General features: G+C 40.2%; 3 protein-coding genes across 3 annotated transcripts in view; all 3 read left to right on the top strand.

Annotated features, from left to right (window-relative positions):
* PRMT3 (protein arginine methyltransferase 3) overlaps nt 1-65,200 on the top strand; it is a gene marked incomplete at both ends in the record, with an annotated part of 67,641 nt that extends 2,441 nt beyond the window's left edge. The window contains 13 exons of the mRNA XM_082000561.1: nt 64-113; nt 1,404-1,506; nt 3,220-3,373; nt 6,838-6,979; nt 9,995-10,060; nt 16,032-16,153; nt 19,374-19,473; nt 28,938-29,016; nt 34,629-34,816; nt 38,748-38,834; nt 52,534-52,584; nt 52,788-52,875; nt 65,091-65,200. Coding sequence (XP_081856687.1) covers nt 64-113; nt 1,404-1,506; nt 3,220-3,373; nt 6,838-6,979; nt 9,995-10,060; nt 16,032-16,153; nt 19,374-19,473; nt 28,938-29,016; nt 34,629-34,816; nt 38,748-38,834; nt 52,534-52,584; nt 52,788-52,875; nt 65,091-65,200 — 1,340 coding nt within the window. The remainder of the gene's footprint in view (nt 1-63; nt 114-1,403; nt 1,507-3,219; nt 3,374-6,837; nt 6,980-9,994; nt 10,061-16,031; nt 16,154-19,373; nt 19,474-28,937; nt 29,017-34,628; nt 34,817-38,747; nt 38,835-52,533; nt 52,585-52,787; nt 52,876-65,090) is intronic.
* Nucleotides 65,201-89,545: 24,345 nt separating this feature from the next.
* SLC6A5 (solute carrier family 6 member 5) lies at nt 89,546-121,283 on the top strand. The gene is made up of 15 exons (XM_082000128.1): nt 89,546-90,336; nt 91,237-91,375; nt 92,551-92,682; nt 92,985-93,158; nt 93,972-94,113; nt 94,528-94,660; nt 96,744-96,878; nt 99,096-99,199; nt 101,863-101,987; nt 107,217-107,329; nt 107,890-108,021; nt 109,077-109,176; nt 114,407-114,507; nt 118,379-118,546; nt 120,780-121,283. The coding sequence occupies exons 1-15, from the start codon at nt 89,830-89,832 to the stop codon at nt 120,933-120,935; spliced, it is 2,361 nt and encodes a 786-aa protein (XP_081856254.1). The 5' UTR covers nt 89,546-89,829; the 3' UTR covers nt 120,936-121,283.
* Nucleotides 121,284-130,489: 9,206 nt separating this feature from the next.
* NELL1 (neural EGFL like 1) lies at nt 130,490-431,429 on the top strand (the record flags this gene model as incomplete). Its single annotated transcript, XM_082000059.1, has 20 exons — nt 130,490-130,538; nt 134,731-134,859; nt 156,970-157,120; nt 171,914-172,084; nt 192,482-192,578; nt 198,287-198,359; nt 198,592-198,674; nt 204,077-204,211; nt 205,036-205,138; nt 208,739-208,812; nt 215,488-215,587; nt 225,348-225,476; nt 280,796-280,921; nt 317,169-317,291; nt 363,273-363,368; nt 413,154-413,294; nt 422,359-422,552; nt 428,016-428,192; nt 429,892-430,116; nt 431,379-431,429. 20 exons carry the CDS (start codon nt 130,490-130,492, stop codon nt 431,427-431,429), a joined length of 2,427 nt encoding a protein of 808 aa, XP_081856185.1.
* Nucleotides 431,430-568,671: the final 137,242 nt, after the last annotated feature.

The raw sequence follows: 568,671 nt of genomic DNA, 5'->3' as shown, positions 1-568,671 counted from the left end.
ATGTGGGTTTTCTGGAATGCGAACTCTCTTTTGATTTTCTTTTTTTTTCTTCTTTCTTTTCAGGACTTGATTTTTATGGATACGTTAAACTAATCAACTTTATTAGATTAAAGGTAGGTGTGCCACATACTACTTCTGTAATCTGTCTGGAGAATGGGAAATCAAGATGCTGTGCTTTCAATTTGCCCTTTTTTAATAACTGTGTGAAATTTTGTCTTCTATTTCTAGAAATAAGATATTAGTAGGAATTAGAATAGCTATGGATTGGTTTATTTAGATGTGAAGTTATTTTCATTTTAAATATATTTAATTAATGTGATTTTTATGGTTTCCGGAGGAGGATGTTTAGACTTGCAAAAAGCCCATGCTATGTAGCATCATGTTGTTCTGTTAATTCATCTTGGCCTTTGACTCTGCTGTCTCACTCGAGTAACAGGTTCAATTCAGTTCAAACTGAAGTTTCTTAGTCCTCACGTGCATGTTGGTACAAAAGAGTCTTTCCTGGGCATGTGAGCTGGCCAAACCCCAACTGCATGTTTAGTAAGGACAACACCTGATCCCTTAGGTCACAGAACCTAAAATTAATCTCTGCTAAAACGATATCAGAAACAGGAAAGCTGATGGGACCATACAGTTTTAGGTTAGGCCTGTGTGTATTTTGTGTATTCGGTGACTTTGAAGTATGTTCTTTGGTTGTTCCTTAAAAGTGTAGGTTTATATTTAATACCATTTTATGTCATTAAACATGTTTTACTTAAATCTTCAAATCTTTACTTAAATCCCAAATAGTCATTTAAGATATAACTAGCTATGCAGAGTAAACACAGAAATGGAAAAACTGAAGTCCAGAATCTGCCTTCTCCTTTCTTGACCAAGTATTAACTGACTGGGTGCAAACAGGAGAGAATAGAGCATTTCTGAAATGTGTCCCTACAGCGCTGTTTGTGTGAAACCACTTTGCAGGATTAGTATCCTGGCTTTATTGATAGCCCTGTTGCAAGCTATAGGTCTGACAGTCAAAGAGCTGAGCAAACTTGCCTCCTGATAGAAGTGTAATCCTAAAAGTATCCTTCACTGTCTATCAGTCTGCTGTGCTTTACTGCTCGTACTGAATTCCTTGATCCTGCTGCTTCCCGGGCTTTGGGAGCCAGCCTAGGTCATAGGCTCAGTTTTATGCTGTTCTTTGGTCACCATGATTGTAGTGTCAGTGTGCTAAGGTGAGTACTTGTCAGAGCCACTGTTCTTGCTAGTTGTGCTTTAATAGTATCTTTCCCAGCCTTCGCTACAAAGCTCCTTTAATAGTAGCCCTTTTATTTTAATGGGTGGAAGAACAGATCTTCGTCTTATTTTCTTGAATGAAATTGAAGGGCTGGTGTTGGCTTACATGCTTTTCTTCTCTCTAGAAACCAACAGCAGTATATTTGAGTTCTTTAAGCAGCCCACTGCCGTGGGAAGGAGAGGAGTATTTGAAACCAGAGCTAGAAGATGATCTCCTACTTCAGTTTGGTAAATAAATGAATATGTTTCAGTAAGACTGTACTGCATTGTGGGGTGAATGTGGTATTGGCAGAGTTCACATCACATGAAGGATCATCACTATTATTCAATTGATTTACGTGCATGAGAAAGTCCACATACTAGCTGAAGTCATGACCTTGAGTGGTGCTGTGAAATTTTTACCACATGTTGTATGTTGGTTTTTAGTGGCTGAGATTTCCATAGCCCTGTTCTATTACCTGCATTTGCGTATTGTAAACATGATGTTCATAGTGGAGATGCTGTATGTAGTAATCAAGCAGGTCAAAGAGGCATTCCACCCAAAGTTCATTGGAAGATTTATGAAGCTTTTAAAGCTTAAATGTAGGTATTTAAAATCAGATGCATTCATTCAAAAATGTATGCTGTAAGTAAGGAGCGAGTAATTTGCCTTATTGGAAATGTTTTCATCTTTTATACAGGTTCTTTTTCGGGCTAACCCAGTGTAAGATACTACAGTTGCATAGAAGAGTGCTGCTGCTTTAGCAGTTCTAGTGATCAGTGCAAGCAGTCTTAATTTCTCTCGTGACAGTTCATCGGGTGGTCTTGAGAGAATTCAGTTTGACTTTTGAACTTATTTTTGCTGCCCATGATCCTCCCACTGTCTTCCTATTTCACACTCGATGGTACATTTTTCTTTCACCTAAACTATAAGGTACTTAGGGCTTGTGCATTTTCTTCTTCTCTGTACAGTCTGGAATGCAGTTTTGCCCTCTTCTAAGAGAGCCCGGCTGCATGATAGCAGAGATCATGTGTGGTAGAGGACATTGGTTACTTCAGGGATTTCACTGTATCAGTTCCTGCCTAATGTGTGCTCTTTGTCCAAGCTGTAGACCTTTGAGATGCTTTGAGGTGCCGTTGCGGTTGCTGAAGGGTTATGGGGGTGATCTAAACCCTGAAATCTTAGTTTAAGAATCTATGCTTTGTTTCAGTCCCATAGGCCAAGTAGTCAGTCTTCTGTGATTAAAAGGAACATGTGTTTTTTTATGAAGTCTTTTGCCTGTAACTTCTTACTATATTCAAAATCAAAGTAGCACCATTTTTTTTTAATCCACTAATATCTGTGGAAATCACCAGCTGAATTTAGAAAGAGGTGAATGGGACCTAGTGCCGAGTCTGAGTTTTGGTGGTTAAACAGCAATGTTTCATGTAGATTCATTCTGCTTATGCTCTTTTGAGTTTTGTTTGTTCATAAGCTTTATAAAAGCCCAAGGAATTGGTTTGAAAATTAAGAGTTATTCTCTAATTATTGAGAAAATCTAAATTTATGTACCTTCTTACCTTTGCCATTAACAGCCCTTTCGGCCTCAGAATAATGTAACTGGAAAACCAGAGGATAGGACTGTAATTAACTTGCAGTCTAAATCTAATGTCTCTTTTATTAATAATAAAACACTGGTATTTTAAGAAGCCTGAATTCTGGATTTATTTGCTTTGTAAACTTAGACTATTACTTGTTGTTAACGTAACCATTGCTTCTAGCATACCTGCTTTTACTGAGTAGTGTTTTGTTCTGCAGTTAGTCCTATCAAATTCAATCATGCTTCTTGTAAATCAGACTACTTTTACAAATTATCCAAAGACAGAAATAGCAACACTGAAAATATCATATGTTTATGAGCTGCTGTGAAGCAATGCGTGACTGGTAGGTGTGTTTTGTTTTTCTTCTCCCCATTTCATCAGATATAGAAGATCTTTGCGAACCTGCAAATGTTTTGCCTTCTAATGGTTTAAATGATACCGTGATGCTCCTTGAACAATTAAAACATGCAGAGCACAGAGCAAGACTTGCAGAAGCAGCGTTGGCTAGAGCACAAGATGATCTTCAAAAAATGAAGTAAGTGTTTTGCAGGTTTTTTTACTTGATGTGTTTTAGATGAGATGAGATGGTTTTGTTCAGTGGAAATTCAGAAAAGTGGTAGAATGTAACTATGACTTGTGCTGGGATTGCAGGTTTCGCTTTTGTCTTGTAGATGACTAGTAAAAATTTTGTAGATGATTAGTAAAAACTGCACAAAACCTAAACAAATTGAAAGAGTGAAGTATGCTTAGGAAATCTAAATAAGCACATGGCCCAGAAACATGTGTTTTGCTTCAGACCACTCTTGTTTTTCAGCCACTTCCTTGTTAGTCCTTTAAATACGAGTTCAAACATTGGAGATGTGCACAATGGAGAAGAGGGAAGTATTGACAAATTAAATACAGCACTCTAAATATTCTGAGAGATGGCTCCAAACATTGATTGTTAGTAGTAGAATCCAGTTACAGTTTGGAGAAACCCTCAGTGAAATGAATAAACCAACTTTTCAGCTACTTCTATTTTCAGTCTCGGGTATGGGTTCTGTTAGTGAGAATACTCAGTGCATCGCAGTCATGAATCGGGACATCCCCATAGCTGCATGTGGTACGTCTAAATCTTGAGGTCTTCAAAATACAGATTGCTGGTGCTCATGGATAAAACGGGGATAAAAACTTCTTTTTGGGTCACATAGGTTTGTCTTGGACAAACACGTCATTTCAAGATCACACTGAGCGCTGAAGAACTGAAATTTTATGTAAGAGACTTGGAAAAATAATTCATGTCCTTTTGTGGAAAAGTGGCAAAAAGCTTCTTTTGTAAAATACATTTGAGGGTTCGTTATATGTTTTGAGAGTACAGACTTGATGTTATTAGTAACTAAGTGTACCAAAATAAATTCATATATTTGTTCAAATCCTACCAGCTATGAACAATTATACATGTCAAATATTATCAGTTTTGTCTTCAGCTGGGTTTAACTTCTGCGAGTTGTACTTCATAGCATACAGTACTCTTCTGTGGTATTTGTGTACGTTATGCTTTAGAATTCATCATAAAGAATAAGAATGAAAGAAATTTCTCACCATACTTGGAAAACTTGGGGTTTTTTCTGTATGTTGTCTTGTCTTCCTCTTGTTCCCTTCTTCTTCATTTAAAAGAAACAAAAACCATTTCAGGTCATCAGCTGCAATTTCTTTTCAGCTCTGTAAACTCCAGCCAGGCTTGTATAGACTTCTTTTCAAGTTAGTATATCAAATTATCTGCTGCTGTAAAAGAGAGCCTTTAATTGTTCTTTGTCAATGTAAGGCCCTTCAGTTCAGCAGGGATCGGCTGGCAGCAGGATTAGCCAGATGTAGATCTGACGAAGCGGCACAGTTTTAAATTATGGACAGGTTAACGAGTTGCATTGTAGTAGCCTGCGTGCTGTAATTCATAGGGCTACTGATTCACGCTGGAGGTTACTCCATCGGTAGAGAGCATGTACGGATGTTTCCTTTCGGGGAAACCTCTGTGAAATAAAGATAGCTCAGAAGTCTGATGTGGAGCAAGAACAGTATACAGGACCTTAATCTACAGTAACCTGTTTTTCCACTGTTTTCTGTCATGGAAATAGGTTTATGCCAATATTTAATAGGCTGGTTGCCTGACGTCAACATCTGCAGTTAAAAAAAAAAGTAGATCCGGGAGCTTTCTCATGCTTTACCTGTCTACAGAGACTTCTTTGGAGACTAAACAACTATAACTTCTTTCAGTCGCAACATGATTGCATTATGCAGGTCTTGTTCTCTAAGGTGTGGAAAAAACATTGTAGGTTTTTTAATGACTGCCTTGTTCAGGATCAGTCATGCAGCTCCCTAGAGATTGTTGCCTTCAGGCCCTGGAATAATAGTGTGAGGACACCTAATTCTGAAATAATTTCTGCAGAAATGTTTTTCAAATTTGCTAGACCATGTAGACTTCCTGAATTATGATAACTGAAAGGGCTACAATGTAAAGACAGGTAGCTGGACATCTAGTGACTCCCCCCCCGCAAATGGTTAACAGTTCTGTAAATCAGGTCGCCTTTAGCATTAGATATAACTTAGAGTTTTAAGAGCATGGCTTGTATATCCTGAGTTTTTTTTCATCTGTTTTTTCATCCTGTTTAGAGATGATGGCTTTTATTTTTACTTACCTTCTTTTTTTTTCTTGATGAAAAAGGCAAGAGGACAGTTCTGTCTCCAGAGTTTATTTGGTACTTGTGTTGCATGCATAGGCTGGAGGAACTATTGCCTGAATCCATTTGAAACTTAAAATCGGGTTTAAATCTTACAAAATGCTAACTGTAGTTAATTGTGTGTCATAGAATCTGTTTTTTGTAAGTTTCAAATTTTTATTGTTTTGATATTTATCTAAAAGCAAGGAAAAGGCAAACTGCCATGGTAAAGAGCAATACTAAAAATAAGATCCAGACCTTACCTGAATGTCAGCAAGTATAGGAAGTTTCTGATACTGAAAAAGGTTTAATACGAGTTCCTTTACCACCTTCACTTCCCCATCCAGAGTAGTTAAGCAGAGAAGAATTTCACATGTCAGGACTGACATAGTATTTTTAGTGGTGGTGTTCTAGAAGGGTGGTACTGGTAATGGGGTGTTACCTACAGCTCCTGTACGTTAAGTTCCTGTTTAAGAAAGTATGATCACCGTTAAACGTGAGCTTTAGCTGCTTTAGAGTGGTCTAGGATGCAATTTGTGTTGATGTTGGACTATGGACCTTGGAGGAATAATGTCTGCCTGAAGCGTGTTTGCTTTTTCACTTCATTGCATGTACAGTATGGGCCGTTTGCTTGTCAACATTCAATTGTGTATTTTGTGTATTTTGTCATCAAAACTGCTTTGAGAAATGAGATGAGAACGTGCATATTAAGAATGCAAGGCCACAAGGAGGAAAAATGCGTAGCAGCATGTGAATAAAACTGAAATCAAAATAAATTTACTTTTAAGCTCGCTCTTGTTCCTGCCCAAATGCTTCAATTTTAAAGTCATTTCTTCAAGCTGCCGCTAGTCATGCCGTTTAGAATTAGGTGTTCGTTGTGGTTTTGAGTCTGCATCTGTGTTACGTGGCCTAAAACGCACGTTGTCCCCGTGCTGACTTCAGCCGCCAGCTTTTGGACGAGCGAGTGCGAAATGGGTAATTCCTCCTCAGAGACAGAAGCGACGTCCGAACCGGATCGGCGGTGGCTGACACACGGACGCAGCCGATGTTTCACCGCTGATATTTGCTGCTTAAAAGCAGCAAGTCGTCGTGGCCGGCGGGCGACGGACGGAGAACGGGGGTGCAGGAGCCTGGCGGGGCCGGCAGAGGGAGGTTGTGCACACTCGAAGCCGGTCCCATTGTTGCCAGAGCCCGGTGCAGGCGGGATTCCTGACCTCTCGCGGGCCCCTTTTCCCCCCTCTCCCCCCGCCTCGTTTTCCTGATCCCAGAAACATGTCCCAAGGGGTATATTTCAAATTGATTACAGGCAATTCGCACAGGATTTTGTGAGGAACGCAGATGTGGGAAGCCGCTCGTGGTCAGGCGCCGTTGCAGACCTTCAGGAGGATGAGGATGGCGTTTACTTCAGCTCTTATGGGCATTATGGGATACACGAAGAGATGCTAAAGGTTAGAAAGTCACCTCAACTGCTGAGTAGGACTAAAGAGGAAAGATGGAGCGGAGTGGGCTCCGTGCCCATAAATATACTGCAGAGCAGCTGCATTTTTAACCCTTTGTATACATGACAGGTTTTTCCTAGGAGTTGGGGTGAGGGGTTTTTTCCCAGTTTTATTTCCTTTGTGTAAATTCTCTATGGGAAGCATTAGGAACATAAAATCATTTACTCTACAGATACGCTTGAAGATACATTACAATATCTGTACCACAACCTTACCTTGGCAAAAGCAGCTTTTTCCTGCGTGCTTAAAAGACAAAGGATAAAACATAGTACGGATGGTGAATATTTTTCTGTAGTTTATATTTTCCTAACGATTGACATTTTTCAGGCAAAACCACTTTTCAAATACTGTGGTTTTCTATTGCATTAGGTAAACAAAATTGGTATTTGTGTACAGTTCAGTGTATTGATAACATAACACTGAAGAGCTGGAAAAATTGTATGATCTTTTTATACAATACAGATTTTTAAAAAACACGTAAAACTCTTCAAAGGCAAACCTGTGTATGCCCTCTTAACTTAATTATGAAAGTTATTGTGATTTTTTTTTTTTTGACATGTAAATCAAAATCTCTTAATGTTTCCTTTCAGAGAAAGTATCCTAGTTGTGAAAGTCATAAACAGTTTCATCATTTTAAGGCAAAAAATAAATAAAATTGCTGACCAATGTAAAGATGGAATATGGAGTTGTGAAGTGACTTTGTCCATACAGGTAGCATGTAACTTTCTCTGCCTTGTAAATCATTTAGTGGCCTCAGTGTAAAAATACACATGAGTCTGTGTTAAGAATAGTATAAGCATGAGGTTAATTTTAAAGAGAGGGATTTTACAGAAGTAGAGAGATATCTGCAGAGGTAGAAGAATGTTTTCCAAAATATGTAGGCTAGAGAAATGTATTTAAAGTCTTGAAGATAAATAAAAATATTAGAAGCTTGGTTTTGCAGTTGTATAAAGATGTCATTTGTGATGTTATAGGCTATAGGATGAGGAACCCTTTCTATTTGCTAATAAAGTTTTTATTGCACAAGCAGATTGGTACAAAATCATATTTTATTGATTTCAGGAAATGTTTGTCAGAATGCTTTTAAGACTTGATTTTCCTAAACATAGGGAAAAAAAATTATTTTTATCATGTGTGCATTGAAATTTTTCCTATATGGTAGGCATTCTTTTTTTTTTTAATGTTTACCTTATTAATACAGTGGCTTGATACTTTGACATTTTTAAGGGGAGACTTGCTGTCTGAATTTTCTGTCTGTTTCTGATACTGTTCAGTTTTGAAACCTTTTTTTTCCTTATGCTTGGTAGTGGTAGGATGAAGTTTCAATTTGTTTCTTTTGCTGCAAATACTTCAGGGATGGAGGAAGAGTATTGTTACTTTACGCTGGCCAAATGGCTAGTGTTTCCCGTGTTCTTTTTTTTTTTTCCTTGAGAATTTCTTGACCATCATTTTAATAAATTTCCTTACCGTTTTATTTAAAAACAAAACAAAAAAAACCCCTTACATTGAAATGGCGAGCGAGAGAATGGAATTGATGAATAGAGAGACCTGAAGTGAATGACCGTGGCTTGCTCGAGCAGCAGTGCCTATACTGGAGACAGCAGCTAGAATTGTATTGATTAAGTTGGGGCAGTGCTGAGGCAACCTGCGTGGGCAGGATGTAAGGCTGAAAGCTTTCCAGCTGACTGCTTTCTCGACTCATGCTGAACCTTCTGCTGCTTTTTTTTTTTTTAACTTTTTTTGGTCATTTCAGCAAATCCTGTATATTTTGCAATCGAGGTGAAGTCCTACAAATAAATTTTAAAGTTTCCTGGGTTTTTTTATTCACATTGATCATGTATAATTTTTAAGTACAATTTTCTAAAATCATCCCTGTTTGTTTGGGCTCTGTGTGATAATCCTCCTAAACTTAAAAACTGGGTTTTAGGACTTTCAAGACTCGAATAATGTGGGTTTTATCCAGAATTTTTACGAACATATCCTTTGATCTTGTTTTTCTACTGAAATAGACTTTGTAGCGAAAATTTCTTTAGTTTCTGTTCTGTTTCTAAAAATTCTTACCTGCCATAGTAGAAAAATGGTAACTTAAATATAAGGAGTTGGATTTTATACGTTGGTACTATTTATAGACTTGTCTTTACTAGATAAAAATTGCTTAAAATTTTTCTTTTATTTCGCTCTAACACTTGAACTGCAACAGCAATTCCAAAACTATACTTGCCTGTCAATTTGTGTACCTGCTGATGCATATTAAGATAATCAGTGTTTTAATATATTACCCTGCTGATAGGTTGAGCTATGCCGCTAGCTTTCATATACTAAAATACTACAAATGTTTAGTTACGTGCTTGAAAACATTCCAGCTTCTCAAGTCATGTTGTATTACAGTTAAGTTTGTTTATTTATTTATTATATTAGTCTTTCATAGAATGGGCTGTACTGCTTCAATTATTAGCTTGCCTTCAGGTTTGTAAATTTGCAGTTTGTTCAGAAACAGACGAAGTTCATCTGATCCATAACTTTTTTTTTTAAGGAATCTATGTGTCTGGAGTGTCAGAGAATAAAATACAGAACACTTCATGAGCTTATGACTCAGATTTTTGCTATTGTATAGAAAGCCGTTACATAAAGATAATGCAGTATTGCCACTCTATTACTGCTGTTCCTGGAAAGTGGTGAAGAGGTATTAAGAACTTTGAAACATCCAAACTCAAATGCAGCAGGTCAGGAAAATGTAAGCCAATTCCTTATTTTTCCTTCAGAGGCACAGCTGGCTTCATTTGCAAAGAATAAATTCTGAAAGAAAATAGTATGGGAAGTGTAGTTATTGCAGAGCCCTTATAAGTATAGTCGCCGCAAAACACCCTTAGGCCAAGTTAAAAAGCAACTGTTTCAGCGTTTTTGAATGTTATGCTGTACATAAGTAGAAAAAGTGAACGTTGGTTTTTATTCTTTAAATTGTAGGATAAAGTGCGTACAGAAAGCTATCGTGACTTCATTTACCAAAACCCACATATCTTCAAGGACAAGGTAGGTAAAACAGCGCAGAAAATACAATAATTTCTGCACTTTGTGTTTTCTCAAGTGGTAGAAATCCTTCAGGCTGGCTATTTTGTAGCTTTAGGAATGGAATATCGCACTGACAAGGTTTGATTTAATGTACTGTGCCTTGATTAGGTGGTAGAGTGCTATTCAGCTGCTGGAGGGTGCAAAGTGCTGATAACAGAAGTGCTGATCGCTATTGTCATTGTTCTGTGTGCCATGTCGGGGTGTTCATTAATTATGTTGGCGGGGTTAAGTTGAGCCTTTCTTGTCCAGTATATTAAGTGGAATCTATCTTAGAGGGCCTCTTTACCAGAATGTAAGTGAATTTCAATTTGTGCCTGATACAGTAAAAGCCTCCTAGAAGCACACTGTAATTAGAACTGCGGGAGAATTCATATGTAACTGATTGATTGAATTAGTGCTGTTTAGCGTCTCCAGACAAGGTTATTGTTTAGAGACGTAGAACCAGAACTAGTGTTTCACTTGCAGTGGGGAGAGGTTGCACTGACGTGTGTTTATGATCTTACTGTGGTTATGACTCCCGCACAGTTATGATCCTCTTCTTGTCTTCTGTATTTCTGCTGGCTATTTCTGGTGAGTTTGTCATGTTTGAGTTATGCTGTGCAGCCTTCTGGTCTGGATTAGCTTTCCTCTACTTGGTGCTTACCATTCCTAGGCTGTGTATGGACATTTCTTAATGTGAAACCAGGATGCCTAGGTTTATGGAAGATGATCGCCGTTGATCTTCATTTTGGTTTGGATTGAGTCTTTGTTAGTAAGTGATAATACAAGGCTTCAGGATAGTTGTGGAAGTAATAACAGTGCACCCATCTGATAATTCCCCAGCTGGGAATTGTGCTAGATATGGTTTTGTCCTAGGTAGGGGGTATTTCAAGGTAGATAGTGCATACTCTTTGTATGTCTTATCTCAGTTTTCTTTCCACAACTTCAGCAGAAAAACATTAGGAAAAGAGTTTTCTTCCTCTTCTGCTTCAGTGCATGTCACAAGTCTGTTTGTACTAAACATTTCTAAGCTCTTCAGTTATAATGAGAGAACAAGCAAAAGTGTTCCAGAAACATTATGCTGCCAGCTACTTAAAAGATGTGGTAACTGCATAGGTGGGCAGCTCATCCAACAAAGCAGAAAGATCAATAAAGGAAAGAAAACTTCTGTGGAAAAAATTGGTAACTGCAGGTTTTCACAGGTTAAGACTGGTCTTCAATTACTTGGAATGTGTGTCCTAGTGGAACAGTAATTTTTCAGAATTGGTTGTATTTCTCCTCTGCTGTATGGACATATTGGTAATGTTCAAAACAAAACATGGATGAACTGTTACAGACAACTTTGCTTTCATGTGAAGTAAAAACAAAGTAAGCACACACAATTTCTAGCGGTTTCCTGAGCAAGTGCATCTACAGCTGGGACTGAAGCATTCAACTTCTAAAGAAAAGCTGGTTTCTGAACTCAGCAATTTTTGGATCAAGATTACCTCAAATTCATGGGTATCCAAGTCCATCATAGTGTGCTGAGGTTGAATGGAAAGAAAGATTCACAATTGCTTTGAGTTCCCAACAGCTTCTCTCCAGGTGACCAGTGCCTCACTTAACTTCTGTGTCTGACTAAATGTTGATGTAGATTTCGCTTGGTACACTGGTATGGAGAATATATGGGATTTTTTTCAGAGCTTAAGCTTTGCAGTGGCATCTGTTACAGACTTCTGCTGAAGGAACTGTTAAGATGTTTTCCTTAGTTTATGTATCTTATGATGCTCTGAGAACCATATTAATGAGTAAAACTTCCAGCTTGCGGAAATAGGCTGTTTTCCCTTAAAGTTTGATTACAACTTTTAAAAAAAAAGTGAGTACAGGTCTGATATGTATTTCCTAGAACTCCTGTATGGTATTTCTCCCTTAAAAATACACAGTGATGCTTTTTGTTGTTTCTGAAAGGACACCTGTGAGGTGGGTTGGAAGATCTTGTTCAAAGAGCTTAATTGGTCATACTAGCTTTTGATGCAAGTCTGCAGTACCCCAGCGAGGTGTGATTGTCAGGTAACATGATAATAGAGTATCTAGGTTTGTTTATTCCTTGTACTTTATTTAGAACCAGCCGATACGTTCTCTCCCAGCTTTCAAAAGAAATTACTAGAACTTGAATGAATCCTGCTTGCTGCTTTTATTTACAGTGTGTCTGATGTACTTGAGATGAGAATAGGACAATTTGGATTACCTAGCAGGAGTAGTTAAGGTGGCCTTAGTAAAAGGAAATGTGATCCATTTTACAGTGAGAGTATATTTTGGTGGAAAAATAATTGGTTAGAAAAGCAGTCTTGCCAAGCTTAGTTTTTGTTGTAGAATAGAAGTCTGATTGAGGGGGAAAAATGAGTTTTTAAACATTGTTCCTACTAAAAGTTTATTGATGGAATTAAAGTAATTGGCCAAATTACCTGACCTGTTTTTCTGAGTTTGAAGTGATTTTTTTCTTGTTGCTAAAAGTAGAATATCGGTTCTGATTAGACTGCAGAGAAGGATGTGATGCTGCAGTATATTATGGCATAGTCGAATCGCCAGTCCAGCTGCTCCAGATCTCTGGTGAGAGGCCATATTTGATCACCACAAGAATGCGTTAGGTGTAGACCCTTGTCCTTAGGCTAATTGGTGATCACTCTGCTCACCATTCCTCAGATGTGTTCCAGCTTGTATATTTTCTCTCCTGTGCCTTTTTAATCCACCCCCTTCCCCTGCCTAAGGCTAGATGAGTTCCATCTGGTTTTTTAAGTGACCAAGGCAGCTGTCCAAAGTGGTGTCTGTCTTGATTTTTTTCCAATTTGTGGTGATTGCTCTCTTTCATGCAACTGTACATCAAGATCGTTCTTTCACAGAGGTTTATTTTTGGCTCTGTCTTCCAGCTTTCATGGCTCAGCAATTGTGTTAACCACCATGGGTAAAGTGTTAGAATAGATGATGTCAAGGGGCGTGAGATTTCAGCAGCTGCGAGAACATAGATTTTTACTTTCTGTTCCTGTCTCCAGAAGACTTCAGTCTAAGGATTTCTGTAGCCGTTACATATCCATATGTAAGTTGTGAATGAGTTGTAAGAGTTGACTGCTATTGGAACACAGCTGCAAAGAGCTGCAAGTGGAACAAGTAACTACCGTCAACTTCCATGGCCAGCCTCTGCACAAGGTTCTGTAAAAAATTCATCACGCTCATGTTTTTTAGTCTGATTCCAGATTGTAAGTTGCTCTGCCAAGACAGGTGGCAGTCAACTCTTCAGTCATTGCTTCCCAGCACACCACAGAAGCTCGCTTACACTGGGCTGCTAAGGATAAACAGCTATTTTTATTCATGCTGGCTTCAGAATCATTGTTCTGTATCCATCATCAGAACGTATAGAATTGTAGGCAGGGCAAGCAGACCTGATGTGTAGAGCATTCAAGTATTTACTTTAATACAGTTTGTCAGGTGAAATTTAAAAGTGCACATGCTAGTTTTTGTTGTGCCAGAGCAAGAATGCTCGGTAGCTCATAAGCTAGATAGTTTGTCAGTAGGGTACATTATTGCCTTGAAATATTTTGTAAAATGGGGTTGTAATTGTCAAGTGTGGGATTGATTGCTGAGTAATTTGATGCCTTCTTTGGAAAAAAGTTTGATGTCACAAAAGCCCTGAGGACACCTTTTACAACACTGGATGCTGTGCTAAGGAGAGACTATGAAATAAGTTAGTTTTCCTTTCTAATAAACTATTTTTATGACTAGTAATTCTGACTCAATGTTCCTGTTATCTTAGAAGTGTTTTAGTAAGTTGTGCTTACTGTCTTGTTTAGGTGTCTTGTATGGGAAAGGAAGTCTGTCTTTACAGTCCTGATTCTGTTAATGCTTAAATACCATGCGTGATATGAGTGACTGTATGTCATGTTTAGGAAACTTTTTGATTTTTTCATGTTTCAGAACATTTCTGGGTTTAGTGCTTAGAATTTTTAAACACAGTTAGTAAAGTTTAACTATACTAAGCAGAAGTCTAACAAGACCGCTGATGATCTGGCCAATGCAACAGAATGCACCCTCAGCAAATTTGCAGATGATGCAAAACTGGGAGGAGTGCTTGATATAACACATGGTTGTGCTGCCATTCAGAAGGACCTCCGCAGGCTGGAGATATGGGCCAGTGGGGTCCTGTGCAGGGGGCGCGGGGCAATGCAAGACCATGCAGCTGGGGATGGAAGAAGAACCCCCCCACACCGGCAGCGGCTGGGGGTCTACTGGCTGGGAAGCAGCTCTGCAGAAAAGAATTTGGGGGCCCTGGTCAACACCAAGTTGGCCATGAGGCAGCAACACGCGCCCTTGTGACAAAGGCAGCCAGGCAGCCTCCTGGGCTGCGTTAGGAAGATGACTGTCACCAGCAGGTCAAGAGAGGTGAACCTTCTCTTGGGCACAGCCCCAGGGAGATGACTTCTGGAGTGCTGTGCCCAGTGCTGGGTTCGCCAGCGCAAGGGTGAGATGAACGTACTGGAGTAAGACCAGTGAAAGACCACAAAGATGGTGAAGGGACTGGAGCATGCGTGGTAGAGGGGGAGGCTGAAAGCGCTGGGGTGGCTTTGTCTGGAGAAGGGGAGGCTCGGGCGATCTTCTCAGTGTGTATAAATGCCTGGTGGTGGGGGGAGTGTGGCAGGTGGAGCCAGACTGTTCTCAGCAGTGCTCAGGGCCAGGGCAAAAGCAATGGGCACAAGCTGAACTCCAGGCAGTTGCCTTGAAAGCATCAGGAACCCCTTTTTACTGTGAGGGCAGTAGAAGAGTGGCACAGGTTGCCCAGAGGTTGTGGAGTCTCTGTCCTTGGAGATACTCAAAAGCTGTTTGGATACGGTCCTGAGCCATCTTCTCTAGTTGACCCTGCTTTGAGCAGGGGGGTGGACTAAGTGATCTCCAGAGGTCCCTTTCAGCCTCAAATATTCTGTGTTTCTGTGAAAACATCAAATGTGAAACTCATAGCTTAAAAATCTACTGTAACACATGCAAAATTAAGTGTTAGTCTTTAAGCTATTGAAAAGATTTAAGCAGTTAGAAGGCATATTATATTGTTACTAATTTTGTTGTTGTTATAATATTGAGGCCTGAACAAGGCCACTTGGTAAAATCTCTGGTTTATTATGTTCAACACTGCTGTCAGCTCAGTTCTAATATATTTGGTACTATTTTCTTAGTCGCTTCGCATTTTTGAACTTTTCAGTCTTCCTGCAGTAGCTAATCTGTGAGATATCAAGAACAAGCATTTGCATGAGTCTTATTGCTATGTTGAGCGTAGTTTTTTCAAGTGTAGTGATGAAGTTCATTTTTCTTTCATGAAAACTTAAGCATCCCATCTTCCTTGATTTTATTTTTTTCTTTCTTTGGACCAGTTTTGAATATAAATAGTATTAGACAGAGAACATTTCCAGGTGTTAAAACTGTGCCAGTTACCATTTTGAAATCTAGTCATCTTGAGCTGTAGCTGTTCTGAGGCACTGTGGCCACTTCTAGCAGAGGATTCCTAAATCAGGTTTCTGAATAGACTCTTAATGAGAAACTGCAGTTTGAATATGTTTTTTCAGTGGCAGTGTTAAATTCAATAGTTAGTGATTTGCCGATTAAAATTGTTCAGGCTCTAATTTCTTGTTTCTCCTGTTCATGTAACTTTTTAGTTGTTGCCCAAATAATTGCTTGTGATTGTTTCCCATGGGACTGAGTTCATCTGCAGCTGGAACTAGCCTGCTTCATCATCTGTCTGTAAAAGGTAGTAGAGAGTGTGGAGGTAGAACTGCAGTTTGACTTGGGTATCTCTGAATGTGATAGTAAGACTTGATGCTACAGTTTGTTCCTTCTGTTAGAAGATGGTATATCACTGATGTAGAAAGACATATAGAAAAATCATAGCAAGGGTGACAAATGGGGGTAAAAATAAATATATTATTCATTTCAGGTGGTTTTGGATGTTGGCTGTGGAACTGGAATACTCTCCATGTTTGCTGCCAAAGCAGGTGCGAAGAAAGTGATTGGAGTCGACCAATCTGAAATCATCTATCAGGCCATGGACATCATTCGGTAGGAAAAGTTCCAAGAAAAGTATGCTAAATATTGCTGTAAAAAGTTAGTCAAATGCTGTTACTAGTTAATGGTCACCTATCGCTCAGAATGTGTTCTATTGAAGTCCTTCTTTATCCTAAGAATTAACACAGGTTTTGATGTGCAGCAAGGTTGTTTGCCCCTCTGATAGGGGTAATGAAAACAGGGCTGTAGGTAAGGCGGGATGTTCTGTCAGGGCAGGGTGGGAACAGCAGGCAGAGCTGATTTCTGACCAGCAGGAACCCATCTGTATGGTCTCATGGGGTTATTCCAGCCAACATGCAGGTCTTCACCTTTGCCTTTGCTGGATCTGTGAGGTTCCCATCAGACCGTATCTACAGTCTGAGGTCTCTCTAAATAGCAGCCCTACCCTCTAACAGATCACTTGCTCCCCCCTAACTCAGCATTATCCACAGACTTGCTGGGGGTGCCTTCTGTCGCATTAGATCACTAATAAAGGTGTTAATTAGTATCAGAACTAGCGTTGTACCCCAAGGGACACCTCTGGTACCTAGCTACCAGTTAGACTTTGTACTCCTCCTCTCACCCCTTCAATCTCATAGTCTATACAGTTTTCCACCATCTGATGGTTCACTTATCCACTCCACTTTTTGATAATTGACCTGTAGAGGATATTATGGGAGACTGAGTATATGTAAAAATGAAGCAATGGCATCTGAAGAATTAAAAGTTTATTTCCTAGCCTGAGGTAGGAGAAATGAAGATGAAAATGTGTACTGTTGGTAGCTGAGGTGTGTAGTTTCTTCCGTTTTGGTTGTTTTTGTAAGAGCAACTGTGGAAAAGAAAGTCAAGGTAGATACTGAGGAATTTCGGATTGTCAGTTTTTAGGCAACCTTAAATTGTACAGAAATAAGGGTGTCTAGACAGAATTTTTAGGTTAGATACTTCACACGTTGGAGAAGGAACACAGCACATGTGGATGCTGTAAAATTATTCTATTAAATAAATGCCTGTTTAAGAAAAGTACCATGTTAAGCATCAGGTGCAACTTCAACTAAAATGTTTTTATGGCACAAGAACCTGTTCTCTAAAGAGAACTTTTCCCAGGAGTCCTTTACAACTTCAGAACGGTTACAAATGTGAAATGGTGTTTTATTTCTAGTGCACTTGATGATAAATTTAGGATTGTTCATATCTCTCAACAAGTGCACAAAAAGTCCTTTATGTGTTATTTATACTTAGAGGGGGACAGAAGTATCAGCCAATACGTATTGCCTTTGGTGAGAAGAATGGCAGGCCTTTAAGAAAAACAACAAATCAAAACTCTTAGTGATGAATTTCTACGTGGGGTACACAGCGAACCATTGCTAAGGCTACACATTTATAGATACCTTCTGCTGTAAAAGGTTCAATTCACATTTAAGTCCTCAGTTCACATCAAAACGATTGATGTTTGTCTTGTTAAACCTACTTTTCCTAAAGGAATAAAGGTGACAAGGTTGTAATGGGGTAACAAATATTTATTGGAATACTACACAAGTCTGCTTAAAAATGACTACTGTGGTGTGCTTCCACCGGTGATTAAAAGTATGTGCTCAAGAGCTTTTGTCCCTCTCAGAATTCAGGTTCCTTTCTAGCATGCTAATTACTAGAAAGAGTGCAACCCATGTGTGTAAGTAAACTGGAATAAGTGGCCTGAGTGGTATGATTTTTTTCCCGAGGTTACACAGTAAACTTATGTTTCACTGAACGCTTGCCTTCTCTTTTTCTTACTGTGAATAGATGCCCATAAAATTTCTAGTGCAGTGAGTGACTTGATTTTTATTGTTCATCGCTGTTATGCTAGAATAGAAAGTTTAAGTATGCTTCCTAAATAGCATCTTGGCAGTTTTTCCTACAAGGTGTAAACTACATTGGGTTTGTGTGGTTTTCTTTTTTCTATACCTTACAATTGAAAGCAAGTATGTAATGAATTGGTCTTTTTCCTGTCTTTTGTTTTAAATCATGTCCTTGTATGCGATCATTTAGGAAGGTATCTCTAGATCTCTTTTTGTCCTTCTAAAAATATTGTTGTGGGTGATAGCTCTTTAGTGTTTTATTTCCCACTTTGAACTTCTGGTCTTACTTCTGTTCATACCATTAAGTGTGATATTAGTGATGAACTGCTACTCTTCTAACGGAAGACTGTTGTGTGTAGAATATTTAATTGATCTTTTCAACAGCCCACATGTTCAAGTAGCCCTTTGACCCTTTCCTTTCCCTCCCTTCATTCTGATCTTTCTCCCATTGTCTTTTAGATTGAATTTTTAATGTGATTACTGGTCTGTATTGAAAGCCAGACAGAATGTAAGATATCAGGATAGGGAGGGAAGGGGCAGAGATAAGAACTGTGGTGGAAAGATAAATTTCTTTGCTGGGAATACATTTCTGCCCTGTGTAAGAATAGTAATAATGGTATGTGCAAGAAAGGCTGATATGGTTTTCCAAGAAGAAAAATACTACATTTCAAGCATTTATGTATTTAGTAATTTCATTGTCATGCAGCTTTTTGTTTCAAAAACTAATCACATCACAGTACCTTCCTTCTTATAGAGGATGCTTGTACCATTACTTGCATATGAGGTACCACCTGATTACTGCAGTTACTAAACATTGCAGATGATTTTGGCCAAAATCACAGCAGGGAGGATGTCTTTATTGTGGAATAAGAGTAATACTGATCCAGAGAGAATGTTTGTTCTCAGTGACTTTGCAGCTAGTTTTGTTAGATAAAAAAATTAAAAAAAAGCAAGTTGTGCAAAACGGCTTCGTAAGGAAGTTACTTTCCATAGCTATGCTAGTGTGATGAGTAGGCTCTAATCACCGTAGTCTTAAGGGTCAAAGAAGGAGAACTGAGAACAAGCAACTCCATGTAAAGAGGAGCGTCTTTTTAAATATTCTTCTTTATTTTCCCAGTTTCTGAAGCTTACACATTTGCGTGCACAGCACGCTGGAGGTATACGGGCCTACTGTCTGCCATCTTCGCCTGGCACTTCATCTGCTGCAGTTTTTGGGTGCTCGGAAACACTCCCTCTGAAATATAAGTGAGAAGAGGAATATTACAGTTCAGTGCTTTCTTGATTAGTTAGCCCCACAGTTGTTTTTGGGAGGAGAAATGCAAAATATAGACATCAGTATATCCCTTTTGATGGCATAAATTGTAAATATAAACTAATTTGTTCATGTTTGTGACTTGCAGATTAAATAAGCTTGAAAATATCATTACATTAGTCAAAGGAAGAATCGAAGAAGTAGATCTGCCTTTGGAAAAAGTGGATGTAATTATATCTGAATGGATGGTAAGTTATATGAATACTCTTTTCAAGACATAGTTATTTTTAGGAAAAAAACATGTTGTTTTATTTTATTTGCAAAATTATTCTTTAAGCGATGCTATTTTTTAACCAGAAATTTATCATGCTTGCAACAGTTGTTTTGACAACGTGGGAGGTGGGATGATCTTTCTGATTACGTGGTACTCGGGTACAACTCTGATCCCTCTGGTTCACGGTCTTTCAGGTCCAGGCTCTCTTAAGTACAATTGAGGTGTTTCGGGTACAACAGTAAGTTTCTGCCGAGTAGTTAGTGCGCAAATCTACAGAAGTACTCTGTATTCCTGAATAATACCATTGTAGCTGCTCAGGTGAAAATAGTGAAGAAATATTGTAGTAGTCACCTCGCTAGATCGTTCTGGTGAGTAGTAGATAGACACTACCCTCTGTAGTCCGCAAAGACACCTAAAGACCATCCTGACTGTGCACCGAAGGTGATGAGGAGGTGAGGAGTGTACGCTCTGGGAAATCTGCGAGTACATATGGAGCTTGAAAACAGCGTTGTTGTTCATTGCAGTTTTTTAGTATAAGAGTAAAATAACTGATTTTAAAAGTACATAATGAAGATAATGGCCAATGGGAAGTGCAGCATACAGTGTCTAAATGAGCCGTTGAATCCTGGAATCCATTGGATTTCAGCCTTGGCCTGTTAGGTTTCTTTCATGTGCTGGCTGATGACTGTTACACAGTTGTGCTTGCTGCCTGCCATTCATCCTGATAAAGACGTCTGTGTGACAAGACCCAGTGCCAGGCTGAACTTCATAGCGACTGAATAAGTCTGTTCCCTATCAAAAATGTAGTAGGAAACACCCCTTGCGACTTTTTTTTGTGGACATATGTTGTTCGGTCTCCTCGTATTGGAAGGTCTTCAAAATACAGGTTTTCTTCACACTAGTTCCCACTGTTTGGATTTAAAGAAAAATGCTTTCGTCCTTCAAATTTAAGATCGATAATGAAAACTTAAAATGTAAGTTTTTAGTTTTGTTTTGTGTTTTTACAAACTGTGGCTGTTTTACTATACACAAGGGCGAGAGATCGCGCGTTCACTATGGATCCGTGCGTATCTAACTAGTTTCCAGGTAAAGGTGGAAATAAATTGTTTGTTTTAGTTTTTCTGTGGGTTTCTTTTTATATTACATATTTCAGTGTGCTGGAAATCTGCAAAAGGTATTCCTCCGCTGCTGTCATGAACGTTATTTGAAGCATTAACTTGGTGTTGAGGTCACTAGTTTCAAGGAAGGTTTAAGCCATTGGCTTAAATTAGTGGTTTAAAAATAGTGCGTTATGGTTGGTGATTCCTGACAGCATAGTGACTTCACTAGAAATGTAATTATAGTTCTTTCAGGGAAACTGCTGATCAGTTCCCTAAGATGTGCACCAAGAATAATGTTCCCAAAATGCTGTTTCTCGTTCTGGAGCCCAAGACTGCGTTTTAAAAGGAACCCGGGCACTTAAGAGCTTGGGTCATCCTGTAAATCAGTGCCTCTAAGGTGACGTAAAGGATTTAAAAAAGCAGCTCTCGTAAGAAATGAAGTATTGAATGTTCCATGTTTCCCATTTGTGTGCTAATTTACCTTTTAATGTCATAATTATATAGCCATGTGCATTTCACTTAACTAGGTATTCTAAATATGTAGGAATTCTGGCATTTTTATAGGTTGCTGCAATACAGAGATAAAGAGGACAATGCTGTGGAAGTAAGATTGATAGCTGGACAGTGTCTGCACTGTTCCAGCACTGTCCAGAAAAGAACATTATGTTGCCTAGATGCAAATGAAGATTCCTCTTTGTCTAGCTTTCTAACGTGAATTTGCTTTTTCTTTTCCTGCCCTGCATGATAGTGACCAGTGTGAAATCTTTTGTTAGTATGTGAATGTAAGTGCTTGAAAATGTTGGAACTGCTAAGTGTGAGAGCAAAAAGGAATTCAATATATGTCAGTTTTTAGCTCTTTATTTAGAGAATCTGTATGGACTAGCAGGAAAATTCTGATGGGAGTAGTGTTTTTTCTTTGTAACAAAAATAGGAGAAGTTGCTGTTCTGTTTAGAAAACCAACTAGTAAACATCAAAGTATTTTGTGGAGCCATAGCTTTGTTGTGCTTGGTACAGAACAGTGCTTAAGACCAGTACGCTATAAGCTTTTTTAGAGCTACGTATGGAGCATCAGAAAATTAAAAGGATGGAGGCTAGGTAGAGGAAAAATACTTCATCCTCTAGGAACGTTTCTAGAACAGGCTGAGAAAGATGGTACATGGAAAAATCTATCGTAAAAGGTACAGTGGTTGCATTATGAGCTTCTCCAACGTAATGGCTTCTGATGATCATTGTGTGACCGACCTATGGCTTCCGCAGGCTGCTTGCTATTCCTGCTTCTCTTTCATTTTCAAATTTGTTCCCTTAAAATGTGGGAAAAAATACACAGTCGGGGTCTGTGTGTATATATAGCCAAATTATGTTTCAAATCTGTATTTGCCATCTTCCGAAATAGTATTTTTCACTTTTACATTCATCTAGATACGGTTTTGCCATGTTCCAGGTTTAGAGGCCAAATGATGAGCAACTGCCTCTTCAGTGGTTTTATTTAAGCCTATGAAAGAGATTAGCAGTGATCTTCCTTTCAATGTAAAAACTAAATGTGTTTTGTGACATCTGAAGTATGCATGTTTGACATTGTTAAAATCAGACCGTAAGCAGGGCATCCATGTGATTGTGTTTGACTAAAACCAGTATGCAAACCGTTGGGAAGGACAGTGGAAGGTGTGATGAGCTGTCAGCTGTTCTGTTGTGTCCAAAAGGCAGATTGCTGAAGATTGGAGGCCTGTTGGACTACTGAATAGCCAGATAAATCCATTTATTTAGACTTTTTCACTCTGAAGGCAGCTATGAATTTCTCTTAGCAAAACACCGGTGAAGTATGACACCTGACGCAGGACTTCCTGTGTGCTGTGGGTCAGGAGCACAAAGCAGAGCAGGTCCAGAGGAGGCCACAAAACCGACCTGAGGGCTGGGACACCTCTCCTGTGAGGACAGGCTGAGAGAGTTGGGGAGGTTCAGCCTGGAGCAGAGAAGGCTCCGGGGAGACCTTATTGCAGCCTGACAGTGCTTAAAGGGGCCTATAGAAAAGATGGGGACGGAGTTTTTAGCGGGGCCTGTTGCAATAGGACAAGGGGTAATGGTTTTAACCTAAAAGAGGGTAGATTCAGACTAGATACAAGGAAGACATTTTTTATAACAAGGGTAGTGAACCACTGGCCCAGGTTGCCCAGAGATGTGGCAAATGCCCCATCCCTGGAGACATCCCAGGTCAGGTTGGATGGGGCTCTGAGCAACCTGATGTAGTTGCAGATGTCCCTGCTCATGGCAGCGGGGTTGGGCTAGATGGCCTTTAAGGGTCCCTTCTGACCCAAACTATTCTGTAATTCTGTGGAGCAAAGAGCCACCTCACCCAATAAACCATGTTGCCTGAAGAAAAGACAAAAATGGACAAATAATAGTCCATTCTGCTAACCAAACCGATTCTGTAAGGAGAAGGTCTTCCAGTTCTTGCAGACAGGTTATGTGAATGTAAGAATGGGTGAATTTTATATAACATCTCACTGCTGACTTTGGTTTTCTAGAGGTTTCCCTGTCCAGGATGGTCTGATACTCTATAGCAGGGCTGTAAGCTGCTGATGCATCATCCTGCTTGGTTGCCTGGAGCTCTGATGTATGAAACTTTTGAAAGCCTTAATTTGTGAAACTAGAAATAATTGTTAGTGGTTACAGGTACCAGCCCCTAACATTTTTTATTTGTCTGCTTGTGCCATGGGCCACCTACAAGCAAATCTCTTATTCAAACTGGAGACTTACATGAATTTGGTTTCTAGGCAAAAGTACAAATAATTGAGTATTTGTGTACACTGCCTAGTGGCAATCTGATGCAGATGCATTTCTGTACACATCAGTGATGCGTTTGTACCTTGGTGTAAGGAATGAAAACCCTTCTCTGTTAGTGGCTTGCTCTGAAAATGGTTTGCAAATGCTTAAATTTCATCAGAAGTTCAGAGTTTTGACATGAGCATGCTACTGTGTGTACAGGTGGTGGGAAAGTACTTACGAGTTGTATACACTGTAGACTTGCTCCGAGTCAGCATCACATTTATGTCTTCTCCCCAGAGATACTGAATTTTAAGAAACAATGATGTTTTACTGTCATTAGAGTAATTTTTCCATGCAGTGTATAAGTTTGAAAGGGGAGCTGCTATGCTAAGTGCTAAAGCTAGCTTTTGGTTAAATTGAAGTCTGAGCAGGAAAAGATTTGGTATCCACATTCAAAGGTGGCTGTGTTATGGCACACGTGGACTTTGGCAGTGTAATTGTAAACTTCATAGCCTGCTTATTGAAAGGATGGGTGCAGAAAGAGATAAAATGTATATAATGTTTTTCTGGAATGTTCTTATCCAGCTGTGTCTGTGTACAGAATTTTTTTTTTTCCCTCTCAGTATGCTTTTACTTCCTTTCTCTAGCGAAGAATATAAAGCTAGAGGTTGAGTGTGTGTTTTCACTTGGAAAATATCTGCATTTCTTGCTTGTAAGGGGTTTTACTGTGAGACAATTGTCTGAGATGGTTGTCTTGTACAGCGTTAGGGTAAAGTGCGTTCTCCTCAGTTGCTGTTTTATGCAGTGCTTTGTGATACTGAATATGCAACAGAGTTTTACCCAAGATAAAACTGGGAAAGAGATGAGCTCTCAAATTAAAATAAACCAAGGATAGAATCCAGTACTCTTGTCTCTTAATCGTATCGTTGCTCAGATAGCTAATATCTTTGTTTTCTTCCTTTTGTTTTGCTTTTTGTGTCAGATAATTTTGACACGGTATCAGGATGGGCTGTGGATGGGAGGTATTGAGGATTCAGGGATAAAGACTAGCAAGTTGAGTGTGTCTGAAACACTGGAAACAATCTTTTCTCTCCTTCCTCCTTTCCCCAGTTTCTGTGATGGATATACAATGATGGTGCTTTTTTAACACTTAATAGTTTTCCTGCAGTCTTAATATTCTCTATTGTTTCTGTTAGTATTTGGAGGTGCATTTATACAAGTGTTCTAATTCTATAACACAGTAATTTATAATTTTATGTAAGCATTGAGCTTTCGGTTTTTGTGTGTGTTAGTATGCTCTTTACACAGCATTATTAAGTAGTTGAATGCTTTAATTTCTTTACAGCAAAATGTTTTTTAGAAAGGAATTTTATTTCCTTGCATTAATTTTTTTTTTTTTTTTTTTGCCAACACCTATAACGGGTATCACTTTCCTGCTCTTTAGGTCTTCCCTTTGGATATTCCTGCTCATCTCACGTTTGTTTAAGGACACAGCAAGGAGTGCATGATAGCAAAGTCAAGCTGTGGTTTTGAAAGGTGTGGGCTTGCTCTGTCAGTAATGAATTATTTCCTTTTTTTAAGATTAAATCATACATGAGAGATGAGCTTGAAGGCTGACTTAGCGTGAGGGACCTGGTGCTGCAGCAGAGCATGCAGAAGCGTTTACATGTAGCTGCTGCTTCTCCTTTAAATGTGCCACAGGTTTTGGGGGGATTTTGTCAAGTAGAAAATAATTTTTCTCAAAATTGAGCAGGCCACATGAATTTTTGTGCATCTGTTAATGCAAGATTACATTTTATGCTAGAAATCAGAATCCGTTGTCCGATCTGTTTTACATACCCTCTGTAACTTGTCTTACTCTGTAGTCCAACGGAAACCTCCTTGCTAGAAACTTCAGTGTAAGAAAATAACGCACTTCTTTATACTGATATGTTTTTTAAAAAAGTCCACTCTCTGAGCCAGTGGTTTGATAGCTGCCTTTTATCTCATTAGCTTTTCAGTATTGGGCCTTATTGAATCTGGAGTACTGGGCCAGGTTCGGTTACGTTACAGAAAATAATAAAATGGAGCTTTGATAGAAGGTGGGGAGGAAACCAATGCTTACTCACGTAGTTAAATATTTCTTCTCAAATCTATCCTTAGATGGTTTTTCTGCTGTCCTAAAAATTCGGCTCATTCTTGCTATTGTAAACATGCTAATACCCTTTTTTTTTAAGAGTTCTCAATATCGATGGCTTTCACCAAGAAGTAGAAAATAAGTAAAGGGAAAACTAGGTTCCAGTAAGGTATGTGATAGGAACGGATAAGGGAAATGTACACGAAGAAGCGTTTTTAATCTGAAGTAATTGGTGTTTTAAGCAAAGCATTTTACTTCAGTAATCTCCACGCAATCAGGTATATATTAAAATTCACTGTTGTTCTTGTGTCTGGATGCTTTTGAAGAGCTTAATCTTTTTTTTTCTCATTGAAGAATATCATGATGAATACTGAAGTGCTAATGTTAAAAGAACTTCCTATACTTGCGTTTTCATGTATTGGTAAAATATTTTTATGTATCTTTGAATGAAAATGAACATAAATTTTAGAGTGCTGTAGTGTATTTGAATAATAGAGGAAAATTTAACAGTGCAGGACATTAGGCCATCAAAGTTTTGTGAGCCTTTCATAATTCTGTTACCAACAAAATATAGATATAAGGAATATGCAAGAAATGTAGCAATATTCACATTCCTCTGGATTCAGATTCGTCAGCGGGTTCATGCATTTTTGATAGCTGACTTCTTGGGTGGACTTGATGTAGGAGAGACAAGTGCCTCTTGTATTTGTGTTCCCGTCCAAATCTGTTCATACGTGGGTTTGTTGTTAGCTGGAGAGCAACCGTTTTGTTTCGGTTTTGAATATAGAGAAATGAGGAACTTCATGCTCATTTTGAGAAAGAAATGGGCAGCTTTTTAGTAGAAAATGCGTAATAAGACAGCATAAGGTTTAAGGTGTGCTGTGTATTGTTTGTCTTTAACAGAGAACCTGTCACCTTTTATGTGTCTTAGTTTAGCCCCTGGCAAGACTGCATTATTAATATTCAGCTCACAGATTTGTATCGTAGAGATCTCTTTGCGGTAATTAATTTTTGAGGATGCTAATACACACTTAAGAAAAAAAAAAAAAAAACAAACCCCTGGACGTTATTGGGTTGGAAGCAAGAGTGCCCCACAGCATCACGGGGAAAAGACAGGTATAATTCTCTTTCCAGATGGCACCCCTACAGGTGAGGCAGCAGCCTGTGAAATTACATTCTAAATTACACTACAGATGAGCACAGCACACTGAGCAAAACACTTTGGTATAAGTAATAAATGACTTGATTCAGTACCGTTGACGGTTTATGTAACTTACAGGAATGCCATAATGAATTGGGGGGAATATAGAAGTGGGAGAGGGGGGAGAACCAACAGTGCCAGAGTGGAAAGGTTGAGGAAAGGACGGTGAAAAATTCACCGTATTTCTCAGGAGAAAGTGTGTCTTCCAGCTCTGCTTCTTGCACTTGTTTGGCAGACATTGTAGGTGATGGGCATTTTAGGCATGAAGTAAGTGAAGGGCTGATCTGTAAAAATGTAACTTACTATCTCCTGCTGGTAACTAGTTTTAAGATGTGTCTTAGACGTCACATTTAAAATACTGTGAAAACAGCTCATCTGAAAATGATTTTTCTGAATCAAACGTATTCTATTTTTGAAACCGCAAGAGTACAAATGGAAAGAAGAATGGAACCAGAGTTGTCTGTGCTTTTGGCTTGCTGTAGGCATAAAATCATCTCTGCCTGAGGCAATGGGAGCTCCTGGCCTTTGCAACCGTTTTTCAAAGCTTACTGAAAACATCTTGCTGACAAAGCAGTAGTGTTCGTTCTGGGACTTATCCCAGGGACTTCATAAAAGTTAAGTGGTAAAATGGAAGAACGGGCAACGTTTGGAAGGAAAGTATCCAGTAGATGGCTGTCCTGTTAGCAAAAAAAACAGGTTGGGAAAAGGGCATTTTCATTATTTTTAAACTATGTTCTTGTTGTGTACAAATACGACTTGCATCAAGTTTCTGGTTTTCTACCTTTGTTTTTAGTTCTGAAGGCTGCAGTGTGGATGATGATGTTGATAAGCAATTCTGAACTTGCAGCATTTTTTGTTCTAAGAGCCTTAGGCAAAATAAACATCCAAGATGGCATAAACTTGAAGTAAACTTAGCAGTGCAGTTCCCAGGCAATGCGATCTATCTTCAGCAATGTGGCATGACGACTTCAAAAACTAAAAAAAAAAAAAAAAAAAAAAAAAAAAAAAAAAATTTCCTAAGATTGTACAAATGCAGAAGTGTAGGAAAGATGAAGGAAAAAAAATCTTCTTTGCTTTGTTGGGTTACTGCTGACTGGGCTTGTAGGACTGTGAGTCCGAAGTCTGGACTTCCAGTTGTCTTTTTTCTTTCCTACTGGTGATCATTGTATAAATCAAGCCATATAACTAAGCTGTGTTTTAAGCAAAATGAGAATTAGGATGCGAAATGAAAATCCAAGATGTATGCCGGTATGATTTGTCTTAATTGATTGCATGTCATAAGAATGTGTGTGTGGATGAAATGTGTTACAGGATTCAGTAAGAATAAGGTTAATAATCAAACTTGGAAGATAGAAAGGGTGTAAAATCAGTAAATCAATTACAACACAAGGGCTATATATCTCAGAAATCTGCAGTTTACTTCAAAGTAGTTGAGAAACCGGGTGTTCTACATACAATCAGCATTTTTATATAATGCTGCTTTTTTTTTATATTTCACAATTGTTTAACTGAGGAAATTTTTTTGTTTCAGACAACGGCTGACTAATAAGTCTGCATTAAGTTATTCCAAACAACTATAGCAGTATGATCAACCTGCTATTAAATTAACACCAACACCAAAAAGCCATGCAAATCTAGTTCTAGCCATGTTTATCCTGAGAATGTTTTAAGTTCAGGTGCTGCTAAATGATGTGGAACATCCAAAGAACCCATGTCTCTGGTGTGTTTTATGTCCACCTGTCTTTGTGAGCATTGCCTAAGCCGGTACAAGGCACCACAAAGTTGCGAATGTGAAGTAGCATTCTACTTTGTGTTTCTCTGATAATAATTTTAATGATACTTTCAGTTCTAAGTGGGAAAGGATTTTCTTGGTGTTTTTTATATAGTGCCTCAGTTATTACTATAAAATCAATATATACAGCTTTTCACTTTTTTTTAACAGATTTTTTTTTTTTGATGTTGTAGGACTCTGTCAGGTAACTGTTGCTGTAGATTAGCTATTTATTGCCTATACTTTATTGATTTAGTAGGTGCTAGATACTTGCGGTTTGGGAAATTAAAGATAATACTTTATGTAACTAAAGTTTTGAAGTGAGAATGCTGTTGTTGCAAAATTCACTGGGTGCTGGCTCCTGCTGAGGTGTATGGACATAAAAAGTTCTTAATCTCTGGGGATAAAGTCTTAACTGTAGATTGATTAAGTAGGCTACATAAGTAGCATAATGATCTCTAAATTCTTCTCCTTTTCTATAAACAGGGTTATTTCCTTCTCTTTGAGTCAATGCTGGATTCTGTCATCTATGCAAAGGACAAGTACCTGGCAGAGGGAGGCTCAGGTTGGTATGCATAATTCTTTTAATAAATTTAGCTCTGGGGGGAAACTAAATGAGCTCGGAGACTTAGAATAAGCTATGCATGGATGAGAAAGTTGCTAGTCTAAATGAAAAATGTTTCCATTAGTATGAGCTTCAAGGCATTAATTTACTGTTTGGGTAATAGAAGAACATTAGATGGGGTATCAAGGTCTCAAGTTAATGGTGTTTTTAAGAACAGAGGGGGTTATTTATTCTTAAGTACGGTCTAAATTTTTCTTCCGTGCTTCTTATACATGTGGGCATTTGTTTTCCCCTCTCAAAATTGCAGTTTCTGCAAAACTACGAACAGAGGAAAGTAAGTTCTATTCTCTAAGATGTGATACTGTTTGAGTAAGCTACTATGAATTAGAGGAAGAGTGTGTGGTATGTTTTCTTGGAGGAAGGAAGTTGCATGGGAAGGACACGAGAAGCCACACGAAATAGCTAATGGAATTACATTGCTTCAGTTCAGCATGTGTATTCTATCCTGGCAGGAATATACTCTTTTTCTTCGTGGTTGGACGGTAGGGAAGTAACAGAAGGAAAAGGTTTTGTTTTGCAGTAGAGTTATTCTATCCTTTTAAGTAGCTTAGTGTCATCTTGAGCAGTGTTAAAACGCCTGGAAATATTTATTCCTCATGTGATGCAGTTTTCTGCACAAGTTCTGCATATGGTTTACTCCTTGCACTTAATTCCTCTGTCAGTATTGTATTTCATATTGACCTTTTCAATCGTAGTCATCAGTCTGGGTTTTTTTCCCCCTTTGTGCTAACCATGCACATAGTTAGTTTCACTACGCTGACTTAATGATTGGATTAATGACTGTGTAACAGCGCTTGCTGCAGTGCTTCCCTTTGCAGTGAGCTTTTGTATGCTACAGAGTGCAGCAGAAAAAAGGGGGTTTATGCAGTCGTTCAACATTAGCTGAATATATTCAGCGAATTATATTCAACATCGTTGAGTTATAGTCCACAAAGCTGAATATACAAGCAAGAGATTACTGTTCCTGTGTTAAAATATTTAGTAGCCACTTGAAAAACATGTCAGAATAAGAGCTTTTTTGAGTAATGTGGAATAGTCCAGGCAGATCTGGAAGACAGTTGTGGTGTTCTCGGTATAGATATATGCTGATAATTTTACATTGCAATATAATTAAATCTGGGGACAAGCCCTAAAATTGTAAGGAATCGTATTATGTTTTGCTACTACTTCCAAAGCCTTCTGAAAAAGGCCAGAAATTTTTGACCTCTGTTGAAACTGCGATAGTATCTTCTTCTCGCTTTGTATTGTTGGTAAATTTGCTAGCGGCTTGTGCCTCCCAAAGATTCCTTTGAGAGACAGGGTGTGCTGGTTCTGCAGTTATCCTTTGTGGTCTGAAAATGGTCTTGGGTCCTTATTTGACTCGTCACAAAGCATACGGTATTGTATAGTTGCCGATTGGTATGGCCAGATTTTAAATGCAATGCTGCTTCCTTAAGATGCTTACAATTACTGCTCTTCTGCCAGCTTGTACAGCAGGTAAATGGCCGTGCCCGAGACACGTGCCAAAGTTGCTCAGCAGTCAGCTTAGCAAGACAGACACTTCCGCGGTGTAGATGAACTGTGGCCACATTCAAATTCAGATGAGCCAAAACTAAAAGCTCATTCTGAGATGGTCTTACCAGAGAAACTCCTGAATCTGCTATAAAGCTTAAATTTTGTCTCAAGCCACTTTGTACTATTGAGCCCAAGATCGTTATTACAGGGGCTGTTTGAAAGCTGAGAAGAGCAATAGAAGCAGCTGTGATTTGGCTGAATCTTTCAGTGATTGAGCGGGGAATAGAATCCAAATTTCTAGATTTGTGTCCAGTCAGTCATATCGTCACTACTTCAATTTAGCCTGTTGGCACTCTGAAGTGGGTTATGCCAAACTGTCTAGGGTAATGTGTACAGTATATAATAGCTTTATTTGGGAACGTAAAATTCCTGCTGCCCGGGACCCATCTGTTTGTTCCTTAGAGCTGTTACTTGCTTGAGTATAGATTTTTGCATATACTTGAGTGCAGTGCCCGGTGGTGAGGGTGACATGGGTAAGAGGGGCATCATTCAAAACGTAATACTGTCTGCCTGTTCACATCAAAATGGTGATGGTATTCCCTTGGAATTATTTCCCTGTATCTGGAGGGTTGCTGCCTTACCCTTCAGCGTCCTGAAGTTTGTGAGGCATTGCGAAGGGATAAAGGATTTCCCATCGTATTCCGTTCACCACGTGAGCTGTTACTAGTGACAGATGACTTCTGGGCACCGAGTCGAGAAGGACACAGATGGCCGGAACGATGAATCTGTGAGAGCATTGAGGATTATGTGCTTTTGTCCAATCAGCATTTTGTTCATGTCACCTGTGAGAAGGAAAAATTATTAAATTATAGGCTTAATCAGAAAAAATGACAAGGCTGTCAGGGTTGCACGGGAAAGTGTTAGAAGGCTGCAGAAAGAGCAGAGGATTTCCAGGGGGATCGAGGACAATGGGTGAAATGGTAAATGCAGTTTTAAGCAGATGCCTTTAAACATTTACAAAAATCTACAGTGTTTAGATGATGTAGGCTGATATTTAGATAACATGCTTCCATTTCCAGTCCAGCTTCAATATAGGGTATACTCCTGGACTTGGGTGGGTTTGTCAGCTGGGAAGGTAATGTATCGCTGTAGTCTTTTGCCCTGTTGGTGGAACACAGACTTCTTTCTGTGAAGTCTGAACAGGCATTGTCTGCTTTTTTGTTGCTGTTGCTAGGCTAAACTAAAAATGCAGATTAGATTAGAGCATTAGTGTTTACTTTTTTGCTTGTTTGCAAGTACTTTGTGTAATTGATCGTGAGTTCCACTGCTGATATAAGGATTTGCTGTATGGATGAAGAGATTTAATAAAAACTTATTATGGTCCCACTCAAACATTTCATGCTGGATAGACATGGCGAACTTCCTCCTGTTAACAGAATGTCCTAGAAATGTGGGCTAGTCTGAGGAATGAAGGTTATAAAATAGTTGATCACTCCTTGCTGTGGTTTGTGTTTGCAGTGTTGCTAGCACGCTCCTGTAAGTGTGTTATGTAACTAGGGACTTTCAGTCTCTTTTCACCCTTCTTCTCGCCATAACTGTTGCATCCCGTGAAGAGCATTTCCCTGAAAAATATTCCCTCAAAGGCTTGCTAGTTGCTTGCTCCCGTTGCCTGTTTCACACCGGCTTTTGATTTTTGGAGCATCGGTGGTGGCTCTTTAAGGTTTGAAGCGCTAAGGTAAAGCCGAAAATAATGCGGTTGTCACACTGGTGAACAGCAACATGAAAGCTTCAAGAAATGGAAATCCCTTATTGAGGGCTCCAGAAACTGATTGCAAATACTTCTGCCGCCAGATGTTGATATTTTCTGCATGTGTGACAGCTGTCAGGTGTGCTGGGACCAAATAGTTTGTTCCAGGCAAGATAGTTTGAATACCTTCCTGTTTTGATTCTCATCAAACTGCCTTTTTACTGCTGAGTTAATGTAGGCTATTCCTGGAGAAACCTTCTGCTTTGAGTTCCTCATCCGCAAAGTAGGGACGATGATAGTTTAGCAATGGGATTCCAATTTAAGCTTGCTGATATTTATTTATTTGTTGTGTTTTAAACAGTCAGAAAGTGAGAAAAATGACAGTGTGTTCATATTTTGTGTAAACTAGTCATTCCAAATGTAGAGGTGGTTGCTGACTTGAATGTCTTCATATGGAAAAAAAAAAAGCTTCTTTAGGGAAGACACTTCTTTATCATTAATATGTATAAGATTGTTTCCTTCAGGCTAAATCTACTCTCACTATATAAAAGGTCTAATTTCAATTTGCTGTTTCTGTCTTCAGTACTTTACAAGGCTTTTCTGACTTACCATGCTATACCAATGATTTCTCCATACTCATTTTGATAAGCTGTAATTTCAAGCAGAGCTGAAGACAAAATTAATTTTACAGTTCACCAGATCTTGGGGAGGAAAAGAGAAACTTAAATTTAGTTTTATTAACACTGCAACACTGATACATCAATAAAAAAAATAAATACGGTGTTTATTAGGGGGTATTTTGCTCCGAAGCCAGGTCAGAAATTCAACATATGTGGCTTTCAAACTCTAAACAAAACATGGGGAATTTTTTTGTGTAAAGAAACCTAGCTAAATATAAATTGAGATTTTCTTACCATTTAATAGTGCTATAGACAGCCATGTTCACAGCAGCAGTTCTTTGTGTCTTTTCCAATCAGTAGCAGATAGAGATTGCCCAGAGATTGACTGGCTTTGCTCTAGGAAGCTGTTAAAAAGGCAAATGTCAGTCTTCCACTACTATTTGGAAAAGCTGGAAATAGGTACTTGTTCTGAATATGTTCTTGCAAGAAGGGAAAACACAGATGTGAAAAAATGTGTGACAATGATAGCTGTCATCTTGAAACGGTGGGGGGAATCGATGAGGAAGTGTGGCCAGCAGGAGCAGGGCGGCGATTGTGCCCCTGTACTCGGCGCTGGTGGGGCCGCACCTTGAATCCTGTGTTCAGTTTTGGGCCCCTCACTACAAGAAGGACGCTGAGTTGCTGGAGCGTGTCCAGAGAAGGACAGCGAAGCTGGTGAGGGGTCTGGAGCACGAGTCTTACAAGGAACGGCTGAGGGAGCTGGGGTTGTTCAGTCTGGAGAAGAGGAGGCTGAGGGGAGACCTTATCACTCTCTACAGCTACCTGAAAGGGGATTGTGGTGAGGTGGGTGTTGGTCTCTTCTCCCAAGTAACCAGCAATAGGACAAGGGGAAATGGCCTCAAGTTGCGCCAGGAGGGGTTTAGATTTGATATTAGGAAAAACTTCTTCACTGAGAGGGTGGTCAAGCATTGGAACAGGCTGCCCAGGGAGGTGGCGGAGTCACCATCTCTGGAAGTGTTCAAAAAACGTGTGGATGTGGCGCTTCAGGACATGGTTTAGGGGACACGGTGGCGCTGGATTAATGGTTGGACTTGATGATCTTGAAGGTCCTTTCCAACCTTAGTGATTCTGTGATTCTCTGGTGGGTCACTTCCATACTCTTCAGATGCAGATAGAAGAGTGGTTATTCTTTTTCCAGTACCCAGAAATAATTTTTTAGGCTGTAAAGCAAGTATCAGCCTGAGCTGATGAGAAACAGGAATAGAACTCCTAAGTAAGCCCTCACCTGAATTTTCCTTTGGATGTCTGTCTACAGTTACTAAATACATTTTAGGTCTATCTCTGTATAGAAGCCAGAGTAGGATGTTCCAAATTATTTTCTTCAAACTTCAAGTTTCCAGTCATTTCCTGGCACGTGGGAGTCAACTGCAAAGATACTTTGTCGTGAATGGGAAATACTGTTACCAGAGTAGTGTGGGAAAATGAAGTGCCAATGTTTAGTCTCTTCTGTGGACAAATGGGACTCCAGAAAACAGAGTAGCAAAAAAAGTGTCTTGCCCAAGAGCTGGAAAAAGTTTTTATTTGTTCTTAAGATGCTAATCACTTAAAGAGAAAAAACAAACAAAAAAAACCCCAGTCGTCTTTATGCCTGTCTAAAATAAAATTTCACTAATCTGTTTCTCTTGTTACAGTTTATCCTGACATTTGCACCATTAGTCTAGTAGCTGTTGGGGATATGAATAAACATGTGGACAAGCTACTTTTCTGGGAAGATGTATATGGCTTTGACATGTCTTGCATGAAGAAGGCTGTAATTCCAGAAGCTGTTGTGGAGGTGCTGGATCCAAACACACTGATATCTACAGCCAGTGTCATTAAGGTAGCATACTACTTCTTAGATTTTTAGTAGTCAAATTAGAATTTTCCTCTTTCTTTGTGGAGGAAGGGAAAAAAAATACACACACATGCACACACAAACTTCGGCATCTTCAAAATGATACAAATGCAATAAGGTTCTTGGCGTTACAACTGTAAGACTTGTATTAATTGCTTTTTCTTTTACCAGGTTTGAGCTCTTAATAAAGAAATCTTCCCATATTTAGGTTGTTTTGTTCTACATTTTGTTTTATCCAAACCCAAATTTACTTGCATTTTAGTAAGTTACAAGTTGCATTACTGAAATCTAAATTATACCAAAAACTCGTGGAATATAGAGTCTTGTCTTCTACTTGGCTTCCCGCTTCACCTCAGTCTGTACCAAGTTGCAGGGGGGCTTCTTACTTATTTCTGTGTCAAGCTAGCTGGCTGTAAAGGTCTTTCACTGGTGGATCACTCATGATCACCCATAGCTTTATCCAACAGAATAACCATGTCTGAAAAGGCAACAGTAGTTTCTGCAGTACTGATTGAATTAATTTTATGCTTACTTTTCTGTGTTGTCTTTTTTTAATGGCAGCTTTGTCATGGGGCGTAGCAGTAAAGTTGGTAGTGATTCATATGAGAGAATGCCTACATGATGAGATATAATTCCAGAACACTGACTAGTTAGAAATTTGTGATTACTAATCATTTGAACAGTTCAGATCAAATTGAGAGAAAGACTATTATAAACCAAGACTTTTTTGTCACAACGGTATTCTAATTATTGTTTGTATAGTTACTTTTCTATTGTAAAACACTTAAGGCAGTAATATCGCTGCCCTTCAGTGGGAATTGCCTGTTTACTAAAGAGGTAATTTCTATTTAAATGCTTTCCTATCTTACTTTTATATAGAAGAATATGGGTTTACATAGTTCATCCTTGAACTTGATACCATTATTGAGGGTAGTTTCAGTCTCTTCCAGCACAGAGACTACTTGCTGTGGTCAGTTGTCATCCTGCCCACAAAAGCAGTAACAGGTGAAGTACAGTGCTGTTGTAAGTATATCCTCACGCAAGTTACTGTTTAAGCCTTTCTTGTCTAAAATTTCATTACAGAGAAGATATAAAAGTAGAAAGTTTTCTAAACTGGGTATTAAAATATAAAAAGTGCTGAGACTGATATTTCTTTAATTTGAGTAGTTGTTGTGCATCTTGTGCATCTCCACTTTCTTTTTTTCTTTTCCTTCAGGATTTTTTATTTGTAAGTTATGAAGTCACCATAGATGTTTCTTACAGTTTATTCTCAGCTTGTTGACTAGGTTCCCTCTAGAGTCAGTGAAATAAAATTCCTAAGGACACCTGTAATAAGTTGTGTGACTTGAGGCTTTCAGGTGTCTGTTTTCCTTGAGTGTAAGGAGAGGGTAGAGTCATGAACTCGATTGTTGAAATCTACTTTGTAGACCTGTCGTTGTAGGGAAGATAAATTCCACCCTTAGTGAATGAAAGTGCACAAACCAGAGGTACTGAGATCACAAATCTGATGCCATCGTTGTTAGCCATCTGGCAGGTTTGATTCTGCAGTGAGGCAGACATAAGCACTTTTATCACCTGCCATTTTTTTATAACATTTTGCATGTTCTGATTCAAGTGGAAGCATGGTTGAATACTTCTTGCAAACAGGTCAAGTTTAGTATACAAAAAATGAAGAACATAGCTGCATGAATAAGTTGATCTCTGTCAGTTTGTTAGGCAAACAAATTAAAGCATCGTCTTAACCTGGAAAGTGTTGATCACAAAAACTATAGTTAAATGTGCCCAATGCAGTCTGTGAGCTGCTGTCATTTTAGAAGCAAAACGTTTTACTGGTAATAGTACACATCCCTTTCTAATATATACTGCCATGAGCAGTCACTGTCCAGGTCAGGTGCATGTGCTTATCAGATCTTGTCATCATAAAGCATTTTGCATAACTGTTATGCTTAATGATTTTATACTCATTATATAGAATATATTATAGCAATCATGGTTTTTAAAATAACCTAAAGTCAATGCATAAGCTCATTTGCTGGAGGTACACTACAAAGTAGTAAAATTAATGAGTTGAACAACAGTGGCGTTATAGGTAGGTTGTTTTAATCGATAGCCATGCCACAGAACAAATGGATTATATTTTTGAGGAAAAGTTTAAAAATGTTCCCATTCATCATATAATTATTACAGAAAATATCGTAGTGTGTGTGCTCAAATTAGCTGCTGTTTGTTTTGTATATTTTTATAATGTAACTTTTAAGGAAGCAAAACCATTCCCTAAAGAAAGATGAGGCAGCACCAAGAAATATTGATTAATAATGTATATGACATTTAACTTCAGCAGTATATGATGTTCTTCGATGAAGCATTTTAAATGAGTATGTAAACTAAAGGACTTAATATAGTGAAAAAATCTGGCGGAATTCTTACGAACAACTGAAACCGAAGCTTAATGCTCTTTAAAAAGTCTGATTTTATATATATATAAACAAAAAAAAAAAAACAAGAAATGCAAGTTGCAATTTGATTTGATGTTATCGTTGTGATCCTGGGCGCCCTTGTTTTGTGTTAATTTCAAAATAGGGAACCAGTTCTCTGCCTCCTGTGCTTTCTCTCCTGTGTTGTCACTCATATTTCACATACACCACATGGCTGTGCTGCCATTCAGAAGGACCTCCGCAGGCTGGAGAAATGGGCCAGTGGGGTCCTGTGCAGAGGGCTTGGGGCAATGCAAGACCACGCAGCTGGGAATGGAGGAAGAACCCCCCCACACTGGCAGAGGCTGGGGTTCTACTGGCTGGGAAGCAGCTCTGCAGAAAAGAATTTGGGGGCCCAGGTCAACACCAAGTTGGCCATGAGGCAGCAACACGCGCCCTTGTGACAAAGGCAGCCAGGCAGCCTCCTGGGCTGCCTTAGGAGGATGACTGTCACCAGCAGGTCAAGAGAGGTGAACCTTCTCTTGGGCACAGCCCCAGGGAGATGACTTCCGGAGTGCTGTGCCCAGTGCTGGGTTCGCCAGCGCAAGGGTGAGATGAACGTACTGGAGTAAGACCAGTGAAAGACCACAAAGATGGTGAAGGGACTGGAGCATGCGTGGTAGAGGGGGAGGCTGAAAGCTCTGGGGTGGCTTTGTCTGGAGAAGGGGAGGCTCGGGCGATCTTCTCAGTGTGCATAAATGCCTGCTGGTGGGGGGAGTGTGGCAGGTGGAGCCAGACTGTTCTCAGCAGTGCTCAGGGCCAGGGCAAAAGCAATGGGCACAAGCTGAACTCCAGGCAGTTGCCTTGAAAGCATCAGGAACCCCTTTTTACTGTGAGGGCAGTAGAAGAGTGGCACAGGTTGCCCAGAGAGGTTGTGGAGTCTCTGTCTGTGGAGATACTCAAAAGCTGTTTGGATACGGTCCTGAGCCACCTTCTCTAGTTGACCCTGCTTTGAGCAGGGGGGTGGACTAAGTGATCTCCAGAGGTCCCTTTCAGCCTCAAATATTCTATGGTCAGTACAAAATTAACCTGGCAAAAGAAAAAAGCTCAATTTTAATCCATATCAGTTTCATACTGTAGTTTACCATGTGGCTAACATGAAAGAGTACAATAGGTGAAGGCACCAGTGACAGCCACTTAATCTCAACAATGGGCAGCTGTCATCAAGGGCAACTTTCTTGAACAGAGTGAGCTACTATATTTCGTTCCAGTAGTCAAAGTGTCTATTTATTTTGGCATTTGGAAAGGAGGGGTTTTAGGCATTTTGTCAGTATGCAGATAGGATTACGTGGTTTTTAATTCTCTTCCCGTTTTTGGAGAGCTGAATTACTATTGCCTTAGAAAAGTTTTCTTATTATGGGAAGAACTGAACAACCTTCATCCAAAGGAAGACCTTAAGTTCAGCACTGTTACTGACAGAATTGTATTATTCCTTTTGACAGCATATCAACTGTAATACTGCGTCCACTCCAGACTTAGAATTCTCTTCAGATTTCACCCTGACCATTACAACGAGCACAAAGTGTACGGTGAGACAATTTTTGTTTCTTCATATATGGCCAGTATGGCATTGGACTAATAGACAGTGCATTAATTAAGCTTAATTTATCATCAGTCCTGGCATTGAACCATTCATTTCTGCAGTACAGAGGTGTCACATGAGCCCTTTTTGTAAAGAGAGATGTAAATCTCTAGTAATAGTGTTAAGGTATAGTACAGGTAGATGGGGAAAGGGAAAGATAAGGAGCCTTAGCATCGGGGTGGTTCTGTTTTGTTCTCTAGCCCATTTTCTGAAATAAGAGTTTTCTGTTCAGACATGTTGTTACCACTGTGCTCAAGAAGGACACAGCTCTCAGAAGAGCTTTTTGGAGTTGAGTAAAAAGAGTCAAAAGCAAAACAGGTATGGGAAAGGTAGACTATAGCTCATGTAATAAACATATAGCGGCTCATATGGCACACACCGTTTCTCAAATGGGGAAGTTCATGAACTTCAGGTGTGAAGACTGAGGGCAAACAAATACAGCATTAAAATAGGAATCCGATAACCAGGATTTTTCCTGCATCTGTTTTTTTTATTGTATGCAAGTTAGTATTTTTACTTTATGTAAGTTGATGTGACTTATATTCAAAAGAACACTATATTCTAGAAAGGCTGTGGAATTTGATTGGAGGGAAGTTATAAGTACAGCAAACACAAGCTTATTCATCTTAGTGTTACAGACTATGCTGCATTGACCTGAGTGAAGAACATCAGCAAATCTGAGTGTGATCTCACTCACTTGAGTGTTATTTGTCTACCAAACAGTAGTCAATATGAAAAGAAAAAAGTTCGCCATCTGCGCTGAGAATTAAACAAAAACTCAGTACTAGGGCATTTTTCAAACACTTCTTAGAAGTTGTGCCTACATTGTTCAGTATGAATTTACATAAATATACATTCGTTTTGAGGCTTTTTTTCTTGGTCGTTTAGGATCTGGTAGTTATGAGAAAACAGAAACACTGTTTTTTTGATGACTTAATGTCACGTATTTTTCTGCAAGGGCCCATGCGATTTTTGTTTTGTGTTCTATTTTTGAAGTACAAGTCAAGGATGATACATAAGTATTTTTATTTAATGTACTTCATGTAAGGGTGTGAGTGGCATCTGTAATAAAGATGTTATGAATGTGTTTAAAGCTAAAAAAAATTAGGTATTCTGACATGAATATTTTGAAGTGTTTAAATCGGTATCTGCTTGAGGATACCTTTTTGATTGGACTTGGTTAGGATGCACACCTTGCTTTCTTCGTTGGAATAGTTAAGAAAAGAATCAAATAGAAGGATTTTAGTAGTGTTACCATTAGGCTGGGCAGTCAGGATAACGATGAGGTACAGATGAGAGAGTCTGGTGGTAGCTTAGATTAAAGTAACGTATTGAGTTTTTAAGCACTGAATGATAAGCAAAGGCAGGATGACCGGATTTGTACAGATTTTATCATTGCAGTAATATGCTTTTATATTCAACATCAATTATAAGTGCTTTCTACCAATTTAATAAAATATCGTCATCAGATTTGACAAAAGCTTGTATTAAGCTCTGAGATGGGTAGTAAGAACTAAAACTTTTCTAGTCCAGTGTGCTGGGATACTTCTGCTGGGAGTTTCATGCTTAGCTTTAACTTGCAGCATATCACAGAATCAAGTCCAAATGGGTAATTGGTAGCTAATTATTAGTATATTGTAGTAAGTCTGCTACAACTGATTTCTTTGGTTTTCACATGTGTCTATGAGGAAGAGATGCAGGCTTCCTCTGGTATGGACCAAAAGAATATGTTGCTGTATAATGTGAACGCTTAAGCTAATAACAAAATCTTGGATACCTACGTCAAGCACCGTAACACCTGGTTCATTCTGCTGCATTTGCCACTGCTTGTGCTGTATAACAATGCCTAAGAATTTGGTGTTAGAAAGTGAAGTTTTTCCCATGTGTATAATTTGAAGCATTGTTATTAGTGTGAGTTAGTATCTGTGTACAAATACTTCATAATTATTTGTCGATTATCAACAAATTAAGTAAAGACACAGTAACCCCTTACTTTTTTTATTAAACGCAAACCTATGTATTTTATTGTGCATTCACAAAAAAACAATCTCCTGTTTTTAGTTGTCATAGAATTATAGAGTAATTGTAGTTGCTTCAGGGCAGGGGCAGCTTTGATTTCAGATCAAGCTCCAGTGCAGCCCTGGGTTAATTTTCTTAATGTGGTGACTTTTGAATAACTGATTAGTTAAACAGAAATCTTTACAAAGGCTTTTTTTTTTTAAACATTGTTTTCCCTAGCACTAGTCTTTTACAAAAACTTCACTTCTGGCCTCTGATTCTATGGTATCATTGACTTACAAATCAAGATGTACACCTGCATTTTATGACTTCCAGGGAGAAGGGGAGGGAAGTGGGGGAAGAACAGCGTTTCTGAAATTTTGCAGTGAATGTGGGTTCTAAAAAATGATCAGAACTCTGTAAAAGTGATTTGCCCTTCATCATTTAGGTTTATTGACACTTTGAGTGAAATTTCCACTCTTTCTATGATGGATTGTTCAAGTTTAGTTGGGGGTTGACAGTTCATCCGTCATATCAGGCTGCCTAACCTTGCAGTAAATGAACAATAAAAGTGCATTATTTATATTGAGAATTTTTGAGGAGATGCTTTAAGATTACAATTTGTTCTTTGAAAATAACATTTGATGATTTCCTTGTTTGCATCCGTGTTTTGTTATTCTACTGTCTTTTCATTTTTTTTGCCCCGAAAGAGAAAGCTGCTGATATTTTCCAAAATTCTAGCTTTTTGTACTTCTCTGTTCGGATTCTTGCATTTTTTAAATATAACCATTTAAAAATATTTTTGCTTTATTTACAAAAAATATTTCACAAAAATAACAATTTGGAAATCCATCCTTTATGCTTGTATACATCAAGCTTTTTTAGCTCACAACCTAAGGTTCACTTCAAAGCAGCTTTTTCTCAGCCCTTCCTGTGCCATAAAAGTGTGAAGACAGATTAGGTTGTCTTATTCCTAGTGTTGCCATCAAGAGCAAAGCTTACCTCAGAGCAGTAACCATCAGAACTAGGACTCCCTCTGTTAAATGGTCTGTCTTGAACCAAACAAGTGGAAAGCATAGGTGCACGATGATACCTTAGTTGTTTTGTGGATCCTATTGCAGGTCAGCTACGAGTTTGCACTGTGGCATCGAGTTGTGGGGTGTGGGTTTCCATGTTGCTTCTTTCCAAGACACTGTGTGGGTTCAGAGGAGTATACGGTAGACACTCTTACATGGAAATATGTCAGCAGCGTGGAATGCATGGTTGCTGTTGCTGAACTTGATTTTACAAGAGCTTAGCACGGATGGGAAGTAATTTAGCAAGTACTCTGAGAAGAGAGTTATGGCCTAGTCTAGTTGGAGTATGCAACATATGTAATGTTAATCGCTGAAGAGCTAAACTTTCAGCTGACAACTCTGGAGGCTTGAGCCATGTTGGGGTCTGTTGCTTCCTCCCATCAACCTGTTTGCGTGTCTGTGGTAACAGGGCGTAATGCAGTCTTTTTAACAACTCATTACCACATTACCTTTGACTATGACCTGGAACACACCCAGGAACCCCTCAGGCACCAGAGGCTGCATTTCTCATTTCTGTGATAAGATGTTAAATACCTCTAAAATCTGACCTTAGTTTTCCCTTAGTCTCTTTTTTTTTTTTTCCCTTTAGTACATACTGTTTGAAATGTTGTGTTTATTTTCAGTCTCAACAGGGAAGTTGACCTCTTCTTGATTTCCCCACACTATTTCAACTATGTAAGTTGTTCTGGTGAGCACTTCTGGGAGGATTTCGTAAAGGCTGCGGGAAGGTTTCACCTAGGAGAGAGTTAGGAACAGAGCTTTTTTCTGTTCTTTGGCTGGAGGGAGCACAGGAAGATTAGCCTCTCAAGCCTAACTCTAACCTTTGGGACTGGCCACTCACCTCTTTCTCATCCTTTGGTTTTATTTATTTCCTGCATTTTGCTTTGCCACTTCTTAGTACAAAGCTTTTACTTCGCAAGAACTGATAATGCAAGTGCTGAAATAGATATTTCTCTTCTTTCTAGATATTATCACTGTTCTTGCTCTTGGCACGCCTTCTTGCTGACCTCTTGGCTAATTATCTGGTTGTGTGATAGTGCCACTTAATTGTACTACAGGTTGTTTGAAAACCATGCGATTCAATAGGTAGTAGACTAATGGTTTTCTGGTTTTAGATAAATGGACTAAGGACATAAATGCCCAGACTTACTGATGAACTTGTGCAAAACAATGAAAAACTATGCAGTTCCCAAAACCTAAGAGGATAGTGTTAATTATACATACCTCCTTTGTCTGTCCTTCCACCTGTAAATTATTTTAAATTATTCTCATACCTTTGTATGACCAAAAAAAACCCCAGAGTATTAAGTCATGCTCGTAACAGGTCAACCTTACGTCTCTCTGTAGGTGCATCTTAAGTGTATTGCAGATGATCCTGTAATGCTTTTGTGGAGTCACATCCTTTAAAAAATCCTTAATGCTCTAAATAGGTTTTTCTTCCAGGTGTCCAAGCAATTAAATAAGGTTTAGAGAAAAAAAAAAAAATCCCAATAAACCTGAGAAACATGGAAAAATTGAGCAAAAATAAACATTTTAACTTTGACCTTACTCTTTCAGAAGTTCATTGTGGGGAGCGAAGGCTTTTCTGGAGCATGTATTGTTTCTCTTGATTTTTATTTTATTCTTTCTGTGGTTTGCCACAAAGTAGTCTTTTTTTAGCATTAAGTTTATTTGTCATTATTTTAGCTTTCAAAGATTGAAGATTTTCAAACATGAAGCGGTTGCATGGAATCATTATATGAAGTTGTTTCAAAGCACTTTTAGTGCAAGTTGACTTGATTTCAGTCTTACAAAGATAATGGCCAAAAATAAATTTAATTAGCCTGCAAAAGTGCATTTTCCTAGTAAAGAGCTAGAGTTTGTCACTGCTGATTTTAATGAGACATCTGGCTAATATCAGTTAGTAGATGCTGCTAGGAAAATATTCCATTAATTGTGTTCTAAGTTGATCACTGTGTGAGCTTTTGAGATAAAATATAATGGTGATTACCCTCAGTGTAGAAATCAATTGACAAACTTTCTCTTTTGTTTGCGAGCATTTCCCCAGCGAGTCCATCAAGGTTGATCTTTCCTAGCTGAATAACAATATCCCCTGGGAGGAAAATGGCAGCATCTCTTCATTGCTCCCAGGAGATCTTGTCAAAGAGCAGGGGATGTGTATGAAAAGTGGGAGGGAGGAAGGGGGTGAAAGAAGGATAATGAACCAGAGGACGTGACTGATGTATTAAAACATTTAAGAGGAAAAAGGAAGTTGAGTGGACTGGAGAAAATTATTTTGACTAAGGAAAAATTTTTGCTTGTTAGAATCTTTGTAAATGTTAGACAGTTTCATTTCTTAGTGTCAAATCTTCCACTTGGGAGCCAACACTAAGTATTAGCATATAAGTCTTTAATTTGAACCTTAAGTGAGAAAGTAAATTTTTAAGCTAAAAGTTGGAAACCTGCCTTTGGGTACCTCAGTTAAACACACCTTGATTGCCCCGTTACTTATTTAAAGGGAAGAATACTCTACCATGCCACGAAGCAGGATTTGTCCTGCTGATTTGTTTATTGGTAGCCTCCTCTGCAGTGATCTCCAGATTCTTATTCTTTTTAAAAAACAAAATTGTTTGGTTTTAATAGCCAGGGGTTTCTTTTCCCTGTGATAAAAGTGCAGCAGCTCTGCTGCATGGATGACAAACATTCCATCTCCATGCTTGGATAAACTCCATCAAAAGCACATTATCTCCCACTTCTGTGGCCAGCTGTCTAATTGTATTTGTTGTAGCCACTCACTGTTGGAACATGATACTAGTGAAGAGCAAGAATGATAAATTACTCACTGTAGGTGATAGCGATGATGATAATTTTTAATTTCCTTGTTCCTAAGTGAATTGGTAAGGTTGCCTTTGTGAGTTCTCATGAGGAGTCAGGCAGTCTCATTTGTTTTATCCTGCTAAAATGCTGCACGTACAGCCAGCCATTTTCTTTAGAATGAAGTCTTAGTATTCAGATATGTTTGAACTGAAATTTAGACTCCTCTTCCCATTTCAGTGAAGGGCTCTAAGAGGAAGAGTATAAATAATATGTACTAATATTCATCTATTACATATGTTGAAGCTTTTTGTGATCTTAACATATTTGGTACATGTTACATGAATAAATAGGGGAAAAAACAGGCTCAAAAGAATTGATCTGGGAGGGGAGAAAAATATGTCAAAAACAAATAAATCTTACTGGGAGGATGTGCTTCATTTACAGGTGTTTTCCTATGTTTACATGAACACCTTAGAAACCCTCAGTGATGGATGAAGACCCTTAAGCTACTTTACATGAACTCTTCATCAAAACCTGGGTTTGACAAGATCAGGTAGAAGTTAGTGACTGCTATTGTAATTTCAGGAATATATTATTCTTAGTTGAGTGAACTCTTTGTTGACCTTTATAGGACGATGCTTTGCAGTCTCAGTAATGTACATCTATTCCTAAATATTTTCTTAGTTCTTTATTTAACCTTCTTAGTTTGTTGGGTAAATATGGAGACTTTGTTCTGGGATTGGTGTTTTTATCCTCGTAGCTCTGCTTTTCTCCTGGCAATTTATTTGAGAACAGGAAGAATAATACTTCTGCAGCGTTCCCTAATACTTAACATCCTTTGAGGCGAAAGCATGTGTCAGGCTAGAGTTTTAGTTATTTATCACCAGTTTAGAAGTCATTAGTTTTGTTTTCCTCTTTCATGGTATTCAAGAGCCTAGTACTTGCAGGGTTCTTCCAGAGAAGGCTTAAGTTCTTGCTGATTAGTCGTTGGTGAAGTTGTAAATGAGCTGTCAAAGGTGGAGCAAAAACAAGGAGGAAAGCTGCAATGGAAGAAATAACTGTTATTGTCATGCTAAAAAAAAACAAACAAAAAAAATCCCCAAAAAACCCCAAGGCAGTAGTTGTAAAAAATCATCTAGAATTTATGGTGGTGTTACTTGCTTACTCCTTTTCTTTGGTTTGACTTCTTGTAAAAAGGATGCCGCCTTTAATAAAAATCTGGAAAGTCCTATATTCCATTTTAATATGCTTATGTCTGTGATTGCTTCTAGTATGCTACCTGTAAGTGATTTTTTTTTTCCTTATATTTCGCTGCTTAGCTGCATGTGTTAAATTTTACAAGAAGGGGGGACTTAATCTTCCTTCAAGCTGTAAACAATGGAAATGTCTCTCTCTGTGGTATTGCATATTCAATAGAAGCTCGTGATTGACTGTTACAGCTACTGCAATTTTGTGGTAGTGTTCAAAAGTGAAATGAAAGGAAAATGTTTTGAACTTCACTTTTACAGGATTATTTTGCTGAAATGTTCTAAATATAAAAGATACATATTGTGTATTTCAGCATAAAACCACTAACAAGTAATGAATTAAAAAAAAGTTCAGATCTAAGGGAAGATACACATTCCTAACAAGATAGTAACCAAAACCACAATTTTACAGATAGTTTTGTATTATCAGGTATTTCAACTTTGATTTGTATAGATTTTTAGATTTGTGAGATTTTGTGTTTAATTATACGGAACTAGTGATTGTAGGTAAAATTGTAGGAAGCATCATCTGCGTGTACTTTACTTCTGACTTACCCACCCAATCCCAAGACATTGATGTGAGGTACCAGATCATTTCTGTAGTGGTGCAAGGCTTATATTAACACAACTTAAGGGTGGGTGTGATGATTGTTTTGGTTTTGGGGTTTCTTAGCACTTGCATTTGGGAGTATTGAAATAGGCTTCTGTGATGCAGTCAGAGATGTTAGTTTTTCATAGCTTATTCAAGGAAGACTTCCTACTGCTTTATGTAGAAGCAAAAATTCTGATGTTTTATGTAAAGCTTTTCACAAAACATTGAGAAGAGAAATAACTAAAATTGTGTTGCAGCTTTGAATCCTTCAATAGTTTGCCGGTGACATAGAGTCATAGAATAGTTTAGGTTGGAAAAGACCTTTTAAGATCCTGGAGTTCAACTGTAAACCTAACAAGTCCACCACTAGACCATGTCCCTGAGTGCTGCATCTACATGTCTTTTCTCAATACCTCCAGGGATGGCAACTCAACCACTCGCCTGGGCAGCCTGTTCCAATGCTTGACAACCCTTTCGGTGAAGAAATTTTTCCTAATATCCAATCCAAACATCCCCTGGAGCAACTTGAGGCTGTTTCCTCTTGTCCTATCACTTGCTACCTGGGAAAAGAGGCCAACACCCACCTCACTACAGCCTCTTTTCTGATAGTTGTACAGAGTGATGAGGCCTCCCCTCAGCCTCCTCTTCTCCAGACTGAACAACCCCAGTTCCCTCAGCCGCTCCCCATCAGACTTGTGCTCCAGACCCCTCACCAGCTTCGTTGCCCTTCTCTGGACACGCTCCAGCACCTCAATACTCTTCCTGTAGTGAGGGGCCCAAAACTGAACACAGTATTTGAGGTGCAGCCTCACCAGTGCCGAGTACATGGCGACGATCGCTTCCTTATTCTTGCTGGCCACACTGTTTCTGATACAGGCCAGGATAAATACTGATAAAACTATTGAACTTCTTGGCCACCTGGGCACACTGCTAGCTCATATTCATCTGGCTGTTGACTAACACCCCCCGGTCCTTTTCCGCCGGGCAGCTCTCCAGCCACTCCTCCCCAAGCCTGCAGCATTGCATGGGGTTGTTGTGACCCAAGTCCAGGACCCGGCACTTAGCCTTATTAAACCTCATGCAGTTGGCCTCTGCCCATTGATCCAGCCTGTCCAAATCCCTCTGCAGAGCCCTCCTACCCTCCAGCAGGTCAACACTCCCACCCAGCTTGGTGTCATCTGCAAACTTACTGAGGGAATACTCAATCCCTGTGTCCAGATCATTGATAAAGATACTAAACAGAACTGGGCCCAATACTGAGCCCTGGGGAACGCCACTTGTGACTGGCTGCCGACTGGGTTTAACTCCATTCACCACAACTCTTTGGGCCTGGACATCCAACCAGGTTTTACCCAGCAACGAGTACACCTGTCCAAGCCACGAGCAGCCGGTTTCTCCATGAGAATGCTGTGGGAAGCGGTGCCAAAGAAAACTTACTTTCTGTATTAAAGATGCAGTGTCTTTGACCAATTTTTAGAAAATTAAATCATTTGCTGCTCCTAGAATAGCTGACTACTTTGAACATGAAAAGATTTATAAAATTGAGCTGTGATGGAAAAAAAAAGCTACACTCTGGATTTAAAATGCCATGGTAGGAATTAATTGTTAACATTTGTACTTATTCCGTGCTAGATGACTAAAACCAGACCATCCTAGTAAGGCTATAATGATCTATTCTTTGAATTCCTACATTGCTTAAAGCAAAGTTTGGGTGGTTGTAAGAAGCTGTCAGCTTCTCTTCTGGTATGAAGAAATCATTAAATTGGGTGTAAAGAACAAGGTTCTTCTTTGACATAGGCCCGCCCACCCTTTAGGCTAAGGTTAACTGAAAATTTGAGGTTTCCCTTTTTCTTGGGTTCCTGCTTGCTTGCTTTTTACAAAAAGGTCTTAGACCTATGCAGAGATCCCGCGTGCCGCCACCTCCCTGTATTTTAGCATAGAAGCAGCCCAGCTTATTTCTTTTGATAAGACTTAATTGAACGTCCAGTTTCATACACAGATGTATTGGAATGGGTGGTATGAATTGTTAAAGGAAACGGAGAAAACAGTACCGGTAGCTAACTACTTAGCAGTTCAAGCTTTAATATAGTCCTGGGACTATCTCAACCTTGAGACTCGTGACTGTCCTTACTGATTGCTTTTCTTCTACAGAATAGTCTGATGGGTTTTAGGAAGGCCAGGTGTGCTCATTTTAATGAATCTATAGGTATCTATATGGCTGGCATGAGATCCTTAGGCCTGGGGCAGATCAAATATGACAAAACAGCTCAGAAGGAGAAAGATCTCAAAAAGGCAAGAGTATATTTAAAACTTTAAGCATAGCATAGTGTTTGGATGAGCATATAAATGTACGTATGCTATAGAGGACCATACGGAACAACCTTTCCTTGAGAAGAGCTGGTGAATTTACCAATTCCTATAACACATCTCTTCAGAAATAAAACTGAATTTACTTCATGAAAATAATGTGTACTCTGGATAAACTGAATGCCTTTTGAAGTGCTGTGTGATTGGCAGGGGAATACGTGCCATCTAGCACATGAAATCTTCTATGTGAAATCAAGAAGGGGAAAGGAAGAAGGTGATTTATTTAGGCTGCAGTTACTGGCAGACTTCAGGATAGACTTGACCTTACATTTATTACTTAGGTATATGCAAAGGGCTGTGCTTCTGTTGAATGGCAGGTTGAAACTTCTGTTTTGGTTTCTTGTTTTACAGGGTAAGCCATGGGCTGTGTGCATCAAAGTGGTATATATTTGGTTTGTGTGTTTTCACTTTCTGTATTTCTTCAACTTTAATTGGCTTGTAGAATAGCTGCCATGGTGGATATTAAGCAAATTTTGCAGCTGGTCAGTAACTACTGGGTTTGATACTAGACTTTTTGTTTTGCCCAAGATTTCAAATACAAGGGGAGAGATTTCTATCTGGAGATTAAATGCAGTGTTGGTAAATGATGGCAGCCTGCCTAAAAATGTTTATTTAAAAAAAAAAAAAAGGACATAGTTGTAACCAATGTCACCAACAAAAATCATCAAACCAAGTGTGTACGCGTAGTTTGGTTTTTTTAGTTGGCCCACAAACTGCTTGAAAATCTATTAATAAAAGATAGTCATTAGATTTCTAAATTGCAATATGTGCTCTTACAGTTGTCAAAACATCATTCAAACTCTCTCCTGTATGTATTTAACTTAAGCATGTTACTTCTATTTATTTGTGCAGGACTGGGGTTGCCTGTCGACGTAGCTCACTAGAGAGTGTGTGTTTTGGTTTTGGGGTGCCCCCACTTGGGGTCAGTTTTAACTGACCAAATTTTGAGGAATTCTGGGGAATGCTTGAACCTGTTCACAGGAGCTTATCCTTAGGGACTAGAGGAATTTATTTTGTTAAAATAATTTTCTGTATTTTTTTCTTTTGGCTCAACAGTTATTTCAGTATCGATATTGAAGGACATATACTCACTTCAGAATGCAACAAAAAGAATTTAATGGATCAATGTAGAACTCTTGTTCTCTGTAACCCCTTGAACTCTGTAATCCTTGGAGCTCTGCATAAGGTGGTCTTTGTGATGTGTAATAATTACTGTTCCTACCTCTTGATTTAAATAGTCAAAGTCAGCGTTTCAGGTTGTTTCAGTTAGGGAAACTATTGATCCTCTAAGGAGTCATTTACAGAAGGTGTACAAACCCTGTTTCCCTGAGCAGAGGAGGCAGCAAATGGCAGGGTATAGTTTCTTTGCTTGTAACTGCAGGTTTGTTTCAGCCTGAACTTGATCCCAAAAAAATGCTGATTTGGGGATGTTTTCTCAGGGTAGTGTATAGGGTGTTTCTGTTATTTCTTGCTACCAAGTGTATAGATAATTGCATCCCCCCTAGCTATGGTATGTCTGCTTGGAGCTTTCAGCTTTCTGGTCCAACACGTAGCTTGACTGTCTCATTTTCTCTGGAAGCCAGTTTTTCTTCCCTCAATTCTCAGTGCATTTTTGTTGTCACAACCTTGTTTTCCTTTCTCCAGTAACCATTTCCTAGGTCTTATTTGTAAGCATATCAACAGTATTGACCTGATAATAGAAAAATATTTTTATGATTTGATAGATCTCTGACATCCAGAAAAGATGGTGCATCAGTAAAAAGTAGTCTGATGGGTCAATAAAACCTTGTCAAAATCTTCTCAATCTTTACTCAAAAAGGCGTATTTAGAGACAAGGCTGTAATTCACTTGGGAGTGAGATTCTGAGCATTGAGTGATAGGACTTAAGGGATGGAAGAGTCACCGCTTCCGACGTCTGGTACTCATTTGTCATGCAGGTCCCTCAGTGTCTCCTTGGTTCATTTGTTTAAGAATATTTGCCCGCATGGGAATTTGGAACTTGCCAGGCTTCTCTGGCGTGCCCGTAGTTGAAAAGCTAACACAGGTGCTTTAACGTAGGCTTACTGCTTTAACACGTTGTGTTCTCCACCATGTTGGTTAAATCTGTTCTGATTTTAGGCTGGAGAGGAAAGATACCAGAATGGTTTAGCTATCATTCAGATCACATAATTCATAATGATGAAGCCCTATGCCATTCAGTTTGTTACCTTAATTTTGTAAGCATGTTTGGTTTTTTTATTTTTTTTTCTTCACAGTCTCTCTCTGAATCAATATGAAGGGCATGCCACAGAACTGGTCCTTTGCAACTATTCAGAACAACCAGCTTCCTAGAGTTAGAGCAGGAGAAAAATATTAGTGCCATGAGATGAAGGTTATAATCAGTTATTTGCAGTGAGTTTTCATGTGACAGGCTTGCCATCGTTGAGTTGCTGTGTATCTTGTTTGCGTGTACTATAGCTGGTGTGAAGGGGAGAATCCTTTCCTGCTCTCAGAGGGGTAGAGAGTCCCCAGCTGCTGTAGCTGAAGTTACTCAAAAGCTCTATTCTGGGTCATTTCTTCAGGCTGACATATGACAGAAAAGCATATCTGCCTTGGGCCCACGGTCTGATTTGCTTTAGCCTCTTTGCAGGAGACAGTAGAAAGCAAATGAACGAGCATGGACAGGATTTCGGAGGTGACACTGTGGAGTTGATTGTCTTCTGTTAGCATCTTCCAGTTCTTTATTTGAATTCTTTGAATTTCTGGGACTCTCAAGGCCTTTTTGTCAAAAAAGCAGGACAATATTGGACGATTGTATAACCAATAGTGTCGATATACTGTTTAGTGTGCGGACATTTTCTATTTCTTTTCCTCTTGAAGCTGGAAGAAAAGTCCCACCAGTGAATTCCGTGCTGGAGAGAGGGGCTCTCCTTGAGGTTAGGAGTGGGATGGCAGGAGGGACAGAAGTGTTCCGAGGAGTCCTATGGACAGTCACTACTAGAAACTACTAACGGCTGAACCGGCCAACACAAGGCACTTGTGAATCTTTTTCCTTATCTGTGTGTGTAGTAGTAGGGAAGGAAAACAGTCCCTGCCTGGTTATGCTCTGCCTCTGTTCACAGGGAGTTTTTGGGGAAAACAGTATTAAGCTACGCGATGAGTGAACACGTTTTGCGGGATCCCTCGTACTGTGTGTGTATTTAGTGAGGGTCATGGGAGCCACAGAGGACAGGCACTGAATTTTATGTTTGTGGGCTTGCACATCTGGAAGACTCTTTCCTCATACGTAATTCTACTTGCAGTTAGGGTCTGTGGGTTATTTTGGAAACTCAGACTAAAAATTAATGTGTAATAAAATGCAGTTATGATGGACTGAATTTTCTTGAGTAGAACAAAGGTGTGATGACAGCTTGCTTTTTTGTCTTAGGATTTCTAGCGTGCTGGAAGGTATAAATCTAAGTTTGTTCCTGTTAGTGAAGGCTTGAAAAGGAGTAGAAATCTCAGTAAATGTATATATTCGTGATAGGCTTTTTCTTGTCACTATTATTCCTTTATCATATTTGCATTTTCCTCTTTTTTTTTTTTTTATAGGCAGTTGCTGGTTATTTTGATATATTTTTTGACAAGAACTGTCACAACAAGGTGAGTATTTGGCGCTATGCATTTTAAAAATGTTTTTGAGAGATGAGGGTGTTCTTGTATTTTATTCTGCCTCAGGGTGTTTGGCGATGATCCTGTTTTGCTGTAGCAAACACTTCATGTGCACGTGTGTTTAGTAATTGATTGATGTGGTGTGATATCAAAAATGTTGTTCTTAATCAAACTCTTGAACTCTTCCATTGCAGGTCTTGTTTTCAACTGGTCCCCAGTGTACCAAAACACACTGGAAACAGACAGTTTTTCTCTTGGAGAAACCAATTCCTGTGGAAGCAGGTATACTTAAATTCAGTTGTGGTGCAACAACGGTTGTGTTAGACTGGTGCTACCATTAAATTTACATCTAAAATACTTTAAAAATTACCTAAGTGTTAAAAAGAACTAGTAAATAACTCTTTAAGCTGCTGTTAAAGAATTTTGTCTTGGCAGAGCACCAGGAAATACCTAGCCATACAAAATTCATATTAAAAAGACATAAAATGTCTGCATAGGTATATTGTAAGTGGGCATGTGTTTTATACTTGCGTAGCTCCATACTGTAACTTTGATGAGAGCGCCTCTCTATCAAAGCATTTCTGAGGCAGAAAAGTGTAAGACCAGAACACTGCTGTTTCCATTCTCTTAATTTTAACATTAAGAATGTTCTTGAGTATCACGTTTGTCAAGTGATTGCATGGGATTTTTTGTTGCATTCCTGAACCATGCTGTATTTGTTAAATGACTCAGGAATATCTGCATGGGTGTTGTACCTGGTACTGTGGGATTACTCTGAAAATTGAAGACAGTTTCAAAGAATTCACAGCCATGAGCTTCATCCATAGAAATATGGAAGATGTTATTTTTATACACTGTAAATTTTTTTTCTTTATAAAATGGATAAGTACCATAATGTGTTTCACCTTGAATTTGAAGGCTCTTCTTGTCATCAGGGATAACCCAAAATTCAGATGATCAATTGTTCAAGTAAGGTTTTGAAGGCTAAAGGGATGCTTGTTAGTGGTTTTAATTAGTTCTATTTGGTAAGTCTTAAAAATACATTTCTATGCAAGTAGTCAAATATTCCTTGCTTGATAGACACAGAAATGTGTCCGTGGCCATCACAGGATAGTCATGCAAGAGGATGGACATCCAAGAATTTTAAGTCTTGCCCTCTTATTCCTGTAGAACTGCACCTTTTTTTCAGACTCTCGTAGTCTTTTTATAATCGAAGGAAATGAAGTAGTTATATTTTTATGCTCTTTTATTATTTTTTATTTTTGTCCACTTAACCACTAGATATTTACTCAGCACTGTTGAACTCCTACCCAATGGTGAATTAGTCATCTTTGAGGGCCTTTTCTCTTTACAGACTAAAAGGACCAAGGGAGGAACCTTGGAATGGGGCTTGCTTCTGCTGGTTGGTTAATAAACTCATGGTAATACACGGCCCTGACATGAACAGTTTATGAATAGACCAGACAGATGGGGAGAAAACATACAAAATCTTATGTTGATGCTGCGAAAGAAACTGAGGTCAAGAGGCTTAGAGATGCTGTAGAGAAGTATTGAGGTGGACGGAATACTATCTCTCTTAAGAAACCTAATTACGAGTGTACAGTGCTGAAAGCAGCATCTGCACTCAAACTGCTTTTGAGGTTGCCTCTTCCAGCTATCAGCCATGACAATTTTTACCAGGAGCTTCTTTCCTAAAGGCACGATGGTCTGTGTTATCTGACAAATCATTTCTCTCTTTCCTGCTGTGACTTGATATTCTTAAATAATTTTTTCTTTGCATGTTCTTAGGTTCTGTCACTTCTTGGGGCGCACATATGGTTGGTGCGTTTGTACTCAGCTTGTGTTCTGTTCGGTTTCTTTCTAGACAAGGCTGGCTAAGGTCTTCTTGCTGCAACTCCTTGAATTTCAATGTCATAGAGTGTGAAGTGAAATTTTGTAAGTGCAATGACATTTGTTAGAATATGCACATGATTTAATATTACATAGATCATTTGACATTTACCAAATGTGTGAAATTACTGGGAGGTGTGCCTAGCTCTAGAATTCTAGTCCAGGTGCGGTGACTTTCAGAGGACAACTGCAAAAACAGTGTGCTTTGAAGCAGTGAACACAACCTAGTTGACTTTCAAGATCACTTTTGCTGTAACTCCTTCCTTTCTCTTTATTAGTTCATATATCTTAAAATTATTCCCATAACAAATCTTGTTACAGCTATGCTTCTCTTCTTTCTACCCATCTCCTTCTCTTTGTAATTGTTTAAGTACTCCTTTCCCATCCTTTTACCCATTCTGTCTTCTTTTATATGTTGTATAAAGTCACCACTTTAATCTTGGATTTTTTACCTTTTATTTCTAGTGTTAGAGAAGGTTCTGAGAGAAACTCCTGGCTTAATTCCCTTTTCCTTTGTAATCCCAGTGTTCATTTCTGTGAGATATTTGTTTGTGGATGACAGAAGTCCATCAGGACAGAAGGTGTTCCCTGATATTTACATAGAAATGTTGCTTAATTTAGGTGATTTTTTTTAATGATTCTCTCTGATTATTCTTCTTTGTTGTTACAAAAATCTTTTCTCCTCAAGACATGTTACTTTAAGTACAGATTTCCCTATCTTCAATTTTTTTCATATTGTCTTTTTTAACTTTGTAAAAATAGTGACTTGAATACTTCTCTTGGTAATTTGTGGTTAACCGTATTCTTTGATTTCTTCAGTCTTTCACTTTCCATTTTACCAGCTACTCAAACTGCTCATACTTCTTTTGCTGTATATGTAAAGTTGCACTTCCAGCTGCTTCTCATCTGTCACTTATTAATGAATTAGCACTGCTTGTTACTGTTATACCGTGGTTTCTTTCTGCCTGGCATGTTGAAGTGAACTCCACTCCCAAGTGTATTTAGCTTTTGGGGAGATTTTTTTGTCTTCAGATGGACTTTTCTCAGTGCAAGTTAACTGAAGATGAAGGTAACTGTTTTAGATTAAACATTTTTGCATCACTTGAAGGCTTCAGCCTTTATGTCCAGCCCTGTGTTCACTAATGTTCATCAGTCCTCCGTATAAATTCTTAGAATAAGAAATGTGTGTATGGCACTGGGAGACACGGTGAAGATGACCCACTTGTGCCTAAATGTATTGTCTGAGTCAGGACAAGCTCTTTCCTCAGTAAATGCTGGAAAATGAATAGGATTAATATGATTTGAGTCTTGCAACAATCTGACCAGTGTACCCATGGTGTCAGTATTTTAATAGGTTGTAAAGGAGGAATTTGGTGGTATAAAATGCTTTTTAAATGTTTTCTTGTTTTGAAACCATCTTTCAGGCAGGGCAGTGTGGTGTTTGGGTTTTTTCCACCCACCCCCGACCCCACTAAAGAAAAATGGTTCCCTCAGACTTCTTAATTCTGAGTAAAATAGTAAGCCTGACGTAAAGTCTCTTTCAGATGCCTTATAGCTTTTGGGGATATGCCTTAAGTCGTTACAAAGCACTGCTTGTATTTGGATTTGCTCTGTAAAAGAGGTTGAGCGTACAGATTTCTGAACCTATTAGGTATTTAACAGGAAAAGGCTGCTTTATGCCATGGCAAAACTGTGTGTTCTGCAGTGTGAACTAGCTAATTTTTCTCAGCTGCTTGATGCCAGGTTATTTGTTGTAAAAGTAGATCTATTTCCTCAGCCAAAAAAAAGACTGAGTGTTTTGATCTCTAATGATAACAGAATTAAGCCGCTACCAGCTGAAGGACGGGGCTTGCAAAACTGATCCTGCCTCCTTTGCCATTCCTGCCGCAGCCTGCGCCAGGGGTGCAAAGTTTGCAAATTCTCTGCGGTGAAATGGGAGAGGTTTAGTCCAGGTCCAAAGACCTGGAGAGTGAGGCATTAAAAGTTACACCTAATTAATACTTCTGATTTGCCAGTGAATTTCAGCTTGATAGCTAACTGTGGTAGATAGCGCTGTTATACCTAATTAATAAAAAAAGTTACACCTAATTAACACTTCTGATTTGGTGCTGAATTTCAGCGTGATACCAGACTATGGTGGATAGCTTTGTGTAGAGTTTTAATGGATAATTTCTGTTGATTTGGTTTAGATTTAATGTGTGAGTAGGGGATAGTCTCTTACTACTCATGTATTCTGAAAAGCTAGTTTTCCTCCTCACAGACTGTGACGAGAGACTTGAAGCTGATGTACAATGAAGTAAAACAACATAGCGTCAGCATGTTGGATATGTTTTAACTGCTTGGCATGCAGTAAAAAGAAAGAAACTGGAGAAAGAAACCAGATGCTATTTTATCGCCAGAGAAACTGGGTTTTCTCACACAAAAGAGTATTGTATTGTAGACGCCCTGCAGAGAAGGCGGCTTCACTTAGCAGCCCTTTTAATAGCTTGAAAATGTCTTTATTTTGAAAATTGAAATTGAGGTGCCGAAGCAGTATCTTTTTCTTATTAATGGTCTGTTGTAGTTTAACCTCAGCCAGCAACTAAGCATCACGCAGCTGCTGGCTCACTCCTCCTGCCCCCCGGTGGGATGGGGAGGAGAATCGGGGGGAAAAAAGGTAAAACTCGTGGCTTGATATAAAGACGGTTTAGTAGGACAGCGAGGGAGGAGAAAATAATAATACAAAACAAGCGATGCACAATACAGTTGCTCACCACCCGCTGACTGATGCCCAGCCAGATCCCGAGCCGTGGTCCCCGCCCCATGGCCAACTCCCCCCAGTTTATACGCTGAGCATGACATTATACGGGGGGGAATGTCCCTCTGGCCAGTTTGGGTCAGCCCTCCCGGCTCCTCGCGCCCCTCCCCGCTGGCGGAGCACGGGAAGCTGGACAGTCCTTGACTGAGCATAAGCCCTGCTGAGCAACAACTGACATACCAGTGTGTTACCGACATCATTCTCATACTAAATCTGAAACACAGCGCTACACTGCCTACTAGGAAGAAAATTAACTCTGTCCCAGCCAAAAGCAGGACGTGGTCCAAGCATGAGTCTTTTCCTTTCATTGAAATATTCCTGCTAAATTTCATAAACAAAAAAATATATACAGATCATTCTCATTTGATTGTCTCCAGCATTTACTAAATAAATAAAATGCTTACCAAAATTATTTTAAAGGGCCTACAGAATCTTTTCAGTAACAGTGCATTAAGTTAAAACCCAGACCTGTATGCAAGCAAATTCTATTAGCAGTAAAACAGCATATTGTCGGCATTTTGTGTTCCTGATATTGCCTTGCAGTGGAAATAAAACCTTGATTTGTTTTTCTGTGGCGCTAAAAGGGGCTAGCGCAGCAAAACCGAAGAAGTAGAACTCACACGATGAAGCCCCTGTAAAATCCTTTATTATCTTTAACTCCCCAGTCTCCATAATTGGGTAGCTGTTTGTAAATTTACAATCTGAAAAATGTTAATTTGGCTGCCTACAGAGTTTTGTTAAAAGTAGAAACACAACACTGGTACAATTAATCCGTCTGAATGTTTTGATCTTATACAATATTGAAGTATTTCCACATATCCCAGTTGGATAATTTAGTTCCTAATTGAGATTTTAGTGTCTGTTTTGCCTGTCTACAGCTGCAATGTGGTGTCTATAGAACACTGTCACTTGTTTACTTACAAGTGATACCTCAAAAAATGATGCTTGCTTTTATAATCTAAAAATGTTAAAACCTGAGTTTTGAGGTCAGACTAAATCTTGCATGTCTTAGGCTCCGTCTTTTGAAATCTGCTGTTTAAAATCATCCTGCTGACTTTTCAGAAACATCTGTAATTGTGTATTTCAGGCACTAAATTGAGAGAATTTCTTTCCATGGCTGTTTTGTCTTGTTGAAAGATAGTAGAAGTTCTGTATCCAGACAGGAAAACTTGGATGGACCTCTTGCGCCATTCTGTGTGGTCCCCTTGGCAAGTTCTGAGACTGCGAGGCAATATGGCTCGTACAGCAACAACAATCTGGGTTTCTCAGAGTTTTGTCAAAACTGCTGAGAGAGAAAGACTAGGACAAGACTGTAGGGTTTAGGACCTCCACTACGAAAAGCAGTGAGTTCTAGACTGGTAGTGAGTTTAGAGACCCAAGCCCAGTTCTTAGGTAGTTCTTAGGTGAGTGAGTTTGGCTGATGCAGCTACGCTTTTTGGAGGACCATGTATCTGCCTTCACAGTTCCCTGTGGCAACTATATCTGGTACCTGAGCTGTCTTGGGAATCTGTCCCTTGAAGGGTGTGCATGTGATCTTTGGCAGCCGTGCAAGGCTGTCTTAACACCTTGTATAGACTACTTTGCAGCTGCCTAGTTCATAGTTTGTCTTGGGGAGATGAAACATGCCAATTTGGTACAAAAACTCTTTGGAGGATATACTCGGGGCATGAAAGGAAAAGACCTCAACGTAGTTTCAGAAGAGGCCGAACAGCGATGTAATAGAAGGAAGCTGGCAAACAAGTGCGTAGTTGGTAAAAGTAACCAGCTGGTGGAAGAAGGGTGTCACAGATCAGGTGGGTAATCCCGAAAGGCAGTGATTACTGCTCAGTACAGAGACGGCTCATTGGATCTCACTGGGTTGGCGATTCAGTAAGAGATGTGGCAGGTAGAGACGGAAGGTAGCCGTTTGTGTACAGCTGTAGGTGCCTGCAGTTTAAGAAGATGAATGGGAGGATTAAGGATCAGTTACTGAGTTTAAGGAAAATGCCCCTGATCCCACCACAAATGATTTCTGCCTTTCATTGTTCTTTTTCATTTTCAGAAGACAGATGGTATATGGAAACTACTTTCTAGCCACCTCATCCAGAGTAATGCTTTTGAGACTTGCTTTTTTCTTCAGTTGCATGCTAGACCTCAGTGTTGCATGAGGTAGTGGGTTCAGTTGGTCTAAACTGGAGTGGAAATACTAGATGATGTTTAAATTGTCAGCCTCAAGCGAGGACAACCTTATAGTGAAGAGAGGTGTCAAAGCTTACTGTTGTATGGCTGTGAGAGCATGTATGACTACCACTGAAAAGCTGTGATTATTGCAGCATAGGGCATTTGTAGAGATTTCTCACCAGTGGTTTGGTAGTTAAGGTGTCTTTAGCCCAACCCCACTGCGGGTTTTTTAGCAGCTCTCTTTGAAACAATTCCAGTGAGATATTTTGTAAGTTCTTAAATTTTAATGGGGGTTAGAATAAAGAATGCTTTGAGTACCATGTTCTTACTTGTCTCGCTGTTACCTTTATAAAGCTCTTCGACAGGAAGATAGGAAAATAAGGGAACCTGAAAGGTCTTGATTGCTGGCTACTTTCAGTAACTCATTCAGTCTTTTCCTAAAGAGGAATGGGAGGGGACACCAAGTTGTATTGAAAGGCAGGGTAGTTCTTCATATTACAAGTTCATTGCCATGTATCATTTTGAGCTTTAAGTAGATGTTCTGGATATGTGTGCAGGAGACTGCATGGAATCGTTGGGTTCAGTCAAACCCTTTCAGATGAATCAAGTCATAGACTGAAAAAATATGGCTTGTTGGGCCTAAACGTTCTTAGTGGTGGGGCTCTTGCACTGGGAACTATCTTAGCTTGCAGACTGCGGGCTTGCCTCATGTATGGTTGTATTGCACAGCATAAGAGAAAGATGCAGTTACCATCAGTGAAACTGTACGCAAAAATCAGAGCCAAAATAAACTATTTTGAATGTTCAGGGCACACGTATAGGGTCTGCTGTAGAGCAGGTAATCAAACGTGTATTACTTTGGCAGTGGATCAGTATGGACGTAGGGGTGTGTGTTTTCCTGTGCTAGCAAGCTTGTGCAGCAGTTCTGCTGAATTCTTTTGGGTTTGTGTGGGTGGCTTTTGGTTTGGGGTTTTTTTTTTCTTTTGGGGACAAATTTCAAGACTCCCCAAGGGATAATAAAAATGCAGGAGGGGGATGGTAATGGATTCAGTTTTGTCCTAATCAAACTGCAATGGCACTGTGCGGTTTGCTTGCATTCAGCTGAGCGTGATAAGAGCAAGGTGATGCAGCTGAGTCCCAGAGACGGCTTCCTCCAGGCAGCTCGTAGGACAGCAGAACGGTGAAAAAACATCAGTCATTTTCTGTCTACGTGACATTGATTAATTGTTCAGGACCGCCTCGCTGTTAGTTGGTTGCACTGCTGCTGTTTGCGTCGACCCTCAGAAAAGCCTGTTTAGAAAGGCAGATTGAATGTGGTTACTGCATAGGAAATAGCTGAGAAAAATCCAGTGCTTCGTTTGATTAACTGCCTTTACCAGAGAATCTCAGGGTTCTGGTCTATGAAGTCAGATGTGGTCTATGAAAATATATTTAGGTTTTCAGTGCATTTATTGTTTAAGTGTTTTAAGGGGTAAGATTGCCATATGGATTGCTTTAAATAGTAGAATTTTAATTCTCTTAGAGGCTCTTCAGTATTAACAATTTCTAAAACATTCAGTATGGTAGGATGTTAAAATATATCAAAGAATTAATTTTGCAGCAGTTCTGAACATCTGCGTGTTGAAACCGTGTTAAACTTCCTAGCTGGAGAGAGACTATAACACCCTTTTTTCTTTACCTCGTCCTTCTGTCTGGCAAATCTGCCGCTGTTTAAGTAGTCTGTGAAAACATATTCACAACTCTTTGCAAATCGCAATGTATTATGTCAGTTGTTTGTGTCCTAATAATAAAGCTACACGGGAATTGAAGTGAAATTTCCAGCTGTTAAATGAAAAAAATAGGCGAAATTATCAAAGAATACAGGTGTTTGATGTTTTGTATAGTATTTGTACCACGGTCATTCTTTCTGAAAACCTTTCAGTGATGTTTATACTTCAGCCTTTGACAAAATCTCCTGCATTTATTGTTTATAGTGTGTCTCTTGTGTCAGCTTACTGTTCGTGGATATAACTGATAATTGTGCCGAGTGAAGACTTCTAAAAATCTTACTGAATTTGAAACTGGTTTAATTTTTTAATTGCTGTTTGTTTTCATTTTTGCAATAAGGATATTGAAAATTTCAGCTTTTTAACAGAATATAAACAATGGCTTTTAAAATCACAGTAAATAATGAACAGCTGGGAAATACTTTGGACCCAGGGAGACAGAATTCTATGCAGTAACAGTGGATGTGGCTGGTGTGAGGGTTGAAGATGAATGGGGCAAGGGAGACCTAATGGAAGAGAAGCAGAGAACTTAACTGCTGTCGACTGAGATCACGTCCTCCTCTTAGATGTAGTTCTTGTGGTTTTAAAATGATAGTATAAAGTGGCTCAGCAGTGGGCTTCCTACATATTTACAAATCCAACTTAAATTACAGATTTTATTAAGAGCTGAAAATTAATTGAGATTTTTTTTTTTTTCTGGTAACCGCAAGCAGAAATCTTCCCAAAAGCGTAGTGAAATTAAGAGATATCCACTCAGTAAGATCATTGAAAACACGACTAAAAAGCCTGTATAGGTAATATTTCCCTGCAATATCAGCCAGCATCGGTAGTTGTGGTGGGTTTTTTTTTTCTTCAGATATTAGAATATTCACTGAGTGTATAGTTTTCTAAAGATAAAAAGAATGCTGTGTGTGTTGGGCATCAAGCCAGAGCCCGATTTGTAATTCTAGAACTTTCACAATGAGGTGTAAGTTGCATCTAAGTTTGAGCTGTAAATAACTTTTTGAGTATCTGACTGAAGGCCACCAAAGAAGATATCCTGCTTCTTGTAGTCCCCCAAAGTGTTGTAGAAGGTGAAAGTCCTCTGACCTCAAAATCAGTCTCTTGTCAGGGCGCTTCATTTCACATACCTTACTGGGAAATGTTAATGCTGTTGGCTTAAAGTTAGATTTTATTTTTTCTAACATAAATACGGTGGTATTCAAAAACTCCACACATGGCCAGATGTAAAAATTAGATACACGTTCTACCTCTCTGCAGTCCACACCTGTAAATAAATGATAAAATACTAACCTGAAGGTATTTATGTTCAGCTCCTGGGTTGTATCTTGAGCTCTTTTCAAAATTATGATTTAGTGGTTTTTGTATGTGGCAAGTCTGAAGTTGCTCCAGTGTTAATGAGTTTGAAACAATCTGTGATGCATAATGTACTGTAAGTAGTTGAAAAAACATACAAATCTATCACTTAAAATTAAAGGGGTGTTGATACCTTCTGACATCGGGCCTTTAGTGTAGATGCCAAAATCGGGAAGCCATTCCTCACATGTGCATGCGTAAAATTGCCGTGTATTTAAGTACTTCAAGCACAGAGATGTTTAAAAAGTAATCTTTTTGTACACGTGTAACATTATATATTCAGTCATGTATGTCCGTATCAACAAAGACAGCTGCATTTGCAAATAAGTGCAGGTTGCTTCCACTGCTTTACCTCTTCATTATTTTTTCCTCTTTCCGTGAAACAAAAGATCTGAGGTTAAATTCTTCACGTAGTAGATTGACAGCGACACTAGTGTTTTGGAAATGTATTAACCTCTCTCCAGTATTTAGTGGAGACGGTGTAGCCCAAATATCAGTTGTATATGATTTAGGGAAATTTATGAAACTCTAGCCCATATCTTTGCTCTGCAGAGATCTGAGGGTTTTCTTTTTGGTACCCTCAGGTACCAGTCAGGTACGCAAGTGCATGTTGTTGGGGTGTGGGATGGAGAAGCAGATGAAAGCTAATAAGAAAACTAAATTCTCTTTAATGTTCTCCTGTACCGCTTTCTTGGTAAATTTGTGCTTAATACTCAACAATATGAATACTGTTAATTAAAGTAGCTCCATAAGTATCTGCAAATCAAAGACCTTGTTGGTCTCTCAAAACTGTTTTTTAAATAAAGCTTTCAAGAAAGCAAATAGTAGACCCTATGACTAGTTGGAATTAGCTGTGGATTTCAGTTTGTGTGACTTTTACATGATGGATACAAACTTGTTAAGTCTTGATTTGAATTTGTATGGCATTGAATCAGTTCCTGGAGCTCTTCACAGTTGTAAAATCTAGTTTTCTGTTATTTTCTTATTATAAGGATCATAGATGTGGGGGAAAAAGTTCAGAACCGCTGCGCCTATAGAGAAATGGACTCATTGTCCCTTTGTTTAGACTTTATAACTTTATAAACCTGTATAAAGTTTCAGAATCTTACCTGAATCTTATCTTTATAGCATAGCTATAAAGGCTTTTCACATCTTACGCATTAAGTACGTTTGCATGACAATAAAATGGACTGTTGGATCATTCAGTTGGACTTACAGATCCACAAATAATCTCCTATCTTGTGTATGAAAAGTAAAATATCTCCTCTTACTTAGTATACACAAATTCCTAAGCTGGCACAGCAGGTTTTATTTTTCTTCTCGTTTATTTCAGAATCTGAATGTGCCTTTACAAGCTAGAACAGACCTTTGAATTATGTAAGGAATAAATACAGAAAAACTTGTGCTGTGGGTCTGTAGCTGCTGTTGGGATAGCACCAGGCTCGGTCAGCGCAGGCTTAGGACAAAATGTTAAATAGAAATGTCAAGGTCTGGAATTCCTCTATGAGGAAAGCTTTTACTTAAATTTAGTAACACCGAAAGTGAGAGTTGTCCCTCTCTACCCTGGGGAGATGTGTCTCATCTCTTTCTTTCTGTGTCAAAGTGTCCTCTCTGGTTTTAGCAGAAGCCCATATGTGCCAAGTGGTATGGTCAAGAAAGCCTGATAGTTTGTAAAACAAAGGATTACCTCATTAGAGCTTAAATTAAATGCAGTGCAAATACAAATCACATGACATATGAAGTAGGAAGTTCTGTGGTTATTTGAGTTTACTCAAACTTGATAGTAGTGATGCGTTTAAATTAGGGAGCAATATTAAATTTTACGGACTTGTGATTTTGGTTTTTTATACTTCTGTGTTATTGCTAATTTTGTTGATCACTTCATGGACAGAAATCTACGTTCAAGAATTTAAAGATGTTGCATATAATTTCATGAGAAAATGAGTTGATACTTCAAACTGTGTGAGAGGGAGAATAGTACCATGACACTTAGCACCTGTCCAGCTAAGACTGTCTGGTAATCCCAGGTCATGTTCACATCCAACTCAACCAGATACAAAGAGTGATTAATGTATCCAAGGAATTCGGTGTTTTTCCTCAATCACAAGTAAAATAATTGGCATATCAGCTCTTTGCACGGCTCATCTGAGGAGTAAAGCATCAGACGTAACTCAGCAACTCACTAGGTTGAACTACAGTCAGTTTGACTTAGCATTTGCTGTCAAGAACATTGCTTACGAGTTTTGAAAACAGGAAGGAAGCTTTTGTAGATTTTTTTTTTTTTCAATACTGTTTACTTGGGAACATCTTCTCATGCAACATAGAATCATAGAATAGTTTGGGTTGGAAGGGACCTTCAAAGGTCATCTAGTCCAGCCCCCCTGCAATGAGCAGGGACATCTTCCAACTTGATCAGGTTGCTCAGAGCCCCGTCCAGCCTGACGTTGAATGTTTCCAGGATGCGTCTTTGCTATTACTGTGCATGATTCAGTGATGTAAGCATAGTAATTTCCTTTTTACTTTTGCAGGAGAAGCCCTGAGAGGAGAGATAACAGTCCGCAAAAACAGAAAGGATCCACGGTCCCTCTTTATAACCCTTTCAGTGAAGGACACGCAGCAGACCTACAGCCTTCAGTGAAAATTCTGTGCCTAGAACTTTGGGAAATGTCAAATTTAAATAGTAGATTTAACTGTTGATAACTGTTTATAAATATAAAAAAATTGTAAGCCCTTGGATTTTTGTACCTATATGCGCACACAAGAATCTGAAAAGTTTTCCTAGAATTGAGAGTACTGCTTGGATGCTTTCGCACTGGGATGTGGAGACTGATGACAAAATCAGATTCTGCTGTGTTTCACATAATATGGGGAAGGCAAGAAAGATGGTCTCGGGCTACCTGAAACTGCTAGGTGAGAAAAATGAGATTATAGTCTTGCTGTGAAGAACAATAAATATGATTTCTCTTTTTTTTTTATTCTCCAACTGGCAAAATCCTTCTGCAATCTTACTGTTTTTTTCAGGAAAGAAGCTGCTAAATCATGTTCCAGGGCACTTCAGCAGTAGCTGGAAAATCCCAGTTGGAATAAGTTTGGAATTCCCACTGCAGGATTGCAGCAAGAAAGACTTCATTTTTGTTACACTTTTGTAATTAAAAAGGTGTATCACATCTGAAGTTACATTTACCCTAATAAATGAACTGGGTAGGCTATATAATGCAGTTGCCGTTCTATGTAATAGAAGAATCTCCAATCTGTCCAGTGACGGCTCATTTATTTGTGGCTACAGTTTTTTCTGTACTGATCTATTGCTACATAGATGGATGGAAGTGTGTATTTTAGCAGCTTTTGGAAAAATACTATGAACAAATAGCAGCAGTTGCTGCAGCGGTGGGTTTGGTTTGGCTGCTTACAGAACAATCAAGGATTGATGTGTGTCGTGATGTTTAAACACCTTAAACTGCGAGAGAGTTGGAACTAAGTGTAACACTGTGCAGTTTATGTGCTTGTATTGTACATGTATATTTGTCTTGAAAGCGGTTTCAAAAATTGTTTCAAGAAGCGAAGATGACAGTGTTATGCTAGTGATCTCTGAATGGCTGTTAAAATAACGTTAGAACCTTTTTTAAAGGACTGAGACGAGAAGGAAATTCTTTCCCTGAGAATCTGCTCAGCAAGGTTTGCGTAATGGTAATATTATATAATGGGGTGAAATACTTACATTTTGCCTGTAAGGAAAGAAGAGTGATACCAGCGGTAATACCAATTTGGCTGAAAAGTCTAATTTTATTCCAAAAGCTGAAATTCTCTTGCGTTGCATCACTTGATTTCATACAGTGGAGTGGGCGTTGAATAGGAAGTTGCAAGTGCTGGAGTGCTACTGTACTTTCAGCTGACAGCAGACGTGTGGATTTGTATTTCATCTTGCACTGCTTTTACCCTCCCTTGTGGAAACACGTGGCTTACTAATGGCCATCCAAATAATCTCCTTGTCTTGGGGGTGGCTGGGTGGGGATTCTTTCCTGGGTGGAAACTATAGAATCACCATTAAACCCTCAAATGTCCAGCTTAAATTCTAGCTGTTCAGCAGCCCAGCTCCCATATGCAGCTTAATAGGTGTGTTCAGGTCCTGAGCACCTAGGCTGGTTAACTGCTTTTAGTGGTCTGAGGGCTTCACCACCCATGTTGACACCTTGGCTGTTACGTTCTCCTAGTAATAGGTATGAATTCATTGCTCACGCTGATTTTTAGATCCCTCAATTTTATGCAAGTGGGACTGCACACAATTTATAAATTCTCCGTATTCTCAGAATTTTGTTTTCAGGGTAGGCTTGACTATAAAAACTTAACAACAAATGAGACAATTGCACACTAAAAAAAAAAAAATCAAAGATGCAAGATTTATTTCACAGTATCTGACAAGTATAAACACTCTACAGCGATCATTGATGTGTCGGTCTGATCTGCTAACGTTTTTCTGGCTTGGGAACATAGATTCCCTTTGAAAAATAAATTGATTATCTTTGATTGTTAAAATGCTTGAGCCTGGTTATCTGAAACTAAAGACTGTTTAACTCTCTATAAAAATTGACATTGTAGCTGAAATGCCAGCAGTTGGCATTGGACTGATTAATGGAATTTGTGGCAGCGTTACCAATATTAGACAGTAAATACACAAGCTAGGGGATGGACTGCTGATTTTGTCCTTTGCCCAAAGGCGCTGTAGAAATACAGGATATTGATGGACTAAGCAAAATTCTCGGTACGCTGTTCTCAGTACTGTGGTAACCAGGAGTTGGAAGAACCTGCATCAGACGGTGATCATCTGATATGTAGTTGACTGTGGGAGCTTCCCGTGTTTTTTAGCATGACTAATACTTTGAGATATTGGTGTTGGACTACATGATCTTGTTGAAGTCCCTTCCAACTTTAATTTTTCAATACTTCTGTGGATTTTGTGTTTGTATAAACGTTGACATAGAAGGTAAGAAAGGAAGAAAAAGAATGCAAGGGGAGGGCAGTGCAAAGGCCTATACGGAGTGCGTGCAGCTTTCAGTAATGGGACTGTAAATGGAAAAAATGGTTGAAAAATTGTAAAAGAAAAAAGGAAATGCTAGGTATTATAAACAAAACAACAGACTGCATCAAGAAGAGAGGATTTGGCATCATTTAACCATAGGGAAAAGACCTTAACTAAGGTCTTTTCAGGACCCTGAGGAGAGTCATTTGATAAAGATCTTGGAGTTTCAAAGAACTTCAAATACACGAGTGGGAATTGCTCTAATAGCCAGTGTCACACTGTGTCCTGTGGAAAAAGCCCATCAATTGTAAGTGGCTTTTGTCAACTTAGCAGTTGAGTAATATGGGATTCATCTGACAGCACAAGCAGGTTTTTTACATTTCCTAATTGTAATTTTAAGAATTAAATATTGTAGGAAACATGATCAATAGATACTCTTTTAAAGGGACTCTACCGATAGAATCGGAGGCAGAAATGGGGAAAGTAAATGCTTTGAGGAGAAGTACCCCTGAATTTGTCCAGTGCGAGATAGTAATTCTTCATGCGAAATGTGATCCTTTATTTTAAGGCAAGCGGTCTTGAAGATGAATAACCCCACCTGAAGAGTATGGATGCTCACAGCTCTACTTCTTATTTAGATGCTAAACTACAGGGTTTTTCCCCTTTTTATAATCTGTTGCTTATTTAATCTTCCTTGTCTTCTGCAGCACTTTTAAATGTGTAGCTAGCTAAGCTGTAAAACGATCTTCCTGGTTCTACCCATCAGAGAGCAGCTAAGCAAGATAGGCAAACTTGGAAGCTGCTGGTCCTTCGTTGCTGAACGTCTCTTCGGTGTGCATCGTGCGGGGGTCTCCAGTAGGATTTTTCTGTGTTCTGCACCTTAGTTTGACCTTCTAAATTCTGTCCTGTGGTGTGTGCTATAATGAGATCCTCCAGCTTCTATGATCCAGATAAAAGCAAAGCTTCAACTTCAAATAGATAAAACTCTTAAGAGGATTCAGAAAGCTGGTTTGGGAGGTAGAGCTGCTAACTGAGAAAAGGTAGGCTGTTAGTAAGTTTTCAAGACACTTTTTTTTTTTTTTTTTCCTGTCAAGGATGTTTCTCTGCTATTTGTTTAATAGTGCCTGAAGTTCCCTGCAGTAATGAATCTTAACATTTTCTGTCACTATTTTGAATCATTTGAAGAAAAAAGTGCAAAAGTGTCTATTTACCAAGGTTAGTAGAATGTCACAGCCTAGCTATGACTGACTTTGTGGAAGAAGTGGGAAGAGCCCACACCCTTACTGGAAGGAGAGTTGGAAGATGAAGTGTTGAAACTAAAGGCTTGAATGAAGGCTAAAGTGGCGATTTTATTTTTGGAAGCCAGGTCTGGGGGTACAGTTTGCTACTGCTTTTACAATGTCAATTAACTGCATAACAGCGGCATTGAAGAGTTTTCAAAGACAAAAATAGAATCATCTCCTGGGTATATCTCTTAATATAAAAACCTCAGAAGAAATGCCAAAGAGATTTTATGCTATCCTGTTTACACGGGCATTGGCAGATGTTAACACTGGTGAAACAGTGACATCCAGTTAAAAGACAAATAATGTATTCTCTGAAAAGGCAAGGGAAAACGTAGGGAAAAGCTAGCATTCGGTGTTACGGCCACTGCAGAGAAGTTTGCAGAAGGGCTTGTGTGATTAAATGGGTTTAAAAAGCAGTCAGTCTGAGTTACATTTATATAACTGGACTGGAACCTGAAGATGGTTCAGTTGTCCAGGTTTAGTAAAAAAGTTTAGACACGTACTGTCTAATACATTTTTTTTTTTTGATCTTGTATAAAATTCATAGGTAGGTAATTGACGGTTAAAGGCACCATTTTTAATGGTGGTGTTGAGCAGCAAAGACAGAAGGGGCGAGGAGAAACCTTACCTTACTGCTAGTGAGGCACTGTGCACGTACAGGTTTGGTTAACAGAGTATTTCAAAAGCTTGTACTTTCTCAGTACATGAATCTGAGAGTAACAGTCTGTTCCCTGATGTCTACCAACTGGTTCTGAATTTTTACCTGCTTTGATAATTTTCATATACCAAAATAGAAACACACTTCATTTATATCTCTTTCTGAATGGCAAGAGCGTTACTCAGTTTCTTTGACTTACTAATGTTTCTAGGTTCCAGCACTCTCTGGATTCCTTCATGATAAATGAAAAAGACTCACCCCATGAAAAAATTATACCGTGAAACAATCAGCTTAGATATTTATAACATTTCTATTGCTGTTCCTGTAACAGTTAGCCAAAGTAAAATAAAATACTCTTAATGACAGCAATAACAAATTAAAGAGGAATAAAGCTTACTCAACGTGTTAATTCTATTTTCCACTTGGGTACTACTCAAAACATCAGTGGAAACAGAGTGAGAGCAAATATGTCCCATGGAAAGCAAACCGAAGTTAGTCTTTCACAAGTGAGAACTACAACCCAAATGAAATTATTCTCCTTGGATTCAATTGGCAGATGCTAAAATAATCCTGCTTTACATGGTGATTGGGAGGCTTTTAAAATTATTTTTTTTCTTCCAAGGAAAGTCAGGTGAAGCTAGGGATGTCCATTTTATCATGTTTTTCTTCTTACCGCTCTAGCATCTTGAGGAATCTTAGGGTCTACACAAAATAAGGGATAGATTTTTCCAAAGTAACTTGCATTAATTGGTGGAGATCACATCTGTACGCAACAGTAATGTGCAGTGAGTGACAAGGATGTGGGTGATTCAGGTACTTAGGTGATATCTACATTTGGGAAATTTCCACTGGTGAAAGCCCGTATCATGGACATAACACCACATTGACAGAATATAATCTGTACTATGTATGCTCCTCTTGGTATCGTCATGCTTGTTGTAGATTTATTTCCACTTTGGCAGGTGATATCCACAGTATATATTGAATGACCTAGATGTTTAAAAAAATAAAAATCTGTAAAATTAACAGAGTTCATGAAGTACTATCCAAACAACTTAATACACATTTGCTTAGCTCTTTAACACCATCAGTCTCCAGAACCGCTGTTTGCAGTAGTTTTCATTAAAAAGTCAATCTTGCTAAGAATTACCAACTTTTACTGGCTTATATTTCCCTGAGCGTTGCAGTCTGCTCGGATGAAAGAAGGAGCTTGAGGGTGGCATGAGAGAAAGGTGAGCTGATGGAAGACATGCAGGAGAACGACAGGTCTTGGGTGGCACGTACTACAAAGAGAGCTCCCTCGAAGGAGTGTTGATCCGGTTTGGGTAATGATGGTTTAGGTAATTAAGCCTGAAAAACAAGGAGGATTCAGTAAGTAGAATTGAATGTTGATTAAACCTTCTGATGGGTTATGCAAAGAAAAGAGCACTGAAGAGAGGGAATTGCTTGATAATATTGACTTCTGTCACAACACTGGACATTTTGAAACAAAGTCTACTCAACTGGAAAATTGGATGTGAGGAGGAGGACTGCTCTGCAACTCGGATGTTACAGCTGCGCTATACTGCTTGCGTGTGAATTAATACAAAGCCTTAAACTGAGAAGGTAAAGCAGTAGGAACCTCAGGTCTCTTGCCTTATGTTAATATATGCATTGATGTTAATTTTGGAACCATTGTGTGTTTTGAGCACTCACAGCTGTTAGATCTACGTAAACCCCAAAACAGATACCGCTTAGAGAATAACAGATGCTGCACAGTGTCCCTGGAGGCAGAAATAATGTTCTTGCAATTGGTTTGCATGTAATTTCGACCACCTTTAGGGTACCAGATGACAATGACCTTTGACTGTGCAACCTAGCTGGAGATGGGTGGCCCCAGTCTTTTTTACTTGCCACGTAGAATAAACCAACATCTTTTGCAAAAGATAGCAAAGAGCAGCGGGGAACATGATGCCATCTGAGGGAAATGGAAGGAGAGTGGTTTCATGGAAATATGCACATGCACGGGAAGGTTAATGCTGCCAGGAATAGGGGATGTTGAGGAAAAAATGGCAAGCTCCTCCTTTAACTATCAAACCATTCAGCCATGATCAAAATTTTCTGAAGTGACTGATTTTCATTGTCTTTTTTTATTGCTCTGCTGAAACTGAGATTTATTTTTTTATTTGTAAGAGTTTGCCTTTCAGAAAAGCCCTTTGTAGCGTCCTAAGAGAAAGATAGTTTAAGATTGTTTGCTCTAAAACAGACTTCCTGAATATTATTTCTTCATAATAACTTGATCTCTGCTTTACTATTTAAAAGGTGTCATGCTTTTTCTCATCTTCCTGTATTAAAAAAAAAAAAAGCCACAGGCAAGATGACGTGCTATAAGGGCAGTAGTAAAGTCGCAATTTTTCATCACTTTCAGGTCACATTTTAATCCATTATTTTTGTCAAATCTTAAGTTAAAATGTCGGTGCAACATCCTACTAAGGAATACACCATGGAGTTAAGGTTGTCGTTCAGCCCATCCCTTAATGGAATTTTATGTTTTTCACACACAACTATGTTCTGAATCAGATGTTTCATGCCTGACTTAGTCATCCATATGACAGTTAATTACTTTTGAAGTAATTGAGACATTATTGAAGGAAGTGGGTAAGAGAGCTGTCAACAGGAAAACCTTAGCAAAATCAACACCCTAAGATCATCTTGTAATCTGCTTTTCCAGTTGCCATCTGAAAGCCTCGATTCAGTCAGTGGAATAAGCAAGCCATGGCTGAGCTGTTATAACAGTCTCACCATTTCTCTGTGCACATGGATTTATTCCTAGCAAGAACTTGTCTTGATAGTCTACAGAGTTGGGAAAAGGCCATTCAATAAACTTACAGGAGGGTTTAATGTGTTTTTGATAAAATACTACTCTTTCATGTGCCTGCCAGAATGCGGTTGTTTTTCCTGAGTTCTGACATTGCTTCTCTGGGACTGCTCCGTGCTTGAATGTTTTCAATAACTTCATGTGTTTGCACATCTTGTTATAGCACGGTGAGCAAAATGGAAGCCCCTCTCGTTAGTCAATGTACCCGGCTAATATATTACCAGTACTGTAAACCTTTTCAGTAGGTCAGTGCTAGCCAATCTGTTTTTCCAGCATATTTTTAAACACTGAAATGTACTGAGCCTTTGGAAGAGGACAAATAGGTATTTTCAAATCGCTTTCCCCTTCTAGAGCTCCCCATAGGAGCACAAGTCTGATGAGCGGCTGAGGGAACTGGGGTTGTTCAGTCTGGAGAAGAGGAGGCTGAGGGGAGACCTTCTCGCTCTCTACAACTACCTGAAAGGGGGTTGTGGTGAGGTGGGTGTTGGTCTCTTCTCCCAAGTAACTAGTGATAGGACAAGAGGAAATGGCCTCAAGTTGCGCCAGGGGAGGTTTAGATTAGACATTAGGAAAAATTTCTTCACCAAGAGGGTGGTCAAGCATTGGAACAGGCTGCCCAGGGAGGTGGTGGAGTCACCATCACTGGAAGTGTTCAAGAAACGTGTGGATGTGGCACTTCGGGACATGGTTTAGTGGGCATGGGGGTGTTGGGTTAACGGTTGGACTTGATGATCTTGAAGGTCCTTTCCAATCTTAATGATTCTGTGTTTCTGTGATCTGCATTCACACCATTTGATACGTGCAGCTTTCACTGTTTGGGGAAGGAGGGGAAGTGGTCCAGAGTCAAGCTGTTGGATTTGTTCGGTTGACACTTACACAGTGCGTTAAGCAGTACTTCACCGGTCTGTTTGAAGTGGTGGTGGTGGTGGTGTAGAGAACCAGAGAGGGTGGGGGACTGGGGGGATTTATCATGTGCTTTTTTGCATAAAATAATTTAAATACCCAGTCTCTTTCCAGAATGCCTCACCTCTGCCTGCTCTTCCCAGCCTTCTATAAAGAATAAAATCTTAGATGGAGATAGGTGAGTGTAATTTACCTTTTCTCTAGAATTGAAGCTGAATTAAGGGATGCATAAGTCTAGCTGGTAACAAGAGTATAGATGGTAGGGAAAGTTAATAAAAGGCAATAAAATATCTACCTGGAATTTGATATATTAATTATCTCAACTTAGAAGTCCGTGTGGTTTAAGAAAACATCACCAGATCCTGTTATGTTTTCCTACACTTCACAGAAGCCTCTGCAAGTCTTATTTCTTTTCCCTCTTTACCAGCCTGGTGCAGCTTAGACTGCGAGGCTATTTTTCATGCTCAGTAGCATGGAAACAGAAGGGAGAGTACCAGCTATCACCTGGAGGATTTTTACAGGGGGTTATGTGTGGATCTGATGAAAGGCCAGCTGTAGATCGTGCAGATGACACTTAATCTTTTTGTAGTACATCCTCTGGACTGTGGTTTGCACTAGCTTGCTTCCCTCTGATTGTGTGGGATTTGAAAGGGATATAAAAACTTGCCGTAGGTGTTAATAGTATTCTGGCTCCTCATACAAGCTTTCTAGGCCCAGTGTATTCGGTGGTAATCGCACCAAATGGAAGTACTCAAGCACATAGCTCGCTCTCTCTCTCGCCTGGGACAAGGGGAAGCTGTATGTCAGGTCCTCTTGCCTGATGATCTTGCTGGGCTAAAAAAACCCACAAATTAAGAGATCCTGTGTCAGGCCTGTTTGAACACGGCTGACTCTGTTAGCTGATACCGTGAGCTGCTGGTGGTTTCCAGATCATCTCTGCAGAAGAAACAGTTCTGTCTTGCAAACCTTTTTGCTGCTACTCCTTGGACTGCACATTCATTTCCCGTCTGGTTTTGGTTTGGTTTTGGTTTTTTTCTGTATCTGACACATGCTCCCAAACGGTATTTATGTTGATGAAAATGGCATTGAAGTGTGTTTGTAGGACCCTTCTCTTTCTTGGGGGTTCTTTGCTTTTCCTCAGGATCAGGGCTGTGCGATACCTGGAATTTGCCTCTCTCTCTGCTACAGACCAAGCAGACTTGGTTTCTTGATGTCTGAAGTGAAACCACTAATAATTGTCAATCCCAGCAGGAAATTGGAGAAAGGAACGTCTGGCCAAGTTCTGTGAAACTCTCTGGGTTAAAGTCTCCAGACATCAAAATCAATTTCATTTGTCTGTCTAAGTGTTAGTGCTCGAAGTTGAGTAATGATGTGTTGCTCGAAGATGAAAAAATTAGGCAGAAAGAGGCAGGAGCCATCCTCTAGATCAAAGATGTCTCTGTGCCGTCTGTTTTGTAACAGTTCCTATAAAGTAATGACTGCTGCTCTGAAAAATTTCCTCTGACACAGGAGGGATGAGAATGCCAACACTGAAGTAATTGGTTTGTCCAGGTGGATGTATTGCATACATCTGTGCAGGCATAAACTGTCTCTGGTGTTTGACCATATAGCTCACCAAACCATGCAAGACCCTACTTTGAAGGGCCCCATGGCCATTTCCTCATCGGGGACGGGAATGGTGACAGCACGAGCGAGACAGCCCACCTGGCCCAATCCCCCACCCACGGTGAGGTGGCAGAACTGGAAAGCAAATACTTCCATTGTCAAAAAGTCTCTTCCAAGCATATCATGCAGCTAAAGATGTCTTTTCTATCCATTTGCCCAGTTACAATTAAAGGGGTGTGTGTTTATGATTATAAGAGAGACATTGTTACAGAATCACAGAATCATTAAGGTTGGAAAAGACCTTTAAGATCATCAAGTCCAACCATCAACCCAACACCACCGTGCCCACTAAGCCATGTCCTGAAGTACCACATTGTCCTGGTTTTAGCTAGGGTAGAGTTAATTTTCTTCATAGAAGCTCGTGTAAGGCTGTGTTTTGGATTTGGGATGAGAAAATGTTGATAACGTGCTGATGTTTTGAGGTGTTGCTAAGTAGTCAAGGACAGTCCAGCTTCTTGTGCTGGGCTGCCAGCGAGCAGGCTGGGGGTGCGCGGGGAGCCAGGAGGGGCCACGGCCAGGACAGCTGACCCAGGCTGGCCAAAGAGATATTCCATACCATATGACGTCATGCTCAGTATATAAAGCTGGGATGAAGAAGAAGGAAGGGGTAGAGGGATGTTCGGAGTTACGGCGTCTGTCTTCCCAAGTCACCATTACGCGTGCTGGAGCCCAGCTCCCCTGGAGATGGCTGAGCCCCTGCCTGCCCGTGGGGAGTGGCGAGTGAATTCCTTGTTTGGCTTTGCTTGTGCGCGGCTTTTGTTTTACCTGTTAAACTGTCTTTATCTCAAACCATGAATTTTCTCACTTTTACTCTTCCGATTCTCTCCCCCGTCCCGCTGTGGGGGAGCGAGCGAGCGGCTGCGTGGGGCTTAGTTGCCGGCTGGGGCTAAACCACGACACACATCCACACATTTTTTTAATTGTTTGAATTTGAATTGAATTGAATTGTTTGAATTTGAATTTAATTTATTGTCACGATGGAGGAGATGCAGATGAGTGAATTTTAGGTTTTCCTCAGGTTTTTGGATTGACTTGAAGAGAACTGAGGGGTTAGTCTCGAAGCACCAGAGCAAAACACTTGAAGAAAAAAAAAAAAGTAAAAAACTTCTAAGAAAAAAAGAAAAAGTAAAAAAAGGAGGAGGGGAAAAAAATGCTTTGTTGTGTCACACAATGAACCACTATATTTGAAGGCTGTAATCCAAAAAGCTACAGTTCTGCTGTGATGATATCTGGAGATGCTTAGATGCTAAATTTCAGCCAAGTCCTTAATGTGTGGTTTCCAACAAAGCCAAATGTCATGTGATACCTTGTTTCCTTAGAAACTATGCAAGGGGCACGGCAAGTAATCGTAACTCCTTCATCATATCTTGTCATGGAACAGAAGTGTATTGAATTATACTTTTTAGTTGAGACATCTTTTCAAATGTTAGGAGCATCTCCCATGAAAATAATAGGATATTTGGGTTGAAATGTCAAAACTACTTTGAAAAGTACTATGTATAAAAATTTCTGTTTATGAATATTTACGCTTGTCTTTCACAAGTAATACGATTATTTTGCTTTGACAGCATCTCAAGTGGAAAACACATATGCGTAAGTCCATGAGGATGAAATCATCAACCATGTTGCACACAAAGCCAATGGTGCCGGTCACACACATGGTAGCAAGCAAGATTCTTCTACCTTTGTAATAAAATCTCATAGAAAAATTAAACCTCACAAGATACAGCTATAGTAAAATAAAGAGTGCAATAGCAAGGGCAAACATACTGACAAAATATGAGAATTATGCTTCAAATGTGTGAGACTTGAGTTATATTTTAGTATGTTTAAATATTACGCAAGATGGTCGCCGCAATACGTATGGCTACCACTGCCCCAAAACCCAGCAACTGATTTGCTTATAAATCTGCTAAGGTTGAACTGAAAATATACACCTTAGCTTTCTGGCTCACGTGTCATTACACATTTTAAAAGGAAAATATCTAAAACAATTAAATTAGAGGGGAAGCTTGTTTATGTGGTTTAAATGGATTCATTGTAAAGCTTTGTTTTCAAGTAAGATGGGTTCTTAAAATTTCTAAGATAGACATCTAGCTTTTAAATTCTAACCACACTTGAAAATCTTTAAATGCTTTAGAAGTTGTATTTAATTTTATGTTTGAAGCTAGAGATGTGTGTCTCGGGACGTCATATTTCAGGAAGAGAGACAACAATTTGAGTGAGTATGGATAAACAAATGTGAGCAGAGACCTAGAAAAGCTGACTGCTAAGGAAGTGATGAATAGGCTGAGGTTATTTATCTCAACGTAGGGAAGAGTAAGGGAGATGAAACACTAAATATGACTTGAAAAAACTCACAAACCTCCTCCAAAGAGGAAAGGAACCATTTGTCTTCCACGCCTACGATGGGTAGAGCAATGGTGATGATGGGCCTTGCCTGAATCCAGAGAGTCTGAGTGAATCTGTGGTGGGTCACTCAGACGGGGAGGCTGCTGAGGCCAAGGGTCTGGTCACCTCTAGGGGCCGTGAAATCTGCACTGTGGGTGCTCCACTCCTGGTTTCCACAGCGCTGAGGGTCTGGTCTGTTTGTTGATCTGTTCTTGTGCAGCGTGTGCGTTGGCTTTGTTAAGGCTCTCCTGTTTTCCGTGTTGGATTTTGCAGCATTCCCCTGGTGTGGCTGCGTTTCCAACTTGGGCTGCGCTGTAGGGTGGCTGGTAAGGGCACTGTCAAGAGGTCTTTTGAAGGTTATGAGGTTTACTGAAGTCTGCTGTTAAGTTAGTCAAGAAAATGGCCTGCTTAATAGGTCGTGGTTTTCCTTTCTCCGCTGCCCTTCTTGGCTGTTGTATCTTAGTGTCTTGTGAAAAATGACTACCTGTTCTGAAGAGGGGTTATTCTGAAGCTGGCCGTGAAGAAGCTTGTGGTACCTGTCCTGGGTAAGGCCGGACATTCCTGAGCTCCAGGCAGACACCCTTTAGCAATTGAGGGCTAAAACTATAAAAGGGCCCCCAAAAGACTTGGGTTTCTTCCCTTAACAGCAAGACAACAAAGGTTAGAGAATATGAAGTGTGGGTATCAGCAGCTTGCTCCCTTGTTGCACAATGTCTGGAGAAAAAATAAAATAGCAGATAAATGGCAGAGAATTAATCCATAAGTGGCTTTGAGTGCCTGGGTTTTGGGGTGTTCTGAATGGAGAAATCTTGCTTTCTGGATGTCTCTTCTGTCCATTTGTCACATGTTTTCACCTTTTTTAAAAAGGGAGTCATGCATGAGCAGTGGCAGGACATGTCAAAGGCGACAGAGATTCCCCCGTTACGGGTGTGTTTATCGAGGAAAAGAGGGGTAGTCAGCTGGGAATGCCTGAGCCCAAATATATTTGTAAGAGACGCTGCACATTGACCTCTCATTTCAGAAGAGGTCTTTGCTTGAAAATGTGACCTGTTATGCTAACGTAGTAAATCTAGAGAAGAAAGAAGGTTAGCGTGGATGTCTCGCTGTACAACATAAAATAGTTAGGCAAGTCTGACATTTGGAAAGTAGAGGTTGTAGAGGATTAAGTGAAATGTTTTTTTTTCCATCTTCTCTTAAAGATATGTTAAGAAAACAAAAGGAAAGGGGAATTATAATCCTCTCTCTAGGTGTTCACAAGATTTGAAAAACAGTAAGCACTTCTTTTGGGGGAAAAACAATAAAAGCAAGTGAGAGGTTGGAGTTATTTTCCATTGCTGCTGCTGTTAGAATCCAACGCTACTTAAAAAAATAAAAAGCACTCCTAAAAAAACTCCACAAACAAAAAAACAACCCCAAAACAATATGAAAAATCACAAAACAAGGCAAAAACAACCACAAGGAGGAAAAAAAAGCAAAGATTGACAAGGCAGCTTCTCTATCTTGTGCCGATTCATGTTTGCAATCTTACTGCTGGTGGGAGACAAGCCCAGTACGCCATTTCATCCGTACTCTGTCGTGGAAAATATGGGCTATCGCAGACAGTGCCCCTTCAGCTGCCTTTCTGGGCAGAAGTACGTGGCAGTGATCCACTAGCCAAGCCTGCGCTGGTAGGCCAGGCATTTTGGAAAAGGATTGCAAAATAGGCAGCGGGGGGAAAGGTGCCTATTTTGAGGGAAGGGTGAGAATTCAGCCTGTATTTCTGGTGGCCTAAGCTGCTGTTCAGACACCGAATGAATGAATGAATAAATGACAGTAATGCTTGTTGTGGTGAATGGGGCTCTGCTTGCAAAATGCCAGGCAATGAGGAAAACAAGAATAAGAATTTTTAAAAAGCGCAATAAGGCTGCTTTGCCAAAGCTGGTGGAGGTTGGCCTGTCCTTAGGATCAGTCTGGGTCCTTTCCCTCTAGGACTTGACTTCCAGTATCAGACAGACAAAGATTTGAGACCCCAGCATATGGAGGCACTGGCTGCTGTGCTGCTAAATCTTACTCTTTTGAATCTGTTCCTCTTGTGCTAACGTCACTTGACTAACTTGACAATTAAAGACTTCGCTTTTTGCACGTAATTTTTAATATCACAATTTCTCTGTTAATTTATAATAATTTGCCTGTATATTTAGATGATTTGGCCTGTCCACCAAGCATGATTTTGAAACTACTTTTAGATTGTTTCAAATCCCTTTCTAGGATGAGCTCTGTCTTTCAGCTACGGAATATTGCTGACTTCTTTCTAACTGTACGTAACCGTTCAAGTTGGGCAACTGTTACCTTGGACAAAGGTGAGGCTCTTTTTGTCTTGTGCTTTGAACTTAAGTTAGTTCATTACCTGATCTCATGATCTGTATAGAACAGAATATACTATTTCAGCTGGAAGGGTCCTACGATGATCATCTAGTCCAAGTGCCTGACCAATTCAGGGCTGACCAAAAGTTAAAGCATCTTGATGAGGGGTGAATTGGCTGCCGGAGTAGATGGGTTTTTTCTACAATTCTGAGTACTCTGACTTTGTTGATTCAGATTGCTTCCTAATAATGTCCAGCTTTTTTGGGACATAGAGTTAATTTCTGGTGTCAGTGTGGGATGCCACGGTGAAGGGACAATGCCAGTAGATCCACGTCAGCTGATGTTCTGTGCAAAGGAAAAGAAATAAATGAATTGCCGGACTGTAAAGGATAAACGTTTAATGCCAAGGTGCTACAAATCCTAAAGCTTTGAGGAAGGGTTTCTAGCAGTATGATGCAATTTGGAAAGCACAGTATGGGTTAACCATAGCACAGTGGTCTCCAGACATAGTTATATTGCAGTGTCATATTTATAGAGACTATGAAAACGTATAATAAGGGCTGACTCATAGACAGGGGTTTGTACCAATTTTTCTTTCAGTTAAGGCTTGACAGAAAGAGTATTTTGGAGGAGTTGGGAGGGTTTAATTCCTTAAACCTGTGAAACCTCATCCTGGCTTCCAGCATAACAATACTTTGTACTCATACATTTGCCTAAAATTAAGATGGTTAATACTGCTTTTAAAAGAAGTTACTTACATAAATGCCTTTATCCCAGACTATTGGCCTCTCTTCTGAGAGGTCACACAAGGGGATATGAAACTGGTTTAAGTCCTTGGAGTCAGGCCTGATCTCAGAAGAATATATTGCTGAACAGACGGGGAGAGAATGGAGGTTACTGCCCATGTTCTTTCAAACTCTCAGTTAAAGTGATGTGCCTGAGGTCACCTGGGAGGCTTGTGGCAGAGCTAAGGTCCAGTGTCACATCATTCTTGGTAGATTCCTTCCTTCTCCAGTTTCATCCACTGCCTGTCTGTGCTGGGACTGTTTGTCTGCTGCTTTAGTTGCAGAAGAGAAATGATGGTATTTAGATATATTTTGTGAAGTTCTTTGCAATGTGATGAGAAAACATCCTCTGAGTGTCCCAGATAAATGTGACTTTATTAGGAAAGGGTAAAAAAAGATTAAATGAAAAGGTACTCAGGAGAAACTGGCTATTGAAATACCTCTGGTGATCTTTTTTCATATCTCTTACCATCTCACTGACAAATGTAGGAGTGAGCTGGGAATCTTAATAAGAAAATGGTCTTGACACTGATGTCTGGCTTCAGTTTTCCATCACCTTAGATAGTGGATCACCTTGAATTTTTCATATGACCAAGGCATTAAGTGTATTTGGAGCTCAGTGTTGAAGCTACCCAGAATTTCAGAAGATGAACCATAGGAATTAACAAAGTGGTCATTTAAACAATAAATCTCAAACCTTTGCAGAGCAGTGTGATACTAATTACTTGGAGACTTATGCTCAAGGGAATGCTTAAACCTGATTTCAGTATGTAAACTGCTAGAAACTTACTTGCTTTTTCTAACTGTTTTTAAGCAATTGAATGTTTTTGTTTTAAGTCCAGTACCCTAAATGTCATCAACAGATTGTCTTGGGGAGTAATTAGTACTTGTAATTTTTTGTTGCAAAAATTGTTGGAGTTGTCTCTTCAGCATTAAAGGTATGCTACAATTCAAGTCTAGTTCAGCATGATCAGAAAAAGCGCTGTGGGGTTATAGAGCATAGGTCTGCGCTTAGTGAAGCGCGGACATCACGGGATTATGTAGCTTTGACTAACAGCTGAGAAGGCTTTGAATAACAGCCACATGTGTACAAGCTGTAAGCCAGATTCTCTGCTGTGATGCCAGCCCCTTTGAGCCATCTGACGGTGTAATGGAGCTGAAAAGTGGCTATGTAATATATCCCTATCTTCTGTTCCTCAACCACGGGGTAGTTCCCAGCTGCCACAGCGTTGGCATACCCATCTCTCTCATACCCAAGGCTTAGACCCCAGAATAGGGACTCTGTCTGGACTTACACTGGGGGCCTGCAAAGGAGGATGTGATTAGGTAAAGTGTTTCCACCAATATATTCCCACAGACCTGTTCCGAGTACACTGGGACCAGTTTGGTTCAGGAAAGGGCATCATTACTAATGCCCTCCAAATGGGTGTCCCAGTGAGAGAAGCTCGTGGGGACACTAGACCCTAGTATTTATTCTTCAGCCAAAATATAGTTGGACTTAACCTATGACCTTGAAAGTTCACAGCTCCTGTGAATGCCCTACAAACCACTCACTGATTCAGATGTACATCCCAACACTGGGTTATCAGCCCTGAACAGACGGGTTCCTTCATCTGGCACTCTGCAAGATGTCATGCTGACAGAGAGATCACAGCTTTGTTATCTCTGTATGACAATCACCGTACCCAATTCCCTATGTATTGGGGGTTTTCCCCTTTCATAGTGAAAGAGGGGAAAAAAAAAAAAAAAAAGTATGTGGAACACTGGTTTAAACAAAACAAGAAATTCCTAAGAGAGACCACAGAAAAAGTTTAAGGTTTTCTTTCTTTTTTTTTCCCTGATCAGAAATGCAAATGACTACCATGACTTGCCTTGTGAAATACTGAAGTAGTCACATTAGTATGTTTATTATGTTTTTTTTCTCAAAAAAATGGGACTGTGTAGTCAATGTTGCTGACTCCTGGGAAAGCTTCCATAGCCTCACAGAAGTGCATGCCAGGGTTTTTCATTCTTGCTGGTTTTGACACAACAGTCAAAAGTGAATAAGGCAGAGAGCGAAAGGTGTTAAAATGGACTGGTTTTCTGCTAGAATCTGGTGTATTTTCTGTGTGATACTGACGGTGTCCTTCCAGGGCATCTGCCTACAAAATCAGCTTTCTCTCATTTTGTGATATTTGTGACATTTTCTTTCCAAATTTCTGATCAGGATTTCAAACAGTGCAGTATGTTCACGTGGTAACAAGCCACCAAAACCATTTGGAGAATTACTCTTTTCAGACAGTATTGTTTAGAGTGTTAATCTTTATTAACACCGAAATTTAGCTGGGTTGATGCTTCACGGCTGAACAATGACTCCGTGTGCTCCAAAGCTTCCCCGCTTGCCAAGCAGAAGCACCTTGCAGGTGGCTTAGGCACCTTTCTGCAGGTGAAACTCTCCTGTGAACGTGCTGGAGGTCGATGTCTCTCCATGTGCAGTTCCTTGTCCCTCTCTCCCTGACCTGCTGTATGGGTGTCGGGGCTGCTGCCAGGCTCTTCTCGCAGCCAGGATCTGCTTTTGCTGCCGCCTCTCCGTCCCGCAGTTACCACAGCCGCTGTCCATCACCTCTCTCGGATCTCGCCGAGACGGAGATCAAGCGATCTGGTTGATGACGCCCAGCAGCACTTGGATTGCGCTACGAAGCGTTCCTTTACGTGTTGGTTCTGCAGCTCTCCCTGCACAGAGCCAGCACGGGTTGAAGGAGGCTTATCGGCCCGCTCTCTGTGCTAACCCTGCTTATTACGTATTTGTACAGTTAGAAGAAACTACTGCTCTTCATCCAGTTTTGAGCATCGCTAGTTCAAATAGATGTATTTTTTATCTTGTTTGCCATGTAAGGACAGGTACACTCTCACCTGAATAAGGAGAAGTGTTGAGTTCAGTGACTGGGCTAGGCTGTCTGGAGCTTGCTGTGCCACCAGGAAAAATATCCTTGACTTGATTGCACACAGGCAAATAATGGAAATCTATTTAGAGCTCTAAATAGCACCTACTTACCACTTTTTTATTAAATATGTGCTTTTTTTTTTTTAAAGCCCTGTGTTATTGCAAAGTGGAGGTTCAAACCTGTGTTTATTATCCCTTTTATTGAGATTACGCCCTGTGGTTAAGGAAAATGTCTGGACAAATGATGAAACATGTATGTATGGGTTAAATAGCTGTTAGGAGCATAAATGCCTGGCCAGTGGTGCAGAAATTTCCTCCAGATGCTTCTGTTTTCCCCCCACCTGATTCCCCTTTTTTTCAATTCTCCATTATTTACAGTGGTCTTCACTGAAGAAATTAAATCTGTCAGGGAACAGACTTCTTTTTCCAATGAAGATACCAGACTTTGACAATTATCTGAAAATCCAAGGGCCGTCCAGTGAGTTATATGGGTTAAGGCAATTGGAAGCAAGTTCGTCAGAAAATGTACAGTAGAGCTAATAAATACCAGGATGAGCCTGAGGCATTGCACAGGAGAAAAATAACAGGTAATTATCACTTGAAAGATTTTACAGTCTCTTCATTATTTCGACATAATTGAGAGGGGCAAAGTATTGCAGCGTGATAAGGTGAATCTTTGTCTTAAGAAAGGGTCTAAGCTCTCTGCACTGGAAAACTGTTCAGCTGAATTAAGGCTTTAAAAATTCATGTCTATAGGTAGAATGAAAAGGGAAATACAAGAAATGGAAGGTCAAGTATCACTTTGCAAGATGCGACTTATCTTAGTCAAACCCTGCTTTTCCTGGGTTTGATTTCTAACTCAGCTGCATGGATACAATATACTTCTTGGCTTTGCATTATGTATTGCTGTAGTTATGTCATGATAATGGTTTTAAACCGTTGTTGGTTATAAGAAAAGCCATAACCTTTTTTTGTTTTTACACATATATTAACACTTCCTTGTTATCCAAAACTGGCATTTCTCTGCAAGATTTCAGAGCCCTGGGGGAGGGCAGGTTTATTCACCGGGGAGCAGCTCGGGGTTGGCCTCACGGCTCTGCATCCTCAGAGAAGCGGGGGGACCTGCCCGTGCCTGGGGCTGCGAAGGAGCCTGCCCTGGGCTGCAGAAAAAGCACTTCGCACTTGGTGGGGACCTGCCTGAATTCGGTGTCACCTGCCCATAAGTTTAACGCTCGGATGAAAAATACATTTGACTGCAAGTCAAACTCACGAAGTGCGCGGTACGGATCCAATCCGTGCATTTCACGGCTAACGTTTAATATCTTTCTCATCTAATTACCTTGCACAAAAAGGCTATTCAATCGCAGTCTTAACTGGGTATTTAAAGGCATTCCCCGAGGTCTTCACACCCTTACCGTTGTATTTGCCTTTTAGCTTTAAGGGAGAAAAGAGTTTAAATGGCCGTCTTCTGCGGAGAGCCCCCAGCCCAGCCGCCTTCTCTGGATGTGCCGGGAAGCTCCGTGCCCAAAAAAAAAAAAAAAGAAAAAAAAAAAAGGTGAGACCAAGGAGAGGAGGGAAGAAAGAAACCTCCCGCTAAGGTGCGTAAGCTAATGTGCTTGCCACGAGCTGATTGCGTCTTCTAATGTGCGGGCCCCGGGACAGGCTGGGACTTCGGAGGTCGCCAAGGCTGCGGCTGGAAGCCCTGGGAGAAGACGGGGGGAGAGGGTGCAGGCACCTCTGCGCCTGCCTCCACCAATTTTAGGCAAACGTTCCAGTGGGAAGGAAGGAGGAGGAGGCGGCAGATTTCGGAGCAATAGCTGCAATGCTTAACCCACTCATAACGTAACCAGAACGAGGGACTGTAGCGCAGGGATGGGAACTTGCGTGGGTGTCGCGCGGGGTGTTTGTGGAGGGGTGACACCGCTGGCTCCTGTCGCGACTTGGGTTTTTCTGCTGAGGCACGGCCCGGATGTGGTGTAAAGGCGAGAAAATGCCTCTTGGGAGGGAGGGGGGCAAGGGGGCACCCTAGGAGCCGGGGGGGCCGGGGCTGTGTGCCGGGACGCCCCGGCACAGCCCGACCGCCCCCACCTCCTTTGCGCATTTGCTTCTCTGCAAAGAGGGGCAGGGGAAGAGGAGGGAGGGCGAGCAAGGAAGAAAAAGGAATCAATTGCTATTTTTCATCTCTGACAAAGTAATTAAGACGGAGGCACTGTTCGGCCGCTCCGCAGCCCGCGGAGGGCAACGGTTTGCGGGGAGCCCTGCCTCCGCGGGGGAGAACAGCGCAGGCGGGCGGAGCCTAAGGGGGCTGTTTCGGGGAGGAGGGGGTCTTGTCTTGTTTTTTTCCTGTTTTTTGGGGGGGGTGGTTTGGGTTTTTTGTTTGTTTTTGTTTGGGGTTTTTGGGTTTGTTTTTTTTTTTTTTTAAGACAACGAGCCCCCTCGGAGCAGCCGCCCTCCCTCCCAGCGGCGGTGTGGGCGGCCCCGGGGGGCTGTGCCAGTGGCCACGGCTTTGGGAAAGGGGCAGAGACCCCAACTCAGGCCAGGTTTATGTCGGGGGGGGGGGGGTTGTGGTGGGGTTGGTATGCGTTTGGTGTGAGCTGCAGCCAGGTGCTTTTGCTGCTCCCTTGGGTACCTGCTCGGGGCTGGGAGGGGGCTCGCCTCCGGGCCAGGCGTTCGGGAGGGATGGTGAGAAACCAAGGAGCTCAGAAAAATCATTTTAATTAGTTAACTTACTGGCAGTTAACTGGGGCGTTTAAGCCCCACGTTGGCGGGATTTGTTTTGCTTTTGAAAGGCAGCGTCACCCCAGACTAGGAGTTTCGACCAAGGGCGGGTGACTCGGTCTGAAACCGTGCGTGGGACAAGGGCGGGGGGAGCGCGGCTCCGGGGTGTTCAACCCGAGCCGCGCTTCTCCGTGGATTTCCTCTGGCCCAGGCACGGCTCCTTGGCTTGGAGCCACCCGCCGTGCCCCTCCGAGACGGGGGGTGCAGGGGACAGAGGGGTGCTCTCGCCTTTGCTGAAAGTAAAGGAGATGGAGTCCTCTTTTCCCCGGGTGAAACACCAATTTCGCGTTTCAGTGCTGATGGAGAAAGCAAAAATATCGCTTAGAAAAGAACGTGCAGAATGAGTTTTGTCAATTTTCTGAAGAAAAAAACGAAACACCCCCTCCCCCCAAAACGAGTCAACCCTGTGAATCTAGAAGTGCTTTGGGTGTTTTCACGACCAAAATACCACTTGAACTGTTGCGTTGTCGCTTTTAATTTGGTCCGCGCCTTCAGAGGCGTTAATGTAACCTGAAGGGCAGCATAACCGAGCTAACGACCCCGCTCCCTTCCCCGGGTCTCGACAGCTTGTCCTGCGGCGGGAGGGTGCGTCGAGTCGGAAACGCTGCCAAATGCCTCCAATTTCTCCCCCTCCCCCGATAAAACTGGCTTCTGTGTGTGCCCCTGGATTTCTGATTAGACCGGGGGAGAGGATGTGGTAGCAAAGAGGCAGAAGAGCGTATTTGAAGAGAGGAACGTACAACAGTCTACGCACACAGTGTGTATGTGTAAAAACGTCTATATGTGCGTATTGTAATTGTATTACCTATAGTACAGGTAAGCCCCCATGCTTGTATACGTTCTAAGCAACTAAGTTAACTGTAGCTGTGTTATAAAGATGCTCTGAAGCTCTGCTCCAAGGCGAAGCATTTTTCAGTTGGGAGATGGGGTGATCTTTTTCTGGGAAAAAAAATTCGATGTTCTGCTTTGCTGGCCCCAATCTCCTTGGCTTTCGTGGTGCTTTTAGTAATTCCCGCAGGTGAATTCCTGCTTACATCCGCAATGACCAGGGGTAATGTAAAGGAGCTGGGCTGAATTCTGGGGGAGGTGAGCAGCCCCCGCAGCTCCACCTGCACGCCGAGCCGCAGCCTGGCGCTGCGGGCAGCTGCCTGCGGTGGAGCAAAGCTCTCCAGTCCCTTGATGGGGGCCTGCACCTCATGACGGCACTAGGCAGCCAGAGGCTCTGCAGAATTTTCTGGGCTACTGCGAATTTTTAATTTATTCTGTCCGCCGAAGCAAACGTTAGTAACCCGTAAAATCAAGGACGTACGAGAAGTGCGTGTGGTGCTGGCGAGTTTAGCCCCCTCCTCTTCTCCCCTCCCCCGGATAGCCGCACGCTTCACACCGCTTACGCTAAAATATAAAATACTCTCCGGAGGAGCTGACGCTAGCAGAGTGCATGCGGAGGAACAGCATCTCTGACGCCGAAACAACTGGGCAGATCGCTTAGGGAGCATCCCGGTTTGCCCCTCAAATAGCAAATAACACTTACGAGAGGTGATTACAGATGCATGTCTTCGTTGCAAAAACGATTCTGGGTTAACACCCGACTTTTAATGATGAGTAATTCCCCCCCAGTTCTCAAATATAAACGCTTTGATGTGTGGGGGAAGAACACCAACTTGACTGCGGTTGCCGTCATCTTTGCTCACACTTCATTGTTCTTAAGACAGCTTTGATGAAAGAGAAGATTGCTTTAGTGTACGTATCGTTCTAATTTAATTAGGACTGAGGGTTCTCCCCCTCCCCGAGGCACAGTAAAAATAAACGATATAGTGCTGTCTGGTGCAACGGGAACAAGGAAGACACAATTTAAATGCGTTTGTGTACTTTATACGCAGTGAACTCCTCTCCGTGCGTATAGGTATGTGGACATGTGTGTATATATATATATATAAAAATATATAGTTTATATAACTGTATAAAAGCTATTATAACGTCTAATCCACCTGTGAACTGCAGGGAAAAAAAAAAAAAGAGGAATCACACGATACAGTAACTGGGAGGGGGGAGAGGGGTAGAAAGGGAAGGTTTCTCCTCATTTTTCTCTTGCTTTGGGTGCAGTGGTACGTGTTTCTCACATGTTCCCTCTAATTACCAGCAAGAAAGTTCTTTCCTGCTCTTGCTGGATTTGGTTTAGTAATCAGCCCCCATATGAGTCACACGGAACACGCAATCCCACTGCCGCGTGAGTGACAGCTAGCCGGCGCTCTGGCTTCTTGTTGTCCCTTTAAAATCGGAAACCAAGGGTAATGATTTATCAAACTCTTATTATCAAGAAAATGTCAAAGGAAGGGCACCTTGCTATGCACTGACGCAAACCCAGTCTTTCCCAGGGAAGTATAGAAAGCTTTGCTCTAGACTGGGCGAAATCCAGTCTGTCAACTGCCTGTCCCGCTGGTTTTACCTCTACCGAGTCGATCTGTGGCTATTTAAGACATGGTAAGTGCTTGATTTCTTGGCTTTGATATTGAGAAGTGCTGAAGGGAGAGGGAAGCGGTGCCGGAGGGGGAGCTGTCCGCGGTGCTGCGGGCGCTGTCCGCGGTGCTGTCAGCGGAGCCAACGCACGGGAAAGCTCCCGCGGAGCGGGACTGCTGCTGCCGCGGAAGGGGGCGCGGGGGGAACCGGTGGCACCCCGAAGTGCACTCGGATAGTGACCGATTCTTCGCAGGTCTTATCCCTGACGCTGGGAGGTGGGATTAAGACGAAGAGAAAACTGGCAATGGAAACGGTGACGGGCAGTTTTGTGAAACCTGCTTCTAAAAAGAAGGTGTATTTTTAAAGCTAATAGTAAACTGATGGAAAAGGTAGCGTTTGCCTGCGTGTTGTTTGAGGTATTTTAAATTATAATTTTAAACTGGAAGGAAAGGCGGGGGGGGGGTGTGGGACTGTCGTCCGTTTAATGTCATCTGTTTAATGAATACCGGAATGCTTAAAAAAATCCTTAGAGGCGTGCGGGTCAAAAATATTAAAAAATTAATAGGGAAAGCTAGGCGTTACTGCCATTAATTCCGCCGTGGTGGTGTGGTTATTTTTGCGTTTCACTGCCTTGCTGTCGGGTTTTGAAGGGTGGCAGTCAGCTCAGAAATGCTCACCAGCACTATTTCTCTTGTTTTTTAACATCTCCGGCTGCCTACAGGGCAGCTTGTCTATTGCCCATATATATATATAAAAAAAAAGCTGATGTGCATTGTTGAATGACAGAAAGGAAATGAGGCGTAAAATTAAAGAATCTTTCTACACTGGTGATAGGGAAGGGAGCATCCTGCAGTCGTGATGTGAAATCTAACGAGATCTGGCGGTGCAGTGCTGTAGAAACACTTACTTAAACTCGAATTACGGGTTTGCAGGCGCTGGTGCGGGTTTTTGTTTGGTTTGAGGTTTTTTTTGTGTACCTTACTGTTTCCTCCCCCAGAATAATAACGTTGAATGAGAGGGCAAGCAGGCGAACGAGGGCACCTCGAAATTCTGCAACACTCTTGTATCCAGATTTTTCTAGCCCGCGTGTTTTGTGCACGAGGAAAGAAATTCGTAGAATCTCTGCAGTCCCAACACTTTTTTTTTCCCCCTTTTGGTAAAATATGTGACGTTGTCATTTCAGGATTACGCCAGTCAAAGGGATATGAGCAAGCAGGTTGTGAACAGTCCCGAAACCGTTGTTCCTGGACCCAATGAAGGTGCGGGAGTTGTAAGAATCAGCCCCGAAAACGAGCCGCAGAATGCTCTATCGCAAGCTCCTGCCGCGATGGCCCGACTTCCCCGATCGCTCTCTAACGACAGCAAAACACTTCCTTCCGAAGAAGCTAAAGCAAATGACTTTGAGAGGACCAAAGTCGGGATCTGCAAGCTCAGCAGCACCCCGGTGCAAGCCAACTCCGCTCTCCGGAGAGAATCTGTAGAAACCTTTCCGTGCAAGCACGTCCCTGCGGCGGGCGCCGCCGGGCAAGCTGCTATCCCTCACTGCAAAATTCCCGCTTTGCAAAGCGCAGACGGGGACGCTAATCTAAACCTTGGTAAGAGCACACTGGAGCAAAACAACGCCAAAGGCGCCTGGGTCACCTTGAGCCAGAGTACCGTGGTACTGGGCACAGACGGCAACACTTCAGTTCTTCCTGGCAGAGTGGAGGGGGTAAGTCGGCTCCTTACAGGGTTTCTTCCCCGCCACCCCGCCACCTCTCCCCCGCCACCTCTCCCTCGCCACCCCCCCCCCCCGCCACCCCCCTTCAGCTCCTGGGAGTGAGAGGTCTTTGGGGCTGAAGCTCTAAAATCAGGTGCAGACCAGGCGGGGCTGGGGCTGTGCCGCGGGGAGGGGGGCAGGAGGAAAGGGGCGGAGGGTTTTAGGCCAAGTGCTGGCGGGCGCTGGTAAAGGAACATCGCTACAAATGACAATCAGCAGCTCCCGGCTCATTCCGCCGGGCTCGCTGAGCCGTGCCCGTCGGTATAACCTGGTCCCGACTTGCCGTACGCGTGTGCGCACACGGGTGACACCTCCCTGCGAGAGGCCAAGTCTTGTCCAGCATCAGACGTGAAAGGCTGCCCTGCTCTTCCCCTTCTCGGAGTCCTCCTCCTCCTCCGGCTCGGCCGGCTGCTCAAGCCCCCGGCGGCTGAACGCTTTGGAGCCTGTAACCAAAATAAAGCGAAATCCATCAAACCACCCCACGGGACGCCAAACCTCTCGGCCGGGAGATGCGCATTGCGGTGGCCGGAGTCTCCGCGAAGGCAGCCGTCGAGCACAAGCCCTGCGCGTTCCGCCCCGGGGGCAGCCGGCTGGCCCGACCCCGCCGCCCCCCAGCCCCCCGGGCCGCTCTGACCACCTCCCCTCCCTCCGGCAGCAGCCTGAGCGAAGGCCGCCGTTTCAAAGCCCCTCTCCTCTTTGGCAAAAAGAGCCCGGGCGGGGCTGCAGGGGAGAGTGGCGGTCCCTCCCCACTCCGGCTCCCCCTGCGCTGACACCCGCCGTGCTTGTTTGCAAAAGTGGCTGTTTTCCGACCTCTCTCTCTTTTTTTTTCCCCCCCCCCCTCCCCTTCTTTAGGAAGACGATGTAGGGGATGAAAATAAAGCCCGCGGGAATTGGTCTAGCAAGCTGGATTTCATCCTCTCCATGGTGGGTTATGCAGTGGGGCTGGGCAATGTCTGGAGGTTCCCGTACCTGGCCTTTAAGAATGGGGGAGGTATGATGGCTTTTTCCTGTCTCTCTACCTGCAGTACCGTACGTGGCGGAGCCGGCCCGGCCTTTCTGGTGGGGAGAAACACGGGGGAAACGGGGGCCGGGGGTGCCCCTTTTCCTTGCAAAGGCCGGGGTTCGGGGGCACCTCCAGACTATCAGCGACTTAGGGAGAACCCTGCCTGGGTTTTCCTGATGGTCAGCTCTGAAAGGAGGAAAGCTCCCGCAAGATTTCGTTAAAAGGTAGCGGTTTTCCTTAAAAACAGCTGCAGTTGGTGCTGGCCGGAGAGGGAGGGAAACGAAGGATCACACCCGGGCGCAGAGGGGGCGCTCCGGGCACCCCCTTCGCCTAATCTAAACGCAATTGGGTCTGAATCCGCAACGGGTGGAGCGGGGGAGGGGAGGGCGATGGAGCTGAGTGCGGAAAGTCACACGAGGACGTTTGAACCAGAGTCGTTACGTTACTTCGTGAAGTTTGGGGAGTTTCTTTTACATCTCTCAACGAACCCGACTGAAAAATACTCGTTTGAAACGGAGCGAGTGCTGCTTAGCGGGAGAGAGGGAAAGGGAAGCTGGAAGAGGGGATGTGCCGTTAACGGTGTGCGGGGGGAAGAAAAAGTTCATTTGCGGAGGTTCTCCTAAACAGAGGCTCCCGTTCAAACGGGGAACCGGTGGGTGTTACTGTATGCGACCCCCTGCAGCTGGAAGCCTCTTGCCTCTGCGCAGGCCTGTCAGCAGGCGATGTTGGTGCTGCCAGCATTGAAAACGGCTGTGCAGAGGTTGTAAGAGCTGTTTTGAGTGAGAGAACTAGCGATTTAAAACCAAAATAAGTCTTTTCTAAAAAAAAAAAAAGCAAACCACAACCAAACAAACAACAAAACAAACCACAAAAACAAGAAACGGTAAGCTTTTTTTCTTTTTCCATGTAAGAACTTATAAGTGGGAGGTAATAAAAATACTCATTTAACAGTAATATTGCCTCGAGCAAATGGCGGGGATGCAGAAAGCTGGATGCCACGGGCGGTGCTGGGTGGGGGCGCTGCCCCGCGGAGATCTCCGCCCCGGGCCGCGGAGCGAGGCAAGCTCACCCCGATGCGATGAATGAAGCGGCGCGGCCCCTCCGCGGGCCTGTGCGCGGTGATTCAGGTTGTTCTCTCTTTTCTCCCCCTCCGCCCCCCCAAGGTGCGTTTCTCATCCCCTATTTGATGATGTTGGCTCTAGCTGGGATCCCCATTTTCTTCCTGGAAGTCTCCCTGGGGCAGTTTGCTAGTCAGGGCCCCGTGTCTGTCTGGAAAGCCATCCCCGCCTTGCAAGGTGAGCGGAGCAGGAGCCGGCCCGGTTTTGGGGAGCATGACCTGCACCCCCCCCTTGCATGGCTTTAAGCACCGCCGCCTCCCTGCGCCCCCGCTCCGCGGCGCGTCCGCAGGCGCGCAGCCGCATGCTCCGGGCTCTGCCCGTGGTCTCCGCTGGTGTCTCAGCAGTGTTAGCGCGCAACTTGCGCGGCCGTGTCGGGCGGGGGGATGCCGAGGCCGTTGCTTTGCAGCTGGCGGGACCCTCTGCGGCCCCCGCCCGGGATGAACCGCGTTGTTCTCCGCTCTCCCTCTCTTTTGTCCCAGGCTGCGGCATTGCGATGCTGATCATCTCGGTCCTGATAGCCATATATTACAACATTATCCTGTGCTACACCCTTTTCTACCTTTTTGCGTCCTTTGTACCTGTGCTACCTTGGGCTTCCTGCAACAACCCGTGGAACACGCCAGACTGTAAAGATAAAAACAAACTTTTGTTAGGTAAGTTGGGACAAGCTTTTTTTTTTTTAAATTTCTTTTTTGGTTGTTGTTCTTTCCCATTTGTGGCCGTGATGGGTTTCCAGAGCTTTCTCTGGCTCCGCTGCACCCCGGGGAGGCTGCGGCGGCTGTGGCCGGGCGAGGTCCCGGCACTTCCTAAGCCACTTCGATCCCCATCATTTGGGCGCCTCCCCCCCCTTTTTATATACATTTTTCCTCATCAAGGATAAAATGGATTTTTCAAATCTAATGCTGAAAAAAGCATTTTTTTTTTTTTCGGGTGAAAAGCCTGTGTAGGGCCGAAAGCAGGGAACATGCTGCTGTAGCTGGCAGCCTCTGCTCTCTGATGAAGACAACCTCCAGGGCTCCAGCCAGCCTTACTTCTAAAGGAAAGAGAACCCCAAACCAAAACCCGACAACCGTTTTTGCAAAGGGTCCAAAACAACCCGAGACATCACCCGAGCAAAGACCCTCTGGGAAGAGCCGCCGGCCGCGGTTCCCCTCCACCTCGCCCCGAGTGGGGTGACCCTCGAGAGGGGGGGTGAGCGCTCCCCGGGGGCGGGCAGAAGTTCTTTCGCTTCCTCAGTTCTTCCCTTTACGCCTTAGACTTTTGGGATAAAAGGGAAAATAATGAGATAACTTAAGACTCTGTTCTCTCAAAGCCTCGTGGCTGCTGTAAGCGAGGTGGTCCAGAAATCTAACACAGAACAAAAGTTCAAGTAGTGCGTGTGATCTGGTGCTTTTTATTGCCATTTTACATCCAACCTGAAAAAAAAAAAAAGTAGACAAGTTATTTTTGTTTTCTTTTCTTCCTAGATTCCTGCATTATTAGTGACCACCCAAAAATACAAATCAAGAACTCTACTTTCTGTATGAGTGCCTATCCAAACTTGACTATGGTTAACTTCACCAGTGAAGGAAATAAAACGTTTGTCAGTGGAAGTGAAGAATACTTTAAGTAAGATCTTTCTTTGTTTAGACGTTGTGTGAATCTTTCTTTAAAATCTACTGTAACAGACAACACACCGCTGTTTGGAAGACTAGAAATACGGTATTTAAGGACAGCAAATGATACTCATTTTTATGCACAGGAACGATGAAAGCTAAGTTTCTAATGCTGTATTATTTGTGTTCTGTTTCTATGGTGCTTAGCACAGCTGGGGTGTTGGCCCATGCCCGGTATTTTTATCTACTACTGCAATGCAGATAAATAAAATAATACATGGTGAGAATCACTGGAACCTTCTAGAGAAACTGCTGAGAACACTGAAGCAAAACCAAATACTGCAGGAATTTGCCCTGGATTACTGCTGCAGTTGCTGTCATTAATTTTTTCTTTTTTTTTTTAATTTATTTTTATTATTATTCCTAGGTATTTTGTATTGAAGATTTCAGCAGGGATTGAATATCCTGGTGAGATTAGATGGCCCTTGGCACTGTCTCTTTTCCTAGCTTGGGTGATTGTATATGCCTCCCTTGCTAAAGGAATCAAGTCATCAGGAAAAGTAAGAAAATTATTTGTTATTGTACACCTACAAGAAAGCAGAGTGCTGCTTTAAGGGAATCACACTCTTGTTCAAGGCAGTGAATTACTGAAAATCATTTTCAGTAAATGACAAAGTATTAATGAAATGCCTCTTTCATGGCTGTGTTTTCCTGTCTAGCTAAAAGATTAAAAAAATGTAATTTGGGGTCAGCATTTGTTTCCTGATCTTCAGTAACTTTAAAACGAGCTCTTGAGTTGCACTCAGAAGTTCGATGGCAAAAAGATGCCTTCAGCAGCCTTCCCTATTCTGTGCGGTGTTCATTAAAAATTCTGCGGTCACCTTACGTGTCACTGTAACCAGGGAAATTATGATATAAATTAAGATGTTAAGTAACATGTTTTAAAATCAGAACTGAACTCAAACTGTCCTGTGGTGAGTGTGAGCAGTAACAGTGTGTATCCTCTTTTCCCTAATATTTATGTGCCACCTTTCTAAAACTGCTCCTTGCAGTAACCCAGCTCCTTTCTCTGTTCCTCTGACATCTCACGCGTCTTTCTCTCCCGTGCTTCTCAAATTTGTGGCTTTCTGCCATACCTCCTAACTAGCAACCGTGTCAAGAGGGAGCATGTCCTCCTCCTGTTGGCATGGAAGTACAGGCACACGAATTGGCCAGGCAGCTGTCTGAGCAGAGAGATGCAGCTTTTTCTTCAGCAGCAGCACTGGTCTACGTGTTGGGGTTTTTTGTGTGTGTGAAATCTGCAGGGATGCAATATCTGAGACTTCTCCATCAATGCCACTGCAATTCACACGCAGGCTAAAATGTTAGATGATGCCATAGCATAAATCTAGCTTATTCACAAAGAGCAGACTGAAAAGATAAAAACACTGGAGCAAAATAACTAGATCTTTTCTTGGATGAAGGTAGTGGATATGCAGAGATAGCTATGACTTTTCTAGAGCTGGGCACAGGGTTTCTGATTCCAAGCCATGCTTTTGCTTCTAGAAGCTGACAGCCTCTGTGGTGAGGTAGCTTGGGAATGATCAGAAAATCCAGAGACACGGAGGGCCAGGGGAAAGTTGAGATTTCCCCCTTCCCACTCTAGTGTCATGGGAAAAATTGTTTCATGACCAAGAAACAGAAGTTGTAGAGAAGAGTAAGTTGGGTTTGGATGTGGCAATAGATATTCCTTTAAGTGAGCCTTTGTGGCCCAGAAAAATCGTGTCTCCTTGGTGTCAGGGGTAGAAAATCTTTATTTATGCATAGATGAGTCGAGTATATCCACAGCACAAAAATTCATTGTGTCAACTTCTTGAAACGCTTCTTGAAAGAGCAAGGAGAAAGTTGGGAAAGCAGTTTCAGAAGTCACTTCAGCACAGACGATTCTGGTCTCTGTAAGATTCAGAGGTTAAAGCATAAAAGTATATGAAATGCTTTTGGGTAGAGCCTACAGCTTAACTGGTTATAATTCAGCCATTTTATTTGACCACAGAGAGAGCTCTGCTCTGTGCTGGATAATTATTAAGACATTTAACACACAACCTCTGTTGTGTATTTAGACATAATGATGATTAGGTCTATCTGGATTGTTCCACTGACTTTTTTTTTTAATTGGAACCATAAATATTTTCATGGTGATATGTAATTATTAAGAGGCACAAACAGTAATAACAATTCTTTAGGCTTAGTTCAATACAGAGGAGGTATATAGAAAAAAATCAGAACTTCAAGTGGTATTGAATGACATTGCTCATTTTGTTTCCGTCGAGCTGTGTTGGTTTACTCTGAGCAAGGATCAAAAGTGGTATTTGCATTTAGCTATAAATTCCTATTATTCCTTTCCAGACTTTCTTTTCTGCTTTTTCTTCCACCCCTCCTCTGTCTAGAACCCCAGCTCTTAGCTCTGTTGCTATTGATAATATTCCTGTTTCCAGCAGCAAGAGCTCTGAAATTTCAGATTTCCTGGGAAAGAGCCCTACTGTCTCTGAGCCCGAGTAACTGCTTTCTTCAGGCAATAGCGTATCACTTGTTTCCCCCTGCCTCTTCTTATGCACCCAAATAAGCTCTTTCAATAATTTTTTTTTTTTTTTCCCATCTGTCCAGGTTGTGTACTTTACAGCTACATTCCCCTATGTAGTTCTCATCATCCTTCTTATACGAGGAGTAACTCTACCTGGAGCTGGAGCTGGAATCTGGTACTTCATCACACCGAAGTGGGAGAAGCTAATTGATGCTATGGTGGGTTTATTATTGCACTTATAACTCTGCTAGGGTGAATAATTCATACAGATTTCTTAATGTCTGTGGCAAGCATTTCCTATGTGCAGAGGCAGTATTGTCGTCTGTGGAGACTTGTTCTTCATCTTGCGTGCAGTGTTGTTGCAGCAGATGTTTGTTATTTGTGTGCACACAACATTTTTTTATGTATATTATTATAGATACGGTATTTCCTTCACATTTAATATTTCACCCGAATCTCTTGGAGTAAGTGCATTTAGAAAATAGGGAATTAAGAAGGAAATATAGGTTTCCATACGCTGGTGTCTGATGGATGCTGCCTTGACTTGAACAAGCACATAAAGCTTTTGGTAGGTAACGTAATAAACCTATCTGCATGTCTTGCAAAATGCTCAGAATAGGAGTATTTTACTCGTTGAGCAAAGAAGATTGTTGCAAATAATGCATCTGAGACTTTAGGTCAAACGAAATCAAATTGTACACCCCAATCAAATCTAACCCCCCAATAGCATTTATGCCGACACAGCACAGCTGTGGTTGTTGCCCTGCCCTGCATGGTAAGAAACAGGGCTCCTTGCTGTGTAGGAGAGGACAGAATTAAGGGGCTTGGTACCTGGCTTTGCTCTTTCAGCATTGACTGTATGAGTTGGAGCTTCAGCTCTGCTGCCTCATGATTTCTAAAAAGCCATTTGTTAGCAACGAAGCCAGTAAAACGTGTTCCAAAAATACACATGGATTGGTATTTGTGTAGACCTAAATCCACCCACGGATCATGTACTTGTCTGATATAGCACATGGGTGTCCGTGTGTCGGTCTTAAGCGCCTTGAGGCAGGAGCCTGGAGACTGAATTGAAGCCTGAGCTGAGAGTTATGCTCTTTTCTCTAGAAATTTAAGAGGGATTTTTAGCAACACCTCAGGAAATCAACTGATTCCCCTGCCCCCCCATCACTAGTAGTGTGATATCACACTGATAAACTGATTAAAGCTGAAAATAATTTCCTGGCTGAATTGTGCAGCTCTTAATTTCCTTAATAACCCTGCCAATAATGGGTATTTTGATCCTTTGGTGATGGGAGTATTAGATCTTTTGTAAACAATACAGAAATTAATTTTGCGTTAAATATGAGCATTTTTGGATCCCGCATTGTGCAATAAAGGAGGTGAGAACTGTTGCCTTTTGCAAAATGGAGCTGTCTGAATACACTAAGTATCTGTATAATGCTGGGTAAGTGTTTGACAATATTCAGGCGACCGTCTGCTTTCAATTTTCTTTGCAGTGTAAGATGGGTTAAGAACTGTATATTACCTCAGTTAGATGAAGGATTGACTGCTTGCTGGCTGGTAACTCTTAGAGTAGCATTTAGGTAATATGTCCAAACTGGTTAGTGTGTGTATAGGTACACCCATCTGTGCGTGTACCTGTATGTCCATTTCTGCACTGCGGAAAATCAGATCTCGTAGGAAAGATTGTGAATAGAAAAACCAATGATTCAAACCTATTGCAAGTTTGATAAGTAAGACCAACTTCTTTGAAATTCCAGGCAATTTAGAAATGTTTTATTTAAATGCATCTAAGGCTTTGAGGAACTTTGTTCCAGAAACAAACAATGTTGTTTCATTTGGTTTGGTTTGGTTTTTTTGGAGAGAGACTTGGCTGAGCATGTTTTTTCTTCTGATGGGAGAAAACTGGACCTTGGTGTCTAAATGGCCCTAATTTAAACCATGCTGTTTGATGGACACCTGATGATGGAAATGTACCCTAATTTTAATGTAATCTCATTCATAAGTCACGCATCAAGCAACACTGAGGTTCTTGCTTTTGTCAAGACGGTAAAGTATTATTTAGGACCACTGGTGGGTAAACCATCAGGAGCTGATGCAGGTTTTCCCTCTTGATTGGTATTTTCTTTGCTGAATGTATTTGAACTGATACGTATCAAGCCATATAGCTTGAATGTTTGTGCCTTCCCTACATGGCTAAGTTTATATTGTCATTTCAGACGGGCTCAACAAGACCGGTACTTCTCATCGAATGGGCACTATGTATTTCGGGGCAGGATTTTGCTTGTAAATGTTCTATTGACATCCATTGCTCTAAAGTTCATTTAAACTACTTATGTGTTAATCCCCGAACAATAACATTTAGCAGTGTTATTGATCTTTCTAATGCTCTTTCCTGAAGCCGACGCTATTTCTTCTCCTGTCTATCTTCTTAGGTTTGGAAGGATGCTGCCACTCAGATTTTCTTCTCCTTATCTGCAGCATGGGGAGGTCTAATTACTCTGTCTTCTTACAACAAATTCCATAATAATTGCTACAGGTATGTGAGAGTGAAACCCATCGGTCTTATTAAATGTGTCTTGTCCAAAAACAGTCATCTTCCAAATTGCAGAAATCTGGGGATTGAAAGACCCTTCTGTTTTTTTATTTTCGTTTTTATTTCTTTCCTTTCCCTTTTTTCCCTTTTTTCCCTTTTTTCCCTTTTTTCCCTTTTTTCCCTTTTTTCCCTTTTTTCCCTTTTTTCCCTTTTTTCCCTTCTTTCCCTTCTTTCCCTTCTTTCCCTTCTTTCCCTTCTTTCCCTTCTTTCCCTTCTTTCCCTTCTTTCCCTTCTTTCCCTTCTTTCCGCCGGTGTGTGTGTTTGTGGGTTTTTTTGTTTCTTCAATCTTTTTTTGGTTTTGTGCATTATGTCTTCTCCCCAGGTCCTAATCTACTAGTCTCAAGATGAGCTTTAGGCTTCTTACAGTCCCTATTGGCTCTTTGTTTTCAGAATCAGCAGTTTTAGGTTGTAAGGCAATCTGGGAAGCTGTCAACAGCTGTGAGCAGTGGTATGAAGCTGTGACAGTTGGCAGCCTCTTCTGAAGAACATCCCCTGTGTAGCATGGGCTGAAGTTTGCCGTTGTGAGCCATGCATGAGTTTAACATGCAATTTCCATATACACGTGATTCTTGTCTCTCCTAAACGCTGCGATTTTTTCCAATTCCACTTCTTGTGGTTTTACATGTATAAAGTTATTTCAAGTTGTGAAATTTAAAATCACTCTTACCTGAAATGACTGAAAGTTAGTTTTGCAAGGAAAAAGTCATTATTCTGGTGGCGTAGTATAGTTTTTCATCAAAAAGATAAATGCCAGATAAATGTCTGCAGATGGAGAAAACAAAAGCAAGTGGCATTAGTAGAATGCTTCACTGCTGTTTTATTGTCTTTAAAGCCAATCTTGTTTCTACTGAAGCAAACCTTTACTGCAGTGACAGAGGTGCTGAGCCAGGACAGCCAATGGCATGCACAGGGAGTCTCCCGAGGGCATGCTTAAAATCTTTCCTGAATTAAGACTTTAAAGCACACCCTCCTTGGGATTTGAACCCCCACATCCTATCACTTCTAAGTACTGTATACCGAATATTTACCTTTAAAAAAAAAAGTGAGTCAGGAATTTAAACAGGAATTTCAAAAACATTACCTACTATAGTTCGAAAGTAATTTAAAATAATTATCCTAAAATATGGATGAATAAGTAAGAGTGGTGTGTGCTCAGGAACTCCCACCCAGCGATCCTTTGGGTCCTGTTTTTGAAAATGTTTGTCCTGGGCTCTGATTTTTTTGGTGATGAATGAATACCTTCAGAATATCAGGGCAAAAACTGGGTGAAGCATCATGCTATCTTTCTGCATTAATTTAGCAACGTTTTGTGGAGTTTGGAAAATGTTAATTAAAATTGTGAATGAAATACGTGGTAATGAGGTATAAAAATCTTAAAGGTTTAATACTAAATATGTGCTTTACCTGTGTTAGAGAGGACAATGGGAAACGAAGCAGAAATGATTAGAAAAGCTTCGTTAGTTCTAATCTTTTTAATTTTACAACACATCTTGAATACTGAAATGAAGGATGACTATTTGATCTTCCAATTTCTATATTCATTATATTCTAACACTGCAGATAAAATTGTAGTTTTCAGATACATTTTTTTTAAACACCATTAAATAAACTATAATGCAATACGTTTACATAAATTCACTTATAATGCATACCTAAAATATTTTACTTAAGACTTATCTGGCTTGTGGAAGAAGATGAACACATGGCGATTCCAAACAGAACGTTGACCTGAAAAATTTACCTAATCATTCCTGTTAAGAGATGCTCTGTTAGAGATTCCAGGAGTCTGCCTGCTCAGGGAGGTCCTTGACAGCTTTTCAGGTTGTATTTTGTTCTGTGCCTGACAAACAACTAGCAGTAAAAATAAGAAATTCTAGCCAATGTTGATCCACATTTAAAGCGAGTGACTTGTTTGTTCCTCAGCCATAAGGGGAAGTCTTTTGGATGCATGTATTGTGAAGAAAAAAAATTAAAATCCTATCAAGAATATAATAATTGTGGATGGGGGATCATGAGGGCTGGTTTCCTGTCAAGTCACATGTACTTACCCAGTATAGCATGGTATTCTGGTATGGATTTCTTGAGATTCCTTTAACAACAACAATGGAAAATGGTACCAGGCAATCCTCTTACAGATGGGTAGGTGTTTAAGAGAGTGCTGCAAGGTACAAAAAGCTTAAACCTGAAATTTTGTGTGTAAATACAAGAAAGATACAGGACAAAAAAATTGTTACCTGGAGAGTGATGGTAATACAGTGAGCAGACATCTACATCAGGCAAAAAGTTAACCATTGCCTTACAAATCGTGTCATCATTGCTGCCTTCTTGGGAAAGGCCAAGAGCAGAAATGCTCATCCTCCTGTGTGGCCTGTGGCTTTCTATATAGGGTGGTGGAAACTCGCATGGCTGGTTCCTGGTGGTATTGTGAAGATTTCTGTCATCTCTGGTCAGCAGCAAACCTATCTGATAAGTGTGAAAGTGTACCTTCATCAGCGTTCCTACAGGACGTGTGCGCTCATGAGGGAGAGTCCTGAATTGTGTACAAGCCTCTCCTCCCTTGCCCGTATTACAACAAGGTGACGTGGCTTCTTGTGTTTTCTTTCCAGGGACACATTGATAGTCACGTGTACCAACAGTGCCACAAGTATATTTGCAGGCTTTGTCATCTTCTCAGTTATTGGCTTCATGGCAAATGAGCTCAAAGTGAATATTGAAGCTGTGGCAGACCAAGGTAGGGTACGCTGCCGTTTCGTTACTTAGACAGGCTCCTGGTGGCACCTTCAGCTCTATTATTAATGATGACGTTGACATTGGAGGTGGGAATAATGGCTTCCAACTGGAGCGGGTTAGTATACCACTTGTAGGCATTTCTGTACATGGGAAGTACCCTGGGAAGTCAAGATATTACTTGGAGCCTCCTTGTCACTGGTTTGGTAAGAGAAAGAAGCAAGCTGAGACTCATTCAAAGCTTTGTGTAAATGACTGATGGGGGGGGTAGGGTGAGCTGTCTCCTTCACATAGTCTAAGCAATCTTTTGCCTTCTGATTTGTCTCTGCTGCTGCCTTGTCAGGTCCTCCAAGGTAAAATTTGTCCCTGATGGTGGGAATCTTGGATGAGGAGACGGTGGGCTTCATGATGTCGGGAGTGGGAGAAATATGGTGAGAGGCTTATTGAGCTTCTGAACCGTGGGGAGCAAGGAGCTGTCTCCATGGGGAAATAAAAAGTTTCCAAAGAACGGGTTAGAAGATCTTGGTTAGTGAAGTGAGGTGGTTACGACAAATGGAGATCTGAAAGGTCCTGATTGTCTGAGCTGAATGTGTGAGGAATTGGTGCTGTCATGTATTATTTGGTATAAAGTAGCAGGAGGCAGGAAGGGAGGAGCTTTTGGGGTAAGATTTGGAGAAGTTTAAAGGGTTGTAGAAGTCAAATGGAATTATAGAGCGATAATTGTTACCTTAGCCTAGTCCTACATTTCTTGTGAAATGTGCAGCACCGTGGCTCTAAGCCAACCAACCCCTAGGTCTTTAAGATAATTTCGAACTGTGTTAAAAAGACAAATTTGTAATAACTGTAATAACTTGTGTAAGCATTTGCGATTCCCCCACCAGAGCTGTTTCTGTGAGCCTGAGGGTATTAAGTGTGTTGTATTAGTTTTCAGCACAGGTGGAGTAATTTCCAAGCACTGAAGGAGAGTGACTAATAGCTTCTCCATGAGCCATGGGGATGGTTCCCAATATTATTCCCCCACAACAGTGGTAGCACAGAGCAAGAGGTTGCTCTGAATGGGAGAAGGACAGAAGAATTCCAAAAATGAATGTCACATACTCATGGCTTCTATACATGACGTGTCTCACTGTCCGCATTAATGTGAAGACACTAAACATTTTTGACAGGTTTGTTGCATTCGATAAATTCAATGCCACAAGGCGCTACATGGAGCCTAAGGTATCTGACTGACGGAGCACCACGGAATCGTAGCAGTGAGTTGACAACAGGGGATAGAAATCACGACAACTTCCCATAGTTTCTGTATGATAATATCCATAGGTCATTCTGGACAAATTAGGTATGAAGGTTAATCTGCATTTAACAATGTTGTGGGAGCTAAATGGGAAACAGGCAACATGAGCTGGGGACACAGAAATTCTGTCACTGCAGGAGCAAGAGCTGGTGAAGCAGATGAAGCATTCTTTTTTTTTTTCTTGAAAAATACCTTTTCTTGGAACTCTATTGTTTCTAATTGTTTATTAGAAACCAGCTACTACAGGTGCAAGGAGAGGAACAAGATCTTGCTGCTGGTTAAGAAACAGAAGAGGCTCTTAGTTTCCTTTTGGTTATTCCTCCTCTGTAAACTGAAACATGAATAATCCCACTTCTGACCTCAGAGTTGCAATTAAAGGTGCCAGGTCACATTCAATTTCTGCAGGTCCTTCAGCTGGTAAGTGACATCCCAGCTCTGGAGGTGAGGGGAAGCCTGTGAGCTGCAGTTCAGTCACAGGAGTTAGTTAGACTGGGGCTTGAACCAGCTGACCCGTGGTGGGATGGGCTGCTAACCGGGCTGTGGATTCAGCCGGAGGGTCTGAGAGGAGAATCTCATAGGCTGTGCAGCCAGCAAACTGTTTCTTGATAGCAAGTAGAATCATAGAATGGTTTTGATTGGAAGGGACCTTTCAAGGCCATCTAGTCCAACCTCCCTGCAAAGACCAGGGACATCCGCAACCAGACCAGGTTGCTCAGAGCCCCGTCCAACCTGACCTGGGATGTGTCCAGGGATGAGGCATCTGCCACCTCTCTGGGAAACTTGTGCCAGGGTTCCACTACCCTAGTTGTGAAAAACGTCTTCCCTGTATCTAGTCTAAATCTGCCCTCTTGTAGTTTAAAACCATTACCCCTTGTCCTATCGCAACAGGCCCTGCTAAAATGTCTGTCCCCATCTTTCTTCTAAGCCCCTTTTACGTCATGGCCGGCTGCAGTAAGGTCTCCCTGGAGCCTTCTCTTCTCCAGGCTGAACAAGACCAACTGTCTCAGCCTCTCCTCACAGGAGAGGTGTTTCAGCCCTCGGATGGGTTTTGTGGCCCTCCTCTGGGCCTGCTCCAACAGGTCCATGTCTTAGTCCATGTCAAGTAGTAGGGGATACTGTGCTGGCAAGCTAATGTAACATCGATTCAGTCTTCAGTGCCTCATCTCTTCCACTTGGTCTGCCAGTCATCTAAGTGGGAACAGAAAAGTTTCATTCGCATCCACGTTCTCTGTTTGGATTAGACCATTGTGTTTGAAAAACTCCTATGTGAGGCCAGGTGTTTCAGGAGTAATGTCTCTATTAATCTTTTTATTTTAGACTTTGCCTTCACCCTAAAACAGTAAAACAAACAGAAAACAACCCCAAAATCTAAACCGCGTGGCACTCCCCAAAATTATTTGTAAGGAGTTAGAGTCCTCGGGATCTAGAGTCCTGTGCTCTAGAAGAACCTGTGCTCAGGTGAAGCTGCAGTGGAAGCTCCAAAGGGATGGATGGAGCGGGGACAGAGAGACATAGCTGGTAGGGATGGTGGAGGAAACAGTTGGTTCAGCTGGTTCATCGCCCTGGCGATGACATAATATTTAGCGCAGGGGTTTGCAACACCTTTTCTGGTGAGTGCTTGTTGGTGGTCTTTGAGTGAACGACAAGTCACAGGCTGGAGCGCTCTGTTCCCAGCTGTTTCAGCAGCTGTTCAAGGGGATGTGAAAAAAGCTGTCATGAGACAGTCTCATTGTAGGGCTGTCAGTGCGTTTGTAAGAGCCCATTTAGGCTATTTAAAAATATTTCGTAAGGGTGCAGCTTCACTGCTCTCTCTGAGAGGGGAAACAAAATTTAGTCACGGAATAGAAGATGACTGTACAGTAGGAATAGAGTGGAGATTAGGGATAACCACAGACTGAGTTAGCACGTGGAATTAACAGAATTAAAAAGCAGACTCAAGAAGTGGGGAGAAGAGCCAGCCCTTATCCCTGCTACCTTTTTTTATTCTAAAGTTGTATTTGCTTTTGCGGTGAAGGAGAAAACAGACAAAATGATGAAACATAACATCCCTTCAAGTTTTCAAAACCTCAAATGAAATTGTTAGTGGAAATGGAAAGGGATTTTTTCTGTTTTCCTTTTATTCCCTCCTAAAATTTTAATCTGAAGTACACGGTATTTTTTTCATATAGAATCTTCTTTTCAGGAAAAGATCATGTATTTCTTGAGCAAATAAACCACATATCATGGCGGGAAAGACAGGACAATCTAGTTTTGTTGACTCTTAGTTTGATGGTGCGGTTGAAGAATTTTAGTAATTTAAAATGGAAGTTCAAGGTCATTTTACATTTTTTGTTTCAACACATATAAAACCCTTGGGGTTTTCCTGGTTTTAACAGACTTTTAGGAAGAGTTCATACCCACCTAAGTCTCCGAAGATGGAGAAGAGGGGAGCTAGCCTCCCTGTGGTTCTTTACCTGTGCCTGGATGCTCCCTGGCATGTGATATCTTGGAGAGTTATGAGGGGTGGAGATGGAGAGATGTGCAGTTTCATATTCTAAAATTAAACTTTTACTAAAAGTGTGATTAATGGGACCTCATTATTCCAAAACTTAATTAAACTTCTATGTGCAGGAAGCTAGTGCAAACAGCCCTTGAGTCTAATAGTCAAGAAGAAATCTTTAATCAAGTGATGAAAGAATGCGTTCATGAATACATAGTAGTTCTACATGCGCCTGCCTATTCCAAAAAGCCATTTTTCTGCAGCACATTTTAAAGGCAGCAACATGTACTGAGTCATGTACAACGTTATTTTTTCACTGTGTTGTTAACTCTCCCATTTGTCTTTTGTCCAGAAGGAACACCAAACACTCCGCAAGCTTCCCGTGGAAATTACTTCACACGCTGCCAAACCCGTGTGTTTTTCTCAGTATGTGAGAAAGCAAGAGTGTTCTCTCGAACAGAAACAGTGTGGGGAGCTTTAGGCAATGGGATGCAAGAATCTAGGTTAGAAATGGCCAGGACAGAGTGAGTTTGGAGCCCCTTCTCATGGCATGGGTCATGGAATTGGCACAACTTGGCTCTCATTTCTATCTCGCCTGCCAGGAAACATCCTTCGGAGCATTTGAAGTGAGCAGTCCTTTAGCTGGGATAAATAGGAAAAAAGTGCCATCTCCTGCAATGCTACCACCACCTTCCTGCAGCCTTTCCTCCCAGGCAATTCTAAGCATACTTGTAAAAATATTTTTTCTTTACAGTCACTAAAAATTATAGCCCAAGATATCAAACCAACAAAGAAAGGAAAATTCCTGGTTAAGGCTTTAAAAGACCCCGGTTCCTTATTTTTTCTACTGTGCATTATTTCTGAATTTCTTGTGGATTTTTTTAGATTCGTGGTAGTTATTCCCTTGTGTTTGGTATTAGCTCTGCACATCTGCTATGTTCTCTCCTTCTCATTTGACTGTATGCTGATGAGTTCAAGAAGAGTGTTTTCTGCTCAGCCTTGTAGTACTGAGCTGTGAGTGTTTGCTATGTTGACCTAAGGCTGGGTTGCTAATTGGCGGGGACAGTGGCAGGAATTTATCACAGAGCAGGAAAACAATATAGCTGCAGTACATGATTTTTGTTTATTTTTCGTACTTGGGGATCAGTATATTAGTATACTGGTTAAATATGGACTCTGCAGTTTGGAAAGTAGGAGTGTATGAGTGTTTTGAAACTTAGGGGCAAAATAGAAATGAATCATGTGAGGCTAAATTCTGTAAATAGGAGAGACTAAATCTGATCTTTTTTGCTTTTATCAAGCAAAGTAATATTGTATTATACTTTGAGTAATATTGTATTATACTTTGAGTAATATTGTATTATACTTTGAAACATGACTCTTGGTCTCCCGTTTTTCCATTTAGTCAACAACGTTAACGCAATGCAAGATATCACAGTCTTTATTTTTCTCATTTTTAGGTCCAGGAATTGCTTTCGTGGTTTACCCAGAAGCTTTAACTAGGCTTCCCCTTTCTCCGTTCTGGGCTATAATATTCTTTTTGATGCTTCTGACACTTGGATTGGACACTATGGTAAACTGCTTCCCCCCCTCCCCCCTTTTCCTCTTGCTTTTCCTATTTATTTGTTTGGAGAACCATGAGATTACTTGCTATTTTCCATGTGGTCAGTGAACCACTTTGCAAAAAGAGGAATAAAGTAGGGTCATCAATGCTGAAATCTTTTGGGTGAAGCTTTGGCGTTGACATCTGAGCATTTAATACCTAGGATCCGAAATAGGATCATGGAATAGTTTGGGTTGGAAGGGACCTTTAAAGGCCATCTAGTCCAACCCCCTGCGGTGAGCAGGGACATCTGCAACTACATCAGGTTGCTCAGAGCCCCGTCCAACCTGACCTGGGATGTTGCCAGGGATGGGACATCTACCACCTCTCTGGGCAACCTGGGCCAGTGTTTCACCACCCTTGTTGTAAAAAATGTCTTCCTTTAGTCTAAATCTACTTTCTTTTAAACCTATTACCCCTTGTTCTTATCGTGACAGGCCAATACTCTTGCTCGTACTCCAATATATCCAGCTGGACCACTTTGTGTACATTGTGCACACTGAAATGAATCCTTTCATTTTGTCTTTCAGTTTGCCACAATTGAGACGATAGTGACCTCCGTTTCGGATGAGTTCCCCAAATACTTACGTACACACAAGGCACTGTTCACTCTCGGGTGCTGCATCTCCTTTTTCATCATGGGATTTCCTATGATCACTCAGGTAATAATATTGTCTTTGCGCATCACTGTCTGTCCCCAGCCCCCCTCTGGTGGCCGCTCTCCTCCTGCGCAAGTTGCGAAAGAGTAACCTGAATTCTGCCGCATGCGCAGAGACGCTGGGTGAGTCTGAAAGCCTTATATTATTTTTTTTTTACGGATGCTTTGACTGAGATACACTTAAAAGACTTTGCGGTTCAAATCTTTCTGAGAATCGACTTTTAACGTTTTCCCTAGCCAAACATATCCAGAGTAGTAATGTAAATTAGGCATTCATTTAAGGGAAAAAAAAAAGTTTGTATGTCATATAAGAATGCACACCAGTTTTGGGTGCCTTGCCTCCCAGATTAGATGTATACTGATAGTCTTGGCAAACTGTGGAGTTATTAATGAAATTCTCATCTACTGTTGATAATCTTCAGTGTCTTTTGTGCACTAATTCCTCCAGCATTATAAACTCTCAGCAATTTCAAGAGGAGGTGCACAAAATCCATCTTAATATTTTATTCATCCGTTTCCCCCCTTTTTCTTTTTTTCACCTCACCTCGTTACCTACCAGCCCAGCTTTGCTGCTCTAAAGCCTAGGATGGATTCAGTCCTTCCTGCACTTGAATTATGCTGCTTAACCTCTGCCCTGAAGATGGGGCATTATATCCTTTCCAAAGAGATGAGCTGGACTCGCTATTACAGTATTCCTGGTTTCAATGGTAACTTTGCTTTTGACATAGTATCAAGTGGTTAGAGACACTGCTGGTGGAAGGTCTGGTCTGGAAGGACTGAAACCAATGTCTTCCCAAGGTGTGACAGCTACAAGACTCAGGTGTACCCTCTACTTTTTTCTTGTTGGATTTGAGATCCCTTCAGCCAGAAGGAAGAAACTGTAGTACAGCATGAGCCTGTGTCCGGCCAACGTTTGGATGCTTACTTGGGATAGAGAGTCCTGGGTCCTGCTCCTGTCCATTTTTCCTCCCTTAGCAACAGTTAGAGTTGTGACACCTACAAAGAGAGGCATCACGTACATGCTGTGAGTAATGGCTCTTTTATCCTTTTTTTCTTTAGGGTGGAATGTATATGTTACAGCTTGTGGACACTTACGCAGCTTCTTATTCTCTTGTCATCATTGCCATCTTCGAGCTCGTTGGAGTTTCCTATATATATGGTAAGAAAAAATATTCTTATTGAACAGCCCATGTCAAAGTAACCTTTTAGCACATGGTAAAGTAGCTGGTAACAGGAAATTCTTAGGGAAAGGAGTAACGCTGCTTTTTTTTTTTTTAAATAAAAAGCTTCAGAATTTCCTTATTTTGAACAGAAACATAATGGGGCTTCATTACTATAGGATTTCTTTAAAAACATGTATTCAAAAGACTTTCATATAGTCTAATACCCTCTTCCCAGCAGTAGCTTAAAGCCAGTGCTTAGAGATGAGTATAAGAACAGGACAAGCATTTAGTGACACTTTGCTAGGGGCTCTTGCACACTCCAGCAGTTTTAGGCTCAGAGACTTCTGGAGCCAGAAGTGGTAACTTTGCATTTAACAACTTTTGAAGGATTTCTTTTCCATGTACACACCCAGCTTTCCCTTTATCCCATCTGTCCGTAACACAGAATCAAGACTATGCAGCTACTCAGGCTGATTAATTATGCACAGTGGCAACACCAGTTATGTCGGTTCATGCTGACGTACATTAAATTATGAGCGAGATCCTCAACTCGTATAAAGCAGTGCAGTTACCTTGGTGCTACTGTAGCTACATCGGTTGATACCAGTTGGTGATTTGCTCCCAAACTTATCCAGTGTTTTCAGGAGATAGATTCTTGGAAATGTGTGATCTCGGATGGTTGTGGTAGGAGATGTGAAGATCTCCCTACATGACAGATGATGAATTTATGTCTGGAGTGTGGTGGTGCCGCTTAAAGCTTGCCTTCAAAAGCAAAATAAGATCTGAATCTCAGTGTTAGAGATGACAAAGATGAGTCTGTTTCCACTGTTGCTGTGGACAGGAATGAATTCTATGTTTTGCATCAGCTAGACATAAACAATCCTGAAATGTTCTGTTGAAAGTGCATATATAGCAACATGATCTTAGGCTCTAGTCCTGTGCACTATATACTTCGATCTATCTATATTGTGGGGTCCACTCTGTAATACAAATGCATTAAAAAACCATACGTAATTCAATACATGCCGAATTTGTTGCTCTTGCTTGAGAAACGAATTTTATAGACAGGACAGGGAATCAGCCCTTCCTTGTTTTCTCCGATCTCATGGAAATACAGAAGTGTATTTTATCGCCACTGACATCCAATCCAGTGAGAAGGCTCGAGTTTTTTGTAAGCTGAATAAGATATGACCCAGTAAGTATAAGGGTTTGGGTTTTTTTTCCCTTTTTCCGCCTCGTGTGCTTGCTGAGAGCACGCCTGAACAACTCTGTGCTAAAGCACTAGATGTTGTCACTCTTGGCCAGCAGTGACTACAGCATCGCCCAGTCTGTGCCGAAAAGATTGCCCCCTTCGAAGCCGTTGCCATCAGTGTGCAAGATAAAAATTCCTTGCTTAGAATATTTTTAAATAACCCTAAGACTACTTAAACCTGTAGAATTCCTTCGTTCTGTATGTTTTTTAATAAGGATGGAGGTAAATAGGGAGGAAACACTGGCTCTGTTCCTTTCCTCCTCTGAACACTGTGTGGCAGAAGCACTACAAACCTGCCTTTGTGGAAGAACATATTATTGGGCTTATAAACAAAATTGCTCTGGCTAGTGCCTGCTTTGCCCAACGAATTCAGTATCCATTAAAACCCTAACTTTTATGAAAAACAGAAAATAATACAGAAATAGTTACAGCACTGCAAAGGAAGGACTTGAACAGAGAAGAATAATTTTTTTTTTAAGCTATGTATTATTTTAATGTAATCAGACTTGGAAAAGATCTGCCAATTACAAATCGCTCTTTCTATGCTTTCTGTACCAACTGATTGTTAATCAACAGATGTTACTAAAGCCTTTAATATGAACTATTTCAAAAATTATTCCCTGGAATTAACCATTTGCTAGACTAAAGAGCTTTCAGTCTTTTACAGAAAAAAGGAAAGATTTACTTTACAAACCGTATCTGCTTGACTAATGTATCATAGCTACTTCTACTGCATTAAAGGTACTTTTCTAAGGACTTTTCATAGGAATACAGCTTGTATATTTGTGATTTGCATGTTATAAATACAAGTGAAGCTGCTGCTTTTGTTATATTCCTTCAAGCAGTGCTTAAAATTGGCATAATATATTTTCAAGCTCTGACAATTGCTGTTTTACGCTCTGCTGACACCTTTCTCTGTATACATGTACTCTTCATAGCAAGCAGGCTGGCACAATAGTGGCAGGTGCTTTTATGATGAAATAAATCTGTCTTTAGTTCTTGTTACATGTTCTGCTTGCTGAGCTTGTTGAGATTTTTAAATTAAAAAGAGGCACACTTGGTTATTTCCTTGCAATCGTTTATTTTTCAGTAGGATCAGTGCTACATAATCCAGTCAAATGATGTTTTTTATTTCACATGCTGGTATAGATGTTTATTCTCTAGTTATTTAGATTATGATGCATGACTGGTAAAGAGTAGCTTAGAGCTGCAGGTATTAATTTAATAATCAGCATAATTCCCGCTGTTGCATCTTGTAACGTGAAGCTAAATACCAAGACCCTTGTGCTTGAGCAAAACACCATTGGAAACTGAAAATGTATGATCTTAGCTGTGTTCGTGCTCCTTCTAGATCTGTTGTTTGACAGTCTGTTGTTGGGAAGGCTCGTTGTCAGAGCGAGTGGTAACTGCTGCAGTGTCTTTGTAGAAAGTGTTAGTAATTCTGGATGTTTTACTGTAGCAGAATACTGAAGCAGTTGTCTGTCTCGGTTGGCGTTCTCCTTTTTAATGGATTTTATATCTGCAGCACTTATGAATACATCATCCTACTTTAGGGGGTGGAAATGGAGATATGGACTATCATGTATGGTTTATTTCCCAAAGTCACTCAGCAGGCCTGACTGATCTGAGAGGGAGACCAGACGTACTGAGATTTAATTGGCGTTCTGTTAACTAAAGTGTCCTTTGCATTTTTCTGTGGAACTTGATGAACCTATTTCCAGTCTTCACTGGGAACGAGATGAGTACTGTGTAATCCCTGTACCTGTTTACACGCATTTGACTCCTGAACTGCTACTATTTAGAAGTAGTTTATTTATTCACAGCCTGAAGCTGTGAATATCTACCGACAATTCCAAGAAGGAACTAAATTTTTTAATTGGAGTTTCAAACAGATCTGTGCAAATTTGCATGAAGCTTGCATGAGTTTAGGAGGCAGAAGCCCCTGGTAACTACCCAGTTAGGTGTAACTCCTGTGCAGCAGCAAGTGTGGCTGAAGTACGGACGAGCTTCAGACTCTGTGGAAAGACCCTTCAGTCCACACCTTGTGCTGCTGCAACTAGTTGAAAGGTAGTTTTGTTCCCACCACGGTGCGCCGCAGGGATGAGCGCTGTGTCAGCATCTCCCGGGCAGCTCGCTGCAGACAGGGCACTGAACTGTGACAAGCAGGTACATAAACCACAGGGGCAAATGGTTTAGTTGCGGCGAAGATCTCCTTTGAGGTCCACAACACGGTGAGCCCGGGGGTTACGGGCGGTCCAGGCATACAAAGCTCTATTACAAAATGGAGAAGCACACGATGAGTCAGATGGGTGCTGAAGTATGGTGATTCCACGGGCCGTAAAAATTACACATATTTTACAGAGAAGAGAAAAGGCTTTCTGAAGAAGAGCATTTGCTGTAGTCAGTGAAAAAGAGAAAAAGAGGGAGAGAAATTACGATTACAGGAAAGAAGTGACACCTGGGTCACCTTGGGTTAGTTTTCTAAGCTTACATCCACTGCACTACTTTTTCCCTCCCATAAATATGGTTCTTGCAATACCATCCTCTTGTTTAATTTCTCGATTTTTCTTCTGTATTTCTTATCATAACAGAGTGGTTTTTAGCTTTTCTCTGACATGTTTTCCTGCCTGAATGGGCTCGCTCTGCCCACCCCCTGAGCTGGACCTTTAGGGCTGCCCTAGCACCATCCAGCCCTGCTGCTTTCTTAGAGGTGCCTCAGAAGACACTGAGTAATGAGCCATTGCTATTTTTTTACCTTCCTAATTCTTGGAACAGTCAGGTGAATAGATTTATTTCTCCTTGATATCAACAGAAGGGCTTTGAAATTAGCTGGATCAAGGCTGGGGATTAGCCTGTCTTATATTCAGCAGCTGCAGTGGCCAGCTGTAAGGGCAATAAGAACATAAAGCAGTTTATTACTTTTGTTCCAAGTATTTCCTCCCTTACTCAGTGACTTCTCTCCAATACTTAAGCTCCATCCCTGTCCCCACATCATAAAAGTTAGACTAAATGCTGTAGAATAATGCTTTGTAAAATGTAAATGACGGCAACGATCACCTGCTTTATTAGATAAAATTGGCCCAAGTTGAAAATGTTTGTGTGACGGAGGAGCTCAGCCTTGGACCCCGGACCTCCCTCCTCTTACCATTGTTAGAAAAGCTGGAACAAATTTCAGTTTTGTTTTTATTACTTTTGGATAAATTACTGATAGCTGCATCGAGTAGGGGCCGTTTCCCTAAACAGCTCTGTAGAACACAGCTGAAAAGCGGACTGGCACGGATCAGATGGGCAATCGCAGCTGCTGGGCCAGCTCTCCTCTTCCCGTCGCGTGGCACGGCTGCAGAGGTGGCTGAAATACCCTTTCCCAATCTTGTATGTTCTATTAACCCAAGTAACTTTATAGACACAATCAATCTGAAGAATTAACACGTCAGTCGATCTGTTCAAACAACATTGAATATAATTTAAGATATTTGCAAGTGCTCTCTAATAATTCTCTGTATTGCTTACGTATCAGTTGAAAAATAACAGGATATTATCAGCTTCAACGCTAAGTGATACGGTCATACCCCAGTCACATAGTGGGTATAGAGAAGCTCAGTATTGTCTGCGCTGAAGCAGGTATACAGATATTAATAAGGTTAATCTTCACGGTGAAATATAACAAGCATACACATAGTTGCAGGTAAGCAGTACGTACTATTAGCGCTTTAACCCAGCAACCTACCGAACACTTAGTCGCTATGTAAAAGCTCAATTTTGCTTTAATCCTTAGGAAGCAAGTATTTTATTGGAACGGTTCCCACCATGGTAGTCTCATTCGTTACTGCGTGGTTAGATCCTCCACTGAAGTTTTTGACCAACAAGTCAGAGTTTGGTTTTGTAATGAGACACAGGGGAGATGACAAGAGCTGTGTTGCAAATTGCAGCTGGGTTCTTTCACACCTAATTGCGTTTACATTTGCTGTTTACAGGGTTGCAGAGGTTTTGTGAAGATATAGAAATGATGATTGGATTCCAGCCAAGCAAATTCTGGAGAGTCTGTTGGGCATTTGTGACCCCTACTATTTTAACAGTAAGCAAAAATTTTTTTGTCTGTCTTCTGCAGAGAGTTTTGTTGTTGTTTCTTCATCGCTCATGATGTTTCTGAATGGCAGTAATTAAATCGTGGATGCAGATACCTAGACACACGCACACACACACACGTGTGCACACCTGTTCTTGCATGTGAGTGTAGTAGATGAAACAGAGCGTAAGTAATGGTATTTTTGGTAGAGAGGGATGGTGAGTCTCCACACGCTGCTATGGCAGCCTTTCCCTGCCAGTGCCAAATGCTGCTGTGGCACACCACTGCACGGCAGTGGTTTGGATCGCTATACGTGTGGTGTAATATATCACAGAATCATTAAGGTTGGAAACGACCTTCAAGATCATCAGGTCCAACCATCAACCCAACACCCCCATGCCCACTAAACCATGTCCTGAAGCGCCACATCCACACGTTTTTTGAACACCTCCGGTGATGGTGACTCCACCACCTCCCTGGGCAGCCTGTTCCAATGCTTGACCACCCTCTCGGTGAAGAAATTTTTCCTAATATCCAATCTAAACCTCCCCTGGCGCAACTTGAGGCCATTTTCTCTCATCCTATCGCTTGTTACTTGGGAGAAGAGACCAACATCCACCTCACCACAACCCCCTTTCAGGTAGTTGTAGAGAGCGATAAGGTCTCCCCTCAGCCTCCTCTTCTCCAGACTCAACAACCCCAGTTCCCTCAGCCGCTCCTCATCAGACTTGTGCTCCAGACCCCTCGCCAGCTTCGCTGCCCTTCTCTGGACACACTCAAGCACCTCAATGTCCTTCTTGTAGTGAGGGGCCCAAAACCGAACACAGGATTCGAGGTGCGCCCTCACCGGGGCCGAGTACAAGGGCACGATCACTTCCCTACTCCTGCTGGCCACACTAGTGCTGATACAGGCCAGGATGCTGTTGGCCGCCTTGGCCACCTGGGCACACTGCTGGCTCATGTTCAGCCGGCTGTCAGCCAGCATCTCCAAGTCCCTTTCCGCTGGGCAGCTCTCCAGCCACTCCTCCCTAAGCCTGTAGCGTTGCATGGGGTTGTTGTGACCCCAGTGCAGGACCCTGCACTTGGCCTTATTAAACCTCATACAGTTGGCCTCTGCCCATCGATCCAGCCTGTCCAGATCCCCCTGCAGAGCCCTCCTGCCCTCCAGCAGATCAACACTCCCACTCAGCTTGGTGTCATCTGCAAACTTACCTGTATATTTACAGGTAGAGGGAGAGGAAATTACACAATCCTCCTGTCTGCTCTCAGGTTGGGCTGGGAAAACCACTTTATTGAGTCATAAACTAATTTATTTAGTCATTTATTTAGTCATAAACTAATCTGAGCACCCTGCTTTGGAAAGGCTTACGTGGAAATCTGAGTAGCGAAGTTGTAGCTGCGGAGGCGGAGAGATTTTTGCAAAGGTCGAAACCGTTATGGTCCCGAGAACAAGTACAAATCCCTTCACCTTCTCTGGGACGGAAAAGAAAAAGGGAAAAACGGAAAAGGAAAAGGGCGCCGTGGCTCGGCAGCGGGCGCACGCGCGCCGCGCCCGGCGCTTCCCCGCCGCACCGGCAGGTGGCGCTGTGCGACAGCGGCTGGCCGCGCGCCGCGCGGGCCCGGGGCGGGGAGGGGGGGAGCGGCATTTACCTGCGCGTGCTTCGTTTTAAAAACAAAACAACAACAAAAAGAGGTTTTTAAATATAAAGGAAGGTTGTGGTTGGTTTGTTTGTTTGTTTGTGTGTGTGTTTTCCCTTTTTTTTTTTTTTTTTTTTTAAATTTAATTTAATTGTCTTCCCATCCCGAGCCTGGAATAAGGCTTCAACTTTAGATCTCCGATTCACCGAAAAGATGGTCCCTTCTCCATTTTACCATTACTACACGTATGTTTCCAAGTCCAAGAGTCAAAGTATAATGACTATACCTACATTTACTCTCTAGCTCTCTTACGCAACGTTTCCTTTACGTTTTAACCGAAGCACAGGCACACTCTTTAATTGCACGTCATGCTTTGGCATGAGCATGAAAGAATTCTTTCCGCCATTTCAAAAGCCTTCAGCTTGATAAGTCACTCTAAAACCACCGAGCCATCTTTCGCCAGTATTTTACATTTGAGCACGTTCTTCAGCCTGAAAGTCCTCAGACCTGGACCAGGGGTGCAGCATGATTATCTGTATTTGTGTAAGGTTTTAAAAACTCACCATTTCACAGCAGCACTAAATAGTTCCTACAAGTATTCATTGTTTTTTTTTTTTTTTTTAACATACAAGATAAGAAAAGTTACTAGAATTTCTGAAAGAACATGCATTTTGAAACAGTAAGGATGTGTCAGCCGGGGGGGTGAAGAAGCAAAACAGTGACTCTGTAGTCGTTCGCAGTCACTTCTTCCAGAGAAGTTGTATATTCAGCTTATGTGCTGGGAAGTTCCTGTTTGTGCAGTTCTTTAGCACAGTGTAAATGCTGGTAATCGTATTTCAGTGGGCGGGGAGGCTCTGGGTAATGTTAGTAACGTCTTTTTGATATTGTTAATTCGGGAATGAGGTATTTTTCTTTTCCTGAAAACTGAAAAGGTTTAGTTTTTGCAGTCAGGAATGCATGTGTGAAGGGACTAGTGAGTTTTGGTGAGCTCAACGAAATCCTGAGTTGCGAGGAAAAGGAATTTTCTACAATGAGAACAATTTATCCAACGGGCAGAATGAAGATATTCTGCCTTCCCGCACAGATTTTCTTTATCAGTTGTCTTCGCCATAGTATTCCTGTGCATGAAAACCAGGCAGATCTATCTTACCTACCCAGTGGCAACTGTTGTTTGATTGTGACAATACACAGGTATAACGTGCAAATCCCTTTTTAAAGGTTTGAAGACACAGTCCAGTTTAATCTAGAGTGTTAGGATAACAGAACCAGCAACGTATTTTATTCCCTTCAGGGCCTTATTAGAAACAAAGGTGTGTGCACGTGTTTTTTTAATCTCTTTTTTCCTTCCAATGGCTGTTTTTAAGATGCTGCCTTAAACCCATTGTTACACTTGTGAAGGGAATTGTAAGGCTTTTCTGCAAATTGCTCGGTTCCTTTACTGATCAGACTTGCACTCTTAGCTACTGCCGGTAATCACAACCAGGGCGTAGGAAATTGTGTTGTCTCTTAAGGAAAGCCAATTTGGAAAGCAAACGAGGTCAGTTCAAACTTGCATGTTCCGTTGTTGTTCCCTCCAAATGTAATATTTAGTGAACTTACGGTGAGAAATAAATTGACAGTGATCAGTCGTAATTCAATTTTTATGCAATGGAAACAGACAAAGCAAAACGAAGCAACACGTTCTTTTCTGTTATTGCCTCTGTAAAGCTAATATTTGATACATTTGGGTAGTCTAATATTAGACTTTCAATTACTCCACGTATCTGGAAATAAAACTGATCATTTATATAAGTGCCTTCACCTAGTTATACTGCTGTAAATCTTCCGTGTGCAATTATTGTGAGCACAGGCATTTCCCAAAAGTTACTGAATTATGCACAAATGTAAGTAGATGTATTGCTATTCATACAGTAAGTGAAATGGAGTAACTTAGCATAATCACATTGGGTAGAACTGCCAATAGACCATGTAATAAAACATGTTACTCTAGGGGCAAGATTCTAATTTCAATTCTTCTGGCATAAATACAGTGATTTTTGTGGGATTTTGCAAGATTTCCATGAAACTCATTAGAGTCAGACTCTGACCTGTTTATTGCAGCTAGTGTGAGCACCCTGCCTTAGGTGCACGTACTTTTAGCTGTATTCAGTGTACGCCAACTCTGTGTGTGGATACCTGTCTTTTGTGGCATAGCAGGCTTGTTATGCTTATTCAAACGTTTGTTTTCTTTCCTTGTTTCCAGTTTATTCTTTGCTTCAGTTTTTACCAATGGGAACCAATGACTTACGGCGCTTACCACTACCCAGGCTGGTCCATGGTGCTTGGATGGCTGATGCTGGCCTGCTCAGTTATCTGGATCCCAGTTATGTTTGTGATAAAAATGCATCTAGCCCCGGGCAAATTTATTGAGGTAATTCTTCTGTCTTTTTGCTGCTTAAAAATATGGTCACAGGAGACTGTCTGTTTTATTTTGCATTGATTTTTGTGATATTGAATGTCTAATAGTGCTAAGATTACTTTCTGGTAAGCTAGTTATTGTGTTGCAGAGAGATGCTCAGTTGATTTAAAATGCAGACCTTCTATTCCCTGTTCCTCAGCAAAATGCTCCTAAATTGTTAAGTGATTGCTTTTATGAGAACTAGGAGGAGTAACAAATTTTATGAGCCCTGGAATGGCGTTACTGAGAGAAAGTTGTTCTAGCTTTGTTGCCTTTTTGCAAAAGCAGCGCATAGACGTAGGAAGCATCAACTGCTGGTGTGTATCGTGTCGCGAAACGTCAGTCAGGAGTCGCCTGTTTGCAAAGTGTCAGATGGTCGGGTACCTGAGTCATCCGGGATGCGCTCCAGGAGGTTGTGCCACTTGATGACGTTCAGGAATAAGATGCATAAAAAGACCTCATACTCTACAGCTCAAACTACTCATTATAAGCCTTAGCTGGCAACCTTTTTCTTCCGCCCTTCTTCATCTCTTTGTTTTTCTTGAATAAGCTGATCCTCTCTGGCACCAATCTGACTTAAAAGAATTCCAGGTGGCACTTAATTTTTGTGCTGATTTTGCAAATCCAATTCCTGCTGCTTCTCCCCACCGCTCCAGAGACGTGGCAGCCCCCTTCTCTGCTCCCTGTCTCTGTGCCGCCACCGCCGCTCCCCGGCTGTTCCCATCCCGCTGGCTCCGCAGTTCCTCGCGGGGCACGGTACAGCACGGTCTTTCTCGTGTCAGCGCTTCATCCCTCCGTTGCCTTCGCCTTGTTACCTGAAGAAGTTCGGTGGCCGTGCTTTTGGCCTTTGAGGCTTTCTCAGTTCTGCCCTCTCCTCAGCGCACGCTGCCTGGGCTGCTGCCTCCCCAGGGCACGGAACAGACACTCGCCTCCCCTTTTCACAGCCGCTTCCGCACTGCAGCTGTCCTGCAAAACCCATCGGGGCTGTTAGATGCCTCAAAAATGAAAAGGAGAGAAAATGTACTAAAATAGAACAATCTTTTTGGTCTCTCAATACGTCACGCTACACATGCCTGAGGGAAAAGATCAGACTTCTCTGCTTCACATAGAGCGAAGGAATTTAACATTAAGTGGTGGGACACCCTAGAGAGAGCATCCAAGTATACGGTTGGCACTAGGGCCATTCAGCCCTTGAGCAGAGCATGTTGGAGCACAGGTCAGGAGACAACTGCTCCTACTGGGAACGAGCTAATGTGAAATTAGACTTACTTCTTTTGTTCTTTGTCCCGTAAGTTGCTCGCATTGAGACAAATTGTTCTGCTTCATATCTTCCGACTTCTATGTGTAGTACTAGCATTGATATTGCCACCAAAATAGGGTGCTCCCCTTGCTGTCCCTCTAGTAGTGTACCCAAAGAAACACCAAAAAGTTGGATTTGTTTTGAAGGGGCTTTTGCTGAAGCTGTTTCAGCCATAGCCCCATATCTCCTGAATACCGAGTCTGCTGCATAAAATTATTATGGTTGATTTGGGAGGTAAAAGTTGCAAACTGGTAATTAAGCAGAGATTAAAATAACTGATATAGAGGTCTGATTCACTTTATTAGGTAATAAACATATAATTGTTCCCTCTTAAGTCATCAGAAATATGTTTTCTTTCCTTTTTTTCTGTAAATGCACCGATCAAATTACATATTCGATAAAGAAATCAGCGGAAAGATTAGAAGTTTTTTGTTGTTTGCCAGGCTAACGTTCTCTACTTTCTTTTTTCCTGCAGATAAAAATCAAGCATTTTGTCATCTCAAAATTAAAACCCTTGTTCATTCATAGCGATGTACTTCTTTTCGGTCATCTGTATACTTTTGGGAAATATGCTAAACAGAAATCCAATTATTTTAATGCAGTTACCCACTGCTTAGACCATTGGGCTAAGTAATTGTGCACATGTCCTTCAGTAAGTGAGCCTCACGGTCTGTAGCAGTGGTTCTGAGCTCCCCCCATATGGTGCGGGGGAGAATGTATAATTAAAATCTGGGCACTTTATCCTCTATTAATCTTGCAAACTTTGTGCAAAACAAACACTGAGCAGTGGAGCATTGCAGGGCCATCATCAATAATCTCAAATGAGCCTATCCTCATTTCTTCTGCATCGTAATTCTGCTCCATAACTTCAAATGAGACTCTCTTTTTCTCTCCCCCACATTGCAGCGACTCAAGTTGGTGTGCTCTCCACAGCCTGACTGGGGTCCGTTCTTGGCCAAGCACCGCGGTGAACGTTACGTGAATATGATTGATCCACTGGGAACCTCTTCCCTGGGACTTAAACTGCCAGTGAAGGATATAGAACTGGGGACCCAATGCTAATAATTATTATGTGGGTGGCAATAACGTTGTCAGCCTTTTCTGATTTTTTTTTTTTTTTTCCATTTTGTTTCCCCATTGTTTCTTCTTTTCTTTTCTGCACTGCCTGAAAGTGGTTGCTTGGGAAAGTAGGACTTACTGTTGCATGCCATAGGGAAGACCTAGCTAGACCACTTCCAGGCGTAGGTGATGCCCATGACCTGTTCTGTATCCAGTGAAATAGCAAAAGCATATTGTGCAACAGGTGACATACCAGGTTTTGTCAGGTGACGTAGGAATAAACAAAACACGATGGAAAAATCTTTTAAGGAAATTTTGTGCAGAATTTGACCTGTTTCAGACAAGCATCCTCGTCACGGGTAGCTGTGACGGGACTAGGATTTTGTTACGAGTGTAATCAGAGGGAAGTCCAGCCCTCGGATGGGATGGAAGTGAGCAAAGAAGGAGATCTCCTGTAGTCCTGGTATAAATCCAGCATAAGGCTCTCGCAGTAAGCGGGGTGGCTTTTTCTACACTGACAGCAGACCTTGACCCATTGCGTCTGCGCACTTCTCTTATGATTTATACTAACTTTGAGGACTTATTTAAAGCTTATTATTTAAACTTTAAAATTTAAACTTTAAACTTTATTGTTTTTTCAACAAGCGGAGACCCTTTAAACAGCACACCAGGGAGCAATATGTGGGATCAGAACAGAAACACCATCCATTTGGTCTTTTCTAGTAGAAAAATAAAAGCAAAGTTTATAGAACTAATCATTTGAGACTGGGACTAAATGGCATTTGAGTCTCCAAGTGGTTTGGAAACGGTGCCAGATTGAGGTGTATGGGCATCACTGTTTAAAGTACTGTCATACGTTTCTTTTGATAATTTGATAGCTGTCATTTCAATTAAAAATGCCTCAGTTATACAGATTTTCTGAAACCTTGCTCCACACTAAGTGCAACTGTGGTTTTACTCGCTTCACTCCAATACTCTGAACATAGTTTTCCTTGTTTCTCTGCTTTTGTTTACAGTATCTCTTCAAGAAGCCATCATATAATTTGTGCCTAACTTTGTATTCTTACAGTGGTAAGTGTAGTCTAGTTACCACCTGACAACAGTTACTAGAAGTTAGATGTGCTGTTCGACTTTGTGACTCCCTGTTCATTCTCCTATAAACATCTTTACGTAACCTTTAGATGATGTATTCTTCTCTTTCAACAAATGGGGAACTAGCAGAACCCCGCTTGTCGATATATTTTATATATAGCACGTAAACTCTCCAAAGCAGTATTCCCTCTGAAATGTACATAGGGTGGGCAGAGGTGGTTTGTTTTTGGTTGTTTTTTTTCCCATTTAGAACATTTTCATTAAGTTAAAAAAACCCCCCAAACCCAGAACAATTTACCACTGCAGTCATCCATACAGATGCAACATTAGATATGCAAAATGCGAGGGCTGGGGGGAGAGGACGATTCAGTAGGTGGCCGTTATAACATTGCATAGCAATAGGACATTCCAAATCATTACATTTTAGAAATCGGAAATAAGTGGTGATATGAATGCTAGACTTAAATATTTTTGTTACCTATTGGGCGGAGTAAAAATAGAGCTTTTTAAGAGTACATTTATTTACCTGAATCGAAAATTAGCCCAATTTATTGAAAATGCACTAGAATGAGGGAGAAAAATATATCTTCAATAATTGGCAAAACTGTAACCTTTACTATCTTGTTATATCCTACACATACATATATGACATTTTTTAACAGTGATCGGTGTTCATGTAGTGTGTACTAGTGATGTTTTCTGTCCCTATAAATATCTTATCAATCGGTGTAGAGATGGTGAGCTTAGAATAGTTTAGCCGTTTTTTCCCTCCCCACACACACTGCTGTAGTAGCCAGTAAATGTTCTTTCCTTTCAGGGGACTGTTTCTATCCCGTTCTTTCGTCTGTCTGTCTTCATATTACAGGGTCTCAGGTAAATCTTCAGTTAATGTGTGTCCGTAGATCAGTAGATGTGTTGTTTCATCCCATTGAAGAAAACAAAACAAAAACGAAACCTTAATGTAACACTTCCACAAATCGTCAACTTATTTTCTCTCTCTGTGTGTATATATATATGTATATTAAATATATTAATCATTTTGCTGAACTTCCTCTTTCATGGGGCAATTAGTGTTGCCAGTTCTAGGCACTGCTGGAGACCTTTAATCCTCATGCAGGACAAGCGAAGCGCCGTCAGGGCTTGTCCCTGAGGGAAGCGAGGGCAGATTTTGCAACGTCTCGTGTTGGCCCCTGAATCTCCGCTCCACAGGCTCCGCCGGTCCCCGTCTCGCACGGCAGCAAGACGGGACCCTTCTGTGAGCTTCTCTGCCTTAAAGCTGTGCCCCTTTGTTTCATTTTCACCCGCTATTTTAGTAAGGGGCTTGCTAGTCTTAATTCTGGCTTTTATGTTCCTGGCAGAGGCAGGTTTGAGAAGCCACGCTCTGTTTGATGTAATGAAGGTCCATAAAGACGAGCTGGAAATACGGCCCCCACGTCTAGGTGGGGCTGAGGGCCTTCTCTGGGTGAAGACAGGAACCTAAGTCAGCGTCTCTAGCGGGAATTAAGGATTTCTGTCAGGATAAATAGCTTTAGGCGTCTCTTTACCAATATTACCTAGCATCTTGGTTTGATTTTTGGAGTCCAGGCCAGTTTCTCTTCACTACTACTGTGATAAAAACCCACACCATTTAAAAAATCCATAGGTTTGTTTCTCGTTTTTTAAAAAAGGAAACACACTCAAATCACTCAACAGTTCTGAATCCTTCCACTTACTAACTTGTCTCAGGACACGCATTGGAACTGGGATTACCTAATTGCAATAAAATTACCTCAGTGTAAGAATGTCAGTTACTGTCTACCTTAAGTATAAAAGAGATACCATTTGAAGGAATACTGCTAGGTTATGGTATCGTTTCTTTGGCTTGGATTACCAAACCAGAATGGATATGAAAAATTGAATTGCTTTCCATGATTTATGTAATTAATCTGCTTGCTTTTAATTTAGATGGTGTTCCTGTGCCTGCTAAGTCATTAGCACAGGATTAGACTTGACTTTGAAACTCTGAAAACAGATGATAGTGATTGTGTCCTAGCTGATATTTGTCTTCAGCTTTGACCTCCATTCCTAGGCTTGCAAAACCATTTGGAGATGGGGCAGAAAAGCGCACAAAAATCACAGAAGATATAAAGTTTTCACTGCATATTAAAAGCAGACTTTTTTTCACATTAGACTTTTAAAAAAGTGTTATACTGGCCAAATCTGAATGTTGAGATTAAATTAACCAGCAGTGTCTTCTTTAAATGAGAAGTAACCTTGAGGTTTGGGAATATGCTTTATTTACCATGTTCTAGGAAAAGTTTGCATGTACTTTGATAATTTTCTAAAAATAAATTTAGTAACTAATTAAATACCAATAAAGATCTTTAAAAAAAAAAAAGGAGGGGAAAAAGCCATATTAGTAAAAATGTGATGTATGTACTTGCAGATCTATTTATCTTGTGAGTAAAGAATGTTCAAATTTGGTGAAATTACTTATGTTGCATATATTTTCTTTGAAATTAAATTGAATTTCTGAATGAGCTGAGATGCATTATTGTATGCATTAAAGATTATACCTAATGCAAATGATTCTTTGGGGTCATCTTAGTGTTTTTAATATGCAATGTTCAAAACCTGTGTTTTGGCTAGACATGGCAGCACTTTGTTTCCAAAAGAAGGGTTTAACAAAATGACCTTTAATTGAGAAAGACTTGGATTGCCTTTATATGATGTTTCAATTGGGTCAAAGTAGTCTTTTGCTTAGGTTCTTGCTCCACTGAGCACATTAGATGTGCCTCAGCGCTGAAGATCATTGCTTACGATACACTGTGTGGCTCTCTCTTACCATGAAATTCCAACGCCTGATTTATTTGAAATACCTTTGGTCTTTTTACACATATATGTACAAGTTGTATGGATAATATGATTTCTTGTTGCCTGTGTTAAATCGATTGCTTATTTATGGCAGACATTGGTTTCCTATCGGCGGCTTATTCTGCAGCTGCACTCCTTGCAATCAAAGAAAGACTTGTAGGCATCGTGGGTTGCAGGCTGCAGAGTTTCGGCAAGGGGCATCCCAGAAAGCTCCTCTGTTTTGCTGGTAACGCTGCTGTTGCAAGAGACGCTTGTTTCTTAGTTTGTACTTAAATGGTGTGCACATAAGTATCTGTAAAATGGTCAGAGCTGGATATTGCTTGAGGGACTCAGGTTGACGACTCGAGGCGGGAGGGGAGGGGTATTTGGGGTTTCTGCCTTTGTCACCCTCAGCCTATTGCCAAAGAGAGAAGGTTTTCCTGATGGGTTTAACATAATGTCAGAACAGGGCTGGACCTTATTGCTTGCAATATTATTATTTGCCCATGATGTTTAAATACATCTTCAGGTAACCATTTGCCTTATAGCTATCTTCCATTATTAGGAAAATTATTGATCCACTAAAACCTGTTGTTATCTGTCATTTATATTACGTAGTGTTACCTTGTAAGGTAGATGCTTAGCTGGTATAAATTGTCACAGCTTTGTTCGAGCTGTGACAATTTACACCAGCTGAGAATTTGCGCCCTGTGTCCTATGGCACTTTATTACGGACCCATCGCTGATGGGTTAAGTCTTAATTACTTGCGTAATGTCATATATAAATATATATATATATTTACAGGCATTGTATGGGGTACTGCTGCCTATGGATAAAGATTTGTACCCTAACCAGGTCATTATAATTTTTTCATTAGCTATACGTGGAGAAGATATGTTATGTTACAAAGGGTGCATCATATATATATCATGTAGTGCATATTATAATGCTGTATGTTATTAATTTAAGAAATCATTATTCTTGAGGCCCTACCTCAAATTTTGTATTTATGTGTACAAATGCAATTTACTGTATTATATATTTGCCTATTATATTTCGATGTGATAAATTAAAATTATTCGATAATGTATGGAGACTCTAAATAAATGTCCAGTGTTTAAAACAGAAAATGTGTTGAAATTTTTCTGGTGAATGAAATGTCTCTTTTTTTTCCACCGCCTCCTTCCCCACCCAGTATGTGCCACAAACATCATTCTTACTTAACACACAGCCTTAAGGTATCTGCAGAATTGATCCGTTTGATTGTTAGGAACCTTGAGCAGCAACTGGAAACGGCCCTCTTGGGAAATGGAGGTATTGCACAGCTGCAGAAACAAGTATCAATTAAATGGTTGGGTTCTTAACCCTTTGAGTGCTCTGTAGCTTGTGGAATAACTGATTGCTTATCAGAGGGCCACCTGGATTTGCTTAAATCCTTCTTAACTGAAGGACTATTCTGAACTGTTGAAAACAATAGAGGTTCATACCTGCTGGCAATGCAAATGAGAGTTGTGAGGGCAGAGCAAGTGAAGAAGGAAAGCGTAAGGACACCGTCCCTGATGGTATTGTACCTTTTGTTTAAAGCTGGATTCCCGCGGTGTGGTGAGGGCAATGTGCCGCAATACCGATGTGGTAAGCAGGCTCTTCCCTTCCCGGCAGCCTGCTATGGAAATGGTACGGATCCAACCTGTTCCGCCGTTGGCAGACGCGAGCTTTTGACAAGCTTTGCCCAAATACAATAGCTGAAGTACAACATCTGATCACTCTGTGGCATCAAGTGTGCTAACACAAGAGATACCAGCATGGTGTCAAGAGCGTGACAGTATTTCCAGGCGAGGGCCTGATCCTCAAGACAGCTCAATAGCTATGTGTCGGGACTGTTTCAGCAGTTCTGGTAATCAGTTCTCCACCCAAAGAAGTACTTTGTCTGTAAAGTTGCATTTCTCTGAGATGTGTATGTGCAGATGAAGGAGATGGCAGGACCTAAAGATGGGAGACTACAGTAATTCTTTGCACATATAAGGCAGATTTCATCCTGGAGAAGTCTGAAGTTACCAACGAGCATCGTAAGAGTCCCGAGAGGAAGGTGAGTGTCATTAGTCCCCTTTTCAGGAGGAAAAACTGAGGCACGTGGAATTTGTCAAATCTCCAGAGTCAACCAATGTGAGTTAACGATACATCGATTTTGGGAGTAAGGGATAGTCCTTTGCTGTGGCCATTAAGCACTACTGCTTTAAGTGTTTAAACTCATGGGAACAGATAAAAATCCACATCCTTCTAACTTGATTGTATGGATTCACGCAGGCCACGCTTTAAACCAATGTACGTTACTTAAATGACTAGAAGCTAGGCACATCTTCCATTGCGGTGCTAGCAGATGTGCTTGGTTTGAAATGATTTTACGCTTTTGGGTACTGGAATTCCTATGGTCAGGGTGTAGACTGAAGAGCACATCTTATACCAACCTAATAGATGAATCAGTTGTAAAATTTAATTTAGATTTTGCAGTCTTCAAACATTACCTAACTGCGTTTGGGAATTAAAAAAAAAGGCAGTAGGTATTACTCCATGACTGACTACAGCTACTACAGACAAACGATGTCTCTTTGGAAGGCCTCATTCTGGTGCATTTGTTAGTTATTTATGTAATTATAAACCTTAACGTGGATACTTTCAGTCTGTTGGACTGATTATATAGTCCTTTGCAACTATGGATTCAGCTGGTAGGACAGGTATGGCATATAGTATTCCCTCCCTCCTTCTACATCTACCCTTTTTGTTAGTGTTTGGGTGTAAGTGCTGTGGTTAATTTTTGCCCTGTACTGGCTGCCAAGTAAAATTTGCCAGTATGTGTTGCAGGTATCCCTTTGGAGCCAGGTGTGCGAGGGATGCGAGCCTTAGTTGTGAATCAAGGAGATTTTCTATCCCATGAACTACAAGGTGTTTTTTTTTTTTTTTTCAGGTGGAAGCACTGTTGCTTTTCCAGCGACCGCTGTTCAGCTGGCAACGGGGTCCACGCATTCAGCTATGCTTAAAGCAATGCTTAGCGCTTTTAATTGCCTTTCATCCGAAGCATGCAAACAACCTTATAACTGCTCTGGGAGATACTGGGCCCAGTCAAAAATACTTCATCAAACTACAAAATGCCACAAGCTTTGTTGCTGTCAGGACTAACAGTTTAACACCACACAGTTAGCAACATCACAATAATTTAGGTCAAAATCGAGAAGCATTCAACATCTAACAGAGAGTGCAGGAACAATCTTTCGCGGGAATGTTATCTGAGCTGGAATCCAGCTAGTTTGACAGGAATAAGGATTCAGTCTTGCAAAAATGCCATCAGATTTTATTTTTTTTTAATTGCTGTGAATGTTCAGGAGTACAGTTTTAATTCTTATCTGAATGTCATGCCTTTTAGCTATTTGTACTTCCAATAAGATCATATCAAAATATCAGATTTTTTGGTGATAAAGGAAGATGATTTGTTGCCACTAGAGGAGGTGTAAGAATAGTGTTGGCTGGGAGAATGTGATTTTTTTGTTCTGTTTGGTCCATCTATTTGTCCTATCCCTTTCCAATATGGACAGTTGAGGACGCTTGTAAGATTACCCATGCTCTCCCAATGTGTGATCATTTGGGCACTGAGCTGGACTATAGGAAGACTGACATATGTAGGACCAGCTCTTTTCAGAGTGCTTCCTACTAAGTTGCTTATGTTACTTTTTGCAGTACCCGTTGGTTCTTTGGGATGTTTCTGATCAACAGAAGAACAAGTCAGGAATGATTAGGGCATTCTTTATCCATGACATTGTTCAAGATGTGTTTGAAGCTGTGCTTTAAAGCTGATAACTTATTGCAAATTTTTGTATGTACCCTCAGTAATTTCTTTAAATGGCATTTAATCCGGATTAGGTTAAGCTAATAACAGGTCTGTTTAAGAATCTATGACCAGTTTAAATTGTATATCCACTAAAGACTCTGCTCCAAGTGGAAAACTTGATTTGAATTAGATTCAATTTTGTGTGTAGGTAGACCCTGGTTTTACTACCAGATAAGCACAAGCACAGCTAAATTAACATGAATTGGATGTACAGACCTATTTCACAGAAAGGAGTAAATACTATGCAGAAGGATGATATTATCAGGGTGGGCTAGAAGTGTGTGTCTTCACCTGCTGATGTACCATTCCCACTTTTTCTTGTTGCTATGGCTAGATAGAACATATATCTATCCATACACACATACACTTGTATACCATGTATATGTAAGAGTGGTGCTAAAAGCAACAGCACACTAGACAAAAGTAAGAAGCTACAAAGTTATATTTGAGTAAAAGTTGTTTTGAGACACTGGAGACAATTTACTGAGGTGCTTCCAGAATGACCAGCCCAAAGATTTCCTGGAGCGCATTACCTTGCTTGCAGTCAGGAACAGCTGTTTTCAGAGATCTTACTAATTAAGTAATTAGGCAACCGAAGTTACACTCTTTGCTCTTGCTAATGTGAAGGCGTGCAAATGCAACTACCCCCTGAGACGGGCATGACGGTTTTGGTGTCATCCTAACGTTATCCAAAGGAACAGGTTCTTATTTTACATGTAAAATGGCTGGGATTTGCACGGTGCAGAACCAAACCACCAGGTGAGGAGGGGAGGCAGTGGAAAGGAGAGTCCTCCGGCTTCACAGATGAAATAGCTGGATTTGAAGGGTAGCAAAGCTAGATCAGCAGCTGGAAGTCTCATTCTGCTCCTGTCCAGGGGGATGGGAACTTGATCTGGGGCCTATAATCTCTACTTTAAATTTAAATCAGGTGTTCTTGGGGGGGGAATGAGAGTCACTGCATGTGATCCATCTATGTGGTGGTCTGTTTCTTGCCAAGGATTGAGCCAAATTAAAGGCTGGAGGGAAGAAATACTTGAAGACAGGTTTTGAAAACAGCCATCAGAGCAGGTTCTCGGATGACTCACAAGTATCTTTAAATACTTTACTTCCCTTTTACACGTTAGAGGCATGAAAGAGCAGTTAAATGAGGATGCGTAAGAAGCCCGGGGGACGGTACAGATTTCCGTATTATATCTCGGAACTTCTTTTTGTTTGTTCGTAGCAGGCATAAATTATTACTAAGACAAACTAGTCAATAAGTGTTGATTCTTACTATTTTTATGTCGAGAGCGAGAAGGAGGAGGCAGCGGCAGCGAAAGTGCACGCCGGCGGCCCCGCGCTCACGCAGCCCCCGACAGCGCTGCGTGGCCGCACCTCGCACCCACGCGGGGCTGCGGGGACCTCTCGTCCGCGGGGAATTAATCTTTCGGGGGGAAAGGGCTGGGTCCGCTCCCCGCGTGACCCGGTTAGAGGGCGGGGGGCTTCCCCTGCGCCGGGCCCGACTCCCCGCGCCGTGGCCGTGGGGCGGCGCTGGCGAGGTCCGGGGGGGCCGCGCGTCACGGCGGGGGGCGGGCGGGGAGCCCCCGCCGCGGGGGCGTCGGGGCCGCGCCTGGGCAGCGGGCGGAGCCGTCGCCTGCCGGAGCCGCTCCGCGCGTCGGAGACTGCGCTCGGATCGGCGGGGCTCGGCGCGGCTCCGCAGCAGCTGCCGGGAGGGAGGGAGGCGGGCGCCGCCGCCCGTGCCGCGCCGACCTGATGGGTCTCCTCCTGCTCCTCTGGGCGTGTGCGGCCGCCGCCGGGGCAGGTGAGGGGCCGGGCCGGGGCTGGTGGCCGTTGCGAGGAGCGAGGGCTGGGGCCGCCGCCCGGTGTGCGCTGGCGGCGGGCGGAAACTTTGCGGGGCGCCGGGCTGCGCCCGCTGCGGGGACCGGGAGCCGCCCCGGCTCTGCCGGCTGCCGCCGCGGCGGGGCCGGGCGTCCCTTCCTGCGCGGAGCGGGCGCGGGTCTCCGCGGGGCGCAGCCCGGCGCGGTCCCAGCAGGGAGCCCCGGGGGGCGGCGGCGGCTCCGCGGGCGCCGTGGGGTAGGCGAAGGAAAGTTTTCCGAGAGCGGCGTGCGCGGTGCGCCCCGCGGGGCTCGGCCGGGCGGTGCGGGGCGCTGCCGGTGCGCGGTGCTGCCCGCGGTGGCGCGCCGGGGGAAGCCGCCTTCCAGCGGGAGGCGGCTGCGGGCGCGTTGTGCCTGCGGATTCCGTGCCTGCCGGGTTACTGTTCCAGCCTTGCGCGACCCGAACGCTGCTTCTTGTTCCTTGCGGAGGCTTTGTTCTCCTTGCCCGTGCCCCAGGTACTGCTCCTTCTCGGCTGGAACCCACGGAGGGGGACGTTTCTCGATGGTGCTTTCCTCAGGGAAATGACCCAGTACGATATTCTGAAGTGCAAAGGCATCCGTGTTTTAACATTATAATTATTCTTATGGTAATTATTACCTCGCTAAATCTACGGATCTTGAGAAGCGTGACATAAAAATAGTTGGAAGAAAATACCGCTCGTCCCTTTCGTAGGGGTGTTCCCACCAGTTGTGCACGCAGACGTTTGACACGGTCAGTAGGACCCGAAACTCCACTACTTGGAATTGCGAAGCCACTCGGAAAGTTCTTTGTGTGCAACAATTGCTGCTGAAGCTGCGAGAGGAGAAACTGCCTCTCCCAGAGCCTGCTCTTTACCGTTTGAATGATTGCACTTGGGTACGTGGAAATGACTCGGTTGTGTTGAGTGTGCTTTTACTTAAAAGTTTTTCCATCCCCAAACAGCCCGTTACGCATGTCGAGGAAATGATAAACATGCTGCATATGTTGCAGGGCTGCACATTAGCTAGATGGAGCGTGGCGTGATTGCTGGTGCTTGGGTGTAGGTGATAAAGGCGCAAGCAGAGAATACAAGCTGTCGGTGCTGTAAGGCAGAATTAATTTCTTTTAGGGATTTCCTAGTAATATCGTTCATAATTATATGGCTTAATCCTCTAATCTACTGTAGTGCCTTCAGTTCACATTGGGCCAAGTCCGCCAAGTCCTGAGCTGATATCTACTCCTGCCCACCTGATTGAATCATTTGGAGTTTTGCTTCTGTAAGCCACTGATTTAAGGGGAATGGCCCAATTACTTTAAATAGGAATTGAAAGCCACATCAGTCAGGATCAGGCTCAAGCTTTGCACCGCTCTCCAGTGAGAGCATATGGATTGATGGTTAATTTTTACTTCAGAAAGAAACGGCATTTCCAGTTTCTTGTGCCACTGAAGAAAGGCAACATAAGATACTAGATGCAAGTGCAGTTGATATGCCTGTGGTATCTTTCTGGTAGACTGTGGGAGACCACAGGGGAAAAGGAGACTTGGTTATCATACTGAAGCTGCTGATTTGTTGTTTATTAATTATTAACCAGACTTTTGAGTGCCTGCTGCAGTTTGAAGAGCCAGCACAGGGAAAGGACTAGGTATTTAAAGCAGTGTAAGCTCTTGCTAAATAGTTTCTGTGACATTAGAAATAATCTCTGTTTTTGAAAGCATTTTAAAAGCTGAAAAAGGGGCACACTGAAGTTGTCACACAAGATCCTTCACTGGCATAAATCGAAGCCTGTGGAGCCACAGTGATCTATACTTGTTGAGCCTTAGGTATTCAGGCTGGAATAAACAGCTCTAATAGAGCAGTGGAGCTACTGTGATTTATGGGAGTGCCTATACTTGCTAGATGTGGTTTCTGTCCTCACCCTGTTGATGTCTGTAGCAGAGCTTTCACTGACATTAATGGGGTCAAGATTTGTCTTACTGGACATAGTTCGTCCTTTTTATTGAGCAAGTTTTAGTCCCTACTTGACCTTCCTTCATATTAGTAGGTTTTTGCTGATCTGAATAGACCTAACCCCTTTGAAATGAGGAGAACAGCATACTCTGTTCTCAGCAGGGGCAGCAGACACTGTCTCTCCTGGTAGATAAGTTCCCACAATTTACAGTGTGCTGCTTTTCTTCTGAATTAAAACCTTAGAAGAAATAGTAAGCCCTCCTGTTTTTCTCCTAAAACAATCTTTGCTTTTACTTCTTTTTTTGCCCAGAAAGGCTACTCCCTGTATTTATGTATGTGTTTGTGTCTGGAGTTTGTAGGTTGCAGCCCTTGCACTGGAAGAGTCACTGTAGGTTGGGAATCAACAGGTAGATAAGTCCTCTCCTGTTGGTCAGTTGGTCCCTCAGCGTGCACAGCGTCATTTGTGGTGCCTGAGTGTCTAGGGTGGGTGAAGTCAAAGATAGTACTAAAAGCCTGGTGGTGTTGCTGATGATCTGGGAAGTTTTTACCTCTGGAGAAGTTTATCTGGGTTCATAGTCTCTAATTTTAATTTTCTACAAAAACGTACTTATGCCCACATCCTTATGAAAGCACTGTGTGTGTACACACTTGGATATGCCAGCACTCTTGGACTCTTGGAACTCTTCAGTTCTGCCAGATGCCTCTAGATCTTAATTCTCCTTGTTAGAGTCAAGGTTGCTAGAGACCTCCTGAAGCTGTCTTTTCGGTACTTTTTACTACTCTGCCCCTTGTGCCGTAGAATCCTCTGCATTAGCACAACATGTTATTCCAACAAGCTTTAATCCTTGAGTAAAGGAAAGGAGAAAGTGCTGTGGTGCAAATGATTTATGAGTAGAATATGTAAATTCTTGTTCGTTCTGTACACCTCAGTAATTTCTTAGAGCTTTTCAAAGAATCAGACTAGAATATTTGCTGCTTAACTGATCCAGAAACACAGTCCTGGAATAACAAATGAATCAATTTGGACCTGAACGTGAAGTCCACTCAGTGGAAATCAATCTGGATGTGCTTTACAGGTAATGTCCTTGCTCTGTGGAAGTCAGTGGGACTTTTACCATTGACTTTGGCTGTGTCAGGATTTCATTCTTGGAGCCTGTTCCTGTTACTAATGATGTTAGTGAAAAATTTCATTAAGAGAGTGCTTGGATCCCACACGAGATATTTGACCTATATCTCGGGCACAGATTTCATGCCGTGCTTATTGCTATGTTGAAAGAGACACTGTGGTTGGGCTGGCCTCTTCCCATCACTAGAAAAAGGAGAGGTCTTTAATGAACTTGATCTCCCTGAACCATCAGGTTGTCCTGAATGTTTGAGCATACTAACTTCAAACTGCTTGGTGTGTGTCTTTTCTGTCAAACCCATCAGGTCCCTACTAGTTCAAGGAGTGCCTGGTCTTGGGCATAAGCCTTTTCGAAATTTTAAGTTTGGATTTGTACTTCTCCAGTAGGTGCTCCTGCAGACCAGAAGGTGCTACTGCTGGTTTAGGTGAATGAATGTCTGCTATTTGTAGGTAGGCTTTGGTGCGCTTCACAGGCACTGCCTGTGCTGAAATACGGAGGTGTGCTTCCGAAGCGATATCAAACAGTTTTGTGAGTCACCCAGGGCCCTTGGATTACAGGATGGCGTCCTTTGCCCTGCTACCATATCTCCTCCAGGGTCGTTTTGTCCAGTTGGGAAAACAGATTACGTTTAGACTATGAGCTCTGGGGCCTGATCTGTTTGTCGCGGTTAGGTATGAAATGCAAGAGGAATTTTCAGTCCTCATGTCTCCCTGGAAATAGCGTAGCCAATAGATGAGTGCTGCAAATCTCTTTTATCTTTTTGCATAGGTGGTTTTGCTTTTATTTATTTATTACTCTTCAGCCTTAAGAAGATACTGGATTAATGTATCAGTTTTAGAATGCTTTAACTTGTGTGTAGTAAAATCTGTGGAAAGGAAATAGTTTAGTTGAAAGAATTGGAAAAGAATATCTTACCTTTCCTGCAGCAGAATTACTGTCATATAAGTAATTACTATATACAATGTGTGTGTGTGAGTATGAGGGTACTAGAAATGTCTGCACTAGATATTCTTCTCCATTCTTTTCATTACCTGATTTGAAATAAATATTGATCTAACTCTTTCTCTCTCTCTCTGTGCCTCCAACAGCTGTAGGATTTGGAATGGATCCTGACTTACAAATTGATATCATCACAGAGCTGGATCTTGTGAATACAACCCTTGGGGTAACACAAGTGTCAGGACTACACAATGCCAGCAAAGCATTTTTATTCCAAGGTAAGACAAATGTCCTCAATTCTCTTATCTCAATTCTGCCTGCATGAGCTCATAAGAGCTTTGATGCTGACCTGATTCCCTGGTGGTCTTCTGGTAATGGTGGTCTTACTGAACTGTCGCTTTATTTTATTTTTATTTTTTGGAAATAGTCTTTTTTACTTTCCTGAAACACATGGCATTTTTTTTTTTAGTGTGCTGTCAGGCAGTTGAGGTTAGAGATCTTTAGGGAAGTATTTTTGGATAGGGCTTTCAACACTCCCCAATGTTTATTTCTAACTAAATATGTCAAAGAACTTCTGAGGCATGGACTCGGTTGTATTCTTGTGTACTTTTTCTCTGTGATTGTACCTGTGCAGAGACACACAGCTGAAGTTATGTAACTATGAGAAAGCATTTAATGTGTTGACACTGATTAGTAATGTGCAGCATGTCTTTCATCAGGTTTGTGAAAACTGTTAAAGTGAGAAAATTGAACAGTATTGCATTTAACTGTCCATGCAGAGCACCAGGTACAGAATAAGTCACTCTGAATTGTGATTTTTTTATTTTTTTAATTCAATTTTCTAAGATATTACTTGTGAGGTGATTTAAAATGGTTTTAGTTTCTTTTCTATTTTTAGTGAGTGAACTTCTGGATGAATTAGCAAGTTTTACCATAGACCTAAGTAAGGTCCAGGTAAAAAGACAGCATCCCATAGGGTGGAAGCACTGAGCTGCTACAATATGCTCATTTGGTGAGAAAGACGTTTAAGTCAGTTGAGATTAACATGCACATTAAAGCACAGTTACGAACATTTTTATTGTTGAGACTTCCTATGTTTGTTTTTTCTGTACTGTGCTTTATGTTGAAGTGTGCGTCTTAGTGCCCCACTTTTTGATATCTGTCCTCTGTAGCCGTTTTTAGAGGCAAACGGTTATGATCTCATTTAGCTTTAGTTCTGGAACTGCAATGCTAACTGACTTTATTGTAAGTAATAAAAGGAGCGGGTATATAATCGTAGTTTTTTCTTTACCTGGCCAAGGCTGGTTTAGAGAGCCAGAGCAGAGGAACTTCTGGAGGCCTTCTCAGACTTTGTTAGTCATATTTCCAGTCCTTTATGATACAATGAGTAGCATAATTTTCACTGATTCCCGGATTAATGTCTAGAAGAAGGCCATTAATTTATTTATTTAAAGATATCAATTGTTTTTTCTTCTCATACCCCTGACTCCAGGTTTGTGTGTTATGGACAAACAATATTAAAGTACAGTCATTCCTCTAAAGACTGCATTGGCCTAGGTGACTTTAAAATATTTTAGTGTTTCCAGGTGCCATTCCGTATAGCTAATCGCAACCACACTGACAAACTGTCATGGTGAGTTTTCACAGACTGGTGGTCAGAGCCGCAGGGAGGAAGACTGAGATGCGTTTTTCAGGACACTGACTGAAACCTTTGAAACGGAACGTAGCTTTGAAAGGCTAATGGTGAAGATGTCACGGATATTCAGTTCCTTTGGCCTTGGAGGACCCCATCAGTAGTTTACAAACTTAGAGGAGACTAGCATAAAAAAAAAAGTAGAGCTTGTAAAGTTGACATGAGCAGAGAAGTTGGAAGATAGATGTTCACGGGAAGCAATGAACAATTCACTGTACAAAGTGAATAAACAATTTGAAGTCCGTAGTTAGGTAAATACAGTTTTTTTTTTTTTTAACTCCCACGACAGAAGTTCTTGCTAATGCACAACAGGCATAGCCCTGTGCTTGGATATCGCCTCTAGTATAAAACTTCTTGGAAGATCGCTCGGGAAAATTATTCTCTTTTAAGCTCATCTGCCCTTGGGCTGGCAGAAGACTGACGACCTTTGGTCTATTACTCCATCCTGAGAGACGTCTACAAGGGGTCTTTTGCTGCTGCTCTCAGATGGGATGGAATCCGAGGCTGCTCCGTTGGATGCTTCCTTTCTTGTTCATATCTGTAATTTGTTAAATGGCAGCAGTATAACGGCAGCTGTATGAACTCCTGTTTACTAACAGAGATGACTTACTTTACAACTACTGACTGGCTGTGTGCCAGGTCCTTTGGCTGGAATCAGGAGATACTTAATTTTGTTTTTTCTCTTGCCATACAGTAAAACCAATACAGAACTTGGGGCAATGTATGGGCAGTGGCTATTTCTAGCTTAGAAATAATACCTTTTCCCATAGAGATTCACAAAGAAACCCCAGCCGACGTGACACACTCAAGGGAGAGAAAAGACTGGAAGTTAGTGCTTAGTTTCAGAATTGCTGTATCCTCTTGGACCAGCTATTCCAGTCTCCAAGATGTGGTCCTTTGCTGAAAGCTTTGCTTTGATCAGTTCTTACCATATGCGAGTAGTTAATGCATGCTGTGCCTCGCTGCACCACGCTGCTCCCGTGTTGCCTCTGGGGCTCTGGGCAGGGGAGGACCTGCTTCACCTGGCAGGCTAATTGCTGAACATGGAGCCACATTAGAAGACCTCTTCACTCCTGTGGTTTCACTGCTGAGGATTTCATAGTTTAAGAAATGAGAAGAAGAGTTTGTGAGTATGTTCTTTGGAGTGCGGTTTTCACAGGGACGGTTTTGCCCGCTGCCTTTGGTAGTGTCCCTACAGAATGTAACAGGGCTCTGAGCTTACTCAAAGGTTCCCTGTGGTTCGTTTTCTGTCTTGTAAGATGCATTTCCTAAAATGGCTTTATTAGAGCCGTTCAAACTGAGAGTGTTTCTTTGTGTCCCTTGAAGTCTACCTCTTTGAGGTAGAGAAATGGTAATTTTTCCCCAACCCAGACAGTTGTGTGCATTGCTGTAGTGAAAATACGGCTTGTTTTCCTAAGCAAGATTCTTTTTCTGAGAATTAAACTCTTTGAAATGGAAAGCTGTATAAGTTTTGAGCATTCTTTCAGTTGCATTTAGAGGCAAAAAGAAGAAATGAAGAAGGGGGTTGGTGGGAAGTCATGCACAAAAGAAGGAGAAACTATTATTTTTAATTAAATATTTGATCAGTGATGTTAACTCTCTTACTGTAAGTGACAAACTGTTTGTTACAAAGTTTCGGGGGAGTGATGTCATGATTTGATTTATCCTAGAGAAAATGTAGGGCTCTTTTTTTCCTTGGGGATTTAGCAATTTCAGTCCAAGACAACCTCAGTGAAGCTAGTGGAGTATTCTGATTTTATAATAAATAATATCGGTAGTAACAGCTGAAACTCAGACTTCCATGTGAAGTAGCTTTACAGGCAAAGAAACAAATTCAGCTCCATTGCAAATTGTGTGACAACATGATAGAACCAAAGTGGCAATTGAGAGATGCGGGTTGCCTTTGGGCAAGCAAATCTGTTGCTAATTCAGAAAAGCATAGAAACTGTAATTAAGTGTAGTCATCTGACTGGTCCTGTTGCGCATGGACTTTGATTATTAGGGTATTTCAGCTGGATTTTTGATTGATCAGTTCCATTATTTGTGTGTTTCAGTTCCATTCTCTGTGAAATGGGGATGAGGGAATCCAAAAAGCTGTGCAAGTGCCAACAGTGTGAGTTAGATGAAATGTAGATACCTAACTCACAAATGCAATTTTGCAGTCTAACTCTTAAGGTCTGTAACATTATGGTGTCTTAGTTATTTATCTTTTATTTATTTGTATGAAGAAGAGCGGGAAGAAAAAAATCTTTGTGTCCAGATTGGTTGTTCTAGCATGAAAGGAGGGTGAGTGGACACTCTTAACTAGAGTGCTCTTGGGGAACGGGGCACCCAAGATTCTGGTGTCTGACCCCACATATCTTCATCTCCAACTAGGAATCCAAGGAAATCAAGGAACCAGTGCTGGGAGCGGGTGGGAAATCTACCTCAAAGAAATGTAATGGAAATATTAATTGTCTACTTAATGCATTGCAATAACATCTTGCAGACATTGAGTGAAAGACATTTGTAAATATTACCTTACGAACATGACAAAATGAATATTGAAATTCCTAGAACATGTTATAGTATAAACTTTAGTGATTAAGAAACACTGAGCTGTGGCCTGCTTAGCGGGGCTGAGTCCTTTTCTGTGTTTCAGATAGCAGGGAAGCAGGGCTTGTTTTGACCCAGTAGGTGGAAACCTCAGCAGGACCTTGAGTTTAGTGGCAGAGAAAGGCTCATATTATAAATAAGGCAAGAGGAGGTGCTTAACTGGTCATCCTGTCTCTAGGTAGACTGAGCCAAATTTTAGCCTAGCTGTTACATTACATGATGGCTTTAACCAGTCTGACTTTTGTTCTGTGCTCAGTTCTCGATGGGGAAGTAAAATTTTATTCCTTTTACGACGTGTCAGCTATGCCCATTTCTTATTAATTCTTTTTCTTTCAGCATCTCTTTTGAACTAACAGAGGCTTAAAGCCTTTACTTACAAAGCAGTTCCCCCAAGAAGTTTATTAAAGCTTTGCTGTTTCCTTTCCTAGCAAGCTGGCAGTATATTTCAACTTAGTTTTTAAATTAGGAATGGTCTTTTTACTATGTATACTATGTATAGCATTCAGTAACTTAGATTGCCAAGTACTGTTAGAAGTCTAGCTGTATGTAGTCCTTTCTTCCTTGACCGTTTCTTTACTTGTATTAAACAACTACTGTATTTATAAGAGAAAAATCTGGCCCACAGCTCTTGCAGCATAGAGTTTGGTCATGCTCCTTCTTCCCATTTTGTACTGGTGACTGCCGAGTTCTTTTCTGTCGAGTCGCAGCTCCAACAGGAAAGGTGAAAGAATAATGTGTCTCTTAAAGCACAGAGAAAGGCAACGTTTTTGTGAGAAAAGAGTGAATCTTCTTGAGTTCCTGAAATAAAAGAGCCGTCCTGCTTCAGGCTGAAAGAGAGAGCAAAGCTGCGGTCCCAAGGCAAGTAGAGATGCCTCCCACCAGACTGACTTGAGCTTCCAGATGCGTTACGTCCCCTCTCTGTTGGTGTTTCCTCGCAGCGTGTTACGGATCCTGATTTTTTTTTTTTTGGACACCTTCCTCCTTGACTTGCTAATTCCTTGCTTAGAGAAAAGAGGTGTTTCCAGATCCTGCTCTAGGAGTCGGACTCCTGAAAGTCAGCTTTCGTGGGTACAAAGTCTAAGGAGTTTGATGTTGTTGTCAGGACCGGGTGCATACCCTTTGTATCAGGATCGTTAGCTCTGCTTCTGCTAGGACAGTCTTCAGGATAGACTTTATGCCCTGGCTAGGCGTGTGGGGCAGTGGCTCCGCACTGGGGTGTGCTCAGTAAATTCAAAGGCTGTGTGAGAAGGCTGCTGCCTTCATTCATCGGTGTGTGAACGTCTTCTGACCTGAGTCTCAGTGACCTGTGTGCTACGGCTGAGGTTTTAATCCGCTTCAAATGTTAAAGCTCAGTTGTGCCAGTGTAATGTGCAAGGCGTGCGAGCTGCAGAGCTCGGAAAAGAGCCAGGGACGGTATGAGAGGAAGCGGATAACGCCTCGAGGAGGAAACTTGTAATTACTCTTTCTGGGGTGGGTGGTGGGGAGGTCTGCATCGAGTAGGGGAGATGAACTTTAATTTTGGACTTCAGGGCGTCGGTCCCTCTTTACGTGAGAGAATGCAGTGAGTCATTGCTTTCTGTGTGATCTCTCCTGGTACGTTTATAGCAAATGTTAAGTATAAGCCATGTCACTTTTACCGAGCAGAAATCTTACCGAAGCAGCAAAATTAGAAAGGCCTAACATGGGTGGCTCGAAATCTTTGCGCTGCCTTCAGCTGCTCTCTCAGAAAGAGAGTAGCTCCAGTACCTTTTCCATGCCGTGTTGGTAGCCGAATGCCCTGGCTTGCTGGGGTGCTGGGGAGGCGTGGGGCGGCAGTGGTGCGGAGCCTCTGGGCACACCTCCCTGGGCTGCCGGCGTCCTGCTCCTCCGTGCACTCGGGCACGTTCGGCAAAGCAGACGACGACCCTTGCGCCGTCGGAAAGGAAAGAAGCTTTTTTTTTTTATTTTATTTTTTAGGGCTCGCAGCTGAGCGCCTGCGCAGCCGCTCGCTCGCTGTGTCCCTCCAGCCGGCTGAGTTTTTGGTTCTGTGGTTTTTTTGCTTTTGGTTCCCCCCCTCCACTTTTATAATACACTTTGCCTGAGGCGCCACCAGCCAGGACGAGGGGCCTGGGCTGTGCCTTGTGGTGGGGCGGTTGGAACCAGCCGGAACCGGCCCCCGCCTCCCCTCACAGAGGTGCCTCGCACCTCGCCGCCCGCTACAGGTACGTCTTCATGGAAACTCGGCAAGCTCCTCAGACTTGTGACCTTTTATTTTATTAATTTTTTTTTTTTTTTAAAAGGGAAGAGTGAGGTTTTTTTTCCCTGTGACATGCCCCATCGTGCAGGTCTGCGCCGGCTTCCACAGGGGTGGGTTGAATTTGGGGTTTTACCCTCTGTTGCCTGGGGGATACCTGTCCCGGGTTCCTGGGACCTCAGGAGGGAAAGGCAGCTATCGTCAAATAAAGCGCCTTTGTAATGTGTAAGCAAAAATAGTATCTACATGTGAGGCGTAGGTCAGCCTCTCGCCCTGATCACATGGTAACATTTCTGGTGTTGCTGCTTCCTTGGTGCTAAATTTTGACCATTTCCCTTCTCTTTTCACTGAGATCTCCCTTCTGAGATCCTCCTCTCCTCGGAGGACAGCAGAACTGATGATTTCCTTGAAGCTGATCTGCTGTTAGGGCTCGTTGGCTCTGATGGCAACGACAGGCTCCTCTGCTCGCCCGTGGCGGTGGCTCACGACCTGCGGCTCCGTGGAGATGGTGGGGACCAGGCCAGCGAGTGTCTTCTCCCGTGACGGAGGTTTGTGGGGTGGTGAGAAATAGGGCCCAGGCCGTCCCTCAGGAGAGCGGGATCCTCGCCTGCCCTACGCGCTCATCCCTTGGGGTGTCCCTCTGCTTTCACGAGCTCCAGCCCGGCCCTTAGGAGCTGTGGCAGCTGCCCGCCATCCTAGAGAGTTGCCAGAGAGTTCCCTCAGTGCTTTCAGCCCTTTGCAAAGCTGCTCTGCAAAACACTGCTAAAATAAGCGTTAAAATAAGATACCAGAGAGTTTTAGCGGATAAACTCACCAAAGAGCTTGCACGCGCCCATGCTTGAGCCTGTTGGAGTTTAATGGGTGAGCTGGCCATTTGTGTGCCTGAGCGGCTGGGCATGCGTTGTACCTTCACAGCTCCCTACCCTTGTTTTCCTGCAGAGCAGCTGGCCTGGCTGCGCCCGAGAGGGTGGAGGAAAGCGTGACTTCTCTTGTGGGAATGGTTTCTGGGCTTGTGTCCACCAGCAGGACGGAGAGCAAGGTCTTGATCTCTTTTTGGGGTCTCGGGTGCTTCTCCTGCTTTCCCTCCCCCCCTTCCTTCCCAGACCTCTGTGGAAGCTGGAAAGGAGAGGGAAATAAAGCTGGGACTTTAGGGGCAAGGACTGGGTATGTAAAGTGACAATAATCTAGTTGGGACAAACGGGCTCCCCTGAGAGCCAAGGAGTGATACAGGCTGGTGCTGGGCAGTGGGGTGGTGAGAAGCAGTCAGATGAGATTAACTGTGACAGGCAGGGCAAGGAAACTGGGACTCGGATGGGGAGGCGGAGGGGGAGAAGGGAAACAGCTGTGGTGAGGAGCTGGAGGCCAAGAAGGAAGTGGGTGATTACTGGGCAGAGGAGCTGTGACAAGGACCATACAAGGACTCTGACTTGAGGGGAAGGGAGTGAGGTGCAGGGATGAAGAGCACGGTAAGGGCAGCCATGGATGGCGGCTGGGAGAAGCAGCCTGGAGAGAGAGGCAAGGGGCTGGGGCCTGCGTGGGAAACGCGAGGACTGCAGCCTTAGACTAGCAGGGTAGGACTGGGTAAAGGTTTGCTTACGGCAGGGGCCGCATTAGGGCAGCAAGATAAGGGGAAGCATTGAAAGTTCAGATATGGTAGTGCTGTGAAGTATTTGTGATGTGTGCTAATTTTGAACAAATGTTTTTGGAGGATACAACTTGGATAATGAGGTTTTTTTTATTGGTGATTTAGACCCTTAATTTTGCTGTGCTTTGGTTGTTCACCTGTAGAGCTGAGGGACTAATGCCCTTTCCTCTAACAACAGTGGTGTGAAAAGAATCCATTAATATTTGTAGAGGTCTCAGATACTGTGTTGGAATAATTACCTTGTTCATGGTCCGTTCTGTCTTCAGAGAGGGATTTGAATATGGTAGATGTACTGTTCAAGGTGAGCCTTGAACGATAAAAATAAAGCAAAACTTCAGATCCTTGTTTGTTAAATATATTTTGCTCTTTGTTCTTTACTTTGTGCACTGACTGAGACAGGGCCCTCTGGAAATTGGTGTGTGATCCTGTAATTAAGAATGGTGTTAGAATTCACATCCCCAGAGGGCTGAGCAAGGTTTGCCTGTGAGACTTTAACTGTAACATCTGGCTAACTTCTCATTTATATTTGTTTTTTAATATAGCTGATGTTTTAATGCATTTTGTATACACCGTATCATTTTTTGTTTTGGTAATGAAATCATTAGGCTAAGTGTCTTTTTCCTTTGAAAAACTGACCATTTTCAGAACAGAGAAATGATCTGCAGTTGGAATACAATGAGCTAGGAGGGTATGAGTGAGATGAATCACCTTCAGTGAAGGAAATTAAAGATCACTTGAGACATAATTATTGAACAATGTTGTGAGGTTTTGAAGATGCATAAACTACTGTTAACTTTGTCAGTTCCCAGAAGTAGTTTTTAAAATATTCGTATATACCCATCCAGTGCTGGCTCTTTCCACTCTTGTTTAATATTTGAATTATGCTAGAACCCTGTCTAGGAGTAAAATTTATGCAGCATGTTGATACGAAGGTATAACTTGTAAATACTCACAGTTTCTTGTTTTGTATCCTCCTGCATCAAACACCCCTGCCCCCCCCCAAGGAAGTATAGACTAAAATAGAAACTTAGTCATATTAAATGACAGTGACCAATTTCTACTTTTTTTTAAATCCTAAATGTTGTCATGCTGCCTTCTGTTACTTGACATTTTTTGGGTTTTCCATCATGTCTGTAATGATTAGGAAAGAATTCTGAGCACACGTTGCCTCTGTCCTTGGCAGTTATTTTTGCTTTCCTGGGAGACAATAATTGTACTGCTTGTCTATCTTCATTGCCATGGTGGTAAGTACAGAGGGGAAGTGGGATAAGCACTTCAATATTTCTGTAGTATGCTAAAAGTCTCGGATGCTTCTGGCAACCTGTTGACTAAGGCCTGTAATTAACATAAGCAGAAAGAAAATAAAAGGTCTCTGCTCTTCAGTGCGCAGAGAGGGGATGCAGAAATCAGTTTCTGATACTGTTAGTAAGTGTTGCAGTGCTTCCACACTGCATGAACATCTAAGTCCTTACAATGGAAGTAAATAAATTTAGATAAAAGTAAGAATAACAGTTTGAGTTTCTTACATCTTCATCATAATGGAAACACAACAAAAATGGTCTTTTTGGTGCAAAGGATTTTGACAAACTTTCAAGTCATATCGTACTGCACGTAATCAGGTTTTATTAACTATTTGTTTAGTAAACATGTATTAAACTGGACAAAGAATATAATTCTATAATGTCTTATCAAATGCGACGTGCACTAGTCAGAGCCCTGGGAAGCTGAGGTGAAGCAGAGTCGGTACTTGAGTTGTGCTGCCTTGAAGTGGGTCCCTGCACAGCGCTTAGCATCCCTGGCTGGAGAATCATGCCCAAGTTCAGGGAAAGTCCATGCACCTGATACTGCAGGTCCGGGTTGCTGGACAGATGCTGGGGCAAAAGAGAGCAGAATTGGAATGTTACTTGGCACCGCTGAGTTAAAACTGCTTGAAATGCAGTGGGAGGGAAAAGCAGTGCTGAAGAATTGGGTTCTCACTGTAGACAATGCAGCCAAGCGGCCCCTTACGCTCGGTTTTGACCGCAAGAGGGATCTCTTAATTTTCAAAACAATTTTAGTAGAAATGTGTTAGTATTCATTTGATAAGAATATTTACACTAATCCTGTTTGATTAAATTACTTCTAAACAGAGGTACATCTTCAGTCTAAAAGGAAGTGGTGTTATTTGAAATTACTATCACACGAATTTAAACACACAGAATTTTTTTTTTTTTTTTAACATTTTATACCTTTAAAATGTACACAAAGGTAGAGATAATAAGACCTAATGCAGGAGCCAGGAATGGACCATTTCCTGTGGTGAAAAACCCTGCTGTCTTGAATTACCTATCAAGAATAAAAATTAGATGCTACTTGAGGCCACAACCTACTCCTTCTATGCCAAATTCTAGATTAATCTTGCCACCTGCAGTGTGGGTGTATAAGTGACACGAGGGGGACATTTTTTCCTCTTATTTTTCTTTTTTGCCACATAAATGGTGTGAAGTAATCATGTCATACTGTGCTGGTTTATGGCATTATATCATGTGATTGCCTTGCCTTTTGTGGCCTATTCAATGATACAAAATGCAGAACATTAGTGTTTTTTTTTTTTTTTTTTTTTTTTTTACTAGAATGGACAAAAAAATTGGTTTTGGCCGCTGATGTCCACTAAACCATTCATCTAAATCAGTAGTTATGTAGGTTGCATACCTACTAAAAGGGCAAAGTTGGTTCTGTAATTCTGACAGCAGGGACCTGTGAATCACTGTTTTGGAGCAATAAATACTGCAGCTGAGCACTGATGTTTCGGCTTCCTAAAAATCTCTCATTACAGTCTTTCTGTCCCCCGTCCTCCCTCCTTGTGTGATAACATTTCTTACATAGTTACAGCTGAGTTTCCCATTGGTCCTCTGTGCTATAAATAGGAAAAATAGTATGGGATCACTGCAGCTGCATGGATTATTTTACTGAGTCTGCCCTCCCCTTGTACATATGGGTGACTCCTCCCTCTGAAGCCGTGAGTTTTCCATTTGGCATCAGGGGGAACAGACACCTCCTACAGCAGACAAGTTTGTGTTATATATCCTGGTTCTGTGTCGTGTCCCTCCCTTCTTTTCTTTTTTCTTTTCTTTTTTTTTTCCTTTTGTTTTATTTTTTTGTAAACTGGAAGGCAGCAAAGATGCTCTGAGAGGGCAACACGTATAAAACTGGATCTTGGAGGTTAAACACTCATTGCTTCTATGATGAAAGACTATCTACAGATGGCATACAGACCTGCGTCTGCTTCTCTCTCTCCACTTTGTCTCATTGTGCATAACAGTATTGAAATTTTAAAGCTTGTTCTTGGGCACTGGGGAAAATAACAAAGCCAAGATGTGTGGGAGGAGGGGGGGTGTGTGTGTGTGTGTGTGATGATTTTGCTTGGTCTGTAGAGATCTCTATGGATGTTCATCATGCAGTTTGGAAAATGAAGCAGCACAGTCTTAAAACATGATATTTGTAGAATAGTTCGGTAAATGCTGATGGTTTGGAAACCTCACATACTGCACGTTATCTTGAGTCTTCCTTTTAAGGGAATCTACTGACAAGTTGTGATAGGAGGCCTCTGTGCGGTATTAGGTACAGTAATCTTATTAGGGAAATGGTGGAAGTCGTTTAGGTTTACTTCATTCTAATTAATTATGAAGCCAGAACAAAACTAAGTTTCTTTTTTATGATAGTATTGCCCACACATTTAAAAGTCATGGTCCTCTGTGTTAGCCTTTTGTTCTCTGATGCTGGCAGCGCTTTTAATGTTTTTTGATGTCTTGCGAGTACCAGCTTTCAGATGGGATATTCTGCCTTTCTAGCTTTATGCCATCCTAATTGTTTCAAAATGTAGTCATTAAAAAAAAAGTAAACATTATTGCTGGTGTTATTGCTAATGGCAAGAAATGCAAAAAAGGGGACACATGTGGCAGTTCTATTTAAATAAAAGCTTATTTTCAGAAACAAAGGCTTATGGAGCAAAAGGGAGTGCTTAGTATCCCAAGCACGTTCGCCGTTACGGATGAACCCACAGCAATGGATGCTATCAAAGTTGTCATATTTTATTCATGAGTTGTGGTATGCTTGGGTGAAGTAAGAAAAGCAATGCTCCAAATCATAATTATGGTGTAAAAAGATAAAACAGTTATTATTGTGACATTTTTGAAAATTCTTAATCTCTCAAATAATTCGTATAAAACTTGCAGAGAATGACTAAGTATGTTAGCTGTATTTATGATTCTTTGTTGGGGGTGTGTGGAACACTTTGCAAATAGAATTTATACATATTTTGGGAGAATATATAAACGTATGCTTATGTGTGTTCCAAGAAACAAAGACAACTAGAATATTGAATATAAACGTAAAGAGGCAGACAGCAGAAATTATACTTCAGTAGCGAAGGGCTTTGACAAATGTGTTATGCCTCATGCTATTATCATGCAGTTAATAAATAAACCAGACACCCAGGATTTAATTTGCTTTAGCAATAACATGGAAGTGATTTTTCTGAGGGAAAGAAAACAGAAGGGAGAATTAGCTCATGAAACACATTTGTTTAATGCTTGTACAAATCGTATATAGAGAATAAAGAAAAAACATAAGATTTTAGTAATGAATGAGCTAAATGCTTTATAAGTAATTAAAGAACTATTCAGAGTGTCAAGTCATTGAGAGATTTTGAACCAAGAGAGCACTTCAGCATATGCTTACTTTGAACTTTATGGATAATTTCATTGCCTTTAGTTGGATTATTCATGTGGTAAAAGGCTTTCCTGGACTGGAAATTAAAACCTTTGTGTAGGTGTAGCCTGGTCTGTTAGCTGCCATAAGTAGCATCAGGCATTGTAGTCTCGCTCTGCAAGTGAAGACACTGAGTCAGAGGTTTCTGTTTTGCTGAAACTTTCCTAATAATGAACTATTTAAAACTGGTATTTTGATTTACATGTTTAAGAATACAGGTATTTCACCAGGGAGGCACGTTCTGATTTCTGTGTGGCCCCGCTGAAGTTAGACTGGGATTTTCAACAAAGTCAAAATAATCTGGGCATTCAGTTTCTCTCCTGCTTCAGTGGGGTCTGGTACATAAAATTTCTTTGAAAATCCAGGTTATGGATTACTGGTTGACTGTATCTGTCATATTCATGTTAAACTTCAGAATCCTAAAGCTCTTCAGAAGTACTTGATATTACTATTTATTTTTAATACTGTTGCCATAAAGCATGAGAGGCATTTATTATTACCTGTAAGAAGGAAGAGTGCTAAATGAGAAATCAGAATTATTACATATTAAAAATACAAATGGATCAATCTCTCTGCGTGCTCTGTTGAAAATGCTTAAATTTTGTTTCTAGATTACAAACACAGTAAGGGTTATAGTGGAAGGAAATAAGTCCAAACTACAATTAGAAGTTATTTGCAAAACTTGCCTTCTATATCTGATTTTTGGTTCTAGATACTCTTCACCTTTTTGACACCTTCTTAAGTTTCTTTTAAACAGATGCAGCTGTCAGGTTCAGTATATGTTATCATTGTTAAAAAATCAATTCCAATTTTTTGAGTCTGTGACTTTGAGCATACCTGAAAATGTTTTGTAGAAGGGAGGGAAAAACAGCTTAGCTTGCTTTTGCATGAAGCCAGAACAGAAACTGTTGTTTTTGGGAGGCTTGTTATTTTGTGTGACATTAGCATTTAATAAACTCTTAAAATAGATCCCTGAAGTGGACAGTACTCTTGCAAAATGGACAGCGTATCCGAGTCTTTGAAATTACTGCTTCTTCCCGGTGTTGCATATGTGGCCACTGGCTCTGTTCATACATGACCGTTGCTAGGGTAGTCCATGCTCTTTCTACTATTTTCCAAATTTGCAAATACCATTCTTTAACTTTATAGTCACAGTGATGTGATACCTTATCTAATACAGATAGCAGTGGAAAAGATGTTTATAATCAGTGACTCCTGAACTAATTAACTAACAATCCATGTAATTTGATTAATTCACATGATTTAAGAGCAGATTATGTGCTTTTAGTGGTAGTGTAACTTCTGGAGCATTTCTACCAAGCATTTAATTTAAGGGATCATCCATTTGTAAATTGTCTTGATTTTGGCATGAGTCCCTTGGGGAAACAACAGAGCCTACTTGAGAAGATGAGCCTGAGCTCGGTAGCTGCTTAAAATATTTCAAACAAGGAAAAGTGGCTTCCTGCATAACAACAGGTGATAGGTTGTTACAGCTCAGCAAGGTGAGCAGCGTTCTCGGCAGGAAGCTTGTTGCAAAGCCATTTGGCTTACTCCAATTTTCTGATTTTGCTCCACAATGGCCAAACTGTTTGAAGACGGCGTCAGCCACTATGCTGTATGCGTGCCTAGGGCTGCTGCGCTCATCCTTCTGCTGCTGGAGAGATGACTCCAGTGCTTTCCTTGGTCATTCTGTCCATTCGGGTGGGGAAGACAAGGGTCCTGGAGATATTAAAGCTATATGCAGCAAAAGAGGGGCAGCCCTCAGTGTAGGCTTTGCTACAGCTTTCTGCCCCTGAGCTTTCTCTGTCACCTTTGGGACCTTTTGCTGGCTGGGGCTTGAGGACCACAGGTGGCCACCTTCTCTCCTGGCATATATTCGTTTCCGAGTCTTGTGCAATATCTGCTGCTCTGTTTTTTCCAGAGTACTCAACTTCCATGGTTCAGCTTGAAATGCTGATAGAGCAAACAAAGGCCTTAGACTCTCTGACACCTACTTAATTAACATGAATGTGGTCATTCTAGCTAGTGCTCAAGTCAGGCCACTTTTCAAGAAGTGAAGAGATGAACATTAAGCCACTGAATCAACTAAATTATTGGTTGGGGAGAAACTGTGATTTGATAAGTACATTCTGTTTGATTTCTTTAGTGACTCAAAATTCTGCTGTCCCTGGCATCTGGAGTTTTAGGAGTAGATTTGCAATAGCTTCCTGAAAGGAATGAAGTGTATATATATATGTAAAATTTTAAATGCTAGATTAATTTTGTTAGGGAAGACCTAGTCGTAAGCTAATTTACAGACATGTACATCAAAATGACACCAATATATGAACCCTTATTGCCAGGGCAGTTTTGCATCATGTAAAAAGAGAGTTTACATTGAATTATACTATTTTTCCACCTTCTCTAGCAGAACTGCTTTTTCTGTATAGTCATGGGAACTTACCTTTGTAACATTAGCTATTCACCCTGGTAATTGCTCCATCCTCTAATTTAATGAAAACCCATTAAACCGAAACAATAATTAAAATGAGCCATCATCTCTGTAGGAGGTTTGCATATTAAAATCACCAAGCATTTCACTGCAGACGGATCTTATTCTTGGAAAACAGTGTTTGAAACAACACGTAAAAAAGTGATTTATAATGAATAATTGTAATTTAGAAAGCTGTGCTGTTGAACATGATTTCCTACTGTTTATGGCCAACTCCAAGTGGAGCTAGCAAGGCAGAAGCGTTTACGATGTCTTTTTGTACCAGTAAGAATACCTAGAAGCAGAGTTGTGCTCATGAGAGAACATTGCGACTTTAGTCCTCCCTGGTAGTGTAGTTTTAAAGAGAAGTGCGAGGTGTTTTCCCTGCTCTCTCTGGTTGCTGGCAGGTAGGACAGGCGGTGCTGGTCCCCGCTGTGCCAGTGCGGAGGTCCCGGAGAGTAGCATGCTGCCTGCTCAGCACCCTAACGCAAGCTTGCATTTGTTTTCCCTTGGCAGTACCTCACAGCTTGCCGAAACCCATGCTTTAGCCTGGCTTGGAAGCAGCGTAGGTGAGTGGCAAGCATGGTGGATGAATTTGGGTCTGTGCTTAGATGATGTCTAGGTGTGCTGCTGCTTGGCTGGTGGGTCTCTATAGCGCGGTGTGGGCTGTCTCCAGCCCTAGTGCTGATAGCCCCACTGAGCACCCAAAGCAGGGATCTGCATGGTGCTCTGCCTATTCCTGTGACAAGAGCATATTGCAAAGTCTTTTTTTTTTGTTTACACAAAAGGAGAAATTTGTGCGTATTTTCTCACCGCAGCTTAAAATAAAGAATCGATGCTATCTGCAGATAATTGCATTTTGCCCTCGCTAGACAGGGAGGGACAACTACCTGAAGCATTTCTGTGTTTGGCAGTGAAATGACTTCTTTCTGGAGAAGATCCCCACGGTTGTGTCAGCATCCTTCCATGAACTTTTGGATCTGCTTGTGACTTGTGTGGACTGAGGAATAGTTTTAGAGGAGCAGGAAGGAGTGGGCATCTACCACCAGTAGTTTTCAGGGTTGTCAAAAAAACCCCCCGAAAACCCCAGTTCTTCGAAAGATGATTTGTGGAACCAATGTGCAGAGAGGAGTCTGTGCACTGGTTCCCACTTGGACTCAGAGGCTTTCATGAAGCTCTTGCCTTCAGTGAGCAGAAGGGTTTTGTGACACGTGTTTTCATGCTGATCAACTTTTAGAAACTGTCTACACTGAGAGTTGCTGGTTTTGGATCCTCCTCCTATTCTTGGTTCCATTTTTGGAAAGTTGATGACTTAAAATGGGGCACTGTGGGTTTTAAAATTTTTTTTTAGCAGAAATTTAAGTTTTATTGGATTTTGCTCATAGCGAGATAAAAGTCAATATGCTGCAATATTTGATTCTTTAATTGCTATACCTGAAATCCAGATTCTCTGTTGTTGCACGGTTAATTTCTACTTGCCTTGTCCAGACCGACTGTGCAAAGGTTCTACTGAAAGCACATTGAAACAAATAGCTTTAAAATGATTGAAGGTACCAATAAAGCAATGTATTCTGCAGTATGTTCCTTACCAAAGCAAGGAAGTAAAAGGAAGAGGTATTCAGGCAAGCTAGTGAATGTTGAAACATAGTTGTTGCTTCAGAAAACCTGAGTTGATTTAGAACTGAATTTTAGTATTTTTCTCTAATGGAAGCATCTATTAAAGCAAAATAATTTCCCAGATGTATTGGGATTCAGCTTGTAAGCACCTCGAATACTCAACTTATAAGCACCTCAAATATTGTGTTCAGTTTTGGGCCCCTCACTATGAGAATGACATTGAGTTGCTGGAGCGTGTCCAGAGAAGGGCAACGAAGCTGGTGAGGGAGCACAAGTCTGATGAGGAGCAGCTGAGGGAACTGGGGTTGTTGAGTCTGGAGAAGAGGAGGCTGAGGGGAGACCTTATCGCTCTCTACAGCTACCTGAAAGGGGGTTGTGGTGAGGTGGGTGTTGGTCTCTTCTCCCAAGTAACTAGCAATAGGACGAGAGGAAATGGCCTCCATTTGCACCAGGGGAGGTTTAGATTGGATATTAGGAAAAATTTCTTTACTGAAAGAATGGTCAAGCATTGGAAGAGGCTGCCCAGGGAAGTGGTGGGGAGTCACCATCACCGGATGTTGTTCAAAAAATGTGTAGACGTGGCACTTCAGTACATGGTTTAGTGGGCATGGTGGTGTTGGGTTGATGGTTGGATTTGATGATTTTAAAGGTCTTTTCCACCGTAATGATTCTGTGATTCTGTTAAGTTTGAAGGAGACCCCTAGGCTAGGATGGTCCCATTTTATTGTTTTCCCTACTACGGTGGGTTCTGGCATTGTGTTTCTTCAGCTTAGTGCTGCATAGTTGCACAAGGGGAGTTTCAATTCTATGCAGTCTTCATACGTTTGTGATTTTTTTGCTTTTAAAGTTGTGATATAACTTCAAAACTATCAATGATAAATATCATCTGTGATGATTCTGTGATTCTGTAACTGGTGCACATTTTTCACTGCTTAAAGTTCCAGCCCAAATGGTCACATACTTCCCTTTATACTATGGATTGTTGATGCTGTCATCAAAGTAAGTTTGGTAAGAACTTTGCCTGCTTTCCTAGCACTATTCTTTTCTTTCTCTGACTCATTTTGTCTGGTTTCTGTGTGGTGATAATTTTTTTATGCTGTTTCTAATGGAGGTGAAGCCAACTTCTTCCTTTCTCTTATTTGGGGCCTCTAATATGTTCTGGGCTACAAGTGGCAAAAGCCTGAGGTTTTAATTTTTAGTTGCCAGAGCTAGTGATGCATAGAGCAGTGGATGCACACAGTAGGACGTGACTGGAGGGCCCAAATCTGGTTTGAAGAGATCTGGTTTGTAAGGACTGATCCTAATCCTGAGTTGTTGTACCTTCTTAATTCCATTTGTCTTGTATGGTGTGTACTGAAATACCTGTACATTTCATAGCTACAAAGTAAATCTTCCTGTGACATCATTGGCCCCAGTGCCGCATTACCTTTCAACTGGACCAGTCTTACGAAATGAAAACAAACCCATGCTAAAAGAAAAATTTGAGACTTACTTTGAAGGTGCTGGACATGAGTGTTATGAGTAATTGCAGTTGCAGGTAAGTTTCATCACAGTCGCTGACTGTGTAAGAGCTTGCTGCAGCTAAGAAGGGTGCTGTGGTCTTCCTCTGCAGATCCTGGCCAGAGTCGTGCTGGGCTGCTGAGCCCCTGCGCGAGCGCAGCCCTCGGTGCCAGTTCCTCTTGTAGCTCCTTTCGGCTTGGTAGAGATGTGCTGGTTGGGGGCTGCCCTGGCTCACACGGGACAAGGCAGCCAGGAGAAGGCAAGGTGGTGTCCCTGGGGATGGAGGAGATGGCACCAGGAAGGGAAATGGGGGACAGCAGGTGCTCAGTGGGTTTGACTGTTCTGGCAAACTGCACCATTGCTTTGCGTTTGGCACTTCTTGCTTGGACCTGCGGCTTTAAAAAGAAAAAGAACTAAAATCAAAGAACAAATATGCTCTCTGTTTGACATAGATGTGTCTTCTGGTTCTCTGTTTTGCTGAAGGTAGAAAGTTGCTTTTACTTGATGCTCTGAGATGATTTGTGTCTGGTTTACTTTCAAAGAACGGTGTATGCCTGTTTTTTTTTTTTTTTGCTTGCTTTATTTTAGAAACATTCTGGTATGTTTAAAAAAACCCCTCCAGCAGTCAGTATTTCAAATTAAGAAAATATAATCACATAGAAGGGCATATGAAAGTCGTATCTATGTTTGTTTATTTATTTATTTTGCTGAGATTGCATTATCATTCAAGCATGAAGCGATGTTTCACTGAAGATTACTGTATAAACCTATATTGTTCTATATTATGTAGGAAATACGACATTTCATTATGAGCAGACAGTTATTTTTATAGAGAGCATAAAAAGTATTTTCCCTTTCAGGCACCTGCAGTGAGGGGGTGTATATATACCCATTTTTTCTTTATTTGAAGTGTGAAAATCAACCTGAAAATAGAAAGCTCTTATTCTAAATGGATCGTACTCCCAGTTCATTTGTATGGTACTTTCTGCAGCAATCAAGCAAAACACAAACAGATGACATACCCGACGATTGCGTGGCATGAGGGGGGGCACCGCCTGAGAGGCGCGGGGGGCCGTCCCGTGGGGCACGGGAGCTGGGGTGAAGCAGTGCTGCCCTCAGCCAGGCCTGATGCGGCTCCTTCCCAGCATTCAGGCCCCAGGTTGTGAGCCCAGGGCTGCGCTCAGCACCCCGACAGGTTTATCATCTCTGAAATGCCAGGTCGCGTGCCCCTTGGATCCTCATGAGCCTCGGTGTGCTCCTCAGCTTACGAGCCCGGTCGCGGGCTATCGGGTCACGTTTGCCATCTCGCCGCTGAATTGCTGGGAAGCTCCCCTTGTTGTAGTTACTGAGGTTGAGTTACAAAGAACAGCATTTCTGTAGACGTTTTTGGATCTGCAAGTATGTTTTTCAGTTGTCTAGCGGTAGGGGATGTTCCTGGGCACTGGCGATGAGTAGACCTCCTCCAGATAAATGGCACCATACTTAGCAGCGTCTTAATTTTTAAAAGCCCAGTTATGTAACTTCCTTTATAGGAATTATACTAGAATAGCATTACGAAGCAGTGTGTAAATACTGTTTGTTATCTACTAGTTTGAACACACGATTCTGGAATGTCATGATTTAGTGTCTATGGCCTATATTGATTTTAATCAACAGAGAATGAATAGAAGGTGTTGCCAGTGTTTTTGCTGTATTCATGACTATGAAAAGTATAACACGATATTTCAGATTATGTTTCTAATTGGAGTAGTCAGTGCGTTGATTATTCATTCGTGATTCCAACTAAAGAATCCTATATTTTTGTATGAATTTTGGTGGATAGATGGTAGGATGAGGCTTTATACCTGCCCCCGCCCCGTAATGAGAAAATGTTGTGCTTTGCAAGGCATGATTGAAGTCTGAACATATATGTTTCACTGACAGCACTGCCTGTGCTTTCATGTGGAAGACTTTTTGAGAGCTTTGATAAGTTGTATTTTATTTCTGGCAATTTTGACACCTTTAAGGAAAAAAAAAAAGTAAGATACTAAGGTTCTTAACCTTCAAAACAAGGATAATTATCATCAACTGTTGGCTCCTGAGTGTTTTATCTCTGAGTGTTACTTGTGCCGTGGAACTTAGTACCAGTGGATTGTCTGTCTGTGTCGACAGCAAGTTGAATATTGGAGAACTTACTGGTATGTGGGACGCATAGTTTTGTGTCTTCTGCATCAGGTCTTTTTGAAGAAACTAGGTAGTATTTATGACCGGTAATAACACTTGGTAGGTGAAGATAATGATACAGATAACGAGATCTTATAGATAAAGACAAAATCTGGTCTTCTGTGCTGGATTGTTTATTCCTCCATTCCCCTTTGTGATGGCAGTGGAAACGATTTCTGTTCTTTGGAGCTTTATCCTCTGCTATGATAAAAGTGGCATTGAACAAATAGTTTGATGCTGTAAAGTGGGCATTATATTTATTTATCATGTGAATTTGAGCCTCTGGCAAACATTTTTAAATGATGACCAGTGATTTTTGATGTCTAATTTGCAGTACTTTTCAGAGGTGAGCTTTTCAGAGTGCAAGTGTGTTATGGATTCTGAGTGTGCAGGCTCATTTGGAGGGCTCTAACCTTCACAGGAAAAATTGAGACACCCAATTTCAAAACATGCTTGAATACTTTTTCCTTGGAGTTTGGCTTCAGTCCGTGGCATTCCCTCAGTAGTTGCGTTTTGGAGTTTCAGGTTGTTTTTCAAGCCAGTCTCTTCTCTTTCTGTCTGCAAAGCCTCATTTAATGACACCATGTTTTTTTTCCCCGCAGTGAAATTCTGAATTGTAAATCTCATCACTCCTTTGTGTGTTACAGCATTCACGCTTGGGCCGGATTCTCAGGATTCAGTAGAGTTATAGGGTTTTCTGCCAGCTGAGAATTTGTGCCTATATTTCTGGCTTCAAAGTAAACCTTTCGAAAGGAAGCGCACTGGGCTTCTAATTGGTTGTGACATCCAGGAACCGCAAGTGGCACAGGTCTTGCAAATGTGTGACAGAGGCCCAGCATGAGAGACGTGGCAAGGGGTGGGAAGGTGAAATGCCATGGTTTCTCTCCTTTGTCATTAATCGTCTTTCATAGTGATGAGGTATTGTGAATAAAAGGATAAGATAAAAATGTATGTGGTAGGAGATGGTGCATTTGAATCTTAGAAGACCAAATATGAGAAGGCATGCTGCCTCTTGGACATCAGCAGGATTAGCGAGACTGAAGTATTTCTGAATCTGCCTGGTCAGACTGTAGTTTAATAAATATTTTATGAGCTGTCACGCTTTGCTTGTTGAAACTGAGAAATCTTTGAAGTGCTGGTGGATTGCAAGTGTGTCTTGTATTTATTTCTCAGGCAGCACAGCCATATAGCATTATTAGCAATAGTACATCTCTGCCGTACACAGTGCAAGGACAGGTTTCCTCTGATGTACAATGGGAGGTGGTAACGGAGTCAGTGGTAAAAACTGAAACTGGAGCTTGGTGAATAGTGTTGGGAGAAGCAGTGCCTGAGATTTCTCAGAATTTAGGAACCTATTTATCTGACTGCAGCACACCTTATTTACAGCAACTTAATCTGCTCACAGCAGACACAAATGGCTCAGCATCCCGTTAAAAATTCTGTCAGAAAATCAGTAGCTGACCAGTTGTGAACTTGTCAAAGTGACAAGTGGGCATGCTGACAGAGATGGCATTTGGGTTTTTTCATTGAACAAATGCAGTGCGGGAGCATGATGGATGACTCTCAAAAATGAAAAATATTGAGGGGAAAATGAAAAATGTAATCTGAATTTTTCTGACTTTGCATTTTTACTGGACTGTTGTTTCCCTCTTTTTTTTTTTCCTTTTTTAAATAAAATCCTTAGATATAGAAAGAGAAATCCATGCAGCGCCCCATGTGAGTGAGAAGTTAATTCAGCTCTTCCGGAATAAAAGTGAGTTCACATTTCTGGCCACCCTGCAACAGAAGGCATTGACTTCTGGAGTTATACTGTCCATCCGAGAGCTAGAGCACAGGTAAGAGGAAATTGTTTCTCTCTTGTAGGAGTAGCGACATAAAAGATACCGAGCGCTCGGTGATCCATTTTGACAGTGTGTTGAAATGGTAGATGTAAAATGTGACATGTAATTTAAAGCCTTTCTTCATAGTTTGCAATTTGCTACTTTTTGCTAGTTGTTTTTTGTTACAGGAGGAATGAATTATTTATGTGTCCTGGTCTGTAAAATAAATTAACTTAAACGGAAAGATCAAAACCACTGTAGTATAGACGCAATGCACTTTGGAAGTTACAAACCTTGGAATGCAATTTCCCTTACTAATTCATCATATGCACTTTGGAGTTTGTTTTTTCATAAAAGTTAAACTTGCATGTTTCCTGCCTCACTGTGTTTTATAACATTTTGAAATAGTATGTTTTCTTTTTTGAGACTCAGCAGTTAAGCTATTAAGCAATTAAGGTACTTGTGCTTCCATATGTAGGGTGACGTGCATGTTTTCTTCTTGGCGTAAATACAGTATATTCTTGTTCCATGTATGTGTCTTTTTTTTTTTTTTCTTTCCTTTTTTTGTTGTTGTCAGTGTAGGAGGAAAAAAAGGGGTCCTTTTCATTAGCTATTATAGTGGCAGACAGCAATTTATTAAAAAAAAAGTGTACCTTGTATTATGGCCCGTAATAAAATTCCAACGATATTTTGAAGTTTCAAAGTGTGTGTTGTGTCAAATAGTCTCCTACTTGTAACTTTGTGAATGTTTTTTTCATAATTTCTTAGAACTTGAAGGACCTGTGTATCCAGCCTGACTTTCTGTTGTAATACAAGTAATAGGATGTACTTTGGTTGCTCCCATTTCAAATCAAACTTAATACCAGTCATTTTGCAGAATTTCTTTTAGGAGAAAAAAAAATCCTATTGGTATTTAATTTTGTAAATCATTTACATGATAAGCAACTGTTGGCACAATTTCTTACCTTCTGTTGAGAATGTATATGAAGGAGAAGGCAGTGGCTTTATTATGACCAAATTGTCAGTGGGGGCTTTTTGCCAGTGCAACAGCAGAGATGTCTGGGCAAGGATAGCGAAGGGGAGGACTCTGCTACTCCCGTATTCTATCATCATACTTTTCTGTCACCTCTACTTTCTTATTGGTCTCTTCCTTATACTTTACTCCTTCTTTCATTTTCCAGGCCACTGTCTCTATATATAAGAATAGTGTTTTGCATTACACAAGGATCCCTCCCTCCAACTCTTCCTGTTTTCCTTCTCTCAATCTATTATTCGTTTTGTTGTTGCTTTTTATTTCCTCCAAGCTTTTCCAGGACGTTGTAGCTCTCTGAAGTCACGGTTAAGGGATCAGTTTGCCATGTTAAGGGACTTTTAAAAAAAATAGTTTTAATTTGAGAAAGAGGACATAGAGGAGAGCTGTTGACAGAGGAACACTGTCACATGTAGGGACACATGCATGCACTCAGCAAAATCCAAGGTCAAACTAGACAGGCAATGATTATTATACAGTGCAAGGCACATGGAATTTTAGATACGGCCTCTTCTGAATTTAGCTGCTTAACTCCTCTATCTCAATGGGCAGAGAAAGAGCCTCGTAGAGAGATGTACTGTGCAGGAGTAATCCTGATTGAACAAAATGTGCTGCTGATGTCCTTCTTGGCACTGAGGTTATCTCTAGTATTCCAAATTAATAGACATCTGTTTAAAAATATGTATGGTTGAAGGACTGGGTGCTAGTCTCACTTAAACCTCTGTGGTTCTGTGTAGTAACAGAGGTAGTTTCAGTCTGGGAAGTCCTATGTAAGAGTGGAAATGTACATGTCCTGTATTGCTAATGACGGCTGCTACATTCTGAATGTGGGATGGATTACTGCAATTATACTTCTTTTCTGCACTCATTGTGTATCACTTAAAACAGATTCACTGTTTCTTTCTCTAGTTTCTTAAGTTGCTACTTGGACCTTGCTAAGGATAGTACTTTCAAACCCTTAGGTCTATAATGGCAGAAATTGATGAAGTGGATGACAGTGGAGAAAATAACTTTTAACGTTGATGAGGAGTAGAGAGCAAAGATTTTGGGGCACTACTGAAGAGGACCCTGGTTACATTATGACCAATGTAATAGTAGAACTTTCAGCTGGATGTTTTTTTGATGTTGCTTTAACTGCTCAAGTCACTTGCGTGTGAACTGAAACGGATGCAGGCCCTTGACACTCTGGGAAGCATTTTTTAAATTGTTGCACCTACTAAGCTTTTGATAATTATCGTGGTTCTGTTTTGGTGATGTCCAGACTTCTTTCAACCTCCCACGTGCCTATGAAAATAGGCAATGCAAAGGGTATAGTAAGAAACATCATTATGTTTCAGCATGCTGAAGACCTATGGGAACAGCAATAAGGGTACATTTGTTGCCCAACCCGTCTAGTTTTTGACTACATATAACAGCATAACTAGTTCAAAAGGCAGTTTTGTGTGATGTATGTAGCGGAAGAGATCACCATAAGGTACAAGTGAAAACTTAAGAGGCAGTAATACATAGAATGCTTGGTTTATGTCTCATTTCTTTAGTAAGTTTTAGCAGGACTTTATTTTCCATTAATAGCATGGAAATCTGAAGCTAAGATGTGTAGGCTATTCTAGAAATAAGTAAGTAAATGGATCTTAAATCTTCATGAAAACCAAAAAAATGTAATATAAGAGATATTAAAATAAGATGAATACCACTTTCCTTGAAGTCAATAATTCAGATGTGCTGTTTTGTTATACTAAATGGATATTTTGCAACAATTAGAGATTTGTTGCTGATTGATATCATCATTTGATGGACAAGATTTATACTACAAAGATGATAAATAATTCTTTGTTAATATTTTATCTTGTTGAATCAGCTTAATGATGATAAAGACTTTATTTTCATGATCCAAATGTATTAAAATACAGCTTGGAAAATGGAAAGTTTAATTAACACAGATTAAGTGTAATTGAACAGTCTGATAATATGTGCAGACTGTGTACATAGTTATGTGGAATACAACGGTAAATCTGAAGGTTATAACTTTTTTTTCCTAAATCATAGATAAGAAAAATGTAATACAGGATGTACAACCATGTTACTTGGGGATGCAGAAGGTGAAAACTATTTTCTTTGTTGGAGTATGATGCTAGCCGGTTCTTTTTAGAGAATCTTTGTGAACTGCTTTGCTCACAGCCTTCATCTCTTCAGACCACTAACATGCTTGGGAAAGGCCATCAAGATATTTGAAATCCCACCCATAATGAATCCTTATTTCAACAGTGATTTAATACAGTTTCATCCACAGTTGCCTGCCTGCTCCTTACCTGCTCTGGCCTCACACAGTCCAAAGCCCAAGAATGTAAATTAGATGGAGTCAGCATTGCCTTTGTGCTGTTTGCTCGCTGGGTTGGAGGTATATTGATGGTTCCTTCCCACTGCTGGCCAAGATCAGTATCGGGAGAAATCTGTCAAGGGTGTTCAGGTACCCAGGGTAGCGTTCTTTCAAATACTGGCTTTCACCAAAGGAGCTGACTCTGATTTCCTGACTACTCTGGGGCACAGTTTAAAAAGAACTGACTGTTATGATTTTTTTTTTTCATTGTTGATGTGAAAATTCCATGCCCGCCCCTGTACTTGTCCTGTACTTTGTCTGTAAAAATAATGAATTACAGTGAGTGGGAAAGGAAAGCCTTTGTGTACTTTCAATGCATTCTAAGGTTTTTGGTGCTTGGAAAGAATGGGTAAGGGACCTGAAAAAGATTGGCAAGCATTCTTTTGGTGAGTGGTCACCCCACTGACTAGCTTATAACATTTTCAGGTCGTTTACTGCTCAAACTTCCAATAATGACCTTTTAATTGCTAGAGGCTTTCTTGGAGGTAGTCACCATTGAACCACTACTCATGTCTAAGCATGGTAGGCCTAAGGTATCAGGAAGTATTGAGTCCAGAATGATTTTTCTGCTAATGGACAAAGCTGAAGCTCCTCAAATCAGATGAGTAGCGCAACTACACATCACTGGGGATTCTGCTACTTACCTGAAAGGAAATAAGAGGAAAAACAATCTTTACAGTATGTTACACAGAAAGCGACAGCTGGCCACCAAGCTATCATCTGGTCATGATGTGGAAGGTAATAACTCTGGGTCAGGTTTTCTCATCTTTCATCAGGCAAAATTCCCTTTGATTTTTTGAAAGTAACCTGTTGGGTATTTACTTGCTTTGTAACAAGCTGCCCTCCAAAGAAAGATTTTCTTCTTAACCATTGGTTTATTTTTGTGCAATGCAGAGAGGTTTGGCATTGTAATACAGAATATGCAAAACTAAACTAGTAAGGAGAGGAGCCATCACCCATGAATTACACATAAGAAATAGGCTAATACCCTTATTGATTTTATCCTCAAGGTCTCATTATGCGCATTTTTCAAGGTCCCTGTCTTGTGTGGTGTTGCCCCCCGCCTTGCCTTCCCAAAGAAGTCATTGTTAATTTGTTACTCTTATTGGTTACTAAAGAGGCAGGATGAAAAAGTAACTGTTTTGTAAAATGCTGCCTTCCTTATACCTCTCTACTATTTTGTGTGTGTCCCGTGTCTGTCTTCTCTGTTTGCTTCGTGTTTATTAGTACTAACTTTCTATCCATGTGTTGTCCTTCTTTCTGAAGGGGGTTTCAAAATGGGGTGAATGTAATGATTCACCATTATAGAACTAGCGAGTGAGTCATAAGATTAATGTTCCTAAGATTTTTCTTACAGGGAGCACTAAAACCTTAATATTTTTCTAAATTTTATGAGGGTTTTTTTTTCTTGATTTTTACGCTTATAACCTATATCTAGGACCTGAACTTCAGAAAATTTCTGCCACCCCAGGTATTTGGAAACTTGCAAGCTAATTGTACTGCTGTGGTGAAATGATTTATTGAGTGGAGAGTTTGGCCCTTCACTATGTAACAGCAAGCTGTATTGGTATAAATGTTCAGGGGGATTCTGATAAATGTTTTAAGCTCATAGTTTCTGAAAGATTTTTATTCCTAGCAAGTCAGTTTTGGGTGGGGAGGGGAACCAGGCATGGGGCTCTCTAGTATGTTGTTGAATACTTCCCCCCAGTTAGACCATGAACAGCTTCTGAGGCTGTTGCGGAGTAGACAGAAAGCTGCACATTTACAAATAGCAGTTGGAAGGCTACCAGGCTGTAATACATTTGATTAAAAACACAGAAGGGTAACAAGCTAGTTAAATTAAACACTGAAACCTAATTAATGAAAAGAAACCTATGCAAGTGACTTCTGACCCTAGTTGTAATCCTGAAAGATTGGATTTACTCCATGCTACGTTTTAGATTATTATTGGCAAGATGTGCATACAGATATTGGATTCCAAGATGCCCAGTATTCAAAAAGGGAAGGAAAAACTCTGCAAATATATCCATTAACCTTTTTCTTTTAGGGTAAAGGTCACATCTTCATTAATATTTATATGTAGAATTGCTAAATTGGAAAGCTGTACAGAGAATATAAAGATCCAGCCTTACTTCTATCCCTCTGAATGAGGTGATGTGAAATATGAGGCATCTACACACCTTTTTTTTTTTTTTTTTCTTTCTTTCCCCCATAGTGGAAGAAGTATATGAGCTTTGTTTCTTCCAGAACATTTTTCTTTTCTTCTTTTTTTCCTTCCCAAAAGGTCTTTAGAGATGCAAATGCAAATAGAATTGGGCCCACCTGCTTCTGTGCTTGGGCTTAAAGTATGCAGAAGAGGAAAGTGAGTCAGAATTGTTATATTCTATACATCTTCCACTGGTTTAAGGAATTTTCCTTATGAAAGAGGAGTTACTGCTTGAGGAGCTACCTTCCATCTTGTGGCTCCCTGCTGAGAGCAGGTGTTTTATGTACACTAGGATGACAATTGTTGTCTCTGTGAAGAATTAACATGCTGCTGATAACCAGCTGTTGAAACACATTGATTGGACCTTGTTGGCAATTGGAGCAGAATAGCTGACAATTTGAAACTCTTTAAAACTGGATTTGGACAGTGCAGAAATGTTGTGGTCAGCCAGGAGCAGGATGTGTGGGTCCCCAAGGAGTCTTCTCCAACATGCTGAGTTCTTCTGTTTGCTTGTTTTATGACCCTCTGACATAGGCAAAGCACAGAAATGTCTCAAACTTACACTGAAGGCAACTTCCTGAAAACTGTTTGCTGAATTTGGGCCGCTCAGTTAAGAATCTAAGACGGTTAGGTGTTGGCAACATGTTACTCACAGACGGTCATTTGCCTGGCTGGACGGGAGGCTGGGTGGTGTGTTTGGTGGTGTGTGTGTTTTTTTTTTTCCCCCCCAGTTTAGTAACGATGCCTGTGTGCTTTCCTTGCCCTAGGTACTACCTTCTGAAAGGGGGGGAGGGTTGCAGTGCCTGCCCTAATGACTGCTGGCTGTGGGAAGCTGCAGGTGGCAGTGGGGAGGGAAGGAGAAGGCTTGCAGGGCAGGTGGAGGCTGAGGGGGTCCAGAGATTAGTAGGGAGCAGAAATGTGGCTGGACCTTGAGAGAGTGGAAAGGCAATTACTTTTTGCTGAGAAACTAGCAGAGATCTGTGGAATTTATCATAACATAAGAATCACTGAAAAGCTGCTGAATCTGAGAGGAAGGTCAGAGGGAAGAACCTTCCTGGTAAGGACACAGCAATTAGGGTAATTTGTTTTCAAATATTGTACTTTGACTCAGGTGGCAGACCTCATTAGTTTAAAAGGCTACGTTATCCTCTTTTGTTGTATTAAAATCTGGTATTTAGAGATTGTGGATTTGGGGATCCCCTGAGCTGAGTTCTTGCCGCAGTGATGAGCATGAGGGAGGGAGGGATGGGGGATATGCTCTTCTTTGGTTACAGCTCTGCTGGGGGCTCTCTAGTCACACTGGCAGCTCTAGGCTTCTGGGTACCCACAAGGATCCCTGAATTCAGAGATCCCAGCCAGCTCAGAGTCCCAGGTTAGCCTTAAAAAATTGACAGCCTCCATTCAGAAGGTCCTCAGATACAAGTGCTTTGTGGACTGCAGATGGTCCATTGGTGCACTGGGGAAACTAAGGCTTAGTCAAGGATTCTGGATGATGAGCCCTTCAAGGGCTACTTCAGAGCATAACTGGGGACTGCATTCCTTGCTAGTTACAGTGGTAGTGTGAGTATAAGGTGACTTGGTTTTGGAGTGGTGATATGTAAAGAAACAGTTCTTTTGTCAGGTTACTTTTCTGTCAGGCATTCATTGGGTTGACATGCCTTACTGCAACTGAATGGCTAAATCTGATGCAAAGGATGGTGTAGGAATAAGCAGGCAGAAGAGTGAGGCCATCTCTTTCTGGAGTGGTTACACTAGACTATATCCCTTACTGCGAGATCAACCTCTGCTTTTTGTGAGGGAATAACATCAAATTTCTCCTGTTAGCTGGCTACTTCTTGCAGATACCTGCCTTTAGTAGAGATAGCTTGGTTCTTGTCGGTGTTTATGTCTATAAGTGTATGAGGACATACATATACATATGTGTTGTGTTTTATGTTGTTGTTGTTGATTTAGATGTAGCAGCCTTAGCTACCTTATTTCAGATGACAGACTCTTTTCTGTCCTGCTGACTATACTAGCTCTGAAGCCTGCTAAGATGCAGTACTATTTTTATGTGCAGTGTGGTATTACCTGCTTGGTTTACTATGAATAGGGGAGAGACCAGGTCTTTTTCAGATAGTAGGCAGGTAGCAGCCCCAGATAGATTTTTAGACCTATGAAATGTAAAAAAAAAAAAAAAAAAAAAAGCTTAAAGTCAATCCTTATAACACATGCCATGAAAATGAGTAGCTGCTTTGTACCAGTTCTGACTCAAGCCATCTTTTAGCTGGCAGGCAGATGTTGGGGTTACTTTTTTCTTTATATGATCAAAGAAGGCGGCAATTTTGTATTTGGATGGCCTTTGCCTAGTTGCAGGTACACAAATGCATATTTTGAGCACCATAAATGTTTAATACCTTGCAGCTTGCATGCCCAGCTGCCATGTAGAAGATTTGTAGAACAAAAGACAAAATGTTTATTACAGAAAATGTCAGTGTGGGGTTTTTTCTTGCTCAAAGTTTCTAGCTAGGCTGATATGACATGATTCCCATTGTCCTCGGAGTGATCTGAATGGAAAAATAAAGTTGTTTAACTGATGGGATTTTAGTTCCTTTTGTTTGAAATGAAAGGATACGAATGTTTAGAAGAATCCTGTTTAGGTAGCCAACAGCACAGTCAAGTTGGACCTTTCAGGTTTTTGAGACATGTGAAAGAATTTAGTATTAAATTTCGGCTTATTTTGGATTTGCTTGTATAGGAGGAATATTTTTGGAATGCAGTAGGTGATGGTAGAGTCTTTGTCTGTGCAACATACGGAATTCAGCTTTTGCATTTTCTTCTGTAGAAAGTTAATCTGTGTTTTCAGCAAGATACCTTCATTGTCACAGATGATCCTTCATCTATTCACGACACCTTTTGTGCTACCTGATGTCAGTCTGATTTTGCTCATAAGCTTTGATGTTATCAGTACGTAATCTCTGCCACAGTAGTAAGTCTTTAATGCCACGTAAGTGAAGATTTGCAGTGTATGGTTTTGCTGTCCAGCGTCTCAATCTGTCTGTATTTAAACTAGCTGTAAAAAGTACCTTTATATGGTTTGTAAGTATGCATATGTAGCGGAGGACTAGGTCTATACACTTGAGCACGTGAGAGCATTTCTTCAAAATCCATTGTCTGACAATGCGTAATGCTTCAGAACGTGGGATCTTACCCTGTCATCTTATAGTAACTAGGGTACAAGAACAGTGCCTGTGGAAGCAACTGAAATACTTGCCTTGACAGCTGTAACTTGCTCTGGTTTTGCATCCACAGAACTGTGGTGACAACTGCAAGGTGAGTGTTTACTTTTGTTTAAAGTCAGATGCCTCTTGTTTCAGAGGCATTGCTTTTGCTCTATATGGCTTCATTGACAGTGGTGATGGGCTTGGGCATACGCCTGCTAGCTTATCTGCAGCATAGTGTAGCCAGTGCATGCTCTTGGCCTGGCTTGCTTTCCACCGGGGAGCATTAGAACAAGATCTCAGTTTCTTTTATGTCACTGTCCAGGCTTGAGCCACTTGGCAGCACAACCAAAATAACAATGTGCTGTGCGTGCCACTCTGCACACAGACTCAATCAGTGCTAAGGAACAGTGAAAGGCCAAAAGTGTAATGATCTGTGCTTCATCACAGAATCCCTGTAGATTGAAAATCCTGAAATCTGTGTGATAATGGATGCAGATTTGTTGGCTCTTTGTCTCTGAATACATCAAGAAGTGTTTCTGCAAAGATGCTAAAGCACAGTCTTGCCTGAAGCCATTTTTATCAGTAAACACCACTAAATGTTCTGATATTCTGCTTGGCACGATGCTGTTGTGAAATGAAAAAGCTGTGTGCACAAACATGTCCAAATAGGCAAATTTGTGCAGAAGGTTCCTGAACTTCTAGCTGATGACATCAAATGGGCTGGTCCCTGAACTTTCCTTGAATTTCCTTTGCTGTAAAAAAATATAAGAAATTGTGCCTTGACCAGACTAACAGAACTTTCCAGAAGCTTCTGTTCAATGTCAGCCTGATTCTCATTATGGCAAGTGATTTTTTTTCCAGCAGTTGAGAGACCTGACATTGTAGTGTTGCTGCAGCATGTGCGAGGTGAACGGTGCTTCCGTCCTTGAACTCCTGTGGTTTTGTGACCATCTCCCACACAACGTTAAGCAGATGCACAAGTGTTTTGACTAGATGGCAACCCCAAGTTTGTACATATTCGCAGGGATGCCATCTGTGCCTGCTGCCGTGCCCTGGGACATCTGTTCAGTAGCTCTAAGAGCATCTGCTGTAAATGCTGGTGCTGCTCCTTGAAAGAGGCTGTGGGGCTTCATTTGGCACTTGATCAGGGATGATGGAAGTTGTAAAGTCAGAATGATAACTCTGCTTCATTTATGTTTGAAAGTGATGAAGGAGAAGGTTTCCAGAAGTGAATGCAAAACGTAGTTTTGCTTTAGTTCTCAGAGCTCTTATCAGAGCATTTAATCAATATTGTGCTTACCAGATGGTGCCCTGTCTTCACTGTGGGATATTTTAGTGTCTCGTGATAGGTGTTAGCATCCTAAAGATAAGAACAGGAAGTGCTGTATGCACTAAGGATATTCAGAAGGAATTATATCCCAGAGCTCTTCTTGGTGTCATATCTTCTTCGGAGTCTGTGAGCCCTCCCTCCTTTCACCACTTCCACAACCCGACAGCAGTCAAATCTTTGACTGGAATGTGGCGGTGTTTGTCACAGGTTAAGATCACTGCTGTGGTAGATATGATGAATAGATGAATCTGTTTCTTTAAGGCAAAAGGCAGATTAAGCCAACTCACCTTATAGAAATACTTTGCTTTTTCTGCTTCAGGTGTCTTACATACTCTTACTTAATGACTTCTCCAATTTTTTTGGTCATTACATCCACAGCAGCTGTTTTCAACTTACAGTATGTTTTTAGACACCTTTTTCTCCTGATCTGGAAGTGAAATGAGCTGTCAAATGCGCTATGGTTGTGACTAAAAGAAGAGTGGGGGGAAGCATTAACCATCACTGAGGCTTTACTGTCTCGTAACAATACTCATGTGTGAGATACACAGGGGTTGCAAAAGTTGTCAGAAAGAATTGTAAAGCATCTTGAGTTGATTGTGGAATAATATTGTCCTTCTGTAAAGCACATTGCATGATCTTAAAATATCCCAACTTTATTGACGTGCGTAAAATTAATCTGAATTTAGCAACATGTTTTTCTCTTACGCATTGGGATTTGAATGAGAGACTGCAGGCAGACCTATAAAGAGTATTTGAATTCTACAATTGTATAAAAGAAGCCAGCAGCAGTGTACGTGCCTAGCAAATATGGAAATTCTAGTAGTGGGAAAATTTCAGCCAAGGTCATATTGTATTGCTGTTCCATGAAGAGCGAGCTTTCTTAATACATGTGTTCTGAGAATTTAATCTGTCAAAATGCATGTTACTTTTCATCATGCCTGTCTAAAAAATATAGAAGAAAACCCCGTGTCGAGAAATAACAAAATAAAACAAGAAACCATCACTCGATGCTAACAAGTTGACAAGTAGATTACAGTCTCACATCTGTCTTTATTGGAACAGGTCTTGAGGAGGGTAGCAGGGGCTAACTATAGCGGCAAGTTGACTCACAGGCTTCATGCAGATGTGATGCAGAAGTAGAACTGGTTGTAAAACTCAGAAATCTCCCTTGGGCTTTTGATAGGGATCTCATGGTGACATTGGAAGTTCACACTTGCCTACCGATGATGCATTTATTCTGGTGGTCCCAGATACTGCAGTCCTTTTGGGAACCCTGGCTCGTTCCATTTCTATGTTTTCTTCTTCCTCACAAAATCCTGGGAATTACCTACAAAGCACCTGTTAGAGATTAGTTCATTTTCTTGCCTCTTGTAGGGTACCTTCTGTTAGTTTTTTCCTGTTGGTTTATAGTAGATAAAAACTTGTGTAATGTCATTTCAAGTCAAACATGAGACAGATATATAAAAAAAAAATCCATTTGTTTTCTCTGGCTTTACTAATTATTTTCTTACAGGTTGATGATTTCTTGCCTAAGCTTATGTTTTTCCACTCATTTGTCTTCCATTCCACAATTTGTAGATTAGAACTCGAACGCAGAGCAGGTGTGTTTATTTCCAGGAGTGAATGGCCTTTATGTCATTGCTTTTGAATAGGCTTTCCTCCAGGGTCTGGTAGGAAGAGGAAAGAAAAGATGATGTTTACTATTGAGAAAGCTATTTGCACATGAATTATATTCTGGTAGAGAAAAGACAACTACATCTTATAAACTGTGAATATGGTAAAGTGTGTATGTAGTCAAGATCTCAGTATGAATTTGTGCATCTTCAAAAAACAAAAACAAACAAACAAACAAAAAAACAACCCAAAAACCCACCAAACAATGCAAGAGTGTTGGTTTACATTGCTTTACATTTTTAAAATACTTGATAGAGATAATGTTGGGCTAATCCAGCCGGTTTCCACTGTTGAGGTTTTTGTTCACTGATGTTTACTGATGTTTGTCTGAGCATAACTGCTTCTGATTTGCGCTTGTTGAAGGGTGGTGAAAAATAGGTGCAGAATTTGTCTGCTGTCATCCTCCTTTTGTGTCATTGAAGAGGTAAAACATGGTGTTTTATATAGTCCTGTGTCACTTAGCAGTGTATTAGGTGTACATATATAAAAATCTTAGCATTGGCTAATAGATTAAATTTTAACTAGTCGTTTCTGTATTACATAAATTAATTGGGAGATGGACAACGAACTCACTGCCTATGCAACAAGCTGTTTTTAGTCCTGAAGTAACTATTGACACTAAAGCTTGTCAGATGAGAAGCTACGTTGTTTTGCAATTCCCTATGCTGTTCAAATAATAGAGCATAGATGTGATTAAGTACAGTATCTGAGTGACCTTTCCGGGGCTGGACTGTTGCCTTTTTGTTAACCAACAAAACATTGCGTAGTAAGCAATTCGCTCTGTGGCTATAAGAGATTATGAAGAATGACTGCAGGAAGCGATGTGCTTCCTTCAACAGGAGCTTGTCTTGCTCTCAGGCTCTTACGCTTCTGTGATCAACCATGTAAAAAAATATATGTATATATTTACACAAATACTTTGTGTGTGAGAGAGATACTGGAATGTTACATAGCTCTCCCACTTCTTTTTTTTTGAAGTTTTCTGCCTCACTGCTGTTCATGTGAACAAGAGAGAAAGAAAGTCTCTGTAATGACTTCTTTTTGTGCTTTGACAGCAGATGGCAATTATGAAACGTTTAACTTTGTAGTATGACTTCACTGACAGTACTTGTCCTAGTGCTTTCCTGGCTTGGAAACACCAGCAGCAGTACTTCTGTGTTTTGACTGTGCTCTTGCTGAGCATCAAAATAAAACAATAAAAAAATCCTCTCCAGAGTTCTCATGAATGTAGTTTAGGTATTTTAATGAGTGGTGATAGTGGTTAATCAACATTATGCTTTTCTGTTTCTCTGCCCTCCTTGTGCCTTTATATGCATGAAACAGGCCAGTTCTTTCACAACACCGATCTTTCTTATTTTTTCCACTCTGTACTGCATGTATTTTATTTGTACCTATGCCTGCTGTGTTTTCATTCAGTTTTGGTTTTGCCTTTGTCTGCTTGTGTTTTTAACTTTGCCACTTGAGTCTTTGATTCAGGTGATGACCTGATAATGCTCATACATTGCATGAAAAATGTAATGGCAAGGCATTGGCAGGATGGAGGAGGGTTTGAGTTTCTCTTTTGGTCGAGGTTTGTTGACTTGCTGTTCCCCTTCCCAGTCTGCTGCGATCTTTTGCACATGTTCCCAGCTAGTTTCATCTCCTAAGTTCGTTCCTCCCAAAGAACTCTGTTTTTCAGTTACGTTCTAGAAAACCTCCACTTCACTGGTAAGAGCTGTTGTTGATGAAGTGCACACACCTCATGTAACACTTGTGCACACCGGCTGCTAAGATAGGAGTACAGCCAAGCAGTGTAAAAGGTTTGTGCAAAAAAGAAAATTTGCACTTGGATACTTACTATTTTGTGTTGCATTTACTTTTTGGAAGTGAGTTTCATTTTTATATATATATATATATATATATATATATATATATATATATATACGTGTGTGTGTGTGTATATATATATATATTTTTTTTTTTTTACCCCAAACTAGCACCCATCTTTCAACTGGCATGTTAAATTGGTGTTGTCCAGTAGGAAAAAAACATGACACTGTGGAGGTAGATAGGGGTAGGGACTAATTGGACAACCTAACATCTGTACTTAGTTGTAGAGGTATTTCTATGATAAAAAGAGCTCTGCATCTCCTCCTTCCTATGTCCAGGGCCTCATTTTAGAAGGAAAAAGAGAGCCTTGATTTGATATGCTGTAAATACTCTGTGTGATCTGAGGTCCAAGAGGAGGCTTCGCTATTTATACTGTCAATGTGCTACCATCTGTGAGGGCTAAATTCACCCTAGAAGAACTGTCTCCCCCCCACCAGCATGAAGGCAGTTAATAGTCGTACTTTGTTAACTCTCCTGTGACTCTTCCCTGCTGACACTTGTCTGAAGGTTTTGGTTGTGTATGCCAGGTGTTTGAGATGCCTAATCCAGCCAGGAGGTTTTGTTCCCTTGTAAAGCTGAACAATTACAGCTGTAAAAATAAAAGTCAGAAAAGGAGTTAAGCAAAATTGCATGTAGGAGACTCCTACAAGTAATTAGTTTTTTAAAAAGTGCATTTGCAAATAGTAAATACAAATTTAATGGTTGCCTGGCACTTTCTTACCTTAGTGGCTTTTTGTTTGTTCATTGGTAATGATATGTACCGTTCTTTATTGTTGCATCTCCTTCAAATCGTGTGTTCATACAGAACATTTTGGTGAAAAGAATAAGGATCATTTTCTTGTAATTGAACCTGTTCTATGGGTAAAAAGAGGACTTCAATTTTTAGGACTATCAAATGGTGTTTTGAACATGAGCTGTTTTCATGTAAATGTTGTTGCTATTTTATTAATGCACTGAATGTATAGTCTTGTCTCTCTACCTTTTTTCAAAAATAAGCTAGTAGCTAATCCGTGCTGAGTAGCTGTTTGTTTAGAGAAGTCTATGAATTAAGAAGAAAGTGTCAGAAGCAATGAATAAACCAAAAAATGGAACTGATTCTTCTTCATCTTTTAAATACAGCTATTTTGAACTGGAGAGCAGTGGCCTACGGGATGAAATTAGATATCACTACAGGTTTAATGGGAAGTCAAGAACAGAGGTGTTCCCGTACCGTCTGGCAGACGGGCAGTGGCATAAGATTGCCGTGTCACTTAGTGCATCCCACCTTCTGCTGCATGTGGATTGCAACAGGTAAGAAAATATGTTCGCTAATTTATATTTCTTTAAAAAATGCTCTCTACTGACACCCAGGAGTAAAATTGGAAAAGGAATTATTTAAAAAAAAAAAAAAAAAATTTAAAAAGCTTGGTAAACTGCCATGGGATAAGAAAAGGAAAACAAAGCACTAAAATGAAACAACTCGTTGTGATTATGAACAAATGTGGAAAAGGTTGATTGCTGACTGGGGAGTATTAAATGCATCTCTAGTTTAGGCACTAGCTGATGTTATGTTTGACTGCGACTGCATTTAAGTGTGTTAGATTGGTGTGCAGTCTGTTCTGTTGTGAATTGCTTCACTCAGCTTACCTGAAAACTTGACAAATAGGTAGATGTGTCAGAGACATTTTAATTTTATTTTACATAATCAAGCAATGCACTTTTTACTGATTTTTTTTTTTTTTTTCCACCTGCTGTCCCTCTTGGAAACTTCTGAGAAACCTGGGAGCTTCTTTTTGCATGTCTAGAACTGGTGCTTTTTGTTTTCTGAAGGGTATTCTGTCTGTCATCACAATTTTTATTGTCTAAAAATTGTAGAAGACGGCAGATTGTGAGGATTTCAAGGAATAAAAAGCAGCAAACCTAGAATCTCTCTTCCCTTGGACTTGATCTCACAATGTATTGAAGACTTCAGCTTTTGCTAACTTAGTGGTTGATGAGGAAACACAGAAAACTTGTAATTGGGACCTTCAAAATAGCCTTTAGGAATGAGAAAAATGAACCATTACTTTCCTGTCTTCTTGTCCCGGAATGACTATGAAAATATCTTTTGCCTTCAGTGAGAGGGTCAGCATAGGCATCTTGGAATTGTGGCACTTAAATGGTTAGGGTGATGGTAGCAGAAACTTTTTTTCCAAAGTCTTCATTTTGTTCAGGTGGGCAGAATAAAGTTATGTGAGTATTATAGGTTACTGGAACATTTGAAAAATTTTACATTTTGGCCAAAGTAATTATGAGGTACTGTTTGAGAAGAAGGTTGCAACCATTTTCTGCAACTGCATTAACTACTGACAGTAAAAATCTAATCTGAAGGAAGGTTGCTTATTGACTCCTTTTATTTGGACCCTAGAAGCAATTAAATGCTTAGAGCAATTTTAATTTCTTTCAGGCATGTAATCTACAATTTGTAAAGGTCATCTTCATTTCAGTCATCTGATTTATTTATCTTACCTTTATTTGTTTCTGTTATATTATTTCTTTGCTTACAACAGTATACTTTTACATTTGTTTATTGACATACTGGGTTTTGGGACAGGTTCTTCATTATCTCCTGTGTTTGTTTTGTTTTGTGGTTTTTTTTTGTTTTGTTTTTTTTTAAATGAACAGCAAACGTGGTTTAGGAAGACCCTTTTTAGCAGACTGTTTTGCTGGCTGCCTTCTTGCATACAACGTGAAAGGAAGACGACACAAAAAGCCTGCCTACTGCAGCAGTCTATCCAGGGACAAGATTGCTGCACAGATTCACGGTTGTGACCCGATTTTCTTTACAGCAATAGGCAGCAATAGATAAATACAATTACAGAATGAGCTGTGCTGTCTTATGAGGTGTGAAATGTGTATAACCATCTCTGACAGGTACGCCTAAACAGGGCTGATCTGTCTAAGGGTTTCCCTTAAGGTGGTATGTCTCAGGGCTGCTCCCAGCATAAATCCGTACCTAAATGTCTCTGTTTGGATGTGTATTTGTGGTAGTTCATGACTAGTCCTGTGGAAAAGTAATGGGAGTAGTTTTGAAAGCAGAACTTGAGGGCAGATCATAGTAGAAGTTTAAATGGGGGGAGAAGGTGGGGAGTCTTCAAGTTCCTGACTCAGCTGTAGTGTATCTGTTCAGTTAATTAGAGAATTTTGCAAATGTTGGTATTATAGTTTTCTGTATTTTATCTTAACCCCCTACATTTTTGCACTCAGAAGAGAAGTCAACATCTTGTTCATCTTTGCACTAGCATTTCCTGATGACACTACAGTAAATGTCAAAAGGTGTGAAAATGAAGAGCAAGCCAATGAGGGGTGCTTCTGAGCACTACTGAAAATCCCAAGCCTTCTTCATGTTAGTGTTAGGAAAGCTGCAGCTGAAAGTATGCACAGAATCCAGCGTTAAGAGCTGTAGACTTTACATGTAAAAGTCACCATTTTAGGCTAGTGTGGTGTCACTGGCTCTCAGCAGAGTTCAGCCTGCCTAATGAGAAGTCGTGCTTCTGCAGACTTAATTGAACAAGTTGCAGGGAAAGAGAATATGACTGCAGTCAATATATTCACCTGCCCCACCTCCTGCAGATGTTTGGTGTCATCAGAACAAGAATTTAGCTTGAAGTGTGCCTATCTAATTAAAGAAGTTCTTTACTTGCCACGTACTGCTCTTTCCCCTGTAAAAAATAAAAACAAATCAAAACCAGAAAAACCCTGACCAACAAAATGAATCCCATGGCTTCCTACTGGATTTCTTTAAGAGGGTTGTAACATTGCTTCCTTAGAGACACATGAATTTGTATAAATGCATTACTGCTTTTGTTTAGGGCTGTGGTAATATGTTATACATTTGGAAGTCTACTCGGAGCGATTTGTGAATGCAGTGGTGTTAAAGTTAACTTGTATCTGAGAGTGCATTGAAAGTGTTGCATTGGGAAAAATATCCAGCCGCAACCTAATTTTGTTACATGTTTTGTATGACTACCCAAAGCTAGTTTCTGGCCTCCAAAAACTGCAGTGGATCAGGAAGCATTGGAGAGGAAACTTGTAATTTGTAAACAGATAGTCAAATCTACTTTTATTCTTCCCAGCCTTATCACCCACATTACTCTGATGTGTAAAATTGCTTTGACATTTGGTATTTGATTGTCTTTTGGATTGAATTCAAAGCTGACTTTGTTTTTCAGCCCTGGATAGGCTAGGGAAAAGTACTTGAGAACTGGTAAAAGCCTTTAGTGCTTTTAAGAGTCATCTTTAAAACAGTATAATTGCTTCTGTTCTAATGAGGTGTAATATGGTGGGGGAGGCATGCGCCTCAGAGAAGGTATATTTGCCCAAGTACATGTCCTTCTGAAATCAGCTCCTGATGCATCTTTCTTGCTCCTTTTGGTGCTCCTTCAAGAACAAGGAGTAAGGATTGTAGCTGAGTTTGATGCTGGAGCTTGGAGCTGCTGACACAGGAAGATAGATTAGAGTCCAGACTGAAAACCTGGATGTAACTGGACTTTTCTTGCTGACTCGGAGAGCCTTTGTGTTGGGCGTAGGCAGTACGCTCTAGCCAGAGATACACCTCCAACAATGGGCATAATAAGCAGCGGGTGTACTTGCTAACATGCCTTTAACATTCTAGTAAGGTTCCAAAAGCTTAGAAAAAATAAAAGACATTAATTATGAATGTATGACTGATGCACAAGTAAAAGCTGTGCTGAAAGTAACGTGGAAATTAAGTACGCTGCTGTTAATTTCCTTGCATCTCCAATGCTGAGTCCACTAGTGGTGAACATACCTTGTTTCAAAATATTGGTTACATGTAGGATCTGTGCTTCCCTACTTCAGGGAAAAGGGGGTTGTCAGGGGCTTTCTGGTGAGTGTTTAGGTTAAGCCAGAGTAACTGTGTCATTGTCAGAGAGTCCTTAAATAACTTATGGCACTAAAGGGTTAATATATAACGAAATAAATTCTGCCATGCACCTTCCCAGATTTGGCCTCTTAGGGGAGGCGAGGTCAAGGATCCTGCTGTTCATATCTGCATTGTCAGGAGATTTGCGGCCCCGGGAGACTCTCATACTCCTACGAGAGCAGTGTTTGTCTTCACTTTACTGGGAATTAGTTTCAACTGTGGAGTCTGTAATGTTGCCTGTGGTATGTCGTTGTCCACTGCAATGCTTGCCCCCACAACGGTAACAACACAGAAAAATGTTGTATTTAATGGTGTTAAGAGTGAGGGAATAGTGCGGAGCCTACAGTTTAAGAACTGGTAGGTACTGTATCAAAATGTATTTATTGACAATGTATTTAAGAAATATAAATACCATATTTTTCTCAGTGTGTCTAATTAATCGTGGAGGTAAGCTTGAAGTGTGCTTGCTTTATGTTTTCATTGTTTTATTTCTCATCAACCATATTGCTACAAAGGTACGTACCTGTTCAGACAGTATCAGTATTCCTTTACTTGAACTCTGTCTGCAGGTGTAAAAGGGGCAAAGGCACTTTGCTGCAAAAATTAATGCTTTCCGGTGAAAATATGTGCTGGAATGCCTTTTACTATGAATGCAGCCTGTGGTTTTGGTGGATTCTTTTAGCTGTTTAATGGAGGGGGTTGGTAAGAGCATAAGAGAATAGATTATAAAACTGGAGCAGGCTAGGAACTAGTCTCCAACTGCAAAAACATCTTGTCTGCTTCTTTTATGTTTCTCCTGCTAGAACAGAGCATTAGGGAATAAAAAATGCATGAGCAGTGAGAACTTTTTAATTGGAAAAATAAATAAATTAAAGCAACATAATCCAAATATGGGAATCCAAGACCTCAGAATTCTTATAAATAAGATAATCTGGCTCTCAACCTGAGGTTTTCAACTTGTATAAACAAAGTCCTGTGACTTCAATTAAAATGTAATAAACTTAAAGAAGGTTAAGGGATGTATTTAAAGGAGGGATTCACTGCTTTACTTACTGTAAAACACTTTCTCTCTCAAGAGAAGATGGCATGGTGGCAATGTTACGCAGCTAGGTAATTTACTCTCAACATCTGAATATGTTTGTGTGACCCAGATTGCTTCTCTGCTCTTTAAGCTGCAGCAGAAGCTGTCAGAGAAATGGTTACTTGAGTAGACTGCTATAATTGTGCATTGCAGGTGCACCCAGCTTCAGATCTGTGGTATTGTGAATTGGAAGTTAATTTTCACCTACGGATTGTCCCTTTTGTTTGACAGAAAGGTGGTGTGGTTTAACCTGGCAGGCAGCTAAACACCACACAGCTGTTTGCTCACTCCCCCACTGTGGCATGGGGGAGAGAATAGGAAGAAAGGTCAAACTCATGGGCTGAGATAAAGACTGTTTAGTAGGACCGAAAAGGAAGGGAAAAAAATGATAATAATGATAAAAGAATATACAAAACAGGTGGTGCGCAATGCAATTGCTCACCACCTGCTGACTGATGCCCAGCCAGTCTCTGAGCAGTGGGCGCCGCCCCCCGGCCAACTGCCCCCCGTTTTATTGTTCAGCATGAAGTTGTATAGTATGGAATATCCCTTTGGCCAGCTGGGGTCAGCTGTCCTGGCTGTGTCCCCTCCCAGCTTCCCGTGTACCACCAGCCTTTTCACCAGCAGGGCAATATGAGAAGCTGAAAAGTCCCTGACTTAATGTAAACACTGCTCAACAACAACTAAAATGTCAGTGTGTTATCAACACTGTTCTCATCCTAAATCCAAAACACACCATTATACCAGCTACTAGGAAGAAAATTAACTCTACCCAAGCTGAAGCAAGGACAAAGGCTATAAAAGTTTTAGCATGAGAGAGATCTCTAGCTGGCATATCACATCACCTGCTGTCAGGCCTGTATCATTACAGATATTGCAGTTAAGCTGCGAGGAAATGTTCAGGATGCGTTCAGCATTACTTGAGAAAATTTTTTTTTTTTTTTTAAAGAAGTTTTTTAATACTCAGCGCTTTTCATCGAGTGGCTAATGCATCAGCAGAAGGGTAGTATGGGTGTGACTGAAGACTGAATAATGATATATCTTAACCCAGTCCCTAATTATGATGAAATTATTTTTTTTCATCCTGCATGAATCAGTTGACTTTTTTTGTATACTACATTGATAGAATTGGGAGAAGGCCATGAGTATTTATGAAAGTGCTGAAAAAGTACTGTAGAAAACAAATGATAACAACCCATACCTGTGCCTGGCTGTCTTAGATCCTTTGATCACCCCTAGAAGGCAGCAACCACATATAGTCAGTACAAGTACCTTGGGCACTGTGTTACAGCAGAGAGGCCTCGCGTAGCTCCTGCTCCCAGTGGAGCAGGCATCTGCTTTGATTTCTTCCAGGAGCTGATTGAGCTCCTGCTGATGTCAGTTACTTAGAGTAGAAGTCAGCCTCCCGGGGTTTGGTTAAGGGTCTTGAATAGTCCCGTGAGTTTTAGGGACCTGTGGAGCCAGAGTTTGGTAGCTGCTAAATATAGACTTAATAGTGTTTTTTCTTTTTTTCTAAATTAGAACTGGGGACTTGCAGTGCTTTCTGGTGAATTGAAAATGTTGATAGACAGGTTGGTGACTTCAACAGGGCTGGAATAATGTGTCATGCTTTACCTTTGGCATCTTGCATTCATTCTATTTGTATACTACGGGTGTGTTGGAGAGAGAGGATGGACAATGGTAGAGGAAATAATCTTAAACCAAGACCAGCAAGCCTCAAATGATTTAGTAATTTCTGAAAGTGTGTGAATAGGTGTATTATCCCATTCTCAAATATTTTTTACATTGGTACAATATGTATTTAGACTTTTTTTAACATCAAAGCAATAAACCCTTAAATGGGGATGATTACTTAGAAGAGTAGTGTCTGAAAATTTAGCCTGCATAGTTTGAAATGTATCTGGATATTTGTTTCTGTGGAATTTTTTCAGGGGAAATCTCCTGTTACTTGGTTCTATTTTCTTTTCATTTGTTGGAGAGCTGAAGGGGGTCATATGGACAGAGACACGATCATGGTAATTTGAGAATCAACCAGAGAGAGCAAATGTTTTGAGTTTTTTCCTTTCAGATTATAAAAACAGTTATCTTGCTCCAGCCAGGCAGATTAACTGAGATCCAAAACATAAATGAACTCTTCCGTTTGAAGTGGTTAGCTAAACTCTGGAGTTTAGAACTAGAAGTCACATAGGGTAATACTGGAGCTGAATTGAAAAATGGTAATATAATTTTAGTTAAATACTTTTATAAAAGCCTTGGGCCTTTGCCAAAGAGCAGAGGACAACCGCTCTGAACTATTCAGAAGTGGACTTGAGATCGGAGACTCCGTATAGCAAGTATTACAGTCTTTCCAAATGATCTGAAACCTCCTGAGTGTTGGTTGGTTTTTTTTCTGTTCATGTTTGGTTGGGTTTTTTGTTGGGGTTTTTTTTGTTTGTTTTTTAAAAATCAGATATTGGCCACTGCTTCTAGTTTAAATGTTTTAATGATATGAAGAACCATTTTCCTGATATGTATTACCAATGTAATGTTACATCGAAGGACCATTAAGGTGAAAGATGATAGTTTGATCCTCAGCGTAGGAGTAAGGTAACATGCCGTTTCCAGTCCTGTAAGTTGTTTTCACATCTGAGACCAGTCACTAACGAAAGAATCAGCAACAGCTGCATTACTTAATTGAGCTGCAATTTTAGTGGTATTCCCTTCAACATGTCAAAAGTGAAAGCAAATAACTAGCACTGTGTCAACTAATCCAAGTAGAAGGACTTCCTTAGCCCTAGCTGAATCTTTCTGTGTCATGCCAGCCACTTACCTTAAACTGGACTGAAAGATGTGCCGTGCAGTATCCCTGGGGTGAAATCCTGAAGCCTGCAGTGGAAACTCTCATTGACTTCAGCTGAGCCATGCTTTCACCTCCCGAGTGTGTCAGATGTTGTGAGAAATGAGCTCCAAACCTGAGTGCTGTCCCTGGAGAGTGCTTTTCTGTCTGTCTGCCTGGCAGTTTCCATCAAAACTTAATTTTAGAACCAATATAATGGCTTGTTCTATGTTTACTATATGTTTCATACACCTCCTCAGTCATGGCCAATTAGTTATTATGGAGAGAGTGCAATGTTATCTTTCAAACCACAGAGGCTAAAATGGGCAGTTGAAAAACACCATGGCAAAATGGAGATCTGGGTTATCCGATGAACCTGTGGTAAGAGCTGAGGAATGTGGAATGAATCAGCCCTCTGTGGGGTTACAGCAACAGTGGCTAATGGGGAGGAGTGGCAGCTCCAGGGCGAGCCGAGTGCCATTGCACAGTGCTGAGACAACAGTAATGGGAGGGCTCTGGCGGGAGCGTGGCAGCAAAGGCAGGGTGTTAACAAGCAAAGCCTGTCGTCCTTAGCCTGCAGTTACCTTCAGTCATGAAAGGAAATTGGCTCTGGAATATGGATGAGATTATTTTATGATTATACACAAATCATTTAGTGGTGACATGAACCCCTTGATGAGACGGTCCTGTGACAAGATACACTGTAAGGCAATTAACTTATCAGCAGATGATTTTTTGGAGGAGGGGAAAGAAGCTGTTTAGTAGCAAGGTTGCTTGTTGCTGGCTTCCTTTTAAATTTGTTTTTTGTAGCAGTGCAGAAAGGAGTTGGAATCAAAAGCCTGATTCTTCGTGTGGTTGCACCTGTCTTAAAGGTACTAGGTAAAGCGACTTTGAGGTTGAGAGTAGCATGAGACAGAAAAGAGGAAAGTTGCATGTATTTTGTGAAGATGGGCTATTTCTAAACTGTAAGCTTACTGTGCTTCAAGTTCTGCTGTAATTGCCAGTTGTGAAGACCTGTGTGCTACAGATCTTGGGCCGGGGACCGTCATGTCTCTGTATAATGTAGGTAGAGGTAATGGAAGCCAAGTTTCAGCACTGCCAGTTCTCACTCAACAAATGCCTTGTGACAAACACTAACGGTAATCTTAGATCCCCCTCCATGACAAAATGGAGATGACATAGCCAGGTAATCATGGTTTTACCTCTTTGTTCTGGTAGAATTTTATTTTGGGGTTAATTTTGCTGCAAGACTTGAAGTACCAGTGCTGCTTTGTGCCGTTATTATGATGCACTTTTTTACCCTCTTGCTTTCTGAAGTAAGATAGGCTTAATTGTTTATTCTTGTTTCATAGGTACTTTAACATAGGTTTTTTTAATCTCATATCCATCTTGCTCTAAGGGCTCCTTCTTTAATTTGTGGGAGAAGAGCTTTTCTTCTTTTTATATCTTAAAAGAGTGCATTGAATTAATTTCTCCTTCTTATTTCTAGAATCTGGTTTTGATTGCTTAGTCTTGGTTTACTGATATTTGGCATCTGGGATGTACTCTGAACATTTGGTTCATCTGAGATGGGCTTTTGTTATCATGTACGGTAACAGATTAGAGTGCTGTGCTTTTAGCTTTCTTGTTAACAGTTTGCTTTGTTCAGTGTTCTGGTTTAGAACCTGATTCAAAGCTTGCTGATGTTAAAGGGTGTCTTTTAGCGACCTTGTGAGTTTTAGTGTTGTCTTCATTTGTAAGTGGATTTGTCTCCTTGTCTGTAGTGGATACTTGTGTGCATCATAAAAAAAACCACTACTGCTACATGTTCTGTGCTCTGATACTTGGATAGCAATAGTTGCTCACAAGTGGTAAAAAAAAATGCCAAAATATTGTCAGATATTTATTTGAAAAGTGATATTTGAGCTATGTGGCTCTCAGCTCTATATTGAGGTGTTTAAAGATAAGTACCTAAATTCACATTAATTTATAAGAGATGTGGATGTTGATTTTCATAAGAAAAGTCTGTGTATGTAGCTGACGTCTCCCTCAGCACTTAACATGAGGCATCCTTTCTACCCAGACACCGCCTTAAGCACTGCTGTAGCCAAGCAGACTGAATATGGTAGAAGTTGGCATCTTCACCAGAAATAGTGACAAATACTTTCCTCTTGTGCTTCTGATAACTGTAGATTATGTGCAAGTTTTATGGGCAATGCCAGGCCCATGAACCACATGCTATTTATATCAGATTTACCAGGTCAGTATGGACTTTCAGGAACACTATTGAAAGAAAAAGGTTACTGTTGTGGTTTAATGCTGGTAGGCACTGGCTGGCAGGTGTTTAGCTGTTTCCAGGAAAACAGGGCTTAATCTTAAGTAACGGTTGCTTGGGAAGACAAGTGCCCTGACTCCAAATGTGTCCCCCTCCTTCTCCTTTCCTCCAGCTTGTATTGCTGACCATTACTTCATACGGCATGGGGATACCCCTTAGGTCAGCTGTCCCGGCTGTGTCCCCTCCCAACTTCTTGTGCAACCCCAGCCTCCTTGCTGGCAGGGCAGTCTGAGAAACAGAAAAGGCCTTGATGCTGTGCAAGCATTGCTCAGCATTAGCTAAAACATGGGTGTAGTATCAACACTGTTTTGGTCGCAAATCCAAAACATAGCACCACACCAGCTGCTTTGAAGAAAATTAACTCTATTCTAGCCAAAAGCAGTACAGTTGCCAAAGCTGAAGTGTGCAATAACCATTTGGGTATCAAACTAGCTGGCTTGATACTGAAAATCCTGTATTTCTGTCTGAAAAATATCATGGATAGGACACGTGCAGTCAAGTGCGAAGTGCTCTGGATACAGCACATGTAAGATACAGTTGACGTAGTTTGTCATAATTTTTTTTCCACAACTCTTAAAAATCCTGAACAAACGGTCAAATTCCTGCTTCTGCCTAGAGTCTGACTCAAGCTATTTTCTGGGTTTCTTGTACTTTGAGGAGTGCTGTTTGTGTATGAAGATGGGTAAACACTGCAGCCTTGTAGACAGGCTGTTAGCTTAGGGTTTAGACACACTTGGTTCCTGATGATAACAGTCTTAACAGTATCTGTTTTGTCATTTGCAAAGTACAGTTAATAATACTGCCCTTGTTTGTAAAGGTGTTTGAATTCACCTCAAGATCTCTAGATGAAAGACACCGTACAGGTGTAGTATTCTGAGAAAGACGGGTTTCTGCCCTTCATGTGGCCACTGTCATATAATTTAGGGGGTCTAGTCCTGTACTTTGAATCAATAACAATGATTGCTTTTAGTTTAATGTCCAAGAAATACTGCTAAAATTCATTGATAAGCTTGTAGGAAATGGAAAAGCCTAATGTGTTTTCTAAAGAAAGCCTCACACAGATAATATCTCTGTGAATTTACCCTTATTCAATTTACGTGTGGAGTATAAACCCCAAACCTGGCAGTGAAACGTGCCCTTCTAACCATCTTTACTTGCATATGTGTAATTTCCTCCTGTTTGTTAGAGGCTTTTGAAAGTTAATTTGCATTTCTTTTGAATGAGAAAAGAGATTGCTTATAGAGTTTTATTTAGATACATTTTTATTTTTAAATTTAGATTTGTAGTTGGAATAATTGAACTGAAAAGTTGTCCTCGTTTTGCTGGGATAGAATCATAAAATCAGTTTTCTGTTCAGGAAAGCTTCATTTCTAAGACGACTGCAGCACCTGTTACTGTGAGAACATAGTTGATAAGACACTGTTTTAGTTCATGGCCAGCCATGGTATGCGGGTTTCCATAGTGATCAAGGCCTCCAGCAGTCTTGAGAGAGCCGGGTGCTAAAGCTCGGAGGAGCAGAGGCCAGGACAGCTGACCCAGGCTGGCCAACAGAAGTGTTCCATACCATAAACGTCACACTCACTATAAATTGGAGAGTCTGCTGGAATGGCTCGCTCGCTCAATGGCTGCCATCCCTGGAGGGTCTCGCCCGTCGCTCTGCCCCTGAGGCCTGTTCTCCCTGCACCAGAGCTGTGCTGCTCGCAGTGTTTGCCGACCACTATCCCAGCTGAGTATAAGTCTGTGTACTTTATATTGCTTTAGTATTAATATTAGTTTTATTGTTTTATTAATTCTGTTTCAACCCATTTGAACCCACGAGTTTCCTTTTTTCCCCAGTTTCCCTTTCTCGGCTGAGAGGGGGTTTTTGGGGGATAGAGCAGTTGCTAGCATTTAGCCCAGAGGTGGGCTAAACCAAGACAAAAGTAGGGTATATGCACTTTATCTCTGTGATTATATAGGAAGATCAGTGAAATTGTTTTTGAAGAGACCTTAAAAAAAACTGAGCATGCACTCTTGAGTCTTTTACCTAACATATACTATTACTGGACACCTCCTATTTTTTTTCCTCCCAGAGCTGAAGAATAACTTTTGATTAAATAGTTGTCTGTTACTATTGTATATTCAAAATCTAATAACAAAAGGTTTCCCTCAAAACCTGAGATTTTAATCTAAATTGCTTTCCCCTGTTAAGTGATTGTGAACTCCTATACTATGACAGAGGAGATAGCATGAAAAATCAAAATTTCCTTCAGGAAGATTATTTTTCTGAAAAAGAACACTGGAAACTGAATGAATAATTCAGTTAATGTCACTCCAGAACTGAATGCATGTCAAATAATGCATCCTATCTGTAAACACTATCAAGAAAATCCAATCATGTTGATATTGACGCATTTTCATTGGGAAGCATATAGAAAATGGGTTGAAAGAGAAATATGTAAAAGATATACCTAGTATTTCTTTTCAAAATCAGTTCTTAGTCCCGTCAGAAGAATAGACGTAAAGGCAAATGCCAGTATTGTATCTTAAAGCTGGAGATTGATAGACTCATCAGTTTCTTTACGCAGTTGGGATTCAGAAAACATGTTGGACAAACTTTTTGAAGAGGCAGTTTATTTTTATACAATGGGCTGTGTTAGGAGGCCTAACTTTTGCTATTTTGGATGTACTGAGTTTTTGCAGCCTCAGCTGGAAATTGTAACCGTAGTCAAGGTGGTCAACACCTCTGCAAATTAGATTAAGAGAAAGACTGATGCATAGCATGGGGGAACCTCCCTCTCTCCTCTGACTTTCTGTTACTGAAGTTGAGAGTGCTATTTCAAAGGCTTTGCCAGGAACAATGCATTATTTTGTGTGACTTCTGTATACCCTTAATTTTATTTAAAGGATATGAGGCTCCAGATGGATGTATACAGGGCAACGAATGGTAGCAAGAGAATGTCAGTTTTGAGGATCAGCTTTTGAATTGCAAAAATCTGTGTTGTGACTCACCCTGATGTCAGCAAGGGCTCCTGTGCAGTCATTGGAGGGGCCTTCGGAGAGTGATTCATTTACCGGAAGATGACTCACACCCTAGAAACACTTATGTCTCTTCATTAAACAAGTGAGTCTAGAGGACTAGCTCCACTGTAGGTGTAAACTTCTGGGACATCTAAAATTGGGTGTGATGAATTCAACACCTGGTTGCTACATGGAAATTTATAGCTTCAAGAGAAAAGAGTGTGGCAGCCATATCAGGAACAAAAAATCCTGTTCTTGGATTAATAGACACCAGGGACTAAGAAATGAGGTTCCTGCCGTGCCTCAACCACAAACATAGTTAGACTGCAGCTATTTGTTTCTTAATTGTAGTACTAATAAAATAAATCTCTCTGTTTCATATCTAGCCTGCAAATTTGAAAACGCATGTTTGTGTTTTAGTAGCCTACTCATATTTTAGACCTGAAAGAATTTGTAAATTTCATGATTTGCTGTGCTACTTGTAGTAACTGTTGGAGTTGTAGTCTATTTTATTACCCAGAATTTTAGGCAGTTCCGTCTCCTGATCAGTCCATGTTGGCTGATGTATTCTAATGTGAACAGACACAAAGTTTATTTTCATGTTCTACTAAATATTTCAGCTATTTCCAAAATGCTTCTTACCATGGCAAATATTATATGTATGAAGTAGAGCTGCATCTTCATAAAAGTGGAAATGCTCTCCAAGCGCTAACTTTAACTTGTTAAAGTTGTGTGTAAGAAATCTTCACTGCAAGAGACAGTTCCATGTAACTTTTTTTCCCCGAAGGAATGTGGGCCAGTGCGTGAGGCAGTTACACGTCAATCATGCCCAGTCTAATGGCTTGGATCTTGGGCAATGTCTCCTGACTGAGTCTTTGTGATCTTGGTTAACCAGTTAGTCTTTCTGTGTTTCAGTATGCGCACATGTAAAATGTCAATATTTCCCTATTTTACCAGAACACTTTAAACATGATAAAAATAATTTTATATTGAGTGTGTAGAAAGGAACTGTCTCCTTGTCCAACAGAGCTGGATTTCTAGACGGGGTCTTTCTCAATGCAGAGAGAGGTGCGTGTATGTGTATTTGCATGCAAATATTTTAGATACACTTCCTTTCAGGAATCCACTGATTATTTTATAGATTTTCTGTTTTCTGTATATTCTTCTCATTATGTCACAAGCTGCCTGCTTGGAATGCATCCTTGAAAAACTTGTTTCTGGGGATTGCATGAGAATATTTAATAAACCAAAGGGTGCAGATGAAGTAGAGAGGTAGATGCAAAACACAAGGGCCTGTGTCAATTAATAGGTGTTTTTCTTATTACGTTTAGCTAAATGAATCAGTAGTTAGTGAATGTATTCTGAGCATGAACATTTTAAGAAAGAAGGATTGGTTCACAGTTGTGTTACGCCAGGTTTATGGTTTAGCTCCTTTGAAATATGTCAGCATGAAGTAGGGGCAAATCAAGCTTTCTCTTTGAAAGTGAATGCAGTGATCATAAATCTGAAAGTCTGAAGTATGGAGTAGAGCTTCCATTAACCCAGGGACCTGGGTCTCCTCATGCTGGAGGGGCTATTCAGTCTGCAGTAATTTCAGAGAACGCAGTTCCCTGGAGTCCTCTTTCTAAGCGTTCCTGTTCCTGTGAAGTGTATTGCACATTTCTCTGTGTGGGTATCAAAGCCAAATGTATTGGAAACTGATCTCCAAGGAGCTCTAGATGAGCACTTAATAAACTGGAATTGTAGTAGATATAATTTAGCTATTCATATGCCAAATATGAAGTATTGGTCAAGCGTGGATAAAGGCATAGAAGGTGACACACCTCAGCCTGGAAGATGAAGCAAGGGAATGAGAATGATGTGGAAGCTTAATGTAACTGTAAAAAAAGAACGATCCTTTTGTGTCTATTCAGGAACAGTAGTTTTTCAGCCTGAAAAACACCTCTTTTCTTCCAAAAGAAAACGAACGCAGGAAGGGGAGCAGAGCAAGGGTTTTTTTCCACTTCACAAGCAATAGGTATAAGGGAATTTCACCTCTAAGTAGTAACTTTTCTCATTACATTTTGAGATATGTTATAAAATGTTTGTGCTTTATGGGTTTGTCTAAATGTAGAAACCCCCTAAAAAAAAATCACCTGAATAATCAGTAATATTTGATAGATTTGTAAGTGGCGTACATACGTGGGTAATCCCAATGTTTGGGTGAAACCCTGTTCCCAACTGTTTACACAAGTGCCACCTTAATCATTTTGTATGGACAGGATGTCTTCAATACCCATGAAGTCTCTCCTCAAAAATCTGCTCTAGGAATGCTGCACTGATTGCAATGTTCTTGGGACGTAAAACATGAACCTCGCAGTCCAGGAGACATGCCCAGATCCTGCCTTTACTCCAGCTGCACATCAGTCAGCTCTGCTGGCTATCAGCTGCCAATGTGTGTAGCTGGTGAAAGTCTGGTCACTGATAGTTGAAAACATTTGTTTTCATCTTTGTTATAGTCCACTGATTGAGGGTTAGTAATGCTATCATGTTTCTTTGCTCATATTGATTCAAAAGCTTCTTCCGTGTAGTTCCAGTTTTTCTTTGCGTAGCTGTTTTACCTTTGTGTAGCAGCTTCCCCTCTAGCTGGAAAAGTCCCTTAGATTTTTTTTGCATCATTCTCCCTTTTTGCCAGGAGTTGCAGGACACTTGTTTGTTTTGGTGTGGTGTGGTTTTTTTTTTTTTTTCCTTTCTTCTTTCAGTGTTAATTCTTCTTCATTAGAGAAGTAGTTTATGGTGAACCATGTTCCTTGTGATTTTTTTTTTTAACTTTTATGAATTCAGATGTGCTTTTTGATCTTTTAATTTCTCAAGAGTATAGAGGGGATTATAGGGGTGGCAATAAGCTGTATGTGTGGTTGCTGCATTTTTTTTTGCTGATGTTTAACAGTGTACAGTGATAAAGTAAGCTCACATTGTTCATAAACCAAACAGTGCTAACTAAAACATCTTTTTAGATAGGAAGGTAAGCAAAGACTGATCTACACCTCATGCCTTCTCTTGAATCCTAAGCCTATTACTCCACGGGCAGATCCACAGAAAAGAAAAACAACCAGTCTCTTAGACATATATAGAATAAAGCACAAAGCAATCTTTAATTAATCCCTTAATTTAAGGTAAATACCTACTTTAGAAATGGAATTACAGTAAAGCAGTAGAGGAATATGGGGAATCCTGAGCGTGTGTCTTATGGCACTTTCTGAAGAGTCTCTGGAAGGAAGGTTGCTACAGCCTTTTCCACTTTTCCAGGTTGAAAGTGTTTGTTAAATCATCAGAGAAGACAAGAAAAAACACTTTAGCCTGTCTCTGATTTATCTTCCTTACTTGCTGTTGTTGACTGTCATGTAATAATGTCAGTTAGGTTTTGTTTTTTTCATATGTAATTGCAGACAGATATTGTAGAGTTTCTTTATAAAGTGAATAAAAATCAAATATTCTTCAATAAGTAGTGTTGTTGAACCTGGTCGGCATTGGGGTTTTATCTGTTAGGAGAAATGGAGTTCTTTATGGAATATTGACTAGTCTTTTTATGAGATGAGAAATTTTCTGGTGAGGACATTATTAACCTAAGTCATGAATAAAGATGTTTTATGTGGCCAATGAGAAATTCCTACTATGATAGTGTAATTCGGTGATTGGTTTTCTCAAGGAGCACGTCAATTATTTCTTCATCATTCAGCATTTTGCAGCAGTTTAGCATTTGAGTAATCTTCAATTTTGCATCAGGTATGGCAGAATGGGTCTACTTATACTTTAAAATATTGATAGAGATGGCTCACGCAAAATTCCTATAATTCTCAGAACATGCTGTAAAAGAATATCATCTTGTTTTGCTGTTTGAACAGGTAAAAGAGCTCAGCATGTCAATTTTATAGATAGCAAGAAGTAATTAACTAGTAGAGGCAGAAATTTCCTAGAGCTATGAATGTATCATGTTGATGAAATGTGATGAATTAGGACTGATGATCATTATAATAAAATTGAGCAATACAATAATGAGTGTTAGTAGTCTTCTGACTCCTGTACTCCCATTTTTAAGCTTGAATTTTCATATAACTATTTTGTTCTTGGGTTTGAGATTGTTGTTGTTTCTTTTTAAGGAAATAGTAAGTTTGCTTCTGGTTTTTTAGATTGCTTCCATTTGGTTTTGACAAATTGTTTCCTTCCTTTCTGGATAAGCAAAAGTAAGTGGAAGGTATGACTCTGTACTTTGACATTAAAAACTTTATAGAGCTTTCTTGAAGTTCTTTAATACTGGGAGGTTATTCTAGGCCTCTGCAAATGTATGAATTTTCCAATAACGTGGTATGGTGGGTTTGACCTTGGCTGGATGCCAGGTCTCCATCAAAGCTGCTCTATCACTCCCTTTCTCAGCTGGACAGGGCAGAGAAAAATATAACGAAAGGCTTTGTGGGTGGAGATAAGGACAAGGGGAGATCACTCACCAATTACTGTCATGGGCAAAACAGACTTGACTGAGGGAAATTGATTTATTGCCAATCAAATCAGAGGAGGAGAATGAGAAATAAAACCAAATTTTAGAACACTTCCCCCGCACCCTTCTCTTCCTCTTGGGCTCACATTTACTCTGTTTTCTCTACCTCCTCCCCTCAAACAGCACCGGCGAATGGGGAATGGAGGTTCCAGTCAGTTCATCACACGTTGTCTCTGCTGCTTCTTCCTCCTCACACTCGTCCTCTGCTCCAGCCTGGGGTCCCACCCACAGGAGACAGTCCTCCACAAACTCCTCCAACATGAGTCCTTCCCACGGGCTGCAGTTCTTCACAAACTGCTCCAGCCTGGGTCCCTCCACACGGTGCCGTCCTTCAGGAACAGACTGCTCCAGCCTGGGTCCCTCACGGGGTCACAAGGCCTGCCAGCAAACCTGCTCCCACGTGAGCTCTTCTTTCCATGGAGTCACAGGTCCTGCCAGGAACCTGCTACAGCACGGACTTCCCGCAGGGTTGCAGCCTCTTTGAGGCATATCCCCCTGCTCTGTCATGGCTGCATGGGCTGCAGGTGGATATCTGCTCCACTGTTGACCTCCATGGGCTGCAGGAGGACAACCTGCTTCACCATGGTTGTCACCGCAGAGGAATCTCTGCTCTGGGACCTGGAGCACCTCCTCCTCCTTCACTGACCTTTGGTGTCTACAGAGTTGTTTCATGCACATATTCTCACTCCTCTCTTCTGGCTGCTGTCATGCAGCAGTTTTTTCCTCCCCTCTTTTTTAAATGCGTTATCCCAGAGGTGCTGCCACCGTCACTGGGTGGCTTGGCCTTGGCCAGTGGCGGCTCCATCCTGGAGCTGGCTGGCACTGGCTCTGTTGGACACACGGGAAACTTCTAGCAGCTTCTCAGAGAAGGCACCCCTGTAGCCCTCCCTGCTACCAAAACCTTGCCACATAAACCTAATACACATGCCAACTTACACCAATAAAATCAATGATTACAGTTGGTGAGCCTGTGCGAGAAACACTGGGAGTGTAAACTGGAAGATAACTGTGCCATGAATTGTGTTGATTGACTTGTATTTTTCTTTCATTTTTCATGTTTGTTTTAAAGCCATAGCTTTAAAGGAAGAAGAAAAATAACTTCACCACTTCTAAACATACAGATAATTTCACCCCTTTAAGCTACAGGCCTTGACACATTCAGAGTCTTTTCTGCTGGCTGTCACGCTGGTGTGATTACACAGCAATGCAGCCTCCCTGTGAGCTGGATGGTAATGGAAATATATTTCATAATCTTCTCAATAATCCTTATTAAGCATGCTGGCTTTGTTATGAAGCAGTAAGTTCATGGCTCCCACCGATATGGCATGGCAATATGAGAATCCAGGGTCAGTAACTTTGGTATTGAATTTTTCATATTCAAAAATGATGATATCATTGTTGTAGGCGTCTGAGTTCCTGAAAAAGGTGTTATGGAAACTTCAGTACAGCTTTTCTAAAAATAAACAAATAAAAAACCTAAGCAAAACCTTTTTAAAATTCCAGATTTTTGTAAATTTAAAAAAGCTGTGTTACAGCATTTTTTCATTAATTAATTTTAGAAATTTGGTATGTAGTTTACTGCATTCATGTACAAGTTTATGCAGCACATAAAATTTGCTTGTGGACCTCATGTTACTTGTTGTCATTTGTTATTTCTTATTGCTGTTATTTCTAGTTCCTTGAAGAATAACCAAGACAATGTCCCTGTAATGCTAGGTACCAAATATGTATGAAGAGGTCCCATTCTATACCAGACCTGTGTCAGTGACATGGGCAAGCTGGATGTGCAGTAGTGGCAGCACACGTGAGCACTCAGGCCCAGGGAGTTCAATAACAGGAGCAAACAGGGGAGAAGTGGATAAAACGGGAGGCTGAGATGCAAGGATGAATAACATGAATGTAAAGACAAAAAGGCTATGGGGGTACAGGTAGAATAAAGTTTCTTTGTGAAATCTGTTCAAAATTCTAAACAGTCTGAAAATCCCAAAGGGTTGTTTCTCTGGTTGGATCTTGTTTGTGATTGCACTTTTTCTCCAGAATGGGTTGTTGAAAAGGCAGAAAAGGACCTGGGGGTCAACAGTCAGCTGAACATGAGCCGGCAGTGTGCCCACGTGGCCAAGAAGGCCAACAGCGTCCTGGCCTGTATTGGAAATAGTGCGGCCAGCAGGAGTGGGGAAATGATCATGCCCCTGTACTTGGCGCTGGTGAGGCCGCACCTCGAATACTGTGTTCAGTTTTGGGCCCCTCGCGAGAAGAAGGACATTGAGTTGCTGGAGCGTGTCCAGAGAAGGGCAGCGAAGCTGGTGAGGGGTCTGGAGAACAAGTCTTGTGAGGAGCAGCTGAGGGAACTGGGGTTGTTCAGTCTGGAGAAGAGGAGGCTGAGGGGAGACCTTATCGCTCTCTACAACTACCTGAAAGGGGGTTGTGGTGAGGTGGGTGTTGGTCTCTTCTCCCAAGTAACTAGCGACACAAAGAGAGGAAATGGCCTCCATTTGCACCAGGGGACGTTTAGACTCAGTGTTAAGAGAAGCATCTTTACTGAGAGTGGTCAAACATTGGAATGGGCTGTCCAGGGAGGTGGTGGAGTCACCATCCCATTCAAAAAATGTGTGCAAGTGGCACTTCAGAACATGGTTTAGTGGGCTTGGTGGTGTTGGGTTGATGGTTGGACTTGATGATCTTGAAGGTCTTTTCCAACCTTAATGATTCTGTGATGCTGTTAATTTTGAAGGAGACCCCTAGGCTAGGATGGTCGCATTTTATTGTTTTCCCTACTATGGTGGGTTCTGGCATTGTGTTTCTTCAGCTTAGTGCTGTGTAGTTGCACAAGGGGAGTTTCAATTCTATGCAGTCTTCATACGTTTGTGATTTTTCTTGCTTTTAAAGTTGTGATATACTTTCAAAACTATCAATGATAAATATTATGTTTAATGAAAATTATTTTTTTCTACTTTCCATATTCTATCGTTAACTGATTTTTTACTAGGAACTTTCCAGAGAAAAAGAGGATTCAAATAATGGCAATGTATTCCCTCTACAGGATTTATGAACGCATCATTGATCCCCCAGAAACGAATCTGACACCGGAAAGCAATTTGTGGCTTGGACAGAGAAACAGGAAGCATGGTTTCTTTAAGGTAAGGAGACATGAAATGGCACATGAAGAAGAAAATCAATAAATAGTCAACAAGATATTTCTGATTAGTTGTCTTACACACCTGAAATCTGATTTGTATGAATTTCAGTAGAAATTGTGGGCTTGGGATTTGGGGTGGGTCCAACACTTAGCAAAAAGGGTCTCTTCCTGCAAGGTAGAGTATTGTAGTCACTGATTGCATTGCCCAGTATTCGGGGTTTTTGTTTGGTTTCCTTACTTCAGGTTTCATCTACCTGCTGTGCTCTGCCTTTGCACTCCTGGGGACAGGACAAGACTGCGTAGGCAGCATCAGAGTCTATTCTTGGCTTTCATCCTTGAACCTTCTCAAAACAACAGCTTTGCTGGCCAGACAGTGGTGGTCTTAATCACTCTCGAGGACATTTCCTCCTCCATTTCACATGCAGAATACCCTCACCCTTCTGCTGTTTGTCTCGGGTGATTCTTCCTCATTTGCCTCTGTCAGCATTGACTTCTAGAGCAGAGAAGGTCTTCTGGCCTGTGATCCTTCTGGCTTTGGCAGATACTAGCTATTGTATGCAGTGCATTTGCCTTGCTGCAAACCAGTAGATTTTCTGTTACTGGAGTACCTTCCTCCCTTTCTGTTTTTCTCAACTAACGGTATCACTGTGTTTCTCAACAGAGAGTGAATAGTGTGTCACCAAGTTTTGTTCATGAGTTTCTTTGGCCTTCGGAGCTTCCATTGCTTCTGAACGGCCCAGGCTGAAAGGCTGGCTAGCTGGAAAGCCTGTCTTTTTCCATTTGTGAGGCTTCCCAAGACGACGTCATTGAGTAGGCCTGTAGGGGCATGAGGAACTTTTCGGAGGAAAAAAGAGGATTCAAGTAATGGCAATATATTCCAGAATCAGTTAATGGCAATTCCAAAAGTGCAAAGGACAAAGAAATGACCTACAACTTGAAAAGCCCTCTCCTGTATCTTTTTCTTTCAGCTTTTTTTGGCCCCTGATGAGGCTATATGATTTTCTGGTCAAGGTTGAATTGCTGAACCAACCCACCAACAAACAAAAACCATCCCCTTCACCTGAAAATTATTCTTTTACTTTGTAAGCAAGCTACAGAGAAGTTTCTGATACTACTTTCCGTTTTGGATAACAAGCCACAGTACAAGTGTTTATCAGTGGAAGAGTGTATAGTGCAGTAATAGGCCAATCTGCCTATGCCCAATACTAGCATGGATGCGTTGCCAAGGTGATTTACCACCCACTCAGTTTCCCTTTGAGGCTGTCAGTTCATAAGACAATCTTACAAGTTGCTGTTTTTCTGAGGACCTCTCCTTGAAGTCCCCAGATTTCAACAAGTTAGGACAATTATTTTATGCTAAAATTATTTGTGGTAGGATTGGTGTTGCAACTACCAATTTAAATTTTGAAACAGAGGTAAAAGCTAACTTTTAACCTAAGTAGCAGTCCGAGAGTTGTTCTGAACCTGGAGTACATTTCATCCTCCAGCAGCTGAGCTGTCACCATGAAGTGAAATTGATAGTAGTATTTTATTCTACAGCTGTTGTTTTTTTACCTCAGCTGCTTCCCATAATTCCACAGATGGTAAGCATATGTTTATAGCTACATAGGAGACAAAGAAGTTCTGTTGGATTCCTCCATCTTAAATTCTTATTTTATGCAGGCAGGCAGAGCCTCAGAGCTCTAGGATATTATATGTTTGTAAATTAATATTTCTATGCGTTAACACTTTGGAAACAGCAGGGTAGCTAATGATATGCTAATGAGCTGACAGTTTTTATTGATCATAATGAAAGCCGACAAGTGCCTTACTCTGCTTTATGCATGCTTGAATATTTTACTAACTTTCTTCAGGGCAAATATATAATTGGTTGTATTTTTTTAATCCTGCTTGAGAGTTTCAGAAATCGTACTACTTTTTTTAATGTTACTCATTGCAAAAACTTGGGATTTTGCCAGTTTGTAAAGAGTACACATCTCTTTCCATTTATTTACATGCTCAGCAAGACCTCCCTTTCTTTTTCAGAGCAATTTGTTTCACTGTTTTAGCATATAAAAAAATAGATCTAGTTTCCTTAATGTAAACAGAGATCTGCAGGGAAATAAGAGCGTTAAAAAAGAATTAACATTTTTGTATGTGTGTTGGAGACATGATAATGTATGTAACAAAAAGCACTGGATACTGTTCTGAGTATGCTTTTGTTCCACATCCTTACCTACGGTGATTATTCCCCAAGTAGCCATGCTGTGTCTGTGGCCTTGCTGGGGAATGGAGTGCTCTATGGCATAATCGAAGGAATTGAAGTCCTGGCCCTTATAACTTGTATCTCTTACTGATTGTAACTTACCTAATAGGACAAAGCATTTGGAGCTCAAAGATGGAATGGTTTTAGTGCAGCAGTGGCAGGAGCAGAAGCAGAGCAGACTTAAGATAGCTTTGTGTGTTTGCTGTGAAGGGAATCTGATGAATTACATCCTTCGAAAAATACATGTTGACCCTTCAGGTTTCTTGATGTGGCCCAAAAAAAAGATTTGTTTTAGGGCTAGAGAATACCATTATAAACATATTAGGAAACCAAAGTAAATGTAACTGAAAGGAGGAAGAGAGTGATACCAGACATCCAGGGAAACCTCACTGTAGGATGGATCTGATTGCTGTCAGGATCAGAATTATCTGCAAACTTCATTTTATCGCTGGGGAGCACGCTTCCCCCTAAGGCTTCCTCCAAAAGCTGCTGCAAAAGTGAGCTTATTAATGCATTGCTGACTAGGTGATTCATGTCGAAAGATGGTAATTTTCATATCTGCTGTAACAGGCTGTATTGATCCTGCTGCTGTGTCTGGGGCTTGTATGGCAGGTGCTTGAGAAGTATGTTGGTATTTTTAGTGCACAGCATCATACGTATACTTGGGCCTCTGTAGTCGTTTTGGTCTCGAAGTCGTACAGATTAAGGTGAGGTAAATACAGTGCCTGGCATGGGGCCTGCCTGCCGTGTGGAGAAGAGCACAGTGCTGATCTAGTGGCGATCTAGTGGTGTTGGCGTAGCGTTGCTTGGGCACAGGGTTTCGGGTGCATCTGCAGGTGCTTCTGTGCAGAACATCCCACCAGCACTGGCCGATGCAACTTGCATAGCAGTGTGGCATGCATTGTCTCCGTGGAAGAAGTAGGTTTTAGAGAGTGTGAAAGGCAGTGGAGGAAATGAAAATGCTGAGGTGTAGAGCTCATGGAATATATGAGCTTTTCACAGTCGTCTATTTAATAGAGACATGAGAAGTGCAATAAACAGGACTTTTGTATTATATTCTTATGGGATGGGCTTGATATTTAGTGCTGTAGGCCTGAATTTAATCTTGTAGCTGGTAATCTGCCTGCACAGATGAAGGGTCTTCAGTGAATCCTGATGCTGAACTGAAGATTTGGTTGTAATTAGCCGAATGCTTTAATGATAACATAAAGGTGATGTCTGCTGGGGAAAGGCAAAACCGGGAAGATTTTGACCACTGACATCTCCCTGTCAAGGTCAAATCCTAATGTCTTTTCACAGAATGTGGGCTGAAGAACTCCACCCTGTGCCAAAGTGAGCCCTTGGCTTCCCCTGGGGAGCTGTGCATACCTAATTCGTCTTCTGGCTGTGGCCGTAGAAAACTCTCAGCAACCTAGACTTAATGCTGAAGGAGGAATAGTCTAAGTTCATATGTGCTACAATAATTATGGCTGTAATAAGTGTTTGCCTATAATGAAGTTTTTCTATTAAAAAAATACATCAGTGAAATTTCTGCTCTTTGAAGGTTCACTTCTATATTTGATCGTATTAATTCTGTTTCAGAGTGCTTATAGACTTAGAAGGCATTTATACTGGTGAATTGAAGTTCATACATTTTTCCATGGTAACATGCTTTCATGTAGCCAGAAATTAAGACACAAAAAATAGTTGTGTTTCCTCTTCAGGTTGTATTTAAATGCAGATCTATCAAAAAGAGAGTTGAGCAGTGGGGCTCTGATGCAACGAACATGTTTGAAATTCAATATGCACTTTTTAAAAAAGGCTGAGAAAAACATTTTATCACTTCTCTCTGGATGATGTCTTGTTAGCTGTGCAATATTGTCTGCGGAAACTTTGTAATCTCATTTACTCTTGGTTAAGCTTTTCACTGGAGAGGCTTAAGCATTGAAATACAGTTTTATGCCTCACCACCTAATTTCTCACTGATGAAAGTATATAAAATGGCTTTCAGGATGTTCCTTTTCTAGTGACACTATTACTTCTCATTATTATGATGGTTTCATTATTCTCATAGATGAAAAGGTTAATAAATATATATACTTCTGCAAGAAAGACAGTGTGATCTGATTATGTCTATTAGTATTTTCAATTAATATTTAATCATGAAATAGTAAGCAGGAAACAGTGCTTGCTGATTACCGTCTGCTGTTTTAGCAAATGAACATGTAAATGTTAAATGTTACTTACCAGATTTGCCAGGCTTCAAGGGCTATCTGAGGCCTATATTTTATTTATGGATGGAATTCAGTGTTTTGAGCAAGCGACTACGTCCTCAAGTCTGCAACATTCATTCTATTGCAATTTAACTGAAAATTAAAACATAGTCTTACAAATCAGTAATTTAATTAGATAATAACTGCTACGATGATAAATTTCCTTTCAAATTAAAGAAGCTCTTCTGTGTCTGGGAGGAGATAGACCCATGTCACTACAACTGATTAACAGTCAGGCGAAGTGCAAATCGCAGCACTACAAGTCCCTTGTTTTCCCTTGCTCCTCTCCCTTAGTGACCATGACATTATTAAAGCTAGTGGATCTTGTGCAGTAAGGATGTTAAACAGTCCAAGATGGAGCAAGAGCTTTGTATGGAGCTTAAAAGAGCAAACACAAGCTTCAGCATATTCTAGGCTCTTTGAAGGATTTAGGGTTCTTCAGGACCCAGGTGTGCAGGGATACTGGGCAACCGTTCGTGTCTGCTGCTTCCTTCAGGGATATCCTTGCAAGTCGGGGCCAGCAGAGAATGCAGCCGACAGTGGGCCTTTTGGTCCTTCCTCTCTCCTGTCCTGCCCACTTCAGTTTCCGGGCCCCATACAGCCTGCACTAGCTGGCTCCGATCTTGGAGTCCTGATTTCTGCCAGTCCTGCATAAGGAGTCTTTCCATCTGTCCGCATTAGAGAGAGGATTTAATTCTAACCGATGGCACGATTACACGAACTGCCTGTTGAAACACAAAGCTAGTAGGCTAAAGTAAACAAACAGCTGAAGTGTGGACTCTTACTTACCTCTTGCACTGTATACTTCCCTTTTTATAATGTTTGATTTCATAGTCTTATTTGGCTTAATCACTGAAGAGTATTGCTGTGTTTTCTTTTTGTCTTTTTGGCAAAGTGTGTCATACGCTTGAATAATGGATATTATTTCACTGCTTTTTCACCAGTCTCATCCCTTTTTAAGACATTTAAGCAGCTTATATTTGGTGATTGCAAAAGAAAGCAGTATTATTTCTGTGTTTTATGAAAATTAATATCCAAACGCACAGGAAGAGAGGAGGAGTTGTTATATTTTGTCCATCTTCAGTTCTTTCCCTCACAAGAGGAGTGAGCTGGTCAATTTTTTTGTACCTGCTTAAGAAATGTGAAACAGCTTGTACAGCTCTAAGTGAATGCTTGTGATCTGTATTACCAGTTTTCTTTTCTTTTACAAAGGGTGTTATTCAAGATGTGAAAGTCATCTTTATACCCAATGGATATATAACGCAGTGTCCTAATCTGAATCGCAGTAAGTAGCAATTTTTTTACTCTCTCTGTTTTAGATTTTTCATACAAATTATTTCATTGTTTTCAAAGTAATATTTTCAGGCATGTCATTTTTGCATGTCCTGACTTCCAGAAGGCAAAAATTCTCTGTAAACAGATTGCATTTTATGTTCAGATAACCAGCGGTATATCAAACTTGATTTATTTATTGGTTATTGTGTCTTTCCTTTTCTTTTTACTCTTCCTTTATTGAGCGTGCCCGACCTGCAGTGATTTCCTAAGTCTGGTGCAAGGAATCATGGACTTGCAAGAACTCCTGGCAAAAATGACCGCAAAAGTAGGTACCTAAGCTTCTTTGTCAGTTGCCCATTTCCTTCTGTGCTAAGACCAACATGAAAGTATTTATTCCTTTTGCAATTATTCTACATTTTCATGGTAGACCTTTTTTTTTTTTCCCCTCCCTCTTTCTGCCAGTAGCCCCATCTGCTACGGATATAGCTTCACGGATGTCACTTAAGCCTTATACAGCTTCTATTGTCTGCCTTATTATTTGTAAGATAGTGACAGAATGCCCAGGGTCTGGTTTTTGTAAGAAGCCTTAGCATGATTTCCCTTTTCATGCTGAGGGATAAATGCAGAAACAAAGGAATGAAATCCCTCAAGAATTTCCTCACCATGTGATGCTGTCAGAGGGTGCGTGTTTGCCTGTGGGAAGTCCTGTGAAGTCTCCAGGACTGGCATAGTCTCCTTCCTGGGAATTGAAATGAGGCCCCAAAATGGAAATGCCTGTGAGGCTGCTGGCTCTGCTGATCTCGACAGCACCTTTGAGTGTTATGGTGTAGAAGTTCACGCAGCTCCAGGTGGTATTGTTGGGTTTTTTTGGGTTTTTTTTTGATTATAAGTGGGATGCATGGGAAGCTATAGCGTGTTTTTTGTCTGGAATTTTTGAGATTTGCTTTAGGCCCTGCTCCCACTCCATGCAGTCAACCTCTGTGTTAGCCAAGGCCCTTCAGCTAAGGCTGTGGTGAAGTTTCGGGGTAGGAAGCTGTGTTTTAGAGGTGACTGAACCCCTGGTATGTGTTAAAGGGCAATCTGTGGACACTTTTTGAGGTTAATGTTGGGGAATCATCTAGTCTGTGATAAAAGGCACTTAATTGTCTCATCTGCAACAACACTTATGTACTAATTACTTATAGATTTAAGTGCAACTGCAACCAACCTGTAGATGCCTTTAATTTCAGTGTAGTTGCTGAACAGGAATTTCAAAAATAGGATTTGCATAGTAGTGCTACTAGCATAAACGCATTATACTTTTTACTGTGCTGCCTTCAAGTGTTCTTTTCTTTCCTAATAGGAAAGGGGAAACTTTGTTTTTTAGAGAGTGTGTGCATTATACTGATAATCCACTTACTCAGCTGATGTGCTTTGGACAGGCTGTCTCTGAATGCGAAATGTGAAGCTTCTAGTTCAGTTTGGTGCTTGTACTGTGAAAGGGAGGCAATTATTTTGAGCCCTGCTGGTGGTATAAGCAAGTTCCAATTATGCACTGTACTCAGTAACTTTCTTTCTCTGCTGTTAATTATATTTTTGCTTGCTAGTACTTTATGAGGGGAAGCAAATAACACAGTATTTGTACTGCAAAGACTCTGTGCTTCTGTAAAGTGGTGCTGGGATAATCCTTCATTGTGAGTTCCTTTCCTTTGTTACAGCAGTGCACTAACTGTTTCATTGCCATTGCAGAAATATTGTTGTCCAGGAACATGCATGCAGCAGGAAAGGGGGTTAATTTGGTAGACAAATGCAAGTTAAAAATTGAGGGACTTAAGGGGAAGCATTAAGGTTTGTATCTACCGTTTCAGTCCTAGCTACAGTAACCATAAGTGGTACTAGAGTAGATACAAGTATATCACATGGGGATGATGTATGGCAAGGCAAAGAGCAAGGCTTAGAAGGGCTGTGCAGCTTGTCTGCAAGAGCTCCTGTTTGGCTGAGCAGTTGGTGAGAGAATGGCTTGCTAATGTACATGAGCAATGGACCCCAGCCTCTGTTCCTGCACCAAGAGATGCGGAGCATGAACATGGTGTTTTGGAAAAGTGGGTCCTGCGGTTTGATGTCCAGTTGTTGCTTTTAGGCTCTACTATATCTAGGATTTCAGTTTTGCTGTCAATCTCTGTTTGGTTACAGCTGTATTACAGCATTGGATAGACTGGTGAATATTGTTTGCAATGAATGTGTAAATGCAGTTTATGTAACGTAAAACTATGAAGACTCAGACCAGGGCTTGTCTGGGAAGAAAGTATTAGACTCGTGGCTTCAGGCTCCAGTTATGTTGGTAGCAGTGCAAATTATGCAGTACATAGGCAGGAGGAGAGAGTACCCTCTTGTTGAGGCTTTACCTCAGGGTCCCATGAGGCTAGTGGTGGCTCAGGATGGAACGTGGGGGCTATATAAGGCAGCCAGTAGGGCATTGTCTGTAGCAGATTGTTGTGGAGTGCTATGTACAGGAGCATTTGATCATGACCTGTAACAAGCTAACCACCATTATGTCCTCTGTACCTATGTCTTGTAAGGACATAGCTGCTTTTAAAGATGAATAAATGCTAGCTTCTTAAACCTATTTTATTTTTGTCATCATTTTAATTAATTCTGAATCTTTCCAGTACATATGTTTAATTGATTCAATCTTGTGTCCTTAGAGACACACCATGCATTAGAGTGTTAGAATTTTGGTTAAAATGTTAATTTGCTGCAGGAGAAAAGGATTGTGTTAGATTTCAGCATTCCAAACTGCCATGCTGCAATACTGTTAGCTCCTCTTTAAATATAATGGCTAAAATAATTTATGCAACAATCTACTGAAGTCAGTCTGGGCATCTCGTGCATTTTGTTGAGTGGAATATAATTTCTTTTTGGTAAATTGTGGGCACGCACCAGGGTGTGCTTTGTATTCAGATGTGCTTGTTACGTGAAGACTTCAGCACAAAACTTAAGAGGTCAGAAAGGTTAAAGCTTGAGCGTGATTAAAACCAAGAAAAATCAAGTGCTTGAGTTCATTGACAGACCACTTAATCTGGTTTGTTTACGTCATGGATTTATATGGCCATGAATACTTTTACAAAGAACAAAATTTTCCTTATAAATTTTGATAGTTTTGGGGGGTTTTAGATATTCTTGTTATTAATTTTGCCAGAAACAATACATTTTTAACAGAAGTCTGTTGTCTTTCCTTTATTTGTGTAGGCAGAGGAGAAGCAAGGAAAGTGTTAAGTAAGTTTTGTGAATAATAGCTACCCAAATATTCCTGAATGTTAAGAACTTAGGATTTGGTTAGTATATGGAAAATGTTTAGTATGGTGTGGGCTGCTTCTCCCTCATTTTTTTATTTCTATTCATAATGTAAAAAAATGTTTGAAGCCTGAGAATTTTCTACTGATGTTTTAAATGTTCAACAGACCTAGTTGTGTGCATTTGGCAACACTTGGAAGGGTATTTCAGCTAATTTTAAGGAATTCATTGTTTTACTGAGCCTATTAGAAATTTTTCAATTAAGGCTTGCAGTTTAGAAACAAACAATGTTTCCGGTCATTCTACTATAGCAGGTAACAGTTAAATGTTGTTTCTGAACAGATTCTGTGGTCTGTGATATGTTCATTGGCACCTGTGTATTGGAGGGTTTGTTGTTGCATGCCTTCCTTCTGGTCATCTACTTGACTGATTTACTATGTTTAAAGGTATTTCTTAAAACAGGAGGTAAAGGATTTTTAATTAAATAAAACTTATCAAGATAATGCAAATGACAGAAAAAGTTAGTAAATTGAAGATATTTATTCACTTAGAGCTTTCTTCTTTCCCTGGGGAATAATTTCTAGGACAAAGAACAATGCCAAGTACTACTTTCAAGTCTGAGTATTTCTAAAGCCCTTTCTCTCTAAGATTTGTATAGCCCGTTTATATGGGAACGGTCCTTTAAAAAAAAAAAGTACAAGATATGTAAATAAAGTGGAAGTTTAAGACAAATCAAACACCTTTTTAACAAAACTGAATATATTTTATATACTGTAAATATAATGATCAAATATAATGACCTGAAAAAGGTTTCTGCTGGAAACAAGCAGTGCTGTAGGAGGATAGTTTTACCTGTGAAATATGAAAATCAGTTTTGAAGTCACCAGAACATACTGAGTCTGGGGGAGATGAGTATCAGTCCCCTATTATCCCAGAATAACAACTTAAGGAAGTAAGAGCTTTTATTCAATGCCTTCTCTCCTGTGGACTGCCGAGGGGAAAAAAAAAAAAAAAATCACAACAATTGGCTGAGTATTTATTTTCTTTTTCTTCCTCCTAAATATGTTGCTCTTGTACTGGCAGGAATGAAAAAGGACATATTAGAATACTTTCATTTAAAGTGGATAGAAACTTAGAGGATGGAAGTATATGAAATTCAGGTGTATGGCATTATATAAAAAATAGTACAGCTCTGTGCATTCCCTTTTTAATAAAATTTGCTGCTATTAAAATGTAGCAACCTATAATGCGGGATAATAGCAGCATATTTATAGCAGAATAGAGTATGCATAAATTGTGTCTTGTGCCAGGTTTAGGTAGCCTTGCTATTTGCAGTGGCTTCAATCTGATGGCTTATGCACATAAGACCAATGTGAATGTAAAAACCGAAGACCTTGAGAAACTCTTACCCAACTGGCACCAGGGAAATTTTTAGAGTAATGGCAGTCCTGGGGCCTGAAGAATGCACATATTTACTTCTAAATATTAAGTCTGTATTTATATATTCATTTACTTACTTTTAGTATTAGTAAATGGGAAAGTCATTTTGAGTGCTCTTAGGGGCTAGAGATGATGGCACAGGGTACAAGGAGTGCATAGGTGGGGGTTGTTCCTCTCTGGAGGATGGTAAGATAGTACCTTGTATGAAGGGGAGGTTTGTGATACGGCTTACAAGAGGGTGATTCAAAAAGCCTTGTCCTTTTCTGCTACTACATGAATGAGCATTGTACCCACTTGTTATTGCGTAGTATCTCATCAGTAAACGTAGCAATTGTTTGTGTGCAGATGCAATACTTGGAAAAGATGCAGCAGTTTTAGCTTCTTGATATGCATTTTAGTAGTTGGAATTGAGGAGGTAATGGGAACAGCAAGGAGTGTTAAGAGCTAGCCACCAGCCCAGGGTTTACTCCAGGAGCATGACTTCATTAATCAGAGTCTGGGGATATTTTGTACTACACTGAGTTAAAATTCTGTCTTTCTAAATCTCACTTGCTGTTATAAGGTTCAGACCTTTCTAAAAGTCAGAAAGTATTAGCCTGGCTGATACTTAACAATGATGAGATGGGGATGATTAGGAAAAGTCAGTCTGCCAGTCTTCATGCTTTTTGTCTTGTAATCAGGTTGATGAGCAATTAAGAATTTTTTTTTTTAAAACAATTGTAGTTTGTGCACTTTTGGTAGTGCCTAAACATTCCTGAGGGGATCTTAGTGAGGTTTGCTACAGTACAAGAGACAGTTGCATGAGTCATAAACTGTTGTCAGTTGGCGTGCATAGCTCCATCAAAGTCCGAGGAGCAGCGTCAACTTTATACCTGCCAACATCCTGGTTCAGTGTTTTGAAGGTTGTAGTCAAACTTGGTTTAGCTAAAAATAAGTACACTGCTTTCTCATATTTGCTTTTTTAAATCATGTGTTTGAATTGCAGAAATCTCATCAAGTTACTTTCATTTATAGTTAAATTATGCAGAAACAAGACTGAGTCAATTGGAAGACTGTCATTGTGAGAAGACTTGTCAAGTAAACGGATTGATCTATAGAGACAAAGACTCATGGGTTGAAGATGATCACTGCAGGAATTGCACATGCAAAGTAAGAATTTCTAAAAAGTTGAAGGAGTAGGACCTAATTAAGTGTGAAAATGGTCCTTGAATACATAATGTTAACTCTGAGAATTATTATGTTTTTAGTATGCACCTAGTGGCAGTATGAACAACAGGGAGGGAAATGGTAAAATAAATAAAAATTTGACATTGCTTATGTGCAAGCTTCATGAATAAAATCTGCTTTCCCCTGACAACGCTTTCTTATTTGTTCTAATTATATCTGTGAGGCCTTTATGGTTTTGGGGTGAAAGCACGGCATTGTCTCTGTTTGGTGTGGAATTGTTTTCACTGCAGTAGTTTTTTCAAAAAGGAAGCATTATCTTAATAGTATTCATAGATGCTTAGTTGCATCTTGCATGGTAACAACATGCAGATTCTGTTTTCAGTGTCTATCACTCTGAAAAACGGAGGAACAGAAGAGAATTAGTATGTAAATCTTGTCTCGTTGAAATTATTTGATAAATATCTGAAGAGAGTCTTTGTTTGCTCAAGAAAATAGAAAACTGATTGTTAAAAATCTCAAAGATGATTGGGACAACCTTCAGAAAGGGGTGCTTATGGTTTTGTAAAGATGGGCTTATGTTTTCCACTTAATGCACTTTGCTCAGGGAAAGTGGGGTAAAACCAATAATATGGAGTGGTTCACCTTCAGATGCATTTTGATTCAAGTTTGTAGTTGGATGGGATTAAACTTGTTACTGTAACCCACAATGCTATTTTCACTTCAATAGTTTTCTGTCTTCTGTGTTTTGTGTAAATTGCTAATGACAACAGTCATAGATGAATTTTGTCTTAAAAACCTTTGCTTAGAGTGGAGTTGTGGAGTGCCGAAGGATGTCCTGTCCCCCTCTCGATTGTCCTCTTGATGCTCTCCCAGTGCATGTGGAGAGTCAGTGCTGCAAAATATGCAAGGGTGAGTACGTGACACAGACCTTTGAGTTTCACCCTCTATTTAAGCAGAGTTAAACTTGTCCTGAAACCAGGCGCATTTTATGATGACGTTCGTAGGTCCTGGTAGTTCAGGTAACGAGTCACAGTGCCAAACTTGGTTTAAGAAGAAAATAAATAATTGCTGAGAAATGAGCAAGCGTTGCAAATGTCTAAATTCTCTTTTTACGAATTGTCAATGTAAAATTATTCATCTACTTGTTTGGGGCTGGGAAGCCTTACTTGGCTTCAGCTTGTATCTCTTGTTGATCTTGAGGAGCATCAAGCCTATGGTGTGAACTTTCTGTAGCGATGAGTAATAAACTGAGCTATTATCTTTTTGCCTATCTTTTATTTCGGGTTGGAAAGTTGTTCTTTAAAATAAACATGACAGACTTTCACACCTTGAGTTAGTATTACTGTATGGAGTGATAGTTTGCTGTAATTAGTTTCAAAATAAATTTATGAGAAGAAAAGAGGAAAAAAAAAAGTAAATTTTGTGAATTCAGTAAATTCAGTTTCTTCTTTTGGAAATGAAAGCGGTAAGTAACATTCCTGGAAATAATATTCAATATTTGTTGCCTTAATGGTAGTACAAGGGACAAAGACAATTTATATATGGAAGTTTTAGCTGAATACTGATGCCAGTCTTACCTTAAGGAGCACAAGTTATCTCCTTCCCCTTCACCCCCCATTCTTGGAGATTAGTAAATGTCATGCATGAGTTTTTCAATAATTCGTAAGACAGGGATGTTGAATTATTTTAAGGTTTATCAGGAAAATAATAACACTTTTTTTAGCATTCTATTACCTTTCTTCAGTCACTGAATTCATTAGTCCCATGCGCAAACGTCCTTTAGTGACCTTGCACTTGCTCTTGTTTACTCACGACATTTCTCTCAGCTGTATGTTGGCATGAGTATTCTGCTTCCTAAAAGAAGTTTATGAACAGAGTACTTGGTTGGTAAAGTGGCCATGCTGGCCTGTATTTTTTGTCTCAAAATATTTTTACTTGTAACATTGAGAGTCTAGGAAGTTCTTTCATGAAACTGGATGCTTCTCTTGACACGCCTTTGCTGACATGCATGTATGCACAATGGTCAAAACCTGACAGAAAGGATTGCAGGGCACGCAATTGTAGATTCAACATATAACCCCATGAGTAAACTGGGTTCCTGTTATTTGTAATGGAAAGATGAACAGTCAGACTTGCCTTTTGTCAGTGATTGGCACAAACTTGACTCGTTATTCTGACAAGAACTCAGCATGTCAGTCAATGGGAAGAGATGTATGGAAGTTGATTGAAATTGATTGTAAATGCCAGCTCCTTGACAGAATGATGTGCCAGGGCCACAGTCAGTCACTTTTGGGTAGGTAGTAGTAATTGCTGAGGCTTTCCAAAGAGCTGCACTGCAGGTGTTGATTTCTCTGTACTTTTCCTATTTAGCTCTGATAGAATCATCAGTTGTAATTTGCTGTCTCTAGGGATTATTGAATGGCTGGATTATTGAACAGTTTCCTGTCTTAGCTGAGGGTTAATGAACAAAGTAGCTCTAATGTCTGATATGTTAAGGGTTTTAAAAATTAGGTGGTTCTGTTTTGATCCCTGCCATCTTGTGTTAGCCTTCCAAGTAATATTTGACAAAAGACTGTAATTTTGTTTAAAATCTTGTCATTTTTCTGAGTTGTCTATTAACTTGCTTTCTTGTGTTGTCTATTCTTTGGTTAACATCAGTCATGTCAGGAGAATAGACAGAAAGAAAAAGAAAATTTCTCTAATTCATCTTCTCCCAAAAATAGTTACCGGGATTCCTAATTTAAACAAAGCTTCCTGATTGGAAGTTTTCTTCATAAGTGAGATCACAACAGCTCGGGCATAAGAACTAGGGCAGCTTTAGAAAAATGAAGAAAACTAGGATACCAAAAAGAAGCAGCCTGTTTTTTTAAATACATTGTTGACAATGAAAACTGAGTTCTTCCGAAAATCTTGCTTTTTTTAATTTTTATTTTTTTACAGCAATGAGCATTTTCAAGAGTGTAAGTTTAAACAAAAAGTCCTTAGAAGCAAATTAGGTCTGAAAGTTTATGAAGATTGATCTAGCAGTCCTTTATATTTAGAATTTGGGAATCAAACTGGCTATGACAGTTGCTGCTGTGGAATACTCTTACTGGTATCAGCTGCAAGGGGTACACACATGTACTTGTAAGTGCTTGGTTCCCTTACTTTGGTATTCGGGAGGTAAAACAGTTACTAGCCACTGTGATGACTTTTTTTTTCTTTTTGAGAACCAAGTACTTTGAACACTTTGACTGTGCGTGTGGCTTGACTCAGGAAACCTTTTAGGTTTTTGTGCAATTGCAACATAGCATTCATACATTTTAGCTTTCCTTTCAGTGTCATAGGTTAGACTGTTATTGGTCACTATCACTGGAAGTGTTCAAAAAACTTGTGGATGTGGCGCTTCGGGGCATGGTTTAGGGGGCATGGTGGTGTTGGGCTTACGGTTGGGCTTGATGATCCTGAAGGTCTTATCCAATCTTAATGACTCTGTGGTCAAGCTCGGAGAGAGCTGAAACACCACAACAAACAGGTGTTTTATCAGTGTTTAGCATTGATCTTGTTAGTAATGTAGAGTGCCTTCATGATGGATACTTTATTTGTGTAAGATGATAATAGTTCAACTGCTCTCTTTAATTCATGGTTTTATTGTCTTCCTCTGGACCTGAAATTTAGACATCTAGTTCCAAAAGGACTGTGATAGTTATGGTAATACTTGACCGAGCTGTATGCTGCTGTGGCCCTGCTGGAGCTTACCTTCTTCATGGTGGCAGTAGTCCTAAGCTAAGCTACTTGACTTTGCCTTCAAATGAATGAGCAGTGCTCATGGGTTCCAGTCTGTTGGTTCAATTCTAGATCTGGTTATCTTTAGAAGAAGGGTGAGAACTTCAGACAAGATATTCTTAGTAGGAGCCTTCAGTTTCCTGGGAAATCTGCTTATTTTATGTGTGTTTTAAGAATATTTTTCTGAAATAGATTTTTACAGTTTGTTGATTCAGCAGAGTCATTTGTTGCATCTAATGCATTTTTGCAGTGCTCCAGCAAGTTGAAGAGTTCACCTTTGTGCCCACAAAAAAACTGAAGGTTTAATTGAAATCTGTACTTATATTATTCTCTTGATGAACAGTACACTAATAAATGTCTCCAGCTCTCCAAGTGAGTCATGAAGACCACTAGTAACACAAATACTGTAGCTAGTCTACAGAATGTCAGTAACAAAAATATTTTCTATCTAGTACTAATGAGTTTGGTGCAGTATGTATTGTCTTATGCTCTTATTTCTCCTCTTTAGCTTGGGTAAAGGTGCTATTTGCTCTTAAAATGAATTTGTTGTTAGTTACTTTATTTGAAATTATATATAATACTGACTTCTGATGAAAGCAAAATGCATCATATTTTTAACGTATCTCTATTTTTACAGTATATGTGAATATTGGTTTTTCTTTTGTGTTATACCTTGCATTTGTTTACTCTTACTGATTTGATGAATTTATTTTTAATCTCCCTCCTTTTCCTCTCAAATTACAGCAAAGTGTATCTATGGAGGCAAAGTGCTAGCAGAAGGTCAACGAGTATTAACCAAGAGCTGCAGGGAATGTCGAGTAAGTTTAAGTTGTATAAAATTCTCCTGATTTTAAATGTGTGTGTGGTGTTCAAAAGTGACAGTGTTAAGCTAGTGCATTTCTTTAGGCTTCTTTCATGCAAATGTGACATCTGTTGTCTTGAAAAGGTGACATTGAAGTCAGTGAAAGCCACAAATACGAAAACAAGGCAGGAATATGACCCCTGCGGGGTAACAAATACATGGGCAAAATGACTTGGAGGGATGTTTTCTCTTTTATCTCCTGCTTTCATGAGCTCTAGAAAAAGGCAGGAGCATCTTGAGCCGGTTACTAATTTCAGACAGATTGCTAAAACTTGAAGCAACCTGACTTATATTGCTTGGGTTACTCTAGATTACCGTAGTATTATTTAAACTATATGTAGCCCTGCTAATAATCAAGGTAAATTACTAATGTGGGACTGGACTGGGGTCTTTCTTGTCAAGTTCATAACACTTTGTCAACTGGTCAGTATTTAAGAACACAGGTAAATGGAGGTTGTGTTAGACAGGAACATTCAGGGGGCGTTAGGGAATATGAGAGTGCTACATGGTGTGTGAGGCAGAAACCAGTCGTTTCCAAGACTAGCCTTGGAGGAAGAGAGAAGTAGTAGATGATTATAAAAGGCCCATTGCTCTGCTGAGACATGTATTTGTTGTGAGTATATGTGTGCTTTAAATATGATTTATTACTTCAGAAAGGCACAGCTATTTTAAACACATTTGCTCTGACATGTAATTTCAAGTATTTTTGTTTTTACATCTTGAATTTGTGGAGAGGGAAGAGTGATAAAGGGGAGGCTTACAAATGTTATTGACAGATCAGTATGCTAGAACAATTATGAAAAACATTTTGAAAAGATTACAATGATCTGGTTATTGTTGTACTTGTGGCTGAGTGCGCAGAGTAGCAATTTTATGTTCACTAATGGAAATGGACAATAACTGGTTGCAGATGTTGTGAAAGCAGCTTGTTATGCAGAATTACTTTGCAGTTGTTAGGGTTTAGCTGTATGGGGGTTCTCAGAGGTAGGCAAAGTCGTTGCCTTGAAGGCAGACTAAGGTGCCTGTTACATGTAATATGACATAGAATGTTTATCTGGGAGGTAAGGTACATGTATGAAATACGATGAGAACTGGAGGATTTTCACATTAAAGTGAAACCAGAGCGAGTGATCTGAATTATGTCTGTGGAGCTTCTCGGTGCTATAGATAAGAGTGTTATATTCGTTGTTATGAGTATGATAATACATTTATGAACATTAAAAGCAAATATTGACCATCAAATGTCTGTCATATCAGAAATGACTAAAATAATAATGAGAAGAGCTTTTGCATTTTGCTTATTGTTAAAGGAAATTGATGTGGCAATGCTAATTGCAGTAACATTGCCATTTGTATTGATAAGTATTTGAAACAGCATATGTGAATGCAATACCATGAAAAAAAATGAGCCCATGCCTCAAAAAAAGGAAGATGGTATTTCCACAGCTGTGTTTCAAGAAGACATTAAACTTCACTGGCAAAGGTTGTCATTCTGAATCAGGAGAGTTTTTAATGGGTGCTTACCTCTGCTTCTACGAGATGATGTGTCTCCCAGACAGGAAATTCATTCAGTGTGTCTTCAGCATGACCTCTTAAAAATTGTAAGCAAAACACCTACTTATTTATTGTCTCAATTAGGAATACTTACTAGATGAAGGATGAGTGGCAATGAGTCAAACTGTGGCTGTACGCAATGTTTTCTATCCCCTGAGGGCCTACTGGCGGACAAGGTGTTGTATGAGTTGTATGAGGGCTTTGTGCTAGGGGAAAGACTACAAAAAATTTAATAGGGTTTAATTTTGCAGATGTGAAAAGCAAACGTGAAGTTTGAAAAGCTGTTGATCCATGAAGGAATACAGTAGATGTTATATATGAACTGTCAATTTATTAATGTCAACAAAGAAGACTTAAAAATCTTGATAGTAGCCCTTGTGTTTGTAAAGGAGGATGTAGTTGTAGGTGGGGTGACATCAAAAAGATAAAGTTAAAATTTCAAATGTCAGTTTTTATTTGAAGATAGTTATTTTATTCTTTGCGTAGGTACTGACACAAGCATAAGAGGCTTTTAACTATTATATTTGTTTCCATTTAACAAAAGTAATAATACTGATGGATCCAGATAGGTCAAAGATGTTCTTTATCAGGCTGTGAGCAGGTTTTTTTCTATTTCTAAAAACTAATCCAGACTAAAACTGTATTTGATGCATATCCTCTTAACCATAAGCACAGATGTTACTGATGGACAGCTATTCACAGTTGTAATCCTGCCCACAAACACTCTCTAGATTAATCTACAATTACAAATTTAGTGCACAGGTATTTCTAAGAATCACAGAGTGGTTCAGGTTCGAAGGGACCTCTGGAGGTCATCTTGTCCACCTCCCCTGCTTGAGCAGGGCCATCTAGAGCCGGTTGCCCAGGACCGTATCCAGATGGCCTTTGAATATCTCCAAGAATGGAGACTCCACAAATTCCTTGGAGAGCCTGTGCCAGTGCTCAGTCACCCTCACTGAAGAAGTGTTTCCTGATATTCAGAATGAACCTCCTGTGTTTCAATTTGTGCCCATTGCTTCTGGTCCTGTCACTGAGCACCACTGAAAAGATCCTGGCTTCATCCTCTTTGTACCTTCCCTTCAGGTATTACAAGCATTGGTAAGATCCCCCCAGAGCCTTCTCTCCTCCAGGCTAAACAGTCCCAGCTCTCTCAGCCTTTCTTCCTGTGAGAGGTGCTCCAGTCCCTTACTTATCCTTGTGGCCCATGGCTGGTCTCTCTTCAGTTGTTCCATGTCTCTCTTATACTGCAGAGGCTAGAACTGGACCCAACCCTCCAAGTGTGGCCTCACCAGCGCTGAGCAGAGGGGAAGGATCACCTCCCTTGACCTGCTGGCAATCCTTTGCCTAATGCAGCCCAAGTCACCATTAGCCTTTTTTGCCACAAGGGTACATGGCTGGCTCATGTACCCTGTCTGTCAGGACGCCTGGGTCCTTTTCTGCAAAGCTGTGTTCCAGCAGGGTGATCCTAGCATGTGCCGGTGCATGGGTTTGTTCCTCCCTAGGTGCAAGAGTTTGCACTTCTCCTTGTTAAACTTCTTGAGGTTCCTGTTGGCCCATTTCTCCAAGCTGTTGAGGTCCCTCTAAAAAATGCAAGTGTGTTTGTACTTTAGAAAACTGCACCTTCTGCATTCAATAAATGGTTATTTTGGCTTGTGAGTTTCCCTGATATGGTGACGTGGCTCATTTGGAGTCAATGGAAAAAATTCTATAACTTCTGTTGCATTGGGAGTTTACTGCTGATCAGCTGACTGGGTTAATGCCTGTGAATGAGATGATGCCCATTCATAACCAGACAAAGTGTTTGACAGCAAAGGGTAGAAGAAGAAATTCCTCTTCACTAATGCTGGGAGTGGGCAGTCAGAGAGTGCCATTCAAATGCTAGAAAGAAGAACAGGGCTCCACTGACTTTCAGGAAGCTTGACTAAAAAGTTTTTCATAAAGATAAGGAACAATATGGTTCCTAGAGTGACAGCTAAGGATGCTATTTGGAGCTTTCTCCTGAAAAGCTGATGAATAACAGCTAAAATAGAGGGGGGAAAAAAGCCCTCAAACAACAACAGAAACCCCAAAATAACTTTATCTGAAATCTTGCTATTATTTTTCCAAGGCTGATCATCTGAGATGAGCTGTTTGTGGTTCAGATTTTCACTGTGTGTCACTGATTAGGCTTATAGCCAATTCTTTTTTTTTTTTTTATGTACTTAACTTTGTAATTACAAGAAATTTCATTATCTTGTTGTAAATGTTTGACTCCAGGTCTCATTCTTTGTGGATTGTATGTCACAGTTGGAGCTTGACCTATTTATTCCAAAAGAATGTCTTTTTGACATCTCTTTCTGTCCAGATTCTATGACTACATATGTGAATTGAGTATAAACAGTAATTTTTCTAAGGCTGCCTGAAGCAATAATTCTGAAGTGTGAACTGTTCTTATCTCAGTGGATAAAATCTGAAATCTAATGATGATAATTGTTATAATTGGATCTGTACTAGTTTGTAACAAATAGATTTTAATCCAAAGAATACTCAATATGGAAACATTTTAATTGTTTTAGAACTTAATTACAAATATGTACAATTTGTTTTCCCAAGATGCAAATTCTGAAGAAAAAGGGAAACTTTAGGGAAATAAGATCTTTCTGTCATTAAATTAATGGAATTCTCAAGTTGTGGTTTTTTTATCTCCTTATGATTCACTGAAGGTGTGGGATTGGATTAAATTTGTCTTTAGCTTTTTGACTCATCCTGATCACTGATTTGACTTTCATGCTATTTCTTGATTTCTTGCCATTGTTTTGACCAGATTTATCATCAGTCAATGCTTTTTGTCCATATGTTGACATACTGTACCCTTTCTGCTGCAGTTGTCTTGTCTGAGCTTGAATAGGCGATGAGTTATAGCCAGAGCTTTTCCACCTGGTAGTTTGATAACATGATAGTAAATGACAGCTCAGTGTGTCTGGTTCTTTTATCACCTTTGCTTCTGCAGTTGAGCAAGCAATCGTAGGGGATTCCTCCCTTGCACTTATGGAAGTGAGATCAGAAGGAGACCTAGTACCTCCATTATCTTCACTGTTCTTGTGTGGGCGCTTGCTTCAATGATGCATGCTGCGTGTGATACTGTAGGGAGCTGCTTTAAAAAAACCAGCAACAACCACCAAAACAACAAACCACAAAACCTGATGGCTGTGGGGTTTTTTAAATGTTATTTTTCATGACAGCAACTGATGAAACTTGCCAGTAAAGACAATTGGGAAACGAGAAAAACGTCTTGGCCCTGCTTAGCCTTAAGATTGCAATCTCCAGGGCAGTCACGAGCAGTGGTTGCAGAATGATCAGTTTTGTGTTCCCTAGGTCTGCCACGCTTCTCAGTTGTGAGACTTGCTAGTTGCCAGGCACCTTGTACATCATCTGCTCCTTGTAGACTCGGCAGGCATTTCCGTGTACATAACTGTGCAGGGCAGCTTGATGCTGTGAGAGCTAATTCTGGAGCCAGAAGCGACACAGCTGAGTCAGCATGGCATGGCTGATGAGGCTAACTACCAGCAAGGGTTTTACCTGTACTGGTTGTGGCACCTGAGCAAGTCTTTTGGCATGGTGTGGCACAGTGTCCTGTAGATACGAAAGCAAGCTTCTGCCTAGAAAGGGTGCCTCTGTGTAGGGATGTTTCTTCATACAGGGTAGACACGTGGGTATTTTCAATATCCTCTGTTCAAAGTCACGTATCTGATCCCTCAGATTATGAGAATGGTGGCTTTAATAACATATTTTGTCTTTTTTTTTGGTATTGGTTTTCCTCTGCTTTCTTAGCCCTAAATGTGTTTGGATAATAGTTTTAAACTTTTCTCAGCAATCATGATAGCCAGAAAATGTAACTTAATTTTTAGAAGAAAGCTGAAATTCTTGTTCCATTTTTTTGCTTTGCCATCTGAGGCATCATGAAAAATACTTTGGGAGGAGTGGGGATTAGATTCATATTAAAAAGTTGTGTTTGCAATATAGCAGGCTGCCTGCTTGTTTAGTGCAGTTTCACAGCCCTTGGGAAAATGGGATTACTCAGGTGTGGACAGTCCTGTGGGATAGTTATTGTAGCTCCTACTGAGCAAAAATCCCAGTTGTTAATCTCTGCTCCACTTGCCAGTTTACAGTGATGGCATAGCTGCAGAAGGGATGCTGAAGAAGTAAATTATGGTATGGGGAAAGCTGCAGGGGAATAAGGGAAAAGAGGAGGCTATTTTGGGACAAGATGTTAAGAAACAGCTAACTGAAGAGCAGGACAGCTGTTTGGTCTGGAGATATGGTGAAGCTGACTTCCTGGATGGGAAGATGATGGAGGAAAATTTAGTGTAAAATCTCCCCAGAAAGGCTCTGTGTCTATTATTTTTAGAAAATTTCTACCAGCAACTAGACCCTCCTACGCACAGTCTTATTATAAATATAGCAGAAATCAAAGTTATAGAAATATCTTGACTTTGATTTAAATTTTATTCAGTAATTTCTATATGGATACCTCAAGATGGGATTGCTGTACCTTTTGAAGGACCTAATTTTTGGAATTTAGCTGATCAGTAATTCTAAAGAACAGACTCTTTTAATTGGACACAGCAGAACACACATGACACGTGAAAACATTGGCCTTCTGTCTGCTGTGTTGGAGTTGAATAACTTATCAGTGAGTTATGCAGAATATGAAATAGGAGTAAAATTCAGACTTGCATAAAGCAGGGAGACTGTCTTTAACAAAAGCATGGAGTGAAATTCTTTAATTCCTTCAAATACTTGGAAGGAAAACAACTATACTTGGAGACAACATATTTGGAAAAACTACTTTAGAATTCTGAACTTAAGTGCCTTTTTTTCTCTCCCTTTCCTTGTCCCTTTCCCTCTTCCTGAAATGTCCAAGCAGATTACTTTAGATTTGATGTTATGCTGTAAAGAATGAGTTTAACTTGCTGCCTCCTAGTTTACCAATGTTGTTACTAGAGTTTACCAGAGTTATAGATTGAAAATTATGTGTTCCTTGTCATTGTACATGTTTTAATCATTGATGTTGCGAAAAATATTGTTTGTTTTTCAGAATGGAGTTTTAGTAAAAGTCACAGAGACTTGTCCGCCATTGAACTGCTCAGAAAAAGACTATGTTCTTCCAGAGAACCAATGTTGCAGTGTTTGTAGAGGTAAGCCAGAGACTATGCATGCTTGGAAGGAATCGAAGTTGCTGATTCAATGAGGGGATACGCTGGAAGGAACAGTTCCTTTTTAATGAGATATTAGGTACCTCTATGAACCTGACTCTGTAATTATCTGTCACGTAAAACCAGTCTGTGATATTCTTTTGGGTAGAAGAATTATGAGATACAAAGCTGTAATTGCTCTGAGTTAGAGAGGGGGAGGGAGAAAAGGAAGAGTTGAGGGAGAAAGGGCCCAGTATCTCTTAAGAATTCCCATTAGGAAGAAGTTATGTTTGAAAAGGAGATATTTTATGTTGCTTAAACTTGCAACTGCACTGAACATACAGCATTTTGGAAGTGAGTTTTTAAGCTCTCTTTTAAAATCACAATAATAATAATGTTAAGATTCCAGTTTGATGGATATTTTGTGGTTGAATTAGATCTGAGTGCTTTCAGGACTCATTTATGAGCAAAGGACAATTACAGAATAAAACCAAAAAAATAACCCTAGAGCCCAGAACCTTGTTTCTCCTCCCTCCAGTGGGGTGTTGAGATGCAGGTTCCTTTTGTTGTTCCCTTTCATCCCTGGTGAATCCTGGTTGCATGGTGAACCAGACCAAACAAGCCATAGCTAAAATCTTAGTTAAGGAAATCCCCTTAAATGGGCAAAATGCAGGTGTCACAAGGACGGAGAACTCAAACAAGCTTTCTTCTTAAAATGTGTTGTAATCTGTGAGCTGTTCAGTGAAAGGTGTTAAAATAATCATTCCCTGTGTACGTATGTATTGTACCTTTGTTCCACACCTTTCCCTTGGTACTGAGTCTCAGCTGAGCTTAAGAGGAGCCTAGTCTCTCAGAGCAGAAGAGACATGCATGACACTGCATGTCAGCCTTTAGTGATGCACCTCAAAAATTTCAAGCAAGAGGTTTGCCAAATGAGCGTTAGACATTTCTTAGGTGGTTATCAGGGCCTGCTGGACTACTTTTCTTCCCTGTGTGTAAATTCTTCTGGTGTCGTTGTAGATGCCAGTGAAGGGGCTCTGAATCTCTCCCTTTGTCAGTAAATATTAGTTAGTAAATATGCACAGTTAAATATTTACTAAGGCCTTGAACTTGCAATCATATGCACATGGTTGCAGGGGCCAGCTTGTTTTAGACTGCTTGCCAGATCATGGTCTAAGAATATACACATTAATCTTTTTGAACAGTTTCTAGAAACATCTGTAACTATTTAAGCAACCAGTAAATGTTGCTGCTTTGTCCCTCAGAGGGCTCGATGTCTTAATGATGCTTCTTAACAGATGGCCCAGTTTGATATAATGCAGTACTGAAAAAATTATCTTCATGACTTAAAAGCATTGGAAATCTGAAAGCTTTAAATTTGATGAAAGATAAGTTCTGTAATTATTCAGTTCTATATTATTGTTAATGATAGGTACTCTTTTTAGATATTCATCCCCAAACTGTTTTCATTATTTATAAAATAGCATGAATATACTTATGCGATGGTCTCTAGAAGCAAAGGAAGCAATTGTACTTTCACTTCAATGAATTCTGATACGTGGTGCTTTCAAATTGATATGTTAAACTGCCACTTCAGTTCTGCTTTAGCTGACTACTAAAACAGTACCACCTCCTTTTGTATTTCATCTTTGCTATTTAAAATTATTTTGAAAATTATGCTTAAGTATATGATTAATTTTGCCAACTTTACAAAAGCATAGTTAGCACTCCTAAATAGCTTTTTATATCTTGAAGTAGAATATATGCTGCCTGACATTTTTACTTGAGTTGCACGCAACCCAAAGTGGTAGTATATAACTTTATCATGTGTAGAGTACTGGTGTTAAAAATGGATATGTATTAAGAATTCCATATTTAGTATGGGTTTTGTCATGCAAACAGGTGCCCTCTGGTACGGCAAGCAGGCCACAGTTTCTGGTCCTGTCCTGTGCCATCATGTCCTTTACTGGGAAAGGATAGAGCGCTTCTCTGTCTTGCAATAACTGCCTCTTGCAGAGACTGTATTCAGCTTTTATTGTCCAAGCAAAAGTAGTGAGGAAGAAATATTTTAGTAAATGTAGCCCTGAGTAATCAGGGAAGCCCCTATGGATCTATTGCTCATCGTGTGCAAATTTCACATTATATGTATGATGATACAGATAATTTTTTGCATTAGCCCTTAGTTAGGCCTTCAGTTGGTCAACAGGATGATTAGTAGCATGTACTAGTAATGTTAAATGAGAACAGTAATTCTATGTAAAGTTTATTAGTGCATACTAGTGACTGGTAGGTTCTGTGTTTGTACCAGTTTGTGCTTTCTTTAGTATCTAGTTGCGTGTGGAAACAGAAAACTTGTACTGAATTTCATGATCTGTAGGAGTATAGAATACCTTTGCTGAATTGAGCAAGGGTGGGAGGTTTGCAGCTTGTGCTTTTCTAGCTGCAGCAAAAGAATTTCTATTTAAAGAAAGGATAAATCTGGGAGGTGAATGGAAGGAAAAAACTACAGAGAAATATGGAAACTTCATGATGCTGTGGTATGAGACTGTACCCTCTTCAGGGACCTCTGTAATATCTACCACAATAATAGACAAGTGCCTAAAATTAAATAGGATGTGCAAGGAAGAAATAAATCTGTAGTGTTTATAGTGCTGGAAAGTGTGAGTCAGCAAAGGACCAAGCTAAATACTGTAATGTACCCAGCTGGTGGGCTTCCTAGATAGTCATTATTGTTTGTAAATGGTTAGAAAAGTAAAGACAACAAATAATACCTTTTCTTCTTTGTGTTTGCTACATGGGTTTATAGTATAGCAAAAGCTAACACATTGCCAAAAGCCACTTTCTAAATTTCAGTAAAATGATTGTATAAGGTGTATGGCAAGGCAGGCGTAGCGTGGAAGAAGTCTGCTGTACAATGACAGCTTATTTTTGTGATATGATGTACCTGAATGCAAAAGCAGGCCTCATCAGATCTGTGTATAGGATCTGTCCTTGAATGTTATGTTAGAGTATATGTAGTTTTGCCTTTCATCTGTGTGCTTTAATATGAATGTCTACTTAAACTGTGTGGCTACTGTATGCTTTTCAGCAGGACAGTGTGGTATTACTAAGCTCTATTTTTAGGCTTACAGAAATTTCAGGTGAATTTAAAACTTTACAAAGGATCATTGTGTAATAAACTATATTTTCTACTACTTTTTTGAGAATCAGTCATTTTTCTTACAGCATGTGTGCTACTTTTCTTTTATAGCCCAGGGACAAATCTAATACAAAAAATAGTGTCATAAAAGTGTTTTATTGTTCCCTCTAGCTGTTTTTCCCCTTGCCAAAGACAGTGTATAATTTTGAAAGAGTGGATTTTTCCTCTTTTGAATGAGTGATTCAAATAAAGTTTCATGAGAGAATTTTTGTGTTGTCATGCTCACAATTTTAGTATGTAAGAATAGCCATAACAACCCTAGCAGCTTCAGTCATGCTCTCCTTAAAAGAGAGAGTGTGAGGAACTAATGAAGTAGTGAGAGCTGTTTGGTTTCTGGAGAAAGTAATTTTTATTTGCTCTCCTGTAATATGATTTGGCTGATGGATTTAGATTGACTGCTGACGCTGGTTAGCAGGAAGTGGAGAATCCTACTTGTGAGCCGAAATGTGCATTTTACAGCAGGGAACAGCATTTAAACCTAAAAGTGGGACTTCTGCCACCCTTACTGGTATTGCTTTGTTTTGTTTTAAGGAGGTTTTTATTCTTTCAGTTGGAGGATGAGAAGGCTCTTCAGTGAGCGTGTTTCTCATCTTTCCCTGTCTAGCTGTGAAACTGAGTTTTGCTTTCTCAGAAATCGAATGTTTCTCATGCGTTTCTGTGAGGTTTGAGTTATTTCAAGGTTTTAGTTTCACTAAGATTTAATGGAGGTTGATAATTATGAATTACTTTATTTCTAAACATAGTTATAATGTTACTTAGGATTTAGAAGAGCTTTATATCTGGAAAAAAAATCTTTATAAGGTTGTTAAGCTGTGTGGTACCATTATTCTAATGGACACAGATAAGCAGTACGTAATAAGGTCTGCATTGATATAGCATCTTGAAAGAATTTATGAAGTTACTGCTTCACGTCAGATCACTGAGTTCTGGGACCACAGTCTCTGAAGGCGTAAAAACTGCTGTTCAAAGTTCTTCGTTGCTTATGACTCATTAAAAACTGACTCAGATCATGGAAGGGCATAATTGCTAGTGCAAATTTTATGACTCTTCCTATGAGTTGTCCCTCAGATTTACTTCACGGGTTTATGTAGTAACTGTGGGGTTAAATCATAACCATAGTAAAGATTTTGAGGTTAAAATTACCCTGGACCTTTTGAACATTGCTAATGCTATTAATGGTAGCATCATCGGTGTTCTTTTTAGAAGCCTGTGCAATGTGGATTGCTGAAGGGTAGCTTCTTGAACAGCAAGAGAACAGAGGTTTTATAGTTTTTGAAGTGAACAGCTAGGGATACTGTAAGAAGTACAGGAAGCATTACAGATGTTATAAGAACACCCTCGGAAAAATGGGAGGCACATTAGTGTTGCCCATAAAAAAGTAGGGGAAACGTGGATAGGATATATTGATTCCAGCTGTAGTCTTGAATGATTTATTGTGTTCTTCAATCAAGAATTAAGCCAAATTACCAAATAAGTTAGGTACTTAAAAAACTGGATGGCAGCACGGAACAGCTTAGCATACTGCTCTGGAAAAGCAGATTCTGGGAACTGGAACTTGAAGACATTGAGAAGCTTGGAAAAATAAAATCAATGTTCAGGTGTCTCAAAATGGAATAAATGTTTAATTTTAGATAATCTGACTTGGGAGCACTAAGCCCTAGCCAGTTGTGCAGTTCCTGATGCTGTGGAAGTGATAGTTTTATGCCTGCTAGGATGAAATTAGATCTTTTTCATAATTGTCTTAGTACGTTTATTAATGGTCATTTTACAGTCAGAAGGAAGAAGTAGAAAGATACAAATAAGTTCTTCAAGAAAAATTGGAGCAAACATCTCTGCAGCCTTGATACGAAAGAGAGCAATGTTATCAGAAATGTTTGGGGAAGGAGCAGAGGTCATCAGGGCCATCAAAAATCTAAACACTCTTCAATATTTAATTCCCCTCTTGGTAGTATCTAATTGTATCTTGAATGTCTTGAATGACTTTGAAGGACTGTTGTGCACGTTTATGACTGTGTGTGTATGTGTGGGGAAAAAGGTTTCTGACATCTGTTCTGAATGTGTTTATCTGTTAATTTTAATTCATGCTCACTTGCCTTGTCATCTGTGTTGGCCTGAAATTAGTTTAGATTATCAGAACTATTTAAGATTTTGTGTGCTTCTGTCAAATCCTCTCCAATTGCCTGCTTGCTCAGATGTGATGATTCTATTTTAAGCTGCTTCTTATATTTAGAGAGGAGCTGACTGTCTCAGATAAGAGGTTGCTGAATATTCTGAAGTCTCAGTAATTCAGTTATTTTCACCTGGACAATCGGAATGCATGCCCTCTGCTAGCTGCCACCCATGGTTGAGATTCAGAGATCCTACTGCAGTATCAATGGGTGATTTTGTCATCTGTGCAGATATTTTAAAGAAACCCTATTCTCCATTTCATACCAAAGAATTAATAGAAATCAGGTGTTTGAATTCTTTTCCCTTCTGCTTGCTTGGGGATAAATAATTGCTCCTATGAATAGACTGATGTTTAAGTCAGTGCTTAGGTCCCTCCCTCTTTATATGCCCCCGGGAATATAAGCATGGTCATCACAGTCAGTGGCTCCGTGTACATTCCTGACTGTTTTGCTGAGTAAGAAAGAAGTAAAATATTTGGCTAAATTAGACATTGAATTGGGATAGTTAAAGGTGAGAAGAACACAGCTTGCTTATTTCTTCATGTTACAGTCCAAATATGAGGTGGCTTTTGCTTGCCAGAAGAGCAGGAGAAGCACTCAGGCTCAATATGGACTAAGATAAAGCAGATAACATTTTTCCTTTCTTGCCTCCAAAACCCCAGCTGGGGAGAACGTAGGCCAGAGTCTAAAAAAAATGCAAGAACCCCACTTCCTTGGTATGCATGTCTTGGCTCTTTTGAAGTGCTCAATGTGCAACTTCACTGCAAAAAAAAAAAGTACTTGGAAAAGCCTCTGATCCAGTCAATGGTATGCCTACTCTGACAGAGGCACAGTGAACCCTTGCTCTTCTATACCATCAAGTACTTTTTTTTTTTTTCTGCTGGTTAACCTTAAATTACTTTTCTTTTATAAAGGCTTGGTAACGTACAGTGTTGTAGCACTGTGCATCCTCTTAACAGGAATGGCTTCCACTTTCCACTTGAGAGGTATCAAACAAATTTTCTGAAATGCTGTGGGAAATTGAAGTTGAGTCACTTTCAGTCCGCATTCATAGGAAACTGTTTCACAGGTCTTTTATAATAATAAATGCCAAGGCAATCTAGAGATATAGTAGGTGTTCTATCATTGTGTATTCCTAATGAGAGGCGAACAATGAAAAGTTCTTTAGAGCCTCTAATTACGCAAGTTACAGAACTGGAGTGTTATTTTTTTCTTCTATGCTCTTTTAACAGCCTTCAAGCTTGAAAACATAACAAAGGGTCTGATTCTCAATGGAGACAGTTCATATTTGAGTTGATAACGAGGGAACAAAAGCAATATAGTTTTTTCCAGAGAACTTTTCAAAAAAGTTGACAGCTCTGGTGGTACAAAGTGCATAGTTAGGGTAGTCATCACATCTACTGATGAATTTCAGAGGTGGCAAATAAACACTGAAGGATTCATGGGGCTGTGATGTGATATTGAAAACTAATCAGTGGCTTGTGCTTGGGAGAAAGTGCTGTCGGAGAAGCGTGGTTGACTGGGACTTGGGATGACAGTTAACCCTGAGAAGCCATCCCTTTGGCTAACTGCAAGTGTTAAGTTTGCCATGAACTGATGACAAGGTAAAATGTTGACTCACAAGGATAAAAAGAGCCTAGAAACAATGGGTTTTTTGGTGCAGAATGTTGTATAAGTACTGTTATAACTAAAACATACTGAGAAAGAGGAAATATTTTTTACACGTTTGGATGAGGGGGAAATATAAATAAATAAAAATAAAATCTCCTAAGACAGTAGTAACAATCCACACTAAATTACAATGCAGTATTTTTATAGTGCCTAGCTTAACACACTGCTATGTTACATTGGTTCTGAATAGTAATATCTACCCATAATAAACAAATATAAAACTAATACTGAGTATGAGTTCAAAGGAGAATTATTATTCTAAAGAAGCAAGAAATAGACTAGGATGTCATAGTCTTAGGGGAAACGGTGACAAAATGTTATAAAACTCGTCTCTTGGATGTTATCTAGAATGCCAACAGAATAGTAATCCTGCTTGGGGAGTATAAATTAGATGCTGAATGGATAAGTTTGGGGAGATGGGTTCCAGTGTTCAGTTTTGATTATAATTATAAAGGCAAAAAAGAGAAGTCTAATACTGTGATTGCATAAATGGCTAAAGGCAGTATAACTGTGCCCTTTTTTATCAATATAAAATGTACCCAGGCTTGACAAGACTGTATCTGGAATTCTTGAGTGGTTTTTACCAGACTGTGAAATGAATGAAGACTAGAAGGGATATCTGCAGTTTTCATTAACAGAGTTGGTTCTTTTTTGTGAGTTGGATTACAATGAAAGAACAAGCTAACTGAGCACAAGGAAGATACCTTGGTTGTTAGTAAAGTTAATCAGAAGTTTAAGTGCAGAGTTGGACGTTGACACTGAGAAACATGTCCTCCTTGCTAACAAGTGTTACATTTTTTAAAAAATGACCTCACAATGCAACATCAGATGATCAGACTCATGAAGTTGGAGTGCACTAAAATTGCTGTCCCAAATACGGGTTCTTCTGCCCGGTGTGCAGAGAGCCGAAAAACACACAGAGATGAGATATTTGCTTTTATTCCAAATCTGCGCAGAGCTAGGTGGTAGGTCCACAAAGCTATCATGCCTCTGTTAACACACAGAAAATATTTATGCACTTTGAGCAATCAAATACTGAGTTACCAGTGTTTTTTAGAAGTTGGCTCCGTTACCCTTGTTCCCATTTGTTCTCACAAGCCTCGTCTCCGCCTAAAGTCACACCGTCCTTTTTTTCTAGGCATGCTCAGTGAGGAGGGGGCTTTCCCTACCCAGGGGCAGGTTTTTATTATGCATATTATATGTTAATTATGTTAATTAGGGTAATTCACTCAAGGTTCAGTAGTTGTGTTTCTTTTCTGATTATCTTGTTCCTTCCCTTCAGGTTGCACCTTGTTAACTGCTTGCAGAGACTAAACAATACCCCCAGCTTAATTCCTTGCATGCCTTCAGCAAAATGACAAAACCTGAGTTTTAAATTAGTAGATGACTGAAGTGCGTGTTTAAAAATGAACAAGAAACGCCCCAACAAGCAACAGCTTCAGGATAGCCCTATGAAAATTTGCTTACTGTAGATGAAAACTATATTTAGTATAACCTAAAGTCTTCCAAAGTTCTTCAAAGAATATCAAAGCAAGGGGTGTGAACAAAGATCTGAATCGGGTGTTTAGATCTTAGAAGTCCAGGTTGTCTTTTTCTTAGCTGTCTTTAGGGGATGTTAGGAAAGTTTAGGGTCAGTGTACTAGAACTTTTAGTTTGCCCCTTTATGACCAGGCAGAATCGGCAGAAACTGTTCTTGTATTCATGTAAGCACAAGTTAGCATACAAGTAGCTGATGGTATGTCTGGATTTCTGGTTTCCTTCTTCCAGGAGAGAAAATCCAGAAAAAATAATCATTATCAAAATGACTGTTTATATATCTCAGGCACATAGAAATTGTCTCTCGGATATTAATAGAGAAAAATACATCAAAAATACACCAATAGGGGAAAAAAATTCCTGTTGTCAAATTCTGTAAAGTATTTAGTTATCTCTTACAGTACTTCCAGTGGAGTGCCTTTAAAGAGATAGTTACAATTACTTTCACTTTAGAGAGAATTTTTGACACATCTTCTGAGAAAGTTATGCCCTTATAGAAGGAAGTGGAAAAGTTCGTCATGTTTTTAGAAATTACTTTATACGGGATAAAAGAAACTGTTTGCAAAGAAACTACTTAGAATTTGTGTCAAGGAAAAAGGAGGGGTTAATAAAAATTCTCCCTTACAAAACATGATGCGTGGATTAATTATAAACTGTAGAAACAATCCAGCTGTTTTTTGATGACAGAATTACAAGGCAGTGTATGAAGTTGGTTGACTACTGGTACAATTTTGTGTTCTAATGCAACATCTCCTTTTTGCTCTTCTAAAAGCATGCCTGATTATGCATAATAAGAGAATTGTGAAGGGGTTTTTTTGATATTACACTTTATTATATTTTTGGTGTCAGTTAGTATTACACTTCTTGGCAACTGGAGATGAGGTGGCACTTCATCCTACATGGTTTCAGTAGAAGACTAATGTATTGTCATGACTTCATGCTTTGAAGTCGTCTTTTCTCCTGACTAAAACTAGTCATACAAATACATTTTGGAATAAGATGGTTTTACTGAGAAGGAATTGACAGAGGTGTCCAAAAAGCCTGTGTGCACCAGATAGGTTTATAGAGAAAATTTCTGGAATGTAGCATGCCAAAGTTTTTCAGAGTAATACAGTCAATGTAAATATTAAACCTGAATATCTGAAATAAACATGTTTTAATACCAGGTTTCATGTTGCTTGTATTTCAGGCCACAACTTCTGTGCAGAGGGACACAGATGTGGTGAAAATTCAGAGTGCAAAAACTGGAACACCAAAGCTACTTGTGAATGCAAGAACGGTTATCTCTCTGTCCAAGGGGATTCTGCATATTGTGAAGGTAAACAAAATATTCAAAGACCTGTCCCCTTAACAGCCTACTCACAAACATAGTATTAAGCAAATTGTTGATGAGTGAATGTCATTGTGAAGTTCAATTTCAGGATAGTGAATATCACAAGGGCCCTTTTTGCGTTGCTAAATGCAGATTGAAGATTACAGATCTGTGGGCGTAATTCATTGTTGCAGTTGTGCCTTGGCATACTGTGGTCATGCTGTCATTACAATTTTTAAAATACCATTTTTCAGACAATAACACCTCCCTTCTAAAATGTGTTTTAGAGAACAACATCTTTGTAAGAGGCATTAATTTATGACGTAGGAATTCTGCTGACATATGTGAGAAAGGTAAGTGTGAAGTTGTACAGAGGCTTGAATACAGAAATGAGGATTTGCAATCCTTCCTGAAGTACTTCTGTGGGCCAAGTACTTTACTAACATGGTTTTCCTATGATGCAGAAGAGACATTTCTTAGAAGAGCGTAGCTGAGGTACTTGTGTTGACGTATTATTCCATCACAGGAACTAATGCAATGGGGCATTATTCTCCTTTTTGTTTCTCAGTGTTTTCTAGAGCTTGCTGTTATTTGTAGCTATGATGTACTTATTTAAAAACTAAACTGATGAATTAACGCAGACTACAGTCCTTCCTGTATTGTGGTGTTTTGGGGTTTTTTTGTTTGTTTTGTTTTAAATGCCCTTCTATGTCAGGCTGTAATATTTAATCTTTTGGCCATCATAGTAAGTTTTTGAACTACTTTGTAAAAGGTATTTCCCTAGATTCTTTTTCCAATAATACTGATGATGTGAAGGAGATGGCATTTTTGACAAGCTGTTAAAATATAGTGTAAGAGTTGGAAGACAGGATGAAAGAATAAAAGACATGTGTGGACTGGGCTTAAATGATCCTGCTTTTATTAAAAGACTTTTTAATGTATGTAAGTGATCAGGACTGCTTTAAAAGCCGTTTATAAAACTGTTCAGTAAATTGCAACTATAAATCTTGCGGTATTTAGTTCTCTACAAACAAAAATTTGAATGGTCCTATATACGCACTTTCAGCACCTGGGAAAACAGTTCACATGTTTCTTTTTAAAGGTAGGCAGCAGATATACTGTATATAGAAAAACTTTTTGGTACAAAAAATCTGATAATTGCTGCTCTATAGGTACCACAAGGACTACTCAGAAATTAGGACAGAGCAACAAAGCTCTTTATCAGCTATGATACAGAATCCACTATTTGTTCTTTTTTGCAGCTTTAAATAAAATCAGTGCTTAGTGTTTTTATTTACCTAGTAGCAGACTGTCCCTTTTTTCTCTGTGGAAAGATTTTAAACCTCTTGACTCAAATAATTTTGGAGATGTTGGCAGTGCATTAGTGGTAGTGGTGGGGAAAGAAAGAGATTTTTGAAGAAATTAACAGGAATTACAACATATCTGGTCTCTCTTGCATTAAATTTTGGAAGGGCAAATCTAATCCCTGACTACTGTGCATGTGGGTGAAACATCAGACAACCGATCAAAGCTGCTTTTGCTGCCTGAGACCATGGTATACATGAGAGAGAAGCTTGCTGCATGTTATGAAATTATGAATTTGCTAGAAGGAGACTAGCCCTTAGGAGGTAACGTAGAGAAGAGAAGGCCCTTTAACATGGGGAACTACAGACTGACAAATCAATTAGCGAAGAGGTGACTCCTTTCAGACCTGTGAAGAGCTTCCTTTCACGCCTCAGAACAACTTTCTGCAAATTCTCTTTGTATGCCTCTCTAACCTCATTTCTCTCATTTAGATGTTTAACCTGCTCAATAGAGTCATTTCATAGTTTCCTGTATAATGTTCTCCAATGCATGGTGAAGCTGTGATTTAAATAGATGAGGTCAAAGGCATGTATCTGAAGATAGAGTTTGGCAGGGTGTTGGTATTGTATAGGGGTGGATTTGGATTTCTGTGTGTACTGTGTAAGAGGTAAATATGCAAAACACCTGAACGACAAGTAGTCAACACACAAAACACCTGTGGAAGCAAGGAAGATGTCATTCTCAGCTGTAGTTCTAAATTTGTCTTCATCATTCCTAAGCCTTTAAACTTAAGGCATGTAAGATTACTGTTTCCTTTGAGGTGGTGAGGTTAAACTATTTCATACTTGTGACATGTGCTGGTAGGTGGCACCTTAGTTCAGAGTGCTCCAGATCATTAACCTGGAGCTTTCCAGATTTCTCATCTCTTTGGTGTATTTGAAATACCTGTGTATGCGAATTCTAATATATGGTATTATTTTACCTTACCTGTGTTTTTACTGTTATTTCTGCTAGCTCTTATTCACAGTTTTGTCCTGCTGGACCTTATGGCATCATTTTGATCTCGTAGGATCTCTGAAGAAGTGTATTTGAGTCTGCTTTGCTTTTTCACATGTATTTGTGTCTTTTTTTAACATTCCGTATTCACATTTACAGTATGGTGGAAAAAATTAAAAAGATTGTCAGAGAATTGGCATCAGTAAATTTGTAAAATAAGTAACAAGAACCCGAGAGGCTTTTACTATTCATTCTCAGTAACTACTTTTCAAGTAGTTAGCAGCTCCTTATGTCAAAATATACATGTAGGATAACCACTCACTGTATGTATTCCATTTTTGAAATAACACAGATGTGTTTAGGGAAGACAGTTCCTGAAAACAAACAAGTAAATAAAGCTTGTAGTGAATGAAGGAGATAAGTGGAGAATCTCTGGTTTCTGTAAAAGCAATGTATTTCACTTAAAAACAGAAAAGTTCGTGGGTTTTTCTTTTTTACATTTGCCTATTTGTCTTGCATGTATTGAGACATAATTAGAGCATTCATCATTTGCGGGGAGATGTATAGAGATATTTCTATTAATCACATTGACCGAAGTTTAACTACTTAGGCACAAGTGTTGAACCAGTGTCCGTTTATCTCTGTCACATGTGCATGGATAAATTCTGGGAATTGTGCAAGTAGCTAGAAAGTCCAATGTCTGCAGGATGCAAGTATTCAAGTTGTAGCAGCACGTGCACACTTGCACCTGACGTGTGGGCACCTGTGTTGAGGACTGAAAGCTGCATGCATGAGAGTTAGTTACTGATGGTGTGGCAGTTCAGTGACAAAACCAGGACCGAAATGGGGAATTCATTTGAGCCTGTCTATTGCTGATTCTTCTAGACACGTTATGTGATGTGTACAGCAAACATGCAAATACTCCGTGCTTCTTCAAACTCCACAGTCTGTGACTACTTCACAAATACTAATAGCACAGTCCGCATAATGCAAACTAAGAGACAGGAAAGTGTTAGCAAATGGAGAGTCTGAATCTCAGAGATGAAATGAGAAAAATCAAACCAAATCAACTGAAAGTTAGGCTTGTTGTGAGTGTGATGATCCTCACCTTCTAGATGCTAACGAGCAAACAAATTCTTCTGAAAAGAATTTATTGATTTTTCTGCTATATATTTCACAGCAAAGAGCAAAAGCGGAGTCGTTTTTTCCCACCACATTTCAGTTCTGCTCTCTTTGTTACCTTCTTAGCTTGAAATGCTAACAGCCCTTTTCTACCTGCAAAGTTGTTATGTTGGTGTAGAAGTAATTATTACGTAATTGGTGTTGAGCTCAGATTCATTGTGAGAGCTGTTTAAATCTGAAGCGGGATGGATCTCCCAGTTGGGATAAATCCATGCCTCTGACAAGAGTGCATCAAACAACAAGATTAGTATTAACCTTCTGTCCTTCATGCACAACTACTTACACGTCCAAGAAACAGCTAGTAAAAGTGATACAGTAGCATACCACAAGATGTCTTGTTGTGTTATGCAGCAGTATTTTTTCCCTTTCTGCTTAACCAGTGTCACCAGAGAATGTTCCCATGTTAATGGGTATAAGAAAGGATCCATTGACTAAAGTGAATTGACTAAAGTAGGCCTACCAGATTATTATTCTCATCATATTGATCATATTGTAGGGTGTATTTTCCCCATATAGAGAAGTAGGGCGACACATGCCTACTCTAAGATGTCTTCTAGCTGTTGATGTAAAGAGTATAAACAAGCTGTGTGAATCTGAGTTGGTCTTTTAGGAATATGTGACACCATCACTGGAAGTGTTCAAAAAACGTGTAGATGCGGCACTTCAGGATGGTTTAGTGGGCTTGGTGGTGTTGGGTTGATGGTTGGACTTGATGATCTTAAAGGTCTTTTCCAACCTTAACAATTCTGTGAAAATAAAGCTATTTCACAAGAATATAAAAAAACCTCCAAACAAACCAGCTTCTCTGGCAGAAGCAGCCTGTTAGGCAGTGGTTAGGACATGATATCTCAAGTGAGTCTGCTTTGCCCTTATAAGAGGTCAAAAGTTCTGAAGCCAGATGTGGCATTGAGAATGCCTGGTACTGTGTTGGTTTGGTTTTTTTTTCCCTCTCTGTTAGTGGTAAAGTTGCATGGGTTGTGACAGGACAAGATCTGTGAGGAATGTATTTCTGCGAGATTAATTCAGGCAATATAGTTAGTTTCTTTATATGACTTGACCCTCAAGATCACTCTGGTGCTGTTACATGAGCTTAAAGAGTTAATGAATTCAGTGCCTTCATATTTGTGAAAACTCTTCCCAATTTTTTTCCTGATAGCATGCTCTAAAACCCCTCATGACTTTCATTCAGAAGTAACTTGACTAAATCACTCTTCTGCACTCCAAACATGTTATCTTAATTTGTTGTTAACAAATGATTTCTCATTTCAAAAAAGTCACATAAACTATGAGCCAAGGGGTAAGTAATTTTCAGGAAACCTGGTCATTTTGTAGCTTGAGGAAGATTTACAATGATTTTACTGGGCTAGCAGGTTTTGGGGAGATGGCATAAAGCTGAATGAAAGCCTTGCAAGAAAACTGAGTGCTCATTTGCTCCTGAGCATGAACCCAAGCATGCAGCATGGACAGACCAGGCAAGTTGTCCACCTGATGGGCCATACCACCGTATGGTGGCCTCCTGTAGCTTCCTCTCCCTTGCTAGGCTTCCAGTCTCCCTTCTACCGCAGCCTGATGCTGCACATGGCATCAGGAGAGCCGCGGGCAGGTGGTGTAGTTAGGGTTAGAAGCATCTCCAGTACAGGCTGGGAGCTCTGCTTTCACACTCAGGCCTCTGAGGACAGACTAGATAAAGCTTTTTATGTCACTTGACAGTAAAATTCAAAGGCTAATATTTTTATTCCTCTTCCTTTTTTTTTTTTTTTGCCTGTTTTATGTATTTTGATTAGAGGTCTGTAAGTTAGTTATCTTAGTATTTAAGCTTGTAAATCAAGAGATCCCATTCTTACTTATCTTAGGTTTGTAGAACAATATTGTTTCCCAACACAGGACTGTTGCTTAACTTATGTACAAGAGGCTATCAAGCTCTCAGCCAGAGAGAGAATAAGCTTGGAACCTCTGCTAGTTATTTTAAAAATAAAACCACATTTAATTTCCTTGTACTTTGTATGTTCCAGACACGTACAGTGGTTTTACCGCTTTCTGTTTCTTTTCCTTTAACTTGGTGATGTTAGATGTAGTCAGGAAATTCTTTACAGAAAGATATCTATGTAAAGGTATCGAAAAATTCTGTTCTGAAGATAGTCACATTAATGTAGGTTTGGTCAGAAAATGTTTGGGTATTTTCTATATGACTTTCAGAAAAATTGTGAAATGCAGTGGAAAAAAGTGGTTTTTCCCATTGTCACAGAAATCAGGAAAAGTTAGCCTTTCAAGATTAATGATTTAGTTCCAAATGCAAAGACCTTGCTATCAGCATGCTTTAATGAAAAACAGAAAAAAAGTTTGTCTGTTGCAAAACACAGAGGAACAAGAAAATCTTTCATCACACAATGTGGCTTCTGTTATGGTTCTGAAGATGAGAGTGCTTCATAAAGCTTACCTCTAGTGTTCAATCCTTTGACTCATCACATACTGTATGTAAATAGCTGTTTGGTGTGCAGAACTTTTCATGAGCAGTTCAAAATGAAAAAAAATAAACCCAGTGTTGCATATGGCCCTCAGAGTAAAAGTCTGCTGGCAATCCGCTGAGTTTCCACAGCTGATGTTTTTCTTGCTGTATGAAGTAAGTTGAATTTTGATGAATTTCCCCCCTCGCCTCTGTAGTGATTTCATTGCAGCTGTTCAAATTTCACTGCATTGTGGCTTGGGAGGTGACATTAACATTCTGTGGTATCATATAAACCTTCTGTGTGGCAGTGATGTATGACTGTTGTTTTGGATGGTGTCCATTGATTTGACTTCTGGGTCAGGTTTTAATGATAATCCTTCTGTTCGTTGTCCTCTCAAAAAACATGCCTCACAAGATGTTTGTATTTCCTGCAGTTGTTATTCACTGTATAGTATAATAAACTTATGTTTTGTGCTGCATAGGTATGCATATATGCACAACTGTACATACCCGATACTTCATTAAATTACCTAAAGTTAAGAAAATGGGACAAATGTCGATGGCAGATAACTACGTTCATTGCAAATGCACTGAATTTTTCTCTACTCTGAAACCATAGAGGAGGTCAGGGGAAGAATCTAAAAATGTGAGTCGAGCTCCCCATCTCTGCTGCAAAGGCTACCTCAACAGCAGCATTTCGCTTAGAACCAAGGCCTCACGTGGAGACTTAAAAAAACCTAACCAAACAAAAACGCGCAACAAAAGAAGAAAAAATGCCAAACCATCTACCTCCCCTGCCAAAGAACCGCCCCCCCCTTAATAAACATATGACTTGGTGCCAGGTTGGTTGTTTTTTTTTAAGAAGTTCACGATTTCTTCAACAGACACTTGTTAACCTACTTGTTAAGACTTCAGTTACCTGACAGTGTCAATTTTAAACTTCCACTGATATATGTAATCCTATTTATCAGTGAAAGTCCCTTCTCTTGGTGATATAATGCAAATAATACTTTGTCCTGCCTACTGTTTTCATAGAGAAAGACTTTTTATTTTGAATGATAATCTTAACCGTTGCATGAACTCAAATTCATCTTTTATAACATGATCAAAAGGCAGGCACTTGTCAGTCAGTCTCATGCATTTGTGGGTTTATGGACTTTAATAAATGAGACTGCAGTTTCCTTGTGCTACGAGCTGCTAGTGGAGGAGACTGAATTAAAAACAAATTAGACGCTCCTCTCTGCTAAGTAAATGCATATATTCTAAGGCAGAGGTGATATACTTGCTAGTGGACAGAAAGTTTTCAAAAAAAATGTTAAAATTTTTATACTAAGAAGATTTAGAAGCTCATTGGAAAATGATCTTTGTGCCTTATATGGCTCTAGATGGATTATTTGTGTTATCCGAACTGCTTTTATATTTACAAGTGAATTAGTTTAAATTCATATTCCAACTACCAAACCCCTGAAAGTGAAATTATTTGCCATCCCCTGGAGTAACTGTAGTTCTTTTGGTGTAATGCCATGCTGAGATTTATATGAAAATAAATTTTAATTTCTAATAAGGTAACCATATGCTTTGGAGTTGTTGTAATAAAGTGTCATGAATAATTATGGTTCCAAAGAAATTCAGCCTTGCAACTGTCAGTTCTTATGTTAGTAACTTGCATTTGAAGAAATTACGATCATTGCTATTAAAGGAAAACACCTCTTCGCCCCTTCAGAATGGCAATGAAAGTCTTGCTCTGAGGCTGTTGAGATTTTGTTGTTGTTGTTGTTGTTGTTGTTCACATGGAGGGATTGGGGATGCTGTCTTCTCTTCAACAAATTCTCTTACCTGTTAGGGTTGCTTTCTTCTGAATTGTATTTGACATAATTGGATATCTTATATATAAAAGATTTGCTTTTTATCTTTTGTTATTTGCCAAGAATGGGCTGATAATTTCTAATACAGAATGAAACAATACTGGTCTAGTTCACTGTCTGTCTTGAAGCACTACAGTCCAGTCTATATTTGCATCCAACCTCCAAGACAGTAACTGAGGGAGCTTCTGCAGTGAAGATCTCTTTGTGTGCCTACATTCAAGATTTGAGGGCAGGGGTGCATTTGTGTATTTCTGAGTTCGTAGAGGGGAGCGGGTAGGAGGAGAGATGGGACGGACTGCCTCTCTCTTGGACAATCTCTTTAGGAGGTGGCCTAGAGAGAGAGGTTATGAGTGCCTCATAAACTGCACTTTCACAGCCTTCACTTCTAACTACTTTTTAAAAATAGAACTTTACCCCCTCTAAAAGTAAGATAAAGAAAAGCCCAGTGAAAAGTTGTTGGCTACTAATTGTAGCAGAATCTGGCTTAAAACCTGGCCAGTAGGAGAAAAAAAAAAAAAAAAAATTGTATGTTCCCGCTGGGTCAGTGTCATTATCCTTACACTATTATGACCCTCATTATAGTGTAAATCCTCCTTATTGCATGTTCCAGCAGAAAGAGAGAGAAATCCATGCCGTAAATGGTGACATGATATGTATGTACTAATCCTTGTGAGCAGAAAGAGCTCTTGCAGCTCTTCACCCACTAAGCCCTTGTATTGATCCTGGTATCGTCAAAATTCTGTCTTCAAATTATGACAGGATAGCTTCTGTCACATTTCTGCTGACATCAGTGAAGAATGGAAAAAGTTGGAAGAGTTTTTAGTGGAACTGTGGCAGTTTAGGCCAGGTAAGTGTTTGCATCAAACAGTTGGCGGCAAAGCAAAGAAAAAATTCTAAGTTGTTTTTGTAATGATGGTCAGAAGTTTGCTATGGCTGAGCTGGACTGTAAAATACTGAGAAATATTTGTATACAATGAGGAGGTTTTGCTTGGACTTGAATGGAAGCCATTTACCAGTACTTTTATACAAGTTGGTAAAAATTGTGCGCTTAGCTCTTAAAACTTAGATGTTGAAGTGTTGAGGTTTTGCCTTTTATAAAATCTGGAGCATAACTAGAATCGTTCAAAAAATGACATGTGTGTATGCATATATGCAAAAGACTGTTTTCCTACTGCAACACAAAAGCTTTAGTTACCCAGGATCTGGCCAAATAGCAACTTGCCTGGGGGCCTGTGAATTCAATTACATTTAAATTTGTGTGTTAGACCATTTTGGTGGAACTAATAAATGTGCATTTGAGTCACAGGGTCCTATCTTCCATTGACTTTCTGCGTTACGGAGACCAGTGATGTGTCTACTTTTAAATCTGATCCTTTGGCTTCATATGAAGCTCTGCGTATGGGAAAGGCCTATGACAAGGCAACAGGCTTTTATGTGCTATGAGTTAGCATAGCTCCAGGGCCAGCTGTTTTCAGCTGGAGGTCTGCCCACTTCAGAGAGGAATTCAGGTCAGGTTCCCTTCTTCCTTGCACAAAGTACTGTTGTTTTATTAGACTGCATAAGAATTAATCTTGTCTTGAGGCCATTTTTCCTTCCTAGTGGTAAAGAGCATTGACTATTAAAGTTGATTTTTAATTTTTTGGGGTTGAATATTGTTAAACAAGATGTGTCTGAATTCTCTCCTGTATGCAGGATCATCATGAGCCCTACCTTCTACTGTGAGACGCATACAGAGTGGGGTCAGAAAATATAGCTTCAATATACCTGCTTTTACTGAGCTGTGCGCTCTGTGAATATTTGGGAGAGGCTATGAGATGAAGTACTACAGCCAAGTCCAACTAACTTCAATATCACAATGCAGTAAAAGCAATACATTTTGAGAACATGGTTTTAAAGCTCTAGCAAATGGAAATGTCAATCAACACGAGATAAGATTACTTGAGCTTTTTTTTTTTTTTTGTTATGATATCTGTTTTGTAAAGGACATCATTGCTCTAGAGTGTACCACTAATTGTTTTTCGCTGCCTGGAAGGTCAATTCTTTTAAAAGCTAGCAGATGTTCACGGTTTAAATTGACAAGAAAATTCAATAACAAAAAGTATTAACTGAAAAACAAACACCAGTAATGGACCAGAACGTTTATTCTGGAAGGCTGAACAAGTCTTGTCCAGCATGATTTGGGGAATATTTCTTGAATGGATTCTGGTTATGGCTGGGCGATTGCTGCAGTTTTGAACAACTGTGGACCTGCAGTTAGATAGGCCCTGTATAACCAAATGTAATTCCAAAGTTAGAACTGCTTTCAAAAGGGGGGTGTACTAGAAAACCTCCAGAAATAACTTCCAACCTAAATTTTTTTGTGGTTCTGTTATCTCGTATCTTGTACTGTGGTTTGCATCAAGAGCACTGAAGGGAGATTAGATGTTGTTGAATCTCTGTGGTTACCTTTCGCAGTGCTTGGGAATGCAGAGAGGGCAACTGTTGTGCATAGCTGAAAGTCTTGAAATGAGAAAAAGATAATCTCTTAAATGCTGGTACTTGTAAACTTTTTTCAGCTACTTGAAAGAAATTTGATGCGCAGTTCTGATGCTCAAGCTGTCTCTCATTGCTCTTAAAGAATGGCTTTGAGGGGCATGGAGTCCCTTGTCCAAATTGAAGATCTCATAGCCAGTTTATACGTAACCTGTTGGATTGGGCTTGACTGTGACCGTGTGAAAATGCATGTTGTAACTGATGTCATCTGTCTGCTTCAAGGTCTGTGCTGGCAATATGCGAGTGGAACAACAGATCCAATTTTGAGGCTGTTTAAATGTAACTATGCGATTTTTATGGGCAGGTCAGAAGAGGGAAGGATATACACTTGTCCTACAGCAAGATCTATTACAAACTGAAATAAACCTCCCCACGCCCATCAGTTTTGGGAACACAGGAAAAAACTTGATTTACTAGAGCACCCGTGTGAAGGACTCTAGAGGACTCTGATCTCAGCCTAGAGAGTGTTGAGTCCTGAGGTAATGGATGCAGTGAAGTATGTGTAGAAAATAATTTCGTTCAGGTTTGTATATAGACGTGAGGGATCTTGGGGGAAAATAGCATTAAACTTATCAGGGAGGATTTCAGGATCTTTCTCGTTGCTGTGATGTGTCAAAGAAAATTTTTTAAGAGAAATTTTTGTTTTTATGCTTTCAAGCAGTTTTAACTGCTTCTGTACAAGTGGGTCTGAGGCTTTGGTGCTTCTTGAACAGATGTTGAGCCACAAGCGGTTAGGGACCTTGCGGGACACAGTCGCACTTTGCCTGGCCACGAAGTCGCACCACCTCATCTTGGGAGAAGGTAAAAGAGATGAGTGTTGCTATAAAGAAAATAAAAGTGAAAGGCTAGGGCTTTGGAGAGCCAGGAAACTTACAGTGTGCAGGCTCTGTAATATAGGTCGCAAATACAGCAGCATTGCTTTATCCAGAGAAGGACATCTAGCAGATGTTTTGTGTTGACCAGTTGTATGATTAAAATGAAAGGCTTTACCTAAAGATAGTTGCAAAAGGGGAAAAAAAAAAAAAAGTCCACAAACTAAATGACAACCCCATCCTCCCCACAACTTTTTTTTTTTTTTTTTTTTTGTAAAACTGCTGAATGGACTTAAGCTTTTATCCTTTGGTCAATCATCTAGTTTCTCATAAAAATATTTCTTTTCTATTATTTTTAATAGAAAATGTGTTTTGCCCTTGGTAATAGCATAACTGGGGACTGTTCCAGTAAATATTATCTATTACCTTTTTCCTTATGTGAATGTATTTTGTTTCCAGTAGACGGAAAAACAAAATTGGTTCTAAAAGTACAAGAGTCTCTAAATCCATGACAAATGTCAGTTTATACTGACGCATTTTTTCCCCACAAGATTTAGTAAGTGACTTACTGATGTGGTTCTGAGTATTCAAAGCTAATGTGCATATAAAAACCAAAGCACTAAAGAAATCATTGGAAAAGACATTAATGCTAACCTAGGGCTTTGCTATATGTCTAACTCTCTACTTTCTTTTTAGGATTTCAGCATGCATATTTTGCATCCTTTTCTGACATTCCTCCTTACGGCTTTTGTTCAGATTAATTTGGAATCGAGTTGTATGCTGATTGTAGAGGGTGTGTCTATATTAAGTACAAACCATTCTGAACTTATTAAAAGGCATTGAGCTTTTGACATAATCCAGATGTAGTAGGGTTACGCTGGCATATAGTAATTTTAATATATCTGTTTCTGCTCACCACTGAAATAGAGACATATTGAGACAGTTTGTATATATTTGTACTAAGTTTTATATTCAAATAATAAATCAATTCCCTGTTTTTTTTTTCAGCGCAATTCATTTATGGAAACACATTTATAAATTTAGTGAAGAAAAAGAGCAACATATTATTTTCTTGTTATATTGCATGAGGAGTTATGTTTGAACTGAAATTAAAAATAAGACCGCTTTGTCCAACTGTACTGTCGTAATAAGAAAAGGGAGCTTTCCCTGGGCCGTCATGGGTGTATGGTCTGTCCTTTTCCTGGTGTATATCAGACACTTGGTTTGCTGTCTGGAAACTGGGATAATAGTGTTAACAAAATCCTTTGCTGTCTTGCTGGGTTATTGTGAGCTTTACTGGATGAAGGTAATGGATAAGGGACAGCACGGTAATACCACAAAATCATCATAGAATAGTTTGGGTTGGAAGGGACCTGTAAAGATATCTAGTTCCTGTGCCCCTGCCATGGGCACAGGGACACCCTCCACCAGACCACATTGCACAAAGCTCCATCCAGCCTGGCCTTGAACACTTCCAGGGACATCCACAGCTTCTCTGGGCAACCTGCTCCAGTGCCTCACCACTCTCATAGTGAAGAATTTCTTCCTTATGTCTAATCTAAATGTACCCTATTTCAGTTTAAAGCCATTTCCCCTTGTCCTGTCACTACATGTCATTGTAAAAAGTCCCTTTCCAGCTTTCTTGTAGGCCCTTTTCAGGTACTGGAAGGCTGTAATAAGGTCTTCCGGGAGCCTTCTCTACTCCAGGCTCAACAACCCCAGCTCTCTCAGCCTGTCCTCATAGGAAAGGTGCTCCTTCCCTTTGATTATCTTTGTGGCCCTCCTCTGGACTTTCTCCAAATAGACTGAAGTAAGTGTAGAAAAGTAAGCCTATATAGAAAGAAATGTTTCCTTTTTTTTTTTTTCCATTTTTATTTACTAAACGTTATTGACAGTTGAGGAAAGGCATTCTATAAAATATTAATGTACATATTTAATTTTTAGAAAGCGAATTCCTCTTAGTCTGTAGGATTTTTGACAGACAAATCAATTTCATTTAGGTAGGTAGCTGCCTCTGAAAAATCTCTCAAAGCGTTTAATAATCTGCTTCTTTTACCTGAATCTTTTTGGAGGCTGGGGAAAATAGTTAAAAAAGAGTTAGAAAGAAACTTTAATTCAAGTAATTGAAATTAGCACAAAGTATGTACACTATCTACAAAGATAAGTCTTACATTGATGTTGGTTTCCTATTGATTTGCTGACTCTTACAATAAATTTAATATTTAAATTTTTTTTCAAAAAGATAACTTACCATTTTCCTAGGTAGTGTATCTGTTCTTCATATCTAAAGGGTGAATTTGAAAATACCCTTTGGGTGTTCTAGAAATGTTTCACTGGCTGTTCTTCTTAGTACTTTCTTTTAATTTCCTCCTTTCATTTCCAGATTAGACATCTCAGTTTTCCTTCTCACTATTGATAGTTTCTGATTATGTACATTTTATTAACCTAATTTTTTTTTACTGGTTCTGTTGAACATGTTGCTGTGTTTATATCTTCCCCTGGACTCCCTCACTGAAATTGTATAAGCCTCATGCCAGGCATACCCTGTAGGGATCACTGTGTTTCAATAGCAGAAAACTTAATTTCTCTCTACTTACAGGCTTAAGAAAGTGCTTGATAATGATTAGGATGAAATTGGCTATATTAAATGTAAGTTAGGTTTACATATTCTCAGTTTTAATTCTGTCTTTTTCCCTTGATCTGATTTCTTTAAATATGTTATTGTTGTGCTTAATGTGCAGTAAAAACAAACAAAACAAACCCTTTCCCATAAAATGCAAACTCCTTTTTATCTCTCAACTTCCTTAGGATTGTTTACCTCTCGTCTTCGTTTTCATTATTTTGTTTCCGTAATTCTTATGACTCATGTTTTCCCTTCAAACTCTTACCAGAGAATGCATTTATACACATTGGTAGCTATTAGTGCTGTGATAATTATATGAATACACAGTAGCATCTTCAGACATCAATCATAGAATAGTTTGGGTTGAGAAGAGACCTTTTAAAGGCCATCTAGTCCAAGCCCCTGCAGTGAGCAGGGACATCTGCAACTAGATCAGGTTGCTCAGCGCCCCGTCCAACCTGACCTGGGATGTTGCCAGGAATGGGGCATCTGCCACCTCTCTGGGCAACCTGGGCCAGGGGTTCACCACCCTCATTGTGAAATATTTCTGCCTTATATCTAGTCTGAATCTGCCTTCGTTTAGTTTAAAATCATTACCCCTTGACCTGTTGCAACAGGCCCTGATAAAAGTTCATCCCCATCTTTCCTATAAGCCTCTTTTTAAGTACTGGCAGGCTGCAATAAGGTCTCCCTGGAGCCTTCTCTTCTCCAGGCTGAACCTCAACTCTCTCAGCCTGTCCTCACAGTAGAGATGTTCCAGCCCTCTGATCATTTTTGTGGCCTCCTCTGGCTCCGCTCCAACAGGTCCATGTCCTTCCTGTGCTGGGGGCTCCAGAGCTGGGTGCAGCACTCCAGGTGGTGTCTCACCAGAGTGGAGTAAAGGGACAGAATCACCTCTCTCACCCTGCTGGCCACGCTGCTTTGGATGCAGCCCAGGATATGGTTGGTCTTTGGGCTATGAGCACACACTTCCAGCTCATGTCCAGCTTTTCACCCACCAGGACCCCCAAGTCCTTCTTGGCAGGGCTGCTCTCCATCCCATCATCCCGCAGCCTGTACTGATACTGGAGGTTGCTCCGACCCAGGTGCAGGACCCTGCACTTGGCCTTGTTGAACCTCATGAGGTTCCACGGGCCCATTCCTTGAGCTTGTCCACGTTCCTCTGGATGGCATCCCATCCCTCAGGTGTGTCAACCGCACCACTCAACTTGAGGTCATCTGCAAACTTGCTGAGGGTGCACTCGATTCTACTATGTCATTGATGAAGACAAACAGTACTAGTCCCAGTATGGACCCCTGAGGGACACCACTCATCACTGATGTCCATCTGGACATTGAGCTGTTGACCATTACCCTCTTGGTGTGACGATCCAGCCAATTCCTCATCCACCAAACAGTCCACTCATCAAATCCATATCTCTACGCTTTAGAGAGAAGGATGTTGTGGGGGACCATGTCAAAGGCCCTACAGAAGCCCAGATAGTTGACATCGGTAGATCTTCCCTTGTCCACTGACATAGTCACTCCATCATAGAAGGCCACTAGGTTGGTCAAGCAGGACTTGGCCTTGGTGAAGCCATGCTGGCTGTCTCAAATCCCCTCCCTGTCCTCCATGTGCCTTAGCAGAGCTTCTAGAAGGATCTGTTCCATGATCTTCCCAGGCACAGAGGTGAGGCTGACAGGTCGGTAGTTCCCAGGGTCCTCCTTGCTACCCTTTTTAAAAATGGTTGTGATGTTTTCCCTTTTCCAGTCTCCAGGGACTTCACCTGACTGCCAGGACTTTTCAAGTATCGCAGAGAGTGGCTTGGCAACTACATCAGCCAATTCCCTCAGGACTCTGGGATACATCTCATCAAGTCGCAGAGGCTTGCGTGTGTTCAGCTGATCACTTCTCTTACAGTGGGAGGGACTTTTGAATGTGAGTTAATGTTAGCTCAGGGACATGCTATGTTTTGCAAAAAAATTGAAGATCTAATTTGCAAGGAGTTTGCACTGAAAAATTACTGTTTGCCTCAGGGCTAGGTCTGTCTCTAGGTATAGGGAAAGCAGGCAGTTTCCCAGGGCAGCAGACCTCCCTCATGGCAGGTTGGCCATGCACTCACTCTCTCTTTTCCATGTGTTGGAGCCCAAGGCGCAGGGCTTAGTGGTGCTCCTGCTTCTGCTGCACAGGGGAGAGTGTATAAAGTAGGGCCTATCATCGTGGTGGATGTTCAAGCAGTAGCTGTTGCCATTCCCACTTTTTCTGTTTCCTCATGAGCAGTTGACTCAGGTCTTTATTTCTTTGCTTTCCAGTCCCCCGTTCATAAGGCAGTAAAAATCAATTTTGTGCAGAGTTGTTTCAGTGCTTCGTGATGTCATGACTGTCCTGCTAGCTTCCTCTCTAGACTGTTTCAAAGACCACAGTGCAACTTTTGGGCATTAGAGTTCCCATGGCAGCCTGAAATTGTTGCTAATGCATTCCTGTTTCCAGGAGTAGGAAAAATCCTGATTATTTTCTCTCCATAAAGCTCTTCCTTACCATTAGAATATGGGTATTGTTTTCCATTATGAGTTTCTTGGGCAAAACATGGGAAGAATTTTGCAGTACTTACATGGACTTTATGGTAATTAAATGACAAAATAGAAAATTGGGCAAACATATTGGGAAGATCAGCTTCGTTGCTAGAATCTGCATAACTTACATCTAGGCTGATTCAGACCCTTAGGACACTAGTTCATGCATGTGAATCATTTTTCAGTTAAGTACTCTGTTTCACTGGAATTATAATTTCTATTTAAGAACCACTGTGTTGGTAATGAAAGGTTTCCTCCATTTACTTGGGCACAGGTGACATTAAGCTTTGAAGGTCAGGCCTTCTACTCCGTTCTGGAGCTTGCTTTAACCTGTTACCCCTTAGGTGACTTTATTTGCTTTTTGACTTTCAGTCTAGCTAGCGGAATCAGGGCTATTGTGAAAAGGTCAGCCAGCAATCTGAAGTGCATTCAGTTTGTGAAAGAACATAAGGCACAATTTCCAGTCTTTCTTTTTTGCGAGAATCAATTCAGAGCCTGGTGCTGCCACTGTGTGTGGTTTTCATCTAACGATTTTTCTGTATAAACAGTAATATCAAATTTATCTAAAACACGACACACCTTTGTGGCTGGTAGGGCAGTTGATGCTTGACAACACAACAGTTGCAGTGCACCAACATACCTCTTAGTAGTTGGCACTTTGCTGTTTTTACTGTCAGTGCTATCCTACATAAAAAGCTACAAAACATTGTATGTTAGAAAGATGTACAGCTTTTGCCATACGCTGTTTTGGTTGCCAGGAGTACTTGATTTTGTGTTGTGGGTACACAGGGAAAGTGGCAACTCAGTCTGCGTGCTAACAGATTCTGTCAGTTGTTTCTTGGTTAGTATTGACATTATTGGATATTCATTAATGTGCAGCAGATGATGAATGTGGTGGTGGACTGAACCATCCTCTCTCATTAAACATTTGGAAACAAATGAATTTCTGTTTCAGGTGAGTAGAATTCTTTTTTTCTTAGTTAACACAATATAAATAACTAGAGCTCAGTTACATCTATTTTGCAATTCACATAAATCTTGAAATTAACTAATGAGGAACATGGAAAAGAGAACTGTACCTTGGACTACATGGGAATCTAATCAATATGAATTCCCCTGAGCTGTATCTGTTTTGTGCTAGGTTCTCATTGATTTTGTAAACATTTTAGCATTAGTCATATTCCCCACTGAATATAAATCATTCCCCGGTAGTTTCTCCTGTATTTTAATTAATTCTAAAGTGACCGACTTGAGAACTTTAATGTTGTTATTAAAACAGAGAAGTTCTCACTCGTTTTCTTCACAGGTCTAATCTGACTCCTGTGAAACCAGTAAGCATATTGAATTCTTAAGAACTGGTGACACTGAGAAAACCTGACATAGCCAGAACATGTTGAAGTTAGAAATGGCAAGAAAATAAATCTTGAGGGAAAGGCAATCCATTTGTAGCAAAGTATTTTCTTTATTTTAACGTGCTTGAGTTTCTGCTATAGTTGATGACTCCCTATCCTTCAAAAGAAGAACCTAAAGGAGGTTGAGATGGTTCTTCTGGGACTGGGGAGTTGGACATGGGTGTTATGTCCTCATTCTCATTTAAGAATACAGAGGGCATGAGCTGTCTATTCCCCTTTAAACTGAATTAGTTGAAAAAATTTTTTGAATCTATAACCTGGATGATTAGTGCAATTTCTTTGACTTAAGTCTTGGAAAATAATATTGCTTAAGTTGAAGACCTGGCACTGTTATTCCTTGAAATATAGATATATATAGCAGTAAGAGGTGTTTTGGCCCACAGATAGAAAGACTGTATCGTCTTACTGTTTGGAGCTCCAGGGGATAAACTGAATTAGGGCTGTCTTAACTGCAGCGGTGTCAGGTGCTATTCTTTGATATTCCTGATCAGGGGTGTGTTTAAACCCTAGGGGAATTTTGTTTGAACACATCAGTTGTATGTCTTATTATAGGTTGGTTTTACGTAGTGAGGCATATTAGATTATTGCTTGGCTTTATCAAGAAAAAAAATGCTATGCTGCTTCAAAAAGTTGAGACTATATTTTTGTTGCGGTTGTTTAACCAACAGCAAGACTGAACTGCTGTGCAACGCTTAGCTGAATTGCAGGAATAATGTGATGTTATGGTAGACATATAGACAGGAAATAGCCTGTGTGTGTATATGTATATATGTATTATTAACTTAACCTGAATCAATGTGCTTGTGGTGTGATGAGATGTTATTGAAGTTTTAGGGTAGCTATAGGATGCCATTGTAGCGTTGGGGATTTTTCTTACTCATGACTAGATGTATCGGTAAGCGTGTGTATGTATCGCATGGCATGAGAAGATCTAAAGATAGAGGAGTTACATATGCTTATAACTGCTCTTATTTCTACAGTGTCTGGGCTTATGTTTTTGGACACAGGCTACCACTGTGATAGATGTTATTCAGATATACGATAAAAATAGGATTCCTTTTCCAGGAGACTTTATAACCTAAGTATAAGACTGTGTTTTAGGTGGGAGGAAGAAAATGTGGGAATGTATAACAGCTTCCTTTATGCTTACGTAAAATCCCACATTTTAAGTGAATGGTTCCCGCTTTAAAATGTATTTTTGTAAGCCTAGAATAATTTTGTTGACATGCATTGGTTGTGGTGACGAAATTAAGGCAGAAGCATCTCTTTCTGAAAAGTAGGAAGTTGCAGTAAGTTCTTACTTCAGGGAGAGCTTGAAGACGCTTACTTGCCCCGCAGTGAAGAAGTCTGCAATGCCCAGCTTAAGATCAGATCTCAGCAAGTGTTTCCTCTCTGCCCTGCTCCACAGGGCTTGCGGTCGCTTGAACGTGGCAGTGGTTCATTTCCGCCCAGCGGAGAGCTGCAGTGTGGCATACTCCCCCATGTCAAACACTGTCAGGAGATAACAAGAGGAAACCACAGGCAGCTGGAAAAATGCAAAAATGTGTACCTGGTTGGAGTATGCCTTTAGCTGAACCATTTGTCAGGGCTTTTAGGCATGGCAAAGGATTATTGCAAGGAGGTTTTGAAGAGAATGATATGCTTGGGTTGATACTGTTAATGCAGAACTAATCTCAAGTGCAATGTGAGTGAATGTGCGACTGTGCTTAGTTTTTTTGTAGTTTTTTTTTTTAATTAAAAAAAAAAAGGGAATGTAATGAATTGTCAAAGGTGACTGTTGTGATTTGATTCCAGCTGGGACTCAACCTCTTGGCACCAAATGAGTGAGTATAGGTAAAATAGGAAGAGTACATGATAACCCTTGAAACGTAAGACAAACATGATAGAAAATGGCGAATCAGTCAAGAAAAGTATAGAGAAGGTATGATTAAACCTTTTATTGAATCTAAATCATGTGAACTTGGGACTCACACATTGACTTGTGTAACTTCACATGATAGAACTGAAAAAAAATGCTGAGAGGAGGTCTGGTAAGTGTTGTATGGTATATCCTTCCCATGTGTTGGCTCTCACCTGCTGGCCACTGGGGAAGAAGCTAGGGCTGAAAGCTGTTCCCTATTACACTTCTGCTGACTTCTCTGATTCGAGAAGTAGCATTGGTTACGTTTGGGAGGACTTCTCTGCAGCATCCTGCTTCTTGATTTCTCTAGCATTTATGCATTCTGGTGTTCAGCTCAGTAGTCTGTACGCCAGTTGGATTTGTTGCTTATGAGATGGCTTGTGATAATTGTGTGCTGACATGACAGTATATGCATGGATGAAGTGTGACTTATTAAAAGGTTTAAGAGCTTTTTATTTTGAGTACCTAGCACTGTAGTGCAAGAGCACCACAGAACAGAGTCCTCACGCAGGGGTTATGCTTGGTTTGCAACTGTGAAATACTGAACTGAACATTGCCTAAAGAGTTTAGATGAATTTTGTCTTAAATGCAGTGTTCTGTTCTCATGTTCCTCTACACTTAGAAGCCAACTCTCTTACTATTTAACTATCAAGGTTGCCTTGAATGACATGTGAATACTGAGATGTAAGCATGAGGATAAATGTTAGTGTATGATCAAATCATTATGTTCGTCACAGTTTATGTGTTGCTCACTTCCATTTAGTGACTACAAGTATCTCACAGCAAGCTTCCTGCGTTTCCCTCCATCACCTTTTTTACACCTGTAAAAGAATGAATGATGAGTTGTTGTCATGAGGAGCAATTTTGAAGGATGTTAATAAACTAAATATGAAGATACCAGAAAAAGTGTTCTAAGCTTTGATTATGAGAGTTGCTTATATATGAAAAGAAGCATCGTCCATAGCTGCCTGCATACTCATACATATTTATACATGAGGATATTTTAGATGTTAGCTACATCTGTACCTTTAGGCTGTTGTTTCGTCTGTTGTAATCATGTTGCAATAATTAAAACATCAGAGAAACAAACAAACAAAGCCTCATTTTAGTGTAATAGAGCTTATGATGCCTGACAGTTAGAGGTAATTAATTTTTGCAAGAAAAGCATGCAATGGGAATGCTATCAAAACTGTGCACTAACCAAACTGTATGTTGAGGAGGGACTAAGTACACTTGAACTGCCTGTAACTCACTGATACAGGATACATTTGGGTTTTCTTGTTTGTTCATTTCCAGTATTTTGTTATACTAAGAGGCTGCATTTGTCACATTTGAGCAAAGCCTAGTTACTCACCAGCTGCTTTCGTTGCATTGTTTACTAAATTCTCATTTACTACAAATAGTATCTTTCCTTTCAAAAGTACCAGTCAGGTTTTTTTCTAAATGTCTCTTCAAACTTGATGCAAACCCCAGGCTCTTACTGTGTGATTGATTTTTTTTTTATTTGTTTGGATGGGTTATCTATGTAGGCTCTCTGTCTTTCTGTCTTCTTTTTTTTTTTTTTTTTTGATAGGCTTCTTGATTTTAGCTGAGGTTTCTGAGAACTTTATTGTATCCTGTGATCAGCATATATTTTCTTTAAAGTGTAGGCCAGCAGTTTTACTCACTGGTCACTGGCCCTAGAACTAGAAGTGAGTAGTTAAACATGCCATTTTTAGCTGAGCTTGCCTTACTGTCTATAGGTGAGCGTGGTGTGAGAGTTGTAGAGCTGTTTACAAGTGCTTTAAGCAGAATACAAAAACTTTCCCAAGCCTTTTATAATTATTTTTTCCATTGTCTGTACATTGACATTATTTTTCTAATGTCTTATTTTTCAAAGTCACTGAAAAGGCTTCCTGGTCTCTCCGTGGCCTCCTTAAATTCCACTTCCAGTGGAGCCGGAGCTCAGTGTGGTCCAACAAAAGAGGCAGCTGATTGCTGGGGCCCAGCATTGTTGTGTCGCTGCAGTTCCCTACATGCTGGATCCCAAGAAAGTGTCTCCCAGGGTACCTGGAGTCAAATTCACAAAGCCGTACTGATACAGCGACTTGCTGATTGCCATAGGGACAGGAGAAGTGCTGGCAACCAACAGATTAAAACCCCTCCGTCTCTGCTCTTTGCAAAGCAGATGAAAAAGCGCAGTACATGCAGAATAAATGATACGTTCTCACAAAAGAAAACTATACTTAAGAGTATAATTGGCCACTGCAGATGGCTTTTTTCCTGACAAAAAATTAAGCAAACAGTCCATGAGCTATTTGGCATGACTAAAAAACCCCAGCATGGTTCTTTTGAGTCAGTAAGGCAGACTTGAATCAAGTTATCTAAGATTTATTATGGCATTTCAAATCACAGTAATCTGCACATCTCAGGTGACAGCCTGGGTCACTGAATGTTAGTTTGATTGAACTTAAAAGTCATATGAGATACTGCTTTTAGGGTCAGCAAATGAGGTTTTTGTGGGAATGCAATACATAAGAAGCTATTATTAAAATCATAGTAGGGTTTCTCTGCTGATGATTTCCTGACGTGGCAGTTGGAATGAAGTAATTCTCAGTTTTGTTACATGTTTCTTTCTCTCTCCATCAGTGTGTTATTCTAGTGTTTTGAAACGTGGGTCCGGAGTTTTAAAAAACTTTGACAAAAGTTTTTTTAGGGTCCTCAGCTGAGCAATCCCTCTGTTTTTGTTTTTCCAGGGGTTGAAAGGGCTCATACCCCTCTTAGGACCAAACATTTTGTATCCAGTAAATGCTGTCATATAGTTAAATAAGAATACGCTATATGAGGAGGAGAAAATAGTTGAGTTTTTCTTGTGTACAAATAGTGCACCAGTTACAGCAAGTGATGAAAACGAGTGCAGCAAAAAGAAAATGTACAATTCTCATGTTAGATACCAGCTGTCAGTCCTTTTCTCTTGCCTTGGTAAGTGCCTTGACCTGATGAATCTTTTTATGAGCAAACAGTTTGAACTTCACCTGCAGATGAGTTTGCTCTGGTTATTGGGATGGTGGCCAGAGAAATGTGTGAATCCTCTAAAGTGGAGGAGTGACCTGGACACTCCATATGAAAAATAAAACAAGGTGGTTGTCGCCTTTTGAGAGACAGAAAGAGAGAGGATCAATCCTAAAGATACTTCAGCTCTTAATCTTCAATTCAAATCCTGAAATTCCCATGACTTTAATGGGTGTTTTAAGTGCTTAAGTAGGAATTAGGAGCCTACATACTTTGGCCCATTGTTCTCGGGGAAAATGTGAGGTGGAGGTGTCTCCCTGTTGAATGGAGTGAGGCCTCTAAGCCTGAAGGAGAGGTGGGATTTCCGCTAAACCCTTGACATTACATTTTTTTGTCAACTAACATGGGCAGCTTCCTGCTCAGCAGGCTCACTGGTGTGAATCCCGTGCTGTGAATTGCCCTACTCTTATACATGGAACCTAGGTATTTACCTCAGGGTTACAGATTTTGGTCTAGGAACGAGACGCCTGTACATCTTAGGGAGCTAGTAATAGTTATGTGGGAGTTGTGACCTCTAAAATAGCAGTTTGGACTCAAGAATTTGCTAGGTCTACTTCTATGTTATTTGACTAAATAATTGTAATACTTGGAAAGATTGTGTGCATATGAGATGAGTTGTCCTTATTAATAGTCTAAGGAGTAAACACTTGCAATAATTATTTAAAGATAGCATAGTGTAGCACTCTTAGTCAGCTCAGCACAAAGAACAAAATGTGGGTGCTAGTTTAGGAATGTGAATAAGTGTCTATTATCCTTAAAGATGAGGAAACTAAGCTGAAGCGAGCCAGGCCTTTTCTGAGGTATGTTGTCTACTAAACAATTCACTTAATCCAGCAAAAAGATTTCATTAACATACATTGTAATAAATAAATTCAATAGATGTGATTTATGTTTGCACTTATATTATGAGCTGATGCACACACAGTTTTCTCCCCAGGAGAGATGAACGTAACTTGAGAATAGTCCTAGTTTAAGATCTTACATTAGTTGCAAGATGTAAGATGCCAACATTCTAAAAGTTACAGCATAATTTCTTGTAGAATTTCATGTAATATTTCGATCAATTTTAAGGATGGGTGGGAGACATCCAGATTATATTTGAGCGATGAATGACATAGATGAATGAGTGGTGACCAACTGAAAGATTGCTCATGTACTCACCAGTTTAATTTTTGATGCCTGTAGTAACATCCCTGAAAACCTTAGAACCCATCATTTTTACTGATAGTAGTGAAAGAAGAAGGTGATGGGAAATAAGTACATCAAAACCAGGTGCTTTCTGTATGCAAAAGTTAAGGAAATGCCCTGTGCAATACTTGACTACTGTCCTTAATATTTGGATTTAATTGTTCATAAAAAGTGGAGCCCCACCCAGGAAAAAACCCCAACAAAACAGTGACAGAGAACTAGAAATTTGTATCTATCAGTGTCCTGTCATTTTTTTATCTGAAAAGGCAATGTTTTAATTACCAGCATTGATGGTATGATTGTGGGTAGATGAGTATTCTGATTGGTGGTATTAGAACGAGCAAACAAAAGAAAGTAGAAACTTAATGTTGAAATAGAAGACAGTAGAATGTGGTGTTATATTAGAAAGAAAGAATTTTAATTTCATCAGACTTTTATAATATTCAGCTGTTTTATGGCTCATGCTTCATTTACTGTCTTCATTAAAGGCTGAGTAACTTTATGTCCTAACTGGAAAAAAATTCCAAAAGTAAAATTGAAAATTGCTTGGCTCAGAGTGTTTATAGCTTAGTTGTTTGAGTTCTTTTACTCCCTTTGAGAACAGAATACTCTTCTTAATGCCAAGTTTCAAGAGCTGGATTTAAAAGTGCTATTCTTTACCACCTACAGAGATCCAAGGTCTTTTAGAAGTCTTTCCATTTTTTTTCAGATCATATGAAATAGAATATTGGGGACAATTTCACAGCATGGTGTTCTTGTCTATACTATGGTTACCCATTACAACAGTGTCTAAGCAAAATGCATACCAATGGCTAAGATTTTGCACATGTGCTCACAAATTAGTGCCTACTGCGCTACTTGTGTGGCCTCACCTCCACGATGAGAGCTGAGATTTGTGAAAATGCCAGTAGATGTTCCACCCACACATCAAAGATCTCTTGGTGTTGAAATCGGGTCCTGATGAACTAAATACCGTTCCTCACAATTTTTGTAATTATTCCCTCAAAAAGCTATTTGTGAATCTTCTTCAAGGGGAATTTAAAGAGAGAATTTTGTGTGGAAGGGAAAAGAAGACTGTCAGTATTTTATGTTATATAAGTACACTGCCTTTTCAGGTCCATGCTGCTACTTCTCTTCTCTGCTTATCCTTTAGTATGTTCATCTTAAATTTTCATGAGTTGTACAAGATTTCAAGAGCTGACTGTGAGTATGATCGTCCCCTGTTCAGGCTGAGAAAGCTCAGATGCACTGGCAGAGCTGTGTAGCTGTGAGAGTGCACAATAATATTAATTGGTCTCACGTGTCATTTCTTTCCTATATTTTTGTATCTCCACTTAGGCCTTTACAGAAAAAGCCGGTGCTGAAGGGTAGGAAAATGGTCTGAGAGATCAGTAGAGTACATTTTGCTTGCTCAGCAATGGATTAGCTTAACAAAACCTATTCCTAGCACATACTTGCTTAACCTTGTCTTAAAAAACCTCTAGAGATGGAAACTCTATAGCTTCTGCTTGGAAACCTATTCCAGTGCTTTGGTGCTCTTACCATCAGAAAACTTTTTCTAATACCTAACCTATGCTGCAGTCTCAATCCTAAATTAATAGAATAGTTCAAAAGAAAAAACTGAATTAGGGTCTAGAGAGTCAGTGTTATATCTGAGGGTCCAATGAATAAGTATCATATTGTTGCAAAATTTGGCAAGCTCCATCATGAAAGTAGTACAAAATGTAATAAATCTTTTTGCTCCCCTTAGCATTGCAACACGTCACTTGGTGTCCAGATCTGGAGGAAATGCCCTATATGTCAGACTTGGATTTGCTGGAAAAAGTCCAGGGAAGATGCAGATGTTAAGCTAAGATAATCCTCATTGAAAGAGCTGGTGGTGGTAGGCTATTGATGAGGAAGACACATCTTGATTTGAACAATCTTCAAATACATAAAAGGCTGCTGCAAAGAAGTACAAAATAGTCCTTTTTAACCCTGTGTTTGATGTGGGGTGTTCTTTTCTTTCTTTGTTTTTCCTGCAAAACAGCTATCTCATTTGTGGCTCCCACCCAGTATCAGCCTTGCCCGTTTTGAATTGCATTTTATTTTTAAAGAATTGTTTCTGCAATTTGTCAAGACAGCTTTGAATTCTTATGCCCACCAACATTCTTGTAATTCCTGCCAGGTTAACATTATTGGCAAATTTTATAATAATAATAATAATTGCATAGCAATGTTAAGTTTGATTAGTAAAACAAATACAAGCTTCACACAGGGTTCAGAAATTCTTTTAGGACACAATATATGCCACAAGAAATCCTTAGAGTCTTAGCTGTTCGGTTAGTGTCTTGAAATAACTCTGGGTTCTTCAGTGCAAATGAAAGAGGAAGAGAGCTAAAATGTCCTGCATCCCTTCACAGATAAAGTAATGTCTATGCTAGGGCCTCCAGATACCGTTCATTTTCACCTCAAAATATATTTTGTATTGACTGTGTCCTTTGCTGTGTAAATGCTCCAGGTGATCACTGCATCCTTTGGGAGTTATGAAGGTGGGTGCTCAGCCGATGTAGCTGAATCATTGCTTCAGCGCCTGACTCCTATATCCCAGTTCAGCCAGCTAAGTCAACCTTGGGTTAGCTTTTAATCCTGTGAATAGTCCCATTGAGTTAGCTGGAACTACTCAGGTGCTTAAAGCTGAATACATGGTGAAGTGCTTCACCAGTCTGTACCTTTGCGCTTTATGACTGTTAAACACTTTGAAGATATTTCTGTTGAATGAAGATATTATCTCCAAAATTTTCAGCTTTGTGGGATCATGACTTTCTGAACTTCTAGCATTAGAAGACTCTTTTGTATATGAAACTCTAAATGGCTTGCAACTCCTACTAGCTGCTGGGAGCTCTTACTATAAAACTTCCTTTTGTAGTGGTGCAGAGGAAACTGGAGACATCTTTATAGTATGAAGAAGCTGTATCTTAATTTGCTTCCCTTGTGCTCTTTCATTCATTGTTGAACAATGTCGCATTTGTCACCAGCATTGTCACTTTTTAGCTTAAACAAGTTCACACCTGTGAGCAGTTTGGAATTTAAAGCATTGTGTCTAAGAGGAATTAAACTAGATTAATTACAGATAAATTAAAGTAGATTAATTATAGATACTGGTGAAGATGGCTAAAGATCCTTTTGCATATTGAAGCCTGACTGCACTGGACTGTCATTCATGGCTGTCAGTCTCAGAGGAATTCCTTATGGCAGTTGGTTTGTGTTAGGAACTTTCGTGCACTACATAGTTAAAATAATAAAAAAAAATAATCTTACGTCTTCTATATAAGCAAACGCTATTTATTGTAGATGACACACACTTTAACATTGTGTGAGGCAGACAGCACAGTTGCAAGTTAAACAGAAGTTGGGCTACATGTGAAAAAAAAAAGAATCTTTGTTCAGAATGCCTAAAAAGCAATTGATTTAAATATGTTTTTTTGCACCAATTCAGTGTTCACCATCTGCTGTGGCTTAAACTTTTTCCATTTATAAATTAAATGAAAAATTCAAAGCATTGGTGAATGCTGGATTCAAGAATTGCATATTAAAATATGGTTGAAAGAAAACATTTGATTTAATTGTAGGTTTTTGACACAGTCATAAGAGAATCAGTCAACACATTAATTGTATATGTTAATCATCTTTCATGCACAGTACCTGTTAATAACAAGTGTCAAATAGTATGTAAAACTGTGGTTTTAAAGTAAGTTGAAGACCAAGGGAAGAAAAAAGACCAAGAAATATTTTACTCATTATAAGGAAACATTATTCCTGAATGCTTGTTTTGAACAAATTATTGTTTCACCTTTCAAAACAAAGAAACAAAAACCTCCTATAAAATAAAGTGGAAGGTGGGAATCACTAATAATGTTTAATCTCTCGGGTTCCAGTTTGTCTTTGTTATTAATGGCATCAACCTGCACAGTGATTCCAGGCAAGGTTGTAAAGTTAAGGTAAAAGAGGAGGGGGAAAGAAAAAATGAAGCTTAATAAAATGTTGGCATGACAATAAGTGAGTCTGCTAGAAACACAAAAGTTGAATGTCAGTCTGTGACATTCATAAATTGCAAGTTAAAAGCACTGGAAGCTTCTCTGGTATCAGAAAAAGAAAGTAATTGGTGTCTGCCATTGTCAGCAGTATTATTTATCTTCAGTATTTTCCCTTTTGTTGCTTGAGATGATCTGTGTAATTTCTTTCTCCCTTAGCCTTGAGAACGGAGAATAGAAGAAATGCCAGAAAAGCAAGGGAAGGGAAGGTTTCCTAGAGTGATGTGTTTCAACCCTCTCTCCTCCTCCCCTGCTGGTGGTGGTATATAATAATATAATAATATAAGTCTTCTAAAAATGAGAGTTGAGATAGAATGCACTCAAAAACAATGCATTATATAAAGTTAGTTTCAAGAATAACATGAGTTTTGAATTGCTTTTTCTTGAAAGTCGACTTAATCACTATGTGCAGTCTGCTGTAGAAAAGAGCTGAGCTAAAGCATGTGCACTGTCAATTCAACAGCAAAACCTCTATTTCCAGTATTTCTGTTTTTCCATTGTGTAAAAATATGCTTATGTGCACAGAGATCTATAGCTGATATTTTCCTTTTTCTTTTCCTTCCCCTGTCCCTTGATAATTAGATGAGGTTAGGCTATTTCTGGGTTTAATATTTCTAAATTGTAGAAAGAAGTCTTGGTACCAGCTTACATTTTTCAATTTAAGCTACATTTGCAGCTAGGAAGTGAGGCACGTGCCCCCTTCTGGCTGCTGTTTTAAGGAGTGGTAACCTCAGCACCTCGGCTAGAAACTGATTTTGACCATTTCATTGCGGCCCATTTTTGTTCTGTTTTTGAAACTGAAATGGCATCTAGTATTACTGAATTCTTTCCAAAACGCATTGGGTTGTCCTACAGTTGTACCATTCCGAATGAAATTAGATACGGAGGTGGAGAATGATTGGTATATGTTTAAGGCATGTGTTCTGTTGTGCTGCATAATTGCAGCTGGGCTTAATACGGACATTGTTGGGTAAAGAAATAGAGTTGCTGGGGCCTGATTCTGGAGTTCAGTGACTCTACAGTTGCTGAAGTTACTCGTCTGGTTTAAAAATTTCTTTTCTGTTGCACCTTTGCAAATTTATTTTATTTCTCAAGGGAAGTTATTTTGTTTCTCAGGAGAACACTGTACCCCAGGTATTATTGTGGTTGCCATGGCAGTTTGCTAGCAAGCAACATCTTAAATACATTACTACTGGCAAAGAAATGGTGTCCTTTTGATCGCTTTGACAGATGTTCATTTTACAGAATATTCTACACTGAATGGTTTGATGTTGGGGATAAAATGTCCTTGTTTTCTGTAAGGTTGTTAGTTTTGAATCGGTAACTTTCTGAGTTAGCTTCACTTTTTTTTAAATTCAATAAATATATAAACCTCCTATCCTCTCTCCCCCAGTCTTCCTCCTTTTTAGAAGCTGTTTTGATAACTGGTATGCAAGCGTGGTTGAGCCAAGCTGGCTTCGCTTACATAATCTTAGTGGGAAATGAATTTTCAGACATGTGATTTGCTTGTTGAGAATACCTGCTTTAATTTTGTTTGCAATCTGTCCTTTTCCCCTTGTTAAGTTCTGGGATGTAAAGCAGAACAGCCCGTGTGCACGTGCATGCTTGTGTGTGTGCAGGGAGGGTGGGTAGGAGGACAAGTGAGCTACTTGCTATTTAATAACTGCGTCTGTTTTTTTTTTTTCTTTTTATCTTCTTTGCTGCCTGAAAAAAAGGCTTTTTATAAAAACCGCACACTGTTTTCTTCAGATGAGAGTGTTGGTTAATGTTGTGTCTTAATAAGCAAAGAAAAGAATGTGGGGATTTCTTTTGAAAATGCAGATACTGGTATTCTTCACACCTAAGCATCCAAGGTAAAGGAATTAAAAGGAAAGGACTTAAGGCTAAACTGTACCTTTTGGCACTTGTCTGAACAAGAAGGGCTGCTTAAATTGAATAGCTAGGGGTTATCACAGAAGGTGGTGTGGCCCAGGAACCTCTCTCTCTGCACGACCTTGGTTCTGTGTTGCAGGGTTTTGCAAGCAGCAGGGAATTGTGAGGGTTGTGCTGGCTCATGTGGGAAAGCGAGGGCAGTGGGATATTGTCTCTGCGCAGTCTCCACATTTCTAGTCCACCTGCTCTGGGTGGGAAGGTGTTGGCATCAACTGCAAGAGTGGATGTATTATGACATATAGCATAAGTTGAAGTCACAGTCAAGCCCTTAAGCAAGGTGTGATTTAACTGCTCACAATTTTTTATGAAGGCTGTAGTGAAACTTATTCAGAAGGTTATTCCAATCCTGTTCTGCAATATGAAAATAAAAGTGTTACTTAAAACAAATGACTTGCCAGACATTGAATGCCTAGAGAGCTTGTGCTAGTCCCTAGAGCAGAGGGTCATCAAATCAAATATTGTGGCTGATTTTTTTTGAAGTGCTTGGATAATTTTATGACCAATAGTAGCATTCGTAGTTATGAAAGGTAAGATAAAGATCATCAGCTCTCACGCTTCAAGGCATGAGGTAATCACCGCAGTGTTACAGGAGGGATATTTCCCCGCTGAGCAGCATTACACAGTTGGTTATGTACATTATGAGGTGTGTTCTTTCCCTCGATCTAAACCATTAGCCAAAGAGGTGACACTTGATGGGTGAACAGGTTACTAAGACAAATCTCACATTAGCCATAGAGGGGATATATGTTCCTATGTCAAAAGGCTTTGTTGCATCACATAATCCAAGCTGTTGCTTACAGGAGTGTTAATTCACTAAAAATCTTATAAAGGTGAGGGGTCCCCATTTTGGGCTCAGTAACTCTTTAGCTGCTGTGAGATGCTTATTGTTATTATATATATGTATATGAATAATTGTTGTTCGCTTAGTTGGTACTCTCTCTTGCCTGCTCCCACTTGGAGCCAGCTTCAGACCACAGTCTGCAGATGTATACTTTTTGATTTCACATTAGGTGGGAGGTAAACACTCGGGCTCAAGAGTAAAAGCTAGATCCTGACTCTCTATGCAGTCAGTGATAGGGTTGTCAGGCACTGCTGGCTGCTGTCCGAGGTCGTCTCTGCCCTGATGGATCAGACCTCGCTTCCACATGGCTATTTAATACTTTTGCATTCTGTCCATATTTAGAGCTAGCCTTGAGAAAAAGCTAACCGTAGTAAGCTTATATATAATAATAATAATAATAATAATAATAATAATAATAATAAAAACCTATTATATACATTCTTAGTCTTTGTTTAACTAGGCTGAAAGGACCAAGGTGTCCTTGCTTCTTTTCATGAAGGTTATTTTCCTATTCTTGTAATCACCTTAGAATGTGCCCTTTTCTGGACACATTTACAGGTTTTGTTTTGAAAACAGGTGATCAGGAATCTCCACACTATTTCGTATGAGGTCTGACTAGTCCTTCTGAGTTAACTGAAAATGTCTTACACGTCCCAGAAATTTGTTAGACCTTTTTGCAGCTGCAACACATTGGTACCTTACAATCATTCTATTGACTAGTTTTCTTCTCCTCCATTTCTTACAATTGATCAACCTCCAGAGTTGGCCCTGTTAAATCCCAAACCTTCTTTGTAGACTTACTTTGATATATCCTGTTATATACAAATGAACTCATCACAAGACGAGTCTGTACACAATCATTTGATCCATTTCTTTCTTTAGCCAGCTTTTCTATAGGATTAATGATGCTTTTAAATTCTTCACCCCTGATGCTATCCCCAGTGAGGCTCCACTGTGATTAGAGGTAAAGAACAAGCCTGAAGACTTCACGCTGTGCATTAAAAAATTGCAAGCTGCCACCAAAAAAATCACACCAAAATAAGGTGTTTTCAGTCTCTTCTTGTCTTTTCATTCACTCTCAGTCAATAGGATGTGATGGAAGGATTACTTCCAGCTTTATATACATTGTATATTTTTCTGTTTTCTACTCTTAATTTCTGGAGATTGATAAATATCTGAAATTATATCTTTTAATAAGGTATTTTATTTGATTTAGAACTGTCTTCATTTTAGTTTCAGAGTTATAACGGTAGTTGATCAAACTCTGCTGTACCGTAATTCACTTTGAAATAGTTTTTTAGTAATGAGATGATGAATTTTTAAAATTTGGCCATTCAGAAGATCCTCTGTTTGACCCCCTGTAGTTTTAAAGGAAAACATTATCTGGATAGTGGGCATACTTTTTAAGTACTAAAACACATAATTAAAAATGAGATAACAAGTGAAATGAGAACAAATGGTATACAGACTTACTTTATGCACTGTTATAATCAGGAAAAAAACCTATAATGGGGTGTTTCCGTATCATTACTGTACGCGCAGTCAGATTATTTCATGACTTGTTACAATTCTCTCACTTCTGTGGAAGGCCGTGGCTAGTCAGACTGTAACTACTCTATGGCTGTGCTGCATCATTTTCTTTGTTTCCTATTGTAAAACACGCCAAACACCACTGAAATCGCAGTTTGAAAATTACATGTAAATTGCTGTAAGAGAAATATGGCAAAAGGAAGGAAACCTATTGGTTCTTATTAACCTTTTAAATGAGTGGCCTGGCTAAGAGAGCTCATTCTCAGAACCAGAACAGCTCTTTTTCGCATGGGGCAGGCATCGCATGCTGGTGATTCAACATACTGTTTCATTCAAGATCCATTCTACCTGGTATTTTGGAATTTTTTCATATAAATTCTGACCCACACTTTCCTGACTGGGATTGTGAAATCTGACAACTTCATAGGCATATGTGCAATGCCTTTTTGTATGTAAATTTGCCATAGTCTTTCTGCTTAAATTGTGTTTTGAAGACTGAGTTAGTGACAAACTTTAGATCTTAAAACCTATTTCTAAATGAAATACATAAGGAAGCAAGTGTTCAAGAGAAATACCCGGTCACAGAAATTGCCCAGGTATTCTAGATTTGGCCTACTCAAGGGAACTTAAACAGTCACATTTTAGGCATTAGATTTATAGAATGTCTTACATTTTTAAGCAATGCTTATATTTCTGGATTGGACTTGAAAGACAAGAGTATAGATTGAACTAGAAAGACAAGAATATAGGGGCAAAATTAGCTTTGCAGACAGGCTCAGGTTGAAGGGAAAAAAGGGAGAATGCAAAATTCATAAAGGATTGTTTTTAAGAGAAATCATTGTCAGAATTAGTAAAAAACACTGATGTAGGAAGCAATGTAATGCCTGGGATGGAGGGATCAAAGAGACTAGAATGCTGGAGGAGCCCGTGGGCTCATAAAATCTGCTCTTCAGAGAGGAATAATAACTAAAAGTTGACCTGAATAATGTGTACTTTTAAAAGGTTATAATTTGGTGTCATGAAAAGGCCAAACTCCCAATTCTTCTAGTAACGGTGGCTACAAGTCTTTTTTGAGTATTTGAATTTCTTTTGTTTGCTTGTATAAAACCCGTTGTGCCTCCTTAGATTTGCATAGGCATTAATATCTATGAAATAGGTATCAGAAAACGTATCTAAAGTTATTACTCTTAAATCAGTAACAAGTGTTTCAGCTGTTTATAGAGTAATTAACAAATAGTAAGATGTTAAGAAATGTATAGTAATGGGATGTAGAGTTGCAAATGTTTGGGGAGTGTTGTAAAACAAGGAAAAAAAAAACATCCCAAGAGAGTAAACTCGCCACCCCAAACGGTAAGACTTCGATATTTCCTCTATGCTTCTCCAAACTGTGGTTGGGATGGTCTCCTGGTGGGAGAGACCCTTGTTCAAACCTCTTCACATTGTCTTTTGTGTGTGGCACTTGTTCCCTTGTGAGGCTGAAAGACATTATTTCAGAAATATCACACTCCAAAAGGTAGCTATTTTTTACTGAGCTCTGTTTTCTTAATTTGTTCTAAATTCATGAATTATTTCTGGTAAGCTGAAACTGTATTTTTGACATGCGACCCATTTACTAAAAATAAAAATAAATCATCCAGCGCCACTAAATACCTCCCAAACAAACAATAAATAATTTCTTGTACTGGTCGTCTTTGCTGTTTTCAATTTGTAAGACATTAATTCAGGTTCTGTGAACTCCATGTTCCTGAAAAGCCGCCTATTCTGCATTCCCTGTTCAAACAGCCCATATTTATTCCCTGCTTGTTCTTGTACCAAATTTGACTGCTTCCATTCTTTAGGCAGAAACTCCAGGTTCTGTCTGTGGTCTTTGGAAAGCTCCCTAAAATATTTAGGAGTCTGAAAATGACTGACAATCTCTCTGTTCCTAGCAGTACAAACTGGGGATATGTCCTGGTTTTGGCTGGGATAGAGTTAATTTTCTTCCTGATAGCTGGTATCTTCTGAAAAATTTGAGAACTTGCCAGCTGTGAAAACTCCCCCCATCTGCCTTGCCTACTGCAAAGAAGCAATAATGGCACTGAGTGAGTGTGAAGGACTGGACAATGTTGAATCATTTAGTCTTGACCTTCTTTTTCTAGAAAATGACTGTTTTTTTCCTTTAGAGGCTTTAGGGGAAAATGGCATCTGAACACTGAGGCAAATACACGTTACCAAAGGACTTCACTGCATGTGAAATAGTTTCACGGTGTAAAAACCTCATTTGTTGATGTACTTCCAGAAGTTGTCACTTTGAGAGATCACGGGTAGTGTATCTCTTTGAGCTCCAGGTTTGAGACAGAGGGGTGATGACAGACTGATTTTACAAGCCATGAGGATAGGCCAGGCTGTTTTCAAAATCAGGGAAACTTAGAAGCTTATTTCTGAAGTGACTATATCGTCATGTGTAGGTTGCATGTTCTTCCTCTCAAAACTGGAAGGAGTTAGCCTAACTTTCTCCTGAATTGTGTGAGGCTCCATGTTGACTTGGGCTATTCCTGGTGATTTCTTTTCAAAGGAGAGTGATGGTCTGCAACCTCCTGTCATTGTGACCCCAGTGCCCTTCAATGCTGGGAAAATAAGGTTGTGGCTGATGAGACGAGGAATGAGAAAGGGCAGGTATGGCCATGTTCCTCTCCCTTCAGGCTGAGCAGAACATCACAGCTGCCTTCTGCTGGTGAAACCCGCTGAGTTCGGACTCAGTCTGCCACCACATGCCTGGTAGTCTAGGCGCCCCACGGAATCTGTATCTAGGAGGGCCTCTCCTGTGTCAATTACAGAAGTCTTTTGCACAAAAACTTTTGTTACAGATTGCAAGGCTGAAGTGTATTGAAATGGCATGTGATCCCATGTCTCTGCACAGCAGTGACCAACCTAGGAAGCAGTGGCAGTCGAATTGACAGCTCTCTTAGTGTGGGAATGCGGTTGTAGACTCCTGTGGGTTTGTTATCACTCTGTCTTATGTCACCTCATTTTTTGCTGTAAGTATTTGCTGTTCGGTGCAAAGAATAGGCTCGTAGCAGAGAACCAAATAAACTTTTAATCGTGTAATTTTTTCTGTCTTACAATGCAATGAGATAATTTTGTGTTTAATAGTATAACTAAAACATCAAACCCCAGACGGTGGACATCAGGACTTCCCTTTTTCTGTATAATACGCTGTAGAGGATAATTGTCCAGGTACAATGCCATGCTGACATCTAGGGTTGGATGGATAGTCTAGTCAAACTGGATGGAAGATGCCAGGCTGGAGAGCCAGTCTTTCTCTGATGGAGGTCATAGCTTTGGTCTGCAGCCATCTGTGTAGCCTTGCCATGTCAGGCTTGATTTCTTTGCCCCCAGCTCTTCTTTTCACCTGCACAGACAAAACAGCTTACAATTATCTCCACTGAAATTAATAGAATTATATCTGCCCAAAAGTGCTTTTGACTTCAGAAATGTATCTTTGGTGGTTTATGGCTAATTTGGAAGTCTAGCAGTCAGACATACTATTGTTTTAAGCCATAATACGTGTTTCTTCATACTGTTCATCAGCTTGCATCAATAGCTGTTGTCAAACCAATTCTTTTATGCCTTCAAGATGTTTGGGCCTTTTGGGTTCATTGTAAGACATCAACTATTGGTATATATTTATATGGACAATAGATAAAATGGCAGGTTAAAGTAAGATTGATAAATTGCAACACTGCAAAAATATAAACCAGTGAGATTTGTCCTCAAAAATAGGAACAGTTTTCCCATCAGAGACAACAGCAAGAAAAAAAACAAAACAAAAAATTAAAAAATAAAAACAATAGGAGCAGTAATTGAGAGATGCTGTGAGTAGAGAAAGGATTTATTTTTTCAAGGTACTAGTAAGTTGGCTATACCTAAGGGAAATTTGCTAAGGAATATGATTCACTTTGGTCACCGCGGAAACAAGCTGTTAATCTGTCAGTAGATACTTGAATTATTACTCAAATATTTTATTATTATTATATCAACAACATGGCTAATCAGATGTTTTAATATGTGATACTGCAACAAATTAATTTACTGACATAGAACCAAATACGTATTTTAGCATATGGGTAATAATACCCTGGATATTCTATTAGTATTTACGAGACAAGTCTTAAAAACTCCCTGTGACTGAATGAAGATGGATGGTTTTGAATTTTTATCTACTTTGTGTTAGCACTTATATTTTGTTACTGATTCCTGAACAAATTGCAGTATATGATGTCCCTTTAATTATTTGCCTGTGCTTAGGATGCCCAGATAGAGTCTTAGGGGTTTTAAAGTGTGGAAAGATGCTTTTATTTAAGATGAACACAGCATGCACAGGGAACATAGCCCCTCCTGCATCTGGCTGGGGGAAATGAGGATTCTTTTAATTCACACATATATATGAATATGTGTGTGTACACCAATTTTTTGAATAGTAAAGGTGTCAGCTATCTTTTTATTATCAGCTGAAGGATTGATGTGCAGACATTCTAGTGCACCTCATGAGCTGAGTCTTTTCCTCGCGCCAAAGAGAACATCCTGTACCCATCAGCCTTGGGATGAAGTGTCTTCCTTGTATTTTAAGTCATAACAGATTTATGGGAGGCTTATCAGACTACAAGAATCTAGTACCTTGTTGGAAAACAGCAAGAAGATTTGTATAGCCTAGAATTAGTGCAAATTATATGCTATGAAACTGTATTTATAAGAAATTAATTTCAGTCTTCCTTTGGTTAGAAGGTCTTTATGCCACTGTGTAAACCTCAAAATAATTTAACCACAGCAATTTCACTATTTCACAATTTTTTTCCTTCATGTTTTCTCTAAAACTGTTTCAAATGTATCTGGTTCTGGGATAATTTTCCAAGGTCAAAGCAGCATATGATTTTACCCTTCCAAAATCTTTGTGAAGATTCAGAAGCAGAGTTCAAAGCATGTGACATGTTGAAGCAATGGCACGTGTAGTTAGATAATTTAAAATTAATAAATAGAAAGCTATTCAGAAATGACTGTAAAAATGATAAAGGGGTTGTAGGAACTGATTTATGAGGCAAGACCAGAAGTTAGATATGTATAGCTTGGTTGAAGGGATAGAATGAACATAACTGTCTTCAAATATGTGCATGAACAGTTCGAGAGCAGCTTTTTGTGAATTCAGGATTGTGGATTAGACAAAAGAACTGTTTTAGGGCTGCCAAGATAATGAGAAGGTAGAACTAAGGAACTACGTTAAGATTTCTGAAAAACTGGAAGGTAAATAGCAACTGATTGTTGAGGAGAGATTTCTATGTAAGTTCAGCTTTATTAGACTATAGGATTGATCAGTCTATTGTGTCAATTGATTATTTCACTTATTTATATTTGGGTTCGTGAAAGCGCTACAGGAGGACAAGAAGCTGTTCTTTATTGGAAGAAGGTGGATGACAAAAAAAAAAAGGATGTATTTTTTTATCTTGAATATCAATGCCTTGTGAGAAAGCAGCCTGTGCTCTGTGTACAGATTGTGTTATTGTGCATTACTAATTTTTCCTTGACATTTATTATACCAAGAAATACTGATGCAGTCTAGATACAGTAGTCACACCTTTCCTTTGATTTAATAGAATGTCAAGTGAATTGCCTCGAAAAAGCTGCCAGTTGTGTTAAATGATGGTTTTATGACTCAATAGGGTTTCAGTGCCTCACTCACCTTAATGAAAAACAATGCCTAACTACTTAAAATTGCATCTATCAGCTGTTAACATTACAGTTATTAGCATCATTCTTACAGGACTTAAGTAGAGTGGAAACTTGAATACTCTTGATTTTGCCTTTCCGTCTTAAATGGGTGTCTCACTCTTCATTCTTTAGTATGTAAGAGGTACCAAACATGGCGATATAATTGCTTAGATTACTTTTTCACAGGCCAAAGGAAATGAAATTTTTAGTTTAAAATAAGTAACTGAAGTGGGTTGACCTTGGCTAGCTGCCAGGTGCCCACCAAGCTGCTTTATCACTCCCGTTCCTCAACAGACAGGGGTGAGAAAATAAAGTGAAAAGCTCGTGAGTGGAGATAAGGGCAAGGGAGATCACTTACCAATTACCGTCGCGGGCAAAACAGACTCGACTTGAGGAAATGTGATTTGATTGGCAATCAAATCACGAGTGGGATTATGAGAAATAAGAACAAATCTAAAAGACATCTTCCCCCCAACCCGTCCCTTCTTCCTGTGCTCAACTTCACTCACTGTTGTTCTACCTCCTCGCCCTGAGTGGCACAGGGGGATGTCGAATGGGGGTTACGGTCAGTTTATTATGCATTGTCTCTGCTGCTCCTTCCTCCTCATGCTCTTCTCCTCCCTGCTCTAGTATGGGGTCACACCCTCAGGAGACAGTGCTTCATGAACTTCTCTAATCTGTGTCCTTCCCAGGAGCTGCTGTTCTTCACAAACTGCTCCAGTGTGCGTCCTTTCCATTGGGTGCAGTCCTTCAGGAATAGAAAGCTCCAGCGTGGGTTCCCCACAGGCAGAAACTCATGTAGTCTAAGTGATCACAACAGAACTTCTGAAATCGTTCTCTTTCTACACTTTCTCAGCAGAAGAAGCCTTTCTAATTATGGTTTTGAGGAGAAAAAACACCTTGGATCATGATACAAGGGCTTTGGCTGTTGTGAAAATGCAATGTTATGTGTTTATCTCCTTTCAGTTATACAGCCGTCTCAGTTTTGTTTTACAGCCCATCACCCCAGGAGCTTTGGTCTTTCCCCTTTGTTCCGTGTTTTCACATATCACAGGATCACAGAATCACTAAGGTTGGAAAGGACCTTCAAGTTCAAGTCCAACCATTAATCCAGCGCCACCATGTTCCCTAAACCATGTCCTGAAGTGTGACATCCACACGTTTTTTGAACACTTCCAGAGATGGTGACTCCACCACCTCCCTGGGCAGCCTGATCCAATGCTTGACCACCCTCTTGGTGAAGAAATTTTTCCTAATATCCAGTCTAAACCTCCCCTGGCACAACTTGAGGCCATTTCCTCTTGTTCTGTCGCTAGTTAGTTGGGAGAAGAGACCAACACCCACCTCACCACAACCCCCTTTCAGGTAGCTGTAGAGAGCGATGAGGTCTCCCCTCAGCCTCCTCTTCTCCAGACTGAACAACCCCAGTTCCCTCAGCCGCTCCCAGTAAGGCTTGTTCTCCAGACCCCTCACCAGCTTCGTTGCCCTTCTCTGGACACACTCCAGCACCTTAATGTCCTTCTTGTAGTGAGGGGCCCAAAACTGAACACAGGATTCGAGGTGCGGCCTCACCAGGGCCGAGTACAGGGGCATGATCGCTGCCCTGCTCCTGCTGGCCACACTATTGCTGATACAGGCCAGGACGCTGCTGGCCTTCTTGGCCACCTGGGCACAATGTACATATGTACTCGTTGGACTTGTTACTCTAACATCTAGACTCTTAACTTCCCTCTCTAGCTCAGTTTCATCTCTTTTTTTTTTTTTTTTTTTGTCTTTTCCCAAACATCAAGGAAATCTCTCCTTTTTTTGACATTGTTACTCTGAACCTGTTTTGAGATGCTTTTCTGCTTTCCATCAAAGGGCACGCATTAAGGATGGAAATACAGACAGTGGCTTCTCCCTTCTCTCCTCTTTACACCAGTCCTGAAAGGCTGTTATTTCTTTTCTGAGTAAAGAGGAGGTTTTCATGGTCTTTACATTCATGGAGGACGTTTTGTGTTACCATGCAGGCATGCATGTGTGTTAGAGGGTATGTCCTCTAATCCTCTGCCTGCCTTTCTGCTCGGTTTTTGCTAGATACTGGTGAGTCTGTTTACCCTTTTACTGAAAGCTCATTGCAAGTATAGGTTTTCCTGTAGACTAGCTGGTAAGAGACATTTTTTGATGACCATTATGCTAGCAATAGCAGCTGGACAACGTGGCAGTTTAAGCAAACAAAGGATGCTTGTCCTAGGATAGGGACACATGAACCAGAACAGAGGTTAGTGGTGCAGCGTACCTTAATCCAGGAACTTGCTAAGGTAAGAAGTGTGGGTTTTTTCCTTTCCCTTTCCCTTTCCCTTTCCCTTTCCCTTTCCCTTTCCCTTTCCCTTTCCCTTTCCCTTTCCCTTTCCCTTTCCCTTTCCCTTTCCCTTTCCCTTTCCCTTTCCCTTTCCCTTTCCCTTTCCCTTTCCCTCTTTCTCCCTTTCCCTTTCCCTTTCCCTTTCCCTCTTTCTCCCTTTCCCTTTCCCTTTCCCTTTCCCTTTCCCTTTCCCTCTTTCTCCCTTTCCCTTTCCCTTTCCCTCTTTCTCCCTTTCCCTTTCCCTTTCCCTTTCCCTTTCCCTTTCCCTTTCCCTTTCCCTTTCCCTTTCCCTTTCCCTTTCCCTTTCCCTCTTTCTCCCTTTCCCTTTCCCTCTTTCTCCCTTTCCCTTTCCCTCTTTCTCCCTTTCCCTTTCCCTCTTTCTCCCTTTCCCTTTCCCTCTTTCTCCCTTTCCCTTTCCCTCTTTCTCCCTTTCCCTTTCCCTCTTTCTCCCTTTCCCTTTCCCTCTTTCTCCCTTTCCCTTTCCCTCTTTCTCCCTTTCCCTTTCCCTTTCCCTTTCCCTCTTTCTCCCTTTCCCTTTCCCTTTCCCTTTCCCTCTTTCTCCCTTTCCCTTTCCCTTTCCCTTTCCCTCTTTCTCCCTTTCCCTTTCCCTTTCCCTTTCCCTTTCCCTCTTTCTCCCTTTCCCTTTCCCTTTCCCTTTCCCTTTCCCTTTCCTTTTGTCTAGAACTTGAGGGTCATGTAGTAATTTTCAGCAACCAAGTCCCACCAGTGCCTGCTAGCCCTCTTCTCTGTTCTGGGCAGGTACAAATTGGTATTCCCTATTATATGCTGGTGTAGGCATGTTGATTTTCATTGATGTGGGCTTTGTTTTCTCATAACTTTTTTCAATAACAAAAATGAGAAACTTGTGTTAAGAAAACAAAACTTGGAGACATTTTGAAGTAGGGTCTTTATAATAATCTCATGAATTCTGCGTGAGGTACCTTTACTTTGACAGTCATCACCTTTTGTGTTTTTAGAAGTCTGTAGCCATGGTAGTATATTTTCATAAAGCAGATAGTGTCCTGTCCGGCTGTGCTGTCTAGGTGACTTCATGCTATTTCTTACAATGTGACTAGGTTACATTGCTGTTCATCAAAAAAGAATAAAAGCTTGAAATGTATGTGGAGGGAAGAGAGAGTCCTGGAAACCATTGTAGATGAGGACCCTTTTGCACTGATTCTTGATACTGACTTTCTATCCACAGCTTGTCTAGTTCTGCTGTCTTTATTTTTTTCATATTTTATTTACAACTAATGTAGAGTGACCAATGAAATCAGGCTAGACTCTTGCTTCTTAATAGAGATGGTGAAAATGCATCTTAGATGTCTACAGAAGTTTCCATCCTTATAGTGATAAGGGAAGCTCACATTGTTTTCATAATGGTTCTCTCCAGGGACAAAACCCATGAAGCTTTCATCAACAGCAATCTAAAAGTTTCTATTTTGCTTTTAAATAAAACTTAATCTAGTTTAAAAATTGAGACAGAGCAAGAAACAAGTAATGGTTCAACTCTCCTGTTCTTTCTCCTTCTTCAGTGTGAGATCTTTGTTGATTCATCTCCTTCTGCAGTGTGCAAATATTAGTTTACACACGCGCATACATATGCACACGCTGTTCCTTAGATTGCTTCAAAGCCAATTGAACTCATAGTGCCTCTACCATAACTTTCACAAGAATTACTTCAACCTGATGTATGCTTCTGCCACTGCCCTGCTGTACAGTCCTGTATTTCACAGAGAATTTTGCTGGGTTTTGAGAGAAGTTGGTAAAAGCTTGTCTTGCTCATGCTAGGATTGGGACTTACTGCTGATAACGTGCTCTGCACTGTACATAATGGTGCTGGTAATAAACTAGTAATTTAGTATCGTGAATAACAACATAATGCTGCCTCTGTTCCTGACCTCCACTCCCAAAGATCAGGGTGCTGTGTACTACAAATTAAAATCCTCCTTCTGGAAGAGTCTCAGAAAGCTTGCTTGCAGTTAGGCTCTTTCCGGGAAGGCGCGTGCCCATTCAAGATCTTCCATTAAAACATCAGCAAAACAGCAGACATGCTCGCAGCTACCTTTCATGGACGGGGAGAGTTGGGTCAGCATCTCTTGGACTCTCCTCTATTTGTGCACTGACCACTGGTCTTGACAGAGCTTGAGAGGATCTGCGTGAATGAGTTCCTCAGTAGCTGATACTGATAAAGAAAACGTGAGTAAAGACATCATTGACTTACTGTGATGATAGTGGATATAGTAATTTGGGTACATCTATTAGAAATGAAACAGTAAGGACTTGAGTGTGCCAATTTAATTATTTTTAATGGCAGCTAAACTTTGACTATGTTACCAAAGGGGAAGGCAATTGAAGACCATTAATTTCAATTTCATAGCCAAAAGCAAAACTATTAAAATAAAGTTTCATACTAAGTGTTGAGGCAGGAATTAGGGTTACAGGTAAAGAATATGTTTTATGATTATCTGTTGGATCCCCCCTCACCTGCTTTTACTGTTCCTCTTGTTTAGCTCACCTCAGGTTATGCCTAAGAAATGCAGTATTGCTGCAATCTCCAAAACCAGAAATACCTCTTTCAGTGACTAGTGCTATAAATCACGCCTGATTACCATACTTGCTCGGATGAGAAATGCATCTTGCACTTTTCAGTTATGTCAATTAAGGTTATGTTTATAGGGAAAAATTATTTATAATATCTAAAATTAAGGGGTTTTCTTCTGCTGATGATAGCTTATTTATTTTTACACTATAGATTAAATTTTAAAAGGTGCAAACGATAAAACTAGATTGTGTAGCAAAGACATAGAACAAAGGTGTTTATCATGGCTTAGAGGCATACTAGGAAAGGAACTGTTTCGCAATGATGTCTAGTTTTCTTGTCAGAATAAGATATTTGGCTCTAACCCTCTGTGCAACCTAATTAACAGGGAGTAGTCTGGACCCATGAAAATCAGTGAATCTTCTATCATGTAAAAGTACCTGGTTTGGTTTGTGTGGCACTGAAGAGGCACGGTTGCCAACTGAGCAATAGGAGTGAGTCTGCCACTTTAAGTTAAATGTTTCCACGTGGATTTTTCAGCAGAGTTGGATAGAGGAACAAGATGTGATGGAAACAGATGAATAATGAATGGTTGAAAAGATGTTAAGAGAGAACATTTAGGAAAATGCAAATAGGGCTGTGAAGGCCATAAATGGAGAAAATAGGGCACAGTGAGTGTTTACTAACACAGGACAATATTTTTCTGTTACCTCTGTGCTGCTTTGCACTGCACAAATGGTCGTTGAGTGAACAAATTACTTTAGTGTGAAAATGGTGGTGTATTAATTTTGTATGATTATCTGTTACTAACATATCATGTCTTATTTATTATAACTGTATATATTAAAAATCATGGTAAAATGCAAGACTGGTAGTTTTCCAGTGACTATAGCTTTTTTTAGACATGGTAATAACCCCACCCCCCAAAAAACCCCCCCAAAACAAACATATAGTTTTCATCAGCATTTAATTTTTTGGAGAAATACAGTGTCCTTCGAAATGCCACAGCAAAAGGTTGCCTTGGGCACAGGGATTCTAGATCAATTATATGGGTAGTCTTCTACAATTTGTCAGTTGAAGATAACATCTGTGTGGATTTGAAAGAGTCAGTCAGTCAATATTGCAGGACATAGAAAGAAGGAGACAAACTGGGTAAGAGTATTAGGGATGAAAATATAACAGTGAAGCAAAAATTGTGGACGATACTGTAAGACAAGTGCTGATGGAACCAGGTATTTAATGTAATTGCTCTTGGTATAGCAGCATGAAGAAAGAATTGTTCATTTTGATACAGTAATCCATTGTTCACCCGTAGCCATTAGTAAAATCAGATAGAAGGGATTGAAAAGGTAAGGTATTAGCTGAATGAAAATGGATATACTTATTTCAATGTATCATATTGCTCGGCTCATGTAGCTGAATGGAAGATTAGAGAAAAACAGCGCTCCCGTCACCTCTCCCCTTCCCCTTTCCCCCCGATACGGGCATCCACTGGTATCTCTAAGAATGTTTGGAAAGATTAAAACATAATGATAAATAAGGAGGTGAATCTATTACAGAAATATGACATTCCCTTTCCAACAGCAGTATTTATTTCATCAGTTTACTGAGATCCAAAAGGAGTTTCTTTCATAAGTGAAATCAAAGCCAAAACAAGCAGGGCTTTAGGAGTATACGTAGTCAGTAAACTAGAGGCAATCTTTCTAGGGAACAGAACTATTTTTGTAAGAATGAGTTGATTATATTGCTTTGTTTTCTAATGGGTTGTAATATATTTGGGAACAGTAGTAGCGTAACCTTTTATTTGACGTAGACTTATGTAATGGTAACTCTTACAGCCAAGCATAAAATAGTTAGATTCAGAATGAAATCTCATGCACTAAGAGCCTTTGAAGACGAAAAATGGGTGCAAGAGTGGTACTAAATACTAAGGGAGAGTAGTCCAGTTAGATTTATTATACATAACTCTTCCCTCTCCTGTCCCTGTAGTAATTTGTTGAAGTTTCTGTCATGGGTTTTAGACAGGGGAAAGCAGTTAACTCCCTCTGTGTCCTGGATAGGCAAATTGTATTGCACTGATAAGCACCATTTATATAAGGAAATAGACTTTACAGGTGTTCACATTTTTGTTGATCTGTATGGATTCATTGGAGGAGCGTGGCGCAGAGCAGACCCTTGTCATCGTACTCAGGGTTTTAGCAAGCGAGAAATGGAGAACAGTGTCAAATTGCTGATTCCAAACTTCCAAAGCTCGCGATTGCCCGGAGATGTGCGGTGCTGAAAGACTGTGACAGTATAGCTCACAATTTATGGTTTGGCTTTTCCAATCGTCTTTGGTGGTAAGAATTTGTCCCACATATGCCTTGTGACGAGCCTTATTTTTTCACCATCTTCTCCAAAACATCTCCTGCTTTAGGGAAAGATATATAGGATGCCTAGGGAGGAATCTCATAATTTTTTCACAGTCTGTTGCCTGCTGCAGGATGGAAGGAGCCAGTGGCTTTTTATGTTTTGTGTACTGTTTCATTTCTTATGAACGGCCAGACATGATTACTGTGAAGTTAAGCAATATTTTCTTTATTGGGATACATGTCATTATACCCACGCAGATATTTATTACATTTGCAAGGATGAACCTTGGGTACTCCAATGTTTTACTTATCACATCTGTAGGAATTTTTATTTATTCCAGAATTAGCATTTGGAGTGAAGCTTTAAAAAAACTTTTATTCTGAGAAAGGTAGCATGTACATGATTGTTTCCTAACTTTGAATAAGTATGGGTGATGGATGAAAGAATTTTTAATGTGAACTACTAAACATACTATCTCTAAAAAAATAATAAAGAAGAAAAACAAACAGGTTTTGAGCTGTTTTTACGACAAAACTAATACAAAAGAACAAGCTAACTCCATCATGAGACTTACATCACACGGGCATATTTCGAATTTCACATTTTTATAAGAGAAGTTTTCAAAATGCATCATATTTGAATTGCATCCTTTTTCTGAGATTACCCTGGGAATAAGTACTTGAGGGCTTAGGAGTCCACAAGTGCTGGTCAGTCTTTAAGAACCACCTTTTAGAAGCACAGGAGCAGGCAATTCCACTGTGTTGTAAGTCCAGCAAGAGGGGCAGAAGACCAGCTTGGCTGAACAGGGAAATCCTTGTGGAGCTCTAGAGGAAAAATAAATTGTATGATCTCTGGAGGCAAAGTCAGGTTTCGCGGGAAGATTACAGAGTTGTGGTTAGTATACGTAGGGAGAAGGCCAAAGCTCAATTATGGCTGAAACTATCCAGTGTTGTTTTGGGCTTTTTTATGTATGTTAAGAGGAGGTCTAAAGAAAACATGGGCTGATACTTGTTGAAGATGGTCACCTGACTAATAGGGATGAAGATGATACTGAAAGCATTCAACATGTTTTTGCCTCAGTCTTTAATAAGGGGTTTAATCTTGGGTTGCCCGGTCCTCTGAGTTGGAGGACCACAAATGTGGGAACAGTGACTTTCCATTTGTGGACGCTGAAATTTTAAGGGACCAGCTGTATCAGCTGGATGTTCACAAGTTCATGGGGCCTGATGGGATTCATCCCAGAGTACTAAAGGAGCTAGCAGATGTTATGACATGACCCCTCCCAATCATCTGCCAAAGGTCTTGGAAGTCTGGGGAGGTCCCTGCTGACTGGAAGCTAGCCAGTGTTATTCCAATCTACAAGAAGGGCATGAGGGAAGACCCAGGAAACTACAGACTTGTTAGTTGAACCTCAGTTCCTGGAAAAATTATGGAGAAGAATATACTGGGTCTATTGAAAGGCGTTGAGAGAATAATGCAATCATCAGCCGCAGTCAGCATGGGTTCACAGAGGGAAACTCCTCTTTAACCCCTTCTATGATACCCTTCTATGATAAGGTCACCTGCCTAGTGGATGAAGGGAAGGTGGTGGATGTAGTTTTTCTGTATTTCAGTAACATTTTTGGTACTGTCCCTCACAGCATCCTTCTGGACAATTTGTCTGACTATGGGGTGAAGGGGTTCATGGTGTGCTGGGTGAAGAACTGGCTGAAGGGAAAAGTTCAAAGGGTTGTAGTGAATGGGGTTACATCTGGCTGGCAACTGGTCACCAGTGGTTTTCCCAGGGTTCGAGTCTAGGGCCAGTTCTGTTCAATATATTTATCAATGATCTGGATGCAGGAGTTGAATGTATCATTAGCAAGTTCGCTGATGATACCCAACTGGGAGGTGCTGTTGACTCTCTTGAGGGACAAGAGGCCTTGCAGAGGGTTCTAGATAGATTGGAACATTGGGCAATGATTAATGGGATGAAATTTAACAAGTTGAAATGCCAGATTCTGCACCTAGCACCTGGAGCCCTGCAGAAAGGGATCTGGGGGTGCTGGTTGACAGTAGGCTCAATATGAGTCAGCAGTGTGCCCTGGCAGCCAAGAGGGCAAACGGCATCCTGGGTGCATCAAACACAGGATAACCAGCTGGTCAAGAGAGGTGATTATCCCGCTCTATTCAGCGTTGGTATGGCCTCACCTTGAGTGCCGTGTGCAGTTCTGGGCCCCACAGTTTAAGAAGGATGTGAAGGTCCTTGAATGCGCCCAGAGGACGGCAACAAAGCTGGTGAAAGGACTGGAAGGCATGTCCTAGGAGGAGCAGCTAAGGACTTTGTGCTTGTCTAGTTTGGAGAAAAGGAGGCTGATGGGCGACCTCATTGCTCTCTGTAGCTTCCTGAGGAGGGGAAGTGGAGAGGGAGATGCTGAGCTCTTCTCCCTGGTATCCAGTGATAGGACTCATGGGAATGGTTCAAAGGGGAGGTTTTAGACGAGACATTAGGAGACATTTATTGACCAAGAGCATGGTCAGACTCCTGGAATAGGCTTCCTAGAAAGGTGTTTGATGCCTCAAGCCTGTTCGTGTTTAAGAGGCATTTGGACAATGCCCTTAATAACATGCTTTAACTTTTGGTCAGCTCTGAATTGGTCAGGTAATTGGACTAGATGATCGTGGTAGGTCCCTTCCAACTGAAATTATTCTATTCTGTTTTGTTTGATTCTATCTTTTATCTTTCTCGGAATTTAACTCTTAGCTATTGCAGTGTTTGTAGCAATATTGTAAAGAATATTACTCTGGCTGTAGATAGAGGTAGTGCAGATCCCTGCTGGTTCATGACATAGTCCTGTTCTCGAGGCATAAAGTGATAATTCTGTAACCCATGAAATCCCCAAGGTACTGTCAACCGAAGAGTGGACAACTTGTCCTGTTGTAGGCTTGCTCCTGCTAACAGCTCCTGGAGGGCCAGCACCAGCTTATTTGGGATTAATTCCATTTTAGTTGAAGTGGTCTCATTATAATCAGAAGCAGTCACATCTTATTCTTTACTCATCAGAGGGTTTAATAGAGCTTGAGAGGACATAAACATGTTCTTTGTTTTTTTTCTGATAATCATAATGACGATGAGAGGACGTAATGAATGTTCCTCAGAATCCACAAATCCTTTATAGTAGACTATCCTCAAAGACATTGCTCTGCTTTGATTGAATCCAAGAGGCCAGGGCTGGAGACTGACTTGGGTAGATGTTCTTGGGTAAAAGAGTCCTGCTGGCCAGACAGAGTCCAAAACAGAGAATTAGTTTGCTCTTTACATACCCTCTCATAAAGCCACTTAGTGGAAGAGCAAATTAAGCAGCATCTTTAAAGAAAAGTCTTTACACGCACTCAGGCACACTGCTTAGCGTGTTCTGCTGCCGTGCATTCTAAATACAAATATCAGTACATGTTCAAAGAATAATAATTAGGAAGAAAAAAATAAAAGGCTTGAATAATCCTGGATAAAGCAACTTGGATTTCAGCTAAGTTCTAACATCATAGCGTCTGCTATTATGCAAGAAGAATCTTGACTTGTTTTTTCTAGTTGCTTTGGCATGTTTGAGCAAATGACTGAGCTGTGCCGTTAGCCAAAACCTGTTCCCCCAAATGTTTCATTCTGTTTTTTGTGATTATTTTTAATCTGTGTTTCTCTAAGCTGCATTATCATATGTGAATTCTGGCTGCGTATTTTTTAAAATAACTTATTTGCAACTGTCAGAGATACCTTATGAATAAGTTATCAACCATCCCTAAGAGCTATAGCTGCAAACATTTTTAAAAAAAGTAATATTTATGAGTCTGTGAACATTTTCTGTTAATATATTTATCAAATGAATACAGTCATTCAGTTAGGGTTAAGAAAACAGCTCCTTTCTGTTAAAAACACTACCACATTACTTTTCTTTAATGCTAACACACCAGTGGCAGCTTTCCAACTGATTTAAATGATTTTTTACGAAAAATTCAATTTAAATAAACTGTTTTTATCCTAAGAGATCTCAAGGCTCTTGAGGACCATCCCCCCAAACCAACGACGCAGACATTTAATAATGCATCATAAATTGCCAGCGTAATGATGGAAAGCACAAGGGAGCGTGGAACTGCGAATTTTCGGTTTTCCTTAGAGAGGAGCAGAATTTAGTAGAATAATAAAAGGAAAATCTTCTAACTTAAAGAGTCACCAGATAGTCTGGACAGCAAGCTTTAAAGAGTCTGGCACTGTCTTTCATACTAGGATTGTGATGTTTTGAGGAATGATGAGCAAAATGGCTGTAGCTGAAATATTCTGTCTCCAAAGAGTTGGTCAGATTATTGGAGACTCAGGTTATAAAAAGCTCTATTTTTTTATTTTCCTTTTTTAAGGCAAAAAATGGTAACATAAAGAGACTAAAAATTTCAGTATTATTGTAAGCATTAACAAGGGCGGAGAAGAGGAGCTCATCTTGTGCCTAGGCAATATTTGAATGTCTAAGGCTGACTATCACCAGAGCAGATGTTAGGAAGCAACCACCTTCCTGTATAAGTGCTGGGTGGTCTGTTTACTAATGTACCCCAGAAATAGGTAGCAAAGGAGTGCTAAGGTTGTGATCTTCATTTGAGAATGACCAGTTGCTTTATGGAGAGTGACTGGTAAAAGAATTTAAGCTTAATGGTATTGAAGTGAAGAGGAGGAAGGTAACTTCACTTGAATTTTCTTTTGTGCTTCTCAGGAATGTTCCACTAGTTCAGGGCTGGTCTACACTGGAAAGTATGACTGTTCAAGTGTAATTTGCATGTAAGTGTGTCCTTTTAAGTATTTATTTATTTGTTTGTTTGTTTAACCTGATAGTTATACAGTTGTCTTCCCTAGTTAAATTGATAGAAAGCAGGTTTGGAATATTGGTACCCTTGTCCTGATCGTGAAGGAGGTATATCGATGTAAAGCACTTCTATGCTGTGCCCAGAGGAAGAGGCTGCACCATTTTAGTGATGCTCTAAAAGTCAAAGTGATAGTACTTCCTGATGTTATTATATCGATAGTTATTTTCTTGCTTATAGATTTCCTGGTGATGCTATGCTAGCCCTAATTTATGAAGGCATTTTTAGCTAGTTAGTTACTTAATGACGTTAGGGTAATGTTTCTCAGCCTTTACTGAAAGGTAAGTTTTCCTTTGGCTGTTTGAGTTGTTCCCTTGCCACTGACTGGGCAGCAGCTCTGTCCCTCCAAGTCAGAGCAATGTCCAGGGTCACCTGTCTTTGCACTGCTGTCCTACCTTGGAGGAGATGAATTGCTTTCCAGGAGTCCAAGTTGGTAAATACTTTTAAGGCTAGCTTAAACATTTGCAGCCAATAATTAGTCTTTTCCTACTCAGACAACCGGGGGAAGCTGAGCTGCTGCCAGTGCATAGAGAACCGCTGACAGCTGTTGTCTAGCGCTTTATGACTCCCTGAGGGTTGTATTGCATAATTTGAGAAACCAAGCCTGTGCTAAAGGTAAAAAAACGGGTCTGGGGTATGTTAGACATAAGGGAAAGGTGACAGACAGTGGGAGGGGGGAGAAAAGAAAAAGGCGAGCAGACTGAAGTCAAGCGAGTCTGGTAGTGGAAAGGAGATAAGAGCAGGAGAGGACACAATCAGGGAGAATTTGGAGAACAAAAAGTAAATATAATGAACAAGGAGCTGCTAAGTCAGTGGACTGAAAATAGCATGCGTTGGTTTTCGCATAAGCATAGGGTGACTGAAATTTTAGGACTTTTCTTATGTACTACCACTGTTGTGCTCCACTGTTTTGGAAACTTTGTTTATATGATTCCTTCAGCTTGTGAACATAATTTAAGATTTGCTATTATTTAAATAACAACACAGGTTGGTTTTACATTTTTAAAAGTTCAGATTATTTAAACCAGGTTTTGGTCTAAAAACCTAAACACCACCCCCCCCAAGGTTTTCTGGTCGGGAGTCATGAATTAGAGATCGGAGCCTTCTGCAAAGCTGTCCTTTTTTTCCCGTGTGTTTGATTTTCTGTCTTTGCTTCCTTACAGAGTGCTTGAAAGTTAGAAATAAGCTTGGGAAAATATGCTCCCCAGCCAGACAGCGAGTAATTGGGAAATGGCTGCAAATGGAGTAATTGATTCTGATACTTAGCAGATTTCCATATACATCATCTGTTGGTGCTCTGGAACACTTCATAGTTTGTTTCATTTTGTTTTGATTTGAATGTTATCGTCTTCCAGTAGTTAAACTATGAAGCCGCAAACAGCAGGTGATGATACTGCTAAAGTCCAAACGGATTGCTATTAAAAGCGTGGAAGCAGCGGTCTGCAATTCCAGAGAGTGCTTTCTTTTAAGATTGTTCACTTGTGGTTATTACAGGACCAACAGTTTTAAAACAAGATTATTGGAGACTCAGTTTATAAAAAGCTCTATTTTTTATTTTCATTTTTTAAGGCAAAAAATCATAACATGAAGAGACTAAAAATTCACCCTGTGAGTGAATGGACGAAACTCCCATCCTCAACAGGAACTATGCTCTCTTTACAGCAGAGATTAATTTGATTTGATATGACATTTGTTGGAGGGCACAAACTGTAAAAAGATGCTCTAGAAATTTGGTGTCTCATTGTCATGCTTAAATATTTGAATTATTTAACAACAGGATTCCAAGTGGGGCATGAAAAGAGTTAAGTGTTGGTTTGTAAAGTTTGTAAAGTACGTTTGCAGACGGGAAAACCTCTTTCACTGGCCACGGGTTGTACACCATTTGTATTGTCTTTCCATCCCATCTTGTTTTGCTCGGTTGGTTGGTATGAGAGAGATGGGTGTCTGCTGTGTGGCAAACAGCATGTCAGGTGCGAAGCAGGTAGCTCCAGTGAGATACATTTCTTGTGTTTTTTCTCAGTGTACTCATAGCATTGCTGAGTGCAATGACACAAATAACAGAAGATAGTATGTGTGTATTTCCCTGTAAGCTCATGAACAATCTTTAGAACCGTATGAGGTAATACTGATAACTGATTAGCTATAGGCAATGAACCCTATTTCGGTAACTATTAAGGAAACACTTGAACCCAGTAGAATAGCACTCGCTCGCCAAACCAACCCACTCGGTAATGTAATGGTCCTTACTGAAAAGCTGAAGCCCAAATGTCTTTGTTGTTGCAAAGAGCTAGCTTATGTAGATGGAAATTGGTGATATGTGAATGATCATTATGCTGTGTCAAGTCTCATTTTAAAGACCATAAGTACACCTTTTTAAAAGAAAAACAAACTACTTCACCAGTCTAGAGAGAAACATAAATCATGTATTTTTATCACCTCAAAAGACCACTAGAAGATGAGTTCTAATATTTCAAATGCGACAAGCAATCTATACACATGAATCACAATTTGAGTTCCATTACAACTGAGCTGATCTATACCACTGTGTGCTTTATGGATTTTACTCTAACAATATTAAGTAAAAACCCAAAGCTTTTTGTGATGAATACCTAACCTTTTACAAGAATTTGTAGAATTGTTGTCCAGAACAACAGCTTTAGCATTGCCCTACAGGCTTTAATAAGAAAATACTATTTCCAGTTTTGACCTCTCAGTATTATTCTCTGTAAAGGAAATGCACGTATTAGTAGAAGGCTAACACTGCAAAGGTAAAAGAAAATGTGAAATACTGAAAGGTTTTATGGAAAATGCACCAAGAAACACTGAGAAGGGTGTTAAATAAATGAGCAAAGTTTGAAGAGAGGGCTCTTTTGTTCCTTCTGCTTCCTTTTTTAGGCCCAGTCTCCTGAACTCAAGGACTCCTGCAGCAACCCAGTGTCAGTTGTTCTCAATGCCCCTATTTATAGTCAAGTCATCACTTGAAGTCCTTGGTCTCCTTTTCAGAAATTCTTCCACAGCAGTATTTTCATATAGGTTGTGAATTATCTTTTTATCGCTGTGTATTTTCTCCTATTTTGTGTTACAGTAATGTAGGCCTTGCTTGCAATGAACAGAAGTTCAAATTGCTTCACCTTTGAGACTTTTAATCCTCTTGCTTCCCTTTGATGGAAGAAAGAGGAGTCTTGTCCAGTGAATTCAGTGACGCAGCTGGAGATAGAAGGTAGCGCATGAGGTTAATTTTCAGGTGAATTGGTTGCTGTTTTGACATTCTTGCTTTCTTTTCAGACATCTTTTCATTCTTTTCCCTTTTATGCTAGAAAATTATTAGATATGCAAGAACAAAACTCCTCAAAGCTATGCTCCAAAAGCCTATTAAAAAGAGGCTGCAAGCAGAACAGTGTGAACACACGTCAACACCTGAGTGTTTCCCAAGTGGCTGTAGCACTCAGTGGTGTGATAACAAGACATGTGGGAGGATTTTTCTTGGCTTTTATCTTCCATATATTGATGCTCCTGACTTTTTAAAATTCATTTCATCAAGTGGCGCTGCAACAGAAACAACAGAAATGGGGGAATGAGATAGTTCAAGGTGTTTGCAGCGGTTTACAGAGTCTTTTGCCTCCAGGCCATCATTTCTAATTCAGTCCAAGTTGGCAGCAGTCAGAAATCACTGCCAACTGACAGCTGTTTGGTGGCCAACACAAAGTGATTTAGCTAGTTGTTCCTCTTGGACAGATGTCTGTCGTATAGAAAGTGTGACTATAGCTGGCATGTGTTTCATTTTCAGAGACTGGAAAATGCGGATGTATCTCAGCTGCAGCTACTTTGGTTTAGAGAGGTTAAACAGGATACCCGAATTTAGGCAACCAAGAACAATATGTGCACAATTAACACCCTCCCATGTTCTGGGGTTAAATCGTGATGTTATGGTACTGACCCCTTGTAGCACTTCCATTGTGTCTCCATAAGCACCGTCTGGTAAGAGAGAAGGGAGACTGTAGCTTGGTCTCTACAGAAGGAACATGTATAAATTTATAAATGTTTGATAAATAGCTGTGGGGGGGGATGTGGTAGGAGACCACACTGTGGGGTGACCAACTCATCTGTACCCCACCAGCTGAGGAGGTTCTTCAGCTGTGTTGTTAATTAATACTTTTCTTGAGTGTAAGCAATCAATAACAAGGAGAAAGTAATAGTGGAGAAAAATGAGTCTGAGTCATCTTTCTTTGTGTGGACATATGTAATACTAGAATTAATCTTTTGAAAACCATGAATTACTTTATGTAAAATTTGTGCTACTAAGCGGAAAATCTATCCTGCTGAGGAAAAAAATAAAGAGGATTCTTCAGTATAATAATCTGGTTTTGTGGGGAAGGAAGAGGGAAGATTTTACAGTTTACAATATCACAGAGCTTTGGGATATTTAGACAGGCAAGTAGATGATAGGTTTGATTCACTATTGTGAAAACAGTCTTGAATTTTGGATTTGCAGCAGCAGTAGAACTTGATCAAGCAAAGAGAAGTGTGGGGTCAAGTTGCAACCACTCCCTTTTTTTTCTGTTGGGATGATGTAAAGCAGGGTTAAAATGGGCTTAGGTGACTGGCTCAATCTTCTGCTTGTGCGGGACGTGGAAGTGGCAGAGCGCGCTATTCCGTAACTCTGGCAGCAGAAGCGTGTTTCAGGGACAGGGTGCTGTCGGAGCACGTGGGTGAGTCTGGAGGGCTGCAATACTTGCTGATCAGCTTTGTGGTTGGATCTGCTACGTTGCCCTGACAAACGTTGCCGTGCCATATCTGTGCAGCACTGCAACTGATATCATGCTTTACTCATGAGTTACTATGCATTCATGCTTTAGTTTACCAATGAGAGATTTTCAGTGTTGCATACTTCTGATGCTTTTTTATGTGTTTGAAAAATCTGCATCAGTTTTTGTCTTTTAACATTGATGTAGGCAAAAGCCGAAATGTATGTGTTACTTTTGCAGAATTAAAAAATTTTAGGATTTCGTGAAAAACAGTGGTAGGAACCCATTACTATGACACAGGAGTTGTAGCTCTATTTTAAGGAATACTTTTCTACTAAATTTGCCACCTTCTTCAATGCTAGAGTTAAACCAGATTGCCTTTGGAGTTGTAGATGGAAATTATTTTCTCTTATTCTAATATTGTGTCACGTTACTCATTTCACTAAGCCTGACTGTAGCTTTCCTTGGTTCTTCTTCCCTGCAGATATTGATGAGTGTGCTGCCAAGATGCATTATTGTCATGCCAATACTGTCTGTGTTAACTTGCCTGGATCCTATCGTTGTGACTGTGTCATGGGATATGTCCGTGTGGATGATTTCTCCTGTACAGGTGAGCTCTTATGTATACAGCAACAGTAGCGTTATACTTTGTGTTGCGTGGATTGCTTAGCTTCTGATTAGCCCTTGCACCATACCAAATGCCACATACTACCTGGCCATCTGCTGGCATAAAATTTAGGCACAGGCGAGATAGGTAAATGAGGTACCTTTCTTATGCGTGGACCCTTTGGGATTAACTTGGAAGATTGGCTCAGAAAGCCCTGTGGTGCACACACTGAGTGCTGTTGTCAGCCAGGACATGGTCCTGTCATGTCTCACGGCTGGCTTGTGTGCGAGGCGCAAAGGCTGAGATCAGATCGCATGTGTAGTGACAGGAAATACTGTTTTATTACCTTTGGTTTGAAACTGGTCAGTGGATTCAAACATGAGAAATTATCCAGGAGGAGAAGCTTTCTGGACAGAGCTGAAAACTGAAAATGTATAAAGTTCTCAAAATAAATTGTTAAATGGTTCGGAAATTGAAAAGCTGGACATGAGCCATCAATGTGTGCTCGTAGCCCAGAAGGCCAACCATATCCTGGGCTGCATCCAAAGCAGCGTGGCCAGCAGGGCCAGGGAGGGGATTCTGCCCCTCTACTCCGCTCTGCTGAGACCCCACCTGGAGTCCTGTGTCCAGCTCTGGAGCCCTTGGCACAGGAAAGACATGGACCTGTTGGAGTGGGGCCAGAGGAGGCCACAGCAATGCTCTGGGGGCTGGAATAGCTCTGCTGTGAGGACAGGCTGAGAGAGTTGGGGAGGTTCATCCTGGAGCAGAGAAGGCTCCGGGGAGACCTTATTTGCAGCCTGACAGTGCTTAAAGGGGCCTATAGGAAAGATGGAGACGGACTTTTTAGCAGGGCCTGTAGTGATAGGACAAGGGATGACAGTTTTAAACTAAAAGAGGGTAAATTCAGACTAGATAGAAGGAAGATATTTTTCATAGCGAGGGTGGTGAACCACTGGCCCATGTTGCCCAGAGACATGGTAGATGCCACATCCCTGGCAACATTCCAGGTGAGGTTGGATGAGGCTCTGAGCAACCTGATCTAGTTGCAGATGTCCCTGCTCATGGCAGGGGGGTTGGACTTTGAGAAAATAGCTCACCCAAGACAATTCTAAACAAGGTAACTTGTCAAGCTGACTTATTTCCATTTCAATAAATCTGTCTGATGTTTTCCTCCTTAAGGAGGGTTCCTTAAAATTGTTTCCTCAGTCCTGGTTGGATTGGTTCCTAAAAAATCCTAAAAAGGTTCCTTATTGACCTTTAAAGGTCCCTTCCAACCCAAAGATTCTATGATTCTATGATTATTAATGCTGAAAATTAATGTATCCAGGAATATGACACGTGTTTTGGAAAAGAGAACAAGTGCAACAGCGCTAGACAGTAAATCCAGTGATTCTCTTTCAATACCTGTCAGCAAAATGAGTGCTAAAATTCATAACAGAAAGTAGGTAGGTCTCATGTCCATGTAGAGGTTTTTAAGGAAACTTCCCTGGCAGTCTCTGGGAAACATGTCAGAAGCTGCTGAAACGCTTGATCCAACTATACCTAACTGGATGACATCCTTCAGTCACAACCCTCGAGAAAGGCTGGTCTCCGGGTTATTTTGACGGTGCACCTGTCTGGCACAGGAGGGAAATATCAGGCAGATTTATTGAAATGAAAATAAGTCAGCTTGACACGACACCATGTTTAGAATTGTGTTGGGTGAGCTATTTTCTTAAGTGCAAAGATGGCACAGGAGTATTCAATATGAGAGTGTTTTCGAGCCTAGAAAAATTATGTTGTGATGCACATGTTATCCTTAGGGAAAGTTATAGGAAATGTCGACTTTCATGATGACAGCATGTCTTGTAGCTAACATTATGGAGTTTATAAAAACTGTAGCAAAGTCCTACCCACCTCTTGAGAGAGGCTGATACTAAATAGCTGTCAGGAAACTGATTTTTATTTTGCTCAAAGAGTCATTTTTTCTATCAAATCTGTGTCTTTTGCGTAAGCTTTTGTAAAAGATCAGGAAAAACTCAATCTGCCATGTCATAAAAGTTTCAGACCTTAAATTTTGTTCTAAATGTCCTGTGTGAGGTAGCAGCCTTCACAGTGATGGGGAAAGTGTTTTTGATAACCTGACACTTTTTTTTCTTAGATGCACTACTAATTTCTTAATGTTCCTTTCCTTCCAGCAGGGCACTATCATTAGGCATGCAAAGGGTTTAGAAAGCAAGGTATTTGTGATTTACAGAAAAAGTGTGAAGTAGTAAGGCGAGTTGCTCGACAGTAATGGGTGAACATTCATTTGAAGTGCACACACACAAAAAATCCATAACTGGTATAAGAATGAAGTAATAGAATGAGATAAGTATTTCTTGCAGGTTTATTATCTTGCTAAAATGACTTCTTTTTTTGACATCACAGTTAAAAAGCACAGAAAGTATGTGATATGAGGAAAAACTTGGTTCATTGCCTGTTGTTTCTAGAAATAATTGCATGTTATAATAATAAAGGTATTTAAAGTAAGTGCTGTGCCATAGAAGCACTAGTCCTGTTTTTGTATCTTGCATTATGTTTATACGGACTTTTCCTCTCATGAATCTTAAAAAAAAAACCCACAATAATAATAAAAAATAATCAGACAGCAAATACTTAACTAGTTCCCCCTCATGCTGGCAGCAATGTACAGCAGACACAAGCAAAATAGCTTGTAGCTATTACTCAGTTTTTTGAATTTATTCCTCTTTATTCAAACAAAATAAATGAGAAATTACCTTGTTATTGAACCGTGAATTTGGGGACAAATCTGAAAGCCTGCGATGGGTTGGCGTTCTGATTGCAGCTGAATTTTGTCTATGTGAGGTCAGGCTCTAATGGGTTCAAGATAAGGGTTAACAAGTTTCAAATGTAAGTGCTTAAGGCACGGGCACAGCATTGTATGTATTATATACACCTTTGACCTAAAAGCAAAGTTATTCCATAGAGTGGGAAGTCTGAGTCTAATTCTTTGAGGTACAAAGTCGTCATCTGCTGTGGAGCAAATTTGTGTGTTGCTGGGCCAGCCTGTGCTTGGTGGCCTTGGTGGCCTTGGTGGCTGGCCCCTGTGCTCTGGCGGCTTTCAAAAGGTGGAGAGCAGTGATCTGTGGAAGCTGTAAGTCAGAAAAAAATTTTGAGCTGAATGAAATATTTCAATTTTTATATTTAGGGTTTTATCTTTATCAAAAGAAATTAAGTGAATACTGAAATGCTAGGTCAAATGTGAATTGAGCAAAATTAAATTAATTTGGATATTGCTGAATTTTGAATATGTGGCTTCCAGTGTGTTTGCTTATAACTCTGCATCTTGCTGAAATTAAACTAATTTGTACTGTTTTGGTGTTGATGAAACTTTTTTTCCACAAACAATTTTTGAGTGATATTTCTCATTTCTGATTGTGAGAACGGTGGAGTAGGAACTTCCTGTGGTTATCAGTAAGAAGCTGCTGTGCTGGAAGCTGTGCTGATAGCATAGAAAATGCAGTGACAGAAACAGAGTGACTAAAATAATATTCTGTATGAAGCCTACAATTATATTAAATTCTGAACTGTGATTTAAAATTAAGTAGTGGCTATTTTAATACGTAATCAATGTTCAGTCTTACATAAGAAGAGACCTGGTGTGTTGAGGGTTCATCCCATGGTGGTTTGCGACAGGTTTGTCAACGTAGCAATAACTTTAACCTACCTTCACCAAGAAAGGTACATTAGTGTTTTTCCGCTCACCTATTCCTAGAGCTTTGAGCTCTGAATGTTAATTAAGTTGTTGAGTGAAAGACAGTTTTATTAAGAAAAGTTACCCTTGAGTAGGAAGCTTCTTTCAGCCTCTTCCTGTGACACTGACAGGTTGTTTATCTGTTCTCAGGTAAATCGCAGTCTTGCCCATTCTGAAAATGGCAGCAAGATTTGCTGCTCCAGATGCTCTCGATGCTCTCATTTACTGAAGTCTACTGATTTAAAGCATTTTATTGACTTCCACAGGTTTTTACCCTGCTTGCTTGTTGAAAAATAAGTTTCCTTGGGTTGCTTTCTTCTAACATCCCGGTTTAGGAGTTTGTGTCAAAAGTGCATTATTTAGTTTCATGCTTCTTGAAGCATTATAAATTACATAATACTAATCCCATAATTTTATTTTTGATGGGCTGCATCTGATCTCTGGTATGATTTTGAAAATGCGTATATATGTCTGATTTTCTCTAGTTTGAAACTACAGTATATAGTTTCTATGTCAAACCACCATTCAATTAAGTAAAGAAATGCACTTTCATCTTAATAAGCTATAAGTAATCTGTAATAATGAGATATATGATGCTGATATGACTAGGTAACAGTGCAAGTGGGTCTCATCTGTTTTTGCATGGTACTGGCATTTTCTGTGAGGACAATCACAATAATCATGATAAAGATGCCTGGCCTTGAACGTCTATGATAACCACTTAAAAATATATACCCTCATTTTGCAATTTTTTCCTTGGGGCTGCATGAGACACTGAAACTTCCCAAAATTTTGCAGTCATTCAAAGAATAAATTGTCTCATTTTGTGTAGCTACGACTGGGCTTGGATGCTCTCTTTTGGCTTTTTTTTTTTTTTTATTTCCTCCAAATATTCACTAATTATGCACTAAAACTTGAAAAAGACATTTACAAATGAGAGTGCCAAGAGATTTTTATTCCTCTATTTGCATGTATTACTCCTGGCCCTTTTGCGAAATACATCATTCAGTATTTTAATTCCATGGAAAAATTGATGTTATATAGAAATTTATTGGTTAGAAGAAGTCTTAAAATTTAAATGTTAGTCTGTAGTTTATATATTAATTTGATTTACAGTATAGGTAGAGAAGAGGAAGTAAGAAAAACTAATGATTTTAACAGGTTATCCCATAAGCCCCTTCACTTTTATCCTGTGCGGTATCTGGAGTAGCATTCAGTTTTGAATCTAATGCACTTTTCAGAACAAGACCCTCTGCAGCATGTTATTGCAAAAGTTGTGCCTAAAGCATAGAAAAACATAGAGTTCTGAGAAATCTCAATTTCAAGGGACAAAACCAGCAGCCTCCTTCTCCTGCTTTTCCCTTTTTCCCCTCCCCTATCTGTGAAAGGCAACTCAACTGCAGAAATTTCCTGCTATGGTTAGAACAAATGTTGTTCAAATTGTTTGTTATCACTGAAATTGATGCCTTTAGATTTTTATTGCTGGAGTTTACCTGCCAGGTTCAAGACGGTGTAGTTGACTCCGTAATAATACTAATAATGCCACAAGTTTCACAGTGGTGAAGTGGCAACCTCGAAGGGCGAATTACTGGCCTCTCATCCACAACCACCAAATGTGTTTGAAAAAGACCTGAATAGAAGCTTTTAGGCAGCCAATTGATAATACAGTCACTCTTTGAAAGACAGTGCTATTTCTGCAATCTAATCTACTGACCTTCTTTTCCCTCTTTTCCTTTTCAGTGAACTAAATTAGCATTCAGGAAAGCAGCATTAATATTTTTGGTGTGGCACTTGAACTTTCAAAGTACTGTGCAGGGTCTTGGATGTTCACAGAGGTCAGTAAACAAATGTTACCACTGTTCACATGATGACCTGGAGTTGGTCCATTGATAGACGTGTCTGCTGGCTGAAAACCCAAGTCGGGGTCGGTAAGCAGTGAAGTTAGGTCTGTGGTGGGATAGTTTTCAGGTATGTTTTGGGGAAGAGCCCTCTTTAGATCCTGCTGTTCTAAAGGATATCATTAGTGAGTATCTTGCCTAGCACTATGTAATTTTGAAAGAAATATTATGAAAATATTGGTTGGGTTGGGGTCATAGTTATGTGATTAGGTAGCAGACGTTCAGCACAATGGTTATGACTGGGGAGAAGGACCCCAGGCAGATGTGGACCCTCCTGATTTTACTTGGCACTAATACATTGATACACGCTTCTCTGAGGCATTCCCTGCTTCGGAGTCTACTCCGTCCTCCACGCGCTGAGGACAGCCCGTTGTCCTTCTGTGAGCTGCATCTTGATTTGTGTGCTTGTCTTCTCACTGCACTGTATCTTCAGGGCAATGCTCGGGCATTTCCAAATGCGTTTGGAACTTGGTCTTAAGCAAATCTGAATGGACAACGTTATGATTGTATTAACTCAGCAGGCACAAAATACTCTTACGCTGGTCTCTCCTTTCCTGAGATCTCAGATTCCTGAGATGTGTCAGGGGCTAAAAGGCAGGACAGGACTTAGCTCCTAGTGTTAAGTAGTACTGTTTTGTTTGAACTGCAGTTAACAGCATCTCTGTGTCCAGACCTGTGAAGGGAAATGTTATTTAGTTCCAGGTGCCTTGAAATGCAGAAACATGTTTCAGGTCCCTCCGTGGGCTGTTGGCCAAGTTTAGCAGCAGGTAATCTGTGCACCAGTGGGTATTGCCTGCATCAGAGAGCATTTCTTTGCTCTGCAGGACAAGTCAACAGAAGACCAGAAGAGTATTGAGTCAATCCAGCAAAACAAAAACAGAGCAACTCCACATCAGATGACTGATACACTGGTCTTGACTCAAAGCCCATTAACTCTATAGAAAGCTTTCGATTGCATTCATTTTGGCTTTATGTAAGTTCCATAGAGAGACAACTAGTGTACTCTTGCCATCGGGAAGCTCTGTTTGTAATAATACTAAAAAGGATGCTTCTTTTGTATTGTCAGAGAATGCTGCACGGACATGGATAAGGTAGCTTCTCAATGCATCCCTAGAAGGCTGATAAGTACTTAATTGCTGGTTTGGAAAAGGGGAAGCTGAGGCACAGAGAAGTGGAGCATCTTGCACAAATTCATGCTGAGACAGCGGCAGCACTGGGGAGTCTAGTAAACAGTCAGAAAAAGTAAACATGGGAAAAACACAGACTTACACCAACAAGGATTCAGGGAACAGTGCGGTTTGTTTTTATAGGTATTGATATTTTCACGAGAAACAATAGCAGTTCATTGAAGCACAGTGTGCGTGGGCCCTGAGTAACCACGTGACCTTCATGTTATAAATCTTCTCCTTCCTCTTTCCGTGCAGTTTTGTAACATCCTGTGTTACTTTGGAGTTGAATTATTCCCCAGTCCTCTAATTCTAAATGCCATGTTACATTCTTTTGTTCCTGACTTCACCTTCATTTACTGGATTTAACTGCAACATTTTTTACATTCCTTCCTTTGAAAAATGCCGTTGGGAAATTGCATATTATTTGCTCCTAAGTGCTTTCAATCTGAGGAAAAAAGATACTAAAAATGTAATATTTATAGTGATTTAAATTCCTCACTGGTAAATAGTTTAATTAAACATCTTTGTGCTTTCCTGTGCTCTGGGCATGGAAATGTTGCTAATTTGTCCAGAGCAGTTGGTAATCCTTTCAAGTCCTTTTGACACATTGATTTTCTGTAACTTTATTAATACTAAAATTAATTAAACAGCTGACCGCAAATCATGCTGATAGTTGTATTTCTTGACTTAGGCATAATTAGCTTTTTTACATGATTTCTTAGCTGCAGCTTTTTGTGCTGGTGTATATGCTATCACAAAAATTTAGTATTTCAAATTGTTTTGCATATGCATGTTCATGCTTAACAATTTAAGCATTAAGCTTATGCTTAAAAATAATAATATTGATTTAATACTCATTCAAGACCCACGAATGAAGCTTTCTATCTAAAGAACAAGCAAGGGCAAACCTTACCATGTCACCTGGTCACCTTTTTCCTGAGTTCTCTTGTGGCAGGATTTCTCTGTGATACAATAGGGCTAAATCCCTTTCTATGGCCCATGAATTCTTGATCTCTTTCCTAAACCTAGCAATTACTACGAACAGTCCGTGAGGGGAGAGATGGAATGAGAGCCACCACACTAATTTCTTAGTGGGAACATGCTATCTTGAAAACATGCAGCAGCTGCCGGATTGATGTTGGTGGCCGGAAGCAAAAAGCTCTCATGTTTTAGTCATCTGCTTCCACAGTAAGTGTTAATGCCTTCAGGAGTGTAACTTGCTGTTGGGAAAGAGCTTATTTAATCAAGTTCTGATCTTTTTGGAGCTCTAACAGCCAGGGTTTGTCGCCTTCTCTGTCCAAACAAGCAAAAAAATTACCCCATGCTGCATTCTGTTTCTGGGAACCATTTGTAACAAACTCTTTGTTCTTCAGATGCAGAACTGAACTCTCCTACTAAATCATAGAAGTAACTGAACCATAGAGAAGGGCATCTGGTTCACCACTCCTCCTAAAGGCAGGATTCATGGACCCTGAAAAATCTTTTGGTTTATCTGTTCTTAAAAAAAAACCCCAAACAACTTCAGTGAGGGAAATTCCTTAATACTCTTTTTGTGTGTTCCCCCGCAGTACTTACTCAGCTATTTAGAAAGGTTTGCTTAATGGTTACCTTAAATCTCCCTTGCCACAATCTAAGCCTATCACCTCTTGTCATATTCTCAGTGAACACGGAGAATGCTTTGACCTTTCTATTTGCAGACCTTCTTAATATTTAAAATCTCTTTTCATGAATTTGCTTTATTCTTCTCATCTGTAACCTAAAAGCCTATTTTTAGGTTTATGGCTGAACAGCACGAAAATATCCTAAGGGGGTTTTTGTCAGAACTTGAAGTTTTCCCTTCAGAAAATTTTGGGCCCGTGTCCCCAAACTTCTGGTATCTTTTTTTTTTTTTTTTTGCGTTCAGCTGCAAGATTGTTGGGCATCAAGGAAGATGCTCTGAAGAATGATCCCAGGTAAGAGGTGCAGTGTGTGTGGGGTCGGCAAGTGAGACAGACGGCCTAAACCTCTCATATTGATTCTAAGAGTCCTGGATTGTGTTTCTGTCTGCTGCCAAAGCCTGGTTAGCCAGGCACAGTGCTGGCCGTGCTGTATAGGAATTCTCTATTTTCCCTGCTATAGCCTCTTTTTCTGTCCAAACACATTGTTCAGCTAGACAAGAAGAAATGTCGGATGGATGACTAATGGCCAGATACAGACTCTCTATAGTGTTTGCTTTTGGTGTTTGGATGGGTTATATGGCTTGTCTGTTCTCAGTAATAATGAGCACATTCATGTTGGAAAATACTAGGAAAAAAGGCTCAAATGCTTCTCCAGTATGCATGTGTATATCTCACAGCGTGTAGCATCTGGAGTCTGCTGTGACCAAAACCTGTACAGCGTACGGCACATACGTATGCATTTCTTCCCAAGAAATCCCTTGCAGAGGAAGAGGAGCCCATTTGCATTGGAACATTGGAGTGCCAACTTCCTACCACTTCAATTTAAGGAATGGTGGAAATGATCAGGGATGCAATCGCTGGAACTCTAAGAAAGGCCAGGAACTTGCAGTATACTAACTTGGATTTGACAAGTGTGTAACTTGGGGATTTCTTCCTGAAAGGCAGTGTGTCGTGGTGGGTGACACTAGTCTGCCAAGGAACAACTGGCGTATCTGTGAAACGTGCAGCACTCGCTGCTCTGCTGTTGTATCTTTGTATTTGCTGCTCGCATTTAAGATTTCCGGAGTAAGTCTTTTATTTCTGAAACAAAGGAATTTTATAAAGCTTGTTAAGCTCAACAGAAGATTTTCCATGAAGTTCATGGTGCTTATGTCTGACAGTGAGAAATACGTATGACAAAGGCTTTTGCAGTCCTTGGCTTTTCCTTTTTCAATCTAAAGGTGTGTTTTATACATGAGGAAATAATATATTAATATTTCTTTCATTGCTGTGATCTCATTTTTAAACCTGTACTAAATATTTCATATAAGTGTGCATATCGATTGAGAGGAAGCTAATATTTTATTAACAACCATTGATTCTTGAGTATCAATTACTGTATAAAAGTGATCAAAGAATCACCTCCTGAGCAATCTTAGGTACTGAAAAGACCTTAGGACCCTGGTTCAGTGATGGGCTTTGTTATTTGTTTGAAGTAGCTGGGGTTTTTTGTAAGCCCTCTTTTGACGTGCATTGTAGATTGTCCAGCTCTTGCTTTGCTGGTTCTGCAGCTTCCCAGATAACTTAAAAAAAATGTTTTTTTCAGCAGAAATGTATGCGCTAGGGGGTGGGGGACGGGGCAGAGATTCTGTTGCTCTGAAGGTGTGCACTCTGGTTTGTCCCTTTGGGTGATCTCATTCTGGTTTTGGAGGACCTTTATGTTCTGTCTATGAACAAGAATATAAATGGGTAATATTTGCAGGTGCGTGCTAGTATGTCTGTTAACCTAGCTATCCTAAATTTATTTCTGGATTTGTAAACAGTGAATAACCATAAATCAGGTAGTGTTGTCTTTCTGAAGTGTTTATGAACTAATTTTGAAGGGTGTAGAGGAGCTGCCACCGGCAAGCAGACTTGCTTGGTCCTTAAGAAATAGAGCCTTTGGGAATAGTGCAGGGAAGGGGAGAAAGAGAGGTGCTTTGATCTATCGCTTTGTAGTTAATATTTTCATGCTTTCTACTGTAGGCTTCTTGCCTCCTAGTATGAAACTCCCTATTTAGTTACATGATTGCATGTAATAACTGCTCAAACTGGGGATTTTTCTGACCCTCGCAGAAATAACTCTTATTCTTCATTGACAGAGATAGACAAATGAATGACCTAGTCTTGCTCCCATTAGAATAATCTATTGCCATTTTTATGTTCTAAGATTTTTTTTTTCTTTTCAGAGTTTACAAATAAAGTTCATTTTTAATAAATACAGTTCATGCTGCTAGACTGAGATAATCAGGTGTTCTGGGGAAAGCTTTCCTGTTACGAGGAAGGGACCAGAAAACTGGGCTGCCAAGCAAAGGCTAAGACCTGTAAGAGTAAAATTTTTTTTTTCTATTTCTTTATGATGAAGAAAAGTTTCCATGTTTGCAGGGTGTGGAGTAATCGCTGAGGGGCAATTTGGAAATTTACCCTCTAAGAACAGCGTTGAGACCAGGTGGAACGTAGCTAGTGTACAATGAGTCTGTACCATGGCAATTCCCTAGGAAACCCTAGGTGTTGGCAACATCAGGGGAACCAGGTGTGCTGACTCTGGGAGAAATTGCATGGAGGGTGGAGCGGAGTGGAGACGTTGCGGCCACGGTCTGTGAACAAGGGAATCTAAAGGTACACAGTGTGTACATTAATAAGCTGCACATTCAATACCCTGGGTCAGTGACCTGTCAACTTGGATGAAATGCTGTACTTGGAGTGAACTTTGCTTATTGTAATATCATTATAATACTAAAACGCAGACCCCTCTCAAAAGTTACCCACCTCCCAAGGTGTGACCACTCCTCAATGAGCGTGCACACTGAATTTTTCCTGTCTGTACCTTTAAATGCCAAGCGAGAGAATTTTGAACCAATCCTGATAAAGGTATGTATGACTAGAGTCACTCAAGCTCCACCTGCAAAGTAAAACACTATAAAATAGTTTGAAAAGAGCTGGATGTCAAGGAAGATACCATCACTCCTGACTTTAGGATCTGCCGATGGGCTGACCCTCTCTTCCCCGCCATTGGGACGCCTTTGGGTAAGATTCGAACACTCGGCTATCCCGAGTGGATCTGCGGGAATTTTAGGAATCTCTAGAGTTGTTTCATCACCCCACGCGTGTGTAACCCGACCGTAATCAATTTAGCGCACTTGCTTTGCAGACAGTGAATTTATCACCGGCAATCCAAAGAACCTGTGTATCTGTTGCTTCAATAAATCGCACTATTGATTGACTCAGCCGTGTGTGTATTGTCCCTGAGTGCGACCGTTACCTCTGAGTGCGGCCGTGTGAGTTCAGGAGGTGTCCGGCTGAGCAGGTAGTGTGATGTTAGTAGTGCATCTGGACCCGTGAGAGTCCAACGAAAGGGGTTGGGCACGACCGGACTACTAACACTGATTTTGGGCATCTGCCTCTTAACGCAACACAGGGTCCTAGGGATTTGGTTTAGTCTGCTTTGTTCTTCTCATAATGGAGGATTCTATTTCACAAATGTATATAAGCTTCTGTAATGCTAAACTATCTGCCAACATTTGTCCTTTGTGCTAATTTTTGGCTTGCTTGGTGGTTGTTGATTTTTTTGCTTTCAGTATAGCCCAAATGTTGAAAGTAGTATTCTGTGGAATATCTGACATGGCAAATTCTTCTTCAAACGACAGTAAACTAAGTATGTGTATATTTATTGCCCCCATAAATGGGCAAAGGAACTCTCTGATCTTTGGAGGTGTCCTTTCAGATAGATTCCTTGGTAACTCTACAGCTCTGAACAACATCCTGTATTTTAGTTAGGCCATAAATGCGGCTTTGCAGTAAAGCAAAGGCATTCCAAGTGTAATCACATTCCACCACAACATAAAATGTTTTTGTCTTTTTTGCATGTGCTAGTAGTATCTGCTCAGTATAAACCTAAATAAATGCGCTGTCCTTTTACTTCACTCTTTACAATGCTTTTGAGTGTCCCACAAACCCTACGATGCATTATGCCAAACCATCAATTATAAGTGGTTTATGAATAGAAAAGGTAAATAGTTATCTTGCTTGGCTTTGCAGTGTCTGGATGCACTTCTTGACAGAATGGGGAAAAGCAAGAACGTAGACTCCATCTAATCTTGCTCTACTGTTGTACATCCTTCTCTTCTATGTAGGTTCCTTTACTCCTTGCCCTTATTCTGTGATCAGTTCTCTTTCGCCTTTGGGAAGAAGAGCTTGCACATGCAGAGTGCTGCAATGGAAACGTCTTGCGGGCTTTCTGCGGCCTCATGGAGCTAGTAGCTGTGTGCTGACTGGCAGCCCTGCGTGAGCCCCACTCTGTGAGCGGCAGCACTCTGTACCTGCTGCTGCGGTGTTAGAAGGCTCATGGGGTATGTCAGATCTTCATCAACAGTGCAGGGAACTTCACATTTCTGAGGCTGTGATGAAATCCCAGAAAAAATCACATTTGTGATCCGAGCTTAGACCGGGGTGTGTCTTTTGAGGAACATGGCACTGTGGTGTGGACATCAATAGGCTCCACGTCCTTCATTACCACCATGGCTCCATCCAGCTTGGGGTTCAGTCTTAGGTGTGGGGGTTAATCCTTTCTCTCTAGGAACAAAGGTAACTAAATATATTAGAAGCATATTCAGTTCCCTGTTCGCTGCCCGGCATGCTAGAATCACTTACTATCATCTTTTGATCACTTCACACTTAGGAAACTAGGTTTATTCTACTCATCCATGAAGGTTCAAAATCCACAGTCCAAGTGGTTCTTCTGTACGCAGATCTGCTCTGTCCAAGTGTTGCAAGCTCAAGTGAGATATATATGGCACCTGATGATATAGGTTCCTTTGCATTTTTTCTTGTTGCTGCTGTTAGAATTGATCCACTGACTGGGACTATTAAAATAAAGAAGTTACAGGTGAAAACTAAAAAAAAAAAAAAAAAAAAAAAAAGTTGAATACAATTCCTACCTGATGCAAAATGTGTGACAGTAACAGAAATGGCACATCTTACAGAATTATTTGCTTAGGGCATAAGGCAGAGTGAAACATATAAACACACATGCTGTCTTTCATGGTTGATGCTTCCAGAAGAAACAGAAAGGACTGGTTTTAAGGGCAACAGAGCAGCCTTGTTCCATCTGGATTGCTAAAACTTATGACCCGTTTTGAGTGATTGAGTATCCACAGCTGAACATTATTGATGATACTTGTAAAGACAGCAGGAGGCTTCTTTATTGCATAGAAGCTGAAGAAGTTGTATAAAAAGTCAGCTGGAAAGACTTAATCCAAGGCATTAATAGAATTTGAAATGTAACTTTTTTTAAAGGAACTTTGGAAACAAAAAGCTATAATGAGATTGGAGAATTTAACAGCCCTCAAATATTCTGCTGTGTAATATATGCAGGCCTCTTTTTCAGGGACCCAGCCTTTTGCATATGTTTTATCAATAAATAGTCGTATAAGCATTTTTGACTTGGAACAAACTCGGTTGTGAAAATTAGCAGGGAGGGGTTTTGGTGGTTTTTTTTTTTTCCTTACATGTGTCTTCATATAAAAAAGTTACATGGCTAAATACCCAGTCAGGTAACAGTCAACACTGAGGTTGCTAAAAGTGACATTACCTACAAATCCACGAAATCCAGAGGCTGGGTTTATAGCTGGTAGAAATCAAACTACATATGGTTATTTAGGTCGACTATCAAGCTGAATTCTGAAGTCTCTGAAGTTGTTGCTGCTTTTGATTTGTTGCTCTGAGATTGTTGATTTATTAAAAATCATCTGTGCAATTAGACTGCCTGTCAGGATCCATAGCAGTTATTACCCTATGTGGATTTTGTTTTTGCACTGCAGAAAAGAGGCTAATTAATTCACTGACAAAATGGATTCATGCTTCTTTTGAAATATGAAGCCCTTACCTGATATTTTTTTCTGAAGTCTGTAAAGATTATTTTCTTGCATTATTTCAATGGGTTAACTGCTTTTATAGTCCAAATTTCTGTTCCAGTGGAAAGCTTAGTGTTCTTAACACAGTTAACTTGAGATGTTGAGTTTAAAACAGGTTTGCAAAAAGCAGAGAACTGTAGAAACTAGTGCTGCATTAAGGTTAAGTGCTTATTGTGCTTGGCATCTGAGTACATTCAGACAGCTCTTGAAGGACACTAACAGACCAATTTTGAGTCCTGTGCTGTAGATTGTCCCAGTTACATAGGTTTTCCAGCAACAGATCTTTTAAGGATAAACCACTACCAAAATGAAAAGCTGTTATTCCTGCTTCATTAGCATGCTGCAACTCTTAACAGTTCACAGTTTGTATACTAAACAAATAAAGTTGATATGTAAATATGCCTTACAGAAAGTCAGGATAAGACTTAAGAACACTCAAGGTATTGGAAAGGTTTTGCAAGGTGCTGAGCTGCTGGTTGCTACTGGATGCTACTGCAGTCATGTGTTTCGTTTCCAGTCAAAAGTTAAACTTGTCAAGCTGGGTCTGAGCTTGCCAGAGTAGTAAGGATCTGCTGCAGGCTGTTATGTTCCTTCCCTTTGTAAATGTTCATGTGGGTAGTGGATTGTCAGCAAATCTCTGGAAGGACTCCATACTACGTATGTTTTGGATTCTGCTTTGATGAACCTTTCTGTCTCTCCTATGTGCTACATGGGAATAGAAATCAAGCAAGTTTAGGTAGTGATTGAGGGCATTAACTCTGTAAACAGCTGGATCTCAAGCTATTATTATTTTAGTCTTTTAATATTTCAGAGTATTTTTTTCTATAAATGGATTTAAGTTGAGTGCAAGCTACTTTCTGAACAGAGGTTGCTTATTAAAAAAAAAGGCACATCTTTTTTACGATGCTAAAAAAAAAAAAGGTAAATTGCTAATATGGAGGACTTTTCCCAATGATTTCTTTAATGAATCTTGCTTGTGTTTCTCCTTGTTGACAGCTCTATGACCACAATAATTCTGTGCAGAGAAAGGTCTTCTGACCTTTTCTTTTATATCTTCTGAAAATAGCACTTCGGGTGATCCTCTCAGAATAATTTTTTTATATTATTCAATTAAGTCTTAGGAATTTAAGGCTAGAGTCCCTTTTTTAAGCTATGAAATTTACACAGGTGGTGTTTCTTACCTCATTTCTATTCATTATTATTGTTATTATTAATTCCTAGTATTTGATGTGCATTTTTACAGAAATCAGATTTACCATATAAGGAATGGGGGTCTGACGATCCTGTGACAGTTTTTTCGCTCTTCGATTATTCATGATTCAATATGATTTTATCTTCTTAGAAACAAGCATTGTAAAGATAAGACATGATAAGTACCAAAGTAAGAATATACCCAAACTACCGTCCACTTGGTGTGGCACAGGGTAGCTTGAAAATGATACAGAAGAGCTGAATTAGTCCAGCACGCTGCACAGGCAAACTTACATTGCTTCTCAAAGCTCTTGTGTAAGCTCTTTAAGACCGGAATTGCAGAGACTAAAACTGAAAGTCCTCTCTACTGTTATGAACAATTTAACAATTTCTGCCCAATTGCTTGCTTTGCCTAAAATGAAATATTATCATTTTTGTTCGTCATGTTAAATCTTTATATAGAGTGACTGAACACGTTAGCCTTTTCTAATGCAAAGAAATCAGAACATTCCTTTTACTCAATGCCTCCTGATCAAGAAAAATGCAAGTCTAATCTTTGAAGTGCATGCTCTCCTTTTGCCTTCAAAGATGTCTGTATTTGCATGATTCACAGGGAACCGCACCACCTGCCCTTTCTATGTTAGCTAAGAACCAGCAGGAAGAAGAGTATGGAGCGCATGTTCAGAGTTTCCTCTTGTGTATCGCCTGCTTAAATGAATTTGAGTAATCCTATGCTGCTGTGTGAAGTGGCTCAGCTAGCCTCAGATGAAGGCAAGAAGGCCAACTTCCCACTCTTCCTCCTCCCCACAACCAAACTGAGTGTAAACTTGGTCTTGTCAGCTGAGCTCGCACAGAACAAATAATTACAGAGGTGTAAGCTGAAAGGCCCGCTGTTGTATACGATAATCCTGGATACCCCCCTACCCGAGATCTCTTCAGACAGCAGCCTAAAATCCATGATTGTTTCTTTTTTTCAGATAAAATTAATTGCCTTTTTTATTAGAACCTGACATCTTAACCTGCAGTTGACCAAGTATTTATTCTCTGACAGCAAAGTTGGTTACTTCAGAGGAAGTACAGGCCTCCTTGCAACTATAATATATTATAGAAGGAATCTCTTTCCTTAGTTCCACCTAATGATCATTTTGTGACTTGAACTATAACGATCAATAATTTCATAATTAAATCCTAGCTAGTGAAACTGTTTGTGCTGTTCATGTACATTAAAGGGCTACTATTTTGAATATTTTTGGACTTAAACTCAATACTGTCTAAAGTCTTTTATCAATTCAACCTGTTCTGTAAAATGACTGTTTCTGTCTGTCCACCCTGATTTTTTCCTCTTGAATTTCACCAGGCGAGGGAGCCTTTTTTATTAATATTGGGTAAGAGTGTTTTCTACTTTCTGTTACTCATTTTACATACCTTTGTCATAGCTGCTATTCATTTTCTCATAAGTACTGAGTAATCATAATCTTTTAAATCTTTCTATTCATTTCTTTAAAGAAAACAAATGGGACCTTCCAAGGCAGAAAGTTAAGTAGATACATGAATATTACAGTGATCTTGGAAAAATAATCATTTTTATGACTTTCATGCTCCACAAAGAGGAGGATAATTGCTGCGCTCTGTTTAAATCCTTCAAATGCTATTTGTTGGTATAATTTCAGTTGGGCACAATACATTATTTTCAATGTCCTTGGATTTTAAGATCCAATATGAAAATGTGATTACTTAACAGATGATAAAAGTAAAATTGTGTCTGGAAAGGCAGTCAGGTTATTAGGAAATATCTAATCTAATTAGATTAGGCAAACTTGATGTGACTTAAACCAATTTGTTAAAAGCAACAGTCAAAAGAGAATAACAGCCAGGGAGTATTTAACAACAACAATAATTATAGTTCTAAGATATTTCTGTTTGAATCCTTCAAGATCCTTCAAAACAAGAGTGCTTTGAGTGTCTTAGTATTTTCGTGCATCAGTTACCTTAGATTTACAATGTAGCGCAGATATACACAAACCCCTGTTGCAGCACCTTTTTTTTTTTTTTTTTTTTTAATTTTCTGTCTGTAACTGTTCAGATGGTAACCCTGAAACTGCAGTGGGAGGGCAGGAAAGTTTAGCCTTAGTGAAATACCAATTTCAGACGTTGTGTAATGATGATGTCTACATATTTTTCTGTAGTCTCTTGACATTTGTGAATTGGTGCAAACAATGATGCTCCTGATTCTCCTCTGCTTTTTAAATGCTATCTCTTCTTTCTTTTATAATAAATGGAAAGAATATGCAAAACTTTGTAAGAATTACAGTTGTTCATGTGGAGATACATTCTTGCTTTTTTTCTATGTTTTCAGTTAGCATATGACGTATACACTTTTCTTTTGCTTGACAGAAAATACTGTTAAATATTCTGTTATAGTTCATCTCAATTCATTTTCATTTGGGTTTATTCTTTCTGAGCCTCAATGTTAGCTCTTTCTTTTTTTCTCAGCACTGAGTTGCATTTGTCACTCATTAGCTCATTTTTTTCCCAGGGAATCTAAAACTGTTTGCATTCCATTATGTTATGTTCCATGGCTTTGTCCTCCTGTATCTTTTCTTACTGGCAAACGGAACTAATTCATAATCTGATTCCCATGCTGCCGCCTCTTTCTGTGTAACAGCTGATAGACATCTGAGTTATGAGGTTTCCTCCTTTGTACATGCAGTTCGGAAGGACCTCATTTTCAGTTTTTTTCCTTTAGTGCAATTGATTGTCTTTTAATCCTGTTGTATTTCTATGACTAGCCCAATGGTTATCATACCAGCGTTGATCAGAGATGTGGTGATCCCGTCCAGCCTACATAGAAAATGAGAAAAGCCTGTCCTGAGATGAGGTGGTAATCTTGCTGTAGTTAATGATCTTTTTTTGATAGCTCTATTATTATTTTACAGCCTACATTGTGCTTTCTCAAGCAGGAAATGGCACTCAGTAAGCATTGCAGAATAATAGATGTTTCTTTTTGAAAGAGTTTTTGAAAACCTTACAACACAAAGTCAAAGACTGTAATAATGCCAAGTAAATATTTCAAAGAGAATGAACCTAAAATATGAATCTTCCCCATGAATTGTTCAGAAAAAGAATGGCAAATAGGATCATGAGCCAACAGTTGTCACTGTTCTTTGTGTTAGAAACAAAAGACGGAAATTATTTTGGGTCCAGAACTAACCATTGGTTCACCCAGTCCAAATGTACCACTTCCCCACGGGTGCTTGGGCTAGTGAAGTTTCAGAGAAACAGTGAAGTTAGAAACTGCCTTGGGTAGCTGACTCTTCGCTACAGGATCACAGAATCATTAAGTTTGGAAAAGACCTTCAAGATCGTCAAGTCCAACCGTTAACCCAACACCCCCATGCCCCCTAAACCACGTCCTGAAGTGCCACGTCCACACATTTATTGAACACCTCTGGTGATGGTGACTCCACCACCTCCCTGGGCAGCCTGTTCCAATGCTTGACCACTCTCTCGGTGAAGAAATTTTTCCTAATATCCAATCTAAACCTCCCCTGGCACAACTGGAGGCCATTTTCTCTCGTCCTATCGCTGGTTACTTGGGAGAAGAGACCAACACCCACCTCACCACAACCCCCTTTCAGGTAGTTGTAGAGAGCGATAAGGTCTCCCCTCAGCCTCCTCTTCTCCAGACTGAACAACCCCAGTTCCCTCAGCCGCTCCCCATCAGACTCGTGCTCCAGACCCCTCACCAGCTTCGCTGCCCTTCTCTGGACACGCTCCAGCACCTCAACGTCCTTCTTGTAGTGAGGGGCCCAAAACTGAACACAGGATTCGAGGTGCAGCCTCACCAGGGCTGAGTACAGGGGCATGATCGCTGCCCTGCTTCTGCTGGCCACGCTATTGCTGATACAGGCCAGGATGCTGTTGGCCGCCTTGGCCACCTGGGCACACTGCTGGCTCATGTTCAGCCGGCTGTCAGCCAGCACCCCCAGGTCCTTTTCCGCCGGGCAGCTCTCCAGCCACTCCTCCCCAGGACACTACAGGCTTATCTTAAGCCGTCATTTGTCCAAACATACTCCATTTATAAGACACATTTCCCCTTTGTTGTGCCACATTTTTTGGTGAAAAGGAAAGAAGGGATCTCCCAATGCTTATTTTCTCCTTATGTCCCCTTGTCAGTACTCCAGGAGGGACCTGCTGAGCTGTGTCGGACTATTTCTGAAGACCCATGCCTAGACACAATTCTTGGTGGAAGTAAGAATTTACTACTAGGCTGCATTATGTGTTGTCATTCCGGTCTCTCATAGGGTTAATTCAGCCAAACTTTTCTTCCCACTTTGCATGGCTGCTTTTTGTAAGCCCTTTGGAAACACAGCCATTTCCCCAGTGTTGGTATGGTCGTTGGTGACAGGAGTAGTGACACATAATTAGTCTTTCCCAGTGTGAATACCTTTTTGGATGTCAAACATGTATCAATTAGAAAAGCTTTTTCTGGTTGAAAAAGATTACTTTCCTCTTGTTACAGGAGAGTTAAAAGAATCAATACTGTTTATGTATAATTTTTCGGCTGAAAGATTATTCCTGGTTGACCTTATCTTGCCGCTTGTTAAATATTTGAAACACATTTTTATCCTATTAGTTTTCTAAACTGCATGTGAACCCAGTGAGGTGTGCCCCACAAGATGACTTCCTTGGTACGTAGCGGCATGAGGTATCCCATGGAAATTCAATTTGTGGTTGCAGGCAATTGTTTTGTTATGCTAATTTGTCTCACCTGTCATCTTCATGTGCAGTCACCTAGGAGGCAGGGTCAAATTAGTATCAAAAGAAATCCTTTTTTCTCCTTCCAAATTAAATTATTAATATTTAACTAGTCAAATTACTATTAATTTTTAACATCTTAATTCACTGATCTTTTTCTGTGGAATGAGAATGCTTGTCATATGTTATGCATAAAGGTCCTGCTTCTGTCACTGTAAGATGGAGATTAGATGGAGGGCTCCTGGCTGACTTCTGATCTGGCTCCTCGCTGACAGTCTGGGAGCTTGTGGCAGGAGATTTGCCCCAGGGAATTTATCACCATGATGCTGCAGGCCTTGTCTGTGTGTTCAGGGTTTCTGAGGAGTAGTTAAAATCAAAAGCTCCATATTCTTCTGGGGGAAAAAGTTAAGTAATTGACGTTAATGTGGTGCTGATTTCAACACTTGTGCAACGTAGCTCTGGGATCCTTTGGAAAGTCAGTGCCTCTTTTCTGCAGCAGTATTTTCTGTTGTTCGCAGCCATTTGTCACGTCACAGAAGTGACACGAGACACTGATCGTTAATGATTGTGATCAGGTTTGAGCCCCTTAGATGGAAGATGTAAAAGGACTGAAATTATAGTCTTTATCAAAACTATGTGCAAGCTGTACCTGTATCACTCCCTTCCCCTGCGTGTAGGACAGGGAGGGGTGGCAGGCAGGCGAAGCAGGAGCCTTGTCTTTTCTTCTCCGTATAGGAATGTTCTTCTAGGAAATAGTCAATGAAGACAAAATGTCTTTGCATTTAGGGGTTAGAGCTAGCATCTACAACAGGAATGTTACTTGATGTGTAAAGCATGTCTTCATTTAAATAATAAAAGGATTTGATCTTTTTATTTCTGGAAATTCTGTGAAGCTAATGTCTGAGTATATACCTCCTGGCACCTTCCTCCAAATAACGTTACCGTGATTGTCTGTCTGATGTTTAACCTGTGACAGTAAGTTTACATCTATCACTTTCCCAGTGGGCTTTTGTCAGGCTCGTTTCAGCCGTTCCTTGTTTCATTACATGATTACCAGCAACTCTTTTCACGTTGTCTCTTGATTATTTGCTAGCTCTTGTACCTATGAGCTCTCCCTGAGGTGTCCATGGTATTCCAGCATGTCATAATGTTTACCTGTCACCTAACAGTGACAGATGTCAGGTTTTGTTTAGCTACTTACCTTTTTGTTTCAAATGGTTCAAATATCCAGTCCCTTTCCCATTCTTTTCTGTTGGTAAACAATTTCATTATATTAGATGAGTTTTGCACTGACATGACACCTTTCTAACCGTTGCTTTACAAAAGAGGTGACAAAAGTATCTTAGTCACCAAGTCATGTAGTCAGTTAATGAGAGAGGTGGAATTCAGACTGTGCCAGATGTTCTCACCCCTGGATTGTGTTTTCTCCTCTGGGCATATTCTGCCGAGCGATCTGTACCCAGTTTAGCTAACAGCATCGTTATTCTCTTTTCTGAGCTGGAGTGCTCTTTATAATCCTTCTTTTCTTCCCTGGAATAGATGCTGGGATTAAATTTTACGCAGCACAACAACATATGATAGGCACAGCTACATGTGTTTTGTGGAAGTTGCTTCTTGTGAACAAGACACTTGTTCTCTCCAAGTTCACCATTGCTCGATTCTCATTTCTCATTTTCTCCCTCGTTTGACTTCTGTCTCACTTTTTCTAGTGAAAAATTCTAATCCTCCTCCTGAAGTTTCATGCTTCTGTCTTAGTTTGCGTGGTCATTTAACCACACTTTCTCTGCCTCATTGGGTGCATATGTATGGATTTGTTGTGTCAGTATTAGGTACTCAAGCTAAGTATGAAGTTTTCATTGTGCCACCTTCCATAAATTGATCTCTGCAGACGTTCCTCACACCTGGTGTTTTCTTTCTGTCTTAATCATTTCATGCTTTGCCCAAGGCTGAATCCAGTATCCTACTACCCACAGCAGAGAGGCTTCGGGTAGCACTTTGTGAGTCAGTCATTGGTTAACACCGAAAAAGGAGCCAGAAAACAAATGTGACTTCACCCCTTGGAGCCCCTGCTCTGAATCTCCAGTGTATTTCTGCAGTGCTTTCCATGGTGCTTGATGATTTTAGGTACTTCAGGTTACTGCCTCTATTCTCCCTAAAATTATGTACTAAGTTTTTTTTGAGAAAAGAGACCTTTCTTGCATCATCAGTTTTCTTGGATAATCCTTTATTTAAATCCCTGTTTTTCTCGGGTAGTAATTCATACTGTTTGTTATCACTTTTCTGTGACTGTCTGTGACTTTTCTAATGCATTTGGAACAGAAGTCTTTTAGAGAAGAATTCCCTGTTTTAATGAACATCAACCAACCATGTGGTTTTTTTCAGTCTCATGATGATATTTTTGTATATCTAAGTAATTTTTATTAATTTTTACTTAAGTGATGAAAGTGCAAAATAAAATTGTACTGTCATGATCCTTTGGTAAGTTAGTTGTGAAAGCCTGAGCAATGCGCAGCATATAAATTCTGTTTGATCTTTTTTCTCAGCAGTAGGATCTTCATACTGTGCAATGTTTTGCTGATATAAGAAAGTATAGTTGCAGCCAAAGGAACTCAGGTTGTGATCTTGTCAGATCTCATAAGACAAGTACAGTCTATTGTGATCACTATTATGGTAGAATATCTCCAGGGAAAAACATAGGTGCCGTAGGAAATGATGATGCACTAGCTGCCATTTCTGCTTTCAAATAAAAATTGATTCTGTGTGTTGAGAGTAAATATAATGCTGAAGTTGCACTCTTAGGGGTAAAATGATCTGATCACTTTCTTCCATGTAGAAATTCTGTAGTATTTTTGTGAGACTAAAGGAATAAACTGAAGACTAATAGAGCGACGTAAAGAACGAGGCTTTTTTTCTTTTCTTTTAAGTGCTGAGAAACCATTTGTGCTGGTTAAACACATTGGGGGAAGTTAGGTTTTCAGCACTCTGAGAGAGCAAACCACTTTGTAATTTAGATGCCTAAATACTATCCTAGAAGCCAGTTTTTAGACATCCGTTTGTAAGAACCTCAGCCAGCACTCACTGGTTTTGTTTGGTGAACTGCAACGACACAAATTATAGAATCATAGAATCTTTGAGTTGGAAGGGACCTTTAAAGGTCATCTAGTCCAACCCCCCTGCAATGGGCAGGGACATCTTCAACTACATCAGGTTGCTCAGAGCCCCGTCCAGCCTGACCTGGGATGTTGCCAGCGATCGCTCTGGGCAACCTGGGCCAGTGGTTCACCACCCTTGTAAAAAAAAGTCTTCCTTATATATAGTCTAAATCTGCCCTCTTCTAGTTTAAAACCGTTAACCCTTGTCCTATTGCAGCAGTCCCTGATAAAACGTCTGTCCCCATCTTTCTTCTAAGCCCCTTTAAGTATTGGAAGGCTGCAGTAAGGTCTCCTTGGAGCCTTAGAAGCAACAGTCTGTCTCTACTCTGCCAAAAGCTTAAAATGTACTGGAGTCCATCCTTTTTGCACTATTTGCTTAACTGGAAACTTGTACATAAAACATAAAGCTGCGAAGTCTGCAGGGGAACCTAACGGCTTGACTCTGTCTAACTATGTAAACAGAAAATTGAGAAAAGTAGGGTAAGTCTTTGTGACTTTGGTATCATGCTCCAACAGTCTGCAAGCCTTTTCACTGCATCTCTGATAGGTGAGAAGGAATAATGTGTGTCCTGTCCTCATACTTGAACTCTGCTACAAAACCTTAACTGTAATCTTATGTGTTCTTGTACCAGCAGATTGACCCATCTGTCACACATACAGGTTTATTTAGAAAGAATTCCACCTTACTATATTGCAAAAGCACTAATAGACTTTTGTGCAAGTTTGAAATGGGGTATGTATTGCTTTTCGTAATTTTTTTTATGTGTAAGTTAAAACATCATGGAGTGCTGAAATCTGAAAGTCTTTTGAACTTGCATCACCAATATAAGTTCATCAAGCCATGATGGCTAAAAATTGCATCCAAAGCCCTGTCTCATACTTTTGTAGTAGTGATTTTGAGATTTCTGCAAAATAAAGCATGCAGCTATTGTTGAACTGAAAATACCTGAAAGATGAGGTTCTGATATCAACTTCGTAAAAAATGCAGCTTTCTCAATTTTATGGATAAAAAGCAGCCTGTCCTTTTAGATTAACTTATATTTCTATGTAAGTAAATCAGTAGATATTGCTTTAGGGTTTCTTTTCCAACACAATGCAGGTGCTTTGGGCCACATTCAGCTTTTAGCAACACAGAGGCAAAATAGAACTATATCTTAAGATGTAATGGTAACAGGCATCTCTCCTGAAAACTGTAAATTAGGCAGTGGCCACTGCTAGACAAAGTCTGTTTTTCAGATTGTGTCGTTATGTGTGGTTTCTTTATTTACCTAAGTGAATGTCCTATGATTTAGAGGAACGGAGAGCTTCATAGAACTGTAGGTTGTTTTTTGGTTTTTTTTTTTACCATTCCTCTATCAATATTAATGCCACTGCTCCAGTCTAGCTGGAACTGTGTAGTTGGTCTCTTTCAGTGTGGTACATCACACTGAGTTCAAAGCTTTATTTGCTCCCTGTATGAAATTCTCTGCTTTCTAACTGTGTCAAGAAAAGCAATAACTACTTAGAGAAATTTGGAATAACCAGTGGTTTACGACAGCTATACAAATCTATATACAATTTGTGGGTCTGGGCCTGGGATTTTGTTTTTGTGGGGTAACTCCTGATTCCACTGAAGTCAGTTGTAAACATCACATTGAGCATTTGGGATCAGGCTAACGGTCATAGAAGGTGCCTCATAAAAGTCCCATGTCTTGATGCTTAACCGGTTTGTGGAAAAGGTAGGGATTGTATTAGGAGTTCAATATTCCATAATAATAATAAAGATGACCATATTCCTTAGTGTGTTCCCATGAAAAAGAGTTGGTACGCATTATAATTCAAGCATATAATACGACTTGTGTGAAGTTCTGTGTTTGTGGCAGTGCTTAGAACAGAAGGAGCTTCTGGCACATGGAGCCGTGCTCTGACCATTCCACCTCAAGGCCATACTGTATCTTCTACGATATCTGGAATTTCTTCTCGCTTCCTTAAATGAATGAACTAATAAATAAATAAGAGCCTAGCACGCAGATCAGGTTACTGCAAACCGCTGGACATACAGTGCATAACCTGGTCATTCTGCTTTAGAGATCCAAGAAGGAGAAACACTTTCAAGATGTTTAGGTTCTTGCACTTGAGCGTATAGCTATTTGCTCTTCAATACCACGTATGTTCACAATGTGGACAGTATTCAATTTTTGATAACTTTGTGAACCATTTCTTGTTCCTCTGAGACTTTGACTTAATCATTGATATCCCTTCTCCTTAAAAATGGGTTTATATTGGGCTGTGTTTCATTAGCAATATGCAGTATGCTCCCTTCACCCTGTCCAAAAGTTTGCGTAATGAGAGATTCATTCGGAGCTGTAGGACCAGAAATGGAGCTCCTATGCACTCTATTACCATTAAATTTAGGAATTACTCTGAGTCTGTAAGACTGAAAATGGTCGATCCTCACTACTTAGTTTTAGTTCTGAAAGTTCATCAGATCTACATGGAGTTCAGCCTCAGTGCTGAAGACTATGACTGTTATGTATATGCCAGCTTTTTGCTCAGCGAGAAACTGTACTTGCAAAAGAGTTCATTCTTTTGATGGTATGAATTTGCCAAGTCTTCAAAGCATAAAGATAACAAAAGAGCTTCTTTGACAATGGAGTGTGTTTTCTTCCTCAGTGGAATTTTTTCAGTTGCATCTCTAAATCTGCAATGTGCAGACCTCTCCAAACTCTTGTAATGAGTTTCTTGTCTCGACCTGGTCTGAATTGAATTTCACAGCTGTCTCCACAATTGTGCTCAAAGTTTGTTGGCAAGTTTTAGAATTAAATTAGTTACACATGCCTAATGACAAAGTTGCCTGACATATTTTTGTTATGCGAGAAATACGTTGAGATGAAAGATGTGGAAACTGTAATGGATTATTAATCCTCTGGCACAATCATACAAGCTGTCATAGTGTGTAGTGTTTACATACTGTTTTTTTTTTCCTTAAGATCCCTTTTCAGCATTAGACAACCAGACAATGCTGCATCCAAACATGAATAATCTGGCTTTCAAAAAGAAGTCCACAAAACAAAATACCCAGTTTAAATTGAGAGTGTGTCAGGTGGATTGCCATTTTATTATCAATCTGCTTGTTTGTTAAGGATATATGCTGGAATTTCTGTATATATCAATATTATTAATATTTCTCTGGTATATATGACATGGAAATTCAATGTAAAAAATCCCCCTTGATACTGTGACTCTTCACACCAATAATCTGGTAGCTGTTCTATATCAATAAAATGACTGTAATATTCTTTACTAATTGGACATGTGTACTCAACTTAAACACACTTTAGGTGACTAGGGAAATACAATTTAAATGTAAAGGAAACAGTGGTGTACACTTCCAGTGATTCTTGAATTTTCAAACATTTGACCTAGTTTGTTCAGTGCTGTTTTTCTTTAACCTTGGGGAGCTTCTTATCTGCCTGCAATGTGTCCAAGCCTTAGACACAGTTTTTCAGGATTTCACTTTTTTATGTTTTCCTCTTTTTCCTTTGCTTTCTTGTTTTCTTTTTTAATATTGTCTTCAGAAAACAATAAAACCAAATGTCTGTCTTCCCACTTCCTAACAAATGTTATACAGCCATTTAAGATATATGTGCAAATATTCTGTACTGTGCTAGCAAGACATCCACTTCTTTTTTCTTCTCCTTTTGCAGAAAACAAATGCAACGTTACTGTCAGCAAGGCTACCTATTATTCATCTTGATTTAACAAAAAAAATATATTTTTTTATTGTAACAATTTAGAATTTCCTGTCACTGCTCAGTGAACTCATCTCATGGAAATTCAAATGGGTACTACTGGTAGTTGTTTTTATGAAGTAGTGAGGCAGAAAAGAGGATCAGAGTGTAAAGCACCTTTCCCTTGCGGGGCTGGGGGAGAAGATAGATGTATATACAAATGCTCTAAATTAGCCATTGCCATTCAGAGAAGAGATACTGGAATTATTACAGATAGTTCTGTGAAAATGTCAGCTCACTGCTCGGCCATGGTCAAAGACGAGCAGAATAGTGAGATCCTTTGGGAAAGGCATTGAGAACAAAATGGAAAATATTATTATGCTATTGTATAAATCCATGATGTTCTGGTGTCTTGAATCCTGTGTGCAATTCTGGTCTGTCCACCGCAAAAATTGAGGGGATGACATGGAGACCTTCAGTGCAAGAGGGGAAGTGGCAGAGGAGTCCTTCAGATTGTGGGATGCTTATGATGTGAATAGCTGCCAGGAAAAGGTCTTGTGTTGATACAAAAGAAAATGTAAAGTGTATCTGATATTTTATTAATTTCAAACAGAACCTGACTTTTGCTTTTATGTATTGGGTTTATTCACATAATTAAGCGTATAATATGAAAAATGCAGTTAAACAGGGCTGTGTGAAGGCAAACACTGGAAGTGTAAACTGAATTGAAGAATGCTATAGAGGGTAGATCATCCAAACAATAGCAAATGTTTCTGCCTTGACTATTCAAAAATAGTTTCAACTCAATACATTTTAGGTTTCTGTATGTTAAATTAAGGTAAGCGTAAAAGGGAAAGCAAAAGCTCCTTATGAAAAACATTGGCTTATGAACTGTTTTGTGTACTACAAATGATTCCGGAAAAAATTATCTTCTTTTATAGTATATCTTTTTGTCATCCACGGTTCTTTTTATTTTGCCCATATATGTAACTTATATGGGGTTCACAGGAATAAGGATCATTAGTAAGGTCAATTTATTGGCAGTAAATAATGAAGTCTCTATATACTGGAGCAGAATGTAGACCTTTGTATTCACGTCTACTTTCTGCTTCTTGCGGAGGGGAAATAAAGGCAGCCCAGCATTTCAGTGCAGAAGACATGAGTTATAACGACTTCATCCACTGAAACTGAAATCATACCAGCTGCTGTCATTATCGCCCATGTTTGCATACTGGCCTCGTCAGGATGAGATAGTAGGTTTAGTCCATTTTCGCCTAGGTATATCCATGTATCATGCTAGTTACGATACGTATGAAGTGCATGAGTAGATTCCATTGGTTTTGTCTCTGATCTTCTAATACATGTTTACAAAGAAGATTTCATTGTGGTGTGAAAATCTAAACCAACTAATAATTAAAGTTGAAATTGAATACCTAGGCAAATCTCAGGGATTCTCTTTAAATACCAATTTAGGAACATGAATCTTACTATTTTGTTACATTGGTTTCTAGGCAGTTCTAGGCAGTTTATTAGAATTAGAACAAAATAAAAAGAATAAGCATGGCTCACTTTAGTAGTTTATTTTATAAACTTGACTGTAGATAGGCAAATGTGACCAAAATTTAACCAGGTGCCAGAAAACCAGACAGAAACATTCAAGAGGTTTTATTCAGACAGGCAACTGCATGCACATTCAGAATTTTACACTCAAATTACATCCCACTATTTCTTCCTAATTACCCAAGAGTAGCATATGTCTACTCTTTCAGAATGCGCTCTGACTGATTTCATGTTTAACACTAGAAGCCATTCATTGTGTCATAAGCTACAATAGCGTTTTAGTTTCTTATTAAAAGAACTGCAAATCCGATATTGCTGCCAGTACTTTGTACGTTTAAGTGCTCGTAAGGATAGAGGTGCAGCATGTCCTTATGTCATGGAACAGCGGGGCTTTTCCGTTCTATGTCCTGTTCCTTCTCCCTGTTTCTGTGCAGAAATGCACAGGGTGAGCTTCGATGACTGAAGTTCAGAATGGGCGTACACTTAACTTTGTTTCTTTAATTCTTGTGAGCAGGAAAAAATACAGGGTTTGTTTGGGGGTTTTTTATCTTTTTTTTTTTTTCCTTTCAGAGTTGTCTGGATTCACAGTTAGCCATTATCTTTTACTAGCTTACCATCTGCAATGTAATTTCTTGTTTGATGTATGTATCTTGTTTCTAATTGCCCTGGTTTTCTAGGGGAGATTCTTCCTGTGTGTTCAGAGTAATGCTTACTTTATTCAGTGTGTTTAAAAGCTGTCCCTTTTGTGTCATCAGAACGTGTTATGAGCTGAAATCCTGATTCCGCTAAGTCCACAATTCGTCCTAAATTCAAATTTTTAACCTCTCATTTTTGACATTGAATCCTAACGCCATTCCACAAAGCGTTGCTTCTTTTAAAAAGTATTTTGAGAGATGGCTTTCTGAGTTTTCAAAGGCCATTGCTTAACTTTTGCCAGAGAGCTAATTAGTTTTACATTAGGGCATGTATTCTGTACAAATGGCCTCTCTATTAATAAATAATGGTAGCATCTGATGACCTTGCTATTCCTTAAGTGAGTTGTCTCTCTATTGTAAGTCTCTTGGTGTATAGAAATGTTTGCTGCATTTGTGGTTAAATACCCCAGAAGCAGACTGTCTTCTCAACAATTTAGAAACCAGCTTAGATTTCCTTTCAAGGTTATAAGAATAAATATAAATAGTCGGAATCTTTACACAATGTTTTCCAAAGACGAATGTTTTGTTATTAATGTGTGAAGGCTTTGGGGAGCTAATGGAAGAAAATCCTTATAATAAGAAAATCGTTTCCATCTGGTAAGCAAGTTTAAATTGGGGCCTTTTCTTGTAATGGGAAGTGAGAGTAGCTATGGTGAGGGACCGTTCAATGGGATATATCTCCAGTAATTGCATTCCAGTGTCAGTCCTTTTTCAAAGAGCATCTTTATTTAAAGAAAATAAAGATAAAAAGGTTGACACTCTTGATGAAAAATAAATCCTGTGTCAAATGTACCTTTTAGAAATTATAAGTTTGAAATCCATTATGGGCTTTTGAACTGTGCAAGGGAAAGCTATCCTGACGTTACAATTAGTTATGACTCTTAACCAAAAGGTTCTTATCTTTTCCATGTGTTCTTTGCTATATTTTTTAAATCTGGGTTTCAATTTTCTATTAAATATTTTAGACAAAGTGTACAACAGTAGAAATACTTGAGTTATTCCAACCATGTACAGGAGGGGAAAAAAAAAAGCTAAGGCAAAGTAGATCCCACCTTTAAAGCTCATACAAACCCAGTAAGTCTATTGGTGGTGTGTCTTTCAGCATGGGAAAGCGGACACATCCTAGAAATTCTGCAGCACCTCTGAAAAACGCATTTAAAAAAATACACACACAAAATATAAGCAAAGGCCATCTTTCTTATGTATAATGAATAGAAAAAGGTTTTATTGACAAGATCTCTTTAGTAAAAATGTGGATATTTCTAATACCCAAAACTTCAAGAGTATAGAAATATGCCATTTTTTTAATAGCTGACAGTTCTTGTGATGCTGATTGTCAGAGCTGCCCAGAACCTTTCACAAACACTACGTCATGTACATATGAATGGAAAAAATTTGTATTTACCCATAATTGTTTGTTTATATGTTTAGGTATTCGTGCATCTATATTTATAAACACGTGACGAATAAATCCTCTTTTACTTTGCACGTGTTCTGAATTATTTTTATGCGGTTGTTTATACTCACAGTTTTGCAATATGGTGTGGGTGGCTTTATGCAGAAAACATTACCTCAGGCAGACAAAACCGATGTATGGCACCCTCCCCCCAGCCCCCAGCGCTTTTCCTACTGCTTTCTTCCAGTTCGCTTTAGCCCAGAACAGAAAGTATTTTTCAAGTATGACAAAACAAAAGTAGCTGTGTGTTCCCTCAGGAAGACTGGGCTAGAAAAATAGGGGTATGGGAGATTTGACAGAAATACGAGTGCCTGAAGGTTGCTGACTTTTTTGTTCTTATTTGAATATTCTTGTTTATACTTCACCCTGAAGTGATCAACCATCAGCAGGGTTACATGTGGATGGTGGGGCAGCTGGAATGCTCGCTCGTTTGAGAGGTGCCGGAGTTGCTACAACCTGCAGCTGCTCTAATGTCATTAGCCTAAATAGGTACATGTGTCTGGAAGAAAGCAAAAGGTCTGTTTAAAACTGAGGCCAGTGGCTTCACAGCTGAAATGCATCATGGTTGATGATTGTGCTGCTGCTAAAGGTGTAGCTAATGCAGCTGTTAGCAGAGGCTTGATCTTTTATAGTGACGGTTCTGTGAGCAGTCGTGGTGTTCAGTGGTGTTCCTGGGCTCCTGCAGGTATTACTCAGCTGTGGTTTTGTACATCTGTGCGCAGTAGGTGTTGGTGTGGGGTGGTGTGTGCTTGGCTGGGGTCTGTCTGCCTTGAGCATGCACGGTCCGGGGGATGCAGCGTGGTCACAGCTCACGCTGTGGCGGGCTAACAATCGTGCTTATTTCAAGAGTTTCTTTGCAGTTTCGTGTTCCTGAGGCTTTGTTTTCCCATTGAAGTGTGACTAGTTTCTTCTCGGGGGTTTCAGGAAAGAGGGAGTACTGTGTGTGCCCTGATACCAATGCGCTTGCAGATCAGCCTGTGTTTTGGTATTGGGTAGTTTTGTGTGATTTGTAGGATGTGTTGGTGCTTCTTATAATAGGATATGCAACTAACCATCTACTTGAAATTATTTTCTGGTGAATTAACTTTGCTTTTTATGTGATTGTTATCTCTGTAAGGGCACGTAATATTGAAATGAATTCTGTTAGGCAGCTCTGAGTATTCTGATTGTCAAGATAAACGTTTTATTAGCTAGCCTGTGAGCAAAGCAGCGATAACTAGAATATCTACTTTCAACTACTGTGCACGCGCCATCATGTAAGACTACCCACGTATAAACGTCAGCGTCCCCAGACCTGTAGCGCAATCGGAGTGGACTGCTGTTCAAGTTGATGCAGTTTCAGTTGCCTGAGGCAAGCAGTTAACCAGGGTTGACTTGCTAATGACGGTTTTTTTCAAATAGAAGTTTCCTGTAGAGATTTTGATTTTAAGACCGTAGTTCTTCAAAACTGAAGCATTGCTCAGTGTACATGTGGAGGACCCTCACAGTTGACACATGTCGGGATTCTACAGAGTCATACAACACGGGTGGCAGATGTATGTGTTTGTAAAAAGATGACTAATTTCTTACCAGTGATCTTTCAAGTGCTTTTGGAGGCTGGTGGCCATCCTCAGATAAAGGCTGTGGAACGAATAAGCTTTATAGTCATTCCTTCACAAGCTGGCCTGATTCAGGTGTGAACTCGGATAATAAGATGCTCTTGAGGATTTTGGAAAGGTTCATGAAAGCTTTTGGAAATTCTAGAAGGTTTTTCTCCAGAAGCAATATATTAGGTTTAAATGTGTAGTTTGCTGGCCTTAGCTGTAGCTTGGTGGCCAGGAAACGGGGACAGGTGAGCTGAAGCTTCAGAGATGATGTTTCCTTTTGTACCTCATCTGTGCTTGCAGGAAAAATAAAGTAAGTAGAAGGTAAACCAGCAGTTGATATTTTATTTTTCCTTTTTTGCAATAGAAGATAGATATCCCTAAATTTTCTGTAAAATCTTTAGCATTTGAGAATTTCAGAAGAATGACAAATATTGGAAAAAAAAAAATCTTGTAATACTCTGTATTACAGAGGGAAACAGAGGCACAAAAAAAAGAAGTAACTGATCTCTGGGTTTATCAAAGACAAAGCATGGAATAGAGGTGGCAATAGCCAGGATTCCCAAGTAACAGAAATATTAATGCTGAAGATAATTTATGGAGATTTAATAAATAAACTAACTTGTCTGTAAACAAAGAATGGTGCTGCTGTTCTTCTGAATGTTTCTTCTGAAATGGTACCTGTTTCTTGAAATGGATATTAATAATCCAGGGGAATGAGTGCTGGGTCAGGGAATTGCATCCTACTGTACTGTCCTCAGTAAGCCTGCCCAGTTCTTTTTGTCTTGGATCATAAGCTCCTTTTGTGTATATTATGCAACAAATAGAAGTCACAGAGAGATGGGTGACTTCAAACTTAATGATGACAGTTTCATTTCTGAGCATGGCAGCATATTTATTTACATCTACATATACGTGTGCGTGTTTAAAAACAAAAAACCCCAAAAAACCCCAACAAAAAACACCAAACCAACCAAAAAAACACCCCAAACAAGACCAAATTAAAAATTACTTTTGTTTGTCCTTTAGAATCCCCTTTCTTGTGCTTCTCATTTTCAGATGAAAGGGAAATTTTCAAAATAAGACATGACACTGAGATTTTTGTCTCGGCTGTCACGTCTTGGGGGCTTTGGAATGATGCTGTTTGTGACTCTTTTCACTTGTTTCTCTGTGTCCTTCTCTTCCAGTCTTTGATTGCTATCTAATCATATAGTATTTACTGTAACATTAAAGCAAAAGCAGGTTCTGTTTGATGTGCTTGAATGGGAGTTTTTGGAAAGTGATGCAAGACAGTGATGTTCTTTGGAAATTAGTCTTAATCTCCTTGGAGTTTAAACAAAACATGAGCCCACCTTCCATGCTCACTTCCCAGTGTAAACTACCAAGTACTCCAAAGGATGATTGCTTGTGAAGGAGAAGGAAGCCTAAGATAACTCACTGTTGAGAGAGTCTTAAGGATTTTTCCATCTGGAATAAAAGATTTTTGTAGCTTGATAGAAAATCAATGCTTTCTCACTCTTATTAGGCCTGTAGCAACATCATCTATAGACATTTCTACACCAGGGAAAATTTAATGTAAAGTTCCCATCATTGCAGCCATACTGCTGCTAAGAAATCTTGGGATTCCTCATGCCAATGAGGTTCCCTCAGTCCTCCTTGTGCTAGCAGCATCAGGATGTCTCATGAAGGGCATGTTCCCATGATGAGATTTGTTGCTATCTCTACAAATTATATCTCCTTAGAAAAAAATGACCTCTGTTTTAAGTATGACTGTGGGAATGCAGCTTTGTCAGTGTTAAATCTTTCAATATTGCCAGCATCTGTAGGTCTGCAGGAGTGGTAAATACAATGATTTACGTTGTCAGAGTCCTAGAACAGCACAGCAGAGTACAATCCCTTGTGCGTTTTGGCAAAGCACGTGTATTACCACTGGGAAGTCTTTTGCTTAGACTTGAAGTGCTAAGAAGGCAGTTGACTAATTTTGGCAATTGTTTGAGTAGGAAGGTTCTTGTGTGTACATGAGCCTATTGCAAAGGCATTCTCATTATAGTCTGAATATGAACACATGAAAGCTAACAGTAATAATTAATAAAAGTAGTAAGAGGAGCGAGAGATGATGGAGAGGGTGTCTCTTAAAAGAAAGCATCATTCAACTTCAGCTGCCTGCTAAGCACTTGCTTGAGGAGGGTAGCTCGATACTTCTTGGCTCTGACCCAGCAGTCTGAGCACCATGAGACAAGAATGGCAAGAATAAGGCTGTGGTACAGCTTCTTAAAAGATGAAGGAGAGAACAGGCAGCCCTTGAAGAAGCCTCGCATTCAGAATATGTAAGGCGTCTGAAAATTGGAAAGGAGCTGAAGTGAATTACTAAGTGGAGCTAGGGACCAACATAAACTAACGAATGTAAACGTAAGCCTGAATTTATCAGCTAAGGCCAGGCACATTTGAGTTTGTGTGTGTGTGTGAGAGTTTCTTGCTAAAAGCAAAGAGTGAGCGAGTGATATATCGCTTTGGTGCGCTTTAAAAGAAAATGGTTGCAATCCATATAATTTTGCTGTCAAATGTATTTGAAAAATAGAAAACATGTGTCGGATATATGTTCTGCAAATAGCTATCAACAGTGTTCCAGAAGTATTTGGTTTGGAGGGTTCCTTGGAATCCAGGATTCAAATCTACACTTGTCTTGAGTTATCTTGCAGTTGGCTGTCATCCTATAGCGGGGTAAAGTGAGGGCATTGCAGAGGTTAACTTTAGCCTGGCAAAGCCTGGGATCCTGTTGTTCTCAATGGAGAATCCAAAGGGATTAATTCAGAGTCTGTAAAAATGAGCGTTTTGCTCATGTTTTAGAGGCAGTACCTCTGTCTGTGGTCTATAGAAGGCTACATTGAGTCTGTAGTTCTTTGAACACCCCTTATTCACTGGTGTATTTAAGCAAATCCTTGATTCCAGAAAGGGATACCTTTTACCTCACAGTATATGGATACTAGCCTGATGATTGTAGTTGCATAAATGAAGACTACCAAGAAGGATTCCAGATTCTGATTTTTGGTTGTGTTTGTTGTCCTTTGTATGGTTTTAAGAAATTTCCTTGTATCCTCTTGATTCCACTGAAGAAAACTGTAAATCCACCAAGGCGAAGGTGTAAAACATTCAGGTTTTCTTTTTGCAATCCAACTGCACGTAAACTGATGCTTTACTAGACAAAAGGTAACAGGAGAGTAAAGTGCAGGAGCTGCAGCAAATCAGGCTCAGTGGCAGCCGTTAGAGTTGCAGGATGAAAGGAAAATACGGCCCATTTGTCTGGAAGTCTCTTTGGAGTTTGGTGATATGAATGTACCGAAAATGTAAAACGTTTTTACATGCTGCTAGAGAAGGAGTCAGCTTGGCGTGCGTTAGAGCCCGTGGCTGTGATGACTGAACTGTGTATTTAAAGGGTGTCCTGTTAGGGCCCCTCTTGTCTCACTTATCTTGTGTTTACGCTTCTTCATGTTCTGTTTTTTTTCATAGTCATACTTTACGTCCTCACTGATTCTCTTTTTCCCCTCTTGTTGTACCTACATAATCTCCTCTCACCGTGCACGTGTTGTTGAGTATCATAGCTGAAGCAGACCCATAGCTGACTCCCACACCAAACTCCCAGCGTTCAGCCATTGTGGCAACCTTGTTATTCCACTTGGTTTTGAAATGCCACATCATCGCACTGAGAAGCTCACCGTCTCTCTTGTAAAATTTTTTTTCTTTTTCCCCCTTGTAGAGCATGATGAGTGTGGCAGCGAACAGCATAACTGTGATGAGAACGCAATCTGTACTAACACCGTCAGGGGACATAGCTGCACCTGCAAACCTGGATATGTAGGGAATGGGACCATCTGCCGAGGTAAGCCTGTTACTCTAGAAACACTGTAAACGTGGCAGACTCTATTAATATTTTCTGACAGTCACCTACATTCTGGTAACTGGTGATGGCTGGATTTTGTCTATGATTCGCTGTAAGATTTATCATCTGGCAAGCGGAGTATGCATGGAGATCGTGGGAATTGATTTGAGCGTAACTTCTTGGCAAGAGGAAGTATTTTTTGGAATGCTAGAAGAAAAGAACTTTTCATTTACTGTCATTTGAGCTAGTATCATTCAGCCTTTAAGTGATGTTCATTGTTTTATAAACTGTGGATGGTATGTGCCATCACTTTTACAGTTTAAAATTTGACCCGATGCCTTTTAAATTAGGATAATTGTCTTTTATGCTAACATCATATGGTTGTTATTAGACTACTCACATCAGAATAGGGGTTTTTAATTTTTTTAAAATCTTTACCTTTAAATGTGTGTTTTGAAGATATTTCTCTTATGTAAATAAGAAATGCTGATAGTCAGCCATGCTTTCTGTGAAGTGGTAGGTCATTTATTTGGGTGTGGTTTTGCTTTTGTTTCTGTAGAGCAAATATGTTACATAAAAACAGAGGAGGAAATATATTGACTAGTTGGCTTACTGAGGGCTGTGTCATGAAGTACTATTGAGTTGTAACTCAGGCATTTATGAATTATATTTGTCTCATAAAAAGCTTTTTTCTTTTGTCTTGTCTGGGATTGCGTACTTTCTGACTTGCAGTAATAGAAAACTAACATTTAATTTTTTTTGAAATGGTGAATGTACAGGGTAAAATATTCTGTACTTAGTTTGGTGGCACAAGAGGCTGGGTATTAATTTTCCAGAATGTTGTAAATTGGCCAAGCAATTCCTTTAAAGGAGAAGGAAGATTGATGTCATACTTGTTTCAAGCTAAAGTTCTTGACCAAGATTAGCCTGTCAACTGCTGAATTAGCATATACCATCTGATTGCTTTTTGATAAGGTTTTCTTTGGGTACTGTTCATCCACACAAGAGCATCCCTATATTTAAAACTGTAAAATGGCTTGTAAAGATTTAAGCAGGAATACAAAAATGTTATGAAAATGGTGGGCAAGTTAAACCTTGGTGTGTCTATATTGAAGATCAAGAGGTGATAGTGGGGAGAACTCATGTTTTCAGTCTTGATTACCGTGAATGTAAACTGCAGCGTAGGCAATGAGAGTTTCAGGGAAGCCTGAGTGAACAGCCTGGCCTTTTGACTGTGGTTTGTGGGGTTTTTTGTTTGTTTTTTTTTTTTCTGGGGGTAATACAACAAGACAAACCCTTAATCATATTTCTTTGAAGCAGGGATGTTTGGATTAGTTCATAAATACTGTGTTTTCACACTGGTTTTCTTTGTTTGCACACCTGGATATTTGTTTTAATGTGCCAAAAACTCAAAGCGCAACTCCCACTGCATATTTATTAATCTAGTAATATTGAAGTAATGAAAATTACACTGTGGAAATGCAATGATGTTTTTACCCTCAAAATTTTGTTGAAATCTGAGATGTGGATAAAATATATATATTTTTTTTTCATGTGCCATTCAAGGCATACATGAATGTAGTTATAATTGTCTTTTTGAGATAGGTGTATGTGGAAATAGAAGAAACAAAGTACATTCTTATATTTTGACTGGGAAGAATTAGTTGAAAAGAGAACTGGCGATTATAGAAGGGGGTTTGTAGTCTAATTATCGTTAAAGTCTCTATGGATAAAAATAATGCATCACTGCATGGAATAGTTACTACTGCAGATGAGCTAATATGCGAATGGTGTGCATTTTGGTGAATAGTAGAATACTCAAGGTAAAGTAGTGGTCCGAGTTTCTCAGCCTGTGGTTCTGTGGTCGCTTAAGGTTTTTAAAGGTTTGGACTGCTAATTTAGGAAACGCTCCCATTCTACCCATGGCAGCACCAGAAACACCACTTTTGCCTCTTTTTTTACCGAGTTTAATGGTGATACGTTATCGGTTACCAGTCACAGCGGTTTCCTTGCACAAATGCTAGTGTTGGCACAAGGAAAGAGGCACGAACATGTCAGGACAGCTATAAATGGCTTATGATGTCTTGTAATTTTGGGGCTTTACCTTCAGGTGATATAAATTGGGAAAAAATTGATACAAGCCAAGGGGATCAGTTTAATGTAATACTGTGTGAAGATACAACAAACATTTCTCATCTCCTTGCGTCATGTGTAAGTGCATTATAAATGTTTACATGTTACGTTTTGTGTACGTACACAAAACAGTTGTTCCATTTGAATATACAGTAACAATAACAGTTGTTCCACTGAAATAACATATCTCTGTAGTTCAGTAAGAAATCTTATTAATATTGTCCAGCAAAACCGTAAATAGAAAACTTATAGTTTTATTCTGAGAGAAAAGGACTGGCTTTGTGCCTGGTTCAACAATCTATTTCAGCAATGTTATAAAAAATAATATCAGAATAATGTTCCCCTTCGACTTTACCGGATAACACTGTGATAGCCTTTATAAAAAACCCAGAATACCGTTATGTGTATTTTAGAAAAGAAAACGTATGTGTAGTTAAATCAAATTGCATGGTGAACAACTGGTAAATATAATGAATTTACTCTGGCAGGAATTTGTGATGTTTGCATTTTTTGAGAAAAGTATGGAGAAATAAAAAGAAGTAATCTGGATATGAATGTTATGATTGCTGGGGTTTTAGAAACAAAAACATGAAACAAATATTGAAGAGGAAAGCAAAATTTTTTTAAAAACTGTATAACCAGGCTGTTGCAATTCTTGAGTAGAAAAATAAATTTAATGCATAAGGAATTGCTTTACTGTAAATGTGGTAGACTAGACTATGTAATTACGGACTGTGTTAAACTAGATGTGGAAACTCCACACTACTGCATGGTGGAAAAGGGCACAGACCAAGACCAAATGCACTTCTGCATTAAAACAGATACTGCCATGGTTGAAGGCACATAAAAATGGAAAGAGAAGCGGAGATGAACACAAGAAAATCTTTATAAATGCATAGTTACCAAAATATAGACAGTGAGACCATATAATAGAGACACATAAGACTAGTTTTCTATGTATACTCGCACTTTCACTGTAAGAAGTGGGCTTTAGCACCTCAGAAATATGCTGAAATTTTGGCAATAGCTTGGAACAGAATGAGGCTGAGGTAAGCTGAAATGACAAGGCAGGATGATGCTGTACCATCACCATTAATAAACTTGAGAGAGTACTGGACCCCAAATCATGTATGTTATATCTTAGGATTACTTCAGAAAATTAGAATTAGAATAAGGACATCTTAGCTGGAAGAAATGACAGCATTAAAGGCAGAGGACAGAGGTATAACTAGTTGAATAGAGAGACATTCTGAATCTACAGATTTGTTAAGTTGCTTTTTTCTATGAAGGAAACTTTGGGGAAAAGAAAACCCTCAAAAGAACTAAGAGTGTTTTGGAAAATAGAAAAAAATTGTAGGTGGGTAACAGGAGACTCATGCCATGCCTGTTTACTTGAATTCCATAATTGAATTATAGAATTTCTAGATGAGGGTAGAATAAGGACAATCGGAGCAATTTCACTAAACTTCAGGATAGGATTTAATAGTACAGCGTAAAGACAATTAACTTAGTGTAGAAGAGAAAGGTGATAAAAATTGGTTTAGCAACTCAATGTTCTAGTTTAAAAAAAAGCGTGCAGGACGAATGACTACCTGGTACAACATGGCACTTCACAGTGCATCTGTCAGAATGGACCTTGTGGGAAATGGGTGTTTAGTGGCAATGGTTAGATGAAAGAAGTCTTAGTTTGCTAGGACAACCAGGTTTATGAATAACCCGTCACCTGTAGACAAGGTTGTGTGTGTGTGTGAGTAAAATTGTCATGTATAAAATGAGTAAAACTCACTGTCATAACTCTAGCAGAAGAACCAGGGACATAGAATACCGATTAAGTACCACATTTAGACTGCAGAGGTTCTTGGTCTGGGTGGTATTGCAGTGTTTCTCTGTGAAATCTTGGCAGGGCTTGAGTCTGGGAGGCTGGAAAATGTGTACCGGAAAAATGTCATTCTCCCTTTTTTGTCTTGGTAATTTCTAGTTCTGCTTGGCAGCCTTGCACCACGTGCTGTGGCGTGACATGTTGAAGTGTGATGTGTCATTTGTTGAAACATAAAGAACCTTGTGCTCCACCATCTACTTTACCTTAGCGAGATGGAAGCTAGAGAATATTTTCTGTGGGACGTACAGTCCTACGGTTTAGCAGTTTTATTATAGAGCTTGTGCCTCATACCACTGAAGCCAAAGTATATTGAAAAATAAGCAGGTTTCATAAAATAATTGATTGCATTTGGGATTAAATGCCTTAAAACAAACAAACAAAACCCCGCCACTAGATTTTGTTGGGCCTATATGTCTGACTTTTCAGCACGAACACTGTGCAAGTCACTGTCAAGGTTTTGTTGCAATCGGTTGCTTCCTTTTGTACAAGGAGACCTAGTTGTAGTATACAGGGCTTGTCCTAGTTCTTGTATTTTGCTCCAAATGGTTGTTGTAAAGTATAAAGTCTGCCTGTAAAAGTCCTTATATGTTATCAGAAAATTAGAAGTGGCCTTGAATATAGTTGGATGGTAAACAGGGGCAATTCTTCTGAAACACGGACAAGGTGTGCTTGCTCATCTTTTTTTCCTATGTCTCTGTACTGGGGAATGAACAGAAGTCTAGCACTTAAAACAAGTGCAGGTATTTTTCATTGTGCTTCTATGCTCTACTTTCATAGCCTGTCTAACAGGTATATTTAGTGTGCTATTAATATCTCATTTAGTGGTTTCTATTGAGGTGCAGATTTATTAGAATGATTAAATGAGGTGGATTTAGTTACAGTCATAAACCTTAAAGTAAATGTGTGTGATATGACTGATGCCTGGGCAGAGAAACATCAGGTATTGTGAAATAAAAATCAAAACAGTGTTTATTCTAATTAGTATTCAGGCTGTAAAATGATTTATTTCAGCCAGAGTATAGAATACTACTTTTTTTTTCCCTCATTATTATATTCTTCTGCAGCATTTCACAGGAGACATTTAAGGGGTTACAACTCAGAGTATGATGGAGCCTTAAAGATGAAAGCCATTATTTTTAAGTGGCTCAGTTTTTCTGGTGCAATCTGGAAGTCCAAATTAGCTGCTTAATCGCACTGTGGTTCTTCGTATATATGTGCCTTGCAAGGTGTGTTTGGGAGTGCAGTTGTTACTGGTGACCTTAGTGGCTACTTCTTGAATAACTTATTGGGAACCTGATATGAGAAGTGACCACATTTCAAACAGATACCCTTATCTTTTATAAAGTGAGGGGAATAATCTTATGGAGTCTTTGTTCCTAATGCATTCGGAATGTTTACTGGTGACCAGAGTACATCACAGGCTTGAAAACTGCTTGTTTGATGTAAATCGGTAAGTTGGCCTATTTTGCACTGTTTTAATCACAAACTGTAATCGGATGTTTTAACAAATGACAGTCTGAGAGCTTGCTTTCATTTGTGTTTTCTTCTTTGTTTCCAAGCAGGTATTTTTTAAAAGTAATTCTTAGTCTGAAATATATCTAATAATCTGAAAGATGTGTCCATGAAAGAAATTGTGTATCTTTCAATGTGTAGTGCTGGTGTTGTAAAGAGATGACTAAAGACACAGAAACTGTCATCTGTTATGAAATGTCACCTGCTATGAAAACTACTCAAGAATATTTTTAGTAAGAGTGAAAGAAAAAATCAGTCCCTCTGGTTATTTCTGTGCTGGGTTGTCTGCTTTTTTGTGTCCCTTTTACACTGACATCAGCAATGCTAAGGTAGATTAACTTTAAATGCCAGCAATGTGAGACAGTCAGATGTGCTGGTATCCAATATTAAAGCATATCGGATCACTGTAAGATGACTAACAGCCACTTAGGTTTATGTTTTTTGCACGTATGTGTGTCTGGAGGTGGAGTTGGAAACCTTTATGGAGCGTTGGAGCACGTTATGAATAATATGTAGGCCAAGACTAAAGTGGAAAGGAACGAACAAGTCTTTCCTCCGATTTTTGTAGCTGCAAGGCTTTGAATGGTTGATATGCCCTATCACGGCTTTAATTGCTGTTTTGGTGTAATATTCACAAGTTTCATGAAAGAATATAGGAGTTTTGACTAGTATTGAGATTTTTATCTTCATTCTTCACAGTCTTGAGCTTTGCATAGTTTTTTATACCTAATTCGTAGTGAATAAATCACTGCAAAAAGCACATAGGTGCATTCGCATGCAGTTTGGTGTCACAGCACATGTGGAAAATGCCATGGCAAGTGCAAGACGCTGTATAGCCATGGTTTTGGGTGAAGCATTCTAGATGGAACTGATTTAATAATTTGAAATCCATTTATGGATATATATAACAGTGCAGTTAATTCTTATAGATTTTTCATTCTAAAACTAGCATGGTTGGACTCGGAATCAAGGCAATATGATTGAAGCCATTACATTTTTTATAATCCTAAATCCACTGTGTTAATAAAAATGAAAATTTGAAATTTTACTGTAAGAATCTTTGTATTTTTGTTCATGATTAGATATTTATCCAATGTGTAACATTCAATACACAAACATAGCTTTTATATTGGTTTTTGAGTTACATAAACTCGCTTTGTAAATTATTCACCACATAGTTTTTAAGCTCCTTCAGTTCTAATGTTGTTCTTTCTTTGGTTTCAAACTGTAATGATTTGAAATAATTTTGATGACATTAAGATGATTTATGAAACATTTTTCTTCTTGCCCTTAAAACACCACCACCTAGATTTAGTCATGCGAGATGTTGAAATTCAGGTGTAATTATTATTTATATGAAGAACTAAGCTATACATATCCACCACTATACAGTCCAATTTTACAGCCTCTCTAAAGGCACAATATTTCCTGCTGATTGGATCCTGTTCTGTGTGTGAGGTTGTTCAAGATGATTTAGAATGCACATCGTTATGGAAATAGATAATTTAAAAAACATGGTTAATTTAACTTGTCAGAATCCAGATCTTGATCTCCTTGCTGTCGCAGATTGTCTCACTGCTCTAGATTTACAACTAATTTAATAAGAGTGTAGCACTGCTTTGTGCTTGCAGAGGAAGCGGTCCAGTCTGGAACAGCTGTTGTCCCTCTATAAAGGAGGGAAATGCTGTAGTTATCTGTAAGTGAAATATTTTAAAACTTGATCTGACAGGTTTTTCTGCTTGTCTGAGTAAGTCCAAAGGACTCAGCAGACCTACTCAGAAATGTTTATGAGGATTCCTAGGTTCAGATACTGAACGAGAGATTCTATCATTGACTCAGTTGCTTATTGTCTCTTACTGCTTTGGTTTACATTGGTTTGTGTAGGATAAGCACTTCACTCTAGGATCAAGGTACTATGCGGCATGTACAAAAGAACTGCAAGGTTGATGACAAGTTAGCAGATACGTTTCCCATCATCTCCTGGACAGGAAAACCAGATTGATTAAGAACATGGGACTATCTCAATGTTCATTGCTTTCTCTTTTAAAGGAGTAATAGTTAAAAGCAAAGATGTGAAGGTTTTACTTTATATTTAATGTCAGCACCATACATTGGATTTATTTTCTACACTGTTCGAGGCCATCTCAATCAGTAACTCCTGTTTGCAGCATGTGTATCACCTCCCAAGTGTCTGTCACAGAAGCCCTTGAGGACCCCAATCCAGAGTCTCATAAAGTCAAGAAGACACTTGCTAATGCTACTGGAATGGTTCCTTCACGTTACCCAAATTAGTACTTTTTTCTTTCTTCCTGTAGTATTAAAATCTAAAATTTGAACAAAACTTATCAATTATTAAGTCTTCAGACGTGTCCTTCATTCAAAATTTGCTATGCTCTATTGCTTTTTTGACAGTAGAGCAATAGACATCATGGTCAGTCATTTAGCCTGCAGTTCTGTCTGCATTAAACTTGTAATCCTTATGATGCGTGAAACCCAGTCTGTTTAGAATTGTGACTCTCCTGGCCTGCCCTGGGAGCTTGCCATACAATTATTTGGAACAAAGTACTTATTTTTTCATGGTGGGTGGGAAAAATCAGTTCAGTAAGAGCATCTTGAATATATGACTGCACAAAGCCAATTGCAGTGTGGGCTTGACTCTGCTGCAATAGGAGCCCAATAGCAATAGCAGCACTGAGCTGTCTCTTGTGAAATCAGTTAGTGTGCAACGATTTCAGGATTAATGTAGATGGAACAGGCTCATTAAAGGACAAGAGGATGCCAAAACCATGAAACTCTTTCTTTTCCCTGTAGAAAATTACCAAAGAACATTGAAAACGGAATGTAAATACCTTGCCCAAATGTAAAATAACAGCACTGCAGGTTTGTTTTTTTTTGGTTGGCTGGTTGGTTGGATTTTTTTTGGCAACAGTAGTACTACTACTGTGCTGTCGCCCCAATGCTGAAGGAAGTACTTTTCAGACAGGACACAATTAATCTGGAGAACCTTGGTCGCAGGGTGGTGAGGAGGCTAGATAGATTGAAAGAGCTGCTGCACATCGTAACAGAAGTAAATCCCCACCAGTGGGTGCACAACCTTTGGTTTGAGGAAGGTTGTGGGGAATCCTTAGGGAGTGTCACCAGATCCTTGCCCTGTTCTTTCCCTTGTTCCTTCTGGTTATGGGCTGTAGTCAGAGGGAGGATGCTGGGCTGGTAGGTCTTCTGGAATGACCGAGTTGATTTATTTTTATGTTCTTCTGGCCAAGACTGTTATTACAGCAATCCCTTTTGGATAAAGATAGTATTAGCCATTTATTTATGTATTTTTTTATTTGTACAAAGGGGTCACTGAGATTTTCAAAGGTGGTTTGTGGGGCTGTTCTTTGCCATAGCACTGGAATAGACTAGCCAGAAAACTTCTTTCAACTTCCTGTTCCTGTGAGTCTCCCACACTACAGTAAACTGAGGTAAAAACGTTAAGTGATTTGTCAAGTGTGACACACTCAGTCAGTACCTGATCCAGGATTCAGACTCTGTTCCCAGACTGACAGGTCTGTTCCTAAACCACTGGACTGTGATTTCTCCACAGAAACTATTGAAAGTATTTTAAAAATACCTAAGGAGTCAAACCAAAAGAAACATTAAGACTTCAAAATCAAACGCTTGGGGATAGTTAACATTTGGGTCACCTATTCAATCTTAAGTCACTTGCATCCACTGTTGAAATACAGTCCTCACTGATAAAATCACAGGCCTTGTGGGGTTTTTTGATCCCTCATTCAGTGCACAGTATAGACACATCAATCAGTGCAAGAGATGAAGCGCTGAAAGTAGGTATTCAGTGTGACTGTTTTTGTCGTTCCTTGTGTGACCCTGTTACTATTAGCTACTGTCCCAGTATCTGTACTGAATTTAGGATGTTACCAGGTCCTTCAGAAACCAGTCTATATTGTTCTTATCAAATGAATGCAATGGAGTGAAAAAGTACCTTAGCTGCCTTTACATTAACTCTCTGGTATCGGCGTAGTGTAGTGGTTTGGCCACACTCTTCAAGCATTTGTCCAGGTTTTCAGGAAGGGCCTGTAGCTGGCTCTTTCTCATGTATTTGCATGACTGGAGGAGGATGTTATTTGTGGTCTTGCCATTGGTGGAGGATGTGGGAAAAGGGGTTCAGTTCCAGACTTGTAGGCAAGTGTGTTGCAGTTGACTTTCCTCTCTGTGGCTCCTGCAATACTCATTGTCTTTCCATTCCCCCTGTTCCCCAGTGGCATCTTTCCTCTGTGGCTTTGTCCTCTCCTGCCCTGGTCTGGCTCATGCACCATTGTGAAACGTCATGAATGCTGGAAGAATATTAAGAGGGTGTGATTAAACATTTTCTTACTGAGATGATTCAGAGACATGGCAAAAGGCATATCCTTCAAATCTCTGTGTCAAAGTGGGGGCCCAAGGACAGAGGATAGTCTTAAAAATAAATAAATAAATCTACCTGCTACTTATTTTGAGAAATAGATGGGTTGGTTTTTTTTGTTGTTGTTGTTGTTACAGTGCAGCTTCTGATACATATCCAGCACAGGAAAAACTTAATTACAAATGGTTTACTTGACCACATTATTAAAACGGTATTTTACAGTAAGGAAAACTTGGATTGCCCTGCATGTAGATATTGCTTAGTTTGTTTGCATGAGTTACGTTGGTTGGCGTACTAGTTCTGGAGGTTGCATTTATTTATTAAGCACTGGGAATGGCAAATCTGGAAGCCATGCAGGATGCTTGATGGGACAATTTGCATATTTTTATCTGGAAGGGTTCTCCAGTTCAACTGTTTCACAGTGGTGCTGGTGTTTTAGCCTCTGCAACATACTGAAAAGTTGAGGCACCCCTGTGTGTGTAGAGAGTTCTTATCTAAAGTGTTCAACAATAAAAATAATAAATGTGGCTATGCTAAGCGAGCATATGCTAAGTACAAGACTAACGGCAAGCTTAAACGGTATACTGCCAACAGTACCTGAAAGAAATGTTGCAGTGAAAAGGAATCTATTCCAGGACCTACTAAAAAAAACAAATGGTGCTTTGAAGATTGTATCATCAAAATGAATTACTAGGTGAATTCAGTACATGAACCACAAGAAGAACGTGAATTAAAATAGCTTGGAACACATTAAGTGCAGAGGGAATTAGAAGTGAAAGTAAACCAAGTCGAGGTGGGAATTGAAGGGGTCCCACTTTTCAACGAGATTTAAAATTCAGTCATCCAAGAATAACAACAAACAATTTGTATGTCATAAAAACTAGGAGTTTTTATTTAGGTATTCCAGAAGGGCCAGAGCTGCGTGACCTACTGCTGTTATTCTGCTGATAAATACTCATGCATCTTAGCGTGTCACCTTGGTGGGACTTGCAGTTTTCTCTTTCTTTCTTTTTTTTTTTTTTTTTTTTTCCTTCAGTTTTGTGCCTAAAGATGGGAATTGTCAGGCTGGATTTTTGAAGCTAAACTTCAAAACCGACTATTTATTTGACGGCTACATGCTACACAGGCACATCAAGCGAGGCTTGAAATTTTAAAATGATGTAAAATTCGCAAGTGTACCTTTGTTGTCTAAAACAGTAAAAGCAATACACATCCATATCTCTGTGCACGTCCATTTTATCCATCTTCCTCTGTAGCTTGTTAATTATGTTGTAGCCTCAAGGGTATACCTGTATGCCTCCCATAGATGATGGGATGCGTTTGCTGCCACTGATGAACAGACTGGATAACTGTTCTCAACTGTCACTTGTACTATTAAAACTAATCCACCCATTCCCTTGAGCGTATGATTTCACAGTGGCTGATGGCTTTGCAAAGCAGCTGCTGTGAGTGGAAAGCCCTGGGAGGGAATAAAATGGCAGTTGGGCGTGGAGCTACTAGAACTCTTGCAGAGTTTAAGCAGGCAATATCCATTCCCCTGCATTAATTATAATGGTTTATGGATGCTCATTAATATGCCACTTCTATTACTGAGACACATGGCTGTACTGCTTTCCTGACACCTATTATTTCCTCCCTCTGAACAGAACAAAGGAAACAATAGTCTTCTGACATTGCCATGACATACGTTATTTCCCAATAAAAGATTGAGGTAATCAAATCAGTCCTGCGTGCACCGCGCAGTATTCCCTTAGCCTTCAGAGAGAGGCAAGTGGGAAAATTCTTAACCTGGTAATTTTAGACCTGACTGAGCAAGGTATGTGTCTAACTAAAAGTAAGTGATTGACTCCAATGAGACTACTTACATAATTAGGCACTTAGTTTTTTAGTTTCATGCTGAATATGCTTTCCTGTGTTTATATCACACAGCTTAGAATAAACACAGACAGTAAGCCTTCATCTTTTGCCGTGAGTATCAAGGGGAGGTGGAATTCATCGTATCTGAAGAAAGGGTAACTGAATAGCCAAATCCGCCTGTCGCTTATCTCTGAATCCTCAGCAAATTGAGTGAGCTCAGAAGAAGATTTAGAAACTAATTTTCAGTGACATCACAGAGAAGTAGTTGGAGCCAAAATAAAAATGAGTGGGAATCTCTAAGTGATTGCTAATGGTTAATCCCACGTGATTTTGAGTGCTCCATTATTTATTTATCCTTTTACTGCTGTAAAAGCACTGGAATTCAGAAATGTTAAGAATGTTAAGGTTTGATCCACTGCGTATTTGTACCCCTTGCATTAAATGTTCATCAGGTGAAAGAAAAAGAGACAAAAAAGCACCTGCACACAGCTGGAGTAGAGAACAGGCAGTAGACTTCCCATCTTACAGCTGCTTGCTGTAACCACTGGCACGGGTGGTTATGCATCCTTGTGCCTGCTCTTCTGCTCCCATGTTTCCCAGGTGTTCCATTGTGGGATGAGACAGATAAAGATAGGAAAACTCTCTTGCTTCTGTTGCCACAGTGCTTTTTTTCAGAAAGAATTGGAGCTCTGAGTTCCATTTCTTTTAGAGTGAAGGAGAGTTAACCCTCACACTTCCCCAAGTCCTGGACAAGTGCTGCAGCAGCAGACAGTTACGCAGGGCATTGGTGATGACATGTCCCCCCTGCCTTGATTTGCATGGACCTGTGTGGCTTCAGCCTGGAGGCTCTTTGTGGAAGTCAGTGCTTTCTGTGGGACTCCCTGGCAGGCTCTTAGGGTACTTGGGCATGAGGACAGTGGGGTTGGGAGTCCCATGCAGGCTGAGGCAGCTTGTTTTCCACTTATTCGAGCTGACAGCACCTCGTTCTGTGCCAAAGGTTTATGCAGTGTCTCAAGGTTTCTGTGCAAAACACAGGTGCCTGTCAGAGTTCAAGGAACATCTGGATGATGCTCTTAGTCATGTAGTTTAGTGTTAGGTATTCCTGCAAGGGGCAGGGGGTTGGACTCAGTGATCCTTATGGGTCCCTTTCACCTTGAGATTTTCTATGATTCTGTGATCTCTCATGGGGCTTGGTGAGTAGGCTGCAGAGAAGAGCCGAGGAAGAATGCTGATGTCATAGAATCATTAAGGTTGGGAAAGACCTCTAAGATGATCAAGTCCAACCGTCAACCCAACACACCCATGCCCGCTAAACTATGTCCCTAAGTGCCACATCCACAAGTTTTTTGTACACCTCTGGTGATGGTGACTCCCCACCACTTCCCTGGGCAACCTGTTCCAATGCTTGACCACTCTTTCGGTAAAGAAATTTTTCCTAATATCCAATATAAACCTCCCCTGGTGCAACTTGAGGCCATTCCCTGTCATCCTATCACTAGGTACTTGGGAGAAGTACCTTTCAGGTAGTTGTAGAGAGCGATAAGGTCTCCCCTCAGCCTCCTCTTCTCCAGACTCAACAACCCCAGTTCCCTCAGCCGCTCCTCCTAAGACTTGTGCTCCAGACCCCTCACCAGCTTCGTTGCCCTTCTCTGGACACGCTCCAGCACCTCAATGTCCTTCTTGTAGTGAGGGGCCCAAAACCGAACACAGTATTCAAGGTGCGGCCTCACCGGGGCCGAGTACAGGGGCACGATCACTTCCCTACTCCTGCTGGCCACACTAGTGCTGATACAGGCCAGGATGCTGTTGGCTGCCTTGGCCACCTGGGCATACTGCTGGCTCATGTTCAGCTGGCTGTCAAGCAGCACCCCCAGGTCTTTTTCTACTGGGCGGCTTTCCAGCCATTCTTCCCCAAGGTGGTAGCGTTGCATGGGGTGGTTGTGGCCAAAGAGCCGGACCCAGCACTTGGCCTTGTTAAACCTCATACAGTTGACCTCGGCTCATCGATCCAGCCTGTCCAGATCCCTCTGCAGAGCCCTCCTACCCTCCAGCAGATCAACACTCCCACCCACCTTGGTGTCATTTGCAAACTTACTGAGGAAGCACTTGATCCCTTCATCCAGATCATCAGTAAAGATATTGAACAAGACCGGCCCCAAAACTGAGCGCTGGGGAACACCGCTTGTGACTGGCTGCCAACTGGATTAAAGTCCATTCACCATGACTCTCTGGGCTCGGCTGTCCAGCCAGTGCTTTACCCAGTGAAGAGTAAACCTGTCTAAGCCATAAGCCGCCAGTTCCTCCAGGAGAATGCTGTGGGAGATGCTGTCAAAGGCTTTGCTAAAGTGCAGGTAGACAATATCCACAGCCTTTCCCTCATCCACTAGGTGGGTCGTAGAAGGAGATCAGGTTGGTCAAGCAGGACCTGCCTTTCATGAACCCATGCTGGCTGGGCCTGATCCCCTGGTTGTCCTGCGCATGCCTTGTGAGCGCCCTCAGGATGAACTGCTCCGTGATCTTCCCTGGTACGGAGGTCAGGCTGACAGGCCTGTAGTTCCCAGGATCCTCCTTCCGGCCTTTCTTGTAGATGGGCGTCACATTGGCAAGCCTCCAGTCACCTGGGACCTCCCCTGTAATCTGGGACTGCTGATTAATGATGGAGAGTGGCTTGGCAAGCTCCTCTGCCAGCTCCCTCAGTACTCTTGGGTGGATCCCATCTGACCCCATAGACTTGTGGGTGTCCAGGTGGTGTAGCATGTCATTAACTTCTTCTTCCTGGATTATGGGTGGTATATCCTGTTCTCCATCCCTGTCTTCCAGCTCAGGGGGCTGAAAACCCTGAGGATAAGTGGTCTGACTATTAAAGACTGAGGCAAAGGTGGCATACGGTTACCTAAGTTCTGTCCACATTGCATTTGAGGCATTGCGAGTGCTTTTTTGGATCTTTCCCTATGTGTTTTCTCTTTATGTGTCACTTGTATTGCTGTTCCTATTGATCTGGATGTCTACTGGGAGAGTTACACCTAGAAATACAGTAAATTATACTTAATGCATAAAATCAGATGCATGAAAAAAAGTGTAATTAACTGTCACTGATAAAGGTAGGTGTCAGAAATTTGTAAGTCGTGTTTCTTTGTGCAGAGTACTTAAAACTGAAGATTGCACATTAAACAAAAGTATGATATACATCTTCAAATATAATTTCAGGTAGTTTTATGATGTGTTTCTAAGCTCTGAACTGCGTTTTTTTTGTATAGGCTTCAAAATTTCTTATATTGCTATGTTCCAGCAGTCAGTGAGACATATGCTGTCCGTCAGTGCAAATATACTGTGCTGTAGAATGTGCCTGAGCCTAATGTTAGCAAAGCTGGCATAGTGTATTTGCATCTGAATATAATTATTTAATTGTTACTTAAGCCTTAATGCTCTTTCTGGTGCTGTGACTCTGATAAACCTTGTAAAGTGTCTCCTAGGTCATACCAGACAGGTCCAGTCAGACTCCCATCTGTTCTAGGTGGGCATGCTAGGCACATGTTAATAAGGTAATATATAAGAGGACAGATAGTCTGTTCTTGCCTTGAAAATTACATTTGACAGATAATACTTCAAACTGCTGCAAGAGCTTAAGCTGTTACTTTTTGTGAAATTGTGAGAAAAAGCATTTTCATTAGAATTTGTTTGTGCCGTTTAAAGAATACATGCACTCTTCTGACACTTCCCACGTTTATTTGTAGCTTACCGCAGTGCTGAAATGCTCCGCAGCACTGATTGCTCTGAAGTGTCATAGGTTGCGCTCATGTGTCTCACATCGGCAGCTTCAACGTACTGCAAAAGCAACATATATCTCCACTTAGCTGAGCACTTCTCTCATCCACAGACTGACTCCGCTGCACAAGGATGAAAATACCTCTAGTTTAAGGGAAACTATTTTAACCCTACAGCTGGTAACGCACTAGTTTATGAAATATGCAGTAGATAGAGGATGCTGAAGTTGGTGCTTATGCAGGCAGCTGCGCTTGTGTGGACGGTGACATCTGTTCACGAGGTCTGTTGAACACACGTTCAGAGGCTTTAACACGGCCTTTTTAGCATGTGCAGCGATAAATGCTGTAGATGTGGAAATGTCAGAAAAGTAAGTCATCTTATTGGAAAGGAGGAAAGTAGAACTTTCATGCAATGATATTTGAATTCCACTTACATGTAGCGAAGGGAGAAGACTCGGAGCACCTCCACGTATTGGGCCGGTATTGTGGGCAGCTCTGACTGTGCCTTGATGGCCAGAGCGCGCAAAGGGTGCCGAGTGCCGAAAGCCGAGGATTCGCGGTGTCCCGCGTGTGGTGGGCTGTGCCGAGCTGCCCAGCTCAGCGGTGTCCGCAGAGTGCAGTACGGCGGCCGCTTTGCTGCCTCCAGGGTTGTATGGTGTTGCTTGCCCAGTGCGACCTCAGGTATCTCTGGAGCATTGTGTGAGGTCCGCTTTTTCTTTGTGTTTAGTAGTCTGAAGTCAATTTAATATTTTCTATCATGTTTCCCCTATTATTTTTATGTAATTAAGATGCTAATCAAATTACCAGAGTTATTGTTTTACCCCTCCTACCTGCCTTTTCATGAAAGTCCCCAGTTAGATAACCAACCTTTTCCAGTCATGCTGGGTGTTTCTCATTAAACTGTAATAATTTGAAAAGTCTTCCAGAAAGTCAGGTGAGACTTCTCATGAATGTATGATAATTATATTGGTGACAGATTGTATAAAAATATCTTCTGCTAGCAGGGTTATTTGCATTTCACTTGTGATGTTGACTAGCTGACATGAAATCTCTTCTTTTTATTGTGTTATTTCAAGGATGCAGGGAAGCGAGTACTGGGTATAAAATGATGTGAAGACGCATAGAACTTGTAAGTTTGAACCAACACAAAGCTTAATGTGATTTTTGTTTTCCAAGCCTGAAATCAGTGCAGACATTTGGAAGGTTTGAATCTGATCCTCAGCAGTTGCAGATCGTATTTATTAATTGCACTATGTAGTCGTGCATTTAAACAAGGCTGAAAGAAGCGTTTGTGCAACACGATTGCAATATTCTTGTTATGTTTAAGTTGTGACCGCTGCATTGCCAAAATACGGTTTTATTGCGAGTCTGCTTCTTCAAAAATGTATGTTAGAAGCCAGAATTGGTATTGTTAAATGAAATGTGGGGAATTCAAGTACATTTCAGTGCAAAACGGTAATAATTTGTTGAGCTGGTCAATTGCTTTAAAAGAGATGAGAACTATACAACCCACAAAACAAAAAGAGAGCTGACTCTAGCTCCTTTTGACATGAAGGTGTTTTCATTGTGGAGTTAAATACATATCATGATCAATTCTTAAGATGTGGAGCAGCTTTTGTTGGCTTGTATCACTTGAATAGCTTTCACTTTGTTTACAGGTATAAGAATAAATCACAAAATGATCTATTGGGAAGCCTGTAAGGCCCTATACTGCAGTGTTTTTGCACTGAGTTGTGTGTGATTGTAACAACAATTACTTGGATTTTGGGACAAGGGAAAAGTATGGTGTATTAATGTTTTCTTTTTTGACTGTCACAGTTGCTATGCTGTATAGATTTGGTTTGTCGATAACATATTCTGTGGAATTTGTTTGTTAGGACAAATTTTCTGAAACTGACACCAGCTTTTGTGGTGTTTGTAGAATCATAGAGTCATCTAGGTTGGAAAACACCCTTGAGAGGTGATCAGACGAGGGTGATATTAAATCCAGCTTGTTGGAATGCAGGCTATATGGATGGGCTGTCTTTGTTTTCATCAGCCTTTTTCATGTGATCCCTTCCAACGCAGGTCGTGCGAGTTCTGCGCTGTTGTGGTGTACTGCTGAGTTGCTTGGTCCGTATGTGCTTTTGTGTAATGTGATCAATATTGACTTGATAAATATATAGGGGAGGGGGAATCTAGCAAGTTCAGTAGCTCTGCGGGACAGATAGGGAAACCTCACCCACGCTCCGCTCAGCGCTCATCGAGTCGATAGGATCGGTCAGGTCAAAGTTGTCTCTGCTCCCCTGCGGGAGCCCCAACTTATCTGGTTATTCAACGCTTCTGTACACAGAACAAATGGAGACTATATTTTGTACTCATTATTGTCAGTGTCTTAAAACAGCAGTTAATAAGGGCATGGAAACAAGTCTGTTACTAATGCCTGTCACTGCCTGCGGCCATCGCTGCAGCGTGCGGACTGGTGAGAAACAGAAGACAGGGTAATCCAAGGAAGCAACATAAAGCAATTGTCTGTTTCCCTTCTGGCCTCATATTTTGCTTTCTGCTTTTAATGACACAGCCAGTGGACAGACTCCAGCCCTTGGAGTTATTTTGGATTGCCTTTAATTTTTTTTTTTCTTTCTTTTTTTTTTTTCCCCCCCCTTCTTTCTTTCTTCCAAATTGCTGCCATCATTGCCCAGGTGCCTCTGCTGAAAGGGCAGGACCTGTGGACTGTCCTGAGGGTGTCCTTTATATAGGTTCATAGAACAACCAACTAACTGAGTTGTAGAGCAAAGGCTTTAGGTTTGCTCTTCCACAGAATGAAGCGTATTAACTGTTTCAGTGCATTTATTTTCCACTAGCTCCAGTAAAGGAGTATATTAAGGTCACTTTTTCTCCCAAGTCTCCAAGCTGGCAACATGAAATGTTGCTTCACCACCAGGACAGCATTTCTTTTGCTGTCATGTGGTGCTGGGGGCTTTGCTTTGCTTTTTGGTTGATTGGATAGAAGGATACCTCTGTGTATTTGGTTTATTCATTTTAGAAAAATACATGCCGTGAAATTTAATGAATAGTTAAATACTAAACTATTATGAAGAAATGCCCCTTTAGTGTCTTTTAGGTTAGAATTTATCAAGACAAATACTTCCCATTTTAAAATCTGCATACCACCATGGAACAAATGTACAATTATTTTAAAACTTTTTTTTTCTTTGCTAGTTGATTTAGTGTGAGTGAAATCTAGATTGACAGTCCTAAAAGCAGAAGTCCACAACTCAGATCATACATAGTGTAACAGAGACAGTAAGAAGGAAAACTGCCATTCCCTTGGCAAGGCGCGGGCTATAAACTCCAGGAGGCCTAGTCTTCAATGACCGGCAGCAAGCTTGTAAAATATGGTCAATTATTTTTATTAAGCTTTGTTACTGGGCCACCACTAAAAGGATTATTTTATTTTACCATCTGTTTTGGGGTTAGCATTTTTGTCTTCCTATCTGCATGAACCTTTATGCTGTTCTCATGCGTCTTCATCTTTGGTTTTTCACCTTCCGTTTCCTCTTCCCAAGCAAGAAACTTGTGAATATTCTAGTCGGAAACTTCCTGATCAGAGTTCTTTGCCACAAAAAGTTGGTCACAGAATGTCAATTCTACACATTTCAAGAAAGATTTATTTCTCTCTTACGCTGATTATTTCTTTTCCAACGTTAGAAGCATCTCTAATTATGAACTTTAAATAGTAGTACAAGTGTGGCCAGCTTGTACAGCGAGAAAATGTTTAATTTCCAATTAAGTATTGGGGCAGAAATGCCTTGGGGGCAGAAAGGCAAGAGGGGGGAGGAATTCTTCAGTGGCAGTTGCTGACTGGGTGATTATTAGTGATAGGAGATACTGAAACTTAATTAGAGTTTCTGATCCGGAACAGTGTATTAGGTTTAATTATGTCTGGAAGTCTAGTATTTTACACTTTTTGTTTTAATTAAAATGTATGAATTTAAGAAGTAAAACTTCTAAATCTTACAGTCTGAGCAGACCAAGAGCAAGAAGAAACTACATTGTCTACATTATGCCATATTAAAAAACATAACAGTGGTAAAAGCTGAGGAAGGTGGAAGAAAAGGAGGATGTAAATATCCAACCTGTAAGAAATTAAATGAATTATAATAGTGTACAAAGCCAGGCGTCTTGGCAGAACTCCAGCTGATACCTGTGTGATCCGATCCGTAGCAGTTCGTCCCATTCTGTATTGTCATGGGGTCACACTGTGCGGTTGATTGTCCCGTCTTTGCTGTGAACATAAGCATCGAAGGCCCAATACGGAGAGCATTTAGAATCAGGCAAATGCAATCCCCGAGTGTCCTGGGGAAATTCCAGTTGCCGTTCAGCATTGTTGAGCTCCAGAGACCTGTATCTCAGCAGGGGATGAAACAATTCCTCCGCTAGATTTTTATGTCATGGTTTCAGGTTTTGGAGTGTTACCGAGTGAGATGCTGTGTGAGATAAAGCATACAATTTAAAGCACAGAAATTAAAAATGAAAAGGAAGAAGTAACACAGGGAAATGCACACTTATGCTGATGAAAGCACTACTAAGGTTATTCTAATTACTCCCGATAACAAAATATAGTAATAAAAATGATACCCACTAAGCATGAACTTAAGTGATCAGCCTCGGAGTTACTTCCTACATTTTAATCTATCTCGTCTGAAAGGGAGTGATCCACCACTAGGACGCAGCTGACGGTGGTGATAGATGCAGACCATTTCGGCAATCCTCTCGGTCTTGACAGCTCTACTCACTCATCTGTGGCGCTTAGGCTGCTGGGATACATCTCCCTGGGGTTTGTTTTGTATCTCAGCAGATTTTCTCTCTCAAGTGATGCTTTTGTTTTATGTTGTGAGAGACCGTCTTTATTCCTCCTTGGAGTCTGAATGGGAATGGTGCAAACGTAGTAATTCCTCACATAAACTAAGTTTGGCTTGTTCTTTTTTCTGTTTCTGACCTTCAAATGATAGAAGGTCTATATTTAGCACAGGTCAGGATTTTAAGTTGAATGTAGGTGCTAATACATCTTTCATTCAGCAAAAGGATCCAGAAACAGGGCTTGACGTGGGGTGTAAGGATTTTAGCTGCATTAATATACCTTGTGGAGCTGGGCAGGAAACCGAAGCACGGAGGAGGCAAGCAAAGAGAAGCTAGAAGCAGGTTATGAGGAATGGCTGATGTGCTTGTCGGGCTGTGAGGGGCTTTCTTCAGTTGCCGGAAACACGTGGAAGAACCGTGTGGAACTGGGGGCAACTGCTAAGCCCTAACACCCTGTGTAGTCCAGGGATCTCTGCGCTGCTAGTGAAGTCTCGGCACTATTACTTTCGTTATGTCCCTCTCCCCAGGGTCATGAAATGCCATTCCTAATTGCAGGTACCTAAGAATAGTTTAGTATACTTCATAGATGCAATATGCTGATAAAACTTGTGTTGGATTAAAAGCGTGTGTGTTATTAGGAGCATATGGGAAGAGAATAAATGCCTGAGAACAAAAGTAAGACCCTCCTGGGTGGGTGGCAGTTCTGTTCAGAGTCTCTCTTTGGCTTTGGTGTAGGCCTGGGCAGTCTGCTTGTGCATGTCTGGAGAGCAGGGCAGGCACATGGAAACAAAATGTTGTTGTTTGGAAGTGCAGGTATTGTTTTGTAGGTGACTGTTGAAAAATAAGTGGAGCCAAGGTTTGTAAACTCTGGATTTTAGTGATAATGACATAAACTGTAACTTTTAGGAGCTCGCTGCTTCCTGTGTTGTCTTGGTTTACATTGCACAGTTGGGGGAAAAAGGACAGGAATCCATCCGAATTTGACAGTGACATGTTTATAGGGTGCAGTGGTTTCTACATCCTCCTGCTGCACCAATCCCCTAACGAGTAAGGTCTTGGGAATCGCAGAAATTGGAGCTAGAGAAGTTTTTTTAACGAGAGGCTTGCAATTGTTGAAAATATTTGCATGGATCTGGGCTTTGTTTTATATTCCTTCTTGTTATCTTTACCAGTGCAGAATGTCTTCATGTCGTGTATTTCTAGCAATTGTAAATGGGGAATGATTTATTATTGCTTGCGTTACATAGCAAAGTTGTGTCTCAAGCACAAAAATTGATAGAAAAACTCACAAATGGTTGTGACAGCACCACCCGCTGCAATACAACAGATGTTTCTTATTTTAAAACTCGATCATTGTATCCTACGGTGACTTAAATGTTACAGCAAGGTTAAAACTTCGTCCTCTGTAATGTCCATAATTCACAGCTTTCTTGTAATAATATCGTAACGCTAGAGGAATGATTCTCATTTATAGCCTCTGAGTCTTGGACATGTGTACAGATCTCTCTATCTTTTTATCATCAGAAAGTCAGGTGCAAATAAAACAATACCTTATCTGAAGATGATGTTAATGAGTGAGTTAGTACAAAGAACATAAAGATAGTTCTAGAAGACAGAGTTGTAGTGCAGGAATGTTATTTATAACAATTTATTTATAATAATACCTTATTATAACTGTCACTTTTTTCCCCACCCCTTGGTTAGAGGTACTGCTCAGTCAGTTGGAACTTTCAAGTTGAACGACCCCTTTTCTGTCCTGTTTTTGCAATGCCTGTTTTGCTTCGTCATCCATTGTGGTGGTTTTACATGCTAGTAGCTGTGTTTATTGGAGATTATAAAATCCAAAGAATTGAATATTTATTGAATTTCCCTATGAATAGATTTTTGCCTTGAACTTTACTTAGGTATTGCTGCATGCTGATACACATAAATTGGCAAGATTGATTTTTGAAAGACTGCAGCATTCTTCTCTTGGTAGTAAATTGCATATGGAATTGAAAAAGAATAGTAGAATTCTGTTGTCGATCAGCAGTATGACAGTAATCTTAAAGAGCAATCTCTGCCAGCAAATGACACTGTAGAAAGAAAACTTTGCACTCAGTAGGCTTCCTCATTACCGCAACTTGGGCATGAAATAAACAAGTACAGAGAGCTTTGTTACGAAAGCTCGAGTGCTCCTGAAGTTGAGGCAGGGACTTGCAACATAAATGTGTTTTCTTGTTTCGGAGATACGTTTATGGCTGCCCTGAATTAAAAACTCTTTGCATTTGGCATTGGAAAAACACGTATGCTCAGTGTCTGCTGCTTGTATTTGGGCGGTCTGGTTCCCAGAAGGTTTTACAGGCATCTTGATTTCTGATATTTGTTACCCTGTGAACGCTTGTCTTTGGGTAAAGTTCTTGCAGTTGCCGCAATGACCTTTGAGCGAAGTCTGTTGAGGTCTATAAAATTATTAATCCTTGTAGGTCTGAGTAGTCTCTAAATGCAAAATGCTTCCTGGGAATGTTGATACTTCTGTACACCAAAATGTAGAGTGCTTCTTTCAGCCGTGTTAACTGTGCTGCTCTGGGCCTCACTCAACGCTGAAATTCAGGAGGAGCCGTTGCGCTGAATTAGTGAGGGTGGATCTAGGTCTGTTGCAGGGTGTTACTTGATTAGAGGGTAGTACTGAGAGCGTGGTGTGAAAGCTGGTAGATAGTATGGCAGGTCACCATTCAAAATACAAAAATGCCTCTTTAATCTTAACAATTAATATATTGATGATGACTTATGGGGGTTTTGTGAAGACTTTCACCCCGAGTTCTACTCCAGGAAGAATTATATGACCTTGTGGATTAGTGTAATCATCCACTTTAAATACCATAACAGCCTAAGAACTCTTAGAAACTGATTACAGGGAATTTCTCTGTATAACTGGGGCTTCTCATTCTGAATTAACGTAGAAAGCAAGGTGGTATTGGTCTGTTGCTTGATTGGGAGCTGAGAGCAAGCCGCTACTGTGATGCAGCTGAGAGAAAGGTGAGGTATTTTTTACTAGAAGCGAAGAAGCTTTAATATTGTACAAGAAATCTTATAAGACCTCATTAGAGATACTGTGTATAGTTCTGTCACGTCTGTTCCAAAAAGATGGTTTTAAACTCCGAGCATGTTCAGTGATGGCTGCAAGGATGTGTGCAGGAATGCAGAATTCGTCTGATAAAGATGAACTGGAGAGAGTTACTTTTTTTAGCCTAGCAGAATGAAACCTGTGAAGAGTTATGTGTACCACGTACAAATTCAGCGAGAGATAAACATCAAGGAAAAAGAAGAAAATTTTAAATGATGCTGTTGTTACAAGAGCAAATAATACACAGTTTTGAAGAATTCAGCTGGGAAATTAGAAGGTTTCTGACCATTCAAGGAGTAAAGATGCCAGAATTTTGTTAATGACTGATTCCATATACAGTTATTTTATTGACAAATCTGAAGGGGCAATAGCCTTGGGACGGGAAAGGGCAGAGATGGGCTGCAAGGATTTGGTAATTTCTTACACGGCTGCAGTTGCAGCTGGAGTAGCCCTTCTGAGCAAAACTTTACATGCTCTGCTTCACTGTTGTCTCTGTATGAATGAGAGGGAGTGATTAGCATTAAAAGTCACCACAGTGGTGTTTATGAAAAATGTTTATGGACAAGGTCTTAGTGGTTTACTACTGTGTGCACCTGGAAGATGGGTGGGACATCACCTGCATGAGGGACGATATCTGCTGACATCCTGCATCAAGCAGCTCCTCTGGCCCGCAGGCTCGGCCATGTCCTCTGGCACCACAGAAGGAATGAAACCAGCTGCGGTGCTGTCCTGCTTGTTGGTGTCCTTGCTTGGTGGCAATAGTTGGGGTGGTTTGGGGATGGGAACAATCTCTGGTCCTGTTCATAGGCACCGTGACTGGATGCAGCCCTGCACATGGAAGTTCTCCGTGAGCCGTACCTGGTATTTTCTCCTTGATGGCAAGTAAGGCAGTGGGGTGATTGATCTGCCAGGCCGAGACAATGCCAAGTATCTATCAGAGCATGAACATGATTCCAAAATACAGGGAAGAAACAGTTTTCTGACAGTGACAAGTTATGATGTATTTACTAGGTCAAGGTCTTTTGCTGATGAGGAGGTGCAAAATGGCAAGTGCTTTTCAGGTGAACTGTGCTATTTCAAGGTGTTAAAAAGACATAATAAAGACATGGTTTGCATTTCAATGACAAGGCTCAAAAGGAGAAAATGTCTATGTATGTTTAATAATTGGATTATTAAATAAGAAGGTTAATGCAACAGTTAAATTCATGGAACCAAAGCTGTGAATGAAACTGTTTGGGGGAAGCAGGAAATGAAGAGGTGAGAACATTTATATCTTATTTCAGGCAGAAACTAGCAGTTTAGAGAAACAGAAGGTTTGTTTTTGTGGCATAAATAACTATGTGGATGAGGTAGCATGAAGATGCATGTAACAGAAATCTCACTCTCTCCTCTCAATATGTGTGATGGTAGTTGTGGTTTAAGATGCTCGTTTATCTTGCCGTTTTACGTGGCTGTTATCGTTTGTGTATCTGTGGTACATACATGGACCTCAGTATGTAAGTACATACATAAAAATGCTTGTGCTATTCTTTCATTGAAAGAAAACTCTCAATGAAAAAAGCCTCACTTCTCTACTGATGAACTGCTGCTGTTACCTGCAATGTCATATGCAACAGTCTTTGAAGAGAGAAATGAGGCAAAGTGGCCAAACTGAGGCAGAGCGTAAAAAGCCAACCAAACAAAACATCCCCCGCACCCATCCCATTCTTACCTGAAAAAAATACTGGCTGTATAGATTAAATTGATGGTTGTCCGCGGCTACATTTATTCTGAACTACGTAAAGAGGAGCTTAAACCAGAAATCAGAGTCAGTGACCTGACCTGAATGAGGAAAAATGAAATTAATGGGATAAAAGTTACTGAAAAAAATTAAGATCTCGCCAGCACATATGGAAATGTTTAGAAATCAATACAGCTCAAGCCAGAGCAGTAAATAAAGATGAGCACTGCAGTCAGCTCTTGTATCACTTAAGCATCTGGTCTACTACAGTTAATGCCAAATTTAGTTCATGTAAAATAGATGTAAATGAATGTCTGTTGCAAAAGAGACTAAAAACCGAATGTCTGCTAAATGGAAGGTTGCTGCAGCGGAGTGACAAGAAAAGAGATTTCAGAATTATTATGCTGAAATCCCAAAAGCCAGCAGCATTTTCTGCAGCTGCAGTCAGGTTAACAAACAGGGTTCCAGCATTTTTTTGGAAGAAACGCAGTCAAAATTTCAGGAAAATGTGTATTTGCTATGGCTAAGCCATATCTATTATATTTTTTCTAAGTCCAGTTAGCATTCTAAATATGCAATTTCTCTTCCAGAGCTAAAAGCATGCTAACACAGTATCTATCTTAGAGAAAGATTTTCCTTTCTGCTTCGCACAATGTGATGTCAGCTCTAACATGGATCTGGGCAGAAGGGATACGAGCGCTTGAGTGCATGGTGCTCTCAAGCAGATGGGCAGGCAAGCAGCAGAAAAAGCAGGGCTGAGCCAGGAGGCAAAAGGGAATTGGCCCATACCTGTAAAGACTGTAGAAATTCCTCCCGTCCTCTTCTCTCCTTCCTCCCCAGCACCAACCCTGCAAAGAGGTCACAAATTTGGAACTGAAGCAGCCACACTTCCTCCCTGCAATTTCTCCTTGGACCGTGAGGAAAAGCTTAATTTAAGTCTCAGATCTGGACTTCAGAAGATGACAAGCATCCCTTTTGCAATATTACTAGGAGTATTTTATGACTGAAATAGTTTCTGCAGGTTAATTGTATTTTTGTTGTTGCAGTATTTACAAGTTCAAGGGTGTGTAGTAATAGCTGTCGGAGTCTTCCTCTTGTGTCTGGGCGATGGGCTCCAAGTCCTGTAATTTGCACCTTTATTATACAGCATCAAAACAGTGTTCTCCCTCTCACTTCTGTGGCTGTCTACCACTAATCAAATGTAACATTTCCAAAGGAAGAGTTATTTCTGCTATCAAAAATTTTGTTGTGCATGATGATTGAGAGTTTCTTCTTCCTCCCTGTTTTTGGTGTCTTTTCAGTGGGAGCTTGGTATTTAGGTGGTCCTTTGCAAGCACAATATTAGTCATCATGGCTGCTGAGGAGGAATAGGACCTTGGCTTATGGTCTCAGCTAAGAAATTGTGAATTATGATGTAAAATAAATTTTTGGCTTCAGTAAACTGAACAGCAAAGCATGGTGTGTGAAAGTTAAGTTGCAGTTTCTTGCTTATCCATTTTTAAACTACCTTGTCAGAATTTAAGTACTTCCACTATTAGAGACTCTGAAATTCTCAAAAATCCAGCAGTGCTTTTTCTGGTGTGTGTATCACGATATCCTATTATTTTTCCTCTTGATCAAAACGTCCATACCTGTCCTTGTGATACCAAATGAACAAGACAGTGTAGATCTTTGTGTGAGTGTACCTGTGCATGAGGGATCACATATGGGAAACAGCAAATCCTGGGGATTGCCTGTGCACTATCAGTTTCTTGTATCTACAGGTGCCATTTTCTCAAAAGTTTCAAATGTAATCGAGGCTAGACAAAACATAGAAGCGAAATGTAGAAGTTCTTCAGACATCTGTTCAGTAAAGGTGCCCTGCAAAAATACTAGGACTCTCAGTGATTATCCTGTCCTTCATTCCACTTCCGTTCCATGGCAGTAAGATGAAGCTTTATGTCCATCTGACTATTTCTGAAGCCTTCTGTATACTTTCGGTACTACTTTGCTAAAGAAAATGTAGCTGCCTAAAAGAGCAGCAAATGAGCAGGATTCTTGGAAAAAAAAATTATTCCATTTTTGAAGCCACTTTTTAATATGCTTGTTGATCATCTTGGTCAATATCAAGATTGAAAACTTCTGCTGAGGAAATTATGCCTGTCCAGAAGTGTTGCTGGATATTTTGGACTTGAGGAGGAACTGAAGCGTTTGGCAGTGCTCTGGCTGCTTCCCAAGTTACTCCTCTCATTTTCGTAGCAGCTGGTAACCTTGACAGAAACACCAACAAGATGATGTGCTCTAAATTTGTTGAAACTTCTTAGTTAATGAATGTCCCACAGATACCCTTTCAGCCTCTTTTCAGCTCCTACATCTTCCAGGTTTGGATTCACTGCTGCAGCCAGCCTTTTAGCTCATGCTTCTCCTGACAGTGAATGATTGACTTGTTCAGGCAGCAGCTGTGTCCTGGAGGAAAGGACGTCCTCCTTTAAATGGGGATAGTACCTATTAGAAAGCCTTACCTATCGAAGTAAGGTCAGAGTGGAAGCAGCAGAAGAGCTTTTGAGTACAGATAGGACAGACTGGTTAGAACTAGTTCAGCCGTGATTTCTGACTGCTTTCCGACTGCTAAAAGGTTGTTTCTGAACACCAGCCTAGATCTGTGCTGGTTTGTACTCTGCTTTACTCTCACTGAGCCTTTTCTTCAGCTCCGTTAAAGTTCATCTTGCTGCAAGGTTTTTTTGTTTGTTTCGATGTTTTAGGGGCCATGTCATATTATCCAGTACTAAGAGAATTTTCTTCTGTTTAGTTCCTCGGTTTAATTCTTTTGAGGCTTATGTATTTTGACACTGAGAAGACAGCCTCTGAACAGTCGAAGGTGTCATGCTCTGTGCCCTCTTCACCTATTCACAGGGTTGCCTGTGGGTAGATGACTTCATGCGCAAGGCGGCCTCCTGGTTACCGGCAGGTTTGCGTTACGTGCTGTGGCAGGCTGGCAAGGCTAGCCTAAGCATGACCTTAGAAGTCCCTAACAAGCAGGTTTCTGTGTAAGCCTTTTTTTCTCATTTCTAAAGATTCTTCTCTAATGGCTGGTGATTTTTTTTCTCAGCTCTTCTAGGAGAGAATGAGCTGGACTGTAGATTGCTGTAGATAATTTTTAGCCTTTCTCCTTTCAACATAAATACTTTGTTGTTCATCTTACTTGAAACTTTGTTTAGAGGTTAAATTTTGTCTATCGGTGATACGTGTACTCATCAAAGCTGCAGTAGGCTTTGGGGAAAAGCTGTGATGCATATTAGAAATATATGATGTTAGCTTTATTGCAGGACTGTACCACTCAAATTGCCACCCCTTACATCTGTGGCCATCATTAAATGTGCAAAAGGCCAAGCTGTAACTAAACAGTACTGTATCAGTGTTGGGGATGTGCCAGTGGCGTAAATGGGGAAGACAACAGCATGAAATAGCCTTCTGGACTCGAACGCATTAAGCCTTAGACTGATCTGCCAACTCAGATGCTTATTTGGGAGAGCAGTCATGGGAGTTTCAGTCGTTGGAGCTGATATTTCCTATTCTCACCAGACCTGCAGGATGCTCTTTTGCAGTTACTTGTAGGGCATCTGCACTGACAGTTTATGAAGTTCATGTACATGTAAAGTCTTTGCTACAAAATGTCTTGAAGAATGGTAATCACTAGAGTGAATGATCAATTTGTAAGTGCTAGAAGCAGTGGGCCAGTATGTTTACCCTTAATTGTACAGGTAAAATCCTTTCATAATCTGTACAGTTGAGAATTCCAGTTCTAAATAGTCAGGACCATTGTTTTTTATCTGTCCTGATCACATTTTAGTCATAATATAGAATTTGCTTTCAGACGTGTTTTATTCTTATGCGCACCATATGCATAATGACACGGTGATTTTTTCTTTTAACTTCTGTACAGTTTTAGCTGTTGCAGGTTAGTTCTTCCCTGTTTGGGATTTTTATGCCTTTCAAAGTCAGCAGGCGCTTCTCTTTGATTTTTAAAATTTAGATATTAAAAGATGTGGCCAGAACTCATGTGTAGCCAACAGTATTCCATTTATCTGGTGACTGGTTGTCAATTAGATTTAAAGCATCAGGGGTTCTCTGTTTTTCCTGTGTGTGTTTTAAGTTTCTCACTTCTTGCACTCTTTCACACGTCCCGACTTCTTTTGTTTCATTTGCTTTCCTCTTCCCCTGCTCCTTTCTGCTTTGTGTTACTTCCTGAAACTCTGGGAAAAGAGAAATACAACACATCTATCCCTGCTCTTGAGTTTGAGCAAAGCTCCAAGTTTCCCGCTGGAGATTCTCACTCCTCTTGAAGCCCAGCTGGCATTCCTTCTTTTCAGAAATAGCTCAAGAGCTTGTATTCAAAAAGCTATTTAAAGGGGCCTCTTGGCCATTTCTCACTTGGGCCTGGGGTGCTTTGTCCTCTCACATCTTGTTTAGAGCGTGCTTACCAAGAAGAGCTCTATTCAGCGCCATCCGTTGTGACACCTGCCGATGCCGATGGGCCCTTTTCAGCAGCAGACAAGAAGGGTGGAATCGGTGCCTTGCTGCCAGCCAAGGACCTCCACAATCCATTTATATAAAGGAGAAAATCTTTCTAATGAGGATTGATTCCTTCTTGTTACTTTAGGTGTGTTCTTTCTTTTGTGGTGCAGTAACTTGCTGTCTGGAAGATGGGTCAGCAAACGTCCATTTTTGAGAGAAAGGTTCAGATTGAATTTGCAGCTCAGTATTGCAGCTCACTCACTCTCGGGATATTAGCATTACTTTGCCACAGTTCTGGTTTTTATATGGATCGGCAGCAGCTTTTACAGGTGGGCTGAACTTCATAGAAACCTAACTTAAAGTGCACAGAATGAGAAAAATGCCTCTCTTGTAAGGCTCCTGCTGAGCTGATAACAGTCTATGGGAAGACATCTATTTAAACAGAAATAAACACGCCTTAGGATGCTTGGATCCTATTTTCAGCTTTATTAAGCTATTTTCATCTTTATTAAAAATGCTGTGTTTAATTTTTCCAGCATTTCCAGCCCCATTAATTTAGTTTACACTGCATTTGGATTAATTAGTGCACTCGATGATAATGCACCATTTGCCTCTGCCTATTTAAAACAAGAGAAACAACAAGATGGATTTTTAGTGTATGAAAGAATCTGGAGTTCCTCCAAAGACTCTGGTTAGTCCAAATGGCAAATCTCAGAGGCTGGCCAAGTAGAAACAAAAATTCCATGTTAGGTAACTGTCCAGTGAATCTATTTTCTCACTTCAGTGACTTCTCAAATCAATTCTTCTAAGTGACATCCTGGCTTTAGGATTTCCACCCCCCACAGGCATATTCTCATGAAGACTGTACTTAACAAGAGTACACATGAGTTAATAATAATTGAGGTAGGGCCATAGAATGTTCATCAAATAAGATAAAAGAAAGAAAGAAAGACCTCTTCAAAACTGCAAGGATTTGGAAAGACTTCCTGATGTGATGGCAATGCTGTTATAAATCAGTTGAGATCACATTCAGCTTTCCTTTCATCAGTAAGCATCTTTACGTTTTCTTCTTGGAGATTAAAACACCCAGGGATTAGGACAGTAGAGAAACCAACCTCTCCAAACCTGGGCTGCGCTATCTTGGCGCATAATCAAAATGCTGATATGTGAGATTTCCGCATTGTTGGATCTCTGTGACCTACTGGATGTCATAAAAAGGGGGTCAAACTTGTTCTAAATTTTTGAGTTTAATTTTTGGTTTAGAGAAGTGCTTGATATAAAAAACAAATGTAAGACATGAGTTTTATTACAACACTTTTCAAATACAATAGGGTATATCTAGGACAGTTTCAGATCCTAATACCAGCTGTTCTTGCCCTCTGCTCAAGAGTATTGGCAGCATCGAATTATAGTAATTAATGTAAAGCAATGTTTGCCTACAGTTTTATTTGGGACATACATGTTACTGAAGTACCAAGTTGCAGTATGTGAATTTTATCTGCCAGAGAATATAATTAAGATGATTCAGCTTGGAGAAACTACCTCTATTTATCTTCGCTGCAAAATTATTTTGGAGGTTGTTATATTGTGTTATTACACTGTGATCTTTTGCTTTTTCATGAGTGAATAGTATCACATTTTGCCTGGATGTTTTCAGTGTTTATTGTTCCCGTGGGATACCTTGTTTATTTGTTTTGCTTCTGATCTGTCACAACATTTTTAGTCTGACGCAGATCACTTACAAGTTTGCACATGGCGAGTCTCGTAATCTCATTTGCTTCACCAAACTTCATATGCAGCTCTGAGAAACATTCCCATTTCACTGAAGTACCTTCTCAGTGGCACAATAAGGATAAAGGTAGATAGAAGTCACTGTAAAAATTGTATTATGTTGCTGGATTTGTTGATTTATTCAACAATAACAAAATACAAAGCAATAGGTGAATGACCTAGGCTGAATTCCCTTGAGTATCTAACTGATATAGAAGTACTTTATTCCTTTATGCGTCTTTTGGAAACAGGAAAAATCAATTTCCCCTTAAGTATCTTTGTTCAGCTTCTCAGTGTCTTAAATGTGTATTTAAATGACCTGATACCGGTCAATTAAGTAAATGTGGTTGTGGACCCTGAAAAAGCAGACCTTTCTAATGGAAATAGCAAAATCCCAGTATTATTTGCATCTGATACTCCAGCGTAAGAAATGCAGTCCTTTATCTTACTCTGCAGTTTTTGCTGTTCTGCCAACTCCATAGAGCCTGAGAATTACTGTGCTGGCTATCGTGCCATATAGTCTGCAATTTAAAAGGTTTATTTTAGATAGATGTAGTCTGTGGCAGTCCGCTACAGGCTCGGCAGTCTGAGGAATCTTGCCCTGTTGCTGACGCTAACTATTCTGTGGATAAATAGATGACTCTGGGTTGCCTTCCAGAAGAGAGACACCAGAAGCCCATCACGCTGTGTGCTCCTGTGCAGGAGATTTCTCTCTGGAAAGGTTCGGCGCTGCTGTCCATTGCTTTCCTTAAGCCCGTTTGGTGCCTGTACGATCACCAGGACTCTGGCTTCATAATAACGATGTGTCAGCTCTTGAAGTCTTGACTTGTCAGCCGTAGCGCACAGAGGAATGACAGTCGTTTTAACTAGAAGTTTGCTTTCTGCCCAGCGTGTATTTTTATTTAAAAGTTTTCTGTTTATGTAACAACAGGGCACCATTATTCTGATACTATCCAGCGGCAGTAATATTTGTTTGCTGTCAATGACTGATTATGTAGAATCATAGAATCATTTAGGTTGGAAAGACTTTTAAGATCACAGAGTTCTACATACACACTGTAAGAGATTTATTTCCCTTTGCTATGCAGTATTATTCATAGTGTAGAACAACCCTAATAATTTTACTGAGATTTTTTGGGGGAAAAAACCCCAGCAACAGCATAACCATAGTATGCATAAAGTTTCACAGAGCTGTTCGAAGGGCATCTTTTCCCCACAATTTGTCTTGTTTTGTCAGTGTGCGTTAGAGATGACCACTCAATTGCTGCTCAGCGAAACTGTACTTTTTTGTTTTAAAGGTCAAACCTTTTGTGACTCAAAAAGTGTCTTTAACCAGAAATGACTTCTGTACTGAGCCAATTGTGTGAGAACATTCTAAGTTTAAGATTTCAGGACTTTTATTTTCACTTGAATGGAGATGAAGCGATTTCAAAAGATTTCTCTACTCTGCTGGAGTTAGTATTAGCGAGGCCATAGAATACTTAAGTACTTGCAGTGCTGCTGCCTTGATTTTATTTTCCACCTGGCACTATTAGGCATGTTTTCAGCTTACCACGTGTAATTGGAAACATGAATGTCTTGAAAACAAACAAAATTATTGTGTCTGATGTATGTCTCCATGCTACACATCTATATCTCATTCTTGGCTTGAGTAATACGCTTTGGTGTTAAATGAACTGTCATTTAGAATCACGCTTCAGATACACTGATTTCCAGCCAGATATATGAAGACTAGGTGCTACATGAGAGAATATACTACAGTGTATTATGTTTACGATGAGTTTATGAATCATGGTGTAGCATTGCTGTATTTCTCATACGTGATGAGTGACAGTTTAATATGGACGTGAGTACCAGAATATCGCACCACTGCATTGCAAAGTATGTTCTCCTTCAGCATCATTTACACTGGATAGATAAAATAAATATGACCTGAAGTAGCTTCCTTTCTAGTCCAAATTCTGATTGCTCACAGTGTGGAAATATTTGAAGATGCCTTTGCATCAATGCACAAATCTAGTAATTTTTGCCTTCACAGATTTCCTCCGTAGCTGTCTGTTGATGCTTGAACCCCAGTATTTTAAGCAAGTTAATTCTCACAGAAATCACTCCTGCTATTTGTGACTTGTTTCAAAGAACACATGCTTTGTGGAGAAGTGTGTGCTACAACAACAAAAACAAACACTATAGTTCTGGTAGTTCCCCACACAGCATTTAATGGGTATGAAGCAGTTTAGTCATGGTATCAGGGAACTGATACATCTGTTAAGAGAAATGCATTCTATGCGTAGTAAAATTAAATGTTGCATTGCCAAGTGCTATAGGAAGTATTTCAGTAGTCAGTTTTTGCAAACTAAACATTGTAAAATGATATTGTAAGAAGGGGGTACTGGAAATATGTTTTGAAAACATATTCCATCAGGAACACACACTGTACTTGATGGAAGGATTACAGCTGCCGTTTATGGTGCTTTCTTTTTTCTACATTAAGAATATACTGTACACCGCTAGCAGACTAAAGCATAAGAAGGATATTTATGTTGAACCTTACTCTAAATGAATCTGAAGGACTAAAAAAAAAAAATGTATACAGCATACGTTCTGTGGTGCTACTGAAGTGCTGTTACCAGGTTGTGAGCTAAACAAACGCTATCTGGAATGTTTTGCATGCATCAGGGAAGAAAATTTTGGGCAGAGCCACCAAGCTTTAAGTACTGCACTTTTGAAAAGTTCCAGCACCTTTAAGGCACGCTCAAGCCCGTTGTAGACTTTTGTCATTACTTTGATTTCTCGAAGCGCGTGACATTGTGATGGGGCCCATACTGCAAAATACAGAGCGCACTGAGGCAGAATCATTCAAGTTACATTTGTGACCACAGCGGCATTGCTCTGCAAGCAACTGATATTTCATCTTCCTTTCCCTTTACCATTCCCCTACCTGTTACTACCCAGTGAGATCTCTACAGAAAAACAGCAGAAGAGATGGGAACGTTGTGCATACCTTCTAGATATTGGCTAAAATGTTTGTGTGATTATGCGTATATGTAAGGACACAAGTCAGCAGTATGGTCGTATAAATTGTGACAGAGACGTACTCCTTAGAGTCTTGTAGCTGAAGAATTTAGGGGGTAAATTCTTAGTCACTGTGTAAATTGATATAGATTTACTAATTGACACTAGCAGGGAGTGTAGCCCCTTGGGTTTCTAAAATGCTCTTGGCTCAGCCAAAGATTATACACACAAAGATTATATTTGCTTTTCTGCTCTTACTTGTTAAATGTGTACTTTATTAAATTTTATTTCTGTAGTTAACTCTGTTCTGAAAAAGTGCCTGGCAGGTTCAGATTCTTAATGCGTCTTCCTCGCTGGGGGGTTGTAAGGCTTAATTGTTCATGATGTGTAAAAGCTTGAGATGAAAGGATTTATGTAAAAGCAACGTGTTATGATGATTATAAGGCTGATGGTGATGCATATCACACCTGCTGTCACACCAGCTTGAGCAAAAGCAATCTCTGCTTTAGACTGAAATTTCTGTGTAACGGTGAGAACAATATCACTTTTCACTGTTTCTTTTTTCCCTACTGAAAAATCTGGTGGCTCTCTCAGGTAAGTCAAAATATTTAAGTTCATTCTCTTCTCTTCTGGATGTGCCATACACTTCAGGATAAAACTTATTTGTTGCGATTAATTTAGGTAAATCCAGATGTTGAATGGAACATGTCTTTTGCCTCTAGGAAAATTAAAATAATTGCTAAAAATCTGCAATTTTGGGGGGGACTCTGCTCGTGTGGTAATATTTTAGCTACTGAACAACTTACTGATTTAAAATGCAGATAAGCACTGAGATTAATTGTGTTCTATTAATAGTTATTTGCATTCTCTTTTTAATCCACCAAATGCAAAGGTCAGAAGCAGCGTACAAGAGTGCAAAAGTTATCCAGACCTAAGAGAATTCATTATTTAATATGGTATGTTTTAGAAGTGTGTTTGACTCTCTCTTCCCCCCCACCCCTCCAACCTCCCCCTTCATTGTTTTCTGTGTTATTCTTTCTTTTCCTTATATAAACTTGATTTGAATGAGGCAGAATGCCCTGGGGCGTTGCTGATGGGATACAGGGCTTTTCATCTCTTGATTGCCTTCTTGGCAGTGTCTTTAGAGAATTCAAACCTTTATCTGTTAGAGACTGCAAGGTAAGCTAGATTCTGTAAATTGAGATGAACTCTTAATTCTGTTCCTTAATGGAGGAATGTCTATATCTAATATGGCATCTTTCTTGATAAAGAGTGAAGGCTGGATGGGTATTGTGGATGAGCTCTGAAAGCTTTGTGTATTGAAGTCCTTCCTGTTGTGTAGCCAGAGGACTCCGATCTCTGGAACTGACAATTCCCATCCTTCTGGTGTTGGTCAATAGGATGCAATTGTGCTTTGAAAAAGGCATCGTATTTTGGGTGGAGTGTCTTGGCAGAACGAGTGAGGTTTAAAAGATGATGTAAAAGCCCATTGGAAAATGTTTTTGGAGATACCACTGTAGCTGTTACTTGCAGCATACAGGAAGTATAATATTAAGACAATGAGAGACAATACCTAAATTTTAGCATGCTTGTTTAAAGTCACGCTTCTTAAAGTCTCTTAATGTCTTAAAAATGTATTTGTCTGTAGAGGTCCTTGATCCAGACCAGAAAAACCCGTTGCCATTTCATTTCATATTTTCTTCTTCTCCCTCTCAGTAATGTCGCCTTCAGATAGCTAAATGCTATCAGTAATTCCTTGGTTTACTATTGCATATTTTGTGCACCTATCAAAACAAGTATATTTTTTTTCGGTTCCAACCGTTATGCTTGCAATAAGATAATAGCAACCTTCAAAATACTGCTACTGAACATAACGCTCTAGAGGCCATGATTGCACCCAAGCAACATGCTTGCTTCCAGCCACAACTAAAAATGCTTTCCTTTACAATTTCAAAAGATAGTGTTCCTCAGAGAAGTACTGTAAAATGGTATTTTATTGACATTAGGTACATTACTGTTACAGCTTATCCAACTTTCTAGTGTTTTTAATAACATATTATTATTTGAGGATGCTAGGTAGCTTTTCGTTAAGCAGTACAGAGTAAATCTTTCACACTGAGACAGAATGTTTCTTACATGTAAAAAGACTTGTATTTTATCGGTGAAGGCGCCTATCGGTGCTACAGGGTAAAGCAAGAAGATCAGATTTAAAGACTGTATACCTGTTACATTAGGGTAGAATCCAGCTAGTCTTGTGCTGAACGTGTCTACGGAGTGCGTTTGTATGGACTGGAAGGCTAAGATCAGAGAACTGAAAAACACACACAGCTAGACAACTATTTTTACGTTGTCTGAATATTCCATATACTGTACTAAGGTCAAAGAGACTAAGATCGCATTCACTGTTTATTGAATTCAGTTTGTTTTTCATTGAGTTCAATGGGATTTGAATCAAGGTCTTTCTAACGTTGTGATAATAGATCAGGCAAGGGAAAATGCTTCTATTGTGTTTCTGGAACATACTTCTTTATCCTTAAATTAAGATTGATTAAGCAATTAAAGAAACTGTGAGCCACAGTATTGCAGTCAAACTGGAGGCAGGTCGGAAGTTTCACATTCTCTCTTTCTTGCTTTGTAATGATTACAGTTTTGAGGAAAATTTTTTTTGTCTGATTTGTTTTGATAATTCCACTGAACTTCAAAATATATACAATTATAATTTAGGTTTTATGTTTGTAAACAGAAATTATCTTATACTCATTTGTTAAAAAAATAAGAAAACGGGAGTATAATAAGCACATTGATGTAGTGCAAAGAAAAACTCCAATAATATATGTCATGTCATGTGATTTCTCAAAGTAAATGTCAGTTTGCTTTTACAGTTTTAACTGTTGACTAGAATTTAGAAAGCTGATATTCAGATCGTTTGTGGAAGAAGTATTCTGCCCTATTTTGTCATGCTTAGTATTAGGTTACTAGATAGACAGCTGCAGTTGACTTAAAATGGTGCACTAAAAATATTGAAGAGTCTAGCCTTGAGGAAGCAGTGCAGTAAAATGGCAACAAGAATATTTATTTAGCACAGTAAGATCTGGGGGTATGAGAGATGCTTTCAAAAGCATAATATATCACAGGACAAATTTTATTATATTATTTTTGTATCTTACTGCTTCTATTGATCTTTCATATATGTTTTAGAAAAATGTCACATATCTGTCCTCAGGGGCATAAAATAAGCTTGACATCAATAAATGTTTCATATATGTCTCTTCACCAATAAAGTAGAATGGGCAGATTCTGTCCGTTAAGTATGCTTTCTGAATTAATTTCATAAAATATAGCTTGTTTGTTCATTAGAAAAGATTTTAGGTGAAAATGTATTAATCGAGGTGGATAACTTACACGTTCAAAAGTAAATTCCATTATTGGAGTAATACAAAGGAAATTATTTATCACTGTGATTCATTGTACTAATTTTAAGGTGATCGTGTTTCATTTTTCAAAAAATCCAGCATCTCCAGCCAAACAGCACTTGAGCCCACCCTGAAAACACCCAGATGAATGGCCTGCTGCTTGAGTGCAAATGGCCACAACTTGATTGCACATTAGTCAAGCAAAACACCAAGCACCAAGAGAATTTAATATCATAGAACAGCAAAGAGAAAGGGCCCACTGTGAAGAGTTCAATGCCTTCTGAGAGATGTGCTCAGCCTTCCAAATTTGCTTTAATCTCAGTTTTGCAAGGACTGCATGACAGAGCACTGGTTACTTGAAAAGACTCACTGCTACGTCAGCTAAAATAGTCTAGTAACAAACTCTACAATATTAGTTCACCGCTTTGATAAATATTATGTAGTGTGCATATATACACATACAAACAAACTCGCACACACAGTATGTATGTGTGCCTGTATCTGGTATCTTTGACATCATTCCTTCCTGATGTATTTGTTATTCTTTATAATCCTTCCAGGTACTTTTCTGTTTTGCCCCTTTTCCTTCTTTACTCTCGCTGTGCATTGCCTCCCAAATTTGAAAGAATTCCTTCATGCCTTTGAGTGCTTCGAAAAACCCCCGTCTCCAAACCTTAATTCAGAGTTCATTGAACTTTGTTCAGGCTTAGCTCTAAGTAATAGCTTTGTACTACCAGGATTTGGAATTTTGACTACACTAGGCAGCTATTATGCTAATTACATTTGTAAAGTACCTCTTATATGTGAAATCTCTAGAAATATAAATCAGGTATAATAGCTTTACAATCAGCTGTTAGAAGACCTGAGATTTGTAGGCTTTTCCTGAACTGAACTAACCCTCATACCTACCATGCATAAAATCTAAAGCATAAATTAGGTTGGAAGCCACTCACAAAGGTGATGAACTGCCCAGCTAAGGATTTGTCTTCCAGTCTCGGATGTGTTTGCGTCCCGATTGCCAGTCTGACCTGCACTCCCCTTCCCGCTCTGACATATGGGATGAAAATTTTCCAGGACAGTTCTTCTGCCCAAAGTTCATTCCTGCCAGATTTGTCCTTCTCTGACTCCAGCCAGCTGTAAAAGGACTCCAGTGGCATTTGGCAGACTTTGTGTTAAATAAGTCGCACCCTGTATCCAATGGATGTAGTTCACTGAACCAAGAAGAGTTTTGTACTTTTATAGATGATAGCGTCACACTTGAGCACAGAGAAAAAGAGCAGAACTTCTGCTGCTCCCTTAGTTTGCTTGTGTGCTTTCTCCTTACTTTCTCAGCCGTCCTCTAAACACGCCTCGGCAACTGGTATCATCTGATTATTCTGGCATTTGGCTTACGTAGTTGGATTGTTATCAACTGCGACCTTGAGCGTACTTGGCTGAGTAAATTCAATCAGCTAATGAAATTGTGGTCTTTCCATCAATTGATTATCAAATTGCTTGTATAGTTCCGCTAGCCCATCTCTTTTCCAAAGCTGCACGTTTTTGTTTACCCAGGCAGTCTGTGCCTGACCCCTTCCTTGCCTTTCCTGAATGTCCCTTTTTTCACTTGACATGCATACAATCTTTGAGCCTGGCCCAATACCAGTAGACTTCATGGTCACTTTACCAACCATCCGTTTGAACATAAATCAGTAAAAAAGCATTTCAGGAGTACAGGAGAAGCTGGTATGACTTCCTCTCTATGCTGCCCAGCGTAGCAGTCCCAGATACCTGTTGATTTACAAGGCGAACGAAGATGTTGTCAAGAGGATGGTGCTTGTGCCGTGGCGGTGACCAGGAGGAGCTGTGGGTTGCGTTTCAGGTCGGGAACACAGCACGGAGCAAAGCGCCTGCAGTGAGCACCTCTAAAGGATGGATTTGCCCACCTTTCTTTTTTCCCTAGCTTCCCATTCCAGTGCATAATCTTTGAGCAAGTAAAGGTATCAGGCTGAAGTCCCTTTGAATTCCAGTCTTCTAGAAAACTTCTGTAGGTTTAAATACAGGGCAGTATTGGCAGCGTATCACGAAGTACAACTTACGCTCTTTGCCGTAGGTGTTTAACACCCACTGAACCTGATGCATGCCTATGAGACCAGCCACCAGCTAGTTTGGGCTGAATGTAAGCACCCAGTACTTTGGGCCAAAATGCAGAAAAGCTGCAGGTTACTATATCGCTACTACACAGTGGAAGCTGCTGCCTTGTACGCTGTCTGAAGGATGCGGTCACACCTTGAGCTGCATTGCGATTGCCACTGCAAACCAGGCTGATGTCTACTCTGCACCGCAGTGGTCTTGACAAGCTGTGGAGTACCTTGCTTTTGGAAACAAGCTAGTAGTTGGCTTTATCTGTGATAAACCTAATGTAACACAGGAGTAGGTGTGCTTTTGGCCCACATAAACACATTCCGTATACCCTGTTGAACAAAAACTGTGTTTGCTTTCTTTAATTGAAAGCTTCTCTTCCCTGTGATATGGGGGCAGGAGTTGTTTGCATTTTTTTGTAGTGCTGTATTTTTTCCTTTTATACAAACTATGGTACCTTTAATCTTTTTCTGCAGCAATGTTCCTTTTGGTACTAACGGAACCATTTCTTTCAACACTATTTCTTCCCTGACTAACGAAGAAACAGGGAAAATAACGAGGGAGAGAAAATCAGTGGAAGAAGCCAGAAGTACCCACAGGCGTTTGCTGTTGTACCTCTTCCATTTCTTTGTGCTGACAAGGTGAAGGGGTCAGCTGCCTCGTAAACAAATTGTACGGGTGTTTGTGAAGACATTGGTGGTTGTTACTTAGTGGTGCTGCTGAGATGAAGAGGAAACAAGGATCATCTACTTGATAGAATTCCAGTCAGTTGCTTCTGAGTTCAAATTCTCAGAATTTGAGGATTTGCTCGTGGGAGATGATGAACTCTAAACAAATGAGGTGCTTCTATTTTAATTGAGTTTCCTTCTTTGAAAAGTAATGGGCAGATAAGATAAAGGAAAAGAAGGGAGTACAGCATATTATACCTATGGTTGCATTACAGTAGGTCATGTATGCCTATGGGTAACATTGTAGTGGGTGATATATTTAGGTGTAAAAGCATGGATTATGCTGTACCAGGGCAACATCAAGAAGTAGGCTTATTAAAAGGTGCATTTAATAATAATATATGAAATTTTATAAAATATGAATGCAACAGTAATATTAATATTGTGAAGTTTTATTATAGCTTTATGGAAAAATTAATTTTAATGTAAATCAATAAATAATATTTAATATATGTTTGATTTTGGGGGGAAGATGACTTTTGTATCGCTTCATAGTCAAGTGACTTTCCTTGAAATTTTTAGGATAATTACTTGGTTTTCGTTTATTTGTGTTTTTCTTTTAATAAAAAATATTTTTATCTACTTATAAATGTAAATATTTTTATTTTATAATAATTGGTGTATTACACTTGGAAGTAAGAGGTATTTGCTCAACATGAGGGTTCCACGCTGCAGTACCTGCCTTCCTATAGTAGCACAGTGAAGTATTGTACTGTGCTACCATACAAAAAATTAGAATAATCAAGGCAATTTCTTCTGCTCTGTAGGAAAGGAGTCTGGAACCCAAACTATTCATCTTTCCCTGAGTCTTGGAAGCAGAGGGGCTAAACAGAGACTACAACTTCCAGTAACAGGCAGCAGAAAATACTTGAAGCTACTGTTGGCATGCTTCCCTCAGGCTCCCTTGCACGTTACTGCCTAGATCTAGGGAAGAACAAAAGGAACTTACAAAAATGTCAGACAGATTCCACACCTTCCACTCAAAGAGGCTCTAGCTCCTGGTACCTTCTTCTTTTCCTTCCTGGGGGTATCCATAACAGCCTCACTGGGAGAGGAGATAATTCTGTTTAACAGGACAGGGGAAAAGAAACTGTACCCCCTAAATACGTAGGCAGGGGGTATACAACTTGTGTGCGTCCAGGAGGACGGCGCCGAGATTGTGGGTACTTTCATGCTGCTCTTTGTGGAGCTCTGCAGTGAGATTCTTCTGTCCCTGCAACATTATCACAGAAATGACAAATCCAGCAGATTTATCATTTTGGCTGTTTCCACTCTCTACAGATCAATCATCAAGGAGAGCATACATCAAAAATAAAACTCCTCCTCTGCAGAGAAATTATGTCTATTTAGGAAAGGTCTTTATACGATAAAGGCTTTTACTTCAGAGGAAGAAATCTGTTAGCATTAAAGAGGTCTGTTCACTTTGGCAGAAGCCACTTCAAATCAATAGATTCCGTTTCTTTTACATACGGAATAGTGAATAAGACTTTTAACGATGGAGATTTACGCTCGTAGACCTTACCCTAATGGCATCTTCACTTGTTTTCCTGATAAAACCTTTACTGTCAATTCAGTAACCATTCTCCTTTGTGACAAGTTTGTCAGCCTGCAAATCATTTCAGAGACAGGATCTATTTATGGGAATACATTAGCAAAATGCAATCCAGCCACCACTTACCTTTCTTGTGTTAACTTGCTCTTAGTAGGAGGGAGTCTGCAATCAAGGCTTATAACTGCTGGTTTGGGGCTACTGGTGGGTCCCTGTCATCACGTCATGTGTCCCATCCTCTCCCTGCCTGCCCCCCTCCCAAATAGAGTTTTGATTTTGAAGGGTCTAAACCACAGTGGAAGTCTTAGATCCCACAGCCCGTAAGATGTATGACAAAGCAGAAGGACCAAAGCAGGTAGGTTTTTGAGAACATGGGCACTCCAGCTGATTTACTATTCAGTCACTGAGCTGCTCCCTGTCGGGTCCTCTTGTCCATAAGGCATACGTACAGAAGTGATGTAAAGATTTTCCTTATTTAAAACTCTTCTGCTAATAGTGTGAAGGAAAAAACTCATTGTTGGAAATGAATGAATTTTGATAAAATGTTTGAAAAGCTTCAGCCAGAGGCAGAACTATTAGAGAATAGCTCAAATAAGTGCATTTTGGTAAAATTGCTAGTAATTGAAGCCGAGTTCCTATTATTAGAGGTATTGAACATTCTTAAAATTCAGAATAGTGCTATCAGTACTGTATATAATACTGTGAGCTACTTTTTCTAGCAGTTAAGGAAAGCAGACTTTAGACAAATATTTTGATTTTGTAACTACATTCTGAGCTTTCTGGTTTTGATGTTCCCAATTCCTGTAAGCCTACAATGTGGGAATTAGAGGGTTTGTAGGAGAACCATCTGGGGAACAGCAGGATAATTTCATCACTCTTCCTTGGGGCTTTCTTTTCTCGCATAAGAATGAACGACCGCTCCCAAATCCACCAAAGCCTGAGCAAGAAAGACAAGCACAGTTAGTCTGTATTGCAGAGGACTTTTCAGCTTCTGCAAAAATTGAAAAGGAGAGTTGAGTTGTTTTGCAGCCATTGCCCAGCTTTTTCCCCAACTCCATCTTCCCTGTGACATCCATATAACAAGTTAGTGCCTGGGTGACTCCTCGTGGGCAGTACGGAGCCCCTTCTTACAGGAACCTGTAGTACAGCAATTCCTCAGGGTGTCTCTGTACAGATACTGGATTCTCTAAGTTGCTAAGATGTGACAGCTAAACGATGGGGGAATTTCAAAATGCTCGACAAGGAAGGACTAGCACATTTGGATACGCGTACAGGAGGTGTGTTTTGATATGGTTATGTAGGAAGGAATAGAAAGATAGAGAGCGTTGACCCATGGCAGGCATCCCAGTCTTTCTCTCCCAGATGTGAATAGCATGCTTGGCTGTGCCTGTAGATGTCAAGACCTGGCTGCTGCACTGGCATAACACAGTTTTTGCACTAATGGGAAAAATCTTTTACATGACCAACCCTGTCTCATAAGCCTTTCTCTGTTAGTAATCTTAAAAGAGAACAGACGAAAACATTACCTTACTGTGCAGACCTAGGAATAGGGTTTATCTGAAGAAGCACACATTTCACGTTAGCAGGCTGGCAGTATCGGTTATGGTGGCAAAGAATGTGAGAGCTCTAACTGAAGCCCTCCTACCTACCTGTCCCCATCAGCTCTAATGACTTTCCACGGACATGCGTGATTGCTATGGACAACGAACATTTTTTTAATGCTCTTTGTGACTCCTTTTATTTTAAGACCCCTGTATAGTTCATTCCCAATGCGATGTGGCACATATTGTTGACGAACCACTTGCTTTTTTTGCCAATATTTTTCTTCTTTTGCCCTTTATATCTGCTCTGCCACAAATTCTAATTCTTTTGATGTCGTGCGGAAATGTATTACTACTACACAAAAGTCTCTACTTACTCTCAATTTTAAACCAGAAAAAATGTAGATGGACACTTTACCTTGCACCTTTTCTGACATTCTTTCAAAAGCTACAAAGGGAATCTTTTGAGTCTCAGCATGTTTTTGTATATTTTCCAGCTGTATTTCATACTAGCACTTTCAACTTTCTGCACAGTTATACCTTTCTACAAGTATTTATATGCAAAAGAGCACAAAAAGCTGCTCTTAAACCATATTTCTGTTTTTCCTATACAGTAGGAATTGACTGATTTCAAAACAGATATATTTCAGAAGATTCCCACACGGCGTGTGTGCGTTGATGAGCAGGAAGTGTTACTGGACAAGAACCATGCTTTCTCCACACCACTGCCTTGCGCCTGTCGCAGGAGCGCTTACGATGTTCTGCGATCATCTTCTCTAAACCACTTCAGCGTTGTTCTCCCCATGTTGTTCTCCATAAAACAGCATGACTTGCTATGAATTATATATTTGAAGGCAGATCTGTCCATCAATTCAGTCAAGAGATATGATGATGATTAGCTTTTTTGCCTCTAAGTGGTTAACAATTGCAAAAGATTCTTTTCAATGCTTAGTACTTTATGCACTTTATTTTTCTTTTAGTGCACTGGAAAATAAATCTAAAACATTTCTTCTGTTACCTAGCACTTTAAGCCTTTTCATAGCATTTGTAACGTCTCTTTGCCAACACTCCATCTGTGATTTTAGCTTGCAGGAAACACTTTGCAATTCTGTTATTAGCTTTAGATGCAGAGAGCTGCTGTTTAAATATTAATTGCAGCTTCCTTCATAACTGCAGTCAAACCCACCGAGTAACTCGTGAAGTTCAACAGATATCTAGGAGAGGGTGGGGAGTGTGTTGTGGGTAGGACCTGCTCTTAGTCTTAGCAAAGGTCTTACTGGAGTTAACAGTGCAAAATAGGTCATGTCCTGATGCTCGCAGTTTCCTTTCCTCTTCTTACCTCAGTCCCCCTCCTTTTACACACACAACAAAAAGAAAGAAAGAAGAGTAACATTAAACTGCAAGCATCCTTCTTCCACGGTTAGTAGACTTCCTGCTAAACCTGCTGTAAGCGAGAGGACCACCACGCAGTGCTCGCAAGAAAAGATGCAAGATCCATCATTTGTTTCAGATCCTAGTTATTGGACAAAGGCACTTGTTAAGTACTTGTGTATTGCTCTGTCAAGAATCGTACCTCGGTAGAGGCATTATCCTGTGGTTGAACCCTTTTTCAGGGTTCAGAAACCCTCTGTTTTCAGTCATGAGCCTCACCCTGTTTCATTTGTTGATTCCACAAAATGTACTTGACACTTAAAAATAAAAAATAGGAAAATATTATGTGGTTACAGACATTTCACTAAAATGTATTTGATAGAATAGAGAAATCAAGTAGTTAACAGCAATCTGACCAGCCTGTTTCCTGTGGATCACCAGAGCATTGCAATTGCAATACTTATATTGGGTATAGTTGAAAGAAGATCAGCCCCATTAAAATTGTACGATGTATTTTTACCTGTCATCTTCTTCCAGATGGTTATTAATCTTTTATTGGTGAAGTGGTTTGCCTACGGTGTAATGCAAGATTTTTCCTCATGTCATTTAAGTGAGTCACTTCTCTTTGTGTTTGCAGGTGGACTGAATTTTAATATGTTGAATTCTGTTAATTGCTTATAATTTAGACGTTTTTCTTAGTGTTTTGAAAATCTATAATAAATTTTTGAAAAATTGAGTAGTACCCACATATTCCTTTTATTTTTCAGCATTCTGTGAAGAGGGGTGCAGATATGGTGGAACTTGTGTAGCCCCTAACAAATGTGTGTGCCCTTCTGGATTCACAGGAAGTCATTGTGAGAAAGGTAAAGCTTTACTGAACCACACCGTCTTCTTTGTTAATGATAAATATGATATGCTGAATTAAGGATTACTTTTCATTCACTCATTCTGCTTGATATTGTCTCTTCATTGAAGATGTGACTGTTTCATAACAGCCTTTTCCTAACTGAAAACTAGTCTTAAATTAAGCATGGAAAGTTTTAGACGGTTGGGGATGTATCTGCTTTTGCTTCCAGTGGACACGTTTAGCTAATTAGATGGGATGGCAAATGAAAAATATTTACTCTGCCTGTCTTCCGTGGTGCAAACTCAAGATCACCTTCTGTTTTTTCTGAATCTGTTGTACAAATTAGACCAAAATTTGGATGCTTGCTTTTCACTTAAACTTACTGAATTCTTAAGATTTGATTTGTTTCTCAGTCTGAGGCCAGCAGTTTTCATAGGATCACAGCCTATTAAACTATATCTCGCTAGTGATGATTTGATTCTGCCTTTTCCCATATTTTTTCCATTTCAAGTTTTGCTTGAACTTTGCTTGAGCAGGTCCGCCTTTCTGTTTATTTCACAAAGATCTGGTTCCTTGTCTACCTTAAATGAGAAGGAAGGGATCTTACAGAATCTAATAAGGGCTCTTATTAGATTCTTTAAGCAGCAGAGTTTTGGGATAAAATTTGGGATTTTATTTTAATCTGTATTTAGTGAGGTTGTATTTCACTTAAATAACTCAATGATAGAGGTTTTTTTTTTTGCATTGTGTGTTTGTTAATAAACTTTTTGCACTTGTCTTTACTGGTGGAAATAAAGTGGATCGTTAACACAGGTTGCATGATGCTAGTATGGATGAGATTATAACTGATGAGTGTTTTTTAAGGAAGGAAAAAAAAAAGAAAACCAAGAAATAACTGTTAAGTTAAATCACTGGAACAGCTTGTTACCCAGAGATTGTTCAATAATTTGTATGTAGCAGTGTCTGCTTAATACATGGCTGTTCTACTATAATACAAAGTAATTTAAACCCAGTTGTCAACAAATCTGCTTTGAGTAGCTTCTGAAAACTGCTAAAGATTTTTATGGATGTACTCAAATCGCTGTGAACTAGAATCCCATAGTTTCTAGTTGTCAGCATTATTTCTAGTTATTTGGGAAGGAACTAGGACATTAATATTTTCATATCACCTTGAATTAATTTGAGTACTGCAGGTTGTGTTTTTTTGCCTGTAGTCTTTGGATTATTTGTTTTAAATAGGAACAAGCTCCCAAGCCTCCTGATAATCAGTAGTAAGTACTGGCGATACACGTGGAGTGATACAAGAAGGGCCTGCCCTAGAGCCCCACCTGCCATAGCTCCCCAGCCTCTAATCCTGCTAGCTATCCTCTTCCAAGTGTAGTTTTCCCATTCCTTTCTAAAACGCCTGTTATTCAGAGGGAACGGTGCATTCAGAGGGAACGGTGCATTCAGAGGGATGCAGGATACCAGAAACGGGTTCTATGCCCGTGACAGTCTGGCACTGCAAAACCAGTGCCTGCGGCGCCCAGCGGCGCCCTGCCTACGCACGGAGGCGATGGCCTTAGGCCAGCTTTCAGCTCGACTGCCTGTGTTTCTTTTACCCATGAATCTTGGAATTCTCTTTTTTCTGATAGCTGTAAAGGGACTTTCATAACTAGAACACAGAGTCTTTAAACTGTTGAAGTGATGGTTTAAAATTGATAAATGGGTGATATAACCGTTGTTGATTCCTATGTTTTTCATGTCTTTTGTATCGTTTTGATCTAAAATACGGGTTAGCACACCAAGAAAAGGAAACATGGCAGGCATGGTACTCCCATTATATCAAGAAATTTAGAGGTAGATGTCAGAAGGAGCTAGCTTCTGTGTATAAAATCTATACGACTTGAACAAGAAGGAAGTTTATTTTTTTTCTTTGGAGATGTATACAATTTACCAGTATGCTACAAGTCAAGCTAATGAAGGTAACTTTGAGAAATCTGATGCGCAAACTGATTTGAGAATGAATAGGGCTTTGCATATGAGAAGTTGTCACGTTTTAGTTGTGTTAGAGGGTTTGAAAACTTCAGCAGATACACCTTATGTCATGTGCATGTTTCAGTGGCTAAGTGCATACCAGATCTATGTGAGAACAGCTTCAGCCATCTGCAGGTGCGTGTCCCAGAAAGACTAAATGTTCAGAGTAGAAAGGTGATGAACCACCTTTGAAGCAGGAGAAGCAAAAGGAAGCCTTTGCTTACCTGCTTACTCCTTGAAGATGGAGTTGAAGAGCTGTCGGGAAGAAGAGGCGGTTCAATAGAGACTTCCCTCATAGTCCCACTGCATTTTGCTGCAGCACTTTCAGAGGACATCTGAAGTATTTAAAATCCGTGGTGGTGGTGGTGGTGTTTTTTCTTTTTCCTGATGTCTGTAACATTAGAAATAAACAATTTGTTATATTTAACATACGGTAGCACTCCCTCAATCGTTACAACATAGACCAAAGATGGTGGAATGGTGGGACATCACTTGAAACGAAAGCTTAAATGTTCCTTGTAAAATCTTGTCTAACGGAAGCTCATGGTGAACTGATGCATATCAGAAGTAAAATGATGTGTTTTGGTAATGCATTCTATTTGCCACAGTGCATTTAAAAATGTCCTTCAAATCAAGAACACAGCAATTTCTTATACGTTACTTGTGAGCTGAAGGGACTCGTCACCGGCTATAAACAGTACGACCCAAGTTGGCTTCAACATCATGTAAAGGGTAAAATGAACCAGTAATTAGAAATACTGTTGAAAAGTGGGTGCGTTTAGTTCTGAGCATGAATCATATGTTACTCATTGTTTCTGACTGCCTGATTGAAATGATGGTATTAGGTTAATTAAAAATTCTGAGATATTTGAGAAGGGTAGGATTTGTGTTGGTAATTTACTCAGGTGAAATTAAAACACACATTTAAGGCTTATGTACAAATACATAATTCAACGTGCTGCTAAGAAGAATTATGTCTTGCCAGTTGCTTTGCCTGAAATAACAGTCGTGGGGCTGCCTTTTCTTTTTGAAGGTGAACTGCAAATTGATATCCAGAGATACTGTCAAATAATTCCTCCTTCCATCCATTCTTTATAATGCTGTTTCTTTAAGTATGTGCTTGATGTTTCTTACAGAATTTTTGTTGTTTTCTATGTAGGAACTTACTCTATTTTCTAACCAATTTTTTGTTTGTGTTGCGTTTAGTTGGCCAGGGCTGAAATCAATGATCTCTGTGATCATTACCATTTGTGATCATATTTAACATAGCTGTGATACCTGTGCTAGAAAGTTTTTATGTTAGTATTTTTGCTGATATTGCTGTATGGTTCCAGCATGTACGTGCCTGACAGCTGAGCTGGAGATATGCATCCTTAACTGTATGTAACACTATTGGCTTAAGCCCAGGTACGTTCTTGGCACGTATCCCTGTTAAAGGCTTCTGAGAGACGTTTTGATGTGCAGAGAGGAACGCAAACACAGTAGTCTGTGAGAATTGTTGGCAGCATAGACTCAAATGCTCTAATTTTCCATCCAGTGATGTTTTCTCCTTCTCATGTTTTTGCAACCTTAAAAAAAAAAAACTAAATCCCATCATTCCTTGAGCTGCTTTTCTCTCTCTGTGGACAAGCCACAGGTCAGTGGAGTTTTAATGCTGGTTTTGTAGATGGGGTTCGCCATTATTGTGTATTTGTGGAATGCTAGTCGCTACTGCCACTGATGAAGTGGTGAGGATGAGGTAGGCAGGACAATCTTAGCGGTATCAAAGGTAGGAGTAAACATGATTGAGCACCTACAAATTGCAGGCGTTTCTTGAACCCCTGCCTGCATGTGGTAGGGTCCTGTGCGTGGGCCTAAGAAACGCGTATCAACGTCTGTCCAGCTCTGGGGCGGTGACCGGCAGCGGCAGAAATTTCAGCCGTGGGAGTTAGTTACAGTGTGTGATAATTACTGGCATTATTTTTTTGTTTTGTTTTGGACTGTGTGTACAAAAGATTGGTTGATATTGTTCAGTACGTACCATAGTTGAGAAATGTGCTTTGAATCCCAGTAATTATATTGTGTTGTTTTCTCTTTGTGGTCTTTTTTTTTTCCCCACTCACTTGCAGTACTGCATTAGTTGCATATGGATTCTTCAGTGCAGTCATAAATTTCACAGGTGTGTAATGAAATGTTGCTATGCTTATATCTTGAAGTTAGATATGTCATGTGGATGTCATGAAAATGAGGAGGTTTTTAGCTGATTTGTTTCATAATAGTTGGCAGTATCTGGAGTTGCTGTCTGAGAAGCTGCATACTACTTTGTGTACTCATCTCTTAAATTGCTTCTTCTGGAATGTATTGTCTTCTGCAGTCCTTTGGGTAAAACTCTCTACCGTCTGTACTCCTTTGGGCCCTAGAGATAGAAAAAAATGTGAGAATTGCATTTCTATGAACTATTTCTTTGATTCCTGAGCTGGATCAATCTTTAGGTGTGTAGCTATCAAAGACATTTCAGTTGAGGAACCTGATTTAAAAAAATAAGCAAACAAAAACCAAAGCAAAGTGGAGAAGGATTTTTCAGTGAGTACAGTAAGCTAAATGTCAAAACTCCCTACCTTTCTCTATCTAAGATCTTTTGTGAAATAGGAAGCAGGGTTTATTTTGGGACACAAAGCAGCTGTGCAGCTGTGGGCACAAGGCTTTGCATGAGATTCATTCTAAAGCCTCTCATTTCAAGGTGAGGCAAAGCCAGTATAGAGCGAGACAGGAGGGGTGAAGTGAATGGTGCTTAGCTTGTTACAGAAAACGGTGGCTGTGGTTGGTATGACGCTCCCGAGAGTGCGACAGATCCAGAGAAGGCAGATGCTCCAGGTGGCTGAGGTTACTTTACTCTATTTGCTGCCAAGCTGTTTAACAGCATTTGCCCCAGCGGTGCTTATCGCAAAATGGCAAGGGGTGATATCTTAATGTGATAGAAGAAACAAAGCTGTCATTTGTAAAGATATCAGGCAATAGATCAAAGAATATCTACTAGAAAAATCTGATTAAGACTGTCCCTGAGGATCAAGGGGACATCTGTCAACAAATCAACAAGTAACTCTGAGTGGAAGAAAAAAGTTGCTCTATCTCACGCTGCCAAGCCAAAGAAAAGTGAAATCTGCCAGACCAAGAACACCATTCATACCCTCAGCTGACCATAGCATGAGGAGACTGGACTCGTTTTGTAGTGCTTACACGCCTCATATACTGTAAAAATTTAGTTTTAAAAGCCAGGAAGAACACTAAGCAGACACTGGATTTGGAGTCGGGGTTTTTTTGCAAGGGATATTTTCATGTTGCTGTGTAGCTTATTTGTTACGTTCAGGAGTCTGGGTTTATGTATTTTTCTTTGTAATGAAGAGAATATCTGCTATATTAATCTTTTATGTTTGCTGTGATGGTATCTTGACATTCAAGGTAACAAATGGTTCTAATATTCTAATGTTTTATTATTTGTATGACTTGTGGTCATAAAATATCTCTTTCATAGTCTTCTGACTTGGTGAGGGACATCGTGGGTTTTTTTAAGTCACAGAAAATTGTGTCAGTTTTTCCCCCCGCTTTGGTCCCCAAAACTTGCACTTAGAAGTTGTGTAGTATTATATTGCTTATCCTGTCTGGGATTATGCTTGCTACTCTAGGTTCCTACCATTTGAATTTCTCCACTCAAATTCCACTGACCTCACCCTGACCAGTGTCTATATGCCAGCTGGACATTTCAGGTATTACTTAAGGATGCGGTTTTATTTAGATAAGAGAAGGGCATGATTTAGCCAGTTGACATCTAATTTGCATGTGGACTTGTGCAAAACAATGTAATCAAGAGGTAATTTCTGTTGATCAAACTTTATAGTGCACATAAGATCCAAAGCCAGCTTCTTAAATCTTCATGCTCTTGCCTTAAACATTAAGAAAAATACCTTTAGGTAGGGTCTTGGCATGCCACCTTTTTTTGCGTTCCAATTCCTGTTCTGGATGTTCTTGGATTAATATCTTGTGAAGACCCACTATAGAATTTATTATAGAGCTTACAAAAATGTCTGCTGTGTTTTTATTCCTTAGTTAACCTAGCAGTGAACTGAAAATGTATGTGATATTTAAAGAAATCATGTGATTTCATTAAGTCAGTGGCTTTGCATCTTCCTTTTCTTACGGAGCAATAGATTTGACACCTTCACTCTGTCTTTCTTGCTGGAAAGCAGGCAATGAAAAATCTAAAATGAAAATTCGTAAGGGAAGGAAAAGAGCAGGAAACTTGGAAGGAGATTGATGAGCGTGCTGTGCGGAATATAGGCTACTCTAGCTAAAGAGGTGAAAAACGTTGGGGCCTCTCTTTGCCCTCTACTTAGCATCTGGAAATCACCGGGGGAGCAGGGGTTTTGTTTGCTCCTGTTTTCTTTGTTTGTTTCGGCTGCTGCTACACACAGAGTGTTAGATGTTTATTCATCCATAAGTTCTAATTATGTACTACAGGAGAAACATAATGTTTAGAAAGAGACGGGTAAACTAAGCAGGAGCAAACTCTGAAGCTCTAAGTATAAAAGCCCTGTATTCTTTCTGACCTTCCTACAGCCCGCAGCCTACGTAGCCGGATTTTGTGCAAAAGCCCAGCTCAAACTGAGGCACTGGGATTCGTTCCCTGCTGGAGGCCATGTTGCTTTGGCCCTTTATTGAAGTACTCACTCCTTGACTTAGTGGTCATCCAGTTTATCACCGGGAACATCTCCTACACCTTCTGTGCGGCCGTATCGGCTTTGGTTTCCTCTTGGATTCTGCAGACCCAGGTAATGGGATTTAAATTTGTTTCAGGTGGCAGAATCACCATTGAACATATTAAAGAAAACCGAGAACTACAAAGCACTCAAAAATGTGAGCAAATATTTATATTTGAGCAAATAGATATATTCATATATCAGTGAAATTTCTGTTTTGCAACTAAGAAGTTTCCATATATGAATCATTTCTTGTGATGTGAGCTGTACAGAAAAGACAGTTGCCTTAAAATACCTACTTCATGATGAATTAACTACAAACCACGTCTCACTTTGCTATGGTTAATTAAAAAAAAAAGCAACAAGTCTGCTTTGAGTGCAGGGCAGTAATGCTAATTTTATAACCTAGTTTATCAGGACGTTCTGACCCTCTTTTTTTGGTTCTTCCAGGCAGATGCCTACATCAGTGAAAAACAGTAATTCTAGGGAGAAATACCCAAATAGGTAGTGGACTAACTAAATGTGAAATAAAAACTACCTCAGTCTGTCCAACTACAGGTGGCATTTAGGGTACATTACTGAGTTTAATAAGCTCTTTGCCACCTTACTTTTTCTTATTAATGGCCTGCTCTGGACTGGAGACTCAACCGTGAATATGTAAATTTGCTGATAACCTAAAAATATAACTCAAGATGTGCAGAGCAGGCACAGAGAGGTACTTACATTTTTTAAGACAGAGATCCTCTTGGCTTCCGTGGGAATTTTACCTGAGTGGAAGCCTTAGGATCTGGTGCAATTGAATTAGGCAAAATGAAAAATAAATGGCTCTAGTGAAATAAAAGAGCATTTAGAGTGGTGTTCTTATGTGGAGCAAGCTGTGTTAGTTGCAGTTACCAATGTTAAATATACCATTTTTAACTCATTGTTCTATGGTACAAATCTAACTAGCTAATCTAGGAATAAGATCCTATTTAAACTGGGTGGAGAATTCAGTCTCTTTAGAAAATTTGTACAACTCTGAGAATTTGACTATGTAGAGCCACGTTTCTGCTGAAGTTTAATACAGTGAATGCTAACATATTTCATGAGTGATCTCATTGAAGCTAATCAAAGTGTAGTGAGAGAAAATGTGCCTCAGTCATCAGAATCAGCATCAGAAAACAATTTATTTTGCGAAATAATGTGACAAGTGAAAGGGATGGAGCAAAACAACATGCTGGTGTTGTAGAGGTTATTGTGTATTTAATTCTGACAAAAATTCTATTTGCCTGCATTTTTAATTTTTAATTTAAGATTTTTTTTTTTTCCCCCCTGAAAAATTATGGCATGGGAATAATACTTTAAATTGATGGAAGTGATGCAACAGGGAAAAAAAAGTAAGTGTAACCAGCAAGATCTTTTCCCACGTTGTTAGGAATTGATCACCACAAAAGCAATAGCCACCCCCACTTGCTTTCACTGAGCTGACATCGAGAGGAAGAGATTATGTCCCCATTCGTATAATCCTTGGAAGGTGACTAAAATGACATAAATCACTTTCTTACATGACTTGTGTAGATTGCCGCTTACGTACAATGAGGATAACTAATCCAATTATTTTGCTTTAGGAGTCAGGGTAAAAATGTGAGTCAAACCCTTGTTGAAGGAGTGTCATCCTTTCTTTATTAACCGAGGTAGTCTCTGTAACATCTACAGTTGTGTTGAATTTCAGTCTTTTTGAGTGTCTGTTTTTGTAAGAGTAACACCCATGGTTTTCAACAGCCTGTTCCAGGAAGACTGCAGAACGGGGTGGTTGTTATATAACACCACAGTGAAGAAAAGCCTACAACAGGAGGGGGTGGCTCTTTGCAAAATCTGCTGCATTAAAATTAACACATGGGCTCAAGAAAACAAGTCTTCTTTAGGGTTGTACTTGTGTCTATGTACAGAGAAGAAAAGAAATAGGAAGTTTTGCTGATATGGAACCTTACAAAATTTCTTACCCCCTTCCAAGGCTTTTTCAGTATCAAATGGAACATTTTAATTGTCTGTAGTCTCTTTGATAGCGATGTGTCTGTTCTGCTGCAGAAAGTACGTGTTATATCCAAAGACTCATCTTCGCAGTGAACTTTTTTATGGATAATCCAGCATATCACGCCTGATGAAATACCAAAAAATCAATAGAGTAATACCTGAAAAGCGTGTGAAAAAGGCCTATGAATCCACCTCCTAGAAAGTATGGCATTAAAGCCTATTCCAAATTCAGAGCTCGCTAGCTCACTGTGCGGATTCCTATTGCTTTTGTTAGGCCTTTGTTCATGCCTGTAGTGCCCGGAGAAAGAATACGCAAGATGTTAAAATAATACTGTGCTTAGTGTAAGGTACATACGAAGCATAAAAGTAACGTGGATTGTTCTGGTGGAATGTTTTCTTGGCTAGCTCCTTTATGTTTCAAGTAGCTTTAAAATAACAGTCATACTCAACCTCAAGGAACTATGTGCCAAAGTTATTTTTGGCCTTTTTGTAACATTATGATAAAAATCTGTTCAGTCCTTCACATTTGCAGAAATAGAGTTCTTCTTAAATACATCATATTTTCTTTTTAAAAGAGAACCTCTGATTTAGCAACTTGGGCAGTTCAATAGCTGGAGTTTTCTACTACTTAAGCTGTGTAACATCTGACTGACTTCTTTCAACGTGTAATATCTACTGAGTAGATCAGTCATTTCAGAGACAAACATAAATGGTGGAATTTTATGTGAAAGAGTGAAATCCCCTTTCTTACTTGATTTTTTCTGAAGAGACATTCTCTGTATGCTGGCAATCTAATCTTTGGAACGGTACTCATTTATCTTTTGAATGAGATGTGAAATGAAAGCCCTAAACACTTCTGGTCATTAAAGATTCAGTTGAACCTGTATCCTATTTCAGCTCAGGTAATTACATTCTGCCTTCTTTAGCAATGTCGGTCAGCGAAATTACTCATTTGAAATAGCTGTCTGGCTAGCTTGGGGTGGCACCCATGCCTAAACTTCATAGATTGTTACGTTTCTGTAATAGGTTACAGATCCTTACAGCTATTGATGGCAATTATATGGCTTTAAATGTGAATGCATCTTAGTGGAGTACAAGCGTGTGAGGGTGAGCTCAGCTCATCCACTGTCCTTCTCATCACACTGTCTTGGAAGTAGTGATATCTCCGATCTGGATGGCAGAGGTCACCAGGGCCACTTACAGGTTCTTGCACACCTACCGCATCTTCTTTTTGTAAGCTGGTAGGCAGCGGGGCTGTCTCAGCCAGGAAAGCAGAGTAGCACCCAAACTCTGATTAGAATCACAGAATCACTAGGTTGGAAAGGACCTTTAAGATCATCAAGTCCAACCATTAGTCCAGAACCACCATGTCCCCTAAACCATGTCCTGAAGCGCCACATCCACACGTTTTTTGAACACTTCCAGGGATGGCGACTCCACCACCTCCCTGGGCAGCCTGTTCCAATGCCTGACCACCCTCTCAGTGAAGAAATTTTTCCTAATATCCAATCTAAACCTCCCCTGGATCCCATGCAGGACCCTCACATGTGCTGCAGCTGCCCAGCTTCTTTATAATAGCTTACGGGTTTATAGCCAACTTGGGCTGTAGGTACTCGTCAGTTTAAGAGAGATTAAATAGATTGTTCTGATTTCCAAGACAGTATTTTAACAAGTAGCCAGGATGGGTCTGTCTTTCCTTTTGCAGTGGAGCCACTGACCTTGAAAACCAATGAACATTTTCAGGCTCAGACTGAAATGGCTTTGTAGCCATGAGGAGAAGGATGGTTCTCCTCTTGAGTGTTACCAAAATACTGAAACAGGTCTGCTGTTGATCAGTCAGAAGGTATGGCCAGTACACGTATTTTACTTGCTTACATGACCAGTTATGAAGACTGAATTCCAATGAAGAGATGTTTTATGAACATCCCCGAGGTTCCCATTAGATAAGCCTTCTATAATGGTTCATATAAAGAAAAAATTCTCTCTGGCAATTCTTCATGATTACATTTCCTAGAAAGAGACTGATTGGTTCCTCTGTTTCTGTGTTGTTTGTTTGTTTGTTCTTCTCTTGACCAGAGACTGAATAAAGAATGTCCCATGAGCTGTGCCAGCCCCTGCAGAAAGTGAGTTGAGTAGTGTGACAGGACAGTTTTGTTTCTTCTGCCAAATACTCATTCTGTCCCTTTCTACAGCAGCTGTCCTTTCCACCTCTTGTGGCAGCCCTAGCTCTGGAAAACCTATCAGTCTGCCCAAAACGAGTTACAAATAGGGGCACCCTCCGCCCCTGCACACCACAAGGGATTTTTGGTTTGTGTCTGTTACAACCCAGGCAGATTGAGAATCCTACAGTTAATGGAAGCTGCTTTTTGGGATGGGACTTTCATTGCCTGCTAAAGGCTGTCTTTCTGTCTCCCACCTGTAATTGTTTCGTTTCTCGCCCTTGGAATGTCCAATGCAGAATTTCTCAATTCTTTCTGCTAACTGCATGGAGAAAGTAGAGATTTAATTCATACCTCAGAAATTTTCTTTCATTTTCTCATCTGAAATCTTGTTTCTCTTCCAACTTTTTGTAGTGTTCGCAGCTGATGCAGTTTGTGAAATGTGTGTGCTGATAGCCATAACAGCTCCCTCAGCAGCCCCGTTAATCATGTATAGGCTAGGGAGTCGGATACGGTGTGATAATGCCTAGCTGTTCCCAAGGCCTTCCTTGTGGGATGACTGAGTTGTATGTTACTTTTTGAAGAGAGTGTTGATAATTTTATTTTTTTTTTTATTTCTCCTCCTGCCGCCTTCTCTCAGCAGGCTTTATTAGGTGTATTCATTACTGAGTAAGACAAAAGAAATTTTCACGTATAGATGGATGCTAGTAGGTCACTGAAGATACAGAATCTGATCAATAATGACCAGGATTTCCTGATATCTAATGTCTGTCTGACTGATTTGACTGGGGAATTTTTTCAGATCCCTCCATGATACACAGTTTAGAGATATAGAAAAAATTAAATACAAAATGGCACAAGAAGGAGGTAGTCCACTACTCACTTTTCCAGATGTTACAAAAAGACGTACCTCTTTGTTAAAGTTGTAGGTTGTCCTAGTAGCGGTTTCCTTACTGGGTGTCAAATAAATGAATTTGTGTGTTAAATCCATAATTATATCTTCTTGCTACAATCAGCAAAATTAATTTGGTCACTTAGTAGTCCATTTGCTGAATAGTTTCAATAGTGAACTTATTCACTGTAAAAGTAAATTGCAATAGCTCCTTTGGAGGCAATTCTTCCAGGGGAAGGAACAGCCAAAATGGGAAATGTAATACATTTGACACTGCTACTGTATTGACTCTTGTGCAAAAGTGGCAAACATCTCACTACGTTGCATTTAATGTGATATTTTTCATGAATGCTGAATTCAGTCTAGCTGAAGAAACTTATATATAGTGTAGTCACATTTCTAGGTTTCATGTTTCACTCTTCTTTACATTGCTGTATATTAAGCGCCAGACAGTTTTTCTAAGCCAAACTGAGAAATAAAATCAGGAAAGAATTAAGGGAAGAATTTTGTGTCCATCAAATCTAAAAAATGACAGATTTTATAAACTGCCTGTATGAGCAACAACAAATTTCCCTAAAGGAATGATAGTATTTTTGACACTTCAAAAAAAGGGTCCATACAAACCAGGAAATAATTCCTTAATTTTTTTTCTTTTCCCTTTTGGAGTATATCACCTTTGAGTATAAATCAAACACGATACCTAAGCTGAAGAGCCAACCGTATCTGAACCATAATGTAAAACCCAATACACTTTGTGAAGATAGAAAGCCTTACAGGCTTTCTGGTTTCCATAACCTTTTGGTTTATACCATCAGTTGTATTGAAACAGGCTGAGAATCTTGACCTATTAAACTTAGTGAACAGGGATTTTATAAAAAGTTAATTTATCTGGCAGTAATAAAAGACTTTGTCAGTCTTTACCCCACTGAGTTGTCTTACACTATGAGTAGTCATGTTGATTTCAATTGCCTAGTAAAGTACAGCTCAGTGTAAGAGCAGGTGGCTGAAAATGCTAGCCAAGGATAAATTAATCCAAACAGCATAACTAATAGAAGGAATATAAGTTTCTAATATGTATTCATAATAACATTTTGAAAGTAACATTTTTTTCAGAATATCAGAGCTATTCATCTGACATTCTAAACATCAAGCTTTATAAATATTGGGGTATATTGTAAGGCTGTGGTTTGTCTCTTTTTTTTTTTTTTTTTTAGTGATTTGTATAACACTTAAGAGTTATTCTCTGCTCCTTCCCGGGTCAGTAGATGATTCCAAATTTCTGAACTCCCCATGAAGCTATTGTTTGATCCTCAAAGTTCAAATTGTTCTAGTGAATGAATAAGCACTGGCTGGAACTAGGAGGCACTGTATACTTTTTTTTTTTTCATTGCTCTGAAGATTTTGGCTGGATGAATTTTAATCTTTACAAGAAAATAAACCACCTTGTATTAGTGTACAGTGTTGTAAAGTGTTTAAGGTGGAGATGAAAAGAGAGAATGAATGTCCTGTAATATTGGCGTTCTGACGTATCAGGTCACATGCCCACAGAAAGTAAGCTGTGCTTATTGAGGACTGAAAGCACAAAAGCAAAACCTGAGAATGGAAGGTCTAATTCCAGTCTTTCTGTCTTCTGTATATCATATATATTGGCACATTATGTGAATATTTGTACTGTTTGGGAATGCTGCCACAAGTAAGTCAGCAGAAGCTTGCTTAGCACGGGGCATCTTTTCTCTAGATTATATAGAAAAGCATACTGTCTTTAAATATGTTTGGAGTGTTATTAGCTTATTTTTATATTGGCATAGAAGGAGGATAGAAGAAGGGGGGAAAAAAACCTCTTGACATCCTTGCAAGTTTTTTGAGGAGTTAGCATAGAACATATTTTATAAAGTGCATTGCATCAGATATGACCATGTAGTCCATTTATAATCCCACTTAGGGACTATAAATAAATAAAAATATGTTTTATAGTTCAAGCAAACTTTAGCAGTAGCTTGCAATTTTCAGCAGGTCAGCCATAACGATGTAACTTGATTGTCATGTTAATTTAAAACAGCATCTTTTTTATATTGTATAAAATAGCACTAATATGAGGGGCCATGGCAATTTACGGACATAGAGATTACTTCCTCTTTGGAAACAACTGTTAATGAATTTGTCACATGAAAAGGGTGGAGATCATAGTTGTTTATTGATCTTAATAATCATAATCAGCTATGTTATGAAATTCCCTGCAGCTATTCTCCTAAGACACTGGGCACATATCTTGCAAGGCAAGGGATCAACAAAGACCTGGTGTAAAGTCATCACAAGTCTTGGGTTCCCTTCCATGAGTAAAAATCTGAATTTGTCGAGGTCATCTTCAAGGACACAGCTGTCTTAAGACAGCCAGAAGATTTTCTTTGAGTTTTGAAAAGCCAAGGTAAAGCCTCCTCAAAAACCAAATTTATACTGGAAAGATGAATTGATTACTCGGCTATTAAGGGCTGACTTGGTTGTACATGGTTGCTCCTGCTTTCAGAAAGAAAATCACAAGCCACCCCTTTAGTTGCATCTATATATTTTGCAGTTATGTAACGGATGTACAATGCAGTCTGTATTTGGCTGAAGTGATGTGTCTTTTAAGAATTCCTGAGAAAGGGGTGCAAAATTTGCTTGTAAATGTTGGCAGATAATAACATTATTCATGAATTCTCATTTATTTTTCTCCTATTTCCCTCTCAAAAATACCCAGTGTTGTTGTGAGCATTCTGTTACTTCCAGAAATTAATCTGGAAGTGAAATAATCTAATCTAAATTCAGTGTAAATTTAAATACTGCTAAAATATGTTTTCAAGACTAACGTAGGATTATATGAGTACTGGGGGTGTAGGTCATTCCTTGTTTTCAGAAAACAAGGATTTCTGTGTCTAAATTGTACATCACTAATTCTAAACCATGATTTGTGATTTTTGTATACTTTTCCTCTATGCAGGTTAGTACAAACAAAATATTACATAGTTAACCACTTCTGATGTATTTTTCTTGTGTTTTCTAATAATGTATACCTGTGATGAAACAACATATCCTAGATCTGTAGAATTAGGGAGGTGAGTCTGGCTAGTCTTCATGGGGAGGGATTCTTATATAGCAGTGAAGAAGTGGAATAAAAATCATATTTTCATTTTCCTAGTTCGGGGTTTTGTCGGTGGTTACGGCTTTGTGCACGTATGTATGTTTAGAGTGGCTTAGGCGGGAGAGCATGGCTGACAAAGGACATAAGGGTTGCACCATCAAGTAAAAATAAGTGATGAAGAGAGAACTCATGGTATTTTTCATGTGTGCATTGGTGTCAGAGGCAGAACCATTAGTTGCAACATCGGTGTCATGATTTTTCCGAGACCCGTGGCATTTTCCCAAGAGGTTTCTGTAATAGGACCTCCACAGCTGTGAAGTCAGCTCCGCAAGAGAGCAACGTGCTGATGTGGTGCAAAACAGTTTCTAGTCCTCTATTTAATCTTCTCTCCATGATTTATTATTTTACCCAGCTGCGTATAATGAGAATATAAAAGCCCTTTAGATGGTTGTATGAATGGCTAAATATGCATGTTGGGTAGGCTTACATTAGGAAGGACAGTGAATTCCTTTTCTTTGGAGCTGAGGAGCATGCCTGCAGTAACCGAGTGGTAAAAAGAATTAAGATGCTCTTGAATTGTGATTTTTTTTTTTTTTTTTTTTTTTTAATATTTGGCTCTTTGGTTGGATGAATTATGTGGTCATGTGGGTAGATAATTCTATCCTGGTGGTGCTTCGTAGATCAAGCCTTTGACATCATTGTTCGTTTGCTCTGAGCAGTGATACTGAGAGTATTACAGCATTTAGATGTGAGGATTTCTAAAATGCTGTGCTGCAAATTTGCCTTCAAACATGTATTGTAACCATGTAAGAATTATCAAGTGAATAATATTGTGAAAATATTTCGGGTTTCAAAAAAAATGAAGCAGCACATATGTTGGACTTTTTAACTGTAATTTATAATTCAGTATAAAACACAGCTTATTAATATTTAAAAGGAGAGTCTTTTCTCTGAAATCATTGAGTAGATGTAATTATTTGTTTTAGCAAAGAGGCTTAAAAATGAGAAATTGTCTATTGGTGTGGAACTGTCCTAATGCCACTGGCTATGAATGTATTATAGAGCTATATCTTTACAGAAAACATTTCTGCCCTGTCATCTTCATTTAATACAGTCATTTTCTGCTTTATTCATTTCACCTGGGTTAAATTTTGTTTACACTGTAATGCAATTTCTGTTATTGAATATGATTCTCATAGGTCCCTCGCTCTGAGCGACAGATATAGCACTAGCCTGCAACTTGCCTTTGTTTTAGGTGTCTTTATTACTGAAATCTGCTTACATCTGAAGTATTTAAATAATGAAGCTGGCAAGAATTTAATATAATGGAAAATCATCTCAGAACAAAAGCCACTAATTTTGTGCGCTTATATCTTTGTGTAACTTTTTAGGCCCTTGTATTACACTACCCATTTTACTTGTTTGCATTAAAACCGAGAGGAATGTGTTGATGAAGGTATTTATGCAATGAATGTTCAAGGTTTGAAAATTAAAAGATGTGTATTTCCTTCGATTAGCCTTTTCATTAACTTCAAGCTGTTTTGGCAGACTCAATGTAATTTGCTCTTGACATATATTAGTATTAAATCATGCTTTCAAATGCTATATAGTGTTTCTAATATTAAACTATATCGTATAGCTGACTTTCAAGATTTCTGAAAAGAACACGTTTTTGCACAGAAAACAATGTAGTGTTGCGACCCAAATTTTTTATGAGGAAAAAACCCCACTTAATTTCTTTTACCCCTCTAATTTAGAGAATGCAGGCAGCTGCCTAGATTTGGTTTCTTTATTCTTCAGTGTTGTAGAGACTTTTATTTCACGGTTCTGAGTAGATCTGAAGTTTCTGACAGCAGAGTACCTGTGGAAATGTTTAGGACTCAATACAATGCACACAAGTGGCAGGTAAACATCCTGCGTACAGTTCTTATTACTTGAGGCATCAGACTTCCTTGACGCTCTTTCATGCCTTACTTTGTACTGGTTGGTTTTGTCCACTGGGGACAAACGCTGGCTGCGGCTTGGCCATCCACTGCTCAGTGTGACCTGTCTGAAGCAAGGCTTGAATATATGTCTCTATCTGAAAAGGGAGGAACTTTAAATTGCCAGTCCGCAGACAGAGGGTGGAGCAAACTGTCAGTCTACGAACATAATGATTTTGAATTTCTCTCCAAAGGAAAACTCCTGTGATGATCTTATGACCTCTTGTTTCCACCACTTTGGTAGGGAAGTGACTTCATTGGTTGTTCCATTAGTCTGATACAACAAGTAGATGAGTAATACTGTGTTAAGGGCACTAAAATTCAGACATGTTCATTGTTGCCCCTTATGTTCATTGAGGCCCGTTTTTATCTGGTCTGGATTTTGGATGGGTGAGCGAGATACAATGGAGGTAAAACCAGAGAAGCCTCCTCATACAGAATAGCAGTGAAAGTGCTGGAGTGTTTTCTTGAAATTGAAACTGTGGGACATATTTCTCCAACAGTGTCTACTGCTTTCTAACCCCTATTTTACTGTGTGAAAGATAGACGTTAGTATCTGTTCTTAACTTACGACAGGATGCCTTGAGGAAGAAAGAATAGGAGATGTATCAGTGGTTTGACTGCAGGAAGTCTGGGCAAGAACTGTTTGAAACTGTCCTCACGGTTTCATTCTTTGAAACCAGATTGTTCACCTCCGTGACTACCATGGAAGCTACTCTTCTGAAAGCATCATTTGTCTGTGACAGAAGCCATGCAAAATGAAGAACCGGCATACCCCACATGTCCACATGTGATGTTTCTTTCCCTGTCTTCCATTAAACTTACTCAACTTCATATATTTAGCCGCTTTATTGATTTTTTTTTTTTGGTGGATTGAAAGAAAAATAATGCTGAAACAGGGATTATACAAAATCCTTTGATACAAGCTATAAACTATAAGTGTTCTTTCTTCTTTGCCTCTTTCCCTCCTCTGTGAGAATAAGATGATAAATGGTCCCAGAATTGAAAAGAGACTGTGCGATTTGCTTTGTCAACAAAGGTCTCGTAACCCCTGGCCCTGTTTCTTCCTACTGCAGACTTTGTGTTAAGATTTTGCAGGGCATATCTGGAAATAGAGCATCTCATAAACTTGATAGCAGTTAGCTCCTCTCTGAGAGTGTGGTGTTCGTGCCACTGAAAATTGTGAATTTTGTGGCTGCTGTTGTTTGAAATTGTTCTTTTTACTGAGCAGGTTGTTAGTAGAGTTAGACATGGCTCTTCACGATACTGAGAAGAACATAATCTTCATTATGGCTCATTCTTCTGCAGGCTGTTGTCTTGATACAAAAAGGCCAATTTGCCCAGAGCAAAGAGAGATGCTTTCTCCAGGTTTAGGAAAGAGGATTTAAATGTGTTGGCATGTAGCTAATAAAAAGAGGCAGCCTCATCAGTTTTAAGCGCTCTGTGATTGATAGCTTTCGACTATAGTGGAGCCTGCTTGGGTCTGGATTAAGAATGTTGCGATGATGACTCATATTTACTGATCTTTTTGCTTGATTTTGTGTATGCTTCATTCTTGGTGAGCCAGGGCTTTTGAACTATTTTTGATTCTCTTACCTATCTCCTCTGCCCTTGATTCTTGTTGTTAATCTCTGCAGATGAACAGTGGATTTATTTGGCATTTGTTTTACAGAATCGACATAGGAGAAAGGGAAAAAAGGGAGGGAGACCTTAACTTAAATGTTTTTAGCTTTAACAGACAGCTGAACTAGAGGCTTAGATTGTTTCAAATCCGCATAATGCTCAGGGAATTCTACATACACTTCAACAAAGACTAATTAGGCATGATCCCCCATGTGTTTTTGTGTGTCTGTCCTTAAAATGCAGGGAGCAGTCTGTCTGTGGAGGGGTGAGAAGAGGCTGCTTTGTGAAGGCAGCTTCTTGTGCTCTGTGACTAAAATAAATTATTGCTCTTTTGGGCTTGAGGTACACATTATTTGGTCACTCATAGATCTCCTGCTGCTCAAGCACACTGGGAAACAAATGCATTTCTTTTATAAGAAAATAAAACCCAGAGTTACTTTTCTTAAAGCTTGTTTTGATCCTCAGCAGAAAACAAGATTATTGTCTGTTTCCCTGGCCACCCCAGCTTGTCTGTTGATCTTTCCTCATCTGGTCTCAGACCATGTAACAGAGAAATAATGGAAAAGTGTGGCCATATCAAGGAGGTTTGTGGGTCTTGAGTTTCAGAAAGCACTCTTCTCCTTGTTGATTAGCATTCCAGATGAATTCCTTTCTTCCAAAGAAAAGAAGGTTGTATTTTGCCGTGCCAAATTACTGTATCGTTGTCAGTTTATATATATATTTTTTTAGGAAGGAGAACAGTCTCAGATTTACCGAAGACTTCAACTTGAATCTATCTATATAAAAAACTATAAGCTTATGTATGTATCCTATGAGACTATGCTTATTTGGCCTTTCTAGTCAAGGATACAGAGCAAGACTACTGGCTGTGTTAATCAAGAGCTGTACGTAATCTCCTGAATATCAGATCATTTCTCCTGGTGCTTTGAATTAGAATATTTTGGATGCTAAAATGTTTTTATTCAGTTATTACTGTTGTTTTTGTTAATAGCAGGTGTGGATGGAGTTATTTTTGCGTAGTTTTCTCACCCAGAACACATTTAACCTTTTCTCTGAAACAGGGTATTTTTGTATTTTTTGGAGATCTTTCAGTCTAGTGGAGTCTAAACAAACCACTTGAGCACCAGGAGAGCTAAAGAAATGGTATAAAATGTGCAGTTTACATTCTGTGTCTTCTTTCCAACTGACTCACAATTCTGAAGGACAGCTAACTGGTAGCAGCTCGGTATGGATGAGCTGCTGAAGAAATAATCCAGAGGGTCATGTGTGGAGTGGGCAAATCGATAACAGCTGAGGTTCCAATCTCGTCTACTCCAGTGATACAGAACTGGCACAAATACTCCCTCAGAAAATCATGGTCAGCACAAGAGGTTTAGCTGGATGGTAGGATATTGAGCATACTAATAATAGTAGAGACTTGGCAAGTACATTTTGTCGCTGTTAGTATGTTATCTGCCTATTTTTAACTTGACAATTCTACAGAAATGTCACTTTGCACAGAATGCACAGCCACTGACCAGCCAAAGTTTTGTTCCCAAGACTGCCCTGTTTTTGCTTCGAAGTGCTGTTCAGCTGTGTGTGTGAGCAAGCTGGCAGTCTCTGGACGAGTCTGATAGACATTCAGTCCCAGAGTAAGCGGTGGGGAAGGGCAGAGCTGCTTTCTGGGCAGGTCGCAAAGCTTACAAGGTTCCACAGGTCTGACCTGGTGTGAGGCTTGGAAACAGGGTGGTGTTGGACAATATTTTTCTTTCTTTAATGACAAGAATTTGGGTCAGTTATGATTTTGTGTGTATTTCAAAACTATCTGTCTTGGACAATGTGTTGATGCATTTTAGATGTCAAGATGAGCAGGATCAGAAGTACTGCTTCTTTAAAGTATAGAAGAATGCAGTAGTATCGTTACTGTTGTTAAAAATTAATGTGTCCACAAGGTACCCTACATCCAATTTTGCTATTGCAAAATCTAGTATGACCAGTTACCCATGGAAACAATTCATGAAAGCTAACCTTCACAGTCCTTTGATCTTGCCAGAGCTCTGGGGAAAATCAGGGTTCTTTTGCTCTCATTTAGGGCAATATATGGGCTAGAGAAAAATGTAGCTCTGTTGGCAAAATGCACGTGGAGTGACATGATAGAACTCAGATGTTAATTCATATGAGAACATTGTTCTTTCACATTTAAAAGTTTCTTAGAAAATACCTTGTAATTAAAAGACTATTGCTATTTTCCAATTCAAAATATTGTGCCCCTCCAGTGTGTTCATTTTGACAAGGTTTATGAGTTATTAGGCTTATTCCTGAAAGAACCCTCATGACTAACCTTCACAGGTGATTTGTCATGATTTTGGGGAGATTGGGTAATACAGTACAAGTACAAGGTGAAGAGAGAACCATGTCTGATTTGGAAATGATTAAAATAAGCCCAGATGTGAGCCTAGCTTGCAATAGGTTTAGTTGACCTTGTGAACAGTAGGAGGCATGAATGCTGGGAATATGCAACGTTCCTGAGGGAATTTTCTTGGGTCCTAGTAACCTGCAGATTAGCTCCCTGGTATTGTTGCATACATGGCTTTAAAAATACCACTAAGCACCGATGTCATAATTTTGCCTGGAAGTAGTTAGAGACTGCGACTGACACTTCTATTAAAACCCTCTGTTTTTCAGGGTCCATTACATAGCCATAAAAATCACTTGACATTCAAGGTCTCTGCCTGAGAGCCCTTTTTTCTTTCCTTAATACAAAATTTCAAAAGATATGCTTTACTATTTTTTTACCTCTGTAATAAAAAAAAAAAATATATTGGTTTTTTTGAAACATCACCTTCTCATATCCCAACCACGGCTAAGTTTTAACCAGAAGTTTTGTTGGTTAGAACAAAGTAGAGTTTCTTCTTTTCTAGGAGTGGCCCAAATGGCCTGTTAGGCTTCGGGCTAGGTTGACACTGAATTTTATCTCTGCCTGTTGTTGGAAGGCCAGCCTGGCTGGCAGGTGATACCTCAACAGGGCTGACTTCCTCGCTGCGCGGAGAGCCGGTCTGTGGGTTCGCCAGTCTCGCTGCTGCTCCGGGGAGGTGGGAGCAAGCCTCGTAGTCCCTTCCCCGGAGCAGGGCGCGGGGCCCATTGCAGCCAGGCTCCGCGGAGATGTGCTGCTGGTGCCGAGCGAGGTGTCTGGTGCCTCTCCGAGCTGGGAGAGAGGGGGAGGACTTTTGAATTCCTCTCCTGCCGCAACGCATAAGAGGCAAATAATAGCAGAGAAGCAGTAAGAGGCGTTTCCCAAACCTCCTGTCGGAAGTGGCCATCCTCTTCAGACAGCCCAACACTGCTTGGCAAGGCATGTTGTGGCTTAAACGCTTTGACTGGGAAATGACATGAGAAAGTGCATCAACTCGGGCTTAATACCACCTTTACAGTATCACTCCAAAAACCAAGTTGCCTTCTAGCAGTCAAGAAATGTGTGGCGGGGGTGGATTTGTTCTTTACCAGTTTCCACACTGTGCCTCCGCGTTAGCTAGGCTTGTGGTTAAACTTTCCTCTTTTCGGTTATGATTCTTCTCTCTCATTGCTACTCATGTAAAAGCGCTTTTATTTCTTTCCACCCACAAAATCACCTTGCTAGCTGAAGTCCAAAGTATATTTGGAAAGTCGTAAAAGGTGTAAACTGAATATGCTTGTGTTATTTTAGTTGAGACTCAGATGTTACCTAGGAGTTAACAGACGCCATTCTAGACAATAACAGAGCTGGTGGCTTCTTCCTTCAATATCTTGTAATGTAATTTATATATGCCATTTTACGTGTGTATGGTTTGTGGCACTTGGCATCGAACGCTCTTAAAATTCATATTTACCAAATAAAGAATGCAGATAACTGTCTTAAAATATGATCAAATATGTTGCTACCTTTGAGGAAAATAATTTGATTTTATTCTGACTTAAACTGGTTTTATAGTACTGTAACTTTTGTTGAGTTAGTTGGCAGTAATGAATTATAGTGGAGTAAATTTTCTCGGAATTTGTGACTTCATTTTTTTCATCCTTCTACTGGTGTTTCTCCTTGATACGATGTGTAATACTTCATCTGTGAACCTGGCTGAACAGAAATGTCATCCTCTGCTCAGTAGGTTGTTAGATCCTGGTTCTAGGGAGCTGGCAAACTCCAGTTCTCTGAGGTAAAACTCTTTAATGGGAACATTCTTCTGCAAAATCCTAGACGCTTTGTGATCTGTGAGATACTATAGGACAACCAAAGTAAAAAACTGAAACAGAAGAGGACCCTGCCAAGCTGGATTTGATGGGCTAGTAACAAAAGCAAGCTACTGAGTTCTTGCCACCGTGGGAGGCTACCGGAGGAAGAGGACTAGGAGGGCATTTAGAAATCCCAAACTGTGCTTAAGTTCATAGTAGAATATATAAATGTATCTTTTATTGGGCCAGAAAGAATATGAAACACAATATCTGGGACATTTCGCTCCTCCTTTTCTTCAATGCCAATATCTGAGTTCAGGAGCCTGTGTTGCTTCTCATTCTTCCCCCCCAGTTAGCTGCATTTAGCAGAACGCTAAAGTAATGGAAGTGGCATAAGGAAATGAATGTTTTCGCACTCCCTGGTATTGAGTTCACTGAAGTCAGTAACTGGCTAAGGAGACCTTAAGAGAATGACTTAGGGCCAAGTATGCTGGTTAATTAACAAAATTAAACTCAGAAATTAAGCGTGGAAGGGACTTTAGGTCTTTTTGACCTGTTGCACGATGAGCTGCACCTTTTCTTCACACATCTATGTAATGTGTTCTAAAAATCTTCATGGATGGAGATTGCACAGCTGCCCTAGATAGCCTGTTCACACAGTTATTTATCTTCACCATTATTTTCTTAATGTCTTAAATCTATTTTGTTAGAATTCAAGCATAAGACTTCAGTCCTCTTCAGAATTAAGAGCTATTTTCATATCTCAAATTTATATTCATCTGTATATTATTTTCATCTTCTTTTCCCTCAGTATTCCCTTGAAGTCATGTTTTCTAGACCTCTCATTATTCTTGTTATGCTCTCCTCTGGATCTTCGGTTGGTCCATATCTGCCATTAAGATCGTTGTCTACTCTTTGGTGGACGTACTGCTGTGCGGCTAAGACCTCGTCGGGAGTGCTGAGCAGACGGGAAGGATACACAGCATGGTTTTTGTTCCTTCCAAGGTGGCGATGGCTTTGATTTCATTTTGGTACGGCATCACGTTCAGGCTGTGATCCGCTGCAGGTCTTGCTCTGCCGCATCTTTCCCCTTGCAAGGGTTGTCAAGGAAGAGGGGTTGGGCCAGCAGCAATGTTCAAGGTAAAACAGCCTGAGCACAATTGCTCACCTCTATGTCACCTCTATTAATTTCCTCAAAATTGGCCTGCATTATTTACCCATTTTCTGCGAAGTAAATCAGGACATTTCTGTATGACATTGCTGCTTAGCGGTACTCTTAATGAGCACTGCAAGATGATCATTTGTAACCCTGAGCCTTGAACTTCCATTTATTTCAATAGTCAGAGGGACCAATGTTTCGTTAAATGAACTGTTTAGATTTTCCGGCAGAATTATCTTTATTCTCTCTGCACTCATATAGAGCTCGATTAACAAAACACCAAGATTTCATGTGTAGCGTATTCCAGGTGTAAAGGTCCGATGTACTTTCATATCTGTTTGTAAGCCTATGAGCAGCATTGAAAACTCCTGTAAATGTTTCCAATTTTAAATGTGAAATGGCTTTTACAAAGCCTTGAAAACATTAAAATATTGCTAAAAAATAAATGAAGCATTATTTGACCCGAAGCATGATTGTTTCACTTTCCAGTGTTGCAAGCAAGTAAAAAGCCTAGTTATTTTGACCTGCTCTACTTAAAATGTTAATTGTGTAATATAAAGTTTAGAGATCTTCTGCCATTGCTAATCTCAATCTTCATTTCTCTTCTTAATTGCACATTTGAACAAGAAATCGTAATGTTTTTAAATTAGCTCTTAGGATCTATTGGGCCTTATGTGAAGAAGATAGTTACTTGTAAGCGATGTGGTTTATATATAGATAGATCTGGCTGATTCCCAGCAACGTTGTAGGAGAAATTGCAAACATAACAAACATTTTTGAAAAGTATATATCGAAACATCAATAGCTTTAATTTCCTCAGTCCTTCCTGTCTTTTCCTGTCTCAAACCCCCCGTGTTTTGTATTCAAAGCACTGTTAGGCTAGTCTAGGAATAAACAAGTGTTTTTAATATGTGATGGCTAGCTCTTGATAGCCAACAGAACAAAATTATAATGGAAATTGAGCAAGTTCTGTTTACGCAGAGGAGGGAAATCTGTGGTGCCTGCTATTATGAAGAATAAACAGTCTGCTCTTCTTTAGAATTTTATCGTATATTAACAATTATTATTAACAAAATAATAAAGTCTCTAGCATTTTATACAGCACAAGGGGCTTTCAGATATCTAACTTAGTTCCCCTTACCATGAGTGACTGTCACATAATCATCTTTATGGATTTGTCAGACCTGTCCTAAAATTAGCTGTTTGTTTAAAAAAAAAAAAAAAAAAAAAAAAAAAAATCTTGCTACTCAGCCTGCAAAGATATTCCAGATATTGCTGATCCCATGGTTAGGAACCTTCCACTTATTTCTAGCCTAGACTTATCCCTGACAGTTAATACTCACTTGCATTGGTGTTCTGTCACTTGTCATTCTTTGTCTTAAATAAAAAAAAAAATCTTTTTATTATTTGCCCCTAATAAGCTTACACAAAGGAATAGTATCTCCTCTTGGCTTTGAATGTGCTAGGTGAAGTAAGTGAGGAACACTACCTTTTACAAAATACATTATTAATTCACCTATATGTCCTAGTGGCTCTGTTTGGTGTTGTGGGTTTTTTGGTTGGGGATTTTTTTTTTTTGAGCAGAGTTGAACAAAACTGTATTGAGATCAGCTGTCACTATGCCTTGTGTTATGGCATTAATACCTTTGTGTTTCTGTTACAGATGCTTCTGTCGGTAAATTCTAGATAGCTTTTGCCTTTTTCAACAAAGCTAAGCCTCCTTATCCTATGATCCTCCAATTGATTAATATGGTCTTTATCCTTTCAGTTATTTCTCACTGATCATTTCCCATCTTTTAGCAGAAATGCTTATTACTAGGCTCTCAAGCAGAATCAGAAGGCACTTGTTATCATTACTTTTCATTCCATTGCTATTAGGCAAGTCTTTATGGCCTTTCCCTTCTTTCAGAAGAAAATTCCAGTATTCCCGGGCATTGGCAGTGCTTTCCAAATTTGTAGCAGTTGTACCGGCCAAAGTTGTGCTGCCTTTTTTGTATCTGCTGAAAATATGAGATGAGCTCCAAGACAAATGTTTGAAGGAATTATCTTCTCCAGTTCTCCATTTTTTTTATTTATTTATTTTTTTTTTAATCAATAGACTTCCAGGAACTTTAAAGATACAGTTATTTCATTTTTATTGGTGAGTATACTGAGGTGGCATAGTTGGAAAAGCCTAGATCTCCAAGGCAATTTAGTTACTTGTAATGGGTCTGTGACAAAGTAAAGTTAGGTGTCCTACTGTGGAATCCTTCGTTACATTCTGTGATTAGATGCTTATGAACACTCCTATTTTCACAGGCAAAACGTCCTAGAGGCCGTAAATTCTACTTCCATATGTATCCGACTTATCTATCTTATCAGGGATGCCCACTTACTTCATGCCAAAGCCATTGTAATTAAAACCCCAAAATAAGCTTTGTTGAGACCCAACACAGTAACCCAGAGCACTCCAAGAATACGGCCCTCAGGTTGGGTTCTTGGCAGAACACACCCTTGGCCCAACAGTAGCTGCGGCTTTTGGTCAGAGGCATTAGGCAGAGCGTTTCTGTTTGTGTATGTACATGTCTTGCACAGTGGCCTAATGATGTTTTTAACGGAAAAATTTTGATTTAGGATGACTCCCCGTGCTTGAGGCTTTGCACATCTCTGTCTCCTCCCAGGGAAGCGTCTGCGGGAGGGTCCCTCATAAAGGCTCCTGCCGGTGGTGTTCCACACTGCAGAAACTAATAAAGCGTGGTTTGCCCAGGGTAATAGTTTCCCAGGAGAGTGGCTGGGTGACGCTGCTGGCCTCCAGTAGCAATAAGTGTTTAATCCAGGGATGGTCACACATCCATGTTTCTCTCTCTGCTCATCTCTCCCTGTCTCTCCTCTGCTGCCTTATTTGATGGCTCCTTATTTGCACGCTGGCACTGCCCCTCCCCATCCCCAAATAATCTTTTGGCAATATAAATGCAAATAACTTAATAAGCCCATCATTACCCAGCTGATGAGTGGCACAGCCAGCAGTGGGACTTGAGCATGACAATGCTTGCCTTTCTTTTTTTTTTTTTTTTAAGTTGGCAAAATCCCAGTGGGCTGGGGCAAGAGTGCAAGGGTGTTCCTTGTTGTTTCAAAACGTCCTCCTTTCTTTGTATACGGATTAGCTTGCTGCTGTTGGAGCTAAAGGAGTGAGGCATGGAGCAGTCTTTAAATAAAGTTTTACAATTAGGCTCAAATTTCTTCTTTATGGGAAGTACTAATACATGGAAATATATCTTTATAATAATAGGCTATTTCTGGCTGATCGGAACTGTTACCATTTCCCAGACACTTTCTCTAATTTCACCATTTGTTCTCATTTTCTTCTGTTTTCTTTCTCTGACCACCTTGCTTCCAGCTCTTTGCTTCTCAAAAAATTAAAGGGCCAAAATGCTGCACCCTAAAATTCTTTCGTTATTCACAGAAAGCGTCACATAGTTTAATTATCATGTAAATAGGAAATTATTTCTATCTGGAAAAGACATTTCATTTAGTATTGAATAGCAGGAATGAAAATTACTCTATCTTCTATCTGTAAAATTGTCCAGTTTTTGCTGGATTGCAAATTTTGTTCAGGCTGCTTAATACAGTCTAAAGTTCTATATTAAATATTAAGTGGGATCCAAACCGTCACGTTTACAAAGTGTTGCTGCATGCAGGGGTGTAATTTAATGTCTACTGTCAGGAAATAGACTCATAGACTATAGATTTTAGTCCTGACTAGGCCACTAGCTTAAGTGACTGGAGGTCCTTCCCCCATTTCTCCGGGCTCATTTTTCTCTGTACAGGGAACATATATCATGGGAAGTACCTATAACATGTTGGGTAAATTACTTAAGTTACTGATTTAACTAAGAAGTTGGAATTTGCTTCTAGAGAAAATCTTAATGTGTCAAAAACTAAGTTTTGATATGATTTGAAGTATTTTGTCCTGTGAATCTAAAAACGTTTTTGGAAACTCTTCAGGAGTGGGAATACTAAATTTTCATTTTTGGTATTTCTGTTTGTATATCTTGCTTTTCTTTTTGGCTTTTAATGGCTTGCCAGTGATACTAGTGCATATATTAGTGTTTAGCCATTTAATTATAGTACAAATTGGAGAAGTGGTAGCAAGTAGGAATTGCCTCTGTTCTCTTAAAAAAACGAAGTTAATGAAAATACTGTATGTAGGCACTAGGACTGCATACTGTGTTGTGAAGTAGTATAAGACAAGAAAAATATAGACGCTTTAAATCTTCATAAAACTTCAGATGGCTTTTCAAAAGATGATGATGGACTATACCATTTATTAAAGTTTTTTTGATATAAGAGAAAACAGCATTTGACAAATCAAGACTACAGAATGCGGATCAGATATTTTCTGATACTCTTCAGATGAATTTTCAATAAGTTATTGCAATAGACAGCTGTTTTGCTGTCCTCTTGCTAATGCATATTAGTAAATCGTCCCTAACTATCAATATAGTAATTGGTAGGCAGTTATAAATCAATGAAGACCCCAAGCTTTAGAGATAAGCTAGGCAGTGCTAGAGAAAAAGACAGTAGCGTTATGCTGTTCAAGAGGCAGAAGTTTATGATCTATAGGGCTGAAGGCGACTTTTAAAATCAAAATCAAAATATATAGTGTTCTCATGCGAAGAATAGTATAGACAAATAAGAAGGTGGCGAATAATAAGAGGGATAATTAATGTGAATCTGAGCTATCCAACTGGTTGACTGCACATGAAAGTCTTTTCAGTTTTCCTGGAAATAACAAAAACTGTTTCAACTTAAAAGGCACAACTGGCAGCGTGATCTGTGTTTCTCAACAGTTTCAGAGCTGGGTCCTCTGTAGAGCTAAAACATTCATGTGCTCTGCTCTCTCTCGCTTATAGTCATTGTACTGGAGCTATGAAGCAGTAGTAAAAAATTAGAAGAATTATTATAACATTGGATTTATTTTTAAATTTTCAAGTGTTAATGTGCTGCCTGTAATTGACTTTCTAATATTTTGCACACACACACAAAAATAGAGATTGCAACGATTTTTGACTGCACATATTTGTTAGTTGTTCTCCGCAGAGATGCAAGAGTGACTCGTGTTCAGGGGAATGTTTTGATTTCCCTTTCTACATCCAGCTGTAGTTGAATATGTGCGCTGTTCCTGAGTGCTGATGGGAAGGCTAATTGCCTCCCGGAGCTGGGAAGGGCTGGGAAGAAGTCCGGTGCTCTGGGAGGGATGTGCTCTCTTCCCTTACAGGTGCAGGAGCTGCTCTCTGTGCTGGGAGTAGAGGCTCTGCCAAGGGACAGGTCTCTGCTATCCAGTGAGGCAGTCGGGGATCCACGTTTTTCAGTAAGCTTTTTGAAGTAAGTATTTTGGAATGAGATCAGACATGACTTGATGTTAACCTGTGGAGACAATATTTACCATGGGTAGAAGATAGTACTGTGGAGTTGTTCTGATGGACGTATCTGGAGACAGGCTCCAGGCCAATTGTTTATACACTTTTCCTTGTCTTCATTGGTGTTTGGCTTAGGATGTGCATGCCCCTTGACTCGAATTTAATCAGAGGGTACCCGAGTGATATTCTTTAGCCCTGTCATTGTTCCCTTGCACAGCATTCTCTGATGGATGCACCAAATACCCTTCCACAGGACATGTCTACATTTCAGAAGGTTGCTTTAGTGTTCGTTTCCATCTGGCTTAATAACATGTCAGTAACAGTAATGTAATGATATGGGTTGCTTCCAATGACATATCATAATGTGAAATTACAGTTTGGGTAACCTATTTCTAAAATATTATGGGTAGCTACTAAGTAATGACTAAAGTGCTTTACACATACACACACACTCGTACATCAAAGCGTTTCTTACGAGCGTTGCAGTGAAACTGTTTGACGTTTCAGTTTCAGTATAACACAGCCAGGAGATGCTTTGATCTAAGCGCCGAACTGCTCCTTCACAACAAACAGGACAGACACACTTCGATGTAGTAAAAAAAAAAGATGGAAATTTCATTCAGGACTAAGTTTTCTATCCTGGCTTTTTTTTTTTTAATTTATTTTTTATGACGTGAAATATTTGGCAGGTACTGTTCCATCTGTGGTGTTGCATCTCCTTCCTGCAAGTACAGTCCATGAAGCTCAAGGGTGTCCCTGTACACCCACCTCAGGATGGGAACTGCATTAGGGGACACACAGTACCTTTACAGTTGTTATGCTAAGGTGAAAGAGCAGCAGATTTGAGATGGGAAGCTGAACTTTTTTTCGCCACAGTGTGGTCTATGGTATTAACACAGACAGGGTTGGGGTCTTGAAAAATTCCTGTCTGGAAAATTGCACTTCACAAAGTAAATCTAATGTCGGTGGTCAAGGACGCTTTCTCTTTGACCTTGCCTGCATAACTACATGCCACGGAATAGATGCTGCAGATAGCTCGAGGGCTGGCAGTGCTTGGTAAAAGGGATTTCTTTGTATACTGTCTACTATTTTTAAATGCTTTTAATGGAGGAAGCAATTTTTTTTTTTAAAGATTTTTGAATTAAGAGTCACAGTTAACCTGAAAAATAAATACATAAATATTCAGTTCTTCCCAGGAAGCCCAATGCTTACCTCATGTTTTTGGTAGAATTCCGACAACTTAAAAAGAGACACTTTTGATTCCAAAGAGATAAAAATGAAGGAAAAAAATTAAACTTTGATGAGAAAGGTTATAAAATATGAAAGCTATTAAAGCAGTTTGGAAGATTCTAGTCCCACCTCAGAAATGGAGAAGTGTTCTATGAGTCCTTATGCCAAAACTCTCTGTTGCATAGGTCTTTTACAAAGAATTTGAATGAGAGATGAATGAACACTGGCACGTGCAAGAAGGCACAGAGCTTGTTGATGCGTTTGCTAGCAGAGCGTGTGTGGGTTGTTTGCCTTTGAAAGGGTAGGAATACTTTTCTGCAACACTCAGAGCAACCAAAAAACACCCAACCTAGGCCAAAGCCTCAAAGCACGTCCAACAAAAAGGAAGCTGTTGTGTTGGTCGGCGTATCAAATCCTTCATTGTGCTAAGATTGGCAGCTTTTTAAACTTTTCTTTGTACAGTCACCTGAGCTTTTTATTCTATACCAGGAGGAAAGAAAAAAAGAGAAAGAAAACAGGAAGGTGTAAAAACGGATAAAAGAACAATAAAAAGCAGGCAAGGGCTTATTGTAAAATGTATCTCCCTTAAGGCATTGTTAGAAGCACTGTTTTCATATCTTTCAAACTGTTTCCTCCATCCAGCGTCTCCCGCTGGACCATTAAAGAGGCCAAAACAGCCCCAGTATCTTACTTGCCTACATGCCAGCCAAACACCACTGCCCTGAAAACGATCTCGTCTAACTCATCTTCAGCTTGCTGAGCAAATGCCCTCACGTGGGTCCTGTGGAGCCCTTCCTTATAGGTGATGCGGCCGGTTACAGTTACCATTGCTGCTAATGCAAAAGTGCATCAGCTTGAGCATGTGCTGTCTCAAGAGGGCACGTCTAAACGGGAGACCACTGTCCACAGAACGAGCAGTTGAGGGGAAAGTGAAGGAAGCACGAAACGGGCCTATGAAATACCTGCGGTGGCCGGGGAGGAGGCAGCTGCCTGGAGGAGATCAGTCAGAGGGAGACAGCCTGCTCCGTGGGCCACGGTAGCAGACACAAAAAGAGGAGTTTCTCAGGCCAGGGCTATATTGACAGAAGCACGGCCAGGAGACCGAGGGCAGTGATTATCCCCCTTTACTCAGTACTCCTGAGGCCCCATCTCATGGGAATATTGTGTCTTGTTTTGCGCCCCCAAAACAAGAAAAACATGAATATCCTGCAGCTTGAACGGTATGAAGCCATCAGGATGATCAGCGCTGGAGCACTTGCCCCGTGCAGGGAGGCTGAGGAATGGGGCCTGTTCAGCCTGGGGAAGAGACAGCTTCACAGGACCTAGCAGCAGCCCCCCGGCACCTACAGGAAGCTACTAAGAAAATGGGGCTGGGTTTTTTACAGGGATGCAGGGAGGGGAGACAAAAGACAAGAGACAAATTGGAACAAGAGAGGTTCCAACTTTTTCCCCGTGGGGAAGAAGCCCAGGGCGGCCACGCAGTCTCTGTCCTTGGAGGTTTTCAAGACCTGCCTGGAGGCAGCTCGGAGCAGACCGGTTTGCCCCCATGGTGGACCCTGCTGGGTGCAGCAGCTTGGACCAGAGACCTCCTGACACTCCAGCCAGCCTGAATTGGTCTGAGGTTTTCGTGCATAATTTAGATTTTTTAAAAACACCTTCAGCACAGTTGTCACTGATTCCTTTTCGTGCAGATGCATACATTGCCAGGTGAAATGGCATCTGTCTTACCCTGTTGTGATGGGAGAGATTATGGCTGTCTGCCTTTGAGGTAGTCAGCTAAACTTCTTGTTACAGTCAGTGCAGAGAAACAGCTATTTCTAATGTATGATGCATCTTCACCTAAGGAGGCATCTGAAGTAGGTGTTAGATGAATTGTAGCCTAAAAGCACCCAACTCTCCATTGATGATAAATGGGGACCAGATAACAGTCTGTAATACACATACATCTAGACATTCTAGACATCTAAAGCTAGCTGAGATGGATCTCGCTTTATCATATTTTTGCTTGAAGGGGTTTCAATGTCTTTTGTGGGAATCAAGATTGTTGTGGGAATATGGGATACAATTAGCTCTCTACAGCTTACATCAGATTACAGGATGAGCAACAGGTGACTGTCACCTGGTAGAAACTCAGACCTTTAGAAATTATTTGAGAAATCAGAAACAGATTTTCTTCTGCTCTAAATAGAGAACAGCAGAATAATGACATTTTGCTTTTTTCTCTTTTTTCTCCTTTTTTTTCTTCTTTTTTTTGCTTCCCCCCCTCCTCCTTCTTCAAAGGCAAAAAGGGCCATGCATACCATTTGGTAGCTGACTGCTGGCCAGTGGCACTGTAATAAAATAGCTAACTCTCAGTTTAATGTTCACCTTTCCATAAGAAGGAAATTCCACTAAAAGGTAGATAGCAGCGAACTATCTATGCAAGTGATTCGCTGTAAGGTGAAAATCAAGGTAACTGGAGAAAAAGGAAGAATTGTGAATTTGGTTCGTCAGGCTCCTGTGAGCTCTTTCTGAACTTCTCGGGAAACACAAGAAAGGCAGTAGTGCCACCCCAGCCAGCAGCGCGACGCTGCCCTTACTCTGGGCGCGTCCCCGCGGCGCTGCCTCCCTCACTTGTTGGTTGCTCTGCCCAACAAATGTTTTCAGTTTGGCACAGGGAAGGTTGCTAGTCTTTGTGAGCCAACAGCTGGTGACTTTACCCTCAGGCCTTTTCGTTCTAATTCTGTAAGATGAAAGCAGGGCTGCGCTAATGAAATACACACAGTCTTTTCTGAATTTCTCAGAAATACACTGAAACATGTTTGTTCAGTAATGCAGTAATCTTTCCAAGCTATGCTTTAGAGAGGCAGAGGTGGCTAAAGTGGAAGAGGACTGTAAATATTCTCTCATTATTCCAATTCCTTCTTGTCTGCTAGTAGCTTCCCCCTCTCACCTTTCTTGATACCCTGTGTTTATCAATCCAGCAAGATGATTCTGCAGGAGCTTCTTGTTAAAATATGGGTGTACGTTCCTGGTTTAAACCAAATGAAGACGTCTTAACGGCAGTAACTTTTTATCAGCGGCTGAAGAGACCATATTGGATAGGGTGCTAATTTAGATGTACTTTTGGATGCATTTCTGAAACAGCTGTATGCAGGCTGCGATGTGGTTTGAACTGAAATTATTTTGATGACTGAAAATCTGTGAGGCCAGAGACCAATTTTGCAGTTACTGAAAAATGAGTTAGTTTTAACAAGAAAATGTCCCTAGGAGCATTATAAATGACCCTTTCTTAAGAAAAACAGGAAATATTTTGACTTTAGGTTAAAGAAAATAAGATTTGCATCTAAAAGACTGGTGAATGTTGGGGTGGTGTGTTATGTAACTGAAGGATAAGTAACATAGGCATCTTTTTCACTATATTTAATAAATTAGAAGATAGTCTGTAGGATTTCTAAGTTGGCATGGGTTAAGAACCAAATTAAATACACATCTCAGTTTGCCTTTTTCTGCTGTATTTCTCAATCAGTGTATCTGTGAAAACCTTGTTTTGGAAAGCCGTATATTTTATATTCTGTTTTGGTGGTCCCATGTTTCTTGACAACTGCATGCCTCATGCTTTACTAGTATTTTTAGTGTTCATCTATTTTAGAGTGACCATTGCCCTAAGTCAGTGTCGGGCAGTAAGCATTTTTTTCACTGACTCTCAAGAGATTTAAATCTTACAGTCTGTGACATATTAGGTGTTTTCATGTGTCCCTAAGAATCATTTCCACTGTCTGTTACCATTTGTTGGCTTAGGTCATATTTCTTACTGTGAAAAAGCTTCCCCTACAAACCTTTTCTTGCTCACAACCTCTGATGTTCATGGCTATACCAGCACTGCCGTTGTCCTTGTTCATGACATGAGTCACAGTCGCCGTATTGTCTGGAGCAGCTCACCTCACCCAATTTTTGATCTGGATCTTGTGGGCATGATGGAGACTGTAGTCTTCATATAAAGATTATATGATCCTTGTGTGAGAAGGAACATATCCAGTGCAATTAGGGAAAAAAGAAATCTAAAGGGACAGTGTAAGTGCACTGTTTTCAGTTTGTTTGGCAGGTGGTCCCCCCCTCCCAAAAAGTAGTCTTCCTCCTAAATACATAAATACATACAGGACAGCTTTTTTTCCAGAGATGCTTACTTTTTTTGATTCTTGATGTTCTGGTATCCTGTGCACCATAGGTCAAACTCATTTCACTGCTAATGAAGCTCTGAAACAAAGACTCTGCATACATATACATGCCTATATAAAAACTCTTTGTAAAATGATGACATTCTGTATGTTCACTAATATACATATTAGCTGAAGTATATATTGAAGAGCTACTAAAGGTTTCTGTAGAATCAAAAAATTTTGCTTACAAATAAACAGAAATGCAGAGACATTTTTCAAGATCGAACACAGGGGCAATAGTAAGCACCAGTGTTAAACCTCAGGTAGTTGTTGCTTCTAATCCTCGATTTACCTAGCTATTCATTGATTCTTTGGAACAGCCCCAAACCCCCGAGCACTAATATTTAGATCATGTAGCTGTTTGAGATTCTACAAAGTTCAAAATGATCCTTCTAGTGCAATAAAATCTAGTTTTATATGTGTCATGGTTTAGTCCCAGCCAGCAACTAAGCACCACATAGCCACTCGCTCACCTTCCCCCTCAGCTGGGATGGGGGAGAGAATCAGAAGAAACGCATGGGTTGAGACAAAAACAGTTTAATAGGGCAGCGAAAGAGCAGGGAACAACAACGATGATAATACTACTGATAAAGGAATATCCAGAAGCAAGTAATGCACAATGCAACACCCGGTGACCCGTCCCAAGCAGCGGTTCCCACCCCCGGGCCAACTCCCCCCAGTTTATACGCTGAGCATGACGTTATACGGGGGGGAATGTCCCTCTGGCCAGTTTGGGTCAGCCCTCCCGGCTCCTCGCGCCCCTCCCCGCTGGCGGAGCACGGGAAGCTGGACAGTCCTTGACTGAGCATAAGCCCTGCTGAGCAACAACTGACATACCAGTGTGTTACCGACATCATTCTCATACTGAATTCAAAACACAGCGCTACACCAGCCGAAAGCAGGACAGTATGCCAGCTTTTGCAGATATGTTTTTGCAGAACAGTTGTATAGGTTAGCGCATTTTAAGAGAGTAAATTACACTGTGGTATTCAAATACTAAAATCAACTATTATGAGAAACCTCTAACTTTGGGAATGCTGTTGAAAAGCTATTACATTCAACTTGGGTATAATAGAACTTAGCTACTTCAATGAAATGGGGGGCACAAAACCAATTTGGATGAATGTGGGTTTTTTTAATGAGTTGGCAGTCTTATTCATGCAGTAGGCATTGGCAACTATCTTCATCCTGAATAATCAAACCCCTTTTAGATAATCAAATAAACAAAAGCTTTGTTATATTTTTACTTTTTTACAAAGTATTGTAATATTACATAATACTTGGGAAATGTTTTGAGATCATAGGACGAAAGATGATATAGAAGTGCAATGTATTTATTATTATTATTATTTATTATTATTATTACTATTATTAACAACATTTGATGAGTCCCCTGGGTTTTCTTTCAGGATTTTCTACTTATTTCAGTAGCACATTTTTAATTGCTTAGTGAAATGATGTAGTCATATCTCAGAGTTGGTTTAATTGGAATTATTGATGTCTGAAGCAGCACCCAGGCCGGGAAAACTGAGGTCTGATTAAAGTCTGCAACTAATGGTTTAGTGAAGTTAAAAATTCAGTCTGTAATTAAAAAATGAAAGAGAGAGTGTGTGCTTTCAAAGCACATGTTTTATGCTAAGGAAACAGTCACTTCTTATTTATTTGGAAATACTCAGTATTTAAAAAGAAGGGTAACAGTAATGACTAAAGTTTTTAATCCTGAATATTTGTTGAGTTATTCACCTGGAATATTTTACTGGATGCAGCACTGTGCTTTCATACCTGCTGGTATTTTTTATTCTCTTTAGTTATATTTAGAACTGCATGTAAAAAGTTCATTTTAAGATTAGTTTCAAGATTTTTGATTTTTTTTGTAATGGCAAACAAGAATTTTCTATGGGGGAGTTTTTTTAGCTTGATTGAAAGTACATATAAATGTTTACAGTTTTCAAATGTGTTATATAGAACAAATACATTCAATATTAAAATGAGTTCTGATTCGAGTTGATAAAAAAACAGGAGATATTAAGCAGTCAGCATTACCTTTTGAAAGTCTGTATCTTGCTCATTGACTACTGAGAATGCACAGGACAGTTGTTGAGCAGCTCTAGTCAGGTGTGATGAATCCTCACCTTCATTCTGAATGTGTCAGTGAGATGGTTGGACTGTTGTGTTTGTTTAGCAAATTTTACTACATTTTTTCAACAGTTTGACTCTGATTAGCGCAGTGAAATATGGTGCTGTCCAAGTTAACTGGAAAAATGCACTTCTTTCATGTTTCTCAAACTTATTGCATTGCGCATGGGAAATCGCAAGAGCAAACTGCTTTTTACGAGTGTGCACGTGGCTTGATGGTGTTTGGAACCTGGGTAAACTTAACTGCACTGGTGGGGCAGGGAACAGGTGGAAGGTGGTGGGACTGGAGAAAGTTCAATCTGACCAAAATAGAGGATGGTTTTTCCTTGCATGAGGAACAAAAGGAGGAACAAAAGTCTAAGTGATGCAAGAGTCTTGATTTCTCTTCTTAAACAACCCTTCCAGTCTTTTGTTATTGGCTATCTTTTGTGTAGGGTCTTTTTGAGTACCCTTCTTGTTATCAGAAACAAATGTGTGTATATATACATGTATTTCCAGAGTCCTGAGGGAACTGGCTGATGTAGTTGCCAAGCCACTCTCCATGATATTTGAAAAGTCCTGGCAGTGAGGTGAAGTCCCTGGTGACTGGAAAAAGGGAAATACTGCACCCGTTTTTAGAAAGGGTAGCAATGGGGACCCTGGGAACTACTGACCTGTCAGCCTCACCTCTGTGCTTGGGAAGATCATGGAACAGATCCTTCTAGAAGCTCTGCTAAGGCACATGGAGGACAGGGAGGGGATTTGAGACAGCCAGCATGGCTTCACCAAGGGCAAGTCCTGCCTGACCAACCTAGTGGCCTTCTATGATGGAGCGACTACGTTAGTGGACAAGGGAAGAGCTACTGATGTCATCTATCTGAGTTTCAAGGCCTTTGACATGGTCCCCCACAACATCCTTCTCTCTAAAGTGTCAATATACGGATTTGATGGGTAGACAGTTGAGTGGATGAGGAGTTGGTTGGGGGGTTGCATCCAGAGGGTAATGGTCAATGACTCAAAGTCCAGATGGAGATTGGTGATGAGCGGTGCCCCTCAGAGGTCCATATTGGGACCAGTGCTATTTAATATCTTCATCAATGTCATAGACAGTGGGATCAAGTGCAGCCTCAGCAAGTTTGCAGATGACACCAAGCTGAGTGGTGCGGTTGACACACCTGAGGGAGGGGCGGGATGCCATCCAGAGGGACCTGGACAAGCTCAAGGCATGGGCCCATGTGAACCTCATGAGGTTCAACAAGGCCAAGTGCAGGGTCCTGCACCTGGGTCAGGGCAACCCCTGGTATCAATACAGGCTGGGGGATGAAGGGATGGAGAGTAGCCCTGCCAAGAAGGACTTGGTGGTACTGGTGGATGAGAAGCTGGACATGAGCCGGCAATGTATGCTCACAGCCCAGAAGGCCAACCGTGTCCTGGGCTGCATCCAAAGCAGCATGGCCAGCAGGGCAAGGGAGGTGATCCTGCCCCTCTACTCCACTCTGCTGAGACCCCACTGGGAGTCCTGCGTCCAACTCTGGAGCCCTCAGCACAGGAGAGATATGGACTTGTTGGAGCGGGTCCAGAGGAGGCCACAAAACTGATCAGAGGGCTAGAACAGTTCTCCTGTGAGGACAGGCTGAGAGTGCTGGGATTGTTCAGCCTGGAGAAGAGAAGGCTCCAGGGAGATCTTATTGCAGCCTGACAGTGCTTAAAGGGGCCTTGTAAGATGGAGACGGAAATTTTAGCAAGGGCCTGTTGCGATAGGACATGGGGTAATGGTTTTAAACTGAAAGAAGGCAGATTCAGACTAGATAGAAGGAAGAAATTTTTCACAGAGAGAGTGGTGAACCACTGGCACAGGTTGCCCAGAGAGGTGGTAGATGCCTTGTCCCTGGAAACATTCAAGGTCAGGTGTCATGAATGAGTGGTTTAGGCCACTTAAAGAATCACCACCAAAGATACTAGAAAGCGAATGATTTTAATACAAATTTGTAAAAAGCATGACTTAGCAAAATTCACTGGCAAGGTCCACTGTATTACTTACTCAACATGGAAAAGCATACAAACTAGAAATCAAATTAGAATTGGGCTAGAATGATTTACACGTGCATCAGGGGAAAATTATTTTTACAAGTCAGGGAAGTGAAATCAGGTTGGTATGATTTATATGCGAATTAGGGAAAGAAAGTAAGGGAGACCCTCCTCTTGAGTCATGAGGTTCAGAGTGGACCCCCTTGCTTTCTAGCTCATTTTTCAGAGGACTCTAGGGGCAGCTGAATCCACTCCTAGTCCCAGACTTGGTCAATGGTTTATGACTAAGGGAATTAAATACAGGGATCTTGGTGTGATGATTTAACATCTGGTTTTGTGCTTTATATAAGCTTAGAATGGCAACAATCTAATATAAAAAAGCAGTAATTTAGAAGTCACTAGTGCTATTATGACAAATCACAATGCTAGATTATATGATTTTCTAATAAAGCTAAACAATACAACTTAACTTGATAAGGTTCTCTAATTACATATACACACACATAGATGCAGATATAGGCAGAGATATATATATAAAGATATATGAGACATCTATATGTAAAAGGAGATGTATGAAGAAAGCTATGTCTCTATACACATATATATGTAAAGGTGCCCGTTAAAAGTTTTCCCTAGAGTTCCACAAAATACGTCTAATGCTTTTGCATTTCTCAACAGGTGAAGAGTTGAGTCTCGAACAGGGGTTTCAGCCCAGGTTCATGCCAATCCTCTGAATTTACCGCAAACTTGAGTTCACGAGCCCTGAGAGGGGTCCCACTCAGAGGGAGATGCTGGTCGCAGCCCGCTGCAGTCCAGGAGGGCTCCGAGGGCCTCACTGTTTATAGGGTCGGAGGCAGATGGTTGACTTTAGGCATCCATAAATTTCCATCTTTGTCACAAGCAATTGCTGGTAATTCTCAAAATTCCAGTGATGTTGACACTGGTCTGCCTGTGTCATGATTAGGTAAAATATGTTCTGGGGCTATCAGGAGAGGGTTAATTACTCCTACAATTGATAGTCCTGGGAAGGTCAGTACCATCTCCTGCCTTGGCTATGCAAGAGTGCTTGGTATGATCAGGGGACTCTTAATGGCCAAATTCATTGCACCAGGGCCAAGGCTTGAAGTGAGTTTCTGGAGCAAAAGGCAGGGGGGAAACACACCACCACCCCAGGTTGGACGGGGCTTTCAGCAACCTGACCTAGTGGAAGATGTCCCTGCTCATTGCAAGGGGGTCAGACTAGATGACCTTTAAAGGTCCAACCCAAACTCTTCTATGATTCCAAGGTGGATGGGGATCTTCTACTGAATGAGAGCAGTTGCAATCTAGTGTGCTGTGTGGAAGACCCACCACAAATTTCATCCTTTTTATGAAACTGTGTTCATACATTCTCCAAAAGTATGTGTTTTTATTATTTGTACTGTATTGATCAGTACTTCCTGAACCATTTTCTTCCCTAATTAAGGATGCAGAGAGCTTTACGTTATTTCACTTACAATCTCAAGAGGTCTTTTTACACTGCTTGTTTGGGGATTTGCTTCCTTGGGAGAGTTTATTGCTGTATGAATGAAAATGCTTTTCTGAAGCTGCTAATTATTTCAAGATTTAAGAAAACTAATTGAGAATATTTCCCATTGTTATTAAACTCTCAGGGGTGCTATAATAGGGCGTGCACTCTATTATAATTTAAACCTGCAATTTGGCTTTGCTTCTTGTGCCCTTTGGCACAGTGGTATCCACAAGAATTTTAAGGAGAGTGGCCGACACTCACCCACCTCAGCCACACTGAAGAAAATGTGCTTTTTATCATTTTCTCATCAGCTGCTGCCTCCTGTTAGCTGTGAAATTGTTTTGACAAGTGTTATTTTGTCTGAACCGTATTTGATTATGGAAGGCCTCAAACTAATCAAAAGAACTTCCTAACATTTTGGACTATTTTGGTATGCAATATAATCTTCCCAATGAAGCAGAGGAGGACTCATCATGTGAGTCATTTTAAAATTGGTTGAGGAAAATCACCAAGGAATGTATGGTAGGGAGCATTTATTCTCTGTCACAGGATGTGCTAGATGAGATAATAGGCTATTTCTATGACTTTTTGATGTTGAACTTGAGCATTTCAAAAGCTAGATATTGGTTATGCATTGTACCTAAAGACTGTGCATGAAGTAGTCTGCTGGCATTGGATAACAATGCTAAGGCTCATCAATGAAGCTTTTATACATACAGCCAGTGTCATTTGAATGATTCTTTTTGTGTAATGCACTGGATTGCAGACAATTGGTATGTTGGGTAGAGAATGCTGTTTGTCAGTGTCCTGTTTTATAAGAGGTTACATTCATCTTTTGTACCTCTGATGAACCGATTTGCAGCCTCCATCCAGTTTACTTTGGCAGTTTTCCTTGGAGCGAGCGTTCCTTCTGAGACAGAATCACAGAATGACAGAAGGGTTGAGGTTGGAAGTGACCTCTGGAGGTCATCTTGTCCAACCCAACTGCTCAGGTAAGGCCATCTAGCACCAGCTGCCCAGCATCGTGTCCAGACAGCTTTTGAGTATCTCAAAAGGATGGAGGCTCCACAATGTGTCTGGGCAACCTGTGCCAGTGCTCAGTCACTCTTATGGTAAAAAAAAGTGTTTCCTGATGTTCAGAGGGAACCTCCTGTGTTTCAGTTTGTGCCTATTGCCTCTGGTCCTGTCACTGGAAACCACTGAAAAGAGCCTGGCTTCATCCTCTTTGCACCCTCCATTCAGGTATATATATTGGTAAGATCCCCCGGAGCCTTCTCTTCCGCAGGCTACACAGTCCCAGCTCTCTTGGCCTTTCCTTATATGAGACATGCACCAGACCCTTAATCATTCTTGTGGCCCTTCATTGAATTCTCTTCAGTATGACCATGTCTCTTGTACTGGGGAGGCCAGAACTGGACCCAGCACTCCAGGTGTGGCCTTACCAGCACTCAGTAGAGGGGAAGGATCACCTCCCTTGACCTACTGGCAATCCTTTGTCTAATGCAGCTGAAGATACCATTTGCTTTCTTTGCAGCAGGTCACTTTTCTGGTTCATGTTCAACTTGGCATCCACCAGGACTCCTTTTCTGACGAGCTGTTTTCCAGCCGGTTGGCCTCCATCAAGTGTTATGTTTTAACATATATCCCCATTAGGTAATTCTTCTCAAATTTTGTGATCTTGGCAAATAATGTGCAACTCTTTAATTGCAGCATGCCAAAAATCAATTGTCAAAAATATTTTTTTATTCTGCTTGATATATTAATCTTTTTATCAGGTATTTAATGTATTTTGCCATGCAGATTTTCTGAAACATAGTTCTGTAATCTGTAATGTTTTTAGTATGATGTTACCAGTCCTTGTAAATTAAATTAATCTGAATTTACAGCAGTTATGCTTTGAACTGGTTTAAAGCAGCTTTGTGCATAAAAATACTGTGCTGTTAAGGGTGGATTTGAACTTTTTTTTTTAAAATCTACATAATCCTAGCTGTGTAAAAGTATACCTCTGTGTGCTGAGGACTTCGTTGATTACAATCTATTGACACGACAGACCTGTCCTGTTGATCTTGCTCTCTCATTTTATTCTAGTATGCGTATCTACTATTCTGAATAGCTGCTCGTGTATAATATATGCAGATACAACTCCAGTATCACAAATTTAATTGAGTTAGTAATCAGGGATGAAAATACCGAACATTCTTCAAAAACAAAGCCCATGTGCATGAGTCGTGAGAGGAACAAAGGTTATCTTGGGCAACTTTGGGCAATTCACTGTATCTCTCTGCCTTAGTCATCTCACCTGTAAAGTGCACATAATAGCTTTCTATTCTACTATAGAAAATGTTATAAACAAATTAAATAAAGACCACTGTACCAGTGGTCTGCAGTTGAGTTTCTGTACAGAAATTCAGAATTTGTACAGAATTCTGTACAGAATACCAGATTGAGTTACAGGGGTAAAATTAGCATGGAGATCACACGCTATTTCTACCTGAGTGAGTAGAAAAAGAATAAATTCAGGGTCCTGACAAAGTGCTCTGGTATGTTTAGGAAGAGTGTGATGTCATGAGAGTATGAGAAGAGCATTCCTGGAGAACCGTGGGATGTTGCCAGCAGGTACAAGATGCTAGTAGGCGATGAGCTAAACTTTTGTCCTGAAGTCGTGAGGCATCGGTCCAGCAATAGTTGGAGTTTGCAAGTAGGCCCTTTTGAACTGTGTGTTCCCCACACCTCCCTCCAAGCCAGCTGCATCAAGCATGATGGCAGTATCCTTACGAGACATGGGAAGAGCCCAAATACATTAAACATTGGGCTAATAGCCCTGCTCTTTTCAGGACGATGTAATTTGAAAGCCATGGTGACCGCAGGCCTCAATTTGACAGCAAGTCTCTGCCTCAGTTTGAAACTTAACCAACTGATTGTGAAGTCACCCCGTTTCTGGCTTGTAGAGTGATAATTAAAATCCTGTTTGCAACAGAAACTCAAATGCAATATTGAATATGAAATGGTTCCTCATCCTGCCTAGTATATTCCGGCCGTGCTTTCCACCAAGCAGTCTGGCTGCAATTCTTATTCCCTGTATCACCCAGCAGTCTTTAAATATGAGAAGAAAAACCTCCTGTTTCAGCTCCGATGTCGTGAAGTGGCATTTGGACCATCCAGGACCTTTAGGTTGCATGCACCAAGTGTGCTGAGTATTTAGCATACAAACAGACAAATAGGAGCGTGTGAGAGAGACATGCACTAAACTGACAAAGACATCATGTTGGAGTGTGTATTAAAAATGAATTTCAGTAAATTAGATGTTATATATTAAAAGAATTAATCTTAAAAATTGCTGGTACAACTAGTCTGTGTTATTATTCTGATGCCAATTTAATTCCATTTATCATTGTTAAACTCATCATTTTAAATTTGCACATGAGTTTCAGATGATTAAAAATCTTGATAAGACCAATCCAGAATTATACAATAAACCATATTACAGCTGTTCTTTAATTATAACGAGTGGTGGGCACACCTTTCGTCCCTGAAAGCCATTTAGTACCATTAAACTGTTGCGTGGGTTTGATTATTCATGAATTTGAGATGTATTCACTATCTCAACAAATTTAAACTTTTATGGTTTAGTGCCATGTCCTTAAAATAGAAAAATGGACCAAAGCCTGGACATTTATTCAGGCAAAACTATTCCTACCTGAGAAGGAACTGCAAAGGCCAATATAAATATAATGCAATTAAAATCAGTCTGTGAAAACAGCTGTGACTGCTGAGGAAAGAGAAGTATGTTATTTGGTGCTGATTGTTTGCCCAAAATCTCCTAATGAATTAAAATGAAATTAATTAAAAAAAAAAGGCTAAATGTCAAGGAAAAATTTCCTGAGCAACTGTTCCAAAGCCTGCTACTGGCTTCATTCAGAGAGAGGGGGATTTTGTATCACCTGAGACACTTAAGGCTATGAGACAAGAAATTTATGATAAAAAATGTCAATAGATAGGGCTCAGACAATTGTCTTTCCTGTCCTTTTTGATTTTTACTATCTCTGTAGTCTTAAGAATGAACTGGCTCCATGAGATTGAGCAACAGCCATGAGTCATTATTCAAATGCATCTAAATTATACAGTTATCTCTGTTCTTCAAAGTTACCATTTGTTTAATGGCTAAATTGCTGTACTGTTGCTGTATCGCTGGTATTCCAGGCACGCTGGGTTGTAAACCTGTGACAGGGTTGGAGTGTTGTAGCCTCTTCTACTTGGCACTGGGAAAATCTAGCAGGCTTCAAGGGTGGCCACTGTCGACGTACTTCTGCTTTGTATTGCATATGTTTAAAAATAAATGCAGGCCCCTCTTCGTAATTGTAGCCAACCATCAAAGTTAATGTAGAGATTTAATAGTATAGCCAATATAAGAGTTAATAATAAAGGATAAAATTCAACCTTTATATACGTTTATGTAAAACACTAGAATTATTATTTGCTTACATCAACTGAATTTGGCGTAAAGGTAGGCAGGTGGGAGATTTTCTTGAGAGAGAGAGAATTTTTCATCTGTGCTCATCCAAAGTAGTTGTCTTTGCTCTCAGGGTTTATTTGAAGTAGCTGAACAACTCCTTTGCGGCGGGGAAGCTGTTTGCATAGCGCTGTCGGTGACACCCCTCTCGTGCTATCTCTGTCTCGTGGAAGTGAGGCTTATGCAAGAGTAGGAGATGAGTAAGAGGCTGTATTTCACATAGAACTTATGCCTTGCTTGGCGGGGTGAATTCTTCTGGTGTTTTTATGTTGAAGGAAAATACTCTAAGGTGGAAAACAAAGCTGTAATGCTCTGGAGTTAACTGTTGGGGTAGGATTTTAATTCAGGAAGCTGGAGACCTGTGTGATCCTTTCTTGTTATTACATGCCTTTCCTGCTTTTAGATCTCCTGATCAACAGAGAGCTAAAGATAGGATCTTATATTTTTTGCATGAAAAAGAGCACAGAAAGGGTTTGATGAACAGACACTTTTATAATAAAAATCTTCTGTCTCATTGAAACTGTAGATTGCTAGCTATTACATGACATGGAATAGTTTTCCTTTCGGTATTATCACACAGCGACTTAAACGTGATGAGGCACTAGAAAAGATTGAATCCTTTTAATTTTACTTTTTCACTGGGTTCTGAAGCCATTGTGTTTTATTTTGAGGTAAATTATCCTATTTATCTTGTCTGCATAAATACCTTTATGAATAATGCAAGAAGCTGGGACGGTAAAAGTAAAAATTACAGACCTGTCCTTAAAGGACAGGATTAACATCCTGCAGGAGCTTATTCAAAACCAACTGGTGCCTTTATTCTACAATACAAAAGTGTGCCGTTTTTGAGCTTTTTGCAAAGCCATTATAGTGGAGCATTGCCAGAGCCATTAACAGTTCTGTACTAATGACAGTTAAATAACTGAGTGGGGTAAAAACAGGCAATGGAATGGTCTGTACAGGATCTCCTTTTACATGGACGCTGTAAGGAGGCTTGAATGAAAAAACTGCAAAAACAGTTCCTCAGGGGTAAGAGCAGTGATGTTGTATGTTGAATTACAGCTAGAAACGGAAAATATGACACTTGGTGCAAAGGTAGTGCAGTTGCTTAGCCAAAGACTACAGAAGCAACTTAAGGTTGTGGGAAATTTTCAGTTCCCAAAGAAATACTAGATTTGCCATTTCTCACAAGCATTCAGTTTTAGACTGTGTAGCTATTAGCACAGATACACAGAAAGCCCATGTAAATTTGTGAGTCGGTGAATGCGTTTTCACTGACTTTGGCGAGCATGGCTTAGCTGCGTGAGACGACAAAGTGAAGATGTGCATGTAGAGACCCAGGCTCCTCCATCCATGGCGGGATGCTGCGACGCTGCGAGAAGGCAGAGCCCGGAGCCCCGAGAGCCGTGTGCTCGCTCTGCTGCCAGGAGCATTGAGGGCAGGCAAGCATGGGAACGCAGCCAAAAAATGTCCACCCGTTGTTTCCTCTGGCCTATGTCATTACAGAATTTCTGAACAGGTTTTTCTGCGCTCCTTTGAAGAAAGGTTATAATTCTCGTACTGTTTCACTCTCAGGTCAGAGGTATATGCTTTCATTTCAGCTTAACATAACTTTATGAAGAAAATGTGTATAGCGTGTTCTGGTAAGCATTAGCACACAGAAATGGCGCGTATGTAGCTCAAATTCTATAGCAAAACCCAAACCCAGACTTTGATAGAAAGATATTCATCCTGAGGCACGTATGCAATTATAGTGCTAGGTTCTAAAGATGGAAAAGCAAAGATGAAGAAAGGTGAATTGATTCTAATTCCCTGAACTGTCCGTTATGTATAGCAACATTTTCGTATGCAGAAAAAGCCCTCAAAAAGGTGTTTTCAAAAGCCATAATATGAGCAGATGGAAATGATCTATTAGGTGGACTAAGTAATGCCATGGTATACGATACGCCATTTTATAAAGCTGTTATTTGCAGTTCCCTCTTGGCATTACGAGCATCTTGAATCATTCAGAATTTCTAAAACAAATCCATAATATTTTCCTATACCTGCAGAGAGGTGTTTATACATCTGCTACAAATGATGCATGAGACCACAGGAGAAGCTTACAGACCCAGCTGCAGTATTTTCTCCCCTTTTGCTCTTTATGTACATCATTTTAAGCATGGGAGTAAGAAACTGCAATGTATTAGACAAATGGAGAAGTTTGGTTTTCCCGTTTATACCGCTCTTCATGCATATTGTATTTAATGATGCATTGCCAAAGGAGTACTAGCTTGCTGCAGAAGCAGGGGAAGGGTGGCATTCTCCTCCCCGCACCATCGGCACACACACGTGCAGGAGAAGGCTGGGCCAGGGGAGCAAGGAGGAGTGCCGAGTTTAACCCGAAGAGGAGCGGGGCGCCTGCTGGAAGCTGGAAAAGGCTCTGGCAGAGGAAAGGTGGTGATAGAGAGAAGGGCTTGAAGGATTTTTTTTTTTTTTTTTTTTTTTTTTTTTTCAGTAGTTGCTTCTGCATCAATGGTGTCTTTTGTGGCAGATTTTCCCAAAGCAGCCAGCCCGGGGCCTCCTTTTCCCTTGCCCTCTGCCCCGGCACGGGTAGGGCAGTGCTGGCTGACTCCACTGGTTTAAGAAGATCAAGGAAGTAAAACCAGCTGAAAGTGATTCCTTTTTTCCCCAGCTCTGCTGGTTTGAGAAATTGGTTAGTGTCTCCCTAAAGATCTATAGGCAGGCGTGGTACTGCTATGAGAAAGCCATCTAGTCTTGAAGTAGTTCTACGTATTATTTTACTTTTCTGATATAATCTAGGGGGGCTTGTACACTGACGCTCCTCTTCCATTAAGTCAATTGCTGCTTGGTTTTGGCATCCTGGCAGACAAGCTTTCAGAAAAGTAATCTCCCAGTCAATTAGTATCCTACACCACGAGCCTAAATCAAATACACTTTCAAAAGGGCTCAAGTTTAGAAATGAACTTTAGGAAAACTCTATTGATTTTGTAAATTAAAAATGTAAAATTGAATGGCTAGAGGTCCAGTACAGGGCTGACCCGAGGAAGCAATCTTTAAACAGGAACATTCTTCAATGCAACACTGGGGAAGAGAAGGAAGCAAGAAAAATTCATTTGCAGTTGACCTGCAATAGCAAAGTCATTCACTTTCCAAATAGGATTAAACTTGTTCCATCAGCCATGACATGTGAAAAGATCATGGTTATAAATTCCATTTGCTGTAATGAATTGAAAGCGTCTGAGTTTGCAAGCAGCACTCATCGTTGATGGACAGCTAGATTTGTGCACTGTTTTAACAGTAAAATTAGCTTCTACAAAATAAAAAGTACTGAAAAGGTGGCAGCAGTGACAGATTTTAAAGCATAAAAAAATTGACTTTATTGTTAGGTGGAAGCTGAATAAAGCTAGAAATAAACAGTGGTTATAACCCTGTTATGTAGATAACTTGCTTCATTCTTGGGTGAGGGTGAACACAAAACTGGAAAAAGGTATTTGTTTAGGTTTGTTAGCCATATTTCAACAAGAATAAATATGGTTACTTAAATGAGGAAAAATTGAACATTTCTATGGTATTACTTGTAAAATGTAAGAACGTGGAATTGTAGTGAAGGATACAAATTTGAATCAAATTTCAGTGTACATCAACATGACTCCACTGCAGTCCATGAAACCATATTGGTGTATGTGTTTTGTAAATTGTCTTGCATTTTACAAATGCAAGTCTTGCATCAGGATCACGAGACATCTCTACTTTGATGCTTGCAGAACTAAATGCAGTCTCAGAACCTGTTTTCCCCAAAATGTTTGGTGTAGACAATTGTGTGCATATTTTAAATGTGCCGATTGCCCAGGAAAAGATCTCAATGGATGAAAATGGCTAATATTTGTGGTTAATACGGGATTCATTTTAATTGAAAAGGTACCCTGAAAACTGTCCAAGATTAAAAAAAAAGAATAGCTTGAACTAAACAGAGAAATAAGAATATAATAGCTTCTTAAATTACCGCAAGGTTAACATATAATTAATTTGCTAATTTTAATTACAACGCTACAAAATGTGCTGAAAAATGCTCAGAGGGGAGAAGCGGGCAGGTGCCAGCCGTGATTAACCAAGGTTATGAGATCTCTATTAACGATGTTGCGGAAATTTTTAAAACTCCTTTATAAAAACAGCACATGTACTGAAACTCAGCAGGGTTTTCATCTTGCTGTCCCTTTCCATTGCTACAGACTTGCTGTCATTTGCCTCGCTCTTTTCCAGCTAAGTGTTTTATTGCAGCTGAAACACGGACTGCTGCTTCGGTTTGCCGCACACCGTTATTCGTATACTAGGTATTTATTTTGATCATATAAACGAAAGAGATTAATTATTGTTTGCAAAGTACTCTGAGCACCTTAAGTGCCGGATAGCTGCCAATATCGCAGCTGAACGCTAGAAGCACAAATCCTGAAGAAAATGCTTTTTCTTTCCAGGGTGTCCTGGGACATGCTGTTTGTAAAGCAGGAATATTGCTGAAACTGCCCGTTCAGGGGAGAACCTGCTCTGCAGTGCTTCGTATGCACAGCCAAGCGTCACTTCTGAGTTAAAAACAAAGAACAAAATATCTGCATGTTTGCTTTGCATTTTAAACAAAACCTGGTGTGAATGAATGTCTTGTATGTATCAAAATCCTCAATGTATTATTGTTCTTTTTTATTGTTGTTGATAAGCGTCTGTTGTTTGGAAAGGTAATAGACCTTGATCCGTCAATTAAAGGAAGACTTTTAAAAAAACAAAACCAAAGAAACCCCAAACAACAACGTTAAAAAACCCCCAAACAACAACAACAACAACAACAACAAAAAAACACCACGAAAAAACCAAGAAACTTAAAGCATTGGTGTCAAAGGCAATTAATTTCCTGGCCGGCTTGTGTTTTTCTCCGAGGCAGATATTGATGAGTGTGCAGAGGGGATCATTGAGTGTCACAACCATTCGCGCTGTGTTAACCTCCCAGGGTGGTACCGCTGTGAGTGCAGAAGCGGTTTCCATGACAATGGAAGCTCTTCTCTTTCCGGGGAGTCCTGTGTTGGTAAGCAATGATCAGCATAGTGCTTTTTTTCCTCCTGCTGCATGGTGTTATAAAGTGACTGTTGAGACACTGTCCTGAGCAGTTACCGCGTTTAAGGCTCGAGTGAGAACGCGAGCGAGCGTCTCTGTGCGTGTCAGCATCCCCGGACACGCAAGGTGGGTGCCAGCTCAAGGCGCGTCACGTTTTGGATGGTTATTACAGGAGGGAGCCAGTCGGAGATCCAAAGTGTGACTTACTCGCTTTGCCGTTTATCGTCATAAGCAGCTGTAAAAGCTGAAGTGCAAGCAGGCTTTCTGGGGAGCATAACAGGCCACAAAAGGGGAAGAGCTGGTTTCCCATTTTCAAATTTCAGCAGAGCGATATGAAAATACATTTGGGTATGTCTGTGTTCCTTTGATTTGTTTGTTTTCCGTTGTTTGGCTTCTTCATAATTTTATTTTTAGAATTAGGCAAATAGCATCAAGCTCTTTTTGCACCGTACCTACAGAGTAAGGCCCTAAGAACATGAACGGAGAGGAATTTTTAATGGGTGCGGAGGAGTTTGTCGGTTATTTCTATGGGAGGACGAAGGGCGAGGCTCCGTGAGGATTGAGTGAAGGTTCTTGCGGTTTGGGTGGCCTTGACTGGATGCAAGACTTCGTGTGCCACTACAGCAAGTAAGCAGTAATAGAATCATAGTGAAGATGGTAACTGTGGCTTATCTCTGCCTTATGATTTTTTCACCTTTTCACGTATTCTTAGAAGCCTTGTACATAATTTCTAGAGGATATTTTATCAAATGAGTTTAAAACTGTTTGGAAAGGATCCCGTTTTAGCTTCTGTAGAGATACAAGTCAACGTCTCATATAGTTCTGGGTCCTTTCTTTGGAATTTCAGTTACTTCATCTCTACTCAGTTCTATGAACTTTGTATAAAAGCTTTTCTGCTGCTTATGTGAAAGATTTTTTTTTTTTTTAACACTGTAAGTTTCATTTATCGTGTTCATAAGCACGAAGGGTTCTTTTAAGATTTAAAGTATACAATTAAAGTAAAAGTTAAAATAAAAGTTTGTAATAAAAATATATAAATTTACTTGTAACAAACATTCACATCTTTTACAAATTTTGGCATTAGAAGTCCTTGGGATAAGAGAGCATCATGATTTAAAAATGCAGAGGAGCAATAATTATTTTCAAAACCATTATTTTGTAGATTGTCCAGCTATATTAGCTTTTTACACCTTGTCCTAAGCTAACAGGTGAGCTCAATAAAATCACAGCGGTGAACTTCATTGTGGTGGCTGCGTAAAATATGGCAAATTTTGCAGCATTTTGTGACTTAATAAAATAAAACACCACGTGAAAGTCATATATTTCTATATACGTCTCTATTCAAACGTTAAGAGTTGTCCTCTGGCTTATTTAAACACTGTAAAAGGAATGATGGACAGAGCAATGTTGGAGATTTTTGCCTTATGAGAAGTCAAAGCAACATGACATTACCTTCAAAAAGCCCCCAGGCAACTGGAGATAAGGGGCATTTGTGGCGCTCCTGACGCTGACCTGCTCTGCTTGCGTGGGCATCCCCATCCCTGTCAGGCTGACCCTACGCCGCTGGTTTGGGACGAAGAAGATCTAAGGCTCAGGGTGGTCTCAGGAAAAGGCAGACACTTAGACAAGACTGCGGTTTTGAGTGGCCCGTAGGTAGGCTCAGTTGCTGAAAAGGGTGGCATCGCTTGCGTTGCGTTGCGTTGCTGTTGAAGGGAAGGGCGCTTGGCTACCTCACAGCAAAAAGGAGCCCAAAATGTTCTGTATTCTGTGAAGACTGAAGGAATGAGTTTTTGTGAAAACAAACTGCCCTCATTTTGACCTGCACAGCATGCTGGAGGTTCGTAAGGTGGGGTGCTCATCTTGCCGTATGCAAGTTGTAAACGGAATGGGAAATTAGCAGGGTTATTTTAACGAAATAGCTTTTCTGAACCATCTGCTGAAGGGTACCAGTGAGGGAGAGAATAAACCAGGTTATTTTATTTCATTATACTGGCTAACCAATGAAAAATGAATTGAAAGATGCTGCTAACCCACATTGACCAATTTCAAACCGTGATGTTATTTTAAAGTGCAACTAAGAATTGGTTAAAATGGCAGATAGATAACATTACACCTTCTAGCTAAAACTCTGTTTCTTGAGCACTGACTTTCATCACATTACAGAGCTTGTTTGCATGGTGAAGTATTTAGAGTCAGGGCCAGTGTCATTCACTCTATTTCAGGGAAAAGAAGGTTCATCTGCTTAGCAACAGCGTTTTCTCCTGCTATATGTTACAGACTGTGTACCGAAATCCTAGCGTGTACCTGAGGTGGATTAGGGCCATTGCCCTTCAGTATATTTTGAAATGTTTCTTCTTCCTCTCTGAATGACAAAACTTGGAGAACAATAAATGGGCTAAGAACATAAGCAGAAAAAGGTTAAACCCTCCTCCACATAATAATAATAATAATAATAAGAATAAGAATATTAAATGCTGCAGCGGGAGGGAGCACTCAGCTCTGACAGATTGCCCAAAGCCCAAGCAGCCGGTTGCTTTTGCTGGATGCATTTCTGTATCTATTGGGTAACCCCCTTTCCCTCCATTTTATGTAGGTGGTCTTGGAGCGGAGTCATTGCTTGCAGTGCCTCTGCAGTGCTTGCAGAATGTTTGAAAAAATAACACCTGGTATGTAGGGCAGTGTTGTGATACCTCAGTGCTTTGAAAAGCTTTATTCTCGTTGACTAAGAGAAAACAGTGGAGTTTGTTACCTGGCAAGGGACAAATGTGTAAATCGATGGATGTGGCGGGGAAGGTCATAATATTGCACCAGAGTGTGGGTAACAAGGACGTATGACTTAGCCAGGCGACTCCAAGCTTGCGAACTTTTTTTTCCTCAAAATATCAACCAAAGGCAGCTTTGAAAGAGGAATATATTTCCATGGCCATGCTTTTATAAAAGAGGTCAGCTTCATAAGATGATGGTGAGCAGGCTCAAATTAAGGGAAGGTAATTTAATTTCCAGCAGTAGTGTTTTTATGAGGTACTGGCCTTTCACAATATGTTATTAAGGATACTGCTTGCAGACAAAAGGCAATTGCTATACTAAGTTGCTACCAAAGTTTGCTTGGCAATTAAAACATGTAGGCTATACTTGCTGGGTTGGGGTTTTTTTTTCTCCTTTTTTAATAGGAGCTTTGCTATGCTTTAAGGTCAACAAGCAAAAATACTTTATAGAGAACTATGAGTTGTCATGTGATACAAATCCTAGTATTAACTGCTATCTACTCATGCCATATTGAAGCAACTGGCATATGTTGTTTTTTCCCCTGCAAAGTGCCTGTTGCCAAATTCTGCTACCTCATAAGGTATCATTGCATAAACCCTCAACCACTGAATTTTCAGTGATAGCCTTTAAGATTATCGGAATCAAAGGCAGGCAAAGAAATGCTGTATCATGTCCCACAAAGCTCGCTCCTATCTACAGCAGAAAAATAAAAGCAAATTAAATTACACTTTTTAATCTCTGTCTCTCTCTGAGATGCTTGCAGTCTGTAGAGAGCTGTTCAGACTCTGGAGTACAGAATTCCTGTTTCCATTTTTTCATGATGTTTCATGTTTCTGAGTCTCTACATTGTGACGTGCAAGAACAGAAGGAAGAACAACCAAGGCAGCAGTCCCTGTCAGTTGTTGGTTATTTTTTCTTTTCTTGTAGGATCAGTGCAAATTTGGTAGGGAAGCTTAACACGGAACCTCCTCCCACCAAAACCCCACAGGTTTCACCTTGTATTTTGTTCTAAAGGTTGCATAGCTAGACCTCACTGCAGGGTTAGAGTAGCTGTGGGGAAATGAAAGCTGGAAAAAGGTGGGAGTCAGCAGCTTGTGCGAGAAAACTCACATCTGTTAGTCTCCCACAAAAGTTGGGTGCAGCAATGCTTCAGGGTCAAGTCTGAATGGGTTTAAAATCAATTCCTGAAGCGTTCGTACCCTCCATAGCATGCTGTGCTGTCGTCTGTTACCTAGACTAGAAAGTAAGAGAAAAGGAGGTTTGTTCTTTGTTTATTTTGCCCCCTTTCTGTGTCAAACAAAAAGCTAGACCCATGCTTTGAAATTTTTCCTGTATGCCTTTAGATAGAATTGCTTTTCTATCTATTGTTAGAGAAGTAGCACGTAGACAGAAAGGTTTACCTATGGTACAGAGTATCCAAGACTATCTCTAGAACCTGCTGTTTTACGACTTTATTCTGCTCATAGAATTTCTTAAAGCTTGTAATATCAGAGTCTGTGTCTGTGGGTTTTATTCTGCAAAATAAAAATTCCCTTGCTTGCTTTCCATTTAGTAAATTCTGATCTTTTTTTCTACTCTGAGAGAAAGTTGTGTTATGTGTCTTCAAGGTAATTGTGTTTAGTCATTTCTATATTTCTAGAAAGCATTAGTAAATCCTATATTCAGAATCTCATTTACTATGCAGTGTTCTTTAATAGATCATTATGTCTCTATAGAGTAAAAGTACTATCATAAAATATTTTCTAACTAAAAATGAATCTGTTTAGTGATTTTTTTTTTTTTTTTTTTTAAAAGATGAGTCCAAATCACTTTGATTTAGAAAGAAGGCAAATACATTAAGTGGCAAGTTGCCTGTGAAAAATGATATGTCAAAACAGTGTTTAGTTAACTTGTACATACATTGATTCGGGAGCCCAGCGTACATTTTTCACGTTAACATTATACTGTAATGGTTTAATGTACCATAACAGTTAAAATTAGCACATTAGTAGGGTTCTTTCTTCTGCAACAGCTTATCATGATATTACAGAATACCACACTGCATGACTTGCTTGCACATATTTATTAAGGTGCTATAGAAAAGTCATACCATTAAAACCTGAATAGCCTTGAAAACTAAGAAATGAAGTAGCTAGGGATTGGTTTAAAATTTCAGTGAAACCAAGTTAATGAACTTGTGTTGATATGTACAGTCATGCTTGTCTTCTAACCCATTCAAATACAGTGGCCATGGGACCTCTTATAATATCTGAGGCAAATTACTTCTTGTTACAGCCAAAAAGGATGGAAAAGGAAATTGCATCTCAGGGGATTGTTGTATTTCATTTTGATTCTGAATTCTTGTCTGCCTGTGTTACCAAGCTATCTTTATGTACTTTGTGAGTATAGTGGGAAATGAGTGTATCTTGGGTGGTTTGTTTTCTTTCTTTTCCCATCCACAGAATGTGACTGGTTGCATTGCGGCTCATAGACGTATGATCGGGTGCTTGTTACAGTACGTTTGTTTAAAGAAGCACAGATTGGGAGTGTTTGACGAGTGGAGATCTTGATCAGTTTTATGATAGTCTTGTGCAGTGTTTGAGGTGGCATGTCTCAGGAACAGCCTCTTTGCTCTTGACAATATGTTGATAGAAAATAGCATAAGGCTAGCATTACAAGCAAGTTTCTGATTATGGTCATTTCCACCATAGCCTCACTTTTCCTTGTAAAGGAACTGTGTGGAGCGGGGAAGTAAAGCTCTGCCTCTTTTGCTTGGATTGATTAGTAGTTCCTGCCACAGATTATCTCAATATAATCAATAAGATTGCAAAGTCCTATTCCAGATGTGGAAATAAGGTGGTTTTCACAGGCTGACAGGATATAGGAAAGAACTCCCCCCAAAAGTCAAGACAGACATCTTGTTCTTGTGTTATCCATAGGGATAGACTATCGTGTCTCCTTGGTATTTTATGTACATACTTGTCCATTGTTTTTCAAAGTTGCTTGATACATAAATTAATATTTCATCTTCATCCTACCTTGTGTTCTTATAATGGGACATAAGATTTCTGTACGGTTTTGCCTTGCCCATCATTAAATGTTCCAGTTTTGGGCCCACATCTGAGAGCAGTTGTGGAAAAGCAAGCGAAACCTGATGGGAGTGTGGGGAGTTTGAGCTGAGCAAGGATTTGAATAATATAAAAATAATCTGTATGCAAGAATCTTATCATACAATTTTCATATTCATTAGAAGATTGTTTTGGACATGTTCGGAATTTTAAACTAGGCTCATTTTTCAACACCGAAGTAGACACACTGGTCTCCCTTGTTAAGAGAAATTTCACACTAAATATGAATACTTTCGTCCATGTTTTGCATAGCCATCGACATGCTGATCTCATGTCAATATGAGCAATTCCATTTGATCTCCGTTAAACTGAAATACTTAAGCTAACTGGGAGCTAACAATATGGGAGCATTTGCCGGGGATTTTTTTTTTTTTCCTTTCTCCCTTGCCCAATTTGGTTTGAGGCTGAAAAAGTGAAAGGAAAAAAAAACATGTTAATTTTATAACTTTTTTCCCTCAAGTTACTGGGAACATTGGCTGTTTGTTCTGACTTTTGGAAACGCAATCAGCAACAAGAAAAAACTGCCAAAGGGATGTTTTGAGAAAATTACCTCTATTAAAAGTTCGGCTGTAAATGAGTGCAGTGTCCAAGCCTTTTTTATTTGATGTATGACTAAAACTTTTAAATAATAAATGCCATAAAATAAGAAGAAACCATAATTTGCATAAAGAACAAAAAAAAACCCCGAGCAAACTGAGTAGCAATTAGGAATTTATGTTCACGCTATGTTACTCAGCTTTGCTCGATTGATTTCTTTGTCATGAATGTTCCATTTACCAGTTTGGGCCACTCTTAATGGGGACATCCTTTTTATGCACGCTAAACGGAGAACAGCAGTAGCGGTACATAAATAGGGTGTTCTTCCCTTTTGGATATGTATAACTGATTAAGTTCGCTTTGTGCATTGTGAACAGGTCTGTACTACTGAGAATATGAATAATGTTAGTTTCTATAATTGCTAACATTTGGCTTTCCATAAATCTGTTAAATTACATGGAAACAGAATTAGATTTCTGTGTCATAAGTAAAGCAATTACATGGAACTCTGTAGGCAATATGGCTTTATATTCATCTGTGAAATCCTTTTAGTTTTGAAATGTGAAAGCTACCCTTCTAATCTGCACTGTGATCCTGCTACATCCTATATATATGCTACTCAAGGAGCCCTTAACATGGTGAGGAAGAGAATATTGACGATGCTTGGTGAAATCACCAAAGACAAAGTGAATGCTTCATTTATACCTTTGTCTTCAATATAAAATACAAGTCAAAGCCTATTGAAAGGAAAATGGGATATTTTTAAGAATATTTTAAGTCTTACAGTAGCTGTTTGGCTATATTTCATTTCATTCCAGTTCATTCATAGCCCTCTTCATGTCACTCTTCGTGGTTTTTACATCTTGTGATACTCTGGCAGTTGTTAAACAATGAACTACAGTTTTAATTTCTCGTAGCGCAGCACCTTTTACACCACTGCTAGTGGACCTTTCAAGTACACAGTAGTGCTAAGCTATGCATTAGAGCATTGATGTTCTTTTTTTTGGCAATTAAGACTGTCAGGGCAGCAAAATACACCATTTTTAGGGAAGTCTGAGTGATGAATGGTTGAATTGTGCTATCATGCCACTGGGACCATCTCGGACAAAGGACTGGCCCACAGGTTAGCCCAGGAGTGAAGCCCCTTCTGCAGTGTAATTGCCTCCAGCTTCCCTTTGGGTCTATAGGCAGGTTGTGCAGGTTGATTTTGCCTTTGGTCAAATCCAAGGGCACTAATGCATTTCCACTTGTTCCTGGGCTATTTAGGAATTGAAATCAGGAGTTTTATTAACGAGGTCAGAGGGAATTTAGTGATTTGATTCTTATAGAGATTTTCCTTCAGTAGAGTGAGAGAATTGTTAAAGTCGTCTTAAGTTCTGGCTTTCTGAGGAGATGACTCGTGAACCCATGGTACTTGCCCAAAAAGTAGGGCCATCTCATCCCACCTAAATTAGACTTTAGGTAATTTTTCTTTGTAAATTTCATTGAATTTTAAAATTTGTTGATTTAAAGAGGATTTAAAAGTGCTCTTGGGTAATATTGAACGGTTATAAATTTCATGCTAGCAATAAAGTAATTTTAAATAGTAAAGGTGAGGGTTCTTCCTTGTAATTTCTGAATTCATATAATAGTATCGTGGAATTTTCTCGATAGAAACCAACACATACTTCTAAAGGATTTTCTTCTTCAGCCTTCCTCCCACTGTTGCCTACAGTTTTCACTGTTCATGTTGGAACAAAACAGACCCACCAGTTTACTGGTATTTTATCTGGACAATCTATCAATATATTGTTTAAGAACAGTCCAAAGTTATTTTCTGAAATAAATACCAGTTTTTAACAATGTGCTTAAAAATCTCATGGCTTTTGCTGCAAGAAAAAGAACACTGCATTAAATCCCTAGATAAATTCATATTGCATAATTATATTTTACCCTCCAAAAGCAATTTTAATGGAATGCTGTAATTCACTTTTCGCTAGCGTATAATGGTTTTCTTTTGTTACTTACTTCTTTGTGTCATTGCTAAATCATATTTTTCCTGCATAGCTCTGTTTAAGACTTTTTTCCTTGTATAGGGTGCCTCTATTTATTTATTTATTTCCTTATTTTATTTTATTTTAATTTAATTTTATTTTATTTTATTCATTTTTACCTTCCAGCAATGGGAAAAGGATGCAATTGACTGCTTTTAGTATAGGAAATGTTGATTATGCTAGGAACTTAAGAAGAATAGTGCACTTCTATTTTGGTGTAAAATCCAGAACAGAGAGTGGTCTGGTTGACAGAAAGTCACTCTGATTGTTCACTAGTTTCCAGTTACTGGAAAATCACTACAAACCCTTGTCTGAAGCTTCTAGTTCATCATTGATATACAGTTCCAGGCTCAGGTTTTACAATTAAGCCTGCTGGAGATAGTTTAAGAATTTTTGGTGGAATCAAAAAAAACACTGAAGAATAACCTAAAAGCATCAGTGTTTAATATCTAACAAGTAAATATGGAAGATATCAGAAAGAAGGCACCCTCTTCCACCAGCAAGGCAGATGAGCAATAATTACTCAATACAGAAATAAAATTTGCCCTGTGGTAAAAAATGTCCAAAGCATTATAAATCTGCTGTTTTGCAGATATCGATGAGTGTGCCTTAAAGACCCACACCTGTTGGAATGATTCAGCCTGTGTGAACCTGGCAGGAGGGTTTGATTGCCTTTGTCCATCCGGACCATCTTGCACTGGAGACTGTCCCCATGAAGGTGGCTTCAAGCGGAACGGGCAGGTGTGGACCCTGAGGGAGGACAGATGCTCCGTTTGTTCCTGCAAGGTGAGATCCAGCTGGTCTGGCTTTCAAGAATCCTTTAATTTTCGGGGCTCGTGTCAGAAACCCAATGTTGCAGTGCCACCTGTGTTGGCAAAAGTACTAACCTAAGCCCAAGGTGGTGAGGCAAAAGGTAAGCTATGCTGTGGGCACTGGAGCTGTGATGGGGAAATTCCTCTGGGAAATCATCTTTTTTCTTATTTTGCACAACCACAGGCACAGCTGAATAATGGCTAACCCTGCTGAGCTCCTACCGTGTCATCCCGTGGGCCAGAGCCACTTGGAGCATGCCTTGATGAGGGTCTTGCGTTACTCTGTAACACAACGTGCAGACGATTGACATGCTTACTGGAAATGTTGAAAACTGTTTTCCATTTCTGTTCCACATGAATATGCATCTCTTAGGACAAGTACTCTAGTCAGCCATCTTCCTGTTGGTGGTGGTTCCCTTTGCTTGGAATCCATGTGAATTAACTGGGTGAGAAGGAAGGCTTGATCATGAGTCAAAGGTGGTTAGAGGACCTAGCAGCAGGCACTTGATTTCCTCAAGTGAAGAAGGGTGAAGGCCAGCTTTCTCCTCCTCATCCCATCTTGGCTGTGTTGGCAACGCTTCAGCTTGAGCAGTGCAGGGCGCTCTGCACCTTTGGAGAAGCCAGGCATATAGTATAAGTGGATCTACTTTAGGGTTGACGCTTAGATCGGTTTTTTGGGTTTCTTTCCCCCATGGAAATTATCAGTTCCTTTCTGAGTGTGGTGACAAAGTTAAAAGAACTTTTGACTCTGCTTTCTTCATTTTCACTAGTTAAAAGAGGAGTGCTGTCATGGAAATTAGAAGAATTTTAGAAATCTGAGAAAAATGGTTGGTCTTTTATGGGCGCTTTGACCTGATGCGTTCATAGCACTGATGAAACTGTCCTTAGACACAGCAGAACACTACTGGCCCTTGCATAAGCGTAAGTTAAAATGAGATTTTGGCCACTGTGAAAAGGTGAACACAGAGCATGAGAATTGGCCTGTCAATCCCCATGTCTCAATGCTTATGAGCTAGAGAAGCATTAGAGGGTTTTGGGGGGGGCAAAGGGGAAGAGTTATTTTGAAGTTGCAAGAAGCTGAAAGCCTTGTCATTTTTGTATTGCAACAGTATAGCAGAAGGGAAAATCAAGACTTCAGAGTGAATAGAACCCCCAAATTACACTGCTCTTTTGGGTTCAGAAGGGCTCAGAAGGGAATATGTTCTTGCTAGTTGCTATATTTTTTTACTTCAAGTAGCCTCAAGCTCCCTAAAACTCCTCCCTTCAGAAGCTGAAGTGTGCAAGTCCACTGAATATATATCAAGCTTTTATTGTAGTCTTGGGGAACTGACTGGCTTATGAAAGGATTTCCAGTCAATAGAATAAACAGTTTAATATATGTGAAGACATCTGGTCTGCCTTTGCAGAATTATAACTATTAGTATTCCCATTTTAGAGTGCTTGTAATTTGCTTTATTTTCCGTTTCTCTTTGCACTTATTTCTTATGTTGAATGTTCTTATTAGTGTATGAAAATATACTAAATGATTGACTAGTACATAGATATTTATAACTAAGCTTGGCACTGTTTGTTGCTATGACTCTTCCTTTATATCTTCCTCACTTTCCAGTTTTTTTCCTCTGTAAATTAACATTTGCATTTAATTTCATTGCAGTAGCTGCCTTGTTTCAAGAGCCAAATTCTTGCCTATAGAACAGGGAGAACTCCTCCTCTATCATATCCCAGGCAGGACGTAAAGTCTTCCCTCAGTGTTTATTGAAACATTTTTATAAATTGTGATAGCTTCCAGTACACCAGGCCACTTCTCAAACCTGCTGCAGCATCCGATCCTTTTTGTGCAGTTGCACAGAGAGCTGCCCCTGCTTGACCTTTTTGCAGCCTGCTCAGTTTTCAGCGAGGAGAAGGGCAGAGTGTAACTAAATCATTCCGTATACTTCTTACTCGAACTTTGAAATGATTCTGCTCACTTGTTTTGTCTAGGAGACAAATCAGCGTTTCAGATTTAAAATACGTTTTCTTTTGGCTTTTCTTTTGTTATGGTTATTTTAGGAAAGGTCAGATGGGTATATTTTGTGCAGTGTCCAAAACACATCGATTCCATTTTGAAAATATTTTAACTTAAAATCTGGTGCAAAGGAATGTAAGTACCTTACTTAACTTAGAAGTTCATTAAATAAAGTTATTTGTGGCATAGTATACTATGGAATATGAGAAATCATATTACTTCAGTTCTATAATGAAGCAAAGTGTCTTTATTGAAGCACAGGGGATTATTTCAGTGTTTCATCAGACCCGGTCTCTTCAAACCATCCTCGTTCACCTGAATGATTCTAAAGTTTACAAAAACATAAATTCTCAAAACTATAAATTAATATAGTACCTTAAGTATATTTGATGTGTCTTCCACAGGCAGCTTCCTGAACTCTTGTGGATTTAATACACAAGACTAGTAGAAATTTGATGGTGGTGAGGAGCTGTTTCTCCTCTGAAAAAACTAAGCCTGGTTGTACAGTCTGGCTATACCTGGGCTTTTTTGAGTCTACCCTTTAATTAAGACAACCCCCCATTACCTGTACGAAAAAACCCTGAGGGATAAGCACAGCACTGGGAACAGGGGGATGAGCCAAGGTGAAGCATGCCTCGGAGGGTGAAAATGGTTTGGTTTCTGCAGGGTCTGATTTCTGTCCAAATTGGCTTTGGGGCTCTGTGGAAACTTGAGTCACCCTTCACAGCAGTTCCCTTGTGTCACTTTTTCCTTTGGCAAGAACAGTTTTGTGTTCGTACCACTGATGCGTATGAAGCACGTAGAACTGATTCAGTGAGGAGGGTGGAGAGGGAGAGGTACTAATAGGATGCTATATGTTATCACCCACCGAAAGAAAATAAGTTTCTCAATTTTCTGTGTATTTCTCAATGCTACTATAGACCTGCAAAGACGCAAGTGAGATGTTGTAGCTTCAGAGCCTTTGTGTCACTGCAGTATAGGGATAAAAATGTTTTCTGAAAGGCATGGAACTAATGACATTGTAGATAAAACACAGATTCTTAAAGAATAAAGAGAGTAGCAGTGTATTGTGATTACCAAAAGGTCTCTGGCAAAATCATCAGGCTTTGTCAGTGTTCTGAAATACAGAGAGTAAAGGCAATGTAAAAGGTTAGCTGCTCCCCAGAGGTAACAGCACGGGAGCTCAGAGACGCACAGAACGACCAACGCTGTTGCCAGTTGAAAGGGGAATTTGAAAACTAATCTTGAAAGCTTGGAAACTGAATTGGAGCTAAGCAGACAGGTTATTGTTAGCCATTATTAATCAGCACTCCATTACGGAGAGGAGCGGGACTGCCATTGTCAAAGACATCGGGTTGCCTGGATGCTTTGTGCCACCCCACGTGCCTGGAGCCAGTCATCCTGGCAGGGCTTTTGTGCTGAGCTGCCGCTTGCTGTCTGTCCTCAGCAAGGGGTGGGAGATGGTTGTGCTTTCCCACCTGCAAGAATGGGCATTTAGTCATAACTCTCCGTCAGGGAAGTCTTTCCGTTCTCTTTCCGTTCTCTTCTTTCTCTGCTTGCTGGAAGGGGAGGATGTCGACTTTTTTTTTTTTTTTTTTGCGGGAAAAGGTTTATTCCCAACATTGCATCTGGGACTGGCCAGACCTGTGGCTAAGGAAACGGGCCACTGCCAGTCTTCCTTAGGTTACGATTTACTCAAACTGCCGAGTAAGGAAATGAAGCTTGTTTATTCCTTCTCCCACAGCTAAAGCAGCAAACTAGCCACAAGTACTGAATCCTTAGTTTTCTTAATTCGATACAAAACTAAATAAAGACTGTAGGGCAATAGAGTCCTATGCCCTGTGGTTGGCAAAAGCAGATCAGATCCATAATAACCTGGCACGTTTTCTACATTTCCATAATTCTGTGTTCTCTTCAGCTTTCCTTGTTAGGCATAAGAAATCATTGTAATTATTCTTACAACAGAAAGAGATATTATAACCAATTCAAAACCGCAATGAAATTAATCAGTGACACTGACTGACACGAGTATCGTGATTCCCTGATCCTGCTTTTGTATATGTTGCATTGTGGCCAAGACTGGCTTTGCTTAAAAACAAGAGCCAACACGCATTCCTCCATCGAAATACAAACAAAACAACCTCCCATGGTACATGCTGTGGTTATGGCTGTTTCATCTGCCTGCAGCAAAGACATCCTGGGCTGCTGTCACTCTTTTTAGTAATCACCTTTTAAAAGGATCAAGAGGAAATAAATTCCCTTGCTTTGATAGGTATCCCTTAATTGGGTGGCAAGGAAAAGAAGTTTTCCTTCTTACGTCAGATACAGGTTTATAGCCTCAGAGCAAGGTTCTGAAAAGAATATGGAAAAACTGCAATGAAAGGAGCGGATTTGTTTTAGGAATTGTACAGTTGTGATCCAAAGCAGAATATAGCTTCATTCCTCTCACAGCTCTGCCTTCAAATTGACTGCAGGTGACACTTTGCCTGAATAAAGACTAATCCAATAACTAGTATTAAATGCAAAAGAAGTTCATGTCAAAACTTGTCAATAATCTTCTCATTGTTAACTCTGATTTCAGTTCTCAGTCTACATGTGGCATATCAGTATATTGGCTAAGGGATATAATTTCAAACACTGTAGTCTGTCCAGTTCTCATAACTGAATTAGGTTCTCTTTACATGCAGAAGCAATTCTGTTTCTCTCAAACAGTTCTGTTTAATGGTCTTTAACAAAATGGGCCATCCAATACTGTAAGCAAATATTTAGCAAAATTGTGTTTTGGAGAGCCTGTGGAGTACAGGGCCTCTTTAATACATGAACAGAATTATAATGGATGATGATAAGTCCATTTAGCTTTAAGCTGGTGTACTGTAGGTCCAGATGTGGAAGCGAACCAGTGGTGAATTCAGAGGGAAGAATGATTAGTGGCACTGTGATTTTGCTATATTGTGCTCCTATGAAGTTAGAGGCACCACCTCCGTAACTTCTATTTATTTATTTATTTTCTTCATGGTGATACAGTCAGTCAAAATAGTGTTAAAGAAATATTGTATGTATTAAAGTGGCAACTACTTGAAGAATTTGTTGATGTAACCAATGAGATATGAAAATACTATATTTCTTCTGAGATACTGATTTCTTTTAAATTCAATTAGCTGGAGACAGGAAAACACTAGTCTCGGATTCAGACAGTATTGGACCCATGTACTGATGGAAATTGGGGCAGTACATGTGTTTGAGGTATTACAGCTGGCAGGGTCCAATCCTTGATGGAGGTAACATCAAATACATTAAGAACTTACGTTTCCTGATATGCCAAAGACGTGCCCTTTGAGATATATATATACACACGCCCCCACCCCCCCGTGACCTTATCCAAGTTGCTGTCTGGCAGTTTGTGGTTGACGTCAGGGCAATGTGTCCTTGCAGGATGGGAGGATTTTCTGCCGGAGGACAGCCTGCGACTGTGAGAACCCCAGCGCCGATCTCTTCTGCTGCCCGGAGTGTGACACCCGTGTCACCAGCCAGTGCCTCGACCAAACTGGGCACAAGCTCTACCGCAGTGGGGACAACTGGACCTACAGCTGTCAGCAGTGCCGTTGCCTGGTATGGGTAAAGTGTTTCAGAAGGGAGCGAGAATAATAAGGATTGTGATTTTTAGCAAGGCATACCTGGAAGCAGGCTCTTGGCTCGCTCTTCTCCTGCTTTTCAGGTTAGGAATGATGATAAAGCACTTAAGAGCACCAGAGAACTGAAAGCTACACCATCAGTTTTCCTCTTACTGCTGAATAAGTAGGTCTAATGAACAAAATGAAAAGCTTGACAACCTTGACACTGTGTTAACTTTAGTATTAGTCTACTTTTGAGAACTTTTATACGGTCTTCTGATCTTTAAATGACTTTTAAAGTTTTTTTTTCACGTGCAACGTATTTGATTGGAGGAGTTCCATCTTTTAATTACATCTGCTGCTGTACTTGTCTTATCAAAATGGGCAATGCAATTCTCTTTTTTTCATTTAGCAAATGCTGGAAAAATGGAGTGCTGGTGCCACTTGGTGAATTAGCAAAAATTAACCAAAAAAAGAAGGATAAAGAAAACTGAAATTACTAGACAAGCATGCAGAATAAAGAACATTTCTCATTAGGCACTGTAGACTATTTTCCTAAAGCTTTTATTTTTGCACAGGTATACTAATTAGTGCAGCAATGAACTTTATTAAAATTATCGGTTTTCCATTTATAGCTGTCTGTATAACATTGTCTTTATATATGACATTAATCAAGAGGTGTCTGAGCATCAGGAAACAAATTACATTCAGAACTAAGTTACTGTTAAGAGATAATTATCCATAACGTGCAGCGGTAAGTATTGTATTTTGTATTCTCCGAAGATTTCTTTTTCAAGTTTGCAAAAGAACAGCAAGAAACATTTGCAGCCAGCAGCAACGGCAAATAGTAGATGTGACATGTTTTACAAGGGATACTGAGTTTGTGGTCAGCAGTTCTTTGCCTAATTTTATGATTGGGTTAACAACCATACAGAGCTAGAAGACAGTGATGCGCTGAATCAGTGCTACATGTAAGGTTCCGTGCAGTGTGTGATGATATCAACACCTGAAGTGCTTACAAAGTAGCATAATGCAAGTTATTGGAGCCTTTGCAGGTTGATTTTAGATACTCACAACAATACTCTGTAGAATTGACCTGATGATTCTCTTTTCTCTGTGTTTCTATCTACTAAACTGTTTTTTTACAAAGCTAAATAATAAAATAAAGTGACTCAGTGGAACATAACTGGTGTAGCTCTACCAATTCCTTTAGGAGCTGACAGTAAAATCAATTTTGGTTGCTGCTAGTTAGGTCGATGTTCAGTCCTTCTCAAACATACCTACATCTGTTTAAGCAGTTGCTGTGATCCCACAAAGACGTTTATGTGACCAGAAATGTAGAAAAGAGGGCATGAGTCTGTAAGGCGATCACTGCAAAAGTTATAGTTTATGGAAAATACTGGAACCTGGTATTTAATGCTGCCTTTAAAAACCCCAAAGAACTCAAGTTCTCCTCCTACGATGATGACAGTGGTGGTGTTTAGTCAAGAAACAATCAAAAGATATTCTGCGACAGTTAGGAAACTTCAGCTCAGTATTCAAACATGCCTTTATATGACCAACCAAACTGAGAGCTAATCCATTAAGTTTATTTCACTTTTGGCAAAATAAAACTTTTCCATACAACAGGATTATAAAATTTCTTGGTAGCAAGTAAATGACAACAAATGCAATGAACCTTGCTTCAATTTTTACAGGAAGGAGAGGTGGATTGTTGGCCTCTTCTGTGCCCAAACCTAAACTGCGAGTACACAGCCGTCTCGGAAGGAGAGTGCTGTCCCCACTGTGTCAGTGACCCCTGTCTGGCTGACAACATCGCTTACGACATCAGGAAAACCTGTCTAGATGGCTACGGAATCACAAGACTTAGTGGCGCTGTATGGACAATGGTGGGATCTCCTTGTACAACCTGCAAATGCAAGGTACGGCGGGCAAGGTAGAATGGTAATGGAAGCGTACGTTGCGGCATGAAGTCAGGGTCATTTCTGCCCTTGGAAGCTCACATGCAGATCTCGGGGAAGTAAATGAGTCCCAGGGGCAAAAGCCTACAGAAAACCCACGCCTTTTGTGTTTTGCAAGGTAGAAACAAAACAATTCGGTGCTTGTTGAAAATGTTGAGCACAGATATGTAATATCCTAGTGCAACTTTCAGATGTTCTGTTGGAGAGCCCTTTAGACATTCTCAGGGTGAGTCTAGGCTAATATTTTAATAATTTCTTAACCTGGACGGTCATGAAAATGTACAGAGCTGGTGAGCAGAGACAAAAACACTAATAAAAGTTTCACCAGGAAGTAAGCAAATAGAAACGCATTGTAGCTCAGACATGAAGGCGCTCCCATGACGGAAGCAGGAAGGGCAAGTCACAATTTCTGTTCCCCGATCTCATCAAGATGCGTCTAATCCAATGACTGTAATGCAGAAGTGCAGTCTGTCTCCCCTGTTCCGTGCAGTGATGACCCCATTGTGCTAATATCAGAATTATGAAAATGTTTTGGGTTATATAAAATGTTCTTCTATTTGCTGTGGGAAACCAAGCCGTTGCTCCAGGGCTTTAAATTGTCGGAGGTAGCTTTTCTGCCATTCTTCAGAGTTTTTCCTATTGGTTTGTGTTGGATTAAAAAAAAAAAAGAAAAACAAATTGCCTGTTTGGGGTTTTGGTGGTTGATACAGTTTTTAGATAGTTTTGTAAATGAGTGGATGTTGCAGAAAGATATTTAACAGTGGATTAAACTCCAAAGCCATATGTTTTTTCCCTGCCCGTACATGCCTGCCACGAATCAAGAATCTGAACTATCTGCTTATTTCAGACAAACAGAAAGCTTCCAGGCATGGATCATATCGAAACGTTCTCCATTAACTTTATCGCATGGGAGAAAACAAATGCAATCATCTTTGTTGCCATTGCTGTGCTGTATTTTATTATGGGCACCACTGAGTCTTTCACATCCAGGTTTCTAGTTCATGTGCAGTTCAGGCCAGTTCAGTGCTGTTTGGCGAAGCCAACCTCCTCAAAAAGCCACCACAGTTGGGACCGATGAGGACGCGTTGGGATGATGGCTTGAGCAGAGTTTTGTATGCGGTAGATGTGCCAGACATGCATCTATCTCTGCGTACCACCAACCCCATTGGTCTTTGTGACTTGTTCTGCAGAGGTGACTGATACCTGCTTGTTTGTCTGTGCAGAATGGGAACGTCTGCTGCTCGGTGGATTTAGAGTGTCTTCACAATAACTGACGTAGTCAAACTGGACTGTGCTGAGGGAAGAGAACTGATGAAGTTAACACCTGAAATGAAGTTGTATGCGTTGGCGTTTTATACACAGACAATTACCAAAGTCTCCGCATGAGGAAGATGTTTGGGAGTTGCCTTTGGGACCTACCACTATGCTCATCCTTGCTAACCTTGTCTGGGTGACTTACAGTACAGCGCATATAAGTCAATGGTTGTTAAAAGTTTTCAGTGTTGTAAATTACACACTTTTCCTGTCAAGACATTTGCAAATACATTTGAATTATTTCATGGGTAAACTAATGCTGTATTTTTGTTTTAATTTGTGTATTTGACAACATGATAGAATTCAGCTCTTCTTACTTTGGATCTAGATTTTACAAATAAGACAGCCTGTTGTGATTTTGTCTCATGATACCACTTACTCAGTTCCAAGGTCCCCGTCAGATGTATTTATGAAAATATGTATGTATGTACAGTCAAATTGCATAGTACTTATATTTCACAGCTGTCCAACATTTTAAAACATTCAAAGGTATAGTTGATTGGACAGAAGTAATCAAAATAAGTCTGTCTTAAAAATTTATAAAATTAAATGCCACGAACTTAATGAAGTGGCAAAAAAAGCACTTTCTTCTCCAAACATGCAGAGCAGCAGCAAGACTCCTATAGTAAGAAATGGAACTAAAAACGCATTCCATTGCCAATTCAACACATATTCAGGAAAGAATCACTGGTCATTATCGGAATTCTGTTTTGTAAGAGAAACTGCAAGTGCTGGAAAAGGGCATAATCCCTCTGGATTGTGCAGTGATAAAACAGAGAGCCTTAAGATGATATAATTTAAATTGACTAGGTTAGAATTTGCTTTCAATTATAACATCATTGATGACTTCAGAGTTTTTCCTTTTTTTGTGTTTACAGTCATAATGATGTCTGCCATTCTCAGTTACTGCTACCATAATGACAAAGTGCAGAAGCACCTGTACCGGCGACATGCGGGACAGGAGACCTTAATACCTGGTAACTTTCTTTACCCACTTCACAGCTCAGAAACAGATTTTCTCTTTTCATATGTTATGATGTTCAGAAATACTTAGTTTTAAATTTACCATGCACAGAGTGGTGTTTAGTACCTAAGTTTTAGACAGAAATACAAATTAAAACTCTTAACCCTATATCGAGGTTAGAGTTTAGGTTCTCTTGAGCTAATGTCTATTTTTTTCATGAGGCTGGAAAGTCTGTGGCAGTAGAACAAGAATATATTTCTATGGCATCTACAGCTTAAATGTCACGTCTTCAATGTGCTGTTGTGTTTTGTTCTTCTCATTTGTGTAGTGTTTTTTGCTTTTTGTTTATTTAATTAAAGACACTGAGTATATGGAAAAGAGTGCAGAAATAAGTATAGTGGCTAAAGTTTGGAAAGTCTACATTTGTGAATTTTTCATAGTTTCATGCAGAAAATGTGAAACTGATTAATAAGAATGAAGTGTGACTATACAGTGAAAAAATTAGTCGTCTTTTAATTGAAGTACTATTATGTTTCTTATAAGGGGAAAGTGGCAAAACAATATAAAAATTACTTGCAATCATTCAGACAACTTTATTCTCATTTTTTAAACAGGATTTGTTTTATCTAACAGGTTTGTGTGGTAAAGTTAAATTTATTTTCTTAAAATGCCCCATCATTTTCGGCTACCAATGTATTGATTATATTTGCATTGCCCGAATGATTGTATAATAAGGGAAACAGTTGTGTTTTATATGATACTCAAAGGATGTTTGTAACTCATAATGTCAGCTCATTTTGTATATCACATTGTAAAACCCAATGGTAATTCAGTTGAATGAGATATCCAGTGGGCTGAGATATGAAGGGGAATGATTTAAAACTTGTGGGCATCTAAATAAACTCCTATGTACAGATTGCTTTTCCGTAGTTTTATTAGCAGAGTTTTAAAACACTAATCACTGCCCTTTCCAGACTTGAACTCGTGATGTTGCTAAAAGGAGAAAGAGTGTTTTCCCAGGGATGTAGCGTCAGAGTTGCAAGAAATACTTGGTTTATACCTAGTCGGACAAAAATCATGTATTCCAGTCTGTCATACACAGCAATTTCTGAAGCTCTGTGAATGGGATCAAAGACAGTGCAGGGTTTGAAAATAACTTTTTTCCCATTTGCCTTGTAGTATTGAAGCCCTTTCTCAGGATGCTTTCTGGAAGCTCCAGACCTCGTTAGGATCATATTCAACAGGAGCAAAGAAGTTCTCATTTTTCTGCTGCGTAGACCAATTTTCTTCCAGAACGCAAATGCAGATTAATTCAGTAAACCCCTTTCTGAGCATTTTGTATAGTATTATGTGTCATTATCTCCAGAGTGATACAGCTTGAATTGTTTACACAGTCTATTGACACAGACCTGTTTATGTTGCATTTTAAGCAGTTACCCTGACTGTGATGAACGTTTCTTTATGAAGCAGTCAGATCACTAGTCACATCACATTTACCTCCAGAGTACTCAGAAGCCACAGCCCCAGCTCAAAGAGCACACTGAGGAGGAAAATTTAATTCACTATGTTCCTCTGAGACCAAGGTAAGAACTTTCAAAACCTCTTTCTGGATGTGATTTCCTATTGCCTATGAAACTATGGGCACTGCAGTGAAAATGCAATAATAAAAAAAAAAATAATCAAAGTTGTTATAATAATTTCTGAAAAATCTCCTCTTTGTGAGATGGACCTTCTCTGTGTTCAGAAAGATAAGAAAAATGGTATCAATGTGAGGAGAACTACCACGATAACTTCTGTGAAAGGAAACTTGCTGCTAGCTAAGGGACTTGGTTCAAACCCTTCTATAGGCAGTTGGAATTTTGTAGCTGTTTCTAGTTATTTATCCTGTAAAGGAATATTTTCTCTGCATGTAACATTTCTGATGACAAAAAAAAAAAAAAAAGAGTAAGAAACAGAAAATGAAAATTCCAGCTCTGGTAAAATGTCTTTGCCTCCTCCTTTTGGCAAAAAGCTCAGCCTAGATACTAAACCAGAACATTGTATTATGTCTGGTGAGGGAAGAGACTTCTCAGTTCTGCTCCCTGTGTACTTGCAAACTCACCTACTGAGCCAAAGCAAGTGCAAGTGTTCCTTTGTAGTGGCTCCTAGAGTCATGGATCACACTGAGCCACTCTAGTCACTATTAAAGACCAAAGAAAATCCAGATTATTCCCCACAGATGCTGAATAAAATCTGCCTAATTCACAGGGAGATTTTTTAGTGTCTCTGTGTTGCCCGAGAGACCTAAATAACAGCTGTCTTCCAGTAACATATCTTCTCCCAAGAGCTGTCAGTGAGCTTTCAGGTATAACTGCATACAACATTTAATTAATAACATCTTTTCAATCAGATTGCAATGACAAACAAAATATCATCGTTTTTTTCTCTGTGGCAGACAATAATGTCTTACAAAACAAAAGGTATAAAGTGTCAGGAGTGATTACACAAATGGTGGAGTAGATTGTAACAGAATTAAATCATAACTCCTACAAGCAATGTGGGAATGTCTCACATCTAATGGTACTTACATAATCATCATTAATAAGGGGATTTTAAAAGGGCCCCATGATACAGTTTGTTGTAAAATTTTAAGTGAGTGTTGTGATAAGACATAATTGTTTGAGGAACGTATTCTGCCATCAGAAATACATCCCTGCCAACAAGCTACTGTTCCTCTTAAGGTAGATCTTTGACACTCATCCACATTTAAACTGGTATAAGGAAGAATCATGGTGGCACAAATTTATAAAAAAAATTAAAATTCCAACCTGGGGCGTCTGAAGGCTTCGTATTCAGTTCTTCTCTCTTACTCGTTGAAATCAGTAATAATTCTGTTTCAGCTGGTCATTGACCTCAGAGGGGTGTTAGTGAAGTGCTGGTATTGCTTGTAATCTGCAAATATTACTTGCAAAGGCTAACAGGATTATTTCTTGCTACTAACTGCCAGTGAACAGTCCCTCATACGCCGGTTTTAGGTATACCCGAGAAGGGTGTATCTCAATAAGCTGATAAAAAGGGTCAAATTCAGGGTTTTTTAATGAAACTATCACCAGGAGTTTCACAACACATGGGGACATGATGTCAAAATCATGGCCGGTCAAAAAACCCCATGGGCCAGTAAAAAACAAACAAAAAAAAGGCCCCCCACATCATATATGTGTCATTTAAATTCTTCACAGTGACTTCAGCGGCGCACTGAATTATGACAAGTGGATTTCTTTCTGGTTGGGAGCCAAATCTTTGCTTTGGCAGTACCTCACACTTGAGTTACTTTCCTTCCTAAATTTGTACACGAGATTGTTTTATTTAATTGGTTTGATTGGAATTGAGCGGTGTTCGGAAGCACGCCTTGTCATGTTCTCACGTTGAGATCGAAGTAGCTACAACAGGATCTGGAACAATTCAGGCTTCTTTCTTGTACGCGCCTCTACCCTGACGGGGAGAAACCGCCTTGGGGAAAGGCACGGAGTTACCTAGCCAGCTCGCTTGTGCTTGGGTGGTACTGTAGTTACAGCCAGTAGCTTACAGGGTTGTGATAGTATTTACCCTGGATACAGCAAGAGATACACAAACCCTCCGACAGTGGCTTTTGGTTGCCGTTCTCTGTTCTGTAGCTTCTTTCAAGTGGCTTGTCATGTCGTCCGAACACCGTAACATATTTAGCTCTCCCAAGGCTCTTTATGGCTAAATGCTTATGTGGTTATATGTTGTACTATCCCGAAACTCTTTATTATTGAATGCCTGTGTGGTTGTACATGTAAACATGTAGATCCACCGGGCACTTCAGTGAAGAGAGGCTTAGAGGTTCTGCAGCAAATCACACCATAGCTCAAACACAAAGCAGAGACCAGAAGCTTATCATGAAATGAAACCGGATTTGAAAAATCCTGCTTTCTAATAATGCCATTGATTGATTGCTGTTTGATGAAATCTACTTTTTCTGTCACAAGAATTGCAAATGTATTTGATTTAATCCAGTGCTGCTTTATACTAGTTTTGACGGATTCATTTTCAGTTCAATATTAAATATGCAGATGCATTTTCCTACCTGAATATTACGTGAAATTCTCATCCAAGTGCTAGAAGATGCAGGCTTAGCTACTGTTGTGCCTCTAGACTCAAAGAAGGCATTTCTTTACTCAATGTTTATGACATCAGAATCAGAGAATCACCAAAGTATGTTCGGGTGAGCACTAACATTAAGGCTAAGCTCTTACCTGTTAAGATAAGGGTTAAGGAAAACCAAATGCATATTTTAAAAGTACATTTACTTTTAAAAGTAAAAAGTGATTTTTCAGCCTGACCATAGGTTTGGCCATTTATTCGCATTTGTATTAAATCGTTAGCCGGTTAGTTCACTCTTTAGTCGCACACATTTATTCTGTGGTTTGCAGGGTACAAGACAGCTTTGAGAACTAGGTAACTGCTGCAAGAAGTCATCCCAATGAACAGGTTTTCATGCAAAAATAGCAGTTAGCAACCACCACAGAAACACCACCAGCACTTTCTCAAAATCAGAAGCAAATATCTCTTGTGTGCTCCTGGGCAATGCACTTTTGCCATATCTTTCTTTTTTCCTACTGGCGCAGCATAGCAAGTCTTTGGAGAACATTTGGGCTGCTGAGACAAAATGTTATTTAACTGCCGCTTTGGCTCTTCTCTTATGCATGAGCTACCACTGCCCGCAAGCGCAGTGGTGGGAGGAGGCAGGCGCTGCGGGCACGATGTGCTGGGACCAGAGAGGGAAGCGCCGCGGGGGTCGGTGAGCTGGAGGGTCTGTAGGAGGCCCTCATACAGCTGTTGGCAGCAGTATGGCAGCAGTCACATGTTGTTTCTTCTTAACGGGTGAAGCAGAGCAATAAGCTTGGTTCCTCTCCCCACGCTGCACCAAAATCAGGAAGAAGTCTTCGGAAGGTATCTTCTGCTGGTGAAATATCAGAAATGCCAGGAATGATCTGCTTTTCTTAGTGTGTGGGACGGTTAAGGAGGAGCTTCCGAGGACTGGATGGAAAGAATGGAAGCAATTAAATGCATAACAAAGCAATCCTTACCTCGATGGGTTAATTAGTGATGTCAGCAGCTATTACTAAATTGTCTTATGAATTTGGAAGTATTTTGATTCTACTTATAATATAAAGTGACTGTTCTCTTCTTAACAGTTTATTCTTTGCTTTTCTTGATTCGTTCGCTAGCTCTCAGGCCTTCCCATCACTACAGTGCTACAGCCTGAACAGGCTCCGAGGAGGTAACGTGAAAACTAAGCAAAAGAAATATTTGCTTTCATGCCTATAGGAAAAGGAAATTTGGAACCATAACTGGTTTTTTTCATTCAAATGTAACTTTTTTTCATACTAGTCATAGCTATAATTAATATGTAGTCTGGACATCAGGCTCAGAAAAACTGTTATTATTAAAGGAAACCAGACCAAATCAGTTACCTAACTTGCAGGTGTAGCACCATTTATGTTCTTTTAAGGACCTCTCGCTTAAGTATTTACTCTCTCAGGGAACAAGGGAGGCGTATCTCTGCCATTTGAAAGCGTGACTCCAGACTGTCCAAGAGCATGGTCCATTCCATGTCCTTTGTGCCTGGAATTCTCAGAACTGCCTCAGCAGTCTCTGAAAATGCATTTGGTAAATCAAGAGGACGGCTGTATCTGAAGCCAAGTCGATAGACCCATGGAAGGGAGGACAGGTAAGCCTGTAATTGATAGTAGTCTCAGATCAACCCTTAACAAAACTTCAGGCATCACCAGAAAGTATTTAGGGACATGCAGGACGGTGTAAATCATGAATGTTCTGTATGTCTGCAAAGTTCAGAGGCGTTAAGCTGAAGGTTTTCATTGTCTGAGTATTGCTCAGCACGAAAGTTCAAAGCTATTTCACTTCCCGAATTAAAGCGTTATTGTATGCTGTATGGGATTATGGTGTCCACATACATTTCCTCTACAATCGGGGGAAAAAGAAATTATCCCTGATGACCTTTTGACCCCTGAGTAGCCATCTCATTCTGTGTCACTTATTGGTGTTTGAGATATTACTGACAGAGCAAGCTTCTCTAGTGTAAATGATACCATTTCAAGTGAAAATAAATGTATGCCATCTATTTCAGGTGAGTTGATCCACTCAGCAATAAGAAATGTCGGTCCCACATGTTCAAAGATTATACCCCAGCTGTGCTAAAATTAAGAGTTAAGCTTTAGCGAAACGTGTCGTTTTGAACACGCACGTGTTTCAGCGGTCGGGGGCTTTCGGCGCCGAGCTGTGCGGTTCCCGTTGGTAGGACTCCAGCCTGCCCTGGGCCTCAGAGGCCGCTGGAAAGGCGGGTGCCCGAGTAGCTACGGTTCCTGTGGCGAGGGGGTAGGCCAGGAGAACAGGCTGACACACGCCATGTGCCTTTCCCTGCAGCGTGGCCTGCGGAGAGCCCCAGGCTTCGGGGCGGGCTGAGCTGGGCGGCCCATGAGCCCGGTTTGGGCAACTTCAGGAAGGGCCACGGTCCAGCTGCTGGTCTAAAAGATTGATGTTCCTGGTACGGGCCAAGCTCAGCGTGCCACGACTGAGCGTGCATCTGAGCCTTCGCTGAAAATAATGAGCTAGGGATATCTAACTCCCTTTATGGGTGCTTGAGAGCTTTTGAGAGGCAGCTGATGCGGGAGACGGGTTGGAAAGGAGTGGGATGCGGTGCTCATGCTGAACAACTTTCCTTTCAGTGGTTTTACTCTGAATTTATGCCAAAAGGTGAGCAACTTTTGTGCCTAAGCGTGAGCAGAAAAACCCCACCAACCTGCGAGGGAAGACCCTCCTCGCAAACCCCCAGAAAATAAGAGACCCTAAGGAGAAACACATTAAATCTTTGTCACTGAGCAGACAAGTACGACAGTGTGTGCATTTAGCGATTTTTAGTTCATAATGGCAATGCCGTCGCGTACTAGCAGTGCCCAATCCATAGTACTAGCTTTAATGCAGAAAAATTAGTCATCTAGCACTATGCCAGTAAGTCACGGTGTGGTCTAACTCTGCATATCATAAAAGTGCACGCAGAAACGTTTTCAACTCGGAAAATGCATCTTATCCAAAAAGTATCTTTCAACAAGTGTAATCGAAGAGTAAATTGATCAGCAAACCAGTAAATTTTAAAAAGTCACGATGTGTTATTGGCCTGTGTGATTAGCAGATCTTCGTTTAAAGAAGGTAAATGGTTTGTGATAGCTTAAAAATAAGAAAAGGGTTAGGAGCTTGAATGAGGCTGCTCAGATAATTCAGAGGTGGACAAAAGAATTGCAGAGTAGTGTAGTAAAAAAGATCCTGTTTTTTCTCTATATATGGGGTGATGTTCAGTAATCGAGGCAAAAGAAATCATTATGTCAAAGCTTGGAATGGAAGGGAGAGAACCAAAAGGAAAATAAAGCATTATGTCAAAGTGAGCAGTAACTCCAGAATTAGATTTCTGCATTTTTTATGACATGAGAGTACTACCTATAGCAAAAATAACTGCTTTATTATGCTCGGGCTAGCACCAGATGCAGAGAGGAGGAAACAGTTCACAAACTGGAAAGCCAGTATTAAATACATAATGGGACATCACTGAATATTCTAGGTTACAAACATCCTTTTGGCTTTCTGCATGAGAGAAAAGCGGAGCTGAAATGAAGCAAATCAAACTAATATTAGTTAACGTTAGAAACATGATGTCATCGTGCAGTTTAAATTACAAGAGGAGTGTGCAAGAGAAACACAGGGGTTGAAGAGCCAGGTAATATAAACACAGACAATGATGCTTTTAGCAAAGACAATGTATTTATGAAGCTGGTGACACTAAATGTGGATGTGATTTATAGGAAAGACTCCTAAGCCAAGGAAACAAAAAAAAAAAGTAGTCCAAAGGAGTCAATACACTAAAAGATTATTAGATTTTTTTTTTTCCTTTGCCTTTAGGATGTGGGCACTCGATGTCTGAAACTCTGAAACTGCTTCAGCCATCTATGCTGGGGTTTTATTTAGAAATAAATCACGACAACACCTGCTGGCTGGGTTGTGGTAAGTGGCTGCTGACCCTGGCCACTGGGAGAAGGTCCAAGAGCAGGAGCGTGGGACTTGGAGCTGCAGCTTCCCCGTGTTGGGGAGGATGTGCTGGGGTTGGGCACAGCCCATGGGTGCCCTCAGGTCCTCCACGGCCGCACCGTGCACAATGGGAGCAGGAGGCTGGAGGGAGGTGATTCAGTGTTTTAATTTAGATGTGCAGGTGGAATTATTTACAGGAGGTAACGGGAAAAACCTCTATTGGTTTTATAAGGTTTATAGAGTCTGGGGTTTAGTTGCCTGGGATGGGTGTGGTAAGAGCGGGGCTGGTGCTGAGGTGGTGGGGACAGGAAGGCAGAGCAGCCAACCAGCAGTGTGGCATTTCCTAGCTGCCTGGCTGGACTTGTGAAGGCAAGATTTATTATTGAAGCCGAGGGCTGTGAGTAAAACAGAACAAGACTGGGATCCCTGAGTCTCTACACTGCACATTTCTTTCTAATGAGAAAATTGCTGAGGAAACTGGTGACTCTGTTGGCAGCCTAAAAGTGATTACTGTAGGCTTGAAGCTTTGTAAACCTCCAAATTAAGTTCTGCTTGCAGTTCTGCTCTGCCCATGCCACATCGCCGCATTCATCCCTGGTAGAACATTTCCTAAATATTCTGTCGGATGCCTGAAACTTTACAGTGACTGTATAGTCATTCCCAAGTTGTTCTCAGATGTTGGCTATTTACTGAAACAGTACCTTAAAACAAGTGCTGAGGCCCCCAGATGATTAGGGAAGAGCAGCAGAACCTTTGAGGACCTCTACAAGGAAAACTGGCCGCCGAGACTGAGGCACACAGGTGAGCTGAGCAGTCTCTCTGGTTGGAGTGTGCAGAGACGGAACTCTTTGGAGCGTGGTCGGCACACGGTGCTCTCAGCTGCACATTTTGGGCCTGCTCCGATCAGATGATAAATGGTAATAATAAAATTGCCGTGTAGGATCTAATAATGTAATATATCATACCATCACAAACTCTTGAAAGGTAAACAAAGTATTTTCTGATGAAGGTGAACTTTCACAGGGAGTTACAATTTATCTCTTTCTGCAGAATTTCTGTATAACCTAACCATTTAACTTATTTAATTAGTAAGGCAATTAGAAAACTTTTGATACAACATCGTCTTAGACTTTATAAAGGAAATTGTTAGTATGGCAGTAAAGGCTTTGCTGCAGCAGAGCATGCTTTGCAGTGATAGAAGCAGATGGTTTACAAAGTTACTGAATAAGAACTGATTATTGATTTGCTATCCTCTAACAACATCAAAGTCGAGTGATAATGTACTGTACTGCTTGTTACAGAGCAAATAGCCATTTTTATATTGTTTTCTTGCAATTGGCTACTAGCAGGGAAAGTAAAATATATACAGCTGTCTAATATCTTGAAGGAGTAAACAAATTGCACTGGGGGGACATCAGTGAAGCACTGCAGAACACTTGCTCTTATGTATAACTTCTGCCTCTGTCAAAAAAAACTCCAAATCAAAAGTTCACAGTTCCCCTAATACCAGACATAGTCAGAGCCCTGTTGTTCTACCCTTTGCTTTCAACACATGCAGTTTAGCAAAATACTAAATATGTTCTATTTTAGCAGAACTCAAGAGGCTACAGGGTTTTTAGTACGCTCAGCCACTGAGCGTAAAGTATTGGGTTCCATATTGTTTCCCTGCCTGATTTATTCTCTTGGCTGGAAGAAAAGAAAATTCTAGAAGGTTAAAAATGCAGTTGGAAGCAGGAGTGATATTCTAATTCAAGGTGACTGTGTAGCATGTTTAAATAAGCATGCGGTAAATATTTTGCCTCTTGTGTTCTGGTAGCTTTTCATAGCATAGTTCAGGCTGAGCGAAGGGAGACCATTATCTCTCGACAAGGTTGTTTTCACTCAAGCTGTTGTTGTTCTAAGAAAACAGAGTCCTTGCAAGTCAGTGACATCCACCTGCTATGAGTTATGCACCCGAAATGCAGCGGACATGGGAACACTAATAGGTTTTTCACTATCAGTTTAATTCAGTTTTTGATAGTTGCCGCTTTTGCAGGTTAGACTCTCAAACTTGCTGGATGCCGGTCCAGCCTGTGAGTTGACTTGTTGCACGGTGTTATCCCAATGCCCGTTCCTGGGAGCTGCAGTATGGCCCGGGGAGCAGCGTGGGCTGGCGGGTGGTGGTGGTTCGGTAGCCCAAGAACTGGGTCCGTCAGTGCTTCTTCCCGGCTCTCCCCTCCGCCCCAGCCTGCGGAGCCCCCGCAAGGCGTCCCCAGATGCGGCTCCCAGGTCTGAGAGGTAAACGGCTTGTCTGCCTGGTACGGGCATTGAAAGGGTTAATGTGACACTGAGTAAATAGTGGGGCGAAGAGAAAAAAAATGGTTTTTACAAAAGAAGAAAGGATCTGTCTTTTCATTATACTAATCTAGGATGAGGACTAGGGTCTTTTGATCTTGCTGCACAATTTCTTCTCTAGTTTTTAAATACAGTGGTTTTATTTACAGCTAGCTCAGGAAGGCACAGTAACTTACCCTCTACTCGTGTGCCAAAGTGAACACGTACACGTTATTAGGACATAACATACTTACTGATTAGGTAATAACATGGCAAGGCAAATAAAAGATTTTATGACAAATTTAAATAGCAGCGGATTAAAGTTCAGGAGGACTGAGGATTGAGAAAAGGGACTTCATCTGGTCAAGGTAGATAGTGGCCATTAAACCGTCCTCTGGGAGATTTGCTGAGCCTTGAATAAGAGGAGCGTGTTTGTGTGTAGGAATTGCCATACTTCGTTTTTCTTGATCAAATGCAGGCTCAAGCAATTGCTAAACTGTGCCTTCCTCCTCCTCCCCTGCCTCACTCCCCTGCCCCGCCTCCTCCCGCCGTTGGTTTCCTTTTTTCTGTGTATGGGCTTTTAAGTGGGAAACAGAACTTAATTGACTGTTTATGCTATATTTAAAATGGTGACATACCTAAATCCAATTATGCAAGGGAAGATAATGAATGGCACCTCATCAGTAAGGCGCATTGCCATCAGCAACATCCATCGTATTTTCCTTTCTTTGCATTTCCTACAGCGACTGCAGTATAGGCAGGGGAGGGGAAAACTACTCCATAATAAATACTGTAAAAATGCCTTGTGCGTAAATCCATCTCTCCCTACTGTTGTAAATCCGGAGCGCTCAAGTTTAGTGAAGATCTGGTTGAGCTAATTAGAATGCTGCAGCAAAACCTTCTCTACTACTGGTACCACACTGATAAATCCCAATGCAATTTTAAAAAAAAGGTGTTGATTCATTTAAGTGCATCTTTTTTAAGCCATGAAATTTTTTGAAAGTGCACTGGGATTTCTTTTGAAGCACATCTTGACTTTTAATAAATGTATCAAAAGTGCTTTAAAATATATCATAGCTAATTTTGCTCTCCCACAAATCCATCACTTTTTATTACCTTTTAACTAACTCACCTTTTTCCAGAACAGAGAGGAAATGGTTCAGATCTCTCGACGGTCTGTTTTTCTCTCAGTTTTCCTGGCTGTCAATGTTTAGGGGAAAAAATTACCCAGAAAAAAATCTCCTGATACACTAGCCTTAAAGGAAAGGACAGAAATGTGTTCCCTCCTGACACCTGGGCTATCTGGAGTATAATACACCTAAAGGTACCAGGTAAAATGGCAATACTGGGGCAGCTTACAATGCGCCATGGCAATTTAGGAATCCAGTTTCACATGGCTGGCTGATTCCTCTGACGGAGTGGTCCAGGACTGAAAAACAGCCCTGACAAACTTTGGGAGCGAACCTGGGGTTTGTTTGCGTATCAGCCTCTCGCATTTCTGCTGTTGCCTGTGGGCCCCTCAGTGCTGTTTATGGAGGAAGAGAAATGCCTGCAATTCCAACTCAGATGCTTGGACCTTTAATGGCATTCGGTTAATGCTTGGCACGTCTGATACGATTTATAAAAATGATCCTGTTGCTTAATCCTCCTCAGTGCCAAGGGTTATTAGGTAGGGATTGCAAATGCGGTGAGAAAGGGGAACATTTATACGTTATGGACCGAATGGGAGAATCTTCAAGTGACTTAAAAATTCTTGAAGTTGTTTTGTTTTTTTTAACCTGTGGTAAATTTTGGATTATCAAAACAAGTATCATAAAAAAAAATTAGATGACCTCTAGCTGAGTAATCCTTTTACTTAAACCTTAAGAAAAATCAAGCACAAGACAGCACAAGGTGACTGCTGCCTGTTGCCGCAGCACCGAGCTGGATGCACAGAATTATGCCAGGGTTTAAGAAAAAAAATCTAAGTTTCTTCCCCTGTTTGCACACCTGAGACAGACCTCCAAGGCACACATGTGAGATTTCCCACTTTCGCCCTCTGAAAGGCTGTGTAATCTGTTACATAGTTCAAAAGAGGAGAAAAAACTTTATTTCATGGAAAGAAACGAGGCAACGAGTTAAGAGGTGTCATTCTGGGCTTGCCCATCTTCGCTCCTCCCGCCCAGGCTGAGTAGCTGCAGGTTTCTGAGCTGCCAGCCTCTGCCCCCGGTGCGGGCAGCATTTGCAGCCGGATATGAAGTGCCATCGGCAGCCAGGAGGTCTGCCGGGAGCGAGCTGCTCCCGCGCGGTGCTTTTGCCAGATGCGATCTCCGGCAGCCTAGTTCCAATGTACGGGAGCATGCCCGTGAGAGGGGACAGAAAAATCCCGTTGAGATGGCTTCGAGGAAGCTGGATGCACATGTTAGTTCGTGCCAACCAGTTTGGGAGGAGCTCTGCCTGCAGCTGTGGAGCTTGTGGTCCGTGGTGAGAAAGCGGCTTGTTTCGGGCATTGAGCCCCACGGTGTCTGGAGCATTCCCGTGCCAGGTCACCGATGAGACAGTGGTTTCCATATGTGAAGCAGACAGCAACTTTAATGGAAGATGTTTTATGGCAGGGAGCTTTAAAAGTTTCCATTATCCTGTAAGTTATACAATTATGATATTCCATAACGTGCAGCGCGCGACAGTTGAGATGACAGTAATGCACTCGTTCTTCAACTTGCAGATAAGATGTGGCAGGAACGGAGATTGCCGAGTCTCAGACACGTTTCTGAAATATCCCTGGATTACCAAAGTTGCTTGATATACAAGGAAGTAGGAGTAAAGTGTGGGATACCTGGACTAATTATCTGGAAATGTCACCCTGAGGCTGGCTAAAGCCTGATCCGACGAGCGTTCGGTGTCAGTGCTGGCAAGTGAGGAGGAACAGAAACAAACGGAGCGACGGAAAGGTGACAGCGTAGCGCGTCCCACCCGTCCTTCAAACGCTCCTCCCGGACGCCGCCCCTGCGCAGCACTTGCAGCCTCTTCAGGAGACGCCTCGCTCGGGGGTCGGGTGGTGCTGGCGCGTGGGTCGGGGTACCCGCGGGCGACCATCGTGCCGGAGCCGTGTGTCCGATGCCCGTCCCCTCCTTTGGGAGGTAAGGAGAGTCCGAGGGATGGAGGGGCACCTCCCGGGCTTGGTTAAGATGGTGTTAAGAAATGGAAGAAGCCAAGTGCTGAATGCGTGGGCAGCCAAAATCGGGGTAGAGCTGTTGGAGCAGCGGGGCTTCCCCAGGTGCTGCGGTGTCCCCAGTCTGTCTGGAGGAGAGTTATCAAGGAACGCAAGCGCGTTCCGTCCGAAATGTGAAGGTAAAAAATGCAGTGTCATTTTGAAAGCATAAAATAATTTTTCACCATCAGTTTTTAAATCTAATAACTGCGGCTTTGACTTGCTGGCAGCAAACAGAGGCCTGTGCTTTATGCAGAATAATTATTTATTTATTTTAAAAACAAAACCAAGGCTGTCCGTGATTTGGATCTAATTTCACATTTATTTTTCATAGTTTGTTTGCTTAATAGCTCCACAGTAAGACAGTGATTAGTTAAATCAGTTATACATAAATTCAAAGACTTGTTCTTCATTTTAGATGTTCAGACTTAATTGGATTTAAATCAGATTAAAAAGTGACTTCTGAGGGAAAAATACCCCCAAGCATGAGAAGATGGTTACTGTTTTTAACTTATCACTTAAATGGCAGTAGAGATTTCTATCTTTATAACATTTATTCCCTGTTACAGCTTACAATTCTATTTAACTTTAAAAAAAAATACTTATATATTAAAATGTTTGGAGGGCAGAGTTGGAGGAAGCCGCTAACTTTGCTTTCTTGGAATAACCTATTTTCTAGCCCAGAGTATTTTCTTCAGGTAGTGATGAAATTTTAAACTTAAACATTATGAAAGGAGGTCATTCTATGATTTAATTAAATATATTAATTGCTGTGAAAATCATATCATGCCAGTTGTATTAAAACCGTGGCAGAAATACTGTTTCTGTCTCATGAGATGCCCTGGTAGATCCAGATAGTTTCTCCCTTGAGGTTTAAGGAGCTGTCAGAGTTTTATTTACAGGCTTGGGCCGCATGTGTAAATAAGAATTATTGAATAATGAAAGGTGGGGTTGGAAGAGTTTGGACGAAGATGGAGCAGTTTTCAGTGCTACGGTGGTAGTTTGGGGTCTCCAGAAACAGCATCCGTGAACCCAGCCGAGGAAGACCCTTGCAAAGGAGCAGAGTGCGACTCCATCCTGACTGTCAGAGCACAGATTACGCTGTGGGGCAATAGCATTTTGCTGCCTGGCCTTTTGCCTAGTTTCCTAAATTTGAGCATTTTCAGATAGGCATTTGGACAAACAGGCCAGCTGCAGGATCAGCTGTCTGTGGCTTCCCAGGCTCCTCATGATGCAGAAGATTAAGGACTTTATGCAAAATCAGGTACTTAACCATATGGGAGGCAGGATGAATGTATAGATTTTGGAGGACAGAGCAGAGATTGGTATTCAGATAACTTCCCATCTGGAATGATACAAGGCTGGGGAATTCAAGCCTTGAATTCACCCAAACACATTGTTCACCTTGAACACACCCAAAAGGTGTGTTCTCGAGGGGGCTTGACGGAGAGTACTACTACAAAGACAAGAAAAGGCAGAAAGAATAACAACCGCTGCCTCCAAATGCCTGCGCTCATCTTTCCCATCAATTATTTAGACAAGAAAGGTTTACTTGAAAATTAATCATTAAATTTTGAATTGCTTCTTTACATCAATAATGAAATAGCTGCACCAAATACAAACAGATAAAGAGAACAGGATAAGAAATCATCCTTAATGCACAAAAGGAGAAGTAATGTTTTAATGAAGCTTATAAAGCTCATTACTGCTTTACAATGGAGGGTTACTGTCAGTGACCTAGAATAGAGAACTTTATACGCTGAACACGAAACCTCTTCTTTAATCTATCGTATCTGACGTTGGCATATTAAAAATTGTGAGCTGGATTCCGCTATATTTCATAAAATGGTAATTTTTCGTACCAAAATAATTTTCATACAGTCAAGGGGTTGTCTTTCAAGTGTGTGCATCCCCAAGTACGGTAGATGCTAAATTTCAATATTTTAACTTTTTAAATTGTTTAAACCAATTTTGTCAAGTATATTTCAGTCTGAAACTAAGCTTAGAAAACCCGATTTAATTGGTAATTTTCAAATTAATGTCAGTTGCTTCTTGATGTTCCATCTGAAACGCAGTAACCTAAAACTTCAGCTTCTTTAGTCCCTACCCTCCAAGCAAATTTCTAATGCTCCTGTCCAGAAAAAAAACACGGGAAGCGTGGAGAATATACAACCTGTGTGCATAAAAATCTGCAAGTAAATAAAATGGTTTCATTGTTTATTTAAGTAACATGATGTTGGTGTCATATTTAGGATTTTTGAATGCTTGGTGTTGAGAAAGCTGCAAACTAAGTCGGCTACAGCGTTGACCTAGAAAGCATTGAGACTCCGCAGTATATTTGGTAAGTACAAATGCTTTTCTAAATTCAATTAGTTCTAACTTGCTGGTGGATCTTTTCAAAGCCTCGTGTGTGATAGAATCACCTCCAAAGGCATACTGTGTCCTACATCCGTGAATATAAAGCACTAAAGAAGCGGTAAGCATCGCTATGACAAAATGACTTACATAATATGTAAAGTTATGCACTACTCCCTGACTTGCTCCAACTCTTTCCTTTAATGTTGTTTTCATTTTGATATAGGTTTTTCTTGCCATTTCCTTTCCGTATTTCACCAGATTAGAACTTGTAGTGAGGTAGAGGGAAGACAAGCATAAAGTCAAGTCCACTTGCTGTAATTCCCCAGATTTTAAAAGAGAAAGGCGATTATTTAATTTGCTTTGCAACCTATGAGCTCATGAGGATCATTAATTTCTCAGGAAGTAAATAAGTTCCGGTGTTTTGTTCTCAAATTTATCACTTTTTGTCTATTTCCATTTTAGCAGGTAATTCAACCTCTGGCCTCTTGCTTGAGTGAACTCTGTGAGAGACGGCATCAGGGCTCTTTCAGCTCGGGACGTAACTGTGCAGAAAAGAGGTGTGTTTTTTTGCCTAGTTGCTCTTGTGATTGGCACCACATGGCTTCAGGAGCACAGGTAGCATGCGGGGGTGGGTTGTGTTTGGGGGCACCTCGCCGAGCATTCCACTGACAGAGGCCAATATACCTCTTCTGCTGATACCCAGGTGGGATTCTTGGGCATGGATGTTACTGGCCTTGGCATCTCCCACTGAGTGTCATGAGAATCATGGAGTAATTTGGGTTGGAAGGGACCTTTAAAGGTCATCTAGTCCAACCCCCATGAGAAGTGCTTATGGGTGTGCCAGTCAGCCGGGCGTTATAGCCATGGATAGAAAACTGCAGCCTCCTTGTCTGCTGTCTTCTAGCAGAAGGGAACCACAATTAGGTGAGGAAGTTTCATTAATGAGAAGAGAAGTTCTCTTGAGGCCACTTTACGAGCAGCTTTGGGGGTGGCGGAATGTTAGATTTAGAAGATCACCAGCCTGCATTTTTCTCTCTACTTAAAATAGTAGAATAGGAAATTATCTTGTCTCCAAAAACTGCTTTTTTTTCACTTTGTAAATTATTTTACCACCCAAAGCAGATGCCACACAAAGAGTTGTGGTTGGGAGGCATGTGGTTATTTATCTCGGTCAAAATGTCTCAGTTAAAAAGCTTTCAGTAGCAGATAATAATAATAAATACATATGGCATTTGGCTAGATGAATACAAGATTATACTAAATGGAACACATTTCTGAAAAGAATAATTTTTAACTAATTAGAAATCTCCAGTTATGCTTAGAGTTGTAAGAAAGTGAAATAAAATTTAATTATGCAAGGTCCCAGTTGTGCCAAAGGTGTTATAAAGAATATCTTTATGGAGACATTCAGCATAAGAAACTGGCTGGTGCTGTTATTAGCATGCTCAGTTGCACATTTTCTTTACATTAGTTTAAAGTTTAATGATGGTATTTTTAGGGCTAATTACCAAGAATCTGCACAGCACTCGTTGGGATAGTCACCCAAAAGGCATCCATTTTTGCAGTGGTAAGTTATTGATAACTCCAGTGCAGCTTTGACTAAATTCTTTATATTAAGTACATGTACAAACAAGTACTTAAAAGTGGAAATATCTGTGATCATGCCCACGGTTCCCTTGGAAGCGTAACCAGTGAGCGCTGTTCCTTCGTTCCTGCGTGCTCGCGGGGAACCGCTGGCCAGCATCGGGATTTACTACGGTGAGCTCAGCGCTGTGCTGGGAGATGCTCTGCGGAGGATTGTCTTAGGCCATAGGAACGGTCCAGAGGCTGGGAGCAGGGAGACGTGGGCAGGGAGGGAGGCAGTCAATAGCCGTGTATGCTGTCTAGGAGAGCGGAGAAGGAAAGCTAAGTGCTCGTCATAACCCAAGATAAAATCTTAGCACACAGCAAGAATATCGTGCATCTCATGCCTGAAGGAAAAGGATTTGGGCACTCAGCGTATCCTGATCCGGGAAGTCGTGGACTCCCGTGGTGAAAGCAGGTCTTAGGTACCAGTGTAGTCACGGAGGAGCACTCACTGATCATGAGAAATATGCTGTGACATTAGAGGGATGCGGGAAGAAGATTTGATCAAAAAGAAGCTGTTATTTTTGGAATTGACACAAAAGTCGGGATTGGTCTCTGCGTTGGGCTGTGCTGCTCAAACCGTTTTCCCATCCTTTCCTGGCAGCTCTGCCACACGTAATGAGTTCTGTCCCCTGCCGCAGCCTCTCTGGAGGTGATGCTAACAACGTGGATAAATGAAGCTTTCAAATACATGCAGGTCTTCCCACTGATATCGTCAGGCCCTGTGAGGGAAAGTCTTTTCTTCTTAGTTATATGAGCTTTTCTTTCCAAGAGCACTCTGTGACTCTCAGCCCCCAAGGTGACTTTCCTGCCAATAACGATCGCCCCAGGCCATGACCAGCCAGTTTTGTTTTTAAACCCTCCTGGCCTGACACCGGGCCCCTCTCTCTTCTTCCCCACCTACCTTGAAGATAATCACAAAGGCAACCATCTCTCTCGCTACCGCTCCTCTCCCCTGCTTCACCGGATCACGTCAAAGCGTTGGCCCCGGGAGCTGGCAGCGGGGCTGGCCCTCAATTCACGGGCGGGACGAGGCTGGCGGGCACGCCAGCCAGCACTGTGTGCCATGGCCGGGGAGGGATTTATCCCCCCCGCCTGACACGTGGCACTTCGCTTTTCTACGCCGTTGTGGATACAGAGCCAGGGCTGAAAGCCTCGGTTTTCAGTGCCTCTGACCTCCAGGAATGGCGTATACCTCAAGCGTGCCTTCAAAGAGAAAGGAGCTGCGCTGCGGATCTCAGCCTTGACGGGCACATTCCTGGGCTTTGCACTCAATATCTGGAGCAGGGGAGACAGCCAGAGAAAGGCAGCAAAGCCTCACACAAGTATTTCTCCCAGCTGATCTGCGGGCAGTGTTGGAAAAGAAGGGGTCGTTCCTTCTACTGAGAGTGACTGACAGGAACCTGGGGTGGGATTCACTTCTCATCACCTCAGAAATCTGCAGCTGAACTGGGCTTTCTAAGCTCCCCATATTAGTTAATGGAGGTGATTAGGTATTTTTAGGCATGACTCTCCTGCCCTATTTTAGCTCTCTATTTTAGTGCATGATGAATTGTACGATGTCCATTAACTTTAAAGACAGTCTAATCTGAGTAGCTCAGATGTGGAGCTCTTAATTGATTTAGTCCAATCAGTTCTACCCCTGTCTGCCAAGGTCTTTAAAGCACCAGGTAACTTCCAGGGCTAAAGCCAAGGCCAACGGCGAGAGAGAGGCGGTGCAGAAAGCTGTATTTTGCTTTGCTTTTCCCAGATAGCAGGATCTCTTCGGGTGTGAGTTTGGCAGCCAAATGCTTGAAGTTGTCTGTGGTCATTTTCGTACTGTCAGAAGTATTGGTGGTCCTAGTCCAGGAGCAATGCAGTCTCCATCTGTACAACTTCCATGCAGTTGGAAGAAGAAAAGGATTTTTAGTTGCCTTCCCTCTGAAACATCTGCTTTTCTGTTGACAAATCCTTCACTGTCTCTTGCCCTGTCCCTGCCCTCCTTTTCCTTACGGCTCGCTCTCTTGAGCGGAGATGCAGCCAAACCTGCCAATTCTCTGTGTGGCTCCTACAAGGCTGCTGATCTTCCTTACCTTTTGCTGAAACGAAGCAAAGAGGCTCCCTGGCATAGAGGCAAGAATATCGGCTACACCTCAATAGTACAGCCACTGTGACACCTGCAACAACATGCCCTCACGCATGTCCCCCATGCAGAGCTTGCTGTGGGCTGGAAGGCCGGGTCATGCCCAGCATTTCTGAGCCGATGAAAACCACAGGAGTTCCCCAGTGGTGGCCCATGTGCGGGGACCAGCCTGGGACCTGGCTTAGGCAGCAAAGCATATCCATAGGAATGAAGTGCAAGGATGATGCAAGACTGACATGTGTTACACACCATCAGCTTCTCATAGTGTGTGCTCTCTGCCTCTTGATACAAACAAAGGCATCCTCCATCATTTTCCTGAGGCTGAGATGGGACCGTGATGTTTTCCGTGTGGGCAGAGTTTATACATAGTGCATCTCTGAGCCTCTGGCTATGTGGGGAACTGCAAAAGCTCCTTGACGATACCGCAAGCCATGAACCATGGGTGGCTGCTGGCTGCCCATACCCTGCTTCACAAATCATTGAAATGATCAGCTGGCCGAAGAGTGGGGGCTCTCCCAGTGGTGGTTGCCATTATGAAGGTCTCTGGGTGAGCTGGCCCTAAAGGTGGATTGTTTGGAGACTAAGGAATGAGGCATTCTTGATAAATTCAGGTGTCTAATAGAACTTGCATTGAAATTCTCATTTCTGAGCCTTGCTCGTAGCCTGAATGTTGGTGTATCACTTCTTTCCCTTGCTCTGTAATCAGAAGGACTTTGCTTCAACTTATCTCACCCCTTCTCACACCACGTAGCTGCCAGGGGCCTAACATTCTGCTTGATATTTTTCTGATCTCATTCCTGGCCTGTGTGTCCATACCAGCTGTCTAATAATGGTATGATCATGACCTCTGAGAGCCGTCATCCCTAAACTCAGTCTTGTTGAATCCAATACCTGCTCTAAACTGGAACATCTGTGTACTCACAGATATATCTGTGTGCTCACAGATATACACACAGGATGGGTTTCCACTTGCTCTCTTCCCAGATAACACAATGAATCCTGGCTGGACTGAGCACACTGAATCCTGCTTTCTTCTGCTCACCATTTCCATTCTGTTTTCAGGCTGTCATTCCGAGACAGCTGAAGAACTTGGCCTGCACACGTTCTTCCATGGCTGGGATCGGCGTTTTGGTGATGTGCAGAGTCTTTGGATAAAGGGTGAACATTGATCTGCATGGAAAGGGTTTCTCCTCTACAGCAGCAGTACAGGTGTCCAAGGATCTGTAGGATGCAGAGAACCTACCTTGTGCAATGGATACTTTATAAACCTGAGTTCCGAGTGCATGTCCAGATGTTCTGTCCGAGCACAGCAGTGATGCAACTCCCAGCAGGCGCCATCTCTCTTCCACTGGGATCTTTCCCCAGCAGGTGACCTCCTGGCACCACTTGAGCTTCTTCAGGCTTCCTCTTCCAGAGCAAGATGATCCTGTAGGATGTCTGATAATACGGAGTGCTGATATGTGCCAGTGTCCCAGGACCCTGATTCCCAGTAATCTTCCTCAGCGTAAGGAGAGAAGAGCATACATGTGGCAGGTCCTAGCGGTATCAGTTACTGCACATCTGAACTGTGTCCGGATACTAGAAAAATTTCTGTAAGATAGCATAAAACACATAAAATACAAGTCGTTTGGCACACTTGGGGAGCTCTGTCCTACAATGCTTTCCCCTTCTGCTTCTCTTGTTGCTAATGAATCAGCTGCTCTTTGGTTTCAGGCTTTAGCCTATTTTTAGATTCCTTTTATGCTGTTTGCCCTTTGAAATGCATGAATTGCTGTGAAAGAAAGCCAGTGTCATTGCTGTGAGGCAAGAGGAAGGCCTATAGGTGAAGTCATGTCTGGTTATGAGAGACTGTCTCACCCATTTATCTCCTCCCTTCCTTTATTTCTTTAAAGCAACTCTGTTCCTTTGGGCACATGGTTGCACACCTTTTCTGCTTTTATTTAAGCATCACAATGATATCAGGCACAGCCCTTCATTAGTGCAGCACCAGCGGTTGGCTCCTGCCCTGGGGGGGTTGTTTGCTTCGTGTCTGGGGAGCTGTAGAGCCGGTGTGCGTGAGCGCGGTCTCAATACATCACGGTCCTGTTGCCACCGCAGGAAATATGCTGGCCCAAAGCAGAACGGGAGGCGGAGGAGCTTGGGTTTCAAGCAGAGGAGTTGGAGAACAGTGCAGAATGGAGGCGGGCGTTAGAGGAAGTTTATGAATGAAATAGGGAGCAAGTGGAAGGCAGGATTTATTTCTTGCATGAGCAGTAAGACCCCATTTCTGTGAGCTGCTGGGTTCTGACTGGGATGTCAGACTTGCCTTTGAGCAGTAAGGTTTCATATAAAGGGATGTGGGTGGAAGTAGCGTACAATCATCTAAATAGTCAAGTTATCCCCAGTGTCTGTGGATGCCAATAGGTACCAAATCCAGAATCGCTGAGCCGGACCAGTATGATCATAGGTGTTAGGCTTGCTGTGGTTTTAGATGTGATATAAATCATTGCATTGCTTCATTGGTTATTTACCACGTCCAATTAATTAGTTCAGCACTAAACTAACTTAAGCAGGGGTTCCTCGTGGGATTTACAGTGTGTAGGCTGAAGACCCAGCTGTGTCTCAGCTGACCATAAGGAACATGCTGTGACTAACTGAAGTGGGAAGAATCACACCTAGTGTCTGGGTTGCAGTACTGGGCTGACTCAGTGTTAACAACTCAAACATTTCGTTAAAAACCCAAGCCAGGCCCAGCACCTTTTGGTTGATTAATAAAAAAGAAATAATTTTTGCTCCCTGGCTTCTGAGTTTCAGGCTCCTGAAGAATGTTTCTGAACTGGGCAAACAATTTTGTCCTTCCAGACAGACATTTATTCTCATTGCTGCAGCCATTACTGCCTTCAGGCAGTAAAAGAGGACTTCCATATGCTCTGCATCCCTGCACCAGCACACGATTTCACTGCCGTCGAGTCATCTCCAGCATATCTGCTAAATCCTGGCTAAAGACAAGGAGTTCTCAACACGACAGGCTTTGGTTTTCTTTTTATGGTTGAAAAAATGTGGTTTGAGTTCTGTGCTGCAGAGAAGATCTAGCAATACAATGTGTGTCTCCGAGCTGTAATGGCAGCTGCTATCGCAGTTTCATATGAGCTCGGTTGCATACGGGGAAGTTTGTACTCAGAGGAAATTATCAACAGTCTGTCACACTCTTGATTTTCTGTTGGCTTTGCATGTATGCTGATGAAAGTGTATTTTAAGTTGGATTTTTTGGGACCTGTGTAGGTAATATTGCATAGATTGCAAATATCTACCATGATTTCCCCTATTTAGAATAAAACCATCTATGACACCTGTATGAGTATTTGCATTCTTATTTGCAGGGTAGATGATGAACTCTAGAGAACCATAGTTTGTGAAGGAGTTGGATGGTTGGGAAACGTCATCTTTCCTAGGACTATTAGTACTGAGTCTTATCTGCTTGTCCCGCCCTCACTCTCAGTATTTTAAGAAAATATGAGGCACTTGGTTTCACCCCATAATGCAGTTGAAAATACACACGCAGCCTTAAAATAGTGGTGGATGAATGGAAGGAAAGGCCTAATTAAAGGGATTGAGGGGAGCAGCTGGGGAGAGAGATAGTGAATGTGTATGTGATTGCTGAAGCAAATAACAATGCAATAAAAGAAATTTGTGATTTTATAATCAAGGGTTCGCCACTGTCCCCAGCACTAAGTCTGCTTTATGGCTTTGTATAACACTCAGCAGAGACTCTTTTTTTTATAAATTAATCAAGGGTTTAGTGTCTTGCATTTCTGAAGATGGCATGGACGTGTGAGGAGAAATACTAATTCTATCTTTTCATTTAGCATCATCTGAGATCACTGCAGCCTTTAGGGGCTCTTCACTGTCCTTTTCCCAGTTAGATCAGTTTCTTCATTTCATTAATCGGCCTGTTTTGTGTAAATTGGTTCCTTGCAGGCCTCTCTACAGCCCACCGGTCGCCTCTCTGTGTCCCAGCAGGGTTGGTTTTCTCCCATTTTCCCCGGGCTTGACACCAATATCTATGGATTTTAAGTAGTTGGCCAAAACAGTGTTTGATTGAGGTCAGATGTACCCTACATTGGATGAAGACTGAAGTCAGATCTACCAAGTACCAAATGGGCACCATGCAGCACTCATACTGAAGCGGAGAAGAAACTTGAGGTAGCATGTTCCAGCCAGAGAGTCCAATGGAGTGATCTCAGAGCAGTGACCTCTAGTAACCCCACATGCTAATTGATGACCTCGAGTAACCCCTGAGCTGAAAGTTTGAGGTAAATTGACCTCGAGTAACCTCATATGCTAATTGCTGACCTCGAGTAACCCCATCTGTTAATTGATGACCTCGAGTAACCCCAAGCTGAAATTTTGGGATGAAGTTGACCTCGAGTAACCCCATATGATAATTGCTGACCTCTAGTAACCCCATATGTTAATTGATGACCTCGAGTAACCCCTGAGCTGAAATTTTAGGATGAAGTTGACCTCGAGTAACCCCACATGCTAATTGATGACTTCTAGTAACCCCACATGCTAATTGATGACCTCGAGTAACCTCTGAGCTGAAAGTTTGGGATGAAGTTGACCTCGAGTAACCCCATATGATAATTGATGACCTCTAGTAACCCCACATGCTAATTGATGACCTCGAGTAACCCCTGAGCTGAAAGTTTGGGATGAAGTTGACCTCTAGTAACCCCACATGCTAATTGATGACCTCAAGTAACCCCATATGATAATTGATGACCTCTAGTAACCTCTGAGCTGAAAGTTTGGGATGAAGTTGACCTCTAGTAACCCCACATTCTAATTGATGACCTCAAGTAACCCCATATGATAATTGCTGACCTCTAGTAAACCCATATGTTAATTGATGACCTCGAGTAAACCCTGAGCTGAAATTTTAGGATGAAGTTGACCTCGAGTAACCCCACATGCTAATTGATGACCTCGAGTAACCCCATATGTTAATTGATGACCTCGAGTAACCCCTGAGCTGAAATTTTGGGATGAAGTTGACCTTGAGTAACCCCATATGATAATTGCTGACCTCGAGTAACCCCATATTCTAATTGCTGACCTCTAGTAACCCCACATGCTAATTGATGACCTCGAGTAACCCCTGAGCTGAAATTTTGGGATGACGTTGACCTCTAGTAACCCCACATGCTAATTGATGACCTCTAGTAACCCTGAGCTGAAATTTTGGGATGAAGTTGACCTTGAGTAACCCCATATGATAATTGCTGACCTCGAGTAACCCCATATGTTCATTGATGACCTCGAGTAACCCCTGAGCTGAAATTTTGGGCTAAAGTTGACCTCTAGTAACCCCACATGCTAATTGATGACCTCGAGTAACCCCTGAGCTGAAAGTTTGGGATGACGTTGACCTCTAGTAACCCCACATGCTAATTGATGACCTCTAGTAACCCCACATGCTAATTGATGACCTCGAGTAACCTCTGAGCTGAAAGTTTGGGATGAAGTTGACCTCGAGTAACCCCATATGATAATTGATGACCTCTAGTAACCCCACATGCTAATTGATGACCTCGAGTAACCCCTGAGCTGAGTTTGGGATGAAGTTGACCTCTAGTAACCCCACATGCTAATTGATGACCTCAAGTAACCCCCATATGATAATTGATGACCTCTAGTAACCTCTGAGCTGAAAGTTTGGGATGAAGTTGACCTCTAGTAACCCCACATGCTAATTGATGACCTCAAGTAACCCCATATGATAATTGCTGACCTCTAGTAAACCCATATGTTAATTGATGACCTCGAGTAACCCCTGAGCTGAAATTTTAGGATGAAGTTGACCTCGAGTAATCCCACATGCTAATTGATGACCTCTAGTAACCCCACATGCTAATTGATGACCTCGAGTAACCCCTGAGCTGAAAGTTTGGGATGAAGTTGACCTCGAGTAATCCCACATGCTAATTGATGACCTCGAGTAACCCCACATGCTAATTGATGACCTCGAGTAACCCCTGAGCTGAAAGTTTGGGATGACGTTGACCTCTAGTAACCCCATATGCTAATTGATGACCTCTAGTAACCCCACATGCTAATTGATGACCTCGAGTAACCCCTGAGCTGAAAGTTTGGGATGACGTTGACCTCTAGTCACCCCATATGATAATTGATGACCTCTAGTAACCCCACATGCTAATTGATGACCTCGAGTAACCCCTGAGCTGAAAGTTTGGGATGACGTTGACCTCTAGTAACCCCACATGCTAATTGATGACCTCGAGTAACCTCTGAGCTGAAAGTTTGGGATGAAGTTGACCTCGAGTAACCCCATATGATAATTGATGACCTCGAGTAACCCCACATGCTAATTGATGACCTCTAGTAACCCCACATGCTAATTGATGACCTCGAGTAACCTCTGAGCTGAAAGTTTGGGATGAAGTTGACCTCGAGTAACCCCATATGATAATTGATGACCTCTAGTAACCCCACATGCTAATTGATGACCTCGAGTAACCCCTGAGCTGAAAGTTTGGGATGAAGTTGACCTCTAGTAACCCCACATGCTAATTGATGACCTCAAGTAACCCCATATGATAATTGATGACCTCTAGTAACCTCTGAGCTGAAAGTTTGGGATGAAGTTGACCTCTAGTAACCCCACATGCTAATTGATGACCTCAAGTAACCCCATATGATAATTGCTGACCTCTAGTAAACCCATATGTTAATTGATGACCTCGAGTAAACCCTGAGCTGAAATTTTAGGATGAAGTTGACCTCGAGTAACCCCACATGCTAATTGATGACCTCGAGTAACCCCATATGTTAATTGATGACCTCGAGTAACCCCTGAGCTGAAATTTTGGGATGAAGTTGACCTTGAGTAACCCCATATGATAATTGCTGACCTCGAGTAACCCCATATTCTAATTGCTGACCTCTAGTAACCCCACATGCTAATTGATGACCTCGAGTAACCCCTGAGCTGAAATTTTGGGATGACGTTGACCTCTAGTAACCCCACATGCTAATTGATGACCTCTAGTAACCCTGAGCTGAAATTTTGGGATGAAGTTGACCTTGAGTAACCCCATATGATAATTGCTGACCTCGAGTAACCCCATATGTTCATTGATGACCTCGAGTAACCCCTGAGCTGAAATTTTGGGCTAAAGTTGACCTCTAGTAACCCCACATGCTAATTGATGACCTCGAGTAACCCCTGAGCTGAAAGTTTGGGATGACGTTGACCTCTAGTAACCCCACATGCTAATTGATGACCTCGAGTAACCTCTGAGCTGAAAGTTTGGGATGAAGTTGACCTCGAGTAACCCCACATGCTAATTGATGACCTCTAGTAACCCCACATGCTAATTGATGACCTCGAGTAACCCCTGAGCTGAAAGTTTGGGATGACGTTGACCTCTAGTAACCCCACATGCTAATTGATGACCTCAAGTAACCCCCATATGATAATTGATGACCTCTAGTAACCTCTGAGCTGAAAGTTTGGGATGAAGTTGACCTCTAGTAACCCCACATGCTAATTGATGACCTCAAGTAACCCCATATGATAATTGCTGACCTCTAGTAAACCCATATGTTAATTGATGACCTCGAGTAAACCCTGAGCTGAAATTTTAGGATGAAGTTGACCTCGAGTAACCCCACATGCTAATTGATGACCTCTAGTAACCCCACATGCTAATTGATGACCTCGAGTAACCTCTGAGCTGAAAGTTTGGGATGAAGTTGACCTCGAGTAACCCCATATGATAATTGATGACCTCTAGTAACCCCACATGCTAATTGATGACCTCAAGTAACCCCATATGATAATTGCTGACCTCTAGTAAACCCATATGTTAATTGATGACCTCGAGTAACCCCTGAGCTGAAATTTTAGGATGAAGTTGACCTCGAGTAACCCCACATGCTAATTGATGACTTCTAGTAACCCCACATGCTAATTGATGACCTCGAGTAACCTCTGAGCTGAAAGTTTGGGATGAAGTTGACCTCGAGTAACCCCATATGATAATTGATGACCTCTAGTAACCCCACATGCTAATTGATGACCTCGAGTAACCCCTGAGCTGAAAGTTTGGGATGAAGTTGACCTCTAGTAACCCCACATGCTAATTGATGACCTCGAGTAACCCCTGAGCTGAAAGTTTGGGATGACGTTGACCTCTAGTAACCCCACATGCTAATTGATGACCTCTAGTAACCCCACATGCTAATTGATGACCTCGAGTAACCTCTGAGCTGAAAGTTTGGGATGAAGTTGACCTCGAGTAACCCCATATGATAATTGATGACCTCTAGTAACCCCACATGCTAATTGATGACCTCGAGTAACCCCTGAGCTGAGTTTGGGATGAAGTTGACCTCTAGTAACCCCACATGCTAATTGATGACCTCAAGTAACCCCCATATGATAATTGATGACCTCTAGTAACCTCTGAGCTGAAAGTTTGGGATGAAGTTGACCTCTAGTAACCCCACATGCTAATTGATGACCTCAAGTAACCCCATATGATAATTGCTGACCTCTAGTAAACCCATATGTTAATTGATGACCTCGAGTAACCCCTGAGCTGAAATTTTAGGATGAAGTTGACCTCGAGTAATCCCACATGCTAATTGATGACCTCTAGTAACCCCACATGCTAATTGATGACCTCGAGTAACCCCTGAGCTGAAAGTTTGGGATGAAGTTGACCTCGAGTAATCCCACATGCTAATTGATGACCTCGAGTAACCCCACATGCTAATTGATGACCTCGAGTAACCCCTGAGCTGAAAGTTTGGGATGACGTTGACCTCTAGTAACCCCATATGCTAATTGATGACCTCTAGTAACCCCACATGCTAATTGATGACCTCGAGTAACCCCTGAGCTGAAAGTTTGGGATGACGTTGACCTCTAGTCACCCCATATGATAATTGATGACCTCTAGTAACCCCACATGCTAATTGATGACCTCGAGTAACCCCTGAGCTGAAAGTTTGGGATGACGTTGACCTCGAGTAACCCCACATGCTAATTGATGACCTCGAGTAACCTCTGAGCTGAAAGTTTGGGATGAAGTTGACCTCGAGTAACCCCATATGATAATTGATGACCTCTAGTAACCCCACATGCTAATTGATGACCTCAAGTAACCCCATATGATAATTGCTGACCTCTAGTAAACCCATATGTTAATTGATGACCTCGAGTAACCCCTGAGCTGAAATTTTAGGATGAAGTTGACCTCGAGTAACCCCACATGCTAATTGATGACCTCGAGTAACCCCATATGTTAATTGATGACCTCGAGTAACCCCCGAGCTGAAATTTTGGGATGAAGTTGACCTCTAGTAACCCCATATGATAATTGCTGACCTCTAGTAACCCCACATGCTAATTGATGACTTCGAGTAACCCCATATGTTAATTGCTGACCTCAAGTAACCCTGAGCTGAAATTTTGAGCTAAAGTTGACCTCGAGTAACCCCACATGCTAATTGATGACCTCGAGTAACCCTATATGTTATTTGGTGACCTTGAATGCCCCCCCAAGGTCAAACTGTACACATCAGCTCAGGCCCATCCCTTTCAGTACTTGCTGCTGAGAGGTCACCTGAGGTGTCCCCATGAGCCCACAGCATTCCTTGGAGTCCCTTGGGGTCCAAAAGTGCTTCAGGGTCATCTTGGTAGCCAAAATTACTTTTGGGCTCACCTGGGGCTCAACAATCCTCTAGTATCTCCCCCTTGTCTCCTTGCAGTCATTTGAGTTCACCGCACTACCAGTTATGTCCCTTTGGGTGACCCAAGGTCCATTGCTGCTGAGGTGTAACACCTCAGCCGCCCTCAGATGTTGTCTCACCCCAGTGTCAGTTGAAAGGAGTGGGCCTGGGAGGAAACCACTTGAAGATTTAGGTTTCCTATCCTCCCCGAGTGAGTGCAGCTTTCAGGCAGGACCTTTTGAGAGAAGCAGATGAAGAGAAAGAAGGGTGACTCCCATGGACCTTCCCTCTCTACTTCCCCCAACAGCAAGCACACTTCAATGAAATGGTAATGTCAAAAATGGAAGACAGGCATTGGCACTTTTTTATTGCAGGAGGGAAAGATAAGAGGTGGCTTGCTTTCCTGAAGAAAACTGTTCCGAGGTAGAACATCGCATCTTCCATCTGCGCCACCTCTTCTCATTGTACCGAGTCTATAAAGCTTTTGCAGAATCTCTGGCCCTGAAGGCCTCTGATTTCATCCAGTCCATCACCGCTCTTCTCTGGGCCTCTTGTAACTCATTGCTTGAGTCCATTCCACTCCCCGTCATGCACTTTCTGGTTTTGGCTACTAAAACCAGTTAATGGCACCTTATTTGCTTCAAGTGCTTTGAGATAAATTGCACCAGGATCTCATTAAAAAAAAAAGACAAAAAAAGAAACAGTGAAGGGATTGGAGGGGAAAAAAAAGACCATAATGTAAATTATTCCAAGAGGGGAAGAGGGAGACTGGCTACAGGGGAGAAAATCAGACACTGCAAAGTCCAAATGTTCCAAATGCCCAGGCTTTGAACAGCACTAGCTAAGGCCAGAAGAGCTCTCTTTCCAGCTTCTCCCTCTTTGCTTTTTTTGTGAGCCACATCCTGCTGGAGCTACTCAAAGCATGGAGACAGCAAAACTCTGACACCCAAGATGACCCAGCTTCTGTCCAGGTACTAATATACAGATGAAGATGCTTCCACTTCGCATTAACCTGTTGAAAAACCACAAGACCGTAAGCACCTGTCAATCCCCCAGGCAGTCCTGGGGGGCTGCCCCACAGGGCAGGGGGGCCGGGACAGCACACAAGCACGGCACAAGGCACCATCCCACGCCATCCGCAAGCATAAAGGAGGCACAACCTTATGAAAGACAATAAATAGTGTTACAGCGCTTTTTAGATGCCTCTTAGAGGATGAGTAGACCCATGAATTACAGCGTGCTTGCCCTGCAGCAGAAAGTAAAGTACCACAGGCCACATCCTGCTCCCTTCAAATCAATGGCAAAACACATACTGACATGGATGCAAGCGGTGCATGACCATGTTATAAGCCACCACCAGCTTCCAGTTTCAGTTTTGGTCCCCACTCTGTGTTTCCTAGGCCTGCTCATCCCCTCGGGAAAAGTTTATTCTGGTGTGACTCGCAACACCACCAGTGGTCAGAGCAGAGCATCAGACGGTGTCCATGAACTTTATGAGTCTGCCAGACACTTCTTCGGAATGCAATATGCAGGAAAGCAAAATGCCAGGTCCTCAGGTAAACTCTGGGCAAGCTAGGTAATACCAGTGGTGCTGGTTTGATGGAAAATGTTGTTTGGGCCTTTATTTAATGCAGGGCAGACTGCTTTTCATTCCCATTTTAAATAGACGTTACCACTGTAGTTAACTTTCATGGTATTTTTACCTTCCACCAACATTATTATTTATCCTTAAATTATAAATGTTCATATGTTTAGGGTTGTTTTCACCAGAACTCAATAATAAAACATCCAGGAGAACCATGTACTTGTGAAAGCAAAAAGCAATGTAGCTGAAACCAAACAAACACCTACCTGGTCAGGAGGAAACCAGTAGTCACGTTCAGGTCCCAGCAACCTGCCTGCTAGCCTGGAATACTGCTGTAAAATCCATGCAGCTACGCTACCTTCACAGCGATGCTCCAAGCCAGATGAAGTCTGTGAGTGCATGTGTGCGTGTAGTTGGTGCTGGGGCGCGAATACCTGAAATACTGCAGTCGCAGAACCCTTTCCAGCAGCGTAAGTTACTTGTTGCTTGACTAGCAATCACCCAAGAATCAAGTTCACTTGGAATTGTCCCACTGACTCACTAACACCACACAGCAAAACAGTCCTTTGCCTTCGGGGACTTAGCAGTGCTGCTCTGTCCGTGCCTGTACAGACGGACAGACACGTAAGCTGGAAATGGAATAAGAAGACAACAGGTCCCCCATAACATTACATTTTTTGTGTTTGTTCAACAGAGGGAGTCAGGTAGGTGATGTGACCTATATGCTCTGGTTATGGAGTTCTCGTCTCACTGAAATTTAATGTTTTGGTAATCCGAGCTGCTCCTTGGGGACTCTGGGCTTAGTCTGTCGATATCTCAGCTTGCAGGAGCTGGGGCCTAAAATTAGTTCCTCAGATAAAACCCTGTGGCATTTGCAAGGCTGAAGGAAGAAGACTTGAAATAAGTGCTGATGGAAGATACATCGTAAAAAGCAAATTCAGCAGGTCTTTGTAGTGTTTCTGGTAGGGAAGTCGTACCTACTCAGCCTTGTGAAAAAAAGAGCATTCACTGAAGAAGTAGAGTGCAACTCTCTCTTATTTAAATGTAATGGTTGACCGAAGTGGGAATAGTCAAAGCAGATTTTTCTCCTATTGAGCAAATATCAGCTGCTGCTGATAGAAAGGAGTGAAGGAGAGCTGATACAGCTGGTTCCCTTCCTTGCTATGGCCTTGACGTGGTCTCAGAGCACCCCAAAGGCTGCCCTAGGCTCTGGCATCTGGTAAAAGATCCCAAAGGATAAGAATTGTTAATGACAACCCCAGTAACATAGACAACACCCATCTCCTTTCCTGCCTTGGTAGGACTTCAGAAGAATTTTCTTATGGATGTGGGATGCCGTTCAGATCTATCAAGAGTATTTTCGTAAGTGGAAAATTCAGTCACACTGTGGCATCTCCAACTCAAAAAATAGCTAGCTCTTCTTCTCTGCCACTTCTGCATCAATAAAGCTACTACTGAACCTTTGGCGGTTACTCAAAGAGCAGAAAAACCTGTTGGGAGCCAGGAGTTATTAAATGATAAAGGGCTAAACAGAATGAGTGTGACTAAGTGAGGACCAAATGAGATACTAACAGCTAAAAATACAAACAACAAAGAGAGGAGATAGATTAGAAACAACTGGATGGTATCAAAAAACAGCGAAGCATTGGTTTCACAGCAGAAAACCTTTCTGACAAAAAAAACATATAAATGTACAGACCTGATTCCTGGAGGAAATGTAGGCAGCGCACTGATGGAGCAGTCAAACGTAGGCTTATGGAACCACCAGAAATTCAATGCAAGACAGAAAAAACATTCAGTGAAAGTCATCTAAGAAGTGCGTGCCATTTCTAACTTCTGCTGGTGCTGGGTGCCCTGGGACTGCAAGTTCTGAGCAAGCTGTAATTAGAAAGCAACACAGGCCTCAGAAGTTATTCCTATTTCAGCTACTTCTAAGGGCACTTTTAATTGGCAGTATTCAAATACAAACTCCCCAAGATATGAGTAATGACACAGTCTTCAACCTTCTCCTAAATTATTCCAAGTTTCTCAGTGAGAGATTATTTTAGTATGAGCTAGTTATCTCTTGTTGGCCATTTAAAATAATGAGAACAATTTTGGTAGATTCTGAACTAAAGCTTCTTGGAACTGGTTTGCAGTGAAAAAGAGAGAGAGAAGCAGCTCACAAAGGGAATTGCTGAATCAGCAACAGAAAGAGTGTTGGAAGGGACAACTTCAGTGTGTTCAGAAGACTCTGAGCACTGAGATATATGTATATGTGTGTGTGTGTGTGTGTACATATATATCCGTAAACAACTCAGAAGAAAATGAAGAATTACCTTCAGGGTTGGTGGTCTGGCTGAAGAAATGGGTTGCAGCCACGAGCAGAAAGCTGCTGTTTGTATCCCGCTCGCATTCGAAACAGCACATTCTTGTGACTGAACATAATTCATCAGGGATGTCTGACTCCATCACCAGTTTCTACACTTAATCAAAATGTACCATTCTTGCATTAGTCACTTGCATCAGAAGAATAATAATACTTAAAACAAATTCCTTATTTTCCAGAGAGCTCACTATTAGACAATTTTTAATATGACTACTCAAGATGCGGTGATTTTGAGCAATGTCTTTCTCTTATTGTATATTTGTAAAGCAAAATATTTTCCTGATGTAAATTAACAGCAGTGGCTTGCAGGAAGCACAAAACCTATGCGTGTACGGTGCTATAAAACGTGCTAGCAAAGCATTTATTTTATTAAGCTACGAAAGACCCTGCACTGAAGGACTAATAGCAAGGTAAGGAGGGGTTAAAAAAAAAAATCTTGTCTCCTAATCAGCTCAGGAAGTTTGACACCACTGAAATTTTGCAGACTCCTGGCATGTACCATTTCACAGAGAGCTGCTGCAGAGGAAACAAAAATGTGCGAAGCAAATAAGGCTGTGTTCTAATTCATACCCCGTTGGAATTTAATTAACAGATTGCTTGATGTTTTCCAATGATCTGAAAATAGATACGTACTGGATAGCAGCAGTGCACAGGGTACAAGCTCCAAACAGCGTGCACCACCGAAGGACACGCACCTATTTGTGTTTTCAGTAGAAATCCAAACCTCTAACAGCTTGAAATAAAGGCCCCCTTTGTGGCTTTATCGGCGGTAGACGAAGTTCTTGCACTTTCAAAGCAGGCTATGAAATTTCTGGCAGAGAAGAATGGGCATTGTCAGACCTGCTGGGGCCATCAGGGAAAGCTGAAGGCCATACTTCTCCAGCTTGGGGCATTTGTGAACACAACAGGGTCACAAGGACCAAAATGCAGTTCTTTTCCCTTAATTTGTTTTTCCTTTCGCCTTGGAATACCCCTTCCAACACTGTTTGCTCTAAAAAGCATCTCTCAAGCAAACTTAAAACAGGCCAGTCACCTGTGGCAACTCCGTGCTCTATTAATATACTATTTATAGTATAGTATTTGTAGTGTAGGTGATATATCCTTCTAAAGGTTGAAGAAACAAGTGTAATCTATATGAAAAAAATGTAGAGCCCTTATATTAGGTTTTGGCAGCATTTTTAGGAAATCTCTGAACTTCTAAGTAAAAAAAGGCATGTTTTAAATATACAGTTCATATAGAGTTCCAACCCCCCGCGCCGCCCCCCCAAGGTAGTTTAGAAATCGCGTCTACACACGGGCAAGAGGGAGTCACGTCCATCCATAGGAGCCGCATCGTCCGTGACTGACAGGCCTCTGCCTTCCCTTTTCACGGGGAGGCTTCAGAACGCGAGGAAACACCGGCAGGGTCTCTCCCGTTTTCCTGTCCCCGGAGGCACTGCTCTGCTCCGCCCTGTTAACGGACATGAATGGCTCCTGCAGAAAGAATGAGAATTTGGTTACGATGCATCACGCAGACCTAGAAACATGAATCAGCGTCATTCACCCCCCTGCAGCATAGCACCTCCCCATGAAAATCGCAAGGGGAATCTGAACAGTGACAATTTTGGCCCCGGATTAAAAGAATTCTTTAAATTTCACGGAAGTTAAGCCTAAAGGGTAGGTTTAATTAATCGGTGAGTCAATTACTACATGCAAATCTTGTTTTCAGCTCCGAACCTAAGTATCTCCAAAATACCTGAAGCTTTTGGTTAAGGTATGCTTCCGGTAATAACTTCTGCATTGTAAATGTAAAGGATTACAAAATAACATTAGAAATAAACACTGATAAAATAGGTGTATATTCCCAGTGTTCTTCTCACTGTCATGAGGTACAATATTCTTATATCAAGGTCGGCTCTTTGATTCCATGGTGTCAAGTGCCTTAGAAACGCCACTAACTAGGCACATTTATCAATAAAAGTCAGCCGTTTGTATTGAGCCCTTTTTACAGTATATAGCTCTATCAGCAGGCAAACTGAGGTCAAAGTTGTTAGGGTGGCAATGATGCCTGCATTCATGTCCTCCACTCATTTAAAAGATCACCACATTTCCACTTCATCACATTTAAAATACAAATGAATTTCACAAATTAGATTGAAATCCATGAGCAATTTAAAAAAAAAAAAAAGTGAGTCAATCATCGTTATCACTGTATTAGAAAACTGGACTGGAGTATCATTGCTTTGGTAACATGGCAAAAAATGGTCCGTAATTGACACAGGACAGATAGCTGGGAAGGGAAATAATGAAGTTGCCCAGGGTGAATTTGAAGCAGCAAAGTCTTTTAACTAAAGACAAAATAATTGGAAAATTTTAGCTAAGAAATAATGGGGAAATGAACAGAACACTACCACAGAAATAGCTTGTGTAGGCTTAGATAAAAAATAGAGCAATTGAGACTTGAAGACAGCACTGGCAGTGATTAGAAAAGTAGAGACAGAAAATTAGAGAAAATGACAAAATGTTATGCATAGATGCCGCCCTCTTTTAAGTCATCGTTTTCTATGGAGTTGTTCAGAAAGCAAGGTGCGAGTTGGGAAAGGGGGTGAAGAAATGAGACTGCACCACGGCAGAAGCAATCTTCCTTTAATGAAGAGTAAATTGTCTCTGGATTAATGGCTTCCTGTGGGGCTGGGGTGCGCAACGCGTTACCTGCACCGTTCTGTTTCTTCATCTGCCAAACCTCGGAGAGCAATACGAGCACATACTGCAGTGTACCCAAGGGCTGCACATGGACATCACCACGGCTTAACACATGCACAACGAGTCCCCAGGCACTAGACTTAGCACCCATGCAGAGCAATGCTAGTTACCCAGAAACCAAGCCAGTGCAAGTGAACGTGCAGCCAAAATCCGATGATTGCATAGGTGCAGCTCAGTGGAGCAGCTGATCTGGGTATGGAATTTCTCTGCAATCCTCAGTGGAAACTACTCTCTCAAGTAAGTTGTCTAACATTCAGAAGAAATGGATATATCACTAAATTAATATTTTCTTTTTTTTTTTTTTTCCCCCCTGGACAATTTTCTGAGAAAATAAGAGTACACCTCTGGGACAATACCCGTGGCACCTCTAAGCTCGTTCCTGGGATCTGTAGGTTTCGTTCACTCCATCATCACCACTATTTTGCTTATCACATCTCAATCTTTCAGCCAGCTAAATCCTTGAAACAAACTGGGGAAGAGAAACAGAATCATGTAAGAAAAATATTATTCTGTGCTCTGCAAATGGTCCACACTGATTTCTCTACCAAATTTGTGTGAGCATTATAACCAAGGTGGCTTGGTTGTAGTCCCACTTGACAGCAGAGCAGTTTGGGCATAGCCTTGGTGCCTGGCTCAGCCTCACCCAGCCCGTGATCTCAGTGGGACGCAAAGGTGACCTCACTCTCTCTATAGGCATCCCTCATTCAGGGCTAAATCATCACCTGCTGCGAGACAAAACAGCTTCAGAGATCGCCCATTCTTTGCTTCCTAACGTGCCGTTCAGCCTGGTGGGAAGATGCTCCAGGCGCTCCCGGTTCTGGGTACCCTTCAGCAGTAGGAACTAAGCGTCCTGGGGCTGTAGCTCTGTCCCGCGCCTCCTGCATCACGCTCCGCTGGGAAAGCCAGACTAACCACGTTTTCATTTCCGCAGCCCTGCTAGGAGCGGCGTGGGTCTGCGTGCAGGGGAAGGTATCAGAGGCTCTGGCTTCAGCGGAATAGAGTAGGTGAACTTCCACGGACTGCTGTTTTGCTGAAGCTCTTACTAGGTACATCAGAGAAGGAAAAAACCTCCTCCCTGCTGTCACCTCCCTGTTTATTTTCTATGAACTGGTGCAGATGTGCTTGCAGAGGGATTTTTCATCACTGTTAGCTCACAGCTAAAAGATACATTCAAAGCCATCAGCAATACCCGTGACCAAATATATATAATAGCAACATCCTTTCCTACAAAAGTTAAGGAAGATCTCAGATACAAGATTCCAAACCTTTAGCTTGATAATATGCATATGTATCAGCATCTTACGGTATCTGTTCATTCAGTGTTAAAATTGATTGAAGATGGTTGTTAATAACCGCATCATTTGCTTCTCCCTCTTCTCTCCACTCTTTTAAATAACCTTTAAATCTACAATATAAGGTTTTTCCTTCGCTATTTCTACCCCAAGGTTAAAGCTCTTTATTTCCACCCAGTAGCTGAAAATGGAGTTTTGAAATAAGCAGTGGTGGTTGCAAGGATTGCAGCAAGGTTGGATAAACAATTAAGATAGTGGTGGGACTATTCAGATGAATAATTACTTACATAATGATTGCTGTCTTGGAACATTGTGTGAGGTATGGAATAAAAGGAAAATCAAAAGGAATTCCCTTTGAATAGATGTTTGGCATGGCTGAGTGCTGCAGCAGCATATCTGAATGATAAAGGACATTCACTAAGACAAAAGCAGTATTCTGTGCTAGAGAAGAGGAGGATTTAATTTGTTGCTTTTTTTTCCCCCTCCCTACAGATTTATATTTCAAATGCAAAGTGTTGCTTTCTTGGAGGCTCAGTTATTGTTTGAAAGGGTATGCTCCAAAAGAAAAAGAAAAAAAGTGCTTTTACCTTTGTTGTGCCAGACCACAGAGGTAGAAACAAGCTGCAGAGAGGATGGACTTGGGAAGTCTGCACAGGAGGAACGAGTCTTTGTGCTGATTCTCTCCAAGGTAACAAATAACGGCTTGAGGCAGAAAGAATCTGGGCTATAAGCTGTGTTTGATTACTTGGCTACCTGGGCGTATAGACTTCCTGGGGCAGGTACAATACCATCGCAACCCCTGACTTGAATTTGTTAATCCAGTAGATTTACATTCACTGAGAAGTGAGACTTCAGACACGTTAACTACAGCTTTTTCTCAGGGAGCCAGATTATAACCTTTGTGTTTCACTTACAGCTGCTGTGAGTCACCAAGGTGGGTGTCACAGTCATGAAAGCATTGGGATCCTTAAGTGTTTGTTACAGAGGCACCACCTCCTGCTGCCCAACAGTCTTCTCAATTAAATTTGGAGATTTATATTACCTGGAATAAGTTTTGATCTATGTTGTCTATTGAACTGGTCTTAATTTGCTGTTTGGATTTTGTTTCTTTTCCACAAGATTTTACTAATCAAATTCCTGGAGTACGCTTGTTAATACAGTAGGTTCAAATTTCTTATGGTTTAAAGATCTACTATTTTGGACTGGAAGGGAAAAAACGCATTGTTTTGCTTCAGCCTCCAGGAGAACCAAGCCTTCCCTTTTTGCTAAACTTAATGAGGCAGCAGTCTACCCCCAAAGCCCAAACGACATTTTTTTCAGAATATATTGAACATGCATCCTTTGCAATATAGTTGCTAAAAAAAGAAAATATTCCAAATGACCTTTGCCAGGACCTGTATTTACCAGGGGTATTAATTAAACATCCATGAAAAAGTCCGCAAGGATTACATGAGAACTAGGAATAACATCCCTCTGACGTACCTGGCCTGTTTTGGGTGTCATTTAACTGACAGTATACAAGCTATTTGTGACCTGTTACCTTTTTTATTAGTCAATCTAAAAAACTTGGTATTCTTGGCTTAAATGTCTGGACAGAATGATAGACCTCTAGCTTAGCAGTAGCAATTTTCCATTTCACTCAACATGACTCAAACAATCAGATGATCTGAAGGTGCTTAGATATCTGCTTTGGCTGGCTAATATTGCGTTCCTTGTGGTCCTGGGCAAGATTAAAAGAAAAATAACTTATACCAAATTATCTAGCTATTAAGATAAGATTGATTTTTCAAGGGTTTCATAAATACAATCTTTAGCACTTGTCTACAACCTTATGATTTTGGATGAGAGAGGTAAACCTTACATGCCTGAAAATATGCAATCCTTTTGACTGAGAGAGGTGTATTTTTCTATTCTACAAATCAGTAACTTAACCTATAAGCTCAACATCCTACTTTACTATTTTAGTAGCACTGAAGCATGAGAAGAGAAAATAGGGGCAACTATCTTTGGGTCCTCATGCCCCAGATTAGAATACATTAAAACCTAATTTTCTGTCCTCTGGAAGTCACCTGACCTGGAAATGGCCAGGTAAAAAAAGCCAAATTGAGTGAAATTTGCCTCTAGAGGCAGTAAAACATATGCAACACAATATAAGCTCCTTCATGCCTTCCACTGAGAGCCTTCCTTACCTAGAAGGACCAGTGACTGTCACTGCAGCTATGAGAATTTGTATTAGCTGAAGCTCCACCCTGCAAGTCTCACAAACAAGGTTGCTTTGTTATGTTACGTGTGGCCCCAGGTCACGTTCGTCTAGAAAGTTTGCATTTGCATGTTTGTCTACAAAGTTTGGGAATTTAATGTACAAGAACGTGTACATCTGTCACCGCCGCAGTCTTAGATGAGGTCTGCCTGTGTGACCACCTTGCTCATATCACGTGGCGGACCTGCCCCGCTGGACTTTACAGAGCAGCTTCTGGAAGAAGGGACCATCATTGTGTATAAACTTCATTAAGATCTCTATTTAATTCTGCATTCCCAATAAAGTTTTAACCTCATAACAGACAGGTGCAGATAGTAAGCTGGATACCTCATCTAATTCATTAATCCAATGTTTTACATTTTTTATTTGAAAAGGAATGTCAAAGCACACTAAAATTGGATATAAAGAAAACAGAGGGTGAAAACAAAAGCTTAGAGAGACAGATAAGCTACTCCCGAGATAGGAAGAAATGCAAATCTCCAGCGAATACACTGGAAAGAAAAACATCCTGGAGAATTTAAATGACTAACCGAACCTAATCTCTTCTGTTCTCACTCTCAATAAGCAGAGAGGGGTTTTGGTTTTCTCTCCCTTCGTATATTTACAAAATGCTCTTTGTGGCAACTTAAAGATATTTATATGTTCTTTTGAGAAGGTTGAATCATTGGCCTATTTACAATTATCCAGTTTATGAGAGAAGATTGAATCAGACCTCCGCAGTAGGGAGGGACAAATGGAGTTTTCTCCTACAACGATGCCTCGTTGAACTTTGTTGTAATGAAATTATGATTAAACCATAGCAAAAAGGAGGTATATGTGTATAGGGACCACTATTCCACATAAACACAACTATAACTCACTATATTTTATTTTGATCACACAACTGTAATACAAAAGTTCTCCTGGATGACAGCTTGGATCCAATAAGGAGATAATTGGGGATAGGTGATAGTGTCTTGTCAAAGTTATATAGATTCTTTTTGAAAAAGACGTCATGTTTAAGTGCTCAATGCTGACGGGATCTTATAACCAAAGGCAGTAATTGCTTGCTGCTGATGTGTATCCATGAATAATTGAAGGCCTTGCCTTTCTGTATCCTTACTTTGGCTCCCGGGATTGAAGGGACCCAGGCTTTGCATTTATTAAATAGATCTAATCTTGTTTTTATTTAATTTCCATTTTTATTGCACTTCTGTTCTCTGCTCTCATTCATGTTAACATTCTTCCCCTATTGTTGCACACAAAGCTGTGTGTATAACAGCACCAAAACAAAAAGGCACCTGAAAGCATCTCTTGTTTCTAGTGCTTGTATTTCTTTAAAAAACATAACTTGTTTGGTTTTCAGGGGAATCTATGTCTGAAATATCTATAGAAGAGCTCTTCAAATGACAAAAAGGCATTTACAACAAATCATACTAGTCAGTAGGGTTTCCTTTCCTTCTAAAAGAAGAAAGTCCTCATAATAAGCCCTTGTGTTACATTTCACAGTAATTTTTTTTTAAATCAAGAAACTGCAATTACGATAAGTTAAGCTTCCTTTTCTTTATGCAGATTTAGTAGGTGCTACAGGCTAGCAAAACCGATGTTTCCCTATGTGTATTAAATCCAATGGCCAAAGAGGTATGTTTATTCTTGAGAGATATCCTTATCAAAACCTCTGCATGTGAATTTTAAAAGAGCATTTTACCTTATCAGTTGAGCAACTGACTCATTTTCGTATTCAAGATGAAAGAAAGAGCCTGAAGATAGTTTTATTTACACACACAACCACACGCACACTTATATATGCAAAATATAGGAATGTTATCTTTTAGATCCGTTTAGGCTCAAACAAGGATTGTTAACAGGTAGTCTTCAGGGCATGCGTAGACCAACTATGAATGCCAACAGCAGAAGGAATTTCACCTCTCTCTAAGCACACAGTACTAAACAACTACTTATCTGGGGCTTGCTCCTGCTTCCATTTAACTCAAAGTCAAAAGTGTCACGAAGAAGAATATTAGATTCATTATAGTCTTTAAAAAATATGCAAAGCACCATATACTTCAGCTGTTGACCACTGCTAGATGCAATTTAATAGGCTAAATGAATGCAGCATGCAAAATTTATTTATATCCTCTCTTTAAGTTCCTCATCCTCTTCCTTAAGTTCTTTAAGAATATGCTATAGGTTATTTCAAGAATAGTAATGTTAGACCTTTGCTAGCCATTCAGAATGAAGGATTAATTATCTGTGACTAGAAAATAGCTGAATATGCCAATACACTTGTCCACTCTTTTTGAGCGGTAATTTAGGAAATGTTTTCCACCTTAATTTCAAAACCTCCCTTTTAATCTTATAAATTATCAGTTCCACATATAAGAAACAGTTGCACAATTCCTATTTAAAGAGGAGGGAAATAAAAATTTGAGATTTTTCCTCTGTTCACCTGTAATTTACACATGAAAGTAGAAGTTACTTTGCGGCTGTGGATGATGCAGTAAGCTTCCAGTGGCTACTTAGTTAAATACTCAATAGAGTCACTTCTAAAGGAGACATTCAAAAGGACCTCTACTCAAACTCACGTGTAGTGTCACGGTTGGGAGGTTCACTCTTAGTACTGAACCACTTGGTTCAAATCTCTGCTCCTGACCAGGTAGGAAAGGGATATCAAAATATCAGATGAGTATTGTGGCATGTGGATAAAGGGGTAACGCTGGCTTCTCTCTCATTTTAGAGGAGGGATGGGAGCCTCTTACACACCTAACTGCATGCAGGAGAGGAATCCAGTAAAAAGTAAAAGGCAGTAAAATGGCACAGGCACAGAAACAGCTACTGTGGAATAACAGAAAAATTAAGTGTTCGTATCCCTGATCAGAGAGGCATAATGGAATGAAAAAGAAATAATTACCTTGCATTCACCAAATTTATCACAGGAAAACAGCACGCACGAGGAAGTCTATCACAAAACCAGCTGCTTTAGTACATCACCAGCAAGTTACTTGCCAGCAACTCATACCTCAAAGCCCTCCTTACTTTCCTGGGTAGGATTTAAGCCACATCCTCTCCTTAAGATCTTTAGAGGCTCAGATATCTCCCTGCTCAATGCAATTGAGTTTTTTATTGTGCACACCAGTCCTGTAAGTACAGTTTTCTTCTTGCTTTCTATTGGAGAGCCCAGGTGCCTTATACAGAGGCAAGCCTATGGAGCAGGGCCTTGCCTGCTTCTGAAGTAGTACATGGAGACTCTGAAAGTTTTGTGTGTCACACAAAAATCAAACAGCCTATTCTCATTCTGCACGCCATGCCTACACAAAGACATTTGGCCACCTGCTTTTAAAATGCCGAGCGTAAACACATTACATTAACAAATGTAGAAAACAATATTTTTGATGGAGCTTGTTTTGATCTGGGTTACTGCCTTGCCGATCTGGAGCCTATTGATAAGAGCAGTCTGTCCTTGGGCTTAAAACTGAAGACATGACATTTTTGTTAATGCTGTTAATCTCATTAGATATCTGCCCAGAAGTTTTTCTACAGCAAAATGAGTCAGAGAGTAGAACGGTTATGGATTTTTTGTTAACTTACGAGACTTCTTCCACGGCTTTGGAGCATTCACAGCTACCAAAATGAAACAGCTTATACTCTGCAAAACCCTGTAAGACCAGCATAACTCACAACGTAAGGCAATTCCAACTGATTCAATAACGTGAAGGCTACTTTCAATTTGTTCGAATGGTGCAGAGACCACTTTCTATGGAAGAATAGCTTGACAATTTAGGTTATTTCAATGGACTGTTCACACTCAACTAAGTTGTCACCATCTGTTCCACCTTACAATTATAAATGCAAGCCAACATTGTTCACAGAGTCAGTTCGGGTACATTCCTTTTCCTGCACAGTGCAAGCCAAGTCAAGATACTGTGATACATTCTTCTTGCCTTTTCTAACATTATAAAATTTTTTTAAAATGGAAAATGCATAATATCTCACCATGCTGAGAGTAAAAATAACGCTCATTCTCATTCTGGGCTTATGGTCATTTAAAGAATTAACTTCAAAGCACCAGTCCAAGTAGGTCTCAGCCCGTTTGTACCAAGGAAGCCGTTGTATAGGAGAATCAGCATCTGTGCAAATTGATATACTTTCTTCTCTAAAAGACCTCCTCTTTCAGGCCCTTTTAAAAACTCAAAATGGGCTGTCATAAGGAAGCTCAAGAGGATTTTCCTATTTGTATCTTCTTTTTTTCTTTTCATTGCCAATGTATAGATTAACCTCTAGCTCACTCTGCTTGCAAAATGATAGGTATGGGTCACACAGTAGTTATAATTACTGAATCGTCAATATTCAACTGTTAATTAGTTGCTAATGGTGCAATTTGCCCCAACAATATTTCAGCAAAAGAAACTCTGCTGCTTCAACAATCTTATTTTCTTGACATATTGAGACCAGAGCAATGAAGTCTGTTATTATTTCTGTCTTTATTTCTTCAACCAAAGATTTCCTTTGAGGCAGTGAGATGATGGATAGTAGGAGACAAAGTCTCTAATCTATAGGATTCTAGCTTGAATTCAGGCAGGGATGCCAGTAACCAGAAACCTGTTATTCTCCATCACTAGATTTTAGTGTGTCTTGCAGTACATAGACATTTCTAGTAGAACATGTTTATCACAAAAAAACACCATTGCAATTGCTGTCTATCCTAGGCAGCCTACCTGTGCTAGGCTACAGAATTCACAGCCTTAGCAGCATTACAGGTTACAGACAAGAAAAGATTAGGAGGGCACTTTCTGTTAGACTTCAGCCTATTCCTAGAGTTTAATAATTGCAGCTGGCTTAACAAGTATAATAGTCATCAACAGAACAGTTTTTCCATTCGATGATAAAAACTAGAGTAGCATTCTGTGGCAGAGTTTTCACTGACCATGACAAAACTTTCATTGGGAAAAGAAATAAATTGGATTTTACTTCATGTAGCCTTTTCTATATGCTCTTTTTAAAATCCTTGCTTCGATACTGGGGAGAAGAGACACAACATTGTTTAGACCTGTTTAAAAATAGCAATAGAGTTACTAGTCAGTCACTCAGGATGGCAAAACAAACCACCTCACATTATCCCATGGGACACCTCACACATCCAGTGAAATTAGAGACATCCCTGCATAGTCCTACCTACTGATTCCCAGAGCAAACAAGCTCTACCTAGCCCTCTGGAGTTTATCAGAGAAGAAAACCAAAACATATAAGGACACTTAAGTCTCCTGCGGTAGAATAGAAAAGTCTTACACTAATGATGAACATTATCATAGGCTTCTGAAAGAGCTAACAGGATGGATTAATTAATGAATTAGCCATTTTGGCAGTTACGTGAAATGGATAAGTACTATTAATCCTAAATTAGACAGAGATAAGTGGAAGGGCCAAGTTTCCATGACTAAGTTATTGAGAGTCTATGTTTCATAGCCAAGACTTGATTTGCAGAACGACTGAGTACATGCAAAGCTACTGAAGACGTTAAGGTGCTGCAAGAGGTTGATGTTTCTCCATACCGTTCAGCCCAAAGCTGGACAGTTATATAGAGTCTAGGCCATTTCTTAAAAATTGAATAAGGTGCCTTCCCCAAACAAAACAGAAAACATCTCTCCTCATACCTTTTTAAACCAATAAAAACATATACCAAGTAAAATGTACAGAGTTTACTATGGGCTCAAAAGTTAAGAGAGGTGTGAATTATTGAAGGCATATTATAGTATCTTGAACGTGTGTATATGGATGTGGATGGAAAGAGAGGTCTAATCGTATTTTTATGGCCATTATACTCACACTATCTGGGTGACAACTGATATTCTCCTACTACAAACAGCACAAAATATCTTGGATGATCAAAGTTAAACCTTATTCATTGTTGGATATACTCTCTGATGTCCATCAGGACAACAGTACTGCAGGTGCTCATGGACCCTGTGGAAAGAATTTTGTCTTTTGCTCATGAAACTCCTGAGACCTATTACAAAGAAGGAGGAAGACGACGACTTTGTAACAAATTACTTTGCTAAAATAAAGGCTCATTCAAATATCTAATTTCAGTCTTAATCAAAAAGTTAGGATGACAACCAGTTGGGACTTGGTTCTCATTCCTAACAGTGCTTAGAAGCTAAATATACGCTCGTACTGAGTACCCTGAAACATGGTACCGTGAGCACCATAACACCACAAAACATCTACAGCACAAGCTTCAAGTACAGTTGACTTTTATACAAGGAATACATTTGTTTTACTGGATCCACTAAATATCTTTTACTTTTTATATATATGTATATATGTACCTTACCCACTTTTGGTTACTACCTTATGCTTAATGCTTAATTACCAATTCCCTTTAAAGGTTTATTTTTCTTTCCAGCTGAGAAAGGAAATAAGCATGCAATCTAGATGCATCCTTATGGTCCAGCTATTCCCTATTCCAAACACAGAGCTAACAGAAGTGCGTCACGGAGGAGCTGACCGCATCCTCCGTCTTAAACAGAAGTGAATCGGGTCTTAGGCAGCTGTGACAGCTCCATCTTTTTAGAGGAGATCACACGCTGAAGACATCCCAACTCTTAAAATCATCGGGATACAAAATTTATGCATGAATAGGTGTGTTCGCCACTGTGTCCTAAGCAGTTTCATTTTGCATTTTATTCACTCCCTTTCAACCTCTAATCTACATTGGAAATGTTTTTCTGTATTTCCTACTACAAACTGTTGTACAAGTTAAAATCTTTGACACCAATTGAATTTTTACCAATGGGGGACTAAAGCTATCTCAGTGACTAGGTCCGCATAAAAGAGCTAGGCACAGCGTCACCACACCTAACCCTAAGTGCCCTGCTATTGTCCACGTCATAATCTTCCTGACATAAGTGCTAAAATTGTATTAATCCAGAGAAGATGGCACTCTCAATTATCTAAACTCTTGGCAGGTAATCCTAAGGAGATGGGCTTAAGTTTCACCTCCTAAGAAGGAAAGGGTGGCAGGAAGGCCTCAACAGCTGAAATTTTAAGAACTTTATCTCAGATCGTGCAAGCGCATGCTCCTAGAAGCAGACTCCTGCTTTAAACAAACAATAGGAGGATTTGAAGCTCAGTTTCTCATCCTCTGGGTGGAAGCTATAAACGTCAGGTTGTAAGTAAAAAAGAAGGGAAATACACAGCATGTTTCCCCTAACTTTCCTCTGCGTTCAGTATGAAATCTCACCTGGCTTTCTGTTCTAAGAGTATTCATTTGATCAGTCTTTGCAGGTGTTATGAGGAAGGGAAAATTTCATTTCTGAATCCTGCTGGAGATTAAGCACCATGCTGCTTGCTAAAGAAAAGACTTATGTGTTGGCGTGGCGGATGAATACTGAGGTATCCTAGTTAGTGGACAAGTAGGACTCCGCAGGTTTAACTAGGCAGATTCTGAGAAGGCTTTGGAGAATCTGATTTTGGATTTAACTATTTAAAAAAACTCAGTCAAGCGTTGTGCATTCTGCGATTACAAGAAAGTTCACTAGCCACAATTGCAGGCAGTGGTTTCTGCAGTACTATGGTTTCCTTTGCGTGTGTACATCAAAAGGAGTCAACGGGGGTTTCTATTGTAATTGGGACCTATGTGTGGCTGAATGCTGGTAAAGTAGTTCCCCATGCGCCAACAGAGACTTTCTCTGTTTTTCTAGACTCGTTTAAAACGAGTATGCAAAGTAATTTGGAATCCTGTCCTGTGAGGTGCATTTCTGAAATGTATTTCATATACCATAGTATGTTTTGATAAATACTATAACATGTACCCCGATATTATGGCAACAGATGCTTTAGGAAAGTTGTAGTAGTCCAGATTGCACATACCCTGATGGAAAGGGATCAAAGAGGATACTTGCTGATATTTTTCAGTAATTTTATTATGTTGGCTGGTTTCACCCTAGTTCCCTAAAGCACATCGCAGAAACTCTTGTGCTAGCTAGCTATACTGATTATCTTTTTGACTATTCTGTGCAAGTTGATTCTGGAAAGACATCAAGGAATTTTCACATTGTGATCCAAATAGCCCCACTGGCAAGCTTGTGCTCAGAAACAAATGAAAAATTCAAGTCTTTCCAGGAATATAATGTAAGTGAATAGAGATATCCAAGCCTGAATTAAAGATTTTCAGTTACAAAAGGGGAAGACAGAAGGTGCAAAAAATTAACTCTTTTATCTCCCTTGAAATTTTCCTTCTCTAACCCTAAAAATAATGTTAACAGAAATTCAGATTTTTTTTCACATAGATCTGTGAACAAGGATTGATAACTTTCAAAAGAGTTCACAAACACTAAAATTCCTTGGAATCTTATATATATTATTGTAGCCATACATACATTAAGAAGAGAAAAGTAATAAAAAAGAAAGCTTGAAGATTTTTGCTGACATCATTTTCATCTGCTACAACCTGGCATAAAGGCTTTTCTTTATTCTTTTGGCCTGTTCAGAGTCTGTGCTTTCAAATTTTGGAACTTAATTTTTAGTTAGGAATCTCATGTCCTGTTCTAGTTGCTGGTGACTTTGCAGTCTTTCAGATTTGAAATCACTTATCTCCTCCTTCACCTTTAATTTACAGACTTGATTACTTTTTAACATATTGGAATTCAAGTATATTTTCAACAGTTTAACTTATCCTGACTAACACCATTTTAAAGAGTGCTCTGCCTTACTATATCTTACCAGGTAATATTTTAATTTTTATTATATATTTTGTACTTCTATTATCATTCTGTACAGTCCCTGAACTGTAACTCTAGTCATCTGTGTTTTTAAATCAAAACCCAACCCTATTCACTTAGGGGGGAAAAAGGTTAATTTTTGGCATGAAAACTAGTTATGTACTATCTACAACTCCACTGACACATGCCTGAGTGTGCTTAAAAAATCACAGAATTACAGTGTTATTAAAGTTGGAAAAGACCTTTAAGATCATCAAGTCCAACCATCAACGCAACACCGCTATGCCCCCTAAACCATGTCCTGAAGTGCCACATCTACACATTTTTTGAACACTTCCAGAGATGGTGACTCCACCACCTCCCTGGGCAGCCTGTTCCAATGCTTGACCACTCTCTCGGTGAAGAAATTTTTCCTAATATCCAATCTAAACCTCCCCTGGCACAACTTGAAGCCATTTCCTCTTGTCCTATCACTGGTTACTTGGGAGAAGAGACCAACATCCACCTCACCACAATCCCCTTTCAGGTAGTTGTAGAGAGCGATAAGGTCTCCCCTCAGCCTCCTCTTCTCCAGACTGAACAACCCCAGTTCCCTCAGCCGCTCCTCATCAGACTTGTGCTCCAGACCCCTCACCAGCTTTGCTGCCCTTCTCTGGACACGCTCCAGCACCTCAATGTCCTTCTTGTAGTGAGGGGCCCAAAACTGAACACAGGATTCAAGGTGCGGCCTCACCAGTGCCGAGTACAAGGGCACGATCACTTCTCTACTCCTGCTGGCCACGCTATTCCTGATACAGGCCAGGACACTGTTGGCCTTCTTGGCCACCTGGGCACACTGCTGGCTCATGTTCAGCCGGCTGTCAACCAGCACCCCCAGGTCCCTTTCCGCCAGGCAGCTCTCCATCCACTCCTCCCCAAGCCTGGAGCGTCGCATGGGGTTGTTGTGGCTAAAGTGCAGGACCCTGCACTTGGCCTTATTAAACCTCATACAGTTGACCTCTGCCCATCAATCCAGCCTGTCCAGATCCCTCTGCAGAGCCCTCCTACCCTCCAGCAGATCAACACTCCCACCCAACTTGGTGTCATCTGCAAACTTACTGAGGGAGCACTCAATCCCCTCATCCAGATCATCGATAAAGATATTGAACAAGACTGGCCCCAGAACCGAGCCCTGGGGAACACCGCTTGTGACCGGCCCCCAGCCAGATTTAACGCTGTTCACCACAACTCTCTGGGCTCGGCCATCCAGCCAGTTCCTCACCCAGCGAAGAGTAAACCTGTCTAAGCCATGAGCCACCAGTTTCTCCAGGAGAATGCTGTGGGAGACGGTGTCAAAGGCTTTGCTAAAGTCCAGATAGATGTTATGGGTAAGTCAAAAAATACCTAAATTTTAAAGAGGAAAATGGCTTTTTTTTTTTTTTTTTACTCCCACAAGGCCTGAGCATGTATGTTTGTGTGGTGAGACTCAGAGTCATATGAAGCTCAGAGCTTAATGAATTGCCATTAGTCAAGGAAAAATCCCAGCTACTACCAAAACTCACCCAAACTTTAAGGCTCAATCTCTCCTTCTCATTCTTTATGTGAACATTCTTCATGTCACATCCTTGTGCAACAGTCAGTCCTTAAACTGACTTTTCTCTTGGTTTATTCATTTTCCAAATAACCCTTTCCTGAAGAGAAGCCAGTACATAACTGGTGGGTCTGACTGTACCACATTTAGTTAGAAGCCGTTTTGTCTAAATATATATATATATATACACACACAAGCCTCAGATACATCTGTGAGAGGCAATAAAATTAGGGATATGGATTTATGAAGTTACATTTTAAAAAATGCATGCATAGCATCAACGAACAGTAATTGCAATATGTAACTACACACACAAACACAATTAGACACAGAGATTTGAAGGTATAAATATACTTGCTTATTCAGGAAGGGTTGATGTAAACTAATGTTAGTCAAATAATAACACATTTGTTTTGCAAGTGCAATTATGTTATGAGTTTTGCCTCCTTGACTCATAAATAACCAGGCTTTGTTCAATGTTACAAGTCAAATTGCATTCATATATATAGTCTTGGTCTAACACTGAACATACAATTAACTGATACACTTTAAAACTACGATTTATGAACCTGCAACCTTTGCTTTTATATTTTTAACCCTTTGTTCGCACTAATTGTTATGTGAGAAAACCTGACATCCCACATACTAGAGGACACGTTAGTTCTGTTCTGGTTTGGCATACAAAAAACTAGGTCCTTGTGTACGGCCCCAGGGGATAACGCACTCTGTTCTGCATACTGGAGCAAATGTGCACCATTTTCTTGAGTCCAAAAGTCCTCTGCACCTGCAGAAGCGAGGTCAGGATTTGTGGTGCTCTGCAACGTGCATATCAGGCTTTATTACGGCAACTGGGGAAAAAAAGAAATCCAGTTGGTCTTAATCTTCTTTATTTTCACTATGTTCCTGATTTCAAAGGCACTGGCTGTAAAGCTTTACATTAAATCCAACTGAGCTAGTGTCATAAGCCCATTGTTACAGGCATGTTGCCACCATGTAGAAAATATCAACAATTACATACCAAATTCAGTTAATGAGAAGAAGGAAGAAAAATTCTGCTTGGTTTTCCAAGATATTTAGAAATCAAATTTCCTGCATGGGTACAGCTGTATTTTGCAGGTAAAGGAAATATATTGTCCACGTGAATATTAAATCAGATTCAGAGTAGTTCAAAAGTACATTCCCAGAAACAGTAACTCCAACACAGCATCTGTACCTTATTCTTTTTACATGTATAATGCCGTGAAATTGAGCAAACCTGTCTATCCCACACCATGATAATCTCAGAAAGGTCAAGAGTCTTATTCAGGCTGGATTCAGGCCCCATGTAAATCCAGTTTGGGGGCGTAGCAGGATTTTAAATGAAAAATTGGCTGAACTCAGCTCTCTTGTCATAGCTGTAAAACCAGCATTTTTCTGCCTTCAGTCACTGGCTTAAATTTGAAGCCTGGGAAGAACAAAGAAGTCTAAAAATGGGTCCAGATATAACGTTGAATCTAGTTTAACAAACCGAGAATGTCACAAAGGCAACAGCTTCCCTTTGCTCCCTCCCATCTCCCAAAATGTTTAAAAAAGAGAATGGCTGGATGAGCTTTAGCAGTTCTCTGACCTTGAAAAGCTGTGTCCTGGACGTCACCCGGAAAAAAGGCAATTTTTTCTGAATTCAAAGATAACCTAGCGTGCTGGGCAAGGCTCAAGCATCCTTACAGACCTGCTGGCTTGGGTTTTCACTGTGGGCTTTTATTCTTAGGAATGAATTATTCTTGTACATTTCTTCAATCTTTCAGTAGCGATGGGCCTGAGCTGTGAAGTCAGAATTGTGAATAAGACCTGAAATTCATCACATATTCATTTAAAATAGGAGTCTTACTACTGCATTCAGAACTAACAAATAGATATGAAATTACTGAAAGGAAAATCAGAACCAAGTGCTTCCTGGGCTTATCTTGGTGGATTAAACATATGCAGCCTGTAACCTTGAGCCACTGTGCTTCCCAATTCTATTTCATTATTTTCTTGGGCTAGCCCTTTTTAAAGACAAATACAAAAAAAAATTTAATTCTCCTTGCAAAATACCGAGTCCACTTAAAACCATGGAGCCAAACCATGCCAGTAGAGGAAATCACACTGCTCTTCTCGTAAATATCTTTTAATCTACGTTGTCTCAAAACAGCTAGCAGAACTTGCTTTGAAACCCTATTTTCCCCTCCCTCTGCTATCAGTGTTACTCACAGTACCTTTTGGGCAAGCAATGACAACACATTTTGCACTTCAATGTGGTACGTGCAAGGAGCACCACTCATACGGAAAGATTAGACTTTACTCTTTCAGAGTGATGGGAATGATCATTTCTTGCATATAACAACTCGATGGGACTGAACTGTGTGGTGAAGAAATATCCTGTGAAGTGCAAACACCTTTCTGCGTCGTTCTTTGAGGGAGAGGAGAACCCCTTCGTCTTGGTCCCTGCTGCAACGATGAGCACTATAAGCATCATCGCTGCAAAGAGAGCATTCTGCCAGATTCAGCTCCGCAGGAAAACACAGAACGTACGTAAGAAACTTTGATATCTGTTTTAGAAAACCCAGAGGAACAGTTGCACAGCTACTGCAGTTCACAGACGTGTTTAAGCTGCACAGTGCTACAGTCAATTGCCATCTTAGAGTCTGCTGCACGGCTGTCGAAAAAATTTGGGATGGAAATACAGCCCACACGCCTGCCTTGCTTTGCCAAAGATCAGTCAGAATAATGAGACTGGAAGATGAAGGCTCAGAACAGACCCCTTAATCTGCTGACTACACTCTTCCCAGACTGGTTCTCACTGAGCTCTTGTTCTTACCTTCTGTAACTGTTTGAAGGGAAAGGCAAAAAAAAACCCCAAAAAAACCAAAAAGCACCTTTCCAATTAGAGTCAAACATTTAGATTGCCCTAACACATTGCATGAGAGAACTGATATTTAAAATATTGATTAGGGAGATCTGACAGGTTCAATCAAATGTGATATAGCCTACTACAGAATAAAAACTAACTTTGAAACAACGCAAGATTGAGATGTATCAGCAACCAAAGGAGCAAATGCTCCACAGGAGGCTACTATGGCAACGAGCTCTTCTGGGGTTTTGAGCCCCGCAGCACTCGTGTCCCCCGGGATCCCCCACCACGCTGGACACAACAATTACACCGGATCTGGAAACTAGCAGGAGCGGCACACACGATTTCACGCCAGCATTTCAGCCTGCGCGGTGCTGAGCTAGGGTACGGTGAAAGACTCTCTAGAACCTGTTGCCAGTCAAGATTTTACCTGAAACCCACTGCTTTTAACTGCAGCTTTTCATTGCTGTTTTTTTTAACTTTAGAACAACCACAGTAATGGTGTTGGAGCTGGGGAGGACCCTGATAACGAGATTCATTTTATCTTAGATGTCCCCACTTGGAGCCGTCTGCATTTTTGCTCGTCAAGTGAGCTCACACGAGAGTCAGTGGAGAGAAAAGAGCATTTCTGGAGCACAACTCATCTGCTTGTATTTACATATTCACTCCAAGAAGAAATGAATCATGCTCCATAAGTAGCTTTGTCTTTCCTCTGACTAGAAAAGAAATTTAGACAATTAGTTCAGATATTGATAGATATATCAGCATGACATGATACAAATCCTACCCCAAGCACTTTATTTTCACACCTTTTCACCTGTAGGTCACTTTCTCCGCCCATCCCCGGGTTACTGTAGGAGATTTTCTGCCTGCTCAGCATTCATGTACTATGTGGGAATGCACTACTTGGTTCCCCATCGCATATAATTTCCCAGCCCTGCTGCTTCTGGCCTCTGTTTTCACATCGCTTGCGCTGTCATCTATCCCTCAACGTTACTCTGGTTGCTACCTTCTCTGCAACATTTTGGCTGTGGAAAAAAATAGAGGGTTTCTTTCAAACAGCAAAGCTCAAAAGACGTTCAAAGATTTTATACCAGCCAGAAATATCCTGCACTATGGTCACTGCGATGCTTCCTTTACATTTCATAAACCAGAATGAAGCTGCACTGCTTAGTGTCTTTTGATTGTAGATAAAGATAACAACCAATGCATGAGATTAATGTATATTCATGAGCAGAATTATAGCTGTGCGTGAAAGCGCTACATTAGTGCTTGGTAATCAACATCTACTTTACTTTTTTTTCAATTTTAAAGTTAGCACAGTCACTAATCAAAGATAATTACACCGCTGTCATTTGAAACGTTTATCAGGAGTTCTGTATGAGGAAGAACAAGTAGTACATTTTTTTCTTTATAGTGACATGCAGTACTAACTAAAGCTGGGCCAACACCACCACAATTGGGCTTCGCAAAGCTTATTTGTAGAGTTTTGGCATGGAAATAATAATCGTAGAGAAGTAATACTTTGTATCTGAATACAGCCTTCTAGCTAAGAATCACAAGGTGATAGTAAATATTAGTAAACTATCACTATCTGCAATATGAAGTACAGAAGCACTAAACCCCCTCTCAATGGCAAAACTGAGACACAGAATAGAGCACGTTTCCAAAGAAGTACAATAAATCAGTGGCAAAATCAAGGAAAACATTCAGATCCCCTTGTTCTCACTTTTCAGATTTGGACAACCTTCTGAAAATAAGAATGAAAAGGAAGAATAATTTCTATTCTTTCCAAACCACCGAGGAACAGGACAGCAAGGTTTTAATTTTGGACTACAACATATTAATTATATAAGTAAGCTCTAAAGAGGACAGCTAAACAATACTTCATTTTAAAATACAAAATACACAAATTCTATGGAGGAGATGGTGATTAAAGCCATTTTCTAAATTTGGATTTGGTTTAGAAAACATTTATGGTTGCACAGATTATACGGGTAGTTTCTTTACAAACCTGTTCTTTCTTGTCTGCCTTCACCTATCTCACAAAACCTCACAAAACTCGACCTGTGCAGGCTCCACCACTCAAAAACTTCCCAATGTTTCACGTATCATTATTTTTTTATTAGACTACTAGTCCTCCTTCCTCTGCTTCCATTTCAGCATTTTCATTAGCCTGTTATATTCTCTAGTTCTTTGAGAGGGAAGACAGAAAGTACGACTCAACCTTTTTGCTCCCATCTTTTCTCCTGACATTATGTGAAATGTAAGGAGACCATTTTTATTGTGGTAGGCATAGAATATGAAGGCAGAACTGGGGTTATACTTCTTGTACGCAGTAAGATACCAAATAATATTGACTTTAGGACGATGCAATGAATAATTACAAAGTCCTAAGCCTAAGTCTTGTGGTACTGGGGGTGAAGGAGGAGGTGGGAAGCGGAGAGGCTGTTTGAGAGGAGAGGACAGAAGTCAAACACATTTCCATTCTTGGTTCCCAAAAGCTACAAAATAGTGTGATTTATTCAAGCACCTCAAGACCTCATCAATAATTTGCCCGTTATTCATAAGCAAAGGTTAAAGTTTTCAGACTATCATAAAAGTATTGCAAAATAATTACTTAATCCTAGCGGCAGGTACAAAAGTTTATTGGTTTCTAGGGCCGCAAGGAGGTACACAAAGATGGTGGTTCTACTGCTTCTTTGCTGCGTCTCATTTTAAAATCACATTTTCCCAGAAATCCTAGAAATGTGTTCATTCTAACTGGAAAAGAAATGACACTTGAAGACTAATTTTCAGACACGTTGAGCACCACCTGACTATCATTAATTGAGTGGGAATGACTGGTACACAGAGCAACAAAAATCAGAATTGTCCAGTGTTAACCATCGTCTCTCATCTTCACATTCAAAGCAGTCATTGTTTGCTAAATAGTTTTTTAGACTCCTGAGCTCATTTCAGTTGTCGTGAGATAATACCGGAGTACCCCTCCGAGCACAGAACTGCCAGAATCATTACAATTACGTTGTACAGGCCAGTCATAGCAACATCACGTCACTTTGTTCTTGCAAAGGTTTTTATGCATTGTGAAGGTGGATGTATGTTTGCTTATGTATGTAAATTATTTTCATTGGCTTACAAAATGATCCAAAACTGTGTTGTATTTTTTTTTAGTTTTTTAAACTGAAATTTTCCATCTGCGTGTGTAGAGAATCCTGGAATGGAAATGTGTAATCATAGCAGGTGAAAATGGTAAACTTTTAGTATTGGCTATTGTACCTGCAAATCTTAAACTTACACAAGCATTGAGATGGGATATACTGCTTTTAAAGAGCTCCTATCGCATCCGTTCCCCCTAAAGCCATCAGATCGGGAGCTACTCACGAGAGGCGTGCCGTGCTGAAGAACGCCGTCGCGGCCGCGTCGGCACAGCCCGCGGCGTGCGGCACCTGGACCTTGCAAAACTGTGCTTTAAGTCCCGGCGGAGCTGCCTCTGGCCTTCAGCCTTCTAGAGCAGTAGAATAAGGTCAGTGCAATCTACTTGGGCAGGATTGCTCAGAAACAGTCTCTAAAACCACGATGCTGCGAATGGTAACGATCTTCTGGTTCGTTTCAGATCGGTGCTGTTCGAACACCTAGCAATAAAACTCATTTGTGAGAACTGCGCTCCAGCTCCGGTGCCTGACTTCACTTCCCATTCTGTGATTCTTCTTTTACCAGCAATTCAAACTCCAGTGAAATCCCAAAGAAAGCCACAGCATGAAGCTTCTTCTAAAACCTAACGTGCTGCTTAGGTTTCCTTTCAGATTTCTCAGCGGCAGCCCTTAGCTCTTCTTGTTTTGACCATTAACAAAGAAGTGCAGGGTTAATGCATCGCCTCGGAAATCATCTAGTGAAAGCTCAAGGTGTGTTGATGGGCACAACGTGCTCTGTGATCTGCCCAACAGCCATCCGGATGGGTGCCTGGGGAACGGCCTGCACCTACCCGCTGATGGCAGAAGCAAGCGGCTGCCGCCTCTGCCAGCGGCACGGACCCCGCTCCGCCATCCGCAGGGGGTTACGCCACCAGAGGGGCTCTGCTTCGGGGAGTCCCTGCCCCTTCGGACAAGGGTTTGGACTTAGGAGCAGCCCTCACAAATCAAGGTTAAGCATTCTTCGGAGTCAGTGTTTTTCAGCAAATTTTCAACCTGTGCTAACGTGGAGGATTGAGAAAGGAGTCCGCCATCCTACTGCAGCGCGGACGAAGAGGCATCTGTGTATCAACCGGTTCCCATATGGTGGCAATGGAGCTAGGCCAGGTTTTTCTGCCAACGCCAGCAGAGAGGTGTCTGCAACAGAAAGACTCGAGCAGAAGGCAACGTAGCATTGCAGCAATTACAAAGTCCTGTGCACCCGAGGCCCGCACAGAACCCACGCTGGCTCAAAAGTGGCTAACGCTTACTGGGAAATGAACACAGATGATGCACCAAATAGTCAGAAAACCAGTGAAAGGTCATAAGGGAGACAGCAAAATCCCTCTTTGTGCCTCACCGCACTCTTTTTTAGGATCAGTATCTATCACATTTATGAAAACGCTTGAAGCTTGCAGACAGCCAGGGATATGACTGAAGTATTTCCCAAAGAACATGCAATTAAAACATAGAATCAGAGAATAACAGAATAGTTTGGGCTGGAAGGGACCTTTAAAGGTCATCTAGTCCCACCCCCCCTGCAATAAGCAGGGACATCGTCAACTACATCAGGTTGCTCAGAGCCCCGTCCAACCTGACCTGGAATGTTTCCAGGGACGGGGCATCTGCCACCTCTCTGGGCAACCTGGGCCAGGGGTTCACCATCCTCATTGTGAGAAATTTCTTCCTTCTATCTAGTCTAAATCTGCCCTCTTTTAGTTTAAAACCATTACCCCTTGTCCTATTGCAACAGGCCCTGCTAAAAAGTCTGTCCCCATCTTTCTTATAGGCCCCTTTAAGCCCTGGCCGGCTGCAATAAGGTCTCCCTGGAGCCTTCTCTGCTCCAGGCTGAACCTCCCCAACTCTCTCAGCCTACATAATCAGGAACCACTTTTTGAATCAGAAAAATTCTTAAAAATTCTTACTGTGAAGCTCAAGTTCCATTATAAAGCCCTCATATTAGGTCTGAAAGACTATGATTGCTTGAAGAATTAGTAACAGAGAAAATTTGTTTGAACAGCAGGTTGACAGCAACAATTCCCCAGGCATCAGCTTCTTTGGGTCTTAGATAGGGTCTCATCTTTTTTAGTCTATAGCTACCGTGGTGGTGATGAGCACTGCAAAAAAGATATGAGAATCAGCCCTGAACTCAACTGCAGAGTGATAAATACATCAACGTGCCACTTATAAGCAGAAATTACTGCAATCTCAGTGCTTGAAAATTAATGATGGGGGGAGGTGACGTACACAGCATTCACTGAAAGCAGTGTAGGATTTTTATTAGCACTATCCATCCATTTATGCTGGAAGTTCACATCCCTCATATACATGATAATTAGAGTCCATTAACTAGCAGGGGGACAGAAGAAGAATTTTCATGAATTGTGACAGCATATTGAGGCCGGGGGGGGAGGGGGGGGGGAAAGGAGGCGGGGAATACACCATTTATTTGTTTTCCAAGAACAAAACCTCCCATTTCCATGAAAATGAGCTGAATTAAAAAAAAAAAAAAGAAAAAAAGAAAAAAGAGAAGAAAAATCTGTTTGTTCAGAATCACACTATTCAGGATTTAATAGTACAGCTGCTCTGTGAATCTTCATGGCTCAAAAAAGACTAATGCAGCTGCCTGTGAAAACCAGAGTGGGGACCCACAGATGGGAACATGCTGTTGATAGCCTCTGAGTGGGCTGGCTAACCTCATGGAGAGCCCTGAGGTGGTGGCAGACCATGGACAACTGTATTCCCTGGTGCTGTTTAACCTCAGAGTGACCTATAAAGCTACAGGAGGTGCTGCGTGGTGCCCTGTCGGGAAGGTGAAGGAGAAGAATGGCATGTAGCATTTCAGGAATAACCAGGCTGAGAAACAGTAGGTCTTTATTTCTGGGTACACTGTAACTTGATTAAGTCAATGTCCCAGCTTCTCCAGTTTCATACTGGGAGTAGGAAAAATAATTACTTTAAGTGATTAATTACACATTTAATTGTGTTAATTAATGCTGCATTATACACTGAAAATACGCTCCAAAGATTGATCAAGACAAGAGTCTAACTGGCTCATGGTAAGTATGCTGCTAAGTTTCAGCTTGCAGATTTCTACATCTTTCCTAATTAATTAGTCACAGCAGCAAAACTTTTGTGTCTTCTCTGTCTTTCTAACTGGGCAGGAGAGAAGTGAATTTAGTGGGCTGGAGGAAGCTCTGGTTAATCATGCAAATCTTCTCACACCACTTGCATGTTGCTCAGGCCTCTGTTAAAAACAAGGTATCTGAGTCCAATCACTGCTGAATTGGTTTGAAATGAACAGCCTGGAAGTGCAGAATCACACGCAGACAGCTAAAAGCAGTTGTAAGCCAAAGAACAAAATGCAGAACCAATCCAGTTTGCTTATAAACTCAAAGGCTTTCTGCCAGATCTAATGTGCCATTTATGATGATACAGTGATACAACTCTCATGTAATAATTACTGCTAATTTTATGCACCTCCTGGAGTAATTTAGGTTGCACCGTTATCAAACATTTCCAAAGTTTCCATAGTCTCATAGAAACTACACTCACTGATAAATTTCTGGTTAGCTTAGTATGCATTTCAAAGTGCAGCGAGCTGTTTCCATTTAGCCATTTTAATTATGCAAGGCCATAAGCTGCTTTATGAATTACATTATAAAAAGCATTTTCATTCTTTCTTTGCAATTACGCAGTGAATGTAAAATCAAATGAGAATGTTGGGGTTTGGAGTCCGATTAGCAGAAATACATACATCTTTAAGACCATCACCAGGGCCAAGAGCTGCAAGTGGGTGCAACTCCTTCAAGTTGACTTAATGCCAGTGGTAAATCCAGCCACTGTTTGAAAAGGCATTCACTTGCTTTGTATCTGATAGACAAAGGTTTGTGGCTGCTTGCACGGCTGCTTCCTTACTCCCACCGCCAAGAATCCTTCGTTCACCATCTCTTTCCTGCGTAGACTAAACAAAATCACGACCCAGTTCTCTCCTGAAAGAAAAAGTTTGCCGCCTTTTGTGTGACATCTTCTTCTGATCAGCTGGGGCGAGGAGAGAGCAGAGATGAGGAGTGAGCAGAATTACCAAAGTCACCGAAAGGAGGGGACTCTCATGCTAGTTGTCAGAGAAGCGGTGCAGGGAGGATAAGGGTATCATTCCAAATGCAGAACAGCAGTAATGACAAGATCTATTAAACCTCCTCTTGGGACCGGAAAAATCTTACACAGAGAATCCGTAACGGCCTCCCACAAGTGAAGCATGACATCTTCACTACTCTGAGTAAAATGTTTGATTTTTTTTTTATTGTAAAAGTCCTATATTTTCTGAGGATAATTCTCCACACCTGTCATCCTAGCTTCTGGCAGCGAAGTCAAAGATTCTCAGAATAATACATCAGAACACTTTAAAGGAAGGAAATAATATTAAGAAAATGCCCAGCGACAGCAGCGTCTGAAAACTGCAATTAAAAAGAAAGTCAGTGCGAGACAGAAATGTACAACGGCACGTTCCGATTCTCATGCCAAGTACCTGGAGTTAGGTTGTATCCACCTATCAGGAAGACTATGCCTAAAAAATCATAACTCCACAGTTATTTACTGAATTGCAAACATTCAAGGTGAGTAAAACCAGAGGACAAATTCCTCAATTTTTTGTGGCAAAAGTGAAGCAGGATAGCTCCCCCCGCCATCACACCAGCATGTGCTTCGGCAGTGAGAACAGTGGCAGAAGAGAGCTGTTTGGCCAAGGCAGGAAGGGGAGATGGGAGATGAAGGACAAAGACATCTTTTTTGAGGGCCATTATCTTTCTTGTGGTAATTAAGACTCTCTCTAATCCTTCTTCTAGATACATTAATCTCATAAAGATATTTTAAGGGAGCAGCTTACGTAGATGCTGGAAATAAACAGGCACGTTGGCCCTGTCGCAGAACAGGACTAAGACCAACTGATACGAAGGAATATAGCCCATGGTGTTTCTGGGACTTAACAGTTACAGAGATGGGCAGCATCAAGCCTAAGGATTTCTTTCCATTCTTCCTTCTTAGTTTACTTTGTGGAAGCACACAATAATGATGATCTTATATGGAAGGACAAAAGAAAAATGAAGACAATTCCTTATTCTAACACACCGACTTTCCTCCTTAAGCAGGTGCTATGTTAATCCATTACCTTGGCTTTGACCTTTTTGGAGGAAATAGTCTTATTTTGCTACAACATTTATCACTGGGCCAAAATGTCAGCACTGTAGATGGTGTTTTTTAACAACAGTTGTTACAATAGCTTGCATGTAATTCTGGAAATGGAGCTTCTGACATGCTGGTAGATATGGTATCTCCTCCAGAAGGGGCACAAACAAAATGGAATATCACAATCACTTGTCCCCAGGATAAAGACTCACAACTCAATTAGAAAAAAGGTCAGGGAACATTGTTATTGCTAAATATATTATGTCTATGAAGGCAATAAAGGTGGCAGTAAGAAAGTCTAAATAGGTTTTCTTTACCAGTACTATAACTCTGACAGTTTCCCTGCCTTTTGGTTTTTTCTTACACTTTTGTTGTGGTTTAACCCCAGCCAGCAACTAAGCACCACACAGCCACTTGCTCACTCCCCCCTAACAATGGGATGGGGGAGAGAAATCAGAAAAAAAAAAAGTAAAGCTCATGGGTTGAGTTTAATAGGACAGAAAAGGAAGGGAATAATAATAATAATAGAACACACAAAACAAGCGATGCACAATACAGTTGCTCACCACCCGCTGACTGATGCCCAGCCAGATCCCGAGCCGCGGTCCCCGCCCCATGGCCAACTCCCCCCAGTTTATACGCTGAGCATGACGTTATACGGGGGGGAATGTCCCTCTGGCCAGTTTGGGTCAGCCCTCCCGGCTCCTCGCGCCCCTCCCCGCTGGCGGAGCACGGGAAGCTGCACCAGTACTGGCTCGTTCAATAACCTGGATGGCCACATTCATCTGAACCATGGTGCCTTATTAAGACTCTCTTCTTCCGTTCTCGAGTCCCCCTCAATAATGCTGCTTTTCGATTCATTTTCAAAAGTCAATACCACAATGAATCAACACAGTGGGTGTTCCGACTTTAACAACAAAGACCTCATCAACGAAAAAAGGCATTTTCCCATGTTACCAGTCATCCTGCATACTACTTAATGAAGCACAAATATTATTATGACTGACAAAACACTTACCTGTTCTAATTTAGCTGTAAAAAGAGTATGCTTTCTGTATAGACAGTTAGGTGTGTTTTGTGGGTTTCTTACCATCAGCAGCCTTGCCAATATACTGATGATGTGTGGCGTTTCACTTAGAAGTCAAGCGCAAAGAATACGAAGCAAAAACTGCTGCAAAGATTTAAAGTAGTAACAGTGATTTGTCATACTAGAAATACACATGGGAAGTGGCACAGAAGCTGGGGACAGTGAAGGAGATACCAGCTGGACTGTTGCTCTCCCCGTGTGAATTAATGATAGTGGTTATCATTGTTCTCGGAGGATTTTACAATAATTTGATGGACTACTGTAAATTTATAATCCTGTAATGGAGCACCATTTCTTGAAGCATGTGCAACACTGGAGTCCACTTCTACTAACTCAACACTAGTTTGACTAAAGTGACTCTTGTTGGAGGCAGAAAAGTCAGGTTTAACAGTTTCCAGTCAGTTCCTCATGCTTGAAGTTAGGCCAAACCCAATGGTTTACAGACCTGCTGCCAGGCTCTACCTGCAGTCACATCTTCTCAACATTGTCATGACGACTGTGCTAAAAGTCTTTAGATATAAATCTCATAAACCTAAGTTCTACAAGACTAAGTCTATTTTTGAGTCTCCTGAATCTCATCTCTTCCCTGGGTAGCATTCATTCTTCAACGTACAGAGTCCTCCAAAGATTAAAACCTGCTTTCAGGCTATCAGATGCCTGGTGACTGACTAGGGAAGAAAGGAATGAAAATAGTTAAAGTTTGTATTACAGTTTGTTACTTTCCCACTCACAAAGGTATCAATATAAAGTTATTTAAATAGGTTTGCCTGTGTAAGGATAATCTTTCATAATTGTCTACAGGTTACACTCTCAGTAGGAACGTGCTTTAATCAATAAAGCCTCAGAGTTACCAGGTAGGATGATGATAAGATTCTGCAGCATGTGCCTTTCTTAAGGTCCATAAGCACATTAAAGAAAGCCTCTCTGTGCATCCATAGGTTGACTCTGCTCCTACACACCCTTTGGTGCTGCTGTGACTTTATTAAGATGCCAAAAAAAAATCTTTTGGCTACCAAGGTATTCAAAGTGTGGCTGAAGCCTCTTTGCAGAAGTTAATAGTTCAGATCATGTACGTTAATGGTTCTTAGTAAATTGATATGTTATTATTGCTTAATTTTGGTAAACATTCTTACCGGAAAGTAGTGTCTCAATTGCAGCCCATCTAAAATAAGCTCATTTATGCTAATGTCTTTCTCCTTGACACTCAGTAAATTCTTCCTAATGCATTAATTATGACTCCAGATAGACCAATGATTATTTCATATATGCTAATTAGGAATCATTTTATTCAGTCTGCCACACACATCAGTAAACAAGTGGAATGAATTCCCCACAGAGAGAGGAATAAAAGACAATGATTTTCCTTCCAATGCAGCTTAGAGAGTTTACCCCACAATCAAGATGCAATTAGAGAAGTAATGAGGAGTTAGAAAATACACTTACAGGTGTGAGAGACACCAAGAACTCCTTCTTTCACAACGACAGAATAAAATTCTTAGCTAATTCATCCTTAGCTAAAAACTCATCATTCTTAGCTGATGAGTTTTTACTGTATATGATTAAGAAGTTCAACCTCCTCCTACAAAGTAAATAAAAATTACAATCAAATTAGTTCCATTTGTAGTAGAACAAATTGATATTAAAAAAGTGTGATTTCAGCCCTGGGTTTGGAAAAGATGCAAGGTTGAAGAAGATTGTGTGATCCATTACTGTCATTTCTACTCACTGAATGTCAAGGTTAAAACGTAGTGGAGGAAACTTTTTGCTCCTAATACTTACGATCCTTAGCGCTACTAAAGGGCGAGGTTTAGATTGGATATTAGGAAAAATTTCTTCACTGAGAGGGTGGTCAAGCATTGGAACAGGCTGCCCAGGGAGGTGATGGAGTCACCATCTCTGGAAGCGTTCAAAAAATGTGGGGATGTGGCGCTTCAGGACAAGGTTTAGGGGACATGGTGGCACTGGATTAACGGTTGGACTTGATGATCTTGAAGGTCTTTTCCAACCTTAGTGATTCTGTGATTCTGTAAAGCCCACAATTCCAAAACTGGATCAGGTACACCTCTTTTTCATGACTTCTGTATAACTACTAAGAATATCTCCATAATAACATAATTTCAGGGTTGGAACAAACCAAAGAGAAACAAAAAAATGACTGTTAAAAATAAGATCACGGGGATACGTATTGTTAAGCACAAACTCTTAGATCCTCATGACATAAATGATAATGTATTGTAGCATGAACGCTGACAATATCTATATGCAGGTCAGGGCCCTATATATACATTTAGGTTTGTACTTGGAGAAAAATTTATTGTGTGTGGCTATGACAATTTGTACTTTATTTTCCTCTTCATGTCTTAAATCGAGTTAACTCATTTTGTAAGTTTACACACGCAGGGGCCTAGAGTCCTGCTAGTACTTTCTGAAAACATGAATAAATAAGAAGACTCTGCTGTCTGAATTCAACTACCAATTTTGATGCTTGAAGAAATCATAGAACAGTTTGGGTTATAAGGGACCTTTAAAGGCTACCTAGTCCAACTCCCCTACAATGAACACGGACAAGTCTATAAACTAATTTGGTCTTCCAAAACCAGATATTTCTGAAGGTTGACTCACTAAAATGGATAAATTGATTCAATAGTAACCAGTAAAACTAGAAAAATAGAATAAAGTCATTACTGAATGAACAGGCCAAATACGGTTTAGAATCTGAGAATTACTCTGAATGCATATACTGTTAGGGATAGGCCATTTTCGCATAAGCTCTCTTTCAATTTTAAGTATAGGTCTATGCTTTTCTAAAACAAACAAAACAAAAAAAAAAAAAAAAAAAGAAGAAAGAGGCAGACAAGTAATTGCCTGCAAGAAATTTGCACCCAATGCTATCATGAAGCCTATGACCACAAAAGCGAGATGTCTGCGGGCATACCCTTGCGCCTGCACTGTCCCAAGAGAGACGCGTACTGTTGCCTCCATGTGAAATAAAGAATTTTTACCTATTTTTACTCTAGTCTAGGGTCCAAGAGTATTAGGATGAAATCTGAGCCAATTTTTGGAATCTAAAGAAGTGACTTTCGTGCTAAAAAGATCACAAGGAACAGCAATGTTATAACTAACTAATGTCAGAGGTACTTCTGTGTGTTACTTATGCTGAAGAAAAGGAAACTACCTTTCTTTAAGCAGATGAATATAAACTTAGTTACTACAAGTGAATGTAGGCCATGTCCTTATAAGAACTTGTTGGTTCTCGGTCTTGGGTTTCACAGCAGTGACCAATCTACAAAAGCTTACAATGTGTGATCCATTACTGTCATTTCTACTCACTGAATGTCAAGATTAAAATGTAGTGGAGGAAACTTTTTGCTCCTAATACTTACGATCCTTAGCGCTACTAAAGGGCAAGGTTTAGATTGGATATTAGGAAAAATTTCTTCACCGAGAGGGTGGTCAAGCATTGGAACAGGCTGTAAACTGTAGTGTATAATTAGTTTGGTTTTCTTTTCCTTTCCTTTTTTTTTTTTTTTTTTTAATTTAACCTAGGGAATTTGAAGAACGCTTTTGATCAGTTGGGAAACACATCGCATGGTACTGAAAATATGCCATTAAAAGCAAAAGTCCTTGTGTGAAATCATCCTTCTACGTTTACACCGCCATCATCATATCTTTTTTCAAGCAAGGCAACTCCTTACCCTAAGGGTCAGCAGATATACTGAGTTATTCCTAATAAAAGATAAAAAAAGGCTGAACTCTGCTAATGACTCTCTGAAACATTAAGGGAAAAAAGTCTAGGATTATTAAAATTAACATCAGTCATCTTAGACAGAAAATCCTTAACTGTCCAGTTAGATTACTCAACCATTCAAACTCCTTGGAGATAAGGGCTGCTTACAGGCTGCTTAAACTACACTGAACTTCTAATGAATGCAGGATAAGTAAGTTTGGAAAGCAAGCACCTTGAAAAAAATACTGGAAAATGTAAATTTTAATTTAATTCATGTACATTTGTGTATGGGGGCTGATATTTGCTTGAGTGGTTGTTAGAGTTTATGGAAAAGGTAATGAAAGATCAGATGGATACTGTTCAAGAGCATTAGCCATAATGATCACACTGTAAGCTATTAGCAGTCTTAAATATATAAATATATAGCTTCTAAAGGGATATGTGTTTATGACACCATAGCAAGATTATTTTTCCACTAATGATTTTTTAAAGAGAAGAAGCTGAAATCCCATGTTATTTGCATAAAAGGGAGGCCATTCCCTTAATGCTAATTTAAACAAAGTTACAAAAAGCCAAGTTAAACTAACTCACATACAACATATTGAAAACTGATTAAACAATAACGATGGTCCCTTGCTGACAGTACAGTAGTAGCATGCTTCATTTGTTGTTCAATAAACTCCCTTAATATTCAGATATATCCATCTCACAAAACATCAAAGGAAGCCATGTGGAAATCAAAATTCCTACTGAGCTGTAGTGTACAGAAGTAGTGGAAATGTCAATGAACTAATTATTTTTGTCCTTCATGGAAATCAAAAGCTATGGGAAACCTTCATAATTCTATTTATATCCTTAACATCCATCTTCTCACGAGCAAATGGTTTCCATGGTTTTGTTAATTTCCTAAATTTTTATTTATTTTTGAGACAAAGAAATTAGAGCAAATAACTGAGGGTAGGTAATCACCTTACTAACACCTATTTAATGCTACCCATATGAATTACTGACTTTAAGGAAGGTAGGACTGTCCCTGTAGGCTTCTTCATAATTCTATAAGGACATGAAATTTTCACCCACACAGTACTGCAAGCACTATGGCACCTGCTTAGAGAAACAGTAAGAGTGTAGAAGACAGGGATACTTTGGTACTAACTCCACTATCGTCTGCAGAATTTCACATCTTTGGGGGTTGTGTTATTCACTTGAGTTTGGGTTCAGTGTTTCTAATACACCATGATTAAATACATTCTGATTAAATCAGCACAATGCCAGATAAGGTGGGTTGGAGAAAGGTAGGTCGTCTCAGGCAAGGAATACAAAGAGATAGCATATTAATAAAACCAATTAATAAAAGCGTTTTAAGTGCAAGTCCCTTGAAAAGTCAACATGAACGCAGGTTCCAACCCCAGATGGCATTTCTAAAACATTGACAGAACAGTGTCATCTCAATGTCTCACAGCTCAATGCTACACATACATGACTAAATCTGCTATCAATTTTTTTTCTATTTGCAACTGGTACTGAGCACCTTTCTACTTTTGACATGTTTCATATGAATACAAACAAAGAATAAATTGATTTCATGGTCAAAATTTGCATTTATATTCTGACATTCAACCCTGTTTCTTTCATCTGTTTATGCAAATTCTTGTTCACCACTGCTAGTGTTCTCAAGAAAATGATATCATTGTGCTCTTCATACTATTACACGGGGATAGGATCTGGGAAGCACGATATGAAAATGCTTTACTACATTTCAAGTGGCATTTGTTTAAAAGCACAGAATTTATTTTCAAGCCACTTAGGATTTGCATACTTGCTTGGGGGAGCGGGGAAGCAGTGCTGAGGGAAGAAGAAGATACAGTAAAAGCCAGGCACTTAATTTTCAAATCTGGGAATAATATTCTTTTCCATTGGAGACAAAACCTACTCTCTGGACAAGACTGACATCAATTATGTTAGAATATTTAGAGCATTAAATGTAATGGATAATAGTTTTCATTATTTAAATACATAATTGCCTGACAACTAATCCTAATCATGATTGTGGTTTGGGTTTTTTGTTGTGGTTTTTTTTTTTTTAATCACTACCAGACACTTACAAAATGAACATTCAAGTATACTTGTTTAATTTAAAAAAAAAAACCAACTAGAGTCTATTGGTAATTGCATTGTTTGCTGTTTATTGAGAATTTTAAAACTACAAAAGAGTTTAAAAGACATGGATTTAACAGGGATTTGGCACGCTGAGAGCATCATAACTTAGCAAGTTTATGGCATTAACTAAATCTGCTGCTTACAGCAGTGCCCGGCTAAAAAAAGTCAAAACAATCATAAGTTCACATGAAATTTAAACTGTAAAAAGAAGAATCTCTCTTTTGTTGATTTTAGCTGTGACGGAGAATCCTTGATATTCTCTGTCCTTTTAACCTTAAGTCAGCATTGCCAAAGTTGGTGCTTCTGGATGACATTTCAGACATTATGAAATCCTAAATTATGACACTGTAACTCCAAGAAAGGTCTTGCAGTTGATTCACAAAAGGTCTGAGTACTTGAAATGCAAGTAGAAATACAAAAGACAGTGGAAGTAACAGCGGAAAACTTCATGCCAAACTCAAAACATTTCATTCAGTTCCACATATCCACTACACAGAGTATCTGACGTTGCACTCCAGTGTGCACATGTTCCTCATGGCGTAGATAACAGAGTTATCCTGCGCCTGGAGGATTGCTTATTAATAATACTTTCACTCAGTTACTCTGAAGTTGCACGTCGCTCAGTAAAGACTAAATATTTTTTCACAAGTTCCACATTTTAAAGATTGGAAGGGTTCCTGATGACTTGGGCGGGGGGGGGGAAGAGAGAGAAAAAAAGGCAAATATTATGCCCGTATTTTTAAAAGGTGAGAAGGAAGATCAAGTGAACCACAGGCCTGTCAGACAAGATGGTAATTGGGAACAGTCAGCATGGATTTACTAAAGGCAACGTGTGCCTGATCAATCTGGTTGCCTTCAGTGACTAAGTGACTTGCTCTGCGAGTGGGAAGAGAACAGGGGATGATGTTTACCATGACTGGAGGAACAGACTGACAAGGATGTTGTGAAATAATGAAAAGTACAAGAAAAACATTGTCCAATTAGGAATGTACATCGTCCAATTGTCCCAGTACAAGCAAAACATGTCCAACAGAAGGCCACGGAGACAGTTAGTGGCGGAGTGCATGAGGTACAACGAGAAAGCTGGGTTCTCTTGACCTTAAGAAGAAAAGGCTAAGAGGCTATCTAATTGCAGTCTTCCACTGTGACAAGGAGGATTACAGAGAGAAGGCAGGGTCAGATTCTTCTCAGAGGCACACAGTGAATAGACAAGAGGCAACGTCCACAGGTTATAGCATAGGGCATCCAACTAGATACAAGGCAAGATATATTCACAGAGTGGTGAAGAGCTATCCACTCTGCCACTGGAGACTTTTAAAATCTGACCAGGACACAGCCCTGAGCATCCTGCTTTAATTTCAAAGTTCGTCCTGCTTTGATGAAGAGGTTGGACTAGATCACCCTCAGAGATTCCCCTCCAGCCTAAGTTATTTAAGAATCAATCAGTATGGGGGAAAAGAGCACAAAAAATAAAATAGCAACATGATTTCTCTTTTGCACTTAGGGTCCACTAAATTCTGGGAAAGACAGGATTACCAGAACTGGTCTTTGCATATCTGGCCATAAGTTTATAGACTACAGAAGAAAAGACTGGCAGGGTGGAGATGATGTTGGAGGACCAATGGAGCTCAGTACAGTTTAGCCAACTAAATTCACTCCCAACATACCTCCTATACTGAGGTGACAGAGAGTCCTACACTAAAGCATCCTTCTGTCTTCTTCCTCAAACAGCTCCTGGCAGAATCCAAGCCTCTTTTCAGCTATAGTCTTTGGCATTGCATGACTAGCACAAACACGCTTTGATCTAAAGTGAGATCTTGACTCACATAAAAATGTCAGATGATCTCTTAAGAATATTTCTTTATGGAAGGAGCATGGTTCTTGAGAAATATCTAGAAATCAAAGTCATATACCACACTTCTGTTACACTAGGAGCTGTGCAAACGTAAAAACAAAAGATTGTTGGTATTCTAAAAATAAATTAGAAAAATACACAGGTAACACTAGAGAAAATACACTTTTGTAGATTGTTTAGTAAGATGTTTACAACACATGGCTTTAAGTAAAACATTTTAGTTTAAGTCAAAAAGAGATACTGGGGATGGAGAATGCAAAGAAAGTCTAAGTGAAGGATTGTAGGAAGAATGAACTCTACTGCTGCACTTAGGGCTGACTCATTTAGGAAACCACCCAATAGTAGGGTTAAATTAAATTGCTTAGAAACATCCAGGAAAAATAAATATACCCATTATTACATCCATTTACTGTAGTTGGGATAAAATGCCTTATACAGAGAGGCACTCTGACCTGGAGCAGGGTTCCTCTGACACTGAACTCATATCCACACTGAGGTTCCCTCCCCTCCTTTCAGCTTACCACTTGGCCAACCATATAGTAGTGTGTCTCAAACTCTTAAAATACTCAGCATTAAGACCTTCTCATTCCATTAAATTTATAAAATTATATGGTTTACATTTTTCTTTAACTGACATTATTTTGTTATTTTTAATCATCAGTTTAGAAGAGTGGCTTTTAAAAAACTTTTCTTCGGAGTATTGTTTTTTCCCTAGGAACTAGGTTTCCACACTTATATTTGGGAATCAAGAAGATATTGCTTGACCAGTAAAACTGACCTTTCTTGGATGAACAGTCTCACTGGAAAAGAAAAAGAAATCAAAACAAAACTGACAAGATTGTTAACCAAAATGAGTGAGAATTGAGTTCCATGATATGCATCTATGACAGTAAGAGCATTCAGCATTCATATAGAAAAAAGAAAAAAGTAAATATTCAGCAAAATATTATATGCCACGTAGAGCAAAATCAAAGGCACACTGATTAGAAAGAGACTTTGCAGTAAACTGTAATCAAAGTTTTGATTTGGATTTTTTGCTGCTTTGGCTGTTTCAAAGGCTTCTTCGTTCTCCAACATAATATTAGAAAATTTAACAAAAGGAAGATGAATGGGCATAAGGAATTTTGGAGTTGCTCTTTACCTCCTCTATCATTACAGTTCCTAGAATTTCAGGGAAATGTATCCAGCCTGAATACATCTTCAATTGCTTGGCTGAAATGCTATGTGTCTACAAATCACCAAAAGGTACTTCTCTGAACAGAACATCTTTGGGAAAAAAAGAAAAGTATAAATCCTCCTATTTCCATACAGATTGGAAAACCTGAAAGAAAATCAGCACAACTTACAGAACTAATTGTAGTCATTCATGTCTTTCATGCGTGTTACGTGAGCATTCCCATTGCTCCACACCTGCCTTTATAATCACCGCAAAGTATGACTGGAACATCAGACTGTGTTCTTCCATGATTAAAAGGTAATTAGTTTTAATTTGTTGTTAATGATAAATAACTAGCAATGGGGGTTTGTTTAAAACTCTAAATCTTTTTTACTGTGATTTTCAGTAAGTCCCATTTTTTATGATGATAAATTCATCATTACATTACCCCTTCTTGTTCATATGGGCATTAATCTTTCACGGATAACATGGCCTGTTTCTAATGAAAGCCTTAAGCCTTAGACTAAAAGCACTCAATTTAGGTTCTTTAGAAATACTGCCTCAATGAAACTGTATAGGAGGTTGGTTAAAGACCTTGCTGTCCACATGACGTATGAAAATCAACAGACCAAACTGAAGTGAAAACCTTATGTTCTTTTCTTGTAACAAACTAAGGACGAGCTACATGGAAAAAATTGCCAAGGAGATTATATAAGCAATCAGCTGCTAACAATGCTCTTCTAAGTGAGCCAATATATCACCATTATTCAGAATTCAGGCTTTACTCAGGCTTCATTGGGAAGAGCAATTATACCAGAGAAAAATAGTAGAATGTTCTCTCTTGTTAATTAAAGGGTAGTAGTAGATTTCTGGAGACTATTATAAGGCTAGTGAGATATTAAGATTAGGTGTTTTCAGAACCAGAAATGAAAAACCAGGAAAACGTAGATCCATCACTTCTTTGTATCTCAAATATCTGGATGTTGGTTTCCAGAACGGTGGAGCAGTATCAACATCAGTTTCTGAACCCTGTTCTGCATATTAAGCATCTGTCTAAATATGCCTGTCGGGAGTTCGTTTCACTGCAGTTCACATTGCTTTTGAGAGAGAAAAGGCACCCATCACTTTACTGAAAGATCACTGGAAAAACCCATCAGGGCAGCAATCTAGGCTTACCCAACTTCTTTATGTAGACTTCTTCTACACGACGTATTTGGGGGGAGCAAAATGTATCTTTGTATTTATTCAGTATCTGATGCAATAGAGCTCCCTCTGAGATCCATTGATGCTACTAGACTACAAATAACTAAAAATATTCATGCTACTGGACTACAAATAATAAATAAAAATCTTCAAATACAACTATCAGTGAGGGTACCTGCTTGCAGAGAAAAGACTTAAATTAATTTAGAAGTATGTTTGTGAATATTTTGCTCTGTGCTCTTACACCCCTACACTCACAGAACAAATCGGTAGAGCTGACAGTCAAAAAATGAAGCAACTGTAAGAACGGATTTTAAGCTGCTACCAGTATTGCACGAAACTGCAGTAGAACAGTCTGAAGTTTAAAAAAAAAAAAAAAAAAAGAGATAAGTAACAGTAATGTGCTCTGAATCAGGCATTTAAACGAGTGGCCAGATAAAGGCACAGAGGGCTCACAGCAAAACACAGAATATAAGGACAGTTTTGTAGAAGATATAACTGAAAGATATGCTGAAAGACTTGCTAGAATACCCACCTATTTAGTAAAGGAAGACAGCTTTAGGCAAAAGAATACAAGTAGTTGACTGTATATGGCTATGAACAGGAGAGCTCCACAAACGGATCCACAGTGCGTAGCTCTAACCCGCAAAGCCCCAGGTCCCTGGGGTCAGCAAAGCAGCGCAAGGTCACTCTGGACAGAGAAATCAGTTGACCGGCTTTTGTACAAACGATTACTTAGGCAGAGGAAGTGCACAAAAGGGTACGCTGTTGCGCAGTCGCTTTGCAAAGTAGAGGAACCACTACAACTGGCCTCCCCACTCACTTCTTGCATCATGCATTTCATCCTGTTGCTAAAATTAACAGCCAGGCTCCCACTTCCACAGCTGAGTAGGCTGCTGTGTTTAAATGACATCCATTAACTTCCAGATTCCAGACTGCAGAACACTCTACAGAAGAGCTTGTTTCAACTTTCCAAATTTTGTAAGGAAACCAAAAATTTTATCCTTAAGTTTTCCTGAATTGAAATGTGTTGGTAGAAAATGTAATTTTTAAAGTAACCTAACACTGTGTTCAAGTGAAAATTCTGAACTTTTTTTCTTTCCTTGAACAAAAGCATTGCTACATTTAAAATGTTACTTTTTCTCCAACAGCTCATCTCTAATGTGGAAATTACTGTGCCCTGCCTGAGAACCTCTGCAAAAATACCGAATGCATTAAAAATCGCTGCTTCTATTCGATACTGATTAGCTGGCTTTTAAAGCTATAAAATGGCCATCTACAATTGCATTTTATTGATTTACATTTTTAATTACATTTTGCATAGCATAAAATTAATTTCTGAATTATTACCTAGTTAGCAAACATTTTAGCTAATTATAAAATTTAAAAAATCTTTCATATGAAGATAGGAAAAAGTGAAGGAAGGACTTCAAAACTGTGTAGTTTCGTGTTAGCTGCCAGAACCATTTCGGTAGTGTGTCAATACTGATGACTGAGTCTAAAAGTCCCATGAAGCTATGCACCAAAACACAGTAACAGTTAAGACACACACACAAATCTCTGCTTTTTATCACAATTATGTGATTAAGAAGAATAATATTTTGGCTAAAAATAATGATTACTTTTATTGTTTTTCAAGAGGAAATGAAAAAAGTATTCTAACCACCTTGATTTGATTCTACTTCTTTTTAAGACAAAAATTACAGGTTTTGGGCCCCTCACTACAAGAAGGACATCGAGGTGCTTGAGCATGTCCAGGGAAGGGCAACGAAGGTGGTGAGGGTTCTGGAGCACAAGTCTTATGAGGAGAGGCTGAGGGAGCTGGGGTTGTTAAGCCTGGAGAAAAGAAGGCTCAGGGGAGACCTTCTTGCTCTCTACAACTACCTGGAAGGAGGTTGTGGTGAGGTGGGTGTCAGTCTCTTCTCCCAAGTAACTAGAGATAGGACGAAAGGAAATGGCCTCAAGCTGTGCCAGGGGAGATTTAGATTGCATATTAGGAAAAAATTTTTCACCAAAAGGGTCGGCAAGAATTAGAACAGGCTGCCCACGGGAAGTGGTTGAGTGATGGTCCCTAGAGGTATTTAAAAGATATGTAGATGTGGTGCTTCGGGACATGGTTTAGCGGTGGACTTGGCAGTGATAGGTTTACGGTGGGACTCAATGATCTTTTAAAGGTCTTTTCCAACCTAAACAGTTTTATGATTCTGTGATTTATATCTAGACTGGCACCTTTGCACGGCTACTCTGGAGATAGAAGCCACAGTTAAGACTCAACCCAGTCTCTGGGAAAGTTACAAGGGCTTCTGTTCAGCAATAACACTAAACCAAACCCAGCAGTGCCCCCAGGCACCAGCTGGCTGGGGCTGACGAACTTCTTTACTGTATCTTTTCAACCAGCCCTTTTGTTAAATGTTGCATCATTGCCTTTAAAACTAAGAAAATATAAACAGTATAAAAAAAATTAATTCTTTTAGATCTAGTTTAGAAAGAAGCCTTCATGCCTGCATGAAGACTTTGGAGAAGTACTGGAAACTATTTTCCAGTTTTTAAATTATTGAGCAGACTGAATAGCTAAGCAACATGAAGACTTGGGCCAGATGAGCTCAGCAAGGAACAAGCAGAAGATATGCAGGTTGCATGCTGCCTCTGAAGGGTTATTAAAGGAATCCACATTTTCTACATGTGGGCTGCTCAGCATGCTTCCCGTACCATCATATTTTGCCTGGCATCCAGAGGTACAATGGTGCCTTCTAACCAATGTTGCTCCTACGGTGGGCCGTGCCATGTGCTAATGGCTGTGTGAGCACAGACCGAGGTGCTAAAGGACCATGCACACCCTTAGTCGTCCTTTGTTTGTCCACTTTGATGGCAACAGGGTGCCTCACATTTGACCGCTTTATCATCTGCCTATTATGCTGATGGATGATGGAGCCTAACTTACCACCCCAACACTGATCATCTAGTGTTGCTACCAAATTGTAACAGACATTTGGTGGAGAACCCAGCCAGGTCCTGTCCAGCCCCTCTACACTCTGAAGACCTTCATTTAGGGCTCTTAGTGTAGTCTTCTTTTGGGCCCTTAAGGTCTCCTGCTGCTGAGCACAGGTTTAGAGGTCTGAGAAGCATGGATACATGTTGAATCTACAGAATGGCTTTGGGATTGAACACAGGCTCAGGATGGCACTCAAATATAAACCACATCAGACTTCAGAGGTGCAAATGAATTCTTCAACAGTATGTTGAATCAATCAGAATGCTCAGCAGCCGTTCAGAATCAAATATCCAGAGCGGGTTTGAAGTATGACATCTGAGAAGATTTTGTAAATGAGGAGAGCACAACATCTACTTGGCAAACGCCAGTAAATCATCCCCATTCCTTTGATTGCATCAGATACTCTAGGAATGTTTCAAGTCTCATGCTTACAGAAGTGGATCTACTTTTTACAAGAACAAGAGAAATAATCTCAGTGTTATTTTTTCTGTGTTGTACTAAATCATTTTAAAATGGCATAGCGCTATTTCACGCTATTTAATCCTATCTAAATTTTCTTAAGCTTTGATTTATTTTAGCAAAATCAGATCTGTGATAATACTGTGTATTTTTTTTCTTTTATAAAACCAGTTTTAAGGTACTCATTTGCTTCAGAGCCTTACAAAGTGAATTACTAAACAAATTAAATCAATCTCTCTCGCTCTCGGCATCTGATCTACTTTAGAGTTGTCCATGGTATGGCATTAACTGAAGTGACCTGCTTGAAAGATAACTCCTCATTAGCTGGTTATAAAGGAGAATGGCCCCCCGCCCAGAATAAGAATAGTATAGTCTTTGGAGGGTTTGCCTTTGTTTCATGATTCAATTTGCACCATACTCATCCATAAGACACACTGAGATTTTAAGGGGCAGGCCCTATTGTTCAGAGTGCCACAGCACATTGTTCACAGGTGCAGTCTAATACTGGACTTCAATACTTTGTTGGGATATTCTAGAATAGCACGTGTGATTTCTCGTGGCACATGTAAGGAACAGCAGATTATGTACAAAGAGTATAGCTCCTTCACTGCCCAGGAATGCCCCCAAAAAGCCCACAGGATAGTTTGACAAGAAACTACATGGTATTAGTCTATTTTGTAAGATGGGAAACTAGCACTCAAATTCAGATTACCCAATTTCTGTCTGATTCCACGTGTTTTGTGTTTATTACTACCACTGTCTCTTCAACAAACATCGTAAGGGACAGAGATAAGGAGGCATTCAGGCCACCTGGATTTGGATTAGACAATAAACATAACAGAGGAACTCTAAATCCCTTTTGTAAGATACAAGAGACCCACCATTCTGGGCTCAGGCAATAAGCCCGCATCCCAGGAGCAGAATTCAAATAGCACGTACAAATGCGAACTGCTCTCCCAGCTGTTCTCCTTTAACCACCCACGAAGTAACAGGAGAGCAAGGCTGGTACGAAAGACAATCCAGAGTCTGACAGCCAGGAAAAGCTCCCACCTGGCATCACCAAGGGACTTCAATACACTGTCCCACGAACATAAGCAACCAAGCTTCATGATCTAATAACGAACTTCATAAATCTAATGAAGATCCTGCTTCCAAGAAGGAGTAAACCTGTTGCAGCCATGCGGCAGAATGACTGCAGAAGCAGATTGTAAGACATTATGAAGACCAAGGTAGCCTGACACAGCCCACTGCTAGAGGCCTCACGGGCTACTAGGCACCAAGGCTATAGGTGAACAAGCGCACCCCCATCTTTCCAATAGATTCACAAAGCCGTAGCCAAAGACAGGAGGTCCTAAGCACGGCAGGGCACTGTACGGCCAGAGGCATGTGGTAGAACAGCAGCTCAGAGACAACAACTGAGTGACCGTCGTGCTCGGGGAGCTGCAAGTACCAATCGTAACTGAACGCTGCTGCCAAGTAGCAGACAACTAACACATGGACAGGGACACGACAAGCAAGCTTACAAAAACCCTAGCCATCAAGTGCAAACAAACCCAAACAGCGAAGGTGGTGTAACAGAAGCTGTGGAGTTCCATGGTTCGCACTTGCAGGTAGGCTAAATAATGATTACATGTCAGGGCCTCTTTTTTTTTTTATTAGTACCTACTCTGTTGTAAAGGACCCTGACTTCTACACGGGGAGGGTGCCAGGTCTAGATGATGAGGGGATTAGCACTGCAGGGCACGTGGCAACATAGATGCAACTAGAAAGGACAAATGAGAAACCTCCTTCCAAAGAAGAAACACAGTCATACCCCTGAGAAAATCCTTCGTCAAATTTGAGAATACAGATAAGAAGCTGGGCGCTTGCTCAAAAGACAGCATACTGGAAGGACAACGACACCGGAGAGGATACAGTGGTCCAGCAGCAGACTAAGCCTTTGCAATCCCTTTCAATAGAATCCTCTGGGTAAAGCAACCAAGCAAGTATTACAAAAAAGAAAGCAACTGTGCTTGTATTTAAAACAAAGAGGTCGCAACCAGAGTGGAATTTGGAGGGAGTAGCACAGTAGCAAAGGGTTTGGAATAAGCACCATGAAGTCCATCTGCTGCCATTTGGCTTGACTGCTGGCTGCTGTTGGCCAATTTATAAAAAAATTTCATCATTAGTATCTAGTTTAGATTTAGATACATGCAGTCCTCTCAGTTTATTATCAAATGTGAAATACACGGAACAGCAGACACAAACAGAAACGTTATGTTCCCTACAGCTCACAAAATCAAACGCCTTTCAGTTCCAGGCTTTAATCCACAGTCTTTCTTCCAGGTGGTGGCAAGGCACAGATCCAAGATACAGTATGGCTTGCACCAGATGTTGGCATTCATGCAAGCCTAATTTTGGCATGCAGGGGAAGAGGCAGGGCATGAGATGCTGTGGCAGCCGTTCTGGTGCTTGGTGTCGAGAGCATGGCAGCATTTCACGAGTGTGTCAGGCCTGGATACTTCTCCCAGTTACTCTATGTTTTTTAAAGCAAGGCAAGTCTCCAGCTGCTATGGTGTGGTGAAGTAAACTTTAAACAATCAAATGAGTGTAGCTGATACAGAAATATGCAGAAATGCTTGAATTTGCACAGAGCCTGAAACTGTGTCTCTGCATACCTACAAATCATGCGCTTCAGCCTGTATTCGTTCAGATGTCAACGACGTCATTGAAATTACAAGTATTTCTTATTTTAGCTTCTATTCAGAGCAGCGTTGAGTCAAGATATAACTTGAACATTTGTACAACAAAATTGAGTAAAGTAATTCTACAAACTCCAAATAGCTGGCCTATAAAAAAATAAATGAAACAAAACTCAAGCAGTGTCGATGTTTGAATTAGCAGCATCATGCAAAAGCAGCTACAGCTTACAAGCTGAAGTGATCAAATTCAATTGCTAAGCATAGATCATGTGCTGTTTTATTATTTGGCTATTCTCTCTTGAGCGGTCTGGATTGAATAGAGCAACTTCAATTCAGCAACTGCTGACATGAAGCCAAATAGTATTCCACTGCTTACAAAAGCATGTGAAAAAGCAAGTAAAGAATCATAGAGGAGCATTGGCTCAGGTCTTTATTTCAAGTCAGAGCTGAGAGTGTGGAGGGTAAGAAATGAAGGACTGTCTGCTATGCATGGAAGGGACAGGGAATTAAATAAAGGCATTTTATTGACACCTGGCAAGGTCAGTTGACATGGCATACCTGAAGCCTGGGTAAAGAGCCAGGTGATACAGTAACAAGGCAGGAGGACACAATTTGCTGGTTCTTCCCAAATTTTGGTACTATAATCCTCACTGAAACTTTGTTAAATCTCATTGGTAGATATGCCTTGTAACTCTAATTTTAATAGGATTATGTGGGGATTGGCTCTCTAGAAAAAACGTGGAGAGGAATTAGGATACTTCTGAGAGAAATCTTCATCTAACGTACCCTAGTCAGAAGAACAGACACAGACAAGATAAAAGGCCTTATACTGGGACCGATATGGCAGTGATATAGGAACAAAGACAAATCTTCTCATATTACTGGACATACCTTGCATTTTAATCACTTGACAGGGGAGAGAGCCAGGGGTCCAAAGAGACGAAATGGCACAGAGTGGGTTGGCGTTTTATTTCTCTCACTGGTCACGGATTAGCTACCTGAGGTGAAAAAAGCTTTAAATAAGAGATCATGTAATGTTACTAACACCAGTTCTATTTCCAGGTAATCAGAATATAGCCTAAAATTAAGTCAGTAGTGTGGCTCCATATTTACCCTGGTCTAATTTACAGCAGAAACTTGTATCATTGGCTTTGTTACCAGGGAAACTGGCTGCTAGAAAAGCGGTAAGATTTAGGATGAATATTCTCCGTCATGGACAAGACAGCAACATAAAAATACTTAATGCTGGAACAGTGTATATCAGTTGACAGTGGCCAATACCTTTTTCTTTGGAAAAAAAACAACTGAATTCAACTACAAGTCTGGAGATTACCGAGATGATGACATGAACTCTCTAGCTAAGAGCCACCTATGAGCAGCTGTTGTACAAGCAAAGGTACATGACTTTACAAAAGACCTTAGAAAACACCAGTACCAGTAACTGTGGTGTTTTATCTCCAGTGAGCATTACTGTCGGATGCTTAATGTGAAGTATTTTAGCTAACAATTCCAAGAATAACTTTGAGTACTTTCTATTGATTGAAGAGTATGTCAGAGTTGAATACTTTTCCTACAACATATCATTGTTTATCCAGTACACTGGATATTCCTTAACAGGTCTGTGTGCATATAGCTGTCTTTTTCTTAAGATTTTAACCTTAATTGACCTAAGGAATCCTTTTAAGTAGAGTTTTGGCTGCAGAAACCCTAGTAATGGTGATCCTTATCAGAACAATTTCAAATGAGGTGATGGTGGCAAGTTGAGAACAGTGTACATTCTTTTCATAACTTCCTCTGCTTTTTCGCTGTTGTTGACTTCTCTCTGATGGGAACACTATCGCCTTGTACGTAATTTTACCTTGTATACAATACACTGAACCAGATGACCCAAAACACCTGACCTGAACAGTCTCGCTTAGTGGAGGTAATGAAAGAACATCTGCTGAACTGGTGAAAGAGTGAGCAAAATCAGAAGCTTAAAGACAGTGCTCTAATAACCTCTAAGTAAACAACAGAAACCAATGGACATTTTAAATCCTAGCTTGAAAGTCCATGAAGATAAACATGATTTTCAACCTAGACTTACCAAGATCACCAGTTTCAGGGATGCAGTCACTACTTTTTAGTAACGAGTGTTATATGAGCAAGGATTTTTGAAGGAGATGGCAGGGTTTAGAAACCATGTGTATTTGGCTATTAGGTCATCAAGAGCATTCAAAACCACTAAACTTTCGTAGCTGGGTGGTTTTTTTAACAAAGTATTAAAAGGGAGTCTACAAAGCACAGAGTTCCATTAAAATGTTTAGCATCTCTCTATAAACAGGAAAGATAAAAAACCTGTATAATTTCAGCCTCAAAATACTTTAAAGAAAGCAACAGGAAAGAACAAAACCCGTGCCTGTGTGCTGGATATAGGGGTATGTATGTGTGTGTGCAAACACACACTGTGAAGCACACACATGATTTTATTAGATGCATCTCTGAACTAGCAAATTATCCGTACCAGTGGAAATTACAGAAGCTTGTAGTTCCAAGCAAAGGGGAAACAAATTAATTGCCAGCCCAGGCATTTTCCACACACTGCTCTGTGCTTTCCACAAATGCCACGCTGAGGTCCATCATTTCAAAAGAGGTTGCAGGAGGGAGAACTATGAAAAGGGCTCCTCGGAGGGCAGTTAGTGAACAGATGGCTTGAGTGGTGCTTGCAGCCTACCCAAAAGCAACGGACACCTCCCAGGTGATTTATTTCCATATGAGTCTGGCAAGAACTGGCCTTGCCACATCCTCTAGAATCCGCTCTCCCAGGAGAAAAATCCAGGCCTTCACTTTGTTGTCTTTACTGAAATGAAAATCACGTCTAGAGCTGTTAATTCTTAGGTTCACAAGGACAAATTTCTTCAAAAACATGAATACGGCCACAGTGCATCAGAGCAAGGGATCCTCTAGCCCAGGATTCTGTCTGTACCGGGTGCCAGAAGAGGATGCTAGGAAAGGATTTTAGAACAAGGCGATCACACCGTATTATATTCCAAATACTTTCACTATTTGCAGATCAAGAGATACATAGATAGAAACCCTCAGTGGATTTCTCTTCTCTGAACCTCTCTAGCTTCCTCTTGATTCCATATGAAATTTTAGCATCCCCAAACCAATGAGCTTGCCAGCTACCTTCCTCTGATGGCATCTATATAGGCATAAAAGAATTTATACTGACACTGCTGGTGAAAAGGTTTTACAAGTAACAGCTCTTCAGCTACTGAAACATGAATATGAAAAGAGATAGTTTTAAATAGATTTCTATCACACGCAATTGTGAAGCAATCAAGGGTTCTGAAGAACAACTACCTCTTAAAATAATGATTAAAAGTCAGGCTCAGCTTTAGCTGTCTAAAAGTTACCTGTCTAATCTAAACTATTATTATTTATTTATGCTATATCTATATGTAGGAAGGCAACTTACTCCAGAAGACAACTCAAATCCACCCTTTGATAAGTGGTTTCTGGAAATGCCTAGGAAATTAACAGGAGCGTATCTGTTCTTAGAGCAGCTCTCACTATTTGCTTCAATTACCTTAAAAAAATTTCATTACCTAAAATAATTCTGTTTATAACAAACTATCAAAATTGTTTCCTACTAAAACATTCCTTAAAATATTGCTGGAGGAGTCTCAAAAAAAGCGAAATAAACCACTGTTTATCCACAGAAGTGGATAAACCACTGCTACAGCGGAAGGGTGAGTTCAGACAAAACCATAATTAGTCTTTATTTTGTTGCTAAAAGAAATGTCCGACATCAGAGTTTTTCTTTAAAAGAAGGATTACCCTTGGTTACTAAAGGAAAGATTATATCACCAGAAGCCCACCGCTGGAGTAATGTTTGTGATGCCGTCACACTTAATGTGTTTCCTTGAGTAACGCTACAGAGCGGCTGGCTTTCTGGAGACACGATACAGTCTTTCGCTATTTAATTGAGTACCTGAACTTGGTGGGACATTCAGGAGAGGCTGTCCAGGTGCAGCTTATCAGGACTCTAGGATCTACATATTTGTACACTGCATTTGATTTTCCTAAACAGGCTGTTATTTCTTAATTCATCCCTTCTCTTTGACAAAAATTTGCAACTCTTCTGACACCAATTGTGCAACAGGCCACATTACAGTTGAATGTAAATTGTTGCACAAAATCAAAATCCTGGATATTTCGTATTAGAAAAATTATTTAATTTTGCTCAGCAGTTAGGCTAATAAATTATAGTTCTCAGCACTTTGGGTTTTTTTCATCTTTCAGAACTACAGCTATGAAATGTCTGAAAATAAATCTTTTCTCCAATACATCGGGTCATTTCCTCAGACAGTGACAAATGTGTCAACATAGGAATCACCTCAATATGCAGGAGACTCAAGATTCTTCTGCTTTGTTTTTATGCTTAAGTTAAATTCATCAACGAGATTTTCAGAAGAACATGTACCTTAAAAAATTCTTTTATGCTTTCTATCCACTCCTATTTGTAGCAACACAATCGTTGTCAGGTACATCTTAAAAAAAAAACATTTGTTGCTTGATGCTGAAAAGCACAGAAGTTGCAGTGATGGTCTGTATGTATTATTTTAAACATTCTGTTATTAAACCGTGTTTATGTTGAGAACAGACTACCTTATGAGACAGCAGGAGAACCATCACCACTAGGAAATTTAATAGAGGATGATATTGTAAGTGATATTCTGTACACTTACTATAAGAAATAAGTAAATAAACACTGTATGGAAAAAAAACCCCACCTATATTCATCATAGCAGTGGATGTGGTTCGGTCTGCAGTTACACAATGTTATACTAGGATTTACTTTACTGAAGCCAGGGTAATTCTACTATCAAACTGACATGAGACAGGAGTTAGCTGACCCCTCAACCAGCCTGGATCCCTTTGTACCGTTGGCCTGTTTTTCCTCTGAGGCACTGGTCCCACAGACCAGATTTATGTGTGCACATCAGTCAGTTCGAGGTGCCAAGCGGGAGCAAAGAAATCAGTTAACCTACTGGGGACACAGGGATGTAGCACATCCTGGGTGAAGATGGCCCCAGGCTCTCCCCTTTCCCCAGAGTGGGTCTTCAGCAGCCTCCCCTCGAGGGTGACGCTGGAGAGAGACAACTGGTTCTTCAATGAAGTCTAGCCCTCTCTGCTCTCATGGTTGTATGAGCCAGACATCTCTCCCAGCTGTCATCCTCCAGGCAATCCCAGGCACACATTAAAAAGGGCGGCCACGGGCCCTCACCTCTCCTTCCAGGTTAGGAAGGTTTGGCAACATCAGACGGCTCCTGCACCACTGCAGTTGGATCTCATCTCCTCTCCTCCCACCCGGCCAGTAGCATGCACCACGCTCTACATTACCATCTCGTGAGAGGTTCTCACACTACTACACAGGTTTACAGGATGACTGGGGTTTTTTGTTTGGAAATTAATTGGGAAGATATTCTTATTGCATTTATATAACCCTAACCAAGTGCTGAACTTGAGCCGACAAGACTGTTCAAGGCTTTTCTTGTCTGGTCTTTCAGCACTCGCACCAGATCAGGTCCCTCTTTCTCTCTCATCTTTTTACACCTTGGATTCTGCCCTTCCACTCTCCTTTCCCAGCAGATTCACCAGCTTCTCTTTTCTGGTCCAAAACAGAGCTGCAGGTAGAACTACCTACTCCATCCATCAGCTGGTCCCCTAACTCCACTCCTTTTCCATGTTGGTGCTTTTTCTTCTGAAACTAATGAGAATTATTACCTGAAGATAGATTATTTTCACCTCTTTGCCCCAGAAATCATTCAATTTCTAAATGAAGTCAGACATACACCTCATCATAATCCACATTTGCTGAGATACTGAGAGAGATTTCAGCAAAACCAGGGAACAGAAACAAAGAGAAACATGAAATACATTAGGATACTTTCAAACTCAAAATTATTGATATGTAAAGAACTTCAGAAAACTGAAACACAAAAATACCTGCAAAACAGCATTTTGTTTTAAAACTGTCAGTGGCTGTTTTATTTTCACACCCTACTATAGACTAGATCTGAAAACATTTTTTTATACATACATGAGGAATATTCCCAAAGATACTCATTAGGGATATATTATTTGGTCATGTGATAACAAAAATGGCTTTGGAATTATCATGATGACAAAGAGAATGCACTAAGCTCTGGAAAAAGAAATATATGTCTGTACTGATCTTAGTTATATATCATTTAAGTTGTATCACCACGTAAGCAGGTACTAAGCAAGCATTGTCTTCTGCAATTCCACCAAACAGATGTCAGTGTCAGGTTAATCCTTCTACTAATAAGTTTAATGCTAAGTGTTTTTACAATCTTAGAATATATACTGCATGCAACCCTTGTAGAAATCAAACATATATGCGCAGGAAGCATTCAGCAGTAATGCTTATTCATAGCACAAAATAAATTCAGTTAAATCTTAATGTGAAGTCACTCAAGAAGAATTGGTTTATCTTTTATCTGCCCGAAAGTGATTACTTTTTGGTAAAAAAAAAATAATAATTGGAAAACCAAGAGTTTTATGAGAAAACTGTGCATTTTGATTCAAAAAATACTTTACGTGAGAGACAATGCAGAAATTAAATCACCATTTTCAAGCAAATGGGCTCCCTCGTGTCCTCTTTTGCTGAGCCATAAAAACCAACAGATCCTAACCACGGTGAATCAAGAGAGATGTCACATGCAAGACAAGAAAAGAAGCAACCTTACCTTTATGGCCAGTGGCACTTTTTTAAGGTGTACAAACAACTATGAGCATAAATTATTACTTTCTCTTATTCATCACACCCAACATTGTGAAGAACACCAGCGATTCATTATATTGCATCTCTACTGTCAGGCGTTGGGGAATGAAGCCTTTGGGCAATGCCTATCACATCTGGAAAGGTGCGGCAGGAAGGATTCTTCCCCAAGCTGAAAATCAGAAAGCCATCTCAAGTTTTAAAACTTAACATCACAGCCGCAAAAACGCTAAGATGCTTAGGAATTTACTACATGGGATGTGACTAGTACCTAATTTAGAAGTCATTCACATACACCTCTGCGACAATACTAATGATCTCCGTCTTGTAAGAAGCATGCAGTTATATAGCGTCAGCCTCAGACTGAATAATTCTTTTAGTTAATGAGAACCCCACACCGTTACCTTGGGGAATTGCGAAAGTCAGCACTAAACGATCCATTTTATCTGTACTTCTGAAAGTACCAGTCAGGATTAAATTGTAATCATGACTTGTTATTAGATCAGTATATTTCTGACTAATGCTTGGCTGCAGGAGGATTTATCACAAGTTCAGTTACATCTAATGCTTTCCCACTTGGATTGCTCCCTGCAGAGCTAATCGGATCTCAATGGAAGTTTATGGGAAATTCAGCTACTGAAGTGACAGATGTACAGATTTCATCTGTTCCTTCTTTCAGACCTGTATTTTCTCCTTGCTTGCTTTTCCTCGGAAGAATCTTGTTTTACCTTTACTCTCTGCACCAGTTTTGGTTTGTATTCTGTTTCCTTTCTTTCCTCTTCTCCTCTCCCCCACCCTTTTTTCCTGTCTTTCATTGTTTCGTTCTCTACGCTAGCTAGCTCATTGTAGCACAAAGTTGAGGCAGCTCATAGTTACACCATACACCGGAAGACTATTCCCTCCTTTTTTTCAGGTGTCCACATAATTCCCCAAGGAGATATCTTTTATAACGATACAGAGCAAAGAAATGGGGGTGCACTGGGAGAGGGCCATCCTTCCCGGCGCGATGAGACACATGCACTCCCCCAGAGGCTCGGAACAGGAGCCAGGAGCTGCCGGTTTCTAAATTTATGGACAGTGGAAGCAACTGTCAGAAAACATCTGTGAAAGACCAGGCAGGATATAGCCTTGAAAAATAAGGATCCTTATCGCACCTATATGGTCATCCTTGCGCATTTTGGATGACTATAGTTGAATAAATGAATAAGCAGGCAGCTGGGACAATTTTCTCTGATACTGCAATCTGTATGATCCTGAATTTTTATAGACTCTGCACATTCAAGGAGGCCTGAAAAAAATATAGGCATTCAGTTATGAAAGCCTCAGTATTCAAAATACATTCGAAATATATAGCTACGCTTCTGCGTGCTGTAAATCAGTGCCTCTCTGTTGTCTGAAGTTAAGCTGTATTTCATCCAGCTGAGGATGAAAATGAACCGGGTTACAGACTGTCCCAACACACTGGCTAGCAAGGGCGCTACTATTAGCGATCTAGATCTGAGAAGCTGAATTATTAGGACCCTGAGACACTATCAGGCCTAATATTAAAGTACATTCTTTCCTGATTCCCAGCAGCACAACGAAGTTACAAGCAGGTACCTTAGCGTACAAGAATTTATCCTATTCCCAGTGAGATTAACTTGCTACCGATGCTGTTACATGGAAATACTCACATCCCCCAATGAATTCTTAAACGTCGGGGATGAAGTTCCATCAGCTGGGTTTAATAGATGTGGTACCTTCCCACTTCAATACTAACACATCAAATATATCAAACTATGCAACAGAAAAAGAGCAAAACAAAAGGAGAAGGCTGCCGAAAGTAAATCAGAGCACCAGCATTGAAAAGATTATAGAAGTTATGGTTTCTTTGGTTTTGCTTTTTTATAAAGATGGAAAATGGGAGAGACTAGAAGAGTTGATAAGTGCAGCATATAGGTACAGATGAAGTATTTTTCTAGTAATGAAGTGATAAAAACTTTCTCAGAAAAACAAAACAAAACAAAACGAAGCCTAGCTAATACAAATGTTAGGACTCTAAAAGGTCTAGTATCAAGAAGAATCCTTAAACAAAGATATGAATGGAAAAAGTACACCAGGAATTTAGTGGAAGGTTTATAACAAAAAAGGGGTACAATGTCAGGAAAAAACCTAAATACAATTGAAAGCACAGATCATACTGACAGAGGAGAAAGACAAACAAAAGTTAAAGAATAGTTATTGTCAAGCAATGTAAATAAGTGAATGTGTAAAAATATAGTCCACACGTGAGGGTTGCCAATCAGTGCCCAAATCAGAAATTCTGTGGTACTAAAATACCTAATCAGAATGGGACAGTAACAAGCAAATGCAAAGGAACATTAGAGAGGGTATGAAGGCAGTAAATACATCTCCAGGTAAATATCGCTGGAGATATTCATGTCTAACATATGACTTTTACACACCATAAAGAATTTTTCATCAATATTTGTCTTATGATTTTTTAAGCGACACTACGAGCCAGAGAACCCACAGGAAGAAGAGCAACCCCTGCTGAATAGCGTACAGCCAGTACTGGGCACACGGAAGCTTCTCCTAGGACGTAACTTGCCGAAGTCATTCTGCAATAATGACTCTGAAATATTTCAATACTATTTTCTGTGGGAGAGAGGAAAAAAAGCTGCCTTTAAAACTAAGGGCTAGCTTTAAAAAGGAGAGCTATGTAAAACTGAGATAGAATAAAAATAAAATAAAGAGCTAAAAGGGTAAAATACAGCAGCATGGAGTTGATTATGGGGTTTCATCACCTTATGGTGATGTATGTCTCATTTCAAAAATGAGGAAAACAAGACTAAATGTGACATAAAACACTTAAATTGGAAAATTAGAGAACATTTCAATCACTAAAAATATGTAATGCTAAAATTAAAAAAACAGACAAAAAGATTAACAGATTGATTAGAAATGGAATCAGATATGACATTAAAAAAAGATGTTGAGGAGCGAAGCACAAAATGGCACAAAGCATAAACAGCTTCATCCCCTTTGCTTTACACCCACCTTCTCTCACAACACTTCAGAAAAAGAAAGTCTCCCAGGTGGGGCTATTCGAAGATCAATGCATAGAAGGAACACTCAAAAATAATGTAAAAGCAGAAAAGCTAAATTAATTTTAAAGTAATTTATTTTACTAGTGTTCACTAAAGGCATCAGTGAGATTCCTCTATCACAAACTTCAAAGATACTTTAGTAAAAGAGCTGTCTTGAACAGGAACTAGCAGTTGAAGCAGTTTAAAATCAAATCAACAAAATGAACAATAAAAAAAAAAAATTCCCTGAACTACCACATGGTCTTCATTTCAGGAACCTGAATATGAAACTTCAAGCCACAACCTGTGGTATGTAAGTCATCACTTAAATGATCTTCAGTTTCAGAGGAACAGGAGGTAATTAGTAAAAATATATTTATTAGACATGTGGATAGACATGATATAATGGGAATGAATGAACACAGCTTTTGTAGAAAAAAGTTATTTCCTACAAATCTCTTGAAGTTTGAAGGAGTCAATAGTCATATGTATTAATGAGTAGATTGCAATAGAATATTTTGAATGCCAAACATTTTTTAAGTTTTATTATGAAATGCTGCTTAAGCAGACAATGGATAAGAGAGAAGGCTTTTTCATACATACATAACAGCCATTAGGGTCAAAATTAATCAAAAAATAAAATGAATTAATTAATAGTTTTCACAAAACAAGGAGATCACCAAGAAACCAAGGTTTTGGGGGGCATGTCCTGAAAAAACTTTGAAGGGAGTGAATATTGCAGTGGCAAAGTTTAGTAATGATAGAAAATTACTGCAGATAATCAAATCTAAAAGCTGAGTGTGAAGAGTCAGAGAAGGGTCTCATGATGCTTGAATGGCTAATAATAAACTGGTAGATGAAATTGCTCATCAGTAAACTTGGATTAGTAAATACGGGGAAAAAAAATTATCAGAGGCTAACTCCAGAATGACTGGCTCTAAATTAATTATCTCTTGCGGAAAAGAATTCTTGAAGACATTCTGCATGAATCTCTAGATACGCAATCTGAATGCTCAGAAGAAATTACAAAGACGATATAGTTTTTTAGGAAAGGAATAGAGAACAAAACAGAAGGCACTGTTAATGTTACCTTATAGGTAGATGCCTATATTTCCTTTACATTGAAATGTAGTCTTATGCTTTTCTAGTTGCAATATGTTCTTTGAAACATTTATCATAAAATGGCAACACAAATGATCAAAATTATGGCATGGCTTTTCTGAGGAACAATTAAATTGATTTTTCAAACTGCTGAGGGGATCTATATAATGATGAATGTCCTGGAGAAGCTGTCTGAGATATGCTTATTTGCCATTTCTCACAGTACATAATTCAGTAGCACCTGATTATCAGGAAGCAGACTTAAACTAAACAATGTTTTCTTCCATGTGACACATAAATGAATTGGGGCACTGTCATGAGCTGTCATGAAAACCAGAAAATATAAATGTGCTCAAAAAAAAAAAAAAAGCAATGAGACAAATTCATGAAGGTTAGGTCCAATTAAACATCATAGCCGAAGATTACATTTCTGGCTCAGGAATTTCTTGAGCTGCCGGTTGCTGGAAGTTGAGAAGCTGTACAAGGCACGATCACTATAGATTTGTTCTGGTTTTGATACACTTTTCCTAAGCATCTGCTGGTGGTCACCAGAGACGACTGTTGAGCTAGCCCATCCTTTGCTCTGACCCATTAAGGTACTTCTCACGCACATCAACATCTTTATAGCAACTCACAGATCTGAAAAAGTACAAAGCCCTGAGGATCAAGCATGACACTACAGAATGTGATTAGAAAGCTCTCGTGCAGGAAAGACAGAATACAAAAAACACTCTCACGAACCGAAGACATCAGTCGGGTTTTGCTTCCCAGCAAAATCAACTGGCACCTGCGTGCCAAATATATACAGCTGTCTCCGTGTTCCCGTCAGTCCATCTGCTGCACCAGCCATATGTCAGTTGCTTTATTTAGGGTGCTAGGGAGAGAGAGGGACATATCCCAAAAGGCAAATTAATTCTAATTGCTGTGAATCTTAAAAACTATTAGATGACTGAACTTGCCAAGTAGTACATTTATTAAAATGATGCACATACTACGAAGCAGAAATTTGCACAAGAATTGGATCAATTATGCAGTGGTAGGGAAACAGTGCCTGCACAACTGCACATCTGTCAATACAAACAGAGCTTCCGAGTTGCTGCCAATCACCCATACAGCTAACCTTTCCACTGTGTCTTTTACTTTTATCTTTGGCTTTTTCCATGCTTTTCCGATTCCATTTTGTCAGGGCTTATTGCTTAAAGCTGCTTCACAAAATTCTTCCAAAAAGCCATTTCTAGTCCACTCTTCCTGAAAAGAAAGATTCCAAGTTTTTCCTGGTTGGTCCCAAGTATGATGCTATTTGAGCATGTGATTTTTTTTTTTTTTTCTTCCTTCCCCCACATTACATTCCCTGATTGAATTCCCATTTAGACCGGAATTATTCAGAAAAGACCCCACCTTCCTTACTGATTGCAAGCTGTGCAAACTGTGTAGCATAGATTTGAGATTATCAGAAGAACAACTGAATATTCTTTATGAACCGTTTCTGCTTTTTTCTTCTGAGACCAAAGCCTTCGACAACCCTGAGAATTTAAAAATCATCCAAAGGTGGTATTGTTTTTACAGTACATGGCTGCATTTGCAGATAAATTCAAAGCCATCTCTAGTCTGTCTTTTGGTTTTTTTTTTAACTACCTGTCTTGGAACTAGCAGGCTTGAAGCACACTTTTGTCAACTGTTTTTAGGAGCTATTCCAGTAGAAATATATCTTTAAAATTTCAGAACAGCCTACCTATTTCTCCATTTCCTTCCATATCCCTCATCTAGGAATGAAAAAGTGCACTGACATGGTAACTCCACAGCACAAACATGCCCTCCCCACGTACACATCATCATCACGTGGGAAATCACGAAGCAGTTAATTCTGCTTGAGTTCTACCATCTTTCTGTAGAAGGACAGAGCAGAAGAAACGTCGTACATCCTATAATCTTGGGGGTTGTGGGTTACATACATTTCAGGAGTCAGTTCCTAGCACTAAAATGAAAAGGCCTGATCCTTAGCCAAGTCAAGTCAACACAGTTTTCTTAAAGCCCTATTTGCTTCAGCTAAAAGGGTATTACTTCCAAACTGGTCACAGATTGAATACTGACATTGCTCTAAAGAGTCCAAATATTTTCTGATGTAAATAAACTAAATCCTACTAATTCCTCACCTATAAGAAATAAGGCAAAATGATTAACATAAGATGCATTAGAAAATAAGAGGTTATCTTATTTGCATGAAAATACTCGTTTAAAGTCAGTTACGACTACTATAAAACTAAATGTTCAAAAGTCACGATTATTTTAAAACTAGGGTAAAATATGAGATTTAGTCACCTGCACAGTGTTCATTACTAAAGTTGTTGTTTACTTATATGAGATCAGATTCTTGCTTGAACTTTCTCAATGCTTTGCACCATCCAAATGGTACAGAGCAGTGGCACATAGACCCATCTCGCCACATCGGAAGGCATTCCATTTTAAGCTGGCATAAAATTATGTGAACAATCCTTAGACCAACTACTTCTAGATCTAAAGTCTTCATCTCAATGATGAAGGCAAATCTGCAGCAGAGCAAATAAAGATTCTGTGAGTCCTCAACAAGTTGAGGCTTGAAATGACTTAGCATAAATTAGAGACGCCCCAAAGCCACCGAGGCCAGTAACTTAACCCGTCTCCTGCCACAAGCACCTTGCAACACAGATCAAGGTCTAGACTAGCTACTTCACAATGGTATCTCTAAGTCCAGAACAGTAAGTATTTACGAGGAAACCTAATGAGCATTGTCTTTTTAATGACTTCATTGTAGCAAGACAAGTGTCTAACTCGGGAAACCGGGAGAGCACTAGCAGCGACTGAAATCCCTGCCGGCAGCCTCGACAGAAAAGCCGTGATTAGCTCAGCTCTCCCAGGACAGATTAAGGCGTATTGGCTGAACACCATGGGGGAAAGCAGCACTGCTGCTGCTGACCTTACTGATTTCACAGACAGCTAATTTCAGTCTCTAGATCTTTCAGCTTCAGCATTTTTAAGCAATGGTAAACAGTCTCACTTCCAAAGTAACTGCAGTTTTCGAATGGAAGAAATAAACAGGGAGTTCCTTGGCTAGTTTTTAATGGGTATTTCCATCTTCCCCCCTTTTTCTTGATAGGATCACCAGCACGTGAGCATTTACGCAATAAACAAGCAGAAGTACATCACAGCACAGAGTTAAGATTAAAAAAAAGTACAAATGCAGAAATATTAGACAAAATTACATTTAGTAGTTTCACCAGTTCTGCTATTTTAAAAGAAAATAAATGGAAAAATCCCCCCAAAGACTCTCTCTTTTTAGCATATTAGATTTGCATATGTAGTGATCCATTTTGGAGTTGAACCATCAAACCCTAGGAGGCTAATTTATCCAATAGAATGTTATAATCAACCATATCGAATGCTCAGATCCTTGGAGACTGTAGGAGTTAAAAAAAGTATTCGTACAAAAAAAAGCCCACCCCATTGAATACAATGAAACAGAGCAAGGTAGAAAATACTGGTCAACACAAGTGTGATGTGCTTGTCTTCTACGGTTGGATTCTTCCAGAAGAAAACTATTCCGAGTCCTTTGTTTAAGCCATTATTTTTCATTAGATGAGGCACTGGTGTTATCCAAAAGTTAATAGCAGGAATATGTCTGTGTGACAAAACAAATACAGCTTGAATCCTATAGCAGTTAATATCAGAAACAGTTTGCAATAGTGTGCATGCCTGACATACACAAATCACAAAATGGTATAGAAATGTGTTACTGCGCTCTTCTTTTAATAGAACAAAAACTCTATTATCTGGCACTGTCTCTATATCTTCAGAGTAGATTTTAGTAAATAAAGGGAAGCCTCAGAAGAGCTGTAAAAAAAAAACACCCCAAAACACAAAACCCAATCAAACCTACACCCCCTCAACCCAATAACCTGTAGCCTGGTCTGACTAGTGTAGGTAATCATATTGCTGCCGTTTAAATTGCCCCTTGACATCCGGCATATGTTTGGGGTCTATTTAGTCTCACTCCTTGGCAGGCTCCTTTTTTTTTAGGCACTATGCATGGTTTAAAGAGAACCCTAGATATTCAACAGGCACCAGAAATCAGGGTTAAACCAGGATGTTTCTGTAAACAACAGCTCTAAGACCCATAAACAGCTGTGGACATCGGCTGACAGAGCTGACGTGGGTTTTTGTCCCTACCTGACACCCCCACCAAAACAGTGCTGTCCTTTCTTTGTCTTTTGCGCCACGAAGACATAATTTCTAACTCCTATAAACTGAAACTTCTGAGTGGTGATGCATTTAACGGGAGCTTTCACCTTGTTGCTGTTAGGAGGTAAGCTGTTTCTAACAGCTTCCATTTCCTCGTATGGTGATGATAACCAGCAAGCTCTGGTTATTAAGCAGCACTAACTCTGGCTCAGGTGAGATGATTATTTTAAAAGACATATTAAAATTTATTATATGCCAGGCCAAACCCCCCCCCAAACCAACCCAACCAAAAAAAGCCCCAAAGCTCCAAGCAAACAAAAACCAAAAACCCCACAACGAGCAAGCCAAAATTTTTGCTTTGTTTTTCCTGAAAGATGCTCTTAAGATACAATATTGTTCCTAGATATGGGGTTCAAATGCTGGGAACTCCTAACTTTCATGGACTGTCCTTCAAGGCATCACGAAATCTTGCTTTGGCAGCCCGTTATAGAGCAGTTGCTCGTTACATATGTCCGTGGGCTTATGTATATGTAATATGGACATACTGTTTTCAAGCATTTCTTCCTCTCTAAAAGCCAATTCTTCCAATATATTTAAATTGCATCATTTCCTCAACAAAGATGCACAAAAGAACCTCAGTTTACCTTACGCTGAAAACAATCTCACACCGGCCTGCATGCAAATGCAATTTGAGAGAAAGTTTAGAGGAAAAATTAGGGGGTAGTCCTCATTTGTGGGGAAGAGGAGGACACGTTAAAAACTGGAAGGCTGATTTGTGAGCTGTTTGAAGTACCATGGAGGGTTACAGTGTTTCAGAAGTTATCAGCAGAGATATATTAGTGAACCGAGAACAGCTGACCTATTGAAAAATGCATGGCCATTACTTTTATCACATAGCTTTCGTTTTATTATAGAACTCAACTCTCGTAAGGATTCAGTATTCTCCCTTGTAAATATTTCAGTTCATAGACAGTAGATGGCCCATATTTGCAAGTAGAGCAATCATTCCAGAAAACTGTTATGGTAAAGCTATGGAACTTACAAAAACTAAAAGCAATTAAAGACAAGAAATTATGAGAATTTTGAAAAGGCTAAAGGAGGAGAATAGGATGAACATAGACTGCTGTAGAGAGAAAACAAGTGCATCTCCATGAGCCCTGAGAATTTTTTAACTAAAAAAACCCCAGCAAACAAACAAACAAACAAGGGCTGCTAAGCTCTTAATTTTGTATGAAGTCCTATTATATCTTGCAGCCACATTAAGCCATGTTTGCCACAAACCCGACTCTAGAGAGAAACCATTGGAATATGTTACAGTGCAGAATATTGCACTTTCAAGTCATTCTCAAATAACATCCTGTGATACAACACTAATTTTAGGCATATGGAGTAACTAATAAGGTCACATAAATTTTGTACTGTATATTGCTGTATGCATAGGCAGTGTACTGGGCCATTCATAGCTATCTTATAAATTAGAAGTACTAGGATTTAAAGGTCATTTGTAGACCTTTAATGAAAGCCAGTATCCCTTTTCTGTTGGGGGAAAAAAAAAAAAAATCAATTTTGGATTTTGTCATCTAGCGTTTCTCATTAGCTTATGGTCACGCTGTGATAGAAGTGCAAGAGTTATTAAGAAAAAAATGAAAGAAGAAATACCTATCCTCTCACTTATTGTGCATTATATGTGTTCTGTGGCGCCCAAAGGTGCCAGTGAAGATTGAAAGCTAATTGTGCTTGGAGCTGTAAAAACCTGAAATGGGATAGCATTACTGACAATAACCTCAATAGGAGATTACGTCTGGGTCTGCTTTGGGGCAGTTGGCAGAACTGAGGAGATCAAATGAGATGAGTGTCAGAGGCTGGTGCAATAAGACAGCAAACCACTTCCAGGTATAAGACATACATGGTAAAGGAATAAAGGATGAAAAAGGTTCAAGGTGAAAACTGAGCAAGCTGTTCTGGGCCTTCACACTGAGGAATAAGGAATATGAACCTGGCAATAAGTCTACTATCAAGTAGGACTTACCCGAAAGAAGCCAGTGAAGCAATTTGGAGGCAGAAGTATCAACACAGATAAAGAAAACTATTTTAGGAGCTGAGCGACAGGTATTTCAAGAGGATTACGAAGAAATAATAGACGGGGCAAAATACAACCTACCCCGGTTAGATAACAGCTTTGCTTCTAACAAGCAAGCTCGCTCTCAGTCCGGTTTTTTATGCATGGCTACTATCCAGATATGCAGACAAGGTCTATGTCTTCTACTCTGTTATAACCCAGTACCTAGTAACTGGCCACAGAATTTAGAGAGCAGTTGGTTAAAAACCTTTGCCTGGTCCTTTAGAACACAGAGTGTCATTGGCAGCAGCATCCTTAGACATTGTGCTTGGCTGGTATCTTTAATTAACAAAGTTAAGTACCTTACAACATTAGTCCAGGGCAAAATTAGTAAAGGGAATTTAACAGAGGGAAGTCTGTTATCTAAGATTCTTGAATTAACGGAGGGGCAATTACAGCAATTAAAATCCACTGAAACTTTACTGTCATGAGCATACAGTTATTACTTTTATGATCATCGACGCGATCATTCAAACCATATGGACAAAAACCTCTACTAAACTCTATTTAGCTGACATGTATTGATTATTCTTATAAGCTCTTAAATATTTTCTGTGAAATTTGCACACCATTAGCTTTCACTGAAGTAGTTTAGATTAACACAATAATCAGAAAAGTTTTTTTTTGACAAATATTATCTTCCTTTGTATTTTAATGTTACTCAGTTCCAGACGAATCATAGCCAGCTGTATCTTTCATACGTCTGGATATGGAGCCAAAAATAGACAGCAAGGAAAGAAGGAGTTTTCATGAGATTTGACACTTGTAAGGAAGGATCAGCGCTGGACTATGTTGACCTTAAGCTTCATTATGAAACCTTATTCAACTCCTATCTGCCTTGCTGTAATACTATAAATCCCCAAGTTTTACCCTAAGGCGCTTGTTGTCTCAAGGTTGTAAAACTCTATTTAATTTTTAGACAGGAGGTCAAGCTTTGAAACAGCTTCCTCCCTCGCCCATCCTTTTCTGAATCATGCTTGCATGGTACATCTTATACACAGGAACAGAACAATCCCAGTTTCCTGCTTCCATCTTCCGACCCCACGTAGTCTCTAAAGGGGAAAACAGATCACCCCTCCCGCTTTGCATGGGTTGGCCTTGCCTGGCCATCACAGTCCCGCTGGCTTTGGTCCAAAGCCAGTCTGCACAGGGGACTGCTGCATTAGCTGGCATGGAATGGTCAAGGGCGACCTCAAGTTTAACCCTAAATATTAGTATAGGCTTGCCTCGTGTTCCAGATGGTAAATTCATTTGTTTTACTTGATTTTCTGTCGCGTGTGGCAGCGTTCGTTGATGTTCGCAGAAGCGCAGTACAGAGTTTGCAGAGCTTGTTTCAAAGCCACGTGCTACAAATAGGCAAGAGGCAGCTGATGTTGTAATTGAGACTTCAGGCATCACAGCCCATCTGACCGTCAACCACTGAACTTCTCCGAAAGGGCTCAACTGGCCTTTGCAAAAGGTCTAAAAGGCCAAGAAGCCAACAATACCAGTGTTAACGGAGAGCAGTGCAGCGGGCTTGCAGGTAAGGGTAGTTTCCTTTTGCCTTTTACCTTAACTATAGGGAGGGAAAAATGTTTGACAGGGAGGAAAAGCACAAGAGCTAACAAGAGTACAGTTTTTTTCCGTAGAAACTGAGGACAGGAAGGATCTTGAGGTCTTATTGATTAAAAAAGGCATATGGTCCTGTTATGTAATCTATCCAGGAAAAAAGCAATCCTAAAATGCGTCTGAAGAGAGATTGTGAGGAACAACCACTGCTCCAATAGTTAATGATAAGTATCACTCCGGTTGTGGAAGATGAACACGTTTGCCTTTGCAGTGAAACAACTGCTGTGTGAACTAGATGACATTATGTCATTTTTATTTGCTATTGGCTAGTAACTTAAAACAAGAACATATGTGTATGAAGCCTGAAGTCAAATGTCTAGAGCACGATAGATTTTTAAAAGGGGTCAAAAGCTAAGACCTGAAATTCCCTAATGTTTCTTTAAATAGTCTAGCCTTACAATACAACTGTGCAAAGCTACACATACATAAAATTAATTGAAGCCATTGGTGTTCAGCTAACAGAGAATTTAGCTTAGTCATGCTTACTAGCATCATAAATCTATAAGACATAGTCAAAGACAACAATTAATTTATTCAAAAACATAATGTTAAATTAAGCATCGGGTTGCTTATTTTTAATTTAAAGAGAATAAATTCTGAAAAATGCCTAAGCTCACTTTGGATTTGCTTTTTAAGCATAAAGCCCTACGAGCAACAGTCTAGCAGTCTGAGCACCTCAGCTCCAGACGGGAAAAAAATAAGTTCCTCTCTGCACTAAGGGGTTTATGTATAATTATGTCATAAAGGAAAGGATAAGTTCTCCAAGTGTGGATAAAGTGGATGTTAATAAGAAACTGCTAGTGTAAAACAGCCGTGATGTATTGCACAGCAGAGAATTACTCAGAAAAGGTGAGTCTGTGGAATGAGGTACACAGCACAGACACAACCCATTAATAAGAGTTGTGGCAGTAATTCCACTAGTTTCAGATGAGCTGAGGCTACTTAATTTCAGCGATACCTTTGCAAAAAATTGAAAGAATAGAAGTCTGGACTTCTCTGTTAGTCTTCAACATGGGGGAAAAGGTAGAAAACCCAAGAGACTGGTCATGGTGAAGGAGGTTTAAAGCCAAAAGTTTTATGACAAAGATTAAACTACTGAGCATTTCTCTCTCCTTAACCCGGCCAAAGCAAAGCAAAAGATAGAGACCACACATTTCTCAAATAAACTTTTGCTTCTACTTATGCCGCATATTCCTTAGAACTATCTCTGCATCTGATAAACAGATAAAATACTGAAACTTGATCACAGACTTAACCAACTGACAATTAGAGTTACAAATCAAAAATACCATTTTGAGTCACCTGGTTACCATCACTGAAAATCTGCACTTGCTGCTGCTAATTCACAGAAGAAAAGCATTTATTTTAATAGTAATAACCAAGATCTATTATTAAAGAGAAGAACAATCCTACCCCCCAGACTTCTTCCATACACTGGAGCTCAAAGCTGGGGCATCAGTTGTTACCAAGCGCTACTATGTCCTAATATAAATGCTGTAACCTCGGAAGATGTAATTTACCCAACGTATCGTTGCAGCTCTGTGTGGATTAGTCAAATGTCAGCAAAATGATCTCTGCTGTACCTGTTTTAATTAAAGGCAGCCAATAGTTTAAAAAAGAGAAAGTAGCACTTAAACATGCATATAATCATTAATGATATAAGGCTATTATTAATTATCTAAAGGTTCAAATTATGTACTCTACATGCTTCAGCACTGGAAACACAGGGGAAAAAAGAGCCCTATCATTTCACTTACCGAGATGCTATGTGAACTTTACAGAAATAGCCTGGCAGTTTGCAAAGTGCTTCTTCTAGCGAATGAAACTATCTTCACAGCTATTGCCATCAAAGTCTGCTTGTACAGGTAATTTTCTTAAATTAATTAGTATTTTCTTTGGACACAATGCAAAAAAGGGAACCCAGAAGCAGCGAGCAGCAGCACGGAGCAACAAAATAAAATTTAAAAAAAATCTGAAGCCTCCAAGAAAAGGAACAGAATCTACACTACATCATGAAATATTTACCTAAAGGAGTCACAAAAGTATCATCGGCTGACATTTACTCAGGCTTAATACTGTACGATATTACTATGCAAAGAAAGGAGGAGATTAGTAGATAAATCTTGCTTATGTGAATAGTCCTTCTCAGATCAGTCAGTGCTCTTTTCAGTAAGATGAGTAGCGTTTGTCGTAAGCATATTAACACTCTTAAAGGACCGGTATGTGAAATTTTGCAATACTGAATTATTCCAATGAAATACAAAAAGTCTTCCCATGGTGTTCCCACAGATCATTTACCCTCCACATACTACCACTTAATTACCTTTCCCCTCTATTCCCTACACTTTTCAGTTACTTTATGTTACATTATTCAGCCTTTCATTCATCATTTGCCTACGCCATATTGTCTGCTCACTGCTAACATCAGTTTCGAGTTTTGTGTGCTGCTAAATGGTCAAAAAGTAGTCAGGGAGCCTTATAAATATATAGTATTAATATTCCTATGACCCTGTCTTAAATGGAGAAGAAATAACATATCATTACAAAGTGATTTTGTCACAATCAGTCATCCAGGACGTCCAACTCCAAGCAGACCAGGTACTTCAGAAAGAGCACAGCAAAATTAAGAACGCTAAGAAGGTGTTCAGAAGTGGAAACTCAGACGGCTGGAAGACAGAGGTCAACTCCTGACACCACCCAGACCCAAATGACTCCAAAAGACCCCTCTTTTTTCCTGAACCTGACCAAGATGCACAGTGAGAAAATAGTCTTTAAAGGAAACCTTAGAGCGGATGATACTTGTCCATCTCCAGCTGGCGTCAGCAGAAGCACCCTCCTCAGCAGAGCTGCCTCTGTGCCAGGAGGAATCCTGGGCTGTCCCCAAAAAATCGTAGGCACAAGTGTGGGCAGTACTTGCTGGGCTACATCTGCCCTCTGCTTCGGAAGCTACAGGTTGCAGAGAAGGGAATTTCCCGGTTTATACAAAATGCATTCGATGTTAAGAAGATCATAATATTCCTGCAAGCAGGCTCAGTTAAGAGCATTTAATAGAGTCCTGCTACCTGCTCCCCCTTCCCCGCCAAGTTCCCTTGCTAAAGCCTGCTCCCGAACCCAGCAGGGATTCAAAACCATCTCACAACTGTGAGGAGAAAAAAAACCCAAAACCAGCGTGGCTGGTTTCACAGCGTTAGCTTCACCATTATCGGTTACGGAGTCATCCATCTTACAAACATAACTATCTGCAAATAACCGGCAATTTGTGAATGGGTTGCACGAGTGCAGTTGCTTTTATTTATACCCTTACTATCAGAGTTTACATTTTACTGGGCTCATCAGTTTGACTTCATGCTAACGGCTTCAGTCACCAGGTACCAGTGTTCTCTTTTCCAGGAGGACTACCAACCTCCTAGATCCTTGGGGCATGAATAAAAGTCATTGTGAACATAAATTAAGGAAGTCATGGGCAGTAAAACATCCAGACTTCAGTTGTTCGCCACTCTCTTCTGTCCTTTCAAGGGAAACTTGCGCTGCTTTTGCAAGGAGAAGGGTTAGCGGCAGTCTGCAGCAATCAATCACCCTCTGCTTAGTTCAGCGTTTCATCAATGTTCTCCGAATTTTTCTGTAATCCTGGAAGGCGATGCTTGTAAATTTTTCAAGGAGCAGGAATCCTAGTCCGTCTATCAAAGTAGCTGGTAGGTCCATTCCTGCAAGCCATTAGACCCTTCTCCCTTCTAATAATCTGTTCTGCCCCCAGGCTCCCAAAAAGCTCCTCTGCCTAGATCACTGGCACCACAAGCCCTCCCTGAAACACCACAACTTTCCACCACTCTGAAACTTTTGATAACTTTCTGTTTCCTGTGGAACATGCAGCCTGAAAACAAAGACAGGCCTGGTGCTTCAAAATAGAGACGGAAAGTTGTGAGTAAGCTCACCTGCTCATGGCCAACCATCATTACGAACGAGCCCTTGTTCCACAGCAGCCAGTGTAAGCACAAGTTCATTCAGCTTTTTTTTCAGTCCGCAAATGGCACAAGAGTTTGGATAATGCCAGCACACTCATGCTCCCTGTATTCTCACAGAATATACGATATATCAGGGAGAAAGCCATTATGGTGCTTTTCTTACGATTTGGGGGTGCTGGGTGGTGTTTGGAATCTGGACTTAATGGATTTCAGTGTATTTGGTTTGTATTGCTCACATTTGTACAGTAACGCACTCTGAAAACGTAATGGGCAGTTGTTCTCTCATTGCTTTCCTGCTGTTTCCCTTAAAGAGATTCCTCCATATAATAAACTTCTCCGCAAAAGTTTTTATTACAACCAATGACGAGAAAAAAAAGTAGATGCGTTGTAAGGATAAATCCCTTTACTGGGCACAACCTGGAATTTCACCATGAACAATTTACTTACTAGAAATTGCAGCTGTTCTCCCTTCTCAGCCTTTTTACTATATATGAAAACTAAATGACAAGTGAAAGACAGAGGGGGAGAAAGTATCTCTTGGTTTTTTTACAGGTGCTATTAAACCAGAGTGGTCCTTCCAAAAGCAAGAACAGTATTTCCAGTTGCTTAAAAAATCAGCAATCTTGCAGGGGTATTTTAGCACATTACAGAACTGATGTTTATATTCACAGAAATGTAAACTTAGTTGTTCACAGAAACCAACACTTGTAGAAGTCTACAATCAGAATATAACCCTATAACACATCCAAAAAACCAAGTATCCAATATTCATAATAGACCTTTCTCAAACAGATCAAGAATTATTCAAATGTTGTGAGCAGTAATTTCATATAATGAAATTATCCCTGTTTCTGGCCAACTCATAAGCAGAGGAAAAAAAGCAAAATTCATTAATGTTGCTATTCATTTTATATTTGCCATCATGTACTGTTAAGCCTTTATTTGAAAAACAGAAACAGTGGTGCTTCATTGTAAGGAATTAAAACATATACGCTCAATAGAAACTTGCACAGAGTTGCAAGACAGTGAGTTCCTCCGGACTCAGTGACTTCGCTTGCACTGCTATAAATTAAATGGACTTCAAACCAGTGTAAAACAGACCTTCCTTTTCCCCTTTGTATTCCTGTAGAATAGTAGTTGGTACACCAGATACATTTGTCACTGGTACAGTGAGAACATAAGGACAAGCAAAAGCTATAAAAATCAAGTTAATAACTTTTTTCCTATGACAGGTCCATAAGATTTGGAATCCATTTCATTCACATTTTAGTGATGATTAAAATTTTTATTCTATTGAATTTCTCATGTAATCTGTCAAGAATTTTGTGGACACTAATAACCTATCGTCACAAAGGTGCAGTAATTAAAGGCCTTGTTTTGACAGAATTGTTACAATCCTGGCACCCTGCAACAAAAATGAGAAAAGCAATTTACTTGCAAACTAGAAGCTAAATACCTTCACACTGAGACTAGAAAATGCACCACTACTTTATTGTGAGGTGTCATTTCACATATTTCTATAACAACAACATACAACTAATTTCTTTTCAGACAGTAAGAGAAGAAAACCCATGAATAGTCCTTTCCTGTCCAGACTAATATGTGGCCATTCAGAGTAAATAGATGCTGTTACACATTCAGTGATTTATTCATCAGCATTACACAGCGTTGGCAGATTGCATTAATACAGACAAAACAAGCAAGACTGCCAACATTGCTATTTTGCTGAAGGAACAGATAAGAAAGAGTCTTAAATTTTATTTTCTTAATCTAGTTTTGGGAGGGAATGTGAGCATGTTACTATACAGTCAGGTTTGAGAATTCTAATATAAGGTGAGCATATGAACTCCCTGCAGAGGGTCTTGCAAGTTATTAAAGTAACACAGAATAAATGCTTTTTCCATATCAGGAATTCTTGTAACTGCCAGACAGTGAACTTGGAAACAAATTCTAATTTCTGATGTTATACTGTTCTATCTGTCTGGTAGTAATTTTCTGCATTTTATTTACACTTTAAGGACTTACCTCAGCTCAGCTATGAGAAGTGAATTGAAGAGTATAATAAGATCTTAGGTATTTCAAGCTACTGTCCAAAATTATTGACTGCATAGCAAAGGATTATCTGAAACTTGCTCACAGAGTTTGTTTTATTTCCAGTCCACATACAATCCAGCAGATACAACATAATAAGGCACGAGGCTGAAGAATCACATCAAGATGCAATCCCATGAAAGATTAAGGGGCTATGAATGAAGATGCAGTGTTTATCAAGGACTTGGGATAATAAATAGAATTATTCACAAACAAAAACAATCCATCAAAAGTGAGTTGGGATTGAAACTGCATTCCAGTGGAGCCCAGCTCTTCTGTGTAATGCTGATGAATACATCAATATATTCTATATTGATTACAGTTGGAACAGAAAGCCATAAACTATGCTAGGAGCGGGCTCAGCACCTTGCAATACTGCACCTGCCATTTTTCGGCACAACCTTATTATAAAATAGACTTTAGTTAGTAGGTTCACTCAACAGACAAATTATATTTTGCCTTGAAGACGATTAAAAACCTAGTTGCAAAATGAAACCCCAGGATGCAGTAACTGCCCGATACAAGCATTGTCCGAGGATTTAGCCTGGCTACGTGACCCAGGGGCTGCATCATTAGCGTTAGGCACACCTTCCGTGCACCCCTGGGGTCAATGTTTTACCAGGAGGGCAACTATATTCCTCACACAGTGTTCCTGAGGATAACAGTAGATTTTCATCACACGTTCCCCTCTCCCTGACATCCTTGGTGCATGGCTGGCAAGGGAGACCCGTTAAATCAATGCTCTTAAAGTAGCACAAATATAGCAATCTACAAAGAACATCGGTAAGAATGAACAAGAAACTCCCAGTTAAATGCACAGATTTGCAAACAGCCTAATGCCTGCTTCTAAGAGACAGACACATTCCAGTAATTAATATATGCTAAGGAAGTTATATATGTATATAAATCAAAGTCTGGTTCATACTGAAACATTGTTTAAAAGGTTTGTTCTGTTTTCAATATTTAAATGTGGATTGGCATACTAGACTATTTAAAACACTAAAGCTCATTACTCCAGTAGCCCAAGCAGATGACATCATTCCCTCATCATACGCAGTGCACTGACCCCATGGAAGTCAGATATTCTCTGCGCCTTGCAGTTAATCTAAGAAGATGATGTTAAAACCTACTGTTGCCTTTTCCTCTGTAAAGCACTTCTGTCCCTATCGTCACTGGAGGTTTCAGAGAACGATGGCTGCTCAAATGCGAAACCTGCAGATGGGGGACTTTTTGAGAAGGTCACAAGGGTGACTCAGACCTTTTGGTGAACCATCTATGTGCCATTTACTCAGCAACCGTAAAGTTATTCCACGTTAACAACATTGTGTCTGCGAGGAGCATAAAATTAATAAGCCCCAAGAGCTTAATAAATGAGCTCCAGAGGGACATGCCAGCATCCTGCAGGCCCAGGTCCTCCAGCCTACTTTCTTTTTGCTCAAACTTTATTCACTCAAACTCCCAGGGGCAAACTCCTGAGCAGAAACTCATCTGTCTGTCACATTGCACTTGACAGCCCTTGACTTAACCACTTTCACTGGCTTCTGTTGGAAAGCTAATACTGCTTCTCCGAGCAAAGACGGGGATTGTCAACAAAAGAACCAGAGCGCCATATAAGCTGTAGTGCTCCTGACAGTCTGGTGAACTTTTGTTCTCCAAAGTGGAAAAACTGTGAAAGGATAAAACAGAAAAAAGAAATTCTAAGTTGCAAGAAATCTGTGGCTGGTACAGAGTTTGTTACAAATATAACTTGGATTGGGAGAAATCGTCCTCTTGGGCCAGTACAGCGCCAGATGGTACAAGGATAATTTACAACTGCTCCTAGATAAAGTATTGGTTTTAACGTCTGGGAAAACGTACAAGATTTTCAGCACCTTTGGTACACTTCCTCAAAAAACTACTAACTTTTCTTAAATTGATTTTTCCCACCTTTTTTCTGCTTATAAACCATCCATCAAGACAATTTCTGGTTATTACTGCAGCCATCACAACAGGGAGATGTGATCACAATCACACGATGTGTGAACAGGGAGTGAACGTACTAGAAATATTTAGTTCATACCTTCCGTAAAACAGTGTATTTCACTTTCCTATCACACCTTCTGTATTTGCTTTTTTATTTTCTAGTAATAAAATTATTTAATTGTATTTCCTAGTGGGAAGTTATGCTATCTTGTATGATACCTCATGGATTTTTTTACATTTTTTGCCAGCAAATGGAATTATTGATAGCAATGGTCATCAACGATTCGGATGGTAGGGAAATGCTGAGCCAAATAATCTAACTTTGGTCTAGTGAGGTCTGATACTACATTATGTCTCTCTATGGTTTCATTATCAGTAATAAATAGCTTGGACTGTGTAAATAGCATTTGTCAACAGGGTTTGGGGTCCTTGGTAAATCTGAAGGATTTGAGCTACGCTATTTCATGTTAGTCATTTTTGCTAGTGTGGTATTTGTAAATCTTTCTGAAAGCTTGGGGGAAAAGTCCCGTAGTAAGCAAGCTCTATTTTATTTTCTTGTTTTCAGTAGTATTGTGCTTGAGAAAATCATAATTCTTCTGACATGGCACAAAAGTATCGTTATAAATAAAGACAGCCAAAGTAGACCTTCTACTTTACACAATACTGATAAAGCCTCACCTGAAGTCTTGGGTCATCTCACTTTAAAAGATGTGGGAATTTATTGAAGAAAGTCCATGGAAGGGAATAAACTCTTCTCTGTATTCAGCTGGACGAGGCCAGAAAGTGATGGACACAAGTTGATGCAGACACTTGGATTACATGCTAAAATAAAGTCTTCCTAACCATAAACATAGGTAAAAGCTTAAATATTTCACTGAGAAGGGAGATTGATTCCATCACTAGAAGTTTTGGAAAAAGACATACTAGAGAAACACAATGCCATGAATAGTTTATGTACAGCTGCATAAGGACTAGCTAGCTTCCCGTAGTCCTTTCTCAGTCACTTTTTCTTTTATTATAATTCAGTAATAGGAACATTTAAAATTAGATTAGTCAGTGAAGGTGGGCTTTGGACTTTGGCTATGCAGCTCTGCTTCCTTGAACAGAAGAAAAAGAGGACTAACACAGAAATAAAAGATTAGGACAACAGCACAAAGATGAAGGAACAACTGTTTCTTTTTTCAGTACAAAGCAGGTCCTTTCTTTCATGAATATGACTGTATGCCTTGCACCAAGAAATAATTTACTAAGTTACTTCTTCGGATTGTCTGATATATATATATTACCCAAAAATGTTCACAGTAGTCTCCCCCTCAGAATAGAAAAGGTGCACTCATGAGCAGAGATAATTAACATCGATTCAAGGCCTTATACACATCCAAAGTGGCAGTGACAAGTGACATAACCTTCCTCTCCAGAAGGAGGAGGCCAGAAACAAGAATAATTTTCTTCTTCCACCACTCCTGAGCCAGGGTAGAAGCAGAAAGCTGCTCCAACCTCCTTGCTTTGGGGGTTTCACAGCAGCAGACTTCAAAATGACAATCGATTTTCTAGACAGAGGAGCCGTAAAACTTTGGAAGTCCAGATAGATTTCATCTACCGCATTTCTTCGAAAATCAGTTTGCATACTTAAAGCCATTGGATTATTCAGACACAATCTATCTTTGGCAAATCCCTGGTTCATCTTCTACCCTTTTTTCTTTATCTCTATTTCTTTAATTACAACTTGTCTAGTGCACATCCTTCAACCACAGCAATTATAACAAGCCTGTAACTGCTTTCATTATCTCTTCCTTCAAGATCTCTCTTAATTTCTTGCACTCTGTTGAGGACAGACTAATGACACTATAGTTGTCCAGATCACTATTTTACAGTGCCACACAAGGTTGGACATATGGATTAGAAATAGAACTAAAAATAAACCTGAGGAAATACCATGGGTAGAGCTGAAAGGGGAATATCTGGCTGCAATTGAAGACATTAAGTACCAGATTTGTAAGACTGTAGCTTTTCATTCTTGGTCCTGAACCAAGAAGTAGAAATGTCCTAACAGAATTTGCAGAAAATAAGCCGGTAAAAAGTATTGCCAACCTTCAAAAGAATTAATGTCTCCTGCTGTAAAACTCTGAAATAGAAATTAAGTTCAAACATACAAGTATGCAAGATCATCTCCTGGGCAAAAACCCCAAGCTTCTTTTATAAGCTGGGAACTCATCAATCTGAAATGACTAAGGAAGAGAATGACTGTTAAATAATCAAAATTAACAAGAAATGCAAAAGTGGCTGTAAAAACTGAACAGAAAGTACTATCCTTTTAGACTAGCATGTCCTGCTTATTACTTTTGTATCACTGGTACTCCTAAAGAACAGATACCATACAGCAGAACTGGTAACATTAGTACAACTCAAGCACTGATGAGATTTCACCTAGAATACTGTTTTACAAATAGATAAACTGAACTGAAACAAGTATAAAGGCCTCTCTAGACAGGGAGGGTAATTCAAAGCCTATTTGGGAGCAGAACCTAAAAAAGATTGATCTGATTAGTCAACAAAAATGGAGGCTGAGGGGTAATATCTTTACTTGCTTAAATATATTTCTATCAGTACAAATGTAAATAGATACAGAACAGGCATAATAAAATTCAAAAAGAAATTAGAGTAAGTTTCTTAATTTTTGGTGTAGTCAGATTACGACAGAGCTTTCCAGCAGAAAGGGGTACGGGAGACTCTGAAAATACATTGCTTTTAAAAAGAAATAAAATCGAAAACTAATTTAAACGTATAGCAGTCAGCAGGGTAGGAGGGAACTCAAGGGCAGATTTAGCACCACAATCATCTTATCCCCCGAGGGAAATTGGTAGCTTCAGTGGAATGACCAGGTCACCCACCTGAAGAGCAAAAAATATGGTTCAGCAAGGAAGCCAGGAGGAAATCCAAAGGAGGAAGAAAAGAAAATTAATCCAAATACTTTACAGTTACATAACAGCTTTTCAAATCCACATTAAACAAGAATACTGGTAACTCCTTGTAACTTGAGCATGTTTGCCCAGCGTAAAAATAATGAAAGTTAGGCTACACAGGTACTAGTTTCACTGAAATAACTGTCAAGACATTGTGATCTAGAGATGCAAGACTTTCACCTACAGCACTACAATGAAATACATTTTAATTTGCACTTAAGTAAGTAGAGATTGACTGCTAAGACTAAATCATTGCATTTTCTCTTTTCTCTCCATAAAAACTTAATATGCTATAGAGGTAGGGTAGGGAGATAATGAAACTGCATAATAATTTGATAGGACTCAGTTTTAAACAACTGGCAAGCATGTAAGACTCTATTCTCCTGTTCACATCCATTTTAGAAAATGGATGACCCCTATGTTTATCAAAGGTGCTGAGGAAAGAGAGGGATGAGGAAAACTACGAAGAGAATGTGGAAACACAAGGCAAAGACTTCTTTGCAAACTTAATCCGAATGAAGTTTTCTCCAGATGACATGCACGTGCTGATGCAAGTGATTAAGAGACTGGATGTATGTGCGCAGTTTTCAGTGACCCCGAAAAAAAGCGTGCGTTAGATACAGCGTGTTGATAGACTTGAGTATAACTGGACAGCAAAACATGATGTCTCAACATAATCTGGCATAATGCTGGCAAAATCCGTCATCAGCTCCATCCTGTAGCTTTTCTAGCTTTTTATGTAGTAGACAACCATAATATTGATAACTACATTTCTATGGTACCACAGTACTAGGTACTATGTTCTATGAACACGTACTAAGTACCATAGCAGAGTACTTAGCTCTTGGCAAAGAGTCAAGCTGTAATAACAAATGGCATTTGATTTTATTTTCAGAATAGACAACACAATTTACAAGCTTCCCTTGGTGATCCTCTGCCCCATATACTAATGCAAATACTTGTGTAAGTCTGGTAAACTGACAGACGCACTGAAATGGAAAAGAAATAAAATACATATTTTCTTCAAATGGCTTGGACACTGAAGTTGCCAACTCAAGTATAATCACAAAGGGAAATGAGAGAAAAAAGTGATTAATATTTAACAAGCAAAAAAATTATTTGCCAGTTTGTAGTGCTGTTTGTTATGATTCCTGCCTGAATCTGAATTTGGGACAAAACATTCAAATGTGTATGAGGTTGAGCACATGTTTAAATGCTGTTCACAGTAGTGATGAATTCATCATTTGTTCCAGTGCTGTTCACAATAAGAATCCAATATTAAATTATTTGGTACAAATCAGTATAAATACAGCAGTGCTAAAGGAGGAACATCAGCTTACGCAAGCAAAGGTGGCAAACGTTTATTCTTTAAATTTTTCAAGGACATTTCCAAAGATAAGATTCATGGAGTAGACAGCGACCATACACATCATGTGTATTGTTGTCAGATTATTTTTCACCTTGTTTTATTGTAAAAACAAATGTAAAAACATTAACATCTTTAGTCAGTGTTTTCACGGTGGAGTTCAATTATTTTTGTAAAATGAGATTTCATGTTATGCGTATTTAAAGGTGTCATGCAAGAATGGGATGAGACAACCTTCTTACTAGAATTGTAGTAAATTCACAAATAATTGAGCCTTAGGATAATATTAACTTTATAACAACCCTTGTCATCTCTTTTAATAAATACGCAGATTTCTTTGTTGATTGAACACATTTGGTTTTCAGGATTTCCTTCTCTAAGGATTGTACATCCATTGATTCCTCAGTCCATGATTCAGAGAACACCCCATACATACAGCAATAAAGTTGTCTTGCTGATTATAGAAACAACACTTAATAGGAAAACTCTTTTCAATTTAGCTTCTGTGTACAAATACAAGTAATGATTTCAGATATACTAAGTACATATTTAGAAAAAAGCTTTATGTGTGGAAGAAAAATTGCATTTTCTAATTAAGAAACTGTACATAATTTTAGAGGTAATTGAGCAACAAATGTTGTGTGTGAGTCTGTTTAACCCAATTACATACGTCATTTATAAAGTGCGAATATAGCTAGGATCATCACTTGCAGAAGCAGTATAAATAGTAATTAAGAACGGTTTAGATGTTTGCCTGCTTTCCTATAATCTTCCCTTACAGATGTTCTGAGAAAACAGGAGGAGAGGACCCCAAATCCTGCAACAAAACTTAAGCACGAAGTTTCGGTTTAGATTTCAGGCATACACTTCTGAAGGAAGCTCAGAGCTCTGCCCAGAAAGATTCAACTGCATAACCAGGTCCTTAGGGAACACATTTCCAAGCAAAATCTAGGAGCAACAAAACACGTATTCATCCTTCAGCACTATGCCAGTTGCATGCATAGTGCGAATACTGTCACCTTTCCAACGAGAAAGAAAAAGGAAGTCCTAAAAAATCCGAGCATTAAGAATATCACCGCACTTTGCCCGGCAACGTAAGAGCCAGCATCAGCCTGCCTCAACATTGCCAGGTAGTTTATCTGTCAAAACCAAAACAATCTTAATTGGCAAACTTCCATTTTCGGGTCTGGGGCACAGCAGGAGGTTTAAAAGCTACCGCCTTCAACCCCATTTCTGTGATAAGCAAAATGAATACGATAGGCGTTGGTTAAATATGAAGGGTGTCTGCCTTTTTGAAACACTGTAAAATCCATATGACTACTAGAAAAATTCTGAAATCTTCTATACCTGGAAGAATGCAAGAATTGAATGTTTGTATTAGGTGTCTCCTGTAAGTGCTCTTATCAATCTCACTTGGGCTCTCTGGCCCAAGGAATACCGATTTGCAGTAAATGGAAAAGCTCCAAGAGAATAGATAAAAGGATAAGTGTATCCAAAAAAGCCAAATCCAAGTCCAACTTGACTGTAACTTTCACTTGGGTAACACGTGAGGATGGGGAAGTCCAACACGTACCTCAAGGGGATTTGATTTTGGGACAAAACAGCCAATGATTTGAATGGTATCGTGTTACTTGTTCTATAATGCTGTATGCCATCGCTACTAGAGTTGCTATATGCCATATGAATGGTATTACAGTAGGAATCACCCAGATTAATGAAGAATGAACTTTGATGAAAACTCAAGCAAAGCACAGCAAAAATAGAACCAGAACTGGCTTCGGCATGCAACAATCCAGCACCCCACACCGAGCCTCCTGCCCCGAAGGACTGTTACGACAGGTGGAGCCCAAAGTCATGGACTAAATGAACTTAATGAACATTTTATAGGGATGCGTCCATAGACTAAGGGAAGGGTAGCTGTACATGTATAAATCAGAAGGTGTGAGAAGTGGTAGTGATTGAGATGTATAGGAAAGCGGGACCTGGGCATGACATAGTATGGAATAAGGGGTGGATACTGCCCTGGTTTCAGCCGGGGTAGAGTTCAGCCAGTGCCTGCCCCCCAGGGACCGGCTGGGCATCCGTCAGCAGGTGGTGAGCAATTGCATCACACATCATTTTTGTATATCCTTTCATCTTTATTATTTTCCCTTCCTTTTCAGTCCTATTAAACTGCCTTTATCTCAACCCACACTTTTTTTTTTTTTTGGATGCTCCTCCCCATCCCACTGGGCAGGGGGAGAGTGAGCAAGCAGCCACCCGGTGCTTGGTTGCCAGCTGGGGTTAAGCCCCAACATCATCATAGGTGAATGTCTTTACCACTAGGTATTCTTTCCGTCTCATTTCTCACCGAAAGCTTTGAAAAGCCTCAGTTTTACCCCACAGCAGTACAGAACCACTTCTGAAGTCTCAGGAAAAAAACGTCAGGCGTGGAAAACACTTCCCCTCACACGGCTTCGTAAGAAGCTAGATCGAACGCCGCGTTTGCGTGTACCGCAGCTCTGACCGTGCGCATTTTCCCGTTTGCGGTAGCGGTGCGTGCCTGAGCCCTCCCTTACTGCCAGTGCACCCAGCCCTCCTCGGGGGGCCATCGCGATGTCATTTCTTCTGCGTAAGGGGAACGCGTTTGCACACAAAGCTTGGGGTGCTGCTTCACCTTTGTGCCTTTCCAAGGCTATCACGAGTCCTCAGGAATTCCCCTGCACATAACTGGGTCCACAGCTCTACTCTACTTTGCTTGGGCCCACATGCCGCGTGGCAGCTATACCTACACGGTGGTCTATGGAGCAAAAATGCTAATCGTTATCTACACGTTACTGCAATAGTTTTAGCTTCCCTCATTTACGCTCGTATCTTCTAGCTGAACTGCTATGTGTAAGTGTGCACTGAAGGGTAAGGAATCGTCTACCCCAGGAATCAAAAATGGACAAGAGTAGAATAATTGAAGGAAATACATAACTGGGGGGGAATGACAAGGAGACATTCAAGCCACACGGGAGGAACCACTTTGCAAGAACTAAAGCAAAACCATTTGCATCCACCCATTCCCTTCCACGAGGGAAGTTCTGCAGGTATATAAGAAACAATATGTTCATGTAGCATGGGGTTAATCAGATGAAGAACCATCACTTTGCACTTGCCATGGCAGCATGAGCTAACTTGATAATAAATCTTTATTTATCTTTTCTTCCCCCCCCCCCCCCCCAAGAGACATGAATCCTGCCCATACGTTACCATACATACCCCTCTGAGGAAAACGCATTTTGTGGGAGTCTTTACTTAGATCTGAATACCTATTCAGCCACAAGATAAAAAGTCTAAGTTGCCCTTCGGAAAAACTTTGGTAACATTTAAAATGTAATCGCTTTTGCAAGCTGACAACTAATTATCCAAAAGCAAAATGCACATTAGGCATTGAAATAATGAAGTGTCAGTCAGTATAATAGAAGTGCCACTTTACTTTTTGCGTTTGGAAATTATTTTAGTCTTAAAATTAATCTATCTACATGTACATAGGCACATGCATTTTGCAATTATGCTTATTCACATAAAATAAAATCATTAAATTGTATTATTTCTACCTACAGACTGTCTGCTTATGTCCTTCAGCTACTACTGATATTTGTACCTGTACAAATAGCACTATTACTACAAGCTGTGTCAGGCCCACATTTGTTTTTAGGTGCTCTCTGCAGTACCTCGCTGCTTGCCAAGGGAATTTTCTATCCACTGCTGATCACTAGGAACCTACTTATTTTACTGTTATGAATCTTTAAGTCAGACATCATTATACAGAAATGAACCATATTAACATTAGCATTGTAAGGTCTGAAAAAGTGGTCTACCATGAAGCTGCAAGAAATACTTACCTGAAGGATGTGCTCCATTTCCCCAACTAATCACAACCAGGTTTGGTACGAGGCAAGATTAAAGAATAGTAGAATATTTGTTTACTTAAAACCTAAGTTTTTAACAGCGGAGACGTGATACGTGCACAGTTCAGGCTGTATTCAGCAGTTTCTTCCATAGAGCCAGGAATGATGTGTCTACACATCAGATCCTTCAACATCTTCTCATCGCCGAGGCTCACTCACACCTGCGAACCTCCTCCCGGGTGCTTGAGGAGGCTGCCTTAGCGAGGGGAGGGTCTTCCCGTTACATCCCCCTTGCTCCAGTTGCTAAACTCGTCCAGGGGCCCACAGAGAGGAGCTGCTCAAGGCGTCCTCCTCCATGTCCCTTCAGGGCAGAAAGGTCGCTTCTCACCCCGTACTTCTTCATGCACTCACTCCCTGACGTCGGGCACTGCTATGTCACATGGCAACACACAGGACTTAATTTCTTACACTTTGATATCTTCTTTTTGATAATTTGAACATAGCAGTGCAAACAGTGAAATAGAGAATGCATTCCTTCAATGAGTTGCCATTTGTACCCCGCGTATCATTTGTGCCTGTTTCAGAGAGCCCCAAGAAGGTCGCATATGTGTAGGGATGAACATGTGTGTGCTATAGGTTCACACTTACTACCCGTACACATTCAGGTACGGGTACACAGATACATATTAAAACAATTAAAATTACTTCTAAGATATTCATGTATATTTTATACCTATGTATGTACATGCATTCACCTATGCACATTTGCTGTGACGGTGCAGACACAGGCAAGTGTGTACACACTTACAGGTACATTAGGACTAAAGTTCTCCACAAAAAACACAACAGCTGCATTCCCATAGACAGTCCCCATGATTCGTGTGGGGAACTACACGGGACTTGACACCAACCATGCTGGAAATCGAATTCTAGAGCCAAGGACCAAGATTCAGTGTGAGCAAAGGACAGAATTTCCTCATTAATATTTATGTAGATCTCTGCAACATGAGCAAAAATGATACGGCTGTGCCACTGGTACTCATGCTGTAATACCATCTTTTAACAAAAGAATTTTGAAGTCTGAAATAAAATATACAGTATTTTAATAGATTCAGAAATCCAGTCCTGTTCCAAACACATCCCTCAATTTACCTATAAGAGTCAATCTGTTTAAGCAGCAGCCCTACTTAGGTGTAGCACTGTAGGTGGGCATGAAAATATATCTTCCGTAAGTCTGCTATAATAGGGTAACAGCAGTTACTGTAACTGAGGTTGCCAAATTGTTTCCTCCAAATAATCACTGCTTGCTCCAAAATTTTCTATTTCATGTCTCTATCCAAGAATGGTTTCTATTTAATAACTTACCATTATCTGCGCTGTAGCTTGAGTAAGATAGTTCACTCATTTTTGTTGTGATGAGGATAAAAATTATGTCTACGTTGTAAGAAAAAAAATCAGAGATTTTCTGGGCAACATTTTAATCCTAAATAACTGAAAATTTAAAGAGTTCCAATTTGTCACCATGATAGTCTCTATCAAGAAACAGGCATAGCATTATAGAAAAAAAAGGCCTTGATTTGACTAAATTATGAGCTTCTGGGAAATGGCGTGCAGAGTTTTGTTGAACTTGCTAGGTGGGCAATGCACTGCACACACATTTGTAGCTTTACAGTACACTAAGCCAGACGCTTTAATTTAGTCACATGCTACAGGAAATCCAGGATCAGAAATAAGTAGTTTAACTCCTTTCATTCCTCTTATTCAACTCCTTTTACTCCCCTTCCTCATTTTTCATTACAATACCTCCTTATTCAATTAAAAACCAAGAATGATAAACTTCATCTCCATGTACATTCAAATTATTGAACTTCTTCATTTGGTATACATCACTAATTTTGAGGCCCAAATGAGACTCTGGCCTGACTCATAACTTGCAAGAATAAGGAAAATAAACTGCCCTGAGTTGTGAGAATTGATACTACGGGTTCACTCACGAGGTACCCTGCAGATGCAAGCAGCATCTCTTAATCACCCACATCGAGTCATATATAAGACTTCATCAAGGCGCTCTTGCTCCCCGAGTGCCTGTGTTTAATTCCAAGGGAAACCAGGTGGCACAGCAAGCGTCCCAATTGCATCTTGCAGTATAGGTATGGGTAGATGCACGTCTGAGGACCAGACTTACAATCCTACAATGCCTACCGTTTATAGGTCATAGGTGTAGAAATGTGTCACTTATGTTCTCACAAGGATGAAATCTGGAGTTGCCTTCAACTTCAATATTTTCCAATGTTTTTTTGGTGCTTAAGTGCACACCCTTCCTCCAATTGTGATTGGTCGGACAAATCACATAGTTATGTTTTTGTTTCATTAGCAGAAGATTCACAGTTATTTCCAGAAACATTCACATAAGAAAATGTAATATTAACAAGCATTAATAATGAAGGCTTTAGAAGTATTTTGATGAGTGTTCATGCTGCAATATGCAGCAAGGCAAACATCTGTTACAGATAACGCAAGGAAAGTAGAAGTACAACCATTTAGTTTGCAAGGCAGGTATTTTAGTAGCTGATTTTTGAGCTATTCAAAACTTTTTTGCAATAGAATTTGAACAAGACCAAGAACGGCTGGATAAACATCCTCTCTCTGCTGCTTCTGTAAAGAAGAGCCGGAGCTAGCTCACACAGTTTAAATATCCACAGAACCAGCCATGATGACGACCCTGTGCTTCGGTGCTACGTCGATATCACTATGATTATTGGAGTCATTTGCAGGGGAAAGGAAAGAGCAAGAAACATTGTCTTACATTATTTCCGTGTGAAAACTGGGAGATGCAGCAGACACAAAGCAGTTCTCACTGCACTGTTTCACCTTCCCACACACATTCCCGAGATTCAGGATATGCAATAGTGCTATCTGGGAGATGAGCGAGCTGTGACTAGTTCATAGCAGGCTTTTTTCAGTAAACCAATTTTAATTTTTAGTAATCCCAAGCAGAGCAATCATAAACAGAAAGAACCATTTTGTGATGACAGCGATGAATTTCTTGCAATTTCCTCTATCACAGTAAGAAAATGGGAAATATATCCAAATAGCATTTCTTTCTGCAGATTTATCATCACTAGATCGTATTTTATTGCTATTATATGAACACTGTATTTACATACTTGTGCTCAGAGAAAACCTCCTCAATTTTGACAATTTCCCTTTTTATAACTCTTGAATTCCAGCTAATTTCTGCTTCATTACTTTAATATAATTCCTCACTGATGAGAATCTTAGGAGAAGGGTCATACTTTACAACATCAGTGCCTCTTCATGAAAAGAGAATGTAAAAATAAGTATAAAATCAACCGAGTCCAGCAGAAAAAGGACAGGCATTAGAGCCTCAGCACAGATCTATTTATTTTAAAAGATTTTTCCCACTTATGCCACTGGGGGACTAAAACAAAAAAGCAACTTTGTATATTAGGAAAAAATTTTAATAAGGCAAGATGATATTATGAGATTGATTTTGATTTGTTTAATAGAACCACCAGCTCCTCCTAGGGATAAAAGACCAAGTCCTAGGATATGTGTTAAAAGTAACCTGATAAAAGATGACAGAATAGCTTGGTTTGGAAGGGACCTTTAAAGGTCATCTATTTCAACTGCCTTGCAATGAGCAGGGGATACTCAAAAGATTAGCCACAGATAACCGTAGTACTAGCTTCAAACTTGAAAAGCAACATTTAAGTGGCATCACCACCCCAAAGTAAACCCAAGGTAGAAAAATAAACATCTCTGTATCCCAACAGCCAAGTAGAAACCATTTTTTACCACCACAGTCCTTCCTCATTAACAATACACAATTAATCCTCTCCTGCTATTTATATCCCTAGCATCATCCCACATTGAGCATCCTCAGCACCAAAAGTCACTTCAAAGCAATGAACGTTCAACTATCCGTTTCTCAGACCACATGCCTCGCCTACTTTTATACTCATGAGCAGCAGCTGCCATATCCATCTTTCAGCAGCTTAACAAGCACCTAGATCTTCTCTCCAGGTTCAGCAGCTGCTCACAGCAAGGCTGCTTTCAATCCAGTCAGGGGGTTGAACTCTTGCTTCTTCCCTAGCAGTAGCCTTGCAAAATTACCTCAGCTGGGAGTCAGTCACTATTACCTAAATTTTTATCTCTGTCTTTAAGTTACGGATTTTGTGGAAGGCGTTGCAGCAATTCCTGAAAGTGATTTTGCATTTTTGTCTCAGAACACATGGGAATTTCATGGTCTCCAACTTCTTGGTTAGTTGAGGAATGCCATGTGTCATCTAATAATGGCACGGTCAACAGCTTCAGCACTACCACCCCACAACTAACATTCATGGTACTTCTTAGGACATGAACTGAATAGAACTACTGTAATGGTTAAACACTTTTATGGATCAGGGAAAAGGGGAGAGACTAGGAAGGCAAGAGATCCCAAGTTTTACAGTACCTTTCATGACAGTCATTCTCACAGAAATGCAGCACTAAGTACTCAATGCTGGATGGATCCCAGCCAAGGTAAGAAAAGTGGGATCTTACAGTGGGTCTCCTCACCCAAAGTATTGGGAAAGAAACACCCTGGCAGATTAATTCTGCTGATTATAGCCAAAAGGAAATGCAATTATAGCAGGTTGCACTGCCTGTCGAAAAGTTCTGCTCACATGCTGTGAACCTGTGAGTTTTTTGGCCCTGCTAGCAAATGACATCCTCAGAAGTCTGTAAGTAACATGCGGATGCCCTAGTGAGCACCTTCCTAAGATAACCACCACAAAGAAACCAGGTCTCACGATAAAGCACAATTGCTGAACTTCTGCTAATAGTATTCCTTCCCCGGGGCTCTGTGAGCTGCATGCCCGCGTAGTTCAACTGCTGATCTCAGAGCAACAACAAGAAAAAAAGAAAAAATGAAAAAAAGAGGAGCCAGAAAAATTAGCAAACAAGTCTCTAGTTCACTACCATGGACAAACTGTTTGTAACACGACACATTAGAAGTGGCCAGAAGCTGAGGTGACACCTACAGCCTATGGAAAATAGGCCTTTAATTTGTACATCCTTCTAAACTATTTTCAGAGTAGGCACTGACCTGTGGATATAAGGAAAATAGCGGTGGGGCTTCCTCTTGGAAATGCTACTGCTAAAATAAAACTGCTGAGGTTTCACAATATAGGTCATCTTGTTTCTTGTATAAAAGACTGTCGTAAAAGTAAATGCTGCCATAGGACCAGACAGCATGCCAAGCAGACTCTGCTGATCTGAAATGTATCCAAAATACCTAAACCTCTCAAGTCTGTACATTCTGGCTGGAAGCTCCATGACAATAAACTTTCCAGCACTAGCACTCTGGGATCTGGAAAGTCATCTTTTCTCTCTGTCTTGTTAATTCTTTGATTTATACTCACTTTTATGTGCAGCCCAAAATAAGTCAGATTCTACTGAACTACACTCTGAACTAGAGACTATTTCTCCACTCAGTTGCATGGTATTCCATCACAGTGAAATAAAAAAAAGGCTACAGAGATACAGCACAGAAAGAAGATAGGTACTAAAAAAACCCACCTAAGTTTGCTTTGCCTTTTTTTATTACTCCTCCATTTTTCTAGGAATTTGAACAGAAAAATACTACCAGTTACCTGTCCACCTGTGATAACTCATCACAAAGAAATATAACAGATTAAGACCCGAAGGAAAAAAAAAAAAAAACATCTGCAGAAGTAAATTCAACCAATGAACCTCTTCTGACACTGGCTCAGCAGGGAGCAAAATTTTTCAACCAAAACATGACTAGAACATAGCTTACGTTTCATACTGAAGTAAACTTACATTACTAGGCCTGGGAAAACTTTAATAGTATTGTAGTAAAGAAAACTCATTCCTCAGAATGAGAAGTAAAAGTAATTCTGTATTCATATATTAAAAGCCTTGGACTGGTTCCTCAGTATTTGCCATTTAGAATTTACTCCTAATTTTCTTGCCCAGCACAGGAGTCATAGAAATGATTGAGGATGAACACCTTGATAGATTTCTAGAAGATGCTGAGGAACAGTCCCAAGTTCATTTACGAGTTCAATTCTTTCCTCAAAAGGATAGCGTCAGTTTCCTCTGTCCTTATCTAGCCTTTTTCCCCCCATTATTATTTTCGATTTGGAGATCAATTACGACAGCACGTATCTCAAGAGTACGGACATTCACAGACGTAGCAGCTGAAGACCCGACAGTCACAAGAGAATCAAGCTTTTTTACCAAATCCAGAAAGCACAAATGTCTCCCTTGGGCTTAAAGAAAGAAGATGGGTTTTGAGGCATAAGAAGAAAATGAAATTTTTTCTTAAAGTTCACAACTATAGAGAAGAGAAGTATACTCCTTTGAAAGCTACTAAAATGATCTCACATGCATTGCAGAGCAAGAAGTACAGTTATTTGGGTCATTGATTATTTCTGCGTGACCAGCTCCTTACACCACACCAGTGCATTACTTCCCACGGGGTACCCAGGGAACCCAAGGTTTCAGCAAATCTCCATCGCTTGCTTCTAGTGGTACGGAAGCTACAGCTGTATGCGTCAAAAAGTCCTGGAGAAAGCTGACAGTTTGAAGTTTTACAAGAAGAACAGCTTCACTACTGTATAAATATTGTGTGAGCATAAGTTCATTGAGGCATGTTTTTGTCATCAACAATGTTTCTTAAGAGGGAAGTCCCAGAATCCCACATTTGCCCATTCCTTAGTGGAAGCCTCCAGAATGAAGGTGAGGCATTATCAGAAGCTGTTATGATATGAGAATCACTGATCTATTAAATCTTTGTAATCTTGACACTGTTACATATTAAAAGATAAGAGTAAATAATAGCTTTTGAAACAGTAGTGATATATAGAGAGAAAGTATGATCTGGTAAACTGAAAGAAGTCATTTCACCACTCCTGTATATCATTAAATAGATAAGTTCACCATCAATCCGATAACAGCTCGTTCATTTATTTTGCCAGCAGGGCTGATGGCCCACTTCTTGGTGGATTATCAGTAAGAGTCCTGGTTAAAAGGAAAACAACTTTCTTTCCACATGTTTATGCAAGGTTAAGAAAGAATTGAACTTTCATACTGAAATAAGACATTTTTGTCAAATTTCATACAGTGTTTTTTACAGTAACAATTTTGAATGTCAGGGTAGGAAGCCGATTTGATCTGCTCTTAATCAGCCTTGCGAAGGTGCAGCAATTCGGCATCATTGACATTTAACTCTTACTTACTTGTTTATTATTTTAATAAAGTCTTGGAACTTGAGCCTGTTACCTCAGGGCAAAAGCAATTTCACTGCGGAATTTGAGAAATGTGTCTCAGTTTCTGAAGTCAACCCTTTGTCCTTAACAAAGCAAACAGATCAATTTTCATGAAAACTAGAGGACTGGAGGGTGAAAAATCACCTTGACCAAATGTCCATTCCAAATTCCTATTTATTGCTAAAGGCTGATGGATGGGTTTTAAGCTGAATTTTTACACTGTAAAATTCCACCCTCCAAAGCCACACGTGAAGCCTGTCTTGCATGCGACAGGAGAAGGAGCATAGCCTGACAGTGGAGGATCCCTTCAGCAAGCATGTTCTCCCACAGGGCTACACGCTGCTGCAGTTGTTCCCTCACTTGCAACCCATTCTCAGCTACTTTGCTACAGCCAAATTAGTCACCTAGAGCAGAAAGGTGGTCACAGTGTCACACTGAACTATGCACAAGCTAAACATCACACTACGGGGGGGAAAAAAAAAAAAATCACATAGGTATCACATGAACAAGCGTGAGAGTTGACATACTTGTCCATACAGTTCCCATTCAAAGCTGACACATCAATCAACCATTTCTGAGTTGTATTGCTTTGAGATAATTAATCCTTAAAATGACAAGAATGATATTTTATGACACTGTGACAGATTTGTTGTTTTCAGTTTTCCTCCAGATCTGCATGACACAGGTTGGGAGAAAGAAAGATAGACGTTCATTTTGAAAACTTACCTGCACAGCAGGTCCTTCATGAGCACAGATTTTACTGTCCGATCTCCCAGTAGGCTCTCTTTGTTTTTTTGGAGTGTCATATTCAGATGAAATAAGGCTTCCCTAGAGAATAAGGCAGCAATTGTAAGGGAACCAATATCACTGAAACAGAGTTATGTAATATTTTTCCTTTTTTTTAATTGGAATGTTTCCCAGGTCAGCCAAGACAACAAAAGGTACACTGGGGCGCCATGCGTTCTCTCAAACATATAAATACTGGAAGTTTCCACAGCATTCATCTCCAAACGAACTATATGCAGTTAATGTACCTTTTAGGTAAAATACTAGGACAAGTTCTCTGTTAATTATATATTTATGCAGTCCGCTGTATGCTGCAGAAGCCCAGCAGGAGAAGGAGGGGAGGCAGGGAACAACAGGCATCCTTCCTGTAGCCGCAGACATCTCAAAACTCTTTCTGGTGGCATCAACTGGGATCACCTTACCTCTTTAAAAGGCTCAGTATGTTCTTTTGGTGCAGAAAAAGGAAAAATGCACATATTGCCTATTAAGTTCCCCAATAAATCCAGATCAGCTTTTGCTGCGAGCCACGTTCGGTCCATTGGCAGAAAAGAACTCCTTACAGTGGAGGAGGAACATACGCCTTTGGTGGGTGGGGAGGCAGTAAGCCACAGCACAAATAGACCCCATCATCCAACCTTTCAACCTTCATAAACCGGGACAAGCATCGAAATCTCACATCTGCACATAGCTTGGCAACTAGGCTTAAGTCTGGTAACGTGGCGTTCAGATGTCTATTTTAAAAGACACCCAGGACTTACAATATATTTCAGTTGTGGTAAACAGCACTACTGCAGTCTAGGTAGTTTTGAACTGCTCCCTGCTTGGAGAGGGGTACAAGCTCACTATAGGGCTCACAGTGGGCAGCCAGAGAGTTTACCTGTGTTTTGAACCCTACAGAGCTACAACTATCCCACTGTGCTGGCCAGAGCCAGGCTGAGTATGTCCACAGACGGAAATGTTATCCTCCAGAACGTAACGTCAATATGAAACTCAGGAGAGCTTTTCTTCTGGATTAAATACAATTAGAAGGCACAAAGAAGGAAGAGGCACAGTAGATCACAAGATGTTCCGGTCAATATCACTGACCATAGCCCCTGGTGAAGCCTCCCCACTGCACACAAGCTGAAATCCATTCTTAGGCAACTGCCCACCTATACACATGTGGATTCCACCATCTCTGGGTAGTACTACTGCACATTCTCTTTACCACCTTAAATATGTATCATGTGCTTATTAGATGGTATCAGAAAGAAAGAAAAAAAAAAATCCCCTCGTCACTCAGAAAGTGCATTCCCATGTCCACCCCGCCGGCCCCAAGTCATGCAACATACATATTCCCATGTCATAGGTAGAAGTATGCCCTTGCATTAGCCCACTAATCCAGAATGGAAAGCGTTCATATGAATTTCTGCAGTATAAAAAGTGGTAAAAAATAGGATAAGTTATTCCACCCCTAAACTTTATTACTTATGATGAATATAGATTAAAACCAAGATGGGATGGGATCTTTAATTTACTAATTATGAGCATAATCTGATTACTTGTTTAGAGACAAAAGCACTTGTATTAGTGCTAGGAACATCACCTTGCCTCTAGTTTGCTTCTACTTTTCCCTCTACCATACACGTGTTTCTATTTTAAACCAGACTGTCATTTGTTCAAAGATAGCAAACCCGACACATCAAAAACTTGTTCAACTGAGCAGCACAATCTTAGCGTGCTTGCACACGTCAATACTTGCAACATCATACGACAACATACACTATTATACCCTAATGGGCAAAATTTTGTTCTTATATTCTTATAAACTCATATTCTATCTGACGTGCTTGCAGAGCATTACCAGAAACTAAAGTTCATTTTGTCTACACATACAAAAGCATGTGATGAAAGACATGGTGGAGCATTTCAACTAACCACAGCAAAGCAGCTCTTATGATCATTTTCACATGTAGCTAGAAAAAGACTCACAATAGTTTTGGGGGTTTATTTGGGTTCTGGGTTGGGGGTGGCAGGCAGAGGGTGTGTTTGTTTCCAGTTTGTGGGGGTTTTTTTTAAGTTTAAAACCAACACGCAGTGTTCATTCATTTGAAGAAATCATCTTACAGTAATTGTCATACTAACACTATTTAGTATGCTCCTCTCCCTTTCTTTCCCCAATTGAAACATACATCAAGTAATTACATGCAATTAAACATTCTCTCCACTGCTCCTGCCTCGTTTCCTTTTTTCATTTCACTACAATCACTACAAATTTCCTCTTACTAATCAACTTGCACTTTTCAAACAATTTTGCTTGCGCTTTACGCATCAAAAGGGACAATACCAAATTTTGCTGCTCCTTCAGAACAGACACCTCTGCCATCACTCTTTACATCAGAAATAAACCAGTCACAAAGCTATGACTGGTTCTGTTTATTCTAAACATCACTTGGGCAGGGGCCTTTCAAAGAGAAGGATCTTTGTAGTCTGTCCCTGATGAAGGGCTGTCGCACATTCCAAATACATTTTGTGCATCATCAAGGGTCTTATAATAGGATCTGCACAGCAGAAAGAATCAAGTAGTCCAATGGCACTGTGAACTGAAGAATTTTTTTCTTTTACTGCATGTTAGCATTTACATGAATCATTAACTACAAAAAGGAACTTGATAAGCTGCAGTATTGTAAAACAACAGCGTTGTTCTTTTGAGATAAGGACATAAGATGAGAAAAATACATCGCGTTCTCCAAAAGAACACGTCCGATCTCTGCCACATTGAATTATTCAGTTTTTAGGCACTTGAAGCAAGGACTGCCTTTTGGTATGTTCTATGGTATACAGCCTGAGCGTGTCTTAAGAACTAGGATACATAGGTAATAGCACAATGCAAATAATAAACACACAGAAGTCACCACTGATAGGCATAAAGGGCACGATCTCCGTCCTTTATCAGATCGTAGTTGTTCATATCTTCCTAGTCCCAAACATTTTAGGAACACAAATCCTTCTCCAGCCCCCATCAAATAACACATTATTGACTTCTCTCTATACCAAAGACTGTAGAAATGTGCTACAGCCTCAACTAGAATAGCTGTAACTACCCCCATTTCTAATTTTCAGAGATCACCTACCCCATTATTGTTAAGTAAAACAGACTAGCAGCACTTACACTAACTGAAACATCCACCGAGAGCTAACAAACCTTTTTGTTACCGCTTCTTTCAGAGAATATCACAATATTTTCCGGCCCTTTCTGCAAGCCAGTTGCCACTAAAAACCAGGAAGCCCTAGAGCTGGAAAAAATCCACCCACCCATATACTTCCACCTTCTCAGCACATAACAGCGCTACTCAATTTTCCTTAAGTACGTTATAGTATGATAACAATGCAATTGAAGACACTACTCCTGCCTGATGCTTAGCAGGCAAACTATTAGGCAAACTATTCAAACAGACAAATTTGCCTTAGCACCAGCAGTCCTGAACCCCTACAAACCACAACTAAACATACCTCAGGAACGAGATGACTCTTCTAAAGCTTGCTTCTAAACATAGCAGGCTGATGAGCTACAGCTCTACCCAGAGCACTGCACCCAACAGTTGCACCTCAGTGATTTAAGCTCACCTGTTCTGCCGAAACGAAAGGGGAGATCGTTAGCAAAGGCTGTACCAAGGCAGGAGGTGGAATTAGAATCAGCTGGGAGCTCTGGTAGTTAGTAGCTCCCCACCCGAGAGCTCGTGCTCCTCAGGTGTTTTTCACTTGTTTTGTTGTAAATCTAATTTTTTTCAGCGGTCTGGGAAAAGGAATATTTTTGAGTCATTTTCAGTTGAGAAACAGCCACTCATCCCACATTATAGAAAATCAAATGTTATTGTCTACATATAGGACGTGCCTTTGATTGTATCATAATTCTGAACAAAAAGAATCTAAACACGAGGAGGGCAGCGGGGGCATGGTCCCAAGTTCAGGCTTGGGTCAGTGTGAATATATCCTCAGGGAAGCCACTGAAGTATGGCAACTGGTCACACCTCATCCGCTAGAATGAAGGTGCTCTGTTGCTCCGTTCCCCGGTATATATGATCCAGAAAACCAACTATTTGATCTCTTTGCTTCAGGATGGTCCTTGCTTGCAGTCAATCCAGTCATGACCATATAGCCAGCCAGAAGCAAGACACTATGCAAAAAAATACCAACAAAGTAACAGGTTTGTTTTACATAAACTCTTGTGTACTGGCAACTTAACTGAGCTGTGTCTTCTTTTGCACAGAGACACACTCGCAGCATGCATTATTTGGGGCTAGAGTTAGCCAGAGTTTAGAAAACTGCATCTTCAGCAGCTGACATAATGTTTAGATTCTACATGTGCCACAAAATAAGGAAAATGGATGACGTTAATAGATCCAAAATTTTTTTCCCTGTACTTTCCTGGCCATTTTTAGGTTGGAATTTCAGTTTGGTAAAGGTAAAGTCTTGGAGATGAAAGACAACAGCCAATCTTAATAGCTTGATTTTTAAAAACCTGGAAAATTAGAAAGAGGCCTCTTCTCAACAACCCTTAATAACTTCTTTTTTATTCTACTGCTTGCCTGGATCTTCTGCCTACATTTAAAATTAAAATCAAGGTGGATGTTAAAGATTAGGACTTCCGTCAGCATAAACAATGATTAGATGCAACAGGCCAGGTGTAACTTTCAGTACATAAATTTCTATTTCACTGTTGATTTTGGTCTTTTTAAATTTGGGATGAAGGAAAAGTTTGGGAAAGATAAAGCTTTTGTCCTGTACACAGACAACAAATTAGGAAAAAGCCTGGTGTTAATATATTGTAATTTTTTTCTCTTATTTTTCTCTGGGTATTAAACCATGTATTTTAACCTGAGAATTGGTTCCCTGTCTGAAGTTAAAATAATGGATAGTGTTATGGAAAGTGGAAGCTAAAAGTTAAACTAAATAATAGATGGATCCTGAAAGTTCAGCAGTGTTAAACAGACGATTGGAGTCAAAAGACTCCAATATCTTCCTTCCCATTTTAACCTAAAGAATGATACCCTTATGATATTTAAGATGAAAATTAAGGTCAAGATAAATTAGAATTTGAAAAAGTAAAATGTCAGAAGACGTCTGCATGACTGGAATCTGCTTAGTCCACAAAGCTATGAAGAGGGTGATGTGAGCAGTATCCAATTCCTAATGTTGTTGTTTACTACAGGAACCAGTCTCATGGGTATAATTAAGTTATAGGAAACCAAATGCTCAAGAATCAAGTTCATGTTTGGGTTCTTTAAGTCAATGCTCGACTTGTTCCTTTTCCTCAGAGAACTACATTGAGTTATAATTATGGTCAAGGATAACGTTTGGAAAACTGAACACATATTAAAAGCAAAACTTTGGTTAACTTCTACATGCTTACACAGTTAGGAAGAAAAATGGCATCAACATTAGCTAGTGCCCTATCTTGCATTTTACTTTGGGATCGGTCATAAACTACTACAGCTGTGGTTAGCACTGAGACTGGGATTAGAGCTAGAGTTCAAGGATCAAAACCTCAGCGCTTTCTAGCTGGATGCCAGTGCACCCACAGATGTGGAGCTGGTTTTGTTTTGAAAGGGTGTAACAGTGGTTTCCTGAGTTTGGCACACACAAATGCAAACCACCTTTCTATGCAGACTGTGCTGTGGGTGCACAGCAAGTCCTAGAGGTCTCTGAGGGCTGTACTTGGGCTCCCAGAGACTTTTTACCTCAAGTCCAAGTGATACACATGAGCCTGGCCAAGTGGCTGCAACTTGGTGCCTCTATGATCGCTGCCTCCGATTCCTCCCAGTCTTTCTCTCTGAAAGGGTTTAACTCAGAACAGTTACTCTCGCCTTGTATTTTGCTTTGAAAATTTATGCTTCTATTTTGCATCTGAAAAAGTAATCAGTAACACTAATGGGCATAGGAAATTGTGTTATTTTTTCCCCACAAACCTATGATACTGTAAAACAGCTTGATGAGGAAAAGTTTTATTTGCCTTTCAGACATTAGGCATTGGCCAATGTTCAAGGAAGCATATCCATCCCGATGAACAACTGGCTTGTTTCAGTACTGAGCAGCCAAATTCATCCCTGGAGTAACACCAGTTAATATTTGTAGGGGCTATAAGGCAGACAAGAATTTATGCCATTGGAAGATGCAAAAGTGGTGTATCTTAAATATTCTGGCAGGACATACCAATAGATTATGTTCTACAGAAAACAGGTATATGTAAACCTGAGATACACAGGTTCTATTTTTAACATACATTAAAAGAGCAATTGTGTCAGACACAGGTCTATTAAGTGTCAATCTCCTTAAAAGAAAATTGCCAAAGCACCCGCATTCAGCGACTTTCCTCACCTCATTTCAGACAGCATATGGATGGATACATGCCACAATTATCTTTCTACGTGATTTAGACAAAAAAGCGTTGAGCCTGTCTGCCTTGCTTCAGCAGTGTATTTTAAACCACTTGTCTACCACCAATACCTGTGCAGAAGCAAATACTGAAGACTGAATTTCTGCTACTAAAGGGTGGATTCTTTATGGAGCCTTGTGATGACTCATGGTTGCCCCTTGGACAATGAAAAAAATGGAAAATCCATATGCTAGAGCTCACTGTCTCCCACGTGGGCAAAAATGATCATATTTGAAAGGGAAATTGCAGTGAAGGAACATGCCGTGAAAAGGTAAACGTAATTGTCATGAGACTTGCATCAAGGGACTATTCCAGTCACTGTAACTTACAGCATCCCTGAAGTTGTGCTAAATTACCATCTGGATTTGCTCTCTGCTTGACTTATCCTGAGAAGGATTATTAAATTTTATTATTTAGGCTTTTAGGGATACTTGGTCACAACCTTAATGGCATAAACTGCATTTTCATACTTATTGGGGAAAACAATATGAAAATTACCACTTTCTTTCTCTTGCACTGGTGGAAATTGATTTCAGAAGCTGGAGACTGAAATTACATGCCCCAAAGACCATAGAATTTGTATTGTACTTGGAAAACAGTGAATCATTCAGGCACAGAGAATTTCTGCATCAGACTGACAATCACCCCCAATATCTTGGAGTCGCAGGGATAGAACTTTCAGTTATGTTTGCTCTCTGGAAAATATCAATAAAAAGGGAGCTTAGGTAAATATCATTGAGAAACCAACTGGCACTAAGTAGGACACCCATATACACCCTTAGGATTTTAGTGCAAACTCTGACCCTGTCTCCAGCAGGAAGGCATCTGCTTGTTTGATATGAGAGACCATATATGAGATTCCCAGGCACCAGAACTGTAAAACTTTGATAGTGACAAGCGGCATATTATACCTGTTTCAATTACCTAGCTTTCATTATTGCTGACTACCGGACCAGAAAATATCATACATGAAGCACCTGCATTATTGAAGTATCAACAAAATGAGCGGTAATAGAAATATTTTGCTATAAAATGCTATAAAACATATGACACATAGATCTTTAAGCATGTGCCTCATTTTTGGTTGTAATAAGGAATTCCTGAGTTGATGGTGTTGAACACAGGCAGCATATCCAAAGAACAAGTCCTTTGGAGCACACTTCTGGGGACATTGCAGGGAAGAAGGTGATCAGGAACAGTCAGCATGGATTTACCAAGGGTAAATAATGTCTGACCGACCTGATTGCCCTCTATGATAAAACACCTGGATTTGTGGAGAAGGGGAGAGCTGTAGTTGTCATTTACCTTGACTTTAGCAAGAGTTTTGATATTGTCTCCCACTATACTCTTGTAACCTAGTTAGGACACTTTGGTCTGCATAGGTGAACAATTAGCTGAATAAAAAAAACTGGCTGGCTGGCTGGCTGTGTTCAGAGAGTAGCAGTTAACGGTCATTCTCTACCTGGATGGGCTAGACCATCTGGCATGGGTCTGCCAAAGTGGTACCTCAGGGGACTGTACTGGGATCTCTCCTGTTTAATACCACTATCGATGTTCACTCACCTCCTCCAATGATGAGGAAGACCTGATGGAGCTCAGCAAATTTGCAGATGACTATAAGTGGGGGGGCAGCTGGTACGCTCGATGGCAAGGTGGGCAGGGCTACCCATTCAGAAGGACCTAGGCATACTGGAGAAACAGGCCGACAGGACCATCATGAAATTCAGCAAGGATAAATGCAAAGTCCTGCACCTAAGAAGAAATAACACCTTGCGACAACAAAATAGGCTGGGTACTGAACGGCTGGGGAGCATCTCTGCCGAAAAGGGCCTGGGGCTTCAGAAAAACAGCAAGCTGAGCACGTGTCGGCAGGGTGCTTTCACAGCAAAGCAAGCCAACAGCATCCTGGGCTGTATCAGCAGAAGCACAACCGGTAGATCAAGGGAAGAGATTATCTCCCTTCACTTGGAACGTTTTAGACTGCATCTAGAATACCCTATCCAGTTCTGGGCCTCCCAAATTCAGGAAAGACATCAACAAACTGAAGGAAGTTCATCAGAGGGCGATAAGGACACTTAGGAGACTGGAGCACTGGCCCTACGAGGAGAGACTGAGGAACAGGGCTTGTTCAGCCTGAAGAAGAGACAACTACTGAAGGACTGAACAGCAGCTTTCCAACACCTGTGAAGCGGTCCGCAAGAAGACAGAGCCAGGCTGTTTGCAGTGGTGCATGGCAGTAGCATGAAAGGAAAGGGGTGTCTGTCTCTGACAATATTAATTCTAGAACACGCGCTTCCGCAAGAAACGTGAAAGGAATTAATCCTCAGGTTTTACTGAATGTGTAGGAAACCTTTGCATAGCTTTACAATCTGTCATGCATTTCAAAATGCTGTACTCAAGGGATTCCTGACAGATTTCCCACAGGCTGAAGATGTTCCGAGGATTAAGCAATTTTTTAAGTCTCTTGAAAACACCTTTTTTCTTCCTTGTCCCCTAATCTTCAGTGCACAAAGTTTGTCTCTAGGAGAGGATATGACCCACAGTTATCACACATATCTCAAAGTGGTATAAACTACTAATTTTTAGCGAAATAATTGCTCTTCACAGTCATGCCGTACTTCCTCAGTATAATATTTGCAAAAGCACGTTTTAGGAATCATTCATCAACACACTTTCTCAGCAGAATTTTACCTGAATAGTCTGATTTCCTATAACTATTTCTGTTTTGGGATGAAATAAACTCTGAGGTCTCCAGGATTAGCATGCAAATTTTTATTTTCACTTTCAAGTTTCGGCCCTTGCTTGCTCATGCTAGAATGTTTTCCAACTGTGAAGGGGCATTTCCTTCGCCAGCCACCAAGCTGAGAGAGTTAAGATGCAAAATGTAACCTCTGAGAAGAGAGCAGAATAATTTCAAAGCTCAGAGACTCTCTGACCCTTTCTCTCATGCCTTGAGTTTGGCAGGAAAAATGTAGGTTTATTTTCAGTTTGTTTGTTAAACTAGGGTTATGTCCACTCAGTCCAAAGAATCACTTATCTGATCAAGTCACGGTGGAATCAACACCAGCGGAAGGAAAACATGAGTAGAGACTTCTCAATATTTGGAATTTAGCAACAGTTACGTGATAACAAAGGGAGAGGCTGGGGAAAAACAAATCTAGTGATTTTTACTTACCTTCTACAACTGCAACATGACCGATTTGGTGAAGTAAATGTTTAAATGAAGGACCACTAGAGGCATTATATCTCTTAGATTTCACAATTCCGAAATAAAAGAGGGTTCTTCAATCAGATGTCTGAAACGTACACTTCTTTGTAGACAGGAAGCGCAAATGAGGCTTACGTGGAACAGTACATTCACACTCTGCAGAGGAGAGGGTTCCATCAAAGGCAAGCATCTCTTAAGCAGATGTCCAAAACACTGCTGTGGATGATTTTTTTTCTATAATAGTATTCTTTCTATATGCTATATGCATGTTATGTCATAATTGGTAGCTACTCCATAATTAAGATAAATAAGCCCACGATTATAAGGTTGCATCAATGCACTACCAGAAACTTAAACCAAGTTGGGGTCGAAAAAAAAGCCGCAGACCATTATAAAGCAAAAGGCTACCTTTTGAAATCTTCTGCTTTCAGAAAAGCCCAGTTGTTTTTGGTTTTATTTTTGTTCTTCAAAGAAGACAATGGTTTTTCAGTCACGACCCTTGGATGCTTACAGGAAGTGGCACTGTTCTACTCCTGGTTAGAAACTTGTAAATAGTTTTGCCTCATCTACACTAGTAAATAAAATGCCCTATCTGGCATAGTATATCTCATGTCCAGGGACTTAGTTTCTCTTACCTTCCAAAACAGAAAGGTTACAGTCAAAATACCTGTTGTAGATAGCCTCTAACTCTTGCTTGTACTCAGACTGAGTCTGGTAATCATCTGAGAGGTTCCTCATTGTCACAAGACAAGACCATGCCAAGAGCTGTGCTTACAGCTTGGCAGCTGTGGGAAACAGTCCAAGACCATGCTTTGGCACCATTTTGTTTAGCACTAAGAAGCAGCTGATGAGCTTAAGTGCATAAATGCACAATAACAAAAGGAGCATATACCATTTGCTTAATCTTTTTTGAGAAAAAAATATTAATAAATATGGTGGCCTACATTATCAGGACAGGCCTGTGTATGTCTCACTGAACTGGTGGGTATGGGCTGAAGGGATCAAAGATCATATTATCTTATTTTGAACTGAACTATGTTAATATAATTTCAATTATTTGTGAAAAGTTATTCTTAAACTACTCTGATAATATAAAGAAATTAAACCTATCCAGTTATTCAGCCTTTTATAGAGAACAATATCTAACTTCTTCCCTTGCTATATTATTCTGATAGAAATATAAAAAACGTTAAGACATTTCTAAGCAACCACTTTGTCACTTACATGGCACTAGCAGCAGAAAATCACTCCCTGTGAGATATCACAAAATCTAGAACATTCTGCATGTTCAGTCAAGCCATTGCACATCATGCAATGTAGAAGCTGTGCACAAGATACCTCTGGGAAGCTATTAGCTCACACACTCTGAGCTACTTTGCCTAAAAATTACTCTTATAAGTGACTGAAGAATTCTGGTCCATTGAGCTGATGCATGTTGAACATCAAAACCAATGAAATTCTTATGCCTTCAGACTGAACAAATATTTTAAATACCTTTTGTCTGAAACTCCTCTTAGTTGGATCAGTTGCTGTCCTAAAATTTCACTGCAGATCTCCCAGGTTTACACTGGCAGACATGCAAAGGAGATTTATCCAGCTCTATGAACTCAAGCGGTGACGGAGTCACCACCACTGGAGGTGTTCAAAAAACGTGTAGATGTGGCACTTGAGGACATGATTTAGTGGGCATGGTGGTGTTGGGTTGACGGTTGGACTTGACCTTAAAGGTCTTTTCCAACTTTAATGATTCTGTGATTTAGTGATTCTGAAACTAAATTTTCTTCTACAGTCAATAAAATGTGGAACAGTAGATGTTGCTGAAAACTTTAACCTGGAATACTTCAAAATATAATTCATTATCTTATTGACAAAGTCTTATATATACTTATAGATCATAATAATTCTTATAGAACCAAGTGCTAAGTTGGAGGAACACCTTTAATGCAGTGAACAGTCCGGCTGTGAAGTGCAAATCAGCTGCAGAGCCATTAAAACAAACTGATTTATGCTCTTCTAATTGGAGTCCAACCCTGCTGCTTCCTCCATTCCCTATTCCCTACAGTAGCTGAGACTTGGATCAATTGACTTCTCCAAACCCAGGTGGACTTTATCAAATCTCTTACTACAATCTGTCAGGCACTTCTAATCATATTAGTGATTTCCCATCATATAACATCAGTAATTATATTATTACACTTGCGTTTTTTTTTCCCAATCTGATATAAAATAACCTCTGCATATTAATAACTTTTCTATCATGAGACTTTAATGAAGCAGAATATCAATGAGATGTGATGGGGTGGAAAACTGTTACTGATATAAAAGATGTTCACTTTCTAGAATAGTCGTTCTGCACTATTAGAAAAGGTTTTCTTATAATGAGCAAAGGTCTCCCTCCATTTTTTCTTCTTTCATTTCCCTTGATGTGGGACAAATGTAAAACTTTATTTACAATTCATATGGAGAATGATTAAATAGATTTCTTTCTCTGTATGTTTAACAGCATTACAAATCACAAAGGCATTCACTTGGTAAGCAGAAATTACAGTGATATTGTCTCATCCTCAGCATCATTTGTTACTTTAAAAAACATAAGAAAGTATGTCAAATTGTGGGAGAGACTGTAGTTTTATCTAAAATAAACTTATTAAAGAAGACAGATTTTTTATTAACAAGTCAGAAACCAAATGATTAAACAGCTTTCTCTCTGTCTGAACACCAACCAGAAATCAATGTACATTATACAGCAGTGGCAGCTGAGATTGCAGAAGATCCAAGGACAGCATAAAGACTGTGATTTACTGAAAATACTTCACCAGGGCAACAGCTATAAGATGAAGTCTAGTTTGCCCACAGAATACATTCCCTTGCTCTTTTCAATATGAATTTAGAAAACTTACTTGCATAAACTGTAAAAAGCTGGTATTCTTGTTAGAAATCCATAACTGTCAAGATAAAAAGAATTGTTTCTACATCCTAAGCTGGTGCTCTAGAAAGCCTTTTGCAGCTTTATGTATTGCTGCTCAATGGCAGACAATGTTAATAATTTTTTTATCGCTGGTTGTGACAATTACAGCAATAGAAAACTTAACGGCAGAACCGTGTTTCTATAACCTCCTTGCAACACTCAAGAGAAAACATCACAAAAAATCTGTGTTCACCCAGTTCTCACAGTGATTCACAACACGTCAGCTTCACGTAGGTCGTCATGGATAGAGCATACAGATAATCTGGATCTACACATCCAACTGATTAAAGGATTATTTCCATTTAACATTACTACCAAAGGACCTAGAACATGAAGTAGCACACGTGATAGCTAAAGTATTTCAATAAAGCATGCAGGTTTTTTGGTTTCCTATAGCTGTCTTTGTTGCAAAGATGCCAAACTGCACACAGGAATTAATTTTCCCAAAAGAAAAATATAAGATTTTTATATAGTTTCAAAAGTTATCCTTGGTCTACTTTTTCATTTGCTGGATTTACCCTGGTAGAACTGAATTAAACAGAAGAATGCGGGACACAGTGGCTGAAATTTAAAAAGTAAACAACAAAATGGTGGCGATATGTCACAAGTAAAAAGATTCTGAATGATATATACTAATCACCATGAAATAAATAATAAAAAATAAGCAAATTATTAGACATCATATTCATTCTACTACTTCAACTCTAGTGATATCATTGGAAATTATTTAGCATTATTTTTTAGCATACTACTTGACCAACATAAAACAGTATCACACAGAGAAACCTGTGCTTTTCTGGGTGGCATGGGGAAAAGAGTCACGGCCATCATGCAGATAATATACCTTCTACTAGGCAGTACCCATGTTTGAGAGCCTAACAAAGCTAAATCTAGAGAAGCCCTGGATAAAATAATTGTACTGTGGGTGACAATCAGGTAGGAAATATTACAGCTGTAGACAGAGATAAAGGCAAGTTCCATCCTGATTTAGAGTATGTAAAATTCTACCGGCTACAATGGAGAATACTTATAATAAGTCAACACAGTTTATAGGTGATGCAAGGCAGAACAAATGCTTCCTAGGTCTAAGTGATAGAGTTTATTGAGCTAAAAATGCAAATCCAGAGAGTGTGCAAACACTCAAGAAAATGCATTTAAGCTGCAATTACTTATAGTGTGCAAAGTTACAAAGTTTACTAGGTATGACCCTCAGTCTGTCTTAACTCTTTTAAAACAATCTTTTAAAACATCATCTGAAGTCGGGTGAATACTTCCAGGCTATTGTCTGCACTAGTTTAAAGAAACTAGTTTAATGGTAATGATGATTTGGAGCAGTTCCCTAGCCCCAGTGTGGATGACGCCTTATAGCTCAAGTTTGTTCTAAGTCTGTATCAGTCTGCATCATGCACTATAACCAGTTGGGATGGGGAAAAGTACATTCGGTTTTAAACAAAAAGTCTATTTCAGACCGCAGGTAGGCTTTACAGCTTTTCCTTGCATCTAGGATCTAGCTATTTTTCTCAAAAGTTTAGTGGGGTTCTCATGGTGTATCAGAGTTTATGCTACCCTTTCAGATATTCTAGGTATATGGCAGCACAGGTACAATACAATTTCATAAGTGGACATACCAGGTCTTATTCTGTCATGGCAGCCCACAGTAACTCCCAGCAACAGTCATGGAAACTGCATTCTTATCTTGCAGTGGAAGAAGAGGGTTTTGTAATGCCAAATGATACCAGAATTCTTAGTAATTCAGGATATCCTCTGTAATTGTCAAAGGCCATCATAATTTATTTTATTACAGTGAATAACCAAATAATTTTAAAAGGTTGTCCCCCCCCTGTAAATTACAGCCATAATTTCTCTAATGCCTCTTTCATTTCAAACTGCCTCATTCTAATAACGTTCAGGTAATAAAAACTTGTTCTGTATCT

This window comes from Phaethon aethereus (assembly GCF_964289735.1).
Source record: "Phaethon aethereus genome assembly, chromosome: 5".
Taxonomy (NCBI): domain Eukaryota; kingdom Metazoa; phylum Chordata; class Aves; order Phaethontiformes; family Phaethontidae; genus Phaethon; species Phaethon aethereus.
This window is presented reverse-complemented; position numbering and strand designations above follow the sequence as displayed.

Coding starts and splice junctions, on each gene's coding strand:
- SLC6A5 (XM_082000128.1), top strand. CDS start 89,830: ATGAGCAAGCAGGTTGTGAACAGTCCCGAAACCGTTGTTCCTGGACCC. Junction 96,879..99,095: donor AGAAGCTAATTGATGCTATG/GTGGGTTTATTA, acceptor CTATCTTCTTAG/GTTTGGAAGGATGCTGCCAC. Junction 99,200..101,862: donor TTCCATAATAATTGCTACAG/GTATGTGAGAGT, acceptor TTTTCTTTCCAG/GGACACATTGATAGTCACGT.